This window comes from Theropithecus gelada, chromosome 2, assembly GCF_003255815.1.
Source record: "Theropithecus gelada isolate Dixy chromosome 2, Tgel_1.0, whole genome shotgun sequence".
Taxonomy (NCBI): domain Eukaryota; kingdom Metazoa; phylum Chordata; class Mammalia; order Primates; family Cercopithecidae; genus Theropithecus; species Theropithecus gelada.
Genome location: NC_037669.1, coordinates 118,463,467 through 119,000,594, shown reverse-complemented (window position 1 = coordinate 119,000,594; position 537,128 = coordinate 118,463,467). Strand labels below are relative to the sequence as shown.

General features: G+C 39.8%; 1 protein-coding gene and 2 pseudogenes across 2 annotated transcripts; 1 reads left to right on the top strand and 2 right to left on the bottom strand.

The window, feature by feature from the left end:
* The first annotated feature begins 131,700 nt into the window (after positions 1-131,700).
* Positions 131,701-495,755, top strand: FNDC3B (fibronectin type III domain containing 3B). Of its 2 annotated transcripts, none has more exons than XM_025375210.1 (26): positions 131,701-131,857; positions 204,957-205,095; positions 225,352-225,427; positions 320,293-320,369; positions 341,759-342,002; positions 345,515-345,796; positions 380,583-380,641; positions 390,280-390,431; positions 393,632-393,691; positions 402,058-402,196; positions 405,495-405,548; positions 423,928-424,052; positions 425,520-425,694; positions 428,344-428,430; positions 430,205-430,343; positions 432,545-432,616; positions 436,022-436,140; positions 437,923-438,028; positions 438,997-439,169; positions 441,295-441,408; positions 442,185-442,334; positions 447,831-448,111; positions 457,716-457,928; positions 473,372-473,538; positions 476,058-476,185; positions 492,176-495,755. In XM_025375210.1, the coding sequence occupies exons 2-26, from the start codon at positions 204,985-204,987 to the stop codon at positions 492,485-492,487; spliced, it is 3,615 nt and encodes a 1,204-aa protein (XP_025230995.1). In that variant the 5' UTR covers positions 131,701-131,857; positions 204,957-204,984; the 3' UTR covers positions 492,488-495,755. The 2 variants fall into 2 exon arrangements, with proteins under 2 accessions (XP_025230995.1, XP_025230994.1); XM_025375209.1 differs by lacking the exon at positions 131,701-131,857 and adding an exon at positions 132,644-132,714.
* LOC112618299 lies at positions 318,060-319,301 on the bottom strand (annotated as a pseudogene).
* A 28,900-nt stretch (positions 495,756-524,655) lies between the features above and the next one.
* On the bottom strand, positions 524,656-527,172 carry LOC112618492 (annotated as a pseudogene).
* Positions 527,173-537,128: the final 9,956 nt, after the last annotated feature.

The following is a 537,128-nucleotide window of genomic DNA, read 5'->3' as shown; positions in this document are numbered from 1 at the left end:
TAGTTTTGGTATCAGGATAGTATCAGCCTCATAGAATGAATTGGGAAGTGTTCCCTTCTCCTCTACTTTTTGAAAGAGTTTGTGAAGGATTTGTGTTAATTCTTTAAACATCCGGTAGAATTTACCAGCGAAGCCATTTGGCCCTGAGACGTTTTGGGAGGAAATTTTTATTACTAATTCAATCTCTTTGCTTGTTATAAGTCTATTTAGATTTTCTATTTCTCTTTGGGTCAATTTTGGTAAGTGTGTCTTTCTATCAATTTGTTGATTTTATCTAGGTTATCTAATTTGTTGGCATAAGAGTGTTCAATGTATTCTGTTATAATCCCTTTATACTTATGTAAAGTCAACATTAATGTCCCCCTTTTCATTCCTGATTTTAGTAATTTGAATATTGTCTCTTTTTTCCTTGCCATAGACTTGGCATTGTTTTTCAACAAATACAGAACAATTTGTTCTCCCAGAACTTCACCTCATTCCAATTTCTCTTGGTCTGACTGAGAAGAATTATTGTGGAAGGGGTTGAATATGATTTGTTCATTGACTTGTAAAGTGATTTCTTCCATTCCTTTTGGTGCTTCTGCCAAGTGAAGATTTTTAATATTTTCTAATAAAAAGAGACATGGATAACAATAAGAATGCAATAAACAAAGGCAGCTTTGTGAAAAAATATCTTTTTATTATGATTTGCAAAAAAATTTAGGCATAATATTTATGAATATAATGTTCTATTTATTTTGAATTCTCATTAAAAGATATCAAATTGGCTGGGCACAGTGGCTCATGCCTGTAATCCCAGCACTTTGGGAGGCTGAGGCAGGCGGATCACCTGAGGTCAGGAGTTTGTGACCAGTCTGACCAACATGGTGAAACCCCATCTCTACTAAGAATAAAAAATTAGCAGGGTGTCGGGGCATGCACCTGTACTCCCAGCTACTTGGGAGGCTGAGGCAGGAGAATTGCTTGAACCCAGGAGATGGAGATTGCAGTGAGCCAAGATCGTGCCACTGCACTCCAGCCAGGGTGACAGAGTGAGACTGTCTCAAAAAAGAAAAAAAAAAAAAAATCAAGTTATTTATGTATTAAAATGTGAATAATCTATTAAGTTGTAAAAATTAATCATTGGCCACATATTTGTGCTAAAAGTATAAAAACATATATGGGAATGATACAAATAAAATAAAAGCCATTTCTAGAGGGGGAAAGAGTGAGAAAGTATCAGAGGTGAGACTTTAGCTGTGTAGGTAAAGATTTGGGTTTTTGTTTTTTTTTTTTAAAGAGAGGATCACAGAGATTTGAAGCAAATATACCATTAATGTTAATGTGTGAAATCTGGGTAAGAGATTCTTGAGTGTCTAATTTTAATGAACAGAGAATAAGAAAATATTTAAACAAAAGTAACACTGACTTTTTTTTTTTTTTTTTTTTGATTCAGTCTCGCTCTGTTACACAGGCCGGAGTGCAGTGGCACAATCTCGCCCCTCTGCAACCTCTGCTTCCTGGGTTCAAGTGATTCTTCTGCCTCAGCCTCCCCAGTAGCTGGGATTACGGGTGCACGCCACCACACTCAGCTAATATTTCTAGTTTTAGTAGAGACGGAGTTTCACCATGTTGGCCAGGCTGGTCTCAAACTCCTGACCTCAGGTGATCAGTCTGCCTCGGCCTCCGAAAGTGTTGGGAATACAGGCATGAGCCACCGTGCCCGCCCTTACACTGAAGTTTTAGATTGGCTTTTTAAAGTTTAATGTTGTTATAATAATGAGCAAAGAAAATAAACAGACAAATCACAAAAGGAAATAAAATTTCCCCACCTAGATTACCCTTCTGAACTGAATAACTTACGCCCCTCAGCTTCAGGAATTGCCTTAGCATGCTTCCTTTACCCAGTCAACCTTTATACAGTGACTGGCCAATGCAGGGTATAAAAGTCTGACCCCCTCAGTCAAACTTGGAACAATTCTGAAGAGACATCCCAGCTTCAGAGTTCCCTATAGTTTAGTTGAGACATTTGTTGAGCCTGCCCCTCAGCCCAACATTTTCCTCTGTCCTCTGTTGTCCAGTCCTGCTTATTCCTTGCCCCACAAGTATTGGTCCCAGGGACTTTTCTGTTTACATATCTCCATCTCAGAGTCTGCTTTCTGGAGAATTCTGCTTGTGATATATAGGTATATAAATACAAAAGCTCACTAATGACAAACAATAACTCCAATTTAAACCAGAAAACATAATTATGGTGAGAGCGGACGGTAGGCACTGGGTGTGGCAGAACATGTTAGTTTTCTGTATAAAGTCCGTCTCCTCTTTTTACTCAGTAACATAATCCTTTTTTTATTTGAAGAAATAATGTACTCTACCAGAAAGTATATTTGCTAGCCTCTCTTGTAGCAAGGTATGTCCATATGACTAAGATAAAACCACTGAAATGTCAATGTTGCTGGACCGCCAAATATGATTCTTTAAGAAACTAGGCTCAAATAGTAGGTATTCCTCTTTTGGTATCCCCGTTTCTCCTTCCAACAGCCTGGAATGGGGGTGCAATGGTCAGAGTTCAGCAATCATATTGTGGCCTTGAGGATGGAAGCATGGTGAAACAAAGAGAAGCTAGGTGTCTACTGATTTCAAAGGACACCATACCCCTTGTATTGCGACCTCTCGACTTCACAATTTTGCAAAGGGCTTTTTGTGCACTGTATATGAAATTTTGTAATTGGGTATTTGAGTGGCTGTTGGTTCTAATTTTCTATTATAAGCTACCAAATCTAATTATAATTTAAACAGATGCCCTGTTAGTAAAACAAAAGAAGAAAAAGTATTTTGGAAGAAGATTAAGCATTTGTCTTGTAATGTTCTCTATGGAGTGATTCTACTTCCAAGAATAAATTCTAAGAAAACTAAATTGTGTGTGTGTGTGTGGTGTGTATGTGAGAGTGTGTGTGTGTGTGTGTGTAGCTTTCAGAATAAAGATATTTAAGTCATGAAAAAAAATAGAAACTACCTAAACATGCAGCATAATGGAATGGGTAATAAAATATGATGTAGTCATGGAACTTAAAAATTAAATCAAGAAATTGAATTAACTCAAGAAATTGAGAAATTAACTCAAGAAATTGAGAGCAATTTTTTTTTTTTTTGGAAACAGAGTCTCGCTCTGTCGCCCAGGCTGGAGTGCAGTGGCTGGATCTCAGCTCACTGCAAGCTCTGCCTCCCGGGTCTACGCCATTCTCCTGCCTCAGCCTCCCGAGTAGCTGGGACTACAGGCACCTGCCACCTCGCCTGGCTAGTTTTTTGTATTTTTTAGTAGAGACGGGGTTTCACTGTGTTAGCCAGGATGGTCTCGATCTCCTGACCTCGTGATCCGCCCGTCTCGGCCTCCCAAAGTGCTGGGATTACAGGCTTGAGCCACCGCGCCCGGCCCGAGAGAGCATTTTTATATTAAAAAACATTTTGTGGTAATAATTCAAACAATATAGAAGTTCATGAACTGAAAGTAATACTCTTCCTCTCCTATTCTAGATCCATATCCCTGACTCTTTCCAATCTGGTGCGTATCTTTCCATAATTTTTCCTTTGTCTCTACAAACACATGCAGATATGTATTCAGATACACGAAGACTTTTAAAAACCGGATTGTAACACATACTTAAAAGAAAAATTATCAATAGCATGGAGAAATGTTCACTTTACAATAATAAGTTTTACAAGCAACATAAAATTTGATACACTACAGCAAGATCTCAACTACATTTCAAAAGTAGAAAAAAGAAAAAAGTCTAGAGTGAAATATATAATAAATACGTAAATAAATGAGTACTAACTACTAATTGAAAATATTAATGAATAATGTTTACTGTTAATAATAAATATCTTCTCCTAGAACTAACAGAGCATTGTTCTCTTCACAATTCTCATAAGGCTTAAAGTAAAACACATCTTACTACATTTTAAGGGAGATATTGGAGGCTGAGGGCACATATTTGAACCACCTGGCTTCCAGTTCCATTCAAAATGACCTAGAAAATTTAAAATATGTAAAACCTTAAATCAGTACTGGAAGCTAGGGAAGGAAGCCATATAAATGCCAGAAACTGCAAAGAATTTCTTTTAAATCCTGTGCAGTTTGGACCTGATTAAAGAAGGACAACGAAGGCCAATTTGCCATCACCAAAGGAGCAGCTTGACCTGGAGGGATGAGGCCTGGAGGCCGACAGCAGGAGCCCGTCAGTGATTCCTTCGGCTCTTGAAAATGGTGAGAATGTGATGGTATTAGGGATGGAAAACAGTAGTAAATATTTCAAGCAGAAAGCCCATGCATGGTGGCAATAGTTGTAATATTGGATGATTTCCCAAAGCTTTGGAGATTTTTCGGTCTCTGTGGAGCAGGCCCTGAAGGCAAGGCCTAAGTGGCTACCCCAAGTAGCGGGCCATCAAAGAATGCTGAGGCAGTGGGCACCTGGCTAGAGACCTCGCCTGGGAAGTAGGGGCAGGGCAGCTATATCACATGACAGAAATGAGCCTGGGGGCCCTTGGAAGCCCTAGATAGGAAGCTTACCACAAAATCTGTCAACTAGCCCAACACTTTCACCAAAAACAAAAAGAAACCTTATAGGCCAGGTATGGTGGTTCACGCCTGTAATCCCAGCACTCTGGGAGTCTGAGGTGGGTGGATCACCCGAGGTCAGAAGTTCGAGACCAGCCTGGACAACATGGCGAAACCCTGTCTCTACTAAAAATACAAAAATTAGCCAGGCGTGATGGCATACATCTGTAATCCCAGCTACTTGGGAAGCTGAGGCAGGAATTGCTCCAACCCAGGAGGCAGAGGTTGCAGTGAGCCAAGATCATGCCACTGCACTCTAACCTGGGCAACAGAGTGAGACTCCATCTCAAAAAAAAAACAAAACCCTATAAAGATGAAGTTTAGATAAATATATTTTTTTAAATAATTGACGCCTCCTCACATAATACATAAGAATTAATTTGAAATGGGCCATAGATTTGTATGTAAAACATAAATAAATAAGGCTTCTAGAAGAAAACATAATGTCTTTATGATCTTTGCTTAGGCAAAGTTTCTCAAATAGGACACCGAAAACACTAGCCAGAAAATAAAAGATTGAAAAAATTGAACTTCTTTAAAATGAATAATTTATGTTTATCAAAAGACAATATGGGGAGGGTGACAAGGCAAGCCACAGACTGGGAGAAGATATTTGTAATAGATGTAACCAACCATGGACTCATACCCAGACTATATAAAGAATTCCCACAAATCAGTAAGACTATAACTAAAAACCACTTAAAATGAGTTAAAAAAAAAAAAAAACAAACAACTTTAACAGACACTTTACAGAAGTGGGTAGCATATGGATGGATGACCAATAAGTGAATAAGCACCAGTCACAGGGAAAGACAAATAGCTGACAGTAAGAAGTGTTGACGAAGACATAGGGCAACTGGAATTCTCAAAAATTGTTGATAAAAGTGTAAACAGATTTTTTAAAAACTTTGGAAAAATGTTTGACTAGAACTAAACATACGTACACTCTATTACCCAGAATTTAACTTTCAGGTATATAACCTACAAAAATGAGTGTTTAAATCTATCAAAATACATGTACAAGCATGGTCACAGGAGCTTTATTTATGAAGTCAAAAGCTTACAGTAGAACAAGTATACTTATTTTTTTTTAGAGACAGTCTCACTTTGTCGCCCAGACTGGAATGCAGTAGCATCATCTCAGCTCATTGCAACCTCTGCCTCCTGGGTTCAAATGATTCTAGTGCCTCAGCCAGACACTGCCACACCTAGCTGATTTTTGTACTTTTAGTAGAGACGGGTTTTCTCTATGTTGGCCATGCTGGTCTCGAACTCCTGACCTCAGGAGATCCGCCCACCTTGACCTCCCAATGTGCTGGGATTACAGGTGTGAGCCACCACGCCTGGCCTAAGTGTACCATTTTTAGATTACATGAGAACAAGAACAAACTTCCTGCATGGGCAAAACCATGGATGAATTTCATCAACGTAATATTGAGCAAGAGAAAACAGACTCAAAACGTCGGATAATGATTGAGTCCTTCAAGAACCAGATGCCAAGTTTGAGTTAGAAGTGCAAAAGATTTGCTGGGAATATAGGTGGACATGGAAAGCCGTTAAGCCTGACATTTAGAGGGTAAAGGATGGAGAATTGGGTAGAAAGGGCCTCTGCCTCCAGTGAAGCTCTGGGAAAGTCTTTTCCAGTGCAATGAGAAGCTTCAATACAAAGTTATCCATATAGGAATTACTCCCTGGCCAGAAATGGGAAGTCTTTATACCATATCTATGCTCAATCATTGACTGCTGCTACCCAGAGAGTGCATTGCCATGTCCCAAAAGCCAAGACAGCTGCTGAAGCTCACACATCTGGGGACTGTTAACCAAATGCACTCCCTTGTAGCAGATTCTCTCTTGAAGGAGATCTGAACGATACTCCTCTATGACTGCCACAGGTACATTCTGTGCACAGGTACATTCTGATTGCCCTTACATGAAGTCTAAAGCTGTCACATATAATCTGACAGAGGTGACAGAGGTCAGAAGAGCATGGGGATTTGACTATGGGAGGGCGAGAGACCCTGTTGGATTGCAGAAAATATTTTCTTTCTATATCTGGATAGTGATTACATGAATATATACATATTTTAAAATTCAATAAGCTATACACTTAACAGTTATGATATGTAAGTTACACTCTTGCTAAAAATGGGTAAAGATATAGGAAAGAGGTGCCTCTCCAGGCTTATACATGGTCCTGACTCCCTGAAGTTGTTAGATTAAGAAATTAGTCACAATCCTCCTTTTCAGATTTAAAGGATCCCTAAAAGTATTCCCCAAAAAGAGGAAGAAGAGGTTTTTAAAAATCCCTTCACCTGCTTTTGTGGGGGAGATAACTGGAACAAATTTTCATTGCTTAATTATAAATAAACAGAAAACTCTCACATAGCTAGGACTAGGTGTAGCTGTGACAGAACACCCAAAATAATACTAACTTAACCAAGATGAAATTTAGCTCACTGTCATCTAAAAGAAGTTCAAAAGTAGGCACTTGAGGGCTGCTACAGTGCTCAGTAGTGTCAAGGACCTGGGATGCTTCTATTTTACTATTCTGCCATCCTTGGCAGTTGGCTTCTACCTCACTGTGGAAGAAGGCTGCTTGAGCTATAGTCATTACATCTGAATTCCAGCTACAATAAAATATGACAAAGAGGCACTCCTCCTTCTATTTAAAGACACTCCTCAGAAGTTGTACGTAGCATATCCATTTATATCCCTTTGGCTGGAACTTAGTTTTTGTTTTGTTCGATTTTTGTTTTGAGGAAGAGTCTCACTCTGTCGCCCAGGCTGGAGTTCAGTGGCATGCTCTTGGCTCACTGCAACGTCTGCCTCCCAGGTTCAAGCTACTCTCCTGTCTCAGCCTCTTGAGTAGCTGGGATTACAGGTGTGAACCACCATGCCCAACTAATTTTTGTATTTTTAGTAGAGACTGGGTTTCACCATGTTGGTCAGGCTGGTCTCGAATTCCTATACCTCAAGTGATCTGCCCGCCTCAGGCTCCCAAAGTGTTGGGATTACAGGCGTAAGCCCCTGTAACTTAGTTTTATGAGCACATCTAGCTACCAGGGAGGCTGGAACACACAGGGACAACTAGCAGATTCTGCCATAACCCCACAGGAGAATTTGTAGTATAAAGGAAAGAAAACACAGCATGCAAAAGGTAGAGGAAGATCAGACTGTAGAAACACATCTACTTTAGAAACATAAATTTTTTATTGCATCTATATTGTGCTCTTAATTTTCAAAATACATGTATACTCTTAAATAAGTGATAAAAGATAAATTGATCAATAACAGGCAGAGTTGAGAAAAGAATTAGCTAAGCTAGAAGGGGAAATCAGGTGACTGAAAGGAGAACCACGTGACTAAAGAAAGAACATTTTCAAAATAATTATGCAATTCTGAGACTGTGTGCTGAACTAGAAGCAGTGGAGAACAGAATTAACAAGGCAGAAAACAGAATCATTAATATGGTTGGCAATCTTAATTAATTTTCCTGTAGTAAATAAGAAAGGGAAAACAAGGCTGGGCACAGTGGCTCATGCCTGTAATCCCAGCACTTTGGGAGGCCAAGGCGGGCGGATCACGAGGTCAGGAGTTCAAGACCAGCCTGGCCAACATGGTGAAACCATGTCTCTACTAAAAATACAAGAATTAACTGGGTGTGGTGTTGCGCATCTATAATCCCAGCTACTTGGGAGGCTGAGGCAGGAAAATCACTTGAACCCAGGAGGCGGAGGTTGCAGTGAGTCCAGATCACACCACTGCACTCCAGCCTGGGCAACAAAGCACGAATCCATCTCAAAAAAAAAAAAAAAAAAAAAAGTAAAAAGAAAAAGAAAGGGAAAACAAAACCCAAAGAAAGAAAATTAGTATATCAAAGAGATATCTTCACTCCCAATGTTTATTGCAGCACTATTCACAATAGCCAACATTTGCAAGCAACCTAAGTGTCCATCAACAGATCAAAGGATAAAGAAAATGTGGTACATATACATAATGGAGTACTATTCAGCTCTAGAAAAGAATGAGATCAATTGAATGAAGGAAAATGGTGAATAGGAGCCATGACTGGATTGCAGCTCCCACTCAGACGGACAGAGCAGTGTGTGAGGACTTGCATTGTGAACTTTTGCTCCAGAACTATTGCAGGAATATAGCAGGAGAGCCGAGAGAATCCACAGACCTTCTGAAGGAAGCGGATTGCTCCTACGGACCCAAATACTGTGCTGGTATCCATGGTGAAAGACCTGAAGACATCACAGCACTCTGTGCAGACAACCCCCCGTGCCAGCTCAGAGCCTGGTAGCCCTGCTAGATCCAGAAAAGAAGTAACAATCACTACAGCTCAGCTCTCAGGAAGCCACATCCCGAGGAAAAAGGGAAGACATTAAGGTAATACAATGTGGGACAATAGAATCTGAATAGCAGCCTTGAGCCCCAGATCTCCCCTCTGACATAGCCTACCCAAATGAGAAGGAATCAGAAAAACAATTCTGGTAATATGACAAAACAAGGTTTTTTTAACAACCCCCCCCCCAAAAATCACACTAGCTCACCAGCAATGGGTTCAAACCCAGAAGAAATATCTGATTTCCTAAAAAAAGAATTCTGACGGTTGATTATAGAGCTAATCAAGGAGGCACCAGAGAAAGGTGAAGTCCAATTTAAGGAAATAAAAAAAAATGATATAAGAAATTAGGGGAGAAATCTTCAGTGAAATAGATAGCATAAATAAAAAACAATCCCAACTTCAGGAAATAGAGAACACTTTTAAAGAAATGCAAAATGTTCTGGAAAGTCTCAGCAATATAATCAAACAAGCAGAAGAAAGAACTTCAGAACTCAAAGGGAAGGTTTTGGAATTAACTCAACCCAACAAAGACAAAGAAAAAAGAATAAAATAAAATGAACAAAGTCTCCAAGAAGTCTGGGATTATGTTAAATGACCAAACCTAAAAATTATTGGCATTCCTGAGGAAGAAGAGATATCTAAAAGTTTGGAAGACATATTTGGTGGAATATCAAGGAAAACTTCCCCGGCCTTGCTAGAGACCTAGACATCCAAGTACAAGAAGCTCAAAGACCATGGGCAACAACAAAGTGAAACTCCACCTCAGGAAAAAAAAAAAAAAGAAGCTCAAAGAGCACCTGGGAAATTCATCGCAAAAAGATCATTGCCTAGGCACATTGTCATCAGGTAATCTAAAGTCAAGACAAAGAAAAGAATCTTAAGAGCTGTGAGGCAAAAGCACCAGGTAACCTATAAAGGAAAACCTATCAGATTAACAACAGATTTCTCAGTAGCAACCCTACAAGCTAGAAGGTATTGGGGCCCTATCTTCAGCCTCCTTAAACAAAATGATTATCAGCCAAGAATTTTGCATCCAGCAAGACTAAGCTTCATAAATGAAGGAAAAATACAGTCTTTTGCAGACAAACATGCTGAGAGAATTTGCCACTACCAAGCCAGCACTACAAGAACTGCTAAAAGAAGCTCTAAATCCTGAAACAAATCCTGGAAACACATCAAAACAGACTCTCTTTAAAGCATAAACCTCACAAACAACAATGACAACAACAAAAAAAAACCCCAAGGTATATAGACAACAAATAGCACAATGCATGGAATAGTATCTCACATCTTAATATGAACATTGAATGTAAATGGTCTAAATGCTCCACTTAAAAGATACAGAATTGCAGAATGGATAAGAATTCACCAACCAAGTATCTGCTGCCTTCAAGAGACTCACCTATCTCATAAACTTAAGGTAAAGGGTTGGGAAAAGACATTCCACGCAAATGGACACCAAAAGCAAGCAGGAGTAGCTATTCTTATATCAGACAAAACAAACTTTAAAGCAACAGCAGTTAAAAAAGACAAAGAGGGACATTATATAATGATAAAAGGCCTTGCCCAATAGGAAAATATCACAATCCTAAATACATATGCTTGTAACACTGGAGCTCCAAAATACATAAAATAGTTACTACTAGACCTAGGAAATGAGATAGACAGCAACACAAAGCAGTGGGAGACTTCAGTATTCTACTGACAGTACTAGACAGGTCTTCATGAAGAAAGTCAACAAAGAAGCAATGGATTTAAACTATACCCTGGAACAAATGGACTTAACAGATATTTACAGGACATTCTCCCCAACAACCCCAGAATATACATTCTGTTCATTAGTGCATGGAAGTTTCTCCAAGAGAGACCATATGATAGGCCATGAAACAAGTCTCAATAAATTTAAGAAAATTTAAATTATATCAAGTACTCTCTCAGACCACAGTGGACTAAAACTGGAAATCAACACCAAAAGTAACCTTCAAAACCATGCAAAATCCATGGAAATTAAATAACCTGCTCCTGAATGATCACTGGGTCAACAATGAAATCAAAATGAAAATTTAAAAATTATTCAAACTTAAGTGATAATAGTGACACAACCCATCAAAACCTCTGGGATACAGCAAAGACAGGGCTAAGAGGGAAGTTCATAGCCTTAAATGCCTACATCATCAAAAAGTCTGAAAAAGCACAAACAGACAATCTAAGGTCACGCCTCAAGGAACTAGAGAAACAAAAACCAAGCCCAAACCCAGCAGAAGAAAGGAAATAACCAAGACGAGAGCAGAATTAAATGAAGCTGAAATGAGCAACAACAGCAACAACAATAACAAAATGCAAAAGATAAACTAAATGGGAAGCTGGTTCTTTGGAAAGATAAGTAAAATCAATAGACCATTAGCAAGATTAACCAAGAAAAGAAGAGAGAAGACCCAAATAAGCTCAATTAGAAACGAAAGAGTAGATATTACAACCAACACCGCAGAAATACAAAAGATAATTCAAGGCTACTATGAACACCTTTATGTGCATAAACTAGGCAACCTTGAGGAGATGGATAAATTCCTGGAAAGGTACAATCCTCCTAGCTTAAATCAGAAAGCATCAGAAGTCCTAAACAGACCAATAACAAGCAGTGAGATTGAAATTGTTACTAAAAAAATTGCCAACAAAAAAAATTCCAGGACCAATGGATTTACAGCTGAATTCTACCACACTCAAAGAAGAATTGGTACCAATCATATTGACACTATTCCACAAGATAGAGAAAGAGAGAATCCTCCCTAGATCATTCTATAAAACCAGTATCACTCTGACACCAAAATCAGGAAAGGATATAACAAAAAAAGAAAACTACAGACCAATATCCCTAATGAACATAGATGCAAAAATCCTTAACAAAATACTAGCTAACTGAATCCAACAGCATATCAAAAAGATAATCCACTATGATCAAGTGGGTTTCATACCGAGGATGAAAGGACGGTTTAACATATGTAACTCAATAAATGTGATACACAACATAAACAGAATTAAAAACAAAAATCACATGATCATCTCAACAGATGGAGAAAAAGCATTTGACAAAATCATTTATGAGTAAAACCCTCAGCAAAATCAGCATATAAGGGACATATCTCAATGTAATAAAAGCCATCTATGACAAAACCACAGCCAACATAATATAGAATGGGGAAAAGTCAAAAGCATTCCCTCTGAGAGCTGGAACAGGACAAGAGTGCCCACTCTCACCATTTCTATTCAACACAGTACTGGAAGCGCTAGCCAGAGCAATCAGACAAGAGAAAGAAATAAATGGCAACCAAATTGGTAAAGAGGAAGTTAAACTGTTACTGTTTGCTGATAATATGATTGTACACTTAGAAAACCCTAAAGATTCCTCCAAAAAGCTCATTAAACTGATAAATGAATTCAGCAAAGTTTCAGGATACAAAATTAATGTACATAAATCAGTAGCTCTGCTATACAGCAACAGTGACCAAGCTGAGAAACAAATCAAGAACTCAATCCCTTCTACAATAGCTGCAAAAATAAAAAATAAAATACTTAGGAATATACCTAACCAAGGAGGTATATTGACCTATACAAGGAAAGCTACAAAGCAGTGCTGAAAGAAGTAATAGATGACACAAACAAAAGGAAACACATCTCATGCTCATGGATGGGTAGAATCAATACTGTGAAAATGACCATATTGCCAAAAGCAATCTACAAATTTAATGCAATTCCCATCAAAATACCACCACCATTCTTCACAGAACTATAAAAAGAATCCTAAAATTCATACGGAAACCAAAAAAAACCTGCATAGCCAAAGCAAGACTTGGCAAAAAGAACAAATCTAAAGGCATCACATTACCTGATTTCAAACTATACTATTAAGCCATAGTTATCAAAACAGCATGGTACTGGTATAAAAGTAGGCACATAGACCAATGAACAGAATAGAGAACCTAGAAATAAACCCAAATACTTACAGGCAACTGATCTTGGAAAAAGGAAACAAAAGCATAAAGTGGGGAAAGGACACCCTATTCAACAAGTGGGATAACTGGCAAGTCCCATATAGGAGAATAAAACTGAAGCTTCATCTCTCATCTTATACAAATATCAACTCAAGATGGATCAAGGACTTAAATCTAAGACCTAAAACTGTAAAAATTCTAGAAGATAACATTGGAAAAACTCTTCTAGACATTGGCTTGGCAAAGATTTTGTGGCCAAGAACCCAAAAGCAAATGCAACAAAAACAAAAATAAGTGGGACTGAATTTAACCAAAGAGCTTTTGCACAGCAAAAGGAACAGTCAGCAGAATAAACAAACAACCCACAGAGGGGAGAAAATCTTCATAATCTATACATCAGACAAAGGATTAATATCCAGAATCTACAAAAAACTCAAACAAATTAGCAAGAAAAACAAACAAACAAACAATCCCACCAAAAAGCAGGCTAAGGACATGAACAGACAGTTCTCAAAAGAAGATATACAAATGGCCAAGAAACATATGAAAAAATGCTCAATATCACTTATGATCAGGGAAATGCAAATCAAAACCACAATGCAATACCACCTTACTCTCACAAAAAATGGCTGTAATCAAATAATCAAAAGATAATAGATATTGGCATGGATGCGATGGAAAGGGAACACTTCTACACTGCTGGTGGGAATGTAAACTAGTGCAACCACTATGGAAAACACTGTGGAGATTCCTTAAAGAGCTAAAAGTAGAACTACCATTTGATCTGGCAATCCCACTACTGGGTATCTACCCAAAGAAAAAGAAGTCATTATATGAAAAAGATACTTGCTCATACATGTCTATAGCAGCACAATTCACAATTACAATAATGTGGAACCAAGGCCATGCACAGTGGCTCACGCCTGTAATCCCAGCACTATGGGTAGCTGAGGTGGGTGGATCACATGAGGTCAGGAGTTTGAGACCAGCCTGGACAATGTGGCAAAACCCCGTCTCTATTAAAAATGCAAAAATTATCTGGGCATGGTGGCAGGTGCCTGTAATCCCACCTACGTGGGAGGCTGAGGCAGGAGAATCGCTTAAACCCAGGAGGTGGAGGTTGCAGTGAGCCAAGATGATGCCACTGTACTGCAGCCTTGGTGTCAGAGCCAGACTCCATCTCAAAAAAAAAAAAAAAAAAGGTGGAACCGGCCCAAATGCCCATCAATCAACAAGTGGATAAAAAGCTGTGGTGTATATATAGGATGGAATACTACTCAGCTATAAAAAGGAATGAATTAATGGCATTTGCAGCAACCTGGATGGAACCAGAGACTATTATTCTAAGTGAAGTAACTCAGGAAAGGAAAACCAAACATTGTATGTTCTTGCTCATAAGTGGGATGAGCACCTCAAACTATGAGGATGAAAGACCTAGAATGATACAATGGACTTTGGGGACTCAGCGGGAAAGGGTGGGAAGGGGGTGAGGGATAAAAGACTACAAACTGGGTTCAGTGTATATTGCTAGAGTGATGGGTGCATCAAATCACCATTAAGGATCTTACTCATGTAACCAAATATCACCTGTTCCCCAAAAATCCATGGAAATAAAAAAATTTTAAGTCTTTTTAAATCCTTTAATAATATATATGTATCTGTCTCCCACCCACCCCCCAAAAAAGAAAAAAAGAATGAGATTCTATCATTTGCAACAACATAGATGGAACTGGAGGTCATTATGTTAAGTGAAATAAGTCAGGCATAGAAAGATGAACTTCACATGTTCTCACTTATTTGTATGAGCTAAAAATAGAGAGTAGAAAAATGGTTACTAAGAGGCTGGAGAAGGGTAATAGGGGAGTGGGACGAAAGTGGGGATGACTAATGGGTTCGAAAAAATCTAACAATAAATAAGATCCAGTATTTGATAGCACAACAGAGTGATTATAGTCAATAATAATTTAATTGTGCATATTAAAATAACTAAAAGTACGAATTGTTTGCAACACAAAGGATAAATGTTGGACATGATGGATCCTCTATTTTCCAGGATGTGATTCTTACGCATTGTATATGTGTAGCAAAATATCTCATGTACTCCATAAATACATATACCTACTATGTACCCACAAAAATTAAAAATTAAATTTGTTTTAAAAAGGGAAGCCAGATAAGACAGAGATGCAGTTGGAGAGACATGTGATGCAGAATACAGAGAGTGAACAAATGGAAGTGAAGTAATACTTAAGACCACAAATAAAGAAATCATTTATAAGCCGAAGATACCTTTTACTCTGCAGATCAAAATAGCTTTCTAGATAGCAAGAAAATAATGAATGAAAATTCTGCACCTAGGCATATCCTGATGAAAGTCTGCGTTTCAAGGTAAAAGAAAGTCTCCTGTAAAAATCCAGGCAGAAAAAAATTTTTTTTTTACCTGCAAAGGAAGGAAAATAATTTTGTCTCACACTTCTTCCTTCCTTTATTAGAACCCTAAATCCAACGGAGCTGCATCTACAGAATGAAAAAGGCAAAAGAACGGAAGAGCACATCACCTCACGGACATCACAGGGTCTAGAGGTGGGGGCTGTGCACCTCGAGGAAAAAGAGTGATGCTTCCTTTCTTGATGGAATTGTTACATTCTTAAATTTCTTGATAGTCATTGCCACTTAAATTTCTAAGTAAAAACTTAGAAGATGGAGGTATGTGACCACTTGCTAGAAAATCCAAATGACTTCTTCTAGCTATTAGACAGTCCATTACACCTACAGAGCAAGAATGAGTGACTGGAAATTAACAAACACCCTGTCAGGATACCACTAAAATGCTTTACCTTAGAAGGGTTTCACCAAACCAAGCCCAGAACAATGGCGATAACACCATGGACTTGAAAGATGTGAGCAGAACGCTCGTCCAATTTCTGAGCCACTCTCTCACCTGCCATTTCATTGTAAGTCAATATTGAGCAAGGATAGAAGTTAATTTAGATCAAGAGTCTATCATGGGGTCCATGGGCCTTCATGTAGACATCACAGAGCTTTGAGCGGTTTGTCGATGAAGTTATATGCAAATGTTACGATGTGGCCATTAATCAAGTTCTCAACGGGATCTATAATCCAGAAAAGACCCAGAACCAATATTTACTGCTTTATAAACACTGAAACTGAGAAAATATTACAGAAAAAAATTATTCATATCACTTGCTAAAGAACAATAAGGAATCATCTATTCAAGGGGGCGCTGTACAATGGAGTTTTGTAGTAGGGAAGAGATATTTGGCTCAAATCAGAATATGACATGGAAAAGTGGGAATGTATAGCCAAGGAGCTGGGAGCAGATGAGTAGGTAGAAGATTACTAAGAGGAAACATCAGAGGCAAGGGAACATTCTGACTAAAACTAATCTAACAGGAATCTTGCTAAAGGCAGGCCGAGATGATCAGATATCACCTGGGAGATGGTGGAAGATGAGGAACCCAATCAGATATCATGGGTCATCACCTATTGAGAATAGAGGATCCTCAATAAACTGACAACAGAATTCTTGCTAAAATTGGACAATGCAGAGAGGGACACGGAAGCCCGAAAGTCAGGACCTGGTGGAGAAGAGAGTTTGGAGCCTAACTAAATTGTGGTCAAGGCAAGCCTCTGTTAAACATAAGTGAAACTACAGTAAAATGCAAAAGACTACCTTATGGCTAATCAATAGAAATGTATTCTGATAATAATAGCAAGACATTGTAAGAGATTTCTCATTTATATGTTCAACAAAATTCAAAGGAAATTTGAATTTATAAAATATTTATAAAACTAGAGCAAGTGCCCACAAAAAAGAAACATCCTGAAATAAGAAAGAGATTGTATGGAAAACACAACTACAGAATTATAAACCTTGTCAAAGGCAACAGACAGCAGATTGACAACCACAGAAAATAAAATTAACACATAAGAATATAAGCCAGGCATGGTGGCTTACACTTGTAATCTCTGCACTTTGGGAGGCCAAGGCAGGAAGATTGCTTAAGCCCAGGAGTTTGAGACTAGCCTGGGCAACACAGGAGTTTGAGACCAGCCTGGGTAACGTAGTGTGACCCAGTCCCTACAGGAAAATGAAAAATTAACCAGGTGTGGTGGTACACACCTGCAGTCCTAGCTACTTGGGAGGCTAAAGTGGGAACATCACTTGAGCCCAAGTGGTTAAGGCTGCAGTGAGCTATTTTTATGTCACTGCACTCCAGCTGGGTGACAGAGAGAGATTCTGTTTCAAGAAAAAAAAGCAGGGGGGGCGGTGGGGGGCAGAAAAAAAAATATGAGGGAGGATCCAAGAATTCCAGTGCTACAGACTGAATGTTTGTGTCTCCCCAAATTCATTTGTGGAACCCTAACCCCCGACGTTATGGCATTCTGAGGTGGAGCCTTTGGTAGGGGAGTAAGTCATGAAGGCGACACCATCATAGGAATAGTGTCTTTATAAAATAGGACCCAGAAAGACTCCTCCCCCTTCCACCACATGAGGACACAGAGAGAAGAAATTTGTTTTGTTTTAAAGACAGTTTCACTCTGTCTTTAAAACAAAACAGAATCCAGGCAGGAAAACACAGTTTATTTCTTAAGCACTGTTCCATGGCTCTGACTATGCATTAAAATCATTGGTTGAGGCTTTAAAAAGTAACGTGTCTGACCGGGCCCGGTGGCTCACGCCTGTAATCCCAGCACTTTGGGAGGTCAAGGTGGGCAGATCACGAGGTCAGGCGTGCGAGACCAGCCTGGACAACATGCTGAAACCCTGTCTCTACTAAAAATACAAAAATTAGCTGGGTGTGGTGACGGACACCTGTAGTCCCAGCTACTCCGGATGCTGAGGCAGGAGAATTACTTAAACCAGTGGGGCGGAGTTTCCAGGGAGCTGAGATTGCACCACTGCACCCCAACCTGGGTGACAGCAAGACTCTGTCTTGAAAAATAATAATAAATAAAAAATTAAATTAAATTAGAATTTAAAAAAATAATATGTCTGGATCCCATCCTTAGAGATTCTGATTTAATTATTCTGGGATGGTGCCTGGGCATTGAGATTTCTAAAAAATCTCCCCCAGTAATCTGAATGTGCAGCCAGAATTGAGAACCACTAACCTAAATGAAGAATAACTATGGATTTCTCCCCCAGATAACTAAATAGCAGCAGTAAACTGGCTTCCACACGGGGGAGGAAAAGAATTTGAATTACATTCTCAGTTAGACACCGTGGCACACACTTGAGTCCCAGATACTCAGGAGGCTGGGGCAGGAGGGTCGCTTGAGCTCAGGGGTTCAAGGCTGTAGTACACAATGACCATTCCAGTGAGTGGCCACTGCACTGCAGCCTGGACAACATAGAGAGACTCCATCTCTCAAGAAAAAAAAGAGAGAGAGAGAGACAGAAATTATGTTCTTAGTCAAAAGCTTGTTTGTAGGAAAGACCAACATTCTTATTTAAACCAGTGCTCAGAAAGTATCATGCTCAGAGTTCAGTGATACAATCCAGCCTAACTAGGGAAAGATCAAGATAAAGAACTCAAGAATGAGGCATCATACCATAAAGAGATACTAGGAAGAAATGGAAACTAGTTAAACGTACAATAAGATCTTAAGAACCGTTGTGAATCTAGGCACAAAACAAAATAAATTTCAAAACTAAGTCTTGAAGAAAAGTTAATAATGTAAAACAACAATAATAAGTTAGGTCTATACCCCAGATTACTTCAATCAAAATTGTGAAGTGAGATGAGACAGTCCGGACAATAAAAGCCTGCAAGGTTTCTCATTATATGCAGACTTTAATTAATAGATACAGTTACATTATTGGCTTTGGTAAACAGATAAAATTATTTCAAAATGCTTTTAATAACAAAAAGATAATCACTGAAAGAAAATACATAATTATACCTTCCAAACTACTACAGAAATAAGAGCTGAGAAATTATAGTTAATGGGAAAACAACCAGATATCAAAACTATCATGCAATATTATCCTGTTCTATTATATGTATATGTAATATGTATAGAAAAATTAAAAAATGAAACACTCCCAAATTATAACAGTGGTTGTCTCTAACAGGTTAGAATTACCAGGTTTGTGGTTTGTTTTCTTATTAATGTGTTTCAATTTTTTCTAAGTATCCTACAATCCGAATGCTCTTTTTATAATTCAAAAAAATCAATAAATATTACATTTTTAAGTTATCCCCTTTATTTTCTATGCATTTTCATAGTGCTTATTTGGTAAACAGCATAAAAGTTGAGTTTCTTAATGTGCTAATTTTAGCAATTATAGGATTTTAAAAATCCAATCTGACATAATTTTAGAGACTAAACACCTATGAATACTATAAAGGTGTTTCTATTAATATTTTTACGAAGTCACTTCCTGGAAGTAACATGTTCCTGTAAAATCTTGCCAAAACAAGAATATTAAAGTATGTTCTGCATGAAGAAGAAATCTACATCACAAGCACATTAGAAGTACTTTTTAGGAAGTAGGAAGTATGAAACCAGAAAAACTCAGGGACATGTGCTTGTAACTATAAATTCTGTAATTAAGTTGCTTTACAAGGAAGATACTAGGAGACACCAGTTGAAAATACTAGTTGACAAGCTGGATTTGCTTTTTATTCAGTCAAACATAAAAGTGTACATTACTCGTGGCCAGATTATAGTCTAAAAATATTTTCATCTAACTATCCAATTTTGAGTGAAAAAAAAAGACACAAACTCATGTTGTTCTTTAATTTTACTTTAGGCATTCCTTCCTTTTGCCCCAGCACAAAACTCAGGATTGTGTTTATTCCATGAGGGTACTAATGGAGTCGCATTAATGATTCAAACCCAAATTCTGTGGGCCCTCACTCACCCTGCCTGCATCTGAAGGACCTCAGTTGCCTGTGCCCCTCACGTAGGTCGAGTTGGCCCTGGAGAGGTGTGGTATGTGCTCACGAAGCAGTCTCCTTCTGCTCGTGCTGTTCCTGTTGTGTCATCACCCATTGGACTGCCACTGCACGCTGCCGTATCTGTGGGTCCCACTGTTGCTGTGATAGCGGAGGCAACAAAGCCATTTATGCCAAGAGCTAAAAGTTGCAAGATGTTGTTTTGGGAAGTGGGCTAGAATGCTTCATTCCTCTCTTGCCATTGTGCAGCCAGCCAGTTCTGCTTCAGCACGGCAAAGAAAGCTGCTCTTGGTTTTTATTTCTGATAGCCCTGAGCGTTCTCTCTCTCTCTGTATGGTATGCATCAAAGATCATTCCAGTGAGATTTGGGCTTGGAGTTAAATCTAAGTGACTGCTACGTGCTAAACTCAGAACCGTCCCTCACCTCCAAAGTCTAAAGTTTCTTATTGTCTACTTTTTTTTATTTTCATGTGTTTGCTGTAAGTAAAGATAAATCTGTTCTTTTAAAAAATAGCACATTATTAAGCCATTGATTCAATCATCATCAGGCTCAACGGGTTAAGTGGAATCAGTTAAGGCGATTGATAGCACCATGGATCTCTTTTATATGACAGTAATTCAGGAGAAGTTCTCATCAAGCCTCAAGGAGAAAAAGTTATTATTGCCGGGCGCGGTGGCTCATGCCTGTAATCCCAGCACTTTGGGAGGCCAAGGCGGGTGGACCACCTGAGGTCGGGAGTTTGAGATCAGTCTGATCAACGTTTAGAAACCCCGTCTCTACTAAAAATACAAAAAATTAGCCGGGCATAGTGGTACATGCCTGTAATCCCAGCTACTTGGGAAGCTGAGGCAGGAGAATCGCTTGAACTCGGGAGGTGGAGGTTGCGGTGAGCCAAGATTGTGCCATTGCACTCCAGCCTGGGCAACAAGAGCGAAACTCTGTATCCAAAAAAAAAAAAAGAAGAAGAAAAGAAAAAGTTATTATTGAGGAACAAGTTTGAAAACTGTTCCAGAAAGATGCTCAGTTGGAGAGAATTTGTAAAAATAACAATCACACCATTTGAAGTAAAAGTTGGTTCCTTCTAGAAAAGTTTTGCTTCAGAAGAAGAGCCCGTTCAGGAAATAAAAACATTGACTGCCATGGAACCTCAGGGATGCGCAAGCCACAGGTATTCAAGACCTTGTGAGACTGGGGGATCCTATGAATCTTTAAGTGATGATGCAGTATGAATATCTTAATATGGAAAGACTATGGGGAATTTGATTAATAGAAGACAACTGAAAAACGCTGTGACTAAGAGAGAACAGTGCTATTTTTCTTAAATCCACGTACTTCAAAATGTTTCTTTTGTTTGTGTAGGCATTTGCGAACCAATGGCTTCCTTTACCATTTCCAGGAGGTTTTCTAGTTTGGTTTGTTCTCTGTGTTGGTACTCATATATTTATATTGATAACAACTAGTAACTAGCCACATTACTAAAGTACATTTTAAGCCCAGCAGGACTTTATTCCCTACTGTGGTAGGCTTGCAGCAGTGGACCAGGTAGCAATCTTCTCCAAAATGGCAGCCAACAGAGAGTGGAGCAGAGCCCAGAGAACAAACCATGAACAAGTCCCTTGGAATGGTGACAAGAATATTTTATTAAAGTTCCTAGGATAGAAATCCCTAGGATATAAACTCTCAAAAATATAAGCCCTTTTTAAGCTATTATGGTTAAATACCAAGGAAAATATAACTTTAAAATTATAGCAACTCATTCAAATACTTACTAACACCTATTATTTTCTGGGCACTTGGCTAGACCCTGGAAATGTGGTAAGGCATGAGATACTTTCCGGGGTTTGGGAGAGCTTATAACTAGTGGGGACTCGTGATGTGCTCCCTGGAGAGTGAGTGGCCTCTTTCCTTCCTCCAGCACACCAAGCTGAGCCCTTCCCTGGAGATTTACCTACATGCATCATACGAGCTCTGTGTATAGCTTTCCTCTCATTGTGTTTTTCAACTCCATTCAAATATCACCTCCTTCAGAGGGGCCTTCCTTGATTCCCATCCAGCCACATACTCATGGCAGTCTCTAAACATTTCACTTCAACCTATTTATTTCCTTCAAAAATTTGTACAGATCGAGTATCCCTTATTCAGAATGCTGGGGACCAGAAAGATTTAGGATTTCAGATTTTGTCAGATTTTGGAATATTTGCGCTATACCAGTGGAACATCCCCCTAATCCAAGAACCAAAATGAGCTCCAATGAGCACTTCCTTTGAGTGTCATGCCAGTGCTCAGAAACTTTCAGATTTTAGATTTCCCTGTCATGGAACTTCAGGGGTGGGCAAGCCACAGATATTCAAGACCTTGAATTTTGTGAACATTTCAGATTTCAGACTTTTGGATCACATTTTTATTGGAATATACATTGTTCATGTGTTTATTATTTGTCTTCTCCCACTGGAATGCAAACTGCGTGATGGCAGGAGACTTTGTCTGGCTTGCTTATATATATGTGTACCTAGCATCAAGAAAAGTATGCAGGAAGCACACCATAAAGGCTTTGAATGAAAAAATGATGGAAGTTGGATGAATGAATGCAGTAATTAGTGCGTTACAATCTAATGTGATTATTGCTGTGGTGGCGGAAATATCTGGGCAGCACGGATCTAGGTACTTCATTGTATCTAACAAACAAGGGAGGGGACTAGGAAGACTCTAGAGGATACAAAAACATGGACTTGGAAGAGGGGCCTGTTTAGGAACTTCACAGGTAGGGAATTGGGGGAAGATGAATGAGAATGGGGAAAGAAGAATGAGAAATGGGCAGATAGCAGAGGCCCACCCTGAAGGGATTAGTGAGCCCTGTTAGGGAATTCAGACTTTATTCAAAGGGCAGCAGATAGATCTTGAACAATGGCAGGTGTTGGGGGCGGGCTGGGGAGGGGACTGGGAGTGAGGACAAATCTGTCGTAGAATGCTCACCCCAGAAGCACTGTGGAGAATGAAATGGAAGAGACCAGTGAGTCAAGTCAGTAGTTCAGGCAAGAATTGATAAGAAATTGAACTGAAGCCAAGGTTACGGGATCAGAATGGAGGGTATGGACTGGGGAGATTATCTGAAGGGAAAATCAATAGCCGAGGGAGGAGTCAAGTTCAGTTCTTGACTGCCGTTCCTCAGCCAAGTTCTCCATTTTCCATAGGCACTCCCCAGGGCTGCAGCTATGTTGTCAGGAGGCCATACTGAGGGTAGGGGTACGCTTCCCACATCACCCTGATCGCCACATGCTCCAGGAAGATAGCCTTGCAGGTCAACCACTGCGGTTCGAGGCAGAAAACATGGTCTCTTGTGTTTTGGGGCCACTTGTCAGCTCTAGCCCAGGGCACTTATATTCTGATATATATGGTAGGGTAGGATTTCAAGCTTCTCTCCTTTTTCGGATCAAAATCTTTTTTAGATAAGGATATCTGTTCACATCTGCACTTATCTAAAAGCATTTGGCAAAGGCCAAATATGTGCTGGGCTCTGGGGGAAAGAACCCTGGCCCTCAAACATTTCCTGATTGAGTGAAGGAGACAAACAAAAAGACAATTAGAATGCACTGAGGATAGTATTGCGATAGAAGCACTCAAACAAAAAGTACAAAGCAAATACCCCTAATCTAAAGATGAGTTTGGAAAGAGGGTTAGGGGTCTTGGATCAGTAAGAGATAAGAACACCTCCTCAAAGAGAAAAGCAACTCCTAACTGAAAGACAACAAATGAACCTTAAAACTATAATGCCAACTCCGGTATAAATAAATACAAGTGCATTAAAAACAGCCACAGTTAATAGGTAATGTTTATCGAGTGCATGAAACATACCAGAAGCTACGGATCTTGTCTGTTTTTTTCTTATTTCATCCTCATACCAACCTTATGAGGTAGTACCACTTTTCCAGTTTTACAGACAAGAAAGCTGAGGCTCAGCGAGGTTGCATGCTTTACCCCAAGTCACCCAATAGTAGTAGAGCAGGGAATCACGCCTGGGCAGTCTGAATGCAGAGTTCCTAACTGGAATGTGGCCCTGTCCTTCACAGTTAGTGCCATTTGTCTACCCATCCATCGTCCTTGGTCTCATGCAGTACAGAATAGGAATTCAATTCAGAGTTGTCTGAGCCCTAGGGCTTCTGCGCTTTCACACAGCTGAGTCTTCAGGCTGGATGTATACTCACCATGGAGAAAAAGAATGAGGAAATACTCTCATAGAAAATGCACTTTCCCTTCATTTTCAGCTTTGTCTCAACTCTCTAAGGGATGGGCCAATTCCCACTTCCTGCCTAAGTGCCTCAGTTTCACAAGGGACTTTGTCAGAGGTTATTAGGCGTAGGCAGGGGAAGGCGGCCTGGAGAGGCTGACTCATCTCCATACACCACTTAGCGTCTTTGCCCAGTGGATACTGAGAAAGCTGGTGTCACCCAATGGGCAGTCTTCTCAAGGAAACTTTGCCTGTAAATGCTATAAGAACAAATATATACTTTTTTTCAAAAACAGTTATTTGAAGTTGAATTGTTATATTGCTTATGAAAGACTGGAAGATTTGGGAGGCCAAGGTAGGTAGATCACTTGAGGTCAGGAGCTCAAGACCAGCCTGGCCAAGATGATGAAACCCCGTCTCTACTAAAAATACAAAAATTAGCTGGGCGCAGTGGCAGGCACCTGTAATCCCAGCTACTTGGGAGGCTGAGGCAGGAGAATCGCTTGCACCCGGTGGGCAGAAGTTGCAGTGAGCCGAGATCACACCACTGCACTTCAGCCTGGGCAACAGAATGAGACTCCATCTGAAAAAAAAAAAAAAAGACTGGAAGATTAGTCAGCATTTATGTTGAGAATTTTCAGTATTTAGCTATCAGCCTCCCAAGGGCCTGCTAATTTCAGTAGTAGAAGTCTTGTTGCCATTGATGGTCATATTTCACAAACTCCTTCTTGCATAAGTGCAAGACTTAGGTGTTTTCCCCACCTCAAAGGTGCCTCCGTTATTTTTACAGGAGTCTGGGATGTCTCATGTAGTCTCCTGACAATCCTTTTCCTCTGAGGACTCCAGAATTCGGAACCACGGCTTCTGTTCCCCTGGGTGAAAGTCGCTTTCATGTCCCTTCCTGCCACTTCCCTCAAAGACACAAATGAGCTGTGTTTCCTTCAAGCCTCCCTCTGTCAGAAACCTGGCTCTTTCCCATCTCCACACCTCTCCCTTACACCTCGCCATCAGGGAGGGCCCTGAACCAGCACTGCTTGTGTCATGAGTCTCAGTAAGTCATTTGAAAAAAAAGACACCTTCAGGGTTGCATCCAGCCCTCTCTTTCTCTCCATGGAACTCAGACTTGCAAGAGATCCCGGGATTCCTTCCCCATCCCCCTCCAGTCTCCCTCCCAGGCACCTGCAACCACAAGGACACACTCCTTCGCTCTCATGCTTATTAACTCATCCAACGTGGAGTTTCTCTCAAAGTGGGGACCCAGTTTGGGCCCAGGTGCTACCTCCTCTAATAAATATGGTCAAGTTAAAATTATTAAGGAGATACTAGGGCATCTCTAGTAGGGTAGGGCTGTCACATGATGAGAAAATAAAGGGATATAACATCAAGAAAATTACCTCATTTGCAAATTTACCAAAGTTGCTTTTTCTTTCCTTTCTTTTTTCTTTTTTCTTACTTTAAAAAAAAAGTGAAGTCCGAGAAAGACACTTTCTCGCACCTTTTTGGAGCCTCTGGCCTGCCCTGGGAAGCCTGGTAGACTGGTGCTGAGAAGAGACCACGGCCCAGGTAGTTATGCAACCTGCACGGTTGATGGTAGAAGACCCAGGTGTGGAACAGAAAGACAGGCGTTTGTCACTCACCCTGCAACTTGAACAAGACACTGAATCTCTAAGCCTTACATTTTGTCTTTATGTTAAAATAGGAATAATTCTATCATCCTGATGGGTTGTTTGGGGTCAAAGTAATTATCTATATTTTTGTAAATTGCAAGTTGCTATACTGTTGCTTGCAAAGAAGAACTACAACAGAAGTTTCGACAGAGGTAAGAATGGCGTAAAGGGAAGGAGCAGGAGGTCGAGAAAAAGAGAGTGATCTCTTAAGATTGTGAAACGTATCAGAAGGTGTCAGACCTGGGAAGGGAGTCAGTTCAGTGCAGGCCAGAGGAGGTAACTCAGGAGAGAGGAAGAAGCCCCAGCAGACAAGAAGAGGAGATTAAAGTGATATGAAAGATGCTAAAGACATCCTCTACTTGGATTGAGGTGTTTTTTTTTTTTTTTTTTTTTTTGAGACGAAGTCCCACTCTGTCCCCCAGGCTAGAGTGCAGTGGCACAATCTCAGCTCACTGCAACCTCTACCTCCCGGGTTCAAGTGATTCTCCTGCCTCAGCCACCTGATTAGGCTGGGATTACAGGCGCCCACCACGGCACTTAGCTAATGTTTGCATTTTTAGTCGAGACAGGTTTCACCATGTTGGTCAGGGTGGTCTCGAACACCTGACCTCAGGTGATCAGCTCACCTCAGCCTCCCAAAGTGCTGGGATTACAGGCATGAACCACAGCACCCAGACTGGACTAAGATTTTCTTAATAGTCCTAGATGCTCTTCGAAATGTTCCACTGCTATCTCTGACATGATATTATAGGTATTCCTGCCTGGCGCACTGTAGAAACCTGAGGTTGGCAGACTTGTTAGCTGAAACATATATTGATCTTATATGTATAAAACATTTCCAATCAGACTCACTAGCCTGAGATTCCCTGGGGTGTGTGTGCACACGCAAGCACACTCATATGTGCAGGACTCAACCCCAAGTCTGAATTACACAAGACTGACAAAGGGAATGCGTCCCCAATTCACCTCTAAGTGCTCAGCTCTCTCTCTCCTTTTCCCTTTTTATGCAGCACCCATTGGCCCTTCTAGCAGATAGCAACTTTTCTCTTTAACTATAAATTGAAGGCAATTCAATGTTTTACCCCTCAGATCAGGGATCATACTGAAAAATTCCTTCTGAACGAGCCAGTGTGAGCCTGGCAAGAGGCACAGGAGATGATCACCAAGCTTGATAACGAAAATAAATTGTTTTGAAGAGATCGTTAAAATTATGTTAGTAGGAATTGAATATTCAAGGTTACAGATTTAATTAATTATGAGTGTTTCTTTAAAATAATGCAATAAATGTTTCCGTTGAGGTTTCTGGTTGAAGCACTGGGCCTCATCTCCAGAAAGATTTAAGAGCATAAAGTATTTTAATTGTATAGATTGCAAGAGAGGGCATTTAAAATATGCAGAGTAATTGACACTTTCTCAAACCACAGATGCAATCCTATTTCTAACTGAAAAGGTGATATCCTGGGGCCTCCATACAAGAAGTAGTTTTGCCCAACCAATGGGAGAAACCCCTTTGACAGCCTGAAATTCCAGTCGTGGTGATATAGCTCTAAGGAATCCCAGATGAGCCTATTCTCTCACAGCCTGAAAGTAGAACAAGCAGCAATGAAAGTGTGCAGTGCAGCTAGGATTTTTGCCACTCCATCTTTCTCTTTCTGCCTCATCTGAAGGGTAAATGACTTTGTGTTGTGTGAAAACATTTCACACCCCCTGTAGGAAGCGAGAATAAGGAAGCATGGGTAGCAGCAGTAAAGAGCTTGAATGTCATTCTTTCTCATTTGAATAATTACCTTAAGAGTCCCCTTCTGTAGAAGTAAGACCTCAAGTTTTACACAAAAGAGGCTTGGTCCGCATGCGATGTCCTCCCAGACTTAGTTCGCATTTTAAGAAAACTTCAGGGTGAGTATAATTGTTACTATAAAGGAAGGAACCAATGCTAGTTGAATCTTAGGCACCCAAACAGGCAGTTTGAGAACGTTTGGTATGATTTCCCTGGCTCCTTTCAAGTCACACCACAAGCAACTGCCTGGCACACAAGACAGACCTCTATGCATAGAGATGCATGTGTGGTGTGCAGTGGGAAGTTTGCTCTGGCTGGTCGTGGAGGAATCCATTTGTTTGGAGAGGTCTGGACAGCCAGTGGAGGCACTGCCTCCCTTGCCATCTTAGCAGCTTTAAGAGGGTGGAGTATTCTTCTTTGAGGTCAAGGTTGGCACAGATAACTTCCTCACCGAAATTTTCTGCCAGACTGAGTTTGGTGTTTTTTTTTTTTTTTTTCTTTTCTTGCATCATTCCACCCACCCCTCACCCCACCCTCCAATCTTTGGTAATTTCTGGCTTTTTGGTGTCTGTTCCCTGGGTTGTATTTGTTCCTTCCTGATGCAGTGGATGCAAAGATATGCTTTCTCTTGGGCGAAATTCACAAGCACATTTTCCTCCTTGACAGAAACAAAGAGCCACAAAGATTTCCTAGGGAGAGAAAAAAGCTTCCAGATGCAGGGCTCCAAATGTGAGGAGTTTTTTTTTTTCCCCCTTTGGCATTTTTTAAGCTTAATAATTACACTGGACATATTTATTCAGAAGAAGGCCCACAATTTTCATCCTAACAGGGACTTCATTAAAATTTCCAAGTAACAAATACATCTTTTCTCTGATACCTGGGTTCCATGCCACTTATCTCTATCTTAAAGAAGGTACCTCTGAGACCTCGAGTTTCAACTCTGACTAGAGATGGAAGGTGATAGGGAAAGGTCCCTTTTTCCTCTCATTTTTCTTAGCCATGGTGCAGAATAATAAAAGAAAAGGAATTCCTAAACTCTTGAACTGTTAGCAAACTACTTTTAATTATCTCTAAAGGACAACTGAGAAGACAATTATAAATGTCTGGAAGATTGTTCAACAAACTTGTATAACCCACAGCACACTTTTATATTTTAAAAACTAATTAAAGCATTCTAATTGGTATCATTTTCTATTTCAGAATAGTATTTTCCAGGACTAAAAAAATGCTTTCGTTTACAAGACCTATAATCTATCGCTTCTCGGCCTTTTGGCTAAGATCAAGTGTATAAGACCTATAATCTAAAATTTTCACTAACCATAATCAGAATAATGTATGGGAGATATTTAGTTCATATATGGAAAATCATCCACATTTTTAAAAAATGCTTTGAAGAAACTTTTTTAAAAGTTATAGCTACTTATATTTGATTAGAAAAACATTTCTCTTAATGTGTTGGTAAAACAGACTAAGTTCTAAGAAATCTTTATGGCTGTATATCTTACATCTATTGATAAGCAAGCATGAAGATACTTAATTCAGGTAAAGGGCTTTAGCCCATTTTTATCTAATGGGAATGATGTTAATGTGTATATGAATTCATTTTTGCTGTAGCTGGGCTGGGGCCAGAGAGTGATAGTCTGTATTTCTAACGAGCTCCCAGGAGATGCCAATGTTGCCGTCCTTGGACCACGCTGAGTAGCGAGGATGCAGAGGACAGCACGTCCACCTTTTCCTGAGCCTCCTTTCAAAGGATGAGATACGTGAATACTGGTGTCACACAGCCCCGAGAATCCTGAGATGGGAGCAGGGTAGGCTGAACCCTCTAGATGTACCCTGAGTATGTTTTTACAGTGGGTTCAAGTATTTTAACCTGCTGTTCAAAAAATACATGAATCCCTCCTAAGCTCAAAGCCATAGGCTAGTTACTGTATGATGTGACACAATTCTGTAGAACATAAATACAATAATCTCATTAAATTTAACATCTGTGCCCTGATCGTCACCTCTTTAAGGACTAAAATATTCTCCATTGTTGTTTCCTTCTCCCCACTGTTTATTTTGATTTAAAAAAAAAGTAAACCTATGGAAAAGTTGAAAGAAATTACATAACTTTAAACCCTTTCCCAGATTTACCAATTATTAACGTGCTGCTGTGTGTGCTTTCTCTCTCTCTCCTTCCCCATCTATGTGTGTATATATGTATGTATGATAAATATTTATTTAGTTTATTTTCATGTTTTTGTCTGAATAATTTAAAAATAAATTGCAGCTCTCCATTGCTTTTTATCATGTTATCATTTGTTTCTGTTAACAAGTTTGGCTACAAACTGAATTGCTGACTGGGAGTTCTGTGTGTGTGCACGAAACCAAGGTGGCTTGGAGTTTACCAGACTTTTTAGGTTCGGGTTTACAGAGGAGGAAGCAAATGGTGGAAACTTTTGTTTCTCCTTAAAAATCTTTGACACTTCATCCTTATGTTCTACCCAGTCACGTCACTCCACACTGTCTTTATGATCCCACTAGTGACCACCAAAGAGAGGGAATCTAAGAAAGAAAGCAGAGAATAACTTATTCTGCTAAACCCAACACAAATGAAAGGTGAGTTTGTTTCCTTCTCTGAGAGTTCGTATTTAGCTAATGAATTTTTGGATCTACGCTAAAAAAAAAAGACAAAATCTCAGTCTTATTCCAAAGTGATTAAAATTATGGCCTAAGCAAATACACGATGACATTATAAAAGGGACATATTAATGCTTATTTAATTTATAAAAAGGTACCCGACAACACCTTTTTATTCCCAAATGACCAGAAGCTAGCCCCATTAAAAGGTCTCTAAAAGATTATTTCTGGGAGTTTCCCAGAGAACTGGTACTTCACTTATTCACTTAATCAACCGTCATTTAAGTTACAGGCACACAAGATACAAAATGGACAAAATCCATCCTACTCCTATAGAATATGTACTCTAGCACAGAAAAAGATCACGTATAATTAATTGACACGATATTGTGAGATTATGATGATGGAAAAAGACAGTGCCATATATAAAGAGAAGTGCTGATGAATTTTGCCTGGTGCTTGAGCTGTTGTAGTTGTGTGTATAGATGTTACGTGTTGGGATGTGTGTGGGTATTGGCGGCTCCTCCAGGAACCAGGTCAGCTGTGAAGATAACCACTTATGCCAGCAGTCTCTGTCAGGGGATAGGTGGTCAAATGAAAGAGTCTCAACATGTAATGTGAGAATCTTACTAAAATGCAGACTATGATTTAAAGGGCAGAGGAGTACCCTGAGTGTCTGTATTTCTAGCTAGATCCCAGGTGATACTCAAGTTGCTTTTCCATGGATCACACTATGAGTAGCAGAGGTCTGGTGAAATAGGTGGGGATTTTACATCAGAGAGAAGGAAGGGGGTTTTTGTTTTGTTTTTGTTTTGTTTTATTTTTGAGACGAAGTTTCACCCTTCTTGCCCAGGTTGGAGTGCAATGGCGTGATCTGGGCTCACTGCAACCTCCGCCTCCTGGGTTCAAGCGATTCTCCAGCACTTTGAGAAGGGAGATTTTTTAGTTTCTTGTTGTTGTTTGTTTGTTGTTTGTTTTTGTTTTTGTTTTGAGACGGAGTTTTGCTTTTTGCCCAGGGTGGAGTGCAATGTCATGATCTCGGCTCACTGCAGCAACCTCTGCCTCCTGGGTTCAAGTGATTCTCCTGCCTCAGCCTCCCAAGTAGTTGGGATCACAGGCATGTGCCACCACGCCTGGCTACTTTTGTATTTTTAGTAGAGATGAGGTTTCTCCATGTTGGTCAGGCTGGTCTTGAATTCCCAACCTCAGGTGATCCGCTTGCCTTGGACTCCCAAAGTGCTGAGATTACAGGCATGAGCCTCCACACCTGGCCTGAGAAGAGAGTTTTAATCCTGTTTCTACCTAGGATAGCTGGTGACCCTAGGGTAAATGACTGAACTTCAGTTTCCTTATCTGTAAAAATGGCCATCATGTTGTGTACCTTACAGCTTGTAAAGATTGAATAAGAATGTAAATACATTGGTCATGACCAAGTAAAAATTCAATCAAAATTTTTCCTTTTCCATCAATTTTGAATATACAACATATAATTGCTTTAGAAAACAGATTTTGTTCCAAAAAAACAAAATTCACTTAGCCTGCATGAATCCATTCAAAGTCTCATGACCCTTTTTCAAAGTAAATATTCCCGATATGTATTTGCTTTTATAGCAAATTAAGACTTTAAGATTTCCCTGAGGCAAAAACAAAACAATGGCCAAGTCAGACAAGAATACAGGAAGTATTATGCCTAGTCCCATAACCTAACCACTAATCCACTCAACCTTCTTCTTAGTGAAGTGATGTAATCGATGGGAGAAACATGGGCAATTCTGGAACTTTCCAATAAAGCCAAGGGAAAAGGACCTGCAATAATGTAGTTTCATAAACCTAAGATTTCTTTAATGTACTTGGGAGAAGATAATCTGAAATAAGCAGTAACCACCTAAAACCAGATTTGTATAAGGTTTTACTGTTTCATTCATATAGTATGCCATTTGAGGCTCAAAAAATCTTATTTTTCAGTAAAGTCAGGTATTTTGCAAATGAGGAAACTGAGGCCCAAAGAGGTGAAGTGATTTCTTCACTCTACTGCAAGTTGTTGAGTAATAAAAAAGCCCTGCCCCAGATCGATCGCCTGCTTCCACCATTAATCTAAGCTTTTGTTTTGCCAGGGGCGGGAGGTTAAGGTGGGGAGGGAGATGGGGGAAAGCCGCATAACAGTTTGTGATTGTGGGCAGTGGGAAGCAAAGAGACTCTGAGAGTGGGATTCTTCTTTTGCCTTTCAGTCAACTCTGGCTTCAATGATTTAGTGCCTGTGTTCTCAGTGACATTTGTTGGGGTGGGGTTAAGTAAATCATATTGAAGGGGGAACAAAATCTCACATGACTTATCTTTTAAATGTTTTGGAAAATTCACAAGTTTCATTTTTTGATTTGCCCAATAGTTTTCTTGTTTTAAATATGCCTTTTTTCTGGCTCTAGTTTTCTCCTGTTTTCTCTATTGGTTTCTGATAATATCCAATTTAAGGAAGTTTGGCAAATTATTAAAACACTTACATGAAATTCATATTTTTTTCCTGAATATTGTTTAATATTTATTGATACTTGGGAAGCATAAAGTCATTTTAATGAAGAACATTTAAGAAATAGGATTAGCAGTTTATATTTTAAGTAAAATTCCTATTCTGTACATTATAACACATCATTTTGATTGGCTTTCTCTGCAGATAAATTGTGTCCTACTAAAATTAAAAGATAACTAAACTTTAAAAAGCAATACTTTAGAAGACTCAGCAGCATATGCTAAGAGGAGCCAGTTTATTTTATTTTATATTTGAGGCTGAGTGTCTCTCTGTCGCCCAGGCTGGAATGTAGTGGCACAATATCGGCTCACTGCAATCTCCTCTTTTCGGGTTCAAATGATTCTCCTGCCTCAGCCTCCCAAGTAGCTAGGACTACAGGCATGCACCACCATGTCCAGTTAATTTTTCGTATTTTTAGTAGAGCCGAGATTTCACTGTGTTGGCCAGGTTGGTCTCAAGCCCCTGACCTCAAGTGATCTGTCCCCCTCGGCCTCCCAAAGTGCTGGGATTATAGGCATAAGCCACCGCACCCAACCTGGTTTATTTGACATTTTACTACCTATGCATCTTTCATTGTTACTTTTATTTTCTTTTGAATTTTTTTGAATTTAAAAACGTTTAAAATACATTTTTAATTTTTTACGAATACATAGCAGTTATACATATTTAGGGGGTACATGTGATATTTTGATACAAGTACAATGTGTAATGAGCAAATCAGGATAATTGGGGTATCCATCACCTGAGACCTTTATCATTCATTTCTTTGTGTTAGCTTTGTGTTAGTTTAATCATTACTCTCTTTTTTTCTTTTTTTTTGAGACGGAGTCTTGCTCTGTCACCCAGGTTGGTGTGCAGTGGCGCCATCTTGGCTCACTACAAGCTCCACCTCCTGGGTTCATGCCATTCTCCTGCCTCAGCCTCCCGAATAGCTGGGACTACAGGTGCCTGCCACCACGCCTGGCTAATTTTTTTTGTATTTTTAGTAGAGACTGGGTTTCCCCATGCTAGCCAGGATGGTCTCGATCTCCTAACCTCATGATCCGCCCACCTAGGCCTCCCAAAGTGCAGGGATTACAGGTGTGAGCCACCACACCCAGCCTAATCATTACTTTTAAGCTCAGTGATGGTTAATGAAATAATAGGAACGAACAAGACTCATTCAACAAATAACTTGATAAATATTCACTGGGCACAGCTGAAACAGGACAGACAAGGTCCTACCCTCACAAAGTTGACATTCCAGTACTTTCTCAAATTTTTTCTGATCTTGAAATTGTCTGCTCATATATTTGGAGATGAATATTTTATTGTATTCTTTTACATTTTTTGAAATAAATCATTAATTATAAAATGGTAAGTTTCTTTTTTAAAACTTTTATTTTAGGTTTGGGGGTACATGTGAAGGTTTGATACATAGGTAAACACGTGTCACGGGGGTTTGTTGTACAGTTTATGTCATGACCCAGGTATTAAGCCCAGTACCCAATAGTTATCTTTTCTGCTCCTCTCCCTCCTCCCACCCTCCACCTCATGTAGGTTTCAGTATCTGTTGTTTCCTTCTTTGTGTTCATAGATTCTTATCATTTAGCTCCCACTTAGAAGTGAGAACATGTGGTATTTGATTTTCTGTTCCTGTGTTAGTTTGCTAAGGATAATAGCCTCCAGCTCCATCCATGTTCCCTCAAAAGACATAATTTCGGTTTTTTTATGACTGCATAGTAGTCAATGGTGTATATGCACCACATTGCCTTTATCCAGTCTGTCATTGATGGGCATTTAGGTTGATTCCATGTCTTTGCTATTGTGAATAGTGCTGTAATGAACATTTGTGTGCATGTGTCTTTATGACAGAATGATTTATATTCCTCTGGGTATATACCCAGTAATAGGATTGCTGGGTTGAATGGCAGTTCTGTTTTTGGCTCTTTGAGGAATCACCACACTGCTTTCCACAATGGTTGAACTAATTTACCCTCCCACCAACAGTGTATAAGTATTCCCTTTTCTCCACAACCTTACCAGCATCTGTTGTTTTTTTAACTTTTAAATAATAGCCATTCTGACTGGTGTGAGATGATATCTCATCGTGGTTTTGATTTGCATTTCTCTTTTTTGGTGTGGGGGGGTGGGGGCAGGGAGGTGGAGTCTTGCTCTGTTGCCCAGGTTGGAGTGCAGTGACATGGTCTCACTGCCACCTCTGCCTCTCAAGTTCAAGTAATTCTCCTGCCTTAGCCTCCCGAGTAGCTGGGATTACAAGCATGCACCACCACGCCCGGCTAATTTTTGTATTTTTAGTAGAGATGGAGTTTTAACATGTTGGCCAGGCTGGTCTTGAACTCCTGACCTCAAGTGATCCACCTGCCTCAGCCTCCCAAGGTGCTGGGATTACAGATGTGAGCTACTGTGCCCGGCCTGATTTGCATTTCTGTAATGCATTTCTCTCATTAAGCTTTTTTTTATATGCTTGTTAGCAACACATATGTCATCTGAGAATTGTCTGTGTACTTTGCCCACTTTTTAATGGACTTTTTTGTCTTTTGCTTCTAAGTTTGTTTAAGTTCCTTATAGATGCTGGCTATTAGGCCTTTGTCAGATGCATAGTTAGAATTTTTTTTTTTTTCTGTGCAGAAGCTCTTAAGTTTAGTTAGATCCCACTTGTCAATTTTTGCTTTTGTTGCAATTGCTTTTGGTGTCTTTGTCATGAGATCTTTGCCCGTTCCTATGTCCAGGATGGTATTGTGTAGGTTGTCTTCCAGGGTGTTCAGAGTTTTGGGTTTTACATTTAAGTCTTTAATCCATCTTGAGTTGATTTTTGTGTATGGTGTAAGGAAGGGGTCCAGTTTCAATCTCCTGCATCGACTAGCCAGTTATCCCAGCACCATTAGTTGAATAGGGAGTCTTTCCCCCATTGCTTGTTTTTGTCAGCTTTTTTGAAGATCAGATGGTGGTACATAAGTGGCCTTATTTCTGGGCTCTCTATTCTGTTCTGTTGGTCTATATGCCTGTTCTTGTACCAGTACCATGGTGTTTTGGTTACTGTAGCCTTGTAGTATAGTTTGAAGTTGGGTAACTTGATACCTTCCATTTTACTCTTTTGCTTAGGATTGCCTTGGCTATTCAGGCTCTTCTTTGGTTCCATATGCATTTTAAAATAGCTTTTTCTAGATCTGTGAAGAATATCGTTGGTAGTTTGAGAGTAATAGTATTGAATCTGCAAATTGCTTTTTTTTTTTTTGAGATGGAGTCTCGCTCTGTCACCCAGACTGGAGTGCAGTGGCATGATCTTGGCTCAGTACAACCTCCACCTCTCGGGTTCAAGAGATTCTCCTGCCTCAGCCTCCTGAGTAGCTGGGACTAGAGGCAGGCACCACCATGCTTGGCTAATTTTTTTGTATTTTTAGTAGAGACGGAGTTTCACCATGTTGGTCAGGCTGGTCTCGAACTCCTGACCTCAAATGATCCGCCCGCCTTGGCCTCCCAAAGTGCTGGGATTACAGGCGTGAGCCACCATGCCTGGCTAGTATAGCCATCTTAATGATATTGTCTGTCCATGAGCATGGGATGTTTTTCCATTTGTTTGTGTCTTCTCTGATTTCTTTCAGCAGTGTTTTGTAATACCCATTGTAGAGATCTTCTACCTCCCTGGTTAGCTGTATTCCTAGGTATTTTATTCTTTGTGTGGCAATTGTGAATGAGATTGCCTGTCTGATTTGGCTCTTGGTTTGGCTGTTGTTGGTATATAGGAATGCTAGTGATTTTTGTACACTGATTTTGTATCCTAAAACTTTACTGAAGTTGTTTATATGCTGGAGGAGCTTTTGGGATGAGACCATGGAGTTTTCTATAATAGATACAGAATCACGCCATCTGCAAACAGAGATAGTTTGACTTCCTCTCTTTCTATTTGGATATCCTTTTCTTTCTGTTGCCTGATTGCTCTTGGTAGGCTGTCCAGTGCTATGTTGAATAGGAGTGGTGAGAGAGAGCATCCTTGTCTTGTGCTGGCTTTCAAGGGGAATGCTTCCAGCTTTTGCCCATTCAGTATAATGTTGGCTATAGGTTTGTCATAGATGACTTCTATTATTTTGAGAAATGTTCCTTAAATACCTAGTTTATTAAGAGTTTTTCACTGACGGGGTGTTGAATTTTATCGAAAGCCTTTTCTGTCTCATTGAGATAATCGCGTGGTTTTTGTCTTTAGTTCTGTATATGTGATGAATCACATTTATTGATTTGTGTATGTTGAACCAATCTTGCTTGCATCCCATGAATAAAGCCTCCTTAATCATGGTGTATTAGCTTTTTGATGTGCTACTGGATTTGGTTTTGGTTTGCGAGTGTTTTTTGTTTGTTTGTTTTTTGAGGACTTTTGCATCAGTGTTCATCAAGGATATTGGCCTAAAGTTTTCCTTTTTTGTTGTGTCTCTGCCAGGTTTTGGTACATAGATGATGCTGGCCTCACAGAATGAGTTGGGAAGGTGTCCTTCCTCCTCAATACGTTGGAATTGTTTCTGTAGGAAGGATAGTAGCTCTTCTTTGTACATCTGGTAGATTTCAATTGTGAATTCATCAGGTCCCAGGCCTTTTTTTTTTTTTTTTTTTTTTTTTGGTTGATAGGCTTTTTATTACTTACTCAATTTCAGAGCTCATTATTGGTCTGTTCAGGGAATCAGTTCATCCTGGCTCAATCTTGGGAGGGTGTATGTGTCCATAAATACATCCATCTCTTCTAAGTTTTCTAGTTTGTGTATATAGAGGGGTTCATAGTAGTTTCTGATGGTTGTTTTTATTTCTATGGAGTGGATATAACATTCCCTCCATCATTTCTATTGTGTTTATTTGGATCTTCTCTCTTCTTTATTAGTCTAGCTAATGGCCTATTTTGCTAATTTTTTCAAAAAACAAACTCCTGGATTTTTTGAATGGGTTTTTGTGTCTCGATTTCCTTCAGTTCAGCTCTATTTTTATTTCTCGTCTTCTGCTAGCTTTGGGGTTGATTTGTTCTTACTTCTCTGATTCTTTCAGTTGTGAAGTTAGATTGTGTTTTTGAGATCTCTCTAACTTTGTGATGTGGGCATTTAGTGCTCTGAATTTCCCCTTAACACTGCCTTAGCTGTGTCCCAGAGATTCTGGTATGTTGTATCTTTGCTCTCATTATTTTCAAAGAACTTCTTGATTTCTGCCTTAATTTTGGCATTTACCCAAGAGTCATTCAGGAGCATGTTGTTTAATTCTGTGTAATTGCATGGTTTTCAGAGATTTTCATAGTCTTGACTTCTATCTTTATTGTGTTGTGGTCTGAAAGTGTGTTTGGTATGATTTCGGTTATTTTACATAAAATAGTAAGTTTTTGGCCTCCACTATGTATTAAATTCCTGGAAGGCAGAAACCATATCTTGGTTATCTTTCTATATTGCTGTAATAACCAGCAGAGTGCTTTGCTTTTTAATAGCACTCAATAAACATTTGTGAATTCAAGCTTCTGGATGAAGTTATTCAGAGAATTTGATGAACTGACTACATCAGATAACAGAATTTATTAGATAAACAGATATTTTTCACCCAAATTCTCTGCTTTTCAGTGTCAAATATGAGACTGGGATGAAGAAACAATCCATCTCTTTGAAAACATGTAGCTAGTCTTCTTAGAGCTTTAAAGAGGAAAAAATGTTAAACATTTTTTTCTTAGAATGACAGCTCTGGCCCTATTCAAGAGGTCACAGTTGTTACACAGTAATAAAACCTGGTCAGAAATCTGTAGGTGCCTACAGGGCAGCACATATCAAAGCTTAAATCCCAAGCAGGTTATAAGTGTCATCACACTGAATTTACATACGCAATGAAATTTCCTAAAATCACAAATTTTACTCACTTGGAGAGTGAGTAATTTAAGCAAATTTGCCTTTCTCAAGAGCTTCAAATATCCACATAATGGAAGGGTGTATGCCTTCCCTGATTAAAACAACTGTTTTTGTGGCAGCTTATGGTGCACCTCTTTTTCTTTTTCTTTATCTTTTTTTTTTTTTTTTTTTTTTGAGATGGAGTTTCGCTTTTGTTGCCCAGGCTGGAGTGCAAGGGCGCTATCTCGACTCACTGCAATCTCCACCTCCCGGGCTCAAGTGATCAGCCTCCCAAGTAGCTGAGATTACAGGTATGTACCACCACACCTGGCTAATTTTGTATTTTTAGTAGAGACGGGGGTTTCACCACGTTGGTCAGGCTGGTCTCGAACTCCTGACCTCAAGTGATCCACCCACCTTGGCCTCCCAAAGTGCTGAGCTTACAGGCGTGAGCCACCACACCTGGCTGGTGTACCTCTTTTCTAAATATGAAGCCAGCAGTGCAATATTTGCTTAGGTAACTTGTCTATTGCATTCAACACTTATCATGACCTGACAAAAATATCTGATTTCTTGAAAACAAGTACTATGAAGATCGTATTTTGTAACAATACTGGCCCTATAACCTTTATTTCCTTTTTTACTCAGTTTATTTCCCATCTATTTTGTCATCAATAATTGAATAACTTAATAAATAAAGTAGATTATCTGGACCTCAATAAAGGTAGATAATAAAACAAATTGTGCTGAGGACTACCCAGCTGTAACAATCTACATTCATTATTAAGGGGAGAGCCACAGGTGGTGACAACTGAATCTAAGACTAAATACAGTGTTTTTAGAATCTGATGGAACCAGTGGTGTGCTGGTAAATGTTTAACAACTAGCTCTCTAAAGAAAGAAAGAAAAGAACCCTGATTTATGGTGTTTGTTGATTTTCATGGTATAAATACTCCCACCACAGCCATTTTCAAGCTGACAACACAAAATCAGAGTTGGAAAGAAATGCTACACTTGGCTCTCAGGACTCAATAGGAGCTAATCCCATCATATCACTTGGTAAAAAATTCGAAAAATGGGGTTTCCTTTTCACAAAACTGCTAAAAATAAATTCAAAGTCTGATCTAATATAATGATTGGCATACAGAAGAAAGGAATTCTGTGACAGATGTTGATACATAAAGCCTTCATAAAACAATAGGGATGCCATTTCAAAGGCTTTTGGAAAATAAGAAGCTCAAGACAACAGCTTTGGTAACAGAGGTGGATGTTACCACTATTTTTCTTCTTCCAGATGTCATCTAATGTATAATTTTTTGAGTTAACATTCATAAATCTTAAAAAGTAAAAATCTTTTACTTCAAATCTTAAAAAGTAAAAAAAGGTATTATTCAGTATTATAAGGGAATAAGTATTTTACAGAAGCGAATTTTTTTTTAACATAACAAGTTCAATCCTCAGATCGAAAAATGTTTCAATATTATTCTAATTATATCACATAAAATTTTAGGGAAAATGTAGCAATTCTCTGACTTAGACAATGCCTAATAGATGTCATGACATTAGTGGTTCTTCTTTTAGGACATTAAAAAGGTTTTGGACTGGTCTGTAAAACATGCAGTGCACTGAGGAGCTATTTAAATAAATTGAGCTGTGGGAGGCTCCCCTGCCCACTGTTGTGTTCCTGAGTATTTAGGTTGGCTTTTTATATTTCTCCCTTCCTTTCATCCTTTTTGCCTGCTGTGAGCTGTCACTTGCTGTCTGAGTGATGGCCTCTGGCTATTTCCCTGCCTCCTCCCATTTCTAATTTGCTGCTTCTAACCTGCTAAAGGCTAAGAAACAAAGCAGTCAGCCCACCTTCTTTGCCTTATGTATAAAATAGACTCAGAGAGAGGGCCTTGGAGGCTGTCTATGAGGAAAGGGCAACGATTTCAATCCATCAAAGTTGACATCTAGTTTCCCCCCTGGAACTTAATCTGTACATTTCCTAAAACAAAGAAAACGTACTAGTGTGCCCATGATCCTGCGCGATTGAACTGGGACTGAGATCTATATTGTTCACAAATTGACTAAGATATTACAATCGTCTCTCATCTTACAATACCTTGAAATATTGAGTGACTTTTTCCCTATCTCAGGTCATCTCCAAGAATAGACTTGTCCCACTAATTAGAGTTGGATTCCTGATATGAAATCTGTTACGTTTGCTTCCTTCTATTCAGGGTTGTCTACTGCCTCTGATTTGTCATCTATAGTCACATAGAGAAAGACAATTCTGCTTAATAATTTGAGATCTCTCTGTCCCAGTCTTTTTCCCCACTTAGGTAAAATTTACATACAGAAATGCACACATCCTAAGTATACAATTTAATGAATTTTGATCAAAGTATACACCTAAATATTCATCACTCCAGTCATGATATAGACTTTTTTTTATTCAGGTGGAGTCTTTCTTTGTCTCCCAGGCTGGAGTGCAGTGGCATGATCTCAGCTCACTGCAACCTCTGCCTCCTGGGTTCCAGCAATTCTCCTACCTCAGCTTCCCAAGTAGCTGGGACTACAGGCATGTGCCACCATGCCCGGCGAATTTTTGTATTTTTAGTGGAGATAGGGTTTCACCATCTTGGACAGGCTGGTCTTGAACTCTTGACCTCAGGTCACCTCAAGTGATCTGCCCACCTCGGCCTCCCTCCTAAAGTGCTGGGATTACAGGTGTGACCCACTGCACCCGGCCATGATAAAAACATTCTATCTATCACCCGAGAAAGTTCTCTATGCCCCTTCCAGTCACTTTCCACCTCTCACAGGCAATCACTGTTCTAAACCTGTTCTCTGAATTTTGTCTCTGGTTTCTCTGGCTCAACATACAGTTTTCGGGATTTAGCCATCTTGTTCTTTGGATCAATTTTCATTCCTTTTTATTGCTAAATAGTTATCCAGTGTATAACATACCACAATTTGCATATCCATTCCATTGTTGATGGATAGCTTTCCAGTTTAGAAGTATTATGAACAATGCTCTGTAAACATTCTTACATAAATCTGTGTGTGAACATATGTTTTTATTTCTTTTAGGTAAATATCTAGGATAGAAACTGCTGGGTCATGAGGTAAGTGAATATTTAACTGTTTTTCTCAACATTTTGTTATGAAATTTTTCAAACATACAGAAAAGATGAAAGGAACTGTACAATGGACAACTATTATCCCAATACACACCAATTAAATTCTACAAGTAGCATTTTGCTAATTTACTTTATCATGTATCTATTCTCTCATTCATCCATCAATCCATCTTATTTTTTGATGCATTCCAAAGTGAGTTGTGCCCATCACTACACTCTCCCCTTCAACATGCATGTTACTGGTTAGGCACAGTGGCTCATGGCTATAATCCCAACATTTTGGGAGGTCGAGGCAGGTGGATCACTTGAGCTCAGGAATTTGAGACCAGCCTCAGCAACATGGCAAAACCTTGTCTCTACAAAAAAAATACAAAAATTAGCCGGGTGTGGTGGCACACGCCTGTAGTCCCAGCTACTCGGGAGGCTGAGGTGGGAGGATGGCGTGAGCCTGGGGGCAGAGATTGTAGTGAGTTGAAATTGCACCATTGCACTCCAACTTGGATGACAGAGCGAGACACTGTCAAAAAAAAAAAAAAAAGCGTATTACTAATGACAGCTCAATATTTGTTTACAGATTTTTTTAGGTAAATAAATATATTTGTTCATGTTGTTTGCCTATTTTAAAAACTGAGTTGTATTTTTACTGTTAGGTTGTATGAATTATTTATATATTCTGTCAGACATAAATATTTAAATATTTTCTCCCATTCTGTGGCTTGCCCTTTCATTTTCTTAACAATGTCTTTCGATGAAACAGAAATTTTCATTTTGATAAAGTCCAATTTACTAATTTTTAATGGTTAATATTTTCTGTGTTGTATCTAAGAAACTTTTGGCAATTCCAAGATCACAAAGACATTTTACTTTTCCTTTTGAAAGCATTATATTCTTAGCCTTTACATTGAGCACACAGATTCTAAAAGCATTTTTTAAGTTTATTTTTTATTTTTTCCAGATTTTGGGGGGATATAATTGACAAGTAAAAAATGAATATATTTAAGGTGTACAATGCGATGTTTTGGTATACATGGACATTGCGAAGTGATTGCAGCAATTAAGTTAAAGAACATATCTGCCACCTCACATAGTTACCTTTGTGTGTGTGTGATGAGCATACAGTCTATTCTGGTAGCAAATGCATTTTCTGAAGCCCAGAAAATGCCACTAATATATACATTAATAATATGCAAAAGAACCAATAACTAACTTTATTATGTTAATTTATCTTTTCTCTTCTCTGTTGAACTATTTATTTACATACCTAAACTCTACTCAAACTGCTATTGTAAAAAACAAGGAGGAATTAGTTTCTCCTCATCTCTAACACCAGGAGAAGATCCATTTCGTAGTCTTATTGATCTGTTGAATAACTGTCACCTGGTTTGTGGGCAGAGTGGAAGCAGGAGTTCTCTCTGGATTGGCCACAGTACCCAGGGATACATGCAGGGTACTCCAGATACAGGATTGGTTAAGGCAGAGTGCTGAAAAAGTGTTGCTTGACTAGTTAGCCTACTTTGCATATGAGAATTTGTACTAAAATTGTCACTCAAAGTCTCCTGGATCAGCTGTGAATCCTTAACAATAGTGTCTCAAAATTCAGAACCTTATGAAGCTGTATTAACTGAGAATGATGACAGTACACTATGGAATGTGTTTGGTAAACAGAGAGGGAGAAATCACAATAAAATAGACAGTATGTTTCTTCAGCGAGGTCTCTATGTTTCTTCACTGAGGAACTGTGAAAGGTTTTCACCAGTCACCAGCCTAAGGAAACTCCTTTCTCTCTCTGTCTCAGATTTTTTCCCCCTTTTCCATCGTTCCATTGTCTATTGAACCTGTTCTCAGAATCCTGCACTAGTTAGTTAGTGCAGGAACAATTGTTTTCTTGTGTCCACTCATTTAACACCAATTGTAGCGAGAGCTCCGGCTCTCTCTGTGCAGGTGCTTAAAGCTCAGGGCTTTTGCTTTTTTGTGTGTGTGTGTGTGTGTGTGTGACTCTTCACCAAGCCTCTTTTCCATAACTCTAGCTACTCTTCTTATTAATTTTACAGAGCGAAAGGAGATTCCTTGGGTCTCCAGCACACTCCATACAATTCCTGCCACAGCAGCTTGGTTCTTGACCTATCCTATAGGCTTCTTTAAGCTATGGCTGTGGGAAGGGTTATGTACCTCACTTTAGCCTTTTTTTTTTTTTTTTTTTTTTTTGTAGAAGTAAGCTCTCGCTTTGTAACCCGGGCTGGTCTTGAACTTCTGGCCTCAAGCAAGCATCCCACCTCAGCCTCCCAAAGTGCTGACATTACAGGCATGAGTCACTCACTTTGGCCTTTGATAGAAGAAAACAGTTTCTAGATAGTCCAAACTTAACGTGAATTGAGAGAGCTGTGGTACTTTGTATTTTCTGGAGTGTCACTTTTCTTGCCTTCTTGATTCCTGAAGCTTTGACTGTTGCTGTATTCCAGTTCAGTTCCTTAGTACACAGCTTGCATAGGCTACTATGATTTGCCTAAAATCAGAAAATACTTAAATTAAAAATGTATATACATGCTTTTAAGAAATGCATTCTCAGTATGTTAAATAATCAGAGGAGCTAAAATGTTTACTTTTTAAACAGTTGTTTTGGCTTCTTACCACCAGCCTTTGTTAAAATGCTTATCATTTTAATGTATGCAAATTAGTAACTCTCATTCCACAACTAGTTTACTCTAAAAATATGAACATTATACCAAAGTCAGTAAATGCAATTTTTTTTTTTTTTGCATGAGAATTCTTGGAAAAACATTTTAGTCACCTAAAATATCATTAATTTAAAACTAATTAGACTAGATAAGATTTGGCAAATTTCTGCCCTTCACACAAATCGTTCCTATTTTTCGTAATTTGTTCGTGCATGTTACCATGGAGACAGTGAAGTCAAAACACACCAGCGAGTGCATTGTTCAGCTCTGGACTTCCTACTATAGATTTGATTAAGTAATCTGGCCTGCTCATTTTGAGAATCTGAGAACATAGCATTGTTTCTTTAGTAAAAGCATGGTCAGCATTCAGATGTAATCAATAAAGCAATAAAAATTAGGTGTTACATGTAATCATTGCCCTTTTTATGTGATAAAATAAGGAAAAGGTAAATCACTTACTTCAATCAGTTATTTATGTGGTAAATGCAATGCCTCTGATTCATTCCTCAGAGCAGTGGGCTTGATCTTATAAAAGGAATGAAAAAAACTGCTTATTTGGTAAATGAGACAGGTGGCCTTTTTGACTAAAGCACCAAATAAGGCATTTTTGGAACTCATTTCCTTTGCAGATGCATTGAATATTATTCTCCATCTTCCTGCCTTACACAATACTTAGAACAATAGAAAATGCGCCTCTTTTTCAATGAGGTGTACTTGTCATCTTATGATTTTGTCTTTACAAGCCCCTTTTATGACATGCTCCCTGGTAGAAATGTTACTTTTATCCCTACTGGGCTTCATCTAGAAAGTCAATATGGTTATGGTTTCTACATTCTGTTTCTTTTACTGTGAAAACTGGCAAAAAAATAAAAAATGAGAATGCACTCCTGTGCTTTGATTTAATCCACTTCAAGAAGGAAAGATGTTATCAGTGGCCAGAAAAGGTAGGTTATGCGTATGTAAGGCTCCCCTCCACCATTTCATAAGGACACAGAAAGAGAAATGTCTTAGATGTGTTTTAAAAACAAAAATGAATTGTATGAATCACCAGAGAATAATCAGAAACCGTCCTATTCCAACCTTTACCCATCACCAACAAAACAAAATTGGTCATTTTTAAGAAATCTTCATTTTCTTTGAATCTAAGCACACCTGTGGAATTTTGAAGCTGACCAATAAGAGTGATTTGACTTCCTAGCAAGGGTTTTATTCAGTAACAGGCAAATCACTCAAGCAGCTGAATAATTCCAGTGACTTATATACAAAAAAAAAATTCCTGCTGTAGCAAACAGTGAAATTATTTCATTGCAAGTACAGAAAAGAGTAACTATTGAGGTTTTCCTACTTGACTCTATATGGAACATATTTCAATAACAGTTTGTTAATGTATTTCTTTCCAATAATTAAAATATGAATATTTAACCATATAATTACATTTCATCTCAGCAGAGATATTTGCAGGTATAATTTCTACATAATTCTTAAAGTATGGACCACTCTTTGAGATTTCAGAAATGATATCTTTCTCATAGCATTTAACTTGAAGCATATACCAGATGTCTATGGCGTGCATCTAGGCATAGTCAATCTGTAAATACTACTTAGAGGGTGCACCAATGGACAAAGAGCTATCACTTCAAATCTGCCCAAATGGTCTGTTCGGGAGCACAAATATGGAGCAGCCTTCCTCCCCAAAAATGTTGGTTGGGAGGCGGAGCTTGGGGACTGTTTCCCTGCCTTGGGGAAGCCTCGGCCCTCCCCTCCAAGGAAAGCCAGGACAGATGGGCAGTGTATTTGACAAGGAACCCCTGCATCCTCACTTCAACGCCCTTCTACTCTACTTTAAAAGCAGTACTGTATTTTTTAAGTGTTGTAACTGGCAGCTCTGCCGGCACTGGCTGCAGCTGAACAATCCTCCATTCAAATCAAACCGCCCAAACCCAGATTCAGTGGAAAGTTGTGATGGAGCACACAGAGGGAGGCCTCTCTGCTATCCACTGCGTGGAGAGTGAGGGTTATGTCAGGCACCCTGAAGATTCCAGAGGGAAGAATTCAGAGGAGTTTTTATACAGCATCTATTATACCAGTTTCACAAGGAGGATTTACGAACTGGAAAGAGAAAAGTTTACCTTAGTTGGCTTCCTTTTGCTGGTGCCACCAGGGTCTGGGCCTCCCCAAATCTCCCTCAAGTAGGAGGCCTTAGTGTCTCTTCCTCGCTTGGAGGCCTCTACAGCCACGCCAGATTTTGTAGCACTGACATTTCTAAGTAAACATCAGCATAAAGTGTCCCTTATGAGGGAGCCAATGCAGAGCTGGAGAAGGGAGATAAAGGAGGGTTTGCAAGCATGGTGAGGCAAGTTGCAGCAAGGGAAGAAGAGAAAGAAGAGTGAAAAGGGGAGAAGAAAAGATAGGTGGAATCTGCTGATAAGTTGAAGGCTTTTTCTTGGACAAATGGCATCTGCTTAATTTTCTAGGAGCTGATGCATTACCTTCCCTTGATGTAAATTACCTTCTAACAACACCACATACACACACACCCCTCTCTTGATTAGCCCACACAAAGCTTAGTGTAGAACCTGTATTAGCTTCCTAAGGCTGTCCTACCAAAAAACCAAAACTAGGTGGCTTAAAACAACAGAAAGTTGTTATCTTACAGTTCTGGGGACTAGAAGTGAGAAATCAAGGCATTGGCAATGCCAGATTGTCTCTAGGGGCCAAGACTTTCTGGTTTCTTCTAGCTCTGGCGTTTCCCAGCATCCCTGGTGCTCCTTGGCCTGTGGATGCGTTGCTCCAGTCACATGGCATCTTCTCCCTCTGTGTCCTCACCTCATCTTTACTGTGTGTATGTCTGTCTCTGTATCCAAATTTCCCCTTTTCATACAGGTATCAGTCATATTGGATTAGGACCTACACTAACAACCTCATTTTAACTTGATTATTTCTGTAATGACCCTATTTCCAAATATGGTCATATTCTGAGGTAACAGAGGGTTAGGATTTCAACGTATCTTTCTTGGCTGGTATAATTCAACCCATAACAGAGCCCTATTTGGAAAGCACTTCCCACTGCTCTGTGCTTACCGCCTCAAAAGTAGCCCACTGCAACACAGGAGGGAAAAGGAACTTCTCAAGGGAGATGAAGCTCTAGATCAGACTACCGTAGTAGAAAAACAGAATAAGACTAGTTTCTCTAACCCCCAGGAGTACGTAGAGAAAAAGGCATCAAGGAGATATTGATCACTCATCTGTTGAGGACTCACTACGCACCAGGTCTATGCTGGGTACCTTCATAATCATGAGGTGTCTAAAAGCTGGATCAGCCAGTTCCTTTGAAATTTGCCTTTTTTGGCCGGGCGCGGTGGCTCATGCCTATAATCCCAGCACTTTGGGAGGCCGAGGCAGGTGGATTACGAGGTCAGGAGTTTGAGACCAGCCTGGCCAGCATAGTGAAGCCACATCTCTACTAAAAACACAAAAATTAGCTGGGTGTGGTGGCACGCGTCTGTAGTCCCAGCTACTCAGGAGGCTGAGGCAGGAAAATCACTTGAACCTGGGAAGCAGAGGTTGCAGTGAGCTGAGACCACACCATTGCACTCTAGCCTGGGTGACAGAGAGAGACTTTGTCTAAAAAATAAAATAAAATAAAATATTTTAAAATTGCCTTTTTCTCAAACTCCTACTGAAGTCCCTATGAATATTTCCTAAGAAAGAGTGTCACCTAGGCCAAATTCTCAACTTTATAGATGAAGAAACTGAGAGTTAGAGAAGCTAATTAATCTCTCCAGTGATGCACAACTAGTTAGTGCCAGAACTAGGGCTAGAATCCCATTTTACTGCTGCCCACTCTGGCAGTTTTTGTTTCAATGTGGCCTTGGTATTTGACTTTCTGGCATATTAACAAAAGGGAAATACATTCAACTTTGGTTAACTCCTATAAGCAGAGCAAAGAAGGGGGCTGGCAGACCCTGCCTGGAACTCTTCCTTGATTTACACCATTTTCCAGTTATTTTCCCCCCAAACTGGAATAGATTGCACATGAGTAAAGAGTAATCTGTATGTTATGCACCAAAATAACTCTGCCCTTACCAGGGCTTGTGCAGAAAATGGGAATTCAGAGAGAAATGGATATAGCCCCTGCCTTCAAGGAATCAAAGACTTGTGAAAGAAATGGAGATATGAGAAATTAAATTCACTCTATTTTTATTTATTTATTTGAGACAGAGTCTTGCTCTTGTCACCCAGCCTGGAGGGCAATGGTGCAATCTCGGCTCACTGCAACTTCCACCACCTGAGTTCAAGCGATTCTCCTGCCTCAGCCTCCTGAGAGGCTGGGACTACAGACGTTCGCCATACACCCGGCTAATTTTTGTATTTTTAGTAGAGACGGGGTTTCACCATGTTGGCCAGGCTGGTCTTGAACTCCTAACCTCAGGTGATCTGCCCGCCTTGGCCTCCCAAAGTACTAGGAGGATTACAGGCATGAGCCACTTCACCCGACCTAAACTCACTCTAATGGAATACACATCACAACGCAGATTTTAAACAAACACAAGAAGGATTTAGGGATGGCTGGCAGTTGAATGTGTCTCAAGATTAGTTCACAGTGGAGGGGTCAGTCCAGGAAGGGAGCCTGAGTTGTGCACCCAATGTAATGTGCTGGAAGCCCACAACGGTTTGTAACAGCTACACTGTCAGATCCTTGGGACAAACGACTCATAAATATCAAGAAATAAGAGAGATTAGGCTAGAGCCAGTTTCTTAAGAATCTTGTGTGCTAGACTAAGTAATTTAGACTTTGTCTTATGGGCAATAAAGGCCCAAAGTTGGTTTTAAGGAAAGAGAGTGACAGGAATTATATTTTTTTTCATAGGAGATGGGGATTGCATCTGACTGGGACTAAGGAACCCTTGAAGCACCAAACCTCACCTCCCTTCTCAACACCCGACACCGGCCTAGGGCTTTCCCACTGAGGTAACTGATGTCAGGTCACAGCCCCAAAACCCAACCAGGCTCCAGATCACACCCTAGGGCTTCCCAGAAAAGCAGGGCCCCTGAGTGCGAGCTGGAAAACTAGTTTACCTGTGGGAAAATCCAGCTCCAGTACTACAGAGAAAAGCCCCTGACAAATTGCTGGGAGTCAGCAGGAGGGAGGCCCTGACATTTCAGAAAACCCTTTTCCTCTCTCTTTGTCCTTCCCAGTGTGTGTCATTAATTGCGAGGCTGTCTCCATAGCAAAGTCCAAAAATCACCTTGGCATGTGTGTGGGAGTGTTATCCGGCAGAGCTGTGTCAAGCCATAGGTACATTTTGAGTTTGATACCCAAGTAAACTTTCTGTGGTTCATGCCACTCTCCCCAAAGGTTAAAAGTAATAAGACCGTCTTTGTGCCTTTGCGGTCTGACTTTTCACAGGCTATTATGAAAACGGTTGGGTGGGGGAAGAATGTATCCATATAATTTGCATGTTAATGTTTGTTCTATAAATATCCACTGAGAAAGGAAAAAAACACACTTCAAAATATGCTTCAAGAGAACATTTCAGTTTTTATGATCCAAGTGCCAAGAAGTAAGAAAAAAAGAAATCAACTCATTTTTCATTAATTTATCACAAGTTTCAGATATCAATAGTTACATTCAGAGTTTCAGTTAGAGCACCATAATTATATGCTTTTAAAACTCTGAATACAATAAGGAAGTTCAAGAAGAGATTCCTTTAACAGTTTCTATTTCTTCTCTTCCTTCCCTCAACAAACTGTCTCAGCCACTTGAGTTAGCTGCGGCCTCATCAGGACCCAGACTGTACAGGGCTGTTCAACATGGAGCACCTCACCTGCAGGAGCCTAAATAAAGTTGGCAAGTGCCCATCAATCCTTTTCATAAGAAAAGCAAAGGGAGGCCGGGCGCAGTGGCTCACGCTTATAATCCCATCATTTTAGGAGGCTGAGACAGTCAGGTCACGAGGTCAGGAGTTTGAGACCAGCCTGGTCAACAAGGCAAAACACCATCTCTACTACAAATACAAAAATTACCCGGGCGTGGTGGCAGGCACCTGTAATCCCAGCTACTTGGGAGGCCGAGGCAGGAGAATTGCTTGAACCAGGGAGGCAGAGGTTGCAGTGAGCCGAGATCGTGCCATTGCACTCCAGCCTGGCCAACAAGAGCAAGACTCTGTCTAAAAAAAAAAAGAAGAAAGAAAGAAAAAGAAAAAAAAAAAAAAGAAGAAGAGAAAAGGGAACCATATTGCAGTGACCACATTCATCAGGAATGTTCGGGGATCCATGGATCAGGATATGAAGTTTTTCTCCTAAAGGTGACAACAGAAAATTCATCTTGGGGAAAATAGTGTGGGGAATAGGAGTTTGGCCTCTCTCCTCTAAAACTTGCCTGACAGAGTGGGCCTCATGGGCGTTTCCACAGGGTGGCTTATGGGGCATTGCTGTTACCTGCTGAATCACCCTCCCACATCCTGGCCTGCCTGCCTGTTCCCCACCGGGAGTGTCTGCCGGTGACCACACTTACTCAGGGAAAGATGACGTCACCATCTGTGTGAGTTTCAGGATGGTCAGAGAATGGCCCCTTCAGATAGATTGGAGCCACCCTGGGGAGGTAGGGAGGCTACCTTTTTCTGTGTACTTAACCTAACCATTTGGGAAAATCCTGAATATGACTTGGAAGTTCTTCACAGCTTTCTTCACAATTTCCATTCCCTTAATGTCTTGTGAAAAGAGAACTTCATGTTTCTCTCTATATTAAACTCGTGTGTGTGTGTGCGTGTGTGTGTGAACGTGCTGAGATAGGGGAGTTAACCCCTAAGCTTTAAAAATAACAACAATAAAAATTACAGTGAGAGTGAAAGCTACTAGGAAGCATAGATTAGAAAATCTGGATTCTGGGTTCAGTTTTGACCTTGTGTGACCTGGAAAACACCAGTTGACCTCTGTGAAATGTTTTTCTTCATGGGGATGTGGCATCAGTCTATGGGGACATGCATAGTTGGAATGCGTAACGAAAAGGAGAAGGGTGGCCTAAAACATTTTTTGGTAGCAAATACAGAAATGAATAGGGGGGAAAGCAGAGACTGGGAGGAAAGGGGAATCAGGACATGGCTTGAAGAAGAGGGTGCACAATAAAAAGAACGGTCAGCACAGAATCAAAGGTAGAATGATGCCCTACACAGTTTTGTCCCAGCTTGATCCAGAACAAGAATAAACAGTCTTCTTCTGCTGCTAGATCAAAGCATCAGAAGAAAACACTGCACTTTCGGCCAAACGCAGTGGTTCACACCTATAATCTCAGCACTTTGGGAGGCTGAGGCGGATGAATCACCTGAGCTCAGGAGTTTGAGACCAGCCTGACCAACATGGTGAAACCCCGTCTCTACTAAAAATACAAAAATTAGCCAGGCGTGGTGGTGCGCGCCTGTAATACCAGCTACTCAGGAGGTTAAGGCAGCAGAATCACTTAAATCCGGGAGGCGGAGGTTGCACTGAGTCCAGATCTCACCACAGCACTCCAGCCTGGGTGACATGGTGAGACTCCATCTCAAAAAAAAGAAAAATAAAAGAAAAAATAAAAAATAGTACTTTGGAATAGAAAATAATTTGTTGGAATGAACATATCCAGCAGGATGCCATGATAACATCTTTTTAAAGGCCATATTGACACAGAATCACTCTAGCAAGTTGACTCTTCTATTCTGGCAGATTCATTCAGAGAGAATGCATGTCAATCCAATGCCTACACTAACTCACTGGGTCCTTTCAACTAGAGACATTTATGTATGTTGGATTTTCAAACCAAGAAGCATGGGGAAGTGATGAGCTTGCTTTTCTTCTTCCCTGTTTCAGAGCAACGTGCATTACTATCCTTACCCAGGGTTCTGAGTAACGTTCACCTGTCAAAGGCAACAGTGACAGATAATTCAAATCAATAAACATCGATTATACACCTTTTAGATTTTAGGCATCACATTGGAGATGCAAATATAAGTAAGATACGGGCCCTGCTCTCAGAAAGAGGCCGATATGTAAATAGATAAATTACAACGCAGCACCCTTTAGGGTGCCATGACATACCATGATCGGAGCAGGAGGGAGGAGAAAGTGATTAACTCTTCCTGACAGGGCTTTATGGGGGTGACAAAAGGTGGATAGAGGGAGGGAAAATTGTATTAAACAGTTTTTTGAATTATTTATAGAAGTGTTGTTTTGAAAAATGTGGGGAGGGGAGCATTTCACTATCAAGTAATTTAAGCAGGTTCTTTACTGCAAGATTTACTATTTACTTTCATTTGTCACTACTTTGATCATGCACACATATGTATCTACAGATATAAACATGTCTTACAATTATCACACTAACGATATAAGGTGTTTTACAACCACCATTCTACAGATTAAGGCAATAGAGGTGTGGAGAGATTAAGAAACTCACCTAAGACACACTAATAAGTGATAGAGGTGAACCAGGAGCTACTCAGTAACATAATAATTAGGGCTTGTGTGTTTTGGTAAAAATAAACATAAAAAAATGCAAGAACACAGAATGACAATGGTTCTCCTAGCAGTGAAGTGGTGACTTGAATCCTCTCATTCCCCAGAGGGAAAGAGTAAATCAGTAGAAAGAAAAGAATATCTTTAGGCTGGGCACGGTGACTCATGCCTGTAATCCTAGCACTTTGGGAGGCCAAGGTGGGTGGATCACCTGAGGTCAGGAGTTTGAGACCAGCCTGGACAACATGGCGAAACTTCATCTCTACTAAAAATATAAAAATTAGTTGGCGGTGGTGGCGGACGCCTGTAATCCTAGCTACTCAGGAGGCTGAGGCAAGAGAATCACTTAAACCCAGGAGGCGGAGGTTGCAGTGAGCTGAGATCAAGCCACTGCACTCCAGTCTGGGCGACAGAGCCAGACTCCGAGATTCTATCTCAAAAAAAAAAAACAAAAAACAAAAAACAAAAACAATATCTTTGTGGCATATATTAACTGGAGAAGACATGCTAATAAATATGTGTTGAGCAAATTCCAAATCGTCTTCTTCAAGATCAAATTCAAAGGTGAAATCAATAAATGTGTCCATTTGTGTGATAGGATTGGTAGGTGTTTGGTGATAAACAAATGACACTTTTCATGATTTTAGGTGTTTGGTATGATGTAAGTTTTAGGAATAAGACAGAATAAGACAATCTACTCCTGAAGCTTAGATATAAGACCCATCTGAATGGGAAAATGAGAACTGTTGACTGTATGCTGTAGAAATACTAGAAATACTCTTGAGTAAACTAAGGATAAAATTCCACCAAATCTTTAGAAATGAAATGTTGCTAGTTCTAATAGGAAAGCATGGGCCTGTTATAAAAGAGAAGGCTTTAAAAATAGTAATAGTTTCCAGCTGGGAGCAGTAGTGCACACCTGTAATCCCAGCACTTTGGGAGGCCAAGGCGGGTGGATCACCTTAGGTCAGGAGTTCGAGACCAGCCTGACCAACATGGAGAAACGCTCTCTACTAAAAATATAAAATCAGCTGGGCTTGGTGGCACATAACTGTAATTCCAGCTGCTTGGGAGGCCGAGGCAGGAAAATTGCTTGAACCCAGGAGGCAGAGATTTCAGTGAGCCGAGATTGCACCATTGTACTCCAGCCTGGGCAACAAGAGTGATACTCTGTCTCAAAAAATATAAATATATAAAAAATATATATACATATATATGTATATGTATATATGTGTGTATATATATAGTTTCTATTTATTTATATGTATAGTTTCTATTTATATATATATAGTTTCTAGTTATATATATAGTTTCTATTTATTGAGAGTCTAACATTAAAGACCATTGGCTTTGGGGTCAGATATGCCTAGGAGTTCAAAATCCCAGCTTTCACTCCCGTAGGTGCATGATTTTAAGACAATTTACTCTATGCCTGTGCCCTCATCTGTAAAGTGGAGACAGTAAAACCAACCTCTCAAAAGTTATATGAGGATTTAATGCCTCACACATATAAAGCACTTAGCATAGTACCTAGCATGCCATAAGGTTAAAAAGATAACTACTCTGATAATTACTGTAGTATATATTCTCGTGAGATCAGAGAGGAGAAAAAGGTTGATTCTTTCTGGGAGGAGGAATCAGATGAGTTCACAGAAGAAAAATATTTATGGTGCCCAGTAGGATGGCTATGATTTTTTAAAAAGAAAAAAATAATTACAAGTGTTAGCAAGAATGTGAAGATTGCTGGTGGGAATACATTGCTGGTGGGAATGCATGGTGCGGCCACTTTGGAAAACAGTTTGCAATTCCTCAAAAATTTAAGCATAGAGGTACCATACGATCCAGCAATTCTTCTCCAAGATATATGCCCAAGAGAAATGAAAATATTTCCACAATAAATCTAGTACTTGTTACTAAAAGTGTTATTCGTAACAGCCAAACGTTGGAAACAACCCAAATGCCCATCAGTTGATGAATGGATAAACAAAAAGTGGTATATCCATACAATGGAATATTATTTATCCATAAGAAGGAAGAACTGATATATGTTGCAATGTGGATGAATCTTGACAATGTTATGCTAAGTCACAAAAGGCTACATATCATATGATTCTATTGACATGAAAGGCCCAGCATAGGAAAATCCATGGAGACTGAAAGTAGTGGTCACCAGGGGCTGAGCGGAGGGGGAAGAGGGAGTGCCTGCTAAGGAATACTGGGTTTCTTTAGGGGTGACAGAATGTTCTAGAGTTAAATCATGGTGATGTTTACACAACATTGTAAATGTACTAAAAATCACAGAATTTACACTGTAAAATGGTGAATTTTATGTTATGTGAATTATTACTCAATTAAAAAAAAAAATTTAGGGCCGGGCACAGTGGCTCACGCCTGTAATCCCAGCACTTCGGGAGGACGAGGTGGCCAGATCACCTGAGGTCGGGAGTTTGACACCAGCCTGACCAACATGGAGAAACCCTGTCTCTACTAAAAATACAAAATTAGCCAGACATGGTGGCGCATGCCTGTAATCCCAGCTACTTTGGAGGCTGAGGCAGGAGAATCTCTTGAACCCGGGAGGCGGAGGTTGCAGTGAGTCGAGATTGCACCATTGTACTTGAGCCTGGGCGACAAGAGCGAAACTCTGTCTCAAAAAAAAAAAAAAAATGTAAGGTGGGATTTCAAAGAAAAAGAAGGATAGGCCGGGCAAAGCTAGGAGAAGAGGGCGCCCAGGCTGGGGGAATACCTAGGGTCAAAGTTCAAAAGCAATAACATCCAAAGTTTGTTCAAAAATGGGGAGAATCTGGTGGAGATACAGCCTCAAGGCTATACTACTCAAACTGTGGTCAGTGGACTGTGAATTGTTTGTTACATTTTGTGAACATGTAAATGAAGAAATTGGAAGTAAATTGTAAAAACATCAGCAATTTACTGTGCACTCAGCGGCCTCCTCTCTTTGCATGGGATACAGACCATGCAGAGCTCATATGGTGAATTGCATGTTGCTCAAGTTACACACTAGTCATGCACAATAGGAGCACATATCAGACCTCGACAGATTGGAAACAAAAACAACTCGTCCTTCACTTTATATACTTTGAGAAGCACTGTCATACAGAACGCATTTTAAAAAGTAATAGGCGGCTGGGCGCGGTGGTTCATGCCTGTAATCCCAGCACTTTGGGAGGCTGAGGCGGACAGATCACAGGGTCAGGAGATCGAGACCATCCTGCCTAACAGAGTGAAACCCAGTATCTACTAAAAATACAAATCAAAATTAGCCCAGTGTGGTGGCAGACACCTGTATTCCCAGCTACTCAGGAGGCTGAGGCAGGAGAATGGCGTGAATCCGGGATGGGGAGCTTGCAGTGAGCAGAGATCACACCACTACACTCCAGCCTGGGTGACAGAGTGAGACTCCGTCTCAAAAAGAAAGTAATAGGCTGGAGAAATGGGTTGGAAACAAAGTGTAAGGAGCCTTACAAGTTAAGTAGTTTGGGGCCACTTTTTTGTCCAAAATTCTTTTTCTTTTTTTTTTCTTTTCTTTTTTTTTTTTTTTTTTGAGACAGTGTCTCTCTTTGTCCCCCAGGCTGGAGTGCCGTGGTGCTATCTCAGCTCACTGCAGCCTTGACCTCGCAACTCAGTCTCCCAAGTAGCTGGGACTATAGGTATGAACCACCACTTCTAGCTAATTTTTCTATTTTTTGTAGAGATGGGGTTTCACCTTGTTTCCCAGGCTGGTCTTGAACTCCTGACTTCAAGTGATCTGCCTGCCTCGGCCTCCCAAAGTGCTGGGATTACAGGCATAAGCCACCACAATGGGCCTCAAAAATTATTTAGGTTGTGCCTAATTATGCACCATCATTATGAATTGTGGCACTTCTAAGTATGGATTGTCTTTTAGAAGTAGAGAAAACAAGAGTAAGTGGGTAATTGCAGGGAAAAGAAAATCTTAAAACAAACACAAACCCCTGACAAACAAGTCAGGGGATAACTACTCCACCACGGAATCAGAAAAAAAGTCTATGGAATAATCAAAAGAGGTTACAAAAAAGGCACATAGCACACTAATCAACATGTAAAGGATTGTTTATATTTACTGAATGAATAAGAGAAATCAGAATAGGCACCCCCAGGATGGAAACAGAATTGAGGGCTGGGCTAATGGCAGAGAGACACATGAGGCAAGAGGGCAGGAGGAAATCTCACAGCTCACACTTTCCCTCCTGCGGAGGGAAAGAACAAAACCAGCCAGCTCCATGTGTGGGAAAACACTCTTGGTCTCTCAGAAGAAGAACCCTGTATTGATTCCAGACATTGTTATTCCTGCATGCAGGGGGAATGAAGAAAGAAAAGGAAACCAAGGTATTGACAGGAAAACCAGCTTCTTCTTTCTCCTACATCTTTGATGTCACTGTGGAGCAACCACAAGACTTTCCCGGTTGTCACTTGTCAACTCGTTCTTCCCTAAGCCAAGGCAATTTGCTAACGTCTAGACTCATTAAAGTGGATGAGATTTTGTTTCCAAATCGTGGACAGTGCTAATGTAAATGCTTGTTTGTCCATGGTGGTGCAGAATGAAGGAAGTCCATGCTCTGCACAAGTAAAGCAATGTGTCATGTCATATTGCCAAAAGGTTGCATCATTTCTAAACTTTCCGGAAGACTGGGTGGGCAAGAGGTCATCTATGTTTATTTTGTGAAGTTTGGCCTACCAGGAAATGTGTGGGTACAAGAGATATTTTGGGCCCATGAGACTCTCACTTTAGATGCTTAATCCAGCAGCATGTGCTATAAGCTTTGGTCTCTAACTACATCTTTAAAAAGAGTGGCAAGTTGTGAAGTATGCAAGGGTTTTTGGCTGCACTGACAGAGCCACGTATAAAATCCTGTTGCCAAACAGAGACTAGAACCAGATGACAAAGACTGGAAACACACGCCATGTATTGACTTTCCTATAAAATACTCATTACAACCTAATCCAGTCATACTCATTTCTAGAAGAATTGCATAATCACTCAGCAATCCATATTAATTAAAGTTGTAAATTGACCTTAAAAGAAGATTTTTAAACAAAATTGTTCATGTCAGATTTCTTTAAGAATACAGTGGAATTACTTCAACAAAGAAGAAAAAAGTTTTAAAGAAGTAATTTTTAGCATAAATTTTAACAAATAGTACTATTCATCGCCCACCAACGGCCCTATTCAAATGTCTCTTGGACATTTTATTTGTGGTTTTCACATTATTCGTAATCTAGAAAATAACACTACCTCTCCCCTGAAAGGAACTACTCCTCTACTTTTTCCCTGTGGTTCTGATAGGGCTGCCAAGGAAAATATCACTTAGATGTAATCCTCCAACACACACACACAGACACACATGCACACATGCACGCACACATTCCAACCCTTATCACATAGCAATAGGAAATAATGAAGCTAACGCAAAGAGGAAGACAATACCAAGAGATGGAAACAGAGGTCAGCTCTAACCCTGGAATGCCCAGCCAATATATCATCTCTATTGTTTAAACTATTTGAGTTGTTCCTGTTACTTGCAACCAACAGAATCCTAACACCAAAACCAAGGACTTTGATCTCCATAATGGACAGTACTCCCCATTGCACTATTCGGGGGTGGAGGGAGTCTGGAACAGTGCAATGGGGAGTAAAGTTTATATGACTGTCACCTCATAGACATAAGCTACCTGTGACTGATAGCCCTGGAGTTGTGCAATGTGAAGTTATAAGGGGATATTTTGCCCACTAACACCATCCATTTCTCTACACACCTAGTGCAACTTGGGCTTGGGTAAAGCCACTTCTAGAACTTCCTGCCTAGTACTGCTATTCTTGCCATTACCACTCCATATTTCATGAAATGCCTTTAAAAAGAATGTTCCTCCACTCTTCTTCTTTGCTTGGATCCTCACAATGCAGGTACACAGAGAAAAGAATCTCTATGGAGAATCTTTTAGCTCAGACCCAAGTAGAACAAAGACATTTCTCATAGCAGATAGTGGCCAATTATTTCTGCCTGATTCTACCTCCACAATTCTTGCCCTTAGAAATCCTTGCATTCCCTGCTTCTCTAGAGCCTTCAAGTTCACTTCTCAAAAGTCAACCTAAAGTCAAATGTTCTTCAATATTTCCAGTTCTCTGAGTCAGTTTGTTTCTCTGACCTCTGCTCCCCTTCCATATTGTGTTTGAAAATCCATCCTTCCTATTGGCTTTTAACATCTTATTAATAGTCACTCAGAAAATGTACTCCCTGTTTTAAAAAAACTTTTTAAGTCTTGGAAGTAATATTTATCAAAACTAAAGAGTTTCTTTACATGTGGGAATGTGTGGTCTATCAAGCCCTAGCTTCTTTTACTGGTTGCAAATGAATCCTTATGATTCACTGTACACATCTGTAAAGGTCTTCATACTTTACCAATGGAAGAGGGAGGGACCCCCCTTCCTTGAAAACAGTCTTAATAAAATTGCAAGACAAACTTCACTGCTGAGCCTCTGATCAAAAACAAAGAAAAATAAAACAAAACAACAAATGAACAATGGAATATCCCCCCGCTCAAAAAGAGCAATTGACCTAAACATTATGCCAAGAGTCATCGTAAAGAAAGAGTCATCTCTTGGCCGGGCGTGGTGGCTCACACCTGTAATCTCAGCACTTTGGGAGGCCAAGGTGGGCAGATCACAAGGTCAGGAGTTTGAGACCAGCCTGGCCAACACAGCAAAACTCCGTCTCTACCTAAAATACAAAAAATTAGCCAGGCGTGGTGGCAGATGCCTGTAATCCCAGCTACTTGGGAGGCTGAGGCAGGAGAATTGCTTGAACCCAGGAGGCAGAGGTTGCAGTGAGCCAAGATCACGCCACTGCACTCCAGCCCAGGCTACAGTGTAAGACTCGGTCTCAAAAAACAAACAAACAAACAAACAAAAGTCTGGGCACAGTGACTCACACCTGTAATCCCCGCACTTTGGGAGGCCAAGGCAGGCAGATCACTAGGTCAGCAGTTCGAGACCAGCCTGGCCAACATGATGAAACCTTGTCTCTACTAAAAATATAAAAATTAGCCAGGTGTGGTGGCAGGCGCCTGTAATCCCAGCTACTCAGGAGGCTAAGGCAGGAGAATTGCTTGAATCCGGGAGGTGGAGGTGGCAGTGAGCCAAGATGGCACCAGGCTGCACTCCAGCCTGGGTGACAGAGTGAGACTCCATCTCAAAAAAAAAAAAAAAAAAGAAAGGGTCAACTCTTAAAGATACACAAGGATGTAAGGAAGTAAAATTGGAAAGTCTCAGAATGCGTCATAGTGCTAGCCACATGAAATATCAACCCACACTCCAATGGTGAAGGCACTCACGTTGTGATCCTAAGCCCCTCTTCCAGGCCTATCTCCCACCACACCCTTTGCGCACCCTGTGTTTCAGGTGAACTGAACAACTCATGGGGCCTATACATTCCAAAGTTCTTCCTGGCTTCCCTCCCTGCCCCTCAAACTGTGCAGTCTCAGCTTCCCTCCCCGCCCCTCAAACTGCAGTCTTCCACAGCTCATCTTGGGGATGCTATCTCTCTGTTGAAGTTCCTCCTAATCCTCCACTTCCTTTCTCCCTCCAAATGCAAAAATAACTTGTCTTTCTTTGGACGCTCAAAATACTTTATTTTGTATTTGTCTATTGGACTTAACTTACACCACCTCATTTTTAGAGTTACTGTTGCCCATTACTCCTGAGAGCAAAAACAGTGGCTTGTTAATTTCTGGATAATGCCTATCACTGTACCGGGTAGGCAGTAGTTTTTTGATGATCTTTATTGTAAACATTGTTTAGAATAAGTTGAGTGAGTCACAGTAACTTTCAATGATACGAATTTTTCCATCATGGCTTTACCTAAAATAAATCTCTCTAGATCGAAGTTAGGCAATACTTCCTCTTTTTTTTTTTTTTTTTTTTTTTTTTTGAGATGGGGTCTCACTCTGTCACCCAGGCTGGAGTGCAGTGATGCAATCTCAGCTCACTGCAAACTCCACCTCCTGGGTTCAAGCGATCCTCCTGCCTCAGCCTCCCAAGTAGCTGGGATTACAGGCATGTGCCACATGCCCAGCTAATTTTTATATTTTTAGTAGAGATGGGGTTTCTGCATGTTGGCCAGGCTGGTCTCGAACTCCTGACCTCAGGTGATATGCCCGCCTCGTTCTCCCAAAGTGCTGGGATTACAGGCGTGAGCCACCAGGCCCAGCCGCGGCAATACTTTTTCTAGAAGTGAGTCTTACAACACTAATTCTTAGTGTGTGTCATTGAGTGAATGTTTGTGTCCCTCGAAATCTATATGATGAAATCCTAGCTCCAAGTATGAGGGTATATGAGGTAGGGACTTTGGGAGGTAATTAGGTCAGAAGGATGGAGCCCTCATGAACGGGAGCAGTACTCTTATAAAAGAGACCCCAGGGGCTGGGCGCAGTGGCTCACGCCTGTAATCCCAGCACTTTGGGAGGCCAAGGCAGGCAGATCACGAGGTCAGCAGATCGAGACCAGCCTGGCCAATGTGGTGAAACTCCGTCTCTACTAAAAATATAAAAATTAGCTGGGTGTGGTGGTGGGTGCCTGTAATCTCAGCTTCTCGGGAGGCTGAGGCAGGAGAATCACTTGAACCCAGGAGGCAGAGGTTGCAGTGAGCTGAGATCGCACCACTGCACTGCAGCCTCGGCGACAGAGTGAAACTCTTTTCTCAAAAAAAAAAAAAAAGAAAGAAAAAGAGACCCCAGGTAGCTCTTTCTTTCTCTTCCTGCCATGTGATAAGGAGAAGATAGCAGTATGCAACCCATAAGAGAACTCTCACCAGACCCCAACCATACTGGGCTGGGGTCAGCCTTCCAGACCCTAGACTCCAGAACCTTGAGAAATACATTTCTGTTGCTTACAAACCACCCAGTCTGCGGTACTTTGTTATAGAGCCCAAACTGACTAAGACAGTGGAGTGTTGCCGCAACAAATACCTAAAAATGTGGAAATAGCTTTGGAACTGGGCAACAGGTCGAGACTGGAGGAGTTTGTTTTGAGGTACGTGCTAGAAAAAGCATAGATCGCTGCGAATGAAATGTTAAAGACGATTGTAAGACAGAAGGCAAAAATACTTTCATTGCATTGTTAGGTCAAACTAGGAAAAGAATAGGAACTCATATTACTGAGGAGAGGACCTACTGTGTCAGACATTATGCCACACACTCTGCATATCTCATCTCTCATCTAAGCAAGGAGATCACCTCCATGGTAAAAGCAGCCATCTCCAGATATAAATTTATCTTTTGAACTTCAGGACAATTTCATCTAACAAACTGCCTATCTAACTTTTTGTTGTTATTGTTTTTTTTTTTTTTTGCATATTATTTGTTCCCCACCCCCCACCTTTTTCCCTAACTAAGGCAGAGTTTTTTCTCTTTTTTAATTTCTTCTTCTTCTTTTTTTTTTTTTCACCACTGTATTCCCAGTACTTAGAGTAGTGCTGGGGAATCAGAGCAGGCACTCAAAACATACTCAATGATCAGATGGCTTTCACCTTCACATTTTCTTTTCATATCCCTACAAGTGCTCTCCTAGCAGGTCTTGCAGTTGGTCCCTGAGAACAAAATGACCATTTTAAACATTTGCATGTGAGGATCACATTCTTTGCTGTAAATAAAACTCAGACATTTCTCCCAAGTGACCCAGCATCACAGGTGTACATCCTGAGAACCAGAAACATCTGGGTGAAGAGGGAGGAAAAAACCCTGCAATGTTCCAACCCTACAAACTGCTTTTTAAAAGACAGAATGAGAGAAAGCTTCAAAAACAGCCAAAACCTCTTGCAGAAAGAACTCCCTTGTGGAATGATGGAAAAGTTTGGAACCAAGGTTTCCCTGGGGCTGGAAGTGTTACTGGCCTCAAGGACTGAACCAATAACACTGCTAGAGTGAGTGTGGGTTCCAAGCTCAGCGCCTGCCAAATCCAGGATTTCCCCTCCCCAATTCTGAAGACAAACCAGATAGAAATTAAATCTGCTGGGTAACTGAGGTGCAATGGAAAGTACGTGTGCTGCAACTCAGAAGAGTCGTTTATATTTATTTGTTAATACCAGGCTGTTTTTCCATTGACGTTCCTTAGATTCTTGCATAATAGTGTTCCATTAACTAGTGTGTGGGTGTTACTAGTAACTGTACACTCTTAAATAAATAAGGTAGGTGAGGGATGTTGTCAGTAGAAAATATATTGATTTAGTTTTTATTTCGTCGAATTTGTTTTATTTTAATTTTTTTTAGCAATGAGGTCTCATTCTGTCACCCAGCTGGAATACAATCATGGCTCACTCAAGTCTCAATCTTCTGTGTTCAAGCAATCTTCCTACCTAACCCTCCAAAGTACCTAGAACTACAGGTGCACAGCACCACCCTCAGCTAATTGTTTGATTTTTGTAGAGGTGGGGTCTTGCTATGCTGCCCAGAGTGGTCTCAAACTCATTGCCTCAAGCAGTCCTCCCCCCTCAACCTCCCACAGTGCTGGGATTACAGGCGTGCATCATCATGCCCAGCAATTTGTGTTTTTTCCTAACCTGCAGAACAAAGCAATAAGCCTGTTTGTTTCAAAATCACCTAGATAAACATAGAGAATTGTAAACATTAAATATTTCTGAAACTTCAACCTAGGAAACTGCTGCACTTTTTAGAGTATTTTGTCCTCTTCTGTTTGAATGTTTTACTTCTTTTCCACCTGTATTGTGAAAAGAAAACCAGAAATCAATTATTTCTTCCTTCTTGGCCCATCCCTTGTCTTTAATACCACCTTTGAAATGGCAACACCAAGGTCAGCAGTGACTTCTCTACGTGGCAGATGCCTTACCCTCCCCAAGAAGATAAGGATGAGAATAAAGGAACATCTGTCTTTCTGGTTTCTGGACCAACACATCATAGAAGGAGTCTCTGATTCTTTTTTTTTTTTCTGAGACAGAGTCTTGCTCTGTTACCCAGGCTGGTGTGCAGTGGCATAATCTCAGTTCGTTGCAACCTCTGCCTCCCGGATTCAAGTGATTCTCCTGCCTCAGCTTCCCAAGTAGCTGGGATGACAGGCATGCACCACCATGCTCAGCTAATTTTTGTGTTTTTAGTAGAGACAGGGTTTCACCATGTTGGCCAGACTGGTCTCGAACTCCTGACCTCAGATGATCTGCCTGCCTCGGCTTCCCAAAGTGCTGGGGTTATAAGCATGAGCCACTGCTCCTGGCCCTCTTTGATTCTTTATGCTTTTTAAATTCATCCATCTCCCTAACAGTCCCCTCATCTCAAGCTCAAATTCAACTATAATAATATTTACAAGTGTCATGTGATACATATTAATAGCATCATTTATCTCTTCATTTAATAAGTATTTATTGAGGCTGGGTGCAGTGGTTCATACCTGTAATCCCAGCACTTTGGGAGGCTGAGACAGGCAGATCTCCTGAGGTCAGGAGTTCTAGACCAGTTTTAAATCTCATCTCTACTAAAAATACAAAAATTAGCCGGGTTCTGGTGGCGAGCACCTGTAATCCCAGCTACTTGGGAGGCTGAGGCAGGAGAATTGCTTGAACCCAGGAGGCGGAGGTTGCAGTGAGCTGAGATAGCACCACTGCACTCCAGCCTTGGCAACAGAGCCAGACTCTGTCGCAAAATAAATAAATAAGTCTTTATTGAGCTCCTAATATGCACCATGTATTGTTCCAAACTCTAAAGTTAAAACTACAAAGAAAAAAGGGTCTCTTTCTGAAAGCTTCCTAATGTTTAAGGGTAGATGGACAATGAAAGCACAATCGGTGCTATATTGGGGGCAAATGGTAACACGATGGAGGATGGGAGCAACATGTAACTATGTTCCATGAAGGTCATCAAAGGCATTGTGGAAGAAGTGATGAATAGGAGTTAACTCGAAAAAGGGAGTGGGGGGAACAGGAGAAAGCGTGTGCGAAAGTGCAGAGGCAAGACATAGCAAGCAACCTTACAGAACTACAAATAATTCAGTGTAGCTGAAGGATAGGTGGCGGGTGGCACTGGCAAGACACAGGTGGGAGAGACCAGACCGTGAGAAAGCCTGATATCCTGAGGATAAGAGGAGATTGATGAAGAATTTTAAGCAGGGTGAAGGGAGGGGACATAATTAGAGATTCAGAAAGATCCCCCTGGATTTGATGTGAAGATTGAAAACCAAGAGACCTGTTGGGAGGCAGCAGTGGTGATCCGAAGAGAATAAACGATCAAAGCTAGTGATGGTCCAAGTGGAGGTATGCCCTTGGAGTTGAGACCTCTATTGGGGAGGTGGAATCTTCAGGACTTGGATACCAACTGGACAAGAGTGTCAGGGAGGGAGAAAGGTCAGGAAGCTGCCTAGGAAAAGGAGCAGGTTTTAGCCGGGAAATAGAAACAAGAACTTAATTGTGGTCCAATTGAGTAGAGGTGCCTCTGAGAAATCTAGCTGTAAACACTGAAGAGATCTGAAACCTAAGTCTGAAGCTCAGGACAGCTTTCTGGGCCATTGACACAAGTTTAAGGGTCATCAGCAATAAATTGTTGGAGCTATGAGAATGAACAAGATCACCAAGGGAGAGAATGTATCCGGAGAATAGAAGAGGGTCAAGCTTAGAGAGGTCACACTGAGTTAAATAGAAGGGCAAAGGAAAAGTTGTAGGAAAGGAGACTGAGAAGGAGCAGCCAGACATGGAGGAGGGAAAGTTGGAGAATGTGGCTTAATAGAAGGCAAATGAAGAGAGCATTCCAAGCACAGAAGGAAGTGGTAAACAACGTCAAATGTTGAGAGCTCAAGTCAGATAAGAAATGAGAACTGTTCATTAGATGTAGCAATAGGGAGGTGGTTTTTGACCCAGTGAGAGCAGTTTCTGAGGAAAGGTATGGGCAGAAGCAGATTACTGTCAGTTGAGAGGAAAGGGAGGTGAGGAAGCCACAGAGAATGTGGACAGTTATTTCAAGAACTTGGGCTCTGAGGGGGAGGAGTGGGATAGGAGAAATGTATAGGGCAAGCAGGAAAAAATGAAGAGTTGGGAGGACTTTTTAAGAAGAAAGAGACTTGAGGATGTTTAAAAATGGGAAGGATTCAGTGAACATGTTGAGGCTGAAATGTAGAAGAGGACGGATACATGTTGGAAGGAAGTACCCGAGAAGGCCCAAGGTGATGAGAGCCTAAGTTTAGATGGAAGGGTTAGTCTTGGGGAAGGTAAGTGTAGGTATAGGGACAGGTAAGATGGTGGAAGAGATGGCAGTAAATTGTGTGTGTTCTCATCTGTGGCTTCTATTTTTTTTTTTTTTTTTTTTGTGAAGAAGCAGGCAAAGTTATTTGAAGGTAAGGGGTAAGGTAGAAGTATGAAAGAAAGAAGTAGATGGCTTCAGTTCAATGAGGAAAACTCTCATCATTGATACTGTGGAGATGGAGGGGAGAGAGCTGACCAAGAAAACAGGAGCATCAGGCAGTGCTGATGGCCACAGGGCATGTGGGAGTGAACTTGCAGGATACCCTTCTGGGAAGTTCGGTGATTTTCTCCAGCTGTGCTTCCCAGCCCAGGAACACAAAAAAAAGTAGACAGCCACGGGTGGAAGAGTTTTCTCTCAATGTTTTGATGGAAAGACAATTCGAGAAGACCAGAGGGGGGAAGTACCAAGATCACGAGTGAGCCAGGTGTCAAGTGAGTGGAGGAAGAGAGCAGATAGAAGAGCAGGGAGGGAGATGATCACTTTCCGAAAGGAAAATGCCAAGGCTTAGGAAGCGAGGAACAGTGGGAAAAGGAAACCCAGAACAGAGGAGTAAAATGGGAGAAATATTATAGTTGTCCCACAAGTCACACCTTGGCCAGAGAACAGGAAAGGCAACAAAATAGAAAGAATACAGAGTTCTCCCCAAAATAAAGCCTAGTAGTCATCCTGTAGCTAGGAAAACTCCTGCCTCTGTGAAGGAGTAAACCAAGGCGTGCGTGGATTGTCCTGTTAAGGGAATCTTGGCCCATTACATTGGTCCATGGGGCTTCGCTGGTTCCTGTGATTCTCCTGCTGGAAACCACGGCAGCCTCTAGGGACTGGGACACTCTCGTTTCTCTGAAAGGAGTCAGCCCATGTGTGGTTCAAGGATGCTTCATTCTCTTTACCTTATTTATAGAACCTTCTTATTTGAGAACTTTTTGAGGTAAGTAGTATTACCTCCCATTCACAAGCAAGGCTCAGAGAGTTTTATAACTTGCACCGGGCTGTCAGCTACCAGAAGGGAGAAGCGAGGCTAAGTGTACATTTTAAGACTCCGATTCAGTGCTTTTTCAAACTATAGCCCTCTGTCTTATAGGACTGGAAATCCCTTAATTACTTCAAACCCTATGAGAAGATGCCAGTGCAATGGTTGTAATATTTTTGAAAATAATAAATTGATATTTTTACATTTATATTAACTTCCCAAGCCTAAGTCCTGACTCAAATAGCAGATAGACTGTCAGGTGGGAGTGAATACCATCCAACTGGGAAATGTTCATGGTCACTTTTGATTGTCACAGGTCTTTGGAGTGCTGCTGGCATTTCGTGGGTAAAGGTCAGGGACACTAAATCTCCAGCAATGCCTAGGGAAGTCCTACCCAACAAAGATTTGTCCTACCCTAACGTCAGTGCTGCTCCCAGTGAGGAACACTGATAGAACAGCATGGTAGCTGGCCTCCAAGACCACCCTGATGATCCCCATCTCCTGGTATTCCACCCTGTGTAGTCTCTCCCACATTGTACTAGTCGTATAACCAGTGGAACATGGCAGAAGTGATGCTATGTCACTCCAAAGATTGCAGCTCCTGTCTTAGTCACTGTTTCTCTTGGATCACTAGCTCTGCGGGAAACCAGGTCATGACCAGCCCTACAGAAAGGCCCAATGGTGATAAACTGAAGCTTCCAACCAACAGCCATGTGTGTGTAATGTTGGAAACAAATCCTCCAGTCCCAGTCAAGTCTTCAGAGGCTGTAGACCTGGGTGACAGCTTGACGAAAACCTCAGGAGAGCCCTTGAGTCAGAACCACTCAGATAAGCCACTCTTGGATTCCTAACCCTCAGAAACTGGAAGATTACAAATGTTTGTTGTCTTGAGTTACTAAGTTTTGTGGTAATTTGTTATGTAGCAATCGATAACTAAGATAAACAAAAATGTCATGGCTCCGCTTAATATCTATCTATCTATCTATCTATCTATCTATCTATCTATCTATCCATCCATCTATCTTTAATTCGTAGAAAGACTGTCTTAATATCCAGCCACAGTTGACTCAGTCCACAGAGCTCTAACGTGAGCCATGGCAATAACTCAGGATGTGATGTAACAGAAGTTCATGTCTACCTAAAGAGAAAGGGGAAGTAGGAACTCTTTGAGAAGGAAATAAAAAGATAGGGGAAGTAGAAGAAAAGAAGCATTCAGATATTTGGGTCTTAGCTTCGGATTCCAGGGCCATTGTACTTGGTTGTGCAGTGTTTATTCAAGGAGTCAAGTGAGGGTGGGTATCCAGGCCTTGTTTTACTTACCGAGATTGACAGCCCTTGTCCAAGGGTATCTTTCTGAAAGATCTCACTTTCTAATTTTCATAAGGGAACTGTATTAGTTTCCTAAAGCTGCCATAACAAAGTACCACCAACTGGGTGGCTTAAAACAACAGAAATTTATCCTTGCACAGTTCCATAGGCTAGAAGTCTGAAATCAAGGTGTCAGCAGGACTGTGCTCCCTCTGAGACTCTAGCCAGAATCCTTCCTTGACTCTTCCTAGCCTCTAATAATGGTCATCGAGCCTTTGCATTTCTTGGCTTGCAACTGCATCACTCCAATTTCTGCCTGTGTTGTCACACCATGGTCCATCTCTGTGACTCTGCCTTAACAGATCATCTTTCATCTTCTTAGAAAGGCACCAGTCATATTGGATTAAAGGCCCAGACTATTCCAATATGACCTCATCTGAACTAACTACATCTCCACTGATCCTATTTCCAAATAACATTACATTCTGAGATACTAAGGGTTCAATAGATACTATAGGACTTCAATATATCTTTTTAGAGAACACAATTCAACATATGCCAAGACCTATACAAGTTAGCATTCTCTCTGCCCACCTTTCGGATCAAATCAAGTGCGTAGATGGAGATAATCAGATACGTTTAGAGGTTTTTCCAGAGCAGGGAGCCTTTCCTAACTTCTTCAGACAGACACTGAGATAAACTCAAGTCCTTCGGAGGAACCAGAACTTTAGTATGGAACTGTCCAAGCTGCTTAGAAGTAACTGAGGAACAGATGAAGCTGGAAAGAAGGTTGGAAAAGTGCCCATAAGGTCTCTCATGTCTCCCAGGTGAAGTAGAAGGGACTCATGAGTTCCCACATAGCCTTGTTAGGGATGGCTGAGTAGAGAGCCAGTGAACCTGCCATAGGGCCACCGAGGCGTGGAGTAAGAATAAACTTTCCCAACTCTGTCAGCTTTTGCTGCAACAAAAGGACCTGCACTACCAGCAACAGCCTAAGATCCTGGTGGAATCAAGAGAATGAACATAAGTTTCACAACCATGAACGTCAGTCGCAGATATCAGCAGGGTTCCCCTATAACTGCAAGGGATAAGAGACATTATCCTGGAGACCATCAAGGGCCTATTTTAATCTGATAACCCAAGCACTAGTGACCCCTCTCCTTGCCCGACCTCCAGTACCTTGCGGATTCTACCTGTAACTGGATGCAATGTTGGTGAGAAGACCTGGAAAGGGAGTGAACTCAGAAATACTGGATATTTACTGAAAATATACAAATTAACCCAAGTGTCTGCTTTAAACTAAAGATATTGCTAAAAGAACTCTTTAATTGAGAAGTTTATGCCTCTTCCTAGCTGTTCATAGAATAAAGAAATCATTTATAGAAAAACTTTTCTTTTAAAAGTCCCTTTTTTCTGACTTTCCAATTTGTAGTGGATTACATTTTTGCCCCCATTGAACCATCAATGTAGTAATTATAGCCATTGCCTGATTCTTTTCCCCCTGTAATTTTCCAGGAAGGAAACACTAAATGCAAATATACTCATTTGCCTTTAAATCAAATCCCCTGTCCATTCGGCCACCCCAAAGCATATCATCTAAATGTGAATATAAGCAATTCTGTGTATTCTAGAGTAGCAATAACTTGACCATTGACTGTTATAGACCGCTAGAAAAAAATTACTGGTTCTTAGCAAAATGTAGAAAATGTATCAAAGATTAATAAACGTACCTAAGGTGGTTGGAGACAAGGCCCTAGATGCCTACAGAACTGCCTTCCTTTCCATAGCAGAATGCAGGAAAAGAAAAAAAAAGAAAGAAGAAAAATGGAGAAGGGGATAATTCTACATCTTTATTTATCCTCACTGTTTTCTCCTCTTCATTCTCCATTTACATATATTATTTCACTTTATCCCAAAACCAGGAAATAATCTTTCTCAAACTGAAGTCAACAGACTACCAAGATTTTCAAGCTGTTCTTGGTGCTAACTCTTCGTGGAAGTAGGCAGGTATTGTAGTGGACCAATGTACAACCAAAGGAAAATAAATTTATGGATATATAAAGACTTACAGAGACCACCTCTGCCCTACATAAATGAATAGTCCATCTTCCTACTATGATAATTATTCACAGCAAGGTGAAATAGAAAACACTGAACTTGGAGTCACAATCTGGGGGTAAAAATTCCAATTCTGCCCTTTACTACCCTTGTGATCTTGTTGGAGTTACTGAACTACTGCGAATCTGACAGCTATCAGATGGAAATTCTAATAATAATTCTACATATTTCTGAGTTGCTCTGAGAATTCAATGAGACCCACACTATTTGAGGGTAATGCTCCAAACCACCACTGATATTACACAGGAAGTATTACAGTGCTATGCAGCTCACACATGAGGCAAGACATAATTCTTCTGACTCCTTCACCCCACTGTCTACTTCTGCAGCAAAACAAAGAAAACTGGTGCTATGGAGAATGTAATTGCCAGAACCAGCATCCAAATGGTGCACAAATTAGCAGCCAGCAGTTGTTCCTAGAGTTAACAAGTCGATATTAAGGACTTCAGGTCATGAATAACAAAGACCTGCAGCAAACACAGACACCCCAAGACAGACCAGATGATAGGAGACAATATTGTCATTAGTAGTGAGGCCAGGCTCTCACTAGCTGAGGCTTACCAACCAGTTTCTTAATGAGAAGAAATAGAAGGGAGATAACAAAAGTTCTGTGAGAAACCCCCATTACCTTTAAACTCTCGAACTGCTCAAAAGGTGAATCATGAACCAGCCACAACATTATCACCTGCGAGCTTGTTGGAAATGCAACATCTCAAGCTTTGCCTCAGACATACTGAATATGAACTTGCATTTTAACAAGATCCCCAGGGGAATCATATGCACGTATAATTAGAGAAGCACTATTTCGGAGTTCATTGAACAGCAGCATGTAAAATGAAGTATATGTAGTTCTCAACACATGCTTTTGAGTGTTCATACGATCTCTGATCAAATAACTCCTCTAGGTAGTTATGCATATAAATTCATCCAGGCGAATTCTACCTGACCATTGTTATCAATATTCTGATACCCAGATGAACAAAAACAGACAAGTAGCACCCTTTGGAGTTTTTGGAGTTTTATGTCTTAATGAATGCCTAGTTGTGTCTGGGAAGTACTGCAAAAACACCTATTAAGAGTTCCCTCTTGGCCGGGCGCGGTGGCTCAAGCCTGTAATCCCAGCACTTTGGGAGGCCGAGATGGGCGGATCACGAGGTCAGGAGATCGAGACCATCCTGGCTAACACGGTGAAACCCCGTCTCTACTAAGAAATACAAAAAATAGCCGGGTGAGGTGGCGGGCACCTGTAGTCCCAGCTACTCGGGAGGCTGAGGCCGGAGAATGGCGTGAACCCGGGAGGCGGAGCTTGCAGTGAGCTGAGATCCGGCCACTGCACTCCAGCCTGGGCGACAGAGCGAGACTCCGTCTCAAAAAAAAAAAAAAAAAAAGAGTTCCCTCTTAAGAATTCAGTGTACACACACACAACATTCATCCAACAATCATTTATTGGACACCAACCATATGCAAGGATATATTCTTTGAGAAATTAATAACCTGAAGTAAGTAATCTTTTTTCAACTTAAACAACAAATCAAGATTTACATGTAGTTGAAATGCTTTTAAATGAAGTAAATTTTAATAATTTTACTGTCTGCTTTTAAATCTATTAGCAGGAAAAGAAAACTTTTATAGGAAAAATGTCAGAAATGAAAAAATGTACACTTGAAATACACTTTCCAGTCAGCTTGTGTGAGCAACCTGAAATGAGGAAAGAAAGAAAAAGATCAAAAACAAGGAAGAATAAAAGATGGAAGCAGGTAGGCTCACAAAAAGCAGATGAAGAAAAAGTCAGTGAGAGATGGGCAGAAGAGAGACAGGGATACAGGTAGAGTGAGAGATACAGGACAAGCGTATGAGGCAAGTTAGAACTGCTTCTGCCACATCTGCCACGTGTTCAAATGACACACATTTGTACATCTGAGTTCATGGTAAGAGATTATTTCCTGTAACATTCTATGACACTTAACCATCTATGGCTTATTAATTCTTTTGATGAAATACCATTGGCTCTAAATGAAGGGGCTGAACCATCCCTTCTGTGCTTAGAGGTACTCTGATATCACTTCCAATTACAAGAGGAGAATTAATTAATCATCAGCAAGGATAATTTGTGAAATTCTAGTATTTATTGTGCCCTGGAAAATCTGCTGTAAGGACTTTGCCACCTACATTGGACATCAGAGCAATGATCTCATCAAACTAGATGTGTATACCAAAACCCTGGGCTATCAGTCATGTATTCTTTTCAAAAAGATACCCAACAATAGAAGTGACATCTCAGTAAATTGGTATAAAATGGAGAGTTGGCCAGGCGCGGTGGCTCACGCCTTTAATCCCAGCACTTTGGGAGGCCGAGGCAGGTGGATCATGAGTTCAAGACCAGCCTGGCCAAGATGGTGAAACCCTGTCTCTACTAAAAATACAAAAATTAGCTGGATGTGGTGATGCACGCCTGTAATCCCAGCTACTTGGGAGGTTGAGGCAGGGAACTGCTTGAACCTGGGAGCTTGCAGTGAGCTGAAATCGTGCCACTGCACTCCAGCCTGGGAAACAGGGCAAGACTCCTTCTCAAAAAAAAAAAAAAAAAAAAAAAACCAGGAAAGTTAAGATATTCATCAGAAATCTAAATTTTATTTTAATAGAGGACTGCATAAAACAGTCTGAAGAGAACAGTGGGACCCAGTGGTTTTATTACTCCATGGAGCATGAAAAAAGAAATCTGGTTTCTTTTTTTTCTCACTTTTAAGGTAGAAATTCTTATGGACTGGAATCTTCCTCAAGGCTTACTTTGTTCCTGGGACCAGTGGTGCATTGACTCACTCGGACATGGCTTGCCTGGCATGCATTGCAACAATAACGTGCAAGGAAGTACAGAGATGAGTGAATTCATAAGCATACTGTAATTTGAGATGTCTTATGCAAGGTATTCTAGAAATGCCAAGTATCTTGTTTACAACAAACCAAAACTGAAATGTTGGTTGTCATGTTCACTACCACATAGAAAATACACAGTGAAAGACTTCCACATTTTTAGTAAAATAAGCAAAGGGGCAAAGGTGATTTATCTTGATGAAGTTCTGTAAGGCAAAATTATTTAGTTCATTGTGAAAGAAAATAAAATGTGCTCTAGAAAACAGAACACATAGGCTGCTTTTAAAAAGATGTCTGTGATTCCACAATAATGACATAAAAGCCCTAAGTGTTATTTCCTGGTCCTTACTACATTTTAACTGTCACTGAAAGTAAAGTAATGGAAAAATTATATTTGTATGTATAAAGTAACTATAAATTATCCACTCAATACAAAACATCTTATCCTTTATCTATTTAGATACAATTATAGCCTTGCTCTCCAACATTTTGGAGAACAGGATGTTGGGTTGGGTAATAAAAATTGTAGTTAAGTAAGTATTCAATTTTTTTTAAGTCTTTCTCTTATATTGTCCTTTATTCAATTCTCCTAGACTGACAAAAGACATGTGTCCCAGTGATGTAACTTTTCTTTCCAAAAAATTAGCAGGAACAGGCCCGACACGGTGGCTTACGCCTTTAATCCCAGCGCTTTGGAAGTCTGAGAAGGGCAGATCACCTGAGGTCAGGAGTTCAAGAGAAGCCACGCCAACATGGAGAAACTCCATCTCTACTAAAAACACAGAATTAGCCAGCCACGGTAGTGCATGCCTGTAATCCCAGCTACTCGGGAAGCTGAAGCAGGAGAATTGCTTGAAGCGAGGAGGTGGAGGTTGCGATAAGCCAAGATTGCGCCGTCGCACTCCAGCCTGGGCAACAAGAGTGAAACTCCGTTTTAACTAAAGTCTCCAGGGTTTTTATACTTTTCTGATTCTGTCATTCAATAAAAATTTTTGTATGATATACCATCAGATGGGCTGAATCTAGATAGATCAGTAAAATACCAAGTAATAGTGTTTGGCTGTAATTACACTTTTTAAAGTATGGCATATATATACATATTTTAAACATGTGTGCCATATGTATATATGATTTATATTTGATCATAAGCTTCATGAGCGGAGTGACTGAGTCCATCTTGTTCACGTTTGTATTCCCTAAACATAGTTCCTGGCATTTAGTAAGCAAATAGTATATCTATTTTACTCATTGAATAATGTTTATTGAACACCCATTATGTTTTGGGCACTGCTTCTAGATACTGGGAATACGGGATTAGAGAAGAAAATAAAGTTTCTGTTCTCAAGGTGCTGTATTTTATTAGGGAATAATAAGTGAACAAATAAGTAAAACACATGGTGTATACTTTGAGGGGGAAACAATAAAGCTACGTAAGAGAAGGAAAGTGATGCGGATGAGATACTGTCAGATATGGGGTGACTGTTGAAGCTGTGCTGTGACACCCAGTTCCCGCTTTAGGATGAGGAACTCATTTCCCCAGCTGGCATGAACGTTGACTGCCGAGGGCTCACAGCTATGTCCTCTCCAGGACTTGGTTTCTGTAGGAGGAAGCTGCTTTGTCCAGGGTTTTGCCCCTTTCTAGGGGCAGCATCTATCCAGTAACTGGTTCATACAGTGGTACGGATCTCTCTTGCCTCAACTGGAACAATTCTGAGGGTCCATCCCAGCTCCAGAACTCTCTGTAGGAGGAACTGAGGTCTCTGTTGTAATCGCATCAACAGTGCAACTTCTGTTTCTCAATCCTTTTTCTTTCAACCTCATTTATCACAGATGTTGATCCCAAACACACTTGCCAATGTATCTCCTCATGCAAATATTGGAGTCTCAGAGTGAGCAAAGGAAAGATAGGCATTTGGATTTTATTTATTTATTTATTCATTTATTTTGAGACAGAGTCTCACTCTGTCACCCTGGTGGAGTGCAGTGGGGCAATCTCAGATCACTGCAACCTCTGCCTCCTGGGTTCCAGTGATTCTCCTGCCTCAGCATCCTGAGTAGCTAGGATTACAGATGCACCATCTTGCCCAGCTAATTTTTGTGTTTTTAGTAGAGATGGGGTTTCACCATGTTGGCCAGGCTGTCTCGAACTCCTGACCTCATGTGATCTGCCCACCTCAGCCTCCCAAAGTGCTGGGATTACAGGTGTGAGCCACTGTACCCGGCCGGCATATGAATTTTATTCCAAGTAGGTATATAATAGGTATTTGACATGAGACTGGAGTTCAGGGGAGAGGTAGAGCTGAGAATATGAATTTGGAAATGTCAGTTACAGTCAAAGTCAAAGGACTACATAAAAATCACTCAGGGAATAAACAGAGAATAAGAGTCTCAAGAGTAGGATTTTGGAAATCCCCAAGATTTAGAGATCAGGAGGAATGGGAAGAATCAGCAAAGATTGAAAAGCAGCAGCCATTGAGATAGTGGAACCATAGAATAGTGTCATGGTAACCAAGAAGGAAAAGTTCCTCAAGGAGGGAATGAGCAACTGGGTCAAATGCTATGGACAAGTTAAGCTGATGAAAACTGTGAATTGATATTAAGACTTGGCAACATGGAGGTCATTGATGACTGTAACAGTTTCAGTGAAAACATGGACAAGAGTGTTGATTTATTGAATGAATATAATACATGTTATGAGACAAGATTTATTAAATGTTTATTATGTTAACAGGATATAACTGTACTTCTTTCATATTTGAGAGGGCAGGTAATCTATATTCCCAGTGCCTAGATCGATGCCTGCCACACAGTTGTGCATAGTGCATATTTTTTAATGAATGAATCACATGGTGTCATTTTTCTAAATACAAGCATCACTTACCTAACACTATCAAATTTTAAACAGGAAATTAGATTATAATCTTTCCCCTAATTCAACTGCCTCTTTTACTACTCAGCATGCCGTGGCTAAGGAGATTACCACACAGCTAAGCCTGGGACCAAAACCCAAACCTCTGAAGTTGAGTTCTTCATTTTGTCTGCTACAGTGTTTGCTTTATGTAACTTTATGAACCTCAGATCACCTTAGGTTCAAAGTAGAAAAATAGCAAAGATTTGTTTTCATGATGTTAAAATAGCCACACACTTAATCTCTCAGTGAGATCTCTTAGTGTTTCTAAAGAGATTAAATTGTGTGAAACTTTCTGATTAAAATTTTTACTTTTTAATTCCATGTTTTTATTGATAAAATACTAAGGAGTCTATATTGTGCTAAGAGTTTCTATATTACTTCAAAAGTAACCATTTGCAATAGACAGCATGGGGTTTAGTTTCTATTCTTCTCATTTCAAGCAAAAAGTTATCTTGCTTGATTCTTTTTAGTTAAATCTCTAAGAGAGGACAAAATACAAACTTATCATTTGAACAAACCTTAAAGCTCTCTCGTGTGCCTGTTGATTTTCCTAAAAAATGATTTTCAATGATGCAATCTCAACTGAGATAAATCAACATTGTGCTAGTCACTTATAGTCAGAAGAGTTTAGTTTATTTTCAAGGAATCTAAGTATTTAACACCAAAAAACAGACAGTAAAAAATGCAGTATTGTGAAATTTCCTCATTTATGGAGACAGATTTTTAATGTCACACTCAGAAAAATACTCCTTGTGGGTAATATCATTGAACTAACCTTTGGCAGAAACTTCAAAAAGCAACTGTCAAATGTAAAATCATAGACTAAATAATAATTTTATTCTGGTAAGTTTTACTTATTGATACTGTGATCCAGCTGCCAAAATCAAAAGTATAATTTACTTGTCCCATCAGCTATGTTATATTTTTTTTCTGGAAGTGTTGGATAGTCTAAGAAAAAACAGAAAATGTCAGCTGTATTCAGTTTGGTCATGGAGCAAATGAACAAGCATGAAGTCAGCCTCTTTATTTTTAGTCTTCCGAGGCCAAGTTAAAGGAAGCCATTACTTAGATCATTCAGCCTTCAAAACCTGCTATGCAACAAAATGATTCAACGTATTTTAATAAAGTTTATTTTAAAGCATAAATAAGATTCATTTGTAACTACCAATGTAATAGTTGATTTAGGCAAAAGTTGTCTATGGATACAAAACCCACTGGATGAAAAGTAGTTGGGGAATAGGAGATTCACTCAATTTCAATGAAGCATCCAACAGATTACTTGTTTTGTTTTGTTTTGCTTTGCTTTGCTTTGTTTGAGACAGAGTCTCACTGTGTCACCCACGCTGGAGTACAGTAGCAAGATCTTGGCTCACTGCAGCCTCCACCTCCCAGGTTCAAGTGATTTTCCTGCCTCAGCCTCTGGAGTAGCTGGGATTACAGATGCATGCTGCCACACCTAGCTAATTTTTGTATTTTTTTTAGTAGAGATGTGATTTCATTATGTTGCCCAGGCTGGTCTTGAACTCTTGACCTCAAGTGATCTGCCCGCCTCAGCCTCCCAAAGTGCTGGGATTATAGGCATGAGCCACCACGCCTGGCCTAGATTACTTATTAATTACAAAAGGAAATGAAACTTTTATAATGGAAAGATGCAGTAGACATACACATATGCACACAAGGATGCACCTACATTTATACATATATATGTATAAACACTTTTAAAAATTTACACACTTGTCTGCACCTTGCCTTTCTCATCCAGTAATGCCCGGTAGAATTTCCAAATCAACTGATAGGCCCCTAATTCTCCATCTCTTTTTTAATGACTGGACAGCCTATGGTTGTGAATATAGTATGACTTATTCATCCAGCTCCTTCATTGAGGTGCATTTATTTTTCTCCCAATTTGCTGCCTTTACATACCATACTATAAAATAAGCATCTCATACATACATCATATGTTCTGATCCTTAATTTCAATAAAATTAACACCTAAGAGTAGGTCAAAAGTAAGTGTGCATTACATTATATTATAATATATATATAATTAATATATCTTACATTAATACATATTACAAGATTGCTTTTCAAATAGGCTGATAACAGTTCTTAGTGTTCTACAAAAAAATTAATATATGAAATTATTCTTCTTCCCCAGTGTTATTCCCATGAACAGTAGGTATTATTGCTCTATCATTTTCCTGCTTTGATGGAGTAGAAAGTGATACCTCATCAGTGAGAGAATTTGCATTCTCTCATCATGATTCAGCCTATACACTTTAAAAGTATACTTATTCATCATTTGTCATTGCTCATCATATGTGTTGGCTATTTTTCTATCAGATGATTTGCCATTTCTTGTTAATGTCTAAGATTACTAGAAATATATTATATTATATATTTATATTATATTACTTATATTACTAGAAGTATTCATGTTTTGTCATCTGATCAAAACTATCTTCAAGTAAGTGACTTTCTCAATTGATCTTATTTGTGGTCTCTTTGCCCATATGTTTTAAAATGTTATGTATAAATATGTATCTATGCAGAGAGAAATATACCAGAGGGGCTTCTCATCTTAGTGAAGAATGTCTCCTATACGCATAGAAGGAGAAAAATCACTTAAATTTTCTTTTTTTAAAAATGTTTCACATTCCCTGTCAAATTTATTTCTATAGTTTTGTTTTTTATTCTTAATAATAATTTTATTGAGGTATAATATACATGATATAAGATATCCCAATGTAGACTTGCAATTCAGCATTTTAGTAAATTTCTGTAATTCTACATCCATCATCACAATCCATCTTTTTTTTTTTGGAGATGGACCTTCGTGCTTGTCACTCAGGCTGGAGTGAAATGGTGTTATCTTGGCTCACTGCAACCTCCGCCTCCCAGGTTCAAGTGATTCTCCTGCCTCAGCCTCCCAAGTAGCTGGGATTACAGGCGCCCACCACCATGCCTGGTTAATTTTTGTATTTTCAGTAGAGATGCAATTTCACCACATTGGCCAGGCTGATATCGAACTCCTGACCTCAGGTAATCCACCCGCCTTGGCCTCCCAAAGTGCTGGGATTACAGGTGTGAACCACTGAACCCAGTCACAATCCATCTTTAGAGCATTTCTGTCACCCTAAAACTTTCCCTCATACCCATTTTGTCAATGCCTTCTCCCATCTCAGCCCCTGGAAGTTGCTAGTCTGTTTTCTGCCTATAGAGTTACCTTTTCTGAATATTTCATATAAATATAATCTAATATGTGGTCTTTTGTGATTAGCTTCATTTCCTTAGCTTAATTTTTTTTCTTTTTTGAAGTTGTGTTAGCTTCTCGAGGCTGCCACAACTGGGTGGTTTAAAGCAACAAAAACTTGGCCAGGCATAGTCGCTAATGCCTGTAATTCCAGCACTTTGGGAAGCTGAGGCAGGCAGATCACCAGATCAAGAGATTGAGACCATCCTGGCCAACATGGTGAAACCCCGTCTCTACTAAAAAGGCAAAAATTAGCTGGGCGTGGTGGCGAGTGCCCAGCCACTTGGGAGGCGAAGGCAGAAGAATCGCTTGAACCTGAGAGGTGGAGGTTACAGTTAGCCGAGATCACGCCACTGCACTCCAGCCTGGTGACAGAGAGAGACTCCATCTCAAAAAATAATAAAAATAAAATAAAAAATAAAAATAAATAAATAAATAAATAAAAATTGTTGTTTCATGGTTCTGAAGGCCAGAGTCTAATATGCAGGTATTGGCTCTGGAGGGTCTGTGGGAGGATGCTTCCTTGCCTCTTCGAGCTCCTCCTGGCTGCATGCAATCCTTGACTTTTTTGGCTTGTGGCCACATCACCCCAATCCATGCCTCCATCTTCTCATTGTCTTCTCTACTGTGTGTGTGTGTTAGTTCATTCTCATACTGCCATGAAGAAACACCTGAGACTGGGTAATTTATAAAGAAAAAGAAGTTTAACAAACTCACGGTTCCACCTGGTTGGGGAGGCCTCACAATCATGGCAGAAAGTGAAGGAGGAGCAAAGGAATGTCTTACATGGCAGCAGGCAAGAGAGTGTGTGCAGGGGAACTGCCCTTTATAAAACCATCAGATCTCTTGAGACTTACTGAGTATCATGAGAACAGCATGGGAAAATCCCACCTCTATGATTCAGTTACCTCTGACCAAGTCCCTCCCATGACACGTGGGGATTATGGGAGCTAAAATTCAAGATGAGATTTGGGTGGGGACACAGCCAAGCCATATCAGTGTGTCTATGTCTTTTCGTCCTTTGTCTCCCAAATCTTCTGCCTTTTTCTTACTTATCCAGTCAGTAAGGCTACATATTGGATTTAGGGCCAGTCTGATAATCCAGGTGATCTCTTAATATCAAGTTTCTTACCTGAATGACATGACATCTGTAAAGACCCTTTCTCTCTCTCTCTCTCCTTTTTTTTTTTTTCTGGAGACTGATCTCCGTGCAATCTCAGCTCACTGCAACCTCCGCCTTCCAGATTCAAGCATTTCTCCTGCCTCAGCCTCCTGAGCAGCTGGGATTACAAGCACACCCCACCACACCCAGGTACTTTTTTATATTTTTAGTAGAGACAGGGTTTCACCATGTTGGCCAGGCTGGTCTCAAACTCCTGACTCGTGATCTGACCACCTTGGCCTCCCAAAGTGCTGGGAATACAGGCATGGGCCATTGCGCCCAGCCAATGACATATTCTTAAAGGAAAAACATGTAAGTGATATCTAGAAATCCTCCATGCTATACAAAAAATAAGTATTCTATGTTTGAGGAACTTAAAGTTCTCTCTAAATCTATATACAGTTGATTCTCATTATTCGAGGTGAGTGTGTCCTATAAAGTTACTGGGACTTTAAGTTATTGAATACTGAACCATAGAAGAGATACAAGGTTCCATTCCTGTGTGTCTCTGGTCACAACATTCTTATCAATCAAACACCTTGTTTAATATATATCGGTGATTCATTAACATCGAAGCGATGACCAGCAGCACTGTAGCTCATATCTGAACAAAGTTTATCTAACATAAGTATTTGCTCTGCAAGGCACATCACAGCCCTCTTATGCTCAGGAACACTAGACAGCAATTCAGCATTACTCTTCAAGGCCATTTTAAATAGTGAAATTCTCAGCAAAAAGCACAAAAAGGCAGAAATTTTGGCACTAAATAGACTGCTAAAAAGACACTTGTTTACAATGTAAGAGCTGCAATACCAAGGCAGAGTTTCACCTTGTTTAACTTCAGTTGAGAACATGTGCACCAGGCAACTCAAATTTTTTGTCACTCTGCACATGTCTGTGACTGTCAAAAGTGTCAGGAGTATTGATTTGGTAGTTACAAATAAATTTTAGCAAGTAGGCAAATTTGCAAATAATAAGAACCAACTGTATCCATATAAAATGAAGCCTCAAGCTTCAAGATCATATTATTTAATTTCTCAGTGTCTCTCTCTCTCTCTTTCTCTCCCTCCCCCTGTCAGAACTAGCCAATTCTGGTATTCAAATAATTTACTGTAATTTTTTAAAAATTATATTTCCAATAATTTTGTTATATTTAGCTGCTATGTTTTTTTTTTGTTTTTTTTTTTTTTTTTTTTTTTTTTTGAGACGGAGTCTCGCTCTGTCACCCAGGCTGGAGTACAGTGGCCAGATCTCAGCTCACTGCAAGCTCCGCCTCCCGGGTTTACGCCATTCTCCGGCCTCAGCCTCCCGAGTAGCTGGGACTACAGGCGCCCGCCACCATGCCCGGCTAATTTTTTGTATTTTTAGTAGAGACGGGGTTTCACCGTGTTAGCCCGGATGGTCTTGATCTCCTGACCTCGTGATCCGCCCGTCTCGGCCTCCCAAAGTGCTGGGATTATAGAGCCACCGCGCCCGGCCTAGCTGCTATGTTTTTTATGCATATAAGGTTATAACTTTTATTTTCTTCATAAATTATGCTTTTATTACTATGTAGTATCCCTCTTTTTTCAGTTTAGAGATTTTGTTTTGTTTATTTATTTATTTTTAGATGAAGTCTCGCTCTTGTCCCCCAGACTGGAGTGCAATGGCGCAATCTCGGCTCACTGCAACCTCCACCTCCCAGGTTCAAGCGATTCTCCTGCCTCAGCCTCCTGACTAGCTGAGATTACAGGCGCCCGCCACCATGCCTGGCTAATTTTTGTATTTTTAGTAGGGACAGGGTTTCACCGTGTTGGCCAGGCTGGTCTCGAGCTCCTGACCTTAGGTGATCCGCCTGCCTCGACCTACCAAAGTGCTGGAATTACAGGCGTGAGCCACCGTGCCCGGCCTTTATTTTATTTTTTATTTTTTGAGTCAAGGTCTTGCTCTATCACCCAGGCTGGAGTGCAGTGGCGCAATCACCGCTCACTGCAGCCTTGACCTCCAGGCTCAAGCAGTCTTCCCACCTCAGCCTCCCAAGTAGCTGGGACTACAGGTATGTGCCACAACACCCAGCTAATTTTTAATGTTTTTTGTAGAGGCCACTGCACCCAACCTTGGTTTAGATATTTTAATTTTAAATTCCATTAAATTTAAGTTCTATGGTATTAATAGCACCAAATTTGCTTTGAGATTTCACTGTTTATATTTTTACATTTTATTGTTACCTGCCCTTTCCCAGCTCTCATATATAATCAAACATGTATTTTATTATATGAAAATAAGACACCAACTTTTCCCCCACTAGGAAATTGTATTACTCCACTACTCTCCCCGCCCATAACTTACAGCTTGAAGAAGACTTTTTATTGCAATTCTCTCCTCTCTCAGCTCCAAACAGATGAAGCCTTTGGAATATTTTTGCTTCCTTTTTTCTCATATTCCTCCTTACTACAATTCTTCAATTCTGCTGAGGTGGTTTAATTCTTTAAATCCTAGGTTTTTATTAGAATTCTCCTTTTCTATGCTCCTCTATTTCTAGAGTCTTTGTTCAGTACTTATGTTACACATTTGCAGCATATCGTTGTCCATTTGGTTTTAATTAGTTATCAAAAATTCATTGCTCATTATGGCTTTTGCTCTTCTTCAAGTCTTTTTATTAGGTTTTTTTTTTGCTTTTATGAAGTTTTTTTCTAATATTTTTCCCAGTTGAGTAAGGTTCATGACTTCTCTGAATCCTTACAAACCTTCAAATATCTTTCTTTTGCCCTTACAGGTGAAATATATCTTGGAGTTGAAAACATACCCACTGACTTCTAGCTTCCAATGTTGCAAAGGAGAAATTTCAGTACCAATCTAATTTCTTTTCTTTTATAAATAACTTACAAGCTTATACTCAGAAAGAATGAGATTGTTTGTCCTTATCTTTGGAGTACAAAAATTTTATTAGGATATATATCGCCATAGTGCATGTATATATATAATCCTTTCTCAGCATTTCTGCCTGAAACTTGGTATCTTTTCTTCACTCCAGGTAAATCTTCATTTCGTTTGTTTTCATGCTTCATTTTCCTCTTCGTGCACATCATTTTTTCCCTCTGAACTTCTATTATTTGCATGTCAGTCCTCTTAAACCCCTCTTGCATGTCTCTAGTCATGCTTTACTTTTTTTCTCTCTAAGCTTTGAAATATTTCTTTCATCCAGTTTCCAGGCTACTAGTTGGATTTCAAGCATAACCATTTTCTTCACTATTGAACTTTACATTCAAAAGACGTAAAATTTGAAATTGGAGCCTAAAATGCACCTATAATTCACATACGGACATTTTTAGAGGAAAATCTATTTAAATAATTGTTGCCATGTATAAAGGTCTTGTTTTTAATATATAAATTAACATTTTTAATTTGCTTTTGGAAAAAAATGAAGAACAGCTAGATTGTGGGCCCATCTACAACTGCATAGGAACATTAAGTTCTGTAGTCTCTTGGAAGTAGGAGGCCCTTACAAAAAGCATGCATTATTTTTCCTTTCTTTTGCTAACTTTTATTGAGGTGAAATTCACACACCATAAAAATAACCATTTTAAAGTAAACAATTCAGTGGCATCCAGTGCATTCACAATGTTGTCCAATCACCACTTCTATCTAGTCCCAAAACATTTTTATCACTCAAAAATAAAATGTCATACTCATTAAGCAAGTCTTTTCCATTCTCCCCTCTTTTTAGCCCTTGGTAACCACCAAACTGCGTTCTGTCTCTATGAATTTCTCTATTCTGCGTATTCATTTAAACTGAATCATACAATATGTACATTTTGTGTCTGACTTCTCTCACTTAGCATGTTTTCAAAGTTCAATCACATTGTAACATGTATTGGGACTCCATCCCTCTTAGTGGTTGAATAATATTCCCTTCTATGGACATATCACAATTTGTTCGTTAATCTATTGCCAGACAGTTGGGCTGCTTTCACCCTTGAGGTATTGTGAGTAGTGCTGCCATGAAAATTTGTGTATGAGTATTTGTTTGAGTACCTGTTTTCAATATTTTTAGGTATCTATTTAGGAGTGGAATTGCTGACTCATATGGTAATTCTGTTCAGAAACTTTATTTGGTTCTAATTTTGCATAACTAGTTTATGGCATTTAACTTGGGCTTCTGTTTATTTTTATAAATAAACAGAAATTTAAAAATAAAATACTGCGGCCGGGCGCGGTGGCTCAAGCCTGTAATCCCAGCACTTTGGGAGGCCGAGACGGGCGGATCACGAGGTCAGGAGATCGAGACCATCCTGGCTAACACGGTGAAACCCCGTCTCTACTAAAAAATACAAAAAACTAGCCGGGCGAAGTGGCGGGCGCCTGTGGTCCCAGCTACTCGGGAGGCTGAGGCAGGAGAATGGCGTGAACCCGGGAGGCGGAGCTTGAGTGAGCTGAGATCCGGCCACCGCACTCCAGCCTGGGCGACAGAGCCAGACTCAGTCTCAAAAAAAAATAAATAAATAAAAAATAAAATAAAATAAAATACTGCTAGTAGTAAAGGATTACAAGGAAAATAATCATACATATTTCTTATCACTCTAAAGTTCACAGAGAATTTTCTTTTTCCTCATTTTCCCTAAAATTGCCTAATAAAGAATTTAAGGGCACAGTGGCTCACGCCTGTAATCCCAGCACTTTGGGAGGCTGAGGCGGGCAGGTCACCCAAGGTCAGGAGCTTGAGACCAGCCTGACCAGCATGGAGAAACCCCATCTCTGCTGAAAATACAAAAATTAGCTGGGCGTGGTGGTGCATGCCTGTGGTCCCAGCTACTTGGGAGGATGAGGCAGGAGAATCGCTTGAACCCAGGAGGCGGAGGTTGTGGTGAGTGGAGATCACGCCATTGCACTCCAGCCTGGGCAACAAGAGTGAAACTTCGTCTCAAAAAAAAAAAAAAAAAAAAAGTAAAAGTTCAAGAAATGCTGCTGGTCTGAAATATGCATTAAAAGTCACACCTTAGATATAGAACTCAGGATCTTATTAAAAATCAACAAAAGATTGACAAACACTCAAGCTACAAATTACAACACTATAATAATTATTGAATATTGCCAAGTTGGAGAAGGGGAGAGAAGCAGAGAGAATAAGGAAATGTACACAATTTACATGAAATGTTGAATATCTTTGAAGTCCAGGTAATACCACACCCTTTGAAATCACAACAGAAGCAGATGAATTTTCCAGACCACAATTTTTAAGGAGAAAACCGTCTCTAAATGTTTTACATCAATTTTTAATGTTTCTGAGAACTACCACACACACATACTAATGTATATACATGCTGTGACTATTTGTATTTTTAAGAGGGGGTGGCAGTGAAGACAATGTGGTTTATTTTACAGGTAACACTACAATTCAATTGTAATGTCTTTTTCCCTCTCACGTCGCTTTTATTTTTTGGTTCTTTTGAATGACAAGGAAAAAGACAAATCGAGAGTTGTAAAGAGTTCTTTGGGGTAAACTCAGGGGATATAACCACCTAATTATGAATTTCCTGAATGTGCAACTTGACCAGCAGCAACTGGACGTGATTAGTATGGTGGGCCTCACCTCCAGCTGTTCTACAAAAACAAGTCAGTGAAGGATTTCCAAGGCACATTTTCCTCTGGACTTGTTTTAAGTTTAACAATGCAAACAGTGCATGTTACTCTTTTTTTTTAATAGGTGACAGATTGTCAGAAAAGAAGCAAGAGTTTTCTACAACAAAAAAACTGGCTTATGGAACATATACTCCTGCTTGAGTTGAATGTGTTCTAAGAAAATGCAAGCTGCAAATCTGTCTTATATGTGGAACCAAAGCTGGAAATGTGTGCTTTAGAGGCAACTGTAAAATTGTATTTCCTTCTGGTATATGGGCCAATGATTATGTTGTGTGAGTAATGCATAGATGTAATCCATGTGGTAAGCTTCGTGGATGGAGAAAATGTCAGTGTTATTGGTTGAGGCTTGGCAAGCATTAGCCATGTATTTAAAAAAATTTACATGGCCTGAAACAATGCGAAAAATGTACTGTCCCATTTGTCAGCTTGTGAACATAATAAAAAACCACAGCACTCCCATCAGCACAAATATTGAGGGAGAAAATCTCTCTTGCAGTTTTCCAGTTTATGTTTATAGGAAAAGGATTTTTGTCTTACAACAAGGGAATTTATGCGTAATGGATACTAACTTTTACCAAATCACAAAATATAAATAGGCATTTGTAGAATGAGAAATCCAAAAACCTCTGGCAATATGATACACTAAGGGGAAAATCAGAAATCTTTATAGATTTTACTATTACTGTGTTTAGATCCATTTTTAATTGCTTTTAGCTATGGCTTCTTGAGTTTCAAAATAATTATAGAATATCTTCACTAAGTACACAGTAGCATAAATTCTATGGGATGTTGTACAGCTCCATAGAAGGAAAAACAACCATGAAGATAAATGACCTTAGAGGACCCCATTAATCTTTGTAAATAGCAAGATGTTATGTAGCCATCTATTTTTTTCTTAAATCCAAAAGCATTTTAAAAACAGAATATTTAAGTTATAAAGGGCCTTAAAAGTGAACTAGAGCTGGCACAGGAAGGGAGCCTTAACAATTGGTGGCGGAAACTGGTAGTAAGGGTGGATAGTACTCAAAAGGATGTGTCTTTGACTTTATTTTCAAAGTATCACACAAATTGCCCTCAGATGTTTCAATCTCCTCTTTCACAGAGCTTCCTCTACTGTTTTTTCATCAGTCTTATCTGCCATATCAATATAATGGCTTTTAAAATTTTGCAAAGGGAATTTCTACATCTACCTATGAAGGACGAACTGATACAAGAATCACTTTCCTACCATAAACAACTAGAAAATAAGGCAAAATATATGAAAGGACAATTTTCAGATATTAGACATAAGGCAGTGCAGAACTGATTCCTGAATCTCTATCATTATCCTAGAGTACTGCCTTGAGGAAAACTCCAAGAAACAGCCAAGAGAAAATGAACTCAGAGTCTTGTTCAGTTGAGGGAACAAAGATCAGTATGAGTAGGCCAAAGTAGCCACAACTTAAGGGCAGCGTTCGAGAGAGAGAGAGTAAAGCAGCAGAAGAGGTCTAGAAATCTGCATGAGAGTCACTTTGAATTTTTTGTGAATATCAATTTCTGTATGCATAATATGAAACTGCTTGTTGGGCAAGAAAATCTGAGGAAAGACTAATTACTGAGAAAATGTAAAATGAGCAATTCCCAGAAATCACACAGGATCAAAAACCTCTGTGGATGGAGTTTCCTTCATGCAAAGTGAAAACTTGTTGAATACTTGGTCATTCAGTAGAGACTTGAGAAGTGTCATGCCTTAGAAGCGGGATTAAATTAGCTCTAGAATTTACCATTCTGAAACCTCCCTAAAAGAGCTTACAAACAAGCCTCACAAGAGAACAAAAATAACCTTCAAAAGCTAACTGCTCATGAAAAAGTCTAACACTTGTTAAAGGAGTGTTAATCCAGCACTGAACAATGTGAAACACACAATCATTATCCAATTTTTAAAAATCATCAGACATGCAGAAAGTAGGAAAATGTGACCCATAACTGAGCAAAAATTTAGTAAATGGAAAGACCCAAAAATGACAGAGATAATGGAATTAGCAGACATGTATTATAGCTATTATAAGTACATGCTCACAAAGATTACAGGATAACGTAAATGTAAGGAAGGAAGAAAAAAATATATTTTAAAAGTCACAGAGAGCACTTCTGAAGATGAAAAATACAATATTTTATGTAAAAATTTCACAGAATAGGGTTAGATACTGCAGAAGAAAAAATTAGTGAGCTTGGTGACTGCAATAGAAATAATACAACATGAAGCAGAGAGAGAAGAAAAAAAGCTGAAAAAAAAATAATTAAAAAAGCTGAAAAAAAATAAACAAAGCCTTAGTGCCTTGTGGGACAATAACAACTGGTCTAACATATGTATAATTTTGTCAGTCAAAACTTTTCCAAAGTTGATGAAAACTATAAATCCACAGATACAAGAAGTTCAATGAACCAAAAGCAGAATAAATATTTTAAAGATGTACCAAGGAACACCATGATCCAATTACAGAAAACCAGTGATTTAAAAAGTTAAAGCAGCCTGAGGAAAAAGGATACATGAGTAAGAAAGATAGCAAAGATAAAAATGAAAGCAGATTTCTAGTCTTTGCAAGCCATTATGACATCTTCCAATGATGAAGGAATTAAAGTCAACTAAGAATTCTATACAGAGCATAAATACCATTTGAAAATCAAGATAATATATGAACTTTTTTAGCCAAACAAAGGCTGAGTTAATTTTTGCCAGCAGACCTGAACTATAAGAGAGATAGAAGTTCTTTGGGCAAAGGGAAGGTGACAGAAATTTGAATCTACACAAAGAAATGAAAAGTGCTGGAAACGGTAAATGTGTAGATAATATAACGGATTTTCTCCTCAAATTTTATTTTATTTAAAAGATAATTGAGTATATAAAGCAAAAATGATAATGTGTATAACAATTTGTTTATAATATCTGTAGAAGTAAATATGTGACATCAATAGCACAAAAGAAGGAAGGGAAAAATAGATTATAAGGTTTTTACTCTATTTGTGAAGTGTTACACTAGTATTTCAAGATACTATGATAAGCTAAAGATGCATGTTGTAAATCCTAGAGAAACTCCATTAAAAAAAAAAAGAGATATAGGTAATGGGACAATAATAGTGGTAAAACGACACTCTAAAAAATTAGTAAGTCCAAAATAATCCTGAAGAGGTGAAAAAAAAGGAAGAGAGAACAAATGAGACAAATAGAAAACCAACAGCAAAATGGTAGATTTAAACCAACCATATTGATAATTACAAGTAAATAGTCCAAACACTCCAAATAAAAAGCAGAAATTGTCTAAAAGAGGCTAAAAAAGCAAATCCCAGATAGGGTTCCTTAGTTCCCCCCACGGTTTTTCTGTCCTGGCTTAGAATAGAGTGCCTGGACAGCTCTGAGAGGCCAGAAGCATGTGTTCCCCTTAGGCTCAAACCCAAGCAAGGGCCTTGATCTTTCCCCATTGAAACTGTTGAGTTGATGTTCAACAACGCTGAGAGACTAATCTTGTTAAACATATAGAAAACTAGCCCTCACCTTGAGCCAGGTTCCTTAAACTCTCATATAAACTCCATAACCCATCCCCTTCACGGCAAGCATGTCCTACGTAGGCAGGACATCCTTTGTCTCACTGTCTGTCAAAAGAATATGCTGTAGCTGGCCGGGTGCAGTGGCTCACACCTGTAATCCCAGCACTTTGGGAGGCCGAGGAGGGTGGATCACCTTAGGTCAGGAGTTCAAGACTAGCCTGACCACCATGGAGAAACCCCATCTCTACTAAAAACACAAAATTAACTGGGCGGGTTGGCGCATGCCTGTAATCAGAGCTACTCGGGAGGCTGAGGCAGGAGAATTGCTTGAACCAAGGAGGTGGAGGTTGCGGTGACCAGAGGTTGCGGTGACCTGAGATTACGCCACTGCACTCCATCCTGGGCAACAAGAGCGAAACTCAGTCTTAAACAAAACAAAACAAAACAAAACAAAACAAAACAAAATATATGCTATAGCTTCCTTCCAAGGTTAGTTCCCCTAATAAATGTTTTGGACTGGTTACTCTCTGGCATTTAATGCTTCTTTCTTTGAAATTTTAACTGGCCAATTTGGGACACTCACTTGTGGAAACTTTCCTGCTACCACTTTTAAGTAACTCTACTGTAGGTTTGGCTGACCAAAACAATCCAATCGATTTTTTTAAAAAAATTATATATATATATGTATGTATATAATATTATATATATTTATATATTATATATACCATGGAATATTATTTAACTATAAAAAGGAAATAAATTCTGATACTTACTATGACCTGGATGAGCAGTTTTTTTTGTTTTTTTGTTTTTTTTTGAGACAGAGTCTCACTCTGTCACCCAGCCTGGAGTGCAGTGGCGTGATCTCGGCTCACTGCAACCTCCGCCTCCTCGGTTCAAGTGATTCTCCTGTCTCAGCCTTCCGAGTAGCTGGGATTACAGGTGCCTGCCACCACGCCCAGCTAATTTTTGTATTTTTAGTAGAGGTGGGATTTTGCCATGTTGGCCAGGCTGGTCTCGAACTCCTAAACTCAGGTGATCTGCCCTCCTTGGCCTCCCAAAGTGCTGGGATTACAGGCTTGAGTCACCATACCCAGCGAATGAGCCTTGAAAACATTATGTTAAGTGAGATAAGCCAGACACAAAAGGACAAATATTCCCGGTATATGAGATACCTAGAAGAGGCAAAATCATAGAGACAGAAAGTAGAATAGAGGTTACTGGGGCTGAGGGTTGGAGAGAGTGAGGAGAAGTTATTGCGTAATAGGTACAGAGTTTCAGTTCAGGATGGTGAAAAAGTTCTGGAAATGAATAGTGGTGATGATTACACAACAATGTGAATGAAGTTATTGCTACTAAATTGTACACTTAAAATGGTGAAAATGGCAAATTTTATAGTATATATATTTTACCACAATAAAAAAATTTTAAAAGCAAGACCCAACAATATGCCACCTACAGTAAACCCATTTTAAATAGAAAGACATAGATAATTTTGAACAGAATTGTTTTAAAAAACAATATAGTATCCTAACTAATAAAAAATAGTTGAAATGACTCTATTTATATTAGACGAATTAGAATTCAAAACAGTGAATGTTAACAGAGACTAAAAAGTACATTTCATAATTATTACAGGGTTAATTATTGAGGAAGACATAACAACCCTAAATATTCATGCACTTAAAAATAGAGATTCAAAACACATGAAGTAAAAATTAATTAAGTGAAAGGAAAAAAAGGACAAATCTATAATTATAGTGCTCAAAACTCCTCTTTCATTATTTGACAGAATAAGCAGACAGCACTGCAACACTCACAATTTGAACAACACTAATATCACGTTTAACATTCCACTAATAACAATAAAATACATATTCTTTTTAAATGCTGATAGAACATTCACAAAGATAGATAATGTTCTGTCTCAAAAGAAGTCTCAGTAAGTTTAAAGGCATTGAAAACATACACTATATATTCTAAACCCAAACACAATTAAATTTGAAGTCAACAAGAAAAATATATCTGGAAACTCCCCCAATATTTAGAAATTAACAATAAACAATACATTTCCAAATGACTCAAAGAAAAAAACACAAAGGTAATTAGAGTGGGACCAACCCAAGTGCCCACCAATCAAGTAGACAAAGAAACTGTGGTGTGTATATATATATATATATGATGAAATACTATTCAGCCATAAAAAAGGAATGCATTAACAGCACTTGCAGCAAGCTGGATGAGATTGGAGACTACTATTCTAAGTGAAGTAACTCTAGAATGGAAAACAAACATTTTATATTCTCACTGATATGTGGGAGCTAAGCTATGAGGATGCAAAGGCATAAGAATGATACAGTGGACTTTGGGGATTTGGGGGGAAGGCTGGGAGCGGGGTGAGGGATAAAAGACTACAAATGGGGTGCATTGAATGCTACTTGGGTGATGGGTGCACCAAAATCTCACAATTCACCACTAAAGAACTTACTCATGTAACCAAATACCACCTGTACCCCAATAACCTACAGGAAAAAATAAATAAATACAAACAAAGAAAATTACAATATATTTTAAACTGAATAAAAATGAAAACACAACATATCAAAATGTGTAGAGGACACCTAAAGCAGGATGCTGAGGGAAATTTTTAACTTTTTTTTTAAGACAGGATCTCACTCTGTCACCTAGGCTGGAGTGCAATGGCACTGACACAGCTCACTGCAGCCTCAACATCCCAGACTCAGGTGATCCTCCTACCTCAGCCTCCCAAGTAGCTGGGACTACAGGTGTGTGCCACCACTGCTAGCTAATTTTTCTTTCTTTCTTTTTCTTTTTCTTTTTTTTTTTTTTTTTTTTTTTTGTGGAGACGGTTTTGTCATGTTGCCCAGACTGGTTTTGAACTCCTAAATTCAAGGAATCCTCCTTCCTCAGCCTCTCAAAGCGCAGGAATTATAGACATGAGCTACTGAGCCTGGCCAATTTGTAACATTAGATGCTCAAATAATCTAAGAATGTACTTTAAGAAACTACACAGAGAAGTAATAAAACCCAAAGTAAACAGAAAGAAAGCAGTGATAAAGCTAATAGTAGAAACAAATGAAAGAGGAAATCAATGACATCAAAAACTGTTTTTGTTTTTCTTTTTACAAATAAGCATCTGTAAAACCCTATGGCTAACATTAAAATGATGAAAGATTACATGCTTTTCCCTTAAGACTGAGTAAAAAGCAAGGATGGCTTCTCCTTTCATTTCTATTCAGCATCATTCTGGAGGTCCTACTGAGTCATTTAAGGCAACAAAAAAAAAAAAAAAGAAAGAAAGAAAAAGAAACAAAAGGCAAACATTGCAAAGGAAAAATTAAAGCTGTGTTTATTCACAGAGAACATAATCATATAGCTGGGAGTGTTAAGAAATCTTCAAAAACAACATTAATTCTAATAAGTGAGGTTAGCAAGTTTACTGGAAACAATGTCGATATACTAAAGATCAACTACAATACTATTAACAAACAATTAGAAATTGAAGTTTTAAAATACCACTGACTACAGCATAAGAAACGTAATATATTTGAGGATAATTTGAACAAAAGTGTACTAGACCTGTACATTGAAAACTACAAAAGACTATTAGGCCAGGCGCAGTGGCTCATGCCTGTAATCCCAGAACTTTGGGAGGCCGAGGCAGGTGGATCAGTTGAGGTTAGTTCAAGGCCAGCCTGGCCAACACAGTGAAACCCCATCTCTATTGAAAATACAAAAATTGGCTGGCCATGGTGCTGTGTGCCTGTAGTCCCAGCTACTCAGAAGGCTGAGATTCAAGGAGAATCGCTTGAACCTGAGAGCCAGAGGTTACAGTGAGCTGAGATCATGCCACTGCACTCCAGCCTGGGCAACAGAGCAAGACTGCATCTCATGAAAAAGAAAACTACAAAAAACTATTAAAAAATTAAAGAGGGCCAGGCTCAGTGGCTCATGCCTATAATCCCAGCACTTTGGGAGGCCGAAGCGGGTGGATCACCTGAGGTCAGGAGTTAGAGACCAGCTTGGCCAATACGGTTAAACCCCGTCTCTACTAAAAATACAAAAATTAGTTGAGCATGGTGACACGTGCCTATAATCCCAGCTACTCAGGAGGCTGAGGCAGGAGAATTGCTTGAACCCAGGAGGTGGAGGTTGCAGTGAGCCGAGATCATGCTACTGCACTCCGGCCTGGGGGACAGAGTGAGAGTCTGTCTCAAAAAAAAAAAAAAAAAAAATTAAAACCTTTATAATCAGAGAGACATACTATGTTCAATTGTTTATCAATATTATGATGTCAATTTTCCCCAAATTAACCTATAGATTCAATGTAATGCCAATCAAAACCACAGAAGACTTTTTGTTTTGAAGTTGACAAGCTGATTATAAAATTTATATGGAAATGCAAAAGATCTAAAATAGATAAACTATATTGAGAAAGAAAAACAAAGTTGGGAGACACATTATCGATTTTCTTTTCTTTTTTTTTTGAGATAGAGTCTCGCTCTGTCGCCCAGGCTACAGTGCAGTGGCACGATCTCAGCTCACTGCAAGCTCCGCCTCCCGGGTTCACGCCATTCTCCTGCCTTAGCCTCCCAAGTAGCTGGGACTACAGGCGCCTGCCACCTCGCCCGGCTAGGTTTTTGTACTTTTTAGTAGAGACGGGGTTTCACTGTGTTAGCCAGGATGGTCTACGATCTCCTGACCTTGTGATCCGCCCGTCTTGGCCTCCCAAAGTGCTGGGATTACAGGCTTGAGCCACCGCGCCCGGCCACATTATCCATTTTCAACATTTACTATGAAGCTACATTAATCAAGATGATGTGCCAGTATAAAGACATAGAAATCAAGGGAACAAAATAATGAGTCCAAAGGTAGGATTGCAAATAATCTATCATTTGATCCAAGATAATGCAGTAATAAAATAACTGTACTTTTGACAAATCATGATGGAACAATTAGATTTCCATTTTGCAAAAATATGAATCTTGACCCTTACTTTACACCATATTTAAAATTTAGCTCCAAGTAGATCTAGGTCTAAGTATAGGAGCTAAAGTAATGAGACTTCTACAAGAAAATCTTTGTTACCTTTAATTAGGCAAAGATAGTGTTTAGATAGAATGCAAAAAGCATGAACCATAAAAGAAAACATTTGATAAATTAAGTTTCATCAAAATTAAAATCTTTTTATCTTAAAATTATATCATTATCATTAAGAAAATAAAATTCAAACCATGGATTTTAGAGAAAGTAGTTGAAAAACATCACCCTGGTAAAGAACTTCTATGCAGAAAATAGAACTGTCACAACTTATTAAGAAGACAAACCACTCATGAAAAGGCATAAAACTTCAACTGACACTTCACCAAATAAGCTATATGAATAACAAATAAGTTTAAGAAAAAATTCTGACTATCCAAAACCATTAGTCATTAGGCAAGTGCAAGTTAAAACCATGATGATATACCACTATATACCTATGAGAAGGACTATAATTTTAAAAGACAATACTAAATGTTGGCAAAGGTGTGGAGCAACTGAAAATCTCATACATTGCTGGTGAAGATGTAAACTAGCACACCCATTTTGGAAAAGAGCTTTGCAGTTTCTTAAAAAGTTAAATATACTGCTGGGCGCAGTGGCTCATGCCTGTAATCCCAGCACTTTGGGAGGCCGAAGCGGGCAGATCACTTGGGGTCAGGAGTTCAAGACCAGCCTGGCCAACAGAGTGAAACCCCAACTCTACTAAAAATACAAAAAAGTTAGCCGGGCGTGGTGGCTTGCACCTGTAATCTCAGCTACTTGGGAGGCTGAGGCAGGAGAATCACTTGAACCCACTAGGTGGAGGTTGCAGTGAGCCGAGATTGTGCCACTGTACTCCAGCCTGGGCAACAGTAGGACACTCTGTCTACAAAAAAAAAAAAAAAAAAGTTAAATATGCACTTATTATGTAATCTAGCAAAGTCACTCATAAGTATTTACCCAAAAGAAATGAAATTTGATGTCCTCAAAAACATTTGTACATGAATGGTCATAGCAGCTGCAAGATAAAATTTGGAAAAAGGCTGTGTCCATCAACAAATGAGTGGGTAAAAAAAAAAACCATATATCTAGTCAATGGACTATAACTGAGCAATGAATAGAAATGAGTAACGGATACATGCTATAACAATGATGAATCTCTAAAACACGCAGAGTGAAAGGAGCCAGACACAAAATGTCTGAATACATTTACAAGAAATTTTAGAAAAGGCAAAAGTTATCTAGAATGACCAAAATCAGATTAGTGGTTGCCTCTGACTGGGGATAGGAGTGGGTTACTGGAATGGAGCAAAAGGAAACATTGCGGGGTGATGGTAATGTGTTTGTTGTATCTTGGAACAGTTATGTAGGTGTATTCATTTGTCAAAATTCTTGAAAATGTATGCTTAAAATAGGTGCATTTTTGGACGGGTGCAGTGGCTCATGCCTGTAATCCCAGCATTTTGGGAGGCCAAGGTGAGCAGATCACCTGAGGTCAGGAGTTCGAGACCATCCTGGCCAACATGAGGAAACACCGTTTCTACTAAAATACAAAAATTAGCCAGGAGTGGTGGCGCATGTAGTCCCAGCTACTAGGGAGGCTGAGGCAGGAGAATCACTTGAACCCAGGAGTCGGAGGCTGCAGTGAGCCAAGATCATGCCACTGCACTCCAGCCTGGTGACAGAGAGAGACACTGTCTCAAAAAAAAAAAAAAAAAAAAAAGATTAGCCGGGTGTGGTGGCACATGCTTGTAATCCCAGAGCCAAGATCACGCCTTTGCACTCCAGCCTGGGTGACAAGAGCGAAACTCCGTTTCAAAAAAAAAAGGTGCATTTTTATTGTGTGTAAACTATACCTCAATAAAGTTGATTTTTTTTTTTTATTGCAAAGGCAATCGTTTTGGAGAATGTGGTTGGAATTGTTCCCTCCACCCAGCTTGACTATCTGTCTCTCTCTCTTTCTTCCCTAACTAATCTTTCTGCCCAACTTCTACTCTCAAGTCACAGCCTTCTTTCATTTGCAGGCTCTCCAAATATTTGGAGAGATCTCTATCAATGGTGTCCTTCACCCACCCCCTCCAGCAAAGCCTCTTCACCTCCAGTTAAACATTGCCAGCTCTTTAGCCATTCATATTTGGTGTAGTTTACACTCTTGATAAAAGTAGGGCTGGAAGCCGAGTGTGTTGGCTCATGCCTGTAATCCCAGCACTTTGGGAGACCTAGGCTAGTGGATCACCTGAGATCAGAAGTTCAAGACCAGCCTGGCCAACATGGCGAAACCCCGTCTCTACTGAAAATACAAAAATTAGCTGGGCGTGGTGGCAAGCTTCTGTAATCCCAGCTACTCCGGAGGCTGTTGCTGGAGAATCGCTTGAACCTGGGAGGTGGAGGTTGCAGTGAGCCGAGATCGTACCATTGCACTCCAGCCTGACGACATAAGAGCAAAACTCGGTCTCAAAAAAAAAAAAAAAAAAAAAAAAAAAGGCTGGAAAGGCTCTGTGGCTTGTGCAGGAAGGCAAGATCTGGAAGAGCTGTGAATTCCCTAAACACAGGGAAAGTATTCAAAGGGCTGGGCAACCAAAACAAAACAAACAAAACATACAATTGCTTACAGAGGTCTACATGCAACGCCACAGAAGCCACGGGGAAGATTTTGCATCCTCTTAAGTAAGTTTTAGGAGAGAAGAGATAGGATCTAACCCAGGATGGTCTTCTTGCTTTGGGCCCAGAGAATTTCTTTTAACTAATTCCCTCCTTTGCTACACACATCAGGGTACTAGTATTCAGGCAGTTCCATCACCCTTGATACAATTTCTCTGTTCAAATTTCTGGCGTTCTCTGAAGCACAATGTCTTTAAAACCACTTGTACATGTTTGTTTCATCCCCTGTGATCTCTTCCTTTCACCAGCTATCCTAATCTCCACTGAAGACTATTTAACTTGAACAGGTTACTCAACTTCTTTTCCTCAGTTTTCTCACTTGTGAAACAGGAAAGCGTTGCTGTGATGATTAAATGTATTAATATATGTCAAATCTTTTAATATTTCCTGGCTCATAGTAAGCTCCCTTAATAATTCCTGTTATTATTTACCCAAAGATAAAGAGAGAAATCTTACAAGCTCCCAGATAGAATAAGTTATTTGTAATAAAAATAAAATAAAATAAAACTGGCAGTGAAATTCTCTTGTTGGAAACAGTAGAAAGTGGAAGGCAGCAGAATATATTTTCAACCTGAAACTATTTTGACCCGTTGCTATGTATTTTACTTGTCAGAGTGAAAGACAGATGGTGTTACCAAAATGTGAAATGTAGTCCACTACACAGTAAGCACTCTGTAAGAGTTTTCTGTTATTATTATTATCTAGGGCCATGATCAGAGGCTTCAAATCTACCTTCCTGGATCCATTACTGTCTTCAACTTGCATTCCCTATATGGCATTCACCACCACTCAGCCCAGCCCAGTCTCCTCTCTGTTCTTTCCCACTTAACATTGTAATTATTCCAGCACCAGGAAGCTAGGAAGGCTCTCACGTCTCATCTAAGTAAATGGAGTATCTATCCCAATTTTTCTGGCTTTATATTAGACATCAACAGATTTTAATTAGGGGAGCAGAAAAAAGGAAGATAACTTGGCCCACCCCAAATCTTAGGAAATGTAAGAATCGTGGAAAATAATAAATCTTCCCTGCTTTCATTTAATTTTTTAACTCCTAACTATATCAAAAAGGAGTTCATACAATTGAAAAATTCATTATTTTATGATTGATTGGTATTATTTCTAGTAGCTACCCCATTTGTTGATTCAGTTTATTTCTTTAAAAACCAAATTATGGGCCGGGCGTGGTGGCTCATGCCTGTAGTCCAAGCACTTTGGGAGGCCAAGGAGGGCAGATCACGAGGTCAGGAGACCAAGACCATCCTGGCTAACACGGTGAAACCCCGTCTCTACTAAAAATACAAAAAAATTAGCCGGCCGTGGTAGCGGGTGCCTGTAGTCTCAGCTACTCGGGAGGCTGAGGCAGGAGAATGTCGTGAACCCGGGAGGTGGAGCTTGCAGTGAGCTGAGATCGTGCCACTGCACTCCAGGCTGGGCCACAGAGCGAGACTCCATCTCAAAAAAAAAAAAAAAAATTATGTTATTGCCAAAGTTAAGATTGTTTATGAAAACTGCAGTTCTTAAATATCAAAATCCAGACCTTTTTTTGAGGAAGAGGAAAGGGTTAAAAAGCTAAAATATAATTGCCAAGAATTTTATCTGAATTTTTGTTCACAGCACTGTAAGGGAAAAAGTATTTCTTATGTTTCTTATTCATTTATGTTTGAATCATCAATTTTTTTTTACTAGCTATTTGATATTCCACTAGCTTTTGAATCTTTTACAGATTTTTAATGCCTATTTTTTCTCTTCATTAAAAACGTTTTGGTCTTTTTATGGGTTTTATTTGTTGTACGTGTGCCTTATATTTTAACCCATACTTACTTATCAAATTGGGCTACTGCTTGAACAGGCCACTTTCATCTCAGGACCCTTGCATGGGCACTTTTCTCTGCCCGTAATGCTCTTTCTTAGAGACCCTCAGGCTAACTTTATCTCCTTTGTTTAAAAATCACCTTTTCAATGAGGCCTACCCTCACCACCCTATTTAAAATTATAAAAATCAGATTCAATCTGTGACAGCATCCACAAGCAATCATGTAAATTAGCCCCAAAACATCCTAGCTAAGTAAAAAACTTGGAATCAAAAAATGTTAGAGGGACCTTGAAGTACTTCTAGTAGAAATTTCTCATTTGACAGTTGAAGCCTAGCAACGTTAAGTGGCTTCCTTCAGATCAGACAAATTAGATTCAGAAATACTTATCATCTAATAGATATCTCACAATCAGCATGTGAATCTGTTGTCCAAAACTGAACTCGTGATGTCCCCGCAATCCTGCTCCCCTCACGGCCTTCCTTGTCTTGAATCATGGAAACACCATCTGTGTAGTTGCTGGGGCACTAGAATCATCCTGGCTTCCCTTTTACTCACCCTCATAGCCAGATGTCAACAAATCTAGTTTGCACTACCTTCAAAATGGATATAGAATCCTATCACTTCCTACCACCTCCACAGATGTACCACAGTTGTCCAAGGCAGCATCATTTTTTTTTGTTTTTGATTTTGTTTTTGTTTTGAGACTGAGTCTTACTCTGTCACCCAGGCTAGAGTGCAGTGGAGCAATCTCAGTTCACTGCAACCTCCACCTCCTGGGTTCAAGCGATTCTTCTGACTCAGCCTCCTGAGTAGCTGAGACTACAGGCACATGCCATCATGCCCGGCTAATTTTTTTTTTTTTTAATTCTATTTTTAGTAGAGACGGGGTTTCACCATATTGGCCAGGCTGGTCTTGAACTCCTGACCTCATGATCCGCCCACCTCGGCCTCCCAAAGTGCTGGGATTAGAGGCTTGAGCCACCGTGCCCAGCCACCATCATCTTTCTCTTAGATTACTGTGATCATTTCCCTGTGTCTGCTCTTGCCCTTAACAGGCTATTCTTAAGCAGTATTCAGTGTGACTGTTTTAAATCATGCCATTCTCAGGCTCTGCAGCAAAGCCTGCAATAGCTCCCTGTTATGCTCAGGCACTGCCTACACAACTTTTCATCAGCTGGCCTCCCATTTCCTCTGGCTGTATCTTCTACTACTCTACCTTTTGCTCACTGCACTCTAAATACAGTGATCTCCTTGCTATTCAGTAGATCTCCTTGCTATTCCTTGAACGAGGCAGGCACACTCCCACTTTGTGGTCTTTCATTGGCTCTCTCCTCTGCTCTTGGTTATTCTTATGCTTAGAATAAGAATATGGTTATTCTTATGGTTACGGCACCTCTTCTGTTCAAAAGACCCCTTCTCAATGAATCTATAGGAACCTTGTTCACAATTGCAAACTGCCCATTTACACCTCAGTGACGTGCAATTTCTCTGAACCTCTTCTATTTTTCTTTTTCTTTTGGAACATATCACCTACTAATATAGTATCTCATTTACTTATTATTATGTTTATTTATTATATCTCTTCTCTGCAATAATGTAAGTTTCACAAGGGTGAGAATATTTGTTTTATTATTGTATGCCCAGTACCTAGAAGAGTGCCAGGCACGAAGTAGGCATTCAATAAATATTTGTTGCAAGAAAGAGAGTGAGAAGACAGGTCTCTTGTTTCTCAGATATGTTGCCATTACAGTGTCTTACCTGGCCTCTACCAAGTGGACACAACTCACTTCACTGAGGAAAAAAAAAAAAAAAAAACAACCTTAAAAAGCTAAAAACAAGGGGGGCCTTGGGCAAAACCAGGAATTAGGTAAGGCTTGTTTTTCATACCTCCTCCTATGCCCTTTTCATCAGGCAAAACTCCAACTCTAGTTCTCTTATTCTATTCAGAATATTTCTGGTGCAGCTATTAATTGAAGTCATCTGAATGATCTGACTGTAGTCGTGCTTCCCAATGTGCTACACTTCCCTAGGTTACCTAGACTTAAAGAAAGAAAAACAGCAGGAAGAGGCAATACTTAGCCCAAAGCAGTGAGTGTTTATTGGTGAAATTCTAGGCAGTATGGTGTGGGGATGGTGGAAGAAGTCTCAATTGCCCAATGTAAGGATTTGTTTACTCTGGATAAAATTAGCCCACTACTATGCATCTGCCAAAATATTTTTAATAGATGCAAAAGAAATTAAAGAAAAAATTACAGAATAAATGCAAAATGGAAATCACTTCTGAGCTCACATATGGCAATGGCAATGATCTGGTTTAAAAGAATATACCCAGTAAAAGGTTTATAGAATTTAAGAAAATATAGTTTGGAATAAACTTCTAATATTAAAAAAGCGAAAATTATATTACAAAAGTTCAGGTGTTAATTTGCAGTGGACGGAGAAAGGGGTTAAACTGAAGTATGAATATACAGGAGACAAAAACTAAGACTCCTCTAGTAAACAACTAAGAATTGAATCAATTTTTCAGCTAATTTAGGCAAAATGTTCTCTATTGCATTTTTTACCAGCCTATAAAGCATCATAGACCAGGTCAAGTTAAATACAGATGGATAAGACACAGAAGAGAGCAAACTGATGCAAATGCTTTAAGAAAATAGATTTGGCCGGGCACAGTGGCTCATGCCTGTAATCCCAACACTTCGAGAGGCCAAGGTGGGAGAATCACGAGGTCGGGAGTTCAAGACCAACCTGGCCAACATGGTGAAACCCCGTCTCTACTGAAAATACAAAAAAATTAGCTGGGCATAGTGGCAGGCGCCTGTAATGCCAGCTACTCAGGAGGCTGAGGCAGGGGAATCGCTTGAACCTTGGAGGCGGAGGTTGCCATGAGCCGAGATCGGCACCACTGCACTACAGCCCGGTGACAGAGACTTTGTATTAAAAAAAAAAAAAAAAAAAAGTTAAAAAGGCCCGGCATGGTGGCTCAAGCCTGTAATCCCAACACTTTGGGAGGCCGAGGAGGGCGGATCACGAGGTCAAGAAATCGAGACCATCCTGGTTAACACGGTGAAACCCTGTCCCTACTAAAAATACAAAAAATTACCCTGGCGTGGTGGCGGGCGCCTGTAATCCCAGCTACTCGGAAGGCTGAGGCAGGAGAACGGTGTGAACCCGGGAGGCGGAGGTTGCTGTGAGCCGAGATCACGCCACTGCACTCCGGCCTGGGCGGCAGAGCGAGACTCCGTCTCAAAAATAAAAAGAAGAAAAGAAAAGAAAATAGATTTGGCTTTGAGTGTGACATCAGGGAAGAAAAAGAGGTGATTGACTTAGGTGTGGGAATAATATTGCTTTGGGATGGATTGAGAAATTAAAGTCATTTGAAGTCTAAGAATTAACATAATATGATTCTATTAATGTAATAAATGGACTACATCTATATTTTTGTACAGACGAAGAAAATTTCTGGAAGCTTGCACACAAAAAATTAATATGGTTACTTTTGAGGAAAAGATATGAAAGTTTAGGTAGGATAAAGAAAACTTTACGTACATTTCACATGCTTCTGTTCTGTTTGAATGTATGACGTTAAAGATGTGTGTTTGTGTATTGTAATAATTCACTTAACCCAATATATTAAAAAATTATCATTTCAAGATGTGATCAACACAATATTATTAGTGAAGTATATATTTATGGCTGGTTGACCTGAAACAGGTAAAACTACCTGGGGTTTGTGACTAATGTGAAGTGAGGGCAGGCCTGTGGGACTGATCCTTGACCTGTGGGGTCTGCTGCTATATCCAGACAGATAGTATGGGAATTGAATTGAATTAAAGGGCACCAAGCAAAAGTCTGCTGTAGAGTGGATTGGTTGCTGATGGGAAGAAATCCTCACACATTTTGGTGACCAGAGGACACAGAAGTATTTTGCGTTGTGAGTAGAATACAGGTAAAAGTTTGCTTTTTCTGGGACCAAATCTTTCAAAGTCACTGTGTATTTTTTAAGCTTCCAGCACAAATTTCTTTTCTGTTATATGTAAGCTCCACAAGGGTGAGCATATTTGTTTTATCATTGTATGTCCAGCACCTACCAGAGTGTCTGGCACAAAGCAGGCATTCAATAAATATTTGTTGCAAGAAAGAGAGGGACAGAGAAGATAGGTCTCTTGTTTCTCAGGTATGTTGACATTACAGTGTCTTACGTGGCTTGGACCAAGTGAACACAACTCATTCACTGAGAAAAAGAAACTCTAATAAGCTAAAAACAAGGGAGGCCTTGGGCAAAACCAGGAATTAGGTAAGACTTGTTTTTCATACCCTTTTCCATGCTCTTTTGATCTTTTATTCGGCAGAACTCCAACTCTAGTTCTCTTATTCTATTCAGAATATTTCTAGTGCAGCTATTAATTTACTTTAAGGCACACAAATGTTCTCACTATAGTTTTATAGTTTTGCTTTCCAATGCGTTATACTTCTCTAGGTTACTTACATTTTAAGGGATGTATATTTATATAGAAAAAGAAGTTCAACAGTTTAACAATATTAATAAAGAGTTGAGAAAAGATAGAATTACGTCTTTTATGTTTTTTGGTTTTTTGTTTGTCTGTTTGTTTGTTTGTTTTTGAAATGGAGTCTCACTCTCACCCAGGCTGGAGTGCAGTGGCGTGATCTTGGCTGTTGGGTCACTACAGCCTCCATCTCCCAGGTTTGAGCAATTCTCCTGCCTCAGCCTCCTGAGCAGCTGGGACTACAGGTACCTGCCACCACTCCTGTCTAATTTTTTTTTTTTTTTTTTGAGACAGAGTCTCGCTCTGTCACCCAGGCTGGAGTGCAGTGTCATGATCTCAGCTCACTACAACTTCAGCCTCCCAGGCTCAAGCGATTCTCCTGCCTCAGCCTCCCAAGTAGCTGGGATTATAGGCATACACCATCATGCCCAGCTAATTTTTGTATTTTTAGTAGAGACAGGGTTTCACCATGTTGGCCAGGCTGGTCTTGAATTCCTGACGTCGTGATCCACCCGCCTTAGCCTCCCAAAGTGCTGGGATAACAGGCATGAGCCACCGTGCCCAGTCTAAGATGAACTCTTGATATGACTTCAAATCATACTTAACAATTATAAATAGCATGTCCCTCAGTTGCTTATGTAACTTTCTATTTTTAATTTAAATTTTATCTTTTAAAGTGAAATATACACAATGTCAAATGGATAAGTAAGAATTATTTGGATATACACTAGTTCAATCATTTTTATGTCTTTAATGATTTAAGATGATAAAAAGGCATTAGTCCTTTTGTTCATGAATTTTAGCAAGTAAACAAAATTAGAATAAGAATATTATGCAAAGGTTACTGTTAGCCATGCTATACAAGTATTTCAATTCCATTCTTCATTTATGATAGAATAGGCTCTGTGCTAGGGCCTGTGAATGCAGAGCTGTTCTCTGCTGTTGGAAAGCACAGTGTTGTGAAAGAGATCACTGAGAGCACAGAGTTCATTATATTAGGGTGTGGTGTGTACAAAAGAATACGTACAAGGTATAAAAGTAGCACAGAATAAGGAAGAATTGTCTGGAGTGGTTTTTTTTGTTTTTTTTGAGACAGAATTTTCCTCTGTCACCCAGGTTGGAGTGTGGTGGCACAATCTTGGCTCACTGCAACCTCCGCCTGCCGGGTTCAAGCGATTCTCTTGCCTCAGCCTCCCAAATAGCTGGGACTACAGGTGCATGCCGCCACGCCTGGCTTATTTTCATATTCTTAGTAGAGACTGGGTTTCACCATATTGGCCAGGCCTGTCTCGAACTCCTGACCTCATGATCTGCCCACCTTGGCCTCCCAAAGTGCTGGGATTACAGGCATGAGCCACCACACCCAGCCAAACAGGAGATTATTAAGTGGACCAAGCTTGAAGCAACGAAGGGTAGTGGAGGCAAAAAACATCTTGGTGTGCTCAGAGCACTGTGTGCAGTTTGTTATTGATGAAACTTAAGGCCAGAGGAATGGAGCCACAGAAGAAAGTGTGATAATATGAAATATATATTTGTTCTATGTTTCCTGGTATACAAATCTTAAAATCTTTGGCTTCCTCAAAGTGCTAAGTATCTTTTTATCTGCTAATGAATTGACTGACGACTGGCCTCTGCTAGGTAGCTTCCAGAAGGGGGCTGATCACTGGTAAGATCAAGGCATGATTAGAGGGTTGAGACTTTCAGCCCCACTCCACCACCTCTATTGAGCTGATCACCAATGGCCCACAGTTTGATCAATCGTGCCTAAGTAATGAAGCTTGCATAAAAACCCAAATGAACTGGGTTTAGGGAGCTTCTGAATAGCTGAACACATGGAGGTTCCTGGAGGGTGGTGCCTGCAGGGAGAACATGAGGCTTTCCTGCATGCCTTGTTCTATACCTCTCTTCATTTGTATCCTCTATAACATCTTTTCTAATAAATCACATAAGTGTAAATAAAGTGTTTCATTGAGTTCTACAAACTGCTCTAGCAAATTAATTGAACCTGAGGAACTCCAGTTCCTAGCTGGTTGGTCAAAAACACAAGTAAAACAACCTGGGGCTTGTGACTGATGTGAAGTGGGGGCAGTCTTGAGGAACCCAGTCTTTAACCCCGGGAGATCTGATGCTGTATCCAGGTATACAGTGTTGGAACTGAATTGAATTAAAGACGACCAAGCTGATGTCCTCTGTAGAGTTAGTTGATTGGTTGCTGGTAGGAAGAAATCCCCACACATTTTGGTGACCAGAGGACATGGAAGCACTTTGTGTTGTGAGTACAGAATAGGGGAAATTTTTGTTTTTTCCTCTCAGAGAAAGCAAGGCTGAAAAGGTGAAATGAACTAAGCTGTAATGTACTAAAAGTCTTGAATACTATGGAAATTGGCCCAGAAGAACAGGGATATGTCTGTTTCACTACTGACATCCCCAGCACAGTGCTTGACACGGGGTAGGCAGGAAATCAATAAATGAGACCAAGAAGGGCAAAGAAAAGAGAGAGTGAAGAAGTGAACAAGGAGAATGTGCAACATCAGATACCAAAGTCAAGGCAGGAAAGTTTTGAAAGGGGGTTGAGATGGGCGCAGTGAAAGCAGGGGCTTAGCTACCTCATCACACATGCATATTTGTGAGTGTGTGAAAAATATTGATTTGTTAAATGAAAATATATAAAATATCCTACAATTTCTGTAACCTATCTTGCTATTCCTTAATTTTTTAATATACTTACATCCTCAGCAGGTGAAAACATTCTCAGAACTTAGCCAGGTTCTACCCTCAGACGGTAGAAGTCTGGAGACAAGCCTAGGAGTTATTGGAACTGTACCATTAGTTGATGGGGCAGTCAGTTCATTTAAAAGGCCCCCCGCCCGCCTCCCCACCATTGCCAACATGATGAAAATACTGGCTCTCTTTTCACAGTGCTTCTACCAAGAACTTTTATCTAAAAATGCCACTTGAAAGAAAATAAAAAGACAGAAAGATGCCACTTGGGAAGAACTGTTTTAGAAGACCTACTGCTTCTGCACCCCCTTGACTAAGGCCCCAGTGCTTGAACCTTTCTTAACCTCTGGGATGCCTTGACTGGGAATCAGAGACCATTTCCATGGAGTGGTAAAAGGAGAGTCTCAGTGCAGTAACTTGAGGGTGAGAAATGATTGTGATCCCAGAGACTGTGGCTCTGAAGCACATTTTTTAGGATAAGAGCAAAATATGTTTTCTTTAAAAGAGAAAAAAAAAAAATCAGAAGTTTGGCTCGCTGCATGGAAAAGAGTCCTGTATTATAACAAGAGTGTCTTTCTTTACATTCCACTGCATGTCTTTCTTTACATTCTCATAAACATGCTCACCTCACACTTTTTCTGTCTGCTTATCTATTACTAGAATGCCCTCCCCATCCTCTCTGTTCACCTAATGTCCTTTGTCACCAAACATCCGTTCCTCTGCTTCTGGGAGTACTTTCCCAAATTTCCTTTGAGAGGCCAGCTCACCTATTGTTTGTCACTGGTTTGGGTGGGATTCACTCTGAGCTTTAAGGGTAGGCCTAGATTGGTTTAAAAGAATTCTTACATCCTTTTACCCAGGCAACCATGGTTTGTTGAGGGATTGACATGTAACCTTGTCAAGGCCAATAAAAGACTAGGATGTATTTACTAGGAATTCTGGGACAGATACACTTCCTGCCAGAATCTATAAGGAACTTCAACAATTCAACAAGCAAAAAACAACCTCACTGAAAACTGGGTAAAGATACATGAACAGACACTTCTCAAAAGAAGACACACAGGGGCCAACAAACAAATTTTAAAAAGCTCAGCATCACTAATTATCAGAGAAATGAAAATCAAAATCACAAGGAGGTACTATCTCATATCAGTCAGAATGACTATTATTAAAATGTCAAAAAACAACAGGTGCTGGCGAGGCTGCAGAGAAAAGGGAATGCTTATACACCATTGGTGGGAATATAAATTAATTCAGCCACTGTGGAAAGCAGTTTGAAGATTTCTCAAAGAACTTAAAATGAACCTATTAATACCATTCAACCCAGCAATTGCATCACCGGGTATACATCAGAAGAAAAATAAATCGTTCTACCAAAAAGACACAGGCACTCATATGTTCTTGTTAGCATTATTTACAATAGCAAAGACATGGAATTAACCTAGGTGCCTATCAACAGCAGATTGGATTTTTAAAACATGGTACCGTGAAATACTATGCAGCCATAAAAAAATAATGAAAGCTTGGCCAGGCACAGTGGCTCAGGCCTCTAATCCCAGCAGTTTGGGAGGCTAAGGTGGTTGGATGACTTAAGGTCAGGAGTTCAAGACAAGCCTGGCCAATATGGTGAAACCCTGTGTCTACTAAAAATACAAAAATTAAACAGGTGTGATGGCACGCGCCTGTAATCCCAGCTACTCAGGAGGCTGAGGCAGGAGAATCGCTTGAACCTGGGAGGCAGAGGTTGCAGTGAGCCAAGATCATGCCACAGTACTCCAGCCTGGGTGATAGAATGAGAGACTCCAACTCAAAAAAAAAAAAAAAAAAAAAAGGAAAGAAAAAGGAAGCCTTGTCCTTTGCAGCAACATGGATACAGCTGGAGGCCATTATCCTAAGTGAATTAACACAAGAATGGAAAACCAAATACCTCATGTTCTCACTTGTGTGAGGTAAACATTGGGTACTCATGGATACAAAGATGACAACAATAGACACTGGGGACTACTACAGGAGGCAAGGAGGGAAGCAAGAGTTGAAAAACTAACTGTTGGATACTGGTGAGCATAGTAGTCAACAATTCTTGTAGATCATTCCTATCCCAAACCTCAACGTCACACAATATATCCCTGTAACAATATTACCCTGTAATTTTGTTTGACTTAAAATGAACTGGGAGGAAATACAAAAGTCAGCATTGGAACCCAGTGCCCCTGTGCAGGAGGTCCTGAGATTAGCCTCTTCAGTCTTTTATAACCAAAAGTAGAATAAGGAGGACAGGGCTAAGAAAAGGGAGAAATGAATTTAAAATAAAAGTTGAAATTATTAAAAAGTTAAAAAATAGGCCGGGCGCGGTGGCTCAAGCCTGTAATCCCAGCACTTTGGGAGGCCGAGGCGGGTGGATCACAAGGTCAGGAGATCGAGACCATCCTGGCTAACATGGTGAAACCCCGTCTCTACTAAAAATACAAAAAACTAGCCGGGCGCGGTAGCGGGCGCCTGTAGTCCCAGCTACTTGGGAGGCTGAGGCGGGAGAATGGCGTGAACCCGGGGGGCGGAGCTTGCAGTGAGCCGAGATCGCGCCACTGCACTCCAGCCTGGGAGACACAGTGAGACTCCGTCTCAAAAAAAAAAAAAAAATAAATAAATAAATAAATAAATAAAGTAAAATGTCCAGAATAGACAAATTTGTAGGGAAACAATGTAGATTAGTGGTAGTTCAGGGAAGGGGTGGGGTGGGAGTGGGGGTGATGGCTAAGGAGGGTTGAGTTTCATTTTGTGATAATAAAAATGTTGTAAAATTGATTGTGGTGATGGTTGCACAACTCTGTAAATGTATTTAAAATTGTTGAATCATACACTTTAAAATAGGTTCATTATAGGGAATGTGAATATCTCAATAAAGTTGTTTCAGAAAGAGTAAGTTAATATGAGAAAAATACATAGACTTGAAAAATAATCTAATAAAATTTCTGGAGGTGAAAAATATAGTCTTTAAAAGTAAAAGCTCAGCCAGGCGCGGTGGCTCAAGCCTGTAATCCCAGCACTTTGGGAGGCCGAGACGGGCAGATCACGAGGTCAGGAGATCGAGACCATCCTGGCTAACACGGTGAAACCCCGTCTCTACTAAAAAAATACAAAAAACTAGGGGGGCGAGATAGCTGGCACCTGTAGTCCCAACTACTTGGGAGGCTGAGGCAGGAGAATGGCGTAAACCCAGGAGGCGGAGCTTGCAGTGAGCTGAGATCCGGCTACTGCACTCCAGCTTGGGCAACAGAGCGAGACTCTGTCTCAAAAAAAAAAAAAAAAGTAAAAGCTCAGTAAGCATGTTAAACAGAAAAGTAGACTTAGTTAAAGGGAGAATTGGTGAACTGGAAAATAGTTTAATAAAATCATGGAAAGCAACACAGAGAAAGAAATACATGAGAGATTAAAAACCTACATTTGTCTATAAGGAGTTCCAGAGAGAATAGAGTTAATGAAGGAATGGCAATATTTGAAGTGATAATAACAGAATTTTCCAGAATTGAAAAATGACGGATTCTCAGATCAAGAAGCACACAAAGTCCTGTGTAAAATAGATAAAAATAAATTTTAACCTAAATGGATCTTAATGAACTCAGAGAACACAAAGTGAAAATCTTAAAAGCAATTATAGAGAAAATCAGGAATAACAAAAGGATAAACCCCCAACAACTCAAAGCAATAACAAAGACCAGAAGATTTTGACTGTGTTGGGGGGAAATAATCATCAATTCAAGTGAAGAAGAAGTAAATATATTTCATTCAATAGATAATTCAAGGGTGAAGGAGAAACAAATATATATTTTAGCCAAAGATTGACAGTTTATTACTCCAAACTTATGATAAATCAATGCTAGGAAAGACATTAGATTCAGAATGAGGGAATGATATGCAAGAAACAAGATAGTGATTTTTTTTTTATATTTCTGACAGAAAAAATATGATGACTAATTTGGGAATTTTTTTTCTTCCTAATAAAGTAGAACAAAATATTAGCTACTAATATGTTAGATCAATCAGAAAAATAACATAAGTATTGTTAGGGAGAAAAAGGGAAGTTGCATTAAGGATAGAAGAAAAATTCACATGGAAAAATGTAATAATCCTGAACTAACTTTCATGTACCTCCCTAGATAACTTCCAAAGATACATTTCTTAAAAATCAGTAGAACCACCTGGAGAAGTTGATAAATTTCCAAATGTATAGATATTAATATTACCTCTTTCAGGAACTGATAAATCCATAGGAAGGAAATAAATAAGCATATAGAAGTTAAGTCAACACTTTTAATGCTCTTGGTCTAATACATATTTGGAACCTCACACCTAGTAATTAGAAGTAGATATTTTCTCACGTTTTCAGTATTAAAAAGAAATTGATTATGTACTAGCTCACAAAAAATTAAAAATCAATAGCAGGTGACCAAATATATTCATATTTTTAGAAATTTAAATGTGATTTCTTAATAATTTGTGTATTAATCAAGAAATAATAATGGAAATTGGAAGACATTTATATCTAAATATACATTGCTTTATTTATTTATTTATTTATTTATTTATTTAGAGATAGGGTCTTGCTCTGTCACCCAGGCTGGAATACACTGGTGTGTGTGTGTGACTCACTGTAGCTTGGGCTCAAGCGACCCTCCCACCTCAGCCTCCTGAGTAGCTGGGACCACCATATCCAGCTAATTTTTAAATTTTATGTAGAGACAGGGTCTCCCAATATTGTGCAGGCTGGTCTCAAACTGCTGGGCTCAAGCAATCCTCCTGCCTGGGCCTCCCAAAGTGCTCAGATTATAAGTCTGAACCACCATGCCTAGCCTGCTCTATATATTTAGATCTAAATGAAATTACTCTGTATCAAAACTTGTTAAATGCAGCTAAAGCAATACGTATGAGGAAACGTGTAGCCTAATGAGTGTTAGATAGTGATTCAACCAGAAAAGTCTTTCTGTTCTTCCTTATTACTTCTGCAAAAAAATTTAGAATGTATCTCAAAAATAAAAACTTAAAAACCCTTTTGTTGCAGTATACATACAGAAAAGTACTCAACTCAGCAAAGATGTCTATGTATCTTATGTATACGGATTGATGTGGAGAAGAATAAAATGTGATTGAAGTTTACAATATTAAAATCATAATCCACATCATTTTATATCCCCAACAATAAAAATAAACTATGTTTTCAATACAGTATCACTATTAATAGTCTACTTCCTAAGAATAGATGTAAATCTATCAAGCAAAGATGATCTAGCACACCAAAGAGAAAATATAAATCTGGTAAATAAATATATGAAAGAATCTTTTGAAACAGTGAAATTTTGTTCTATATCCCATAGATACTAGGGAATTATTAGATATCACATAGGGTTCCAGCAGGGTTCCAGCAGTGAAGAGTGTTTAATGAAAGGTCTATTTACAAAGGTATGGGCAAGGTTAAGAACAAGCAACAAGGCAGGATGAAATTCTTGAGGATTTGTTCCCCGCCCCTAGGCATCTTGAAAGGAGCTATGTCCTTTGGTAGAGAAACACAGTCATTCCCAACCTGTGACTTGACATGGAAGGAGTCTAAAGAACAAATGTCCCCCCCACACCCTCCACCAATCCTCCCAGAGTCAGTGAGCTACTCACTCACACTGGGAGGGTCCAGAGACCTGCCTTTCATCTATACATTGAGAAATAAATTTGTGACAAGGAGCTCCAGCATCCTGAAAAGCTCTGTGACCATTCTTCTCTGTCAGCCAGACCTTACAATGGGAATTGCAGCCACTCAGTTGGAAAACTTAACTGTGGTGAGAGTATTTGGATCCCAAGGTGTCAGGAGCAAGTGGTGGCATTTGACTGCCAAAGGTAAGGCAGGCATAGTTACTGTAATTGGCAGCAGATTCAAACAGCAATGAGAATAGTCTGCCAGGGCAGACCTATGGCATCATGATGTTCTTAGAAGTGAAAGGGGTAGGAAAACTACTAAATTCTTAGTTAATCTGTATATGCAAAAAAATTCTAGACCCAATGAACAAAAGTATAAAATGAATCATAAAAACAGACTCATGGCTTCTCAATCAATTCCCAGGCTTGAGCCAATTTACAGACACAGAATCAGGTCTGTAAACTCCCCAGAAGGGGAGGCCAGGGTTCTTCCCTAGAGGAAGAACCTGTCCTATGGAAAATATATACTGCTAATCTTTTTTCCAGCCTTCCACGAAGGGACCTACTGCCTTTCCTCAGGGTAACTGTGCATTGGGGAAAACGAAATAACCAGTGTTTTGGGGGTCTGCTGGGCATTGGCTCTGAACTGACACTTATTCCAGAGACCCAAAATGCCTCTATGGCCCTCCAGGCAGAGTAGAGGCTTATGGAGGTTGGAAGATCCATGAAATTTTAGCTCAGGTCAATCTCACAGTGATTCCAGTGGGTCCTTAAATCCAGTTAACTAGGGGGGATCTCATGTGCTGCAGGAATGAGACTGCTCTAGTACCCCTGCCAGGCTCAATCATTCACTGGGAGCAGCCTGGAGAAAACGTGGCCTCAAAGAATGTGATGGCAGATCCAGAGGTGTGGCAGCTGGGGTTGTCAGTCACCCCCTGAGATCTGAGAGGTTTACTTTTCATGCCCATTGCACACATCGCTTATCTCTTTATGAATTTGACTACTAAGAGGAGAAAAAACGAAAACTACTCATTATAATTAGTGTTATATGGGGAAGAATTAAAAGCTATGTAGATGGAATAACTTGAGGTGCACACAAAGGACCCTTTAAGATCTTGAAATACGCTCTACTATGCTGCCACAGCACTTACACTACCAACCATTAGGTTTTTCCCTTGGGTGAAAGCTGTAAATACGTATATTACAGGTATTCATTGGAAGAGTTGATCTTTAGGACATGCCCAGCCATATCATGTTTTTTTGGTTTTTTTTTCTCAGAGGGCACTCTGTTAGCCTCTGGTGTAACACATGTCCTACCTCATGTTATCATTAATTTACCTTGCTATCTTCCCCAGAGGGTAAGAGTTGTGTCTTATTTGATTTTATAACACATTTGACCCTGACACATAGTTAGTTTTAAAGAAATGATGAGTCAGTGAAATGATTGAATGTGTGAATTAATGAGAGTTTGTCATCTAAGGAATCCAGAAGTGGCCTGTAGAGCAGGTAAACTTAGGTGAGGGTTAAAAGAGACGCCTCACTGTTGTGTAGTGGGCATTGATGAATACCTGGGAAATGTGTGTGGAAGGAGGGGAGCCTTAGTTAATACGTGTCGACTTCATAATATTCCCTTGGTCTAACTGTTGTTCAGTCTGCAATTCATTGTCATGTTGATACCACACTTTATCTGTTTTTCTCAACTTCCCCCCCAAAGCTCTGTCTACTGGAGGTCAGAATAACCTGTTAACTCAGAAATTCTAGTAAAAAACAACAAAAACCAGTCATACTGTTAGGCATAATAGAAAGGGCAAACAAATTGACTTCTACCTCTGAATTGATTGCTTTGGCATTTACAAATGCCAGTGCTGGTATAAAAGGATAGACTTCTTAAGGAAAAGGTCTTGGGACAAACTTTTTCATCAGAACTCTATGGTTGGTCTGAAGTTGGAGCTCCTGTCATATAAGCTCCAGTTACAATCAAAGTAAGACTAATGTATTTGCAAAATAAGTTTAGTCTCATTAAACTTGCCCTGATTATTTCATATAACTGCAGCAAGAATAACCATATAGGCTCTTTTTAAATTTGCTTTGCTGTAAATTTTGCTAAGGAATCTCAGATTAGACTTTAAAAAAATCTCTGTACTCTAGAAAGCCAAACCAAGGTAGACATCAGACTTTGCCTGCAGTATCTAGTATCTGAAGATTCCTTGACCTGCCAGAAAATGGCAATTTTTACACACTCACTGTAAGGGTGGGAACCCTTGAAGTCAGGTATTTTATGCACATTCTCAAATATGACATTCCAGTGAAAGTGTTGGCAATATAACCAATGCTTCTGACTGTATCCTGTTACAAAGGGGACAAATTATTATTGAACTTATTCAAATAATCTTATTGTCATAAAAGTGAGAATACTCACAAATATTGTCCAAATTCTGGAAGGATCATGTAGAGAGAAAAAGCAAATGTTTCCATTATTGTTTGCAAAAGTATACTTTACCAAATTTCTGTAAATTATAGGTAACTTAAAAAAATATTTTTCTTAAATCTGAAACATAAAACTTTAAGAGAACCAACAATGTTTCAAATTTACAAAGCCATAAAAACCCATGATTATTCTTCTTCATCAGTTCATTCAGTTTCATGTAATTAATTCTTGTTCTGCTTGATCTTGGTTAGCCATTTCATAAATTCATCCATTTCTTCATTTGAGTATTAGAAATTCTTACCCAGGAGAATGCTCATCATCACTGGCCATCAGAGAAATGCAAATCAAAACCACAATGAGATACCATCCCACACCAGTTAGAATGGCAATCATTAAAAAGTCAGGAAACAACAGGTGCTGGAGAGGATGTGGAGAAATAGGAACACTTTTACACTGTTGGTGGGATTGTAAACTAGTTCAACCATTATGGAAAACAGTATGGCGATTCCTCAAGGATCTAGAACTAGATGTACCATATGACCCAGCCATCCCATTACTGGGTATATACCCAAAGGATTATAAATCATGCTGCTATAAAGACACATGCACACGTATGTTTATTGCAGCACATTCACAATAGCAAAGACTTGGAATCAACCCAAATGTCCATCAGTGACAGACTGGATTAAGAAAATGTGGCACATATACACCATGGAATACGATGCAGCCATAAAAAAGGATGAGTTTGTGTCTTTTGTAGGGACATGGATGCAGATGGAAACCATCATTCTCAGCAAACTATCGCAAGAACAGAAAACCAAACACCGCATGTTCTCACTCATAGGTGGGAACTGAACAATGAGATCACTTGGACTCAGGAAGGGGAACATCATACACTGGGGCCTATCATGGGGAGGGGGGAAGGGGGAGGGATTGCACTGGGAGTTATACCTGATGTAAATGACGAGTTGATGGGTGCTGATGAGTTGATGGGTGCAGCACGCCAATATGGCACAAGTATACATATGTAACAAACCTACACGTTATCCACATGTACCCTAGAACTTAAAGTATTAAAAAAAAAAAAAAAAGTAGCTGGGGATTAATTTAGCACAGTATGTTTCCTGTATGCTGATAACTACAAAACACTAGTGAAATAAATTTTAAAAGACCTAAAAAAAAGAAATTCTTACCCAGTCCCATGGTATGATTTCCAAATTATCAGAAACTTGTATTTACAGGGTTATTTTCATCCTTTCCACGAACCTCCTTGAAAACATAACACTTTGTGATATAGTTGCTTATAAACAGTTTTCAAAAAGGTGTCAGAATAAAGCAACCATGTCCATGGTTAAAAACCTGATGAGAGTTCGTTATAATGATGATGCAACTGACAATTGACCAAGAAATTTGGTTATTTCTGTGGCATACAATATTTTAATATAATAACCAGAATTATAATAGATAACATACTAGATTTCTAAGATTTTTATTCGGTTTTATGCACATATTAATAACATAACCATACAAATACAACTCAAAGAAGAGTAAACATAATTTCTTACTTTGACAATGCTCTCTGTGTAATTTAACATTTCACATAAACAGAATTGGCTTAATATATCTCTTTCATACTTTCAGGGGCTCTTCTGAAATGTTCCAAATTTAGTTTGAGGTAAAAAAAGACAATTTTAGAATTTGATTTGGGGAAATTTGTCAAACATATCAAAAGGTTTAAAACACTTAATCAAAATAGGATCACAGGTGACTATAAAATAACAGTCATTCATTTGACCACAGTGATACCTAAAAGACTTCAAAGGCAAATGCAAAAGATTACATACAAACCTTCTGTAAAAAACCTTAATTCTTTTAAGACTGGTGGTGGTGGTGGCGGTGGTCGTTGTTGTTGTTGTTTCAGAGACAGTGTCTCACTCTGTTGCCCAGGCTGGGGTACAGTCATGCAGTCACAGCTCACTGCACCTTTGACCTTCTGGGCTCAAGCAATCCTCCCACTTCAGTCTCCTGAGTAGCATTTTGTCCTTCTATAAAATTCAAGAAGCCAAAACACAGCTGAGTGAAATGGCTCATGCCGGTAGTACCAGCTATTTGGGAGGCTGAGGTATATACCACTATGTCTGGCTAACGTTTTAATAGAGACGGGATCTTGCTATGTTGGCCAAGTTGGTCTTGAACTCCTGACCTCAAATGATCCTCCTACCTTGTCCTCCCAGAGCACTGGGATTACAGGCATGAGCCACCATTCCCGGCCCAAGGCTTAGTTTTCTTTTTTTTTTTTTTGAGGCGGAGTCTCGCTCTGTCGCCCGGGCTGGAGTGCAGTGGCCAGATCTCAGCTCACTGCAAGCTCCGCCTCCTGGGTTCACGCCATTCTCCTGCCTCAGCCTCCCGAGTAGCTGGGACTACAGGCGCCCGCCACCTCGCCCAGCTAGTTTTTTTGTATTTTGTAGTAGAGACGGGGTTTCACTGTGTTAGCCAGGATGGTCTCGATCTCCTGACCTCGTGATCCGCCCGTCTCGGCCTCCCAAAGTGCTGGGATTACAGGCTTGAGCCACCGCCCCCGGCCGCTTAGTTTTCTTAAGTAATGAAAGACCTAATAAAGAAATCATGAGGCATAAGAAATCACTTTGATAAAACACAAAATCTTTGTTTCACAGGCCAATTACTTAGAAGGTAAAGAAAAAGCTTTTATTATTATTTTTTATTAAGAGGAGTAAATACTCCAGGAAAACTTTGTTGTTTTAAGACAGGGGAGCAGTTTATTTCACATCAGTGTACTTTTCATATAAAAGCTTAATTTTTAGAAAATCTGTAAACAATTATCTTCTACTTTTAGCCAAATTGATTACACACAAAATTTCTTTCATAAGGAATAGAAAGGAGATAACATTAATCTCCCACAAATGTTTTATCACTTGCTTACACCTTCAGTTTTGTCCTGTACTTCCTTCTTTCTCATACTGGAACAGCCAATCATTCTACCTTACGACAAAAATTTACTTTTCTTTTCCCCTTATCCTTTTGACCACACAAATTCTTATACCAAAAAAAAAGAAAAAAATTCCTTCTCTTTTTAACTATCTGCTTTTACCAAAAAACATATCCTCATACTTATAAAAACCTTCCTGACATCTCTTTCTCCTAATTACTGGTTCCTGCCTGCCTGCCTTGTTTTTATTTCTTTTTTTTGTTTTTTTTCTTGAGACAGAGAGTCTCAAGAAAGTGCCTGCCACCACACCTGGCTAATTTTTTGTGTTTTTAGTAGAAACGGGGTTTCGCCATGTTGGCCAGGCTGTTCTCGAACTCGTGACCTTAGGTGATCCACCGGCCTCGGTCTCCCAAAGTGCTGGGATTACAAGTGTGAGCCACTGCGCCCAGACTATTTCATTCTTAAATCCATATTTTGAAACAGCTTTTAAATAATTTTGAATCACTTTATAACAAAAAGATATCCTCCTATCTTTATAACAATTTTTCTCACCAAAATGTACCTTACTTTACTTTACATATAGAATTGTTTCTCTTATTTCTAGTACTTTTAATTATGTATATTAATTAGAATTTTAATTCTTAGCCATTGTGACCTAGAATACAGTAGACTAATTCCATCTCATAGTTTCTAGAAATATGTGCTTCTTCAACGTACAATTTCTTAGTTTGGAACAGGACATATTTACTAACAGACCTAAGTATGTTTTGTCTTTCTATAAAATTTAAGAAGCTGAAACTAAGCTAAGTGAAGCAGCCTATGCCTGTAGCCCCAGCTACTTGGGAGGCCGAGGCGAGTGGAAAGCTTGAGCTCAAGAGTTCGAGACCAGCATGGACAACATGGTGAAACCTCATCTCTACAAAAAATACAAAAAAAATTAGCTAGGCATGGTGGTGCACACCTGTAGTCCCAGCTCCTTGGTGGGTTGAGGCAGGAGGATCTCTTGAAACCAGGAGGTTGAGGCTGCAATGGGCTGAGATCTTGCCACTGCACTCCAGCTTGGTTGACAAAGTGAGACCCTGTTTCAAACAAACAAAAAAAAATCTTAAAACTATTTTAAGTAGACATATTTTATAAAACAATTATTCTTGAAAAAGTATAAATTTTTACCTTATTTACATCTAATTTATTCATTTTAACAATTATGCTTGAACTGTTCATGAAAATTTTATGCAACATTAAACAAAACTAGTTAGCCATCATCTCACATTGTTTCCCTGTTCACTTTTTTTTTCTTTTTTTTTTTTTTGTGTTTAGACTGAGTTTCTCTCTGTTGCCCAGGCTGGAGTGCAATGGCACGATTCTGGCTCACTGCAGCCTCTGCCTCCTAGGTTCCAGCAATCCTCCCATTTCAGCCTCCCAAGTGGCTGGGATTACAGGCACCTGCTACCATGCCCGGCTAATTTTTGTATTTTGAGTAGAGATGCGATTTCACCATGTTGGCCAGGCTGGTCTCAAACTCCTGACCTCAAGTGACTTGCCCACCTCTGCTTCCCAAAGTGCTGGGATTACAGGTTTGAGCCACCACAACTAGCCTCCTATTAACCATTTTAAAAACATGGGAACGGTGGGTAATCATGACCAAAGCAAGGATCCTAAAGTTGAAGACATGAGCGTTGTGCTGATGAGAATATACAGATTTTGTTTGTTAAACCAATATTTAACTAGTCTCATTTACCAAAGATTTGTCCAAATTACATGAACTAAAAGGCGTTTAAGTTAGTTTCTATTTTCCTGATAAAAACTTAAGTGCTTATTTTTTCTTTAATTAGAACTCTTTCACACATTTTGCTAGAGAGCTATCACATGCACGTAACACCTATAGACACACAGACATACAGATGCAGAGAACAGACAAAAGGAGATCTAGCTTTTAGCCAAATTGATTACGCACAAAATTCTTCATTTGCCAGTTTTCACGTAGTTTTTCTCGTCCCTTTCAGGTCATCAGTCCTGTCACTAGTTGTTAGCTGGGCAACCCTAAATTTGCACTTACAAAGTTATGACTCCTAGATAAAACAAGGTAGGAAATTTATATCTCAAAGACACAGACCTTAGATCTAAACATTAATATTTGCAGAAACAAGGAAGGCAGAGGTAAAGTTCCAGGTAAGACAAGATGGCCAGGAAAAGCACCTTAAAAGTTTCTAGTGACTTAAGTACAAAGAGGGAGACACTCTTACATACAGAGATTTCCTGTATACATGTAAATGTTACAAAAAGTTTCAGGCTGGGAGCACTGGCTCATGCCTATAATCCCAACACTTTGGGAGGCTGAGGCATGTGGATCACCTGAGGTCAGGAGATCAAGACCAGCCTGGTCAATACAGTGAAACTCGTCTCCACTAAAAACACAAAAATTAGCTGGGTATGGTTGTGCACGCCTGTAATCCCAGCTACTCAGGAGGCTGAGGCGGGAGAATCACTTGAATCCAGGAGGCGGAGGTTGCAGTGGGCCAAGATTGTGCTACTGTGCACCAGCCTGGGTGACAGAGTGAGACTCCATCTCAACAAACAAACAAACAAACAAACAAACAAAAGTTTCAAAACAGCCAGCTAAATTTCAGGAAGTTGTATTTTGGAGCCTGATTTAGTTTAATAGGCAGTTTTTTCAACTTATTTTTAAATAAGATTATTGACTTTAGGGCAGAGTTCACTGACATATAGGGCAAATAAAGCATTTTCTAGGCCTGCTTGATCTGGGAGTCTAACATTTATAAACATTTTATTTAGCTTTATTTTTGTCTTTGGGATGGGATAGTAACTAAGTGAAAAAGTTGGTATATTTAATTCATATCAATTAGCCATTTACGCTATTTGTTTGGTCTTTTTTAAAGAGCCTTTTAAAGGAGGCAATAAAATATTTTAAAATATTTTTAGATGATTCAATGTTGTTCATCTGGAATGTTCCACATAATGGCCATCACAATTTTAAATGATTTTTATGAAGATTTAGCCATTAGTATAAGTATTTGCAGCTTCTAGGGCCTAATACGTGTACAGCTGACCGCTGAAAACATGGCGGGTTTGCACTGCATGATGGACTTATGTGCACATTTTTTTTCAATAAATATATTGGAAAATTTTTTGGAAATTTGTGACAATTTGGAAAAATATGCATAAGCTGTGGAAGCCTAGGAATATCAAAAAAAATTAAGCAAAAGTTAAGTATGTCACACACGCATGCAATATATATGGTCTGTTTTATTATCTGATACAATAAAATACAAATTTATTATAAGAAGCGCTATAGCTTGGATGTTTGACCCCTCTAAACTTCATGTTGAAATTTAATTACCAATGTTGGAGATGGGGTCTGATAGGAGATATTTGGGTCTTGGGGCAGATAACTGATGAATAGATTAATGCCCTCCCTGGGTATAGGGCTTTAGTGAGTGAGTTTTCACTCTGTTACTTCCCATGAGACCTGGGGGTTGTTGTTGTTGTTTTGTTTTGTTTTGAGATGGAGTCTCACTCTGTCACCCAGGTTGGAGTGCAGAGATCTCAGCTCACTGCAACCTCGGCCTCCTGGGCTCAAGCAATTCTCCTGCCTCAACCTCTCAAGTAGCTGGGATTACAGGCACCTGCCACCATAACTGGTTAACTTTTATATTTTTAGTAGAGACAGGGGTTCATCATGTTGGCCAGGCTGCTCTCGAACTCCTGAACTCAAGTGATCCACCTGTTTCAGCCTCCCAAAGTGCTGGGATTACAAGCCTGACCCACTGTGCCTGGCCTAGACCTAGTTGTTAAAAAGATCCTAAGGCTGGGTGTGGTGACTCGTACCTGTAATCCTGGCACTTTGGGAGGCTGAGGCAAGAGGATCACTTGAGGCCAGGGGTTTAAGACCAGCCTGAGTAACATAGCAAAACCCCATCTCTACCAAAAAATAGAAAAAATAGCCAGCATGGGTTGCACGCCTGTAGTCCCAAGCTGCTAGGGAAGCTGAGATGTGAGGATTCCTTGAGCCTAAGAGGTCGAGGCTGCAGTGAGCCATGACTGTGCCACTGCACTCCAGCCTGGGTGACAGAGTGAGACCTTATCTCCAAAAAAAATAAATAATTAAAAAGAGCCTCAGGCCTCCCCCTTCCCTCCTTCCTTCTCTTGCTTCCTCTTTCACCATGTGATCTCTGCACAGGTCAGTTTCCCTTTGTCTGCAAGCATGAATGGAAGCAGCCTGAGGCCCTCAGCAGATTTAGGCAGTGGAATTGTGAACCAAACAGACCTTTTTTCTTTATAAATTACCCAGTCTCAGGTGGTGCTTTATCGCAACACAGAATGGACCAAGACAAAAAGTTAAAATTTATCAAAACATGCACATAACACACAGATCATATGTGGTGCAATTCACAGTTGAGAGAAATGCAAACAAACATACAGTATTAAATCACAACTGCAGAAAATGAACTACAGTACATACTGTATTAAACTGTAATAATTTCATAGCCTCCTCCTAGTGCTATGATGGCAAGCTCAAGTGTAAGAAGCATCCACTTAACATGTCATGTGATGCTAATAATCTCCATGTGGACAGTTCATCACTCCAGTAAATTGCAAATTGCAGCAAAAAGTGATGTCTTGTGGGTCTCACGTGCTTTTCATCGTGTTTGCTGTAATACTCTAAACCTTGAATAACACTGTGGAACCCATGCAAGGTGCCACTAGTAATGCTGGAAGTGCTCCCAAGAAGCAGAGAGAAGTCATTGACATTACAAGAAAAAGTTGAATCGCTCAGTATGTACCATAGATAGAGGTCTGCAGGTATGGTTGCCTGCCATGTCACCTTGTAAACAGATGACATAAACTTATGGGATGGATAAACATAGTATAATACTGTAGATGTATTTTCCCTTGTTTATGATTTTCTTGATAACATTTTCTTTTCTCTAGCATCCTTATTGTAAGAATACAGTATATAATACATGTAACATACAAAATACGTGTTAATCAACCATTTATGTTATTCACAAGGCTTCCAGTCAACAGTAGAGTAGTAGTAGCTCACTCTGGGGCAGTCAAAACTTATACTCAGATTTTTGACTTTGCAGGGATTAGCACTCCTGATCCCCTAATTGTTCAAGGATCAACTGTATATCCACAAATTAGTGTCTGGCATATGGTAGGTGCTCAATAAATATTTGTACAATTATTTAAAAACCATGACATATTGGGAGCCAAGGGTTTTGTTTCTTTCTTTCTCTCTTTTGAGACAGAGTCTCGCTTTATTGCCAGGCTGGAGTGCATTGGCATGATCTCAGCTCACTGCAACCTCCGCCTCCCCGGTTCAAGCGATTCTCCTGCCTCAGCCTCCCAAGTAGCTGGGACTACAGGTGTGTGCCACCACACCCAGCTAATTTTTCTATTTTTAGTAGAGACAGGGTTTCACCATATTGGCCAGGATGGTCTCTAACTCTTGACCTCGTGATCCGCCCGCCTCGACCACCCAAAGTGCTGGGAATACAGGCGTGAGCCACCGTGCCTGGCCGAGCCAAGGGTTTTCTAATGTGTTACAGTATAACGGAGTTTATCACAGAGAGAGGGAGAAGTAAGTCTGTCTGAGTGTGGTGCTGGCCTTGTGGGGCGGTGCTATAGCAGCCCCCATGGCTGGATTAGGAAATTACTTTACACAGCTTCTTAGGCTTCTGCAAGTCGAAAAAACTTGGTCATAAACACACAGGAAACTTATAGAAAGAACTGGAGAGAGTACAAAGAGAGTGGGAAGTCCTAAAAGGATGGTAGCTGCCAGAGTCAAAGAAAGGATGTTTTTCATGTTAATGTGATCAAAATTTTACCCCCTGGCTATTGAAGTCTGAGACACACAGATTATATGTGAAATTCCAAAGGGTATGCTTTCAAGAACTAGAACTAATATTGTGGTAACTACACAAATGGTGAGAAACTATTTAAAATATAACATCCAACCCTTTACAAACCAGAATAGGCCCAGTTTGCTCTGCAGTTAAGTTTACTCTGTTTTCAACTTGCTACTTTCTGGTCAAATTTCAGAATCTTTCCTTGACCAAAATGGCTTGTATCTGAGCCATACTGTCTGAGCTAAAAACTTTTTTTTTTTGCTTCATTTTTTCTGTGAAGGAAACACTGCTATGGACTGAATGTTTGTTTTGTTAAAATTCATATGTTGAAATTCTGACTTCCCTTTTGTCTCCCAGCATGAGTGGAAGCAGTGATGGTATTAGAAGGTGGGGCCTTTGGGAAGTAATTAGATCATTAGGGTGGAGCCCTCATGCATGGGATTAGTGGCCTCAGTAAAAAATACATGAGAAAGCCTTCTTTATCTGTCTCTGCTCTGTGTCCTGTGAGGATACAATCAGAAGATGGCCATCTGCAAACCAGGAGTCAGGCTCTCATCCTGCAAGAGATCTGCTGGTGCTTTGATCTTGGACTTCCCAGGCTCCAGATGGTTAGAAACAAATTTCTGTCATTTAAACTACCCAGGCCGGGCGCAGTGGCTCACGCCTGTAATCCCAGCACTTTGGGAGGCCAAGACGGGCGGATCACGAGGTCAGGAGATCGAGACCATCCTGGCTAACAAGGTGAAACCCCGTCTCTACTAAAAATACAAAAAAAAAAAAATTAGCCGGGCGAGGTGGCGGGCGCCAGTAGTCCCAGCTACTCGGGAGGCTAAGGCAGGAGAATGGCGTGAACCCAGGAGGTGGAGCTTGCAGTGAGCCGAGATCGCGCCACTGCACTCCAGCCTGGGCATCTGAGCAAGACTCGGTCTCAAAAAATAAATAAATAAATAAATAAATAAATAAATAAATAAATAAACTACCCAGTCTATGGTATTCTGTTACAGAAGCCCAAATTGACAAAGACAGACACATGTATGTATGACTATCTACACATACATTTTTATCTAGGGCATATTCTGAAGTTGTTTGAGGATGATAGTATTTAGCACACCTGCTGTGAAGACACCTACATATCATTCATTTTTTTATTTTTATTTTTTATTTTTATTTTTTGAGAGGGAGTCTCACTCTGTCACCTAGGCTGGAGTGCAGTGGCGTGATCTCGGCTCACTGAAACCTCTGCCTCCTGTGTCCAAGCGATTCTCCCACCTCAGCCTCCTGAGTAGCTGGGACTACAGGTGCGTACTACCACGCCCGGCTAATTTTTGTACTTTTGTTAGAGACAAGATTTCGCCATGTTGACCAGACTGGTCTCCAATTCCTGACCTCAGTTCATCCACCCACCTTGGCCTCCCAAAGTGCTGGGATTACAGGCTCATTCAGAGGTCTTGGCCTCTTAGGAAAAGAAAATGACCCCCCCAAAAAATTGTCCTGGTTTGTTTTGTGCTGCTACAACAGAATACCACAGACTGGGTAATTTATAATAAACAGGAATTTCTTTGACTCACAATTTTGGAGGCTGGGAAGTCCAAGACTGAGGGGCCACATCTGGTGAGGGCCTTCTTGTTGCATCATCCCTGGCAGAAGGCAGAAGAGTACGAAAGCCCTTGAAATAGCAAGAGAGGGCTGAACTCACTTTTATAACACACCCACTCTTGTGATAATGAACCCACTCATTAGATAGATAGATAGATAGATAGATAGATAGATAGAATAGATAATGACACTAATCTATTCATGAGCTGCAAAGCCCTCATGGCCTAATCATCTCTTAAAGGTTCCACCTCTCAATACTTGCACTTGGGATTAAATTTCCAACACATGAAGCTTGGGGGAGACCTTCGAACCATAGCAGGAATAAATCAGGCAAGAGGATGTGTGTCTTGGTCCATTTGTGTCACTATAAAGGAATATTTGAGGCTGGATAATTTATAAAGAAGAGAAGTTTATTTGGCTCATGGTTCTTCAGGCTATACAAAAAATGTGGCACTGTCATATGCATCTGGCAAGGGGCTCAGGCTCTTCTACTTATGACCAAAAGCTAAGAGGAGTTGGTGTGTGCAGAGGTGCAGAGATCCCGTGGCAAGAGAGGAAGTAAGAGAGAGATGGGGGATGTGCCAGGCTCTTCTTAACAACCAGCTCCCATAGGAACTAATAGAGTACGAACTCGCTCATTACTCAAGGAGGGCACCAAGTCATTCATGAGGGATCTGTCCCCATGACACAAACACCTCCCCATTAGGATCCATCTCCAACATTGGTGATCAAATTTCAATGTGAGGTTTGGGGGACAAACATCCAAACTATAGCAGTGGGCAAGAGTGGTGACAACGACTATGAGGAAAGTAAGATCCAGCCCTCCCCTATGGTGGTACAGGTCAAGGGATGATGGACAGAGTCATAGCCTTTTTTTTTTTTTTTTTTTTTTGAGCTAGAGTGCTCTGTCACCCAGGCTGGAGTGCAGTGGTGCCATCTTGGTTCACTACAACTTGCGCCTCCTGGGTTCAAGTGATTCTCCTGCCTCAACCTCCCCAGTAGCTGGAATTACAGGCGCCTGCCACCATGCCTGGCTAACTTTTGTGTTTTTTAGCAGAGATGGGGTTTCACCACGTTGGCCAGGCTAGTCTTGAACTCCTGGCCTCAGGTGATGCACCCACCTTGGCCTCCCAAAGTGCTGGGATTACAGGCGTGAGCCACCGCACCCAGACAGATTCATAGCTTTTTAAATAACTTTGCCGCAAGAGAAAAATTACTGGTGATAATGTCTTTGCCCTTGTCTTGTTTTATGTTTCTGTTAATGACTTAAATGGCAACATGGAAAGCATGCTTCATACTCATCAACATCACAAAACTGGGGAAGGTTGCTTGATAATAGACTCAATGTCCAAAATGTCCTCGTTGGCTGGGATGTAAAAATGAAACTTACAAATAAAATTTAGTAAAATTATATATTCAATCAGTTAATTAATGTCAGTTAAGATTAAATCAGTTGTATATCTAATTTATGCTCAGCTTGACAGCTTCTCATGGAAGAAGAAGCATGAGCTAATAGAATGAGGAGGCTGCTAAGAAATGTAACACAATATTAAACTGTAATGGTAGAAGTGTTTTGTCCAAATTGAAGCAGGAAAAGATAACACTCTTTGTAGCTGTAGTCTTATCGTGCCTGAAATATTACAAGTGAAATCTGGATACCCAACTGTATCAGTCAGTTCTCGTACTGCTATAAAGAAATACCTGAGACTGGGTAATTTATAAAGAAAAGAGGTTTAATTGGCTCACAGTTCTGCAGGCTGTACAGGAAACCTGGTGGCATCTGCTTCTGGGGAAGCCTCAGGGAGCTTTTACTCACGGCAGAAGGTAAAGCAGGAGCAGGCGTCGTACATGGCAGGAGCAGGACTGAGAGAGAGGGGGAAGGTGCTACACACTTTAAAACAACCACATCTCCTGAGAACTCACTCACTATACAGTACCAAGTGGGGCATGGTGCTAAACCATTCATGAGAACTTCGCCCCCATGAACCAATCACCTCCCACCAGGACCCACCTCCAGCATTGGGGATTACATTTTACTATGAGATTTGGGTGGGGACACAGATCCAAACCATATCACAAACTTTCAGAGATACTGAACAAGTAGGCCCTCAGAGGTGGTAGGAAAGAAAGATGAAGAGAGATCTTTGACGAGTTCGGCATGACAGGGACGTTTATTCAGGAAAAGAGAATCTCTAGGGAGCAAATGCCAGGTGTGTTCAGTTCATTGGAAGGGAAGTCATGTGGAAGGTGAGTGTTGTTATTTTGTCTGCCTCCAGAGGGCAGAAATAAAACCAGTGGGAGAAAGTCACAAGGAGGCAGTTTCAGAAGACTTGGGTTAGAACTAGAGTTGTTGATAGTAAGCTGTCTCCACAGGAATAGGTTTCCTTTCCCTGGTGCTGTTCAGGCTGAGCCTGGGTCCTTAGCTGTAACTGACATGGGAGCCAAGATTTCTGCTTTGGAAGGGACAGTGGGAGTCTATCAACCTGTGATTTTTAAGAGCCCTGTCAGTCATTCAGCTTCTACCTAAATAGTTCTGGTAACTGTGGGACAGATCTCCTTGTTTAAAATGTATTTTTCTTTAAATAAAATATTGAGCTAAAATTTGCTTATCTTGCCTTGAACAATAGAAAAGAAGGCAAAACCACAGTTGTGACTGGTTAAATTGTTGGAGAAATGTGCCTAAGTGAAGTGGCAGTGCTGCTTTTAAAACCAGATGAATTGGCTTATGGTCAGTGTTCATACTGAAGCTGGTATCAGATCTGGCTCAGGACATTAGAATAAGAAATAGATGCAAAGAGTTAATGCCTTAATGCCTTCTATTTAAGGTCAAGAGTATTTGTTTTTTGTTGTTGTTGTTGTTATTGTTGTTGTTGTTTTTTGAGACGGAGTTTCGCTCTTGTTGCCCAGGCTGGAGTGCAATGGTGCCATCTCGGCTCACTGCAACCTCTGCCTCCTGGGTTCAAATGATTCTCCTGCCTCAGCCTCCTGAGTAGCTGGGATTACAGGCCTCTGCCATCATGCCAGGTGAATTTTTTTTTTTTTTTTAAAGTAAAGATTGGGTTTCACTATGCTGGCCAGGCTAATCTTGAATTCGTGACCTCAGGTGATCCATTTGCCTCAGCCTCCCAAAGTGCTGGGATTACAGGCATGAGCCACCATGCCTGGCGGTCAAGACTAGTTTTTAAGAGTAGGGGCAGAAATGAGCCTGCGTTGGGAACCTAGCAACTCGAGCTATAGGCAGAAGAAGGACATTGAAACTGAGCATTCAGCTGGGTCTTGTAGGTATTACGTGTTACTGGTCAGAGTGATCTTTGAGAGAGAGTTTCAAATTTAAACATTTTAGACTATAGAAGTGTTCAGAAAAGTTGAATTGTTTGAGACCTTTTCATGCTAGTTTCAATACTTTCAATCTTTCCTATTCATTAGTGTTGCATTTTTTGATATAAAGTATTGGAGATGAAGAAGTATGACTAAGAATCTTTTCAAAAATTGGATTCAGCCTACATTGCACAGGTGATAGATGGGTTTAAGAGTCTCTGTATTTTGTTATAGGCCTTAACTTCTAGGCGTCTTCATTTGGATGTTAACTTTTGTATTTGAGGAAATCATAAGCTGCTTTTGGAGCAAAGTTTTACCCATGACTACAGTTTCATAATTTGGGACGTAAAGCAGCAGATGACACAGGTTGTCAACACCAGAGAGTCATACTCATTGCCTTAGGTTGAGGTCCTTCTTCCTATTCCCAGAACCATGACTCTGGTGTAAGTTTCATCATTTCCAAAGTAGGTTCAGGGCATGCATCTCTGACATGAACCTTGTTCTATATCCTGCTGCTAAGATAACCTTGAAACCTATTTCAATTACTTCATGCCTCAATAATCCCACAGTATTCTCACTGTATTAAATCGAAATCCCTCAAAGTGTAGGTGAGAGCCCTCTATCACAAATTCCACCTTCTTCTCTGAAGCTTCCAATTCTGTCCTATTAATTCTTTTAAGAAAGATATCTTTATTAATTCATTTACTCATTTGTTCATTAATTCAAGGAGTAACCAATATTTATTTACTGAGTACCAGGTGCTTGAGTTTTTTATACAACCTTGGCCAGAGGTTTATTAAAGATCACAATTTAACAAATAAGAAAATTCAGGTACAGAGAACTTTATGCCCAACATCACTGACTTTTCTCTCATTATATTCTATACTCTCTCCACTGTACCATACTTCCTCTCATTTTGCAAACATTTAATGGGCTTATTTTCTGTGCCAAAACTGGTGTTAGGTGTTAGGGCAAAGAAGATGAATGAAACACTATCGTATATGAACATGCATGTGAAATTATAAAGCATCATATGTACATTGATTTCTTTTCTTCCTAATAAGAAGAAATTCAATCTAGTGGAAGAAACAGGAATAAATAAATTTGTCCTCCAAATTTCTCTTGCCTACTTTTACCTCCTCTGCCAAGCTTGTCCTTCAACCTGAATTTGACCTTTCACACTCTGAAGTTTGCTCACTGACCTAGTCATTCAGATTCTTCTGCATACTTTACAATTAATTCATTCATCAAACATAAGGGGGTCTTCTATTCAAAGCAGAATTCTAGGTTGATACTAGGGATACAAACATGAACAAAACTCAGTCAAGTGGAAGAGATAAAGAATAATTTCAGGCTGGGTGCAGTGGCTCATGCCTGTAATCCCAGCACTTTGGGAGCCTGGGGCAGGAGGATTGCTTGAGTTCAGGAGTCTGAGACCAGCCTCAGCATCAAAGTGGGAGCCTGTCTCTTTGAAAAACAAACAAACAAAAATTAGCCAGGTGTGATGGCACACACTTGTAGTTCTAGCTACTTGGGAGGCTGAGGTGGGAGAATTACTTGAGCCTAGGAGCTTGACCATGCAGTGAGCTGCTATCGTGCTACTGCACTCTAGCCTCAAAAAAACAAAAACAAAAACAAAAACAAAAAACAAAAAAACAAAAAACAAACAAACAAACAAAAAACTAACTTCAGAGCAATGTGAGAACTGACAAGGATTGTAAGATTGTGGGGAAAAGAGGTATGAGACTGTAGGGAGGAAATGAGGTAGTGGTCTTAGCCGGAGATCAAGAAGGAGTAAATGATCTTAAATAGGGAAGAAGTATATTTCAGACGGAAGGCACATACAAACGGACACAGGTACCTTCTGGAGCCATGAGTGATGAGCTGTGCTGAAGGCATGGCACCTGAGGAAGCCAAAGAGTCGGGAGTCAGAGAAGGCATTTGGATGCAAATGAGATCTATTGGACTGTACGCTATGGCACTAAGGAACTACTGCCTTTCCCCCCACCCTTCTCATACAGGACTATAACCCAGAATTGTGTTATAGAAGGAGTTGTGTTATAGAAGGAGTTGTGTTATAGAAGGATTGCTTCAAGTTCCCCTTTGAGGAGCTCCACAGGAAATAAGCCATTTAGGAGACAGGTCCCCATTTCTCTGGGCTCACCATTGCTTCCAAGAAAAAAAAAATCCCCAAAAGAATGGCAAATTGTACAAGGGAAGGAGCTATTTCTCAGTGTTCTTTAGACTTTAATAGAGTATTATGTACTGTTATTATTTTTTTTAGGTTGACAAAAGTAATACATTGTCTCTGGTGACTCCCTGAATGCTCCTTTGTAGCTTAATAGTTGAGGCTGATATTCAGAATACCTGGACAGCTATGGATGGCAGGGGCTTCTCTAGGCTAACTTTAGCTCTCTTGTCTCCTGAATAATTTGAGGGGTGGCAAGGGATGCAGTCTGTTAACCTCTTTGAGACTGTACAACAGAAATACATTACATTTAACTTAATATAAACTCAACAGTTATTTAATGAGTCCTGTTGTGGTCCTTGTCCTTTACAGATACAAAGATAAAAGTAAGCAACAGTCTCTATCCTTGCGAAACGCATTGGGAAATAAGGCTGGCTGACGTGGCTCACGCCTGTAATCTCAACATTTTGGGAGGCCGAGGCGGGAGGATCACCTGAGTTCCAGAGTTCCAGACCAGCCTGGGCAACCTATTGAGACCCCCTCTCTACTCTCCCCCCCAGAAAAAAAAGGGTGTGGTGGCTCATGCTTGCCCAGTGCCTGCGGTCCCCAAAACAACAAAATACAAAACAAAAGGAAGAAAGAGGAAATAGAGATTTTAACTTAAGTATAATAAAATTTGCTCATACTATGTTAGCTGTATGAACAAAATGCTGTGGGAAATAGGGGAGTAATATAGCTCACAAGGTTGCTGTGGGGGTTAACAACAAAAAGGGAAATATATGTGTAAATGAAAAAAAGTCAGTCTTAGGCTTAATTATCACTGAGTAAACATTGCCTTTACATTATTTTGGCGATCTGGAGAACCGGCAGCCCTCGCCATTCAGGAGTTGTTAGCTCCCTAAGCGTCAGGTTTCTTTAGTCTGGCTGAACCAAAAGGAGTTTCTGCTTAGCTAGGCAGGGCCGGGGACAACAGCTTCTGCGAGCCTGCGATTGTGGCGGCAGGTATACTCGGCGGTTTACGGTAGTGGGCGGGCCCCAAATCCCCATGTGGTCCCGACATCATTGACATGGCGGAATCCCCCATCAAACCCTCCTGGTAGTTATTTGAGCGGCGGCGGCGGCGGCGGCGGCTGGAGGAGGAGGAGAGCGGCGGCGGCGGGAGCAGCAAGGGGGCGTCAGGAATCCTTTGGGCTGCCGGCTGGGAAGGCGTGGGCGACCCGGTGTGTGGTGCGCCCGGAGCCCCGCGTTTCAGCCCTAGGGAAGGTAAGGCGTGCAGGAGCCGGGAACTGGAGGAGACCCGGACCCGACGCGCAATCGCCGGGTCCGGTGCACTGGAAAGCCCCGGCCTGACGCCGAGTCCGCCAAAGTGCGTCCCTGTCCCGGGAGCGCCCTGGGCTTCCCGGCAAAAACTTGGCGCCGGAGTGCTGGGGCGCCCCGCGCTCGCCTGGGCACCCCGGGAACACGGGACCCGGGAGGGGGCGGCCCCCGCCTTGCTGCGGTCGGGTTCCCCGCCTGTGCCCCCTGCCTCAGGGTTTGCAGGAGTGAAAGAAACGGGTAGATTCCTCTTAAAAAAAAAATTGGGGCAGTGGCTCGCGGCCTCCCCCCACCCCCAGCCTTCCCAGCAGATTTTGTCCGAGGAATCCGCTCCCCCTCCCGGAATCTCCGCGGCAGGAACGCTGCCCAGGAGGGGGAGGGCGGGCGGCGAGGCCGAGGAATCTTCGACGTGTCACTTTCTGAGGCTGTAGATTTCCATATGGTGGAGGAAAGAGGGCGGGTGTGCGAAGTGGGGCTGGAAGTTGGGGCCGCCTCTCCGCGCCGGCGGGGGCAGTCGGGGGCCTCGAACCCGGGGATGCTCTCGGGGAGGGTCCCGAGCCCGCGCCGGCCTGGCTCCCCCGCCCCCGGCTGGGCCTCTCCGGGACACTCCCCGCCCCGCTGCTGGCCACCTCCGAGCGCGCCACGTCCTCCCTCCCCGTCCTGCCCCCCGGGCTCCCCCCGGGCTGGGGGCGGTAACCGGCGGCCGCGGCCGGACTTGGCGAGCCTGGCGGCTGGAAGCTCGGGCGGGGGAGCGGGGCGCGGCGGGAAGGAGCGGGCGACCCGGTGTGTGGGCCAGCGGAGCTCCGGTCAGTCCGTCACCCCGAGGGGCGCCTCGGCCGGGGGTGGGGCGGGCGGGCGGAATCTGCTCCCCGAGGCGGCCAGGAGAGGCCGCGCGGACCGTCTGGTGCCCGCGGCTGGGCTGGGGCCGGCAGGCGTGGGAAGGGCCTGTCACTCTCGGCAGAAAGTGGGGCCTCGGGCTGTGCCCGCGAACTTTCCCAGAGGTCCGGGTCCTGGCGTCCCGTGGGAGCCAGAGGACCGGGACCCGCCGTCTCGGGAGACTGGGCTGCGCCGCCCGGCGGCGCCTTTGGCGGGGAGGCTTCCAGGAGTGCGCGGTCGGAGTTGGAGCTTTTGGAATCTCAGCTCCCACCCTGCCATCCCAGACGAAGGGAAGCAATGGCATTTTATTCAGACATTGCCGTTTGCAGACTTCCTTAAAAGTTATAACTTTTTATTTTCTTTTCTCCTCAACTCAGCATTTTCTTTAAACAAAATTTAGAATTTGGCCGCAATGGGTCAACGCTGGGGCCAAAAATCCACAGGTTTATCTCTCCATCCCTGCTGGTTTCTAGTCCCCCTCCCCCTCTTCCCTCCCAGGCTTAATCATATTTTGGAACGGGTGAGGTCTTTTGTTGGGTGGGCACCTCCTGATTGCTTGTCTGTTTATTTTTTAATGTGCAACTAATTTGATTTGAATTTCCTCCAGTTTCCAGGCCTTCCTAGGGAAAGCTAAGGGAGAGGGAATATGCTTTTTAAAATAGTTTTCTTTCTTTCTCCTTCTCTCTCCTTCCTTCTCCCTCCCTCCCTCCCTCCCTCCCTCCCTCCCTCCCTTCCTTCCTTCCTTCCTTCCTTCCTTCCTTCCTTCCTTCCTTCCTTCCTTCCTTCCTTCCTTTTCTTCTCCTCCTCCTCCTTGTTCTTTTTTTTTTTAAATAAATGTGGCAGGAGGTGGGGCATTGAGAATGGGGAGGCACGGTGGTTGTGGGCAAAGAGTCAGAAGGAGCAGACAGACCCGGAAGAAAAGGAATCTGCTCTGGAATAACACTTTTTTTTTGAGGCTTCAGGCCTTGGGCAAAATTGCTTCGCTCTGTAATGATTTCTGCTGCTGGAGTTGCTCCTCCACCCCTAAGTTAAAGCTGTGACCCTAGGTGCCTGGGCAACGCCCCACAGTGGATAGCAGCCTGGAGCGCTGGTTTTGTGCCTTTTGTGGGGGCCCTTGGTTCCCCCTCATTGGAGGCTGACTCTGAAATTTACTGGATCAGTAAATTTCCTGGCTCCCTGGGAGCAGCTGTTAACGAGGATAAAGTCTTTGGGCATGTTTCTGGCCCTGCGAAAGGACCTCACCCATGAAGGTACAATTCTCACTTTGTTTAGATACCAGAGGGGCACCCACAGGCTGACTGAGAATGAGGCATAGTTGATTTAAAAAAAAAAAATCAGTCATTACAAAATTGTTTTTAAACTCACGTGCTTTTGAAGTGTTGTGGTTTAAATGACTTTAAGATAAAAAAAAATTCATCTGTAAAGATAGTGTTCATTTAAAAGATGTTAAAACCGCAGGATCTCATCATGAAATAGGAGGTTGTAGCTTCTAATTACAGTATACACAATTTCAGAAAGATATTCCGGTAATCTTTTAAGACAGACTTTATAAATAGCGCACATCAGACGATGGGTTATATTGGAGAGCCAGTCTTCTGGGGTTTCTTGAAGAATGCTTGGGATCTGTGAGGAAGCTCTAGGCTCTTGGAGCCTAGGTAACAGTTTACTCAGTAGGAGTTTGTGCTCCTTTTGCTCAATACTTTATTTAACCTGGTAGCATTTGATTGATATGTTCATTAGAAGCTAACTAGAAGAATTTCTCACACTTGTCAGTTTGGAAAATGAGGCCCCGGAAGGGAAAGTGACTTGTCGAGGGTCACCATTATAGACGAAAGTTTAATACAGGATTGTGTTAATAGCTCCTTTCTGGGGTATCTGATGTGTACTAAGCACTAATTCCTGTGCTTTTATACATTATCTCATTAAAATTCTAATAGTCTTTCGATTTAGGTTGTGTTATGCACACTTTACAAATAAGGGCATTGAGATTTACAGAAATTAAGTAACTTGCATAAGATCATGTAGCTACCAATGGTGTCATCCAGTGGAATTTTCTTAAGTGTTGGAAATGGTTCTGTCTGTGCTGTCCAGTTTAGCAGCCACAAGGCACATATAACTGTCTTTGAAATGTAACTAGTGGACTGAGAAACAACAGTTTAATTATTTTTTTTGGAATGGAGTCTCGCTCTGTCGCCTAGGCTAGAGTGAGTGCAGTGGCGCAATCTCGGCTCACTGCCACCTCCGCCTGGCGAGTTGACATGGATTCTCGCTCTGTCTCCCAGGCTGGAGTGCAGTGGCGCGATCTCGGCTAACTGCAGCCTCCGCCTCCCGGGTTCAAGCGATTCTCCTGCCTCAGCCTCCCGAGTAGCTGGGATTACAGGCGCCTGCCACCATGCCTGGCTAATTTTTATATTTTTTAGCAGAGACGGGTTTTCACCGTGTTAGCCAGGCCGGTCATGAACTCCTGACTTCAGGTGATCCACCCGCCTCGGGCTCCCAGAGTGCTGGAATTACAGGTGTGAGCCACCGCACCCGGCCTAAGTTTTATTTACTTGTAATTTCCACTTGTGGCTAGTGGTTACCATATTGGAGAGCAAAGTGTAGAACTTTTTGACTCCCAAATCTTTCACATGTAGCTTGGTCATATTGCTCTTTATTTTACTTTGAGACAGAGTCTCGTTCTGTTACCCAGGCTGGAGTGCAGTGGCATGATCACGGCTCACTGTAGCCTCCACTTCCCAGGCTGAAGTGATCCTCTCACCTTAGCCTCTCCAGTAGCTGGGACTACAGGTGTGCACGCTACCATGCCAGGATATTTATTATTATTATTATTTTTATTATTATTATTTTTTTTGTAGAGACAGATCTCACTATGTTGTCCAGGCTGCATACTGCTCTTCAGATCTCTTAGTTCATTTTTCTTTCTTCTATGATATCAGAAGTTACATTCAGCCCTTAAATGGAACTTAAAGACTGAGTTAGCTATAGCTCAACTTTGCTTTCCTATGTAGAGTGGATAAAATATGCATATTATTTGTTAACTATTTGGTTTTAAAAACAATGCTTACATGTCATAGTTAAAGCTGGTGGGAAAAACTTTAAATGACATGTTCTTTTTTGTTTTAATATAGGAATTGTACATAGGAATTGCTGAAAAAGTAGTCAGAGCTTGTTGGTTATTTTAGTGTAATAAAAGAGTACAAATAGGAAACAATATGAAAAGTCAGTAATAGAAAGTTGAAAAAAATGATCCTCTCATACCCATGTTCATCCGTTCATTGGACAGTTCTTTTCAGATGACTTCATAAGTATCAGTAAACCATTATTCACTTTTCCTTATGTAGCTGCAGAAGTAATCTGAAGAATCAAAATTATTCTTTTACTATCAGAGTATAAAAATCAAATATCAAACACATTGGATTCATCCATGAATTGGGAAGAATATGTGTAAGATTAAAACAGTAAGAAAGATCTGTTTGATGCAGATGATCAAATACTTTTCTGATTAGTGGATTTAATTTAAATTCATTGAATTTTAGAGTTTCATTTGCTAAAAGGAATTTCAACAACTTTCTGATTTTGTATGGAATGGTGAATATTCCAACTCATGTTAAAGTAAGCATTCTTTTATCTAGATTGGATTCTATCTATACATATCCTATAACCCAATACCTTTTTTTTTTGGTGCACTACCCTCAGGAAAAGGCAAATTATAATGTAATCTCTTTTTATTAGGATTTTTAAGAGGCAACTGCCAGGTTCAGTATAAGTATATCTGAATCTACTGTATCTTCCATAGTTATAGTACTGTCCAGGGATAATTGCAGTTCATAATGTTTAGACATATCCTGAAGGACCTATGTCTGTAAATTATCTTTAAATTGTTCTAAGTTATTTTAGTGTTATGTGAATTACATTGCTTCCAGCTCTTTGAAAATTGTTAATTCAACTGTAGGTAAGGCGTCAGTTACTGAGACTGTTCAGATAACTGAAACATCCTGTTCATACCCATTCCTGACCATTGGGACCACTGTACTATTTTCAAGGATAAGATACCACTGTACTATTTTCAGGATAAGAACCATGTTATAAATAGGATTATAGTGTCCTAGTGAGTGTGACAAATATAGGAAACATGATTTAACCCATGACATATGGTTTGATTTGTAGGACATCCCCAAGTGCTTAATACAAATGACAAATTTACTATAATCTTAAGGAATAAAGATGTTTAAATGATGGACAAAGATTGAGGGCCACATCTGAGCATCAGTTTGAAATCAGAATATCTTCTCTGCCAAGGGATAACTTTACTTTCTAGCTGGGTCCTTGATAAGCTTTTGAATCTCTCTTAGTCTGGGTTTCCTCATTTTAATATAAGGAGGAAAGATCTAACTCATACCTTTTCAAATGGTTGTCACAAGGGATTAATGAGTCAGTGTATTGAAAAGTGTTTGGCAAAGCCTTATACAAACCCCATAGTTCATTATATTCCAAAGTTTAAAACTGAGCTGGTCCTATGGTATTTCTTTGCACATTTTCAGAGACCTCCAAATTGTGCTTGGACAGTTGGAAAAATGATTTATTTTTCTCTTTGTGATCAGTAAATAAGGTCCAAGCTTTAGATGTTGTATTTTATTTTCACCCCACTCCTAATGGAATAGGTGATTTGTGACCTCTCCAAAGTTGTACTGTACGTAAGTTGTCCCATATCTGTGTTTTTGGGAAGTTGGTCTGTAGCTGGGCTAGTGTTGCTGAAGTGGGCAGGCCAGGCTTGATTCAGGGCTGTTTTTGAGGTGGGGGGGAAGAAGTGCAGTCTCTTAGAGGAACTTTCAGTACTGAATGATAGAGTCATAAGGTTTTACTCCTTGTATGTTTTCTTAGCCTATTACTTGAGCTTTCAGCAATTACAGCTAAGAATGGAAAAGAATCATATTTTCAGTGTAGGGGAATCTTTGCAACCTACCTGCCTTTCCACTTTAGAAATCACAATTGCCTTTTCTTCATGTTAATGAGGTTAATCCATTAAGTGGGATTTTTATGTGGTAAGACATTATTTTCAAGTAAATTAATTCTCACTCTTAAAGCTGTTGAGAATTCACTTAGGTGGTTCAGGAGAAGCTTTGTACTTTAGTTTCTGAGTGTCTTTATATATGTATTTTCCCTTAAAATATATAGTATGGTTATGGCATTATGTGTTTTAAAGAGGGAGAGAATGCTTGAATTATTGTGGCTAGATAGGGGCAGGTAGACAAGCACAGGCCCAACTGAGAGGACGACTTGATGGTACTTGAGCACTTTGCAAGGTATATCCAGTGAGAGGCCAGACCCTAGTAACAAGCTCACCTGGAGGGGAGTTTGTTCATGGTGCAGGTTTAATGTCAAGGACCAGTTCTTGGAAACAGAAGGTATGTCGGGTGCCAATTGAAGATCAGGGGACAGAAATGTTTTTAAAACCACCATGTATAAATCACATAAGATCGATAGACAGTCGTGATCAGCCATCTACATACAGATGAGGATGTTTGTCAGTTTGAAAATATTCGATTCTTGAATTTTTCTTTGTTTCTCCCTGGTTCAGATATGCAAGTTTAGCGTTCTGTCAGTGTTGGATCAGAATTTCTGATGCCCTTGGCAATACTCAGTGTCAGTTTAGACATTGCCTTCTAATTTTTTTTTCTTTTTCTTTTTTAAGATACAGCATTTCACTGCTGCTGGAGTGCAGTGGCTCTATCATAGCTCACTATGGCTTCGGACTCCTGGGCTCAAGTGATCCTTCCACCCCAGCCTCCCCAGTATGGCTATAGCTAGGACTATAGGTTCACGCCACCATGCCTGGCTAATATTTTTTTTTATTTTTATAGAGACAGGGTCTCACTTTGTGGCTCAGGCTGGTCTCTAACTTCTGGCTTGAAGCAGTACCCCTGCTTCAGCCTTCCAAAGTGTTAGGATTATAGGTATAAGCCACCTTGCCCGGCCCTGTTTTGTTTTTATAATGTCATTAAAATACCTCATCAGCTTCAAATAACCATTTTGTGGGGTGGTGGGGGATTTTTCTGAAATGGTGTTGAGTCACAGTTAGTGTTATTTGAGGTTCTAGTAAGTATCAAAGTGTGTCTTGTGTTAAATGATTCTTTTTGAGCTTAAAATGTAATTTCATTTCAGTTACTTGTTTACTGACTCAGAATGCATATTTTGAGATCTAGACCAGGTTCTTTGTTAATGGAATATTCTACTCTGTTCTGATGTTTTTGGAATCTTGTATAGAGAACAGTATCTACCACCAAACTCCTAAGGCTGGATGGTGGTTAAGTTCAATTCTTTGCTACCTTCTGAAATTTGAGAAATACTAAAACTGGAGCACAGGGCCGGGCGCGGTGGCTCAACCCTGTAATCCCAGCACTTTGGGAGGCCGAGACGGGCGGATCACGAGGTCAGGAGATCGAGACCATCCTGGCTAACACGGTGAAACCCCGTCTCTACTAAAAAAAATACAAAAAACTAGCCGGGCGATGTGGCAGGCGCCTGTAGTCCCAGCTACTCGGGAGGCTGAGGCAGGAGAATGGCGTGAACCTGGGAGGCGGAGCTTGCAGTGAGCTGAGATCCGGCCACTGCACTCCAGCCTGGGCGACAGAGCGAGACTCCGTCTCAAAAAAAAAAAAAAAAAAAAACTGGAGCACCTTCAGGCTGTGTTAGACTTTAAGCCTTCTAAATTATATTAGAATTTAAGGATACATCTTTGTTTTTACCCTGGAAAGAGTAGTAAAGATTTTCATAAAGGCCAACTAGTCATAAAAACTTACTTAAATGATCTTAACTCACAATTATGAAAAGTTTTCTGTTGAAATAATTGTCTAGAAAGTGATCTTTATACATGAACAAAGGTAGGATGTTTTAGAAATAATTGAAGATTCTAAGATCCCAGGAAATATAATGGTTTAATTTATTTTTAAGGGATTTAAGATTCCCCATAGCCTATGAAAGAGGGGTCTCTATTAAAAATAACTCCATTGTTCTAGATGTAACTAATTAGGGATTTGCAATTATCCAGGCAAGGCTAGGATAAAGTTTGGCTGCCTATTCTATATGAAAAGGTTTTACTGTAAATATCAAGTTTAAATAGATCTTTAGAGGAATATTTACCTAATTAAAAGAACAAACCACTTTTTAAGCACCTTGGGAAAAATCAATTTACTTAAAAGCAGTGTAAAAGTGCAGAATGCATTCACTGATGCTGGACTGCTGGTGGTCTTTTCATAGAGATACAGAAGCCCCTGGAAAGTCAGTGTTCTCTGTGGATTGCCATGAAATAAATGTTGATTGACTCAATGCTATCATGCGAACTACAAACAGTTTACCAGCAATGGGTAGAACTATATTATTTGCTTGCAAAATATATCACAACAATAAGCACAGTATCTGCCTCCGCCACCCCACCCCACTCCACTCTACCAATAGACTCCAACTATGCCTATTTATTGGTTTTGGTGTTTTTCTAGTGACATTTGTTTTGCTACTTGTTAACTTCTTTTGTCACGTGTAAGCATTTGATGGCAGATTGGTGAGAGCAGGTGTTAAAAGTTTAAGAACATCATTATTGCTTTTAGCTCATTTCTTCTGCCTTCGTGTTTGGGCAGGATTGTGGAGAGTCCTGAGTTTAGTATTTAGATAAGCTAATTACATGTCCTCCTCCTCTACTTTTACTAAAGCAAGATTCTCCTAGGCAGCTTATTTCCAGGTACTGTATGAACTTGCCAGTAACAAGAGTAAGTTTCTTTTAAAAGATTTCTGGATATTTTATGTTTCATACTCAGTTACTCATATGCGACGTTTTCTAGTATGTGACTACTTAGGGGTCAGATTTGACCAGTTTTACAGTACAAGTTGTACGTATAGGATACTTAATGTATTTCTAGGACATTATGCTTCATTTTCTCTTAATATTTTAAAGGTTTTAAAAAACCCATTCTATACCTTCTATATCTTTTACTGTTTAAATCATTCAATGGGAAAGAAAATAATAAAAGTCTTTAGATGCTGTTTCTGATTTTTCGATCATGGTTTTTTTAATCTCAAGAAAAATAATTCTGATTAAGAAATAGAGGTAAACATTATTCTGAAGTAGTGAATTAGAGAACACTTAAATATATTGAGCTGGAATCCTTGTGTATTGCTTTTGGGAATGTTAAATGATACAGCTACTGTGGAAAACAGTTTTGTAGTTCATAAATATTTACACATAGAAATACTATGTGATTCAGCAATTCCATTCCTATTCCTGTACGCAAAAGAAAGCAGGGACTCAGGTACTTAAAAGCCAGTGTTTATAGCAGCATTATTCACAATACTTAAAAGGTAGAAATGATCCATGTCCATCAACAGATGAATAAACAAAATATGATATTATATATTGGAATATTATGGTACAGTGGAATGTTATTCAGCTGTAAAAAGGCAATTCTAATACATGCCATAACATGAATGAATCTTGAAAACATTATGCTAGGTGAAATAAGCCAGACACAAAAATTTAAGTATTGTATATATCTACTGGCATGAGATGACTAGGATGGGTAAATTCATCGAGACAAAAAGTAGAATAGAGATTACCAGGGCTTGGGGGAAGGGAAAATGGAGAGATAGTGTTTCATGGGTTTAGAATTTCTGTTTGGGATGATAAAAAAAAGTTCTGGAAATGAACAGTGGCGATGGTTGTACAACATTATGAATGTATGTAATGCCACTAAGTTGAATGCAGAAAATGGTAAATTTTTTGTTATGTATATCTTATGACAATTAAAAAATGCAAAAGTAAATATTGAAGATGTATCCTACACAGTCTCCATATGCCTGTTTACTCCCTTTGGTCTACTTCAGGCAGGTATATAGGTAGTTATTTTTTCTTCATCTCTCTGTTGCAGTGTAAATGGAGATTTCCCTAGGCCATTTTTTGGAGATCAGAGAGTTTCCTTATTTTATTATCTGACTTAAATTTAAGAGGAAAATGTTTAAAAGTAGATCTCTGGAGGGGAAAAAAGGGCATTTTAATATTGAGATGAATCAGGGAGTTTATTAATATTTGCAGACCATGTAAGCACATGAAGATAATCTATCCTGAATAGCACAGCGAGTCATTTAGAAATCCAGGAGTAGGTGTACAATCGGACCTGTGACATTTTCTAACCTTTAAATATTGTTTTTTTTTGAGACGGAATTTCGCTCTTGTTGTCCAGTGTGGAATGCAATGGTGTGAACTCGGCTCACCCCGACCTCTGCCTCCCGGGTTCAAGTGATTCTCCTGCCTCAGCCTCATGAGTAGCTGAGATTACAGGCATGCACCACCACCCCCGGCTAATTTTGTATTTTTAGTAGAGACGGGGTTTCTCCATGTTGGTCAGGTTGGTCTCGAACTCCCGACCTCAGGTGGTCTGCTCGCCTCTACCTCCCAAAGTGCTGGGATTATAGGCATGAGGCACCGCGCCCGGCCTAACTTTTAAACATTTTATTCATTCTTGACATCATTAGTACTGTGGAAAAACTTTGATTTCTGTTTAAGAGAAATGGTCTAAGTCATCTCTTTACTCATGTTGGAAATGCATTAGGTGTTAGAATTCTTTAGTTCCTTAGACTGTAAAACCAAATTACAAAAGGGATAGAATGGAAGAAAGCACATATATTTTGTTTTATTCCTCTGAACTTGTCTCTAGCATCTAATGATTGCATAGTAGGTTCTGCTCCCTCTGTTTTTTCTTGTGAGGTATTTGATGTTGAGTGTAGCTGGATCACATTTACCAAAAGATGGGCAAGATTTTCATTTAATGTTGGGATACCAAAGCCTAAACGTCCGATGAAAAGTACGTATGCTCAAAATGTCAGATAAAAATTCTAATGGAAAGATTTAAATTCAAATGCAAGTAGTTCTTAAGGAAAATTACATACCATTGACTACCACAAAATGTTTACCATTCATTCCAGAACTCCTGGAAAACAGTGTCAGATTACAAGAGTGTGGTAGTAATGTGTACGTGCATTCTCTGTGGGTATATTTTCTTTTTTTTTTTTTTTTTTGAGATGGTGTCTCACTGTGTCACCCAGGCTGGAGTGCAGTGGCATGATCTCGGCTCACTGAAACCTCCATCTCCCGGGTTCATGTGATTCTCCTGCCTCAGCCTTTGGAGCAGCTGGGGGCACGTGCCACCATGCCTGGCTAATTTTTGTATTTTTAGTAGAGACAGGATTTCATCATGTTGGCCAGGCTGGTCTCCAACTCCCGACCTCAGGTGATCCACTAGCCTTAGCCGCCCAAAGTGCTGGGATTACAGGCGTGAGCTACCACGCCCGGCCTCTGTGGGTATATTTTCTTGTGTGTGTTTGTGTGTGTGTTTGTGTGTGTGTGTGTATAATAGTGTGTATATATGGTGTGTATACTCTTTATATAGTGTGTGTATATATATTGCTGTGTATATAAATGGCTTGATACAGCTCCACTCAATGAGCTTTTCATACCATAGCTATCACTTTTGTGGCCTACTAATTTCTCTGGCAGTAGGGTCATTACTATATCAAAAGGTATTGAGAGTCATGGTCTCCTCATATCCAGGAGTGATATGAAGAATTACTACATTGCTTTAGAATGCTCTTAAATGATTTTGGGCTATTCAAAAGAAAATGATCTCCCTTTTTTTTTTTTTTTTTTTTTTGCATATCCTTGTTATGTTCCAGAGCCGTTGTTTTAGATAACTTATTTTCTTTTCTTTTTTTTCTTTTTTGAGACGGAGTTTCGCTCTTGTTGCCCAGGCTGGAGTGCAATGGCACGATCTCGGCTCACCGCAACCTCTGCTTCCTGGTTTCAAGCCATTCTCCTGCCTCAGCCTCCTGAGTAGCTGGGATTACAGGCATGCGCCACCATACCTGGCTAATTTTGTAATTTTTTTTAGTAGAGATGGGGTTTCTCCTAACTTAACCATTTTCTTAAATTTCTTCTAGCACTTTATCTGTACTTTTCAGAAGACTTGACTTTTTCATCGTTGCCTAATAGTCTCCTTGTCTCCCTTATTTGTGAGTAGGGGGATGATTTCTGATTTAACTTGGGGTCTTTTCATCGTGGATACACAGTAAATGTTCATTTCATGGCTGCGTGGCTGGATCCCCAGTTTGAATGTACCATTTAAACTTAGTGCCTTTCAATAAGAATGATACAGTGGACTTTGGGGACTCAAGGGGAAAGGTTGGGAAGAGGGTGAGAGGTAAAAGACTACAAATTGGTTTCAGTGTATACTGCCCAGGTGATAGGTGCATCAAAGTCTCATAAATCACCGCCAAAGAACCTCCTCTCTTTGGAACATGGCCCATATTTGGCATTTTTGTGTTTCCATGATGTTCTTGAGTTTTTTCCTCCAAGTAGGGAACTAATAAATGTTTAATTAAACAAATGAAGATGAAAGGTATGAGTCACCTGTAGTGCAAAGCTAGCTTTATATTCACTGCTGTTTTAAAGAAATGAATGTTCTTCAGAGAATACATGACTTTTTTCATGTCTCAGATTGTGAATTGATTTGGAAAATTCGGATAAAAAGCCGTATTTCTGTTCCATGAAAATATGGGCCCTCCATTACATGCATTTTGTTTATTGGAGTCAGTTCAAATTATGTTAAGGGAATTATTTTTTTAAATAATGTAACTTTTCAGAGGTTTGTGGTAGTTTTAAATGATCCTTTTAAAAAATAATCTTTGTCTTTTTTCTTTTTTCTTTTCTTTTTTTTTTTTTTTTTTGAGACAGGGTCTGGCTCTGCTGCCCAGGCTGGAGTGCAGTGGTGCGATCTCTGCTTACTGCAGCCTCCACCTCCTGGGCTCAAGTGATCCTTCTACCTCAGCCTCCGGCAAGGTGCTCAGCTAATTTTTTTTTTTTTTTTTTTGGTAGAGATGGGGTCTTGCCATGTTACCCAGGCTGGTGTGGAAGTCCTGGGCTCAAGCGATCCGCCCGCCTTGGCGTCCCAACGTGCTGGGATTACAGGCTTGAGCCACGCCTGGCCTTAAATGATCCTTTTATAAGTGAAATTCTGGAAAGGACATATTAAGGGACAGAAACCCTCTCCTCCCCCAAATGTGCCTTGCCGAGCTGTTGGAGGCTCAGCTGAAAGAGTTGATTCTGGCCAAGTGTTGGTTAGTGCTAAACTAAGCCATGGAGAAAGGGTCAAAGAGCATGCCTTGGAAAGAACTTGAGGAGAATGACCTCAGCTATTTGCAGGGGGAGTTAAAGACTGTTAAGAATCTCCTGGGACATTATAGGGCTGTGTGTTTGGAGAGGGCGGTGCCTGTGGGGCTCTTGTTCTTTAGATCTGGGGGTGGGATCTGGAAATCAGGTGAATTATATGATCAGACAAGTTTGGAGAACTCGGAGTTGGGGAGTTGGCCCTCTTGGTATTCTGTCCCTTTAAGGTTTTCAATCTAATGGCTGGAAAGAGGTGAGAATAGTGCTTAGATTAAAGGATTCCAGTTAGGAGATAGGGCAAAATTGAAGGTTTTAATCATCATATTCCTTGGAGTAAAATGATAGCCAGCTATTGGCAGTTTTATATAGAAATGAGGACACTTTTGTGCACTGTACTTCCAAACCCTCTGACCACAAGGCAGATGTAAAATGCAGTAATAGTGGCCAACAATTTTCCAGCACTCACTACTTGCCAGGCACTTTCATGTAAATATGTATTCCATCCATATGTATATTCTGTGTGTGTGTGTATACATCTATCCATTTATATACACACTTTCATTAAAAATAATTCTGGAAGATACTCTGTTTTTCTGTAGGTGTTTCCAGTGTCCACAACAGAAGCTGGTACATATTGAGTGCCCCCATAAGTGTTCATTGAGTGAATCAAAGATGAGAAGGCATACTCGAAAACATTAAAACACTTTCCTAAGGTCCCCTAGAGTGATTTAAAACCTTTTTTCAGCTGTATCTCACGGCTTCTCAGTAGTTCAGGTTCATGATCTTATTTGTATCTCTAGACTTGGCACAGTGTCTGTGTTCCCAGGCGGCTGAATACGAAGGCTAAATATTAGCTGAATGCCTTCTACGTGTTCAACCGGTCTATTGTCTAGAAAACTAAAATCTAGGCTGGGTGTGGTGGCTCACACCTGTAATCCCAGTACTTTGGGAGGCCGAGGTGGGTGGATAACCTGAGGTCAGGAGTTGGAGACCCACCTAACCAACATGGTGAAACCCGTCTCTACTAAAAATACAAAAATTTGCCAGGTGTGGTGGCAGGCACATGTAATCCCAGCTACTCGGGAGGCTGAGGCAGGAGAATCATTTGAACCCGGGAGGCGGAGGTTGCTGTGAGCCGAGATCGCGCCATGGCCCTGTACTCCAGCCTGGGCAACAGGGCGAGACTCTGCCTCAAAAAAAACAAAAAACAAAAAACAAAAAAAAAACAACCCTAAAATTTTCTTTTGAAACAATAATATTCTGGACATTTTCCAAGGGGAAGATTTTGCTAGATTGTTCTCTGTAGTAGCAACTTAAGCTTAGAATGAAAGAAACCAGAGAATAAAAGTGTACTTCATGGAAAGTAATGTATAAGAAACGCAATAGAGTGAATGGGAACAATCTGAGGCAGTTGGTTAAACGATAGTGAAGTTTTACCTTATTCGGACACTCTAAGTGAAGTTTTACCTTATTCGGACACTCTAAACATTCTATGAAAGGGAGTCCTTTTACTCACTGGTACAACAGTTCTGTTCATCCCCAGTAGCTTTCATTTAAGTTAATAAGAATAAGATGCTATTCCTATAATTTGCACCTGGGAAAGCAAATCCTTCTATTCCTAATACTGTTTTTCTCCTTTTAAGGTTAATGCTGTTTGGTGGTTTAGGTTGTACCTAAGGCAGCCACAGGGAGGGGATGAGCAAAGGACTAGAGGGTGTCTATCTCTGAGAACTCAGAGAGCAGCTCCTGCAGTTAATTAAAGGTGGCCTCAGGATTCAGAGAAGCCTTGTGCTTTCCCAGACGGCCCGGGCTAAACCTGGGTAGCTGGCAACCCTAAATGCGTCCTTTGTTAGAAATCATGTAGGGCTCGACTCCATCTTTAGAAAGTGAGTTCACTGAAGGTGAGTTAAGGACAAGGCTCTGAAGAGCGGCCTGATTTGCTTCTTTCCTTGTGTTTGTGGAGTGGTGTGGACAAAGAGACTAAGTGAAGATGCAGCCCCCCAAGGCTGTGTTGCCTAAAAACCATTTCTGGCTTCTTCACAGGAATATTCCTTGTGGTCTAGAAGGAGCTATGTGCTTCTCTGGAGATTGTTTCCACAGAATGGTGAGGACTGTTAGAACCACCTTCTTTCTCTCCTGTCTCAGGAGGGAGGCTGTAAGTGCTAAAATGCCCCCAAACGGGGGCGTGGGGGTGGGCATCACCTCCAGAGAAGTGGTCCTTAATGCTGGTCCCACCTGACCCCTCTCTCTACAGTAGGAGGCAGGGAAGCCTTTGCCTCCTTCCAGCTTTCAGGACTTGCTGTGGTGGGTCCTCATGATGCAGATCACCATAGCACTGAATTAATTCCTAAGAGTATATAGTTTCTTAAATATCAATATTATACCTCAAGATGTAAAGAGAACAGTTTTAAGCATCTATCAAAGGAGGAATAGATTGTAATTTTAGGATTTGAGTGTTTTATTTCCTTATATTTCTTTAAAATTGCTTGGACTCTCTTCTCTCTAACCTCACACACTTTCACCACTATCACCAAAATTTGCTTTGTATTTATACTCATTTTTAAAGAAATTACTATAAAATCAGTAATTTGGAGTCTTTTAGGAAGTTCATCTTAAAAAAAGGCCCCTTTTTTTCTTTTAAAGCGAGGTGGGAGGAGAAGAAATGGATACCAATTTTTAAGGTTTATATTTTCTTTCAGGCTTTGTTTAGCAATACATATCTTAATGTACTATACAATTTCCTCACTAATGAAGAAACATAATTATTTCCAGTTTTATTTGATTTTGGACCTATTTGCTATGTGATTATTGTCCTGTAGCTTTAATTAGATCTTATTGACACCTGTGGCAATCTCAATAATTTGAAAACATAGCTTTTTAGCTTTTACCATTTGCTTATTGTATTCAATTTAAACAGGGAAACAGTGTCACTTCCTGTTTATGTTTCACTTTGCAGTTCTCTTAAATTAGTTCAGTGTCCTCGGGAGTTCATTCAAACCTTTGAGGACATACTAGTTGACAAAAAAAGAACAGAGGATTCAAATAAATGTCTTTAATAGATTATTTTAGCTTCATTTCATTTAGTGTGATTTTGGGTCCAAAGTGTTTGCCATTAACGTTCTAATTGCATGTTTGTCTTCCTTGTTTTCGTGAGGAGCAGGGGCAGTAGGAGTGAGTAGGGGAGAACAGGCGATGACTGGGGAAGGATGTGGCACTGATGAAGGTGACTGAGCTTGTTCCCAGTATGTTTCATGTGGGATGGCAGGTTTTCTAAATTCTAGTTTCCTCTGGGTCATCGGTAAGTCCAATAGAGGGACGTTTCTAGCCTGATATCAGATGTCCTGCTTAGCAGACTAATGAAGGACTTTTTTTTTTAAAAATATATTTTTAACACAGATTGGTGTATTTGTATATCTTCAGTAAGTTTCAGTTTTAGCCAAGAAATAATCTTTCATAACGTTTTTCATGAGAAAGCATAGAATGATTTTCTAGAAAGTTTAATGGCAAGATGTATTAGATGAAAGGGAAACTTTTTTTTTTTTTTTGAGACGGAGTCTCGCTCTGTCGCCCTGGCTGGAGTGCAGTGGCCGGATCTCAGCTCACTGCAAGCTCCGCCTCCCGGGTTTACGCCATTCGAAAAGGAAACGTTTTTAAGGAGCGCATGCTTCTTGGGTATTCTTGAGCCGTTGTCTGTAGATAATAGCTGGTTAAACAGTTTTCATAATTGGAGGGGATATGGGAAACTACTCACTTAACTTGGAGTTGATATTTTTGGAGTTAATATTTTGGTGCTCTGGAAACATCTGAGTTTGGGACTGTACTGTGCACATCTCTCACTGGTTAAATTGCCCAGTCTCTCAGTGTCTTCTTAGGACTCTCAGTGTTTTATGCTCAGTCTCTCTGTGTCTTGTTACGACTGTTTGGCTCAACATAGTGTTTTGAATTAGCGATTAGTAAGTGGTAGCTGCTGCTGTTTTATTATTTTATTGCTTTATTCTGTGACTACAGACAGATTTAATTGTTGGATGTATTTCTTAATGGGATAATTATTTAAAAACATTCCCAGTTACTTTAAAAGCATATGTGAATATTAGCCATCAGTTTTGTCTTGACCATGCCTTTGGCTCCTTGAGTGTCCCTGTTCATGTGACAGCTTTCCAGCTCATCCTTAATGTCATACTCGAGCCGTTTATCTTAGTGAGGTAGTGTGGACCTAAAATGAAATAACATATATCAAAAGCACCTGTGGGGGAAAGCGCATCTGAATGCCAAGCAGTACTTAGTTATTGCAAGTGCTACTTCTACCAATATTTTTCTTCCTTTCTGCCCCTTTAAAGAGAGGTTGTCCCTTTTTAATAGATATATGACAGCTCTGCTTCCTTTCTTAAGTCTAAGATCAAAGGAACGTTGTAATAAAGGGGAGTCACTCCCTCCCATTCCTTCTCTGTCTTTGTGGATGTTGTTCTGTTTTTTAAGAGAGATCAGGTCTTGACATTAGTGGATGCAGCTGTGGGGCTCCCAAGCCCTGCCTTTCATCTCTGGGTCACCACTGCAGACAGCGTTCTTCATCTCTGTCATGTGTAAAGACACCACTGTGGGGGAACCGTGCCTTGCAGGTTAAGTACGTAAAGTATTTCTAGAGATCCTAGCCACTCGTTGTTGTTTGGATGCACCTTTCTTTGAAATGACATAGAATGTTTGGCAGAGATGTCGATCAATAGAATAGTTTCTCTGCTTTAGAGGTACTTAAACCTCACCAGCTTCTTGTAAATTGGAAGCCTAGCTCCAAAAAAGTAAAAGTGGTTGGGGGAAGAACGAAACTTTTACAGGCAGGTTTTTTCTAGACATAAACACAGTTGAATGGAAAGGATAATAGGGATCGAAGCCTGTCTTGCTCTATGAGAGTGAACGAGCTAGTGTTAGACTTTAATGCTGAAGAAAAATAACATCTACCTTTTATTTTTTATTTTTTAAGCGAGGCAGTCAGTGCAGTCTAACTGATGAAAATTAAAGGTCAATTTCTTCTGTGCTCCACCTCAGTGCATGCCTTGGGCCATGTTAATAATGACAATCCCATTATTTCCTTGCAGTAGGCAGGAAATGCTGTCTACACCCATTAGATTTGTTTGAGTGGCCCCTGGCTGGAAATGAAGAAAATTTAATTTTCTCATTTGTAGGGAGGAAAAAAAAGCATACAGTGCTACATAGAGGTTGATTCTTGGGCTGGAAGGAGCTGTCATTTTTAAAAACTTGAAATTCTGAATATTATTGGGACATTTGGCCCTAATCCACATTGAAATCATGTATGGACTTACGTGCAAGTTAGGTGTCTAGGAAACCTTTTAAAATATTGTCAGAATTGGCACAATTGTGGACGTTTTAACCACATGTTTGCAAACTGCCTAGTTGCTCACATGTCCCACTGGCTGCTGGAAACTTGCGTGAAGGAGGGCTTTGTCAGAGCTTTCTCTCAGAATATTAGTTTTGCTTTTCAGAAGCAACATTCATGTTGAAGAAAATCTGTATATTCATTAGGGTAATCGATTACTTTGTGGTTCCAATAACAACAAGAAAAAAATTATTAGTGTTACAGAGGAAAAAAATGTGAACCTGTCCTTGTACATTCTAATCATACTGCCTTGCAGAGTTACATTCCCTAATCTTAGGGCTGACTTGGTTTCTGCTACTTTTATGTCCTTTAAGAATGAGATCCTTAATTTTCTTTCTTTCTTTTTTTTTTTTTTTGTTTGTAGCAAGTTGATGTCCCTCTTACATTTTTCCTTTTTTGATAAGCCAAAGATTTTTATTGCTATTTTGATCCCTTATTTGGTTTATTGGGATGTTCTATTACAGATCCTCAGTTGGTATATAATTCATTCTGAGATACTCAATATCATATTTTCCCATGAAATACACAATGAGAAGAGGACCTTAAGTTGAAAGGACTTGCTTGAAATCAGAGGAGTAGCCAATACTACAAGAGGCAGACATTCAGTCTTTGTGTCTAGAGGAGGCAGAGTAAATCATCTTATTGTAATGGATCTGTAGTTTCCATCAAACAGAACCTCTCATTTTAGCATCATAACTTCCGGTCATATATTTGTTTTGTATTGACTGTACATATAGAGCTTCTTCGTTGCTTCTTGAAATGATATATTGGAAAAACAAGGAGTTTCTACCATCTTCATGGGAACATAGCAGTGAACCAAGAAAGTTTTATGAACATTTTCTTTTCTCTGTGTCTTAATTCCCAAAACCTTTAGCAGTTTGCCTAGAGCAGTGACCATTTTGCCTCTGACATTTTGTTTCTGGTTTTCATCAAAACCAACATCTTCCATAATGTTTATTTTCCTTATTTACTTGTCACTATAAATGCTCACAGGAAGCAGCAAAACATGGAATTAACTTTTTAAATAAGTGTAGTACTAGTGTAACTTATATGTGTGTTTTTTAAAAATACATTTTGATGATAGCATGTAACATAATACATATTTAGGGGAGCATTTTAAAAATATTTTCCAAATTTATATTTTGCTTAAAAGAGGGGGGGTTTCTAGTGGCCTCTTTGATATTAATAGTAAGAAGTCCTGTGATCCATAGACCTTCCCCATGGGTTTTTGGATAACTCAGATTAGTTCTCCTCAGGACTCCTGACACTAATTGTTCTCCATGGCATGTGGGAATTTGAAGCTTGTATGTAAAAGAGTTAAAAGACTGAAAAATTTCTCTTGATACTCAGAGAGCTTTTGGAAGTCAAAAGTTTTCATCTGAAAAATTGTTTTCTTGATTGAGAATTTAGGTTTGAAAGTGACTATGGATTATTAACTGGCCACCTGGCCTCTGTTATAGATTATCTGATCTATTTATTTGAAATTTATCTAGTATACTTAAATTTGGCAAGAAATCAGGGCACAAATACAAGTTAGGCGTATTGTTTATTTTTCGAAGTCAATAACACAATTCATTTTGCCATGGAAAAGTAATCATGGAAAACATTAATACCTGATAGACTATATAAACTTGCTTAACTTTTAGCATAATGATATTTTTCCAGGATGCTGACCGGGTGGTTTTATGTAAGCATGTTTATCTATAGTCCAGTGAATTAAAACTTTTAGGCAAATAAAGGGCATGTATCACTTATTCCTAGGGCAGTTCCTTTTGAATGATTCAGTTATTGAGAACTGTCATTTTGAAATGTTTCAAACCAATTAGGCATCTTTAGATCTAAATCTTCCAGCCTTCAGCTTTAGGGAATACATATTTGGATTTGCAAGAATGTGAAGATTTAGCCAGGTAGTCACTTCCTATTAGCTGTGAGAGGTCTTTGGACTCAATTGACTGGTGCTTGTTAAATACCTGTTTTTTTTTTTGTTTTTTTTTTTGGAGAATTTGTTTCCCTCCTGAAGAGAGAGCCTTCATAGTCAGTGGGACCCGTTGACAATTCTCAAATACTATCTTTTAGGATTCTCATGACTCAGTTTTGTGGTGAACTTCCGAATAAGTATAAGTAATGAAAGATGGTAGATTTTAATTTAAAAGTCTAGATTCTTTTAGCTGTCAGTCCTGTTGCTAGGGTGGGGAGTGGTAGTGGTGTGTTCCTTCAGGTGAGAGTGTAGTGGTGGTGGGCAGAGGGTAAGGCACGTTTATGAGTTGGCCCCACACCAGGCTTTTCTCTGTCTTCCCTAGGCCATGAGACTGATTACTTACTATGGTGAGAGAAAACCCTAAAGGCCCACTCCACACTTCTCATTTGCCCTTTAGAAGACCTAGAAGATTGTAAGAACAGATGGATTGCATGAACTGGTACCTGAAGTTTAGGGAGCCATCAGTTCAATCAGAAGTTGTATTTATTTGAGTGTAGCTGTAAAGATGTGGTAAGAGAAGAAGCAGGGAGATGTCCAATGTTCAATTCCTCTTTGTTTGACTTTCCCACTAAAATCTAAATTCCTTGAAGGCAGAGACCGACTCTTTCCTCTTGTCTTATATATAGTGACTGGCAAACAGACTGGTCAGCAAGTGTTTATTCAACGAATGATTTAATGATGGAGCAGGACATGTTTTGACACTGAGATGCCATATGTTTGAACCAGCTGAAAACATATGTTTGATTTTAATTTTAAAGCCATGTTCTTATTATAATTGTTATTATTGGAGGCATATGGAACTTTCAATCAAGAGGAAAAACTGAGATACTTCAAATTATGTGAAGATAGAAAGATTTTTCTTGTTTAGTCAAGAATTATTACATTGCAGGTAACAGAAACCCACTTAAGCTAGTTTAAACAATAAAGGTTTGAGGAAAAGGAAGGCAGTTTTTCTATACCTCCTGAGCTCCTGGAACCAGCCCTGGGAAGTCATTGGAAGCCCAGGTTGCATTTCTTCTTTTCTTTGGTCTTCCTTCCTTGATATTTCTCTTTTTGTAGAGCCCATCCTATATGAATGATGGATGCTTATTCTAAATTCATGAAGTAATACCAATTTTTTCTTTTAAAATGGCCTGGTCTGCACATTACTTTTTTTTTCTTTCTTTCTTTGAGATGAAGTCTCGCTCTGTGGCCCAGGCTGGAGTGCAGTGGCCCGATCTTGGCTCACTGCAAGCTCTGCCTCCCGGATTCACACCATTCTACTGCCTCAGCCTCCCGAGTAGCTGGGATTACAGGCGGCCGCCACCATGCCTGGCTAATTTTTTTGATTTTTAGTAGAGACAGGGTTTCACCGTGTTAACCAGGATGGTCTCGACCTGACGTCATGATCTGCCCGCCTTGGCTTCTCAAAGTGCTGGGATTACAGGCGTCAGCCACTGCGACTGGCCTACTTTTTAATAGTAAATTGAAGTTATGGATGATAGATATATTCTTTGAAAGCCGTTTTGAAGCAGATTCCTTTCCCAATGTGTCATGTACAATCTGTGGGGGAGGAAGGTTATATAAAGTAAGAATGACTGCTATTCAACAAAATAGTGATATTCTATATTTTCCTGTCTCTTTTGTTTCTTTCTTTAAAATGAACTTCAGTGAGACATGGCCAAATTGATTTCTTCCCTTAAATCATCTCAGAAACTGTACCCAGACCATTAATTGCTTTGTTCAGCGGACAGGAAATGGTTATATTTGTACAAGTTACACAATCTTAACTAAGTCGGGGCAAAGAACCAAAGAGATCTCTGATCTTTTTTTCCAGCATTAACCTTTCAGTTCCACAAACTAATGCATGATGCATAAACCAGGTTACTAGGGGACAACTACCGAAAACCATAAACTTATTTATCTGAATGACTTTCTTTTAGGGATACTAATAAAAGAAGTTACATGAGGTAATCATGCTGGTGCTGAGGTTAAGTTTGTGCAGTTTCACTTCTTTCTTTTATAGTTTTTTTATACATGCAATAAAGGATATGTCCGGAAGCTGATCAGTGCCAGCATTACCATGAAGTGCTCAGTCCCCATTCCTTCTCTCCTTACCCCTCAGCCCCCTTGCAGGCTATATATGTAAATTTATTCTTTTCCTTTTCTAGGGTTGGGAATTTGCCTCCTTTCTTCCTGCCCATGTCTGTTACTGGTCCCTAGTACCCCAATTTCTGCTACTTTTCTCTTTTTTTTTTTCCTTTTCTTGAGATGGAGTCTTACTCCATCACCCAGGCTGGAGTGCAGTGGCATGATCTTGGCTCACTGCAACCTCCGCCTCCCAGGTTCAAGCGATTCTCCTGCCTCAGCCTCCCGAGTAGCTGGGACGACAGGTGTGTGCTACCACACCTGGTTAATTTTTTGGATTTTTAGTAGAGATGGGGTTTCACTGTGTTAGCCAGGCTGCTCTTGAACTCTTGACCCCATGGTCTGCCCGTCTTGGCCTCCCAAAGTGCTGGGATTACAGGTGTCAGCCACCACGGCCACTTTTCTCCTTCTTGAAAGTGGGATTTTCTCTTTTTGAGAAAATAATCTCTGTTTGATTATTGTGTAAGTATTATGATTGGCATTTTGCAATTTGGGCAGAGCTGATTTTATATGTATTTCTAAGTCCTTTTTTTTTTTTGACTCTGCCAAACTCTTAAGTCACTATCCATCCATCCTCTTCCCATTTTGATTTCTATTAGTTATTTCCTGAAGCCCATATCACTGAGAAAAAGTTAATCTTAAGTAAGTGAATCACTTAGGTCTAAATGAGAGGAGAATGAAGAATTAAGTGAATGTAGGCAGAGTCAGAAAAAAATAGTGTCTCTCTTTAAAGCATTACTTTTTGGTGACACCTTCGAAGGTAGTGAAATTGCTGTATGATCTAATGCTACAAAACCACATCTTGCTCTCATAGATTTTAAGATTTCTCTTTTGAATGATCCATTGCTGTCCTTTGTTTACACGTATCTTTTCTCCCTATCTTCCTTGTTAAATACATTTTTTGTTATATACTTTTGAAGCAAGTCTTGATTTTTCTGTATTTTCCCCATTTTTCTTCAAATGTTCCACAGTTCCCTAAAATAACATAGCATTCTTTGTCTTTTCCTACAGTCTATTCTTTGCTGTTTACATCATCCCCACCCCCCACCACCGAAAATGCCTTCAGAAAGTCCCTACCTTTTCTTGTACATTGTCCTTCTGTTCAGATTCTTGCATTGCTGATACTCTCCTATGCTACCCATTCTCCTCCCAGCAGTTTTCTTTGATAGTGATATCTGCCTTAGAATTTCCACTGTGCCTGTTAAACTCTTTGAGAAGGGTAATTCTGTCAACGTTTACAACGTTTACTTCTCTTCCCCTTCTAGCCCCAAAGACCCAGGACAGAGTGTCCTCCTCATGCATTCCTGTGACAAGGAATCTGCGCTGAGGTTTCTGCTCTTTCTCTTACCAGGATTCTGAATTGTCTGTGACTGTCTGATATGATTGCTGATCTCTTTCCCGTTCTCAGATAGGACACAAGGATTCCATTTGGAGTGGGCTCAGGACATTCGGATGCCATTATTTTAGTAATGATTACATGATGTTTTGAGGGCAACCTGAAAGAACAGTCTCTAAGAGAAGAGCTGGGTAAAATCAGAGTAGGATGATCTCTAATGCCTTTTCTAGCTCTCTTACTCTGATTTTGTGAATTTATCCTCAGGGATAGTTTTTCACCAGAAGGATGAGACCCTGCTGTGGTCTGAATGTGTCTCTCTCCCCTCACCAAATTTTATTTATGTGTTGAAATCCTAACCCCCAAGGTGATGGTGTTAAGAGGTGGGGTCTTTGGGAGGCAGTTACATCTTGAGTGGATCCCTCATGAATGGGATTCATGCCCGTATAAAATAAGCTTAATGGCCAGGTGTGGTGGTGCAAACCTATAGTTCCAGCTATATGGAAGGCTGCAGCAGTGAGAAGATTGCTTGAGGCCAGGAGTTTGAGACTGCAGTGAGTGAATAACCCCTGCACTCCAGCCTGGACAACATAGAAGACTCTTTCTCTTAAAATAGATGGCTAGATTAGATAGATAGCCTAAGGGAGCCTGATTGCCCCCTCCACCATGTGAGGACACAGCAAGAAGGCACCATCTGTGAACCAGGAAAGGAGCCCTCACCAGACATCTGATTTGTTGATGCCTTGATTTTGGACTTACCAACCCCGAGAACTATAAGAAATGAATTTCTGTTGTTTGTAAATTACCCAGGCTAAGATATTTTGTTAAAGCAGACCAGATGGACTAAGTCAGCCCCATAATGACCTGTTTTATATTTTTATTTATAATCTATCTGCTGCTTAATTTTGTGATTAGTGGCCAGCTACTATTTACTCATCTTTTATTCATCTGTAAAACTCCTGTCATCTTTTATTCATCTGTAAAACTCCTGTTAACTTGTCTTTGTAAGAAACAGTTTGCTAACAGATGAGTTTTCAGGTTGTTCAGTTTTAAAATGTTTTACTTAAAAGGATAAGACAGCTCCCCAATGCAAAGAGTGACTTCAGAGATAACTTTCATTTCTTTGAAATGTAGGAAGTCCATAGCCATTGCTGGCTGCTATCTTTCTACTCAATATGCTCCAGGGGAAGATTGTCAAATTTTAGCCTCTGAGCTTTCAAGTGGCGCTTATTATCAATGGTGTATTAAATGAAACTGGTTTTTGGGCTCTTCAAATTTATATTTTTGGCAAAGGTGTTGGGAGATTTGATTTCATTCATCACTGTAGTACCTGGCACATAGTAGGCTCTCCATTTGGTGTGTTGGATGAAAGAAGAAAGTGATTCTGCTAGTCAGTGGGGTTTAAAAAGAAGTGTCCACCAACTTTATGGGTCACCATTGATCTTGAGTTCAACTCTGTTGCCCTGTATATATGTGACCCCATGTTTATTGCAACCTTATACGCATCTCAGGCACTGCTGGGAACAGACTCTTAAAATTTCTGGTAGGGGCCACATGCGGTGGCTCGCGCCTGTAATCTCAGCACTTTGGGAGGCCGAGGTGGACGGATCATGAGGTCAGGAGTTCGAGACCACCCTGACCAACATGGTGAAACCCCGTCTCTACTAAAAATACAAAAAATTAGCCAGGCGTGGTGGCACATGCTTGTAGTCCCAGCTACTCAGGAGGCTGAGGCAGGAGAATTGCTTGAACCCGGGAGGCGGAGGTTGCAGTGAGCCAGGATCACGCCACTGCACTCCAGCCTGGGCGACAGAGCTAGACTCTGTCTCAAAAGAAAAAAAAAGTTTTGGTAGACTCCTATGTGCCATTTCTGGAGAACTGAAACAGTAGTGGACATCCTTAGGATTCATTTTAGTGTAGATATGGCTGTTTCTAGTGAAACTTGAAGTCCTACTTCCTGTGTGTGAAATAGGGTAAAAGGATCACACTCGAAAAAATGCCGCCTTGTGCAAAAGTGACAGGATCGCTGTTCAGTTTGGAATATTGGAAAGTGGGCAGATTTATTTGGAAGCACTTTGTTTTTACTACATGTGTAAAACTCCAGGGAGCATTGAATAGGATATGAGGTGCTCCCTTTGGCTGTGCATTAGCAACGTGGCAGTTACTGATCTGTCATTTACTTTGAAAAGGAATTACAAAGTTTTGGCCTCATGCCTGGAGTAGCTCCAGATGGTCAGAAAAGATTTTTGTACTGAAGTCAGAAAGTATATTGCAGTGATAGAATTGGGCTTGTCATGTTTATATTAGAACACTGGCTTCCCACTTTATTTCTCTGCAAAATTTTTCTTTCTTTCTTTTTTCCCAGAGAGTGAGGGGAGGAAATTGTTTCTTTAGAGTTATGAGTCTAATATTTGGAATACTGTTGTTCTTGGTGATAGTGATGTAGAGGTATGATATGTGGTTAATGTAGTTACTTTGTCAACCTAAGTACCCCGATACTTAGTATTTACAAAGGATGCATGAAGACTTGGAATGTAGAGATACACCAAGACCATTGTAGCTGATGTAGAAATGCAGGTAAGAAGCTTGATTTGGGTAGCATTTGCTTGTCTGATAACCTGGCTGTTAGCCCACAACTGTTATTTAGTAGCTTTCCAAACTTCATCTGTTCTGCCTTCCCATGATTCTGTAGTTGCTAGGGGTAACAGTGACGTTTGGGTGTTTAGTATGGGTGGGAGATATTGCCTGGGGAGATGAGCAGTGAGGCGGTAATGATACTAACACCAAGTTTTGCCATTCTGGGCATTAGTGCATCTTTTCAATTCCACTATGACCATGTGTACCTTCGTATCAACCCTGGAAGGGGAATGATGTGATTCCTATTTTCCTGATGAGAAAACTGAGACTTAGGGAGGTAATATCTGACCAAGGCAATATCTAGGTAACTCCCTTCTGCAGCCTGTTTACATATAATTTTGGGGAAAATTATTACAGTTTCCTGTCCTTTCAGGACAGAGGTGGCTACAGGCTTCAGGAAATAAAGCTCATTTTCCTCTGGGAAACTCAGGACTTGTCTGAGTTGAGCCATTTAGTAAAGCTTGGTCACAAGGCTCAGATTAAGACCTGGATCTACGTGCTACTGTTCCCAGACTGTTTTTCAGTTACTCTTGTGGTTACTGAGTAACTTGGGAGTTAGAAGAACATTAACAAAATTTTGTGTTTTTGAAGAAAATGCTACACATGGAGAAGTGACATTAAGTTGCATACTTCAGAAAGGAATTTTTATCTGTTTTGAGATTCTGGTATATAAATTGAAAATAATTTAAAGAAACTAATTTTGATTATTATACTTTTAATTGGTGGCACGAGTATGTGAACATAGGTAGCTCTTTTGAAGCACTTTTATTGAAAGGTATACAAATTTTTGTTGCTGTTGTTCAGTAGCTGACATGCAGTATTCTCTTATTGTGGATTTAGGGGTCTTGCACCAGCTCACCCTTTTCTCAGATTGCAGCTCTTCCTTCTTGCTTGACGTAGAGTGGTTTCTAACTTGGTTCTTTTTCCTCTACAGATCTAAGTCCTGGTCCACAGTCTCCTACTGTCACCCAGTCTTCCATGAGCTGTCAGAATCCTCCTCTAGGCTTTTATTATTCTGCTTCCTAATTTTGTCCTTTTAAATTTCCACTGTTTAGATACTATTCAGGCAGCAGTGGTATTTTTCTATATATAATGTGGTGCTATAGTTTATAAGTTCTTTTGGGGTTGTGTCTGAAACAGCAAGAGTGGCCTGATTGATGTGCTTTTTGAAGTCTTACTACCTTTTTGATGGGTAGGATGAAAGTGGTGTGAAGATGAGTTTGTCTGGCTTGCTGTAAATCTGATCTGTAAGGCTTTTCCGTGTTCACTAAGGCACCAGAGTCGGACTCTCCTTTTTTTCTTGTTTGATGTTACTTTATTACACTTATGAATGAAATACTAATGCTATTATTTTATAAAAGATCATAAAATAAAAGTACACGTTCTTCATGTTTTATATGTTTCTTTAAAAAGATAATTACCATGAGTCATAGAGCTACAATTACATCAAGAGTTTCCTATATGAAACGAAGTCTCTGGTGGGTTTTTGGTACAGTCTTTGCACCTGGATCAGTGGAGTGAAATGTCATCACACTTGAAAAAAAAAATTACTTAACAGACCTATTAAGAATCTTTAGAAGTTTGCATTTTGTTAGGGATTTGTGGTCCAAGAGTTAGTACTACAGAACAGGCTCTTTTCTAGACCTAGGGAAACCAGTTTGTTTCTCTGCTACTGACCTGCAAGACTTATTATAAGTGTTTCCTTCTCCTGTCTGTTTTGAAGAGACTTCCTCTGGGAATTAATGGTAGAATACTTGTGACTTCTGAGAGCAGAGAATGTTCCAGGGCATCATCATCTTCTCCCTCTGTGCTGTACATGGCCTCCCTGTGTCTCTCCTGCCTGGCATACCTCCCCACTCCTCCTCCACCTCAGTCACAGGGTGACTGCCTTGCTTTCTTTCTACCTTTCCCAACTCTTCAGGCTCTCATCGTGGTGGATCCCATTCTGTAGCCCCTTCTGCTCTTTTCAGGGGCTTCTATTTGGTCTTATACACTTGTGTCATTTAGTTACCCACCTATTCCCTCAGTGGACTCCCATTCTGGGCTTCCTGCAGAGGGCTTGTAAGTTCACCTTTATATCCCCACAGTCAGAGCTGATGTTCTGCCGAGTGAATGGGGAAGCACCAGAAAGAACAGAAGCTAATGATGGACTGGCTTGACCATGGCTCCCACACTTTCAATACTCATTCCTCTGTTTCCTCAGAAATTTTGCTTGAATTAATCTTGTAGCTCTCCTTCTGAACTGCTGAGCAAATATTTGGACACTTTTTGAGGAGCCCTCTTTTTTTTTTTGAGATGGAGTCTCACTCTGTCTCCCAGGCTGGATTGCAGTGGCACAATCTCGTCTCACTGCAGCCTCCGCCTCCTGGGTTCAAGCGATTCTCCTGCCTCAGCCTCCTGAGTAGCTGGGATTACAGGCTTATGCCACCACGTCCGGCTAATTTTTTGTATTTTTGGAAGAGATGGGGTTTTGCCATGTTGGCTAGGCTGGTCTCGAACTCCTGACCTCAGATGATCCACCTGCCTCGGCCTCCCAAAGTGCTGTAATTACAGGCATGAGCCACCGTACCCGGCCAGAGGAGCCCTCATTGATAGCAAGAATAAAAACATTTTGTCAGGAAATTTAATAATAATCATAAGCCCAGATTGAGCGCTTGCTATGTGCCAAACACTGTTCTAGGTGCTTTACGTGCATTTCTTCATTTAATCTTCACAGTGTCCTGAATTAGGTGCTTTATTTAATTATTTCCACTTGCCAGTGAAGAAGCAGAAGTAGTAAGAGGGTAAGCAACTTGCCTGAAGTTAAAAGCTAGTCAGTTGGGGACTTAGGGTTTGTAGCCAGGCAGTTGTGGTCTTCGGGGAGGGGACATAACATTTTTCCCCTCCTTTTTTTTTTTTTTTTTTTTTTGAGACGGAGTCTTGCTCTGTCACCCAGGCTGGAGTGCAGTGGCCGGATCTCAGCTCACTGCAAGCTCCTCCTGTCGGGTTCACGCCATTCTCCTGCCTCAGCCTCCCAAGTAGCTGGGACTACAGGCACCCGCCACTTCGCCCGGCTAGTTTTTTGTATTTTTTAGTAGAGACGGGGTTTCACCGTATTAGCCAGGATGGTCTCGATCTCCTGACCTCATGATCCGCCCGTCTCGGCCTCCCAAAGTGCTGGGATTACAGGCTTGAGCCACCGCGCCCGGCCCATTTTTCCCCTCCTGAAACTCCATATTCCTTTGTAAATCTTTTCTGTGTTACATATTTTCTTGTCCCTAGTTTAGTTATTTAGGTCAGCTTCTTGTGCTTCTACTGCAAAATGTTGCTGTCAATTTCCTTGACCTGGTAACTGCCTGGTGAGGTTCGCCACGGCTGCCAGTCAATTTAGCAGGTCACCCGAGTACCTGTGGGAGGGTGAGGATGTGGAATCCTCAGGAGAGGGCTCTGCTGTTGGCTGCTGTCTCCACTTAAAGTGGACAGTTTTGAATGTCTTAATAAAATCAAATCAGATGTTCTTGAGTATTCATTCATTTTATTTTCCTAAGCAAAATGTTTTGTAAAATGCTGCTTTTATGTGGCTAGAGCAAATAAATATCTCTATTAACACTTTTAGGCAAAGGTTGAGATCTTTGAGTGGGTTTTAAAAATTTATTTTTATTTTTTATTTATTTTAAGTTCTGGGATACATGCACAGAACGTGCGGGTTTGTTACATAGGTGGAATAAGTGGGTTTTTTAAGTCGTCATTGCGTGCCTTTAGTCTTACTGGTTTGCCTTAGTTTCTTTACTCTCTAGACTGCTGTGCTGACTTTTCATAGCTCTGACTTTTCAGTCCAGTGACTTTTTGATGCTCTGGCCAGGTGGCTCTTGTTTCAGCTTCACTGGGAGGGAGTTGTGGAATCTGGCTGACAATTCCATTTAGTCTTCTTGAATTTAATTGGCCTCTTCCCCTTTCCGATTCCAAGTAGGGGAATAGCCTGAAGCCATTTTCGAGGGGCTACTAAAGCACTTTACAAGCTGATGCCTTATATTTAAATACCACAGTATTTACAAAACTGTTTCTATTATGTATATTGTCTATTGTAGCATTCTCACAGTGACCCTGTGGTGTGAACACAGTGACTATTATCCCAGTTTACACATGAGAAAACCTAGTCTGAGAGTGTGTGCCTTTCCTTACTTAGGGCATTGTGGCAAATAAAGGGACAAGTCAAGCTACTGCTTCCATTCCAGTCTCTGAATTCCACGTCCCCTGCCCCCTTTTCTTTCCAGGGCATTTATGATGTCTCAAGCTTGAGTAACCTCTAATTGAAAATCTGTAGGTACTTATCTTCTGCACTTTTGAAATGATATGAACGTGAAATATTTTCAACATGCTAACATTTTTCCAGGCCATTATTAGGGTATTAAATCATCCCGTTACCATAACTGCAATTTTAGATGTTCTGTTGCTAGACTGGGATCTGTCAATAGAATGCAATCTTTTGAAAGTCTTAAAAAATAGGGTACATCTTGGACTCAAGAATTGTGATATCAAAATAAGACCCTTGACTATTTCTGGAGTGTGCTAGCCAATCTTCCCTGTGGTTTTCTTTCTCTGGAATTGGTGAAGAGAGAGATAAACAAGATCCAAAACCAGGCCGCATGAAAGAATCAACACTCTTCTGGACATACAGTTGTTTGGGATAATTGTAAATCCTACTGTCTATGGTGACTGACAAGGGGAGAAGAGCAGAATCCTAGCACTCCGGCTACTGACTGTGAAACTGGTGTATCTTTGCTGTGACATATTTAGCATTTACCTTTTACTTTAAACCAAAAACACCTTTTACACTTTTCTTAGTTGAGCTTTTTAAAAACATTGTAATTTATGAAAAAAATTTGAACATAGACGAAAGTAGAGAATAGTAGTAGATTCTCCTGGACTTATTACTCAGCCTTGACAATCATCAGCTCGTGCCAGTCTTGTTTCATCTTTACGCCTTTTCATTCTCTGCTCCTTGCTGTAATATTCTGAAGCAAATCTCAGGCATATTATTTCATCCCTCAATATTTCAGTATTTTTTTCAGATAAGTTCTTTCAGAAATATATTTTCTTCTAATTTAAAACAAAAAGTTTTTGGGAAAAATAGAGGCATTTTTGCTGCAAAAATGGGTCAGGATTATGCAGTTTCTAACTAATCAGCATTTTTCAAGTTGATTGGTTTTGGCTGACAAAATTTTTTTTTCTTATATGTGGAAAACATTATTCACAGTAACAAATGCATGTTTTGATAGTGCTAAAAATTAGTCTATTTTTCAGACTTAATTCAATTAAAAATAAGACACTTCATAAACTTTAAAACTATTGTGTAGAAACGTACTGTTCTTCAGTTTTATGTGTTTTCAATCATTATATTTCCCAGCTATTTCAAACAGGCTAAATATAGTATACCTTAAGCTTACTCAATCATTAGTTTAGACTCAACTAATTTGGAATTTTCATTGAGTTGGATATAACTTTAATAGCAGGTTTCCATTCAAGCAAAGTATTTGCTAATTGCTGGTGATTATTAAGGCGAAGTCTTAAGGTTTTATAGAATAAGTAAATGGTTTTATGGGCTCATGTATCTTTAGGTATATATATATTTATACACTTTAATGCTATGAATTTAGCCTGACTTGGAAAAACTAACCTGGTTTATATGTGTGTATAGTCAATTAATTGATTCATTAAAATTTTTATTTTGTTAAAAATATTGAAATAAAATCAGAGTTAATTTTTATTCATTTTCGGTGAAGAGTCTTACGAAAGGTGGTCAGACTTAGAAGTCAGATTGTGGCTAATGAATCTTAGTTTTTCTCTCAAATGTCTCAAGACAGCATGGAGGCTTGTTGTCACACACACTCAAAGGAACAAAATACTTACTAGCTAAAAAAGGGTATGCAATTTTTTTAGGGCTTTGAAGCATATTGTAGGCCTTAGTAATAATAACAGCGAATATTTACATAGCGAGCACATCCATATAAAGTCATTTACTCATTACCATGGTCCTATGAGGATAGGTGTTGTATTTATCCTTGTTTTACAGATAGAAACTGAGACATGGAGAGTGAAGTAACTGGCTCCAGTCCCAGTGCTAAGTGGTCGAGCCAGGGTCAGAATTGTAGCAGTTGAATTCTAGAGTCCTGGCCCTTAACAACTCTGCTAGAGTGCCTCTTTTGGTGGATAACGTGAAATACTAGTCGTTCCTATGTTGGAAACTCATCCTTCGTTTTCTTCAATGAAAATATGGCATTTTATAGCAGTGCTGTCCAATAGAATTGTTGAAATTATGGAAATACCTGTGTTATCTAGTATGTGTATGCCCAGTAGTCACATGTGGCTGTTGAGCACTCAAATGTGGCTAGTGTGACTGAGAAACAGAATTCAAGGTTTTATTTAATTTTCAGTAATTTAAATTTAAATAGTCACATGTAGCTAGTGGTTCTAGTATTGGACAGCGAGGCTATAGAGTTTGAGAGACCTAGGAGAATTTGTAGTTTGCATTTCATGGGGTAATGATAACATCTTGGCATTTCGTGGCTATCAGTATCTTGACCTCGTTAGGGTTGTCAATGAATGGTTGTATCATTAAATAGTAATAATGTTAATAAAGGTGAAATTTTTACAAAGTGGATAATCGAATGTTTAAAACTATAATGCCTAACAACACAATCCTGTTTGATCACCAACATGGGAAATTGACAGTCTACCGCATCTGGAGGCATCCTCTTGTTAATTCCTTCCTAGCTAAGTAAAAACTGCTATGACATTGCCGTATGATTTTCAGCCTTGTAGACGAGTTCTTGCTTTGTAAAGAGTCCAGCTTCTTGGTCAAGCTTAACATTAGGAGTGGTGATAAGATAGTAAAATGACTTGGCCAGGCGCGGTGGCTCATGCCTGTAATCTCAGCACTTTGGGAGGCTGAGGTGGGCGGATCACGAGGTCAGGAGATCGAGACCATCCTGGCTAACACGATGAAACCCTGTCTCTACTAAAAATAAAAAAAAAAAATTAACCGGGCGTAGTGGCAAGTGCCTGTGGTCCCAGCTACTGGGGAGGCTGAGGCAGGAGAATGGCGTGAACCCGGGAGGCGGAGCTTGCGGTGAGCCGAGATAGCGCCACTGCACTCCAGCCTGGGCGACAGAGCGAATCGAGGCGCCTTCTCAAAAAACAAACAAACAAACAAACAAAAAAGATAGTAAAATGGACTTTGTGGGCCAAAAGCAGCCATTAAGAAGCGAGTGTTTAGCTATTTATCTTTCTCCTACAGCCTCATGTTGACAGAGCTCCCATATATGAAAATACATCAAGAAAACTCAGTGGTAATGAAGCTAGGTTTCATTTCAAATGAAACTGAGACCACATAAACTGTGACACTGATGCCTCTTATAATGTGCTTTCGTCTAAGCCTTTATGAAGCACTGAAGTCTAATTATTTTAATTTTTTCTTTATGTTGATGAAAAGGGCCGGAGTGGTTGTTCCCACCAGCCATGGTGGGGCTCTGAAATGGAAGCAAGCAAAGCCTCCAGATGGTGGCAGGTATTGGACCATAGCCACCCTGCAGACATAATTAAACATGTCTGCTGTCCTCTCATTTAGCAGTTCTAAAACTGACATTTTCTTTGTTTATGGGATCGAACTGTTATTGTTAGCATTTATGTGAAGGGCTTGCAGTACTATAGCCAGGTGCTGTTTCTCAGCTACTGTGTTAAACACTGGGCCTGGAACTCTGCTTTGAAAAGTTTGGAGAGAAGGTGCCTCCCAACATTGAGAATGAGCATGGTGGTGGGGTGTTTCCAGCAGGTCCTGTTTGCCCACTTTCCATTGGTAATTCTCAAGTGTAGCAGTTCGAATGTAGAGACAGAGTGTGAAAGTGGATTGGGATTTTAAGACAAAAAATATTGAAGAGCAGGTGAAACACTTCATTCCTGGCTGCAGTACCAGCTTCTGTTTGAAGTTAGGTAAATCATTTAGTTGCTGTGGACTTTGACTTTCTTCACTTGGCAAAACAACCTTTGGGAGGGGAAACCAAATATCACTAGAAAGTGATTTGACTTCTTGAAAAGAAAATTACGGTTTATTTGTGAAATGAAAGGTAGTTGTGATGAGTGAGTTCCCATTTTCTATATCTGCCTCATTGCCAATAAACTTTCCATTTACACTTTTAATGATGATTCAAAGAGCAGGTCAGCATTATGTAAAGGCATTTTTGATGAATTAGTCTCATGCAGGTCCCTATATGGTATATTCTGTAGTTAACTGTTTTCATTGAAGCTTTAGAACTGACTCTACCTTGTAATGGGTGCATGATTCTGTAGCATAAGTAAGTTTACTAACCGACTTTGCTTTATGTCCTCTTCACTGAGAAACTCTCATTATTTTAATGAAAGAAAATGGAAACACTTTTCTTTTGTGCTTTTTCTCCCCTGATCCCTTCCCCCACCACATGACCCTTAAGAAATGTTCTCCTTTTGGAAGCCAGGTCATCTGAATTTAGGAGGATGTTGAGCTGCATCTTCAAGAAAGGGATGCATCACAGGATGAGGACTGTGGAGGAAAACTTTCTCTGAGTAAGACCTTGCAAAACATGGATTGAAATATAATTGTCTGCAAATGAATTGACAAGTGTTGGACCCCATTTTTCCAGGCACTTGATTGAAAGGCTGCTTCTAGCCTGAGGGAGGTCTTGATACAGTTGATGATACACTGAGGCTACGTTATTGCCTGTGACCACTGTGAGTGCCACTGAGGTGACCCTCTTGTGTGCAAGTAGCTGTGGTTCCACAATTCTGCTGGGCTAGTATTCAGACCTAATTCTCTGCTTACAGATGCTGTGAATTCTGTAACTCAGAAATGACACCCGTATGTGTGTGCTCACAAACATCAAATCAGCTGGTGCACAGATACATAGAGCAGCCATGTATCAAGGACTTAGAATGAGTGCTGATCCTTGAACTCTTTTTTAAAAAGGTAAAATTAGCACAAGGTTAAAACCTTAAAGACATCAGAGTAGTTCTGCTTAACAGCAACCTGTTACTTCATGCTTTTGCATGTCAGCAACTTGTCCTAAAGTCAGCGAGATTTCTTGCTTGTAACTATAGAATCTTGTCTTTTGGCTGTAGAGCATGATTTCATGGTGGAGGATGTTGCAGATATCTTAGTTTGCTATTTTATAGCATGGGTTATACTTTAAGGGCTGAAAAAAATAAGGTAATTTAAGCCTGTTTTGAGACACACGGAAAGGAAGCTATTTCATAACTATCAGTCATGTGAAATTTGGCAGGCCCCTAGCCCGTTAGTGGCCACAGTCACATGATTGATTACCGGTTGGGGACCCACAGTTAGCTTATTGCAGGACTCCATCTGGCATAATTGATGTTGTCATCCAGTGTCAAACTATCCACTCTGTTCTGCCAACTTCCTTCCAATAACAAAACTTTCTTGCCTTGCACGAGTGAAAGCCTGTGTGATCGTGTGTTTAGAATTACAGAGTTTTAAACATAATCCAATCACAAGTATTTGAACTTCTTGATTTTAATACATTTGTACCTATGTTGCCAAAAACCTTTTTTTCCTTGTCTTTGTGTCTTCTAAAACATTGAAGGAAGAGGTCTTTAATGCTTCCTTAATACTTTTATCATGTTTGAAGTCCTGAGCTCTATAAATAATATAGTCCTTATTATCTTTTTATCCTGATAATTTATAAAACTGACTGTCCAAAGATATGTATGGTACTTGTAGTTTTATATCAAAGAATTTTAAATGCCAAGAACCAGGGAAGCCATCTAATTCTCCGTTCTAGCTAGTGCTGAGACCTACTGGACAACATCTTGACACTTGGTCACTGGCCTGTGCTAGAGGCATGATATTCTAGTCCTGGTTCGGCCTCTGCCCACCAGTTTGGTTTTAGATCTCTTCATTTTTGTGATTAATGATATGAAAAAGTGGGATCAAGAGGTCACTTAGGTTTCCTTCAGTTTTTGATTTCTGTATGAAGATACAGAAATATCCACTACATGTCAACAACAACAAAAATGGAAATTTACTGATTCCTTCTAAAAGCTGAATGCTCCTTGTCAGTGGATATTGACCCTTCAACTTTTAGAAGGAGTCAGTTAATTTTTTTTTTGTTGTAACATGTCTCATTTTTATATTGAGCCTAAATTGGCATGGACAGAGATAGGCTTTCTATAGCACTATTTTTCTACATATTTTTGAGTGGGGCACACATTGAGAAACATGTTTTACATTGTAGCCCAGTAAACACATACACACACACACACACACACACATATTTATATACATATTACTGAATCAAAAGTTTCACAAATCAGTACTTGCCTTTTTCCTTTGTGATGCAATTCTATTCGATTTTATTTAAAAGAATGCCAGTCAGTGACCCACTAAATTGATTATGTGACCCAAGAATGGGTCCTGACCTGGAGTTCAAAAAAACACTACTCCATAGCAACCTAGAACACATTTGTTTCTTCTTTCACATGATAACCCTGTAAACTCAACTATGGTTAGCTTGTTTGCCTTTAGTCCTCTTTTACAGGCTTAAGGTCCCAGTTTCTAAAGCTTTTTCTTTTGTGATTTGATATTTTGACTCATCACCGTACTGGTCAATTGTTCCTGGATACTTATGGTTTGTATCCCTCTTAAGCTACCAGAAGAAACGTAATCTCAAAATAAAATTTAACTAGGGCAGGGTCTTTCTTTTATATCATTTCCTACTAATGTCATTGTATTACACATTTGTTCTACAAATGTTTGTTCTTTATAGGTGGACTGAGCACTACTGTGTGTTAGGGCTATCCTTGGTGCTTGAGGACACTGCGGTGAGCAAAACAAAAATGTCTGCATTTAGAGAGTGTACATTGTAGAGAATTGCACTAGCCGCTAGGAGTATGGCAATGTCAAATGAAATACCCAAGCGCTCAGTCATAGAGCTTCCTCTGTAGTGCTCAGTTGCACGTGATCTTTTAGGGCACCATGTTATTGTAGGCTGTCAGGCATTTACTCTCTTCATTGTGAGTTCCTCCTGCCTTTCCACTTGAGTGCACATCTTGGCAAAGATGAAATGTCAGTTTCTGAGAAAGGCACCTATGTGTTGTTTCCTTAATTATTTTTAATTTTTTAAAAAACAGAGTGGAAATTATAGACTTAAAATGATAAAAATACAGAAATATGAAGTTATTTTTCCTGAGGTTCAGACTGGTTAAAGGAAGATTGAAAGTTTCCATTGTATGTGATAAAGGCATGTGAATTCTAGTCAGGTCACAGGGCATCAAGAGGGGTCTTTAACTCTTTGGGAACATAAAGTACACTTTTTAAATAAAATTATAACTTTTCCTGGAGTGATTTTGTCATGGGTAAATTTGGGCCAAGGTTAATGGTTTTAGAGGTTGAATGACTTATGTTTGTTTTATGTAAAGTAATAGGGCAAGAGATTTGAATGAACAAAATAAACAAAAGATAGGGTCTCTATCTTCAAAGCTTGCATTTTAGTTAGAAAACAAAATCTGCGTAATGAAATTATATAAATGAGTGATCAAATCACATAATAAATACAACTTGGAAATGATGATAGGTAAGTAGAATTAATCAAGAAAGAATAACTGGAGGTCCAGCATTTGAAATAGATAGGAATAAATTGGTTAAAAAAAAGTTTATAAGAAGTTGAATGTAATTTAAGGAATCTGAAGCACTGAAAATCTGTGCTTAGGTGAAGTTGCAGTTTATTTACCTTTTAAAAAGTAGTCTGATTTTTTTTCCTTTTGTTGTTTGAAAATTTACAAATTAGGAATTTGTCATAGGAGATGTAAATATATTTATAACATGAGAAAACTAATGTCTAGATAATGAAAGGGCATGGGAAGGAAGCCTTAAACATGACATTATTCAGTCAGAATAGGATTGCATTGATCCAGGGATGTGAAAATCATTATGGAGTGGTGTTTTCACACAGGCCTCTTCCTTTACTTTATTCTGAACTACATAAATATCAATTAAAGCTTTCTAGTCCAAGTTAGCAGATGGCGATTTATGTCGGACTTATAAACAAAGCCCCACAACATTACTACACTTAATTGATGAATGCGCTCTCCCTTCCCTGAACAAAGATTTTGGCCTCCAGTGTGGTTGTCTGAGAGAAAATTAATGAATTCTTTTCTGTGATCTCATGTAGAAAGGCTCCCGTTATAGAAATATTTGACTTTTTCCCCCCAAAAAAGAAAACTTGAATACTTTTAAGTTGCCTAGTAATTTAAGTTCCCAAAGGTGGACTGGAATAGTATTTGGTATTACATTTACCTAAAAAATTATATTTTTGGCTTACAACGGAATGATGCCTCAAAACAAAAAATAGTAACCAAAATAAAACACACAGAAAAGTGGAATGTGTTTAATTATTATAACTTTAGGTAGACATCCAAATTAGAGCTCATATTTTGTTATTTTTAATTACTTGTATTTGTTGTTTTTTTTTTTCTGTGATGGAGTCTCCCTCTGTCATCCAGTCTAGAGTATAGGGGCTGATCTCGGCTCAATGCAACCTCCATCCCCTGGGATCAAGCGATTCTCCTGCCTCTGCCTTCCAAATAGCTGGGATTACAGGCTCCCGCCACCATGGCTGGCTAATTTTTGTACTTTTAGTAGAGATGGGTTTTGCCATGTTGGCCAGGCTGGTTTTGAACTCCTGACCTCAGGTGATCCACTTGCCTTGGCCTCCCAAATTGCTGGGATTACAGGCATGAGCCACTGTGCTCAGCCAGAGCTTATATTTTAAACTCTTTTTCTGTGAATTCTTTTCCTTAGACTTGTTCTTTAAGGTGAGATGACACTTTGTACTAATTCTTAAAATGAACCCTTCCCCCAATTTGAAATATGTGAAAATAGCTGTTTTGTAATATGGACCTGCAAATAGTATCTTGTGGTTTGGGGGCTGTCGCAATGTCAACCTCCAGTGGAATATAGGTCGCTGCATCAGAAGAAGGTAGAGGAGCCAGGGACTGCAGAATGTATTCCTTTCCTTTTGTTTGAAAATAGTAAATTTCATTTGTGAAAAAAACCTGCCTTGTCTTTTTCATACTAGCTTCTTTGAAATGAGCAGTAGGCTGATTGGGGGTAGATATTTATATATACTGAAACATTAAGGTTGATGTAGATGAGAAAACTGGTGCTTTCGTTGAGGGCAATCTGCACTAAACACTTTGACTTTAATGATAACTTTCTGCCCGCTGCCACCCAGGCATCTTTCTTGTGCTCATTGGTTTGAGGGTGCATTCCTCAAATAAGAGGGGCAATTCAGGTGAAAGTTTTCAATGTTCCTGCCCAAGGCAGCCTTCTAAAGGAAGTTCTCTTGGTGATGACCATCACATGATTGCCACGGGAGTGTGTTTACTACACGATCTGTTGATACAGGTAATAAAGAACACGCTGATGACTTTTCCCCACGAAATCTCTGAGGTCGGTCTTTTAGTAACCTTTGAGATAATAATTTAATTCACGCCTCGTAGAAATTATGTGTGCAGTAGGGCCTTGGTAGAGATTGACATTTATATAAGGTCAGTATTGGTTGACCTAGTTTGATCTGGCCCTAGATTTATAAATGAATGAATGATCTCCCCAGAATTAGGAAGACATGACAACAAAATTATGAATTCATCATTACTTAAGTACTGCAAAAGTCATGCTCTTAAACTATAGCATGTTAGAATTGAGACAAGGCCTCAGTATCTTCTGTCCTCGGCTGGTTGGAGGAAAAAAAATAAATGTGTTTTAAGTCTCAGGAACCTGTGTGGTCCTCATGCTTGTTAAATCCAGAATGGGTCTCTCCCTTTCTCCAAAGATGAAGTTTGGCCTTGGGGGGATTCTGTGTTGGGAGCTGCAGTACCAGATGCTCCTGCTAGTTTAATAGAAGAGATCAGGAAGAACAAACTGGTGAGTAAATTGGACAGATACAGACACAAAAGACTTCAGATAATTGGAAAGAAATTTTGCAATCAGGGCATTTCTGCCACCAAAGCAGAGGTATCTTGGGATTATTCTTGTGCTGGCTGTTGTTGAGATCTTACGTTAGCACTGGGGATGGAAGATAATTCCTGTATAGCCATAATATGGGCAAGTCACCAGTATCCTTTAAGATGACAAAATTCAAATTCTAATAAAGACAGGATTTGGGACATTTTTTAAAGAGAGGTGCTGGGTGTGGAGAGGGAGGAAGTCTGGTTTCTGATAAGTACTCCTTCTCATTTTACAAGTCTCTGCCTGTCGTGAGAGAAGTATTATTCCTGGAAATGAAAAGAATGGAGGCAGAAAATCCGTTGCTTTAAAAACAGATAGTGGATTTTTGCACTGCTGGCCTAGCTGTTGATCTGTCAGTCTTGGTAACTGAAACCCTGTCTATGAGGCTGTGTAACATCTCAGATGCTCAGCTTCAAATCTGAGATCACAAACAGGGTCCTAAAACAAAAAGTTTGTTAAATGCCCAGTCAAGAAAATGGAGCTACGGAAAAACTCAAAACAGAAAAATAAGGTTTGCCTTACAAAGTGTTCATACTTCATTCTTAGACCTAGTTGCTAATGACATTCAGTTACCTGAATTATAAAATAAAGGGGTACTACCCAGTTTCATTAATTGCCTTGTATCCAGGGCTTTGAAAGGAGATTGGATATTTCATTAATTGATTTTTGAAATTGAGTGTGGTCCTGCTGTTAACCATATCTTGGGAGTTCCCACCCTTGAAGTTGAAGGCATCCTCTGAAGCTTAGAATTTTTTTTCTTTTTTTCTTTTTTTTTTTTTTTTTAAGAGACGGACTCTCACTGTGTCACTGAGGCTGGGGTGCAGTGGCATGATCCTAGCTCCCTGCAACCTTGAACTCCTGGGCTCAAGTGATCCTTCTGCCTCAGCCTCCCAAGTAGCTAGGACTATAAGTATGTACTACCATGCCTGGCTAATTAAATTTTTTTTTTTTTTTTCCCTAGAGACGAAGGGTCTTGCTATATTGCCCAGGCTGGTCTTGAACTCCTGGTCTCAGGCAATTTTCCTGCCTCAGCCTCCCACAGTGTTGGGATTACAGGTGTGAGGCACTGTCCCAGGCCGGAATCTTTGAATTTTTGACTCTAGTCTTGAAGGGATGGAACCTGCCCTTCTAGTGTTGTTTCACTTTGGGATAAAGCCCGAAGGCTCAGAGCTCACCTGTAATCTGGTGGTGGTAGACTGATGTGTCCATCCTGGGTTCAGAGTTGATGTTTATTTAGTAAAAACCTGCCAGGCCTCAGAGGGGAGTTAGACTGTGAATCTCCTCTCTGTGTCTATTAAGGGCACCTCATGTGTTTCATGTAAAATCCTTGTAGGGTAGATTCTCTGTTAGAATGCAACTGTTAGATTGTTTCAAGGGTTGGACTCATTTTCCTTATAGTAACTTACTTAGGAATTCATACAAGTTAAGGGCTTCAGCTGCTTACATTGTTTCCCTTTGTTTGGAAATAGTTAATGCGCTCTTAAAAACTGATTGACCATCAGGGTGTCATTCTAGTCTAAGATTTTAGTTTAACAATAGATATATAGCGATTGAAAGTTGTGATGTATTAACTCTGTTTTCCCTAAGATTCATCTATTCAGTTGACTTTTTTATCCCAGTACTCTCTTCGGGATTGATCATAGGTATTAATTGGCACTAGCAGTTTACAGATGTAAGAACTGAGAGTTCGATTACGTTTTGGATTCTCCCACTTAGCAACTACAGAAATTTGCTTCTGTCTTACTTTACTTCTCTAATCATCACTGTTTTCTTCATTAATCAGAAATGTAACCGTGGTGTGGGTGGCGTTTCTTTTGTCTCAGTAGCTCTCTGATTTTTGTTCTCTTTGTTTTTCTTTACAGAGCACAAAACTTACTGACATGAGTCTGGAATTTTGAAGTAAGGGCAGTCATGCTAATATTGTGATTTTCCATATTTGTGCTTTGCATGTAAAGTGACTTTTTGACTTTTAATTTTTAATTATTATGGGTACATAATAGTTTTATATAAAGTGACTCTATTATGAGTTTTACGTTTTACAGGATAAAACCTTAAGACTTAATTTCATACATACATTTCAAAATAGGGCATCAACTTGATAGAAAAGTTTTCTTTTTCCTTAAGTCAATAATATGCTGAATAAACTTTTGAATGCAGAAAATAAAATTCTGAACAGTATTATAAATTAGAAGATCAAATGGCTATGTTGGTAAGGTTAGTAACAGGTGACAGATTTGGTATTCACACCTATTTGTCACTAGTCATGTCTTTTGACAGTTATTCTTCAGAGCAATTAGATTAGTGCATTACGCTTTCGGTTTTAAGAAATGTGCTTCAAAGTGAAAGGTAGTTAATGCTTACCTAATTGCTAAAAAGAGCTGTTATTTCTTTTAAGGAAAATAATTTCCTCTTGTTTTATATTATCCGGGCACAATGGCTGAGTGAAATTAATTGTTAACTTGAAACACATTTATTTTCTATGGATGTGAATATTCCCAGGGTACATTTGACACTTTGATAATACTTAATTGTGGATTAGGTTCACAATTCTGCGTGATATGTTGAGATGCAAGTCAGGGGAGCCTCTTACATTTATAAAAGTTCAATTAAAAGAAACTCATCATTAAGATGGCAGGAAATAAGGATATAGTTTTGGCATTTGAATTCTTTTGTGTATATGAATTATTTTCTTCATCACTCTCATAAATTAATGTGGAGGTCTGACCAGTATATATTTTTATAAACATTTTTTCCTGTCCCCAACTAATGTGAATAAACTGAGCTTTATTCCTGCCTGACCCAGTCGTTTACTTTCTATGGATAAATAGTATTCCTTGTTATTTTCAAGGCTGATGTAACAACACAGCTGCTGGATGCTTGGCATTTCTGCTTCTGGTGAAATGCTATTTGTGCAGATTTATCTGATCCAGATGTGTGACCAGCAAGCTACATTTCTAATTATAAGGACAGCCAAATTCCATTATAAGCACATCATGGGATTATAGGGCCGGGAGTCATCCTGAGAGGACATCTAGTTCATTCTCCAGCCGTTCAGCAGGACCACACTTTGTAACCTACTCCAGCACTGAACGAAGCAGCAAAGAATGTTCCACACATGTATAGGCTGAACGTGGAATCACTGGAATTGTAACTGGAAAAAGAGACAAGTCCCTCTGGTCTGGCCCTCTTGCTTTGTGGGTAAACAGATTCAGGCCCAGAGAAGTTTGACTTAATGTGGATTTTTATGACTCTTTGCCTAGAACTTAGTCTTCTTTTCTCTGAAGTCAGTGCTGAGGGAGTGCAAGGGTAGAAAACTGGATTGGAAATGCCAGTTTCACATCCAGATGTAGCTCTCTACTCATTTAGAAGTAAGAGGTAATGAATTAGTGAAAGTTAGATTCCGTTGAAGTTTATTAAGCATTTCTGAAACCCAGTATGGAGCGTGATATTTCATGTCTGTATGTATGTTTGTGTGCTTTAGTGATAAAGTACAGAAGAAACTAGGCATGCTGTTAGGTTTAGAATGTTTGCAAATGTGGTGTGTAAGCTTACCAAGAACAACATCTCAGAATAAATAAGTGATTATTTAACTTGATTTGATGTTGTTGAGTCTGGGTTTTGATTTTACATTACTTCAAGTGATAGTTAGCCTGCCACAGTTTCATGGATGTTGGGAGAAGACAAGGGGTTCCTGTACCACAGAAAAACAACTGTATTACTCCTGACATACCAAATAGTGTAAACTCTTGTGCCTAGAACTTACTGGCATGCCTATGTTGGTTCATCCTTGCCCCCATGTCCCATAGGGGTGATAGGGATGGAGCGTGCAGATGGAGCTGCACACACTTTGGGTTTGCGTTGCTGCTGAGGAACACTAAACTCGTAGAATCCGCTGCTTTTATAGCATGCAGTAAATGAACTTGCTCTTTGTTCCAAGGGGGAAGATACTACCTCATTTGTCTGTTCAGGTTGCTCACTGCAAACAACTTTGAGAAACGGCCTTGATACAAAATGGCAGGATATGTAGAAGCATGAGAGACCTATGGAGGGGTATCTCACAATGATCATGTCCTGTAATTACGACAATCAAATAAAATACTTCACTAGCAACTTCACAGAGAATACAAGACATCAGGTAGTTGGTAGGAAGCAAATTCATAATAAAAATGGTAAGTGCTGAATAATTAGAGTGAAGATGGGTGGAAAATATGAAGAACTTGATTTCTTCTGTATATTGACATCTTAGACTTCAGGATGTAGTCAGATTATAATAAAAAACACACACTAAAATCAGGAATTATAAATCTTGTTTCTACACTGTTAAATCTATTGATCTTTTTGTGAAATGAAAGTATAGTAGCCATGTGGACCCAGGCATAGGTTTAGTTCTGTTTCTTAACTGCATTGTGACTTTAGTTTATTTTTTGTTTTAATTATGAAAGTTATTTATATTCTTAGTAAAAAATTTTTTTTTCAGACAATAGAGAGGTATAAAAAAGTAAGAGCCTCTCCTAGAGGTCATGGAGGTTGCCACAGTTCTGTAGCCTTTGGATTAGTCAACATCAGAATGGAAGGGAAACATTAATGATTTTAGTGGCTACTTGTTACTTTGGAAGGATCAAAGTGCTTGGGACATTTACAAAGTATGCTGGGCTGGGTGCTGTAGCTCATGTCTTTAATCCCAGCAGCTTGGGAGGCCAAGGTGGGAAGATTGCTTGAGGCCAGGAGTTTGAGACCAGGCTGGGCAATGTTGCAAAACCCCATCTCTACAAAAAAATAAAATTAGCTGGGAGTGGTGGTGCACGCTTGTAGTCCCAGCTATTTGGGAGGCAGAGGTGGGAGGATCACCTGAGCCTGGGAGGTCAAGGCTGTGGTGAGCTGTGATGGTGCCACTGCACTCCAGCCTGGGTGACAGAACTTGTCTCAAAAAAAAAAAAAAATATATATATATATATATATATACACACACACACACACATACACACACACACACGCACACACATATGTATATTCTGAATCTCTGGAAAGATTTATGAGGCAGTATTATGCTTCTACCATTAAAACAGTGTTATTTTCACTTTTGTTCACTCAAATATTTAGCTAATGGTTGTCCTCAACATAAGTTGGGGCTACATAGATCAGGTAACAGTATCTTTATTTTATGGATAAGGAAATGGAGACATTCAAAGTCAATTTGTCCAGTTACATGGTTTGGCCATGTTCGGCTTCTTATCTCCTTAGAAAAGATTTTGGCCCCAAATAAAACTTTCATAAGGTAGGGGACGATGTAGTTAGTGCTCCTGATTTCAATTACTCTGTTCTGTTTTTTAAAATACTGTGTATCATTTTCTTGCATACTACATAATTTACTTATGTTCATTGTTTCTTTCCCCTTACGAGAATGTAAACTTAATGAGAACAAGAATTTTTGCCTTTCTTTTTTTGTCTTGGGCACTGGTGAAGTTTCAGTTTCTGGAACAGCATATTAATCCATAGTAGGTGCTCCAGCTCCGTAGTAAATTTGGTGATGAAATGAATCAACGTGTGGTAAATATGTGGTGCTACAAGGAGATGAAATCATCTCTTTGATCTTAGATTATGTTTTCAACTTTGAGCAAGTAGTGGGACATCTTTGGATGATACTGCTTGCCTCATTTGATTTGATCAATGAGATTGAATTTGTAAAGCTGGGCTTCAGGATATGGCCTACAGATTTTTTTTGCATTTGGTTTTGTACAGTGTTTTAAAAACTTTGCAAGCAACATTTAAGAACTCAGGGATTTCATGTAAAATAAGATTTCTAGCTTTTTTGATTTGTTTGTTTTGTTTTTTTTCTTTAGAAACTGAAAGATCTGGCAACACGGCCTGCATTCCTGTATGGTAGTGAGGGTCTCGAACTAAATAGCAGCTCACTTGTTAAGAAAGGGCATTTGCTCTGTAGTTTACCAGTCCCCCTGACTGTCTGTTGACTCTTGATACTGAAGCTGGGTTGTCAGTTGCTTTTTGCCATCTTTTACATTCTTTAATTTTTAAATATGAAGAAATATTCAGCCATATTTTTCAAAAGGAAATAAAAAGGAAAGGTTGACCACTTCACTCATCGACACTCCATGGCTCTTGGTAGGCAATTGAAACTTGCAGCTCCTTGATGTGATTATCTAAGACCTCTGCTTCTTTGAGGTCTAGACTTTTTATGATTACAGTTATGATTGCTGATGGTATGCAGAAGAGAAGAGATAGCAATTCAAAGGAATTAACCTCAGTGCTTTGACTGTGGAAGTGGTAACATGGAATGTGAGTCTGGGGAAAAGTGCTTCCTTTGTTGAACTATTAATGCATAATGGATTCCGATGTTAAAAGTGCATGGCCACATTGCTTGTTTCTTAGATACACATTGGAAGGGCCCTATGGGTGTATATATAGTCTATTCCAGAGAGTTTTTATTTTTCTGTTTGTAAAGGTGGCAGAAATTGCAGAAGATTTAAAAAATATTATTTGTAAAAAGTGATATTTCATCCAGGAGAAATGAATGCTTGAGATTTGTTGTCTAAGACCTAAACAATTAAGCTCGGGGCCAGGCGTGGTGGTTCACACCTGCATTCCCAGCACTTTGGGAGGCTGAGGCAGGAGGATCACTTGAGGCCAGAAGTTTGAGACTGGCCTGGGCAACATAATGAGGTGACGTCTCTACAATAAATTGAAAATTAGCTGGGTATGGTGGCAGACACCTGTATTCCCAGCTCCCTGGGAGGCTAAGGTAGGAGGTTTGCTTGACCTCGGGAGGTAGAGGCTGCAGTGAGCCATGATCCTGCCACTGCACTTCAGCCTGGACGACAGAGCAAGACCTGGTCTTTTAAAAAAAATAAAGTGAAAATCTCTGGATCCCTTTTAATATAAAGAACAAATGGTATATGCTTCCAAGGGCACGTTGGAAAATTGGCAATTTCAAGCCATGTTTAATGTGGAAATGTGACTCGTATTTTGTTATTATATGGATAAATTAAATTGTACAATTAGTCCTTTAGACTCATGAATTGCCTATTTGATTATGTGACTCTTTATGTAAAAATTGGGCTAAGTTCTTATTTAAAGGAACTATGTAAGTGAAATGCTAATAACATTTCTTATTTTCATATAATCTTTATAAAATTGGGATTTCACATAATCTCATTAGGAGAGTTGAATTAAGTTGTTACAACAGAGTTATCCAAAAGGCATTCTCTAGTGAACATTAGATCTTAAAAATTTGTGTGTTCAGAAACGTTCGGTCTTGGGGAGATTCTCAGTGTATATTATTAAAAGTTCTTTGAAGTGTAGTGTTAAAGAATTTCTAACTCTTCAGCTCAGAGTTTCTCAAGCTTGATAGAAGTTTTCTACAGAAGATGTATTAGCATGTAGCAGAGTATTTTTCCTATGTCACATACCTTAGAAATTTTCACCTGGATAGATTTATTAAAAAGCAGACACCACATGTAGTGAGTTCCTGGCTTCATGTGGTTTCTCGCTTTTCCTCACCTTTACCAGAGTTTATAGTTCCATTTCTCCCAGGCCACTGCTGGAGATGGAAGGAAGCTGCATGCTCAAAACAGTGTAGATTCCAAACAGAATGAGAAGGATAATTTTGAGTCATCTTTCTTTTGTTTAGAAAATAAATATACCTTTTTTGAAAATAATTGATTTCCTATTTTTAGGTAATGTACTTCTAGTTAAGGCACATAACTTACCTTGCCTGTATTCTAAACTATCATCTTGATGGAAGCCATCTTTTTCTTCTGCTGTTGGTCTTTTAGAGACCTGCTGTTATTCACGTGGATAATACTTGTTTTCTCTGTGAGCCGTAGTACTTGCCAGGTTTGGGACTTCTCACATAGAGGCTAATATAATAGGGAAAGACAGTGGGATAATTAACATTTTGGAATTTGATAAGTAAGAGTGAGTGCATATGTGTGTGGGCATTAAAAGAGCTTATAACTTGGTTAGATTTCATTTCTAAACTTAGGTGGAAAATATGCTTAGAAATTTGAAGTGATTTGAGAAGCAAGAGACCTTATCCTGCCATTAATCAGTGGTGTAACCTCTGAAAAATAAGGGATGGAATAGATAATCTCAGAGGTGCTGCTGATTAAAAAACATTTTTTTTTCAAATTTCATTGCAAATTTTAAATCCTGATGTTGCATTTTTAAAACTTGTATAGGTTGTAACATGCTGGAAATGAAATCAAACCCTCACTGGGGAAAAAATTAATGCTGATGTAAAAATATGATTTGGAATCTTTGGTATTTGCCAGGGGCTATAAGAATGAAATGGTTCTCCATTTGTGATCTTTCTGTAGCACGTGAAGGCTGTTGGAGAATTTGAGAGCCCTAGCTCTAGATCTCCAAGTAATTGGAGATCTCTAAATAATTAGAAATCTGCAAGAGCATATAGTCCACGTTAGCAAGAAATGAGAATGTAGTATATTACCACTTTGGTTCATGGATCTTGAAGCTTTTATCATTCATCACCTCAGCCATTCGGTTTTTTCAGAGTAAGTAATATGCTTAGAACCAGGAAATTGCTTGCCACATCTTGTTCCTGGAAAAGCTGACAGCCTAAAAATGCTTATCATTCAAGGTGTGACCTAAATGAGTGTTGTACAGCTATTGTAATTTTTCTGTAAAGTTATGTGGCTAAACAAGGTACTTTCTAGGGAAAATTTCTTCAAGTAGGCCTTTATTTATGACTTTAATCCCAAATTAGCAAAACTGCTGTACTGGTACCACAGAATTTCATATTAGAAGGGAATTTGCAGGTAGTCTAGTCCAAACTTTTTATGTTGCAAATAAATGTAGACTGAGAAACCTAACCCATGCAGCTAGCATACGTAACAGAACTGAAACCCAGATCTCCAGATGGCCACCGCGGTCATCTTTCCTCAGTATCATGTGTGTTTCAGTCAGTGTCTCTAGTGCTAGAATGAATCCCTTGTAAAATGTGTTTTAAATTAAATGTAATATCCAAATATCAAATCACACAAATCTGTACCTTCGTAATTATATTTTGAAATGCAATTGATCTGCTGAATATAAATGTTTGAAATGTTTTGTACATAGCTATTACATTTCTTTAAACTGTATTTTGTAGGATGTATATTTCAGTGACAACACACATCCTACAAAAGAGAATGGTTTCATAAATTAATTGATTTAAAAGTAGGTGCCAGTGTTACACTTTTTTATAAATAAAAAGATAAATTTTATGTAGTGAAATCTAAAAAAAAAACAAACTGCAATTGATCGTTTAAAAACTACATTTTAAATAAATTCTACAAAAGGTAGCCATTATGATTGTATGATTATTTGTGTTGATGGTACTCTCCTGTGGAATGTGTGATGCTTAAAATGATTAGCTTGTACAAAAGCTATAAAAAAAGTAATAGTTTTACTCATTTATCCAACTGTCAGACTTTAAAATTTACAAAGAATAGGCAAATAATATTTAGGGTTGTGTTTTAAGTGATAAGTTAGCTTTCTATGAGACAAAAAAGGCATTGACAAGAGCACTGACTTGTCATGGTATTGAATTTCACAGAATTAGTTTTGGATAAATGGGATTTTCAATGTCCTGTGAGCTCTCAAAATTCATAGTGAGCAACTAATACCCACAGGACAAAGTAAAATTTAGTTCAGCACAGATTGTTAATTATTTAATTTGCAAAGTAAAATTATTTAATTTGCAAAGTAAAAGTAAAAATTAGTTCATCACAAATTATTATTATTACTTTACTAATTCTTGTTTCCGAATTAAATATTTGAATCAAGAATGTAGGAAAACATCTTTTAAAATGTGTGTTATAGGAGTACAATATAAAACTAGGGGCAAGATATTTTACCATAGGATTTTCTTAAACCCTAGAAAAAACAGTAAGAATTCATTAGGGGTGAGGAAATTTCCTTAGTGAATGTTGGAAACAGGATGCAATGTGGCACAGCTGTCCGCAGAGGTTTGGAGGATTTCCATGGGAAGATCAGTACTGAGTCCTCAGTTGATCGAAGGTAGGGGACGGCACCACACATACCATGCGCAAATCGAATGTAGGGTGTATTAAGCCCTCAGCAGTATGAAGATTTTAAATTGCTGGGTGGGTACAAAAGTAATTGTGGTTTTTGCCATTTATATAATTTCAGTCATAGCACTATCTTAATATCTCTGATAGAAGCCTCTTAGAACATTAAAACAATCAAGATTCTAATAAGGCTGTCTTGTGAAGATCAAGGACATGGAGGTTTGAAAATCTCAGTGTCGATTCATTATTTAAAAATCTGTTGAATAGCTCAATTACAAAGTCAGCCATAAGTGGAAAACTATATATCCAGGGTCTGCACAGTGCCAGCTGCATAAGATACCAAGTAAATGTTTGAACAACTGAGGGAATGAATTCTCAGGTCGGCCATCTCAACTTTTTATGATGTTAATGACAAATATGATTTCCACATAGATAATTCATTTGTATCAGTGTTTTGGGTGTGATATCTGTCAGTTGTGATGGCTGTTATATGAGTTGAACAGTTGTGCTTAATCCTAATATCTTAATTGTTAGATGTTGCTTTAAAATTTTTAAAATTAGTCAATTCTGAATTTCCAGATATTAATATTATCTCTGAAATGTTGAGTGAATTAGAAGTGGAAGCCAGAGACTTTGTCTCTCCAACTTCTCCAACTTCAGATGTGCCTCCTCTTTTCTGTTACTGTCGTTCCTCAGAAAACTTGAGCAGGTGGGTCCTCGGTGCTTTTTTCTAACCAGTGGATGGCAAATATGTGACGTGCATCTCCCGTCTCCTTAATCCCACGACCTTGACAGCCATCTCTAATTATCACTGAGTGAGGGCAGTGAATCTTTCTCAACTCTGCGCTCGAGGCAGGCACCAAAGTCAACTGGAGTGGGCATATGAGAAGAAACCTAGGGCTGTGACATAAAACACAACAAAACAAACAACAAAAAAGAAAGGTAGGGAGCTGGAGAAGGACTTGTGCTTAGGAACACAGAAATAGTTCTTGGTGGGAACAGGATAATCCAAGTTTCCTGCCTCTCCAGAGCAGTACTCTTTATCACTTTACTTGCTCATGGAGTGGGATAGGGTTGTGAAAATGAACTGAAATGGTACCCTTTCGGTTTTTTCCTAGTACTTCGGATCCAGCTCACAAAACTAAATTATTCTTTACCTTGTGTGATCTGGGTGCTGAAGATAATACAGATTGAGCATCTGCAATTTGAAAATCCAAAATGCTCCAAGATCTGAAACTTTTTGATGACAGGATGCCACAGTGGAAAATTCCACACCCAACCTCATGTGACTGGTTGCAGCCAAAACTTTGTTTCATGTACAATATTATTTAAAATATTGTATAAAATTATCTTCAGGTTATGTGTATAAGGGTGTATGTGAAACAGAAATTTCATGTTTAGACTTGGGTCCCATCCCCAAGATATCTGTATATGATACCTCGTATTATGTATATGCAGATATTCCAAAATCTAAAGTTCAGATCTGAAATCTGAAACACCTAGGGTCCCAAGCATTTCAGGTGAGGAATACTGAACCTATATAACTACTTTTCATCCCAGTAATTTCTTCATTGCCTATGAAGAGTTTGGGAAATAAGTAAAACAAGGATGGGCTTGGGGAAGTGGTGGAGAGAAGGAGTAGAATATAATAAAACTATTCTGAAGTACTTGGGAAAATATTTTTTAAGTAGTAATTGTTACAGATATAAGTATGTCTTATCTGTTAAATACAGCAGGGAGGATTTCCACCTGGCAGTGCTGTTGAAAGTTTTAGCTGTATTTAAATTTCTTGTTGCAAATGCTTCTTTTCATACATTTAGAGGGGCCTTTTTTCTCCAATTAATTTAAATTACCAAGGTTTCGCTCTATCTATATAATTTTAAAATGTGAAAAGAGGCAGTACATGCGGAAGAAAAGGTAGGTATTTTCTCTTAATTTGCAGATATATGAAAAATTATGATTAGAAATTATAGAAGTCAGAATTTTGAAAGTAGATTTACGGATGAGCATTGTAGTATCAAGCACTTTGTAGTTTCCTAGTGTTCTGAAAAGTGTGTGTGTATATACTGTGTGTGTGTATGTGTGTATGCATGCATGTTTGTGTATGTTTGCTTTGGAGCATCTTAATTTTAGCTTTATGAAGTAACTTTGTCACTACAGTTGCTAAACATATAAGAATACATATTCTTTTAACAGAATACATCTGTTAAATATGCTGCAAAAATTATCTTCAAAAGTGGCTTTTATTTGTAGGAAGTACCTCTTAACATACATTTTCATATGGAATTTGTATTTACTCATCTTGATGAGTACTCACTAAAGAGAAATGGTCAAAATTGTGTAGCTTCTAGTAATATTACAGTGCCCTGACTTTTTACTGGGGTGTGTGTGTGTGTGTGTGTGTTAGTTAGGGAGGTGAGGGGGTTGGGGAGTGCTATAACGGATGGCTTTAGATTGCCTCAAATAAGATTGTAAATTTGATTATGAGTCAGTTATCTGTGTTCATTTCATGACCATGCACGGGGCCTTTAACCTTAAGTTTCTCTCAAATGCTGTCATGAAGTCATCATTACTGATAGAAAAAACAATGCACAGTTCAAGTGTTTACGATAGTGGTTGATAGTATCACCTTGGAGTAGAAGAAAGCAAACCTCCTATGTCAAACAGAGCAGCACAGAATGCCAGGTCTCCATGCAAAAGCTCTGTATGGACACCTCAGCAAACCTGGAGATCCAGGAAGAGATTCAAGCTAAAGGATTGACTTTCTGAGGATAGGTTAAGGAGTGCATCAAATGCCTGAGGCCCTGTCATATGCTGGACTCGACCTTGTGTTAGGTATACATTTTCTGAGCCTTAACAAAAAGATTCTTCTTTAAGTTATTTAGCTTCCCCACACATTAAGTGGGGGAGAAAATTGCTCAATACACATTATTGTATGGATATAAAACGTGGACTGAATGGAGGAAAGGCTGTTTGCCTGGAGTCTTTCTTGAGTCTCTCTCAGAGAGGCTCATAATTTCAGGTAAGGGAGAAAGTCTAGTCGTTACCTAGTCCATCATCTTCCTTTCATGCATGAGGATAGGAAGACCCCAAGGGTTCTCTGTAGAGGTTATTGTGACCCATAGTAATCTTGATGTAGCTTTAAGTAGCAAGACCTAGACAGAACTGTGGGTGTTCTGGAAAAGAGGAGAGAGTAGCAAGAGCAAAAGCTCAGCAGCGGTCTCTGTGCTCCCCAGCATCAGGACACTGGTCACATGGGAGGGTTGTGTAGGGCAGAGTAGGAAATACATTAGATTTTTTTGTTTTGTTTTGTTTATACAGTGTCTCACTCTATTGCCCAGGCTGGAGTGCAGTGGCATGATAATGGCTCACTGCAACCTCTGTCTCTTGGGCTCAAGTGATTCTCCCACCTCAGCCTCCTGAGTAGCTGAGACTACAGGTGTGTACCACCACACCTGACTGCTTTTTTATTTTTTGTAGAGATGGTGCCTTTCTATGTTGTCCAGGCTGGTCTCGATCTACTGGGCTCAAGCGATCCTCCCACCTTGGCCTCCCAAAGTGCTGGGATTACAGGCATGAGCCACCACGCCTGGCCAGAATCTTTTTTTGAGACAAGATTGTTGCTCTGTTGCCCAGGGTGAAGTGCAGTGGCATAATCATAGCTTACTACATCCTTGAACTCCTGGGCTCAAATGATTCTCTCACCTCAGTATCTCCACCACACTTACTAATTTTTAAATATTTTAGAGAGAGGGTCTCTTGCTGTGTTGCCCAGGCTGGTCTCGAATTCCAAGCCTCAGGCTGTCCTCCCTCTTCAGCCTCCCAAAGTGCTGGGATTACAGGCGTGAGCCACTGCACCTGGATGGAAATACACTGGTATAGCCTTTAAGGTTCAGAAAAGATCAAAGGCAGTGTTAACTTTAGTATACTCAGGAATCTTCTGGAGAACTTAGTGAAAAGGCACATCACCTGCTCTTTCTGTTCAAAGAGAGGATATCTAGGCCTCCCTTCAGAGATTCTGGTTTAGTAGATCTAAGTGAGAATTGAGGGATCTGGATTTTTAAACAGCTTTATTGAGAGATATTTCACATGTCATACAGCTCATGCATTTATTTATTTATTTATTTATTTATTTTTTTGAGGCGGAGTTTCACTCTTGTTGCCCAGGCTGGAGTGCAATGGCACGATCTCGGCTCACCACAACCTCCGCCTCCCAGGCTCAAGCAATTCTCCTGCCTCAGCCTCCCTAGTAGCTGGGATTATAGGCATGCGCCACCACGCCCAGCTAATTTTGTATTTTTAGTAGAGACGAGGTTTCTCCATGTTGGCCAGGCTGGTCTCGAACTCCTGACCTCAGGTGATCCACCCGCCTCGGCCTCCCAAAGTGCTGGGATTACAGGCGTGAGCCACTGCGCCCGGCCTAGCTCATGCATTTAAGGTGTAAAATTTAATGTTTTTAGCATATTCATGGTGTTGTGCAACCACCACCACTAGCAAATTCTAGAACATCGGCAGTGTGCAACCACCACCACTAGCAACTTCTAGAACATTTTTGTCCCTTCTAAAAGAAACCTGATAGCCATTGGCAGTCGCTTCCCACCATCAACTCCAGCCCCAAGCAACCACCAGTCTACTTTCTGTCTCTAAACATTTGCCTATTCTGGACCTTTCATATAAAGGGAATCGTACATTATGTGGCCTTCTCTAACTGGCCTTTTCCACTTTGCATAATATTTTCAGGGCTCATCTAGGTTGTAGTATGTATCAGTATTTTATTCCTTTTTAAGGAACGTATCCATTCTATGCATTCATAAAATGGGGACATTTTTGTGTGTCCATTCTTCTGTTGGATGGTTTCTCCTTTTTGAGCTGAGTAATGCTGCTGTGAATATTTGTGAGGAATCTGCGTTTTTAAACAAGCGCCTCACTTGATTATGTTGCTGATAGTTCCTGCACGTATCTGGAGAAACTCTAACCTGAATGGTTAGTGTTGTAGAATGACTCCCCTACAATGCTAAGTCCTCTGTTCCCCATCTCTTATGGGTGCTTCTGCTTGAAGAATCATTGGTCTGTGAGCGAGCGTGTAGTGGCTTAGTGAAAGTGAGGTTCCAGAACTAAATTACATGGTCTGCATGTGCAGGGTAGAGTGGACAGAAGGGAGATGACAGGGACAGTAGGCAGGGTAAATGGGTCCTGTACTTTTTGAGAATCTAGAAGTGACTTGATTATTCCTGAACTAGGGTGCTGCTGCTGGTGGTGATGATGGAAAGGAAGGGTCAGAGGTAACAGACTTTGTCAAAAGAATACTCTCTTCAGTAATGGTGATTTTAAAATACTCAGCAATTTTTGTTTTTCCTCGACTCAGACACAGTTCTGTCTAATTCCCACCTTATCTTTTCCTATCATCCTGTTGTTCCAAATAAATGTATTTTTACCAACTGTTTGAGAGAGGAAATCCTGGGATAATTAGCTGAAGGATACAGTGTAATAAAAAAACGTACCAAGTTTTGATATTTTGAAGCATCTGATCTACTAGGGATAGATACAATACAAGCCTGAGTTAGAGCTGAACTTCTCGAAGTTCTTTTTCAGACTTGGGATTCTGTGATATATTCTGAAACTAAAAATAGCTTCTAGGAGATTGACAGTCCCCACCACCACTGCCCATTGGTGCCGCTGGGCCTAGAGTGAAGGGCCTAGAACAGCTTACACTTTTTCTGAGAGCTATAGCACAGCTTTTAGAAGAGAGACTGTCATAGCCAGTGACCCATATCAGGTACTTATAGAGAGGGGTTTTGTTTAATAGGATTACCCTTGACTAGATATGCATGATCTGTTTCACATTTTTCCGTTAGATTATTTGACACAGATGTGATCAGGTTGCCCTTAAGATGCTCTTTGTTCTGTGTACTATTTTTCCCCTCTCCTAATACAAGCATCATTAAAAAAATCTTGGAGCATTGATAAATGAAAAGATTCTTCTTTCTACCTACTTTATCAAAATCACTATGAACACTTTGGTGTATGTTCTTCTAGACTCTTTTCTTTGTGAAAAAAAAAACCATATACCTAGTTTTGCAGAGTATCACAGTGTATACTTCCTTGTTAACCTGTTATTTCCCCCTACAAACAGTGTGTTGTGAGCACCTTCCTATGTTAGCAGATTGATTTCTACAGCATTTACAATTGGCTGCAGAGTCTTGCATTGTGTGGATAAAATAGCTTCCAACTCTTCACTATTTCAGACTGTGATGTATGTTTTCATACATTGTTCTAAAATATCTTAAGCCACATCTTGCCAGTCTGGTTCTCTGTTAATTTTACTGGTAACAATACAACCTAGATGCTCAGGGTTAAGTATTCTGGGGCAAAGTGCCATTGAACTTGGTTGCTGGTACATACATTCATTCTGCTCATTGGTTGGGATAGGTTTATGGTTGTGAAATAGGTGCTACAGACAGTTAACATAAAACATCCTGTAGCTCTCAGAAGATAGAGAATACACCCTTTAACTTTCAGAAACTTGCGTACATGTAAACGTAGAAATAAGGAATTGCATTTTGATTAATTCATGGAATCCAGACTTCATAATGGGTTTAAATAATTCTGTTTAAAATATGTGCACACAATCTAAAAGCATTTTGTCATTGTAACCTAATATCATATAAAAAGAAATTGTGCTTCTGAGTGCCCAATGGACATACCTGTTGTATCATCTGTTTTTCTGGTTTATTCCCATCTTTCTGCCAGAGTCCAGGACCTCAGAGGAGAATTTTGCCATCTTCTCTGAAGTAAAATGTGATTTAGGAACCAATTTGCTTATTTTTTAAAGTAATGAGTATTATTGTTATGTATCAAAAAAAAAAAAAAAGGCAGATTGATTATAATCTGTAGCTCTCTAACTGTAAATTTCAAATAGAAAAGCAAGATTGAGAGGAAATATATCATCATTTTAACAGTGGCTATTTTTGAGTAGTGAGATTATGAACAATTAAACTTTCTTCTTGCTTTTCTTTATTTTCAGATTTCTAGAGTGAACATGTATTATACGCTATAATGCATAGGAATGTGGGAAAGAAAATATGGGCCAATTATTTTTAAAAGGTATGGGATGAGGGCGGGTGGGCTGGAAAGAACTCATAAAGATAAGAGTGGGTAGTTACTTTTCCACTGTTAAAGATTGAGGCTTGCCAGCTCCTAGGGAAATCTCCGGCCCCACCCTGTACTTTTCAAGCAAGAGCTTTTGAAGTCTTTTGTGCTAGTTAGAGACTAGCATAGTTAGTAGAGCTAAGTAAGTATGTAACAGATTCTATTATTAGGTTTATCTTTGCTGATTCCCATTTGATTGACAGAGAGTTCTCCACCCAGAAAGTTTGATTTATTTTGGCAGTTGGAAGAGGATTTTATGGAGCACTTGTTATCTAAAAAAAGTAAGGCTGTGGAACCTGCTTCCCCCACCCCCTCTTTTTTAAGCTGTTTGGGTTGGTCCTAGTGAGCATGCCTAATCTTGGGATTACTCAGCAAGCATGACCTTAGGGCTGGTCTTGTAAATGTTACCAAATCTATTACTTAACCACAGATGTTCTTCCATTGTTGTGTCCCACAGCCAGAGTTGAATGGTGATGATTAGTTCTGTGAGACTTGGGTAAAACCTGTCTTCTTTAGGTCTTTTTGTATGTGGTGGTTTGAAAGTATTTCCTCACAAAAGTTTAAACAATCACATGGTGCAAAAGTAAATAGAATTACATGATTTTTTAAAAAAGTTAACTTGTATCGTTATAAAAATGATAGATGCTCATTGTAGAATATTTTTAAAAATGTCGCACGTTCAAAAGAAAAATATAATTTATTTGTTATAATGTTATATATAGGTTAAGCATTAACATTTTGGTTCTATTTCATTTCAGTCTTTTAAAAAATTCTGTGTACATATATAATCTGACTGTGTAACTTGCACTAAGCATTGTATTGTGAACATTTCCTCATAGTCTGGTTTACTTTTTCTATGTTGTAAAAGCGACTTCCTGACACTAGTAAATGGTATTATTTATGATGGGCATGGATACACATATCTTTTATTTTACAGCAGCTGCCTTAAGTAGAATTCCAATAAACCCATGAGATGTATGTATTACTCATGATATTCTTTATTATTACGCCCAAATTGATAGATTAGTAGAACTGGCAGGAGCATTGGTCATGGAATTCAGTCCTTTAATTTGAGAAATGATCCTTTGAGCTAGAGCTGCAGGAAATTTTTTTTTTTTTTTAAGAAATGAGAAAAATAAGCCAGAAGAGTTGCCCTTTGCCCGATATTATTAAATTATTTAATGGCCTTGAGATAATCACTGTTGGTAGCAGCTGCCTCCTTTCTTGTCCAGGTTGGGAAGTTGGGTTATTGAGAATTTAATTAACACATTTTTTTAAAGAACCACGTTGTACTTCGTTACATACTCAAGTATGGAGGAAAAAGTCAAACTGAGGCTAGTAGTTTAGTATTGAATTGCCAAAATCTATTTATTAATTTCATTTTTCATTCACCAGTTGATGTGATGGCATGTGTAAGCAGTCACCATTGTCTTGATTTCCTGCATGTACCTGTTCAGAAGTCATTGTTAACGTGATACTACTGACAGTACATGCTTTTCTAGTTGAGGAGTTAATGTAATAATTTTTTGGCTTTGCAGTTAAACACAGTGGTCGGTATTTAAGGTATTTAAGGAACTGGTATTTAAGGAGTCAGTGGAGTCATGAAGTAATATTTGAGGTTTGATTTTTTAAAAATTGCACATTAAATATTAACACCTTTCAGTTGGCTTTGAAAAAAACAGTAGATACTTGGGAGTACTTTCCAGAATATTTGAGAAAAACAATTACGGCTTAGTATTTTTTTTTTTTTTTTGTTTAGGAAAACCAAAGCAATACCCTGAGAGATTATCTAGAAAAATGAAATGGAATTGTTGAGTTTCCCTTTCACCTTGGGAAGAACTCGGGGGAATGGTTGTGAACAACACTGGCTTTGTTGACCCTGAAGTGTAGGCAGTTAGGGCCTGTGAACATGGCGTTTATAGTGGTCCACCGTCCTTGCTGCCTTGGAAAATTCTTTCTGGAATGGCAGAGGTGCTCTTTGCAAGGCGTGCTTCCTGTGTGAGTACCTATTGTGGAGTCCTCGGTTGAATGGGAGGTTTGTGAGAAGTGGTTTCCCACCAGCACACAATGCTGCCTCTCGGCAATGTAAATACACATTCCACTCAGGGTCAGGCTAACAGTGACTGGCTAGAGCAAACGCCTTTGCAAAGAAAGATATTTTGGAGTTCCATTTATTTATAGCGGCCAGTGGAAAATTAATATGCTTGTTAAATCTATTTTTAAAAATGAAAGGGAAGTCTCTCATCTAACTGTTTGCTGAATGCAAATCAATTAGCTGTGGCATATTTTCATTTTGTTAATTTGTTGCTCTAGGAAATGAATTTCAATGTCCTACTAATTCCTTTGTCTATATTTGAAACTTGAGGTTCTCATTTTAAAAGTTCTCTTTATGCCTCGGAAGACTACTTTTGGGTTCTTTGATGAAAGGCATAAATAAATGAATGACCCTAGAAAATACTGGATCAAATCATGGCGGGACTTAAAATGGGTTCATTGAGCAGTAAATGAAGGTCTAGAGATCGGAGCAGATAGGATTCTTCCTTGAGAATGGCAATACAATATTATTTGTCGTTACTTCCTTAGTGTTTGATCATTTGCTTTGTATCTGGGGCATGAGTCTGATTACAGGAAAGATTGGACGGGAATCCCCATCTAACAGGCCTGGATTCACGAGTGCCAAGTCCCTACCTCCACTGTACTCTGCTGACAGCCCCAGCAGGAAGTACCTGGCCCCCAACATCAGTTTTCTTAGCCCTCCAGCCTACTTTTCTGTTCTCATGATTTACCAAATGAATTTGCCTCACAAATGTTCTGTAATGAGTGTGGCATAAAGTCCTGGAGAGAGACATCTGTGATAGAATTAGAATACCTCTTAATTTGGATTAACTGGTTCTTCCTTCAGACCCTGTCAGGTGAACTGTAGTTGTATCATAGAAAGTGTAAAGGAGGGACAGCAATCTGTTTTTTTACATTTTTACATATAACTTGTTTGTGTGGAGCAGCAACTCTCAAAATGTCGTCTGGGGGACCCTTGGGTACTCATAAGACCCTCTTGAGGGTTCATGACATCAAAGCCATTAATAATCCTAAAATGTTACTTGCATTTTTCATTCTCCTGCTTCTTTGAGTTTACCGGTGACATTAACTGAAAAATATTTTATGTGTGTCTTTTGTGTTCATCATATAAGGAGTACTAAAATTGAATTGGAGAACATGCCTTTTGTACCAAAGCTGAAATTTAAAAAGATTTTTCTGGAAAAATTAAAAAACCCATTAATGAATTCCTTAATTTAGAATTTGCATAACTTCAGCACAAAAGAGTGTCTTGCACAGAGGAAAACCTAAATAGGTATTTCTTAAATAAATGGGTGTAGCTGCCTACTTTTTCTTAACAAATTGTATTAGTATAAATTAATGTCATTGTTCACAGGCAGTGTTTGGAACATAGGCAAAGCACCATGCTTTCAAACACTAAAATTCACCTATTTGTGTATAGGCCATATATATACCAATTATCATTCTTATCTATTAATTAAAACAAATCTCCTTAATTCTCTGGTGTGCGACATCTGTCGAAAGAAAATATTTTCTCTAGAGAATTTTGCATTTTTATGTTTTCAAAACGTTTATCTGAATTAGTAATGTGACTGTATACATATTTTATATTAAAACTTTATCATAATGAGCTAATCTGAAATGGTAAATAGGTACTCCCTTACACGGTGTGTCTTTGCACCTGCTAATTTGTTTCTTTGTTAACTGTTGTCATTTCATGTGAAACATGAAATGTTTCGGTCTCTTCTGAGCTCTAAGTAGCACCTGGTATTTGCTTTATGTTCATTCACATTAAGTGAAAAACAAAACTGCTTATGCGAATGTCATTAAATGTAATATTTCTCAAGAAATAACTTGCCTTTAGGAAATACAAAACAGTTCTAAACTGATTTTCAGTGTTTCAGACAGTGTTCTTACTGATTTCCGTCCCCCCAACCATGCAGGAGTGAGAATCAGATAATTTTTTGAAAAAAATATTTGAACCAATATCTACAATGGCTTATGTCAGAAATCCTTGAAATATATATTTAAGTATAAATAGGAACTGTCAGTGATGTTTAATGGTACAGGTTCTTTTCCTTATAATGAATGTTTTATAACATCTATTCAATTAAGCAAAACTGAGTGTGTAAAATAAACATGATTGAATTCTATATGAGATGATTAAAGAAAAAATTTTAGTATTCTCCTGGCTGATCAGAAATGAAGGTTAAGGCATGGGGTATGTTTTGAAGGCATATTCACCTTCTGTAACACCTGTCAGATTTCAAAGTCTAGAAAAGAGGCCACAGCTGGGAAACCAAATTTAGACATTGGGGCTTATCTCAGATGAAAGGTTTCGTAGAGCATGGAGGTCTGTTGACTTTGCATGGTATTTCGTCAGAAGTGTCCAATGCGGATTCGTTTTTAGTTAATTGAGTATAACATTTCATTGTAATGCCATTTAACCTTATGCTTTTATTTCTAGAACTCTAGAATTCTAGTACAGTGCCACCATAAAGTGGGTACACAGTAAATATCTGGTTAACACAATGGTTGATTACCTTTTTTCAAGTTCTTTTGTTTGATGTCATTTTATAAGGTACTTTTCAGCTAAGTCCTTCGTTTGGAATACTGTTATTATTAAAGGGAGAAACCTTCAACCTGCTTTATACTTATTTTACAGTAGTTACTTAAAACTAATAGACTCTTGAAACCCTTTGTACCAAAGATATTACTCCAGCAGTCTCCTCATCAATAACTTCTGCCCTTCTTTGGAGATAATTTTGCTTTTGTGTTTAATCACGGCACATTTCATTAAAATCACCATGGAAGACATAACTTTAGCAATTTACAATTTGGTTTCTGCTAGTGTTTTTTTTTTTTTTTTTCCTCCTCTAATTTTAAACCATCTAGGCTAAATGGTAGTGTAATAGATTTGCTTAATCCTCCTTAAGCTACTTTAAAATGTGCTCGAAAAATTATTAAGTCTGTATTTTGGTAAGGAAGCACCAAAAACTCAATTGTAGCCTTTGTGGAGGGGAACCAAGCACTCCTTAGGAGGGAGATGTGCTCTCGTGGGTTGTCTTTGAAAGTTCTCTTTTGATACCTTTTCTGTTTTGTACCATGTGCTTGTTTTATCTAGTCTTTAAAACTCACTAACCTATATATAAATTTTAACCAGCTCTTCTACTTGGGTTTTGTTGTCAGATTCTCAGATGTTACAGTTAGCTCGCTAAGAGCATGGACTTTTTATTTTCACTTTCTGAGTCTCTTTGTTAGCCTTAGTTGTTATATTTGTAAATGGACAATACCAACTACTTCATAGGATGTTTTGATGCTAGGTAAGAATTAGCTTGCAGGTGCCCCAAACTGCCTTTGTCCCAGCAGGCTGAAATAGCAGCTTCAGAACTCTTCCTCTACATCTTTCCAGAAAGCAATCAGTTGTTTGGTGCTTGCAACACATTTTTTTTTTTCTTCTATTCAAGGGGTTATGCATGTCTCTTAGATGCCCAAATTGATGCACAAATGTGAATTTGATTCGTAACAGATCTCTACAAATGGAATAATAAAATACGTTTTGGATCTTATTAAAGGGCTATCTGGAAGTCATGTGCTTAAGTAGCCGTATCATTCATGTTATACATAAAGAAACTAAGACACAGAGAGCTTATATAGGAAAATCTGAACCACAGTCCTGAAAAGCAGGGGGACCTGTCAAAGTGCTGTGGGGTGCCAGGCAGGTGTAGTGCCCAAGGGCTGGGCAAGGGCTGGGTAAAGCGTGAGCTTCTGGCGCTTGGGAGAAGGAGCATGTATTCTGACTTCCTGTTTCTTTCCACCTCCCCATGCAGATTAGAATTAGACTTCCTCAAGGGGCTTTAGAAGTGATGTTTTTCGCTATCTGACTACAGTTCTGTAGAGTTTTCTCTCACTGTCTATTAGAAACATACATAAAATTTCAAATTTCACTGAAAATGGGTATTTTCAGTTATCGCATGTTTGGATGATGTGACAAGGTTAGCTTGTCTATGTGTGAGAATAAGGGCTCATAGCTTTCGCATGTTTCCTTGTAGATACTTGACTGTCATCATTGGGATGTCTGGGTGTGAGATGCATTGTGATATGAGTGTGCCTGGAATCTAAGTGTTCTAATAAAAATGGTTAATTACGTCTGCAAGCTTATGTAAATACCACTTAAAAACAACGAACAAAGCAAACGAACCTTTGGTTGGTAAACTTTTTTGTAGATAAGCCCCCTTTCCCTTTTAGTTAATATTTGCAAAACTGAGCTGTTATTTATGTGAGGATGTGGATCTGAGGTCAAGAGATTGTGTATATATAGTGATGTAATTTTTTTCCATTTAGTTTTTATGTTTCTGTAAAGATTTGGGGTATGTTGGGCTGCTATGGAAGCAACCTCTATATTAATAGGGGGTTATGGAAGCAGCCTCAAATTACATGTAATTTTTACTCATAATCCTTATATATGTGGATTTTTCTCCCCCAGAAGATACTGCTTTCCTGCACATTAGATTTGAATTCAGACATGACTCTGCTTTGCCACATTTAAAATTATGCCAAGACAAAAATGTTTAAAAAGCATCCATGGATTCTTGAAGGCAGGGCCTATGCATTAGGGACATCCATCCCCTTTTTGCACGTAAGAGCACAGTGGATGGTTCCTTTTGGCTTGTTGGTTGAACCTAGTATTTATTTTAATCTGGAGTGGTGGTATTTTTAATCTAAAAAAACTCAGTTTCACAGGATTTCTCTGTGGATTTAAATGCTCCCAACTAAATCTTTTATGCTTATAATTGGATGTAAAACGCAAGAATGTTTTTAAGGTTAAGAACTTTTTCAGACAACTGTGATTTTACTTCACTAATGAACACATATCAGACAAGAAGGCAAATTCCAGACTATTTGTGCCTCAACCAACCAGCTGGGCACATACCTCCAGGTACTGCTCATGTCTCGAGAGGTTTTTCTGCATGAACAATTATCACCACTCCTTCTTTCCTTCAAGTGGCAAGCCATGGCAAGAGTCTTTCTTGCACAGCTGTATAGAACTCAGCTGTAAAATTAGATTTTATTGGCATAAAAACACAGTGATGATCAGCACTGTGTGCTCAATACATTCTTTTCTCAACATTTCACTTAGATTCTTCCTTTTATGCAGAAGGCTCAAGCTATACTTAAATGAGGGAAACAGGTTTTTAGAAGTTTTTTGTGTGCGTGTCTTTTTTTAAGCTTTAGTTTAATCAATATTAGGTATGCATGGTAAGCAGTTGGTATTGAAGGGAGGAAACATACTCCCTTAAGATCAGAAAGGAACCTTAAGGGCATATTACAGATTTATAATATTGTCATTTTATAAGAGAGGAAATTAATTGCTGAAGTTCAGAGCTGATTATTTTATTGACAAATCCCAGATTAGAACTCATATTTTCTAATACTCAGTGCTGGTGCCTATCCACTATAGTGTTTTTTATTTATTTATTTATTTTAAGCTATTTTTAGCAGAGGGGCTGTGAAAAATTCTAATAACAGTTCTTAGTCCCTCTCCATATCCTTTTTTTTTGCGCTACTTAATTTGATTTTTTAAAAAGCAAGGGGGAATGTTTGCCTGAAGTGTACAGGAGGGATTAGCTCAAGGAAAAGTACTAAAACCACCTCTAGGTTTCTCCTGTCCAATGGCAGTGTCCCACATCAGGTTCATAATGACCACATGCTAATTCCACATGGGCAGAGCCAATGCCAAGGCACTGGTGTGGTGTTACTGGGAAGAGAAGGAAAAGCCATATTCTCACAGTAGCAGGTAAGTGGTCAAAATAGTCTGGTGTGTGTTGATGAATGAGCAGATTCCCCAGAATTTCAGAGGTAAAGAAGATCACGTAGTGTTCTATTTGGTTTTAATGAGATTTTTTTCTTTCTTTTGACGCTGTTGGTGTTTCCATAGTTATTATCAGAAAGCAGTTTCTGGTTTTGCTGAAAGGCTAGAAATGACAACTATTTTCAGAGTTTCTAGGTCGTGAAACCTCAGTCAACCTTTCAAAGCCAGCATTGATCAGGAAGGAAAGAGGTTTTTCTAATGAGGAAAATAAAACAGTAAATGATACTTTGACATTCTATTAGTTGTAAGAATGTGTGCAACTGACTGTCTTGCTTTGCTCTCTCTCTCCCTCTTTTTTCTAAGTTTTGCTAATAATAAAACTTAGGAAGTACACATTTAGGAAGTTGTCTGTCCTTGTGACTGATGGCATTTATACATAAAGGCCACTCATATGGGGGGAGGTTCATGAATGCAGTTTTTCTTTTCTTTTTTCTGTGGTATATGATTCTGTATCAAATTTTAACTTCTCTAGATGTTTATTTTTTTTTTTTTACTACAGTCAAGGCACAAACCAATGTAAATCAGCTGCACAAATGTTTGTCATAATAAATTTTTATTAGGTTTAGGTTTTATATTGGAAGCCATTTAGAAACTAGTCTTATAATCATTCATAAAACATTAGCTATTTTATTGTTTTACAAGAGTTATATAGAGTATAGTAATTTCTTAGTAACCTCCCAAACCCTTCTTTTTCCAAACACAATATAGCAAAGTTGTATTTTCTGTGATTCAATAAGTCAGATTGCATTTTGAGTATTCATGTGGTTTCCCCCACCCCGCTGAATCAGAAATATTTTGTTCCCATTATTATTATTATTGTTAAAAAACCAAAACACAGACAGGGTTTCGCCATGTTACACACGTGGGTCTTGAACTTCTGAGCTCAAGCAGTCCCCCTGCCTCGGCCTCCCAAAGTGCTGGGATTACCATGCCCGGTCATTCCCCTTATTACTGTTATACAAATGGCCAGGATGTTTCTCTGCTGTATTTTCTGAAACTTGACCCACCATAGATTCTCACTATTAGAAGTCAGTGGGTATTTTTAGTAGAGAAGGACATTTTCATGAATTGAGCTGATTTTACCTAATGTGTCTGTGACAATATATTTTTCAGGCTACAGTAAAGCATGTAGCAGAGCAAACTGATTACGTGTTGTTATGTTTAAAGTGTGTGAAGGTGATTGGTTAATCTGTATTGGAAAAGACACTAGCTTTATGGAGTACATGGAATCATAGTTAACTATAGTGGTATGACTTCTGATATTATTTTCAAGTTGCTTTATGGGTCCTTGTATTTGATGGGTTTTGAATTGGAGTATGGAAGTAAAAAGTTAAAACTGAACACAGACATTCTACTTATTTGTTATATTACTCCATCAACCTTTTTTTTTTTTTTTAAAAAAAAAAAAAGAGACAAGGTCTTGCTATGTTGCCCAGGCTGGACTCAAACTACCTGGGCTGAAGCCATCATCTTGCCTCAGCCTCCTGAGTAGCTGGGACTACAGGTGTGCACCACCATGCCCAGTTTTCCATTGACTTTTTAAACACTGCTCCAGGATAGTCAAAGTTAGTGGGAGGCCTCATTAGGGTGCTGGTGAAGTGAGCCTGGGAGCCTCAGCCTGGCTTGTAATTGAACTCAGGGAATCAACTCCTCTCATCCAGCCTGGCCCAGCGGGTTTGGTTCTGATGGGTATACTTTGTTCCTTTTGGTACTGTTATGTTTCTTTTTCTCTTGTCATTTGAAATTAATTTGCGTACTGTACTGCTAACTCACATCTTGAATTAATGTAAGAAAATTTCAGTCATTGGCTTACAGAGTGAAGACCAGGACATTTTGTTACTAATTTGAAGGCCAGTTTCACAGACTTAAAAACTCTCCCAGCAGTAATTAGGGCTTTGGCTTTGTTTTAAGTTAGACGTTCTTCCTAGTATATAATTGCTTTGGCCTTTGCAGGTGGGCCTGCAGTTCTCTTCTGCGAATCGCTGTTTTTCGTGAATTTGGCCAGTATGTTTCTTAGTATAGGCTGGGACCAAAGTACCATGGAAAATCTTTTTTAACTTGGAAAAGAGGAAGCAAAATAAGAAGAAAAAGGAATAAGCTAGTTGCCTAGAGAAATGCAAAAACTGAAGATCTTTTGTAATATTCTTTTAAAGTAAAGTTTCTTTAAAAGCTTTGGGGACATAATTGGGTGGAATTAAATGTCTTACTAATAGTGAGGATCTGTTCATTCTGTTTCCAGAGTGTCCTGCTCCAAACCCTGCATTTGAGCTCAGGGGTTGTTGGAAATGCTGGGTCTTGCTAGAAGTTAATCTCAAGTGCCCACGTGGCAGCCTTTCCCTGTCAATCAAAAGAATAGAACTAGCTGGGCGTGAAGCACTTGTGGTTTTAGTGTTATGTGTGGTTAGGGGGAGAGGTTGTGAGGGCCTGTGGTTATTACCAAATTCTTTGAAATGGAAGTATGGGTACAAACAAAATAAAGAATAGGAGAGAGAAACCCTGGTGCTCTGTGAAGGGGAAAGAGAAGTCCATAGGATTCGACAAATAAATGCCTTGTAGTAGAGATGATCTAGTTTCTGTTTTTTTCTTATTAGTTTTGCAGTGCATTTCTTCATTTGTAAAGGGTGATTGATTTCAAGAATGGATTCATTATCACATCTCTGTGGTGTGTTGGGGGACAGTGTGGATGTGGTATAGCCTTGACCAAAATGCCTGAGTCCTGTGATAGATTTGGCCAGCTCAGATACACATCTGTCTAGGGAAGAAGGAACCCAGACCAAGAAAATAAGTGTTTAGTCAGGGTGGTTTCTACTGAGCCTTTTTGACTGAGATGAAAATGAGTTATAGTGCAGTTACCGAGAGATCACACATCTGGCCTGCTCAGCTACCTTCACAGCTGACAATCAGCTGGTGGTGAAAAGGAAGCCTGCACAAAGCACACAGGGAACTTCCGAAACTGTATTCAGGGACTCCTCCTCTCCGTGTGTGTATGTAACTGACAATCTGGCTGCCCAGCCCAAAGAAAATTTAAGACAGCAAATTTAGGAAAAGGCGCTGAGACTGGAGGGAGTGTGGTTAATGAAGAAAAGAGAAAGAAAAAAACATTACAATTCAGCATAAGAACTTATTGGGAGGCTGAGGCAGGTGGATCACAAGGTCAGGAGTTCTAGACCAGCCTGGCCAACATAGTGAAACCCTGTCTCTACTAAAAATACAAAAAATAGTTGGGCATGGTGGCACATGCTTGTAGTCTCAGCTACTCGGGAGTCTGAGGCAGGAGAATAGCTTGAACCCAGGAGGCGGAGTTTGTGGTGAGCCGAGATCACGCCACTGTACTCCATCCTGGGCAACAGAGCGAGACTCTGTCTCGATAAAAACAAAACAAAAAACAAAAAACAAAAAATTTAAGTAGGGGTGGGGTGATAATAGCTCTGTATATGTAAGGTCAAAATGTTTCTGTGACATCCTAATCCATCACTTTATGACTGAACACAGTATTCTTATAAACTGTCCTGAAATCCCTAATAAAAAATCTATGGCCAGCCTGCTCTTTAATGAAGAACATGTGTAATTTCCATTCAGAATCATTACAAACAAATAGAGTAAGCTTTGGTTCTTAAAGTTAACTGTATGGATAAAAGCCTTCCACATCCATTGCTTCCTCTTTTAATTCCATTGAAAAGCTTTGTCGGCTCGCGTCAGGTAGGTATTCCCAAGGTTTCCTCACAGCTGAGTTGAGCCACCCTGTTGAGAGTTAAGTCCATGTGTAGTTTTGTCTCAGTTACTGGTTAAAACTGAGGAGGTTCACTTTTGGGTTGCTGTCACCATGGAGTGATGACTGCTCATGACAAGCCTTCCCAGGCCTCCTGGCCCGACCTAACCTGCTTTAACTGTTGATGGTTTTGCAGTGTGGTTTCCCCAGTTCACAACCTGAATCTGTGACTTTCTATTAGGAACACTCACCACGTTTCCCTTTTCATGCCTGGGGAATAACCAGAAAGATACTGCTGTGAAGCCTAAGTTTTATGCTTTCATGCTTTTATACTTTTCTTCCTTGCCTTGTCTCTAGTCTATTTTCTATGGAGCATGGACTAAGTTGTTTCTATTCTATGATCACTTTAAGGGACAGCTTGGCAGGCAGTTGCCTTTTAAGTAGCTGGGCAGTTCCTTGCCTCGAAATAATTCATTTCTTTCTATGTCTCTTGCATTCTAGGCAAATAAAAGTATTCTCTGTGTGTGCATGGAGCATAGAAATGGGGATTTAAACATTGTTGGCTGCATGTAGGCCCCATCTAACTGAATCTGTTACCTTATATTCTTGTCAGGAAAGTCTGGTTTATCTGGTGAAACTGTTGGGGATTACAAAGAAGGCCTTGGATTCTAGCAAGCTGGTGGCTGAGGGAGAAGATCAGCAATGTTGGTTATGGCTGAGTGAGACTGGTGGGGTTCACAGTGGCCTTTATTCATTCACTTTATTAATTCTCCTGTTTTCTCCATGGTTAACGGTGTGACTGTTGGGTGGAGTTGAAGCTTTGGAGTGTATGATATTTATATGTTCCCACTGTATCTCTCTCAGGAGTGTTTGTACATACAGCTTCCCTGTTTCCCCTTCCTCCACTCCCCTCCCAGTCATTTCTGGTAACGACTGAACACTGTATGGGTGGAAAGTCCATCATGTAGTAGAGCAAAATTTTCAGGCATCTCACCTCAAGTTGCCTATGACGTTTTCAGAAGCAAATATAACGATCTCCTTGTGCCAGTGGACTTCTTTGGTTTCTTTTGGGGGTAAAATCCCTTATGAAAAGAGATGGTTTTGCACATCTGTGTCAGTCCCCATGCTCTTCTATCCTACTTCTGTAAGGCCTTTGTAGGCCTGGGTCTGCGGGATCCATTTACCTTATCCCACACTTGCAGAACCTGGAGTTAATGCCCTGCTTAGGACTGACACCTGTGCTGTTTAGCGGGCTTGGATTGCTATGTCTCATTGACAGCAGTCCTGTTAACTAACACAATGCCTACCAGAAGGTTAGAATCGTTAGTGTTAGATGTGTTGTTGGTGTTGAGACATTCTTTGGTACTAGAGACAGGAGACCAGGGATGCCTAAATTTTGTACCAGATCACAACTGTCTTCTCAGTCCAACCTCCCCACTCCCCCACAGGACTCACACAAGAAACAATGAGAAATAGGAACGAAATAGCACCATTAATTGGATATGAGCTGCAAATCCAAGTGTTAAAAACTTTGGTTAGATGGGGTGGACCACATGGAGTATAAAGAGCTTCACCCCAAAGCAGGTCCTAAGGACCCTCATCTCCCTCCTCCCATTTCAACTCTCTAAACCTGTATCATTATTTACTGTACACTGGCCTAATAGAAGGACCCATGGAGGCTGAAAAGACCTAGGGGGAGGCCCTGAAATGGGTTTACTCCTGTTGCCTTGTTGGATAAGAGAGAAGAGCTTCTATCCTTAGTTAGACTCACCTGTGAGATGTCAGAACCATGCCAAGCGGGAGAGAGCTTTGGTACTCACTAATGTAGCAGAGGGGATGCAGAGGAGACACAGAGCCACAGTCTGCACCACAGCCTCAATAGCGAGTGCCCAAGGAAAGGGGAAGAAGAGGTGAAAGTGCTTCTCCACTCTTAGATGCTTATACTCAGACCCCTTAATGTAAATTACTGCCCTGTTAATCCAACCTGCCATTTCGAAGAAACATTAAATGAGACATCATACTTAGCACTTTGGGAGGCCGAGGCAGGTGGATCACCTGAGGTCATGTCAGGAGTTCAAGACTGGCCTGGCCAACATGGCAAAACCCTGTCTCTACTAAAAATACGAAAATTAGCTGGGCAGAGTGGCACGCGCCTGTAATCCCAGCTACTTAGGAGGCTGAGGCAGGAGAATCGCTTGAACCTGGGAGGTGGAGGTTGCAGTGAACTGAGATCATGCCACTGCACTCCAGCCTAGGCAATACAGTGAGACTCCATTTAAAAAAAAAAAAAAAAAAGAAAAGATAGGCCTGTGTAGTGTCACCAAGTTGAGAAAATAGCCATTTTTCTCTCATGCATTATTAGTAAGATAAAGAATATTAGGAATGAAATTGAAATAGACATTAGATTTCTTCTCCATCATTTGACCTATTCATAGTTCAAACAATTAAGTCATGATGACATCAACGGGGACTATCTTAGTTTTAATTGTAAAAGAATCTGTTTTCTTTCATGAGGATAAACTATCAGACTTTGGGCTTGGTACTTTTATTTGCTTAGGAACTGAGTAATTGCCTCATAAAACAGCATGATGGTACTATTAACACCGAATTATAAGACCTGTTATTATAGAATTTGCTTTTCTGGTTGGGATAAGACTTCGTTTTTTTGTTGCTTAAAACAATTTGTTTCTCCAAATGGGTGTATAATAAACAGGTAAAATTTTGCCTATTTAAAATAAAAAAGTTTATAATCTCTTGGGTGGCTTTTATATATCTTTTGATACTTCCAAGAGAGGGCTTTTTCTGGGTGGGATGGAAGGAGGAGACATATATTTAACATTTAGAGTGGAGGTATTTAAGAATGAGAATAAGTATTTTATTTCTGTCATATCTACCTGAGACATATTTGAGGCAATTGTTTAAAAATTTGCCCCATTATTTTGTCTGATTTGAGTATTAGGAATTAAAGGGTTCATTGACCAAACGTCCTTGAATTTGAAATTTTGGGGACTCTATTATGAATGATAAATTTAACTGTGGGCTATATGGCAATTGTTCCTCAGATCATTTAAAATTGTGTGAGAGTGTCTGTGTGTATTTATATTTGTTCGTTTCTCCTTTGTCCATCTTTGCCATATATTTTAGGCATAATTGAAGAATATGTAAACACTTCTTAAGGAATAAGTTATAATTGTAAATAGGAATTTACTGTTATTTTCGTTCTATTGTATTGCAAAGCTAAATGACGGTGGCAAATACCATTATGGGATGAAAGTAGGCTTTGTGTTATTTTGAAAATGTGTATGAATTTCATTGGAATAAATGGAATAAACAGAATAGAAACAATGGCATCTACCTTTAAGCCTGACTGCACAAGTTTCCCTGGATATATCTGAGATACAGGCAAGTTATGTTCACATGGCCACTTAGAGATTCTGGTCTTTTGTCTCCTAGTTGAGGCTATTTCTTTGCCTTTGTTCTACCCCACTTTGGGGCCTGACATAGTAATACAGGGCTCTCAGATTAGAATAACTTAGGTTTCATGATGGAGCACTTAGATTGCTGACTTGTTATGTTACAGGTGATTTTTGTGGTCCTGAGTACTTTTTTAAAAGTGGTGGTTCTCTTGCAGGAAGCCAGCTGAGGGAAGTTCTCCATGAATGTACGTCACAATGATGATGACCGACCAAATCCCTCTGGAACTGCCACCATTGCTGAACGGAGAGGTAGCCATGATGCCCCACTTGGTGAATGGAGATGCAGCTCAGCAGGTTGGTGTAGGAAGAGGGGAATTTAAGTCAAATTGTCTAAGTGGGAAACGCAGTAACGCAGTATTTGATTTACTTTGGGATTCAAAGATTTGTGATTTCAAACCTTAGCATTTCTAGAGGTAAGTGTTTTTGTTGTAGAATTACTGTATCTTTTTTTTTTAATATTGTGATTTTAGAGAACAAAATCTTCCCTCATTCAGTTTGTATTCTTGAAACATTGAAAAGTGGATGACTTCTGAAGTGAGCCATTTTCAGATAGTGTACAGATCTTTGAAATAAAATGGCTGTTTATTCATGCCATGTTGTGCTTGACGAGTTTGCTTGGTTGGTCAGAGCTGCATGCTCAGAGGATCAGGTTTTGGCTTCACACAGGAGTGATCTCGGCAAGACGCGCAGGACACTGTGAACCCACCCTTGCTCCTGGAATTAGTCCTTCCAAATGTGTAGCTCATAAAAATCATGGTACCTTTTTTCCTCTAAATCTCCTTTGTCACTAGTTACTGAACATTGTGGAATAGAGAGTTATTTGTGAACTCGAGAAGTTATTTGTGAGCTCAGTCAAGTAGCACTTGGGGGAAACAATTTAGACAGTAAGTGAAACTTTAAAAAATTATTAGGAATTGAACTATTACCTCTAATGTTAATTAAAAATTTTTATTACAACAGTTGGGCTTGCTCAGTTTTATAACTAAATAGATATTTTATCTTTGTACCTTCTTCAGAAGCATAAAAGCAAATTTTTATTTTGTGAAAAGTAGAATTGAGAGCAAGTGCTGGGAAAATATTTACCCAAAATATATTCATAATTCAAATAAGTTAATAATTTATTTGGTGTCAGTGCATGCCCCCTGCTCTAATATATCATATAGTGTATTCACACTCTATCAATCATTGTATATTAATTCTTTGTATATACCTTTGTTGGAGCTGACCTTGCTGCTTAATAATTTATATTATTTTCTCCTGCATTGCACTATGAACCTCTTAAGAACAAAAAATGTATAATAGGTGCTCAGTAAATGTTTGTTAGTTGAATGCATTTCATGCCTTCTCACCACTGATGCAGACATCTCCCTTCCTGATTCCTCAATCTCTTCCTCTGCTGGATTACTTCCAGCAACGTACAGTAGTATCTTACTGCTCCCCACCCAGTAAAACAAAACCTCCTCACTTGATTCCACATCCCCCTCCAGTTGCTACCTCCTGTCCCCTTTTCCCTCTTTGGCAGTATTTCTCCACTTCCTCTCCTTCCTTACCGCCCATTCCTCACTTTACAGTCTTCACTCTGTGTTCTCATCTTCCTCTTCAGTCTTTAGCATGTCCTGTTGACTTTATCTCAGGAGTGTGTGCTGAATCCATCCTCTGCCGTATCCACTTCATTTCCACTACCATTGCTGGACCCTGCGCCATCATCTCACTAGGGTAGGGTAGGACAGCTCTTTTCACTGGTCTCTCTGCTTTACTTTTTGCCCCACCAGGAAGCATTCTCCACATAGATCCTGAGGTTTATTTCCAAATAAAAACTTTCTGATGTCATTAGCCTACCTCAGGCCACCTTCTCACACCTGGAGTGAAATCCAATCACGCTGCCTGGCTGCCAGCCTTCCTTGTTAGTGCTGGCCTGCCTCTCTGTCATTCTCTGCCTGCTCTCCTGCTCACTGTGCTCCATTAGTTCACGGGAAGGTTACAGAGTGTTGTGGATGGTTTCAAGATGCAGTGCTTGGTCTCCCAATTAAAAGAATTACTAATGCAAAGAAAAAAAAGACAAGGTATTTAGTCAAATGTGAGTAAACTTGGGAAACAACTTAGGTCTCTCAGATGTGGTCACCTCATTCCCGTTTGCCTGTGTAGCCGAGAGACCTGAGGCCACCCATCCATGTTGTACACCATGTTTATGTTTTGATGATTTCTTCCACATGTCTGTGATTTAGCTTGCCCTGCATATCTTACCTCAACTCTAAGCAGAAGCTGCTTAACAATTTTGGTTAATCATACTTTCAAAGCTGGATAAGGTGGTCCATGCCTGTAATCCTAGCTACTCAGGAGGCTGAAGTAGGAGAAGCCCTTGAGCCCAGGAGTTTGAGACCAGCCTGGGCAACATAGTGAGACCCCATCTCTAAAAAGAAAAAAAAAAAAAACTCACATTTTTATTAAATCTTTCTTTAATTAATCTTATTAAAACTTTCTCTAAAGCTAATAAGAAAAGAAGAATCTGTTAATGTATCTGTTTTATAAATGGTCAAAATAATCAAGCTTTATGAAAAAGTGGGGTTACACTTAAAAAAATCTCAGAAGAAGAAACTATTTGTCTTTTTAATTGTGTTTAATTGTGTTAAATATGTTTAATTGTGTTAGAAGCATTAACATCCTTGGCTCCAAGCTGTTACTTGGCATTAACTCTAACTTTTCTGTAATGGGCAAAATTGTTAAGTGTAGGTAAAGTGCATTAGAAATGTCCCTCTCAGCGGACCATCCCAAGATTTACCATGTTTTGTCATTGCCTCTATGTCACTGAGGCTCAGCCTAGGCAGTGGCCTCTGTGCCTGATATTTTTCTTCCTCATTCTGCTCCCAGAGTCTCCATCCTGTGTCTCCCTCATTCTTTCAAGCCTCCGTTCTTTCCTTTGGGTTTTAACATTTAGCATTGGCCTAAGTGGGCATGGCAGAGGCTTGGGGCCTGTGTGTTGAACCCAGGTGAAAGCACAAGGGGAAGACAGAGTGAGGGAGAAGGAAAAACCAAAAGTGGCAGAGAAACACAAGAGGAAGTAGGGAAAGGGGAAGGATAGACGGCAATTCAAAAGAACAAAGAACAGAGGTGAGTCTCCAAGACAGGATCCCAGAGCGTGGGGCTGCATGAGTTTTGAGTGCTTGCTCTGGGCACCTGCTGATATTTGCTGCTTGCCCTTAAGAGCCTGCATAGTGTAGTGCTCAGGTGGTTCCATGTTAAAGGATCAGGCTACAGCGGACATACCAGAGAAAGGGATCTGTACGAATGTTTTCTGAGGCTTTTACTGTGCTTTCTCACTGAAGCAACACCTTTTCATCTTGATAAGAACCTTTTGGAGGCACAGGATTGACTCTAGGGGTGGACATTGCAGGCACTATATAACAGACCCTTGGCGGTGGCATCCTGAGGTATGTGGCACCTCAGTCACCTCTCACATCATACTGTTGTAAAGAGCCATCCCCTGGCCATAGGGTTCTGCCTCTAAATGTCTGTTAGGAGTGTGTATGGTGACGCTTACCTTGTATGTGTTTACAGAGTTCTTAATACTTTGCAGCTGTGCAAAGGACATTCTAAACATTTCTATATATGCAAAAGAACTACCGCAGTTATGAGAAAACTCTTCAGTTCTCACAGCCCTCCTCCTTCTGATTTCTGTTCTGCTGGTTTCTGGATGTAATTAGGACTAGTTCTTGGCAGGATTCTCTGTTGCTTTCTGTCTCTCCAAATAAGACACACTGTTAATTTTCATTATTTGAAGTCACATTAGGTTGGAAACCTTGGTTTGTCATTTTATGCAGGTAGCAGGAAAAGGGCAGTAGTGAAAAGGATGATTCTTTTCTTAAAAAGAAAAGTCATCCTCATTATGAATGAAACTTTTAAAAGCGTTATCAACTAAAAATGAATAACAAGAAACAATGTGAACAGAAGCAGCTTACACAAGAGTTTTCCTTACTTAACAGCTTTATGAGGTATAATTCACATGTCATACCATTCACCCACTGAAAGTATACGATCATTGGAATCTAGTATATTCACAGAATTGTACAAGCTTGACTAAAATTAATTTTAGAACATTTTTATCACTCTAAAAAGAACCCTGGAGAGATCACTCCCTATTTCCTATTTTCTCTCTCCCTTCCCCCTATCCTAAGTAACCACTAATTCACTTACTTTCTGTTTCGGTAGGTAGATATTGCCTATTCTGGAATTTCATATAAATAAAATTACATAACATTTGGTCTTTTGTGTCTGTCATCCTTCACCCAACATCTTTTTTTTTTTTTTTTTTTGAGATGGAGTCTCACTCTGTTGCCCAGGCCGGAGTGCAATGGCACGATCTCCGCTAACTGCCATCTCCACCTCCCAGTTCAAGCGATTCTCCTGCCTCAGCCTCCTGAGTAGCTGGGATTACAGGCATGTGCCACCACCCCTGGCTAATTTTTGTATTTTTAGTAGAGATGGGGTTTCACCATCTTGGGCAGGATGGTCTTGAACTCCTGACCTCAAGTGATCCACCTGCATTGGCTTCCCAAAGTGCTGGGATTACATGTGTGAGACACCGTGCCCAGTTCACTCAACACATTTCTAAGGTTCATTCATATTGTAGCATGTGACAGTACTGTGTTCCTTTTTTATTGCCAAATATTTTACTGCATGGATCTACCACATTTTAGTAATCCACTCGTGATCTGATTGACATCTGAGTTATTTTCACTTTTTGGCTATTATGAGTATGCTGTTATGCACAGATTCTTGTGTGGACATGTTTTTGTTTCTCTTGTATATATAACCAAAAGTGATATTGAGTAGCTTTATTTTGAAGTATTATTTTCTAAATAAAGTTATCTCTGCTTTTTATCACTATTAATTTCTTCCACCTCTGAGTGACTACAGCCTAGCTTAGCTAAATAAAGTTTGCTTCCCTTAATATGCCTAATTGTATACTATTCTTGAGTTATAAAAATCAGGTTTCAACCTGAGTTTTTAATGTGTGGCTATATAAATGATGATGAGTGCCATTCAATAATCAGAAAATTGATGGCTTTGTTGACATATTCAGAAGCTAGTGGTATATTAACTTACCTGTGTTTGTTATGGACTTCTGCATTTTAGTGATTTTAAAATGTAGCAGCCAGTTTTGAGCACAAAAGAATAAACATCAGCCCAAATTCTGACTTTCTTATTGCTTTAATATTTTAATAATTTCTGAAGAATTATAGCAGCTACCAGTTAAACCATTAAATTAAAAACAGAAGTGCTGACACAGGGTGGCAGAGTTTACTGATTTGTTAATTTAACATGTGACACTTACAAGATATAAGGGTATCTGTGACCTGCATGAGAGTAGTGTGCCACTTTATATTATATTCTTAGTGACTTTGCTTAAATATGTATTTACTGAGGGTCAATTCCTAGTGGAACTGGATTGGATTAGATGCCTCTTTGACCTGACTAGCATTTAGCATATGGAGCACATCTAGTATATGATTTGTCATACTATTCTTCTTCCTTCTTGCCTCTTTTAATTCATCTATTCTTCTAGAATATTGCTGAGTGTTTTTAATGCTTCTTCTTCAGAAAGTAGAACTCCTTAAACACATACAGAAAACCCTCCTCTCCTGCTAGCTCAGGATAACGTGTCATCTACTTACCCTGGAAGGCAGAAGGCAATTGCCTCAATCATGTCCAATTCTCTTGACTTTGCCTATTCCTGTTGATCAGCACTTAGCATGTCATTTCATGGAGAGAGTTTTTTCCCCTCTTTTGTTTCTTCTTTTGAAAGCCCTTGTTTCCTCTAGACAGAATATGTAACCAGAGTTTTTTCCTAGAGCGTTCTTTTGAATACACATTTCCAGATAGTACGTTCAACATATTAAAGCTTTCCACCCTCAGATGGTGCTCATCATCAGCATGTCTTTTATATCAAATGTGCCCCTCCTCCTAATCCAGTGACCTTTTCCGTTCTGGTTGATATCTTCTTAATAACCTTCTCCTTGATGGCTTCCTTCTTGCATTGAGTAGTTCAAATCCTGTCACCGCACAGGTTTACTCCTTAAATATACTGAGAGCCACGGTGTCAGGGGCCCATGAAGAGTTTTGCTTACATGACAGAGTTTGTCTCCTCCTCAGAAATCCCAACAGAAAGGAAGGTTTTTCATCAGTATATTGTAGAAAAATGAATAAACAACTCTTGGGAAGATTACCCAGGAGAAAGAAGGATATTCAGATGAGAATGGGAGTGACAATTAAGAAAGAGACTGCAGCTGTTATTGCTAAATAACATTATAGAAGAGCTCCTTTTGTGGTAGAATCCTGTTGTGGGCTGAGGCTTGAGCTAGAAAGTAGAAAGAGGCTGGTCAAATGTTGGGTATGGAAAACCAAGTATGGGGAAGCTCGGCCTTGGATCACATTCTTCAGCATCAAGATGCATGAGAAATGCACAAGCTGGGCAAATGCTTGAATAAAATTATTATTGCTGACTACCATTCATGTTTCCTCTACCACTCAAACTTATAAAGCCCTCCAGTGTCAAGATACTGTCAGCTTCTCTCCTTTGAAATTGGGGTGGAAAAGAATGAGAGGATAAGATTTATGACTAAATTTAGGAGTGATTGAATAATAGATTTGTTCATTTTAATAAGTATTTATCAAATGTCTTGTATGCCAGCACTGTATTAGGTGCTGGCGACAGAAAGATGAATAAGGCACTGTTCTTGCCCTAAAGGAATGAGCAGTCTAGTTGAGGAGCAAAATATGGCCTACCAAAAAAAAAAAAAGAGACTGTATTTACACATACATTGAGTCACAGGAGAGTGTTTGGATTGTAGAGTGTCACAGCGCGTAGGAGTTCAGAGGAGGAATTGAGGACTGGGATAGGTGGGCAGGAAAACAGACCAGGCTAGGAAAAGTATCTGTGAGGAGGCTGAGCCTGGGTCAGATCAGATTTAAAATGAAGTGAAGGCTAGAATGATCCAGACTTTGTACATCAAGTAATCCGTTTCTGTTTTATTAAAGGAGAATACATTATAGGGATTACATACGCAATGGAGAGCTATTAGGGGTACTACAAACAAACCTTATCTGCATAGTCGGTGATCTCTTTGCTTGAACTTTTGCTATTTAGTGTCTTTGTTAGTGAATGTATTTGTCCTCTGATTCTCCAGTCTGGCGGTCCACCCTTCCGCTTGATGCCTGTTGCTCAGAATTACCGACTCCACAGTGGGGCAGATCACAAGCACCCTCAACCAGATCCACTTTCCAGCTGCGGAGGCAGCAACCCCTGCTTTGAGGGCCTCCTTTTAACTACAAAAAAAAGGTGTGATTTTATCCAGATCTGCGGTCTGACTTTTCAGACCTCTCTAAGTTAGTTTTGCCAGTTTTGCTCACTACAAAAGCTTCCAAAAAGGCATAGCCTATGCAGAATCTCAGTCTTATAAAGGAAAATGTTGATGCCATGTTATCAGAGGGTGTTGTTATATGTGGCAACCCCAATAATTAGAACATAGGACATATAATTATGGCAGCCCTGAGCTGTCTGGGTTGAGAGACACTTCAGAATTTAATTAGCCAAAGGCAATAATAATAAGATATAAGATGTAGTCAGTATCCTTCAAATGCTAGAAATTGAGGTGCCTTCCCAACAGGAAGGATTAAGGTAAAATACTGGCATGTTAGCGTTGCATTGCAGAATAATGGCAATTTTAAATTCTAAGGTGATTTTAACGTTATGATTGTTTTCAAATTATTGCAATTTTTGGCTGTCTGATTTCCTTGTCAACTCAGGGTGGGTAGGGACTGTGTCTCTCTTGTTCATGCTGTGCCTGGTATCTGAAGTAACATTCAGTAAGTCTTTTTGAATGCATGAAGGATGAAAGCAATGAACAGATTTAATTCATCTATATCAGTGCTTGAAAACTAGCTTATTGCCTTTGTCATACAGGCATGGGTGTACGTGTGTGTGTATTGTTTTTGTTTTACCTTTAGTTTAAAAGAAAAGGATTTCAGTACCAATATTAAAAATGGGAAGATTTATATAAAACTCTGGATTTTTCTGTTTATCTGGAAAAACCAGAAGACATATGCCTGTAATCCCAACACTTTTGGGAGGCCGAGGTGGGAGGATCACCTGAGGTCCGGAGTTCAGGACCAGTCTGACCAACATGGTGAAACCCCATCTCAACTAAGTACAAAAAATTGGCCAGGCATGGTGCTGCATGCCTGTAGTCCCAGCAACTCGGGAGGCTGAGGCAGGAGAATCACTTGAACACAGGAGGCGGAGGTTGCAGTGAGCTGAGATTACGCCATTGCACTCTACCCTGGGCAACAAGAATGAAACTCTGTCTCAAACAAAACAAAACAAAACAAAACAAGAAACAGAAGATGTGATAACACTGGGCTGGTCCTTCCTACCTGGCAACAATTGACACAGAAGTTGCAGCCATTTGCTGTTGATGGGGAATGTCCTCTTCAGTGCCTATTCTGTCCACTTAGTTTCCAAGCCTGCCTGAACTCTGTGGTCATCCTGGTTTGGAATCTGGAAATTGTTAACTTTTTAAACTTTAAATTGCATCTTGTGCTCATGCATACCATATTTTAAATACAGAAAAATGATTAAGATTTTTTTTCAAGCACATGCATTATTTATCACACTGATAATGTGTTTTAGAATCTTTTAGTTGTCTACTTGCCCCATGACTTGTAAAATGAATTAGGCTGGGCGCTGGTTCATGTGGCTTTGTAGAAGGATTTCAGCTTTACCTCTTACATGTTAGGACCCATGTGAGTTTTTTTGTTTTGTTTTTTGGCTTTTAGTTTTTAGGATTTGAGGCCCCCAATAAGTGCCACATGGAACATTTACTAAAGCCTAGAAAGGCCAAAAGAAACAATCCTATCCCTTAGTTTTACTGTTTACAGTCTAGTTAGGAGACATTAAACACAGATGCAAGGTAAAAGTATTCCAAGCGCAGAGATGCAAATACTTGTGTTTATATTCTTTTTTACAGTTTCCAAGAATTAAGTCTTTAAGTATTTATTGAAAGAGTTTTTTTTTTTTTTTTTAAGGGTAAACTTTTCCTGGTATTACCTAGATGAGGAATTTTTATTTAAAGCATTTATGTATGTATGTATGTATTTGAGACAGCGTCGCCTTATGTTGCCCAGGCTGGTCTTGAACTCCTGGGCTCAGATGATCCTCCTGCCATGGCTTTCCAAAGTGCTGGGATTACAGGTGTGAGCCACTGTGCCCAGTCGTAAAGCATTTCCGTATTAACTTTTAAAAAAATAAGATTAAATTGGATAGATTTCCAAACTCTGATTTCTCTTTTTCTTGTTTTGAAAATGTATATTTGTCATGTTGAATGTGATGTGATAGCTATTGATGTATCTCATAGTACAGTAAAAGTAGTATATAAACACAGGAGGAAAAGATGAGACACTTCTGCATCCAGAATGTGTTAAGATGAGACACTTCTGCATCCAGAATATGTTTGCACATAATCGTTTTCATGTAGGCAGACTCTTTTCTTTTTTAGTCCAAATGATTGATTTAAACATATGACTATATAAAATATATGCGTTACACTCCAAACATGACAGTAGTAAGCAAGCTGCGTAAAATTCGTAACATTAATCTCCAAGTTCCAAATGCAGATACTCATTCTCGTTCTTTTTTTTCTCTCTCCTACATTTCCAAATGCAAAAATAAACAGCCTGCCAAGGAGCAAGTTGCTAAAGTGCTGTAGTGTTTTATCTAGGTAATCTTGGGTTTAGCTGCCTTTAGATTATATTTGTTTCCTCATTTAAATTGGCATTGGCCACAACTAGGTGCCTCTTGGTCATTTACTGGTCAGCTTTAATGTTACAATAACTTGAAGCTAGACATGGTGCGTCCCCAGAAGAAACAATATACACGTGCTGCTTTAGTGTGAATGCCTACATTGGTATTTCTTCCCTGCCCTGGGCCTTTTTCCTTAACAGGTGACTGTCAGATCAGATCATCTGTTGAGAGGGAATGTGTTTTACCTGAGCTGCAGGTGTGTTCAGCACTTTGATTAGCAAGAATAATTTGGCCCTCCCTTCCTGGGTGTCCTCTCTTTCCTGCCCCTTCCCTGCTCTTTGCAGCATAGTAGACAAGCATTTGAATAAAATGGACAATCTGCATTTAGCACATTACCCTTCCAAAGGCTTCTGCTTTGCAAATAATTGGGCAGTTAAGTGGAGACAGGGAAGATCCAGAGGTAAATGTGGTCTAGTTTTGGGTGCAGGTTGACTACAAAGTATGTCAGTAAACTTGTTACTAAGGTTCCATTTCGGCTGTTTAAAAAAATACAAATCAATTCTTGTTAGCCACACCTTAGATTTGAAGGGAAATGGACTTGTGTTATTGACCAATTATATTACATGGCTTTTAATTTTCAGGAAGGGTCATTAATATGTTTTGTTTTTGAGACTCACTTTGTTCCCCAGGCTGTAGTACGGTGATACAGTCCCAGCTCACTGCAGCCTCAATCTTCTGGGCTCAAGCTATCCTCTCACCTCAGCCTTCTGAGTAGCTGGGACTACAGGCGTGTACCAGCATGGCCTGGCTACTTACTTTTATTTTTTGTAGAGACAGTCCCCCTATGTTGCCCAAGCTGGTCTCAAACTCCTGGTTTTAAGCCATCGTCCTGCCTAGACCTCCCAAAATGTGGGATTACACAGGTGTGACCCTCTGTGCCAGGCCTTAACCAAACCTTTTCTTTTTGTTGTTGTTGTTATATTCATGCACTCAGAAGTTGATAATTTTTTTTTTTTTGAGCTGGGGTCTCATCCTTTCACCCAGGCTGGAATACAGTAAAATGTTTTTGTGTTTTCTAAGCAGTGGTTAGAAACATTAATCACTGAGCATGTTACTGTCTCAGAAGTTTCTTTGGTCTTTATATTGGAGTGCTGAGTTGTCATTCTAGTTCATGGGAGAAGCTATGACATACAGAAGGATGTGCTTTAATTAGCGATGTTGTTTGGTAGTTAAATAGGCCACAGTAATGCAGCAAATTTTTAATTTTTATTTTATATTGCCAGAATGTATCTGTTTAGAACCCATTTAAACTCTTGTCACCTTGGCAAAAAGGTCACATGGAAAACATCTTTATAGAATGGTGATTTCTTTATAATTTACTTGATGGCTTTAGTCGTGACTGAATGTAAAACTATAAAATATTAATATGAATTGCAAATGAATGGCATCCATATTTTTCTCTTAGGGTTTGTGATAGGAAATTAGATACTGGGTTTATCTATATGGATAATATCTGTCTGTTTTCAGGACACAGGGAATCGATGGTGGAGTTGGGTGTTAGAAGACATCATCCTTTCATAGATCGGTGTCCACATCCAGCTTACTTCCCACAGTCTCTTGCTTTCTCATTTTTAAGGTGGTTTACTCAGGATGAGAGTTCTCCTACTTTTTATTGACTACTTCTGCACACTATGCTACTCCAAGCAATCTTGGAACTTTTTTTTTTCTCTCTAGATGAAGTCTTGTTCTGTCCTCCAGGCTGGAGTGCAATGGCGTGATCTCAGCTCACTGCAACATACGCCTCCCTGGTTCAAGCAATTCTCCTGCCTAAGCCTCCCGAGTAGCTGGGATTACAGGCACCCCTACCACGCCCGGCGAATTTTTAAATTTTTAGTAGAGATGAAGTTTCACCACGTTGGCCAGTCTGGTCTCAGAGTCCCAGCCTCAAGTGATCTGCCCGCCTTGGCCTCCCAAAGTGCTGGGATTTCAGGCATGAGCCACCACACCTGGGCCAATCTTGGAACTTTGAAGAGCCTCCATTAACAAGGCAGTAAGATAGGTGTCACACCAGGTGTGAGTGCCGTCTTTAGAGGGGTACAGTGACCCATTTTCTAACAGTTATTCTTAAACCTAGAGGGAAATATAGGACAAAAGATGCTGTAAGGTTGACTCTTCCAGAGATTTCCATACCTTAGCAATCTAAAAACTGTACGAAAGGTCAGAGTTAGGACTTTGAAAGAATGCTAAGTGTTTGACAAAATTTTTGGCATTTACCTCAGTCTTAAGTGCTACTTTGGAAGCCTGCTGATCACGAGAATGCTTTTAGTCTCAGCCCAATCTCAACTTCTACTTGAGTGGTTATCTGTGGACACTAAGTTAAAATTGTTGGAAACAGTGGCTTTTAATGGATATTTTTATCTCTTTCTTCCTGCTGAGGTGGAGGGAAGGATTAGTGACCATTGGGGAGGGCTTATGAGGTGCTGGGGCTGGTGCTGAGCACTTACACACATTATTTCATCCAGTAATTACACACCCTGTAAGGCGGCAATCATCTTTATAGACAAAACCCGAGGGGAGAAAGGTTACGTACTTGTAACTGGCAAATCACAGAGCTGGGATTCGAACCCACGTATCTCTTTTTCCAAAACTCAGATCCTGCCTTCTGGGAAAGGTGGAGCTGCCTGGGTTGGACTTACCTCTCAGTCTTGTTCAGGTAAACAGCTGGGGAAAGAGATGGGACTAGGTTTTTGCACAGTAGTAAATTGTAAAGTTTATAGAGGCCGTTCCTCTTCATTATCTTACATGATTTCCACATTAACTCCAGAAGGTGGCAGTGCCTCTGGCTCCCCAGCTTCTGAAAAATTGAGGACTAAACAGCAGTGGTAGTGTCAGAAGGCCTGGAGGTCAAAAGGAGTTGGGAGTGAAATCTTCTGAAGCCCCAGCCTGGGTCACAGCAGCGTCTCCCTTTTTTCCTTAGGGAATGGTTCTTTTCTTGAGATTGGCAATAGGAGGGCTGCTCTCTTGCGGGTCAGCAGCTGCTGAGAGATGATGGTGGCCAGAAAAGGGTAGTAGAGGGTAGTAGTAGGTAGACATAGTAGAGGTAGTAGAGTTTCCTCCCCTGTGGGAGTCTCACCCTGGACTTAGAAAGGCCCTGCCTTTTCTTCCCAAACCCCATCCTTCATTTCCATTAAAAAATTACATCACCCTAGAGGCAGCTTTGAGACTAAAGAAGTTTAAAACCTTGTAAGATTTGAACATATTAAGTGGTTTTTCATTCTGAATTTACAGAGTAATACCAGGATAAAAGAAACAAAGTTTATCCTTCAAAAGGAAAGAAAATGACCACAGGTATTTCTTAAATCTCTCACCTCTACTTTTCCTGTTTTCTAAGGGGAATACAGAATTAAGTGTCACGCAGATTTTTACTGTGAACAGTGATGCCATACCTGGTTGCTCATGAGTTCGTCGTTTTCTTTGTTTTAGATTGATGAAGGACTGCTTGGATTTTGACTTTCCTGAAGATGTTAATTATATGTTTCAAAAATCATGTGTTCTGCTAAAAATCACTTATGCATAGCCTTGAAAAAAGAACTGGAGGCAGGGAGTTGCTTCAGGGTGCAGAATATTGTTTTGGAGGCCTTGAGAAATAAATCTTGAGTTAGTTCATTTACCACCAAGACATATTTAGTCACTGTATATAAACAAAAGAAGTCACAGTGTGCCTGGACATTATTTGTCCCAGATGGAGTTTAAACTTGGCTCATTATACTGCACTGATGTCATGGTGCATAAACTGGCTCTGAATTCAACGTGCATAGAATCGGCTGTGCTTGTATGTGCTGAGGACATGCGGGAGGAGGGGCAGGGCTGGCTGGAAAATCTTTGTCACATTTTTCCTTTGCTCTCTGTAGAGACTAGTGTCAGTCTTGAATTTGGACTTGGTGCAGAATGAGGGAAGAATTGGAATAATCTGTTAATGTGTACGAGTCAGTATGTGTATGTCCTCAAAGCTGTAGTGCTTCCAGGACCAAGAATCTAAGTGTGCCTGGCTTTCCAACAGTTACTTAACAAAGCTCTAGTAACTCAAATCTAGAAAGGAAAATCTTAAAAGCATTACATTTTAAAAGAGCACGTTTAGTGTGTTTGCCTTGAAGTCTTAAATCTGGACAGCTTCTTTAAACTTTGCAATCATCTTAAGTATCCAGCTGTAAAATTCTGTTTTCCCGAATTGTATGGTGGACAATGTCTCAAACTAGTTGCTTAAAAGTATGTAAAAAGGTGGCCGAATTTAATTCTTCCTGTGTGCTTTGAGAGGGCAGCTTGTGGGTGAGAAAACTGAGCTGGAGAGGGTCCTTTCCTGGACTTCTGAGCCCTTAATAGGAAATTTCCACATACTGTGGTGTTACTTTATTACTTTTTATTGCTGGCTTTTGTTGTGATAATCTTAATAAGAAGCATTTCCAAGTAATTCAAACCATTTTGTAGATGTAAAGGGCTTAGATTTCAGAACTTCTGTGAATGGATTCCTGTAGGAGTCACTCTTGTTGCCGGGACACAGAAGCTGAGCAGACACTGGAATGTGAATGCATTGGGAGGTGGACCTTTAAGGAGAGCGCAAATGTTTACCAAAGAGAAAATCTGGTCAGAGGTGAGAAGTGGTTGGCTTTAGATTTTATTGAGAGCATGAAACGTGGCAGATTTGGTAAAAATTTTTTCTTGAGATTGTAATTTTACTTAACTGAGAGACTTGTCACTGGTAGGAATTTGAAGAAAAAGAAATTGGGGGTAGAAGGCTCTCCTTCAGGGAGGAACGCATATTTCCTAGAAGAGAACTTGTCCTGCCTTTGGGGATGTTCCTTTGACCTGGTTAACTGCATTCTCTTTATTTTAGCAGTCTTGTTGAATTATCTCCATATTGAATTGACATGGTGAAACCACACCTAGTAGAGGGGAGAAGTGGTGGTGTGGGCTAGATGAGTATGCATTTTGGTCAGACATGGCCGGATTCCAGTCACTTTGTAGTTTTGTGACCTTGGAAGGGTTGCTTTTCTTCTTCAAGCCTCAGTTTCCCCATTTGTAAAATCTAGTTAATATCTACCTAGCAGATGACAGGGATTCAATAAGTAGTAGTTGTTTCTTAATCATTATAGAAAAAAACCTGGAAAAAGGAGTTGATAAAGTACCTTGCATCATGCCGAATTAATCTTACAGATGTGATATTGAGGATACAGCTTTTGTTGTTTTTGTTTTTGTTTTTTTTTTAACAAAGAACAGTACATTTTTATTTTTAATTTTAACTTATTATTTATTATTATTATTTTGAGACAGAGTCTCACTGTGTTGCCCAGGATGGAGTGCCGTAGCAGCTGCCGCCTCCTGAGTTCAAGCGATTCTCATGCCTCAGCCTCCAGAGTAGCTGAGACTACAGGCACCCACCATTATGCCCGGCTAATTTTTGTATTTTTAATAGTGACGGAGTGTTGGTCATGCTGGTCGTGAACATCTGATGTCAAGTGGTCCACCTGTCTCGGCTTCCCAAAGTGCTGGGATTATAGGCGTGAGCCACCACACCTGGCTGACGATACAGCTTTTGAACCCTCTATTCTTTGAAGAAAACAGTATTAAAACTTTTGGAGTAGTGGATATCCTTGCTCCTTATTTTGAACAGTGAGAGTCCTAAAGCCCAGGAAAACCCAAAACATATTTGCCATGTATCCTACGGGTTGTGTTGAGCAAGGGGAGCTTCACCTACAATGTGTGCCCTTGGACCTTGAGTTCCCAGTGTTTGCTTAGGTCCCCTTGGGGGCTTCCTGTTATTGTATATTATTTTTCAGTCAGCTTTGGATTCAGGCTTCAGGTAGGGCAGTGAGCAAAATGAGGCAATGGATACATTCACATCTTCTTACCAGGATCTTTCTAGTTTACTTGCTTATGTTTTTAATCCTAGATATTTTCTTTGCATGTGTTATTACCACAAAGATCAATATTGGGCATTCGCACCCCATCACTTCCCTTTTCCTGATTTGGAGAAAAGAGGGGACTCAAAAAACAAATACTGCTTACTTTTCAGTTTTGCCTGAGGCTAGCTGTGGTCTGTTGCACACAGACTGGGGTCTCAAAGGTGTGTGTGAATAGACAGTTTGGGTGTAGGGGCCTGGGACGAGCTTGGAGACTGGGAATCTTGGGGGTGGGGCTGAGGAGTGGGGAGTGGGAGTATATGTGACCAGAAAATAGTGGCATGAGGAATAGACGGTAGTACTCTTCTCATGTGGTCAAAGGTCACTTTTAAAGTTATTAGGTATTCCTGGATAGTATCCTTAGTTGAGTGGAACTCTTCTGCAGCTTTTAGATTGTATCATTTTCCCCCTTAAAGATACCTGTTGGATAATCATAAATGTGGGCTGCAAGGAGGAAGTGTTCATTTATACATGAAAACAAGCTTCACAAAGTGTGGCCAGTGGAAAAAACTCTGGAAGTGAAATGGGATCTCCTTTCTGCGTGGTTTATATCTTGATTGTCTGAGGATTGGATTTAACGGTTAAAAATGCTGCAAGTGTAATCTTTTGCCTTTGGTCAGTTGGTACCGTTCTCCCAGGAGACGCTTTTTTTGGGAGACAGTCTTGTTCTGTTTCCCGGGCTGGAGTGCAGTTGGCACCGTCACGGTTTGCTACAGCCTTGACTTCCTAGGCTCACGTGATCTTCCTGCCTCAACCTCCTGAGCTGCTAGAACTACAGGAATGCACCACCATGTCCGGCTAATTTTTACAATTATTTTTGTAGATATGGAGTCTCACTATGTTGCCTGGGCTGCTCTGGAACTCCTGGTCTCAAGCGATTCTCCCCATTTCAGCCTCCCAAAGCACTGGAATTACAGGCATGAGCCGCTGTACGTGGCCAGAAGCTTTTTTGATGGACTGATACTTTACCCTGATTGCTTATTTGAGTGACCGGTGATTTTTTTATTTGAGGCATAAATTAGACATTTGCCTCCAGAAGTAGTCTTAGATACTATTGACACCTGGTTAATCAGCCACCCAAAGTTTAAACTGCAAAAGTAGCCTTCCTTTCCCTCTTTTAATGAGTAAGAAACAGAGTTAGTTTTAGATTTATACCTGTAAAGGAAAGATAGTACCCCTTCTTTCAGTTCCCCTGTTAGACAAAGAATTCCCATGATGCTGTATTTGCTCAGTTGTATTAATTGTAACTCTTGTTTTACTGTTTCTGTGGACTTTGGAAGAGTGGTCACTTATTTTTTATTAAACTTTGATAAACTGCCTTCTGTTTATTTCCAGCTTCATGGTTCTTGTAGCACTAACGGTTTTGAAACAGATCTGATGAAGCAATAGTAGCTTAGAGGATGCTCTCATGATTTGATTAGCATGGTTCTTCTTAACATCTCTGGAGAAAAAAATATCAGTAGTTAAAATCTTTGTCTTTTTTTTCTTCCTGTGAAGACGTGGTGCAATATGAATCAGTTTAATGCTGACTTTGGAAAAGTAGGAAATGCTTAGTGAGTAGACGAAAAATGATGCGGTTTGGACAGCAATGTTCTGTTTCGCATTTTATATTAAGGAGGACTTGTAGCAGTTATTATATTTCTGCTTTGTGGCTGGGGAGAGGGAAGGAGGGAGGGAGAGAGAGAAACATTGCCCAACTTGTATGAGAGGAAAGGTTAAGTGCCGGGAGTTGGCCAGGTTGTGACTCATGCTCCTCGGGGGCTGCGTGATGCAAGACCTGCCGCCAGCTCATTCATGTCTGCTGTCAGGACCGGTCATTGGGCTGGTGTGTGTCAAACTTATTTTTATCTCTGCTTTATTGACAATGAAAACAGCTAGGTGGTCAGCCTCCCTGAGTATAATAAAATGCTTTCTTTTAAAATACCTCAGTGCCAAGATGAATACAGTTTGTTTAAATAATGACTTCTCCTCTACTGAGAAAAATTGATATTGGGACACAGGAGACTTGCCTGGTTTCTGAGGTAACTTGGTAGATTATAATCTGGTTGCCATGGCTACTCAGCAGCAATGAAAATTACATGAACTAAACATTTGAAGGGTGGTATTTTCGTCGGATGCTTAAAAGCCCGTTACCTATCATCTTTCTCGCTGAAGAAGTGGGATGGGGGTCAGGAATTGAACTCAGTAAGCAGTGGGGGAAGACATAAGTGGACCTCAGAGGCTGGATGCCTCTGGGTCGTTCTTTGAAGTTTGGCCTGGTGTCAGTGACCACTGAGGAACTGTTACAGACACTTTTTATGCAATATGATAAGCAGATAACGTGACGACAGTCTGGACATGTCCCAATTCAGAAATCCGTTTTCTTGCCTGGGACTTTCCGTAATATTGGTGAATTGTGTTTTCTGAACCGGTATTCGGGACACATTGTCTGACAATTATGAGCGTGGTAGAAGAGAGTATATGAATTTGGGATTGTCAGAGAAAATCTAGGACATAGAGTCTTGGCATCCATTGGTTCCCCGTTCCCCCAACTAATTAATTCCATGGGCATATATCACAGTTCTATCCCTAGAGCTTTAAACACAAAGCAAATGGTTTCTGCTTTATTACAGTGATGCTAGAATTGGTCTAAGGACCTTTAAGAAGACCTGGATAATCGTCTGTATTGAAGTGTTGTTTTCTTCCATTGTAGTTTTCATATTGTATATTTATGTAAAAATAAATGATTTTCATGTTAAAGAAATTATTTTAAAAGCTCCTTTTCAAGAAAACAAATATCTTAATCATTCTAGAGATCTTGAAGGAATTTCCTTTTGAGTTTTTGAAACAGTACAATGTACTTACATTGGTGGTAATTTAAATACTGAAAACTCAAAGATTATCTACAGTTGTTATACAGGAAAAATAAATTGCCTTGAAATAACTGTCATAATTCAAGAGCACCAGGGGTGAAGCTTAGTCTGAGTTTCCCTGAATGATCCTATTTTTTTCCAGGTAATGTATTTTTTGATTTAAAAAATTTTAGTATTCCAGCAGTGTCATCTGGATGAATTATTAGAAGAGGCAAAATACATGGATATTAAAGATGGAGTTTTTAAAGATGAAATGGCTTTGATCTCAATAGTTTTACAAAACAAATTATGGTGTATACAGTAAATAAAGTTGACTTTTAAATTGCGTCTTATGAAAACTTAATTTCTAAGCTAAGATAATTATTTGCAATAGTTTTTTTTAAATGTTTTATGACTTTCATTCATCCAGTGAAAGTAATTATTGAGCACATAACTTATTTTATGCCAGGCATGGGGCTAGATAGCTGGATGTTATCCTTATCATGCCTAGATTGAAGAAGGAAAGACAGACACTAACATAATTGCTTAGTTAATTAATTGCAGTTGTCAATTCTAGGAAGAAGTAGTAGAGCAGGTTTTTTGTTTGATTTAGAACACATAGCCGGGGACCTGACCTGTCCTAAGAGTTAAACACTATATCACAAGCTGAGAAGGATGAATAGACGTTGGTTGAGGATGGAGGAAGGTAGGTGGCAAGCTAAGATGAGGGAGTACAGGAAGAGTATTACAGACAGACGGAACAGTATACTTGACAGTTTCGAGCCAGGGAAGAACAGGGCTTGTTCCAGTAACTGTAGGATGAATGTGACACTGACATCCTGTCAATTTCTAGAAATTCTATGGTGATTTTTAAAAAGTGTTAGCCTTGTACATGGTGGTTTTTAACTATACTTTTTGTGGTGGTTGTTGTTTTTGAGATGGAGTCTTGCTCTGTCACCGAGGCTGGAGTGCAGTGGCATGCCACAACCTCCACCTCCAAGCCATTTTCCTGCCTCAGCCTCTCAAGTAGCTGGGATTACAGGTGCCCACCACCACGCCTGGCTAATTTTTGTATTTTTAGTAGAAAGGAGGTTTCACCCAGGCTGCTCTTGAACTCCTGACCTCAAGTGATCCATCTGCCTCGGCCTCCCAAAGTGCTGGGATTAGAGGTGTGAGCCACCGTGCCCAGCCTAACTATAGTTTTTTAAGTTTGTATTATGTCTTTTAACTTGTATTTAGATATCAATTAGTGATTTTTTTCCTTTGATTATCCTTTGATTAAAACTATTAATAAAACTATAAGGCTGTTGAGAGAATGTACTTTGCTATTACCACTCATGGTCTAGTCTTGGAAGTTGTCTAATATTAAATATTTATGTTCATATAAGTAAAACATTGACTTTAAACATTTGGGTATTTGGTGGGGCCTATTTATAATATTTATTGAATACTGTTCATTATTGTCTTAAGATCCTATACACAGATATTCTTTTTACAAAATTTTTTCTTGTAAATATTTTTTTGTTGTCACACAATGGAATCATATAACCCAGATCAGTAATAGACACTTGGGAACAGTATGCAACACTGTTAGGTCAAAACCTCATTGCTAGATGCAGCTTTCTTCTATAAGTATGGTTTCTGGTCTTTTTTCTTCTTTAATTGTAGTTTCTAAATTTGTGAAAGAGAAAAAGGAATTGTGCTTTTCAAAGAAAAATTTTCTTCAAATGGAGTTTTTAAAGTTAGATAGCATCATAAGCAACACAGGAGAATTCACTTAGCTAAATTCAAATGCATGTACTCCTTCTATCCCCATACCTCCAATTAAGACTTATATTCCAAGTTTTGTGTTTATAAAACATTTTATGCCACATACTTCCTGTCTAGTGTATAAATGTAGGTAATAACACTTGACAAATCTCAGAGGTTCCAGTATTAAACTGAAATTAATGTGTTGTTTTGGCAGGTTATTCTCGTTCAAGTTAATCCAGGTGAGACTTTCACAATCAGAGCGGAGGATGGAACACTTCAGTGCATTCAAGGTAAGGACATTTTTGGTAAATAATCGAATCAAATATTTTTTCTTTATTTGAAGGACGTAATGTTTTTCTATGTGTGTCTGCATGTAATTTTCTAGATGTAAAGTATATCTTGGATATTCATTTTCTTTTTTTTTTTCTGTCACATGGTCTCAAATATGTATTATGATGTTATCCAAAGGATATTTGTAGTGGTAAAATCTGTATTGGGTATCTATTGGTTAGTTATTGCTGAGTAACAAATTACTCCAAACTTTGGTGGCTTATAACAACAAGTATTAACTCACAGGGGGCTATTGGTAGGAAGTTTTCTGCAGTTACTTGTTAAGTGGGCCTTTCCATGGAGAAGCGGAGGGGGCTTATGTTATGGCATCTGGCTTCAGAGCCAATAACTAGAGGGCAAGAGGGAGCTAGTAGGTCCAGCCCGGACTCGAGAAGAAATTATGAAAGGGTGTCAATACCAAGAGGCAGGTCATCGGGGACCATCTTGGAGGCTGCCCAACACAGTCTACTCTTTGGCCCCCGGTAATTCATGTTCCTTCCAAATGCAAACTTCCCCCTCCCAAGATCTCTAAAAGTCTTATCCCATTATAGGATTAGCTCAGACTTCAGAATCTTGTCACCTAAAGTTCCAGGTATAGGTAAGGCTTCTGGGTGTGGTTCTTTTATTATAGCTCCTAGGACACTTCTAGTTTGTATACTAATGCCTCTTCTGTATATTCACTTGGAAATAAATGACGTAGGTACTTTGATCCATATGGAGTTCTGTGTCGGAAGATCAACCTAGATCTGATGTTAGCTGGTAAACACTGCAGTGTTAAAAGGCACTGTTTATGATAGCTCTTTTTGGCAGTGATTGGGATTATGGGGTAAATGGTAAATTGGCATGCAATTGAGATCAGTATTAGGTTATTAATTGAACTGGAATCTAATCAGAGGCTTTATTATTAATACTTGAACTTGCTTACCAATATACAAACTGGGGGAAATGCCCTTTAGTTTCAGTTTCCCATAATGAGCTATACAGAAACAGGTTTTTTTTTTTTTTTTTTGCCTTGCATAGTAGTAGAGCATGTTGCTTTGTACTTTATTTTTGTATCTATAAGAACAAAAACTTAGAAAATATTTCTTGAGAAATGAGTATATTTTTAAAGATTCAAGGCTAATGAGTTTTAATTGAAGTTAATATTAGATTATTTAATCATTTTTATTAATGATTTCTACTCTGCATTTCTCTGTTGTGTCCCAGAAATTGATCTTTGGAATTCTAAATCATTTAAAATCAAAACCTAGTCTTAGTCGATGAACAATATGGGAGAAACTTCAGGTCAAGGAAGAGAAGAAGTATTTTAAAATAGTATGGACTACAGGGTCTTTCACCTATTTGTAGTATTATAATAAATGGATATTGTGAACAATTAAAACCTCAGAATCCTACAACCCTGTATCTTTAAAAAAAAAATCACACTAGAAAAACTAGATGAAAGTCACCAATATGGGATGAAGCTGAGGTTTTCAGTTCAGTAAGAAAGCAATTAAGCCTCTGGTTATGGTAACATTGGAGCCCCATTAATTGGCTGGTAGATTATGTCCCTCTACAACTAAGTATGTGTAATAGAATCTATAAAAGCAAATCACTTAGTGATGAACATGCATAAAATCTCTTTCATTCCACTTGAGTTTACTTTTTGGTGTCTAAGGAGTGTGTGCGTGTGTATGTAGTGTGTGTATATGTTTTGTGTGTGTATATGTATGTGTAACTTCACTGAGTTAGCCGTTCCCCCACTTTTTTCTTTTTTTAAATCCATGTTATAACTGGTGCACTTCGCAGGAAATGTTGCAAGTATATTGCTGTCTTCACAATGGGAGCTTTGTATTTATTCATGATGATACTTGGAGATAAGTGACACTAACACTCCTTCCAGTGATTTCAAAAATGCCTTTGACCAAAACAGAATTGTGGAGCCATTTATCTTTGGCTCCCTCCAGGCTTCCTATTCTTTGTTCTCTTCTGAAGTCTCAGATACTATGGTTATCTTCATTTTGGGGAGTGGTGGTACCTGGCCCAATTAATTGAAATGGCACAGGATGGAATGAGGACTAGGACCTGGATCCAGGTGCTTTGCTAGGGTTTCGGAAGCACTGGGGCAATAGGATGAACTGCAGAAACTGGAAGGAAAGTCAGCTTAGCAGGCTGAACCCCAAGTTCAGACTCATTGACCGCCACTAATGTGTATAAAAGGCAGTCACTCAGGCAAAAAATAAGAAAGCCTTTATGTGAGTTCCAGTATGAGTTTGTGAATGTTTCACTCCAGTTGGGTAGAATATAGCAACATAAAATGTGGCAATAGGCAGTATATTTGTACATTCCAACACAAGTTGCTGTGTCATCCTCACACTCCCAGTGATGAACATCATCTCTACCATTGCTGACATTTATTCAGCTCAGGCTGTGCTATGCATTCTGTCCTTTAGTGAGTGTGTAGTTACACACAAGGAAGCTGAGGCCTGTCAAAAAGTCACATAGCAAGAAAGAGGCAGAGTTGGGTTTTCTTCCCTGGTATGTCTGACGCCCTGAGTTCCTTGTTCTGTGCCTTTATGTCAGGGAGGACTCCATTCTCTTGATAACAGCAAGGTTAACTTCCTGTTCCTGGAGTAACAGGATTCTGAGCTGGATACTAGGATGAGTACTTAGATACCCAGAATGAGACAGATGGTTCGCAGAACGAAAGTGGATGGTGGAGACTGAGTCTTGGGAATAAGCTGGGGCGAGCACTTTGTTAACAAAGTGAGATATACTGATTGAGCAGTGACTAGCAGACAGTGTGATGCAGGGAATATTGGTTTAGAACTCATTACATTATTTCTGCCCCAAATCAGGTTTGGGTTCAGATTTGGGGTGGCTCAGCTTCCAGGTGGAGCTTCCAGCTCCAGCTGTTGTTGACTGGGGCCAGGGAGGGCTCCAGCTCCAGGACAATGGGAGAGGACTCGTAGGTACAGTGGGAGGCAGTTCTTTGCCATTTAAAAACCTAATAGAAAGGAATCTGAAAATGGTCACACTGTAATGGAAATTTCTGAAAGAAATATTTGTATTTTGTTAGGGATTTAAGAGATCGAAACTCTACTTACGTTCTTTCAACACCGGCCAACAGGTGGGAGGTGGTTTTGTTTTGTTTTGTTTATTTTTTGTTCTGAGATGGAGTCTCACTCTGTTGCCCAGGCTGGAGTGCAGTGGCACAATCTCAGCTCACTGCAACCACTGCCTCCCGGGTTTAAGCGATTCTCCTGCCTAAGCCTCCTGAGTAGCTGGGACTACAGGTGTGCACCACCACACCTGGCTAATTTTTTGTATTTTTAGTAGAGACAGGGTTTCACTGTGTTGGCCAGGGTAGTCTCGATCTCCTGACTTCGTGATGTGGCCGCCTCGGCCTCCCAAAGTGCTGGGATTACAGGCATGAGCCACCATACCCGGCTGGTGTTTTTTTAAATTGAGGGGAAGGTGATGGGTGGTGGTGGCCTTCCTGGAAATTTTGAAGTCATACCCATTGATGATGCCATGGTTGAAACTGTCAGCCTAATAACTTTGCTATTTTAACACTAGCCCTCAGATTAGGGACTGCTTTGTGGGGATTTCAGGTAGGGAGTGGAGTTGGTTGCTGGGCCTTCCTGGAAACTTTGAAGTCACATTGTATGAGGTCAGTCCTCTTTACTTGTAACTGAATTGATTAGTCTGATAATTTTATCTATAGGACATTTATGAAACCACTAGAAAGACCTCAGAAGCTCATTGTGATCTCATTAAAAGGCAGCTTGGAAGTTGAAAGCAAATTAATACAGAAGAATATGGGCTGAGTGGGGAAGCTCACACCTATAATCCCAGGAGTTTGGGAGGCCAAGGCAGAAGGATTGCTTGAGGCCAGGAGTTAAAGACTAGCCTAGGCAACATAGTGAGACCCATTTCTACCAAAAAAAAAAAAAAAAAAAGAGAAAAAATCAGTCAGTTGTGGCGGTGCATTCCTGTAGTCCCAGCTACTCAGAAGGCTGAGGTGGGAGGATCGATTGAGCCCAGGAGTTTGAGGCTGCAGTGAGCTATGGTTGCACCACTGCATTCTATCCTGAGACCTTGTCTATTAAAAATGAAAAAAAATGTGTTTTTATGGGAATGTCCTTGGTGATAAGGAAGAAAACACAGGAAGCATACAATATGCTGTGAACGCAGATTCATTTCTAATGGAATATTTCTCAATATTTCCCATGAAACATGAATCACAGGTCTCGAAGGGGCCAAAAAAGGTCATAGTTTATTCTCACTTGGGGTCAGCCTATACCTGTGGCATCCTAGACAAAAGATTTATTTTCTCTCGGCCAGATCAAAGTGTATAAAGAGCTAATTGTTAGGAAAAAAGAATCTTAGCAATCAATATGAATTTTGTCTTTGCTTCAATTCAGGAATTAATAGAGGGCACACTTGGGTCTCTCCCATTATTTTCATATCTGTGTCTGGGCTGAGGTGCTGGCAATGCAGCCTTCCTTCCTGTCTACACATGCCATCTTTTTATCTGCTCCCTGTAAAATCCGCCAGCCAAAACAAACATCATGCTTCCTTTAAGACTTCAGGCCTGTCTCTTCCAAGAGCCCTCCCAGACCACTGCCTGACTTTTCCCTGAATTCTGGAGGAGCAGGTAGAGGTAGCACTACACAGTCTGGTTATATGCGTAAACCTTTCCTTAGCTCTCGAATTAGATGCGAATTCAGTTGTGACAGGAAACAGTGTATCTTAACCCCGCTCCCCAGCTACACAGCTTAGAATAATTACTGACTGGATTCCTGACTGGCTCTGGTATTACATTCAAGCATGATGATTTTTCTTTTCAATTTTACTCTTCTGTTGGCAGTTTAAGATGTTTAGTTACGTGCTTTTAGCAGTCTCTAAATCTCGATAGAAGAACTTTGAAATACCACATTGCGTTGATAATTGAAGTTAATGAGTTTCCTTTAGAGAAGCATGTTTAAATTCTAAAGAACTTTTATAAGGACCCTACATTAATACTGTAATTTTTTATTTAAGACTGTTATATATAAATTGTGAGGCTAAAGAAAACAGGTGAGTGTGATGCTGATTTAAAAAAAAACTGATTAAAGTAAAATTCTTAGGAAGCACCATTATTTTAGTAAACAGTAATATTTAAAGATACTTAATTACTATGGGTTCTGTCCAAAATAATTTAGGAATCTTTTACCATAGCAGTTAATCTGCTAACTTGTGTTAAGTGAATAGAGACCTCGAAATGACTAAATGACAACAGAATGCGTGGTCAGAGGGGACCTCTAAGAGGGAGGCACTACTATGAAATGGCTGTAACTTTGAAGCTATTCAAATGTGAAACTTTTTCCGCTCTTGCTTGTTCTCCGTAAGACTTCTTCAGCTGTGTGTCTAATTTCCCCCCTGCCCCAGTGAGTGTGGGAACTGTATCATTGATGAACACCACGCTCTGCCCAGTGACTCTGTGAATGGCACCATTGAGAGCTGTTCACCATTTCTGAATTTCCTCATTTGTCTCCCATCCCCCGCCCCTCCATGTATGAGTCAGCATCCAGAATGTCACAGGGACCCTAGTGTTACTTGTTTTTCCTTATGTGATACTTTGGGGACCTTAATGTTGCTTTTGTTTTTTTCCTTGTGTGATACTTTAAGTGCATTTATTAGACTTGTTTGGCACATTAAAACAGTGACCTGTCATTCTTTCTAAGAATTTTATGACAGGTCCTAGGGAATTTGGGTTATCTCTTGCTTAGTTTAGTGTGAAATGACAAGAATGGTGTCATAGCTTGAGCTTGCAAACGGAGGTAGACTGAAACTTCAAAAGCAAAGCATGTATATGGTCTCTCCCTTTTATACATACTTTGCATGTAAATGAGAAATTCCTGTTTTACTAGCTTAAAACCCAGGAAGAGTACCTGTTGCAAATGAAGCCTGTTTTCAAAGACTGTAGTGGATCTCTGTCTTGGCTTAAATTTGCAACCAGTTTTTTGAAAAAAATATTTGGGCGATTTGAAAGTAAAATTATTGTAACATGAATGCATTAAATTCTAAATCTTTGCCAACTTTTATTATATTGGATGAATTGTTATTTAACTATTTGTAATCTGTATTATAAATGGAAATGTTTCTTCCTATTACAAGATTAGGGTTTTAGGAGCTGATTTTCTACATAAGAAACTGCCTTGAAAACCATTTCTTTTTTTTTTTTTCTTTTGAGACAGGGCACCCTGTCTCAAAAAGAAAGACTTGCTCTGAGACAGACTTGCTCTGTCACCCAGGCTGTAGTGCAGTGGCACGATCAGATCATAGCTCGGTTGCAGCCTCAACCTCCTGAACTGAAGTAATCTTCCCACCTTGGCCTCCCAGATTGTTGGGATTACAGGCATGAGCCAGTGTGCCTGGCCGAAACCCATTTCTTTAGTATTTGGGGGATTTGTGAGGGATTGCTAACAAGCTGAAATGTTATTGTGAACACTTAGGCCTCACTTGGAAAATCTTCTAGAATTGAAAATAACAAGTCATTTGCCAAGGCTAACCCTAGTGTCATGGCTATCTTTCTTTCTGATTGATCCGAAGCTGTATAGTTAGTCCTCCTGGGGGCTCTAAGCCAAGACAGTCTGAATTTCTAGGAAAATCTGAATCACTCTACCAATTTTCCAGCTCACCTTACGATTCTTAAATGTTAGCTTCAAGACCAGTCTTTTACCTGTGTGTGTTTATACTACAAATATATATTTACATGTGTGTGTGCATATATTTGTTTCATTAGAAGATTTTTTCATTTTCCATGATAGGATTTACATTAAATTTGGAGAAAGATTGAAGAAAAATTACTTTCAGCTTTGTGGAGTACTCTTGATCTCTGAAATGTTTGGGGGCTTTATTTTGTACATGACGAGTTAGCAGTTCCTCTCAACATGGACTGATGCACAGCTATTTGTTACAAATAGACATTCCGTATGCTGACCTGATAAACCCCTTTACAGACAACCTCTTGCTGCTGAGTAACTGGAAGTTTACCAGCAGGTGGTTTCCACCAGGGCCGGAAAATACTGACAGGCCCAGAGCAGAAAGTCTGGATTATGGAAGGAATAAGAGCAAAGGCTGTGATTGAACGTGCAACTGTCATCTTGCTGGGATTGTGTAATGTCATGAGGCTGGGTTACATCAATACCAAACTATGTTGCTTTCCTAGGAGGTTTTAAGCCCCTCTCAAGGGAGGTACTCAGGGTATATGCTGCTTCCTGCCTTTCTTCTTCCTGTCTCAGTTATCTTGATTTTTATGCTTATTCTTATATTTACATAAGAATGGAATGTTAAACCCTTAGATAAAACTGTCACCCAATGTTCTGTCATCAGACTTAAGATGAACTGGTGTTGAGTTCTCAGAGTATAGTTCTGTAGTGTGAATCCCTGGTCATTTGGTAGCTAATGCTTAACCTGTTAGCCCCAGTTTCCTCTCTTAAAATGAGAACAATGATAGTAGTACCTATCTGATAGGATTGTGAGGATAATCCATTGTAAGTGTCATTATTATGATCATCATTATCTAGTTGTATCCACAGCTTTGCTGCTTTTTTCCCCCTAAATAGATGGCATGATTAATTGTGGGCAATGACTTCATTTTCCTACTTGGAGAAGTCAGTTGAAATTCTAGTCTCCCTTTCATTGCTTATTTATGATAGACTTGCTCTCATAGGGTTGCTGGTGATGGCACCAGTTCAAACATTTTAGATGAAGGTTTATAAGAATATATATACTGTTCAGATATGGGGTTATAGCTAAAACAACAGGTTCAGTGTTCCATGAATTTAAAGTAAATTTTGTTGTAGTTTTAGTTGTTGGTTTTCTTTTGAATAACAGCCATTCACTCTCGCACCATGCCTGAGCAGCTATATTCAGAGAAGGCTCTATGTTATTTTATCCAATAAAGCAGTTTTTCTAGTGTGTCTCCTTTTACATTTTCATTGAATTCCATACTTCTGGCTGGGCACAGTGGCTCACGCCTGTAATCCCAACACTTTGGGAGGCCTAGGTGGGGCGGATCACCTGAGGTCAGGAGTTCGAGACCAGCCTGGCTAACATGTTGAAACCCCATCTCTACCAAAAATACAAAAATTAACCAGGTGTGGTGGTGGGCATCTGTAATCCCAGCTACTCAGGAGGTTGAGACAGGAGGATCACTTGAACCTGGGAGATGGAGGTTGCAGTGAGTTGAGATGGTGCCACTGCACTGCAGCCCAGGCGACAGAGCGAGACTCTGTCTCAAAAAAAAATAAAATTGTTTCCATACTTTTTAAAATTTTTATTTAGTACATTCTGTTTTTAGGCAGTACCAAGAAGCAGTAAGGGCTATACATTGGGAAGGGCTATACATTATGGGTTTTAGAGTGAGATTGCCTGGCTTAAAAATCCCCTGCACGTTAGTTGTATATTGTAAAATTAGTTCCTTAATTTCTGTACACCTCAGTTTCCTTATCTGTAGAGCTGGAGTAGTAATTTCTGTCCTGAAGGATTGCTGTGATTAAATGAGTTACTGTGTGGAGAGCACTAAGAACAGTTTCTGAGTCATAGTAAGGGCCCAATATATAGGAGTGATTACTAAGCTTTTGGTCTTTATTATGGGTGGGCATTGAACCCCCCCTTCATTTTTGTGTTACCTAATCATTTTAAAACATTTCAGAAAACCTGTGTGAACTGGAGTTATTAGGATTTTTTAGATGTCTTTACGTTTAAATTCTAACACTTCAAAATAACATGTTTAAAAGTTATGCAATCGCAGTTTAGCTTCTGAACCCTTCTGCCCTTTAGGCTTGTTAAACAATGATTAAAATGTCATCTCTGAAGGTACCACTGCTTAGCGTTCTTTAAATGTCACAGATCTTTGCATGTCAGATAATTCAGAAAAGCAAGCAGTGTCACATTACCTCAATGGTTGGCCACAGGTTATTTCACAGCTTGTAGTCTTTCAGTTCCTGCTTTATTCTTTCTGTATTTTTTACTCTTGTTCTCACATTTCCAACCTGAAATAGAAAAGTTCATGTTACAAGTGTCTTTAAGGAAGACTGGATTAAGTTCTTCAAGGGCAAGGGTCAAAGCTTAGTCGTCTTTGTATCCCAGGGCCTATCCTGCACGTAGGAGGCATAGAGACTGAAGGAAAGTCATTTCCTGATACTTGTCTTAGTCTGTTCGGGCTGCTATAACAAAAATACTGTAGACTGGGTGGCTTATTAACAACAGAAATCTATTTCCCACAGTTCTGGAGGCTGGGAAGTCCAAGATCAAGATACTGGTTTCTTTGGTGTTTGTGGAAGGCCGGCTTTCTGGTTCATAGATGGCAGTTTCTCTCTGTGTCCTCACATGGTTGAAAGGCCTGGGGGTCTTCTTGGGCCTCCTTTATAAGGACACTAATCCCATTCATGAGGGATTAGTGTCCCTCATGACCCAATCACCCCTTCTAATACCACCCCTTCTAATACCATCACCTTTGGGGTTAGAATTTCAGTGTATGAATTTGTGGTGGGGTGGGGGACACGAACATTCACACAGTGATGGTGCTGTTGAAGATAGAATGATGGAAAAATTCTCTTAGTTAATTTAGAGAAGTTATTTATTTTTGTTACTCTGATTAGGTAGTTAAATTTAGTTATTTTCACTCTTAGTTCCTCAAATTAAGATAATATAGGCATGTGTTTCCAAAAACGGTAATTCTGAAAAGTCCAGTATGTGGATTAGCTTCTCTTACCTGTAAAAATGCATGAAGGAATCATTATATTGATGCTTTTAATAACTTTCTTTTGGGGGAGAATAGGATGGGAATACCTTAGAAAATGTTAGGCTATTTAATCCTTAAAGATGCATAAACTTTTTCCCAAACTTCGTATTTATTTTTACATTATTAACAAATATTTTAATTTAGGTTACTCATTAATTTTATTAATATTTTATGTTTTCTTGCTGTTGGAAATTATAGCGTTTATGTGTAGTAATGAATTCTCAGTAAACTCTGTGTCAGACCCAAGAACAAATTATGCTTTAGTAAATGAGGGCCGGGCACGGTGGCGCATGCCTGTAATCCCAGCACTGTGGGAGGCTGAGGCAGGCGGATCATGAGGTCAAGAGATTAGACCATCCTGGCCAACATGGTGAAACCCTGTCTCAACTAAAAATACAAAGATTAGCTGAGTGTGGTGGTGCACACCTGTAGCCCCAGCTACTCGGGAGGCTGAGGGAGGAGAATTGCTTGAACCCAGGAGGTGGAGGTTGCAGTGAGTCGAGATCGCATCACTGCACTCCAGTCTGGTGACAGAGCGAGCCTCCTTCTCAAAAAATACATACATACATACATACATACATACATACATACATACATAATAAATATAAATAGTAAATGAGTCTGATTTGTGCTTCTCAGTTTTTGCATTGCTATAAAGAAATACCTGAGACTGTGTAGTTTATAAGGAAAAGAGGTTTAATTGGCTCATGGTTCTACAGGATATACAGGAAGCATGGTGCTGGGATCTGCTTCTGGTGAGGGCCTCAGAAAACTTAAAATTATGACAGAAGGCGAAGGAGAGTCGGCAAGTCACATGGCGAGAGCAGGAGTAAAGAGAGAGAAGGGAGAGGTCCCAGACTTTTAAACAACCAGATCTCCTGTGAACTAAATGAGAACTCACTCATCACCATGGGGATGGTGCTAAGCCATTCCTGAGGGATCCATCCTCACAATCCAGTCACTTCCCAGCAGGCCCCACCACCAACATTGGGAATGACATCTCAGTGTGAGATTTGGAGGGGACAAAGATGCAAATCATATCGTTTACTGAGTTAAATGAAGGTGGCATAATGGTTTTCCTCTATCAGCAGTGTGATTGAAGAGGGCAGGCAGGCGTCAAGCCTGAAGGAGGGCATTTGTGGTGGGATGTGGAAGGAGAAACACGTATTACAGACATTTAGGAGATAGTCATGACTTGTGACCAATGAGAACACACTGGATGAATGTTTCCCTAAGGTGGATGAACTATAGTGTCTTAGAAAAATGTTTGTCTTATAACATAATTGACAGCACTAAACATTTTTACTCTCTGTCTCTTAATTGTACAAGCATTAAGAGTAACAAATATGGGTTTAAAAGGCAAACTTTTTTTTTTTTAAAGTGAGTATTTTTTCTTTTTCCTTAACTTGGGTATTTCCTCTCCATAAAGGTGTTTATATTTAAATTATGGAACACCTTTATGGATGCTTTATATATTGCATTGTGGAGCCAGTTTTAAACATCTGTTTTGTTATCTTTCTAGCTATAGGAGTGTCCACATCTTCACTTTATTTAAAAAGCTCCCAGGTATGTATTAGCAGATTATTATTTCTGTTCCAAATTGATAAGAAGAGGAGGCCTAGCATCAAGGGAAAAGTCTTTGGGAGTGAAAAAAAGAGTGGAAACTTAAAATATAAGCCCTTTTCTTGTTCTATCTTCTAGTGAAAATGTTATTCTGTGTTAGAGAAATGACCAGATGAATTTTGTTTCCTGTTTCGTTTTGCAGTTCTCATTAAAGTGGGTATACACATATACTTATCTCATGTAAATGTCAAACTGTTTGTTTGTTCTTGAAGTGCTAAGTCTTTAACAGTTCTCCTCTGGTTGGATGTTTGAAGATCATTTCGGTATGTCTTATGCTAGATCCAGCAATGTCAGTTTTTGCCTGCTGCACTGTGGTACCCTGTGGACAAAACAAGTATAAATGGTCCAGATTTATGATGGTTTAAGATTGTTCAACTTTATGATTGTTTCGTCGGGATGTAACTCGGTCGCAGGTTAAAGAGCATCTGTACTTAGGCAATGCGAGAACTGAACTTGTGTTCTGTTGAGGAAGAGTAATCTTTGCAGGTAGTATAATTAAATGTTTAAATTGTCTTTGAGTGTAAGCTTGAAATAGTTTTTTGTTTGTCTGTTTGTTTTGAGATGGAGTTTCACTCTGGTTGCCCAGGCTGGAGTGCAATGGCAGGATCTCAGCTCACTGCAACCTCCACCTCCCGGGTTCAAGTGATTCTCCTGCCTCAGCCTCTTGAGTAGCTGGGATTACAGGCATGCGCCACCATGTCCGGTTAGTTTTGTATTTTTAGTAGAGACAAGATTTCTCCATGTTGGTCAGGCTGATCTTGAACTCCTGACCTCAGGTGATTTGCCGTCCTCAGCCTCCCAAAGTGCTGGGATTACAGGCATGAGCCACCGTGCCCGGCTGAAATAGTTTTTTAAAAATGTTACTAAAATATAAAAAAAAGCGTGGCACTGTCAACCCATGAGTTAGAAATAAAGATCCAGGATTAAATTGGTTAATTTATTCTTAGTTAATAGTCAAGACAGTTCTCATTCTGTGAGTCAAGCACTCACCTGTTGAGTGACGTAGTTCTTGATCATATGCCCAAGGAAAAGGACATGTCTAACATTGCAGAATTTTAAAACTGTGTGTATTAACATGGTTTGTATCCTTTTGCACATCAGAATTACCTGGGAACGTAAAAAAAAAAAAGTTTAAAAGTTGATATCTAGGCTAGTTGTAGTGAATTGTCACATTGTTGAGCACAGGGGAATGGTCAGATTGTAGGGACTGGGCATGAGTGATTTTTAAAAGCTCCCAGGCCATTCGAATATGCAGTGAGGTTGAGAAGCTCTGGTTAACGTAACCCTCAGGACAGCTCAAGAAATTCTCGTGCTGTGCCTTCCCATGTACATTGCAGTGCACATGCTGTGTACCTGTGGCTGTTTTTCAGGTTCATCTTCTTTAGTAAGTTTGGCAGTTTTGTAAAGTGTCTGAAGATCTTTTATCTTGTATTCTTATGCATATTAAGTAAAATCTATGTTGTAGTTGACTTTACTGAACCTATTAAAATTGTTTTTTAGCTTTGGTTATAAGCTTCTAAGTAATAAACAAGAAACTTCAGAAATATGAGTTACTGCTTTCAGCAGAGTACAGATTTATTTTATACTTACTTAAATGTAAACACAATAGTTCACGTGTGTTTAATGAAATTCGAAGTTCGCCTATGTTTAATGAAATTTAAAGTTGATTGGAACAGGTATGATTATGCAGAGTGGACAGAGTTTAAAAAATGAGATGAGAAAGCTGGGCGTGTTGATTCACCCCTGTAATCTCAGCACTGTGGGAGGCCAAGGCAGGCGGATCATTTGAGGTCAGGAGTTTGAGACCAGCCTGGCCAACATGGCGAAACCCTGTCTCTACTAAAAATACAAAGATTAGCTAGGTGTGGTGGTGCACGCCTGTAATCCCAGCTACTTGAGAGGCTTGTGGCAGGAGAATTGCCTGAACCCAGGAGATGGAGGTTGCAGTGAGCCAAGGTCACACCACTGCACTATAGCCTGCCTGACAGAGTGAGACCCTGTCTCCAAAAAAAAAAAAAAAAAGTGAGGTGAGAAAATAACCATCTTAAAACTTGCCACTTTTCAGAAGCTGATAAGCTACTGTGAACCCTGTTTTTGCATGCCTTTATGAAAGAATTGGACTGGGACTTTGGCTTCCTTCTTTGTTCCCTTCCTAATCTAGTTCGAACAGTGTAGGTCCCCAGAAATCATTTTGGTGCTTGACTTGGGTGGGTGGTCCCTATAGTATAGGAATTCAGTATATGACATTGATGTCAGACCTTCAAGATTATCAACAGGTAGAATCTTGGTTCTCAAAATGTAACATAAACCAGAATCACCTGGAGGGCCTGTTAAAACACAGTTGCTGGTTCTACCCCCAGGATTTCTGATTCAGGTCTGGGGTTGGTGGGGCCAGAGAATTTGTATTTCTGAGTTCAGGGTGTTACTGATGTTCTTACTTCAGGAGTTCTGAGAATCATGGAGGTGGAGATCGTTGGGGTTGGTGACATTTGGAAGAGAAGGGTATTTACAGACATTGTACCCTTAAATGAACAAGAAGGCTCTCAGAATTAAGTTTGGTCACACAATGGACAAAAGGGAAAAAAATTAAATCTAGATGCAGAAAAATAAGAAAAATTGACTTAAAATTATTATTTGTAAGCTCAAAGCTAGAATTTTTTCTTTTTGAAATTTTTTTCCTCCCTTTTCTACAGTTTGAATGAATTGAGGTTTGAACCCGGGACTCTAATTTTCAAAGGATTTGTTTGTAGTCATTCAGTTTACCTAATTCAGTTGCTAATTTTATTAGGTTCCTAATTTTATTAGGAACTTACTTTTCTTCACTGTGCCTCAGTTTCCCCGTAGTAAGAATATGATTGCTAGAGATATCGTCAGGATATTTTAAAGTCTAATGAATAATATTGTGTAGTATTTGGAGATCACCAAGTTAGGAAACTTAAAAATATGAAAAATATTCTAAACAGATATCCCAGATTGTGTTCAAGTAATAAGTACATCCCTTTTTCCCTGTCAGCTGGGCCACAGTAAAAGAAGAAGCCAACGTGGAGGGTAAAAAAAAAAAAAAATAGTTGACCAATGTGGGAGTTGGCTTCATTTTGTAAAGTATTGTACAGAAATGGGAATGTTTTAAAGCATGAAACTGGTGAGAAAGGAAGTGACTCAGGATTCAAAATAGATAGGACTCCACACCAGTAATGATCTGGAACTGAGGAGCATTGCCTACAGAAGAGAGAAGCCATGAGAGACAGTTGAGGTGAGTGAATTGGCTTGATAGAAACATGGACAATGGAATTACACATTTTTTTTTTTTTTCTCATGTGGACAGGGACTATTGTAGAAATTTAGAACTTTGGGCCCTGTTTAAAAAAATCTATTTCAAGGGTCAAATTGTTGATTGCCAGACTGATTATTATTAGTAATTACAGTTACAGCGCTGTGGATTTTTCTCATAGTGTCTGAGTTCTGCTCCTGTTCAGTGGTTGAGTTCATTGATCATTTTTCTGCTCCTCATTGCACCTGTCATGCTGGTAACAGCAATTAACATTCCTCAGAAGCGAATAGAATGCCAGGCTCCATCTCAGATGTAACTCAAGAACAACAGGTGCATTCTACCTGTTTCTTGGCTATACCCAGAGCAGTTAGAAGGCAAGTAATTAACCATAGAACAGACTTTGAAGAAAATGAGATTCTTTAGAATTTGAGCCAAAGTGCTGAAAAGTAGCTCTGGATAATGTATTTAGGAGACATAGGAAATGGCTCAACAGGAAGGGTGAAATAGCCTTACCAGTCTGGCCTCTTTAAATTTGTTTCAAGCCTGTTTCCCTTCATTGATACAAATCTTATTAACTCTGCACCTTCCACAGACGTTTTGTTTTGTGCAGCTTTTTTTTTTTTTTTTTTTCCTGGATTTGTTTTTATGAAGTTCACATGAAAGGTCATTGGACTTGAATTTATACTGTAAAAATCAATTAATTAGATTCTTAAATTTTCTTCTCCCCTTTAAGTGAAAACACCTAATGAAACTTTCTGGCTCTGAGAAAAGGAAGAGGGTCCCCAGATACAGGTTTAAATTCCTTACCATTTAATCTGGTTCCATTGATCAGGGGTTCCGTTTTCTCACCTTAAAATAAGAGGATTAGAACAGATAATTTCTAAAATTATTTTTACCACCCATTTTCTCTTTCTTTAATTCCTGTAGAGTTCTCTGCAGTTTGTATGTCCCTAATTTTTTGAAAATACGTAAAGCTTTACTTACATAGGTTCAAGTGTGGGCAGATTTCAAGAGCTTAATTATCTAGGATTTTCTATTTGAAAGTGAGACATTAAATTATCATTGAGACCTTACTTTAGGTCCTACATAAATTTCTCTAAAATTTTATTAGCACATGTTCATCTTGAGTAGTAACAACAGGAAAGAAAATTCGGTGTGATTTTTCTTGTTTTAATAATTGGTACTTTAAAAAAGCTTGTGTGTACCTTTTGTATGTCAGGTGTTTTTTTTGTTTTGTTTTGTTTTTTTTTTTTGAGACAGTCTTGCTCTGTCACCCAGGCTGGAGTGAAGTGGCGTGATATCGGCTCACTGCATCACTGCAACCTCTGCTTCCCAGGTTCAAGCGGTACCCCAGCCTCAGCCTCCTGAGGAGCTGGGACTTAAGGTGCCCGCCGCTTTGCCCATCTAAGTTTTGTATTTTTAGTAAAGATGGGGTTTCACCATATTGGCCAGGCTGGTATTGAACTCCTGACCTTGTGATCCACCCACCTTGGCCTCCAAAAGTGCTGGGATTTCAAGTGTGAGCCACCGCACACAGCCATGTCGGGTGCTGTCACTGGTTGTTAATCTTCGCTGCATGTTTGAATTGCTAGAAATTTTTTAAAAATACTGATGCGTGGGCCCCACCTTCAGAGATTTAGAAGCAATTATGGGGTCCCAGAATATTTTTAAAGATAGTGTTGTCATAAGTATTTCGTTTACATTGCGCTTCAAAAAAATTTGGTGAATTTAACTTTTATGTCTAATATTGAAGGTTTTGAATTATTTGTGAGTGAAAAAAACTCTAAAACATAGAGAAGTGGTACCTTCTCATTTAAGGTGTACTGCCTCAGCTGAAGGATGTTTGTGTGTCTTGACTGCCCATCCCCCATGTGTACACCTCTTACCCACTGAGCTAGATGGGATGGCCTTTCTGCTTGTCTCTCATCTATGGGGCATTACATATAGTTGTCCTTTTTGAGTTGTTTTTTTAGGGTTATTTGGTATCATTTTGTCAAATCTATGCCACTGATTTTTAAATGCATCATTATTTTTTATGTCTCTACAAAAGAGAAAACACCACCGATTAAGTTGACTTCCTTTTTCAGGAGATGTGAAAATGTGAAAAAGGTACTGGGAATTAGTAAAATATGCTTATAAGTTTTTATTTAAAAAAAGTTTGTGGGTACATAGTAGGTGTGTATATTTATGGGGTACATGCGATGTTTTGATACAGGCATGCAATGTGAAATAAGCACATCATCGAGAATGGGGTGTCTATCCCCTCAAGCGTTTATCCTTCAAGTTTCAAATAATCCATAAAATACACTACTTTTTGTTTTTCTCATCTAGATATTAAGCTTTTAAAAATCACAAATCTACATAGGGTTTTTTTTTTTTCTAATTTTGTGTTGCATAATCATTTTGTGTGTATGAAAAAATTGAGATAGCTTTCTATTCAGTCTCCTTCTCAGTTGTAGAAATATGACTAATTTGTTTAAACATCATTGCTTCTAAATATGCCCTGGAGGACTTATATACAAGTCATAATCTTGTGATATTCTTTGTTAGTTTTAACTTCTCACCAAGTCTTTGTCTCATTATGCTGAAAGCCTTATTTATTTTTGTGTGTGTGCATGTGTATGCGTATTTGTGTGTACTCATACAGACACACACTCTGTATGTGTGAGTGTGTATGTTGGCCAGTGCTACCACTTGCGTGTGTTCTGCTTTGTCCAACCTTTTGGTAAAATCTACACTTTGGGTTTTAAATAATTTTAAGCTTTCCATTGTTCACGTGTTTGCTGTTGTAGCATTATCCTATTAAAAACTATATAACCCAGTTCAGCAATCTAAATGTGCTTCTAACTTTATATGGAAACTATTTAGCTTTCTTTACTCACCACCTCCCCTACTCCACTCCCTACTCCCCCAACCTCTTTTTTTTTCCCTACAGTGTTAACCAAGAGAGAGATATATTACCTTTGGATCTAGCCCATCTGCATCTAGATACTTCACTTGCATAATAACTAATTTAAATTTATTCCAGATGTATAAGAAGTATTTGAGATTTGGTAGTTTTAATTTTGGAAATGCTTTTAAAGTGTTATCCTAGATTAATAGGCTATTTTTCTTCCATGAAAATGTATATTTATTTAAAACCTGTGGTAGCTAATTAAACTTGAAATACCCTAAGTCCTCATGTAATGTTGTCGATAGGTTCTTGGAAACTGTAAGTGAAGCTTTAAGTGAAACATATAACAGGTCCTTGAGTTGCGTTGTTTCCTTGGACGTGGATTTGTTACAGCACTGATGAGGGGAAAAACTGTTAGCGTTATTTCACTCAAAGTTGCAGCTTCCAAGAACCCATGGATGACATTAGGTGAGGGCTTACTGTATTTCTCTGGTTTTCAGTAAGTTAAAAGGTAGCAGAATCTCATATTTGCATTCTCCCCATCAGTAGAGGAGCTGGTGATATCCACTTGTGGATGCGCAGTCCCAGTCTGATGGCCAGGTTTGATGAATTGGCCGCTCACTTTAGAGGGGCTGTCAGGTTTCTTCATGTTCACAAATGACTGGAAATAAAAAGGAATACCTTTTACGTCGCCAGCTCTCTAAATACCTATATAACATTTAGGTTTGTTTTGGCTGCCAATTCCTCTTCACAAAAATCACTGGCTCTGTGTGGTTTTCTCCCTTTTCTGGTTCACTCTTCATACCCATATTGCTGTAGACCCCTCTTAGAAGCCTCACCTACCCCACTCCCCACTCCTTTTGCATTTGGGTTTCTGTGTGTATGTATGGGGTACTTAACTCCTTCTAAGTAGTAGCTCAGGGCCTGGCAAAGTTGTCAGGATTTAGGATGAGACTGCCTTTGCTGTGTTTCCACAGATGTGTTGCGTTGCTTCCTGTCCATTCTCCATCCAGTGCCCATTCTCCGTACCCTTCTCCATGTCCTTCTCCATGTCCTCAACTACTCTCTGTCTTCACCTCCCGTTTCCTGTTTTTCTCCTGTTTCTGCTACTCATATTCTCCATGGGAAGGGCTTTTTTTTTTTTTTTTTTCCCGCCTTTCAAACCTGGTGTTTTTGGAGAGAAGGTTTTGACATTGGGGCTATCTTTTAAGAGGTCCTTCCCCTGATAGCAGAGGGGAAGGTGCTCAACTAACAAAGTTTCTGAGAAAAATCACACTTCTTCTTTTCACAGGACCCCTGTTTGAAATTTGCAACAAATTAAACGCTTAGGAATCCCAGGTGCACAGGAGCCCTGCTGTTTCAGTGCATTCCCCTTAATCATGTTGGTTTTCATGAGGATTGATTTTGGACTCACTGGGCCAGCCACATGAAATGTGGTATTGTCATTGTCTCTTTGTACAGAACAATTCATTTGCTGATTGTCATGAATCCATCCTGTGAGGTATTATGATGACATCTGGCATGCCTTCTTTGTTTACTGTGTTTACTGTATGTGTTTAGAAGGAAAAAGCCTGTAGTGACCACTTTTCTGTGTCGGCCCCTGGGTCAGGCTTTCCATCCTGACTCATGGGTGTCGGGACTACTAGATTGGTTGATGGGGTGTGCAGAATTTCCTCTGTCGGGCTTGGGAGCCAGAAAGCCACGATGAAGTTTGATTTGGCTTGTGGCAGCCTTTTCCAAATATGAATTTGGATACAGTACAGTAAGTCCTCTAAGAAAAGGAGAAGAGAAAATAATAACTCTAGAGCTGGGACTATCTGGGGAACATTGAAAAACGGGGAAAATCTCAAAGATAGTATTCTGTGTCTCCCCTGAGCTGGTGTCGCTGTGGTGCTCAGAGGCCAGCCTTTTTTTCCAAGCCGAGCGCTCCCTGAACTTGGGAGAAACCACAGAGGCGGCCTCTGTCCTGCATGTGCTGCACACTGCCTTGCTCCAGACTGTCTTGAATGTGACCTGGCAGCCAGTGCTGTTTCCTGCTGACGTGGCCTCCCACAACTGAGCAGAACAGAGCCACCTCAGTGTGCTGAGGAAGGAGCGAGCTGGGGGCATGAATCACCAGCGGGATACGGAACAAATGAAGAGGGGAAAGCGCCTAACTGTTCAGGTTTCCTGGTAGATATACTTAAAAGACACCTTTCTTATAGAAAGGAAGGAGGAGGAAGAAAAACAGGAGTGAAGAATGCCTCAAGAGTCAAAGAGTGATTTGTTTGGCCCTAGGAAGGATTTCTTATCAGCAGGAGTTACCTTCTGGGGTAAACCCCAGTCTGCATCAGACATCTGAGAGGATGCTTTGAGGAGGTCAGACTGGCCTGTCGCCTTCACAGCCACACTGTTGCACAGGTTGGTTGTGGGTGTGAGCTCTTAGCCCTGTTCTGCAGACAGGTAGTAAAGAAACAAAAGCCTAAACCAAAAGACTAGAGTTTGTGTCTTGGTGGAAAAAGTTCCCTGGACTTGGTAGGAACCGGAGAAGAGGACTCTGAGAAACTGCTCAGGAGCAAATCCTGTGGCCTAGTTTTCCTGTCAATTCTGTAACATCCCACTCGATGCTCAATATGCACTTGTTTCAGCCACTACTGAATATTTTTTGAGTTTGCTTATTTGAAGAGGTCCAGAACAACTCCTTGTTAGTGTCTTCTAATAGGCCCCCAAAAGTATCACAGAATTTTAGAGTGAGATGGGACTTTAATCTGATTGAGATCGTTAGTGGTTTCTTCTTCTTCCTTTTTTTTTTTTGAGACAGAGTCTTGCCCTGTCGCCAGGCTGGAGTGCAATGTTGCGATCTCGGCTCACTGCAACCTCTACCTCCTGGGTTCAAGCCATTCTCCTGCCTCAGCCTCCCGAGTAGCTGGGACTACAGGCGTGCGCTACCGCACCCAGCTAATTTTTGTATTTTTGGTAGACACGGGGTTTCACCATGTTGGCCAGGATGGTCTCCATCTCTTGACCTCGTGACCCGCCCTCCTCGGCCTCCCAAAGTGCTGAGATTACAGGCGTGAGCCACCGCACCCGGGCTGTGGTTTCTTTTAAGAAGCGATCGTAGAACCTTGTCTTCAGTTACTCCCACCTGAAAACCCACTGTACAAAACATGCAGGCGGAGGCGACTGAGGGCAGAGAGGCCGGAGCCCAGCTGCTCATCTTTCTTCTAGTGGTGGCCCTGGAAACTTCCCCTGACCGCTCTGCACTCCTGCGTATTTAATTGAGAAACCACTGATCAAATCTACTTCCTTAATTTTATAGGTGAGGGAATTTTACCTTTGGTAGGGTCACGTTGTTAGGTCATTATGGTAACTTTCAAGGTGCCTGGGAATAAAAGTTTCATACCTTTAATCTGTCTCCTGCTTTTGAGCCTTCGTGATCTCTCCGGGAGCTGCAGTAATGGCTTCCCATCCTGCCTGGGAACAAGTGGGGTGCTGGTGGGATAAGTTGGGGGCTGGTGATGTACTCCACGTGTTTGTAGGTCAGAGAGCTGGAAACCACAGAGAACAGCCCAGGTGGTTTCATTAGTCCAGGTGTGAGATCACGGGGGGCGGGGGCGGGGTGGCAGTAGGATTGGAGATGGAGGGAAGCTTTGAAAGGAGCCCTTAGCACTTTAAGATATGGTTAAGTTTTTAAGTTACAGAAACTGGATATGGAAAATTACCAAGAGAACTTAGTCGAAGATGATCCTCAAATACCCAGCCAAAGCCATAGGGAGAATGTGGAGACTGTCTGACTTAGATAGTGGAAAGTCTTTCTCAGTTTTCTCTGCTTTAAGCTTCATTAAGTCCCTCTCACGGGGAGTCTTCTTTGGAGATAGCAAAGCAGTTTGATTCCTTGATTCTCTTTGCTACTGTGGCATCCCAATCTGATTGTTGGATGATTGTTGGTATATGGTGTAACCCTTAGTTCTGGTGTGTCATTGATCTACACAATTCACTTGCATTTATTTTCTGGATTGCTCTGCTTAGATTATGGAACAAAACCAAGGCAGATTCAGGTCTGTCATACTGACCTCATTCCTGGTTCAGCACTGACTTTCCTGCGTAGCCTCAAGTCTAGTAGGTAGGTGAACTTGGGATTACATCATTTACACTGGCCACGTTTTCCAGTGTTTTCCCCTTTCTTGGAAGCTGTTTTCTCCTGTTGCTCCCTTGTAACTCAGTCAACAGAAGCCTCTGCCCAGGGTAAACAATTTCCTAAGAAAAGCGAGCAAAATAGGAGTGAATGGAGAGGATGGGATATTAAATATGTAATAGGTTTATTTACCTTTTCAGTAAAGTCACTTGATTTCCTTTAAAGAGGCTTTGATTTTCTTGGACCATGCATTGGTGGAATTAGAAAGTTACCCACATCATTTATGGTATTTTGTTGTTACTGTTGTAGGCTGGATTTGTACTTTGTCAGGGCCTAGAAGAGGAGAAACAGCCTTATCTGTTAATCCTGTTGCAGTGGCAGAAGTGTTGTATATGTAGCTATATGTTCTTTTCCTCAACTCATACTGGAAAAAGAAAAAAAATTGCCCAGAGACTCTTTTTCTAAATGTTTTTGTGTAAATCTGTTCTTCAAATACAACTGTGAGTAGGAGGCCATGTCAGTGGGGGGTGATCATTCTTTTGTGTGATGGTAATGAGATAATTTCTGCATTACAGATTTTCAGGAGACTCTTTGTTTAAATGAAACTTCAGAGCCCTCACAAAGCCTCACAAGTCTCTTTGCCTCATTAAAAAAGTTTTTATTAATCTCATATGTTTTGCCATCATCAATTGCATAAACAAATAAAATTGTTTTGAGCAATAGAACTAAGGCTGTCATTTGTTTGGCATCTTGTCTTCTCTCCTCTTCCTCAAATATAATTTGACAAAATCTGGCTCCGAGTTGCTGTTGGAGCTGTTGTACCCACCATTAGCCACCAGCTCCAAGTGGCTTCCCTGCCACGGCCACGTTCATTCTGGTCTTGGATGGAGGCGAGAGGAAGTGTTCAGATTGTGTGCAGGACGTAGCCAGGCAGGTTGCTGCCTGAAGGCTGGCAGCCTCTTTCACATGGGCTGGCAGGGATCTGCAGCCAGCAAGCTATTTCCGTTACGTTGAGTGAAGGAACCAGGTAGGCCTGAGGGTGTCAAGTTGCTAGCCAAGATCTTGAACGTTTCTTTGTATGTATCCTTTGCTAATTGAACCTGCAAAACCTAACCATGAAAGGGATCTACAGAAAAAAGTGGCTAGTGCTGAGTTTTGAAGTCTTTTTTTTTTTTTCTCCAGTGCCTGCTCTCTAAAGCAACCAGTATTTATTTGGTTAAAAAGCAGCTAATTAATCTGTTTGATCTTGATGTGGAAATGAACCCTATCGAATTCCAGGTCAAATCACTTTTCCTTGTAGAATGTTTTTTTAACCTTTTGAGGTGTGTTTCATCAGATTATGGACTATCAGAAGTTTACTTGTCCTCAGTATTCCGGTCTGCCTGGTGACGTGGCTATTGTTCTAATAGTAATGCTTTTAAGTATAAACCTAATTTTGTCTACATAAAGAAAAGTAACATTTATCAACGGACTGTGAAAAGTTGTAAAGGGACTGTGTAACTTAATTATACAAACAGTGTCATATATGGCAGTATTCTTGAAAAATACCTTGCCATCTGGTCCCATTTATTTGAGATGAAATCTGTTAATATTTTTCCTTTTCTCTTCTTATGTTTCACTAAGCTGCCAGCTAATATTATTTTCCTTATTTTAAACATGAAGAAACAAAGGTCCAGATTGGCCAACTAACTTATCCAAAGTAGTGGTAGAGCCAGAATATGAACTCAAGATGGTACCAAAGTTCCTGGTATTTTTTTTTCAAACTTTTATTTCGAAATAATCATGAATTTTTAAGGAGTGGCAAAAAATGTGCAGGGAAGTTCCATGTATCTTTCACTTAGTTTTACCTCATGGTAACATCTTGCATAACTATATTTTATTTTATTTTATTTTTTTTTGAGACGGAGTCTGGCTCTGTCGCCCGGGCTGGAGTGCAGTGGCCGGATCTCAGCTCACTGCAAGCTCCGCCTCCCGGGTTTACGCCATTCTCCTGCCTCTGCCTCCCGAGTAGCTGGGACTACAGGCGCCCGCCACCTTGCCCGGCTAGTTTTTTGTATTTTTTTTTTAGTAGAGACGGGGTTTCACCGTGTTAGCCAGGATGGTCTCGATCTTCTGACCTCGTGATCCGCCCGTCTCGGCCTCCCAAAGTGCTAGGATTACAGGCTTGAGCCACCGCGCCCGGCCGCATAACTATATTTTAATATCAAAACCGGGAATTGACGTGAGTACAATCCACGGAACTCATTCCGATTTGTAATAATCACTACCATCATTAAAATATGGAATTGTTCTAGCACCAAAAGGCTCTCTTGTGCTAGCCCATTATAGCCACTCCCCTTTCTTCCCACTATCCCTAACTCCTAGTAACCACCCATCTGTTCTCCATCTCTAATTTTATTTCAGAAGTGTCATGTAAGTGAAGTCTCACAGGGTATAAATTTTTGAGATTGGCTGTTTTCTCAGCCTAATTTCTTTGAGATCCATTTGTTTTGTGTATCAATAGCTTATTTCTTATATTGCTCAGCAGGATTTCATCATATGCATGAATCAGTTTAACTGTTGAAGGACATTTGTTCTGATTTTGCAACATGACTTTTAGTTTTTTGGGATAAATGACTTCTGAGGTCTGAATGTTTGTGTTCCCCCAGAATGCATAGGTTAAAACTTAACCTCCAATGTGATGGTATTAAGAGGTGGGGCCTTTGGGGAGTGATTATATCATGAGGACTCAGCCCTTATTAATGCAATTTGTGCCATCATAAAAGAGACCAGAGGGACCTTGTTCACTCCTTCTGCCATGTGCAGACACATGGAAGGCACCATCTATGAGGAATGGGCTTTCACCAGACATTGAATCTGCTGGTGCCTTGATCTTGGATTTCCCAGTCTCCAGAACCATGAGCAATAAATTTCTATCATTTCTAAATTACCTCGTCTGTGGTATTCTTGTTATAGTAGCCTGAATGGACTAAGACAGTACCCAACAGTACACTGCTATATCCTATTATTATAATTGAATGTTTAGTTTTATGAGAAGCTGACAGAATTTTCCAGAGTGGTTGTACCATTTTATGTTTCTATCAGCCATGTACAAGTGATCCTGATTCTCTTCATCCTTGTCAGCCTTTGGTCTGATATTTATTTTTAATTGTCACTGTGGCCTTGGTTTACATTTCTTCAGTGGCTAGTAATCTTGAGCATCTTTCAATGTGCTTGTTTGCCTTCTGTATCTCCTCTTTGATGAAATATCTCTTTGTTTTTCGCCCATTTTTTAATAGGATTGTTTGAATTTTTTTTTTTTTAAACTGCTGAGTTTTGAGAGTTCATTATATATTCCAGACACAAGGCCTTTTTTGGATATGTAGTTTGCAAATACTTTCTTCTAGGCTGTAGCTTGTCTTTTCTTCCTCTAACAGGTTCTTCTGCAGAGAAAAAGTTTTTCATTTTGATGATGTCCAGTTTGACAATTTTTCCTCTTATGCTTTTGGTGTGAAGTCTAAAGACCTTTGTCTACTCCCAGACTCCAAAGATTTTTTTTCCTTTTTGTTTTCCCTACAAGTTTTATAGTTTTACATGGAAGTCTATGATTAATTTTGAGTAAATTTTTGTATAATGTGTGAGGTTTAGGTTGAAAGGCTCTTCTTCTCTTTCTCCTCCTCCTTCCCTCCCATGTTCCTCTCCCTCCTCCCTTGTCTTCCTGTCCCTCCTCTATCAATGTCCAGTTGCTCTAGCACTATTTTAGAAAAGACTGTTTTCCTCCCTTGCATCACTTTTCACCTCTGTTAAAAATCATTTGGGGCTGGGCGTGGTGGCTCACGCCTGTAATCCCAGCATTTGGGAGGCTGAAGCAGGCAGATCACAAGGTCAGGAGTTCAAGACCAGCCTGACCAACATGGTGAAACCCCATCTCTACTAAAAATACAAAAATTAGTTGGGAGTGGTGGCGCATGCCTGTAATCCCAGCTACTCAGGAGGCTGAGGCGGGAGAATCGCTTGAACCCAGGAGTCGGAGGTTGTAGTGAGCCGAGATCACGCCATTGCACTCCAGCCTGGGCAACAAGAGCGAAACCCCGCCTCAAAAAAAAAATTATTTGGGTATATTGGTGTGTGTCTGTTTCCAGGTCCTCTGGGCCTGGCTTGGTTGAACTATGTGATCTCTGTATCCCTCCTCCCACACCACATTGTCTTGATACTGTAGCTACACAGTAAGTCTTAACTTTGCATCCTGATATTCTCTAAAGTAAATATTATCTGAGATATTTAGGTAAATAAGGACCCGAGAGAGATGCCAGCTCTCCGTAAACTGGTGCCTATAACCAAGAATTATTTAGGAGCTTTGGTTCATCTCCAACTTATTCTGAGAAAATCAGTAGGAAAACCACAAAGTAAGTATTCAGAAAAGTGAATATGAGTTAAGTAATAATTTGATTTGTAAGTCTAAAGTTCTGTACAGCTGTCTATGAAGACTGGATTGATAATGAAGTCTAGATCTTCGGGTTTGTTTGGGTTTGTTAGTAATAGCTATTGATGATCAAAAAATCCATATGAGCAAAAGGTTTTAAGAAAAAGGTAGATTCTGGATTCATTTTAAAAAGTTAGCCACTCGTTTGCGTATTTTAAGAAATCTCACCTGCTTTACTGAAGCCTTATATATATTCTTTTATCTTAAGATAATACAGATACTGCACCATTTTAGACTTAGAGAGGCGGTAGAGGTCAATTCATTTAACCATCACATTTTACAGGTAGGAAAATCAGGGCCCTTTTATAAATGGGCTGGCACATCTGCAGATTGTCCTGGGTCGCTGGGAAGGTGGGGGAGGCCGGCAGGGGTTGACCAGAGTCAGTCTCACCAGTGGAGACTCTGTCAGCCTTCTTGCCTGGCTGTAAGCCTGTTTTCACTCTTTTTCATCTGGCATGGTCCTGAAGCCAAGGGTCGTGGTGGGCATTACTACTACACAGTACTACACACTATACAAAACTATGCCTCTTTCCAGCTCCCTGGAATAGGAACCTGTGTTCATAGACCTTTGCCTGGAATCAGACTGAAATAGGCTGTGCTCACTGGGCCTTGCCTATTGTGGATTTTGGCTTCCCACTTACTGGGGCGGAGCTGTCTCTTGTGCCTCCCAGGGACTGACTTTGCATTTCCCTTGGCTCCCTCTCCGTGGCTTTGTTCCTCATTTTCATCACCAGCCTGCTGCTAGGACTGGTCCTGCTGTGGTTATGTTAACATCTTCTAGGGTTTACACCCCAACCCTAAGAAGTCATGTTAAATCTTACAGAAGAGCTACTAACAATCAAGGGCATGAATATTGCTTTCTGAATTTCACTAATATTGGCCAGCTCCTTTTAGAGTTGCGCTGGAACAGAGAAATTTACAGCCAACTGTAAATCAGAAATGTCAGTTTGGGCCAGTGGAGCAATATTAATAGATTAAGAGATTAATAGCAAGATTAATAGAATAATCTATATGTATTTTAAAGTATACTAATCTATAAATAATAGAATTAAACTTTTATTGTTATAACATTGGCTTTTGGTTATTTTTATCAGGTTTTAAAAATAAAGATGCTACATAATAGCAAATTATTACTAAACATTTATATTGGCCACAACTGTCATAAATCCAGAGTAATGGAAGGAATTCCTATTTTTGCCTTTGGATTTTATTTTATTTTTTTTGTCCCGAATTCGCCATTGAAAGAATTTTTGTGAACTTTCCAATATGCATAGTATATATCAAGATACAATAAATTCAAAAGAAATAAAAGAAAAAAGAAACAGTATAAGATTACCAAAAAAGGAGGGAACCAGGAGTAATTTTGATTTTTACTTTTAGAAAGTTTTTTTTTTAAAGTCTTATTTTTGTCAGTGCCTATTCTTGGTATGTTATTTCTGTAATTTCTTGGTTGTGTTCATTATTAACTGTTACATAGAACTGTCATTAGAAGCAGGATTGAACCCCATTGGAAGTGTTTTAATTTCACGTCTGAATTTGAGCAGGCTGTTGAATATTGGTGGGATGGAATGTGAACTGACTGATCGCTTTTCCAATCCTGTTATTTTCCAGTGTGGTTTGGAAAAAAATCTCTACATATGAAGTCAAGAAAGCACAATGAAGCCTTCTGGTTAATGAATTTAGTGAGTTTCAGATTTTCCTCTCATGGAGAGTCCTGGAAAATCACTTCAGAAAAGAGTGCTGTGGGTCACTTATGGAAGAAACTGCTTTGCATGAATATATGATTTAGAGCATTTTAAAGGCTAACATGGATTCTGGCACAGCCTCTGATGGATAGAATGAAAACCTATTGATTACTGGACCAAGAATTGGAAACAAAGCCATTTGATACAGCTTTTAGGTTTATGACTAGTCAGTCAGATCCCTCTCAGACGTAGCTGCTGAATGTAGAAGTTCACTGGACAGGCCGGGCGTGGTGGCTCACGCCTGTAATCCCAGCACTTTGGGAGGCCAAGACGGGCGGATCACGAGGTCAGGAGATCGAGACCATCCTGGCTAACACGGTGAAACCCCGTTTCTACTAAAAAATGCAAAAAACTAGCTGGGCGCGGTGGCGGGCGCCTGTAGTCCTAGCTACTCGGGAGGCTGAGGCAGGAGAATGGTGTAAACCCGAGAGGCGGAGCTTGCAGTGAGCTGAGATCCGGCCACTGCACTCCAGCCTGGGCGACAGAGCGAGACTCCGTCTCAAAAAAAAAAAAAGAAGTTCACTGGACACACGCATGTTTTTACCGAAGCCTGACAATGTCTGAGACTGTTGTGCCTTGACTGTGGCAGTGATCACCTGTAATGCAATTTTTCATAACAGTTTTGTTGAGGTATAATTCATATACCATACAATTCACCTATTTAAGCATACAGTTCGGTGGTTTCTTATATTGTGCATCCATCACTACAGTCAGTCTTGAAGTATTTTCATCACCTACAAAACTCCATACCCATTAGCAGTTACCCCTGATTCCCCCACATCCGCAGCACTAGGCCACCAGTAATGTACCTTCTATCTTTAGAGAGTTGCTTATTCTGTCTGGACATTTCAATGGAATCATATAGTATGTGGTATTTTGTGATTGTCCTCTTAGGATAATTTGTGTGTGTGTGTGTGTAAGAGTCTCTCTCTCTTGCCCAGGCTGGAGTACAGTGGCATGATCTTGGCTTACTGCAACCTCCACCTCCCAGGTTCAAGCAATTTTCTTGCCTCTGCTTCCGGAGTAGCTGGGACTACAGGCATGTGCCACCATGCCCAGCCAGTTTCTGTATTTTTAGTAGAGAGGGGGCTTCACCATGTTGACCAGGCTGGTCTCAAATTCGTAACCTCAGGTGATCTACCCACCTCGGCCTCCCAAAGTGTTGGGATTATAGCCATGAGCCACCGCGCCCGGCCTTTTAGCATAATTTTTAAGGGTATTTGTAGCGTGTGTCAGTTCTTCATTTTTTTATTGCCAGATAATACTGCAGCATATGGATATATCATACTTTATTAATCCATTCATCAACTGAGAAACATTTGGGTTGTTTCCCCTTTTTGGCTATTAATACTGTTGCTATGAGCATTTGCGTGCAAGTTTTTGGGTGAACATATATTTTTATTACTCTTGGGTATATACCTAGGAGTGGAATTGCCGGGCCTTATGGTAACTATATTTAACCATTTGAGGAATGGTCAGACTGTTTTCCAAAGCAGCTGTACCATTTTATCTTCCCACCAGCAGTGTATGAGGGTTCCTGATTTCTTCACATTCTTGTCAACACTTGGTATTACCGGTTTTTTTTTTTTTTTTGGTGAGACAGAATCTCGCTCTGCCGCCCAGGCTGGTGTGCAGTGGCGTGATCTCCGCTCACTGCAAGCTCTGCCTCCCGGGTTCATGCCATTCTTCTGCCTTAGCCTCCCGAGTAGCTGGGACTACAGGCACCCGCCACCACACCCGGCTAATTTTTTGTATTTTTAGTAAAGACTGGGTTTCACCATGTTAGCCAGGATCGTCTCGATCTCCTGACCTTGTGATCCACCCGCCTCGGCCTCCCAAAGTGCAATTTTATGTGTTTTTTAATTCCTTTGCATTGTTGATATTTTTCCTGCAGGGGATCGGTGTTCACATACTTAAGGAAGTAGGGCATGGTTAGCTGTGATACGGCTCTATGCTGTAATGAAATTCTGTGCTAGGACCAGCTTGCCTCTCTGTCTCTTATCTTGACTTCAGATCATAGCACTAACCAAACCACCATGATACCACAAGAATAATTATTTTAGAAGCTCAAATCTAATCTTTTAAATCTTGAGACATGTCACACATACATAAGAATGCATAAAATATATGTATAAGGAATAATTGTAGCTGGGCATGGTGGTTCATGCCTGTAATTCCAGCACTTTGGGAGGCTGAGGCAGGAAGATTGCTTGAGGCCAGGAGTTTGAGACCAGCCTGGGCAACAACTCTGTCTATACAAAAAGTTTTTTAAAAAATTAACTGGGCATGATGGTGCACATCTGTAGTCCTAGATACTTTGGAGGCTGAGATTAGAGGATTACTTGAGCCCAGGAGTTTGAGGCTGCAGTGAGCTATGGTTGTGCCAGTGCACTCCAGCCAGGGCAACAAAGCAAGACTGCATCTCATAAAAGGAGAAAATAAAAAAAAAAAAAGAATTATAAAGCAAACACCCATATAACCCACCCACATCATAAAGTAGAAATTTACAGTTCTAAGTAACAGTTCTAAGTAACAGTTAATAATGACTGAAAATATGTTAGTACTGTAAACCTTAATCATTAACAAATTAAATCACTTTTTGATAATCATTTTCCTTTTCTTTGTATCATTTTGCTTTTCTTTATAGTTTTGCTGTGTGTACAAACACGCCTGCACGCACACACGCATCCAGCCCCGCTACCCCAAAGCATGAGGTTGAAGTTGCCTGTTTTTGAACTTCACATAAATATGTATTCTTCAGTGACTTCTTTTGCTTAACATTTCAAAGATATTGTGGGAGCTGTTCATTCATTTTTTTCTTTTTTTCTTTTTTGCTACTTTTTTTTTTCTAGTTTTTCTTTTTTTTTTTTTTCTACTGTCTTTTTTGTAGTTTTCTAGCTTCTGTATTCTCCTGATGAACATTTAGGTTGTTTCTGATATTTGGGTATTATGAGCAGGGCTGCTATGAATATTCTTGCGGATATTTTCAGGTCTGTAAGAGTTTCTTCAAAATAGTTACCAAGGAGTAGAATTACTGCTTTCCTATATAATGCCAGAGTCTTTTAAAAAATGTTGTAATGTTTTCTCCCACAGCATTACCAGCTTTTGGTATGTTCAGACTTTGAGCAGTTTTGACAGTCTGTTGGTGGCTTCTGTAGCAGTAGCTCATTGTGGTTTAAATTTAATCTCACTTGAGTTTTATTATTACTTTTACATTTTCACCCAGTGCATTTGCAGTTACAGATTTTTTTATTTTCTCAAAGAAAAGTGGACATTGGGCTACCTGAAAATCATATTTGGGCTAGTGAAAATTCATTGAGATAGTAGCATTCTTTAAGTTATTCTAACTGAAAACTTAATCTCTTAGATTATGAGTACTGTCAGATTATTTTTGATCCTATGGTTTTAATCTGGCCTTATACATTTTCGTATAATAAAATTTAAAATTTATGGAATTGCTCATTTAGTTTACCAACTTGATATGCTATAAGCAATAAGTCTGTAGTTTGCTAATACTGATTCTAAGCCCAATATATAAATTGTCATTTATTTATGGTGAATTAAGTATTTATCCCTAAGAGGAAATTAGAACATCTAGTTCAAAATATTCTCAGTATTAGAAAGTAATACCTATATGTGTGTGTGCATGAGTGTATCAGAGTGTACATGTGGGCCAAAGTGCTGAAAGATGGGGCATTTTTTGGCCGGGCGTGGTGGCTCACGCCTGTAATCCCAGCACTCTGGGAGGCCAGGGCGGGCGGATCACGAGGTCAGGAGATCGAGACCATCCTGGCTAACACAGTGAAACCCTGTCTCTACTAAAAAATACAAAAAATTAGCTGGCCATAGTGGCGGGCGCCTGTAGTCCCAGCTACTCGGGAGGCTGAGGCAGCAGAATGACGTCAACCCGGGAGGCGGAGGTTGTAGTGAGCCGAGATCTCACCACTGCACTCCAGCCTGGGCGACAGAGCGAGACTCCGTCTCAAAAGAAAAAAAAAAAAAAAAGCGTACCCAAAAGTCAATTCTGTATGTCAATTAATTTTTTTGTTGGTGGAGAGGGAGTACTTTCAAGGAAGAGTGAATTAAGCAGATTCTTTTGTTGGCACTGGGAATCTAAATGGGATTACTGAATAGCTTTACATTTTTTTTTGTTTTGGTTTTGTAATTGAATATGTTTTATACCAAAATATACTTTATTGTTCCATGAATATATTGAATAATTGCAATATCTTATAAACTCACTCTGTATTGAATTTTCATACTATAGATTGAATTTTCATGGTGTACTATACAGAGTATAGAAGTGAGTTTTTGTTTTTAACTACATGAAATCTCAGTTCTAAGGTCAATAAATTTACTTCTGTTTCCCACAAGTAAGATCCCATTATATAAATCATCTCAAAAGATGTCCACATTAAAGAATAATGTTTATAAGTAATTACCAAAATGAGAAACTGCCAGACATTATTTACTTGTATGACACGAATGTTCACTCTCTTGAATTTTCCTATATTATTCATAATAATTACATTAGATTCAGAAATTCAGGAATATTTCAACATATATATGTACTAGAAAATACCTTAGTTATCAGAAGGGATTGTTTCATTTTGTTCTTTTAACAAGTGCTTGTTTTTATTCTTTTGAGAATATTTGTTTCTTAGGTAAATGGGAGCTAATCTTTTATGCATGAAGGACCTAAAGCGCTCTGATTTATATTAGTAAATATATTGACAATTTAGGAAACATAGAATCCTTTATACTTTTCCTACTAGAGAAGAAGAGTAGTCTTCTGCAAATTTGCTTTACATTGATGAAAAATGTCATCATTTCAAAGCCACTCATTTCATCTGAATTACGAGGGCCACCATCTTATAGCTGGGCTTGTGAACCTTTTGTTTTTCCCGGTATATATTGGACTATTTTGATCACTGCTATATGCTTCTAGTTGCTCAATCAGTATCTGCCACAGAGGAGGCCCTCTAAATTTTTTGTTGAATTACTTAATGAAATGAATGATTATTTGCCCTCACAGGATTGTGTGAAACCATATAAGGTGTGTAGAGCGGTTTGACCTCCCACCATTGAAATGCTCCTTACCATTACCATCCGAAGTGATTCACTTGAGGAATGTGTGTGCTTTTTGTCACGGTCTGCTTGTTCCAGCCTTGCTGGAATCTAGATCCACGAGAATCCTGTGTTCATTTTTTTCTAAAGAATAATTACGACCGTCTAAGGTAATAGCTAAAGAATCGAGACCTGTAAGAACTCTTAGCCAGGCACAGTGACCTGTGCCTGTAGTCCCAGCTACTCGGGAGGCTAAGGTGGGAGGATCGCTTGAACCCAGGAGTTTGAGGCTGCAGTGCCCTATGATCGTGTCTGTGCATAGCCACTGCACTACAGCCTGGGCAACATAGGGAGGGAGACCTTGCCTCTGGAAAAACAAACAACTCTTGGCAGTTTCCTAATAACCTATTCAAATAGTTCAGAATTTGGCAGGGGTTGGCAGGGAGGGGGGTCCATTTGTCTCTGTTCCTGTTCATATCTTTGCCAGAGAAGATAATTTTAAAAAAGAAAATGTTGTTGTCATTTGCTTTTCTACAAAAGAAGCACATTTAGATAGTGAAGGAAAGGTGAAAAGTATTCTTTATGCCATTTACATTGTCTCAGTTATCCCAGTAGCACTGCAAGGTTGGAATAGTGACTAGCCTGTTTTATAGATAGGGAAACCAAAGCTCTTAAATACTGTGTTATTTGTACCCTAGAATATACACTTCGGGGCTGGGTGCAGTGGCTCACGCCTATAATCCCAGCACTTTGGTAGGCTGAGGCGGGCAGATCACCTGAGGTCAGGAGTTCGAGACCAGCCTGGCCAACATGGTGAAACTCCATCTCTACTAAAAATAAAAAAGTTAGCCAGATGTGTTGGTACACACCTGTAGTCCCAGCTACTCGGGAGGCTGACGCATGAGAATTGCTTGAACCCAGGGGGCAGAGGTTGCAGTGAGCCAAGATGGCACCACTGCACTCCAGCCTGGGCAACAAAATGAGACTGTCTCAAAAAAGTACATACTCAGGCCGGGCGCGGTGGCTCACGCCTGTAATCCCAGCACTTTGGGAGGCCGAGGCAGGCAGATCGTGAGGTCAGGAGATTGAGACCACCCTGGCCAACATGGTAAAACCCCATCTCCGCTAAAAATATAAAAATTAGCTGGTCGTGGTGGCGTGCACCTGTAGTCCCAGCTACTTGGCAGTCTGAGGCAGGAGAATTGCTTGAACCTGGGAGGCAGAGGTTGCAGGGAGCCGAGATCGCACCATTGCACTCCAGCCTGGGCAACGGAGCAAGACTCCATCTCAAAAAAAAAGTATATATATGTATATACACACACACACACACACACACACACACTCCAGGAGGGTTGCAGTTTCACTGGTTCTCCCTTGTGTCTTCGTATAAAGCATGCTGTGCTGGCATGTGGATATACTGATTGGTTTCACTTTTTCCTAAGAGAACATGGCTAGTTAATGGAATCTGCTGAGATTTGCATGTAGTTTTTACCCCTTCCACAGCCTATAAGCTCTTTTCACTGCAGTGCTTTTTAAGTTTTCTAAGGCAGGGGACCCCAGCCTCTGGGCCATGGATGGTACCTGTCTGTGGCGTGTTAGGAACTAAGCTGCACAGCAGGAGGAGAGTGGCAGGCAAGCAAGCATTACCACCTGAGCTCTGCCTCCTGTCAGATCGGCAGTGGCATTAGACTCTCATAGGAGCACAAACCCTATTGTGAACTTCGCATGTGAGGGATCTAGGTTGCGTGCTCCTTATAAAAATCTAATGCCTGATAATCTGAGGTGGAACAATTTCATCCCAAAGCCCTGCCATCCCGCCACATCCATGGGATAAATTGTCTTCCACAAAACCTGTCCCTGGTGCCAAAAAGGTTTGGGACCACTGTTCTGAGATTGTTTCGAGTTACACATCTCTGGAAAAGTGGACATATTCCAATGGCGTTTACCTAGCAGCTGTTTTAATGCAGTGATGTAGGTCTTTTCTCTATACAGAACATGCTGATGCTGATGACTGTATTCTTTGGCAGCTCATAGTATGAGCATATAATAAATCTTATGTATGCACTTTTTACCCTCATTTTTCAAATTGTTATATTTAGTTAGTGAAAGCAACTAGAAAAAAGTAAAACTGATACCAGCTGTTATACATATTGCCATATCCCAGCATGATTTGCTCCTATGAGCCTGGTGGTCACATACAGCAGTCTGCCTTTCCTGCTCTCCTACTCATCTTATAAAAAGATTCTACCAGATTAGCCCTATTTTCTTTTATTCCGATTTCTGCTATTTTGAAGTTGTGGGAACCAGAGAAGGAGTTCATATTTCTCTACCATTCTATGGCACCTTTGCCCTAGTAGGATGGAGTAGAACTGAGCTGACATGTCAGTGGTATGCTGGTGATAGCTTCTACTGCATGTAAGAACTGATGGTTAAATTTTCAGACTTTTTCTATGAGCGGTTGTTAAACATAGTCATTGTTAAATGTTAAAATATACAAGCTTACAAGTTAAATTATATTTAATAACTGTTAATATATGCTCATCACTTCCTGTTCTTTTAAGTGTTGCTATATGTCTATGCTTTTAACGTTTTTAACATGTCTTTGTGATGGAAATACTGTGCTGCTGTGTATCTTTTTCTTTTACTTTTTTTTTTTTTTTTTTTTTATTGAGATGGAGTCTCTGTCACCCAGGCTGGAGTACAGTGTTGCGATCTCGGCTCACTGCAACCTCCGCCTCCCGGGTTCAAGTGGTTCTCCTGCATCAGCCTCCCGAGTAGCTGGGACTACAGGCGCCCGCCACCACGCCCGGCTAATATTTGTGTTTTTAGTACAGACGGGGTTTCACCATGTTAGCCAGGCTGATCTTGAACTCCTGACCTCAGATGATCTGCCTGCCTCAGCCTCTCAAAGTGCTGAGATTATAGGCATGAGCCACTGTGCCCAGCCTGTGTATCTTTTTCGAATTCTGCATTCCATGATGTTGTGTTGTTGGGTTGAAATTGGCCATGGTGGGAATTTTTATACCAAGGAAACTGGTAAACATTACAATCCAGGTCTCTGTCCCCCACTCTGTTTTTCCCAGTAGAGCTGGTTGATAGATATTTACCACGACATGCCCAATGGGATACCTACAAATGGGGAGGCGATTGAATACTGCCGTCTTTTGTGTTGTTGGGTTATCTCTATATTTAACCATAGTGAGAGGAAGAAAGAGCTAGGAGATAGGGAGACAACAGTGAGGAAGAATTGAGGCACAGAGGAAGGTCTTAGTATAGAAATAAATCGAACTCTCATAATGTTTATGGTGAAACTACGATTTATTAGATAGTTGGTGTTTTTGGTTATTCTTAGAAAGTTTTAATTAGATACACCTTTATAAACCCGTAATTACCCAACACCTGCCTCTTAGCTAAAAGCCTTTTATAATAATCATTTAGCCTTTTATGTGTAAATGTTACTGCATATAAGCAGTTCTAGAATAATTTCATAAAGTTTTAGGGTTTAGGGGGGCAGAGTTGCTTCTGAGATGAGTTTTGATCTTTCACTTATTTTTAGTCACCTGGTGGTAGTCTGTGTGTGTCTGTATAATGAATAATGGAGCATTTCATAACTTAGTTCCACTTGTAGATACTTTTACATGGGCCTCACTGTTTTAAGAGCTAAGCTAGATTGCTCAAGTGTTTTTCCCTCTCCTACCTTGACATAAAAGTTTTGTCTGTGTCAGACATTTGTATTTTCAGCCACACCCCAGAGTGCATCACTGATGTTTGAGGTTCTTCACCGGCAAGGCCAGGTCAGCACTCAGTCATGTCTGTCCGAAAGGTCTTTGAACCCTTGGAGGACGTGGAATGCCATGTTGACCTTGATGCCAACAGGGGCATACTCGAGCCCACCAGAGGAGCAAGTGAAGGGGTTGCCTGAACAGGGCTTTGGAAGTCCTGCAGCCATCTGCAGAATGATCTTTGCTGAGTGAGGCCTGCCTGTAGAAGCTAACTGGTATGTCTGGTAGTGGAGGGATTGGACAGTGTAGTCAGTAACAAGATACTAAGATAAATGCAGGGTTTAACCGCTTCCTAGAGTAATGTTTTTTAAGCTGGCTAGTTTTGTTTACTGCAGGAATTAGGTAACTTTGTTGGAGTGCAACCTTGAAGAGCAGTGGAGATGAGTCAGATGTCCTGCCTACTTAACCAGTATCAAGTAATTGAAAACCACTCCATGGATGGGGCAGAAAAACCTTCATACGGGGACTGACTTTATGATACTCATACTTTTCAAAGAGTGGGCTGCATTGACTTCATCTCGTTGGGAAGCATGCCACCTACCAGTGAGTGATAAAAGCTGCACAGGTGCCTAGCAGGTTGCTCTGCTGCATTCACTTACACTGGATGAGTTACTTTGTTCCCCATTTGGAAAGCTGACTGTTCTTATTCCTGTTTAAACAGCTCTTCATAAAAATTTTTATGTGTCTTTACATTTTATGCTTGCCATAAAGAAGGACATTCATTGCTTGATTAAACTTAAAATAGGAGTTTTAAAACTAAGAGAACCTAAAAGTCTCTCTTGATGCCAGCATATCAATTTAAGCCACTGCAACTGTGGTTTCTGTCCCGTCCCCTGCTGTTTTACACAGAACTGGCTTCATACTGAGGTTTGCGATTTACCTGTCTTCTAGTGGAACTCCTAACATTCCAATCTATTTTTTGTTTGTTTGTTTAAATTTCATTATCTGTGTTATTTAAAAGGTTTATTAAAAATGTAAGCAAAGTTCTTATCCTCCCTACCCCCTAGTTTTTATTGAAAATATAAATGTGAGCCCACAGGGGAAAATTATTTCCTAATTGTGTAAAGATTCCTGCAACATTTTCCTTCCAAGGAATTGGCAGTACCTCCTCTGTTACTCCTAGTTGAGTATAGAGTATTTGGGATTGTGGACAGGTCATATGTTTGTTTCTCTCCTTCCCCTGTGCTCCCCTTTGCCCAAGTCAACAAGCCATGGTTGCCAGGAGGCTCTTGGGCCAAAGCAGATACCAGGACTTCACCTTGCTGTGATAGTGGTTGGGGACCAGGAAGATGAGCAAGAATAAATTTGTAAGCAACTGAATTTGCAAGCAATGTATTGATTGCAAATGAATTATTTCTTACATCCCTGTAGTTGTCCCCAATCTCCATTCCAATAGGATCCCTGGAGCTGATTGGGAGAAAAGAGATACCTGATTGGTACCCCTCCTACCTGTTCCAGTAGCCAGGTGGGCTTGGCAGAGAATATGAAAGGGGCATGCCACAAGTGGATTGAGGCTGGGGGGAATATTGTAAAGAAATAGGGTTGTATATTGTTTCTACTCCTTTTGTGTGGTTGTCTTCTCCAAGCTGCCTAGGTAAGTCTGCAGAAGGGCTCAGATGAAACATGTTTTGTAAATGTAACTTTCAGGTAATGAAACAGTGCTTTCCCATTATTGAGCTCTCTTTTTAAATAGCTAGTTTTGAGTTGAAATCAAGACAATAGATATTCATTATGCAAACCTTTGAGCCACCTTTATGGTATTACTGTCTTAGTATTGCTGTAATGTTAAATGTCTTCTCTGTTTACTGTAAGATAAAACCTTTGTGTTCAGTCGGAAAATAAAGGGACTGCTTGGAGGACTTTGTCAGGGGCTGCATGAAGATATGTGGCTGAGACCTATATACAAAGGCCTTCTGTGCAGGGTCTATGTGGCCCTACAAAGGCGGTAAGCTGAGCTGAGAGGGGAAGCCTACAGAAATGGAAAGTGAAGGTTCCTGTGTCCATTATTTCAAACTGAAGTTGCTTCTTTATTTAGAAAACAAAGCAACATGCCAGACAAGTACATAAACATTTCATGTAATTATATTAAGATAGGCTTGGAAAGTGCTGATGGAGGCTTTAAAAACACCTGGTTCAAAAGCATGTATTTATCTTCTCTGAAATTAACTGGTGTTAAATGTCATTTACAGTCTAGTGTGCACACTTCTTATTTAGCACAAAATCCCACTTCATTTTTGTTTTTTCCTTTTTGTAGATGTGGCACATATTACTACTGGAAACTTTGATGCCTAGTATTTTTTTCTCTATTCTTTTTGTAAAAGAATGGGATATCTTTTTAAAACTCTGTTTGCACACAGGCATAAACAGGGAACACAGTATTGATGGAGATGGGGTTGGGGGAGGTTTAGAGGGAGGAATTGCATTCTTTTGGCATTCCTGAGAGGAAAACAGCTGTATTAACTTTTTTTTTTTTTTTTTTTTGGAAAGTGCAGAGGCATCTCCCCTGACTCTCAGAATTCCAGTTCTATACAGCTGAGCACAAACAGCATGGCATATTATTTATGCCTGGAGTCAGCATGCATGAATGTTGCAGTTCTGATTATTAGCCAAGAGAAAACAGCTATATACATTACTAATGAAAGGACTTTGAAATGAAAAAAAAAATCCAATAGTGGGGTTTTCCCCTATAAACACCAGATGTGTACAGGGTTTTACCCCACGTCTGCCCTGTACTTTAGCACCACTGTCCTGGGACGTAAATGGAAGCCAGCATGAGAGGCGGAAGTATGGTGAAAGTAGATATGTTTATAGCAAAATAGGTATGCTGTGGTTGACTAGAGACATTTTAAGGTTTATTATTTTAAGAGAGCAGTTGTGCCTAGCCATCATTCCATTCCTCCTCCTTCGCCTCTCATAAAAAGAAAATATTGCGTGCCTGCAAACATATGCTCTGCTATCAGCGTTCAGACACCCAAACACCGAAATCATTTAGCAGCTCTTACTGCTGTCACTAAGTAGGTGATGGCGTAAGGGATTTAGAATTTGGTATGTGTTTTCTAGAGTATCTCTCAAAATAGGCATTGTCTATTTGTTGTTTGTTGCCCGTGGGAAATCTTCTGTCAAGTGTACCTAACCCATGACCAAAACTTATCTAGATCTCAATTTCTAGATTAAGAAAGAAGAAAAAAGGGACCAAGTAAGGAATAGCTAAGTAAAGAATATCTAAGATTAAAAGTAGGAATAGCTAGAATTACTTAGATTTTTATTTCTGGGTTATTTTTAGTGTGACAAAATAGTGGCCAAAATTACAAATCTGAGGGATAATTCGAAGATCCTTTTTTCTTGTCGTGGTTCCTGGGGGAATATGTTTCCTGGGGAAAGGAGCATATCTGACTGGTCCCGGGGAAGAAATGAAGTAGACTGGTATTGAAGAGATAACTTTCTATGGGAACCCAGCAAAAATACTGGGTTCCAAGAGCTTGCCTGGGAAATTCCCAGATTCTTTAAAAACCTTACATATAGGCCGGGCGCGGTGGCTCAAGCCTGTAATCCCAGCACTTTGGGAGGCCGAGACGGGTGGATCATGAAGTCAGGAGATCGAGTCCATCCTGGCTAACCCGATGAAACCCCATCTCTACTAAAAAAATACAAAAAACTTGCCGGGCATGGTGGCGGGCGCCTGTAGTCCCAGCTACTCGGGAGGCTGAGGCAGGAGAATGGCGTGAAACCGGGAGGCGGAGCTTGCAGTGAGCTGAGATCCGGCCACTGCACTCCACCCTGGGCGACAGAGCGAGACTCCGTCTCAAATACATAGGTTTAGACATACTGGTTGATATTTCAGTGCCTATTTTTATATGCATTTATATTGCTCAGGTCATCTGTTTTCCACTTGTTCTATTAAGTCATGGTTTTGCAAATGGTCACAATTTAAATATAAGGGATCTGTTTCTCTTCTTTCTTTCATATTCTTCAACATTTCTTCAATGAAATAAAACGAAAGTTTAGGAGTGAGTTGCTTAGGGTGTATTATGCTCTGAGGATTTCAGTTTTACTATGGCTGTATTTAGTCTTATATTAATTGGGCACTTACATTAATTTAATGCCTGTATAATGTTGGCACTGAAATGGTTCTTTAGTTTGTTGTGAGAAAATTTCAATGAAGTCATTTATAGAAAACTATTTTTCTCAAGGGAATTTCCCTTTCCCCTTTTCAGAAGTCAGAAGGAAAAAAAACCCTGGAATTAGAATATAGAGTTAGAGATAAAGTGAAATGATGGTAGAATATGCTGAGACATTTGCTCAGGGGTTAAAAGACAGGGAGTTCATAGAATTCCCTTTTTGCTTGTCATAAGGTTATCTGTTCCTTCTTTTGGACATCTCCCTAGAGGTGTTCCCAAGCTTTGTATCACAGATTCTTTTATCGCGGGGGTCCTAAACTTTACTGCAACCATTTAAAAATAAAACCTAAGAGTTACCAAACACCTTAATAGAGACTTCTCTATGAAGTTACAAGAAGTAAACAACCATATGGAAGAATTTCGATGTGTTCTTTGAAGCCACTGCTTGTATGAGAAAACTTAACGTGTAATTTTTGAGTTACCGTATGACTCATGTTGGAAATGTTTAAAGTCTTCTGTAGGCATGGTGTTGTGGCTCATGCCTGTAATCCCAGCACTTTGGGAGGCCGAGGTGGGAGGATCACTTGCACTTAGGAGTTCGAGACCAGCCTGGGCAACATAATGAGACTTTGTCTCTAAAAAAAAAAAAACTTAGCCAGGCATAGTGGTGCATACCTGTAGTCCCAGCTACTCAGGAGGCTGAGGTGGGAGGATCTCTTGAGTCTGGGATGTCAAGACTGTTTGAGTTGTGATTGTGGCACTGTGCTCCTGCCTGGGCAACAGAGGAAGACCCTGCCTGGCGGGGGGAAAAGCCTCCCGATGTCCTAGGAATAGAGGGCTTTTGCTGTTGCAGGAGTACTGAAATGGAATAGTAGGAGCTGCCAATGAAACTCATTCAATGTTGATATAGCATGTTTCAGGAATGTGTTATTTACAGGGAAAACTCTTGAGTTCATCAGCGAACTGAGAATCCATTCATGGGTGCAGAAAAAGATGCCCATTGGGGGAAATGTTTCTGTACTCTGTGGCACCTCTTCAGGCGGGAGGAATGTGGTGGGGGCTGTGAAGACTGTGCCACTTTCACACCTCTGCATGCAGAATGACTCCCATTCTCTTTTACCAAAGAGCAAATTCATTATTCAACCTGTTAGGATCCAAGGCATTCAAGCATATTTGGGGAAGACTACTCTTGTTCTCTAGAGAGACAGGTTTAAATGATTAAGTTTCCAAATACTGAGCTTATTCCAGAAATAATTTGGTTTCTGCATTCTTTGTTTTCTACAGCATGGTAAGACTGCCACTTAGTTAGACTGAGTCTTGTGGATTGAAGCCTGTTTACAAGAAGTCTGACATACACACTATTATTTTTAGCCTGAACAACATGAAAACCATCTATTTAAAACTCCCAAATCTGAATGACAGTCTCATCTTGCTTAAAATTCCTTCTAGTACTTTTTAAGCCAACAGAAAGGAAAATATAAACAGTTTGTTAATTGCAACAGCTGGTCCCTGAGTATCTTTATGTTAATGTTTGGAATCTTTGGATTTGAAAGACTTTCAGAAAGAGCATCTGGATTAATGTACTGCTATTCAGGCTTCAGTCTTGAGAAGTGGAATTGACCTCATCAAGACAAACAAACAAGGGTCTTATACAGATTGGGAGGGCGACTGCAAAGGCATGGTGAAATTTCTTTAAAATCTTAGTAGAGAGAATGAAGACAAATGGTCTCGGTTTCGTTGTGGGTGAATAACCTCTTATTTAATTTAGTATGATGTTTATCTAGCTGCTGTGGTAAATGAGGTGAAGTCTTTTGTGTATATAGTTAATTCCCAATTATTCATACATGCTTTAGCCAAATTGCTGATTCTCTATGGACTTTGGAGACCTTCTCCGCCCCCATACAATTTGCTGTCCATCGGTCCCATGTCCTAGTTTCCTCTCTGGCCATGCTTTCTCACAGGGGTTCCCAGTTGCTCTCCTCATTTCCATCTTTGCTCCCTGACCACACCGCTGCTGCTTTTGCTTTCTTGGCTGCATTCCCTGGATTTGTCTGACAGTCTAGGGTTCTTGTCTCTTAGTCATCTCAGAGTGGTAATAGAGAAGCTAGTTGATGGCCAGGGAGAAGCTATAGAGAGATAATGCCTGCTGCTCCTTGCTTCTCTTCCTGTCACCTTTGGGCCTTTGCTGAATGAACAAATGGAGAGTAAGTAGAGAAAGGGGTTTCCTGAAACATTTCTAGTCTGTTCTTTTAAGTGCTTTTTTTCCTCAGGATTTTATAGTCCTATACATGGTAGGTAGGTGGGTGGGCGGGTAGTAGGGGAGGTATTACAGCGAAATGCTTACATATTCTTTTCATCCCTTGTTTTCTTGTTTGTTCTCAACTGGGACCTATTCTCCTCCCCATTGCTGAAAGGCAAATTATTAGAAAGGGGCCATTTAGAGTATGTGTATCTGAAGAACCTCACATAGTTTTTAATTTCTTGAGTTCTTTTTATGTTTTGAATACTCTTAGAGATACGAAAATAAATTTGATGTAGATTCTGCCACTAAAAGAGTTTAAGTAAAATCTAGAAGCAGAATTTATACAACCACACAGAAAACCCTAAATCTGAAGCCGATGTGTAAACACATGATTATCATAAAGTGAGAAACTTGTACCATGTTGGGGAGTGTGAAGGATCTCCTGGAAGACACTGTGTTTCCAGGGGAGGCGGCCAGAGCAGTACAGATGTGAAGAATCTGCCCTAATATTTTTTGTTTGCACTAGGTGGCTGGAAATGAAAACTTACCCATAACAAATAGTTTTATCTATAGACTGTTTTACAAACCTGTTTTTTTTTTTTTTTTAATTGTATGTCTACATAGAGTATTAATTTCCCCCAACAGGTGAAAGCTCAGTATAGGTATGCAGGCCCCACTTGGCTAAAATATTGGTTAGAGTAATAAAATCCTGTGTTCCATTCCCAAACCAGTTCCAAGCCAGGTAATTGGTTGAAAAGGCCTTTAATTAGCCGGTTGGTTTTCATATAAACCAACTCTAAAGCACTCATGCATTGAACTCATAGAAGAGCCCTTCATTCCCTCACCAGACCCTGGTGTGGCTTAATCTTTCAGTAGTTCCACTAAAGCTTTTGGTTTCTGAGCCCAAATGAGATTAAAACCAGCAAATTTTAAAGAAGTGGAGCTAAGAGAGACCAGTATAGTAACAACAAGTCTGAAAAACTGCGAGGGGACACAAGAATTCTGAGTGAGCCTGGTAGTTTCTGGTGAGATTTCCATTTAAAGTTTTGATACTTAGCCTTCCATGGACTATCTCAGATCATTCTTTGGATTCATAAAGTATTTTTGTTAGTCTCCTTGAAATAGCCAAATAAAAATAATCTCTGAATTGAGTTAGGAAATTTAGTTCCTGCTACAACTGCAGATTTCATGTGCAGGAAGAGGAAGGAGTAGGCAATTATAGAGGATTAGGGAACATCCCTTTGGAGTTCTTCCTGGGATGACAATGGTCAAATGAGATAATGTGAGAGTGCTTTGCAGTTGGAAAGTGCAATAGGAACTCTGAGTTCATCTGAAACTGTAGCTCAGTGTTTAAATGATGTCTGTTATTACTTTTTTGAATAGTCTGGAGTGCTTGTTAAAGGAGAAATTATTCTATGATATTTGTTGAATGAAGCACAATGAGGAAGACTTTATTCAGGGCCATTGTAATAGCTGTAGGGACCCTGCAGTAGGGTCTTGCAGTGGGGGAGAGCGAATGGGCTCAATTCTGAATACATCATCATGGGCAAGTGGGAATTTATTAGCCATGGAGCAGTGTGGGGACCAGTAGATGGAAAATTACTAAGACAAAAACCTCAGGGGTAAGAGGGGTTCTGACTCAATTGCCCTAATAGGATTCTTGGTGAAGACAGGCCAGGGTGTTGAGACATTCATTACCTGGGGAGATGGTGGAGGATGAAGAACTTGATCAGATATTGGAGATGATCAGATATTGAGGGTGGAGGGTTCTGAAACTGACTTAACAGGATTCTTTGCTAAAACCAGATTCTATAAGGAAATACACATATAGGCCTAGCAGAAGATACAGAACACTAACTGAAGTTTGGCCAACCAAAGAATCTTTGTTACTGAATCAGGAACTCTGAAGACAAAGATGTCAGAATCTACATTGTTATAACAGACTCCCTGGGCATTTCTTTTACACATTACATTAGAACTGCGTAGATAGAAGTTGCAACTTTTTGGAGTTTGAGTTTGCAGTTGTAAAACTTTGCTTTTTGGTAGAAGGTGAGTATGAATGTAGTATTTCAATTAGAGTGGGCCACACTGTAACTAGGTGAAGGGACATCTATTCTGTCTTGGAAATAGAGATGGAAAGATTCATGTCTTGAAAGCTTATATTGTGTTATATTTAATTTCCTTATATGATAAAATTTACCAAATAGCTCCGAGGAACGTATCATTTTCACTTTTTTTTTTTTTTTTGCACAGGGGCAAATTGAAGCTTATTAGAAAGGAACTTTTTCCTTTTTTAAAATTTTTTAAGTTCTGGGATACATTTGCAAAATGTGCAGGTTTATTACGTAGGTAAATGTGTGCCATGGTGGTTTGCTGCACCTTATCAACCTATCACCTAGGTTAGCATTAGCTATTTGTCCTAATGCTCTCCCTCCCCCCACCCCTGCCCCTGACAGGCCCCAGTGTATGTTGTTCCCTGTCCTGTGTCCATGTGTTCTCATTGTTCAACTCCCACTTATGAGTGAGAACATGCAGTGTTTGGTTTTCTGTTCCTCTGTTAGTTTGCTCAGGATGATGGTTTCCACCTTCATCCATGTCCCTTCAAAGGATATGATCTCATTCCTTTTTATGGCTGCACAGTATTCCATGGTGTATATGTATTACATTTAGAAAGGAACTTTCTTAGGATCACACAACTGGTTGTGGAAGGAGCAGAAATTGAACACTGGCCTGTCTGGGTCTGAAGCCCAAGCTCTTGGCCTCCATCCACTCTGAATTGCCTAGTGCTAATGGTCGCAGTCATCAGGGAATAGAGGTTAAGGGAGGAGAGGCAGGCAGAGGTAAAGTGTCACTCCAGCTGTGGGCTAAAGGATGCTGACCCGTGGACATTAGCCCAAACCCCAGCAAACCCATTAGGCATGATCCACTACTATGTAAGTTTAAGGCCTGGGAGACATTTGTAGGAAGCTGGTTGCTATCACTGAGAGCTCATATATTGACTTTGTCAAGCAAGAGTGTGAAGAAAAGATCACATTTTACTTAAAATTGCCGTAAACTTTTCATAAGACTTTTCAAATCAATACTCATGCTTTTGCTTTCCGTATTGTAAGACACTCAGACTGGTAAGTGAAGGGACTTCAAAGCTTGGCAGTGGTTTAGGGCTGTAGCTGTGGGAGTAGCAGGAAAAGATGGGAGGAGAGAAAAGCAAGAGAGCTGGACACATGTGGACGCTCAGCCGGGGCATCCCTGGAACCCCACATTCTTGAGATTTTATTATGTCTCAGGACTAAATATATGTGGAGGGAGTGACAGTAAAGGTGATAAAAGTACAAGTTATAATAGAATTTCATAGATAGGGAAAATTGGAGGAAGCATAATGTAGTTTATGGGTAAAAAGCCTGTGCCACATTCTGAGAGCTTCAGGGTCTTTTTTTGTCCATACTACCCCCTTCAGCGCCTCCACATACCCAGGGAGTAAGCTCTAGTATTTTTGATTTTCCTATTTCTGCCTTGTAATTAAATATGAATACCATATTGGCCAGAAAATTCGTTTGTCTTTAAATTATGGTTTTGAAGAGGTTTACTCTCTTTTGCTATTCCATAGAGGTTAGTAGGCCACAGGGCCTCTTTATAGCTTATTCATTCATTCATTCATTCATTCATTCATTCATTCGGGGATGGAGTCTCACTTTGTCGCCCAGGCTGGAGTGCAGTGGTGCAATCTCAGCCCACCACAACGTCCGTCTCCCGAGTTCAAGCGATTCTCCTGCCTCAGCCTCCCGAACAGCTGGGATTACAGGCACGTGCCACCATGCCTGGCTAATGTTTGTATTTTTGGTAGAGACGGGGTTTTCACCATGTTGGCCAGGCAGAACTCCTGACCTCAGGTGATCTGCCCGCCTCAGCCTCCCAAAGTGCTGAGATTACAGGTTTGAGCCACCATGCCTGGCCAGGCCTCTTTATAACTATTGTGCTCAAGGTAAATATAGAATGTAGAAATTAAGGCAAATAAAACATTCATATTAAAAGCAAAACATTAATTTTGTATGTTCAGGATATATGGTATGAACTGGTACACCTGGGCTTTGAGCCACACCTTCCCGGTCTATAACACACACAAACTCACTCTATCCCCTCCCCAACCACCTCCGACCTCCACACCCTAACTGTAAAACTCGAGGCTGGGCATGGTGGCTCATACCTGTAATTCCAGTACCTTGATAAGCCAAGGTGGAAGCATCACTTGAGCCCAGGAGTTTGATGTTAGCTTGGGCAACATGGCAAGACTCCGTCTCTACAAAAAATACAAAAAGTTAGCTGGGCATGGTGGCGAGTGCCTATAGACCCAGCTACTTGGGATGATGAGGCAGGACGATCATTTGAGTCCAGGAGGTGGAGGCTGTAATGAGCCCAGATGATGTCACTGCACTCCAGCCCGGGCAACAGAGTGAGGCCCTGTCTCTCAAAAAAAAAAAAAAAAAAGTTTAGACAGGTAATTTTACTGGGTCTTAGTTTCGTTTCTTCATCTGTCTGATGAGGCGTGTGGCTCAGTGACCTCTTTGGGGTTTTTACATTTCACAGTCGTCTACCATAGTTTACTGGTGACCTGGACCAGCCTCACCCTGACCTAATGGTTCATACAAACATTTCTCTTCTTCTCTTCATGTTTGCATATTTTGATTGCATTTGTACCTTGGACTTAGTGGGGTCACTGGCAAAGTAAGTGTATTTTCTGAAATACACTGGAGAAGTGGGTGTGCACAGTGTTTTCCCTTGGGTCCAGTCATGCTTCTGCTGTCCTTCCAGCTGGAATCTGTCAGATGTGGACTGTGGATCTCCTGGGTGCTTGGTAAAAATGCAGAATCCTGGGCCCCTTGCAGACCTAGTGAGGGGGAATCCCTGGAAGTAAGGCTCTGGGATCTGCATTTTATTAAGCACCTAAGTGATCCCCGGGCTCACTACTGTTTGAGAACATGAATGATTCTCCTCTGAGTATGTGCTGTGGTCTTTAGATAGAACCCATGGTTCCCTCAAGGCTGTGTGTGTGTTTATAAATTAAACTTCTCAGAATAAATTGTGATCATCTAGTTTATTCACTCATGTAACAAATACTTGCATGCTTCTTTTATACAAAGTCCTGTGTTAGTTGTGGGAATGGAGAGAAGGGAATATATCTGAGGAGGCAGAGCAGACAGATTTTGGCAGCTGACTGGATATAAGGGATGTGGGAGAGGTCAAAGTTAGCTAGTAGGTTTGATCCTGAGTGTGGGACTGTAGTGGTACCATTACAGAAATGGGCAGACAGGCATTGGAACAGTTTTGAGAGGAAAGATGCCCATACGGGAAAGAGCCCATAGAATGGTTGTAAAATGTGCCTGGATTTGTGGAACTAGTTCTAAAGCTGGGATTACTTTCAGATTCTTAGTATCTTAGAGTTGAGTGTGATCTTGTAGATCCTGTTTCAGTCTCCTCAGAAGCGGGGGAAAATTGGTATCATTTGGAAGCTATTGTTTAGGTTGGGGCAAAAAAATATAATGGGGGAAGACATTATATATAAAGGTGATATTTACTTCTTAGATTTGAGAGAAGCTGGCTTTCTTAATAATCTCTAACTGATTTTGAACCTCTACCAGAATAAGCCCTGGAAATAATATTTGAAATGATATAGGCATTCTAAGTAGATATATTCATTTGACATTTAAAAAAGTATGACGGCCCGGTGTAATGGCTCATACCTGTAATCCCGGCACTTTCGGAGGCCAAGGCAGGTGGGTGGATCTCTTGAGCTCAGCAGTTCGAGACCAGCCTGGACAACATGACGAAACCCTGTCTCTACCAGAAATACAAAAATTGGCTGGGCGTAGTGGCGTGTGGTCCCAGCTACTCAGGAGGCTGAGGTGGGAGGATCACTGGAACCTGTGAAGTCAAGGCTGCAGTGAGCTATGATCACAGCACTGTACTCCAGAGCTAGATGACAGAGTGAGACTGTCTCCAAAAAAAAAAAAAAAAAAAAAGTCTTTAGAATTTAGTGTCTTGTGGTCAAGTAGAATGTTGGCTCGTCTTCTTCAAAGACAGCGTTTCTCTCCCGATTTCCCTTAAACTAAGGAGGAGGGAAGTATTAAGATTTTCAGTGGGAGGCTGGGCGCAGTGGCTCATGCCTGTAATCCCGGCACTTTGGGAGGCCGAGGCGGGCGGATCATGAGGTCACAAGATTGAGACCAGCCTGACCAACATAGTGAAACTCCATCTCTACTAAAAATACAAAAATTAGCTGGGTGTGGTGACGCACACCTGTAGTCCCAGCTACCTGGGCGACTGAGGCAGGAGAATTGCTTGAACCCAGGAAGCGGAGGTTGCAGTGAGCCGAGATCGCACCGTTGCATTCCAGCCTGGTGACAGAGCAAGACTTCATCTCAAAAAAAAAAAAAAAAAAAAAAAAAGAGATTTTCAGTGGGAGCACAGACTACCGCTCACTCACTGAGTGGATTTCATTATGTAGTTTCAGAGTGTTTCCCAGACTGCTTGACAAATGAAGGATGTACGTTATTGCTTTTTCCTTACTTTGGCCTGAGAATGATGCAAAGCAGGCCTGTTGAGTTACCAAGCATCTTGGGATGCTGCACTTAGTAATAGGCTTTCAGTATGTGTTCCCTTGTCAACAGCAGTGACTATGCCCAGGAATCAGCATTGAGTTGTTTTTGCAGCTTGTGGGGGTGACTCCCTATTGTCCCACCAGAATCAGCAAGGTAAGTTGGGAGAAATCCTTTGTCAGCAGGATGGGAAGCAGCAAGTGAAGGCTGGGCTCAGTTGAGAACAATTCTAGGAGCTGGCGTGTTCACAGGAAGGATGGAGAACATGGAGGTCAGGAAGAAGCGTAAGTTAGGCTGGTGGCCATCCGGGGTCTTCTCACATTAGCAGCTGGAGAGCCAAGGCTGAAGGTTGAGTCATAAGTGGCCAGCCTTGTGAATGTGGTATGCCAGACACCAACAGAACTTCCTGAAGCTGGGAGTTTCCTGGGGTCTTCCTGATGTGTAAGAACTGATGATCAGGACCTTACAGGTTATGTGTCTATTTTGGGTGTCTGGTCTGACAGGGCAGTGGTGGTGTGGTAGATAGACTTTTGCCGGAGGTATTTGCTAGGTGAGTGGGCAAGATGTGATTTGTATTGGGTGTAATACTCAATCCAGTAGTGCTTCTCTGCTGCAGTCAAGTCCAGACTGCAAGAACCTGTTAAAAGCAGGGGATTCCAACCTAGAATCTTAAGAAGTTTCTCTGCTTTGAACGTATCCTCCATGTTTTTCATGTCCACAGAAGTCAAAATGCAGTGATACATGGAGTAAATTTTCAGCTGTCTTATCATAGGATTTGTTTAATTTGGTACTGGGATGTAATGAACTTGAGGTGTGTGAATGAGAAATGGAGAGGAAGTGTTTTATTAGTTTAGAAAAGGGAGTATAAAGGAACTCTGAGTGTAGCACGAAGCTTTCAGCTCTGAAATTTCACCTTTCTACCACACTAGCAGCAGAGAAATTGCAGAAAGCTGATTGTGTTGTCTATTTGGCAAGTCAAAGCAAGATACGGCAAGCTAAGAGATGAGTCTCCTAGATTGCTTTCACTTTCTGTGACATGAAATTTCTAAAAATAAGAAATAAGGAGCCCCTGGGCAGTTGCTCTTTAGAATTTGTGTGGACAGACCCAGGTCATCCTTGTTCTTCTTTGTGCTTTTGGTGAAGTGAGACTTTCTGATTAGTGAGCCAGAAATTTCATCTGACAGCTTTTAAGTTTGATGATTTAAAAACACAATTGATGATAAAAATTTTAAATTTATCATTTCCGGTAAAGTAGGAAATGAAATTACCCTTTTGCTCCCAATTTCATTTCCAGAGGTTTATATTTACCATGTACTAAAACTTACCATTTCTCCTCTACTTTATAAATGAAAGAAAAACTCCGATTTTGTACTTCTTTTGCTCTGTGTCATTAATGTGATTTGCTTCACTTAATTTCATGTCCAGTATGGCTCTTGAGAGAGAGAGGGAACTTTGTCAGAATGAGTGTATCATTTTAATCCACTTCCGGTTGTTGTTGGAAACACAGTTAAGTTGCTTCCTGGTCTTACTGCTGCTTTGCTCTATGAGAAAATGCAATCCGTTTGTCTTCAGGTAACACTGCATTCCTTTCAGTCTTCTGAGACAGTTCATGTTTTCACTTATCCAGGTGTTGGCTAATTTTACATAGCCGCTTATATGCGTGGTCTGTTCTTGACTAAGATAACCTGTTGAAGCATTATTGAATTCAACTATATTATAAAATTATGAAACTGTAGGCGGGATGTGTTTTCTTCCTTTCTCACGTAGCCTCCCTTCCATGCTGGAAATGGAAGACTTGACGTGCCATCATTTGATAGGTCTGATGACTTCCCAGTATTTCAACCAGTAATATTGAGACTAGGGCTTCTTGTTCCCCCTGTCCTGAAGTTTGGCATAATGATTTGCATTAATATGACTAGCTTTTATTCATTTTTACTCTATGCCAGGTACATAGCTAGTTGTGTAACCTCCTCCTGATCCCCAGAATTACTTTAGGAGGTGTAGGTGCTGTTATTTAAAACACAGAGGAAGAAATGGAGGAATAAGTAAATAACGATAAGCAATTAAAAAGTAAATACAAGTAAAAAATGAATATTAGGTAATTTGCCTGCAGCTATGAAGAGCTATGAAGTGATGGGGTGGAGATTTGTCCAGAGGCCCCCGTTCTCCTCAAAGCCCTATTAATCTCTGCACTCTGCTGCTGCTTGTACCCTTTTACTCTTGTTCTTTTACTCCGCTCATATTAATGAGCACTCACGTTGCCAGGCATGGTTCTGGGTGCTGAGAAGACAGCAGCAAACAGAACTGACAATGAAGAAAGAGTTAAACAAATAAACATATACCAGAGGAGGTGATGGCGATCAAGAAAATACTAGGTAAGAGAGAGGGAGGGTATGCTTTCTGGCAAAACTCGTAAAAATATGAGAAACCATTCTAGTCATTGATTCTATTTAAACAGCCTAGGACAGTATGAAGAAAAGGCAAGAGTTGAGCGGAAAAAATAAATCAGTCCTAAAAACAAACAACTTCCTCAAATCCAGGACCTATCAAGTTTCATATCTTCATTGAAATGGTGACAAATGGTGTATCAGTGTGAAAACCAGAAAGGCTAATTGTTTGTATACCTCACAGGGGAGTGTGTGACCATCCAGGAGGGAAATGTGAAGGAGGTTAAGATTTAAATGTTGGAAACACCAACATTCTAATTATTCCTGAGTTTCAACACTAGTCATTCAAGTAACAGTTGTAAGGAATTTTCTTTTGGAATTTTCCTTTTCCTTTAGATTCTCCCCTTTCTTTCAGGATGGGGTGGGGTGGGGGAGGGGAGCAAGAATCCCTAGGAATATTGTAAAAATATTCACCAAGAACTACTAATTAGCAGAGATCTTTTCTTGTTTCCCTTTTGATAATTCCCACAAATGAACTTTTTAAGATTCAGAAGCAAAGAAAAAGGAAAAAGACCCAAAATACAAACATTAAGAAGGAATATTCTGACCACTTTGGAAGTCACCGTCTTAAGTGCTGAAAAATTATCTATTAAAAATATTTTTCAAGAGGGTAGATGAAAGCCATTGCTATTTGCCATTTAGAAATTGTGTTTTCATCAAAGACTGTTGTCATGAACATTGGTCTATTAATAACACTGAACCATCTCCACTCCATCATCCATTTGGTTTGGTTCTGGCAAGTTTATAACTCCTTTCACATGAATACAAATTTTTCATTTAGAAAAGGCTGGAAAAAGGATTTCCCATTTCTTTCAGCTAGATAGACTTAAAAAGCATCCTGACCCCTTTCTGGCCCCTCATTTTCTTCCCACTGTATCCACTGATTGGCCTGATAGCCTGAAAATTGATTAGAGAGAAGCGATCCAGATAGACTTGGAAAACACCTAATCCTGTGCATGGCCTCACCTCTGAAAAATTGCATGCACTATAAACCAGAGCATTTCAGCTTCTTAAAACATGCATTTTTACATGGGGGAAGCTAGAGACATTGAGTTCTTCTGCAGAATGTATCTACCCTATTTTCAAGTTTTTAAGATTGGGATAGTTCTTTTGCAGAGGTCTATTTCCTATTGAGATTTCAAAAGGAATGTTTTGATTTTAAAAACTTACAAGCAAAACTTAATTCCTTGCTGTGTACAATATGTTGTGATATCTTGTATTTTTATTTAGAATATGTTTATCATAGGAAAATGTACTGTTGCCAGAAAACAGGCCAATGGAATCTGTGAATTTTGTATTGGTGATTTAGTTTATTACAAAGAAAACTAATTTGTCTGATGTATTCACTGTGCTTTTTAATTATGAGGAAATTATACTGCACTACTTTAATGTAGACTTTTCGTTTTCTTTGCCACTCTCAAATTCAGTCCAGTAAGTGTACTGAATTTTCACCAAATGGCTAGCTGTGCGAGCTGTCACTGATTTAGGGGACCACACTTTCTACTTTGCTTGTGGATTAAGATGTAAAAAGACCAGATAATAAAAAGGAGAGTGAATATAATTGGCAAAAAGATGATTATAGATCTTACAAGCATCTCAAGTGAGAGAGGTTAGAAGAGGAAGAGAGAAGTGAAAGCTGAAGTAGGGATTTCAAAAATTGGGAAGCTTAATGGATTTTTATGAATTAAGCATTCTTAGAAATCCTTATATCACTCCCCTCCTCCATCAGTAGAACAAAAGCTTTTTTCTCTTATGATGCTCTGCCTACTATAGTTTTTTTTTTCGTGTATAGAAACTGGAAAAATAAATAATTGGGTTTATCACTGTTGATGTCTAAATAAACTTTGGGATTACAAGTGCTTTTCTCCTCACCCTCATAACATTTTGTAAGAAAAGAATTGCCAATTTGGGGTTTGAGCTTGTTCCTCTAAAAGCTTGGGAAATACTTGCTTTATTAGTTCAGTTGAAAATTTAAAGATTTGTGGTAGGACACATTCATGGGTGACTTCATAGAAGACCACCACGGGACTCAGTGGGTACCCCTACAGTCTGGGAAAAGCCTGACAAACTCTATAAACCTAAGCTGAGGTAGAAAACACACGTGCCATTTCCCCAAATTTCTGGTTTCTAGTGTCTTGGCATTCTGGTATTTTTACTTTTATTTTATAAATCGTATACCAGCATTTTAAAAAATGAAGAAAATGGGAAGAAAATCATGGAAATTTTCTTCTTATCTTCATTGTTTGTCTCTTAACAGATGAGGTGGTGAAGACTGTGGTTGAAGATTTTTTTCACCTCATCTTTTTTTCCCCCATCTTGTTCTCTGTCATGTTTCATGACCTGTGTCATAGCTATTTCTTCATTACGAGCACTTCGCTGTGTGGCTTTTCAATGTTTAAAGTGGATTAAGTAATGAGCACTTCACTGTGTGGCTTTTCAATGTTTGAAGTGGATTAAGCGGCCCACAGTCAGTTCTGTGACTTGAGTTTCAAAAGTAAAATTGCCATCAACAATGTGATTCAACTTTATTTTCTGTAGTAGCTAAAAGCAAGGAACTATATTATTAACAATCTTGGCTTTACTGTAGTTTAAGGCGGGTGATGATGATGCTTGTTAGTCCACCTGGAAGAGTCCTTCCAGGTTTTTGTAAGCTTTATTGCTGCTTATTACCTTGCCCTTAAGAAGTCCTTCATGGACTGTATTTGCTCCAGATGTATGAGACAAGTTTATGGCAAATAGTGAAAACACTGGGTTGACTTCTTTTCCCCATATCCTAGTTGAAAGGGACAGCTATATGCATGTTAGATTGTCCAAAAGTGTTTGTGGAACCTCATTTTGACTGGGTGCGATGACTCATGCCTGTAATCCCATCACTTTGGGAGGCTGAAGCAGGCGGATCATGAGGTCAGGAGACCGAGACCATCCTGGCCAACATGGTGAAACCCCATCTCTATTAAAAATACAAAAATTAGCTGGGTGTGGTGGCGCTTGCCTGTAATCCCAGCTACTCGGGAGGCTGAGGCAGGAGAATCGCTTGAACCAGGGAGTTGGAGGTTACAGTGAGCTGAGATCATGCCACTACACTCCAGCCTGGGCAACAGAGCGAGATTCCGTCTCAAAACAAAACAAAACAACAAGAAAACCCACAAAAAACAAAACAACTGTATTGTACTTTTAAAAAAACAGGATCTTAAATTCTTTATTAAAAATAATAAGTAGAAATGTGTTAAGCAAAAACATTACCTGACCTCTTTTTATTCATTGGGTGATAATAACGTGTAAAATAATTGCTTTATTTACATCTGTATTGACCATGGCTGAACTTCTTGCCAGCAGGGGTGTCGTGAGTCCTGTTCATCTCTCTGCCCCTTGGTGGGATGCCTGGCACTTGGCCACTTGGTAAATACTGGAGAAATGATTGAATATGTGAATCATGGATCAGTTCTCAGGAATGTTATAATACAAACAACAGTGATATTTAGTACAAATTGAAGACATAATTATCTCAGTTACTTCTACAACTTTTAAAGTGACTTCAATGCAGTGTACCCCGAAAACATATTGCAGACCTGTTTGGATAACCTCTTTCTTTGCATTGTCTTCCCCGCCTCTCCTTTTGGAGACTGGATTCTCACTTTGTCGCCCAGGCTAGAGTGCAGTGGTGCCACCTCAGCTTGAGTGTTCCTCCCATTTCATTGTCCTCAGTCGCTGGGACAGGTGTGTGCTACAACACTCAGCTAATTTTTTAATTTTGTAGAGGATTTCGCCATGTTGCCTAGTCTAGTCTCAGACGGCTGGGCTCAAGCAATTTGCCCACCTTTGCCTCCCAAAGTGCTGGGATTACAGGTATAAGCCATGTCCTAGCCTGTATTATTATTAATTATAATTCAACCCTAGGAATATACATTGAGTTATAATTAAAATTCCATTTTTATTTTTAAGCAGAGTTTTATAGGCATTACTGTTACAACAAAGTTTCCCCTTGCCATGTTTAGAGTGGTGAAACTGAAGTTTTCTTTTCTTTTCTTTTTTTTTTTTGTTTTAGACGAAGTCTCACTCTGTCACCAGGCTAGAGTGTAGTGGTGCGATCTCGGCTCACTGCAACCTCTGCCTTCTGGGTTCAAGCAATTCTTCTGCCTCAGCCTCCCAAGTAGCTGGGACTACATGTGTGCCCCCGCCCCTGGCTAATTTTTTGTATTTTTTGTAGAGATGGGATTTCACCATGTTGCCCAGGAAGGGCTCCATCTCCTGACCTCGTGATCCGCCCACCTTGGCCTCCCAAAGTGCTGGGATTACAGGTGTGAGCTACTGCTCCTAGCCGGAAACTGAAGTTGTTTAATTGACAAGTTTCAGGCCTGTGAAATATACACTGAGCACACACCCTGCACATTTCAGCTCCCTGACTTCGTTTTAGATTCTATATCTGCAGTGCCCTGCCCTCTCCTTAAAGTGTGAAACTCTCAATCAGACCCACTTCCTGCACTGCTCCCCAGGTGTCTTACATTCCTTGCAATATTTTAGACTGCATATACTATTTTGTACTCAATTACATAATTTTATTTTGTTCATTATTGTTTTATCCTTGGTTGGGTGTTTTCCTCACTATGCGAAGAAGAACCCTAAGAATGAATCATCGCACTGGGAAGGGAAGCATTTAAATTTTATTTAATGTATTTTTATAATTGGGGAACTGTAAGTATTTTTCTTAGCATTAATGCTTGTTTCGAAGAAATGGTGAACTTACCTGAACTTAGTAAATTTTTGTCATAATAATAGGATATTCACAATTGTTTTTAATTTATAAATATGTAAGTTGCTTTCTACTAGGGTGCTATTTTAGGGGGGGAAATTTGTAAAAATGTTCAGTCAAAATATTGTCATGTTAATCGTATTTTTCAAGATGTGCTAAAAATGATTTCCAACTTAGAGCAAATTAGTTAGAGGCCACCTTATCCCACCTCCAGCCTACTGCTGTGTCCCCTCTGCAACACCTTGCATAGGTAATTACCTGCTTTCCATTCCAAATTTTCTATGATAAGGTGCTCCTACCTCAACAGGTGATCACCATAGCAACGAGGTAGTCTATTCTATTTTTGGAGTATGAAAGTAGCGCCTTCTTAAATCTAATAATAAATGAGAGTTCCAGAAAACCTGTGCTTTAAACAAGTTTGATTTACTTGATTTTTTTTTTTTTTTAAATCACACTTTGGGAGACTGAGGCAGAAGGATCACTTGAGTCCAGGAGTTTGACACCAGCCTGGGCAACATGGTGAGACTCTGTCTATACAAAAAGTATAAAAATTAGCCAGGCATGGTGGCACATGCCTTTGGTCCCAGCAACTCAAGAGGATTGCCTGATCATGGGAGGTTGAGGCTGCAGTGAGCTATGATCATGCCACTGCACAACAGCCTGGGTGACAGAGTGAGACCTTGTCTCAAAAAAAAAAAAAAAATCATGTCATTCAGTCATGTTTTTATTATATTTTTCAGACTGAGGACATATATCAGGGAACTAGTATTATTGTGATATTTTACTATTTTCAAAAACCAGTAACTAACATTTGCTATTGACTTATTGTGTCTTGGCAGTATGCTGTTTTTACTCCTATTGTGCAGATGAGGAAACTGATAAGTCAAGTCTTGATCAAGTTCACAGAGCTAGCAAGAGCAGGAATTGGAATTCTCACCCAGGCAGCCTGCTTTCAGATCCTCTGCTGTAATCCATTTCTCTGTCTTGCTGGAGCCTTGTTCGAATGCTTCCTTTCTTGGGAGTTCAGCCGACTATGAGCGCCTGACCCTTTATAAAGATGCTTTATATGATGTGTAGCCCTATGCAAATAGTACTGGGGTGAATGGAATGAAAGGGGATGAACACGACGCTATGGGAATGGTAGCAAGTCAGAAACACCTTGGAATTCAGATAGCAGCATGTCCTGTCACCGATGTTTAAAATTATGCAGTTTGAAATATAATGTTTTTAATAAAGTTGGTTGCAGATGACTCAACAGCTATGGGAGTTATCGAAAGGTAATGTAGAAATGCTTTTAGTGTTCTTCCAAATGCTAGGAATTGGATTGCAGCATCTGTTTCACTCAGCATTTGAGTCATGGGACCCTCATTTCATTCTGTAGTCAATTTTCAAATTTTGCCCTTGTAAATATTAAAACGCTCAAGAGGATAAGCTAATTAAACCATAATGGTTAAGTTTATTTTATGGTGACACCTTGTAGGGAGGGGTTTATGATTAAATATTCAAAAATTTGTCTTGGTTTGATAACCATTATGTTTTTTTTTTTTTTTTTGAGATGGAGTTTTGCTCTTGTTGCCTAGGCTGGAGTGCAATGGTGCGATCTTGGCTCACTGCAACCTTCGCCTCCCGGGTTCAAGCGATTCTCCTACCTCAGCCTCCCAAGTAGCTGGGATTACAGGCATGTGCCACCATGCCCAACTAATTTTTGTATTATTAGTAGGGACGGGGTCTCTTCATGTTGGTCAGGCTAGTCTGGAATTCCCGACCTCAGGTGATCCGCCCACCTTGGCCTGCCAAAGTGCTGGGATTATAGGCCTGAGCCGCCATGCCCAGCCCCATTGTGTCTTTTGTTTAATGCTGAAATATTGAAGAAAGAACTTGAAATTATCTTTATGTTTTAATCTTATTTCACATCTAAACTCATATAATTATATGAGTAGATGAGATTGTAGAATATAACCAACCCTCCTTATGTTCCAGATGAAGAGACTAAGGCTCAGAGAAGCCATGTAATCTGCCCAAGGTTGCACAGCACACAGCTATTGATGAATGGAGCCTGGGTTCTTTAGCCCCATCACACTGAGTTTTTGTGTACGTGCTCATGATTTTTAATTTGGTTGATGTTAACATGTTGGCATATATTGAAAGAAGTGGGAGCGTCCTTGAAGAACTTAACACGTATTAAACATTTGCTTCCGTGCTGGGCAAATTTTACCCTTTAAAGTACCATGAGAAGTGATAGTATTGTCACTGATGTCATCATTATTGTCCTCCTCCTCATCATTCCCCATTCTAGAGACAGGAGGGCCTGAATTTCTCAGAGATTAAGCAGATTCTTTGGGGGATCTAGGTTTCAAATTCATTGTTGTTTTTAAGAGATGAGGTCTCACTCTGTCACCCAGGCTGGAGTGCAGTGGTGTGATGATGGCTCACTGCAGCCTCAACCTCCTGGGCTCAAGCAATCCTCCTGCTTTAGCCTCCTGAGTAGCTGGGACTACAGGTGCATGCCACCATGCCTGGTTAATTTTTAAATTTTTTGTAGAGATGGGGGTCTCACTGTGTTCCCTGGGATGGTCTTGAACTTCTGGGCTCAAGATCTTCCCACCTCAGCCTCCCAGAGTGCTGAGATTACATGTGTGAGCCACCATGCCTGGCCTCAAATTCTTGTATCTGGTACTGTGTATTTTGCAGCAGGGAAAATGAGGTTTTGACTCTCCTGCCAACTCTCAATCAATTGACTGTAGCTGATTGGAGCGCTGTGTAGAGCATATAGCAGTAGCCTCTGGGCTTAGTGGGACAGATGCAGTGGTGTATGCCATGACCCTGAAATGTGGTCACGGTGGTACATGTATGTGGTATATATGTTACCAGACCTATCATTTCTCTTAACATAGCAATCTGATTCTTAGTTTCACAGGATAGGAAACTCAATTTTAAGTTTACATGGGAAGATGGAGGAAGGCTTGGTTGGATCAGGCTTTGGAAAGCCAACTGTTGTTAACCAAATACACAGAAGACTGTTTTTTTGTTTGTTTGTTTGTTTGTTTGTTTTTGAGACAGAGTCTTGCTCTGTCCCCCAGGCTGGAGTGCAGTGGCGTGATTTTGGCTCGCTGTAACCTCTGCCTCCCTGGTATAAGCGATTCTGCCTCAGCCTCCTGAGTAGCTGGGACCACAGGCGCGTGCCACTGTGCCCGGCAAATTTTTTTTTTTTTTTGTATTTTTAGTAGAGACAGGGTTTCACCATGTTAGCCAGGATGGTCTTGCTTTCCTGACCTTGTGATCTGCCCGCCTCGGCCTCCCAAAGTGCTGGGATTACAGGTGTGAGCCACCATACCTGGCCAGTATGGTCTTTAATTGTAAGAAAACTGAAAAGAGAGGCAAGTAAACAAAGATTTTACAGTAGTAACTCTAATCTAAGTGAATAGAGAAGTTCTTGATTATAACAGAGGCCAGAAACTGTTTTATAAGTACTAATACTAATTCAGTAATTTACCTTTCTATTGTTCACTTACATATGTTTATTCTATAAATGTCTTATTTTATTAATGTTGACTGTTAGAATCTCTAATTACAGGGTGTGATTTTTTTTTTTTTTCCCCTCATCTTATTGAAGATTCTCGGATGAAGAGCCTGTAGCCTCCAGTGGACTGACTGTAGTAGAAAGGCTTTAATTGCAGAACCTCTGAGTTGACTATAACAAATGCAGTTTTATTTTAGACTGGAAATAACAAAAGCAACTAGTTTGAGTTTTTGTCAAAACTCAAACTCAGTTATCTGAAAGAATTTATTATCTGTAGAGTTTCAGTATGACGAATGCAGTTAATTTGAAAATTCGTGATTGTCTTAAATGTCTGCTTATGATTATTTGTTAATTGCTTGTTTTTGTCCTTTTGTCCTATGTCTCCAACTCTGTCCTCTTGTGTTACTGTGTTCAATATTAGGCCCCTGCCTGCCTGCCTCCCTCCTTGCCTCCCTCCTTGCCTCCCTCCCTCCCTCCCTCCCTCCCTCCCTCCCTTCCTTCCTTCCTTCCTTCCTTCCACTAACTGCTTTCTCTATCATTTTTTTTTCAAGATATTTAGGTTGCTAGTCTCAAGTATAATAAGGGATATTGCAAAATATTTAGATGCATTAGATGGATCATATTACTCAATTTTTAGTAGAGCAGTTATTTTGAATGACTTTTAGTTTTGGTGTGTAGCTCCTAATTCGTGGTTAATTTGTAATCTTATGCTTGGGGTTAAAGGGCCTGCTCTGCATGCCCTACAGCATTTTGATGGCTGGCTGATGGCACCTCTGCCATCCCCACTACTGCTGCACTTTGTCTAGGACTTGGGAAACCTGGGTCTGTCTGGATTTACTTGGCCTGTTGTCTTTCCTCCTCCTTGTGCTTGTACTCCATGTTGGAAGGGAAGATATTTTTGATGTCTAGAAATGTGCCCTTGTGAGGGAAGTACACCACAGACTATACTAGTTCCACAAAAGAAACTAGTATAGTTTTTCAAAAATAGCATCATCTTTTTAATAACTAGAGTGTTCACACCGAAGGGTGAATGGAAAAAAGGAGTAAGTTTTTGGATAAATAAGAATTGTGGGTGAGCAGGCCAAATGTTAAAAATTCTCTTAATGGTTATACTGTTGTAGAGTAGTATTGAATGATGCATTTGTTCAGCCAGCAGCCCTTATGTGGTTCTGCTGTTTGGGACTCTAGCAGATACTTTGAGAGCTACAAAAACGTAAACGTGTGATTCTTGCCTTTGATGACCTTACTTGTCAAGTGAAATGAGACATGGAGAGGAGTGATAATATACAATTATGAGTGAGACATATGTTACTATTATAGATACTGGCCACATGTAACAATCAATCCTGTGCTTCTTTTGAAATAGTCTTTCAATGGGTAGGATGAGACTACGAAGCTCCTAGTATGAAAGCATAGCACATGTGGAAAACATGTGTTTTTATGAGTTATACTCAATTTTAGGTATAATGGAAATGACCAGGGTCTTAAGTCCTCCAAAATTGAATAGTTCATATAATTCTTGATTGCAGTTTTAAATATTTTTTCCCAATGAACACACAATGTCTGCTGTAGATTTTGGAAAGTGGTAGTCAAACAAAGTCTCAACTTCTTTCTTTTTACATGTAGAACACTTATTAGCCATCTGTAATATGTGAGCAATAGTTATATAAAAATTTGACTTCAAAAGCAAATTATAATTTTCTTTCTTAGATGTTTTTAATGAATTGGAAATTGTTGTGTGTGTGTGTGTGTGTGTGTGTGTGTGTTTGTTTTTGGTTTTGGTTATTTGCCATTTAAGTGGAATTTAAAATCCTTCGTACACACTCCAAAGTTATTGTTTTCTGTGTCTGGATTCTACCTTACTGCTTCTATAAAGTTGCATCTTCTCATCAAAATTATATATGGTACTGCTAAAGGGGTTGGTGGAAATACTCTGTTGAAAAGAATATAATTATGACATAGATCATATACCTAGCTTCACATTAAGAAAAGGGTATTGAGTATTTGAAAAACTTGACACTGTGTTTATAAATACCTACTCATCTAGTCCAGCACTGAAGAGTCATATAAGTACTTAATTTCAGAGGTGAATCACAAGTGGCATTAAAAATGTATTTTTCTTGTTACCTGGGACCTATAGATTTAATGAGTTTAAATTATTCCTTTGGCCTCAACTCTGGTGGGTAACCTAATTCTAATACCATGGTGAATGGTTACTGTGACTACCCGGTTGCTAAGAAACCTGTTATGTTATCAAGTTGCCTTGGCGAAGTAATGGCTTCTTAGGACTCCTTAGCACCGCTGGGAGGTTGTTAATCAGAGCCATGGAGGACCTTACAGAATTAGTTCCCCTGGTTATAACTAATTTTTCTTTAGGAAGAGAAATAAATCTAAGTCTGTAAAAACTGAAACAAAACAAAGTATAAATTATTTTAAATTGAATTAAGACCTTTAGTTATTCAAAAAAAATTTGATCCCGAGATACAAACCTGTTTTTACTAGTATTTTTACTAGTTACAAGGATCTGTGTCTTGAATGGCAGCAACCCACCCCCCACCCTGCTTAGCTTAGCATTCCATTTTTGTTTGCTTAGAGTGATTCTTGGCAGGGCATTTGCAATGTATAGAAGAGTATTTGAACTGAGATCCCGAGGGAAAACACTGTGTGAAATTATTTTAGTCATTTGATATCAATTGCTCTTGCTATGAAATGATTCAACATTTTATTTGAAACAAATGGTACACTATGTAGCATTTTAAAAAATGTACCACACTTGGTACTGGGTCACGAATTCTGTTCAAGGCAGGAACCTGGCTTTCACAGGCTTTGCTCCATGGCAAAAGGTTTCAGATGCTTAAAGCTCCACAACACAGGTTCAGAATCTGAGAAGTTGTGCTGCTGATAATTTTGTGTAACTTAGCTCTCTTCCACATTGTTTTCTCTTTTTATCTCTATGCCTGGAGGTGCTTGTTTTCAGCAAATTACATTTTGAGAAACTCTGTTCTTGACTATTGTTTAGAGGTACAATGCAGAAGGGGGTCATTCCCATTAGACACCATTCTCCTTTATAGCAGTACAGGTTAAGTCACAAGCCAGCCTGAGGAATAGGATGAGCTGTTCAATTACACAGGAGTGGGCACAGTTAAGAACCCAGTCTTTGGAATTCCAGTCAGACGGCCTGGACCCAATTTTGGGTCTTCTGCCTCAAACTTTTTGACCTTAAATCAGTTCTATAATGACTCTAATCCTCAGTTTCCTCAACAGTAAATGAGAGATAAAACAGTTTTGATTTCAGAGTTGTGTGGATTACATGAGATTATATGAAATGCTTAGCATAATTTCTGGCACTTAATGTGAGCCTTTGTAAATATACAATGTTAATTATTATAGAGGACACTTATTTGGGAGCTGTAAGTTGTTTCTTTAAATCTGAAAGATTTAGGTACTTGACATTTGATGAAGCCACCCACGCTAAAGCTTTTTTTTTTTTTTTCCTTTTGAGACGGAGTCTCCCTCTGTCTCTGTCGCCCAGGCTGGAGTGCAGTGGCATGATCTCGGCTCACTGCAAGCTCCGCCTCCCAGGTTCATGCCATTCTCCTGCCTCAGCCTCCTGAGTAGCTGGGACTACAGGCGCCGCCAACATGCCCGGCTAATTTTTTGTATTTTTATTAGAGACGGGATTTCACCGTGTTAGCCAGGATGGTCTCGATCTCCTGACCTCGTGATCCACCCACCTCGGCCTCCCAAAGTGCTGGGATTACAGGCATCAGCCACCGCGCCGGCCTAAAGCTTTTAATTGTTAGGAAGATTTTTCAGATTTTTAAATTTAATTTATTTTTAAATTTAACCTTAAATGTAAAAAAAATTTTTTTAGACACAGTGTCTTGCTCTGTTGCTCAGGCCAGAATTCACTGGTGTAATCATAGTTCATTGCAACCTCTAACTTCCAGGTCCTTCCCATTTCAGCCTCCCAAGTTTCTGAGACTACAGGTTTCCACCACCATGCCCAGCTACTTTTTTTTTTGTAGGGATGGGGTCTTGCTCTGTTGACTAGGCAGGTCTCAAACTCTTGGCCTCAAGTATCCTCCTGCCCTGACCTACCAAAGTACTGGGATTAGAGTCTCCCAGCCTTTAATACTTTATAATTTATTTCCATGTGTCTTTTTCCTTGAGTTTAGAGTTGGACATTCTAAGTTTTAGCCCTAACCCTTGGTCTTTCTGGGACATCAGTTTTCTCATCTGTGAAATGGAGGTGGGAATTGACTTACATTTCAGGTCACATTCTGTGATCTGAGCTCTGGGAGAGCTTGGTGAAAGGTTCCCTTCTGATTCCATCCTGAATAGAAGAGGAAGGGTCTAGAGGTTAAGGACAGCCCTCAAAGTCTTGGAATGTCAGGATGAGCCACACAAATGATGGTACCTCATGTTTCTCTTTTTCTTGTCCAAAGAAGACAGCCAGAGCTCTCATAGTAAGTGAGTTAATGAATGGACAGTCTGTGTTTGGGTTAAATACATGCTTTCGGTTATTACTTTTCTCTTTTTTAAAGAACAATTCTTGGCCAGACATGGTGGCTCATGCCTGTAATCCCAGCACTTTGGGAGGCTGAGGTGGGCGGATCACGAGGTCAGGAGTTCGAGACCAGCCTGGCCAACATAGTGAAACCCTATCTTTACTAAAAATACAAAAATTAGCCAGGCGTGGTGGCACGTGCCTGTAGTCCCAGCTACTTGGGAGGCTGAGGCAGGAGAATCACTTGAACCCGGGAGGTGGAGTTTGCAGTGAATCAAGATGGCTCCGCTGGATTCCAGCCTGGGTGACAGAGCAAGAGACTGTCTCAAAATAAATACATAAAACAAAATAAAATAATTATTTAAAATGTTTGAAACAGCCTCAAAACTGCAGAATTGTTACAAATACAATGCAAAATACTTGACAGCACTTGTTAGCTAACCCCAACTTGGTTTAGAGAAATAATTTGAATAGCACAGAGAACATTTTTTCCTGAATCGCTGGAGAGTAAATTGATCTCTTGATGCCCATCAACCCTGAATATTTGTTGTATTTCCTTACAAACAAGTGTTCATCTGTGTAACTACAGTACAACCGTCAACATTAGAACACTTACTTTGATGTCTGTATTTCTACTGTTGAATCCTCAGACCCCATTTAGGTTTGGGCAGTGAGCCCCATAAAATCCTTTGTAACAGAAGGATTCAGTTCAGAATCATATGTGTCCTTTAGTTGGTGTGTCTTTTTAATTTCTTTAAGAGTGGGACAATAACGCAATCTTTTCCAGAATTCTGTGACCTTGATACTTGTGACAATTACAGGCCAGCTGTTTTGTAGAATGTCCTATTTGAATTAGTTGATATATCCTCATGATTAGATCCAGGTTATCCATCTTTAGCAGGAACATCATAGAAGTGACTCTGTGCTCTCTCTCATTGCATCCTTTCAGATGCTCATAATTTTGATTTGCCTCATTACTGGTGATGATCACTTTGATCATTGACTAAGATGGTACCTGCCAGTCTTCTCCATTGTAGAAGTCCTAATTTTCCCATTGTAATTAGTAAATATTTTGTAAGGTGGTAGTTCAAAGTGATATAAAGATTCCTTTTCTCACCAAATTGTTGATTTATTCATATTCATAATAGTCCCGACTCATGGTTTTGTTACCATTCAATGGGTTATATTACTATTATTTATTTTGATGCTCAAATAAAATTCCTTTAAACCATCTTATGTGTGCTCTTAACATGTCCTCTTCATTCTTTGAGCACATTTTTTCTGGTTCAAAGAGATGTTCCATATTCATCTTGTACTTGTACAGGACTTGTACCCTAGTCCTGAATGAGCCATTTCTCTAAGAAATCCTGGTGTCTTTTAGCAGAGAATCGTATTTAAAAGCCAAGATCTGTGGGGGGTACATGTGCCTGTTAGTATTGCAGTTGTGCCTCTCCAAAACTGTTAGTGGATAGAGTTGGAGAATACTTGAATATGTGTATGAATATACTTGGATACTCACGTAGTTAATACACATGCATAAAAACACATTTATTTCTACATCTTACTATGTAGGTTGATATCAAGGAGTTTACACTGATACCTCCAATTCTGATCCCATTGTTGTTCTAATTCTTTCTGTATTTGTAAAACTTCTACCATTTCTATGACAGAAATCTGACACGTATACATGTGTAACCAGCCTCTCAGTGCATCTCTCTCTCACACCCTAGGCTCTGATACCTGATGTCAGACTGCTACCGTGGGTGATGTCTTCATCCTGACTGTTTTCCACGTTCCATGACAGGCCACCCTTTTATGTGAATACTCCATGTTGGACTGTTCCCACATCTAGACATCTTCCTTATCCCACTCCTGACTCCCTATGTCAAGCTGACCCCCTAACCCTGGGATATCTACCTTGGAGGCAGGGAATAGGAACAGGAAGAAGAAGAGCTCTTTCCTTTTCTATTTCCTTGATGAGGCCTCATTCTGTCACCCAGGCTGGAGTGCAGTGCTGTGATCATGGCTCTCTGCAGCCTTGGACTCCTGGGCTCAAAATGATTCTGTTGCCTCAGCCTCCCAAGTAGCTGGAACTACAGGTGTGCACCACCATGCCTGGGTGATATTTAAATGTTTTTTGTAGATACAGGGTCTCACTTTGTTGCCCAGGCTGGTCGTAAACTCCTGGCCTCAAGTGATTCTTCCGCCTCAGCCTCCCAAAGTGCTGGGATTATAGGTGTAAGCCACCATGCTTGGCCCATTTTCATTTTAAATATTCCAAGCGAAGCTATTTAGAATATTTTACTTTTGAAAACACTATTATACTTATCAAGGAAAATGTTACATATGCAGTTAAATCCTTTCTTAATGTCATCAATAGGTTCTTGGAAACTGCTATTTTAAGCAAAATGATGTGTGATGAAACTAATTTTACCTTATGCTAATTGATATAAATAGAATTAAGTTCCTGTGGCATATTTTAGGCCCCCAGAACATCACCAAACTTCTAAACAAAGACCCCAAACATTTCTAATGGTAAACACGGACATAAATGTGAACTATACACACATTGAAGAAAGATCAATAAAAGCAAGGAAGATAATTATTTACCCAGTCAATGAGTGACAGCAGTCACGGTGGCAGTGGGTTAAATTAAGGAATAAATGTTTGCAAAGTGAAAATTGTAAGAAGCATCTCCTACCACCACACAGTTTACAAACAAGCAGTAAATATGGTGGGCTCTCGGAGCGCTTTTGTGTTTCATGCATTTGTATGGTTACCATATACTTTACACATTTCTATTTTGCAATACTTTGTAATCATTCATTCATTCTCTAACCCGTTATTCCAGTTCAGCATTGCAGGGGTCCAGAGCCTATCCTGGTAGTACAAGGAACAGATGGAACCCACCCTGGACAGGATGTCATTCCATCACAGGACACACTCACACACATACCCACACTCACTCAGACTGGACCATTGAGACACACCAGTGCACCTAATGTGCACATCTTTCAGATGTGAGAGGAGACTGGAGTACCTGGAGAAAACCCACACAGACATGGGGAGAAGAAAATGGGGAAATTCCACACAGAGGTCTTGGCCAGGAGTCAATTTTGTTTTCTCTTATCAATGTTATCATGAAATGACATTGAATGAAACGTTCTTCAAAGACCTGCTGTATACAGAAGGTCCCCAGTGGTTCGAATTGTGATTTTTTGACTTTATAATGGTGCAAATGTGATATGCATTCGCCAAAAACCATATGAGTGCCCATACAAACCATTCTGTTTTTCACTTTCAGTATGGCATTCAATAAATTCCATGAGTTATTCAATACTTTATTATAAAATAGTGTTTGTGTTAGATGCGTTTACCCAGCTGTAGGCTAATGTAAGTGTTCTGCGTGTGTTTTAGCCAGGCTAGGCTTAAGCTATGATGTTTGGTAGGTTAGGTGTATTAAATCCATTTTTGACAAGATATTTTCAACTTATGATGGGTTTATCAGAATGTAACCCCCCCCTTAAGTGGAGGAGCATCCGTAATTGTTTTTGTCATTTGAGCCGTAGTTTAAACAAATGAATGCAATGGTATATTTCCTCAGATAAGTGGCCTAGCTTGAAAAATAAAACCATACCTGAAAACTAGGTTGTTGTTTGGGAGGGGAAAGAGAGTTTGAAGTGTTTTTTCAAAAGGGTACCCAGCACCCAAGTACCTTTCTTCTGTTTAATTTTTAACAAAAGGGCTATCTTTGTAGTAATTGTTGTCAGTATCTCTGCTGTACGCATATGTGGGCAGAAAGCTAGAGTTTGAATAGCACTTGTTAGTGAAAACCAACTTCTTTATGGATTTATTTGAACAGTGGTTCAGAATTTTTATGCTTACCATCTTATTCCTGTTTGAATACTTGGCCAGCCATATTCTCAGAGCTCCCTGCTCTAGCCAGCCTCTCTAATGGCTCCTACGGTGAAGTTCTGTTAGCGCTTCCATTGGAAACCTACCAGGATGGCTGGGTTCTGGCAGGATGCCCTCTCAAGAAAGCTGCAGCCCCAGTGGGGGAAGCACAGGGTGGAGTTTTTCCACCCTGCTTCTGGCTGCTCTCCAGACCCTGGAGTGTCTGTGAGGTTTTTTTTTTTCTTTCCTTTCTCCCTTAACAACAAACAAACAATAACACCGCTACTTGGACCTACGAGGGACATGGGATGTGCGTGCGTACGTGCGGTGGAGTGGGCCTTTTAGCTCCCCAGCAGTGTTCTTCTGCTTCTGGGCTTTTTGGTCAGTGTGACTTCATGAGAAGTGGTAGCAGTACTGTAAGTTAGGTCTGTAGCTCTAGAGGATTTCCCTATCATGGCCTTTTTATTTCCCTGTGGTTGTCCAAGCAAAGCAATGGAAATCTCCTGCTGGGTATTAACTATCTTTCTAGACCATTCTTTGCACAAAATGCTGACTTAATGAGAGTCTAAGTCACCCTTAGCAATTTCTCAAACTCCAAACTATGGCGTGTTACAAGATGGCAACTGCTTAGTAGATATCAGAATAGCCTTCATGTTTTCATGGCAGGGTTGCCAGATTTAGGAAATAAATGTACATGATGCCCAGTTGAAGTTGAATTTCAGATCTACAGCATTTTTTTAGTGTAATTGTGTCCTGTGCAGTACTTGGGATATGCTGGTATGAAAAATTATTTGCTATGGTTTTGAAATTCAACTTTATCTGGGTGTGCTCTTTTATCTGGCAGCTCTACTTCATGCATTTTTGCATGATGTAATAACTTGGATACATGTTGTCCTTAGAATATTATGTATATATGATTAGTTCCTAAAAAGTGACTGGCTTCACAAATAAACCCTTGAGTGCATGAAATTTTGAACTCCTTAAAAGGCAGCTGCAGTTGAGTTGGCAAATCACATATGCCAGATTTCCAGACTGAGTTGAGTCGGCCATCATGAGGCAGGAACTTGAAGTTACATCATCTAGAATTTCCCGCTACCCCTTTTTTCCTCCCTCTCTTTAATGACTCTTTATTTGTAAGTTAGAAATTTGGGCTAAGCACATTCCCTTCAAAAAGGCGTCTTTCCTGTATTCATTGAAAAAGGCAGAAATCTTTGGTATTAAACAAAACAGACTCGTCTATATGAGGTTATATTTGTGCATGTAGAAAGAAAAAGGAAGAGTTTTATAAACTTCTGCCTTGCTTTGTCTTTTATTTGACCAGTATTTCCTTTGGTGTATTCTACAAGAAGATCAGAGAACCACACATGATAGTAGTAAAGATCCCTCCCGTCCCCTTTTAGATACTTTCTGTCATATCCTTTGACACACTTGATTCAAGTAACACCCTCTTGTAAGGGCAAGTGATTATTCCTAATTTTGTAAGTTAGAAATTCTCTAAACTGAACAGTGTATTGGTCTCTTTCCCAAAGGATGCAAGATTTGTCTTCTTATAAAGCCTTAAGAATGGTCTCATTAACCGTCTGTTATTGAATGAGTAGATTCTTGTGTAGGCCCTTCTGTTCTCAGGGCGGTCATTCTACCTTCCCCTGAGTCTCTGGTCCATGATCCCTGGAAGAGATTACTTGAAAGCACATTCATAATTTTGCTCCACATTCATGATTTGGCTTAAAGAGAATTAAGAATTATTATTTGAGCCTTTTTAATAGTTTGCTGCAGAGTTTGGCAAACTTTTTCTGTAAAGGGAAGGATGGTAAATAACATGCTTTGCAGACATACAGTCTCTGATGCGTACTCTTTTACAACCCTTTAAAAATGTGACAACCATTTTTAGCTTGTGAGCTGTACCAAAGCTGGCCATGGGCTGGCAGTAGTTTTCCTGAGTGTTTGTCCTTAGAAACATACTACATAGGGAGTTCTGTGGGTTCTGAAATTTACCCATTGTTTTCGATATACATAGAAGTGGGAATGAATACTTAGCAGTAAAAATATGTGACAAGCTGTGTAGGCGCTCTAATATCCTGGAGGACATTGTCTCCCTCCCTGCCCCCCTTCCCCTGTGGCAGTTATTCATATTTTTAATAGAATTTTGTAATTTCTTGTTAAAATTTTGGACTTTGTGTTTACACTAAACAAAATGTCATTCTGGTGGATTTCTTTTGTCAGGTATGTAGGAGCAAGTGGTCATATAGCAAATTCATGCCCAAAGGTGGGAGAAAGCAAGACAGGACATCAGTGTGTCTTCTCTTTGAATTTATTTATTTATGACATAGAGGATTTGGTGAAATTTTGGTATCAAAGAACATCTTAACCAGTTTTTCTATCTTTCTGAACCGTCGATTCTTAAGAAACTGCATAAGCGTTTTATTTTGACACCTTAGGGGGAGGGATGTTACATTCACATAGGAATGTAACTCAATAGGAAGTTTGCCCTTTGATTTGCTTTATCTTTTCACTGATATTCTTTGAAAGATTATGCTTGGTGTACCTCCAGATTGCAGTGGTAACAACAGGCAGGCTCCCAAAAGCACCTAAGGGGAGTGACGTCCCATGAGAATCCATCATACATTTCATACCTTTTCAACTGCTGCTCTTAGTGCTTGGTGCAAAGCCATTCAGGCTCTCCTCGTCTTTTATTATACAAGGAAATTGGGGTATTTCCCGTCACTTTTTTCCCCTTCAGACTTTTACAAATGATTTTTGGGCCCGAATGTGATTGTGAACAGACAGACATAGCTTCTAAGAAAGCCATTGGGACCCACTGAATTGTGCCTGTCAGACAAAGGCATTTTGTTTAGAAGGCTTGTCCCAAAGTGGTGTTGGAGTCTGAAAGAAGGGCCGCCAGCGTCTCGTTCTTTCTGCTGTGAACTAATAGGAAAGCTGATGTTTGCTGAGTGGATGGCTGTACTCACTGTCCAAACAGATCTGTGTTTGCCAACTGTGAACATATTGCTGCCTCTGTGAGGCACTCCATCATGCCTTGAATGGATCCTCTTGTGTTCAGAATTTTCTGACTCAAAGAGAGGGAGAGAGAAATATTTCTTTCAGACTTCAGCATTCACTGTAGCATCCATAGTCTCATCAGACCTTTAGAAACCAAGCATGCACCGGAGACGCTGCTTAAGGAGAGTGAGAAAAGAGCAGAGAATAAGGAATAAAGAGACAGCCCCATTGAAATGCTTTTATTCTGACCACTTGTGGCCAAGTTTTCGTAAATAAACCAGGCTACCTTGGCAAATAGAATTGTGAGAATATTTTTAATTTCTCCTGAGCAAAATAGAACTCTGAGTTTCCAACTCATGGTCCGTTTCTGTGCATTTATACATACATGCACAGACAAAAATAAAAGCATAGAATTCATTTATAATATATTATTAAATGGGTGATAGAGTTTTATTCCACCTGGATAATCCCTTAAGAAAAGGCTAATTGAAACATATGAAGGAGTTTTGATTACTTTGTAAACTGTCTCTTAGTTTTAGAGTTACAAACTTATTGTATATGAAAGGGTGAAAATAAAGTATTTTTGTTGTTGTTGTCAGTGTAGTCACTTTCTATAAGTTGACAGTAATAGTACTTTCTGGCGAAGTCTAGTATTCACTGTATGAACTGAGGATGGAGCTCATGGAAAAGATGTAGCATTCCTTGCAATTACCCATTGTTTTGTGTGTTAAATTTCAGAAGACTTGGTTGAGTGGGTGGAAAAACAACACTGCTGATAATGAAACTCAGTGAGCACATGGCATGCACAGGACACTTACCCATTTTGGGCTGTGTTGCTTATTGAGTACATGTTGAACACTGAACAGCTTCACTCGGCATTGCGGTGGAAATGGAGAGAGACGGAAAGGACAGAATGCTTTTGTGAGTGGAAAGGTAGATTTCTGTGCAGTTCTATGCAGCGGTAAACGTTGCCTGGCCTTAGTGAGAACTCAATGTTGATTTGCCTACCTGGAGTAAATGACTTTTTTTGGCATATATAACCCATAAAAGTTTAAAACCAGAATTACCCTCCCCCCTCCAGGCTACAACCATTTGGTTATCTGGATATTCTTATCCAGGACTAACTGTACTTATGGAAAAATCTAGTTCTTTAAACTTACTGGTTATAACTGAAATATAACAGGAATAGCAGGGACAGTTGGGGTAGGAGAGGGCCTGGCAACTATGGCTGCCATTGATGTAATAGTAGTGATCTCAGCTAGCCCAGCTGGCAAGCCCACCATGTGCTGGGTACTCTTCTAAGTATTTTATATATGTTAACTAATTTCTTCCTCAGACGATCTTGTGAAATTGTTACTATTACTTCATTCATTTTATAGGTGAGGAAACCAAGGCACAGAGAAAGGTTTATTAACATGCCTAGGATCTCACAACTAGTCATTTGTGGAGTGTGGAATTGAATTTAGAGGAGGTTGGCCCCAGTATCTGCCACAACTACTACAGCACTACGGTTGGCCGGGGAAGAAACCTGCATTCTCCATGTAGAGTTTTCTATTTATCTTTCCTTTATTTCTTGGAGTGTGTGTATCATATCATATGGTTTTGGAAGAGTGTCTGAAGGTCATCAAAATCTAAGTACTAGGAGGCGAAGATCAGAAAGATAACGCATTCTATAGGTAAAGGAATTTGCTCCTCATTGTTTTTATCATGGAAAGAAGTTCCACATTTAATTAATTCCTGGTTATTATTATTACAAATTGGTTGAATTACATTGTGGTCTAGTAGATAGGGCTGGGTAATACATTTTGTTCAGAACTTGAGAGCTTGATTTTAAACTTAAAGTCAGCCATTTATATGTAATTAAATGCTAATATAAAAATATTCAATCATATTTCTTTATGATGATGGAATGAGCAGGGATATGTGTATATGCAAAGCTTGGAAGCAACGTTTTTACAACCGTAGGGTAATAGTACTATTGCCTAGTGTGAGTAGCTTTTCTCAAGAGACTGTAGGGCTGATTGAAATTGGCCAGTTTCAGGTGATTTTTATGGGAGTTATGTTTATTGCAGCTCATTAATGCCATGTTTAATAGTTACTGGTTTTCTGAAATGTTGTCCTGAGTGGAAAGGGGGTTCCACTGCTAGAGGATTAGGACCTAAAATAGTTTTGCGTGAATAACGTAAGTTTGTAACTTATTTCTTGGGAACCTGTTTAAAAGAAAGTGTACGTGAAAGGCCGGGTGTGGTGGCTCATGCCCGAGCTTACTCCCAAAGTGCTGTAATCCTAGCACTTTGGGAGGCCAAGGCTGGTGGATCAACTGAGCTCAGGAATTTGAGACCAGCCTGGCCAACATGGCGAAACCCTGTCTCTACTAAAACAAAAATTAGCTGGGGGTGGTGGTGGGTGCCTGTAATTCCAGCTACTTGGAAGGCTGAGTCAGGAGAATTGCTTGAATCCAGGAGGCAGAGGCTGCAAGGAGCCGAGATTGCACCATTGCATTCCAGCCTGGGCAACAAGGGCAAAACTCCATCTCAAAAAAATAAACAAAAAACAAAGCAAACAAACAAACAAAAACCAAAAAAAAAAAAAAAGAAACTATATTCTGGAGACTATATTTTGGAAAATGAGTTATAAAAAAATAAAAATAGATCACACTTTATTGTGATGTTTTATGCAGTTTGTATAAACACTGGCTGAATTTAAAATTTTTGCACATGGTATTGAACACATGAAACCTATCAAGATGTTTTAGTATATTGGGTTTGCTATAAAACTAAAGTTTATTCAGGTTTCTTCTTTTGAGAGAGAGATTATGACAAAAGAATAGCTTGACTTTCTGCCCCAAGAATCTTTGTTTTGGCCTTTTTTGCCTTTGTTTTACTTATTTGATATGTCTTGGACCTATTTTTGCCTATTTTGAACCTGTTTTGGAGGGGCTACCAAACTGCCGAACCAATGAACTCATCACAGAAGAGGCAGCTTCACATCCAGAGAATTCATAGTCTCAGCTTTCTGAATGACACCTAAGATGACTACCTTAATTTTTTTTTATCTGCTAGTCAGTAATTTTCAAGTCTTTTCTGCTTGGTTTAGGTGTAGTCTGTAAAAGGAAAGCAGGATATTAATCTGCATGAAAACCTGGAGAAATTAGAAAACTTTTGTTGGGTATTACTTTTGCCTGATACCTACTCAAAAGTAGAAACAGAAATACCTTATTATATTATTACATAATATAATAATTATATTAATGCGTGAATAATTGTTATTTATTTGATAATAAAATAAATAAATAACAATAATCAAATAATCAATCAAATAAATAAATAAATAAATAACAATAATCAAATAATTGTTATTTATTTGATAATCATTAGGATTAAAAATACAATGGGTATCAAATAAATAACACAGTTTACAAGGAAAAAAAGTGACCAAAGCACCCTGTGGATGCTTTTGTGAACTTGTGCTTCAGTCTGTGTTTCTGTTCGGTAGGTTTTGATAGGCTAGACTTCTCCAGATACATGAAAACATTAATAATTTAGTAAACAGGCTGAGGTTTTATTGAGGTTTATATGGGCTCAGAAGGGAGGACATGTGTGCTGATTGGTCCATGGGTGGCCATGGGCAGGCCTGGAAAAAGCACCATCCAATTGGCCAGAAGGCATCAAGGAAATTCTCACTCCCAGTAGCAGTGGCACATACCTGTAATCCCAGCCCTTTGGGAGGCCGAGATGGGTGGATCACTTGAGGTCAGGGCTTCAAAACCAGCCTGACCAACATGGTGAAACCCCATCTCTACTAAAAATACAAAATTAGCTGGGCATGGTGGCACACGCCTGTAATCCTAGCTACTTGGGAGGCTGAGGCAGGAGAATCACTTGAATCTGGGAGAAGGAGGTTGCAGTGAGCCGAGATTGTGCCACCGCACTCCAGCCTGGGCAACAAGAGCAAAACTCCATCTCAAATAGATAAATAAATAAAAAGATAATTTAGTAAAATTAAAGGGTTGAAGTGTAACTTAATAAAACCTTAGCCTTAACAATGCTTTCCCCAGTCTTTAGAGGGAAGATTTGTTTTTAATTTCCTTGTAAATCTCATTCTATAAGGCCCATGCTGGACAGATTTGGTGATTAAGATCTGAACTTTTATTTTTTTCTTTCCTATAGCTGACATTAGTAAGAATATAATATATTGTGATATGAGCACCTGGGAAAGAAAAACCAAAGGTGTGATGAAGCACAAATTAAATGAATCTGACATTTCTCCCAACTCCTGGGGAACAATAGTACTTTGAACTGTAATTTACTATGCAGTTAGAGCAATTTAATAGATTAGGTGGACATGCTGTCTACTGTCAGAAATGGCTTTTTCAAAACATGAATAGTAATATATATATTTATTTTAAACCCTTTTCATATAGCCTTCTCCCGGAGGGTGAGCAGGTTAGGGGGCATAAGTAAATAGAGAACAAGTGGAGAATATAGAATGTGTAGTTTTAGTGGACGATACTGTTTATTTTTATTTATTTTTAAAGTTGATATAATTGTACATATTGTATATATTGTTGGAGTACATGTGATATTTTGATACCTGTATGCCATGTGTAATGATCAGATTACGTTACTGTTGAGCTATCATCATCACAGGCTCCTTCGGGTGTCACTTCGCCAGCCAGAAACCTCTGTGGCCGGCGGCGCCTCTGCTTGAGCTTTGCTCGTGCCTGCTGGGCTGCTTCTGCACACTCGGCCTGCCAGGCTGTGCTCAGCTTGCACCGCCGGCTGGGATCTTTTCCTGCCAAGGGTGCGCCAGGCACGGAGCAGCGAGGGGCGTCTAAGTGTGTGAGCACAGGGTCCGGCCGCTGTGCACAGCTAGGCATTCTGGCTGCTGCGGTGGGGTGGGCAGCTCCATGCACCAGCACAGGTGCTGGCTCCATGCGAGGCTGTGGCTGGACCAGACATACCTCAAGCTGCTGGTACCAGTGTCTGGATGAGGGGAACACAGTGGCGCCTGAAAGTTCTGAGATGCCAGGAACCACAGAGCCCCAAAGAAGCTGTTACAGCATGTCACAGCCCTGGCTCAGGGAGCACTGAGTTCTGGGCTCTCAGTAGGGCCGCAGCTCTTCTCTCCTTATTGCCGGCAGTGCGGTGAGTGGGGGTGGAGGTGGGGGTTGTGTTTCACCCTGTTTGTGTTACAGCTCTTTCAGTCATGTCTGCCTGTGGCTCCTGGACTGGTTCAGTACCACCACTGCTTCTTGTTGCATGAGGTGGCTGCCTGGTGCTGGCAGAGGGCGGGAGGGCTATAGTGTTACAGCCCCTTTAGCTCCCGCCCACAGCTGAGCAAGCTGGCCAGGAAAGTGTTACAGCTCCTTTCGTTCCTGCTGTTTGGCGGGTCTTGAGTTTTTTTTCCACGTCCTGGAAGAATGAAGTTACACGGGCAACTGGAGGGTAAGCAAGGCAGAGAGGAGTTTTACTGAGCAACAGAACAGCTCTCAGTGGAGAGGAGACCCAAAGTGGTTAGCTCCTATCCACAGACAGGTGACGAGTCGCTGAGTCTGGGGGTTTTTATGGGCTCAGGAGGGTGACCATGGGCGGCCACGGGCGGGCCTGGAAAAAGCACCATCTGATTAGCTGAAAGGCATCAAGGAAGTTCTCACTCCCAGTAGCCGACTCCACCCAGAACTGGCAGCCCCAACCGTAGGCTACAGGCCTTCCCTGGTTTAAAGGTGGATTTCACCAGGGACCCGCTGCTTCCTGCCTAGGAACCTGTCTGCCTCCCACCACTATCAATATGCCATCCATGGCGCCTAGGCTGTCCAGCCCGAGGGGCACCTGCAGGCCCGCACTGAACCGCCCTCAGCCCCTTGACCTTGTTCCCATGCTCATTGGTGCCCAACGTCTGGCAGGAGCCCAGGCAGCAGGGGGCTGGCATGTCAGTGCTGCCCCGAGCACACACACATCCGGCCGGCTCGTGACAGTGCCCAGGCTCGGCCACAACTGTTTCCCGCACTGGAGCGGGTGCCAGGGGCAGGGAGAGGCTAGGGAGTGGGAGAAAGCACTTCTGAGCCTGCGGCAGCGCAGGGATGCCTGGGTCCGGAGCTGCAGCTGGGTCGCTGCAGCTGTGCCCTGGGGCGCATGCTCCCATCCTGCCAACTTGGTAGAGCACAGGGCTCCCACTGGGATCACCTGCTCCCGCCCCCGCCAGCTCCGCTAAGCCGCCGCCTACCCCTCCGTGCAGCTGGCATCGTTGCAGTGGCCGCTCCACATGGGCTGCCACTGCTATCATTATGATGTGTTTTGATAAAATAGATCGTTAGATTTTTCTTAAGACTTATGCATTTTTCCTTTCTTTTCTTTTTTTGTTTTCCTTTTTTCTTTTGAAGTGGGTCTATGTCACTCAGGCTGGAGTGCAGGGGCACAGTCATAATTCACTACAGCCTCAAACTCCTGGGCCCGCGCAATCCTTCCGCCTCAGCCTCCCAAGTGTGCTGGGACTACAAGCGTGTGACATCATGTCTGGCTAATTTTTTGTTTCTAAAACTTTTTTAGAGATGGGAATCTCACTTTTTTTTTGCCCAGGCTGTTCTCAAACTCCTGACATCAAGTAATCCTCCCTTCTCAGCCTCCCGAGTGTCTGAGATTACAGGTGTGAGTCACCATGCCTGGCAAAATCTGCATTTTTGTAGTATTTTGTTTTAGTTAAACTTTTCAGCTGAGTGCAACAAAATGAAAAGATTTGCACATGAATATGCAAACAGGTACGACTGTTGAGAAGAATGAGCTAAGGTTTTAGGGAAGAAAATATTCTTTTTTCTGGCTCATGTGAGAGAATTAGCTCAGCTTAGAAGTTACTTGCTTTTTGATGTGTTACTCGGATGTGTTACCCATATATAGAATCATTAAATCATTATCTTTATACACATTCTTAGTGAGTTGAGATTTTGCTGCTGACACATTTGCAAAAGTTGGGATTGAAAATTAGAGTTTCTTGTTCAGTGCTTTACTACTCTGGTGTTCCAGAAACCTTTAAGTTAAAGTAGCAGGTTAAAGTATTTCATATGGGAGGCCGAGACGGGCGGATCACGAGGTCAGGAGATCGAGACCATCCTGGCTAACACGGTGAAACCCCGTCTCTACTAAAAATACAAAAAACTAGCCGGGCGAGGTGGCGTGCGCCTGTAGTCCCAGCTACTCCGGAGGCTGAGGCAGGAGAATGGCGTGAACCCGGGAGGCGGAGCTTGCAGTGAGCTGAGATCCGGCCACTGCACTCCAGCCCGGGCTACAGAGCAAGACTCCGTCTCAAAAAAAAAAAAAAAAAAAAAAAAAAAAAAAATTCATATGAAGAGAACTTTATGATTTCATATGACAATATACACACACTGAAAAACATATAACTGTTTAAATATTTTAATGATTACAAATAGTATAACAAAAATTAGTCATAACATAAATGTAAAAATGTAGGTTTTTAAGTAGTGAGTTCAGTGCTGATTGGAATACTAAGGATCTCAATAACCTAGTATAATTCAAGATGAAGAAACAGAAATCATGGCCTTCCTCAGGTTTGAACTTGGCGGGACCCTGTTTGCAGGCTCTACCTGTCTCTGCAGTGGGTTGAGTTCCTCATTGGTCCACTGACCCAGGTGTAGGGAAGAGGTTGGCTGGACTTATTTCTGAATTTGATTGTCAGTAGCCCAGGGTTATAATGATTTCTCACACCTTGGACATACAGAAAATGATAAAATATAATGTTTTTAGAACCTGATTTTGCAAAGGGGCATAGATAAGGTAGATTGTTAGAAGGACCCAAGGGGAATGGTTGGAAGGCATGTTATAGAAGGAGAAGATAAAGAAAGCCTAGATAATTTTTGTCTGTAGAAGAGGAGGGCTGATGGAATTCAACTGCCTAAGTCTGTATCTAAATCTTGTTTTATGGGATTGAGGTTACGTTTTGTTTGTGTGGCACTTAGGAACAGAATTCAGATTTCTGCCTTTGAAAAAGGGGAAACCCTTTACCAGTTGCGATTATTAAAAAATGGAATTTCCTGCGTTTTGAGATAGTGAACTCTACATTGAAGTATTCTGCTACTTGCTAGAAATTTTGTTCAAAAGTTCAAGCATTAAATGGGGAATTGGTCTGGATGACCGTTAAGATCCCCAAGAGAATTCCAATTCTGTGATCTTAGCTGTCAATTAAAGATGTTTATAAATGTTTTATCAACTGTTCTACCTACTTCCTTATTCTTAGATGTATACTATTTCATATTAAACTATCACCAGAGGCCATTAATCATATAAATAAACAGCAATAATTGCGTAGACTGATGCTTCATAGAGTGCTTATTATCCTATATTATATAAAATCCTGTGATCATTTTGTTGTTGCCATGGAAGTATAACAGTGGTTGCTTTATTATGACTAAAGCTGGGAGACTATTTTTAGCCAACTTATAGTCATCTTTGCCAGCTGAAGCATATTCAATTAAATATCCATTAATAGGATAAAGTTTATGGAACTCTGCTAATGACTCTTTTTCCCTCTTCACTTTTAAACGTTGTGATGAAATTAAAACTTAGCTAATTGGGCTCAAGGTAACTACAAATGAGATGTGCTTCAAGGATCTTGAATGAGCCTATTTTTTTCTACCTTCTATTTTTTACTGCGTTCTTTCTAAGTCATTCTTCTGAACTGATCCATAGCACATCTGCATCAAAACCAGTGATCAGGGATGGCCTGAGGAAGTGGGGCTGCTTGTGGGGAAAAGCAGACTCTGAAGGCCTGGAAACCTACATTTTCAAAAAGGCCTAGAAATTTTGATGTAACAGACATTTGAGGATGATAGCAGGAAGTATTTAGAAATTGTCAGCTAACACCTGTCTTCTAGAATCTGCAAGCATAGAGCTACGTGACACCAGTACCAGCAGTACCACCCAGCATATTACTCTAGAAGGAAGCACAGAATTTATCAGGTTTCTTCTCTTTTACTTTGTATCATGGACAAATAAGTAACTTGCCCAGGGCCATACAGACTGAATCCCATATCTCCACTGAGCCATTTGGTTTTGATGGGGGTGGACTGAAGAGAAGAACTTTAAAAAATACTGTTGGAAAGCTGAACTGGACCAGTGACCAGCCTCTGGATTCCTGTGATGATTTGTATCAGTTACCATTTTGAATATCATGCATATGCTATGGTCACAGATCTCTTAATGCATCACAAGGACAGTTGGAAAACAATTCAGTTGAGATTAATTGGTACTGTGTATTTTCTGGTGTGGCTTTTCTGCCTTGTCTGTAGTTTACACACCAATCCATCAAATTATTTCCTTCCTCTTTCTTTTTCTTCCATGTTAGGTGTCTGTCTGGTTCCTCCCTTCTTTTTCAAAGAGAGGATCAACTTTCTGCCCCAGATCCTTCTTTCTCCTTATCTGTTCTCTACTTCATTTTAGTAACATTTCTGTGCAGACAGCCTAACACACCTGACCTCAGATCTCTGGCCAGGAAGTTTTTACTCAAATACTTTGACAGTGTTTTACTCATCTAAAAGTGAATGTGATCCCTAGACAAGTATGAGGCTGAAGGTGCGTCTCATTGGACCTCACATGTGAGCATACGTACGTGGGAACATGGGGGTTCTTTTACAGGTAAAGTCATGGGGAAGACAAGTCATAAACCACAGTGGTTTCTCAAAGGCAGTGATAGAGATAAGATGATTAAGAAACTCCTGTCTTCTCAGTATTCACAGTTTTGTTTGAGTAGGGATGTCTGGAAAGGGGAGGAGTATAATGCTAACGTTTTGCCTTGAAGGGATTTATGAGTTGCTCATATTTATATATCATGCATATCATTTGTTTGTGCTCATACTCTTGCTTAACCATTGATAGTACTGTATGTGAAACTCCACATTTTGATGTACTCTTGTTTTTAGTGATTACCTGGTAATTTTGCCTTCCCCCCATTCTTACCTATCCTAATATGGCCTCTTTTTTTAGCCTTTCCAGGTAAGCAAACTCCAAAGCCTTAGTCGTTGTTTTGAGGAGCTAACTTTAAAATGTATTTATTCTATTGAAAATCTTGTTGCTTTTTCCGCTGAGGATAAATAGCAGTGAATCAGCTAGGAGACCTTTCTGGTAACCTGTCACCCCAAATGTAGACACTCCATTTTGATTTGCCTCAAGCCCCCTTAATAGATGAAGGGTTGGTTTTTGAAAATGAAACTGTAGCTTGTTTAGTAAAATTGCTTGTTTCTGTGGAGGCAATGTGCCAAAATTAGAAGCATCTATGTTGCAGCTGTAAAGCAGTCTGGTGCCTCTCAAACAATAACTTTCAGTTCATTTTTATGGCTGAGAAAGTAGCAGTCCAGGTGACCAACTTTCTCATAATTGCTTGGGGGTGTTTACTGACTGCCCTTGATCAGACTCCAAACACTTCAGAGGTAGGAGAGCCTAACCTATTTGTAGTCGTTATTTACCCTCAGCCCTCAGCCTGCCCTTTGTTTTTTACTTACAAACAAAAGAGTAAAAGCAACAAGCTGGTCTGTAGGAACTCTCAGTTACTTTCCCGGCCGCTTCTGTGTGGTTTTAGGTAAGACAGAGACTGGAACTATGTACATCAAACTAATTATCTCAGAGCCCTTTATTAGGTCCAAGCCGCTGGACAACTTAGAGGATTTTTATTAACAATCAAGACTCTTTTGTAAAATTAAGTTAATTTTAGGAGATTGATGGTCCCTTCCAGCCTGACACTGGAGTGCTGATGGAGTGAGTGAGCAGCCTTCTAGATTGGAGAGAAAGTAGCATCAGGTAGATAAACTGTGACTCTGTGTTTTATGGAATATTTGGTTCGTTTTTTTTCCATTTCCATAATCACTCTTGATTTTCCTTAGTAGTTCTAGTCCATACATCCTGGACATTTCTTTCTTGCCTTTGGATTTTCAGTGCATGAGTTAAAAGAACTAAGCTAGTAAACCACATTAGGATGTTGTCAATAAAATGCCCTTACAATGTTGTTAAAGACTTTGCTTTATGGCAAGCACTCTTGCAGGGGCAATGGCATAGTCAACCCTGAGAGTAGTTAAAAGGGATCCTCTGTGGTTTGCTTTGTAAGCCTCACTAAAGCAACAATAATTGAAATCCTTGAACTATATTGAGTAATGATATGTTGGTAAAGCAATACATGATTATTACTTGTCATACAACTTTCAGGTTGGTGATGTTTTTCATGTTCTTTCATTTGTAACAGATGAATAATGTAAAACAGCTTGTGAGGAGTACAATGACGTTTTGTTGTCTGGTTAATAATTTCAGCACTATTTGCAAAATTGCCCTGCTAGAGCATGACCTAGGAATTGTAAAGCGGAACACAAATAAAATAGGAAATGTGTATTTGCCCATGAATTCTTCGTGGACTTGTTACAAAAATACTTGTTTGCTGTCCTGTCTTTTGCTCACTCCTCTGTCCCCACTGAGAGAAGAGGGCATTGTGGCCAGGCAAATGTGATGGAAGTGGGAGTACGTGAAGGAAGAGTAGACAAGGTTTTATTCATCTCTGTTCCCTTTCATAACTCTTCCTAAGAGCAGAGAAAGCTGGTGAGAGAATGACAGGCAACCCTGTTAAAGACTTGGGGGCCGGGCGCGGTGGCTCACGCCTGTAATCCCAGCACTTTGGGAGGCTGAGGCGGGTGGATCACCTGAGGCCAAGAGTTTGAGACCAGCCTGACCAATATGGTGAAACCCTGTCTCTACTAAAAATACAAAAATTAGCCTGGCATGGTGGCAGACGCCTGTAATCCCAGCTACTTGGGAGGCTGAGGCAGGAGAATTGCTTGAACCCAGGAGGCAGAGGTTGCAGTGAGCCGAGATTGCACCACTGCAGTCCAGCCTGGACTCAGGGCCAGTGCAGTGAATAAATTCTGCCTTGTTCCTGCCGAGACCGCCCTTAGTCGCTCTGCTTGCATCAATTTTTAATGAGCAATCTTTCTGATTCTTGTCTCTACAAAATGCGTCAACTTTAGTATGATTATTTAACATCTTAGTCTTCATTTTACCTCGGGGCATTTAAAATTTAAATAGCCTTGTTCGAATAAGCAGAATAGGGGGTAAGTTTTTACCCTCAACAAGTTTGTCTAGAGGATACCACTAGGAGTTATACTTACCTGTTCCTATTCATCTCTCCTGGGAACTCCGTCTTGAGTTTGTTATTAGCTGAAATGCTAATATGTGCTCTTTACTCTGTGTGAGAAAGCCCGAGGGCCTCGGATGCCCGTCATGGGCCAAAGAGAAAAAAAATGCTGGGATGGTTTGCTTTTAAGGTTTTGAAATGAAGCACTTGATGCTCTTTCTGATGCCTTTGTTTTAATTTTGCTGTTGATATTTGCAAGGACTTTACTTGTTAAATATCAGAAGCCTTTTCTCAGTATTATTGAGTTGTATTTGTATAATTCCTTAGGGCTTTAATGTTTACAAGGTCCTGGTTTAAGTATAAATAAGTTTATCTTTGGATTACCTGCCGTTCCAAACCTGACATTAAAGATCAAAACAAAGAAAGATGGGATCTTAGTATTCATTTAAATAAGTTTAACTGGCTAGGCACAGTGACTCACACCTGTAATCTCTGCCCTTTGGGTGGCTGAGGTGGGAGGATCGCTTGAGGCCAGGAGTTCAAGGCCAGCCTGGGCAACATGGTGAGACCACATCTCTACAAAAAAAATACAAAAATCAGCTGCGCATGTGGTGGCTTGTCTGTAGTCCTAGCTACTCAGGAGGCTGTGGTGAGAGGATCACTTGACCCCAGGAGGTTGAGGCTGTGTTGAGCTGTCATCATGCCACTGCACTCCAGCCTAGGTGACAGAGCGAGACCCTGTCTCAAAATAAATAAATAAGTTTAAATGATAAGGTAATCCTGAATGTTGTTTATTTGTAGAGTAAGTAAATTATGTTTCAAATTGGGACAAGGTGATGAAGTTTAACTTGAAGAGCAGAGTCCTGAGACCCTGGGAGATTCAACTTTACCGTCAGTCTGGATGTATGGAACCCACTATTTTTTGTTTTTCCAGAGATCAATTTCTTGGACCCTTTCTCAGAGATCTTCTACCTAACTCTTCAATTATTTCTGTTGCTGGATCAGACTTTGACCAAATGCTCATGCTGCTTGAGTTGCCTGGGCTATGTGCCTGACTCCATGCTGAGATACACAGAAATCTCAGGCCCAAAGCTGGGTCTCCCCTCCCCCTACATGGTTCTGTGCACCTGTGCATTACTCATTCCGCATGCCATTCTCTCCATAATTAAGAACAGAAATGTTTGTTCTCGTCAATGTCATTGTGTCCTTGGCATCCTGCACAAGGTCTGGCAGTTACATTGGGTTCAACAAAGGTTTGTTGAACTGAACAAAGTAACAACCAAGAGTTCTAAAAACTGGAGTTGAAGATTATACTACAAGCCTGTTTCCTGGTACCTGATGTCTTTGACAGTCTTAAAGCTTGCATTTCTGTAGCCCTGAATTTAAATCAAGTTCTTTTTGAAACCATGTTAGGTCATCATGCCTGCTGTGAATGGATTCACCAGCTTTCTGTACCATTCATTGCTAGTTACTGAATTTTGAATATTCTTCCCCCACCCACTCTACGGATAATTGTTATTGTCCAGCTCCAGAGTTCCTTGCCTCTAATGAAACAATTGCTGCTGCTTTATGCAGTAGTTTGTTGTTTATGTATGTGTTAAAAATCTTCTGTGTGACTTTCAATTCCTTACATCATCTTGCACAATGAATGTTGATTGAATTTAATAAAACACAAGCTAAGAAAAGCATAGTATTATATATTTACACAGTAAGTGTATAGGTTTTTTTTTTTTTTTTTTTTTTAAACCATTTAAGCCTAAAAACAACTTGATAAAGTAGCTAATTGGGTAGATTCCTCAATTTCAATGAAACTGAGGAAAATTGGGATTTAAGAAGCTTGTCTTATGTGAGAATTAAACCCTAGTCTTTCTGCTCCTGATGCCCTTAAAACAGCTAAGTAACAAAACAGGTTCAAAGAGGAATGTTTGAAAGAAAAGACTTGAATTTCAAATTGGCAAGACAGAATTGTTAACTAACGCCGGCCTTGTGATTTGAAATGGCCAAGTGAGAAGATGATGGCTACCCTTATTTAAGAATTCTATCAGCAACTCAGTTTTGGTTCTTGGTAGTGATATACATTAAGGTTTTAGCAGGAAAATTTAGTCATGGAGCAATTTGTTCTTTTGGCCACTTGCTCCTTTTTAAAGACAATGACTGGACCAGACTAGAAATTCTTGAAATAAAGCCAATGCCAGAGAAACAGAGATCGACTTTCAGAAACAAAAGGCTGGTCCTTTGATTTACAGCTATCTGAGGACATCCCGAAAGTTCGCACACCCAACTTTCCAAGATTTCCTAGAAATTGGGGAAACAGAACAGGTAATCTGGGGAGACACAGAGGAATAAGGTTGGGGGGAGTAGACAACTATGACAAACCAGCCACCCTTCCCTTGTTCTTTTTATTTTCATATTTTTTAATAACCATAATTAGGTTATCGTGAAGATACTACATTTTCAAGAGGAGGATATTCTTGCCAAGCTACAACATGGAAAGATACTTTAGAAAGAAAGAATGTGAAGAGCAAAAAAACTCACTTGCTCATCTACGAAACTGTGTAACTCATTTGCTCATTTGGCATCTGTGGTGAATGATTACACTGTGTTAACCTCTTTGTTCACATGGTATTTTTCTTCTACCGGGGCAGTGTTTTAAGTTGTTAAGATGTTACTCATCAAGGCACAGTGCTAGGCACTTTATATGCATTACATCTTCCAGTCCTTAAACAACCCTTGAAATTAGCACCTGTCATCCCTTTTGGTAGGCCAAAAGTGTTGATCAGACAGTTTTAAGTAATTTGCCCCAAGGTCATGCTAGAAAGTGATGGAGTCCAGGTGCAAACCCAAGCCTCCCTAGCGCCTTCCTGGCCCGTTTCCTCTCTGGGTGGATGCCGTTGGGAAGAAGTAGTTTTGGTTGGAGAGACCAGTATGCCTTCCCTCATTTCACCTGAGCCAGAGGAATGTGCCATCAGTACCTAGCTTCTGTGTGAAAATAACACCTGGAAAGAAGATGAGTTTGCCAGCAGCAGTTTAAGGAACAAGAGATCTTACTTTCAAAGGAAAGTGTAATTAGAAAAAGAAGGAGAACAGAGTTCTCGTCCCTGTTGTTCCATCTCTTGCCTGCTCTTTCCTGGGCTGGTCAGCTTGCTTCTGGGTCTCAGTTTGTTTATTTGTAAAACTGTGAGACTTCTATTATATCCTAAGGGCCTTTGACCTCCTCAGTTCTGCAGTTACTAAGGTTTCCACAAGATAATAATCTCTTTAAATCTTGTAAAATTTATACAGTGCCTGAAATGCCTCCTTGTGTTTATTTATTTATATGTCTGTATCCCCACACAGTTGCTTGTGGATAGACAATGCATCTGTTGGCTTTTGCATAGCACAGTGTCTAGAAATAGTGTCTTTGCAAATATGAATGTATATGGAATAAAAATGTGCTCTCAAGAGATTTATATGCCGTTGCTGTTTGGTAGCTTGTTAGTAACCCCAGTTTTACTATCTTATCTTTCTTTGGTTATTGGCATAATTTTTCAATTCTTTTTTTGTTAAGGTGAAATGCATAGAACATAAAATTAACTCATTTAGTAAATACACCTATTCGCAATGTTATGCAACCACTACCTCTGTTTCCAAAATGTTTTTCATCACCCCAAAAAGCTGTACCTATTGAGCGGATGCTCCTCAGTCCTGCAAACCTTCCACCCACCCTCCTGCCTCAGCCTTTGGCAACCACCAATCTGAGTTCTGTTTCTGTAGATTCATTTATTGTGAATATTTCATATAAGTGGAGTGACACAATATGGGTGATCTTTTGGGTCTAATCCTAATGCTTTCAAGCTTTGTCAGCATTGTAGCTTGTATTAGTGCTTCATTCCTTTTTATGGTTGAGTAGTATTCTCTTGTTTGTACATACCACATTTTATCCATCCATCTTCTGATGGACATTTCAGCTGTTTCCATCTTTTGAGTATTGTGAACATGAACACATGTACAGGCTGCTATGAACATGCCTGTAGATGTGTTTGTTTATGTGTTTTCAATTCTCTTGGATATATTACTTTCAATGGCAAAAAGCAATTACTTTTGTACCAACCTAATACAACTAAAAGTGGAATTAGTGGGTCATAAGGGAATTTTACATTTAACTTTTTTAAGGAAGTGCTACACTTTTCCACAGTTTCTGTTTTACTTGCCTACCAGCAGTGTAAAAGTTTCCAATTTCTCCACAAACTTGCCAACATTTGTTATTTTCTCTGTGTGTGTCTTTGTCTTTTAATAGCCATCCTAGTGTGTGTGAAGTGGTATCTCATCATGGTTTTGATTTGTATTTTCCTCATGATTAATGATGTTGAGCATCTTTTTATGTGTATGCATGTGTTTGTGTGTTGACTACATATTATCTTTGGAGAAATGTCTATTCATTTACCCATTTTTAAGTTGGGTTGTTTGTCTTTTTGTTGAGTTGTGAGAGTTCTTCATCTATTCTGGATACAAGTCCTTTATCAAATATGATTTGGAAATATTTTTCCCATTCTATAGGATGTGTTTTCATTTTCTTAGTAATGTCTTTTGATACACAAAAGTTTTTATTTTAACGAAGTTCTTTTTATCTATATTTTGTTGCTTGTACTTTTGGTGTCTACGGATCTGTTGCCAAATGCAGTGTCATGAAGATTTACTTCTGTTTTCTTCTAAGAGTTTTATTATTTTTTTAAGCTTCCATAAGTAGGTCTATGATCCATTTTGAGTTGATTTTGGTATATGATATGAGATGGGGTCCAAGTTCATTCTTTCTGCCTATTTGGGGTCCCTGGAATTTTGATAATATTACATTGACTCTAGATCACTTTGAGTATTATTGCTAGCTTAATAATAAATCTTCCATGGATGGGTGTGGTGGCTCATGCCTGTACTCCCAGTACTTTGGAGGCCAAGGAGTATCACTTGAGCCCCAGGAGTTCGAGATCAGCCTGGGCAATATAGTGAGACTCTGGCTGTATTAAAATCAATCAATCAATCAGTCTTCTGTTTCATGCTACTATTTAGCAATGTTTTGTAGTTTCAGTATACAAACCATTTACTCCATTGATTAAATTTATTTCTAGGTATTTTATTCTTTTGGATGCTGTTGTGATTGGAATTGTTTTCTTAATTTTCTGATTATTCATTTCTGGTGTGTAGAAACACAATTGGCTTTTGTGTGCAGATATGATACCTTACAGCTTTACTGAATTAGTGTGCTAGCTCTAGTAATTTTTTTGTGGGATCTTTGAGATTTTCTGTATGTTGGGATATGTCATATGTGTGTAGATAAATTTTATTTCCAATTTGGGTGCCTTTCTTTTTCTTGCCTAATTGTTCTGGCTAGAACTTCCAGTACAATGTTGAATCTCAGTGGTGAAGGTCGGCATCCTTGTCTAGTTCCTGATGTTGGGGGAAAGTCTGGTTCATATAGTCTTCTGTCTCATGAAGTCAGAGCTTATCAAAGCATGGTCCCTAGACAGCAGCATCCACACCACCTGAGAACTTGTTAGAAATACTCATTCTTGGGGATTCCCTCTAAACTTTCCAGTTCTGACACTGTGCGGAGTGGGGCCTAGCAATTTGTATTTTAAGAAATGCTTTAGGTGATGTGGATGCACATTGAAGTTGAAGAACCACTGTAGCAGAGTTCGAATTTCTTTGAAGTTAGTGTCTGTGCTTTATTTTCTTTGTATTCCTTTTAGTTCCCTTGTGGGATTAATCAGTGTTGAATAATTTAAAAAAAAAAAAAAAATTCAGAGCTAACCAAAGTGCCTACATTATCTCTTAGCTTGTGTAAGAGTCTTGAGTCACTATGAATGGTTAGAGATTCATCATTAGACATTTATGAGATTCATTAGAAGATCTCACATTTTGTATGCAGTATTAGACCCATTGCAAACAGCTTGAGTGTACTTGTATTTAGACAATTTGTTCTGATAATTACTTTCACCATTATTATCTGTTTACCTACTAGCTGTGGCCTTATAGCTACTTCTGCCAGCAAGAATTTCTGTTCCTCAGCGATTTAAAAAGACGGAAGGGTCACTTTTATAGGATATATTGGATTTTATCACATCATTATTTCATCTTTGCCTTATTTTCTCATTAGTTTTATCTTGCTGTGTTGTGATATCAACTCCTTTGCATCCTTGTTGAGCAAGACGATATTTAAATCAATTAGGAAAAAATGTAATCTATTGCAACTAAGGGCTATTGTTGAAAAATAGCCATTTAGTCATATAAGTACCAGTTTATAGACAAGTCCAATAATTATATGAATTCATTACCTGTTTACGTGTATTACATGAATACTCAGATGATAAAAATACCATTTAAACGTGCCTGAAATTATAATATAATTGATTAGTTTATGGCTGATCTTTTTCTAAGACTTGTTTTAAATGATGATTTATACCCTGGATTCCCAGTTGCCACCACTTTGAGATTTCCAAACTTTATTTGTAATTCATCTAATTAGTCTAGTTCTGTCTGCTCACAGAATGGGTGAATGTTGTGAAGATAGCGTCTGAGATGTGTGAGCTCTAGGTCAGTGGTTCCAACCGTTTTGGCACCAGGGACTGGTTTTGTGGAAGACAATTTTTCCACGGACTGGGGGTGAGGGAGACTGTTTCAGAATGAAACTGTTTCACCTCAGATCATCAGGCATTAGTTAGATTCTCATAAGGAATGCCTACATCCCTCTTCACGATAGGGTTCGCTGCTGATTAGGAATCTAATGCGGCTGCTGATCTGACAGGAGGCGGAGCTCAGGCAGTAATGCTGGCTTGCCCACTGTTCATCTCCTGCTGTGCAGCCCGGTTCCTAACAGGCCACGGACCACTATTAGTGGTTGGGCACCCCTGCTCTTGGGGATCCCTGGTAGCAGGGAAGAGATAGAGGATGAGGCAGAATGATCTTGCAACCTTGGTGCGGGCTCAGGAGCTCTCCAAGAGCTTGTGTGGTCCTAAGAATACAATGTTGCTGGTCTTTCCTTTTGTCTCTTTGATGTATGAATACTGTCATAGAATCATTGCCTTAATTACCATTGATTGAATAATAAAGGCTCTCCAACGTTTCTGGTTCAAGGTTTAAGTAAATGAAAAATAAACTCATTAACAAATGCTAGCAGACTTTTAAGACTTTTAGGAACTTTAGGAAGAGAAATTAGTGTTTTAATTAGGGAAAGATTACAATAATATTGGACATTCTCAAACACAGTTGAGCAGAGATAGTAAACTCACAGATTGGGAAATAAATGTTTAGGAAGACAATAACTTCTTTTCGTACCACTATGGTGAATGAGATTTTATGTTGCTAGCTTTTAAACTCCAAATTGTTTATAGTTGTAATGGTTAATTTCAGAAAGGAGAGGAACTTGGGGTTCTAAGGCAAGGTAGAGTTTTGGAAACTATTAGTGCATATTTATAAATGTCCTTTGAAATAGTTCTGATGACAGTGACAAAAGGGGGAACAAACATGTTAAAGTCATTTGGCTACTCTTGAAATCAAGACTGTGAAAAAAACCTTTTCTAGCTGTAAATCACATACTTGTCCTACATTCTTTAAAGCATTTTACACAAATGACTTTAACAGTTTTAGGGGTCATGCCTAGGGTTAAGAGACTATTTGCATGGTAAACATTTTGGTGATTAAAAAGCAATACTTTATTGAGGTGGTAGCACCTCTGTTCACACTCTGTACTGTGAAACATTTTATTTTTACCTAATGAGGGAGGATTGTTCCCTAAGTCAATGTTGTACCAAGTGTATACTTGTTGATTTTATGTTGCATGGGTATGGACTATTAAAAAGCTTTAGTACTTGTAATAGTAACAAAAAAATTTTTAAAAAGCAACCAAAACTATCAATAAAATTATAAAAAGCATTGTAAAGAATAATGATAACTAGTAACATTTTGATGAGTGATTATTGTGCCATGCACTGCTCTAAGCGCTTTTGCACGTAATGAATTTAATCTTTAAACCTGACCATATGAAGTAAGAACTGTTATTCTCACTTATGACTATTAGGAAGTAAGGCTCAGAAAGGCTAAGTGAATTGTTCAGGGTCATACCACCAGTGTGAATAGTGAGCTGGGGAATAAAACCAGGCAGACCACGCTCTTAACATCTGCTGCATCGAGCTGTGTACATCAGCCCTTGAATTTCACAGACAGTGCTCAGGATGGCGCAGACATCCCATTGTTTATGATTTATTTTTAATGAATCAATTAAAATACAAATATTGAGTAAATACACAACTCTCTGTATGGCTATGTCAAAAATGCTGAAGCTGACGGGAAAAATGGTTTTGGAAACCAATGCCTTCGGCGATTGGTGGATGTATTCGTTTAAATTATACTTAAGAATTAAATTGGGTCATGCAGTGATCCATTTTTATGCCATTCTCTTCTTTTGCTGTGTTTATTTTTTACAGTTATAGAGATGATCAGATACTTTAGTGATTTGGTGTATTATCCGTGAATTTGGATTGAATGCTTGGCACTTGGAATGTTAGATAAATATACAAATGTTCTTCCCTGCTCCTGTTTTCTTTCCTATTTCACAGACTTGTTCTTATGCTCACCAGTGTCCCTGTCTCTTTTTTCCCTACCGAGTCCTCTCCTGTGAAGTGGTCATAACACTGGTTGTACTGTGAAGTGAAAGATCCATTGTATGCACATTTAAATGCAGCACTGGATGGCAGGATCTGCCTTTTGCCAAATAAAGTGTTGTATTTCTCTTGGTTTTTGTTCCAGCTGAGCAATTTTCATTGCTGACAGCACAACATACATTAGGATAAAGCAAATAAACAATGCAACGCACTTGGAGCCAGGAAGTCCCATCTTGGACTAGAAACACAAAGTTTTTCTATTGACATTTGGGAGGAGGGCTGCTAAATAGGCGAGCCAGCCACCAAATAGAAAACCAGTGGTCATGAGGTTCTTGCACTTCTAGGGAAACCATTTGTTTAATTGTTAGATCTTTGAAAGGTGTCCGAAGTTGATTTTGATGTAACAGCGGCCAGTTTCTTTGTAATTAAATATTAACTCAAAACTATATCTTGGGTAATTGTTAACCTTGCCATTCGTTGTTTGCCTTAGACATGTAATTAACATTCATTGAATTTAGCTTTTTGTTGTTGTTCACGTCTTTTATTAACTCATACACAATTGCTTGTCTTCTGTTTTTAAAAACGTTTTTGGGAAGACAGAGTCTTGCTCTGTGTGCAGGTTGGGGTGTGGTGGCTTGATCATGACTTACGGTAGCCTCGACCTCCTGGGCTCAAGCCATCCTCCCACCTGAGCCTTCCAAGTAGCTAGGACCACAGACACGCTCCACCATGCCTAGCAACTTTTTAATTTTTTGTAGAGATGGGATCTTGCTATGTTGCCCAGGCTGGTCTCAAACTCCTGGGCTCAAGTGAGCCACTGCGCTGAGCCTTGTCTTCTGGTTTGTTGAAGCAGTAAGTCAGACAATATTTGCTACAATAATGTCTGTCAAATGTTTGTGACTGGCCATAAAAACTCCAGCACCACATTCATCTGAAGGACACTGCTAGTGAAGGCCACTCATTTTGCTGTTGTCATCTACCTTATCGTATCTCAGGATATCCAGCTTAATCTTTTTCTATTACGTTTGTTCTTCTTGGGAGTGGTATGACTACTTCTATGAAGTCCCAACACAAGATGAAGAGCGGACTCCTTTTGAATGTGTAGTTAAGACAGAGTATGTTCATCTTTCAGTTGCTTGCCAGCAAAGATCAGTCTCTGCTGATCAGGAGAAATTCTTTCTTTATTCTGGATCTTGGCCTTTGGATTTTCTGTTGTGTCCAAGGGTTCAGCCTTGAGAGTGGTGCTTTTTCTGTAAGGACTTTTACGAAAATCTGCATTTTGGTCGTGGTTCCATCCCAGATGGTGGATCAGAAAGCTGAATTTCCTATTTTGAAACAAATTTCTTGTTAATTTAATGCTTTACTTTGAACAATCCAAGTAAATTTGGCATTCATATTTTTAATAGTTCCTTATTTTAAAATATGATCTAGGCCTGATGCGGTGGCTCACACCTGTAATCCCAGCACTTTGGGAAGCCGAGGTGGGTGAATTACAAGGCCAGGAGTCTGAGACCAGGCTGGCCAACGTGGTGAAACTCCGTCTCTACTGAAAATACAAAAATTATCTGGGCGTGGCGGCAGGCATCTGTAATCTCAGCTACTCAGGAGACTGAGGCAGGAGAATCACTTGAACCTGGGAGGCAGAGGTTGTAGTGAGCCTAGATTGCGCCATTGCACTCTAGCCTTGGCAACAAGAGCAAGACTCCGTCCAAAAAAAAGATCTATTTTTTCCCCCTGCCTTATTCAGTGGGTTTGGAATAATTTAAGGATCTCTTCTATTTCAAATTATGGCATGTTACAGTAATTTATTAAAAATGATAATCTAACTGAAAATCATAAACCCAAAGTCTGTAGGAGCTTTTTAAACCAGAATAGAAAATAATTTTATAATTGATTTGTTTAAATATTGATTAATTATACATTCTTTTAAAGGCCAAATAAAAAGAAAGAAACTTTTTGCCCCACTCTGTTAGACTGCTATTAACTGAGCAATCTTGGTTTATGGAACTTGAGGTTTTGGGAATCATTAGATATTTATAAAGATACTTATAGTTTTGGGCTTTTTGTTTGTTTTCTTTGAGTTGTATAATTGGAGAATTCCTTTTCATTTGTGGTTTCAGGTTTAGCTTTAAGGCAATATATACCAACTTTCGAAGAAAGATTGTCAAAGTGATTAATTATCTTCAGTATGGATAGTACATTGAAAACACTGATTATTTTGAATAATGCATGTTTCTTCAGCTATTAACATCTGACTCATCTCTTTTAGGACCTGCTGAGGTTCCCATGATGTCACCCAATGGATCCATTCCTCCCATTCATGTGCCTCCGGGTTATATCTCACAGGTAATCCATTTGATGGACTTCTCTACTCACTATGGACACTACGTTACTCCAGCAGAGTATACGTTGAGGCTTCAAAGCCATATTCCAGGAGTTAATTTAGGTATCATAGTGCTAGATTTGCCATCATTTTGTGGCACCACATGGTATTTCTTGTGTTTTGCCACTTGACGTACTGGAGAGCCAGAGAAAAGGAAACGTAGAAGGCCTACTAGACTGTCCTCTGGCAAGTGGCGTTTTTATGTTTGATTGATTGGTTGTGATTTCTTTATGGAGTCTCCTGCTTTAGAAATTTCCTTCCACCTGTAATACAACTTTCTGGAAGAAAATTCATAGATTCAGTTAGTTAACATATTAAAGGAGACATAGCTCACATAAACAGGGCCTGCGTTCTGTTATAGATGGAAAAAAATGGAGTTCCATTGCTCCACGATGTGGCACCACCTGGGCTTGGTGAATTACTGAGTATGATGTGAGAACTTGGCTGTTTGCATTTAAATTTCTCTGAGGTTTGGTTTTCTAAGTAAAATGATGGTAATAGGAATCTCAGAGATCTACTGGAAGCGTAAAAAAGCTTAAAGGATGAAGTTATGTTCCTGTGCCTGAATGAGGTATAAAATGTTTTGCATGGCTGGAACGTTGTGGACATCTGTATATACTTTAGATTTTGTCCTAGCCTCAGCACAATATACAAATCTCCTGTTTCTGCATAGCTACCTTTCCAAATACCTAACAAACTGTTTTTCTATCTTTCTGCCTTTTTTGTTCTTCCTACTTAGCATAAAATGAAAAATATTTACAATTTTACTCTCCAGAGATGATAATCACTGTGCTAACGTTTTTTTGATTATATCCTTCCAGATGGATTTTTCTTTTCTTTACTCTTTCTCTCTCAGCCTCTGCTTTTAAAGTGGTTTAAAAATATGTAATTTTCAGTTTTTAATGATTTTGCTAGGATGAAAAATTGGCAGCTACATAGGAAAGTTGCTGAAGCAGAGGCAGAAATCAAAGATTTATCCTTCTCTGATATAAAAACTTAACCGTTTCTTCATGTGTAAGACATATCGCAGCTACTATAATTTCATTTTTTCCATCCTTTTTTTTTTTGTGAGCCAATTTGACTTTATTTATTTATTACATAGCCAGATTGCTGGCCAGTTTTCCTGCTGTTGCAAATAAATGACTTATTTTACACAAGTCTTTGTAAATAAGAATCACTGGAGGGAGGATGGGGTGTAGAACAGGCTCTTCCAGCAGGGATACAAGATGATGGATCACATTCACACCCGCAGTCAGTTAACAGAAAAGAACAAGGAATGTAGAATTCCATTATGTCTCCTGCTCATTTATTTTGAGGACGTGTTTCATTCCATTGAACAGAGTACAGTTCTCACCACTGGGACGGCAAAAATAACACCTCCTTTTATGCTAAAGGTCCATTTATGGAGTACCAGTTAAAAATTGAACATTCTACTGGAGAGAAGCTTCAGTGTGCTTTTTCTTGCTAGTAGTATTGCTGGGGTTGTATTAAATGCAAAAATATTTGTTGCATGTACTACGAGAAATGAAGAATTTTTGACTTGGATATAGTTCTGATTCTGGAAAACTGTAGAAAATCCAAATAGAAAGGGTAAAAGTAGAGCTGTAAACTTGCTTGTATGAAACTGATGATGGAAGCGTGTTGACGTTCTTTCCCAGCTGATAGTTATGGCAAAATATGCTAGACAATATTGGAAAAATAGTTAAAATGGAATAATTTGAATTGAGAAAGGGAAAGAAGCAGTCTGTAAGGCATGTGAATGACTAACTTCATTTCAGTTGGGCTCTGTGACCAGAAGATGGGTGCAAAGTTAAATGACCTTCAATGATAGTATTATATCTTTTATGACATGTTACAGTAGAGTATCTGAAAAAGATTGTTAATATGAAGAAAATAGAATTGAGAAGCCAATAGGATGTGTACACAACATCATCTTCAAGGCTGGCAGTACACACACTTCAGTGAAATGAGGAAGGCGGAACCAAGTATAAAATGTCTTAGTTGTCTAGTTATCACCAAGAGATAGGAGCAAAATACATTGTTGTCATGCAGTTGTAGAAAGAAAGAAACACACACACACATACACACACACTCTCCCCCTGCAGGCTGGACATATGTGAGTTGTGCTCAGTACTAATCTGTCCCTCTGCTAGTTAGTTCTGTACAGTTATCCCCACAGTCCTCTTCCTAAAATACACATGACTTTCTTGTTCAGGTCTAGAGTTGGTTGCCATTACATACAAATGTAGTTAAAGTTCTGTAGCATGGTGTATATGATATCCATAACACTCAACACTGCTTACCTCTCAAGAGGCACCTTTACCTGTCACCACACGGTCTATATGTTAAACCTCTGTTCCCTAGATACCTTGAGCCTCTTTCCAAATAAACACTTTCATGTCCATTATTTCCCCCTTTCTCTGGAATACTCCAGAGCCTTTCTTTGACAATTCTGTTGTTCTTTTTGGTGCCTCTCCTCAGTGTGACCCTTTTAGAACCTTCATCACAGAAATAGTTGTTCTGTTTTTTCAGCATCTGTGATTCTTTTCCTTCCTGTCGTAGAATACAATGTGTACTTATAGTCATCTCCAAGAACTCATATTGCCTCATGGGGATTGTATCTCAGCATCTAGAATACTGCCTGACACAAAGTAGGTACCTGGCTAAATGTTTTTAAATGTAAATGATTGTCTAAGCATAAGTAAGTACAGGAGAGATTCACATATATTCTTCAATGATTTGCATGTTTAAAGAGAGTAATATAATGCTTAATAGATGGAAAATAATATGAGACTGACCTATACCTGCAAAGAATGAAATGTTCTGAATGTGTTTTTAAAAGAGAGAGGAACGCCAAGACAGTTCACTGCAGAAAAGAATAATCTTTTCGATAAATGGTGCTAGAAAAACTGGATATCCACATGCAAAAAGAGTGAAGTTGAACAGCTACCTCACACCATATGCAAAAATTAACTCAAAATGGATTATAAACAGAAATCTAGGAACTAAAACTATAAAACTTGAGATACAAAATTTTATAACCTTGGATTAGGTAATGGATTTGTATATGTGACACCAAAAGCATGAGCAACAAGAGAAAAAAATAGATATATTTGACTTTATACAAATTAAAAATTTTTGTGCCTCAAAGGACACCGTTAAAAAGTGGAAAGAGGCCTGGGACTGTGGCTCACACCTGTAATCTCAGCACTTTGGGAGACCAAGGCAGGTGGATCATTTGAGGTCTGGAGTTCGAGATCAGCCTAACTAACATGGTGAAACTTTTCTCTACTAAAAATACCAAAAAAACAAACACACAAATGAAAAAAACCAGGTGTGGTGGCACATGCCTGTCGTCCCAGCTACTCAGGAGGCTGAGGCAGGGTAATCACTTGAACCCGGAGGCGAAGGTTGCAGTGAACCGAGATTGCGCCACTGCATTCCAGCCTGGGTGACAGAGCGAGACTCTGTCTAAAAACAACAACAACAACAACAACAAAAATGGAAAGAAAATTCACAAAATGGGAGAAAATATGTACAAATAATATGTTTCAGAAAGAACTTGAATCTAGAATATATAAAAACCTTATAACTCGAGAATTAAAAAAAAATAATTTAAAAGTGGGCCAAGGACCCAAACAGACATTTCTCCAAAGAAGATATACAAATGGCCAATTAGAACATGAAAAGATGCTCAATATCATTAGCCATCAGAGAAATGCAGATCAAAACCACACTGCAATACCTTAACATGCTAGAATTTCTACAGTCAAAAAGACAATAACAAGTATTGGCAAGGTTGTAGGAAAAGTGGAATACACTGTATGTGTTAATGTAAAATAGTACATCTGCTTTGGAAAACAATCTGGCAGTTCTTCAGATGGTTGAATAGAGAGTTGCATATGACTCAACAATTGCACTCCTAGGTATATACCTGAGAAATGAAAATATATGACCACACAAACACTTGTACAGGAATGTTCACAGGTGCATTATTCATAATAGCCCCAAAGTGGAAACAACCCAAATGCCTATCAACCTATGAATAGGTAAATGTAATATAATATTTCACACAATGGACCATAATTCAGCCATAATGAGGGATAAAGAACTGATACATGCTAAACTATGGATAAACCTTGAAAACAGTATGCTAAGTGAAAGAAGCCAGACATAAAAGCCACATATTGTATCATTCCACTTATATAAAATGTCTGCAATAGGCAAATTCATAGAGACAAATAAATCAGTGGTTGCCAGGAGTTGGGGGGAAGGAGAAATGGGGTATGCTGTTTCTTTGGGGAGATAAAAATGTTCTGGAAGTAGATAGTGGTGGTGGTTACTTAACTGGGACACTAAAACCTACTAAATTGGACACTGTAACAGGATGAATTTTATGTTATATAAAGTAAATCTCAATAAAGCTAGTACAAAAGAAGGGGCGAGGGGAAGACAGTGACATGTCCCAGTTATGAATCGAGAAACAATGGGGCAGCTGGGAAAATGACCCCACTTTGAAGTTATTGGTGGTGGTGATGGTAACTACTGTGAATATTGTGCACTGTGCTAAATGGTTTATTTTTATGTCTAGTTTTCACTGTCCCATCTCTACATAATGAGGATGCTGAGGCCCGGGTTGGAACCGGGATTGAGCCTATGTATTTCTGATTACAGTGACCTCTTTCCCACTATGATGCAATCTCACAGTCTGTGGCAGAGCCTTGTCCTGACAGTTTTATTGCTTTCTGGCAGTGTGAGTGTGGGTGTGTGTTGTGCCTACTTATGTATCTCCATTTCTAAAACACCAGCTACTTGTGCATGGTATGGTCTTTATTTATTTATCTTTTTTTTAAAAAATTTTTTGAGACAGAGTCTCGCTCTGTCACCCAGGTGGGAGTGCACTGGCGTGATCTTGGCTCACTGCAACCTCTGCCTCCCAGGTTCAAGCGATTCTCGTGCCTCAGCCTCCTGAGGAGGTGGGATTACAGGTGGGCACCACCATGCCTGGCTAATTTTTGTATTTCTAGTGGAGATGGGGTTTCACCATGTTGGCCAGGCTGGTCTTGAAATCCAGACTTCAAGTGATTCACATGCCTCAGCCTCCCAAAGTGCTGGGATTACAGGTGTGAGCCACCACACCCTGCCGGTATGGTCTTTAATTGTAAGAAAATTGAAGAGGGAGGCAAGTAAACCAAGATTTTACAGTAATAACTCTAATCTGATTGAATAGAGAAGTTCTTGATTATAGCAGATTTGTTGTATAAATAGCTGAAAGTCCTTTAAAGATAAATTAATAAAATTGGTCAAATCTGACAAAATACAAATGTCATTAATAAGCAGGTAATAAACTCCTGAAGTTTAACAGACAGCTGTGGAGGTGCCATCAACATAACAAGCTTTGTTTTCTTAGGTTGAGAAGGGCTGAATTGGTGGACTTTACAGATACTGTGGACTTAGGGTGCAAAAACAGTGGAATCCTGTCATTTCAGCTCGGTGGTTTCTCTGATACAGTAGGTTGGGGGAAGTGGTGTGTTTTGTGCCTTATTTTTTAGTGAGATGAGAAGTAGGGGGTTCTTTTCACCTTGAGAGAAAATATAGACCTTTTTTTAAACTATGAGAGAGTGGATTTAGGTAAGCGGGAATTTAATCTTATCACAGTCATCATCTCCATTATGTAAAAGCATTTTTGAGTGTGATTAGAGTTGAAACTGAAGGAGAACATGGACATTACTTGCAGAGGCCTTCCTTCAAATTCCAGCTTGGCTACTTTCTATGTAACTTTGATAAATTCTTTCACCACATAGGCGAACACCTACTTGATGGGGTAGAGGGAAGAATTAAGAGAAGTGTTATGTGAGGTGTGGCACTCAGTAAGTAGTAGCTATTACAATGAAAAAGACTGTTACAACAATTCCAGTGGAAGTTTGGCAGAGCTTGCCTTCCTAAATACATATTGAAATCACATGATGTGAAGCAAAATTTTCCTTTCATTGTATACTGGCCATGGTTCTCTGTTTTTTAACCTCGCCATTAACTTTCTGAATAATTTATATGTAAAAATTTCTTAAGCAGATGCTTTGAGTTTTATTTTCCATGCTTCCATAGTAATTTATGACACATTTTTTTCAAATGTTATAGGGAAAACTTCATATTGACCCAAAGATTTAAAAAGCATATGAAAAGAAAAGTGAAACATCCAAGTTAACGTTCTATCATTTGGGAAACTACTCTTCTTTTTCCAGATTAACTGTTGTAATCCCAAAACTTAGTAGTCAAAATAAATATTTTTGTTGTGAGAGTAGAAAGAACAAAAATAGCACTTTGGACTGTTTTGGGGATTAATTAATGGGTCAGTACCTGTTGAAATTATATATATTTCATTTCCCTTAGCCAGGGAAAGGCAAGAAATGTATTGAAAAATATATTTAAATTTTGGTTCGGCTGGTCATTTGCCAATGATGACTGTTTGGAGAGTTGGCCAGAAAGTTGAAGCCCCTGTGGAGAAACAGTGGGGCCTGTTAGGTGGAAGCCGTGCAATGCTTTTACCCCATTTCACCCAGCCAAGCCAGCTGAGCTATCAACATTAGCCTCAATTGCTTCCCTTTGGTAACTACAGCTCGGGATTAAACCACCGCTTTGTTTCACCTTCAATGTTGTGAAAATGATAGCAGAAAGGCACATGGGGGATTGCCCTGTGCCCTGAGAAACTGAGATTCAGGCCCATTTGGTGGCCAATAAGGGGAACTGGATTCTCTTTCAACACTTTCGGTCTTTCAGAGGAATTGATTTTTCTATAGGAAGTTAGGGAATTGTTCCATAGCGTACAGAGTGTGTGCATGGGGGTTGGCATTGTGTTCCGTGGAAAAGGACATAGTACGTAGGTATCATTTCGTTTCCATTACCAATGGATTTGAAGCAATTTTATTTTTTATCTTGTGGCTTATTTTGTCCAAGGAGCAGTTACAGACAGGGTTGACAATGCTTAATTAAAGAAATATACCAAGGACATCCCCTCCCCTCAAAGTATTGTGCAGGTTTCCTCTTTCGGAGCCTTCTCCCCGTTCTGTACCTTCTCTTTGATTTCTTTCCTTTGTTTCTGTGATCCCGGCATTGTGACATAATAGAACACAGGATTAGTGGGAGGAAATGAGGGCCCAAGCAAGGCTGTACATCCAACTGTCTGTGTGGTTTTAGAAATATTAAGTGATTTATTTGGGTGTATCACTTGTTTACTTGATCATTGTCTGTCTTCCTTTTAGCATTTAAGTCCACAAAGGCAGGGACTTTGTGTGTCCTGTTCAGTCCTGTTCATCACTTGGTCTCTTCTTTCTTGAAAGGTACCCAGCACATAATAGGCATGTATCAAAATTTGGCTATCTGACTGGAGTCATTTTTATCTTGTGGAGGGAGGCAGAGAGGGGAAAGTGAGCATCTCTGGGGTTCTTTTCTGATCTAAAATTAGATGAATCTCCTCTGTTCGTATTATTCCTTAACAGGGTATCAAATGAGACTGTAAGTAAGTTTCCAAAAGCGGTCATTACCAAAGCAGTGTGGCACACTCATTGATATTTAGCATTTGATTGACTAGAATGCTAGTTGTCACCTCTATACAAAAATGATAGTTGATTTTCATAGTAGGATTGACACAGTATTACATCCAGAAATGACTTCGGAGTCATTAGTGTTAAATTTGCCCTTTATATTACATTTTATTTAATTGCACAATTATTATAATCTATTTTTCTAAATTAGTAAGTCATATTTGTCATATGTAATAACTTTTTTAAGAAAAACACCTTTTTCTGACCTGTTGGGTAGCAAAACTTTACCACGGTTAGATGAATTTTACATTTCTACACATTCTTTGAAACTCATTAAGTTCACAAAATTAGAATTATATAATATGGTTATTTTAATCTGTGATAGGTGTTATCTGAATATCTTCAGTATGGATTCTTAACTTTTTATTGTACCGAGGAGCCCATTGGCAGTCTGGGGAAACCTTTTTTAAAGTAAAATATAAAATCCATAGGTACAAAGACCAGGTTTTTCGAAACTGGTCAATTTTTTTTTAAAAAGGTGATACGGCCGGGCGCGGTGGCTCAAGCCTGTAATCCCAGCACTTTGGGAGGCCGAGACGGGCGGATCACAAGGTCAGGAGATCGAGACCATCCTGGCGAACACGGTGAAACCCCGTCTCTACTAAAAATACATAAAAAACTAGCCGGGTGAGGTGGCGGGCGCCTGTAGTCCCAGCTACTCGGGAGGCTGAGGCAGGAGAATGGAGTAAACCCGGGAGGCGGAGCTTGCAGTGAGCTGAGATCCGGCCACTGCACTCCAGCCTGGGCTACAGAGCGAGACTCCGTCTCAAAAAAAAAAAAAAAAAAAAAAAAAAAAGGTGATACAGTAATTTTTGTGCTGTTTTATTAGCACATTAACAACATCTAGCATCAGATCTAGTAACTATAATAATTTTGAAGTTGTGATGATTATAAAGATTAATATTTCTATAACACTGTAATGTGATATGGAAATGTCACATTTCGTTAGTAACAAAGTCAAAGGTACTGCTAGTACTACTATGATTTGCTGCCTACATTTATAAATCAGGGAAATATAAAATTGCAGTTGGATGTTAGTGAGTAATAAAGATGTAATTTCTGAGATCATGATCCCCTGAATTCTGTTCTTCTTCTTCTTTTGTGGGGGATAAGGGTCTGGGTACCTGATTAAGGCTCTTGCCCCTATTGGTGAGTAGTAATAGTATGTTTGAAACTTAGAACCATAGCTCTGTTACTGGGAAGGGCCCAGACTGATTTCTTGATTCCTTATGTCTAATCTCATAATCTGAGTGGGATAGTACAGCAGTAGAAAGACCATGGGTTTCAGAGTATTCCAAACATGGGCTCTACACTGTACAGCTACAAGTGGAGTAACCATGAAAAATATTCTAACTTCAGGCTTTGCCTTCATTTCTGGAAAGGTATAGCTGTATCCTTCCCTGCAGAGATTGTCTGGGCTGTCTCACAGGTGTGAAAGTCTTGAATGGTAACAACTTCTGTTTAAGGAATTATTTTATGTTGATGAATATGCCAGTTGCCTGTTGGGTTAAGTCTGGAAGACCCTGTTCTGTGTATTGGCATCACTGGAATAAAATGGACCTGAGTGTGCCTGAGAAGCCGGAATGAAAAGATGATGGGTAATGGACAGGCACTGCAGATGCCCACTGGGGATAGCTTTATTCACATCTCAGAAGCAGCTCAACTGGGCACAAATAAAGCCATCAAATGTCTACTTACTGTTTGTCACCTAACAAAGTCTGTCCCCTAAAATAGCATTTCTGTTTAATCTGAAATAATTATTTGATCCATTTTAGTATCGACTGAAACTCAATGGATGGAACTTTTTTCACTTGTCCAGTGTTCTTATGTGCCACACATTTTTTGGGAGGATTAGATTTGATTTTTAATTTTTTAATTTGGTTCTTTTTGGTATTTAGGTCAGTAATATACAATAAAGTGTGAAAGAAATGGAATGGCATTTCCAGTGAGAGTATCTGGGTATGAATCTTGTCACCCAGTTAGCCCGCCTTGAGTTAATTTACTTAATCATAGCTGAGGATTCCTCAGCTAGAATTTAGGACTGTGATGCTGCTTATGTTAGATCTTCTGAATTTTATGCAAGTCAAGTTCTGTGCCAAGTGTTTTATAAACTATTAAGTGATATACAAATTGTAGGAGTTGTTATTGTCACTTTGATTCTTATATCAAGTTAATATGCTGTTTTGCTCTCAGCATCAGTGCCCAGTACTGTGTTTTTTGAGCCCTTGCTTTGAGATAAGGCCTCTTGGTTCTCTGCAGTATCTGGAGAGGCTTAGCCCTCTAACCAGGGAGGGGTTCCTCTTTGCCCATGGGATTCTCTATTTGGAGACAGCTCTGGGCTATGGTAAAGTAGAGCTGTAGCTAGCTAACTGAGGGCTCATCCTCGGGTCTCCAGTTCATAATATGTGTCTCTTGACCTTGCTGAACTTCCTTCTTAATTTGGAAAGTCTTAATAATTTAATTGGCCCTTCCACTATAGTGTTACATAATTCACTGAAGTAGTTGGATCACAGAGATACCACAGAGATCTGTGTTTGTTTCCATTCTCCTGTCCAACCCTCAAGGGTTACTGTCATTGGACAGTAGCACCTGGAAAGAGCCAGGTGTGTCTGGTAAAGTACTCACAGTTGATTTCATTTATATATGCCTTAGGTGTGCCCCTGTGCAAGACTTAAATAAGTGTGAATAGAAGCTTGACTTTTTTTCTGAGTGTATAAAAGTGTTGGCATGTACAAAGCCAGTGGAAGGATTGCCATTTTTGAGAGTGTTCTTATACTGATCACCTCTGAAATAAGCCTGTGGGTAAGATTCATGCCCAGAAATGCTAAAGACAAGCACCAGTACCTTCAGTACCTTCAGCTGTGATTCTCCTGAACAGCAACACTTGATTTGTTAACTGGAACTAACCCTTCTCCCCTCAAGTCTGTATCATACCTATTGCCTGCAATTGGTGTGTGCGTTAAAAATTAAGCACCTGCTGGGCGGTGTGTGCCTTACAGGCCAGAGGATCGCTTGAGCCCAGGAGTATTGGGCTGTATTACACTATTCTGACAGGGTGGCCGCAGTAAGTTCGGCATTAATGTGGTGACCTCCTGAGAGCTGGGGACCACCAGGTTGCCTAAGGAGGGGTGAATTAGCCCAGGTCAGAAATGGAGCAGGTCAGAACTCCCATGCTGATCAGTAGTGGGAACACGCTCATGAATAGCCACCACACTCCAGCCTGGGCAACACAGCGAGACCCTGTCTCTTAAAAAAAAAAAAATTAAACACCAATGGGGTGGGAAATTTAAGATTTCTAGACATAAATGAGAGTGCTCATAAAAACTCTGGGGACTTTTTGTTCATTCACGAATTACCTGGTTAGCTAAAACCTTCATTTTGATCACCTATAAAACAGACAAAAGTAGGTGTTTAGACTTAATTACTGGCAAGAACTGTTTGAGACAGACAATTGGAATTTTCAAGGAACTTGTATTTTTCCTGATTCAGAAGAGGATGTCTATTATCAAGCTGTAAGTACTCTGCAGGATAATCTTTTTTGTTCTTATTTAAAGGACTTTTAGAAACCTAATAACATCACCAGTCATTTATTTTTCCTTTTGAAGACAACAATAATCATGTTCTGTGGCAAAAGGAGCTGGTCCTAAACTTAGAATGATAATGAAAGTTTGCAAACATCAAATATTATTTCATCACTGTTAGCCATTTATAGATGTGAAGAGAAATGAGCTTGAAAAGTACTTTGATGTTTTCAGCCACACTTTTAATCTTTAGATTTGAAAACAGAAAAGGAAGTCTGTATATTAGGGTAATATATTCGATTCTTCCACCATTTTTTAATTTTTAATTTTTTTTTTTGGATACAGGGTCTTGCTCTGTCACCCAGGTGGAGTGCAGTGGCATGACCTCCCTTGCTCAAGTGATCCCCCGACATCATCCTCCCAGGTAGCTAAGATGACAGGCTCGTGCCAGCACACCCAGCAAATTTTTGTATTTTTTATAGAGATAAGGTTTTGGCACATTGCCCAGGCTGGTCTTGAACTATTGGGTTCAAGCAATCGCCCTCCTCGGCCTCTGAAGTATGGGGATTGCCGTCGTAAACCACCACAGCGAGCCCTCTCCCACCATTTTTAAGTCAAGTAGCTTAATCTATAAAATACAATGTTTGACCACTTACTATTATAAAACTCTTTTGTTGCTCCTGGAACATTCCTTTATCCTAATTTTTCTTTCTTCTTATGGTACTTGGGTGTTGGTGGTGAGAGTTGGCAGCACAAGGGGGGTTGGCTAGGGCAGGCACAGACCTTACATTTCAAATCTCTACCCTACTTGAAGAACAAGCTTGCCTTTCCTCTTTTATATTATCTACCATATTCGAAAATGCAGAGGATAGAGTTAGTGCAAATTAGGAAAAGTGAGTACCGATGCATTTGTACTCCTGATTGGTGAGTAAAATAAAACTGCTCAGTCTCCTATAGGATTAAAGTAGAACTTAACATTGGAGATGTTTGATCTTTCTGTGTAAATGCTTGTGATAAAATCATGCTTATTTAAAATAAGATCAGGAATGATAGATATAAAATGAACTGGATTCAGATTTTCTGTGAATTTAGAATAGGATGTCAGCTATTTACCAGAGTTACGGAGAAAAGTTTTAATAATGACATGCTAATATTCTTGGCAGATACCAAATCTAAGCAGGTATACTTAATTCTTTTATTTATTTATTTTAGCTTGCTTTCTTATTCATTTACTCATTTAACCAACATTTACTGAAAGCCTTCTGTGTACCCAGTTGCTTCTGAGGGACTTGCAGCTGGGTGGGAGAGAGAGTGTGTAGTCCAAGCTATAGGGGAGAGGTGAGCACCAGCCTGGTTGGGAGAGTCCTGGATTCTGCCTACCCATCCCCTGAGTCCATGCAGCTTATTTATATCATCAAACCTTTTTCTTCTCTTTGTTCGTTGTTCGCATGCCCACTTTTATCTGAGACATCTTCTCTTCCTGGAATGACCTGCGAACCCACTTCAGGCATGTTGGCAGCAATGAGAAATTCAGCCTGAGCCTGACTTTTCAACTCATTTGGTCCCAGTTTTCTGTGTCCAGGCAACTCACCCAGTGTTTTTTGCCACCCCGGCAAACTGGCTGCCAGCACATCACACTACGTACATTTGTGGGTTCATATGTGCCACGTGCAGAATCTGTCCGTTTCCTGGCTCATCCTGGGCCATCTGGGGCAGCCTTTTTAATTTTTTTCTTTTGCCTCCTGCCTTTCAAGCTTCTCTTTTGATTCTTGTGGCTTGTAGCCCAGCAAGAGTAGAAGGAAAGAGCTTCAGGAAGTGAGGAGTTTATTAAAATTCCTTTGAAGCATTTCGATTCCGTAAGAGGAACTACCTTTTCTGTTAGCTAAGACAAAAAAAAAAAAAAAAAAAACAAAACCAAAAAACCTCAAAAAAATGTTTTTAGGAGATGCAGTTTAGTTCTTTTTTTTTTTTTTTTTTTTTTTTGGTGAGGGACAGAGTCTCTCTGTCACCCAGGCTGGAATGCAGAGACTCGATCTCAGCTCACTGCAAGCTCCGCCTCCTGTGTTCACGCCATTCTCCTGCCTCAGCCTCCCGAGTAGCTGGGACTACGGGAGCACACCACCGCACCCAGCTATTTTTTTTTTCCTTCTTTTTGTATTTTTAGTAGAGACGGGGTTTCACGGTGTTAGCCAGGATAGTCTTGATCTTCTGACCTTGTGATCTGCCCGCCTTGGCCTCCCAAAGTGCTGGGATTACAGGCATGAGCCACCGCACCCAGCCCCATTTTAGTTCTTATGTACAAAATTGATCCTCCTTTACCCAATTCCGCGTTCTTCGGTGTATTACTTTCATTTCCCTAAGCATCATTCTTCTTATTTCTAAAATGGGGATAAATGTAACTGTATGTGCCTCACGGGATTGTTGGGAGGATTTAGTGAAGTGGTAATATTAATAGTAGTAATTGATGAGTAAGATTTTGTTATATTATGTATCAGGTACTGTTTTAGGAACTTAACTCTGCCTGACTCCTTTCTGGTAGAGTGTGTTAAAGTATAGCAGTATTCAATAAGTATTAGTTGTATCCTGAATCCTTTTCACATCTCTTAATGACTCAGGTATCCTAATTTTCAGCAGTTGATTGTTTTCCTATTTACTTCTCAATGTACAACTTCTGTGTAATTAATGAAAACTTTGTGTAAATAATGAAGACTTTGGTGTACACACCAGTATGAAAAATCTTGGTCCTGCAGCATACTAGTTGCACAATTTAATCATGCTGTGCCTTGGTTTTCTTCATCTAAAGCAGGGATGCTGATACCTAATTCTCAAGTGTTAGGGAAGTTGAATGAGCTGGCCCATGTCAAGAAGCTGACAGACCACAGGCACTGACTGATGTCCTTCTCCATCTCCCGTCCTGTGCTGCTCCTGGGAACTCTCCATCTTGCTGTTATCCCCAGGCTGTTTCATTTTGTTTTAATGATTTTCTTGGTCATATTTACAAGAACACTAGTATAAGACAAAGATTCTCTCTGTTGCACATTTTGTGCCTTATTCTCTAGCCACTTATTTTTGTTTCTAGGCTACAGGATAGCAAGAATACTAGGCATGAAGAAGTTTTTTGGTAAACATATACTAAGCTGGATAAAACAGACTTGATAAAGAATCAACTCGGCTTCTCTTTGCCATCAGGCCGAATTTCTTCATTAGCCTGAGCAAAATGGCTCAGTGTTTGTTCACGGAGGCTAAATGCATCACTTTTTAAAAGAGAGTTTTTGTTTGTTTGTTTGTCTGTTTTAAATCAGACAAGGCTTGTAGAACTTAAGGTAGAAGAAAGTGCTGGATTGAGCCTTTGTATTCTGAGGGGCTGTATTAGTTTAGTAGGGCTACCATAACAGAATACCACAGACTGGATAGTTTACACTAGAAAAATTTATTTTCTTACAATTCTAGAGGCTGGAAGTCCAAGATCAAGGTGTCAGCAGGATTAGTTGGTTTCTTCTAAGGCTTCTCTTGTTGGCTTGTAGATGGCCATTGTATTTGTCCATAAAGACATTCACAAGATTGGGCAATTTACATAGGAAAGAGGTTTAATTAGACTCACAGTTCCACATGGCTTGGGAAGCCTCACAATCATGGCAGAAGGCAAGGAAGAGCAAGTCACATCTTGCGTGGTTGACATCGGACAAAAAGAAAAAGAGCTTGTGCAAGGAGACTCCTATTTTTCAAAACCATCAGATCCCATGAGACTTATTCACTATCACAAGAACAGCACGGGGAAGACCTGCCCCCATGATTCACTTACCTCCCACTGAGTCTCTCCCACAACATGTGGAAATGCAAGATGAGATTTGGGTGGGGACACAGCCAAACCATATTGTTATGTACCTGGCCCCTCCCAAATCTCATGTCCTCACATTTCAAAACAAATCATGCCTTCTACAGTCCCTCAAAATCTTAACTCATTTCAGTATTAACTCAAAAGTCTGGCCGGGCACGGTGGCTCATGCCTGGAATCCCAGCACTCTGGGAGGCCAAGACAGGTAGATCATGAGGTCAGGAGATCGAGACCATCCTGGCTGACCTGGTGAAACCCATTTCTTTTGTTTTGTTTTGTTTTTTGAGATGGAGTCTCGCGCTGTCGCCCAGGCTGGAGTGCAGTGGCGCCATCTCGGCTCACTGCAAACTCCACCTCCCAGGTTCACGCCATTCTCCTCCCTCAGCCTCCTGAGTAGCTGGGACTACAGGCGCCCGCCACCGTGCCCGGCTAATTTTTTGTATTTTTAGTAGAGACAGGGTTTCACCGTGGTGTCGATCTCCTGACCTTGTGATCCGCCCGCCTCGGCCTCCCAAAGTGCTGGGATTACAGGCTTGAGCCACCGCGCCCGTCCGGTGAAACCCATTTCTACTAAAAATACAAAAAATTAGCCAGCCTGGTGGTGGGCACCTGTAGTCCCAGCTACTCGGAAGGCTGAGGCAGGAGAATGGCATGAACCCAGGAGGCGGAGCTTGCAGTGAGCTGAGATAGCGGCACTGCACTCCAGCCTAAGTGACAGAGCCAGACTCCATCTCAAAAACAAACAAACAAACAAACCCCAAAAGTCCACAGTCCAATGAGCCTGTAAAATCAAAAGCAAGTTAGTTACTTCCTAGATACAATGAGGGTACAGGCATTAGGTAAATACAGCCATTTGAAATGGGAGAAATTGGCCCAAACAAAGGGGCTATAGGCCCCAGGCAAGTCCAAAATCCAGTGGGGCAGTCAAATCTTAAAGCTCCAAAATGATATCCTTTGACTCCATGTCTTATATCCAGGTCACACTGATCCAAGAGGTGGGTTCCCATAGTCTCGGGCAGCTCCGCCCTTGTGGCTTTGCAGGGTACAGCCTCACTATTGACTGCTTTCACAGGCTGGTGTTGAGTGTTTGCGGATTTTCTAGGCATGTGGTGCAAGCTGTTGGTGGATCTACCATTCTGGAATCTAGAGGATAGTAGCCCTCTAGGCAGTGCCCCAGTAGGGACTCTGTGGAAGGAGGGGGGCTCTGACCCCACATTTCCCTTCCACACTACCCTAGCAGAGGTTCTTCATGAGAGTGCCACCCCTGAAGCAAACTTCTGCCTGGACATCCAGGCATGTCCATACATCCTCTGAAGTCTATGCAGAGATTCCCAAACCTCAGTTCTTGACTTCTGTGTACCTGCAGGCCCAACACCTCATGGAAGCTACCATAGCTTGGGACTTGCACCCTCTGAAGCCACAGCCTGAGCTGTGCCTTGGCCCCTTTCAGTCATGACTGGAGTGGCTGGGATGCAGGGCTCCAAGTCCTTAGATTGCACCCAGCATGGGGACTCTGGGCCTGGCCCACGCAACCATTTTATCCTCCTAGGATTCCGGGCCTGTGATGAGAGGGGCTGCCATGAAGACTTCTGACATACCCTGGAGACATTTTCCCCATTGTTTTGGGATTAACATTCAGCTCCTCATTACTTAAGTAAATTTCTGCAGCACGCTTGAATTTCTCCTCAGAAAATGTGATTTTCTTTTCTATTGTATTGCCAGGCTGCAAATTTTCCAAACTTTTATGCTCTGCTTCCCTTATAACACTTAATGCCTTTAACAGCACCCAGGTCACCTCTTGAATGCTCTGCTGCTTAGAGATTGCTTCCGCTGGATACCCTAAATCATCTCTTTCAAGTTCAAAGTTCCACAAATCTCTAGGGCAGGGACAGAATGCCAGCACTCCCTTTGCTAAAACATAACAAGAACCACCTTTGCTCTAGTTACCAACAAGTTCCTCATCTCTATCTGAGACCATCTCAGCCTGGGCCTTATTATTCATATCATTATCAGCATTTTAGTCAAAGCCATTCAAGTCTCTAGGGAGTTCCAGACTTTCCCACATTTTTCTGACTTCTTCTGAGCCCTCCAAATTGTTCCAACCTTTGCCTGTTACCCAGTTCCAAAGTCACTTCCACATTTTCAGATACCTTTTCAGCAGCGTGCCACTCTTCTGGTACCAGTTTACTGTATTAGTCTGTTTTCATGCTGCTGATAATGACATACCTGAGACTGGGCAATTTACAAAGGAAAGAGGTTTAATTGGACTTACAGTTCCACGTGGCTGAGGAAGCCTCACAATCATGGTGGAAGGCCAGGAGGAGCAAGTCACATCTTACATGGATGGTAGCAGGCAAAAAAAGAGGTTGTGCAGGGAGACTCCTGTTTTTAAAACCATCAGATCTCATGACACTTAAATCACCGTCATGAGAACAGCATGGGAAAGACCTACCTTCATGATTCAGTTATCTCCCACCTGCTCCCTCCCACAATATGTAGGAAGTCAAGTTGAGATTTGGGTGGGGATATAGCCCAAGCATATCAGCCATCTTCCTTTGGTGTCTTCATGTAGTGTTCCCTTTGTGCATATCTCTCGTAAATCTCCTCTTGCATAGATACTCTTGGATTAGAGTCTACCTATATAACCTCATTTCACCTTAATTATCTACTTAAAAGGCCCTATTTCTGAATACAGTCACATTCTGAAGTACTGAGTATCAGAAGGTCAACATATGAATTTGGGGACACACTAAGTCAGCCCATGATAGGTGACAGACTGAGAACCTGGCATAATGATCTTTTCCAAGGTTCTGTGCTTCTCTGGAGAGGATACATGAGTGACAATTCTGTTGAGTCATAGAGCTGGAAAAAATTTAGATGAAGAATACTTACTCTGATTTCTGAAGTCACCACACTTCTGCTTTCTTAGCAGCACTTACTAGGACTTAGTCTAATTTTTCTCTTTATATTCTTAGGCTGTGTGGATGAGTCTAACCGTTGAGCACTTACTTTTTCTCGCCTTTGAATATCCAGTCCTTAGCACATAGTATGTGTCAGAAAATAATAGTTGAATTGAATACAGGTGATTCGTCTGCCTCTGGACATTGTCACAATTTCCTCCAGCACAAAAGGAAATGAATTTGTCTTTTCCATAGTCATCTACCAAGACTGAAGGCATATTTTTTTGCCTTGGGTGGTTTGGACTGAATTCTGTCTGATGTCTAAGTTTGACTACAGCGATATATTTATTTATAAACCATCTTTATTAAAGAATGTTATTGCCACCGTTTCCTTAGTTGCCAATTATTTTGTGCATTGTTATTGCTCCTCAGATTTTCTTATTTTGGGGGAGACTTAGGCGTAATTTCCTTAGATGTAGATCAAAGCTGAATTGGATAACCAAAATATGTTGCAATTTATGTTATAGAAAAATGGTAAAAATATTCAGCACATATTTTTTATATTTCTATTTCAGAATTAATATTTCAGCTTTTTTTTTTTTTTTTTTGAGTTGAAGTTGGAGTCTCCTTCTGTCGCCCAGGCTGGAGTGCAGTGACGCGATGTCAGCTCACTGCAACCTCCGCCTCCCAGGTTCAAGGAATTCCCCTGCCTCAGCCTCTTGAGTAGCTGATATTACAGGCCCATGCCACCACACCTGGCTAATTTTTTGTATTTTTAGTAGAGATGGGGTTTCACCATGTTGGCCAGACTGGTCTTAAACTCCTGACTTCAGACAGTTCACCCACCTCGGCCTCCCAAACTTCTGGGATTACAGACGTGAGCCACTGAGCCCGGCCAATATTTCACTTTTTTAAAATAAATCTTTTTAATGATAAGACAGGCTTGGGTTTGTCAAGAACAGGTTTCTAAAAGGGTTTCATTATGCATGCACATGTAAATAAAAACCTTTTACAAATCCCACAGAATAAGATACTTTAAAATGGAGCTGTCAAGCAATTTTTATATGTGTAGTCAATTTGTGGTTTCAAAAAGCTACTTCAAAAAAAACTTCAAAAAGTTAGTGCTTTTTGATAAATTTGTTTTCAAACCACTTTGTTAACAGGTCCAAAGTTATATGATAAAATGATCAAGTAAATTCTTTTCATTATAAAGAATCTTGTTTAAAAGTCCAGAGCGTTCCTCTTAATATTTAGTGAGAGCCCTGTTCTTGTTGTACTTCATCAGTTGTCTATGTTGCTGGTTGACTATTGGAAGTTTTACACTGAATGAAAGAATTAAGATTGTAAACCTCTAGAAAACAAGGACTTCTGTGGTCCTTCCAGGATTGAATGAAGGTTCCATGAAAGAGAAACATCTAGAATACACCTTTCTTTTTTCTTAATAGCTAGTAGAGGGTGAGGAGGGAAAGAAGACACTGTAGGATAATGCATGTTTATGTCAGATGGTAGGAAAAATTCATGATGTATTTATACTGCGTGTGCTACCAAACAGCATACAGCTACACGTTTTAGACAAAATAAAAGAAGTTTTGATGATAATTATCAATACATGCACGAGAATTTCCAATGTCATGGTTTAAGCACCCACTTCACAGACACTTGTAAATTAGCTTCCGTGCATTCATAAATGGGGTTAGTGTGATTAGCTTGCCAAGGCCCAGAAGAGATTATATTTATTAAAGATCACATGAAAAGTTGTGTCCTAGGCATCTGACTAGGAATTTTAATTTTAAATGGGTAATATTGTCTTATTAATGAACTATTAACACAGTAGAAACATTTATTTTGATAGATTTATTAATGATTGTAAAGATTCTTGTTTTTTTAATATAAGGATTAATGACCATTCATTCAAACTAAACCTATTATGTACACTGAAATATAACATAAACATTGATAGGCTTGCCAATCTGACTTAAGCACTACTTTTAAAATATGAAGCTAAGTATAGTTTTTTTGTTGTTGTTAAGATGTTTTAGACATGTTAAGTCATTTTATTTTGGCCTATAATCAACCTCCTGAGGTATAATGAGAAATCCATTTCAATATAGAAAGTCAGTTTTATGAGGCTTTTAGATTTTGTTTTTTTTTTTTTTAAACAAAACTTCCTGTCAGAGTGTGTGCCTGATTGTCTCACATATTTGATTAGATCAGCTGGCATGGCTCCTTGGCAGCCTGGCCCTCGCTGCCAGTTTACTCTGTGTCCCCTTCCTTGCAGGGCCCTGACCCAGAGGCCATCTCTCAGCTGTCCCAGCCCTGCCGATTCTTTGAGGTCCCTGAAGCCTTTCCTGATTCTCCCATCTCATGTTATCCTTCTCTATACCCTATAGCTTTACCTTTTGATCATGGTATCTGTTATGTTAGTTATTCCTTTCGTTGTGTCTCACCAAAGTTGTTGGCTCATAGGAGCTGGTAGAGTGACGCCGGCCACAGAGGCAATAAATATTGGCATTGTGCTGTCTTCATTGCTTTTCTTGGATGAATTAAAAAACATTCAGAGGAGCTGGGCACAGTGGTGCATGCCTGTAGTCCCAGCTACTTTGGAGGCTGAGGCAGGAGGGTGACTTGAGGCCAGTTCAAGGCTGTAGTGTATGATGATCACACCTGTGTGTAGCCACTGCAACTTCAGCCTGGGCAACACAGTGAAATTTCATCTCTAAAAAAAATAATAAAGGGAACAAAGAATTGGAAAAAGAATGCATAGAGTGTGGATTGGCTTGCTTTACTCGTAACAGGTTGCTTTTCCAAGCATCTTCTTTCACAACGCTCATTATCAGGACATCTTGGGAGCAAAAGTGTCCATATTGATTTGGGGTTACTTATGTTTTTCTTTGGTCAGAATCCCTCGTTTCATCCATGTCCTCAGTCCTAGATTAAGTAATCTTTTTGTGCACATTTAGAGCTTCTGACGTTAATGCCTCCATTGTTTCCGAAAGTCCCGATGATGATGGAACTGTGCATATTAAAGCAGGAATGGGGCAGAATGTTGTCAGGCATATCTAAAAGCCTACCCCTGGAAAAGTACTTATGTGGCACAGAAAGCCTCTTTCTGGAAAACCACTGAACTGATAGTTAAATTCAAAAGTCACTCTTAAAATCAGTTTAAGCACACATTAAATTCACTTGTCTTGGATGAAGCCAGTGAACATGTTAAGGCAAAACAAGATTTATTATCAAATACTGGTCTCTCCAAAAAGTTACATGGGATCAGAATCAGATGTTGATGAATAATTTGTTTTTGTACGTTTTAATAGTTACATGTTCTTACTTCTAGAGCTCATTTAACTGGCTGAACTAGAGAACCAGAATACAACATGATTTGTGTTTTTCTGTGGTGGAAGAGAAAAGTAAAATTAAAGTGGAAGTTATTAATACTATCTATATTCACAGGCTGCTAATATGTACTGCGTTCTTTCCTTTTGTGTTTTTCTTCAGGTGATTGAAGACAGTACTGGAGTCCGCCGGGTGGTGGTCACACCCCAGTCTCCTGAGTGTTATCCCCCAAGCTACCCCTCAGCCATGTCTCCAACCCATCATCTCCCTCCCTATCTGACTCACCATCCACATTTTATTCATAACTCACACACGGCTTACTACCCACCTGTTACCGGACCTGGAGATATGCCACCTCAGTTTTTTCCTCAGCATCATCTTCCCCACACAATATATGGTGAGCAAGGTAAGTAGATTCTCGTTGGCGTCAGAAGCCGTTGAAACTGGCTACAGCATTTCAATAGTTCAAGGCAGCCCTTTGTTTCTTGTGAAATAAGCAGAGTAGAAAAGGATCTAGGTGGTTTGTAAGACTCATGAGGAATTCCTAGCTTCCTTTGTCCTGCATGGTGCCTTGGAAAAATTACTTTGTGGGTTTAGTTCTTTTACTTTCTTTCAGTTTTCCCAAACTCGGCCCCAACCCCCACCTTACAAGATCAAGGAGTAAGGTAGCCACCTTTTATTTTAGAAAAGTGGCAATGTGACATCGTTCCCATGTCCTGAAAGCATGTTTTTATGTGAGAGTGGCCTGAGGTACAACTGTGGCACATCGTTGCTTCGGTATCCATATGATCTACCAGTTAAAGGGAAATTGAAAGGTGTTTTGTGCCCCATTTCCAATGTTTGAAGATTGTGAAGTCTCAGCAACCTTTGGGTTTCCTGAAAGGCTCTATGTTGTGATGTTGGCAGAACTAAAAATCCCCTGGCTGTTGATGTGGCCTTCCTGAACCTGCTTTTAGTTTAAGACTAGCCATTAGTGCAGCCACAATTTCACTGGTTGTTAGGCAAATACTTACCTGGATATGAAAAGAGTCTCAGAACTACCAACATTATATCTTTTTAAAGTTTTGACCTTGGTGTTAGTTTAGTCTAAAGGCTTTCTCTATCAAAATGGATCCTGAGAAACCAGATAATTGAAGGTAAAATTAGACTTTAGCCTCTAGGACTTTACAAAGTGATTTTCTTCTGAGTCTGACTATGAAGGGAAGCATTTTACTGTTTCAGACATTTATTATGTTGGTTTAGATACATTGTAGAAGAAATGCCTGTTATACCATAGAATGTTTGAGCAAGTTATTACTTTTAACAGTTATATATATATATAATTATATAATTTCTACATAATTAATTATAATTTATAATTATATATATTTTTATATATAATTTTTCCCTGTTCATCTCACATTATAACTTATTCACAGAAAAAGCTTTTTTGAGATTTTTTGAGATGGTATTTCAAGTGAAATATACTGTTGTAACTTAGGGATAGAATTTGACTGTGTGTGTGTTTTGTTTTTTAAGTAGTCAAAGAAATTTGACATAATTCAAATTAATCAGGTGCTTTCACAGTGGGGTATAAGGGGATGATAGCAAAACATGAAATCAATACTTTGATTTTATAGCAGCATCAATAACTTCCTATTAATTTGATCTTTTTTCCATGCGACATAACACCAAGAAAACATTAAGTAGTGGGGATATACTATGAAAACATTTGGATAAAAACTGAAAAAATTTAGTTAGCTGTAATTTTTTAAAATGTATTCAGTGCTTTGACACAATATGCATTAAATAATTGAGTGTTTCTCAGAGCTTTCTGGCTGGATCTGAGCTCTGATGACATGAAAGTCCTTGGTGACTGACTCACTGCCTGCTGGTGTATATCTGACTTGCTTTATTTTAGCAGTCTGTTAGTAGGATGCCACATAGTTACTGTTTTGTAAATGCTGTCCTTTGCAATTTTAGGCAAGACAACGGTATAATTTAAATCATTAGAGTTAAGCACAATTGTAGTCTCTTCATTTTGTGGTGTATTTGGGTCTAATTCCATTAAAATAACACAGAGCAATAATGTATACAAATAAAAATGCCTTCATTGATTTCACATTAAAGCAGTAAACCAAAATCCCTTCGCTTTATAGATAAGCCATTTTTATATTCTTTAACCTTAGTTCTTTAGTGTGCATACCTAAAAGCAATTTAAATATTAATTTTCTAAACTATAAGTGTTTAAAAGTTTTCACCATGTCTGAAGAGGTGATTAGTGCCTGCGGTGAATATGTTAAATCTCATGTGTAATGCATCGTGGCATTTAGAACATTTACTGTCCTTCTGGTATATTTTGACATTGTTTATTTGGATACATACTGTCTGAATAGGATTATATTTGTTTTGACACATTCTCTAGTGCAAACTGGTTCTCTCATGAAGATTTGATTTTTCACAAAACAACTCGTTAAAAAACAAATCTTCCTTTAGCTATGTTAACAGTAAGAAATAGTGGAGCTTTACCGTTGAGTAATTGAGACAGCAGTTTTGTTAAATTATGCAGGGTAACCATACATTTCTGTTGTGCCTGTGACAGTCCTAGTTTAGGTCTCTTGCCTTGAAGAAATTTTTGATATTCCTCCCTTTTCACTGTCAGAAGTGTTCAGATTTGGATGGTACTTTATATTGTCACTCCATAGATGAGGTGACCCTTGTTTCTTATGAAGATGTAAGGACCCAATCTTTATGTTACGCATTGTCATTTTTACTGATACCTAAAAATAATTGTGAACTGATTTAAAAATTTAAATTTAACATGAAGTTTTCCTCTTGAGGTCATAAGATTGTTTGCAGGCTTCTATTTTCTTTTGAGCCACTTTAAAACGTGCGTAGTAAAGTCACGTGGCATTCTACATTTGTCTTGCCTTCGATTACTCCAAAAGAGAAGTTTGAGACCACAGCTTATTACGTTTGGCACCAGATTTCAGAGATAGCTTTTCTTAACCCTTATACTTCCTCCTTGAACATTTCCCCCGATTCTGTGAGCTTTGATTTAAATGGAAATGTGTCATCTCATTATCTTAGTTAAATTTGTTCAAATGTTGGCTCTTTTGAATGCCACAAATAACTTAAACTTTGACTGCAATATACTTTCCAGTAGAAATACTATTCTGTCTACAGGGATAAGTAGACTTTTAAAGTAGCTTGATTCTAAGTACATGTTTAATGGGGGTATTTTATTTGTTCTCACTTTTTCATGTATTGCAACTACTGAAAACATAATGAAAGGCAAAAATCAAAGTCAGTTACAAATTCAACTAGAATATGAACTCTTTAGGGATAACAACCTTGTCTTCAGTATTCTCTGTAATATAGGAAGTTTTCTGAACGCACAGTATAGTTTTTAATGATTGATTATTCCTTGATAGATTAGAAACAAATGGGAATGCCTTAAATGTATATCATGTATATGGCATTTTCTTTTTTCTTTTTCTTTTTGAGGCAGAATCTTGCTCTGTCGCCCAGGCTGGAGTGCAGTGGTGCAATCTCAGTTCACTGCAATCTCCGCGTCCCAGGTTCAAGCGATTCTCCTGCCTCAGCCTCCTGAGTAGCTGGGATTATAGGTGCCCACCACCACGCCTGGCTAATGTTTTGTATTTTTAGTAGAGATGGGGTTTCACCATGTTGCCCAGGCTAGTTTCAAACTCCCAAGCCCAGACAGTCTGCCCACCTCGGCCTCCCAAAGTGCTTACAGGCATGAGCCACCACGCCCGGCAGTATTTTCTTAAGAAATATTTATTATACTCTATTTAGTAATATTTTAGACTTCTTTTATACTTTAGACTTCTTCAGGAGCCAGATCGTTTGACCATTTAATAATTTATTACTGAAAATGTAAACTGAGTTTGGGTTTATCATAATCATCCATTTTAGAAATTATACCACTTTATGGAATGTCAAGCTACATCACCCGAGAAGACCAGTACAGCAAGCCTCCGCACAAAAAACTGAAAGACCGCCAGATCGATCGCCAGAACCGCCTCAACAGCCCTCCTTCTTCTATCTACAAAAGCAGCTGCACAACAGTATACAATGGCTACGGGAAGGGCCACAGCGGTGGAAGTGGCGGAGGCGGTAGCGGTGGTGGTCCCGGAATTAAGAAAACAGAGCGACGAGCAAGAAGCAGCCCAAAGTCGAATGATTCAGACTTGCAAGGTAATACTCAAGATGTTTGCCATAGAGTGAATTATCAAGACAGAGACATCTCAAATGATGTTTCCACGTCTTTTACATGAGAATATTATTTCATGGTGCTTGGTGGTTCTGCTAAGAATATTTGAGTAGACCTTCTTGGATCTATTTCTTAGTAAGGAAAGAATATTGCATTGTTTATTTTTTATTAATACTTCACAGCAGAAATACTACGTTTTGGTCACATATGCCATGTAGCTTTCTACTTAGTAACAAGTATGTGAAAATCTTTTCATGTTAGCCTACTTCTGTTGTTTCACCCTCTGAATAGACAGATGTGGAAGAAATCCAAAGATAATTTTTCTAAAAGTGTAGGCTAGTTTAAATCTCAAAATAATTATACCTCATAAACCATATGTAATTACTTCCTTACTGTAATGAAATCTGTCATTGAATCACAGAAATATGTTTCTCTTTAGTTTTCGCATCAGTTACTGTCTCATACCACCTTTTGCCTGTGAATTAAGTGTTTGGAAACCAAGAATGAGATGGAAGAATGAGGGTCACCACATATAGCTAGAGAAACATCAACTCAGAATGGCACGTGTTTTTTTGTAGATGAATCTCTTGGGTATAGATCAGTTGATTTGGAGGAAGGTTTTTGTGTTTAAATGAAGTTTTGGGGGTAGTTTAGAGAGAACCTATTCTGATGCCACATAAGGAAAAACAGTGACTTTTTCTATAGGCATAGGGAAGAATGACTTAAGTGAGGCAAAAAAGGTAACATTTGGATAAGGTAGGTGAGTTTATAGATAGAAATGACTGGAAAACAAAGACATGAACAACTTTTAAAGATAGGATCAATTATTCAAGTAGATTCCCTTTTTCATTCACAATCACATTCTCACAGACAGTCCCCATTTCTACCTGACTGAGATGCAATAAGGAATCTGATTATAACACTCATTGACTATAACACTCACTGAATTTATGGATTCCTTACTGCATCTCATTCAGGTAGAAACAGGGACTGTGTCTGTGAGAATGTGATTGTGACTGAAAAAGATGCAATTTGTGTATTTTTGAGTGTCTACGGAAGAGCTTCTGACAAGGGAGAGGAAGGTTAGGTAAAACGAAGTATTGCCATCAACATTTCCCCCTACGTTATTTGGGTGGGTGATTGCAGCATGAGAGAGAGGAATAGTAAGATAACAGTGAAATGTAAACAGATCATGTGTTCTTTTCATTTTAATTATTTATTCTTTTCTCTATTTTCCAAACTCTATGCAATTACCATGTTATTCTTATACTTTTTAAAACATAAATAATTATCATACAAAGGAAATTGAAGATTCAAGAGGCTTGTACATAGCTCTTAAGGGAAGATGCTGGGTCTCATATAATAATTTTTAGTCAAATGATACTGTAATTTCTAAGCTTGAAATTAGTTTATTAGCAGTGTTGCAATTTAACCATGACTATACAAGAATTCATACCAAAAAAATTAAGAATAGATTTTCCTAAAGAGAATTTTAATCCAAAGAAAAGCGAGAGAGAATGTATAAATTGTCCAGAGAGCTTACGAGGTTTGAAGTGCTTTGATTACTTGACTCATTCTTTAATAATTTTCACCTTGCTTTGCACCAAAACTGATTTAAGGCAAATGACATAGACACATAGAAGCAGATAACATAAATGTAAGCATTGAGGAGCCGAAAGATGATAAGGGAAGGAAAATACTAATAAGATGAAGCAGGGTTCCAGTAGAGTGGCTTGATATGGGCCATATATTTGGTTTTGAGCCTCCTGGTTGTCAAAGCAAAAAGGCAAATGTGAATCACATAGCATGAACAAAGAATAAAGCACTTCTTGTTCGTGGGGTCCATCAAGTGGCTCATAACGTTTCAGTTGTGTCTGCCTCAAAATGTGGTTGTTGGTTCCTAGGATCCCAAAAGGCTTTTTCCTGCTTTCTCATCCTTACAAGTGTGTCTCCTGCTGGAGGTTACTGCACCTGACATCTAAATCTGTACCCCAGAAACAGACTTCTTAACTGATTCTTAGGTTTACAGTGCTACCTAATTAATCTAAAACTATACTTAATACCAGTATGATAAACCTGATAGGTTCATATGTGGTTTGCACAAGAATAGAATATATACTTAACCATAACATGTGACTTGTGGTTTTTTTTTGTTTTTTTTTTTTTTAATGTTTTACTTAGGTTAAATTGCCCTCATGGCCAGAAGAGATAAATCTTTTTACTTTTTTTTTGAGATGGAGTCTCGCCCTGTCATGTGGGCTGGAGTGCAATGGTGCGATCTCAGCTCACTGCAGCCTCCGCCTCCCAGGTTCAAGCCATTCTCCTGCCTCAGCCTCCTAAGTAACTGGGATTACAGGCATGTGCCACCACACCCTGCTAATTTTTGTATTTTTGGTAGAGATGGGGTTTTGCCATGCTGTCCAGGCTGGTCTCAAACTCTTGACCTCAGGTGATCTGCCCACCTCGGCCTCCTTTATACATTATAATTCCTTAGCCTTTGAGTTAATTTACTTGAATAATTTACCTTTTTACCACTTACAAAAAACAAATCTTTAAAAAAAGACAAACTTTAAGTTTGTGCCTGGTCCTGTGGTAAAACTAAGCACATGTAAAAGAAGCAAACAACTCATGTTAATATAAATACATGTATGAAAAAGATGGAGATACCTTAATTTCTCTCTTGAGGTCTAGTTCTCTCAGTTAACTGTGCTTCAGAAACTTTAAAACAATAGAGATTCGTGGACCCCATTTTAGACCTAGTAAATCAGAATCTTCACACCACTTTTGACTTCATGTTTTTTTTTGTTTTGTTTTTTAAATAAAACCTCCATTGGGGATAATGTATAATCAGCCAAGATAGAAAATTATACTATCATAATAATAAGGATGGTTCATCAAGTTGTACACAGTATGGAATAGGAACTTTGTGTTTTATTCATCAATCTCTCCCTCCTTCTAGTACTATACCTGACACATAGTAGGTACTCAGTAAATAGTGTTAAGTGAGTCCTGTTTTCTTAATTGCCTTGTTTTCCAGAGCAAGCCTTCTTTTTGAACACACAAAGCTATTGTACCATTTCCTTTTCCTGGAACAAATTGTTGCATTGCTCAAGGAAACTGCTCCGTGGCTAGCCTCCCCTTTCATTTACTATTACCTTCAGGAAAACAGGCACGACAGACTCCCATAGTACACTCTGAGAAATATGGGATCTCTGAGTTCTTGCACTTCCTTGGAGCAAATTGTGTGGTGTGAGCCGAGAACAGTTGGGGCTTTGGTATTAGACATACGGTACTTGGCTTAGAATTGGGCTTTGTTACTTACTTTTTCCTTTTAGTTTTTCCTGAATTTCCATGTTCACATTTGTAAAATGGGCACTTAAATTTCCATTATTAAATATTAAAAATACCCTTGCTCAGTTCTTAACACTTTAATATAATGGTAACCCTTATGACTTGAATATTATCTCTCTCATCTTCAGGACTCCTGTTATTATAGGATCATGTCTCATCTGAGATAGCTGCCCCTCAAAATAGGCATCTCTCTCTACTCTCCATCTGGCGGCTTTTCCCCTTCCCTTCATGCTCCATTCCCCTCACCCCAGCCCCCTACATTTCTTCTCCTTTAAGCCAGAAGTGGCTTTCTTTGCTTAAACCCATCTTACATTTTTGAAAGCTAAACCCTGCATTACTGGCCCACTATCTCTGAAAGTTGCTTCCAGGCTCCTCTTCTTTTTTTTTTGAGATGGAGATGGAGTTTTACTCTTGTTGCCCAGCCTGGAGTGCAATGGCGTGACCTCAGCTCAGTGCAACCTCCACCTCCCAGGTTCAAGCAATTTTCCTGCCTCAGCCTCCTCAGTAGCTGATATTACAGGCGCACACCACCATGCTTGGCTAATTTCTGCATTTTTAGTAGAGACAGGGTTTCACCATGTTGGCCAGGCTGGTCTTGAACTCCTGACCTCAGGTGATCCACCCGCCTTGGCCTCCCAAAGTGCTGGGATTACAGTCGTGAGCCATTGCGCCTGGCCATTTTTTTTGTATTCTTAGCAGAGGCGGGATTTTGCCATGTTGGCCAGACTGGTCTTGACTCCTGGTCTTGACTCCTGGTCTCCAACTCCTGGCCTCAGCCTCCCAAAGTGCTGGGATTACAGGCATGAGCCACCGTGCCTGGCCACTTCCAGGCTCTTTTAAGAGAGGTTGCCACTGTGTAGAAACATACCCAATATCCTGGGGTCCTCTCTGGTGGAATTGGTACCGGATCTCATACATCTTCTCGTCACCTCGTCCTAGGGCACTTCCAGCTCCAAGCGAGAAAGAACTCTGGTACACAGCCTCTTGGGATTTCCTTTCTCATGGTCTCTGGTATCTCCTCATATGTTTTTTATTTTTCTCTTTGCTCCCTCTGAACCTTAAGAGACCTCCCAGAAGGGCCACCTTATGGTTTAAGATGTGTGATTATTAATTTTCCTCTCCAGTGCATCCTCTGTTGTGGCTACAGTTAAATAGATCTCAACATTTTAATCCCTTCGTGAGAACCTCTGTGGTGCCCCCCACTATCTAGAGAATAAAGTCTAAACTGCATGATATGACACAAACTAACTTCTTGTGGCCCTTCAGATTTCCCCACCAGACATGCTCGCTGTGTTCTGCCCCGTTTTGTGACTATGCCTCATTCCCTTTTCTTGGCCTGTCCTTCCAGTTCCTCTGCCTAGCAAACTCCAACTCAGGCCTTCAAGAGCCAGCTCAGTTATCACCTCCTCTATGAAGGCTGCCTGTCTCTCCAACATATTATGATGGCAGATAAGTTAGGGGAAAATATTTCAAGAGTTTTTGCCTTCCTTTTCTCTTCCTCTCCCAGCATTTCATTTTAGAACAGTGCTTGGGGATCAAGTCCACAGATGTTCAAGGATAGGAATGGGAAAATTTGTTCTTGTGTACAGAGTATTATGCAAGAGCTGGGCCTTGAGCCTGTTCTGTGGCCAAAACCAGTTAAAATAGTCACATTGCCTTTCACTGCAGAAGCTAAAGAAGTTTCTGTTGCTCTTCATTGAGTGAGAGGGAAGCTTCATTTCTTCCATTTTATTCTTGATAAAAACCGAAGCACCCAGTATTTTAAGGAAGTTATTGAGTGGGATCCAGTGAGTCAGGATCCAGTTGTCTAACTGAAATCCTTCCATTTTCAGCCAGTTATACCCCCTCAGAAAGGAGTTAGTTTATCTGCCAGTATTGTTTTAGAAAGAATTATATGAATTTAGAGTAAAAAACAAAAGCTTTGATGAGGATCCACTGTTTAATTTTAAAAGACCTAAGTAGTCCCAATAATACGTGTGTGTGTTTGTGTGTGTGTGTGTGTATGTATGTGTGTGGGCAGATGGTGAAGGGAGAGGACATCAAGAGTGCAAAGTCACAATTTCCAAACTTTGTGGTTTTTTTTTTTTTTTTTGAGACAGAATCTGGCTCTGTCGCCCAGACTGGAGTACAGTGGCGCAATTTTGGCTCACTGCAACCTCCGCCTCCCGGGTTAAAGCAATTCTCCTGGGATTACAGGCGCCCGCCACCATGCCTGGCTAATTTTTGTATTTTTGGTGGAGACGGGGTTTCACCATGTTGGCCAGGCTGGTCTCAAACTCCTGACCTTAGGTGATCTACCTGCTTTGGCCTCCCAAAGTGCTGGAATTACAGGTGTGAGCCACCGCGCCCGGCCTCCAAACACTTTTTTCTGTATAAAAATGTGCTGTGTGCAGTTGACATTGTTGACCTTCACTTTGTTCCTGGGGCTTACCCTAAGAGTAAGGATGTCTTTTTCATATATGACTTTTACATTTTAAAAACGTAATGGAATTGTAGATTTTAAATAATCGGTGTTCTGGACTGTGTGACATAGAACATGTCATTTCACTAAGCCGTGGTTTTCCTTTCAGTAAAATGAACGGGTGAGTTAGGGTCTGTGATTTTCAAAATCTTATCAGTGAGTAGATTGCCTCTGTTTTCAGACAATTGTGTGTGGATCACCAATTTTAAATACAGTATCCCTTCACCCCTACCACATCACACACATTCATACACATGTACACATATACACATGCACTCTGAAAGCAGAGAGCACTAAAACTCCTGTGGTTTGAGTGGAGAACTGGGATCCTTGTCACCCTCCACAAGGCTTTCCCAGGGATCCAGCCCTCACCTGGGTCCTGGCTACTCACAGGCTCAGGCCAGCATTATTAGTACCATCTAGGAGCTTGTTAGACATATGCCCTTATGACCTGCCCCAGACCTACTGAATACAGGCTGTGTAGGTGGGGCCCACCAATCTGTGTTTCATCAGGCACTCCAGGTAATAATAAGCCACAGTAGCATTTGAGAACTGCTGGCCCTTTGAGTGCGAAGCAATTTTTAACCAAGATTTTAAATGGCAGGGGTGGGAAAGCAGCGGGTGGGAGGCATTCAGTTGGAACACTTGGTTTAAGTTGAGGCATGTTCCTTGTACTATCTGTATCATGATAAATATATACTAGTGGTGGAAGAGTTCCTTTTTTGTGACTAACATATAGGTAGCAGTTTATGTGAACTCTTCTAGAAGTTATAGTGCCATATGGGAAAAATTGGGACAAAGTGGCAAGAATTCCAAATATAGAAGAAAACGAACATACAGCATACTTTTGGCATTTGAACTTTGGAATTGTTAACAATCCAAAGACTCAGTTGCATTTTAGATCACATTCCACCACATAGACTCACAGTTTCTGGTTATGATACCGAAAGCCAGTGATGAGGGCATTATTCTTGTGCATTTCTCTTTCAGAGTTCGCAGATTGCTTTCTGACTCCAGCGGTGTTCCTTATTACCGGTTCTTTGTATTCTAATTCTTTCTCAGGTGGTCTCCCTGGCATTTTTTCTCTTCCTATTCTTATATTTTGTGATCATTGCTCAGAAACCAGAATCAGACTACAGCTCTACTTCCCCCAAAGCAGCAAGAAAGTGTATTCACAATAACAGTAATTATTCATAATGAGAAGTCATAGTGCACTAAGGCTTGGGATGGCATTTTTTCCCTCTAGGGGTCTGAGATTGTGGATATTTTTGGGTCCTTGGAGTCTGTCCTTTTGCTGAATGGCTTGGACTCTGGGAGGGCATGGCAGCGTCCACCTGTGCAGGGCCGACAGTGGTTTCCTTTGTCTGGAATGACGTGCTTAATGTTAATAAGGTCTGGAATGTTGGGAGTCAAGACAGATTTTCTTTTGGACTCTCTTTTGGTCTTGGCTCCCTGTAGCAGATAATGCTTGTGCTTTTCTGTTTTCTGATTAAAATAGGATATTTAGTAGGGCTTTTGCACTTCACAAGTGGCAGATTTCCTCTTTCTCTTGTAAGCTTTTTCTGTCTTGTGAGCACATATCCTAGGCATGCTCAGACGAGGTGTTTTGGAAGGCTGGAGTTTGGCAGGGCTCTTCTTTTACCCCAGAGTATCTGTTTCCCTTACTGCGTTTGAACACTGTACTGTTTCTAGATACATTTTTAATGTTGCTTTATCTCTCAAGTCTGTAGGTGACGATGCATCCTGTGTGTTTTCACCTGTCTACAGCTGCATATAAATTCTCAGTATTGCAAAAATATCAAGAAAACATGAGAAAAGTTAAAAGTGAGCTCAGGTCAGTGGAATTCATCCATCTGACTGTCAATTACAGTCTGAAAAGTGAAAATAGTCCAAACAAGCCCAAATAACTTTTATTTTTTAAAAGGACAGTGGGGACCCCTGGATCAGAATGCAAGAGACGTGAGACATTCTTTTTGGCAGGAAACTGGACAATTAACATCGCCACTTCCATTTCAAGTGTAGGCTGCCAGATCCGTCCGCTCAGTTTAGAGGTCTCTGAGTGACTCTAATTAGGGACCAAGCAGACTTGAACGCCTTGCAACTGTCTATGTGTGGGATGGAGATAGTTTTGGGGTCAGAAGGCTGTTTCATAAGGAGCATGCTGCTCATTAGCATGTGCTTTCTGACTTGGGCGTTATCCTGCAGGGCCAAGGCTGGAGAACTCAAACTATGAATAATTATTTTTCTCTAAGACCCTTGTATGATGATTTTTTTCCCCCTTATTGGGATGTTGATTTTACTAGTGCAAAGGCAAATTTACAGCTCAACAAAGAGGACACCATGGTGGCCCAAATTGTTAATTAGTAGAGTATATAATTGTCTTTATTAAGTTACGTCACTTACCCTATCTTTTGCCTTTCGCCCTTTTCCCCTCGTATTTTTGTTGCAATCTGGAATGTTTTGAAGATGTTAATGCGTGATTCTTTCAACAGGCAAAATGAGATTTTTTTGTCATGTCAGGTTAAGAAGTCTTAACCCATTAAATCATACTTGAAGCTTCACATTTTTCACTTGCATATAAAAAGACAAACAGCATGCAAAAATAATTCGTTGAGTTTTCTTTTGAAATGAATGTTCACCAGAAGTTTGAGGTCAGAATTTTGATTAGTTTTTACCATATGTAGTACTGAACTCTGTAAACCCGTGTTATTTTCTCTGCCTTTTTGCTTTCTTGGGAACTGATCGTGGCAGCATTTAGATGACATCAGAACCCATGTTGGTAAAATAAATGTCATCCCAAAGAACCCTTTAAACGGCAGGTATAAGTGATGATATGGTTTGTTTCTGGTATATTTGTAATCTTCGGTTTTATTGAATTGAAACTTCTATATGTTATTTCTCTCATTTAGCTAAGTTGAATTCTGAATTTAACTGGGTTAGAGGTCATCATCACAAAAGAGCCATACGCAGAAGTAAAATATGTACTAGTTGGGACCTTGCAGATCTTGGTTTAGTCTCAGTTCAGCCATCTGGGAACTATGTGACCTTGGGCATGATAGTTAATGTTTCAAGGCTTCATTTTCTTCTTGTGTGTAGAAAATAGGGGTAATTAATGGCATCTCTTTCAGAGGACTATCATCAGCTCTTAGTACAATTTCAGACACTAAGTGCTTTAAAAATGTAGTGGTATTGGTAAAGAAAGACCATGAGATTTTTTCCTTGTGAGAACTGCTTTCTGTGGGTCACTTTAGCAGAACCTCAGCCTGTGAGCATGCCCATCAGAATGCTGTTGGGCAAGGCATCCTGCAGCCTGGGTCAGTGTTAAGTAATAGTGAATGCCAAGGACTTGAGATAGGGGAGAGTTCAGAGGGGCATCCACTCCCTGAAAAAGGTTCTCGGACTATTGCCAACCCACAAACAACCTGCTGAATTCTGGGCAAGAATAAAATGCAGTCCTCTCTCCGTGCTTTTTCCCTGTCACCTCTCTGGGTTGAATTCTCTGTGTGAGCCCACGGAATGGGGTCTGACAGACCCGCTTGATTCTGTTTGAACCCACTCAGCAAATTAACCACTCTAAGTTACTTTGCTAAAAGGAGGAGATTGCAGGGGACATTAGCTGGAGGCGATGGGCAAACAACAACTGCTCTGTATTTATTTTTCTCCCACCCACATTCCTTGCTTTAGGGCAATTAGTTAAGCTAGATGGATAAGCTAACTGGGTAACCCACTAAATTTCCAAGTCTTTCACAACTTTTCCTTACACCTTGCAACTTGTACACCATCTCTTCCGCATTCTGTGGGCTGCATAGACCTGCCCTGCTACATTGCGGAAGGGGTCGGCACTAGGTGTAGGTAGATCATGGGGGTGGCGAGACATCTTGGAGGCTGACTACCAGGTGTCGATGCAGAAACCGTTTCTGTTAATACCTTATCTGAAAGAGTCTCAGCATTTGTGATGGAATTTTGGCAAATTTCCGCTGCTATGTCAACATAGATTTTGTCATTGCTTCTCCTTCTGTGGAATGGAGCTCTAGGATCTTTACATAAACTGCAGTGTGAAGAGGCAGGGTTTTGAACTTCTGGTTTTGTATGATCATTATTGTAATGTGATAATTATAGTCTATATTGCAAATACGTTCATTATCATTCATGCTTTCTGCCATGGTCAGCTTTGGCTTTTATTTTAAATTTAATTTCCTCAACCAGACACACAGTGTAGCAGACTCTATTACCCTATTTCAGTTTTTGGTGCTGTAATGAGACTTTGAAATTCTAGGAATTGAGTAGATAACACAAGTGTGATGTGGGAAAGGTCCCTGGGAAACAACAGTGATACTATTAGGTTGGTGCACAAATAATTGTGGTGTTTGCCATCACTATTGCACCCACATAACAGCTCAGTGCATGCAATTTACAAAGTAATGAGTGAAATGCTCCCTATAGTTGACTATAAGATTTCCTCATTTTTCTCTGGTGCTGAATTTGCTTTTCAAAAAACTCTTCCCCTTGCTGTTCCCTTCCCCATTCCAGATTGTAACTGCTTCTTTCCAGCTGCATCAGAAGAAGGGGACTTTCCGTGTAGGTGTTATGCTCAGAAAAGGGCAGAAAAGACCAGGTCGTGGTGGGGATGACTTGCTCCAAGCACAAAAGAGAATTGTGATGGTTCAGGAAGACTGGAAAACAATGAGGCAGGAAAGAAATGAGAAGGCTTCAGAGGAATGGCACATTGAAATAAAAGGAAGTGGTAAGAGCAGGAAAACAAGTGGAATGAAAGGAGCATACACAGTGGGCAGGGATGATTGGATAGACTGTGGAATAAAGGTAATTTGGGGAAAAAATAGGCAGAAAATAAAAGAGGTTTCATGGTTCCATGGTTGCATATTCCATTCCTCCCACTAGGTTAACATTTCCCAGAGGGGTTGGGTGGAGAGGGGGAAATCCTTTTTGCCCTGTTGTGGTCCATGTGCCCTTTTGCTGGCAGCTCCACTTGGAACAAATCTCCCTGTGAATACATCTCCTACTTTTTTCCTATTTGGAGTTTCCTGATGCTTTTGTCTTCCTCTTGTGCTGGATTAGAGCATCCACTGCCAGCATGCATTAACGTGATAAACAAATTAAAAGTGAAGTCTTAAGTAGAACTTTGGAAGGAGTAGCAGTACACTATATTGAGGTATTGGATTTTTTGAATATGACTTGAAGTTGTTAAAGTGATGTTTTAGAGTTTTGATGTGCTTAAAAACTGGAAATTGAGAATTTTTTTAAATTTTTTGTTTTAAGTTAAAAATTAAGCACAAGAGACCAGGTATGGGAGGATCACTTTGTGAGAATCACTTTGGGAAGCCAAGGCAAGAGGATTGCTTGAGCCCAGGAGTTCAAGACCAGCCTGGACAAAATAACAAGACCCTATCTCTTCAAATAAATAAATAAATAAATAAATAAATAAATAAAATTAGGCGGATGTGGTGGGCATTCAGGAAGCTGAGATGGGTGCATTGTTTGAAGCCAGGAGGTCAAAACTACAGTGAGTGTTGATCGTGCTACTGCCCTTTAGCCTAGGTGACAGAGTGAGACCCTGACTTTAAAAAAAAAAAACACACAAGAAAGTTGGGGAGGGGGGCACCACTTTTCCTTTATTCCTGGGTTGGTATGCCTTTGTCAAAAGCAGCTTGCTTTAAATGAAGATGTCATTCTTATTTCAAGTCCTCTTACAAACCGAATTCACTCTCATATCCCCTTGATATGTAATGAAAAGCAATATATATATAGCATTTCTGTGAAATAATCAAGCCTTGCTTTCTAGACTTATTAGAATTACCTCATGAAAGCAACATGAGGAAGTGAGTGGGAAGAACTAGGTCTACAACAATTAAAATAGTTTGTTTTTTTTTTTTTTTTTTTTCCAGAAATGCATTTATTACTGCTTCTCTTAATTCACTGGGTGAACTTCCATTGACCTTTTTTTCCTTTTATTTGAAAAGACACAAATTATTATATGGAGCAGTAAGATCTTTCAAACCAGGAGGCATGGAGAAACTGCCATATTTTAGGTTCACTGAGTTCCTCAAAACTATTTAAGTGTCTTGCCAAGCACATTTAAAAAAAATTCGTATTTAGTCTTTCAGGAAGATTTATCTTTTGTTGGAATGTTGCTCCAAGGAACTCTATAAGATATCAGCATCTCTTGAAAGCTCTGTTAAAAATGATGTGTTACTTAAATGAGAAATGGTTATGGGTGCTTTAATTATTCAGCGATCAAGGTTTTTTTTTTTTTCTTTAAACACACTGACAGCATTCATATTATTTACTACTTACACTGTCATCCATGTGAAGATGGCTCCAATTTAATTGCAGACAGTTTTCAATTTGAAAACTATATCTTCATTTCATTGAAGAATTTCATGTCTGGGAAGTACTATTCCCTATCGAGTTTAATCTCTGGGTGTAGTGGTTTCAGCATCATCTACAACATTACACATGAGGGCAAAACTGTTTAGAGTAAGTTAGGTAAGTTGCTATTGCATTAGCATTTCTCAGAAGAAAGATGATCTTTTAGGTAGTAAACATACATGCATCGTAGAATCAGTAGGATTTCCTGATTTGCCTGACTCTGCGGTGCTTCCATGCCTGTTTTCTGCGTCGTTTCTTCACTTCCTTTTCTTTTTTTGTCGGGGGGAGACAGGGTCTTGCTCTGTTGCCCAGGCTGGAGTGCAGTGCCACCATCACAGCTCACTGCAGCCTCAACCTCCTTGGCTCAAACAATCCTCTTGTCTCAGACTTCTGAGTAGCTGGAACTACAGCTGTGTGCCACCCCACCTGGCTAATTATTTTTATTTATTTTATTTTTTGTAGAGACAGGGTCTCACTTTGTTGCCCAGGTTGGTCTCGAACTCCTTGGGCTCAAGTGATTCTCCCGCTTCAGCCTACCAAAGGGTTGAGATTACAGGCGTGAGCCACCGCGCCCATCCCTGCATCATTTCTTTTAAATAATGTCAGGGACAGCAGGTTCTATGGCCCTGCTACCCATATTGGAATGAGAGATACAGTAATCAGCTAAATCTTAGCCTTTATAGTTAAGATTTCAGAACTTGGTTTTCTGAACTGAATAATCTGTGGGATGTTTGTACCCACAAATTAGGATTCTCATTCTTCTCTTTTTCTTCTCTTTTATATTTTTATTTCTTGCAGTTTTAGATTCTATGAATTCTCTACCTCTCTCTCCTGTTCTGTATATCTGGCTTCCAAGACTTGCCATATTTATCGTCACTAATACTGTAAATGGACTTTTAAAATTCAACACTTTTTATTCATTCATTTACTGCTGAGGTACTTCTTATTTTAGGAATGGGGTAAGGAAATAGAAAATGATAAAGATAAATGAGAAGGATGTTTTTAATACTAGATTGTTGTGGTAGCTGTCAACCTATTTACTTTTGAAGAAGAAAGTTTCAATAATTGCTCTTATTTTAAGACTATGTTACAAGCTCATTGAGTGCATCCAAGGAAAAGGAAGCACTTCAGATAAGCTAACTGCACTTCTTTAATAAGGGTGTGTGGTCCAGTTGCTAGTTTGTCCTTGTCATTTCCATTTCCTTCCTTTTGACCATTTTTATCTTTAATGATCTCAGTAGGAGGTAAACAACCTCGATAAGAGGATAAGGGAGAATGTATCCAAGTGCTGCTTGTCAATAGCTCTGATAAAGATTTGGTGTGTCTGGAAAACCTGAAACTTAAAATGATTCTCAGAAATTATCTCTAGGGTTCATCTGTAATATTGAGTAGATTACTATTTCTGTAGATGGGAAACTACTATTTCTATAGATCAAAAATAGTTGAATATTTGAAATTTTACATGCTTCAACTTAATATTCCACACATCAATATGAAGGATAATTAATAGGTATCTACACAAAGTATATCTGTACTGTGTTTCTCAACTGTTGGTATGCTAGAATTTGTTCTGTTTTTACTTTCAGTGTCAACAAGAGTAAAAGGTTTAGGGAGAGAAAACAGTGAACACCAAAGAACTCAGGTAATTTGTCTACTGCTAGGATGTTTTTTGCAAATAGATATTAAAAATGATATTTTGGGGTGAGCAGTGGATCAATAATCTGTTTAAGGCAGGAAATACTAGATTTTATAAAGATATAAAGGAATAAAATGAGATAAGATCACAGTGCCCAAGATGTTTTCTTGAAATGGTGGCTAGAGTCCTATTGATTAATGCTGGTGACTGAGACGTCAACATTGAAAATAAACCATCCCCAGACAATTGATAATTATAGGTGACAATTATGTTGTTATACTTTATTTAGGCAGTAGTTTTGTTCCTGGAAAATTACTTTTATTCAAGAGGAAAATTAGAAGCGTTTGAGAACTGAATGTTTTGTGGAAACTCTTGTGTATAATTTTTCAGTTTTATTCAATTTCATAAATCTTCAGGGAATATTTTCAGGCCTAGATTTATGGACACTGTATATAGTACCTGCTACCAAAAGAACATTCTACCATCAGGCTTATTAGAAAGCATATTGTCTGTTTTTCTGGTGCCTTGTTGTGAGCAGATGTTCCCGCAGCATTTCTGAACTATTTTAATGCACAAGATGGGAAGAACAGTAAGTTAAAAGACGGAGATAGGAATTAATTTTTTGACTAGGTAACTGCATTTGAGTGGGGATAAATGTCAGTATTCTCAATCTTTTTTTTTTTTTTTTTGAGACAGAGTGTTGCTCTGTCGCCCGGGCTGGAGTGCAGTGGCCGGATCTCAGCTCACTGCAAGCTCCGCCTCCTGAGTTTATGCCATTCTCCTGCCTCAGCCTCCCCAGTAGCTGGGACTACAGGCGCCCGCCACCTCGCCCGGCTAGTTTTTTGTATTTTTTAGTAGAGACGGGGTTTCACCGGGTTAGCCAGGATGGTCTCGATCTCCTGACCTTGTGATCCGCCCATCTCCGCCTCCCAAAGTGCTGGGATTACAGCCTTGAGCCACCGTACCCGGCCTTCTCAATCTTTTTTATCCCTCTGCTCAATTTGAGGTAATACCATGTGGTCACTTAATCTGTCATCAGACCCTAAAAATTCAGTAACAAGTCTCAGTTCTGTGTTAGCAGGAGAATGGATTAAAAATAAGTTTGTAATAAACTCTAGCACAGTCCTGTCACTTGAGCTCAGTTCCTTTGATTTGGCCCAATTTTCTGCACTGTTTTTCTTTTCATATTGTAACGACTACTGTCCACAGAGAAGGTTAACACAATGGAGGCACACTTCTGATGGGCCCTATGTTCCTTTCCTGTGATTAACAATCAGCACACACAAAGCTGGTGCTTCTTTTTTTTCCCCTATAGAGATGGGGTCTCACCATGTTGCCTAGGCTGGCCTCTAACTCCTGGGTTCACGGCACTCTGCCACCTCAGTTTTCCGAGTAATTGGGACTACAGGCATACACCACCATGCCTGGCAAAGCCAGTGATTTAAAACAACAGAAATTTATTCTGTCACAATTCTGGAGAGAATGTAGAGCTCAGAAGTCCAAAATCATTGTTACCTGGGTGAAATCAAGGTATTGGTAGGCCCGAGCTCCCTCCGGAGGCTCTAGGAAAAAAATCTGTTCCTTGCCTCTTCCAGCCTCAGGTGGATGCTGGTACTCTTTTGCTTGTAGCCACATCACCCCAGCTTCAAGATCAGCATCTTCAAATCTCTCTGCTTTTTTCTTCACCTCTTGTTTGTGTTAAGTCTTCCTCTACCTCTGCCTTATAAGAATACATGTGATCTCATTTAGGGCCCATCTGGGTAACTCAGGATAATCGGCCATCTCAAAATCCTTAACCTAATCATATCTCCAAAGACTTTTGCATACAAGGGAACATTCACAACCACCACAGGCTCCTTCCAGCATCCCTGTCTAGAAACCTGGCTGAGCCAGCCCATTTGCCTGCATCCTAGTTAAGGTCTGATTGAAACACCCTCAACATTTACTATATGCTTTTCAGTGAGCTGCAGTTAATTTCATCCAAATGTACAATAGCAGCAGCAAGTATCTGTCTCTACTAACACAGGCCAAGAATCATTTAGCAGAGCTACCACCTGTCTTTGGAGAAGCAGTTTACATAGGGAAATCTACACACACGCTTTTTTTTTTTTTTTTTTTTGAGCAGAGTCTGACTCTGTCACCCAGACTAGAGTGCAGTGATATGATCTTGGCTCACTGCAGCCTCCATCTCCCTGGCTCAAGCAATCCTCCCACCTCAGCCTCCCGAGTAGCTGGGACTATGGGCGTGTGCCACCCTGCCTGGCTTATTTTTGTATTATTTGTAGAGAGAGAGTTTCACCATGTTGCCCAGGCTGGTCTTGAACTCCTGAGCTCAAAGGATCCTCCTGCCTCAGCTTCCCAAAGTGCTGGAATTACCGGTGAGAACCACCATGCCTAGCCTATGCACAGTAAATTAAGCTAGTTTAAGCAGTTCATAAAGCTGAATGCTGTAACAACTGGGCTGTAAATAGAAGTGAGTTGTGCTGTGGATGTGTGTGTGTAAAATGTAAAATGGCGGCTGTGTATTTTCAGGGCATATTTAATAGTTAAATATCAGAATCTGTATAATTCTTTTTAAATGATGACCGGAGCTCATGGCATTTCCCAAGAAGTAGTGAAATGAACCTATCTGATTTTGAATATGTATTTTCTTTAAAAAGTAAATAAGATCATTTTCACGGAGCATGAGATAAGATTTACAAAGGTTTAAAAGTAATCTTTAATGAATCTTATGTCCTGTAAATGTTAAATAGACCTCAAGAAAATTCCATAAAACTGGTACTTGTTGGATATTACACTAAATAGTTAATGTTATAATAGATTGCAGGTGTCTTTTCTCTGATGACTGTCAGGTAGGCGGAGTCTAGTAATTGATTTAATTTTGAAGAAGATTTCTGTGTACCCTGAGGTGTCATATGCTAAATGGGTGATAAATTCTAAAGCCCTGTTATCTGCTTTGTTGTGTTTTTAATAGTTATTGCCTGTTGTAATAAACTTGTATCTTAGATTTCTTTTTTCACCCGTCAGTGGGTGTTTTGCCTAAATTGAAAAGACAGAAGATTTTAACTACATATGAAGTACTATTTTAAGTCATTGAAGATTTTTCCCTCCTCCAGAATTTTTTAATCTTGTCATACTTGGTGGGAAATAATGTATACATCAAAGTCAAGCATACTTAATTGTATAGTTTAAACATCAGTGCATCATTAATTGAATGAACAAATTAGTTAAAACTCTGTATTTGCTGCAGGTTTCAAAAATTATCTGGGCAGTAATTAGAGTTACAAGGAGTTGTAAAACAAAAGTTGATGAGAATAATGAAGTTGAACTACAAAGCCCTGATTGTATAAATAGGGCAAGAAGAAAGAACACCAAGAAGGGGGGAAAAAAGTGTTTTGGCCAGACACGAGAACTTAGCTGGATCATGTGGTATCAGCCAAGATAATATGTGATAGAGAATGGCAGATACAAATACCATGGCACTCTGTACATGGGAATAGAGAAATCAGAGGTAAAAAATACAGGTCATGTAGATCACAGCTCTCCCTGTAGCCAGGCTCAAGTTAAGGTAGTTTAGTTATATAATCAACTTTTATGGTATTGCTAGGACCTTAGTAAAGGAGGGGCAAAGCTGAGGGGAGATCACATTATGTTACCTCGCTGGAATAGTTTCTCCAATCTTTCCATGCAGTTAAAAAATTAGATCTGTCTATTTCAAACCATTTAGTTCTACCCATGCTCATGAGCCTTTGGTTTTAGCTACTTATGTGTTTTTTCCATAAAGATATCAGTCACTTGTGGCATATACCATGCCCTGCCAGTTCCTTTTGGAATCAATTTAAATGAGAAAAATAAAGGACTTTGGGAAAAACTATTTCAGTGTGTCTGTTAAATTGTTTTACTATTTGAGAATAGTTCTGGACTCTGAAATACATTTTCCATTTAATAGTATTTGGCTTTTTTTTTTTTTCCTGAGCCATAACATTCGTGGAAATATGTTGAAATCTTAAGTGGAGAGAATATGACTTACTGCTTTTGGTATGACTTGCTGTCTAGAATGTTACAGTCTTCACTACAGTATGTTCTAGTCAGCAGCATTAGAAACAAGGATAACTTCAGACTACAAAGAAATGTGCATATTGTGATTCATAACTTTCTTCCTATTTTAAAATCCTCATTTTTTTTTCTTTCCTTTCATTTTCCTTCTTCTTTCCTTTCCTAGGCTCTCTCTCTGTCACCCAGGCTGAGATGCAGTCGCATGATCATAGCCCACTGCAGCCTCAAACACTGCATCTCAAGCGATCCTCCTACCTCAGCCTCCTGAATAGCTAGGACCACAGGCATGTGCCACCATGGCTGGCTAATTAATTTTTTTTTTTTTTGTAAAGAAAGTCTTGCTATGTTGCCCAGGCTGGTTTTGACCTCCTGGCCTCAAATGATCCTCTTGCCTTGGCCTGCCAATGTACTGGGATTACACACATGAGCTACCGCCCCCAGCCTATTCTGAATTCTTCAGATTGTAGAGCCAACTATACTACAAATCTGTGCTTTTTTTTTTTTTTTTTTTGAGACAGGGTCTTGCTCTGTTGCCCAGGCTGGAGTGCAGTGGCGTGATCTCGGCTCACTGCAGCCTCCAACTCGGGTTCAAGCAATTCTCCTGCCTCAGCCTCCCAAGTAGCTGGGACTACAGGTGCGTGCCACCATGCCCAGCTAATTTTTTTTTTTTTGGTATTTTTAGTAGAGACAGGGTTTCACAGTGTTAGCCAGGATGGTCTCGATCTCCTGACCTCGTGATCTGCCTGCCTTGGCCTCCCAAAGTGCTGGGATTACAGGCATGAGCCACCACATGGCCTAAATCTGTGCTTTCTTATAGGACATTTCATCAAATACATATTCTTTGTCACTTGAGTGGCAACTCTTCCTGGATATTAATACTGTTTACAAAAAGTTAGGCCTAGAAAATGACATCGATTATTGTGAGACAAGTAACACATTTCTGTATATCCAAAATATATTTCATTAAATTTGACTCTTTTCCTAAATTTCCAATGTTGTTGTAGTGCTCGTTTTGTAATATTGTGCTTGTGTGTGCACATGTGCACTTTCATAGAGGTTAAATGTGTAAAATAGAGTGTTATTCTCTTTGCTGGTCTCACTGCTTTAGCTGTTGTTCCCTTACAATTCGTTCTCTGCACAGCAGCTGGGTGAAGTTTTTGTTAAAACCCCCATGTTTTCCTTTCGAACTTAGCATACAGTGCAAACTCTACCGTGGCTGCTGCCTGATGCTGCAACGCACCTTCTTCCAGCCCTGCTCCAGTTCTCTGTGCCCTTGCCACACAGCTTACTTTCTCCAGTTCTCTAACATGTGGGGTCTGTCCTGCCCTAGTGCCTTTGACCTCTCTGTTCTCTCTCTTGGAAAGTTCTTTTATACTTTGTATAGTAGAATCCTTCCCATCCTTCCTGGCATGGCCCAAATGCTTCAGGATCAGAGAGACCTTCTTAGACTACTTCATCACATCACCCTTCTTTACATACTCTTCATGACACCCACCACGAGCTGACCCTATTGTATTTGTTTGTATACATCGTCTATATTCTCCTGCAAGAGTTCACCCTTGACTGTATTGGAAACAGACTGGAGTTGGCAGAAGATAACATGCCGAGCTCACTCAAGGGGACTTCCAGACATCTTTTATAGATAATATGAATTGCTAAATTTGCTTTTCATTTAAAACATTTCGTTTTATAAGACTTGGGTTAAAATACAGAATTCCATTGCAGTTGGAAAGAGTTACCAAATAGTTTATTATGCATGCTTGAATGCCAGTATTGCACAGCATGTAGTGCAGTCGGTATGAAACACTTTTTTTGAGGAACTGAAATGCCGGGTAAGAATTCTATGCTAAGCCTATTTCAGCCCCACAAATGAAGGCCTTTCCTATAAATGTAGTCTTGTATTTCCTTCCGGCCAGATAAATGCAATAAACTGTCATCATTGCTCTCTCCATTTTTGTTTAGTAAGAATGAGCCTCTTTAGGTGTTTGCAGAGTTATTTTGGCAGTCTAGTATTATTTCCACTATCATTAGCTTTTACCCTTAGGTAGAACCTGGACTTTGTGTTTTCACCTATCCAATTTTCATTACATTTCATGTAATTCATAGAAATTAAAGTTTCACTCAGATACTCTTGACTGCATAGCAACAAACCTATTTTGGAGTATTAAAACAAGGTTTTAATATAGAAACGGTTTCAGCCTTTTGTTTTAAACTATTGATTTCCTACATAGTTTGGAGATTTTTTTAGATACCAGCTCTCTTCAGTAGTTCTGATTCTCTTAGGACTTTTATAAAAACATCTGTAAAAAATGGTATAATAACTTTTATATTATTCAGCACCTTTTTTTTTTTTTTTTATTCGGAATGGTTTGTGTGCTCTTATTCTGATGAAAAAGAAGATGAAAACATTCTTTTCTAATTGTTGGGAAATGTTGTGGAACCTGACTTTTTGATCACTTTCTGCCAGTGCTAGGGCCTGTTTACCTACTCGTTCCCACTTGGCTCTGCCAGCTGGGGCTGCCTTAACTGGTCTCCATGCTCCTATGAGGGAGTTCTTAGGTAAACGTCAAGTCTGCGTCAGAAATAAACGTGGAGAGCCATCTCTTTCCAAATGTTCAGTGCAAGGCAGAGCAACAGGTTCTGCTTCGAGAATTATTACTGGAGACACCATCCACGCATGCAAGCATTCTGTACCAGGTAGTACACGGACAATTTGGAACAAAGATAGACACTGCCATCTTGGTTCAGAAGGCCTCCTAATAATGGCATTCTAGAAGAGAAAACCTGGATTATGTAGCCTAAGATATGGTCTTGTTCTGGTAGAACACGTGTGAATAGGAAACACATCATAGCCCTTGCTGATACTGTCACTAGGGTCTAGATCCCCATTGGGCTTAAGCAGAGATGGGTAATTTTGGCTTTTTCTTAAAATATCCCAGCAGTCTGAACTAAAAATATGGAGATATTATAAACCTGTATTTGCCTGAAAACAAGATTGTCACCAATCTCAAAAGTCAGAAAGAAATCATTCTTTCTCATACTCTGTATAATAGCTATAAGAGGGAGGGGAATGGAAAGGTATTTTGGAGTTTAAAAGTAGTAAAACACAGAACCATGAATCCTGCTTGCAACTTTAATAAAATTTGGGTATTTTCTTAGTAAAACACCTTTTCTATTCCTGAGTTAGGCTACAAGGACTGCCCATTATGAAACCAAGCTAGAAACTACCTTAAGGTTAAATACCTTAAGGAGAAGTAACTAACCTTTGCAGCAGTGGGGAACAGTCACAGCTCTGAGACCCCATCTCTGGTCAGTGACCAGAGATATCTGAGAGCTGATGGGCTGCAGTGGGGAGAAGGACTGGCTGCTACAGGAAATAAACCTTATTTCAGACCCAACTGGAAATGATCTCTTATTTAATATGTTGTTTTTTTACATGTTTTTAGGGAATTTTTAGATTCACAATTCAGGAGACTATTCTGTATTTGAGCCTTTGGGTTTTGCTGAAGAGCATAGAACCCTAAAAACCCAATATGATCTTAGAACTTCCTTAATTTCTTTCTTTCCACTCTTAGTCTCTTTTCTCATTTCCTTTCACTGCTCTGAAAATTAACACCTGCTAGGGAAATCAACTTTAGGCTGCTTTCATTGGTAGCCAGTGTCTAAAAATCAATCCTGGCAACTAATGTAAAATGAAATTTGGAAGACGTCTTGATTCTCATGGACTTGTGCAAGCTGAAGTTATTAAAGAGGATTAGGAACCACAGCTGGTGAGCAGATGGAATGCTTATAATTTCACAATGTTAGGTAGCTGTAAACTCAAATCTGCACAAAACTTTGCTTTTTCTCTAGTTTATTTCACTTTATTTTCCTGGACTGTAACTCTGGGCAAGTACGATCGTTTAATTGTTGGAGATGATTTAGATGGCATCATTTAAAATTCTGGTCGTACAATTTCATACTCAGAATTTCATTTTAGAAACCAATTATTTAATAATGGACTTATTAACGGCACAATAAGTAGGAAATGGTTTTACCTTTTGTTCAAAATGTAGAAATACATTTTAAATTTGAGCAATGAAGACTGGTTCACAGTAATTGCAACTAGACAATATAACTAGTTGTTTCTTAAAGAAATGCTTGACTCCATCAATTCCTTCAGCTTTTTCTGTGTTCATTTCTACTAGAAATTCCTGTGTCATAGAAAAAAGTCTCCTAAAGCCACCTTCTTCAATGGCTCTGCTATCTAATCACAGGCTGCCTGCTCGCTATGTATTCCCTGCACCCATGACTACTTCTCTGTTTGTTCTGCCTTATCACAATATAGGGGCCTTATACATGCACAGAGCAACTGTTTGCCCCCTCAGAAACATAAGCCTAGACCATATTTTCTGGGCTGGTAGATTAGTGTTTTCTCCACAAAGGAAAGTGTTTGTGAGACTTTCATCCAGTGACTGCTAGGAAGGTCAAATTAGGAACTTTATTCTACAAATGCAAAGACATTAACTTATACTTTACGTTAGTGGTTGTTGCTTTATTTAAGAATGGAATTAGTGTCCACTATACAGTTTAGCACCTCTTTATCCTTACCGAAAGTCTTTAGAGAAATGGCTGCTAAGGTGGAGTTTCTTCAAATACAGAAAAACAGCTAGAGCCGTAAATAAGTTGAGCAGCCTGGATGCACTCTGTAGTAGCTGGTTGGGAAGAAAACAACACATGGATATTTCAGGTGGTGCCACACAACAAACAGCTGTACTTTATGGTCTGAGATAGTCTCTGTTCTTTTGGAACTGGTGTGTGCTGCTTTTGCAGTCAGCTGCAAAAAAATACTATAGTGTGTCTTTTGGAAGCAATTACTGCGTGATCCTCAGTGTTCTAGCTTCAAAACATCCTGAGTGTTCCATTTCTATACGTGCGGGAGAAGAGGATATATTACCAATGCTTTGGCATGAAGTAATCTGGAGAATTATTATGGGATTGGTCTTTCTTGACCAGCTTTTGAAATGACTTTCAGTTGCTTCTCTTTGGATTTCCAAACTGACCTTCTGTAATTGGATGTGGCCTCTTACAGAAGCAGTAGTATAAACATGTTTAAACTTCGAATGTAATTATTTTGTCCTGAACCAAGTAGTCTAGCAGTCTCTTCCAGTAGATAGATTTGTTTATCTTAAGTAAAGTTAATCTCCCCGCCTTACCCTTGTTACCTTTGGGCACAAGAGATGGCAGGAGAAGAGGTTTTGGATGGTCCCCAAGAAGAAATAGACTTGGACCAAAAATCAGAAGACCTGAAGATTTGATACTAGGTTCTTTTAGATTTTCCTGTGCGATCTTGACCAGATTCATGAAATCTCTGATTTGCTGAATCTATAGTAAATGTGTATAATAATATCTAATATGTATTTGCATATGTTTGGTATATGTATTGTTATGCGATGACTGACAGAACAAAGTAGCACAGACTAGGTAGCTTACACAACACAATTTTATCTTCTCACAGCTCTAGATGCTAGAAGTCAGACTGCAGTGTTCGCAGGGTTGGTCCTTCAGGGCCATGAGGGAAGGATCTATTCTAGGCCTCTCTCTTTGACTTGTAGCTGGCCATTGTCTCCCTCTGTCTTCACATCCTCTTCCCTGTGTGTGTGTCTGTGTCCGAATTTCCTCCTCTTCTAAGGACACCTGTCATGTTAAGTTAGAGCCCACCCTAATGAGCTCTTATTAACTTAATTACGTCTTTAAAGGCCCTATCTCCAAATATAGTCAAATTCTGAGGCACTAGGGGGCCAATCCAGATTTTTTTGGTCATTCATTTTTTTTTCTTTTGTGTTGTCTTATCTATTATATTTTCCTCTTGTGCGTTTTTATTTCTCACCCAGTTTAGTCCATGACCTTAATGGCCGCTTTTGCTCACAACTGCCCCTCGGGCTCAATAAGCTCACTGTTGTCCAGGGTTTATACACCTCAGCTGTTAGGAGATGGAGATCAGATGAATATGGTTTATCATCTGTAGAGTGAAATGTGGCTACTAAGTGGTGCCATTACAGAGCCAATTTGGGGTGTAAATCTAGTATTTCGGCTCTTGGACTTTTTAAACTGAATCTTTAAATAGAACACTAGTTTCATTCTAGGGGGGGAATATACATGCAAAAGACATTAAAGCCTATGATGAATGTCATGTTTTGAACAACAAGGGCAGCTCATTTGGACAACGGAAATCCATCTGCAGGGCTTAAGAGAATCCTTTATTTTATACAGAAACTGAATATGTTCCAAATACTATAAATGTTATTAAAGGCTTAGAATGAGAGAGCAATAGCGCATAGCTTTGGCCTAGAGTAGGTGGGCTTGAAAACAATTCGACTTCTTTTACATTGACCCTGGATTTGTGGATGTCTGTTCTATCATAATATGTTTTAGAGAATAAAATAGAAAAATAATATTAAGTATTCTAATTTTCTAATTTCTAATTTAAGCTCTCTTGTAATACCAGAGAGCTTCTCTTCCTCAGAATGGTCTCAATTCTGGAGAACAGCCTCTTGCAAGTAGCATTTTCTGTATAGACATTTCTTGCCTGCTGGCCCAATCTTAACTTTTCATTTTAGTTCATTTCTCAGTTCAATGCATTTAGAAGACAGTGCATTTTTCTTTTCTGGACTAGGGCAGATGGTGCTGTCACTTTTGATTATCTGGTGTTTTTTTTTTAAAGGGAAATGTTGATTAGGAAGAGCAAGAAATGAAATACCACCAGATTAAATTGAGAGCAGAAATTATACAATCCAAAAAGAGGCAAATCTGTTCTATGTTTTTCTGCTTAGTTTACTATAGTTTATGTTTGACTTTCTAGATTTCAAGTTTGATATATTTTAAGAGATCATTTTAAGATAGCTTTTGAGTTATGAGTTTGCTTTGTTTCTGCTTTCTAGAAGATACGGAAGATAGAAATGTTTAGATGGTTTTCTTTTTCTAGTCACATTTAAGTAAGAAGATCCTCGGGTAAGAGTAGCTTTTAGCAAATCCAAAATGTTTGGATAATTTCTGCTTTATGCCACTGAAATCTCTCACTTGCAGTCTAGTGGCACTTTGTATTTTCTTACTGTTTGGCGATCTAATCTTAAATTAGAATACTTAACAGGTGTTCCAAAACAGAAGTCACAAGGAAGTGGACAAAGGGGCCCAGAAGACAGCTTGAAGAGCCTCCTGCTGGCTACATTTAGGGCAAATTTAGTGTCCAAAAAATAATGATGGTGGTGAAGTGTAGCAGATTTTAACACATTGAGTTAAAAAAAAAAAAAAGAATCTGGGTTCAAGATACTTTAAAAGTGGGAGAGAGAACTAATAAACATAGAAGGAATGACAGAATTAGAAAAATCGCCATCTGGAAACTACCAATATAATGATACATGCTAGAGATCATCGGTGTTTACTGTAACCATCAGCTGAAAGGGGAGAATGTGTTTTGACAATGGAGACAGGTTTTACACAATACCTTAAGCAAGTGACCAAACTGAGCATCACCCAATAGTTCAAACAGAACTGTGCATGTTCTCATGTCATAGGATGGGAAGTATATCTGTAAACAGTTCTTCCCAAAATTCTTAGCCTGTATCTAATTATGAGGAAATAGCATCACACAACAGATAGTGATATATATTATATAAGAAAACTGGCCTGACCACTCCAAAAATGTCGACTTTATGAAGACAAAGTATAAGGGATTACTGTTCCAGATTAAGAAAGATCAGTAAAAACCTGACAACTAATGCATGCTTGGTCCTCGATTTGATCCTGAATTAGGAGAAAAAAAATTAAAGACTTTGTTGGAACAGTTGAGAAAATTTAAACATGGATTTTAATTTCAAATTTATTCGATTAATGTTAAATCTGATTGTAGTAATGTGTTTGTGTTTATGAAGGAGAAGCTCCCTGTTCTCAGGAAAGAATTGCTGAAGTTTTGAGGGTGAAGTGTCATGAGATCAATAACTTTCTTTCAAATGGTTGTGAAAAAACGTGTGTGTGTGTATATATATAAGTAGAGATCAAATGTGAGCATGCAAGTATAGCAAAATGTTAATAAGTTGACCAATCTATGTGTTTTTCTTAGCTCAGGGTGCTATAACTATACCATAAATTGGGTGGCTTAAGCAACAAACATTTATCTCTTACAGTTCTGAAGGCTGGGAAGTCCAAATCAGGGTGCCAGCATATTTGGTGTCTGGTGAGGTCTGTCTTGCTGTTTTATATAGACGGCACGTTTGTGCTGTGTCCTTGTGTGGCTGAGAGAAGAAAGCGAGCTCTCTCAGTACCCTTATAAGGACATCAGTCCCATTTATGAGGGCTTTATCCTCATGACCTCATCTCATTCTAATTACCTTCTAGTGCCATCACTTTAGCGCGTAGGGTTTTAAGATACACGAATTTTGGGAGGGCACAAGCATTTAGTCCCTAACAGTGTTCATAGTACTGCTCTAGCTTTTCTATAGATTAAAAATGTTTTAAAAATGTATTTTTACAAATCGAGCAATTTCACATAAAACTTTGCATTTCTAGATTCCCTAGAAAAATGGGAATGTCTGCCTCAGACCCACGATACCCCAAGAATAACTGATTGGGTGCATGGCAGCTGCCCCCTCAGATAGGGTGAGGTTTTTCCATTTTCCATAGTCCTTACCCTTCCGTTTTGTTTTATATACCCACCTTCTCCACTCACTGATACTACCTGCCTAGTGGCGACAGGCATTTTAGTATGTACCCACACATGTAACTCTTGCTGATTCCTTGGGGTGGTGGTAGGTTGTGTCATGGATGGTAATGACTTTCTTGTATGCTGAAACTCTTGAGCCCTCCGGATTTGGTACCCGTATCAGCTGATGAGCTTCACTTGGCTCCTTGGCCGCAGGCTGAGTATCTAGCCTTATTCCCAAATAATTCAGTCATCTGAGACATAATTAAGGAAGTGTAGATGTAAACACTGTTCAAAACTTGCTGGATAGGAGGTATACATACTAAAATTATCTTTCAGATGCAACATATTAGAAATTGTACTCTGGATTCCACCTGTCAGTTGGCACAGTCTTGCAAAAAGTATTGAATAAGTTGCCTGAAAATAATTTAATATGGCATGCCAAGTCTTAATGAAAAAACATTTTGTGGAAACATTTGTAGACTCCCATGCAAAAAGTAGTGTATGAACTTTAATTACCTTTGTTAAGTTGTTCTATCCTGTATTTAAGCGACTACTTTCCTGTTACATACCCAGGGAGGGTACCAGCTCTTGCTGGATAATCATGGTCTTGAGCCTTCACCCAGAATACAAGAGCTGTATCTGGCAGAGGTTAGGGCTCAGCTAGCAGTGAACAGTTCAAACATACAGGGAAGAAGAGGAAAGGACTGGTTCTAGAGTTAATCTTGCCAAGCAAACATATCTACCTCATACTTCATCTATTTTTGTGGGTTTGCATCCCTGTATAATTTGATGTTCTTAAAAACACTAGCAGCTTTTGGCCGGGTGTGGTGGCTCACGCCTGTAATCCCAGCACTTTGGGAGGCCGAGATGGGTGGATCACTTGAGGTCAGGAGTTTGAGACTGGACTGGCCAACATGGTCAAACCCCGTCTCTACTAAGATACAAAAATTAGCCAGGCATAGTGGCACACACCTGTAATCCCAGCTACTCAGTGGGCTGAGGCAGAAGAATCGCTTGAAGCCAGGAGACGGAGGTTGCAGAAAACCGAGATTGTGCCACTGCACTCCGGCCTGGGCAACAGAGTGAGACTCTGTCTCAAAAACAAAACAAAAGAAAACAAACACTAGCAGCTTTTGTCCAGTTCCATGCATATACATGATTTTTACATTGTGAAATGAACACAAAGATTTTTCTTAGGGAATCTGACAGAAATGAACACAGAATCTTACTAGTATTTCAGTTCATTAAAGACCTAGACCTGGCACTCCGTGTTGCCCCTCTTATTACCCAAGGTGTTACATAGCATTTGCCTGAAGGAGCCCATTTCCCTGTGAGTGGGTTAATGCAAATGTTCCCGGTAAGACTTGACTCAAATCGTAGTCTCAGGGAGGGCAACGGGGGAATCATCCTGTCCAATGAATTCCAGAAATAGCAACAAAAGCTCAGAGGAAATTAGCCCCTGTTGTCCCATTGACATTCTCTGGCTATCGCTCCTGTCCAGCTGGGCACACTGCTTGGAAAAGAAATTCATTTGTGTTTCTCTCTTTTCTCTTAAGGTTCCAGAACCTGATTGGAACCTAGGCTGCTCTTGAAAATAGTTTCCTGGAATGGAAAGCAACTGCATACAACATACGTTTACCTGCCTGCTGCTTTCTTTTTTGGTGTTGAGAGTCTGATATTCCCTTGGCTACCTTTCAGGATTTCAAACAGAGTAACCACTTCATGGGCAAAATGGCTAGCAAGATATTTATCTTTGTATTTTTAGCATCAGGATGATTGATATCTCAAGATATTTCTGGAATATTTGTTTTTTGAGATTAACCGCATTGTCCTTATATTATGCAAGTTTATTCTTCGTCTTGTGATTTTCGACATCTTTAATATTTGTATTTAAAACCACTGTGGATCGTAGTCACTACATGGAGAGTCTTAGATAATTAATTCTTCTTTTGAATGCACTTATTGATTCCTTTTTTTTTCCCCAGCATAAGTAATATTTCAAAATTGAAGATGGCCAATATTCTTTTTCTGAGTAGAAAAGCAATTCAACACATATTCATTGTTGCTGTTGTTGTTTGTTTGGAGACAGGGTCTCACTCTGTTGCACAGGCTGAAGTGTAGTGGCGCCATCTCAGCTCACTTCAGGCTTCAACTCTCGGGTTCCAGCGATCCTCCCACCTCAGCCTCCCAAGTAGCTGGGACTACAGGCATGTGCCACCAAGCCCAGCTAATTTTTGTATTTTTTGTAGACATAGGGTCTTACTATGTTGCCTAGGCTGGTCTTGAACTTCTGGGCTCAAGCTTTCTGCCCACCTTGGCCTCCCAAAGTGCTGGGATTACAGGCATGAGCCACCACATCCAGCCATCGATACACATGTTTAGTACTGTTTTCTTTTGTCCTCATTCATGCTTATCAGCATTAGTAGGCATTGACTGGGTATCTAGTTTGTCCTTATTATTGAGTAGTCACATTTCTCTTTTTCAGCTAAAATTATTTATTTGTTTCTTTTTTGTTTGTTTTTATATTGATTGTTTACTATTGGCTTTAGACTTCTTACCTCCAAAATGAACATGATCAGAATCCACACATTTTCCATGCCCCTAGTTCATTATACATGATTTGTTAAAGAGAGTAGCTATGTCAGCTCCTTGGCAGATCTGAGAAAGCATATGATGTTATGACAGGCATATCTACAAATGAGCCTTGTGGATAAGAACTAGACAGAAGATTTAGAGAGAAATAATGTTGATGTCATCCCATTGGAATGATAGAGCTGTTACAACCAGAAATACATTCTATAGCTAGTAGCTAAGCGTGTAGCTGTATTTCTTTTCTAAGAAGGAAAAAATGTGAAATAAACCAAAGAAGTAAATTATGTATATAAAGGAGGATATTTTAATTAGTTTAGGTCTTAACAGTTATTCAAACAGTCTGAACTCGGGTTTCTTTTTGGAGCAAACATGACAACCATTATTTATGGAAAGTTTAAATTTCACATGACACATCTTCCCTCTATGTGTGTGGGTTTCTTTCTCTTTCTCTCTCTCTCTCTCTTTCTCTCTCTCTTTCTTTCTTTCTTTCTTTCTTTCTTTCTTTCTTTCTTTCTTTCTTTCTTTCTTTCTTTCTTTCTTTCTTTCTTTCTTTTCTTTCTTTCTTTCTTTTTCTTTCTTTCTCTCTTTTTCTTTTCTTTTAAAAAAAACATTTACTTTGCTTGTGTGTTTTCATTTCAACCTTCCCTTTACTAAAAAATGCTTTATTTCCTTGGTGTAGGAGATTTGCTTTTAGGGAAAAGGAAAGACTTGTGTCTCTAAGCTGAGCCCCCCTTTCCTTTTTTAGCATTTCCAGATAGACTAGTTCTCAGCTGACTGTGGACATGTTTGAATTAGAGGCTCCCATCTTAGCTCCTTTTCAAAAACTTTCCTATCATTAAATGTGCCTATATCTGCAAAACAAAATGTCCCTTCTCGGTTTGAAACACTATCCAAGAGTGCCTTATTATTATTATTATTATTAATTAATTTATTTATATATATTTTGGGACAGAATCTCACTCTGTCGCCCAGGCCAGAGTGCAATGGTGCAGTCTCAGCTCACTGCAACCTCTGCCTCCCGGGTTCAAGCGATTCTCCTGCCTCAGCCTTCTGAGTAGTTGGGATTACAGATGTGCGCCACCTTGCCCAGCTAATGCCATTCAACTACTAAGAAGGCAGCAATGTAGAAAATGGTTTTCATGTTCATCCACCGCAGCTGTGATCACCAGCAAGGTTGAATCAGGTGGAAAATGGTTTCGATCTGTTTATTTAGCTGCTTCAGTGTGAGGAATAAGAAATATAAAGTTTGCTTACATGATTTGTGTCTGAGTTCACTTACTTACTGCACACCAGAAGGTGAAAAATAGCCCCTGAGAATGAAGAATAAGAAACTTGTCCTCTGACCTCGCACCAGAACCTTGCGTTTCTGCACTTCTGGGGCAATCTCTTGTTTAGTTGGCACACACCAATTACCAAATTCTTAAGAGGGGAAGAAATAAAAACAAGACAGTTTTCAGCTTGAATAAAAAAGATATCCTAAAGGCAAATCAGCAGAATTCTTTTTTGTTTTGTTTGCTTATTTTTGTGAGGAGATTAGTTATTCTTCTTTCCTTCACAATATGGGAGGTGTGTGTATGAGAGAGACAAGAGAAAAAAAACAAAAAAGGAAAAAAAGAAAGCATGCCACCAAACAATGGCTTCATCCAAACTCTGACGTACACTCTTCCTACAGCTGGGCTCTGAAACTGTTTTATGGAAACAGTGGTCATTCAGTTGACTTCGAGGCACACTTAAATCATGCTTAGGGAGAGATAGGCCAAGGGCTTAGTTAACTCACTTATTTAGGTCGTAGATTTGTGAATTTTGACATTTTCATACTACACTGTTAGCTTTTGTACAAGAGTTTATTGTTTATGTGGGAAGTAACTGTCACTTTAAAACAGATTTTATTTTTACTCTTGTTTGGTGCAAATTGTGTGCCCGGGTTTTATTTACCTTTTCGTTCTTAGTCTGTGGCAGCACAAATGGAAAAGTGTTAAATAAATGTGGTGTAAGTGTATTTTTCTCTCTTTTTACCCATATTTACAATTAGAAGCTTGAAAGAAGACAGAATTCTATCTGGCCTTGGTACCACGTTTCTCCTAATATGAGGAGCTAGTGACCAGACACGATAGGGCAGTGATTGCATTGTCACTACCTTCCCTCCCCATGCCCTGCCATTTTTATTTTTTATCTTCTCAGAATCCTTTGTTTATTTGGCCCCATTCAAGGCCCACTTTTTAAATTCTTCCTTTTCTCATATACATTCCCTGCAGATAGGTGGCCTTTGCTCTGTTCATTTGACAACCTTTTCTAAGTTAAAAGCAAACAAGAAAACCAACATAAACCTTCCCATAGGACTGAGCAGGTCTCCTCTGCTGCCTTCTCTTTCTCCCATCTACCTCAAGGCCAACACCCCACCAGTGTCAACCCCGTGTTTTCTTTCTCAATGTCCTCTCCCTCAGGATCCCCAGATCTCTTTTAACTCTTCATGATACAGTTAACAGAAAGGTTCTACTTGCTTTGGGACCATGTATTAGACTTGCGGCCCTGGAGAAATCACATCTACTCTCTGAGCCTCAGTTTCCTCATTTGTTCCTTATCTTCCTTCCTCAGTCAACAAAAGACACCTACGAATGGTGTGCCCAGCACCGGAGATGAGAACCGTGATGAGCTAAGTAGGCATAAGTTCCTGTCCACCACTGTGAAATGGAGCAGAGAGTGTCCATCTTGCAGGGGACATTGTAAAAATTAGCAAGGTGGTGATGCATAGACCAGCATGTATGTAGGTGCTCAGGAAATGTCAGTTTTTGTGATTATAATGAAAGGCAAACAGACAAGGCAAGTCCTGACCTCTCTTTGGAAGTTGTTTTTATCTTTGAAGGACCTTTCCCTTGTATTTCTGGCTTTTACCTGAAATTCAATCTTTTTGATTTCGGACAGATTTTTTTTTTTTTTAATTCCTTTTAATCTAGCCTCTTTCTCTATTTTTTCTTTTTTTCTGTTGAAAGCATAGCCATTTCTTCTGTCATGTGTGTTTGAAAGCAAGGTGGGAGGGGCTTTCCAGTTTGTGTGGGACAAAGCATCCTGTTTTAACTCCGTTCTTTTATAGTGTATTTCTAGTGCATAGTCCTGAGGATGTTTTATTTTCTGATCCCTTTAATTCTTCCCTTCTTTCTGTGTTGAGTTGGTGATTGTCCCTCTTCTACACTTTTATTACTCCAAGGATAGGGTCTGACTTGCTGCCTTTGTAAGATAATCTAAATGCCTTCTTCATAGCAGGAGGAAACAGTTACCTCCTTCAACTGGCTGTTTGAACATAGCTATGTGAGTGTTTGAAACCATAGGGTCCTTCAAATTCTAGAATAACCAGAAATTGAGAACACGTTGTCTTTAACAACTGAACCAGTTCATTTATTGTGACTATGCTTATGTTTTGTTTTGATTTTTTTTTAACCGACAGTTAACTTTTGAGATCATATAATATTTACAGTTTACTTAGCAGAGGCTTCCAGAAAATGTGAGGGTATGTCCACTTTTGGTTTATGGACACAATTTATATCTTAACATAAATACATAGTTATAAATGAGCTTATGACATTTGGTCTTTTGAATGTGGGTTTTCTTTTAAAAGGTTGCAGTTTTCAAAACCATGATATTGCCACCAGCCCATTTGTTTTTCTCACCAGACTAAAGGTAGCATGTCCTACTAAACAGAACACAACAGGAAAAAAAATAAGGAACAAATCCTTTTTAAGTTTGGAGTGGTGCCAACTACAAGTTTTTGGTATTTTTAATATAGACTTTGTTCATTTATTTAGTTAAGAAGTGTCTATTGAGCATTGCACGTGTATGGCCTATGCTGGGTGCTGCGGGTAATGGTGATTGTGTCCTAGGGCAGGGGTCACTGAACTATATAGTCTCCCTGTAGCCTGTTTTTGTATGGCCCACAAACTAAGAGGTTGTTAACATTTTAATGCGTTATGAAAAAAAAACAAAAAACAGAATATGCAAGAGACCTATATGTGGCCCACAAAGTTTAAAATATTTATTTGATCCTTTAGGAAAAAATTTGCCTACTCTAGACCCTGTGGTGTCTCTGACTTCCTCAATCTTATGTTTGTTGGTAAGAAAGACCAGAAATAAGCGAACAAATAAGCAAGATAATTCTTTTCAGATTTTGATAATTGATAAGGAAATAGGATATAAGAGTGACAGAAATGAGGCTGGGGTCAGGTGTAGCAGTTTAGGTGGGATTTTTTGAAAAGATGACTTTAAGATTAGACCTGAACAATAAGGACAAACAGGTCTGTGCAGAGCTGGGCGTATTAGCCCATCTCTCACTCCTTAGGTCCACATCCCCCTTCCCCTCCAAGTGCCTGTTTATTATACACAGGGCTCAGCTAAATGCTGGTTCCTGGAAAACCATTTCAGATGCCCTCTTTTGGGTTATCTTTACTATAGCACCCATTACAAGGCACTGTAATTGCCTATTTGGTTTCATTCTTTCCACCTCCCCTCCACTAGACTTGAAATATCTTGGGGGCAGGGACATATGTCTTAGTGATCATATCCCTCTAGCATTTAGCTCAAGAACTAGGTTAAATGGAGTCTGCTATAAACTCAAAATTAGATTCCATCAAGCCCACTGTGAAAATCAAGAAGACCCTCTAACAAATTGCAGATTCTTAAGTTTAAGTTCTATTACTTGTCTTTTTTGTACACATGCTTCCCACCTCGTACTCTCTTCTCCAAGCACTATTCTTTCATTTCTAAAACCTAATTATTGCCCCACCCCAAAAACATGCCCATTTACCTCATCTGATTAAAAGGCACCATCATCCATCCAGTTGAGCAAGCCAAAAACTAGGAATTATCCTTGGTGTGTCGCATTTCCTCACTCTTACCCATCACATCCAGTCCTTCAGCACCCATACCTCCTCAACTAGTCCTGTCTCACCGTCTTTACTCTCAGTTCTAGCCCAGGCCAGGTCTATGCTATCCTTTGCCTGGGCCACTGCAGCAATCCCTGACTGGTCTTTCTGCTCCCTTGCTTACCTTCCTTATATTCATTGTTCACACAGAAGACAAACACATCTTTTCAAGCTCAAAAGATCGTATCTTTCCCTTTTCTTAAACACTCCAGTGACTACCCATCAAATGTAAACATTTTAACTTAAGTAAACAAGTAAAAACAAGTAAATAAACAAGTAAAAATACAACTCAAAAATTTGAGCTCACAGCCCCGACTGGAGTAACCATTGTCTCTTCAACCACATCTTACTCTCAGTTTCCAGGTACCTTGGTCCCTCCACTTGCCCTTCTTAGGACCTATTCTCTGTTGCCTGTTAGATTATTACATGTTAAAATGGAACCCTGTGTTAATCTCGTTAACATCGTGAACACTTAAAACTATACAGTGGCAAGTCAGTGAACCACAGTGAAACTCCATTCCCCAAAGACACCTTCATTCCTGATTTTCCTGGTAACATTTGTAATACCAAAAATTCGTGATAACAGGCAACGGATTTAATGATAACTCTAGTTAAAAGGCCTTGGGGAAGGAACTTGACAACCTTACTGCCTTCTAATGGTATTGTTTTTCCTTTTTTCTTTTTCGCAATGCAGAATATGAGTTGGAAGTAAAGAGGGTGCAAGACATTCTTTCGGGAATAGAGAAACCACAGGTATGTCTTCTGGATTTCTCAGCATAAATGACACTTTTTAAAGTATTTCAAATGTGCTTTTTTTCCCCCCCACCGCACAGTAGGTAAGCAAAAGGGCTCCTTCCCTTTGCAGATGACTCATCAACTATGAAATAGTGTTCAGTTCAGTTATTAATGGAGCATGAGACATAGAACAGCGGCCTTCTGTGTGTAGTCATAATCCACTGAAATGTCTTCTTTATTTAGGTGTTCTGGATGCAGTTAGATATTCTTTCCAAAGATTCTTTCTTTTTTGTCTCTCTCTCTTTTTAGTCTGCAGTTTTCTTTTGGTAGTTTTTTTTTTTTTTTTAAACCTGTATAAATGTAGTAATAATAATTTTTGAAAACCTCAGTAATCCCAAGTATTTTTCCAAGTAAACTTCAAAAAGATATTTCAATATTAGCTGTGAAAAATAAGTCCAGAACATTGGGTGCAATGGCAGGAAAGAAAATGGTCGGAGTGGTGAGGTTTTGATTTTGCCAGGTGCTTTGAAATTCAAGTGAAAAATTCAGAATGTTGATTCAGCCTTTCATCTCAGATTAGAGCCAGAGTTCTTTGGAGTATTTTCTAGCTGAATTGGAAAACCTTGATTCTGCATATGTTTCAAATACTGAGGCTTTTTAACAGAAGAGTCCAAACATGCTTCAGGGTACATAGTTGAGTTTGACAACCTGAAAGCTGGAGGTGTGTTGACGAACAGGCATAATAAGGCACTTGTAGAGGGGTGGGGTGTTGCTGTTTGGGGGCGGGGTGCGGGGAGTCTGTACTTACTCTAGTGAGGAGCAGGCTGCCACTGGGGGTTTTTGATCAAAGAACTTATGTAATCAGGGCTGCATTTTCAGAATGATCGAACAGTTGGCAGATGAGTTGGAGTGAGAAGAAGGGAGACGCAGGGAAGAGCAGTGTTAGAATCTACTACTGTAGTCCTGGTAAAGGCTATGGGAGTCAGAATTAGGGTGGTAATATCTGTGTGGCAGGCAGCAGGGGATATGGGAGTCAGAATTAGGGTGGTAATATCTGTGTGGCAGGCAGCAGGGGATAGATACTAGAGCTGTTCTAGAGATAGAATACAGCACTATAACCTATTAGAATTGGTATCAAATGTCAAGGATAACTGGGCTTTCAGGTTTCAATGCCTCCTCTCAAGAATTGCTTCCTCTAAGACGCCTCCCTGATTGCTGTCCATGCCCATCAAGTGGGAGGCTCTACCCCCAGCTTTGCTGTGCCCTTCATGGACTTCTGCTGTTGTATTTAATACATTGTACTGCATCTACTTGTTTCTGTGTCTTTCCTGGTAACCTGTGGTTTCTCTAGAACAGGTTCACATCTTTGTCCTTTTTGTATCTTCAGTGCCATTCTTGGACATGCTGAGTTTGTTTCACTGTCAGGGAATCTGGAACGATAGATACAGCGGGCGGTCACAAATGTCTGGGAGGCCGATGCTGAGGAGCGCGGAGGAACAAGATACAAGACAGGGAGATCACATGTGTAGCAATGATACTTCACGTTGTAGGATTCGATGATAGCTTTGCAGACAGCGGGTGCAGTATAAGGGAGAGAGATTGGAAAAGGCGTGAGGGCAGAATCTTGGAAAAAGCTTATGTTTATAGTGTAGTAGAGAAGAAAACTCTGCGAGGAAAACAGAGGAATCATAATCAGAGAGAGGGCAGAGCAACGGGTTCACTCATGGTCCCAAATGTAGTTTCGGAACGTCATAGTCACTTCTTAATTATGTTTATGCACATAGTGCTTTCTCTCAGATATTCCTAGTCACTGCTGCGCTTAAGAAGTGACACAATCTCTGTTTCTTGAGGGTGAGATGGCGCTAGCAAGATAAAGCCATATTTAGATTCATTGGTCCTTTTTCTTGATGCAGTATTTATTAGGCATTTAATCTTTTGAGGTTTTACGGCAGGGTAATAGGCTTTTTTAAGTAGCTGTGTTGTAAAATATAATAGGGTAGAAGCGTCATCTGAGAACTTTTGTTGGTATCATTTGGAAGCAAGGATTGCTTGGCTACAGAAGCACGTAGATGTTAGCTCTACCCATGACAGCCTGACCAGGCTGTTCTGCACCCATCATAGAGAATTGGCTTCTCAGAGCCTAGTGCCTTTAGGCCCTTGAATCAGGTAGATGACTCCCCTTGTTTTCATTTGGTTCTCACTTAGTAGCCTTTTGAGAATTTGACTTCCTTGTTGCCAACAGAGAGAAAGTATGTGAGGCAGGTTGACAGTGCTGTCTAATCTACCAGATACTTCTGTTTCTCATTATGAATCAATTAACTGGCAATCTGATTGTATATATCTGATTCCATAAGTCTTATAGTTTGACATTCAAGTCTGACTCTGGAATCAGGGCTGCATTTTCAGAATGATCAAACAGTTGGCAGATGAGTTGGAGTGAGAAGAAGGGAGACGCAGGGAAGAGCAGTGTTAGAATCTACTACTGTAGTCCTGGTGAAAGGCTATGGGAGTCAGAATTAGGTGGTAACATCTGTGTGGCAGGAAGCAGGGGACAGATACTAGAGCCGTTCTAGTGATAGAATATGGCACTATAACCTGTTAGAATTGATATCAAATGTCAAGGATAACTGGGCTAGATTGTCTGAGTCACTGGGCAGGGGCCCGGACCTGGCGAATTCACTCAGGTAAATGCCACAAGGTAACAGCCTGTCTGCAGAGCCAGCCAGCTTACCTGGACTCCATTCTGCCTCGTTACCCTCCTCCAAACCTTTGAACTGGCTTCTGGGTGAGAAATTCAGTCAAAAGATAACATTTCCATATCAGCATGGCTTAGATGGGCACAGACATAGTCAATACAGCTGAAGAGTCTCCTTAATCCTGTAAAGCTGGAGTTGTTAATTCTGCAGCATAAGCAGCACATTATCTTTCTAGGTTTGGAAAAGGCGGGTTGAGAAACTTTCTGGAGGTGAATAGAAACAAGGCCTCAGGTAGTTACACACTCCAGAGTCATTAAAGATCTGTAGATCAGCATTTATATCTCATGCCCTTTTAACAGTGAGGCTTGAACTTGCCAAAATACTACACCCTACCTTTTAAGCAGTTGGATGAAAATCACCTGATAGGAAGTGGGCGTCTGTGGACACAGTTGCTTTGCCAGCGTGTGGGTGGTGGTTGGTGCTAACCACCCTGCATGTCTGATTCTCTGGATGGCAGTGTAAATATATCCGGGTTACCTGGGCTGAAGGCATAGCAGACAAGGGGAGTTTGTATGAAGAGTGCCATGCTTGTTCGTGCCTCCTGCTTTTGCACATGACTAAAAACAACTTCTCTTTCTCTCCACCTGTATGTTTCCTATTGCTGCTGTAATGATTTACCACAAATTGAATGACTTAAAACAGTACAAATTTATTGTCATAAAGGTTTAGAGACCAGAAAGTCCAAAATGTCTCTGGCTAGGATATAATCAAAGTGTTGGCAGAGCTGTATTCTAGAGGCTTTGGGACATAATCTGTTTTCTTGCCTTTTCCCCTCTTGGCTCTGTCTGCAAAGTCAGCAGCCATATTCCCCCAGCTTCTACTTCCCTTATCACATGCCTGTCTCCGACTGTCTTGACTCCTTCTTTCACTTATAAGGACCCCTGTGATTATACTGGGCCCATCCAGATAATCCAGGTTAAGTCTCCCCTTCACAAGAGCCTTAACTTAGTCACATCTTCAAAGTCCCTTTTGCCGTGTGATGTAATATATATTCATAGGTTCCAAGGACTAGGATTTGGACACCTTTGAGGGCCTACCACAGTCCGCTCTTGATCTTTAATTTAGTCACATCTTCAAAGTCCCTTTTGCCATATAAGGTAATATATTCATGGGTTCCAAGGACTAGGATGTGGACCTCTTTGGGGACCTACCACACTCCCCTCCCGATCCTCAGAAGCGTTCTTGCCTGAGACAGTCCACTGTTTCTTCCCAACCCAGTTAGTTGTTTATGCAGTTTCTCTCTCTCCTCTTCGTACGCCTTTTCTTCTGAAGTTTTTGTTTGTGATTGTGTGTTACTTAACTTTTTGCTCCGAATACCTAGCACTGTTCTTGACCCATAGTGAACCCTTAACAGATGTTTGCCGAATAACTGTGTGACTGTAGCTCGGTTCTGGCAGGTGGGACAAACGCCTGAAGCCTGGCCAGCCTCAGGATGCACCTCCGCCAGTGTATAAGGCAGCAGCCACTAGAGGGAAGGCCTGTGCTTTGCAATCTGGCACTCTGGGCTGGGACTTGCATTGGCTATTACCTGTCTTTGTGACCTTGGGTAAGTTACGTAGTTTCCTTGTGCCTCAGTTTCCTCATCTTTGAAAGGTAGGATAAGAAATACTACCTATAGCGACTATCTGAGAAGTCAATTATGTACTTAGAATGCAGTATTTATAGTCTGTAGCATATCGCTAAGCAAAAGTGAAACTTCTGTGCTCTGACATGGGAAGGAGAGGTATCGGGCCATCTGACAGGGAAAGAAGCAGAGCCATGGAAAGTTGGGCACACAGTTGTAAAAAGGATTATTTAATTTTTTGTTCCTTTCAGCCACAACTGGTAGCACCTCTAAATAAAAGGCATATATTTTGCTTTCAGGTTTTGCAGATGGTTTTATTTAGGTGCAGAACAATACGTAGTACTTGTGGATTCCAGTTATCTTTCTAGAACTTTGGGCACCCTGAATTGAGCAAGCCTCCACTGTGACAGAGCAATAAGCCAGGTATTATTCTGAGTGGCTTAGGAATTAGCCAGCCATCTCAAGCCTAATGTGGTCTGACCTTCTCTGGTGGTGGTGCTAGATGTAGTCTCCCATAGACTGGTGGGCTGTTTATTTTCAGGATATAAATAATGTAACCTGGAATTGTGGTTCTGCATTGTTTCTATCCGCGAATGTTTAGCTTGTTGGAACAATTGATTTGTCGGTTCCAGAAGCGAGTAAACTGACGTGTGAGGAACACTTCCCCTGTAAGAAGCAGTCCCTTGAAAGATAAACAGTAGTGCATCTGGGAGCACATAGGCGGCTCTTAGCACTTAAGGAATCATAAAAACAGATGACTGTGAAATTCTTAGATTTGAGTATCCTTTTTCTTTAACCTTTTCCTTTTTCATTTATTTTCCTTTGTGGTGGTGTTTCTCATGATGATACTTTAGAAGTGAAGCCAGTATTTGTGTGGTAATATTTCCTTAGTGTACTCTTTAATTAGATCAGTAGGCCTCCCACATAGTTAAATCCAAAGGCCAGAGCAAATTTAGAAGCTATCAATGTACAAGGAAATATTTTTGAACGTAAAAGAAACAATTTAGTAGCTGCGAGAATAAATGGTGTTTCTGATCCAAGTACTATCATTTGCATAATAATAAAATCTCAGAAAAAAATAGAAAATTTTACAGAATAGTATTAAAATACTGGGATGAACAGGAGAGAAGGTGCAAGGAGAAAGGAAGCTATGGATTACATATCGAATAGCTACAGGACAATGCAGTTTTATAATTTCCTTATATACACATATACAGAACAACTGCTTTCAAGTTGGAGTCTACATTTAATAAACAGACAAGAATGATTTCTAATCAGTATGTGACCACTTAGAAGTAGGAAGTAATTTTATGAGTGCTTCAAGGTGCTCAAAAGCAGTTTAGTTTAAATAATTCATATGCAGACTTACACTAATAACCTATACAACAGACCCTTTTATAGCAGTTATTGAACTGCTTTCAAATTGGAATCTACATTTAATAAATAGACAAGAATGATTTCTAATCAGTATGTGACCACTTAGTAGTAGGAAGTAATTTCATGAGTCCTTCAAGGTGCTCAAAAGCAGTTTAGTTTCAATAATTCATATGCAGATGTATACTAGTAACCTATACAACAGACCCCTTTATATTACTATTGCAGAAACAAATGTCAGATTGCACCTTGTCCAATAGTTTTATAACTAGAAGTTACCACGTTTATCACCATCAAAGGAGACTGACTTTCTGGTTATGGTAGGTTAATTAAATATCAGGAAGTCAGTTAGCTTTATGGCTTCTAAACTTTTTTGAGGGGTGAGGGGAACAACAGCCATGGTGATCACTGTGATGATCAGATTAGCCATGCCCTAGTTAAGCTTGGTGGTCACTGCTGGCAAGAAAGTTTCAGCACACACAGACTTGCAATGTGAAGGTCATATATGAGTGTTGTTGCTCTGAAATAGGCATGAACCCAGATAGAGTTCCTAGAGTTCCAGATCTCTCATTAAAGCATTACCTCCCAGGACACTTGGAGTAAATATGTCTAGTGCTGAGAATTCACCTTCAAGTAACATTCTCTTGAAAGACAGCATGTCAGTTTCTGGAAACAGCCTTAAGTGGAAACAAGTTCCAAGTCCTAATGGAGACCAAGTGATCTTTTTCTCCTGATTCCATTGCCTAAACAAGGGCACCCTCAGTCCAAGAGTCAGTGAAAGAGAGAGAGCAGGAGGACAAGAGGGATTTGGCCCCAGAACATCATCATGATCTGGGTGTCTGGCTGCTTAGCTCAAGGAAAGAATTCACAGAAACCACTATCTTTTGAGAGTGATGCTGAGTTGTCAAACTGCATTTCTGATAGGCTAGCATATTGGAAAAATGTATTTCCACAAACATCTGCATTGCATGCCGATGACAGTGTACATCCTGAAGGCTTGCTTAGGGACTCTAAGGAAAAAGTGAATGTTATTTTAGTTGATGATTCAAGTGTTGTATTTCTCTGTTCAGGTAAATAATTAACCAAGTCCTAAGGGAAAAAAGTAAAGTTGTCATAGCTGACATAAAAGGTAGAGTTTAAAAGGACGTGACTTTATGGATATTTGTTTGGTATCTAGAATGTTGGCATTCGACTGAGCTATTTTGAGACATGGTGTTACTTCACACCACCATTCATAGAATCAGTGCTACTGTCTTCTGTGTTCTTGGGTGCAAGGCAGCCACTTACCACCTTGGCTGAGTGTTTTCCGGTACCTTATGAGCCTCCTTTTTTCCCAAGAAACTAAACTCTTTGTAACAAATTATCTCCCACATTAAAAATCAAATATAACACCAAATACCTCAGGATTACTCATTAATGGTATGTGAAGAAATTGAGCAGATATACTGTTGTATGTTAGAAATGCTGTCTTAAAATCTAGGTAGAGAAACAACACACAAATAACCAAGTAATGCTCTAATGTAACATGCGCCAAATGCGGGGACGGAAAATACGGCAAAAGTACAAAGAAGAGTGATTGAATCTGACAGTGCAGACAGTACAGAAATCTGTCCAGAATCAGTCTCAGGAAACCTAAGAGTCCCTCTGTGTTCAGTGTATCTACCGTGAGTCCCCTCATGTGCCTGTCCATCTTCAACAGGTTGGGGCTCCTTGAGGCCAAAGATCATACCTTCATCATCTTTGTGTCCACACAGCCCCTCACAGGGTGAAGTATGACCATTAAATGAATAAACAAAGCATTTGAACTGGGTCCAAGAGAAGTTGGTTAAAGCCAAGAAAGTAGGAGAGTTAAAAGCTAAGTCACAGGGGCGTGAGAGAGGGCATAAGAGAGGCCAGCATCCTGGAGGGGTGGTAACAGCATTGTGGTGCAGATGGATTGGAGGAGTGGAGAAGAGAGCTGCTAGTCTGGAGCCATAGAAATCTTCCTCAGATGTTTTCCAGAGATGTGTAATACAAGCCTACCATCTTCTGTGTTGACTGTGGCAGAAACTTAGACTATCTTATTTGCTTTTATTTTTTTATTCAACAAACATTTACTAACCAAGCGCTGATCACAGTTGAATATGACTTGGATTCTGTCCTTAGGGAGTCTCAAAGCCCAAGGGAGGTAGACAAAGGCCATAACATGATAAGCAATTCTAGCAATATCCACAAGGTTCTGTAGAACACGGAGGAGTGACGCTGCGTGAGATAATTTAGAGAAGGCTACTGGGAGGTGGTGAGGCTGGGCTGGGGTCTTTAAGGATGAGCAGGAGTTTGACTAAGTAATTGGCTAAATATATCATGATATTCTATTTATATGGAATAAACAGTGTGAAGTGATCTCCACTAAAAATGTAGTGAAGGACGGACTGAAGAGAGACTCTATCTTCATTTTCCATATTTATTATTTGTATTTCAAGTATTTAATAATTCTAATAATCTTTATATAGATCAGATGTGACAAAAATGGAAGAAGGGGGAAAAAAAGGGACTGAACAGTTTACCTGTCTCCATCTACAGCCTAATAATCTACAGCTATAAAGTCTTTGTGAACGTTAAGCTTTAGCATCTGTATTAAGTCCTGTTTGTTTTTAATATGCTATCCAGACCAATATCCAGATAGCAATAGAATAGCCTTTAGAAAGTTACAGCATTAAAGTTTTGTCCTTAGATTTATTTTAAATAATTAGATCATATTTTAAGTTGAGTTTCTCCAGAAAAGGACTCTAAAAAAAGGTTTGAGTGCAAATAGTTTCTGTGGGGATATGGCCCAGGAAGTCCTGGTTGGAGACAAGGGAACTGAGACAGAGAAGGGAAGTGTATTAGTCTGTTCTCGCATTGCTATAAAGAACTACCTGACATTGGGTAATTTATAAATAAAAGAGGTTTAATTGACTCATGCTTCTGCAGGATGTACAGGAAGCATGGCTGGGAAGGCCTCAGGAAACTTAAAATCATAGTGGAAGAAAAGGGGAAGCAGGCATGTCTTACGTTGCCCGAGAAGGAGGAAGAGAGAGAGAAGGGAGAAGTGCCACACACTTTTAAACAACCAGATCTTGTGAGAACTCACGTCAGGAGAACAGCAAGGGGGAAGTCTGCCGCAATGATCCAGTCACCTGCCACCAGGCCCTCCTCCAAGACTAGGGTTTACAGTTTGACCTGAGATTTGGGTGGGGACACAAATCCAAACCATATCAGGAAGGAAGCCCATGCAGGGTCTATCAATAAACAGGTTATAGCTGTGGTCAGCCAGAGCTTAGTCCTCATAAACACCTCTGAAACATAGAGTAGATTTTGTAAAACATGCTTCAGAGTAGTATTTTAAGAAGGTTCTGGGTATTTTAAGTCTCAGAGTCTTCAGTTCAATTGAAGTCTGAAGCAGAGGCTAAACCAGAAGTATAAAAACAGAGCTTAGAATGGTGAAGCATTTCCACTTCTATAATGATATTAATCCCATATCAGCCTGGTCCTTGGTTCCAGTTCTCCACCCATTGGGTTGTCCTGGGAATCTGCAGGACTTCAAGGGGTATTATTGGAAAGGTATTAGCTTTGAAGAATGATTTGACACCATGCAAGGCTTGAAACCAGATCGGAGTACCTGTGGGTATGGCTTCTTCCACATAACGTAGAAATCTTCCATTCAGGTTTTTACTTATGTTAAAAATAATTCCCTCACATGACATTATTTTACTTTATGGAGGACAGAATGCAAATTGCACTGGATTTGGATGAAGGTTGGCATTGCAAGAACCATATTTTGGACACCAGGACTTTGAAAGAGAGCGCCATATAAGATGTCTTTCAATATAATTAAACTAGTTTACTTTGGATTAACTTTGAGCCAGTTTTATGCCACTACCAATAATTCTGAAAATGTAAAATGGATTTGAATACTTTTGTCGCACATTTTTCTTCCGCAGGTTTCTAATATTCAGGCGAGAGCAGTTGTGTTGTCCTGGGCTCCCCCTGTTGGACTTTCCTGTGGACCCCACAGTGGTCTTTCCTTCCCCTACAGTTACGAGGTTGCCTTATCAGACAAAGGACGAGATGGAAAATACAAGATAATTTACAGGTTGTGTATGTTTCTATTGTTTTTCTTTGCTGCTAAACTATAAAATTGGAGTTGTGAAGGAAAATGGAAAACAAAGGAAAACTTTATAGGCTTGGTAAATTTTCCTTTAGTTTATTTTAAGATTTAGTAATAATTTTAATGCTAAGAAATCATTGTGTCCAGAGTAATTCTTATTTGGAAATGAGTAGCAGAGAGCTATTAGGTATGGGTAAAATACATCACTTGGTTATATTTGCTGTCAGTAGAGTATTAAAGAAAACTTTCTGTTAATGTCTGTCGGCAAAAGGCGATTATGACTTTTAGTTTTTCTATACATTGAGCGATTATAAGGTGACTTCTCTATTTTCAGATCCAGACCTTTTTGTAGCCCTGTTTTTTAAAATTCTGCAATATGTTTCCTTCTGTTTTACCCTATTTCTTACCTTCCACAATAGTTTCCAGCCTGTAATAAAGATACTTTAAAACATTTCATTTCGAGGCCTTAAATGGTCAAAAGTTTAGCTCACAGAGAAGGGATTAGCCCCTTCTGCTCTGTGGACTCCCAGGTATTGACCCTTCAAAAGATTGATAACTGTGTTCTAAATGTGAGAACAATTTTAGGGCCATGTCTTTCTTCTTTGTAATTACTGGGCACTACTCAGATTTGCAGAGCAGGAAATGAGAAAGTCAGTTTTGTTTTAACTGCTTGTTTGGCCTTCCTGTGAGAGGACCCTCCTGTGACTGCCCATGCCCAGGGTAATAATGTGGTCACACAATCCTCACTTTTTCTGCCAGAGATGTTTGTATTCTCTCCTATTTCCCTACTGCATCAGTGCCGCAGAGCCGTATCTTCCCCTTTCCTGTTCCTAATTCTTGCTCCACAGTCTTCCTGACGAGCAAAGAGGGATAGAGGTTAAGGATGCAAGCCCTGTGGCTGCTGTGTCCTCCTCTTGCTACCCAGGCTACCTCCACTGTCTTCCCTGGATGCCCTCAGGAGTCTCTTGAGGGTCTTCCACCCCCTACTCTTGCTCTTCTACAACCTTGCCAACTCACTGCAGAAACAAAATCAGGCCAGATCACTGCCCTTCTGATAACACTCCAGGGATTCCCCACTGTATTTAGGATATTCCTAACTCTGGCTCACCACCATTTTATTCTAGCCTGAAAAATCAGAATTAGTATCAACTTTAAAGAAATACAGAGTGCTGCCAGGCGCGGTGGCTCACGCCTGTAATCCCAGCACTTTGGGAGGCTGAGGTGGGTGGATCATGAGGTCAGGAGATGGAGACCATCCTGGCTAACACGGCGAAACCCCATCTCTACTAAAAATACAAAAAATTAGCCGGGTGTGGTGGCGGGCACCTGTAGTCCCAGCTAGGAGGGAGGCTGAGGCAGGAGAATGGCGTGAACCCGGGAGGCGGAGGTTGCAGTGAGCTGAGATCGCGCCACTGCACTCCAGCCTGGGTGACAGAGACTCCCTCTCAAAAAAAAAAAAAAAAAGAAATACAGAGTGCCATCTCCCCCATGCCTGGCAAGGAGCAGATATAGTTGACCCTTGAACAACACAGGTCTCAACTGCACGGATTCTTGTCAACCACATGTAAACCAGAACAATATTCACAGGATGTGAGACCTGCGGATATGCAGGGTCAACTGGGGACTCAAGTATGTGTATACGCTGTGTGGGGGTGGGGTCGTGGTACTGATTTCCTTGTATGTACTGAGGGACAACTGTGGATAGAGCCTTTTCATGCAAGATGAACATTGGTGGCAGGAACTAGAGCCTCAAATGCCCAGAGAGGTTCGGCCGGTAACATACGTAAGCAAGTGGAAAGGCTGAAAATGAGGTGAACAGGAGAGCTCCTGTTGCCATCGAAAAACAGTCGCCACTCAGCCTTAAGTCGATTGTTGCTAAAATTTGCGATTCTTTGAATTTTTTTTTCAAAAGATGCTGAAAATCTGAATTATTGTACAAATTTCCCTGTTACTAAACTAATGGAGCAAATGCAAGATATTTTAAAAGATACAATGTAGGCTAAACAATAGAGCTTCAGGCAAGGTCTGGACACAACTTCCAGTTCACAACTTAAAAAAACTCAGCCTTTTATTTGGAATAATTTCAAACTTAAAAGATGTCCCAAAAATAGAGAAATCAAGGAATACATGTATACTCCATACCCACATTCAGTTGTTATTAACTTTATACTCTGTTTTATCATTTGACCTCCTTCCTCTTTTCCTCTTTCTGTCCTCAATCCATATTTTTTTCATAAGTTTTATATGTAATGGTCCCTTACTGCAAAATCCTTCAGGATATTTTCTATAAATAAGATTTTTTTTTTAAAAGAACCACAGTGTAATTATCAACTTCATAAACTTACATTGATATAATACTTTATCTGTTGTCTATATTCCAGCTTTGTCGCTTGGTCCATAAATAATACCTGTTATTTTGAAAAACTGAGCAGTTTTCCACCCCCTCCTCCTCAGGAGCTAGTCTAGGGTCAGACAGTGCCTTTAGTTGTCATGTCTCTTTAGCCTTCTTTAATTTGGAACACTTCCACGGTATTTCTTACACTTTTATGACACTGATATTTTTGAAGAACACAAAATAAGTCACATGCCCACACACCTTTCACCTTTTTAAAAATTTTCAATGAAACATTCCTTATTTTGTGTTGGTTACTTCCTCATGATTTAAGTTGAAGTTCAGTTGCAATTTTTGAGTATATAAATGGTTTGATTTTATTTAAGAGAGCTATTTGTTGGGTGCATTGGTAAGTGAGGAAGTGAGATTGTGATTTTTGTTAAAGACAGTCCAGAGTTGAGATAATTGAGGTTCCTGCCAAGGTAAGTATGGAAAGTGCCTTCTGTTAACAGTTGGCGTGATCATTTTTATTCATTAGTTTGTTCATTCATTCATTTGCTTACTTAGTTACTTTTATGTATTTACTTGTAAGAAGTGATAAGATCTTTTAAAATTTTATTAGTAAGTTAACCATGCCATTTTCAAGATCTAAGATGGCATCATTAAAAGGAACCTGATTTTCTAGTCCCAAACAGATAATAATATCAAATAAGAAAGTTTATTTCTGGTTTATGGTGGAATCTGACATAATAGTTCATGAATTATTGTCAGTACATTACTGGACACCCAAATTTCAAATCTCGTTTGCTTTTGAAACTGGTATTAGCAACTAATGAATGCTTTTTCTTTACAGTGGAGAAGAATTAGAATGTAACCTGAAAGATCTTAGACCAGCAACAGATTATCATGTGAGGTGAGTTAGGATATAAGAGCCAAACTGTATTGGAGAATCCAGGTGGCTAAAGCAAAAACCTGTGCCCCCTTTTAAGTTTTTGGTGAATGTTGCTTACCTTGCTGTAAGTTTCAGTACCATGGCTCATGGGCCATTCATTGACTCTCAAGACCATAGTAACTGGGAAGACACAGAAGTGCTTCTGTGAACAGAAAATTAGGTGTTAAACACTGAAAATCACTTTAAAAGTAATTTTACATGGTCTTCTAAGATCTGTTGGACTATGGTTTAACAGTTTCTTTCTATAAAACAGTTGAAATTTTTTTTTTTTTTTTTTAACCTTGGGCATATCAGTGTTTCTTACAGACCATCATATAAACTGTATATTCAAATGACTAAAGAAGCCCTTTCCTTGTTGCAAGCACACCATTAAACCTTAAAAGCCAGTAGATTTTGAAAAAGGCAAATAATACAAGCATCAGATTATCTCTGACGAGAATGAACTCAATTTGGCAAAACAGTTAACCCATGTGGTATGATGTGTAGCCTGAAATCTCTACTGTGATTTTCTGGAATCTCTACTGTGACTACTCTGGAAGGTAGGGCTAGCTTATTTTAGGAAGAAACCCAGCCAACCACAGATCTGTAAGGAGGAAAGTGTTATCTGAATTTTTAGAGAGACCATCTGATTGTTTAAAGATCCATCCATCCATTCATTTGCCAATAAGCAGGTCTGAATATGACCCATAACACTTAAAAAACTTTTTTTAATCTTTATTTTATCTAATATTTAAGTTCCCCAGAAAGTAGTTTTGTTTAACTGGATGTACAACAACACACTTTCCCTTTTTTTTCAATTATATGTGCATACGTAAAGATTGCAGAATAAAATTGTAAGCATGAAATATACATCTGTTGGCCAGGTGCGGTGGCTCACGTCTGTAATCCCAGCACTTTGGGAGGCCGAGGCGGGCAGATCATGGGGTCAGGAGATCAAGACCATCCTGGCTAACATGGTGAAACCCCGTCTCTACTAAAAGTACAAGAAATTAGCCGGGCTTGGTTGCAGGCACCTGTAGTCTCACCTAGGCAGGAGGCTGAGGCAGGAGAATGGCGTGAACCCGGGAGGTGGAGCTTGCAGTGAGCAGAGATTGCGCCACTGCACTCTGACGTTGGGTGACAGAGCGAGACTCAGTCTCAAAAAGAAAGAAAAGAAATATGCATCTATTATTATACTTTCCAAAAGTTAATTCACATCATTAGTTTCTTTATTTCAGCATGAGGTTGGAGGCAAGGTAGTCTAGTAGGAAGAGCATATGTGAATTATCAGGAGGCTTGAGTACGAGTCTGGTTCTGCCCTGAACTGGCTGTTTCAACTTTGGTCAAGTCACATAGAATGCTCTGCCATGATTTTCTCAGTAAAAAAAAGGTAGTAAAGCAAGGATGTGTGTTGAGGATGTAATATCTTATTAAATGCATGAGTTCTTAAAAATAAGGTTAAAGCAATGTGTATCAGAGCAAATTGTTTTGCATTAAGACTTAAAGCATACATCTGCTTAGCTATCATATTGTTTAGATGAACTCTATTGCAACCATCTCCTCCTGTTTAAATCAAAACTGGATTTTGAGTCAATTAGCTTCCACCCAAACATATTGAACTTTTCACACGCTTTATACAAGAAGATCTGTGTAATTTGTGAAGCTAAGATGATAATAGAAATGGTTTAACCATTCTTCAAAATGGTCAGTGTAACAACAAACCAGAAAATGTAAAAGTCATGTAAATGTTATCTATTATTCATTGTTAACGTATGTTTCTTTCTGCTCCGTGCTTTAACAGTTTATTGTTCCTGTGGTTAGTAAAGGTTTACTTTATTAATTTCCTGCTCATTGATGAGCTTACAATATCCTTTTTAAGAAACTTAAATGTCATGAAGAGCCTTCCCTTTATTTACCATCCTGTCTGTTGTTCCATCTATTTTTTTTTTAAACACTAATTACAAAGGGTAAATTTGAGAACACTTGCTCATCAGCTATTTTTCCCAACAAAACCTGTGAACATCTTGACCTCCTGAGCAGATAGAATAGTTAATGGATTCCCCAAAAGGAACAGGATGGGAGTATGAGGGGGTTACCATCTAGGGGCCTTGGGTTTAGACTTTCTCCTGACACATTTGGGACTCCTTGTATTTGTCATTTGACACACGTGTGACACCAAACACGTACAACCTAGGGTGCCACCAGCTGTTATTTGTTCTACCTCTCTGCTTTCCAGGAAGATAGGAAGTTCTCTCTCCTTGGTGATGGTCAATTTTCATATTTTTTTAACGTCCTTTCTCTCCTAATAAAAATGTCTCTAGTCCAGATTTAGTCTTTGTGCACTGCCTGATGCACAGTCCATGTAGATCATACGTTCTTTTTCCTTTTACAGTCTTTTCTTTTTTAAGCTAGAGAAGAATCTTAACACATGCAACTCTTACTTAGACGTAACTTCCTCTGCCTTGAATTGCTTCGGTGAGGCAGCATGATGCATAGTGGACATGGCTTGCAACTTGGGAGTTAATGACTGTCATTTACTAAGGGTGTGTGCTTAAGCGAGCCATTGAAACTTCTTTGGTCTTGTTTTGTCATTTATAAAATGAGAATGATAATAATACCAGCCTCAGGAAAATAGGATGAGAGCAAATATATGTGCAAATCTATTTTAGACCTGTAAAATCATGTATAAGTACTACCTTTTGGTTTTCCCAAGCTTGTTGCAGTTTTTTCACGCTCTGAAAATAAAAAGGACTTAATGATACAAGTTGAGGCTGTAGTGAGCCCTGATTGCAGCTGCTGCACTCCAGCCTGGGCAACAGCGAGAGACCTTGTCTCTAAATAAGTAAATAAATAAATTCATTGCCATTTTTGTGTGTGCATTACCAATTTAGAAAGTGATGGAAGTCTGTAGAGCCAGTTTTGAAAACTGAGATATTTGTTTTAGCAGCACAAGAGAAGGTAAATTTTTTTCTTCCAATTCTTAATATTGCACATTTTAAGAGTGTAAGATTTCTTTCTTAAATCATGTACTGAAGTCTCACCTAGACTTCTGTTCTTATATTCCTTGTTACTTTTTGTTTTGCTACACTGAGTCTATCTTATTCACATTGATTGCTTGATATCTTCATGTAATGCTTTTTCTCATTTTCAACTCCCCCCACCCACCCCCGCCCCCATATTAGTGTTATTGCATGAGTTCACCCATCAGACACACAAACCTTCTTTTTCAATAGCAGTCTCAGTCATGAAGCCCGGTCATTTAACTGCCTGGTACTTGCCTTCAGTTACTAGGCCAGAACAGCTCTTGCCACCAACTCACTGTTACTGGGAATTTACTTATTGAGTGCCATCCTTTAGACAGTGCTGTAGCTCACATGCCTGTGGCTGCTTCAGTTGGCATCTGTCATGCCATTTGAGCCAGATTCCACATGGAAAATTATATTCCAAGACATTTCAGGTTTACAAAATGTTTCTTCTTTTCCACTTTTCCTATGAGTTTTTGTGTATCATTCTTCCACATCTGTTCAGTCACTATTCTTTTCTTCTCCTAATCTCCTAGTGGTGATTAAGGAAGATAATACCCCTCTCTGATGCACACATTGATTAGCAAAATTTAGGGAGACCTTTATTAAAGGATCTTTATTAAAATCACTTTCATATTTGTTACCCTATTCTTAACACAAATAATTTTTTTGGTTTAGTGTTCATACAATATTTCAAAGGAATCCATTTGTAATCGTCAAGGTTATTCAGTGCTTCTTTAAAGGGCATTGTGTTATGTATTGTATAAAGCCACTAATAGAAAATCTCCTGTCTCTGTGTGTGTATGTGAGAGAGAGAGAGAGAGAGAGAGCGTGAGAGAGAGAGACAGAGACAGAGATGAGAGATTGTGTGGAGAAATGAGAAAAATCCAAAATGTAAATAAATTACATTATATTTTAAATACTTATATATAAATATGTAATTTCACAAACATGAACATTTATACATATATACACTTATTATACAAATAAATATTTATACATACACAAATGTATGCTGTATATGCATTTGCCAGAAAAAGATATTTGTCTTTTAATTGGTAGTTCTATAATTAATGATGACATTACAATGACCATTTTACTGTGGCAGTCAACAGTTTATATTTTTATCAGTGATAGGATAATCAGGAATTTGAGTGAAGGAATGGATAGCAATTTCATGAAAATTTTGAAGCAGTTTTCTAGTCATCCTCCTTAACAATTTGGCAAATAAGTTGCCCAGAGATGATATCATATAATGACACTTCCCAGAAAAATTGTGCAGTGAAACATTTCCAAAAATATGGTTGACAAGCACAGTGAAGGATTATAAAATACATGTTATTGACCAGAAACTGTGGCTCCTAGTATGTTACATCGTGCTAGAAAAAGTTGGAGGCATATTTCTGAAATTCTTGGAGCACCTGTTTCCTAAGCATTTCGCCAGGATTTAAGCTGAAACAAATATGAAAACAAGATTAATTATATTGTCAGAAAAATGTTTTCTTTTCTTGAGATAAATGCAACAAAACCTGAACTGTTTGCTGACTTACTTAATCCAAGAAACTGACTGTACTCTACAGATTGTCCTTTCACATGATGATATTTATGGAAAACTCATTGCCATTATGTGAAAAAAATATATTGCAGTATTCTTTAAAATGTAGCATCATTAGCAGAGATTTTTCTTTTCTATAAAAGTTACTGGCAAAAATGTTGCTAGTCACCATTACAGTAAGTTGCTGTCCCTTTACTGAACTATAATTGACAGATGTAATCAAGGGATACTTAAGTATGGTGCCAACTTTTGTACTATGTGCAGCATACTTATATTGCCATACAAAATAGATCTTTTTTCCTTTGCTGACAAAATATTATGTATGAAAAGCATTGAGCCCTTACCATAACATTGTTTAAGATTAAAGGCAAGAAAAATAACTAACTCCTTCTGGCCCATACAACTATCTGTTTTCAACTACCTCAAATTTCTAACCTGCATCAGGTTCTTTTACTTTTATCCCCACTGTCATCCTCCCAGCCTGGCCACCAGGAGTCTCCATCACTCATGACTCCCCAGCCTAGGAGGTATGGATTGCTGACTCCGAGAATCCCAAAGAACTTGACTAAGACCAAATTTACCTCTCCCCAGACAACTGACTGCATCCTGCTAGTACTTTGTAGGCTATTTCCCTGCTTCCCTCCCTCTGCTCTATTTTCTAGATGGATTTTTGGTGGCAGCTGTTTTTGTGAATATCTAGGACCTGACCTGCCTGGGTATAACTCTGCATTTGTAGGCAAATGCCCAGTCATTGCAAACTGACATACTTACTGGGTGGAGGCAGAGTACCTAAACAGCTAAAGTGGGTTGGGAAGGGTCAGCTGAAAAACAGTGTCAGTGCTGAGGAGACAGTAGGAATGGTGGGGACTCTAGCAAACTCTTCAGCACCTGCTCCATCTAAAGCAGGGAGCTGCCCACAGATTTAGCTCATTACTACAGTGCAGGAAAGAGGGCCGAGTGAGACCAGGCGCAGTGGCTTACGCCTGTAATCCCAGCACTTCAGGAGGCCGAGGCGGGTGGATTGCCTGAGGTCAGTAGTTCAAGACCAGCCTGGCCAATGTGGTGAAACCCCATCTCTACAAAAATACAAAAATTAGTTGGGCATGATGGCGGGTGCCTGTAATCCCAGCCACTTGGGAGACTGAGGCAGGAGACTCACTTGAACCCTGGAGGCGGAGGTTGCAGTGAGCCGAGATCGTGCCATTGCACCCCAGCCTGGGTGACAGAGCAAGACTCCATCTCAAAAAAAAAAAAAAAAAGGGGGGGGGGGGGGGGCCAAGTGTTGCTAAAACCTCTAGTTTTTAAGAGAAGCCAGAAGTTTGGTTTTAAAAATGAGAGAGCTCCAGATAGTTTTCAGTGAAGGCTTAATTCTTACTTTTTTATTTCAGAAAATGTTAGATATAATCAGAAGTAGATAATAGTTGAATGAACTCTCATCTCTCAACTCCTTATTACCTCAGTGTCCTCACTTACCCCTCCCCTGCCCTGATGATTTTGAAGTAAGGTTCAGACACCATATTATTTCACCTATAAATTATATTACCATCATCACACACACCGGAAATGTCTTCACAATCCAGGGACTATTCCCATTTCCTCAGTTCTAAGAATGAGAATTTTGTTTCTTTAGTTTGTTGTAATTGGAATTCAAACGTGTGAATATGTGGTTTGGTTGATATGTCTTAAATTTTATTTTAATCCATTCATTTTTCCCTTTATCTTTTGCTCTTTCTTGCAACTTATTTGTTAGATTAATTGGTCTGTCCTGTAGAGTCTTCCACAAGTATGAATTTGGCTGATTGCATCCGTGTTATGTTGCTTAATACTGTTCTCCTGTCCTCTATATTTCCTATAAAGCAATGAAGAGGTTTAATCAGATACAGGTTCAGTTTTTCTGCCAAGACAGTTTTATAGTTAGTGACATAGTCCTTTATTAGGAATGCATAGTGTCTGGTTGTCTCTTTTTGTGATGGTCATTGCCTGTATCCCTTAATTCATAAGTGGCTCTAACACTTCAAAACATCATGTTTTTGCACACTGCCACCACACACACACACACACACACACACACACACACACACACACACGTGTCTTGGGTCAGATGCAATCCATGAGTCACCTGTTGGAGAATTCTGTGTATCAAAGTTCAGGCTTGAGCCCTGCCCATGTCTGGAACATGTTGTGATTCATTTAAAGTAACTTACTCCCAGTGAGCCCATCCTGACACAGGGAAATGATCTTGCCAGATCTACCATTTAGTTTTATATTATCACATGCTTACTTGCAGTGTGTGCAAAAAGGATCATTTCCTTCATCGGAGGTTGGGTGGAGAGGATCCTAATGATAAGAATTATTTGTTTGGATCAAATCTCATGCTGTCCTCCCATAGGGCAAATAGATCAAATATGTAATATGCATGTATTTGTATCTTTTGAGGTAGAAAGTAGACGTATCTATTGGTGCCTTTGACGTGTATGGCCTCTACGAATTTTTCATGATGGACTTTGTGGAGAAATGACTTTGCAAATCACACACACAATTGGGACCTATCTTCCATAATGTTGTTATCTTTACCTGTTGTTTGTGTTCACTGGGTAGAGCTAAGGGAAGTGGATTGTGGTGTTTAGAGAAACAGGATTGCAGGATGAACAAGGGGAGTAGGCAATACCGTATACTGGTTAGACTTCCAGGGATGAATACCATCGATCCAAATTTCTAGCTGTGTGGCCTTGGGAAATTTACTCCATCTCTGTGTTTCCTTCTGTCTGCAGTGGGTAGTAAGATTTCCCTACCTCAGAGAGGGTGGCTGTAAGAATTAAGGGCTCAATATCTATTTGCCAACTCTGTGAATAGTTTAATCCTTGCATCTGTTTTAGGCAGCAAAGGCTTCGTTGTTGTTGTTGTTGTTGTTGTTGTGTTGTTGTTGTTGTTGTTGAAGAGTACATATTCAATTTTGAAAAAATAAATTCCCAATATAAAAAATGGAATATAGGAAGTTGATAAAAATCAACATAGCCCTATTTTATGCTATTTGAAGAGTGTGGCATTGTAATAGCATGTTCTATGCTTTTTCTTCATGGCTTCTCTGGAGAAATCAGGCACATACGTTGCAGTGTTGAGCCAAACATTTCAGTGTACGGAACGAACATCTTTAGTCTTGGCTTCACGTATAAGAGTTAAATATTTACATGGATTAAACTGTACCTGAACATTGTTTTTGTTGAATTAGAGAAGGTTAGCATACATGCTTCTGTGTGAAACATCCATAGTTTTACATAAATGTGTACAGTATTAAATGTAGTTCAAAGATGTTATCTACCCTGTTTGTACTTCTGTGCTCTCTCTCCAGTCTGTGGACTCTTATTACTGCTTCTTTTGCCTTTTTATCCACCTCTTAACTCTTAGCCTTTTTCCACATAAAGTCAACCAGAAAGTAGTAGCTCATTGGTTTTTAGAACGTGTATTTGGAGATCATTCTGGGTTTTAAGGTTTATTTTCTTATTTAGAATAATCTCTTCTAGTCAGTAGATCCTGCATATTTTGAAATGGAGATGGGTGGCACACACTGAGACAAATACCTGTTGGGATGACTGTCCCCTGTTAATGCTAACCATAGGTCAGGACAAGACCAATAGATAAGAGCAAGAGCATGGTACTCACTCTGTAAGAAATTCTGTTCATCTACAGAAAGCCTTAGGGTGAAACAAAGATAAGAATCCTGGTCTTCTATGATGAGTCACTGCCACTGACTGTGTCCGTTTTGTTTTCAGGGTGTATGCCATGTACAATTCCGTAAAGGGATCCTGCTCCGAGCCCGTTAGCTTCACCACCCACAGCTGTGCACCCGAGTGTCCCTTCCCGCCTAAGCTGGCACACAGGAGCAAAAGTTCACTAACCCTGCAGTGGAAGGTGGGTAGCTCAAAGCATCAAGAATTGTCTCACTTTAAAAATTACCAGGTATGGTGGCACGTGTTTCTAGTCCCAGCTACCTGGGAGGCTGAGGGTGGGAGATCACCTGAACCCATGAGTTTCAAGGCTGCAGTGAGCCATGATCACACCACTGCGCTCCAGCCTGGGCAACAGAGAAAGAGTCTCGAGTTAATATAATGTCAGTCTATTGCCATTTGAAATATTTTTTAGCACGATTCCAGTTTTGTGATATGTTTTCTGCATAGTAAGTATGTGCAACCAATTGTTAAAAAGTTGTCGTTTCTGTAAGAGTTGGGCAAAGGGGTAGGAGGAGGGAACTGCAAAATCCAGCTTTAGCTTTTTTTTTTTTTTTTTTTTTTTTTGCAGCAGTATTTTCTGAATGTCTTAGGGTCATAAGCAATACGTATAAGTGATATAGGTACTTAAAATACCTACATCTTATCACTTTCTAATAGTTTAGTTCATTTCAACAAACATTTGAGGACTTTAGCAAAAAGCTTTTATCAAGAAAGATTCAGAGATAAAGTAGTTTTATGGCCCTTTTGGCTTCTTTCAGTGGTGATACTGAAATGTTTAATATTTAAAACAACCTAGAACATTTAGTGATCTGAAGTATGTTAGTACTTCATTAAGTTCCACTAATTGGGCCATACATCGGTCAGGATTACTAATTATCTAAGAAAAAAAGACTGAATTATATATTTTCATGAAATACAATTCACTGGCTAAAAATAGCTCTTACCAAAGAGAGATCATATTGCCCCTTCCTCAAGGGACATCACTGGCTTGTTAATCATAGTTGTGTGTTTGTAAGAAAACCGTAGATTGTTACCAATCTTTGTAGCACTTATTTCTCTACATTAATATTTTAGAATATAATTTAAAATGTAAAATAGATGGCAGTAAGAGATAAAGATTTATGGTTTGCGGGGAGAATACTAATGTGTGAAAGAAAGAAAATGGCTAGGAAGATCCATTATTAGTGAAGAAATATTTTATCTTTTCATTTCTGGCCCGGAGAGTCAGGTTGATCCAGGGAGGTGATGAAAGCAATTCAGAGTCATAGTTAGCAGCAAAGCATGGGCCTCTGTGGATCCCTCTCAGGTGGGCAGCTGCATTCTCATAGCCAGTGGCCAGCATTGAGTGTGTTACTTGGACAAAAGCAAAGTTTAAACTGGCTTAGTGTCTGAACTATTTTATTTTCCTTCCTGGCTTCCAGGGATAATCCAGGTCAGTGATTCCCCACCTTTTCAGAGTTTTAACACCCAACTGGCATCATCATTTAATTCCTTGGAGTATACATATCCATTTAAAAAATGTGCTCTATATTTACACATACATATGTAAATATATCTTTGTAAGGAAAGAATTAAAATCCATTTTGTTTGGAAAATATAAGAACTTGTCTTTAGATTACCTGAGGGACCCCGGGGTCTTATAAACCTAAAGTTGGGAATCACTGATGCATACTCTGCTTAAAACCTGGATGAATTTCAGGTCTCAGGCAGACCAGCAACTTCAAGAAAGAATTTTCTTATTAGGAGGAAAATGTTTCACATTTTCCTTCTCCCTTTCCTCAATTGTAAATCAGAAACATACTCTTGTTACATTCAGTCATGTACAAACTTGAAAGTTCTGGACTCAGTTCAGTTTTCATTTAAATGTCCTTAGAACAGATTCCCTCATCAAAGTGCTCCAGGTAGGGGCACAAGGACAGGGAAACATTCTCTGGCTGCCAGTCTGTCCTTGAATCCACAAAGATGCTGAAAGCACTAAAATCTGACATCTTTTTGTTCGTCAGCAGCAGTTATTACTTGCACAGGAGATAAGGCGAAACAAAAACCTAAGTCAGTGTACCCACCCTCAAGGAATTGAGGGACTAGTAATGGGGTAGGATATCATCAAAGAAACTACCAAAGAACAGTTTGTTTTATTTTTTTGGAGTTCTCATCTTAGAGATGGGTTCTCATCTAAAACTTCGATTTTGTCGGTTATTTATAACTTTAAATGCATCACTCTCCTCTCCTCCAAATTGAGCCCGCAAAAGCCTAAAACAACAGTTTAGGACTTAGAGCACTCACCTGAGATCTGAGTTTTGGGACTCAGAGATTGTGTGACTCAAAAGAGAGAAGGAAGGGAAGGAGCGGGACTGGCCCCCTGATGTTTTATTACTAACCATAATAGAGCAATAACAACTGTTTACTGAGTGTTTCCTATAAAACTGGGTAGTTTAGTAGGTGATTCACATATTCTCCCAATTATTTATCATACCTATCCTTGGAACATGAAATTAGTTGTTGATATTGATATTAAATAGCTAGCGCCAGACCACATGCAACAAACAGCCGAGGCAGGATTCAGATACATCTCAGGGGAAGCTGAGCTGCCTTTTGCCAGGGGCAAGGTACCATGCTGTTTGCTGGGCTCTTGCTCTTTCCTAGGGAAGAGTTGGCCCTGGCATGTTTTTGAAGTGGGAGACATGATCCAACTCCTCTTCCTGGTTGCTTCCCCCAGCTTGTAGTTCCACTGTCTCTCTAGATCTCTCTACCCTAATGCTCCAAGAGACCCCACTGCGGCATCACTTGTAGCTCTTGGAATCCTGAAAAGCATTCTTTTCTCCAGAGTTCTTTACTTCCCTTCCCATTGTTAAAAACCCACTTTCTCAGTGAAGCAGATCTCAGCATGCTTTTTAAGAGGAAAGCAAATGATGAAACTTCTCTTTGTTAACATACGAAGGGCTAATAGCCTCTAGTCATCTCTCCAGAGGATCACATTTTTTCCCCATTTTTAAAAAAGAGGAACCTTAATGTCACTGATGACTTTCTAATCTTAAGTACTTTTAAAAAATTAAAAACCTGTGTGTGGGGTGTTACAAAAAGAAAGGCTTGACTGTGCTCCACCAGACATCCAGCAGCACCTGAGTTTCTCAGCTGCCTTGTTCTCACTGTACGCTTGAATTCAAAGTCCCTCTTCAAAGTTCTATCCCCAGAGGAAGTAAGGTACCATGAGGGTGTAAAAAGGGAGAGGTGGTGGTGGTGGTAGACAGGTTTGGCTATTTGTGGAGTATGATTTATTCATAGTGGGGACTCTCTACAGTTGAGGTATGTCAAAGTTAGTGTATGATGATGGTTGACCAAGGAATGCAGGGACCATCAGCTTTATCCGCCTGCGGGGAGAGCACCGGACTGTCGTAGACACTGTATGTGAGGCAGGTGGGGAGCTCATAAGTTTTGTCTCTGAACAACTTTCTCTAATCTCATGTTCCTATTTTTTTTAGGCACCCATTGACAATGGTTCAAAAATCACCAACTACCTTTTAGAGTGGGATGAGGTAAGCTTATTTCATATTCACCCATCTAAAACACCATTTCAGAAACAAAATTGCTGAACAAATACCATTTTATTCTTTTATAAGACATGCTAAACACAGAAGAAAGGCATGCTAGTAGAGAAATTTAAATCAATAGTTATTGACTATGGAAAACGAAGTTAGATTGAAGTAGTATTATGAATTGTGTATTGAAATATATGTACCTGGCTTATTTGCAAGCACTGCTGCTAAAAGAAAAAAAAAAAGGGGTCTTATCTATTTTGGATCTCCAGTGTCTAGCCAGCCAATAATTTGTATTAAAAATTGACTGCTTTGTCATCTTGACTGCTTAGATGCTTTTGATAAGGTAAAACACACTGCTGCTCAGAAAGCATAATTTGCTTTTCGTTTTTGAATGCCATGTGTGTACCTTGGTGTTGCACTGTTGAGTGGCCGCTGTGAGAGCAGAGCAGTGCATAGAAGTCACACTCTACCCACGTGCGAGTGCCCTGTGGGTTAGAACGTCCTGTATCAGGTGCCCTCCTTGCTGTTCATGTCCCCAGAGGCCCTTGGAAGGTATCTACGGTGGAGTGTCCTTATTCTCAAAGCCACTGTGTGCCGACTGGTGGACCCAGTGCATTTCTGGCTACACACAGAATCTCAGACAGGAAACACTTGACCTAGAAGGTTTTCATTTCTGAAAAGCAACTGTTGGCTGGGTGTGATGGCTCACACCTGTAATCCCAGCACTTTGGGAGGCCGAGGCGGGCAGATCACGAGATCGAGACCATCCTGGCTAACACGGTGAAACTCCATCCCTACTAAAGATACGAAAAAAAAAAAAAAAGAAAATTAGCCGGGCATGGTGGTGGGCGCCTGTAGTTCCAGCTACTCGGGAGGCTGAGGCAGGAGAATGGCATGAACTCAGGAGGCAGAGCTTACAGTGAGCCGAGATCACGCTGGAGTGAGACTCCATCTCAAAAAAAAAAAAAAAAAAAAAAAAAGCAACTGTACTTTTTGTTCCTGTAGATCTTAATTGTATTTATTCATTTGCCCCCACTTTATTCTTTCTCTGGTTGAGAAATTGGCTAAGGATTTTAAGAATAAGAAATGTGGAATATGGGGAGAAATGCAAGTTAGCCTTTGTGACTTAAATTTGGAGGGATTGAAAGATTTAGAACTTAGACTTAGGCAAAAAATGACTTGGCAAGTGTGGAAAAATATTTTAACCAAATGTAAAATGAAAACTGGATGGAATTCCCATGGTGAAATTTTGATGCGAAAGAGGTCCGTCATCACTTTCTGCAGAAGCATATTTTCCCATCTGGGTTGCATCTGATCAGCTAGAGTTCCAAGTTACCAAGAACAACCATCTATTGTTCTTAGGATCCTTTCGAATAGCTTGTACATGCAGGTTGGTGAAATCTCAGCCTTAACCCATGCATTCTACAGATTAGGTGGATTTCATTTTAAGGTGGTTTAATTAGAAAGTGAAAGCACCTCTCCAGCCCTTAGAGGTTTTTATAGTCAGTCAGGAATGTTGGAAAGGAACTCGGATGACCTGTGAGCATATAGTAATGTCTTCCCATCTCTCCCTCTTTGTAAGGACAGGTGACCGTTTAATGAAAGTCCCTTTTTATATGTGGATTTCTTGCACTCATCTTACGTGTTTTCTCATGTCTCGAGGTTTTATATCGAGATGGAGTTCACCGGTACAGAAAAGGCATTTTTTTTTTCCAGATATCTTCTTAGGGCACTGTGTGTGTATGTGCGTGCATGCACACACTCATGCGTGCCTATGAATCCTGTGTTTTTTGCTGCTTCTCTGCCCAGGACCATGAGTTCCTAAGTAAGGAAGGCTAAAAAAGTTGAATACATAGCTCAGTGAGAAACCTCCAAAGAAAACTTGGGTGCTGCAGGAATTGGTAATGGTGGCTCGGTTGCTGGTCTCTTCCCTTAGAATTTGAAATGAGAGTGTCCTGGCTGATGATGCTGAGAGGAAGGATGCCACAGCCTCCGCTGAAGTGGGACAGGCCACATCTGATGATCGTTTATGTTCAGCATGATCCATTGCAGGCTAGCAGTCAAAAAATGTCAGATGACTGGGTTTTGCCCTCTACCTTTCTCCTACTTGATCTCCTTCCAACTTTTCCTCTCACTTTTCTTAATTCTCTGCCTTCTTTCCACTTTTTCTCTCCCACCTTCAAATTCCTGCTGGTATCACAGCTCTGTTGAGCTTTGCTGAAGATTCCAGGTTAATTGACTCTCATCCACCATGGATCTTTTGCCAACACAGAAATCCTTTTACATTCTGTGGTTTAAGGTCCACTTTCCAGACATCTCCTGCCCCCTCAATTCTAAGGAACTCCCTTGCCTTTGGGTGCAATGAGCTTCCTGGCAGGAGAGGATAATTGAAAGAACACCAAGATTAGGAAATATGGGTTCTGTTCTGAGTTTTATGCTGGGCAGCTTGACCTCTCTGGTCCTTAGTTTTTTCCATCTGTGAAATGCCGAATAGGTTAGTTCACCAGCTTGTATGCATTTACATTATTTATGCTCTCACAAGACAGATTATTTAGGATTGTCTCTTCTGACAAGAGAATATTTGGAATCATTTTCACTGTTGTTTGGCCTGTTCATTAATTATTTCAGCATTTATGGAGCATGTTCCTCAGTAGTCTGCATTGCACATTGTCCTATGAGGGATCTGTGACATAGTAAAGATAACTGTGATAGCTGAAAAAGCAAACGTACGCCTATCCTCTTGTTGTGCTTTTAAACAGACACAAATAAAGCACACGTTGCCATATGCTTCTCAAATTGTTCGGTCCAGTAGCTCCTTTGCTTTGTATTATACCCCTCTCATTTCCCATCCCCTTATAAAGATGAAAAAACGGTGCTATCAGGTTTCCTGGCAGTGAGAATTCAAGCAGTAGTAACAAGTTCATTCCTGCCCATCCTGTCATTTCAGAAGTGAAGTTTCTGACAGAACAGTCTGGCAGTCTGTGTTTCTAAATGTAGAGCTGAGTTGAGGATCAGCAGCACTCTTGAGAGTGGCTCACTTGGGTTGGGTTTTGGGTCCCACATTCCTATGCTATACAGGCCTTAGCTTCAAGAAGGAAAAGCAAATATACAAACAAGACAGCAGCATCTGGTCTGCAGGACGTGTGAACACAAGAGGCTCTGGCCATCCCTCTGAATCCTTCTGCTGGTAGTTTCTACAGCCAGGTGCATCTCTCTGGTACCAGGACTGTTTCTAGACTCCACCTTAATAGAAGGCAGTGAGGCAGGAGAATGGGAAGTGGATGTTTTGCTGGAATCACCCTTTCCCCACCCTTCCCCTCTCTAAGGGCCACAGCTCTCCCCTCCTCTCCTCTTCAAGGATATCTGCTCCAGCCACACACCCAAAAACCTGTCTGCCATCCAGGGGGCTGAAGAAACAAACTAAGATTGCAGAAAGTTTTTGAGGTGCACAGAGACACAAATCACTGCCTGAGAGCGACACCGTGCTGCTCCGAGTCCTGAAGAAGGTTGTGCTCAGGCATAGCACTCGGTCCTGTCTCTGCGCTGGCCCAGTGCTGCTCTGAGTCCTGAAGAAGGTTGTGCCCAGGCATAGCACTCGGTCCTATCTCTGTGCTGGCCCAGTGCTGCTCCGAGTCCTGAAGAAGGTTGTGTTCAGGCATAGCACTCGGTCCTGTCTCTGCGCTGGCACCTGGTCTGAGGATCACGACTTTGAGGTGAGGTGGCCTCATCTCCATACACGCAACCACTAATGTTCAGGTATCCCCTGCAGCCCCATATTTTTATTACCGTCTAACAGCATGGATTAGAGTTCCAGAATACTTCAGTCTTTTGTGTTTGTAATCACCTTTGCAATAAAATGATTAGAGTAAAATTTTGAAAGTGTTGGTAAAACGAGAAGACAAGAGCATCAAGCCCAGCTTTCAAGCCTCTTAAAAAAAGACTTTCCTGGAAAAAGAGCAGCAGCCTTTATTTCTGCTGAGATTAGGAATGCTGTGCTGAGTTGACCTTCTTGGGAAGATCTACCTTCATCAGCAGCTAACTATATGCTGGGCTCTGAAGTACAACGGCACGTGGAGCCCTAATGGGGAGCAGAAAACAGAAATGCATTACAGTACAGGGGAAATCTGATACACCTTCTATCCTCTCTTAAATTCACTGTCATTAATTTTACATCACTGTAGCATAGAATTCACTTGGAAATTACTCATGAATTGTTCTGTACTAGGGTTAACTGCCTGTTATTTCTCCATTAATAACTAACTAGATAACGTCTTAATTTTTAAATCAATACAAGAAGTTACTATGACTATGAAATGGTAATTAGCAACTAAAAATGGAATTTACAGCCAGGCGCAGTGACTCACGCCTGTAATCCTAGCACTTTGGGAGGCCAAGGTGGGTGGATTGCCTGAGCTCAGGAGTTCGAGACCAGCCTCGGCAACACGGTGAAACCCCATCTCTACTAAAATAAAAAAAATTAGCCGGGCATGGTGGTGAGCGCCTGTAGTCCCAGCTACTCAGGAGGTTGAGGCAGGAGACTTGCTAGAACCCGTGAAGCAGAGGATGCAGTGAGCTGAGATTGCACCACTGCACTCCAGCCTGGGCGACAGAGCGAGACTCCTCTGTCTCTGGGGAAAAAAGAAAAAAGGAATTTACAGTTGTCATTGGCTTTTCAGCTGTGGCCTTCAGTTTCGGTTTTCACCTGAAACAGGTCAGTTTTTATTACTTGAGAAGGTGTGGCCATTCCTGGCCAAGTTCCCTTGTGGTGACTCATGAGTTTTAGTGTTTAGAGCCATGGGGTTTAATAACTGACCCCACATTTTTGTAGATTTTTAGCCACTTTCCTTCTTCAGGAGACACCCCATTATGAGCAGAAACACAGAAGGTCATTGTCAAGTTTTTTTTCACTTGAACATTAGATGAGTCACATCACATTGTCATTTCACAGTGTTCCCGTCCCCCGTGTTTATACTTTAATCTACAAGCACTTGTCATTCTGATGGGTAGCAGAAAGCAGATCAGAAGCTCCTAAAAAGGAGCTTGTTTAACAGCAGAACAATGGCTAGATGCTAGAATTTTCAAGGTATAGGTTCTTTTCACAATGGAGAGTCAGTGAGATGGGGAAGGCGGACATCATACTTGAGATACTATACCCACTGGCCACGCCCACGCTAATCCGTTTGACTGCCCGTCTTTATGGCACCCTTCCAAGCTACATTGACTCTGTATTGCTTCTCTTCTTTTTTTTTGAAATGGAGTTTTACTCTTGTTGCCCAGGCTGTGCAACGGCACAGTCCCAGCTCACTGCAACCTCTGTCTCCCAGGTTCGAGTGATTCTCCTGCCTCAACTGCTGAGATTACAGGCGCCTGCCACCACACCCGGCTAATTTTTTATTTTTGTTAGAGATGGGGTTTCACCATGTTGTCCAGGCTGGTCTCGAACTCCTGACCACATGTGATCTACCCAGCTTGGTCTCCCAAATTGCTGGGAGTATAGGTATGAACCACCACACCCAGCCCTGCTTCTCTTCTTGATGACATATCACTATCTGGTGGAGGTGGGAGTTTTTCTCTAGAAGGAGCTGTGGGAGAAGGATTGAGGATATTGAGGGCTCTAGGGTAGGGAAGGGCTTTTAGGAAAAGAAAAAACTAGGAACCTCTGGGTTGCGTCATTCATAAATGTCTGCCCAGTCTGTTTTAAGGTTCCTAAACAGATCGTGATCTGGCCTTATTTTTGAAAACTTGAGTAAAGGGGTGAATTTAATGGGCAAATAAGAACTGTTTATTTTAGAAAAAATTAGTTCCTTCAAGAAAGTATTTATGCAAACTTGGCTTGTTTTAAATTCTGCCTTAAGATATTGTTTTAATTTGAGCCATACAGAACGCTAACTGGTGCTGCTGCAACTATCAGAACAAATACAAGTCTCCTAAGATCTTGCTATGAATATGTGGCATGGATTCATATTGATGATACATATCAATAATATGATGTTTATCTAAAGAAAACTGAATTAATCATCTCAGCTTTGTCTCTCTCTTCATCCATTTTGTGCTGCTGTAACAGAATACCTGAGACTGGTTACTTTATAAAGAACAGAGATTTATTTCTTACAGTTCTGGAGGCTGGGAAGTTCAAGGTCAAGGACTTGTATCTGGCAAGGGCCTTCTTGCTGTGTCCTCCCACAGTAGAAGACAGGAGGGCAAGACAGCACAAGCATGAGAGAGGGAAGGGGACCAAACTTGCCCTTTTATCAGGAACCCACTCCTGTGATAACAAACTCACCCCGTCATAATGGCATTCGTGAGGATAGACCCCTTGCGACCTAAATACCTTTTCAAGGAAAAAAAAAAACCACCTCTCAATGTGCTGCATTGGGGATTAATTTTCTTTCTTTCTTTCTTTCTTTCTTTTTTTTTGAGGCGGAGTCTCGCCGTGCCACCCAGGCTGGAGTGCAGTGGCGCGATCTTGGCTCGTTGCAAACTCTGCCTCCCAGGTTCATGCCATTCCAGCCTCCCGAGTAGCTGGGACTATAGGTGCCCGCCACCACGCCTGGTTAATTTTTTGTGTTTTTAGTAGAGACGGGGTTTCACCGTGTTAGCCAGGATGGTCTCGATCTCTTGACCTCATGATCCACCCGCCTTGGCCTCCCAAAAGTGCTGGGATTACAGGTGTGAGCCATGGCGCCCGGCCGGGGATTAATTTTCTAACACATGAACATGGGGGACACATTCAAACCATAACAGTTTCTAGTTCCTCATGGTACCCCAAGCAGGTAATTTAACACCTTAGCCTCGGCCTTTCCACTGGAAAAACAGGGTCAGTTATCTCACGGGTGTGTTAAGATTGAATGAGATAAGTTGGGCAATAGCCGAGTCAGTGTAACGATTGTTCCATATTGTTGGTGTAAGTTTACCTAAGCAGATGCTAAGATCTGAGGTAGGGAAAGTCAACAGTTAGAACGATCATGTATAAGAAATATGACATTCTTCTGTCAGGAACTTAAACAAGAGCCCTGAGGTTTATGTCACTTGTTTGAACTAAATAAAAAGTGATGTTAGTGCTATCATGGATGTTAATTTGCTATTAGCCTAACTTCTGGACATGACATGCAGGGCACAGAATAACCAGAAAAGCGCTTTGTGGGAATGTGACTACTGGAGTTCCCAAAAACCTTTCTCACTTGTGACCCAGCTAGCCCAAAAGGAAGTTCACATCTGGATATACAGAATAACCAGAAAAAGAGCTTTGTGGGAATGTGACTACTGGAGTTCCCAAAAAACCTTCCTTACTCATGACTCAGCCCAAAAGGAAGTTCACATCTGGTTTCCCTGGTGACTAATGAGCCAACACAGCTGTAAAACACAGTGGACTAAGAATGAAACAAATGCCACAGAAATCAGGGGAAGCATAATTAAAAGTTGAGAGAGGAGAAAAGGCCAGCAGCAGGTAGAGCCCATGCCCCTGGGGAGCCATTAGCAGGTCAAGTCAGGCCAGGCCAGGCAGGCCCAGCAGTCCTGTCACAGAAACCTCCTGAAGCAGGTGACCAGCCCCAGATTGCAGCTTCTTGGACATCTGTATCATTCAGGAGGAGCCTTGTTTAGGGATTGAGTTGGCCCCGTAGAAGATACTCAGTAAGAGATTAATTAATCAGACTCCTGCTTAGCTCACGTGTTGAATAGTTCATATGGATGATCGCTCATAATCCTTCTGAGTAAACTTGCACCTTTTCTGGTTCAATAACAACTGTTCTGAGAATGAAGGAAATGGAGCAGCCACAAGCACAGTAATTTACTGGGTCCCGCAGCATGGATGAAGAGAGCTCCCTGAGAATTTGCTTGACTCCAGCTCTCTAAGGTGCCACGCTGCCTTTGGGTGCATGGTGTGTTGGTTGGTTCCGTAACAAAAAGCAGGAAGGTCAGCTTTCACTCCCCTGCCCAGGCCCACATGCACTTTGGTCATTCTTGGCAACTGTGGGGATTGGAAAGTGGTGTTCTAGGTTCATTTTGGCTCTGTCCATCAAAGACCATCTTTCACATGAGTGCCCACTGCCATGTCTTACGGTTGTTTCAGAAAGCCAAGAGAATTGCTGCCCTACTATAGCTGCTATTGAAGGAAACTAAGCCAGGAAGGATTGAATAACTCAGAGGCATCTTTAGGTGCCACTTCGTGGTCAAAAGGAGCCCCCTCTTTTAGGGACCTCAGTCTCAGACATCCACACACCTGCAGCAGATTCTCTGCCTTCTCTCTTTTACCCTTTCTCGCATGTGTACATGATGAGGTTGTGTGTTTGGGAAGCAAACGATGTGGAGCTTCTTGCTGAGGCTAAATTATAAATCTCATCTTGTTTCCTGACGCCTGGTTTGTCAACTCACCTTTGTTGTGGCTCCTCATGGCCAGCTGGAAGAAGACTGCCTTGGGCCTTCGCTAGGTGAATGGACCAACCCCATCCATCCCTCGGTTCATTTGTAAATCGCACTGACAGCCTGTTCTGAAATTAAGCCCTCGGCTCCCTTCTTCCCCCTTCCCTGTGACAGTCTTAACACATCAATCCTCTCAAAGCATTTGACAACAGATGAACCTCAATATTTGGAGAAATATATAGGAAAATTTTCTCTGTGTGTTTGTTTAAACCAGAAGACTTAGTGATCATCCTTGGCTATTTCAGGCAGCCAAGCCTCCCCTCTTACAGAAAAACTAGTATGCTGAGGGATAAAATGCCTCTCTGTTTATTTTGTAACATGGAACCACAAATCATCCCACCCACTTTTCTTACCTTTGAAACATCCTCTGTGCCAGAGTGTGCAATAAAATGAAAGAGGCATCCCTGGGGGAAGAGTGGGGTTTGGCACGAGAAACTTCTGAGTCCACCCAAATGTGGAGTGTCCCTCCCTCCCTGTTAGGAGCCTCTTATATATGGTTATGCTGAACACATACGTGCTCTTTTATTTCTGAAGCCAACATTTATCTTTGATGTTGCCTAGGATCAGCCGGTGCTGGAACAACTTCTAAATATAGACACTCTAGCAGACTAAATCTTAGAGCCTGGCCGTAGTTCAGTTGGCCAGTGCAACTTTATTTTTCATGTATTGTTGCCATTTCTGACAGGTTGAACCATACTATTAACAGAGAATGGCCAGCCCAGAATCCTTCAGCCCATGTCTGGATTCAGAAGCCATGGGCCACAAGCACATGACAACTGATAACCAAATTCATGGAACTTACTTAGCAGACAGTTACCAAACCTGGTAAGAGCAGCTCAGGAAGGCAGCAGGCATGGCTGTGGAAGAATCTGAAAGAGACCGGGCGCAGTAGTTCACGCCTGTAATCCCAACACTTTGGGAGGCTGAGGCGGGAGTTTGAGACCAGCCCGACCAACATGGTGAAACCCTGTCTCTACTAAAAATACAAAAATTAATCAGGCATGGTGGCGCATACCTGTAATTCCAGCTGCTTGGGAGGCTGAGGCAGGAGAATCACTTGAACCTGGGAGGTGGAGGTTGCAGTGAGCTGAGATCGTGCCTCTGCACTCCAGCCTGGGGGACAGAGTGAGACTCTGACTCAAAAAAATAAATAAATAAATAAATCTGGAAGAGAAGGAGTACAGTAGCAAGATACCACATGCCAAGAAAACATCAGGAGGAGTAAGTCACAAGACCAAAGGGAGAAAGTTCACCGTGAATTCCATCATCCTTGTGTTGGCCATTCTTAATCTTGTGCCAGGAATGAAGTAGTTATGAAGAGGAACAGGAAGAATCGTTTCCAATCTATTAATTTAAAAGCAGTTGAAAATATCAGCCAACTTCATCTGTTAGTGCCAGTAGTGTTGGAAATACCCACTTCTAGTGTTGTTTGTGCCAGGGTAATTAGAAATGTTAGCCAGAGCAGCCACAGCCCCCACAGTCTCCAAAATTACACTGACAGGAAAACACTGTAGCCTGAATTAATTGGGATGTGTGTGAGTTACATGTATAGAATAGGCCATGGCTTGTGTTCCTTAATGGGAAACCAGCCCATTTCAAGGATTCGTCTTCCCGAGTACTGAGAAAAACTTTATAAGGATACTAAGTTAGTAAAGAAGAAAAATTAACTTGAAAAAGTTCTTTTGTTGTTGCTTTCAGTCTTTCAACTACACACTTTTACAAATTAACACAACAAATATATTTTTAAACATACTTTAAAAATTAGTTGCATTTTACGAACTTAATCAAATACCTTTTATATACTTAGCTGCCAGTTTTCAAGTAGGTAGACCATCTGTAAATTTGTTTCTTCACTGGAACTCTTATATGTTTGTAAACAGATACCCAGAGAGAGAGGTGGAAAGCTGGTTACATGAGGAAGTACTTTGAAATGTTATTTTATTTGTTGAGTCCTGTGGTTTTAGGCTATGTCATACCTAAACTGTCCCCAAAAGACCATTGCATGTCTGAATTTAAAAATCTCAGCCGGGCACGTTGGCTCACACCAGTAATCCCAGCACTTTGGGAGGCGGAGGCGAGTGGATCACGAGGTCAGGAGATCGAGACCATCCTGGCTAACACAGTGAAACCCCGTCTCTACTAAAACTACAAAAAATTAGCCGGGTGTGGTGGTGGGCACCTGTAGTCCCAGCTACTCGGGAGACTGAGGCAGGAGAATGGTGTGAACCTGGGAGGCGGAGCTTACAGTGAGCAGAGATCGCACCACTGCATTCCAGCCTGGGCAACAGAGCGAGACTCCATCTCAAGAAAAGAAAAATCTCCCAAGAGTTCTCTACATTTGGGATAGCATTATTAAAAGTCTTATTTCAATCTAAAATGTGATTCTGTAAGATGAAGTAACTGCGTAGCCGTTGATTGGCAATTTTGTTTGATCTTTATCATCTAGGAGTCTGATTCTATTTTTAGCTTATACAAAAATAACTTTTAAAATTATTCAGAGAGGTCCTTACTTTGGTGGATGGCTTTGAAAGTAAAAGCATGTACTAAGTGCATGTAGAAAATAGGACCCATTATGTGTTACACATTTATTTTGTTTTGTTTTGTTTTTGTTTCGTTTTGAGGCAGGATCTTGCTCTGTTGCCCAGACTGGAATGCAGTGGCACAGTCTCTGCCTCCCAGGTGCAAGCAATTCTCTTGTCTCAACCTCCCGAGTAACTGGGATTACAGGCATGTGCAACCACACCCAGCTAATTTTTATATTTTTATTTTATTTATTTTTATTTATTTATTTATTTATTTATTTATAGAGACGGGATTTCACTGTGTTGGCCAGGCTGGTCTCAAACTCCTGACCTCAGGTGATCTGCCCACCTCGGCCTCCCAAAGTGCCAGGATTACAGGCGTGAGCCACCGTGCCCAGCCAGACATTTGTTTTGTATGCTAGCATGCACATTACATTCCCCCACCTCCTGGCTGTTTACAGTGTAGGAGGAATTTATAAAAGTTTGCAGAAATTCAGAGGGGTAAAACTTCATGCTATAAACATATATAGACATCAAAATAGATGAGTGTAATATTGCATAACAAATTACCCCAAAAGTTAGAGGCTTCAAACAATCACTTTCTTATGCTTGTGGATTCTGGGTTAGGGATTTGGACAGGGCTCTGGGGAGTGGCATCTCATGCTCTGTCATATCTGGAGTTTCAACAGGGGGTGCTCATTGGCTGGGAACTGGAATCTTCTGGCAGTGTCTTCACTCACAAGTCTAGCATCAGTGCTCACTTTGGACTGGACCTATCTGGGGCTCTTCACATGGCCTGGGGCTCCCACACAGTGTGGCAGCATCAGGGTAGTCAGAATCCAAAATCGGGTGTCCCAGCAAAAGTCAGAAGCTGTTAACACCTTTCCAGACCCAGCCTTGGCTTCATTTCCACTCCAGCCTTTTGGTTACAAGAGAGTCACAAGACCACCCACATTCAAGGGAAAGGGACGTAGACTTTGTTTCTCAATGGATGGGGAATCGGAGAATTTTTAGACAGGTTTAAAGTAACCACTTGTGATATAAGGCTTCTTGTCTCCTTTTGGTCCTGAGAAACCATTAACAAATATTTTTTTTCTTTATCTTTGCATAGCACATACAGTGTTTTAGGTACCATACCCTAAGACTGTTAGATATAAGGTCATATACTTTTAAAGTACAACATAACTCTTTTTTCCTATCCCTGATTCTTTTCTGAGTCTTCTGGAGATGGGTAGAGGAGGGAAAAATGTGCACCCAGAAATGCAGTGACAGTCTGGGCCTCATACCTCATAACCAGTGCTACTCAGCCAGCCGGTGAGACGTGCCTCAGTGGCTCTCAAATACCAATCTTCTCAGTTAGCAAATGGAAGAGATCATTCTGTCCGCCGCCTTAGTGATAAGGGCAGGGAACCCAAACAGACTGTTTATCTCCAGTTAATGTCTCTGCCTCAGTTGTACTTGAAAAGCAGGATCGTGTGTTCTGTTCCCTCAGGTGACTCACGATAGTGCAGCAAAGTGTTTTAGTTTTAGTTTTTTTTTTTTCAGGGAATATAAATGTATTTAAAATCTTTAACAGTTTTCATCTTTTAACTACAAATTTGAAAGAAATGGAAAAATATTAAAGTAGGTAGTAAGGAGGTAAAAGAAAAAATAAAGATGTTCCTTAAAATATTTAAACTACTTTCTATTTAAAATTTATCCCCAAATTTCATTTTAGAGAATGGCAGAGCTGGACATGGTAACTCACACCTATGATCCCAGCACTTTGGGGAAGCCTAGGTTGGGTGGAAGGACAGCTTGAGGCCAGGGGTTCGAGATCAGCCTGGGCAACATAGACCCCATCTGTACCAAAAAGAAAAAAATGGAAAATTTATCCAGGTGTGGTGGTGTATGCCGGTAATCCTAGCTACTCAGGAGGCTGAGAGAGGAGAATCCCTTGAACCCAGCAGTTTGAGGCTACAGTGAGCTATGGTCTGTTTGCACCACTGCGCTCTAGCCTGAACAACAGAGTAAGATACCTTGTCTCTCAAAAAAAAAAAAAAAAAAAAGAATATTTGGGAACAATATTTCTCCCCTTGTGGGGGAAAAAGAAAAAGTCTTTGTGTCTGAGATTATGATCGTATCTTGGAAATGTTTTCAGGGGTTGATCATTCTCTGCTGTGTAGCCACATAGTGCTTTTTATATACTCTCCAAGCTCCCTTCTCTTGCCCCTGTTTTTCTGTGACTGGGGCCTTTCATAGTCTGGCAAAAAGTTGGAGGTTATTCCCATTCTTCAGAATTTAGCAGGACCCTGTAGGAACAAGAACAACATCTAGACTCCCATTATTATTAGGACTTGAAACCAAAAATGCGTGACCCTTCTAAAAAGTGAGTGAGGATGAGGATGAATCAAAGCGGAGGCAGATGCTGATAGAGTATGTAGTATTCTAAGCATTATTAGGCTGGGTCTTCCCCCAAAAGGTGATGACTTCCTTTAGTATGTCAATCTCAGAATGAAAGAGGCACTTGCCCAGGTTCAGATAAGTAAGGTGTCCAGTTTAGGGCAGGTGAACTCTGTGGTAAGAGTATGGTATCAGGGCACAGGGCTGCACAAGGCACACTGGACGGAACAGAGTAAGACGATCCAGTGGTGTCTAGAATGTGAATAATACACAATGTATTTTTGTTCGATGATTAGAAAGGAGAAAGAGGCAAAGCTGCGATCCCAGGCTTGGGAAAGGCTGATCTGATGCATGCTGTGAATATGAGTCGACTTACTGGCGAGCCAAGTCTTTCCTGGAGAGCATTTTTGACCAGAAGTGGTAGACAAACACCCTGGTCCCTGGTTGGAAAACATTACCCCGGGTTGATGAATTGGTGCTCTTAGGCTAGGTCTGGGTGTGGAATGAAGATAGATAAGCAACAACTGTGAATTAGGTTGAGTGTGAAGAGGAACACTCAGCTTGGGAAAGGAAACAACCCACGTTTGCAATGCGTCCTCCTGCGCCAGATTGAGCACCTCGAGGTTTACCTGCACACAGTTGGTTTGTACTCCAAGATTTCTTCACATTCTAGTAAAGATTAACCTTGCCCTTGAATGAACTTGGGCTGAGCTGCAGAAACAAGCATTTGGGCATGCCCAGGATTGCAAAATGGAAACAAGCCAGTGAACCCTGAAAATCTGCCCTTTTTTGGCTCACAGACACTGACAGTAGAAAGTTAGGCTGGAACTGGCTGGGGTTATATTGGTTCGTGTCCAGTGAGGTCAGTAGCCTAGTGGCTAGGTCTGTTCCAGAATGACCAATGGTGTTCGCTCTGACCAGTTTCTCTAATTCAGGCGAAGTATCTTTTCTATCCCCCACCAAGAACAAGAACCCCAGTCTCACCTTGGAGGTTCTGATTCTGACCGCTTACATGCTGCGAACCTGACCCACCAACGCGCAGAGAAGTGGAGTGCAGCTAGGAATCTCTTCCCTCAGCCCTCTCCTGCAGACCAGCTGACTTGCAGGCCCTGGCAGCCCCACTGAAAGCTCTTACTCTCCTCTGTGTGACATACCACAAGTGGCCTAGGTCATGGCTGTCCCTGCTGCCTGTGTTTGACCAGCTCATTGATGACAACAGATCTGAAAAGTGTCAGGATGTTACCCATTTCTATTACAGCCATGTTTAGTAGGGAACTTTGAACAAGGCTGAATTTAAAGTATTAAAAACTAAGTTTCCAAAGTCAAGTCAGTGTATCTCAGTAATCCTGTGTAGTCTAAATTAGATTTTTTAAAGGAGGGAAGGTGCCATAGGTTATAATCTCTGAAAATCTCTGGGAGCTAAACAGCCTATAAAATATGAAAGTTGTCATTTACTATCTCTAAAACTCCACTGGCAGTGATGGTTTGGATGTATTTAACTTCTGATAAACAATGATAAACATTCACTTTATCACTCCTGTCAGTTCATGTGAATCTTTCAGTCCTCTAAAGCATTAGCTCTTTTCTTTTTTAACTCCATTTCTGTCAACAAGAACAGGAAAATATTTTGTTTATAAATGCTATTTGCAACCTGGGACCCGTCTTGTTTTATGAACAGATTCTCCAAATCTTCTATCCCTTTGAACACGGACTTACTCTACTCTCATGCTTACGCTCCAGAGCCATCCGAGAGCCTGATGCAGTAGACAGACCAGCATGCTGGCATCGGATCACTGGAGCCAGTGGCCTTCTCCAGTTCACTTGTTAACTTCTCAGCTGCAGATCACTTTTGTACTGCAGTGACTTGTGAACATTAATTTTTTTCTTTCCAGATAATGCATTTTACTGTATTTTATTTTATTTTAGAGACAGAATCTTGCTGTTGCCCAGACTGGAGTGCAGTGGCGTGATCTCGACTCATTGCAACCTCTGCCTCCTGGGTTCAAGTGATTCTCCTGCCTCAGCCTCCCAAGTAGCTGGAATTACAGGTGTCTACCACCACGCCCGGCTAATGTCTTTAGTAGAGACGGGGTTTTTAGTAGAGATGGGGTTTCACCATGTTGGCCAGGCTGGTTTCAAACTCCTGACCTCAAGTGATCCACCCACCTCGGCCTCCCAAATTGCAGGATTACAGGCGTGAGCCACCGCACCTGGCTGAGATATGCCTCTTATATTAAACTTCATGTTATACATGAATATGTTCTTTTATTCAAAACTTCTCTCATGTCTGAAATATTTTAACCTGCTTTCCCTTGTTTTTGTTTTATTCTCAATGACTTCTAAAAATTCATCAATAAGCCTTAATTCTTTAACTGTCAAATATTTCTATTCTTACCTCTACAGACTCTACAGACGATGCTTCCAAAACTTAATTCCAAGGTTTTAACAACTCTGGATCTTTCTAGGTGTCCCTAAGTTTATGCACATAGTAGTACATCCTGGAAGTTGTTATGATAGAAAATTTGGCATGCTTTGTCTCTATGGGTTGGAGTTTATTTAGCGGTTGTTCCTGATTCTAACAATTGTTCCTGACTCCAAGATTTCTTTTTTGTTTGTTTGTTTTTGAGATGGAGTCTTGCCGTGTCGCCCAGGCTATAGTGCACTGGCGCCATCTCAGCTCACTGCAACCTCTGCCTCCTGGGTTCCAACGATTCTCCTGCCTCAGCCTCCCAAGTAGCTGGGATTACGGGCGCACATCACCATGCCTGGCTAATTTTTGTGTTTTTAGTAGAGATGGGGTTTCACCATGTTGGCCAGGCTGGTCTCGAACTCCTGACCTCGTGATATGCCCACCTCAGCCTCCCAAAGTGCTGGGATTACAGGCGTGAGCCACTGCACCTGGCCAGATTTCTTCAGCTTATTACTCCTACTTCACATTTACTTATATTACTCCCTCACATTTTTACTTTTTTCACAAGTAGAATTTTTTAAAATGTTAGCAATATAGGAAAATGTCCTGAAGGTCACACAGTGCCCCTTCTCCTAATTCTTTAGTGAGCCTGAGTGCTCTGGCTCTCTTAAAATTCATTTCTGCCCTTTGAAGTCCCCCAACTCTTTTTCTCATTTGAGCCACAGTCTGGTTTCTACTGTATTAAAGCAAATTAACCTAGTAAGAAACAGACTGACTTGTTTTACTGGCTACAGTTCTAAGCACAAGTAAAGGGGAAAGGAGACCAAATAAAGAAATAGGAAAAATGAGGCATTGAAGGGGAGCCAACACGGGGTTTGGAAGAGACGAGAGCTTCCGCCATGGCAGGATGTGCCTTTCTTTCACTGTTTACTCTGAGTTCAGAAATAGAGGAGGAAAGAAGGTAGATCATGCCACAGCCTGAAATGGATACGACACATACCAGGGCTCCCATAGAGTGTAATCGGATGCTGAGTGTAATTATGCAAGTGTGTGCATATGAATAAATCATCTTCCTCAACCTCAACACTCAAGGTTGAAGTAAGCATAAGGGCGTGACATGCCAGCCACATAGTGAGTTCACTCAAGAAGCACCTGAGAAATGTCAGGTTTTACTCACTGCACTCCCCCAACTCGGCCGCCAAGCTGCATCTGAATGCACCTTGAACCCTTGATAAAATGAACTTTCAATCTTAAAGACTGTTAGATCTTCCACTCTTTTCCATGGGGAAAGGTGCTACCTGGCTCGAGGAGGTGGGTGGGACAGGGGTTCATTTGAGGAGGATGAATGTGGTGTGTTTGTTTTTATTGTGTTCACCGTAGTGACTTTCAAGCTAGTGGTGTGTTCATTTTATTTTTAATTAAAACATCACCTGGAATGTGTTTTAGTGGTATTTGAAGGCCTGCTGAACAAATGTAACAAAATTACATAAATTTGTTTATGTAAAACATGTGGTTGCTTTGTTTTTTGTAAAATAAATAGAGAACTTCCAACAGATTGTTCAAGGCCCTGGGCCTATCCAGTTAGAATGTTAAGATCCATTCAATGTTAGCATATGGTTTTCTTTTGCATGAACATGGATAAGATAGTAAGATAATGGGGGTTATGTGTAGGAAGTGTTCTAACAAACTGCTGATAAGAGTGTTACATGCCTCTGAGTATGGCATAGGGCAGTTAGGCTTTTTTCTTACTTGTTGGGCCTGTTATGAGACCCTACTAAAGTGTTTTATTTGTACTTCAAGGAATTTGAAGTATCATGTAAGGCTAGGAAGGCATTCAAAATACATTTTTAGCCTGACAAGAAACTTAGAGTGACTGTAATATACATAGATTAATTCAACCAGTGTTCCAAGTACTTACCATTCACTTCCACTCTGCAAGCATTGATTGAGCTCTCAGTTTGTCCAAAGCACTGTTACGAGCAAAGTAGACATGGACAAAATGATTCAAAGGTTCGTGACCAGTATCAGTGATCAGTGAAGAAACAACTCACCATCACTAGAATGTACTCGTGAAGGTATTGGAGGCCACTGCATGGCAGGAGAGATACAGCTGGAGAGGGCCTTGTATGGCACACTCAGCTGCAGAGATGGGTCTTTAGGCGCTCAGAAGTTACTGGGAAAGGCTGTGTATTTTCAGAGCCTGTGACCCCTCTGTGGATGCAGTCAGATTCTTGGTTGATCAGGCTGGGCATTTTCGGCCAATCCAAGTAAGGAAGAGGATCTTGGAAATTGTGATCGTTAACTGGAGCATCGTCTTATGCCTGAAAGGACCTTTTTTAATCTTGTTAACCAAAAAAAATCACTTTAGATATACCACAGGTGTAGTAAATTACCTGTCTCAATTACAGAATTTTCTGTAGTGCCTTTATGTTAAAGATGAGATTTCATCCTAGAGTGCTTTATGTGCTACATGGGCACTTCCCTATAAGGTTCTATTGTTTTTGTTCATTCAAACTAGGAAATTAAACATTTATTCAAGATGTTCAAGATGCTCTTTCATTTATTTAGGATTATCTGTTTTTTGTTTTTTGTTTTTTTTTTTTTTTTGAAGTATATGCATTGTTTCGTTGTTTATTTTTAGGGAAAAAGAAACAGTGGTTTCAGACAGTGCTTCTTCGGGAGCCAGAAGCACTGCAAGTTGACAAAGCTTTGTCCGGCAATGGGGTACACATTCAGGCTGGCCGCTCGAAACGACATTGGCACCAGGTATGATATTTCTTTGTCCTCTTGCCCTTCAGCCTTTGGATGGTGATCTTGAGCCTTCTTTTGCATCACTGGAAGGCATGAGGAAGCCTGCTGCCTCCACACTAAATCAACTGGAGGTTTTCCAAGATGGAATCCTAATCAGAGGAGAGAAGGCCTCCTTCAAGCTGGTGAATGCCACTATGGCCTCTGCAGTCTTGCAAGCTGTATGGCGAAGGCCCCACTAGGGGTCTCTAAGAACCAAGGTGAAGGTAGCAGTACAGATTTTGAAAGGAATTCCTCTTGGAGCTTTATTTTTTTAGATAACATGCCTTTTTCTTTTATCACTTTAGCGAGCTCTTGATTCAATTGCCCTTTTTCAATTACATGAGTGTCTCCTGGTACAAAGAAAGAGATGCTGGGCTGGCCATTGTTGTCAAGCCCAGGGCAGATATAGAATTGGAGAAAACCTGGACTTTCTTGGAGGCCCCTGCAGGCCTGTAGCCTGTATGAGAAAGGCAAGAATGGGTGTACTATAAGGTATCAATTGATTAAAGAGGCTTTGAAAAGGCTACATTTCAATTGCACTTGCGGGGTAACTCTTGATTAAGGGAAAAATCTTTTTCTTTCATTCACTGCTTGTTGAAATCTTTTTAAAGGCTTTGCACATCAGTGGTCCCCAACCTTCTTTCCAGCGTAAAGAACCTCTTTTTAACATCACAAAGTTTTACAGACCTGCCTCCTCCACCATGGTAGCCATTATAGTTTTAGAGTTCCCTGGTTGCAAAAGTCATACCGATGAAAAGCCTATATGGTTCAAGAATTTTTAAATGAATTGGAAGCATCCACCAACTTTCAAAAAACAGCACTGTATATATTGGTAAAACATTATTTCATCAACAAATATTTGTTGCTCATATTGATTTGAAGGCTTCTTGACCTATACCTTGATAGACATTGCACTGTGCTATGCCTTCTGTCCAGTGCTTTTGAGGGGGAAAATGAATTCTTAAGTACCATTGTCCTTCAGTTTCCACAGGGGATTGGTTTCAGGACTTTCCCCACCTCCCTGCCATGGATACCAAAATCTATGGATGCCCCAGTCCCTGATATAAAATGGCTTAGTCTTTGCATATAACCTCCACACATCCTTCCCTCCTTAAATCTTCTTTAACTTGCTTGTAATATCCAATATAATGCCCACACATCACTTCATTCATGTGAACTCAAGATGCGGAACCCAAGGATACAGAAGGCCAGCTGTATATTGTCTTGTGACTTGATGTGTGTGTCTAGTAGAAGATCATGGGGTGGGGGGATGGGGAAGCTGAAGGTGGTTATAGGGAATATCACACACAGCATCCTTGCCTGGCTTTGCTTACTCTACCTGCTAGGCTGAGTTGGGTAGTATGCAGGCTGAGCCTTCCTCTTTTAAAGTGCCAAGCCTGTTCACATGCTTCTAACTGCGTGCCTCACTTTCTTTCTCTACAGTGGTTACAGCCAAGAAGTGGTATGCTACACATTAGGAAATATCCCTCAGATGCCTTCTGCACCAAGGCTGGTTCGAGCTGGTATCACATGGGTCACGTTGCAGTGGAGTAAGCCAGAAGGCTGTTCACCTGAGGAAGTGATCACCTATACCTTGGAAATTCAGGAGGATGAAAATGTGAGTTTTACAGATTTTATACCTCTCTGTATTTTGTACAAGTCAGTATTGTTATAACTACAGGGCACCATGAAATGAGATTAACTGCATAAGTTCAAAACCAAACTCTTTTTTTTTTTGAGACGGAGTCTCGCTCTGTCGCCTAGGCTGGAGTACAGTGGCCCAATCTTGGCTCACTGCAATCTCCACCTCCCAGGTTCACACCATTCTCCTGCCTCAGCCTCCAGAGTAGCTGGGACTACAGGCGTCCACCACCATGCCCAGCTAATTTTTTGTATTTTTAGTAGAGACAGGGTTTCGCTGTGTTAGCCAGGATGGTCTCGATCTCCTGACCCCATAATCTGCCCTCCTCGGCCTCCCAAAGTGCTGGGATTACAGGCATGAGCCACCACGCCCAGCCCAAAACCAAACACTTAATTTCTACCTCTGTCACCACCACTACCAACAGCAGCCTGTTCTTTCCCATCTCTGTAAATGACATTTCCATTCTTGTAGCTGGGGAAACAAAAACTCTTGGAGTCATCCTTGACCCATATATAATCAGACAGAAGATCCTTTTGAATCTTCCTTAGAAATTAACCATTTTTTTTTATCATCTCCACAGCTACTACCCTTTTATGAGGCGCTCATCTCACCCCTGGATTGTTGCAGTAACAAGATATTGTTATTGGATTATAGCCTCTTAATATTCCTAACTTCATCTTTACTAGGCTACAGCCTGTTCTCCATGCAAAGCCTGGGTGGAGAACATGATCTTGTAAAATACAAATAGATCATGTCAGCGCCCTGCTCAGAATCCTTCCTGTCTCAGTGCCTTCCCCTCTTTTTCACAGTAAAATCCCTAGAGCTCTTACAGTGCCCACCGGGTCCTGTGTGATTGGGTTCTCCATTACTTTCCTCGTTCCTTCCACTGTAGTCTTATCAGCCTTTAGTCTGTTCTTTTTTTTGAGATGAAGTCTTGCTGTGTCACCCAGGCTGGAGTGCAGTGGCGCAATCTTGGCTCACTGCAAGCTCCACCTCCCAGGTTCACGCCATTCTCCTCAGCTTCCCGAGTGGCTAGGACTACAGGCATCTGCCACCATGCCTGGCTAATTTTTTTTTTTTTTTTGTATTTTTAGTAGAGACGGGATTTCACTGTGTTAGCCAGGATGGTCTTGATCTCCTGGCCTCGTGATCTCCTTAGCCTCCCAAAGTGTTGGGATTACACCACGCCCAGCCAGCCTCTAGTCTGTTCTTTAAACACACCAGGTGTGCTCTGGCCTAAAGGCCTTTGCAGTTCTGCCTTCTGGCCAGAATGTCCTTCCGGATGTCTTTGACTCCCTTCCCTCATTTTCTTCAGGTCTATTCTCATATGTCATTTCTTTGGACAGTCCTTCCCTGATCACCCTGTAGAACAGCACCACCCAATAGAACTTTCTGCAATGATGGAAATATTTTATAATTTGTGCCATCCAGTATGGTGGCACTTACACACATGCAACTCTCGAGCACCTGACATAAGGCTTGTTGGCCTATAGTATGGAGGGTTTGTTTGCTTGTTTGTTTTGAGATGGAGTTTCGCTCTTGTTGCCCAGGCTGGAGTGCAGTGGTGCAATCTCGGCTCTCCACAACCTCTGCCTCCCAGGTTCAAGTGATTCTCCTGCCTCAGCCTCCTGAGTAGCTGGGATTGCAGGCACGCGCCACCACGCCTGGCTAATTTTGTATTTTTAGTAGAGACAGGATTTCTCCATGTTGGTCGGACTGGTCTCGTACTCCCAACCTCAGATGATCTGCCGACCTTGGCCTCCCAAAGCGCTGGGATTACAGTTGTGAGCCACCACGCCCAGTCAGTACTGAGTTTTTAATTGTAATAAACTTAAATTCAAAGAGCCACATATGGCTGCCATATTTACCTCCAGCAGCTGTAGAAAGCCCTCACTAGTTCCACCATTGTATTCTCCTACCTAGCTTTAGTTTTTGTCATAGCATTTAACACTACATGACATATGTAGTAGTTTTTCTGTATTGTCTTCTCCCACTGGAATGTGAACTTCTTGTGGCAAGGCCTTTTCTGTTCTTGAGCAGTGCTGAATCCTTAGAGCCTAGAGGACAACCAGACACAGAGAAGGTGCTAAGTAGTATTTTGATGAGTGAATGATAGAATGATAGAGACAGAACTATTGAATGAGTTCCCTGAATTCAACTTTTAGTGGGATGTTTGCCCTCCTAAAGGATTATGCCCTTTCCCATCTAAGCTGTCCTTTCTCCCTTGGCCAGAAGAGGGCACTGTGTGGTCAGGAAGCTCAGCCACACGTTACTGCATAGCACATTGTAGCTTGATAGTGAGGACCTCAGTACAAAGGACTTTTTTCATGACAACATTAAAAATGTTAAATGTATTTTCAAAAAGTACTTAACTCATTTGTCACAATAAATTTGACCAGACCCAGGAAAAATTACAGCGTGATGGAGATAAATTTTTATTTAAAACTCAAGTGCTATCCACAATACTCTGGGCTTCTGATTTTTCTCTTTTGCAAAAGTAGCTACCAGACCTCTGGCCAGTTGCTGCTGATGGTAGGGAAAGGCAGTATAAAAATCCTATATTCAAAGGTATTTAATGCCCAGAATTTTTGATACTGATGTTTCTTCCTGGCTTTGCCTTTTCAGGATAACCTTTTCCACCCAAAATACACTGGAGAGGATTTAACCTGTACTGTGAAAAATCTCAAAAGAAGCACACAGTATAAATTCAGGGTGAGTCAGTCATTTTGCTGCCTGAACTGCTTAAAAATGAAACTGTTTTCTATTTCACCATTTACCATGTCAGATTGTCTCTACAGGTTAAAAACTGAAGTTGACAGCACTTTACATTTTGAAAGTAACATTTATAAAGTGCACACCATGCTTTATTTATTTATTTATTCATTTATTCATTTATTTATTTGAGATGGAGTCTCTCTCTGTCACTCAGGCTAGAGTGCAGTGGCACGATCTCAGCTCCCTGCAACCTCTGCCTCCCGGGTTTAAGCAATTCTCCTGCCTCAGCCTCCGAGTACCTGGGACTATAGGCATGCGCCACTAGGCCCGGCTAATTTTTTTTTTTTTTTTGTATTTTTAGTTGAGACAGGGGTTTCACCATGTTGGCCAGGCTGGTCTCAATCTCCTGACCTCATGATCTGCCCGCCTCGACTTCCCAAAGTGCTGGGATTACAGGCATGAGCCACTGCGCCTGGCCCATGCTTTAATTTTAAAACCAGTTTGTGAGCATAAAAATTGTCATCATGTGCTGTAATAAATTGCGTTTGCAGCATGGCCAGGTGCCCTTGCCTGGGAAGAGGCATACCAGATGCTGGAGTGTACCTGTCACTCACCTGCACTCCATACCTTTTTCTTTTCAATCAGACTTCTCTTTGCTCTTCAGCCCATTTATTTTTCCTCACTTGTTTTTAATTTTCTCTTCCATGACCCACCCCCTCCCGACCTGGGCTGTCTTTGGTCATTAACAGCCACCATTAACGTTACTATAGGACTAGGTGTAGTAGCCAAAAAAGTGAATACGACTTTATAATCACTAAGAGATCAAAACAATGTTCTGCAGCACCATATTTTCTAGTATGACAAGTGTGTATTTTGGAAGATAGGATTGTCTTCTGATTCCACACATTCTTCTCTAAGTGGTGGACCAAATGCTGTTATTTGGCACGTAGCAATCACTCAATAAATAGTTGCCAAATTATCAAGTACAGTATGTGACTATTTGAAGGAAATGATAATTTTTAACATTTTTTAAAACCCTTATTATTGATGCTGGCTATGAGAACATAGCTATACTGCTAACATTTCTCCACAAGGTGGCATTGCCCTACTCTTTAAAAAGTGGGTCTATTTTTATGTCCCCACTCACCCCACATTTTCCTTTCACGAAACAATACAAATCAGGTGATGACATACTTGTTTTATTATGTCTTTTTGAAAGGGTAAAAATATCTTTAAAACCCACCTTATGGTTTTATTTTATTTTTATTTTTTTATTTTTTGAGACAGGGTTTCGCTGTTGTTGCCTAGGCTGGAGTGCAATGGCATGATCTTGGCTCACCGCAACCTCTGCCTCCCAGGTTCAAGGGATTCTCCTGCCTCAGCCTCCTGAGTAGCTGGGATTACAGGCATGCACCACCATGCCCAGCTAATTTTGTATTTTTAGTAGAGACGAGGTTTCTCCATGTTGGTCAGGCTGGTCTCGAATTCCTGACCTCAGGTGATCCACCCACTTCGGCCTCCCAAAGTGCTGGGATTACAGGCATGAGCCACCATGCCCAGCTGGTTTTATTTTTAATTGTTAATAACCAACTATACAGTAAATGATTTATAATATAAATACTGTTAAATCGATACTTGAGTTTAAAAGAGAAAAAAATGTGTGTCTGTCTGAGTTTATGGGTGCCTTCATCTCACCATGTTAAAAAGTGACCATTAATTTAGTGATCCCTGATAACTAAAGCATGTTAACGTTTCCTTGGTTGTGTTCTAGCTGACTGCTTCTAATACGGAAGGAAAAAGCTGTCCAAGCGAAGTTCTTGTTTGTACGACGAGTCCTGACAGGCCTGGACCTCCTACCAGACCACTTGTCAAAGGCCCAGTTACATCTCATGGCTTTAGTGTCAAATGGGGTATGTTTTACTGCTGCTGCTGCTGCTGCTGCTGCTGTATTTTTTTTTCTTTGGATATATTTTTTTAAAATGATTAATTTTAGTAGTGACAAGCCAAAAAAATTATGGATAATATTATTTGCAGAAGTTTTCTACATTCGGAATATATGTGTGAGAAACATCCTGAGAAGTCTACAAATTGGAATGGACAGTTTCGTTAAAATGTAATCATAAAGGACAATTAAATTTTAGTGGAAATTAAAATGGATGATTTTTAAGAGTATCTCATTTACTCTATGATTTTCCTGTATTACATACCTTTTCTCCTGTATTTTTGAGGCATTGATTTGAATGTAGTAATCTCTGCATGCATCGTTCATTCTTCAATAGTTCATCCTTAAAAAATTAGCAATACTTAAGAGAAAAATTTGGTTTATAAAGTTAATATTGAAAATAAATTTCAAAATTTAGGTTTATTAAGTAAACTTCGGCATACAGAATGTTTAAGTTGCAATGAATTAGGGATAGTTTTGTTTTCATTGGTGTTTGTTTGGGAAATTTTAGTATTAAAGTTCATAAGGAGTTTGAGGTTGTCTGGTAAAAGGATACTGTGCCTCACCTCTGCTGTGTGGATTATTTCAATAAAATGAATACAGTTAGAAGGTTGATAATTAATATGTAAAAGTGTTATGCATATCATTTTTACTAATGTCATAAAAATATTAACTAATAGGCAAAAAAAAGTTGAAATCTTCAATAAAATTTTACCTTGCAGCCAAGTAATATAAGGAGAATTTAAAACATTATTACACCAACCACTGAGACATATTAACTGTTTCAAGTTACCTAATAATTGTGAGATAGAATTATTAGGATTTCTGTTTCCCCGAAAGATGGATAGAATTCAGAGAAATGATAAAAATTTAGATGTGCTTTTAGCCAGACCATAGAGCTTTTCTCTCAAAGAACCTCAGAAAGTTCTGTCAACACAACAGCTATATGCTATAATATTTACCTTTATAATTATTATTGTAAATATCTACTAAAATATATATACATTAATGGAAATCAGGTGAAGGAGAGGGGAAGTGAATATTCTACATTTATATATAAGTAAAACTTAAGGTTTTTTAGAAAAATCTCCGTTATGTCTAAGAATATCGAGACGCAGACAGACAATATAAAGGTACATTCTTTATAGTTTTGCAAAATTAGGCTGCAAAGAAAGTGTTTTTCTGCTCAGAAAGTAAAATTCCTGCAGGCACAGAGTTATGGGTAGTCTATATACCCAAGGCACCTAGGGCTCTAGTAATAAGCCAGAACCTTCTTTCTCAGGCTGTCTGCTGGTGCACTGGCACTCATTGATCCACACCTCTGGTTTCATACCACATTCACCTGGGATGTAAAGTTTGCTTGGTAGGAAACTGTGCTAGAATGGACGTATTCCATTTGGATATTTTATTTATTTTGTCAATAAATTTTGTACTTCTCTTTCCGTTCCTTTCCATCACTCAAAAGAATCTGATCGGCTGGGCGCGGTGGCTCATGCCTGTAATCCCAGCACTTTGGGAGGCCGAGGGGAGTGGATCACCTGAGGTCTGGAGTTCAAGACCATCCTAACGTGGTGAAACCCTGTCTCTACTCAAAATACAAAAAAAATTAGCCAGGCGTAGTGGTGGGTGCCTGTAATCCCAGCTACTCGGGAGGCTGAGGCAGGATACTCACTTGAACCCAGGAAGGGTTGCCGTGAGCCGAGATGGAGCCATTGCACTCCAGCCTAGGCAACAGAGCAAGACTCATCTCAGAGGGGGAAAAAAAAAAATCTGATCACTGATAAAATAAGTAAAATAAAAAGAATAAAATAAGAAATATGAACATATCATCTGATATAAAAATCATCAAATATATTAAAGAGCACCTTCAAGTAAATTCAACAACTTGATCAGTTTTGGTTCATATTTCACTACACGAATGCTCTTTGACATTTCTAGATTTAAGAACTTTGAATAATCTGATAGTATTCAGAGATTCCTGGTTTTTTGTTTTTTGTTTTTTTTCTTTTTTTTTTAAACAGTGGAGTTGGTGAAATAAATTATTTTGCCTTTTGGTCAAGTCTAGCATTAAGATAATATAATGGTATGTGATTTTATGAGTCCTGATGATGTTTACCGATAAAAATCAATATCCTTTTATTGCTAATAAGACATTTGGTTATTTTCCAGATCCTCCTAAGGACAATGGTGGTTCAGAAATCCTCAAGTACTTGCTAGAGATTACTGATGGAAATTCTGAAGGTGAACTTTTTGGCAATTGTTTTATTCAAAGCCAGTAGCAAGCTCTATTTTCTGATATAGTAAACATCTTTATAGTAATAGCAAGCAACCATTAATTCTAAAGATAGAACTATTATTACAGTAAACAAACTTTAATCACATATTGGCCGTTTTTCTATTTCAAACACAGCACCAGAGATCAGAGTCTGCTTGAAACTTACATTTGTGTTATTTAAAATTTTTTCTGTATCTTTTTCATTGGTGTTTTGTTTGGTTGATCTTTTGCTTTTGTTTCTTTGGTTTGGTTTGTTTTTGTTTTGTTTTTTGAGACATGGTCTCACTCTGTCACCCAGGCTGGAGGGCAGTGGCACAAACATGGCCCACTGCAGTCTCAAACTCCTGGGCTTAAGTGATTCTTCTGCCTCAGAAGATGAGGAAGAATACATTTTTCATAGTAATGGGGTCTCACTATGTTATCTAGGCTGGTCTTAAACTCCTGGCCTCAAGCAATCCTCCCACCTCTGCCTCCCAAAGTGCTGGGATTATAGGCATGAATCACCACACTCAGCTTCTATGTCTTTTTTTCAACTAGAATTCCTAATTAATTGGATAAATTTAGTGTTTTCATCTCCTAACTTGCCATACGTTTTCTGGAAATTCTTATAAGCAGCCGGGAGCGGTGGCTCACATTCTAATCCCAGCATCTTAGGAGGCCGAGGTGGATGGATCACGACGTCAAGAGATCGAGACTATCCTGGCCAATGTGGTGAAACCCCTGTCTCTACTAAAAATACAAAAATTAGCTGGGTGTGGTGGCGTGCGCCTGTAGTCCCAGCTACTTGGGAGGCTGAGGCAGGAGAATTGCTTGAACCCCGGAGGCGGAAGTTGCAGTTAGCCGAGATTGCACCACTGCACTCCAGCCTGGTGACAGAGTGAGACTCCATCTTAAAAAAAAAAAAAAAAAAAAAAAATCTTATAAGCAAAGGAAGTATCAGAGGCAATCAGCAGGAATAGTGAGGTGGAGATAGTGAAGGAGTGGGTTGAGTAATCTACAAATTCCCGTGCATGAAATATATAGTGTTGTGAGCTAGTGACAAGAGTCTCACTTTTATAACAAGTTTAGAAAATTTCTTTCCTACTTCATTGTCATTTTACTTCAGATTATTTATTTATTACTATTTATACTGGGTGGATTAACATGGGACAAATGTTAGAAATAAAATTCCTTAGTGCCTTTTTAAAAATTCTGAGGTTTTCTTTCGTTCATTAGACTTTAATAGAGAAAAGTATAGTCTTTAAAACTTTTTAAATGACATATCATCTCACCACTGTAATAATTCCTCTAACCATTAGTTTTTTTAAAAAAATGGCACTGCTTATGCCTAAAACAGACAGGATTGATATAACTTTTACAGCAGTGCTGATGTGTGGCTGGCTTTTTATTCTGTACCATGAGAACCACCTGGAATTTTTTTTGTTTTTAAATCTATTGGGTCCTATTTTAAGCTGAAAACAGAATTCTTTTGAGATGAGCACAGCTGTTCTAAACATAAAATCATATTTTGTGCTAAAAACCTGGTTTAGAACTGCCTGGCGTGGTGGCTCATACCTGTAATCCCAGCACTTTGGGAGGCTGAGGTGGGTGGATCACGAGGTCAGGAGTTCGAGACCAACCTGGCCGACATGGGGAAACCCTGTCTCTACTAGAAAAAATGCAAAAATTAGCTGGGTGTGGTGGCATGCGCCTGTAATTCCAGTTCCTCGAGAGGCAGAGGCAGGAGAATCGTTGGAATCCAGAAGGCAGAGGTTGCAGTGAGCTGAGATCACACCACTGCACTTAAGCCTGGGCAACAGAGCAAGACCCTGTCTTGGAAGAAGAAAAAAAGAAGAAGAAGAAAAAAAACCTGGTTTAGCTTTTCTTCATTAGAAAAACCCACCTAGGATAGAAGTCATGTGTATGCCAATGGCTCCTTATGAATATTTAAGTATGTTTTGAATTCTCATGGCTCCCTTTAGCTACTGATGACAAATCAAATCAAAAGTAGGGGCCATTCTAGACTTACAGTTAACAACTTTGCCACTGCATGACTGAGTGAGTGAGTGAATCTTTTCAGTAATCTTTGCTCCCAGTCACCTTTTCAGTACAGGTTTTTTCGACTTGTAATATCAGGATAGTTGCCTTTACTATTCCCTTTTTTCATCTGGCCTTAGTGCATGTGACTCTATCATGAATCTAAACTAATAAACTGCTGGGGGAATTTGTGGAAGTTACTCTACTTAAAATACCAGGGAATAGTGTAAAAGCATTTCTCCTAAAACAACTTCATGTAGTAAAAGGCTTTTGTAAAGTGGTCAGCTGGAAACACAGCATGAAAGGGAATAAAGCAGAGGAGTGAAGAGCCTCCTGGTGGCCCAGATTTGTGAGTCAGGCAGGCCGCCGAGGCAGCCCTGGGTGGTCTTGCTTCCAACGGCATCAGCCTCAGGGGGCACCCAGACTCCTGGTGACTGTTTCTCTCTTCAGTTCTGCAGAGTGGTCAGATCACTTGGGTCATGCCACGTTTGGTCTTTGTCACTCTGCTAGGCATTTTTGCCTTTTTTTTTTTTTTTTTTTTTTTTTGAGACGCAGTCTTGCTCTGTCGCTCAGGTTGGAGTGCAGTGGTGCGATCTTGGCTCACTGCAAGCTCCGCCTCCTGAGTTCAAGTGATTTTCTTGCCTCAGCCTCCCGAGTAGCTGGGATTACAGGTGCCCGCCACCACACCTGGCTGATTTTTGTATTTTTAGTAAGACGGGGTTTTGCCAGGTTAGCCAGGCTGGTCTCGAACTCCTGACCTCAGGTGATCCACCTGCCTTGGCCTCCCAAAGTGCTGGGATTACAGGCGTGAGCCACCGCCTGTAATTTTTGTCTTTTAAGTGGGGCTCCATGAAGGCAGTCAGAAGACCCAGTTTTTAAAAGAGGATTTCACTACCTTTGACCTCCAGGCAGATAAGAACAGGGAGAAATTCTTGCATGCTGCCCCAGACTTGCCAGAAGCCTCGTGGCCAAGAAGTAGCCCCGTGCCTGGCTGCCCTTGAGGCCTCCTCACACCAGGAGCATTTCATAGCTTGCCCACCCCTGTTCTGTGTCTCCTACCACTCCTTCCATGCCAACTGCACGTTTCATTATGGTTTCCCACATCCAAACCTCATAGCCAATGTAATCGTGGTGATAATAGGTAGTCTAGCCAGCAACACTAAATGTTAAAAATGACTCCATGTTATTTTGGTATTTAACTTTGTAAAATAAAAAGGAAGAGCTTTCTGGCTATTTAAAAAGAAAAAGAAGATGTTGGTTTTCCTGAAAACATAGAGCTTTTTCTTGTCAGCAATGGCTGATATACTACATTTTTTACAAGAGGCATAAAGTCATGCATAAGTCTTGTTTTACAGCGAATCAGTGGGAAGTGGCCTACAGCGGGTCGGCTACCGAATACACCTTCACCCACTTGAAACCAGGCACTTTGTACAAACTCCGAGCATGCTGCATCAGTACTGGTGGACACAGCCAGGTTGGTTTTGTTTCCATATGAAAGTAAACCTCTTTGATCAAATTCAGACCAGCTGTCTGTAACATCAGAATCAAATTGCAGTTTAAACAATGTATCTTGGTAATGCAACCTGATAGTATCAAGTCAGGAAATGAAAAATGGAGCTTTTTGAATTGCTCTTTAAAGGTATAAGATAGGCCTAAATGATTCCCTACTGAATTGTGGTATTTTCAGGTACATTTGTCACTCACTTATTTCTCAGAAGTCTTTGACGTAATCACCTGTGATGGTTGAAAATTATCTGGAATTTGTATCGACTAAATAAAGGAGACCTCGGTTATTGCAATGATTAAAAAACTATAGAATATCTAGTGAAAAGATAAGACCTGTGCAGCACTGCTGTTATCACGTCTATCAATTTTAAGAATTTGAGACGTACCTTCCTCAAGGTACTTTACTGCCATCTGCTGGAAAGTTGTTGTAAAAACAATGTAAATCCATGATGACTGAGCTGAATGGCACCTCCTTAAGTTTTGTGGTACCCAACGTACACATCTGTAGGCAAGATCCATTCTTTTGTTTCTACTATTTATATGACCTTAGACTAACCAGTTAACATGTCAGGAGTCTTAGTTTCAACCACATTGTACTCTCATAGGCTCAAAACAACCTAATAAATATACATGGAGTACTCTAGAAATGAAATAATTGTTATCTAAATGGTTTTAACTTAACACTCAGAAAACTGAGTGAGAAATGAGATGCCAAAAGATACTTTCACTGTAGAGATATTTAACAGTATGATTTGAAACCACTAATAATTTAGAATGAAAGAGAAGGAGAGATGGTGGCTTACAGCCCTGTGCTGGGTTGACTTTTCAAGAGAATACCTGCTGTTTGAATGCCTAATTTTTCTAGTCAACCCACTTGCAACATCAGTTTTTGTGTTTACTTTCTTTTGCCCCCAAGGATGGTACTAGGACATCTAGACTGCCCATGTAGACACTCCCTGTGAGGAGAAGGTCCAGCTGGACCATCTTTATACAGTGCCGAAGCTTTCTGGAGTGCCTCCCAGGGTGGAGTAAATCCAAATCAAAGCTGAGATTATCAGTGGTACTTCCTATGTGTGAGGCACTACACAAGGTGACACTGAGTCTGAACTGCTCAAATGCATAGAGGTCATTTCCTCTGTGCCGCTTCTCAGGGAGAAAATTGAATGTGGCTGAGCTGTATAGCTCTACCTGATTTTCTCCTGTCTCAGGAATCAGGTCAGCTTCCATATCACTAGCCTTACACAACCAGATCCTGCAAAATAAAGGCCTACTTATTTTAGCGTTAACAGTGCCTGCTGGTTAATGTCAGAATCAATTGATTAATATTGTGTTTATTTGCTTTTCTGCTCTGTATGTGAATGGTTGGCCATTTATGGTACCATTTTAAAATTTCATCCAGATGTCGTTTTGTGTTCTCTTCTGTCCTCATGAAGGGTCTTTCTAATTTTGAATTAAAGGAAAAGAATTGCTTAGGATATACAGTACTCATGTCTGCTAATCTAACTTCAAAAATAATCATTTTTGTTTTTCCCAGTGCCATATGAAGTCTATAACCACCCTTAAAACACACACACATACATTTATATGAAGATCTTAATTACATTAAAAGCTTACCATAATGTGCACACATTTAGTGTGTAACCCCTTTTCGGTAACATTTGCAGTTATGGGGTGGAATTTGCCTAATATGTAGAGGTCTGATAAATTCACAGTAACTAAGAGATGGTTCTCTCTGGTGTTTCTCCTGCAGTGTTCTGAAAGTCTCCCTGTTCGCACACTAAGCATTGCACCAGGTCAGTGTCGACCACCGAGGGTTTTGGGTAGACCAAAGCACAAAGAAGTCCACTTAGAGTGGGGTGAGTGAACAAACCTTCCCGTTGACATTGGTAGTTTGGACAATTGGAGATGAAGACTTACGCTTTGTAGTTAAGTTTCAAAGCTTTCTTCTAAAGACCATGTATGTTTTTGTCTGTTGAAGATATCCATATTCCTCTTGAAGTATGTTGACCCAGGTTTTTTATGTGTGTCATTCCCCCCATCCACACCCCCAACACTGTCCCTCATCCTCCTCTTCCTGATGGTGCCACACACCTGGTTTATCCCCCACACTTCCGGGGACACTTTTCTAGGGAGTATTTCAAGAACTGCCAGTCTTTTTCAGAAAGTTTTCAACTTTATTAATGGGAAAAAAATTTTGTACTCAATTTAGAAATTAAACCAAAGAATGGTTTATAAGATCACATGGAATTCTTCCTCGTCTTTGTGTGTAACCACCTCTGCTGCATTGTCCTGTGTGGGTCCTGATGTTTTTACAGTGTTGACTTAAACTGTATTAGCGTTTTTGTTGTGCCAAGCTGTTTACAACATGTGTAATTATAAATACAAATGTACAGAACTCTCTAGCAGACTATTTTTTCCCACCACTTATGTCTAAAGTATAATAAATTGTGCCAACCTGGGGTCCTGTATTTTGATTTAATATGACCTTTGGTTTCAAATTAAAGAGATTTTTCTTGCTTCTTTTTCTTCCATTTACCTAGCATTAAAATACGAAGAAATATATCTAATGTTCCTATGATTTGGGGATTATTTTATCAATGTAATTAAATAAACTTCAATGGACTTGCTTTGGAGAGTATGGATAACATCATTCAGAAACTTTTATTTTTAAAACTCTTTTTGGTGGGCAGGGATTCTTTTGTAAGGGAGATACTGAGGACAGGCCACCTATGTGATATTTTGCACAACTTGTGTGAAATCTGGTGCAGTTTGGTCAACTGGAAGTACAAAGTGTTCTAAGATGAAAATAATTCTTCATTCCCAGATGTTCCTGCATCTGAAAGTGGCTGTGAGGTCTCAGAGTACAGCGTGGAGATGACGGAGCCCAAAGACGTAGCCTCAGAGGTGTACCACGGCCCAGAGCTGGAGTGCACTGTCGGCAACCTGCTTCCTGGAACCGTGTATCGCTTCCGGGTGCGGGCTCTGAATGATGGAGGGGTGAGTATAAGCCCATACACCGTAACCAGAATCAGAATGCACAGTCAGAACCCAAAGTGCTAGCACTTCTGTCTCTAGCCTCCTGAAATTTTTGGCAGTCTTAATGCAACCTTGACAACGATTAATGCAGTGTCTGTAAATCTTAATTCTGAGTTGATATTGTTGTGATTTCACATAGACCCAGCATTAGACGTTTTTTGTTTCTTTTGTCCTCATATCATTCTATGAAGACAGCACTCAAGGTAAATAAAGATATCACCCTGTAGATACTTTTGACAATTTTCAGAAAATTTCCTTTTCTTCTATTGACTTTATCAGTTAAGGGAAATTAGGAATATATAATAGTTCTAATAAAAGTTTTATACTCTCTTGTCTAAATGAACCAGCAACATCTTAGGTCAGTTTTTACAACTAGAGAGGGGTAGTGGCTGGGGACACCAGCTTGTTTTTGTTTTGTTTCAAGTGAAAACTGTAGGACTCTCTGGCCTTCCTTCTATTGCTCCATTTGGAGTTGTCAAGTTGAGCTATCAGAGATTGAGAATACATATGTCTGTGTTATATCCATAAAGGTGGTTGTCCTTTTTTTCTTTAAAATTGCCAAATGATGTAGATTTGGGGGGAGATGAATAATGAGCAGTGGGAGTCCCATTAACTGTGAGGCTTTTGGGTGGGCTTAGAGATTGATGAAGCATAAAAGCGGGCAGAAGGGCGTGGGTAAAGCCAGCTAATGCTAAATGTCCCATCCAAAGTGCCAGTGGTTTGTATAGATGGGCTCCCTGCAAATAAATATAGTTAGCTAATTGATGATTTTTTTAAAAAATAAGAAAGCCCAACTTGCAGTGACTTTTTGTTTTAAGTGAAAGCAAGTTTATTAAGAAAGTAAAGGAATAAAAGAAGGGCTATTTTTTAGGCAGAGCACCCGAAAGTGGATTTCTTCTAATTCTCCAATAGAAAAGAATTTCAGACACAACAATGATATTCAAGTGAAAACAAAAAAGTCTAAACATTAACGCCTATGCACCTGAACTTATAATCATGTAAGCGAAAAGAAGATGGATGGTGGTGAACACACTGTTGTGTCTACCCCATTCTCTCATCAACTTTTCAGTCACTGTCTGCCACAACAAAGATAAATGTGCAACTGGGCTGGTGTGAGTTGTACTTTTCTCAGCCCTTTCACTGATTTATCCTATAAATCAGTGAAAGGATTTATAGGATATAAAGAAACTATCTTCAGCTTGGGTTTATTCACGTTGTATTAGAAATTCACCATATATATTGCTGTAGTCATCTTCCGAGGTCCATTTCAGAGAGCTTCCCCAACTCCCAAGCATCTTTGCATGTTATGTTGAGAGGTGTTTTTTTTTTCTTCCCCGTCTTTTTTTCCCATTTTGACAAAGACAGTCATATATTTTGTTATCCTGGAAAGTTTTTACTCTGCCCCAAACCTTTGAAGTATCAAATATGCCACCATTAAAATGGGTGGTTCAGGTGGCTGTGACTCTCTCAAAGTGTGCTAAGTCTCTAGCAATTCCCGGCTCTGAGCAGTGTGGTCACTGATGGTAACATCAGAATTGCCGTGGATACCCTTGAATAGGTGAGGTGATGGGAACACACTGAGAAAACATTACAGAAGCCTTCATTTTCAAAATGGAAAGTACCAGTAACTAGAAGAAATACCTAGAATTCGATCACCAACAATTCCAAGTATACTTTTATGCATTAAAAATTAAACTGCAGTGAGCATCTGACTTAGTTTTCTTGGATGTCCTCTGAGAAATATGAAAGCAGATTGTCCTGTTTTGTCAAAAATCAGCATATTTTTATTTCAGATGTCCCAAGAAAGGGAAAATATTTTGTCAACCAACTAATTATTTTCCATTTAAAAAAATGACAGACGTCTACTACTCAGGGAATGTACGTAGGAGAAAAATTTATACACATTGAATTGAAAGTTAAAATCATTGGGTAATATTTGTAAATTTGTTGTGTTGATGATGATGTTAGCCTAACCTTTATTTGGTTATAAGCTTTTATATGCACGCACATGCACAAACACATACACACATATATACATATGTGTGTGTGTGTGTGTGTGTGTGTGTGTGTGTGTGTTTTCTTTCAGTACGGTCCCTATTCTGATGTCTCAGAAATTACCACTGCTGCGGGGCCCCCTGGACAGTGCAAAGCACCTTGTATTTCTTGTATGCCTGATGGATGTGTCTTAGTGAGTTGGGAGGTAAGTCAGGCACATTCTGCATCAACTTCTGTTTCTTCTACTTTATCTACCCCCAAATACAAATACAAATTATAAGGAAGCTGCAAATTCAAAATGCACATATAGATGATTTTTTTTTTTTTTTGCTCTGTATACTATAGTAATCACCCTTAGCACTTGCCACTTGCTTATGTTATTTAGAGTTGTGGAAATTTTACCATAGTCAAAATTGAGAGGAAATGATTTCTCATGCCTTTCTTTTAAAACAATTTTTATTTTATTTTATTTATTTATTTTTATTTTTCTATGACGGAGTTTCACTCTTGTCACCCAGGCTGGAGTGCAGTGGTGCAATCTCGGCTCACTGCAACCTCCGCCTCCTGGGTTCAAGTGATTTTCCTGCCTCAGACTCCTGAGCAGCTGGGATTACAAGTGCCCGCCACCACGCCTGGCTAGTTTTTGTATTTTTAGTAGAGACAAGGTTTCACCGTGTTGGTCAGGCTGGTCTCAAACTCCTTACCTTAGGCAATCCACCCACCTCAGCCTCCCAAAGTGCTGGGATTACAGGCGTGAGCCACCGCATCCGGCCCTATTTTAAATTTAAATTTCTAAACCTTAAAAAAAATTTTATGGGTACGTAGTAGGTGTATATATTTGTGATCATGCCTTTCCTTTATATGTGTTTGAAATACTCTGAGGCATGTTGCTCTCTTTCCCATTTTAGTTACTTGAATACAAGCACAGTAGGATTCTCTTCTCAGTGGCAGCATTAACTACTTCAATTTCTGCCTTTCCAGAGTCCTGATAGTTCTGGTGCTGACATCTCAGAGTACAGGTTGGAATGGGGAGAAGATGAAGAATCCTTAGAATTCATTTATCATGGGACAGACACCCGTTTTGAAATAAGAGACCTGTTGCCTGCTGCACAATATTGCTGTAGACTACAGGTAGGTTGACATTATTCTGATGTTACTCACAAGGACTGGTTTTCCCATGAAAGACACTTTGGGAAACCCACTCAAAGGCTTGTGGTGGAGGCTGTCAGGAGGCATGTTATGGAAAAAAAGAGTCCGTTTAAATAAAAATACATTTGGTTGTTTTGGTATTTTGCAGTTAATTTCCACTTCTCTAGGAAATTCTGAAACTTAAGAACAAAATAAGTTTCTTCTCCATTCTGCTTCTCACCACCCTTGTATCTTGTCTGTTCATCAGTTTGCTGAATAAATGACCCAAGTCCAAGGGAAAGATGACACAGCTCCTTAGGGAAGGAGCCTTCTGTCTCATTCCCCTGAGATGCACATTTCAGTGGGAAAGACTCTTAGAGCTGGCAAAAGACAGAAAATTATTTTACGAGCTGTTAAATGGAGCCAAAAATAATTTGGACTAGTCTGCATTAGATTACAGGACCCCACCTCCCAGTGACACTTATCAAGGCTGGTTATCTATAAGCTTCCACTTGGGAGTCCAGATAAAATAACATCAAGAAAAATTGGTTCATAGCCTAAACCCCCAGAGTGGCAACAACCATGGGTTTACTTTTATTTTACTCACTTGGCTATATTATTATTCTTTCTATGTAAAGCCCTAGTCTCTTGAGAAAATAGAGTTATTTGTCCTCCTCTTTCCATCTGTTCAGTAACATTTCTTGAGCATTATAGTACTTTGTACCAGGATCAAAGGAAGATCAGGAAGAGAGATACAAAGATTAATGAGATGTGGTTATTGACCTTGAAGAGCTCTGTCTTCATACACATTTAGATTTGAATAGATAAAGAAGCAGAGATGCCAAAGTCAACTTCCCACCTGATTTAAGTCATGGATCAAATTCCTTATTACAAGTACACCCAGTGTCTCTGGTCTCTTTGGAGAAAATATTTGCTTCATAACTTAATTTTTCAGAGCAACTGAAGCATTTCTGTTAAATTCTGAAGTCTACTTTATTTGAAACATTTCTGATTAAACTCTTTTGTTATACACCTTTCTTGCTTCTCGAATGAAGCACCTGGGACATAATTAACCTTTTGACAATGAGTCAGTGTCACAGCAAATTGTCTGATCTTTATAATAGTGATGCTGAGTCATTGGGGAAAGGTTAAATTATGTGCCACACTCCTGTTTTTCTATCAAGGCAGGATATAAATAAAGAGCTGTCTGCCACCCCAGTAAAGAACTTCACTCCATTATGGTTTTTGAGTTTTGGTGTTTCTTTAAAATGTTATTATAGTTCCTTTTTTTTCTCTTTCACAGTATATGTTGTCTTAGCATTGACTTCTCAAAGCTACATTATAAAAGATACATTAATAAGAATAGAACCTGCATAATAATCTTACCTCCTTGTATTAACAGGAGTAGAAATATATTTTCAAATGTCTGTACTTATTTATAATAAAATGACTCAGATCTTATGAAAGGAGTACTACTTTTAAAATTACCATTGCCATGCTAAAGGACTATTGCCAGGAAAAGGATCTGTTCAACCTGTATCGATTTATTGTTATTTGTGGACCAAATATGAACTATTTTCATTCAACATGATTACAAAGTCAAGTTAAACGCCAATATTTTTTGAATATTTGGCACCTTAAAAATGTAAATATCGGCCGGGCATGGTGGCTCACACTTGTAATCCCAGCACTGTAGGAGGCTGAGGCCAACTGATTGCTTGAGCCAGGAGTTCGAGACCAGCCTGGACAACATGGCAAAACTCCTCCTCTACAAAAACAAATACAAAAATTAGCCAGGCACCTGTAGTCCCAGCTGCTCAGGAGCCTGAGGCAGGAGGATCACTTGAGCCAGGTCAAGGCTGTAGTGACCTGTGACCGCACCACTGTACGCCAGCCTGGCGACAGAGTGAGAGCCTGTCTCAAAAAAATAAAATAATATAAAAAGGTATTATAATACCTATACTGTGTTTTGTAGAAATTTGGTGGAACGTTTCTTGTTTTGCTTAGGAATTTTGGAATTTTTATATTCTCAGGACTGTTTTAATTAAGTGCTGGCGTAATTCCATTCATAGAGCATGTTGTATATTATAGGCAACATGCTCTATTATTATTATTATAAAAAGTTGATTATTTATTATAAAATTATTTATAAAAAGTTGATTTTGAATTAAATTTCATTTTAAAACTGTTAATAAAAAGTGGTATAAATCAAATAGACCCAGGCTAGTTAAAAGAAGGTAGGATCCTGGAGTAGAAAAAGAACTTTAGAAGAATTGGTAAGATTCTGATTAGGTCTGTATGTTAAGAGTATAGTGCCAGTGATAATTTTTTTCTTTTTTTTTTTTTTTGAGACAGAGTCTTGCTCTGTCGCCCAGGCTAGAGTGTAGTGGCGCTATCTTGGCTCACTGCAACCTCCACCTCGCGGGTTCAAGCGATTCTCCTGCCTCAGCGTCCTCAGTAACCAGGATTACAGATGCCTGCCACCACACCTGGCTAATTTTTTGTGTATTTAGTAGAGATAGGGTTTCACCAGGTTGGTCAGGCTGGTCTCGCACTCCTGACTTCAGCTGATCCACCTGCCTTGGCCTCACAAAATGCTGGGATTATAGGCGTGAGCCACCATGCCCGGCCACCAGTGATAATTTCCTGGTTTTGATCATTAATCTGTAGTTCTGTAACATGTTGGTCTTCGGAAAAGCAGAGTGAGAGATAGACAGAAATTTCTCTGTACTATTTTTGCAACTTTTCTGTAAGTATTAAAATAGTACCCAATAAAAAGGTGTTTGAAAAAATAGAGAAAATACTATTTTGTTCATAATTTTCCCAGTGGGAAGGAAGGAAGTGTAGCTCCTACTGCTGGCCTGATACTCTGCCAAGATTTTACATATTAACCTATTTAATCTTTACAGTAATTCTATGAAGTAGACATTACTGTCCCCATTTTACAGCTGAGGAAACAAGCTCAGAGAAATTAACTTACCTAAGATCACACAGTTGTTAAATGATGGAATCAAGGTTTGAACTAAGCTCCAACTCTTAAAAGCCATGTTCTTGTCCTTCTGTGATATGGTGATACCAAACCCTAGTTGATACAGACATTGGGCTCCATGATATCCTATTTTTCTGCCTCTGTGATACATTTATATCAGTACCAAAATCTCAAAATATATACTCATAAAATAATTTGTGATGTTAAAATTTTTCCAAAAGGAGTTAAGGTGTTGAGGTATTGTAATGAAACAGAAATGGATATGACAAAATATTACAGTAGAGTTTTAACTGTGATTTAATAGCAAATAAATGCTTTAAGCCTGCTTCTTTGAAATTAACAAAGGAATTATAAGTTTTGTTTTAGACCTTGATTTAAGAGCTCAAACTTAGCCGGGTGTGGTGGTGTGTGCCTGTGGTTCCAGCTACTCAGGAGGCTAAGGTGGGAGGATCGCTTGAGCCTAGCAAGCAGAGGTTGCAGTGAGCTGAGATTGCACCACTGCACTCCAGATAGAGACAGACCCTGTCTCAAAAAAAAAAAAAAAAAAAAAAAAACAAAAACAAAAAAAACCCCTCAAAGTCCTTTAGTTTTTTAATTTGACCTCATAAGCTGTCCAGCACACTAAATGAAAACTAAGTTTTAGAGTACATTCACTTTTGTAAGAAAGCTACCAAATGTTTTTCTCTTTATAAGAAAGAAAATTTTTTTGATAACATTTATTGAACACATACTCTGTATCAAGTACAGTTGCCAGAAATAATACAACAGTGAGCCAGACAGGCAACTTTGCCCTTATGTAACTTGCATTCTAATCAGAGGAGTACTATATACTATGTCGGTGATAAGTGTCATGATGTAAAGTACAACAAAGAAGGGAAATAGGAAATGTGAAAGACCACAGGGGAAGGATTGCAAGTTGAAATGTGTTCAGAGAGGGCTCGCTGAACAGGTGACACCTACAGACCTTCTCTCAAATGAAGGTGATTGAGCGAGCTGTGCAGATGTCTAGAGAAAAAGCTTTCTGGACAGGAGGAGCAGCCAAGTGCAAAGGCTGTGAGGAGGCAGCAAACTTGGTGTCCCTGTGGAGCAGCGGGGAAGACAGTGTAGCTGGAGCAGAGTCAGTAAAGGGGAGAGTAGCAGGCAATGAAGTCACAGTGCTAATGGGTTTTTGAAGGGGAATGGTAGTGAACAGCAGATCATATAGGGTTCTGTAGGGTTTCATAAGAACTTCAAAGTTTATTCTGAATAAGATGGAAGCCCACTGAAGGAATTTGAACCAAAAATCCCAATTCATATTTTCACTGAATCACTCTGATTGCTGTGAATATAGATTATTGGGCAAGGGCCGACAGAGATACCAGCTAGGAGGTCATTAGAATAACCAGATAGGAGAGAGTGTGGTTGGACTAGAGTAATACAGGATATGCTGATGGCCTGGAGAGGGGCATGAGAGGGAGAGGAAGAAAGGTGTCCAAGGATGACTGAGTTATGACTTGAGTGCTCTGAAGGATGAGGAAAACCTCAGGAGATGCAGTCAGGTTTTTGTAAGGAGGGATGGGATGGGGATGAGGAGCTGTGTGGACATTTGAGTTTGAGAGGCCTGTTGGACATGCAAGTGGAAATACTCAGTGGTTGAATACAGATACCCTAGACCAGTATTCAGAGCAGGAATGTGGACTGCACATCCAAATTTGGGAGTAGGTTATCAGTGGTGTTTACGCGTTGAGACAAGATGACATCTCCAAAAGTTTGAGTAGAGCTAGAAAATAGGAGGTAGCCAAGTACCAAGCGCTGATACTCACCAGTGTTAAGAGATCAGGGTGATGGTAGCAAGCAGCAATGGTGATTGAGAGGCAGCAGCAGCAAGTAAGGTAGGAGGAGAGATAAGTGTGGCATCTTGGAGACCTAGTGATGAATAAGCATTTGAAAGATCTGGGAGTGATTAGGTATCAGCTCTTGCTCTTGGGTAAAGTCAGATGAGTGCTAAGGATTGACTTCAGGAATGAGTTTATTATTCATGTGGAAGATAGAAGATGCCTCTTCCTATTGCTATTCCAGGACAGCTCTAGACTTAAAAGTCAGATGAACTGGATTCCGGTCCCAGCTTTGCCTCTAAATCTGAGGCCTAAGTTATCTAATCTGACTCTGAGTTCCCGTCTCTGTAAAAGGCAGATAAGAATATCTACCATTTAAGATCTACCATAGTGGGTTATTATGAAGATCATGTAAGATGATGTATAAACTGAAATAGGTCATGCAAATATAAAATATTATTTTTAAATTATTTTTCATAAGAAATGATGGTGGCCATATTTTGCTTTAATGGAAAAAGTGTGGTTGGCATGTTTTGGAAGGTGGTCATCAGACAGTAGACATTTTCTAGGATTTATTTCTACCTGCATGTCTGGAAATGTGTACTACTTTAGATTTATTTAATGGCAGCTAACTCAGAGGCATCAAAACATGCTAATGGTGTAATATGGCCTTCATCTTGCTGTTCTGTTTTGTAGGCCTTCAATCAAGCAGGGCCAGGGCCATACAGTGAACTTGTCCTTTGCCAGACACCAGCGTCTGCCCCTGACCCCGTCTCCACTCTCTGTGTCCTGGAGGAGGAGCCCCTCGATGCCTACCCTGATTCACCTTCTGCGTGCCTTGTACTGAACTGGGAAGAGCCGTGCAATAACGGATCTGAAATCCTTGGTTACAACATTGATCTAGGAGACACTAGCATTACCGTGGGCAACACCACCACGTATGTTATGAAAGATCTCCTTCCAGAAACCACCTACCGGTGAGTGCAGGGGAGTAGAAATCTGCATCAACACATCAGCACTTGGGGCTCTAAGTAAACCGCTGGGGGAAAATGACCAGTGAATGTCATCTCCTAGCTGTTTCTAAGAGCCCAGATGTCCAGGGTCTTGTCTCACCTTGATCCCTCAGGCCAGAAGACCTGTGAAAAAGCCACACGGGATTCAGGGACTCACTGGACAGTTTTGTGTCCACTCTGACCCACACCTGTCTCTACCCCAGAGTGGACTCAAATCCTCAAGTCAGTCCTCTGAACACTCAAGTCAGAAATTATAAAAGGTCCTTGGCAATACGTTAGCCCAAGAATTTGGCTTCTTCCAGACATTGTGCCGACCTTAACGGTGGCTTAAATGATGATAAAACTTTTAAGATTTCTAAAAGGATGGCATTAGAGATATGTTGACTTTCATTAAACAACCATAGGTTGTCTAAAAAAATATCTAGAGCTCAGGGGTTCAACTGAGGGAACACATGTTGAGAATCATTGTTTACTAAGGAAATGCCAGGCAACTGCTGAAATTATCAAAAATGTCTTCCACATACCAGAAAGCACCTCAGAGGATAGTTCTGTTATGGAGAAGATGAAATGGTTTAGTAGTGTAGGAACTATGGAAAGGTGAGCTTAGATTTGGATAGTAAAACCTCAAGACCCTATTTAAAAAGTGTTTAATGAATGCAGCATAAATAATTTAATTCAGTATTATTATGCCAAGGCTAGTACATTGAGCTGAATGTGAAAAGAAACTCACATTGGGAGAATGCCACCTTTTCCTTATAAGATAGCTTTGAAGATACCATTTTAGACAGATGGCAATTTAATAGCTTTAGAAAAGGCAAATGTTTGGTCCTAGTCATACAGTTGATCTTGGCAAAAAAAAAAAAACCAGAAAACAAAAAAAAACTTTAGACTGTCTTTGCTGGCCAATCAATAAATTATAAATTGGACATTACATACTTGAGGTAAAAACAATGCATACTTGCTTTTTCTTTTACATCTTGAAGTACAGGCTGATTTTTCAAAATAATAGCCTACCAAATGAATGAAAATCAATCGAAACCTTTTATGTTCAATATCATTCTATAGTAGTTTGTTTTATTTCTGATTAACATGTAGGACAATTTTACATGCCCATTTCTGTTTATATACAAATAGACAAAAAATTTCAAATATGAATTATTATCATATTTAAATTCTTTCTAGTTTTAATCCATTGTTCACTTAATCTGAATTACATTTTGTGAGTCAGTATTTATCATTTAATAATAGTATATTTTATATTTTATATCATGAAATCATAAACTAAATATTAGGGACCAAGTTCAATTAATATTTTTACTTGCTAATGTTTATAACTAAGATATTGGTGCGCCAGTATCAGTAAATGAGTATTTTTTCAATAAAGAAATATAAACAATAAAAAAATAATAATTCATACTTAAGACCAACCGGTTTACAGCTTTAGGAATTTTAGTTTCTATAGCACACAATTGGGTATACTATATAGTATTAATAGAACTATGTTCAAACCACAGTCTTCTTGTTTTATGTTTCAAAAACATAATTGCAATGATTATAGTGAAATACAGAATGAGTATTTCAAGGAACCAAAGGTATAATTTTGGCCCAATCAACTTTCACTTCACCTTTTTTCTGTCCTATAAATTGGTTAAAATATAAGTGAACAGATCATGATGTTCTAGATAAAAACATGTGGAATGAAACATTTTAAGCAGACCATGGAGCTTGGATAAAAGACTTGTTACTTTTGTTTGATTTTTTTTTTAAAGCCTTCAGCAGTTACATATTGTTCTCATACCAAGCTTATTCTTTCTCTCTGTTGCCAGGACGGGGTTGTACACCTCTCTAGTAAATGTCCTAATGCGAAAAAGCTTTTTCAATGGATTGGTCATTTCTCCATGGGTGCTATTAAAGCAAACTACCCATTGGCTTGCTGACACACTCTGTAGAAATTTCAATTCTGTAGGAATTACAATGCTACTTTTAAAGGCATTCCTTTAAGTTTATAATTGAGTTCGAAATTGAATTTGTCCTTTAGTTTGAAGGAAAACAGGATTATTAAAAATGAAAACCTAACTTTGCTTTGTATGCTTCCAGCCAAGTAGTCATAGATTTGGCAAGACAAGAGGGTCATCAGATCACCTGGTATCACTCCTTCCCAGTCCTTCTATGGCTTGAGCATCTTCAGTGACAGGAGCAGTGGTTCTAGCTTCCACTCAGCAGGCAGTCCATTCTATTTGTGGATAAACCTCTCTATATCTAAATCTATTTGTGGATAAACCTCTCTATATCTGAATCTATTTGTGGATCAACCTCTCTATATCTGAATCTATTTGTGGATCAACCTCTCTATATCTGTATCTATATCTAAAGTCAACTGCTGGCCTTAGAACTTCCTCAACAACAGTGATTTTCGAAGTGTGGTCCCTGGACGAGTAGCATTAGCATCATCTGGGAACTCGATAAATGCAAATTATCAGGCTCCACCCCAAACCTACCTAATTAGAAAATCTAGGGGTGGGGCGTAGCACTTTGTGCTTTAATTGACCTTTCAGAAGATTTTGATGCTTATGAAAACTTGAAAAGCTCGGCCCTAGAGCAGCGATTCTTAAATATCAATGTATATAAGAGTTGCCTGGAGAACCTTTTCAAAATACAGGTGTCTGAGCCATACTCCTGTAGACCGCAGTTGGCCCCACAGGGGGCCTAAACGTCATTATGTTATAATGACAGCTGTCTCTTATTTAACCATCCCACCATCATTTACACTGTCTTCACTAGCATAGGTTTTCTATAACTGCCTCCATCCTCTTTGAGTGTTTTTAGGTTTTTGGTGACCCCTCTGACGTGCAGTGCCCATACCTCCAGGAATGGTCTGGTTGACTGGCTCAGAGCAGACCAGGACTGTTGCCTTCCTTGTTCTCCATACTGAGCAGTTAGTGAGATTGCCTGAGATTACTTTTTTAAAACAACCTTATTATATGCCTGACTCATACTGAGCTGGCAGGCAACCAAAACTTAAAGTAGATTTGTTTGTTATGCTCATTTGTACTCCTTTTGCTAAGTACAAAAGGCTTAAAAATAACATTTTTTTGTGCCCTTACTATATGGTAAGCACTATGTGAGGCTGCCAAGAAGTGAATCATAAATCATTTTGTCGTAACAAGGTGAGGTGGGCTTTACTAGGAGACAAGTTCTGAGTAGTTCAGTGGTAGCAGACTGGAGTCAGGCAGCCTAGACTTCAATCCTATCCCTTATTTATTGTCTCTGCAAACTTTAGGAAGTTACTTAAGCTCTCTGTGCCTCAGTTTCCTTACCAATAAAAAGGGGATAATAATTTTCACTACTTAACAGAGTTGTTAGGTATTGTAGATAAGAGGTCAGGTACCTAGTATGGGGCCTGACACATAGTAAATAAATTATCAGCAAATCTGTTGTTAATGTTTGGTAGGAAAGAAATGAACTGAAAGATGGGTCGTAACCAGATTGTAGGTAGAGATCTTATCTGTAGAAACCTGGCATTATCCCTCAAGGTTTTTTTTGCCTCCAGAGCAGGGTATGAGAAGAGCAAGTCTCAGTGCCTGGAGCTGGAATGGTGGCATTGGTGTCAAAGGAGCTTTCAGGAGCAGGAGCTTGGTGAGAGGCCAGTTCCGACTCCCCTCTCCAGGAAGCCTTCTATGAATAACTTTACTCTGAGCCCATCTTTTCCCTGCCAAAAGGGATTTTCTGTGTTTGCTATTATTTCATACTTCAGATGTTTTCTGATGATGATTCTCTTCTTTCATATTTTTCTTCATTAGATGATAGTCCAGGGCAGGGCTGTTGTAAAAGCCAGCCCATCTTCTGCTTCTCAGGCCTCTCCTACCCTAGTCCCTTCGGCTGTGGGCCCTCTCAGTCTCCTTCACACCCACACTCTCAACATCCTGAGTTCTGGGATGGCCAGTCCTGATGAGGGAAGTCTTCCCAGCTAAGGATGGTTTGTTTTGAAAGTCATTCTTCTTTTAATATATTTTGTAGTAGAAATTTGATTATGTATATAAAGTGCATTGCAGAAGGCTATGATCTTCTAAAGCATGAGTGTATTTGGCATATAAAATTTGATCCTTTAATAGTGGATTTTTAATCAAAATTTATAAAGAATGTGGTTCTTTATTTGATTTGTTTAATCAATAATATTACTATATTGATGAATATTGCAGACTCCCGGAAACATGAAGACATTTTTCACATCAGCCTGGCCAAGATAGAATTTGCTTGGGGTTACATCACTTCTCCAAATTGGAAAGGAAAATGCTACTTCCCTTGTACTTAATTTGCAGAGCTGAAGATTTTTTAAACAGACATAATGCAAATTAAACAAAACAGAGACCTGCAGATTTTATCTAGGTTTCAAGATTAGCATGTTACTTGAACTAAAGAGAAAACTTCTCAAGTTTGGGTTTTGGATAGACTCTAATTAATTTAATAAAACTTAAAACTCAATTTTTATTTTCTGAGGTGAATTCTTGGAGTGGTTCCTCAGGTTAGTGTTTTGCCCATTAGTCCAATGTCACGTCTCACTGAATTAGGAAATTATTTTCACATGCTGTGTTTTTCACCCTAAACCAAAACAAACAGCAACTGCGTCAGTCCTCATTCAGCTGTCTCAGCCTCCCATGCTCAGAGGCCTTATATTTTCCCCATAATGCAACATCATTTCATTCTATTTTATCAGTTCCTCAATTGTTTTCCATTTTAAATGTTACATCATCATTAGAAACAATTAAAGTTAGCTCAGTGCATCAGCTATACACCTAAATGTTCATGTATTTTTGCTGAAACAAAATGTGTTTTTGTCAAAATGTAGGATAGGTTGAATTGAGCATTTTAAAATCTAGATAGTTGATTTCAGGGCCAGATGCTGCTTGAATAAAGTGAAGTAAACTTGTTGACTCTTCTAAATGCCTGCTTCCTTGGCAGACGGTCATTGTTGAACTGAAAGTGTGGTTTGAATTAAACATGATCATTTGGTGGGATTGGTAGCCATATTTGGTCCCTGTTACGATATGACCGTATGGTATGCCAGACACACAGGGCCTTTGCACCTAAAGGGAGTCCTGTTCACGCCTGGATCTAACGTGTGTCTGACACGACCTTGCTGAGCTGCAGTTTCTTCACTTGTAAAACAGACAAAGTAGCTCCTACCTTATGGGGTCAGCATAGAAATCAGAGATGATATTGTAGATGTCAAACCTAGCTTTCAACCCCTAGTGGCCACTCTGTCATTTAGATCAAGTTATTTAACCTCTCTGCGTTTAACTTTGGTTTCCTCATCTCTAAAAGCAGATGTAATAGTACTTCCCACTCTAGTGCATTTTCTGGAACAGGGCAAGTTCTCAATGTGTGTAGTGATGGTTGCCATTGTTGTTTTCTTCAATTGCTGAGATCTTTGTCTCACTCTCACCTTGCTGTGGATGGCTTATAAAGAAGCCCATCCTTTCAGCTGTTGGTGAGTCCTTGGCCATTCCTTGGAGGAAGTGGGATCAGCAGGTTACTCATGTTATAAAGTGAGGTGGTGTAATAGTGCAGCCGCAGTGAGACCTGCCCCTGTGCCAGCACTTTTGGCAAGACGTAGTACTCCCAAAGAAGTCATCAAGATCATGACTCCAAAAATGAACACTTGAAAGTTTGCTAGTGCTTTTGGCTGTCTTGAATCCTCTCCTGATTTTATTGTAGAGTATAAAGTATTAAAAATTAGAAAATACATAAATCCCTTATCTTAGTTAAGTAATCTTCTTTGCAATTGCAGAAAAAAGTCACTGTCCCCCTTTTATAGATAAGGAAACTGTTACATAAAAGTGTTCAATAATTTCTCCAAGGTCTCCAAATTGATGAGCAGGATTCCCGGAGAAGCTACACTGCTAAAGAGTGTTAAATGCTACCACAGTTTTCTTGGTGGTGGTGGTGGTGGTGGTGGTGTGTGTTAAAGCTAAGATTATATGCCTAGGAAATATATGCAGTGAAAGATTGGAAAACCGTAGAGCTAAAGATATAAAGAACCTAGTACTTACCAAAATACTAGGGAGGCTTTGAGGAAGTAAATGAATTTACAACAGAAATCAAATACCAAATCTAAATTTATTTTTGTATCTTGATACTTGTATCTTCTAAACTATTTTTAAATTCTTATAAGTGATTTAAATCTCTTAGCAATTTTTTTCTTGAATAGAATAGAACAACAATCTTAAGGAACTAATTACCTTATTTTCTTTTGTGTATTAAAGTAGCTAAGAGCTATTCAGTGGCACAGAGCAAAGGGTAGGATCCCCTAGAATGCAAGGTAAGCCAGCAGATGGCAGAAAGGATCTTGGCCTCTGGAATCTGGGTATGTTTGTACCTAGAATAAAGGGAAGGAATGGTGGTTTGGACACTGGAAGGACCTTAATATAAACCTTGTAGGTGAGGAAATGTGTTACACTGTTGAAGAAAGACTAAAACTTAATGTCCGGCTTAATTTCCTTTTCCTGAGAAGGGGAAGAGGGTAGTAATTTCTACCATCATGATGACTGCCTTTTTAAAAAGATTTTTCATTTCCAGTTGCAGAAAAATATGTTACATTCCAATCATAGAAAGAAACTCTTGTGTTAATACCATAAAGCAATCTTATAAGACTCATGTGGGAGGCAAGGAAGAGTTTTAGTCGTTCAGTGTTATACCGAGAGACTTACATTGCTTTATCTACAGAAGACTTGATGCAACCCCAGTGTAATAGAATCTGGGAAAAGTAAGGCCCTTTGTGATGGAGTTTTTGCTCTACTTTATCAGAGATGAGTATTTACTACATTCCAAACTATGAGGCAGATCTTTATCTAGTTTTAGGTGATTATAAGTAGAGCTGCTGTAAACATTTGTGTGCAGGTTTTTGTGTGAACATAAATATTAATTTTTCTAGAGTAAATACCTAGGATTGGGATTGCTGGGTCATGTAATAAGTATATATTTAAAAGGAAACCGTTCTCCTATGTGGCCATGTCAGTTTTCATTATCACTAGCAAAATAGGAGAGTTCCAGTTGTACCTTATCCCTGCCAGCACTTTTTTAACATAATGGTATTACATTGCCAATTTAGTTTGCATTTTTCTAATGGCTAATGATGTCAAACATGTTTTTGTGTCCTTATTTGCCATCTGTATTTCCTCTTTGGTAGAGTGTCTATTCCAGTCTTCCGCCCATTTTTAATGGATTATTTCCTTAACTGAGTTTTGGGAGGTCATTATACATTCTGGATACAAATCATTTGTCAGATGTAATGTTGGCACATATTTTCTTCCAGTATCTATTTGTTTTCATTCTCTTAGCAGTGCAAAAGTTTCAAATTTTGATGAAATCCAGTTTTTAATTTTTTTCTTTTATGTAAGATCATGCTTTTCATGTCATATCCAAAAACTCTTTACTTAATTCTAGGTAGTAGGTTGTCTTCTGTGTTTTCTTCTTAAAAGTTTAATATTCTCCATTTAGATCTGTGGTCCCTTTTGAGCTAAGTTTTGTGTAAGGTGTGAGGTTGAAGCTGAGGTTTATTTTCTTCCTACTGATATCCAATTATTCCACCACCATCTGTTGAAAAGACTGTCTTTTCTCCATTGGATTGCTTTTGCGTCTTTGTCAAAAGTTGATTGGCCACGTTTGTGTAGGTCTATTTCTGGAGTCTCTATTCTCTTGTATTGATCTAGGTGTTTTTCTTTTCACTGGTACCACACTCTCTTAGTTACTGTAGCTTTATACTAAGTCCTAAAATCAGGTAGTGTGATTCTTCAAACTTTATTCTTATTTTTAGACTTTGCATTAGCTATTTTAGTTCCTTTGCCTTTCCACATCACTTTTTTTTTTAATGTATAAAGAAAAAAGATTGGTTTGGCTCATAATAAACTGTGGGCTGTACAAAACCTTTGGTTCTGTAGGCTGTACAAAAAGTGTGGTGTCAGCATATGCTTCTAATGAGGCCTCAATAAACCTTTAATTATTCGGTCTTCCTAGGCCTCTGGAGAAGAGGGGCTGTGTCTCCAAGATTTCTGAAATGCCTTTAAGGGCTTTTTCCCATTATCTTGAATATTAGTACCAGGCTCCCTTTTAATCATGCTAATCTCTCTAGCAAGTGGTTGCTCTACAGAATGTGTTGATTCTTCTCCTGAAAGTACTCTTTCCTTCTCTACCACATGACCAGGCTGCAAATTTTGCAAATTGTTACTCTTTGCTTCCCTTATAATTGTAAGTTCCAACTTTAAGTCATTCGTTTGCTCCCATATCTGATCACAGGTTGTTAGAAGCAGCCAAGTCACCTCTGGAACACTTTACTCCTAGAAATTTCTTTTGTCAGATACCCTAAGTTATCACTCTACCAAAGAGGAAGTTCAGCCTTCCACAAAGCCCTAGGACATGGAAACAATGCAGCGAAGTTCGTTGCTCCACTTCCCAAAAGTTCCTCATTTCCATCTGAGACCTCCGCAGCATGGCCTTCACTGCCCATATTTCCATCAGCACTTTGGTCATAACCACTTAATCAGTGTCTAAGGAGTTCCAGACTTTCCTGTCTTCTTCTGAGCTCTCCAGACTCTTCCAGTGTCTGCCCATTACCCACTTCCAAAGTCAATTCCACATTTTCAGGTATCTTTATAGCAACCCTCTACTCCTCAGTACCAATTTGCTTTGAGTTCATTTTGTGTTGCTCAAACAATTCTCCCACCACAACCTCCCAAGTACTGGGGCCACAGGCATGTGCCGCTATGCCCACTAAATTTATTTTTTTGTAGAGATGGGGTCTCACTAGGTGACCCAGCCTGGTCTCAAACTCCTGGACTCAGGCAATCCTCCTGCCTCGGCTTCTCAAAGCACTGGAATTACAGGTGTGAGCCACTGTGCCTGGCCTAAAATAACATTTTATATATACATTTTAACTCTTTGATTTTAAATTCATAGATGATAAAGGTAATATCTTTCTTATTCGTAACTCTGTGCTGCACATAGAAAATATCCAGCTAAGATTTTTGCACATCTGGATGGCATCCTGTTACTAGCAATATCTGCATGCTTAGCTCTAGTTAAAGACTTGCAGAGATTGTTGGATGAGGCTGGCAAAAGGGAGACATGAAACGTCCTATTGATGAGTTGTCCTTTGTTTTTTGACTTTGAAGGATACTCATTTGTTCCTTCATTTAGTTTACTCTTGATAGCTCACCTACTTCCAAAACTGACCATGAGGTAGCTGAAGGGTAACTAGGACAAAATATAAAGCATATCTTTAGGATATCTTCCCTGAGACAACAAACCTATTTTTTAAAAATTAAAGAACTAAAAGATATCTTGCTACCGTGCTTTTTTGCTATTATTATTATTATTTTTAATGGGGACTATAGTCTGTCCACCTAGCAACCTCATGCTTCTATTTGTCTTGAGTTACTTTAACTTGTTTTTCTTCATTCTATGTTATTGCTTTAGGGGCAAGTAATAAATACTATGCTCAATGTTTATTTCAAATGAAGTATTGCTGCTGCTTTAACCTGCATTGTCTGTATTTTTTTTTTCCTTTCTCTAGGATCAGAATTCAGGCTATAAATGAAATTGGAGCTGGACCATTTAGTCAGTTCATTAAAGCAAAAACTCGGCCATTACCACCCTTGCCTCCTAGGCTAGAATGTGCTGCTGCTGGTCCTCAGAGCCTGAAGCTAAAATGGGGAGACAGTAACTCCAAGACACATGCTGCTGATGACATGGTGTACACACTACAGCTGGAGGACAGAAACAAGAGGTGAGGTGGCGGTGAGGATGCTCCTGAAGCTTCTGTGGCTTTGACTTGCGGGGTGAAATCTCAATCGTACATTCTTATTTGCTTGCACTAAGACCCTCTTCCTTCTTGTTCAGAGGCTTCCTTTGACTTGAGTCCTGCGTTTTATACCTAGAGTTGTTCCCTTTATTCTCCATTTGGAATTTCTAAACATTCTAAAGATCCTGATTTCCCTACATAAGATAATATGCACTTTTTTTTCCCCTTTCATCAAACCAGATAATGGAGAGAAATTATCTAAAGAAATTGTCAAATTCAAGTTCACACTATGTAATAGCATTATATTAGTCATGAGTGCAGAGGGAAATAAGACCCAGGAAGAGATGTTACCTCTTTAAATATTCAGTAACCATCAGGACAAACATGTTTACCAATGTGAAATAGCTGTGGGTGATGTACAGATGGGGATTGTACTCTGTAACTATGGGCAATGCAGTATCAAATTAACCAGAGCAAATAGGAGATTCTTCATAAGACTCTGTACCCAGGAAACCCTCTTGGCTGTTCAAATCAAATGTAGCCTTTCACATAGTATTTGTTTAACCTAACTTCATTTTCTCTGAAAATGGCCGATCAGAAGACAGTCAGCCAAACTGTATTTAGAAATAATCCGATGTCAAGCAAAAGTTAATGGTGACGGAATGTTCTGTTACCAAAAGTCCTAATCAGAGAATCAGGTAAAGGGGATGGGAGAGCACCATAAAACCAAGACAACCAAAATGTTGCTACTTCCCTGCTTATCTACTGACACACAAAACCAGTGTCAGTATAGAAGCATTTCTGTCATTTCCTTTTATGCATTATACTATTCTGTTCTACACATATGGAACCCATTCTAATTACACAGAAAACCCTGTCCCAGTCTCCACCCCCTACTCTTCAGTCAGGCACTCTGATGGATTTCAGTACAGTGGAGCCCTGTGGGCCTTCAGTGGAAACCAAGATTAAAAATCACATAAGACCCTACCTCTAGGAGCATAATAATCAATTTTAAAAATGGCCGTAGAACGTTAGTGTCAGAGGAAAAAAGTGCTTTGGGAGTTTGAAGGAGGCAGAGACCATCTGGTTTAAAAGATCAGGAAAGGTTTCTTGAAAGATGTGACATTTGAGCTTGACTTTGGAGGACCTGGCAAACCTGGTAATTTTAATGACAGAATAAAAAGGGATTATCCTCTTGGAAATTAGTTCTAGTGAAGAGAACACAGAGAAGGTAAGGCTTCCTTTAATAGGTTCATGAAAGATTAAATTCATATTCGTTGATACACAAGATCATTCATCTTACTGTGCTATATGTGCCTTCGGATGTGTTTTCATGGGCTTATTATTTTACTGGCTAGGGACTACTCAGTGGGAGAGGGCTGGCAAGAACAGGAATTGTGAACTAACAGAAATCACAATACATGTATAAAACTAGCATTGGGGGAAATTTTTAAGTGTCTTTTCATTTTTCCCAGGCCTGTGTCTTCCATTGGTGGTAAATCCTTAGAAAATAGCTTCTAGTTGTGCTGTTTTAGAAAAAAGGGAAGCACAGCAAAGTTGTTGAAACTGGTAGCTAGCCGAATAGGGATAAAGGCCAATGCCTTCCAATTCCCCGTGCCCTGCCTCCACTGCTGTCTTAGAAATATGGGAAGTGAAGACTCTGCCCCAAGAAGGGCACCCCCTCTCGCTGCAATCCTGCCCTGTGTGGGGCAGCAACCCACTAGTGCCTCATAGGGAAAACCATACAAACGTGTAGTCTGATCCAAGGTTTTCCATGACACGGTGGCTCCCGGGCACAGAACAAAAGCTCCCCAAGCACTTTTCCAAATGAGGTTGCTGGCATGAGGCATTTAAATATGCCAGACAAAAAATAGTGCAGAATCTAGTAATCAATACATGTTGTTTCTTCCCCCCTCAAAAAGCCCAAGGCTTGCCTAATCAAATAAATGACTTGCCTAAATTTAAATGGCAATTTAAGAAAACTTCACATTAGAAACAGTATTTTTCTTAATTATAGGAGCTAGAGTCCAAATTTATCTTTTTAAATTAGATTTGTCAATGCTCTCAGAAAGTTATTAAAGTGATGGGAATATCGAGCATAATAAATTCTCATTCTATTTGTGAATAATTTTCCTGAGATTTAATAGAATGAAAACAGCCTAATTTTAGTTTGAAGATGACCTTCGTCAGTGTCTTGAAACTGAACTCTTGTAGTGAGTGGCCTTTTGAATTCAAGCCTTTAACTTTGAATCTTGGCACACGGATATCAAGGAGAAACAATTTGAGTTGGATACATCATAATGCTTATTATTAGCATAGCCTTTGTCAATCTAGTCTCCTCAAGGTTCTTTAGGACCTGGCTTCTACAGTTGAAAAGAACAGTGTCTTCCTCCCAAGGGGTAGCTGTCTTTTTCATTGAACTTGTTGCTAGAGGAGCTTCTAGTTGTAAAGCACATATTCTTTAGCATATGTGTTAATTTCATTAACCACCAGTAAGTTCGTCTTATGCACCTGGCCAGAATAATGATATATCCAGCTTGTGGCCAAGGCGAGAACCATAGATAGGCTTAATTGTTATTCTACTTCACTTTTTTACCTGCGGGCTCTCAAAGAGAGTTTTTTCCTCTTAAGTTTGAGCATATTTCTTGTAAATAAAAGGGATCCCAAAGAGCATCTTGTGCGAACCCTTGGCTTAAGACAACTCAACCTAAAATTCATCTAGATCACCTGGACTTTCTATGTTGAAAGGATTTTTCCCCCCGGAATGGGACATTTGTTTCCCATCTATTCGGGCTTACGATACTGAAGAGTCCTAGTCCATATTTATGAGGGAAGCAGCCTGAAAGTGTTACCGTGAACACTTTATAAACAGGCATTGTGGGCCTTTGAAAAGAAAGCTGCTGATGTCTGAGTTGTATGGGAGTCCTAACCAGCTGTTTAAGTGTTCTTCTTAAGTATATTTTGTAACAGAAGAAAAATGAAAATTAATATATCTGTGCTTCATAATTATCATGTTAAAGAGTTGAGTCAATTTTAGCAACTATTGCTAAACTTCCTTATTCATTAACTAAAGGGGTTAAACTAGAAGACGATCTCTGATATCCTTTCACCTTTTCACCTTAAAGCAACAAATCTTTGTAGAGTATTTGTGAATTAAGTCCATTGTAAATGATTGGGACGTGTTGCCTCTTTTCCTTTATATTTTTAGCTTCTGCTATTCATAAGTAAGAAAATAAGAAAAATACTAACTTCCCTTAAGAGTAACTACTTAATGTCCAAAAACCCCTCAGGTTCTGCAACTATGATGCACTGATTTATGATGTTTATTTATATGCCTCTCAGAAAATTTGAAGTGACCAAGAGATTTACAAATGCAATGTTCAGCCAAAAATGTTTTTAACCTTCTAAAGGATAGTTATATTTTTATCATTGTTATTTCGTTTTGTTGTTGTTTTTACAGCCTCCCTCCCAGGAAACTTCTATTTATTGCATGCCTACAGAGCGTTAAGTGTTGAGAGCTCTGCCTACATTATTTAGTTCTTGAATAAAAAGGGAAATATTTTCTAGAAAGTAGGGTTTGTACCAAAGCCTTCTACCATTTAGGTGAAAAAAAATACATTGATAAGTTGATTTGATTTCAACTTACAATTATTGGAGTTTTATACATCAAATAGAGGCACTGCTTAAGTATTAGATGGACAAAGATGACTAAGATAGATCCCTTAAGGAGCTCACAGTCTGGTGGGTGATGGTAGGACACAGATGCTTTAAAGCAAATTATGATGTGGAAGGCCTAAAGATTGACATGTGCACAGGGTATAGAGGGAAAATTGAAGAATGGCATCTAAGGTAGGCTTAAAATCAAATGAACACTTCTTAGAAAAGATGATAAGTTGAGTGAGTCTTAAAAGGATGCTAATCTTGTAACCTGATGTCTGGGGAGCTTTGGGATGGAGACTCGTGATGAAGACTTGGGATAGGATGAAAATTACAGACAAAACTTCCAAAGTACAGAAAGGTGCCCTGAGTCGTTCTCCAGGTAACTGTCTTTATTTGGTTATTTTCAGACCTGGTGCTTGCTTTCCCGTTAAGTTTGGGCATGTTTCATGTAAATAAAGGAGATCCCAAAGAGCATCTTGCCCAAACCCTTGGCTCAAGGCAAATCAACCTAGAATTCATCTAGATCACCTGGACTTGCTATGTTGAAAGGATTCTACCCCTGGGGATAGGACATTTGTTTCCCATTTATTCTGGCTTATGATACTGAAGATTCCCAGTCCGTATTTATGCAGGAAGCAGCCTTAAAGCAGTGCTTCATATTTATGGAACTAAGTTCATTTCATTGATAAGATTATGATCATTCAATCATCGATTTTTTTTTTTTTTCTTGAATTGCTACTATGTGCTGGGCCTTATGAGGTATGTGGACTATCTATGAGAGCTTATCTTGCTGAGGGAGATAAATTAACATTAAACAATAAGCAGACAGTAAAAGAGACAGCAGACAGCAAAACAAAAATTAAATTAGTTTGGCCTTAGAGTGATTAAGTCTATTATTCTTAACAGATCCAGCACAGAAGATATGAATGTCTTTGGTTCCCGTGTTATACAAGAAAAACATATCTCCAAAGTAAACATTTCCATAAAGCTGCATTAACCTCATACAGGCACTAGAATAACAGGATCAGCTTGTGCGTTTTAAGATTGTAGCACTGTGCCTATGACTTTGAAGATGCGTTTATCTGTGTTAAATGAAATGTTATGCTGCCCTAACAGAATTGGAGTTGATGCTGCTCCCTGTCCTGACCCTTGTGGGTCTATGTTCCCCGATAATTGTATACAGCACTGAGGCAGGAAGAACGTAAATTCCAGGAATGCATTTATGGTTAATCTGTTGTTGAGGTTTAGTCAGACAGCCAGTGTTTTTTAAACCAAGGCTCCATGAAATTGGGCTGGAGGAAGAGGGATCTAATAGAGCAGATAATTACCACTTGCTCTCCATTAACTCAGCCATTGTGCCCAGGACACTTTTCCTTTTGGCCAGCAAAATTGGAGAGGCTTTGTCATGTTTACAGGGAGCCTGCCTGTTGGCTATTAGAGAGGGACACAAAGAATCTGATATAGAAACCTTAAAAGAATACACACTAGGCAAGTAATAAAAGTGGCCGGGAACCTGAGCAGCATAGTGAGACCCTTTCTCTAAAACAATTTTTAAAAACTTAGCCAGGCGTGGAGGCACACACTGGGTCCCAGCTACTCCGGAGGCTGAAGTGGGAGGATCCCTTGAACTCAGGAGTTTGAGGTTGCAGTGAGCTGTGATCGCACCATTACACTCCAGCTCGGGCAACAGAGTGAGACCCAGACTCTTTAAAAAACAAACAAAAAAAAAGTCTGGAGTATATGGGCACTGAGAAGGTGTGAGCTTTCTCAGTGTATGCCTATTATAGAACAAACTCCTGCTTATATTTCTCAGACCATGTTGCTGAATTAAATGAAATAGATGTGAGGCAGCCAGCTCAGGGCCGGACCTTTAAGAAACCCTCAGGATTTGTTTCCAGTGCTTCTCTGACTGGTCCCTGATCCATATGATCATCTTTATTTGATAAATGACATTTTCATATTACATCCATCAGAAGGCTATCATGATTCTCGACATGGGTGTCAAATCTCTTAAAATCCCAGATCTGTTGCTGGATTTCTAGGTGACTAGAGGCATATCCCTTCACTTCTTTTTGCCTTAATTTCCCCTCCTACAAAATGCAAATAATGATAGCTGTCTTCAGTCCTTAACTGATGGAGAAAAAAAGATTTTAGAAACATTTTTGGCTGGATGTGGTAACTCATGCCTGTAATCCCAACACTTTGGGAGGCCGAGGCAGATGGGTCACCTGAGGTTAGGAGTTCAAGACCAGCCTGGCCAACATGGTGAAACCCCATCTCTACTAAAAATACAAAAATTAGCCAGGCATGGTGGCAGATGCCTATAGTCCCAGCTACTTGGGAGCCTGAGGCAGGAGAATTGCTTGAACCTGGGAGGCAGAGGTTGCAGTGAGCCTAGATCGCGCCACTGCACTCCAGCCTGGGCGACAGAGCAAGACTCCATCTAAAAAAAAAAAGGGACATTTTTTATTTCTTAGAAAAGGAGCATTTTATCTCTTAGAAATTTTATCTCTTAGAAAAACAGTTTAGCCTTTGAAACAGAGTAGCTTAGTCAATCTTAGGCTAAAATGTCCAGGCACAGACATCGGTGAGAGGTGGCAAATGAACTATTTGAGATCTTAACTGGACCGGAAATAGAAGTCAGATTGCAGTTTTACCTCTCATTTACTAAAAACAAAAATAACAGAATGGAATTAGATAGCATTTTTTTTCAGGTTGAGACAAGGTCACTAAAACATTAGTAGGCAAGTAGAAATTTAGAAAACTCTGGGAATAGCATCCTTGAAGATTTCACTGCATATACTTGAAAGCAGAGTAGGAGAGTGGGAGAATGCAAACTTTTCAGGTGGTCTTTAGAAATTCTAGTCATCCTTTTTTCAAATATAAATAAATCTCCATTTTAATATATTAATGCCTAAAGTATACCAAGAAAAAAAAAAAGATTTTTTTTTGTTTTATTCCTTTATTCTTTGTAAAGAATTTCCACCATCAGTAGGTATAGTGAAATTTTATCTCTTAGAAAAGGAGCATAAAAATATTCCACTCATTAATGAAACAGTATTACAGCCTGATCACTCACCAGCCAAAAAAGGTCCATATACAGCCAGGGACAGAGGGTTGGGAAATTAACCTCTTTTCTCAATAGCTGTTGGCACGTTCATGCTTAGTTGGTAAACGGGGACTCTTGCCAACATCAAAATCAGTTTAGGTATTGCACCTTCCCTGCCTCAGGTTCCCCACATGATGCCATCTGCTTCTCCATAGACATGGTCAGACTCCATGTTCTTGGTAGAGTGAGGGCGAATACTATCCATTTCTATTTTGAGCACCATTTGTTCCCAAATGCCACCTGAGTAACGTACAGAATTCTCTATCTCTTCCTCTCTCTCTCATTCATACACATACACACAATCCGTGGAGCCCAGGGAAATTAAGAAAAAGAAAAAAGACATGTCATTTTTAATGAATATTGCTGAGCTATTGAGTTTTGATATTGTGAAACATGTTTTGAAAGGTACCATTTGCAGCCTTTAGTGGACTACAGGTTATTTTAGGTCAGCAGGTTAGAGCATTTTGAGAAGTTAATGTTAATGGGTTGCTGTGAGCCTGTAGTTGGCCTAGGGATTATAAGATAACAAGGTAGTAAACGTGGAAACGTTAGCATTATCTCTTATTTTCCACCATGAATTTAAGTTATAGGCCAGTTAGAGCATTCTTGGATGTTTTTTTCAAAATGAAACTGTTTTAAGGAAACATTCTAAAGCTAAATTCTTCATGTATATTATATGTCCCCCTATAGTGATTTAAAATAAAGGAACATTTAAAGATTTAACATGATGGAACTTCTTCCTTCAGTTGCACTTGAGTGCAAGAAGTCAACTTTCACAATGTTAAAGCCTAAAATATTGAAATTAAAAGTATAGCCTTCCCCTGGAATTTCTGGAAAATGCCCAGAATCTATTGTTTGCCTTTCTAGTGCATATTCAATAAGGAGTCATAGAATTTACTTCGATCTCATAAAAGTTCCTGCCAACTGAACAAGACAGCCGTTTTCTGGCAGTTGAGCTGCAGAGAGTTGTGTGACTTGTTCAAGTTTACAGTGACGGTAATAGTCTCTGCATTCTGGCTAAGACCTGTGTATATCTTTTTGCTCTTGAAACCTTGCTCTGTCCCACCATGGAGTACTCTCACTGGCAAGCAGAATAAAATAAGCAAAGTCATTCGGTATTCACAGACACATAAAACTTTGTTTTTCATTTTTAAATATCTTTTTTTTTTAAGAGCAGTTTTAGGTTCACAGCAACATTAAGCTGAAGGGACAAAGATATCCCTTATCCTACCTACCCTGACACATGCCCAGCCTTTTCTGTTATCAGCATCGTCCACCACAGTGGGATGTTTGTACATTTGTTACAGCTGATGAACAGACATTGGCACATCATTATTACCCAAATTCCATAATGTACATTACGGTTTACTCTTGGTGTTGTTCACTGTATGAATTTGGACAAATGTATGATGATGTGTTTCCACCATTATGGTATCACATATAGTTGTTTCCTCAGTATCTATGGGTGATTGGTTTCAGGGCAACACCCTCCCGCCCCGCTCCCCCACAAATCCGTGGAAGCTCCAGTCCCTTATATAAAATGGCATGGTATTTGCATATAACCTACGCACATGCTCCCATATACTATTAAATCATCTCTAGTTTACTTACGATACCTAATTAATGACATTGCTATGTAAATAATTGTTATACTGTATTGTTTAGGGAATAACAAGAACAAAAAAGGCAGAACATGTTCAGTATAGATGCAAACATCATTTTTCCCCCATTATATTCTATCTGCAGTTGGTTGATCCACAGATATGGAACCTAGGGATATGGAGGGCCGACTGTGCAGAATGTTTTTTTAATCATTGGTAAATCACCAACATTAAAACTCATGTATGCTTATTGCCATCTAAGTGTCTTGTTTCAAGAAGGTATTACAGTCCAAGCTGAAACAAGTTATGGGCAGAGCCATCAAGAATTCATTCAGACTGTAAACTTTTAATGACCCACCCAACCTTCTAACCAGTTTATTTCCCCTTTCCAAGTAAATATTCTTAGTGTAGGACAGCATTTCTCCCCATCTTTCTTCTCTCTAAGTAAAAATGCCCGACGCTATGGGCAGTGCCTAGATTGGGCACATTGCCCCGTCTTGGTGTTTTCAGCAACAGTTCTTAGCCTGGACTCGCCAGGACAGGGTGATGTTGGTCACATGCCCAACTCTTCTCTCCAACTCAAGAAAAACCTCATGGAATGAAAGTGAGAGGGATGCCATTCTGAGGACTCCTTCAGCTTTTCCAACCTTGTAAAACAAACTCGTGAGCACTGGTGCTTTGTTAATAATATTCGTGTTAGAAACAATAATATTTACATAGTATTAAAAACCGTGGTATTTATGGAACATTTAATAAGTGCTAGGCATTGTCTAATGGGTTTTCCTTCATCATCCCTTTTAATTCTCTCAATAATGCTACAGGGTAGTTACTCTTATCGTACCAACTTTACAGAGGAGGAAACAACTTACCTGATTATAGAACGCACCATTACCAGACTGTTGAACTTGAATTCAGACCCAGGCCAGCTTACTGCAGAACTTCTATCATCATCCACTTTGTTGCATCCGAACCCCCTGCACAGTTGAGCCCCACAGGTGTTACTGTGCTTGTCCTCTTCTTGGTCCTCACAGGAGCCTGGGGCATGGGACTGATGCCTCTGCAGCTTCATGGGCACAGGCAGCAGGGGATGGAGGTAGAGCAGAAGACCCCTCAGAGGTATTGCCAGCATGGGCCGGGGCTCCTGTGGTACCATAAGGGGTGCCTGTAGCTACATATGCCTCAGCCTGAACTCATACTAAAATGACTCAGTGACTTTATTGAGCATGTAGTATGTTCCAGGAACCGCTATATGTACATTATTCCTTGTTGCTTTTGTCAGCAAGAGTGCTCATGTCATGAAAATAACAAAGTGAACATTTTATTTGTATTCCTTGGCCACCAAATTAGATGAGTGATTTATGATGGGGAGAGCTAAATGTCTGGCATAGGCTCCAACAGAACATCACAAATTTAGATTGACATGTTCCTGCTGGGTCAAAAGCTGTGAATGACCCCAGTAACCTGGGAGAGGCCTATATAGCAGGAACTGGGAGCCAGAGATCCCCAGGGTACAATTCAGATCCCCAAAAGGTGACCTGTGGCCTTCGTGGTGCAGAGTTTGGGGCCGTTGAATAATGCCATATGCCAGGCTCTTACTGTGTCCTGTGTCCTGGGCTCAGTGCTAAGGTTTTACCCACATAAATATTGCATTGACTCTTAAAACAATCTACGAGGTAGATGCTATGCCCATTTTACAAATGGGAGGAACTGACACTTAGCAGGGGTGAATGATGTGGCAGTAAAGCGCAGAGCTGGTTAGAGCACAGGTCTTCCTGGGTCCAAGTCCCTGTGCTCCAACTCCTCCACCCACAGTGTCGGAGTTACAGAGCGGGTGAAGGATGGTCCAGTTCTTCTCAGCAGCCTAGAGCAGGGGAGCAGCCCAGGGTTAAGCAGGTGTGACTCCTCGTGAAGTGCATCCCTGTTTCCTGAGCCCCACTTGCTGTCAGAAACCAAGGTATTGAGGGCTTAGTGAGAGTTTTTCACCATTTCCTGTTGCTTTAGGTCCTCCTGTTTCCAGTTGATTTCTTCCTATTTCAGGGATCTCTTCCCTTCCCCAGGGTCGGAGCAATGCACACTGAAGTATTAATAATAGTGATCAGCGCCTTCAAGACAGCAGGACCCTCCTGTTGCCTTCTGGCCATGGTGTGATGTCCCAGGGCCTGTGGTGCATAAGCAGGTGGAATCTAAGCACTGACCCTGGTCATTCTAAATATAAAGGGAAGAGAGAGGACTAGGAAATCTGGACAGATGCCATTCCCCTCTTCATGGCAAAGCCTTGCTCTTTGGAATCCTTATCTGCATTTAAAATGTGTGGTCTTCAATCATTGTGTCTTGGGATGCTTGGTATGTTTAATTCTATCACAAAAGGCCTCTGGCTTACTTATTAATGAATGTTGAAATTAAGTTGGTCTTTTAAAAAAGATACAGGAGCAAGAAAAAAATTAATTTAGTCTTCGTAAAACAAATATTTGATGAATATTTGTAATCTCTCCCTGAGTGGTTCTAGCCACAGGGGTGTTAACCTGCAGAGCTTCCTAGAAGGAGCACCATGCAAACGGCCATAAATCATTGGCCCTGAAGAAAGAAGATTCTCTCTTCTTCTGCCTCCTGGAATGATGGGAAATAATTATAGAATTGGGATGAAAGAGGAATTATATTATTCTTGTGTCAGCATATGTGCTTTTTATTACGTTTTGATAGGTCTTTATTGTCTGATACTGGAGGAGCAAGGGGAACCAGACATTACTGTCAGCATGTACATTTCATGCTAGGGTTTACCAGAAAGAAATTTAGGATCGACAGTTATCTGAGGCCTGCTGTGTCAGACCTTGGGGCTTTTATGTGAGCTATCAAATTCAGACCTCACCAGTGTGTTCTGAGGAAGCGTCTCTGCCTGTACTTCACTGTCAGGACCCGCCTGAGGGAGAGTAAACAGCCTCACAGGTGTAGTCCCACAGCTTATGTCTGAGGCCAGTATAGCAGCCTGCTCTGCAGGGTTGCCTCTTACCATGCGACTGACTTTTCACCCGGAAAAAATAACTTCTGTGTTAGCGGACAGTAATGTACATGGTCTCTCAGAACACACAGGGAATCCTTTCTAAAAATCCTATCTTCACAGCATTAGGATGATTATAACTAACACATACTGAGTTAGTATATATCAGGATTAGCCTAAGCACTTTGATTTTATTTATTTATTTATTTATTTTATTTATTTTGAGACAGAGTCTTGCTCTGTCACCCAGGCCAGAGTACAGTGGCGATCTTGGCTCAGTGCAACCTCTGCCTCCTGGGTTCAAGTGATTCTCCTGCTTCAGCCTCGTGAGTAGCAGGGACTACAGGCATGCACCATCACGCCTGGCTAATTTTTGTGTTTTTAGTAGAGATGGGGTTTCACCATGCTGGCCAGGCTGGTCTCGAAATCCTGAGCTTGTGATCCGCCTGCCTCAGCCTCCCAAAGTGTTAGAATTACAGGCCTGAGCCACCACGCCCGGCCAGTACTTTTCTTTTATTAACCCATTTAAACCTCACAATATCTCTGAGGTTGGTTCCATCATTTCGCTGATTGTACAGATGAGAAAACGGAGGCATGAAAAGGCTAAACTACTCACTGGTGTTTCATAGTCTACAGAGTCAATTCTGGTCTCAGAAATTGCATTTACTGAAAGCCTACCAAGTACCCAGATCTTTAGGGGGTATAGAAGAAGTTTAACTAGAATCTTTGCTTGTGTATTTAATGAATTTTTTTGTTGAAAAGAGTAAAATGACATGAAATTGGAAATGACTGTGATAAATGATTTCCATAATATAAAAAATTGGTACCAAGTCTTTCTCATCCCTTTCGTGCCATGGTTTCATTCTTGCAGTTCTCTTTCTATTACCTTTTTTATTTCCTTAAGAAGATGAAAGGGTAGGGAAACCTTTAAAGTGAGGAAAATGTCAGCTTTTTAATAATGTGCCTACTTGCTACCTCTGTCTTTGATGTCTCCCTGTGGCTCTTGGTCACAATTCAGAGTGAGATGATTGGAGAACGTCTTCAGAAGGCATTAGCTATGATCATCTTGCATCATTATCATTACTCAGCCCCTCTGACCTTGGGCCTGTGTGTTCATCTTAGGGCACAGGCCTCAAAAGGACAGGGTACATCAGTGTTTCTAGATGACCTGATTGACAGTTGATGCTTGTCTGCCTTGGGCTAAAGCTCTTAGGATTCCTTATATCTCCCCTTCCCACCTTATACTTGTTTCACCCAGGAGAGAGCCTCTGTCATGCCTATCGTCTCCTTCCCTCCTGAGGGCTCAATATCTGGTTAACTTACATGACATAGGAATTAGTTACCATCTATTTTGGCTATTTCCGTACACATTCTGAGAACAAAATAAAAGAGCTCTTCTCCGTGCCCCTCTCATAATTTCTTCCCATGCCCCTTTTTGGGGAAGGCAGGCTAGTCAAAGCAGTGATGGCTTTGATCAGAGCAACGAGCAGATCATGATTTATTATTGCCAGAGTAGACAGTGGGCTACATTAGAGGACTGCTTAGACACATGCTTATTCTAGAAAAGGCTGAAGGAAGAAAGAACCACCCCTTTCCCTTCTCTTCTTATCTCCCTTCTGCTGGGAGCACCAGGCTGCCAGTTCCCAACTTCCTCTCCACAGGGAATTGCAGCTGTAAGGTGGCCTCCTGGAGCTGCCTAACTCCGCCTTCACTGAAAATAAGGTGACTGAATTTTAAAGGTGAAATCCTCTGCAGTCATGTCTCCACCACAGCCTTCAAGGTCACTCCCACTTTTTTCTAGACACAAATGGGGTCATTTTTGTATTTCTAATTAACACCGTCTCCAGACATAAATAAAATTTTAAATTTCTCAATACTATCAGCTGTTTCCACTATGTTTTTCATAGATTGGAATGCAGTTTTAAACAGTTAATAAAATGCTCCAGTACAAGAGCAAAACAAGAAGTTAAAGGACAAAATAGAAACAGAAGATTTTGATGTACTTGAAAATTGATACGTATGTTGTCTGTTCTATTTAGATTACAAACTTAGAGTACTGCATTTGCTTCAGTAAATTTCTTTGTGGCTGAGTGCTGCTGCTTACATTGTAATTGGGTCTGGGTACAAATATACATTGAACTTATTTTCCAAAAATACTCTCCTTAGAGTGTGGCATGGCAGGAAAGCATACTGTTCCTAATAGTCCTTTCCAAACTCCTTTAAAAACTGACCTTTATGGCAAGTTTGTAATGAAGATGTAACACTTTCACTTCTTAAACCATGACTTCAATTTGTGATATAATTAAGGGCAATTACTCCTGTTAGAGATTGTAGACTGGGTTAGGCTGAGTTAATAAATAGCTGTTTGGCTCTAGCATTAGCAAGGATGTCTTCATTAGGGTAGTAATGTGTCAAGAGTGCTAAATAGGTTGCCATGGTATTTGTGGGTTTCAGCCTGGACTCTGGCTTTCCTGAAATTAAAAATGTTCAGCCTTTAATAAAAGGCACTTCCTTACACAGCAAAGCAGACAGAACACTAAATAAGTGAAATGACCAGGGCTCAGGAACTTGATTGCAGAGGCTGATGAATACACATGTGGATATTTTAAAGTAAGCATTGACTCTGGCAGGCTTTGTTAAAAAAAAAAAAAAAAAAAAGAAAAGGAAAAAAGAAAATGTTTTAGATCTGTATCTCTTCATTTTTCCATTCATTCATCCATCCAGAGGGACTATTCTCCAGCACATGGAAAAGCTGCTGCTCTGCTTCAGAAAACCTTGCCCACACTCAGGACCAGCTAACTCACAGGGATTAGGTCTTACTCATCTTTCAAATCCACAGAGCCTAGCACACAGCAGATGTTCAAGAAATGTTTGCTAAATGAATACATAAATTCTGCTTACCCCTAGGCCAAATTGGCCAAAGAGTCAGACATTTTGGCTTATGATTTTGTTAGTGGTCGACTTCCAGTAGTATCTGAAGACAGTGGATTGTCCTCAGATGCTGTGACGAAGCCCTGGAAATGTAGAATCCGTTGGCCTGTCTGTCTAGGAACAAGGCATTGTGGTTGGATTCACTTATGTAGTGGTTCTCAAAGTGTCCGCTGGACCAGCAGGATTCAAATACTGAATCTACTAAAGATCCTGGATGACTTATGGAAGTTATGTTATTTCCAGAATTTTACAGTTAAACTATAGTTTTTAAAAAGATGACAGCATACTATAGTTCTCAAATACGTTTTTATTGTGAAAATGTTTTCAAGACCCTGGGGAAAAACACCTAAAACATAAGACCCTGTTTGTTTATCTTTGTGCCTGTTATGCTTAACATTTCGTGGAAATCTTAATTAGCAGAGAAGTGCAAAATAGTCCTGGATCAGATAGGGGAAGGAGCCAAAAGCTGCCACTCCAAACTGTCCAGCCCACCTGTGCTGTTTGTCTGTGATTTTGATGAATCTGATGGATGATTCTGAACACAGTATTTTTTTTTTCTCTTTATATGAGCTCTCAACGATCCATAGTCCTAAATGTCTCCTTAGCAATTGAGGAATGGGGCTTTGAAAAACTCTTGGGAAGACAGATAAAAGTTAAAATTCAAAGCATTTCTGGCCAAACCTCAGTTATTTGCAAAATTTGGCTAAAGAGGACATATTATTTCTTAGGTGTCCCGTTAACATTAACTTCATTGCCTAGGAAATAGTAGAATATTAGTTTATGCTATCAGATTATAGATATTACCATTATGAAAAATTTGAAAATTCTGTTTTTTATTAGTAAATAAAAACATGAACAAATAAAAACATTCTGATGTTTCTAGAATCTAGATCCTAATTAAAGGAGTCTCATTCCAGTCTTATATGTGCTTAAGTTTATGTTTTTCTTTTATAAAAACATACATTTAGGCATTAAACTTAACCCTAATGTAGCAACTGGCTGATTATTAATTCAGAATATATGAAAAGCATTTACCAAGTTGGCCTAATCTGCTCCAGTAGTTTGCATCATAATTAATTTCTTGTCATTAATAGAAGTTGAGATGGCTAATTGATTCTGCTCCTTCTTCTAGGTTTATTTCAATCTACAGAGGACCCAGCCACACCTACAAGGTCCAGAGACTGACGGAATTCACATGCTACTCCTTCAGAATCCAGGCAGCAAGCGAGGCTGGGGAAGGGCCCTTCTCAGAAACCTATACCTTCAGCACAACCAAAAGTGTCCCCCCCACCATCAAAGGTGTGTAGACTGTGTATTCTTTCATGCTCTCTTGTGAGAGTAAGGAACTGTTGGGACTTATAGAAATAAGCTCTTTTCTGATGTTAAATATAATGTCAGCAAGATAGAATCAAAAGAACATTCTAAAGAAGATTGAGCAATGGGTTGTCTAGGGGAAATGAGAGACCTTGAAAGGAAAGGGCCTACAGATAATGACTTTTCTCTGTATGTATGCGTGTTTATCAACAATAATGGTTAGAAATAAGGGTTAATTCCTGGTGCTGCAGCCCTTAAGACAGTTTACCAAGGAAAGCATCACACTCCCTTTCCTAGACGTTCAGAGAAGCAGAGGTTGGCATTGATCTTTCAGTGACTTTGGTGCCTAGAGATTGACTTAGGCAGCTTCAGCAGCCTTTCCCTTTTGGCGCACAGCTCTTGGTGTGGAGCGATGCCTTTGGAAAGCTGTAGCAGTGATCTGCTGTAATCTCCTTGGGTACTTATGTTGAAGTTTGTGGGTGACTACTTTCCTACTCTGGCCCCTTCATGGGATTGGGTACTGCAGAAGTCATGAGAGCCCCACATATCCAGATCTTCCCCCATGTCCTTGAGGCTAGTGAACAAAAGACACTCTGCCTGGACCCTACTTCCACTGGGTCTGCTGAGCCTTCAGCCTGTTTTCTAGCCACAGAGCTATGCCTGACTGCAGCTAACTTGCAAGGCAGGAAATAGCAACAGGAGCCATAGCATGCTCAGCCGGTCCACCCAGCCACTCTTGGACTCCTGAGACCCTGCCTCATCTCCTGCGAATACTGTGGTTCTTGTGGAGGTCCCTGCAGCTTGTCTTTAAGGGGACAGACAGCACAAGTGACTTATCTAGCTGTTGCTTGAAATAATACTAAGGGTGACAGCAGGGTAAAGTACAACTGCAGAAAAGATCCTTGCATATGTGTTTGACTCTCTACTCCCACATGAGGAGGTGTGTCAGCTACAACCAAGGCACAAAGTCAATTATAGGAACTCTCCAGGACCTGGGTCAGGGTTTGGCTTGGATTCTACGAACCCAATAGCTCCTTCCAGGATTAGTTTAGGGTAAATACCTTGCTCCTGCTTCCCTGCCCTGAAGACTCTTTGGCAGATCCTTCTTTATGTGACTAAGAAACAAGTATGAATGTGCATACACATGCATGGCCTTGCCAGGTCACTTTGGCAGTAAACGCCCTGGCCCTTTGGTGCAGCTTTGCCTTTCAGTTATAACACAAAAGATGTCTGAGCACACTGTGGCTGCTTTGGTTTGTTAGTACCGAGGAAGGGTAGCTAGATTTATCAATTACCCTACTTCAGTGGTCTTTCTAGTATGAAGGAGTACTATCTTTGCCTCTCAAAGTGATTCTTGGTGGGGATACATTTTACAAAAAATACAATGGCACATTGATAGTGCTTGCATCTCCCGACCTTTCTACTTCAGAAGGGCAGTTTTCCCACTCTGACACATGATCAGGTTGTCTTCCTCTCACTCTTAGATTCAGGAAATTATTGTCTTAGCTGGAGGACTGTTTAATCTGATAGGCTTCCTTATTTAGTTTTTTTCATAAAATGCTTGGAATTTTGGCCAAGTATTTCCAGCATAGGCTCCTTTTTTTCTTCTTCTTTTCTTCCTTCTTTCCTCTTCCTCCTCCTCCTCCTTTTTCTGAAACAGTGTCACACAGAATTACAAGTAGAAACAACTCTCTCTAAAGAATTAGTTGCATGTAATTAGAGGTTAAAGTATAAGGGGGTTCAGACAGGAGATATACGTTCTAGTTACAAAATAGGAAAATGTCATATTGAATCACAGAGGTTACGAAAATATTTTTTAAATCTAGAATATTTTAAGTGCCTTACTACAGACTAATATAATTTAGTTTAAATGAAAATGAGGAGTTCAGTAGGTGAAAAATAAAATATATATAAATATAATTTAATTTTTAAAGGCTTTCAGTGCTACCCATTCTCCAGGACTGCTCTCACATGTCACCTGCTCCTCAGACTTTCCTTAGATCCCCACCCAGATATGCTCTTTTCCTCCCCTGGAAATTCCCAGTGTTTTGTTTGTATCTCTCATTTTTATTCTCTGATGTTTCTTTTTGTATGCGTCTCGTACCTTGCTCTCCCCTTCCTTCAACTAAATCTTAAGTTTCTTGAAAACAGGGTTTACCTTGCCTGTTTTTGCATCTCCCAGAATACCTAGTACAGGGCCTAAGCCATAGAGGATGCTCAATTGCCATAGGAGAAAAAAAAGATGTGATCCACATCAAGCTGTTACTCATGGGATAATGGGCAAAGGATTTTTTCATCAATGGCTTTTTAGTCATGGAGTAACTTCTCTGTGCCTAAAGGGCACCCTGATGGTTTTGTGAGTGGCTGGGCAAATAAACTCCTCTCTGAGGGCAAACACAGGCACAATCTTGCTCTCTCGTGGATTCTCACAAATAGTGCTAAAGTGTTGACTATTAACATGATACTTTGAATTTTGAGCTTGGATGTGTGGATTTGTATTTCAGCACCCCGAGTAACACAGTTAGAAGGAAATTCATGTGAAATTTTATGGGAGACGGTACCACCAATGAAAGGTGACCCTGTTAACTACATTCTGCAGGTATTGGTTGGAAGAGAATCTGAGTACAAACAGGTAAGAATCAGTGTACATGGCACATGTGCGACTGAGTATGGCTGGCTCCATGCCTCTGCTCATTGCTATGAATGACTCAGTGAACTATGTCTTTCTTAAAATCAATGATAGAAACTGCCTAACTTGTACTTATTACATAGTTCTTCAGAGTGTGTGAAGCCTAGTTTACATTTTGTATATGGTGGTATTCATCTTCAATTTTCAGTTCTCAAGCATATGCTCGTCTTAAAGAGTTGTAAAGTGTTTATTTGTATTTGACATTGATGGTAAGGTTTGCATGTATCAAAGTCTGTATGTAATTGAAAACTAAAGTACCTGTGATTTTACTATAGAGGGGAAGTAGTCTCTCTTTTTGTTTTCTAGTATTGATCTTTTTAAATTATTATTATACTGTAAGTTCTGGTATACATGTGTAAACATGCAGGTTTGTTACATAGGTATACTTGTGCTATGGTGGTTTGCTGTGCCCATCAACCTGTCATCTACATTAGATATTTCTCCTAATGCTATCCCTCACCTTGACCCCCACCCCCTGTCAGGCCCCAGTGTGAGATGTTCCCCTCCCTGTGCCCATATGTTCTCATTCTTCAACTCCCACTTATGAGTGAGAACATTCAGTGTTTGGTGTTCTGTTCCTGTGTTAGTTTGCCAAGAATAATGGTTTCCAGCTTCATCCATGTCCCTGCAAAGGACATGAACTAATTCTTTTTTATGGCTGCATAATATTCCATGGTGTATATGTGCCACATTTGCTTTATGCCTAACATTGATGGGCATTTGGGTTTGTTCCAAGTCTTTGCTATCATGAATAGTGCTGCAATAAACATATGTGTGCATGTGTCTTTATAGTAGAATGATTTATAATCCTTTGGGTATATACCCAGCAATGGGATTGCTGGTCAAATGGTATTTCTGGTTCTAGATCCTTGAGGAATTACCACACTGTCTTCCACAATGGTTAAACTAATTTACACTCCCACCAACAGTGTAAAAGTGTTCCTATTTCTCCACATCCTCTCCAGCATCTCTGGTTTCCTGACTTTTTAATGACTGCCATTATAACTGGCATGAGATGGTATCTCATAATGGTTTTGATTTGCATTTCTCCAATGACAAGTGATGATGAGCTTTTTTTCATATGTTTGTTGGCCGCATAAATGTCTTCTTTTGAGAAGTGTCTGTTCATATCCTTTGCCCACTTTTTAATGGGGTTGTTTGTTTTTTCCTTGTAAATTTGTGTAAGGTCCTTGTAGATGCTGCATATTAGCCCTTTGTCAGATGGATAGATTGCAAAAATTTTCTCCCATTCTGTAGGTTGCCTGTTCACTTCGATGATAGTTTCTCTTCCTGTGCAGAAGCTCTTTAGCTTACTTAGATCCCATTTGTTAATTTGGCTTTTGTTACCATTGCTTTTGGTGTTTTAGTCATGAAGTCTTTACCCATGCCTATGTTCTAAATGGTATTGCCTAAGTTTTCTTCTAGGGTTTTTATGGTTTTAGGTCTTACGTTTAAATCTTTAATCCATCTTGAGTTAAATTTGTGTAAGTAGTAAGGAAGGGGTCCAGTTTTAGTTTTCTGCATATAGCTAGTGAGTTTTCCCAACACCATTTATTAAATAGGGAATCCTTTCCCCATTTCTTGTTTTTGTCAGGTTTGTCAAAGATCAGAGGGTTGTAGATGTGTGGTGTTATTTCTGAGGCCTCTGTTCTGTTCCATTGGTTTATATATCTGTTTTGGTACCAGTACCATTCTGTTTTGGTTACTGTAGTCATGTAATATAGTTTGAAGTCAGGTAGCGTGATGCCTCCAGCTTTGTTCTTTTATGCTTAGGATTGTCTTGGCTATACATGCTCTTTTCTGGTTCCACATGAAACTTAAAATATTTATTTCTAATTCTGTGAAGAAAGTCAGTGGTAACCTGATAGGAATAACATTGAATCTATAAATTACTTTGGACAGTATGACCATTTTCATATTGATTCTTCCTATCCATGAGCATGGAATGTTTTCCATTTGTTTGTGTCCTCTCTTATTTCCTTGAGCAGTGGTTTGTAGTTCTCCCTGAAGAGGTCCTTCACATCTCCTGTAAGTTGTATTCCTAAGTATTTTATTCTCTTTGTAGCAGTTGTGAATGGGAGTTTGCTCATGATTGGGCTGTTTGTCTATTATTGGCATATAGGAATGGTTGTGATTTTTGCACACTGATTTGGTATCCTGAGACTTTGCTGAAGTTGCTTATCAGCTTAAGGAGTTTTGGGGCTGAGACAATGGGGTTTTCTAAATATACAATCATGTCATCTAGAGGAAGTAGTCTTAACCTAACTACTGAAGCCTACATTCTGTCTACCTTTTTTGTAGAAGTAATGGAAGGTTAAGGGAGATGATGCATAGGCCCTGGAGGCCTATGATTCAGAAGCTCTAAGTCATGCATGTCACCCTTTAATGTCAAAGGAATCACCTGGGAATCTGTTAAAATGCAGATTCTGACCTGGTAGGCCTTCGGTGGAGATTCACCCTCCCAGGTGACACTGACATTGCTGATCCGTGGACCGTAATTTGAGTAGCAAGGCTCTGTAGATCACATAATAAACCCATGTAAGAGAGAATGCAGTTGGAATATAGCCAGATAAGAAATTAGTTTTATCATGGTTCATAGCCCTTTTTGATTCTTAATTCTTCCAAGGAAGAATCAGATCACTGACTCTGAAGGATTTAGATACTCTACAGGCTTTCGTAGTAGTTCCTAGAATGTGTTTTTGTCAAGTCAGAATATAAATATTATGTATTCCATTAGGAAAGCTGAGGTGCATTCTTCATCAGCACTTTTAGTAGGGGCATTCATTTATATCAAATATAAATGCCACCTGTTTTCTGAAACACTAGCATAATTTATAAAAAACTGTGTTCAGGTCCAAATACACAAGTAGAAAATCATTTGATTCAGAGTTTCCACTAAATTGCTCATTGGTGTTTGCTATATGATAAAGAATATTGGCAAATAAAATGTGTTTAAAAATAAAAGGTAATTTTGGACATTTTGCTGTACTTTGTTATGATGTATCCGAAAAAAGATTGAATTGTTTTAAACAAAAAACTTTATCCTAAATATGACATCTACCAGTGTCAATTAACATCAGTGGATGATGTCACCAAAGTTTCCATGATTCCTCTTAAATAAGAACAAAGACACTATGGTTCCTTTTATTTTTGAATCTCATTTTGTACAATATATTCCATTTCAGAGTAAATAACTTACATGTGTAATTGTTTCATTTTACCAGAAAGATATGATTGGTTTCAGGGTCTTAGCTCAAATAGAGAGCAGAGAATTTATTCTGTTCCATAGCAATGTGAAAGTAGTTAAAATGAGGTATTAAGAAATTTTACAACATATCATTTGATGCTCAACGATAATTCATTTCCCAACAATACATTGATCGCACATTTGTTATTGTATTGTAAAAATCTTTTATTCTAAGTGCCGTGTTTTCCACGTGTTCTTGGAAGAATGTTCTGCTTCCCAAAGCACAGTGCATGCTGTTTTCTGTTGAAAAAAGCAGCATCGTTTGCTTGATATCTATACACATCAGGCATTGCCAAACTATAGGAGAATCTATTCAGTAATTTAGATTTTATTGGCAGATGGTCTGTTTTGAATCTGTTGTCTGTTTAATGTTACCTATTTAGACCCGTGGCCGTATAAATGCTAATATACTCATGCATAATCATGTGTATGCCACAGAATATTTTTCTTATTGTAACCAGTTATAAACAAAATGTTTCTTGTTGTAAACAGGTGAAAGAAAACACAGTACTGTACGGCAGGCTCAGTAGATGAGGGTTAGCATTCTCCACACGCCCATGCGCTTCCTGCATTTACCAAGAAATGATTAAGGAGAATAGTGGTACATGAAAAGCCACAGTTGAGTCAGGGACAATTTGTACTGGTTTCTTTTTTTTTCTTGGACTTCTCCCTATTCAGCAAACATTAACTTAAACATGATGTTTTAGTACTTCATTCATTGTTCTGGACATGAGCTAGGGAATGAAACATATTTTTGTGTGCAGAACAATGGTTAAAATAATTATAGTTCAAGGATAACAGGCAACAGGCTTTGAATTCATAGAGGCAAAGCAAAAGAAAATGAGAGGTAATTATTGCTGTACATCCACTACAGCAGAGCTACAGGCTCACTGTGTATACCTCAATTATAGCACTAATCAGACAGGACCCACTAATACATGGGCTTGTGTTATTCATTTTTATTTTTCCAGTACTGGCACATAGTTTGGCACTCAGTAAATGTTTCCTGCATGTGTGAAAGACGCAGTTTCAAAGCACCAGGGTTATTTATACCTGCAGTGGTGACGAGAGTAAACTTCAGCATAGAAAGAAAAAAATCTCCCCTAATAGGATAATATACTCTTCCCCCACGCTCTTTTTTGTTTTTGTTTTTGTTTTTGTTTTTTGGACACAGTCTCACTGTGTCACCCAGGCTGGAGTGCAGTGGCGCCATCTCAGCTCACTGCAAGCTCCGCCTCCCAGGTTCACGCCATTCTCCTGCCTCAGCCTCCCGAGCAGGTGGGACTACAGGCGCCCGCCACCATGCCCGGCTAATTTTTTGTATTTTTAGTAGAGACGGGATTTCACTGTGTTAGCCAGGATGGTCTCGATCTCCTAACCCCGTGATCCGCCCACCTCGGCCTCCCGATGTGCTGGGATTACAGGCGTGAGACACCGCGCCCGGCCCCTCCCCCAAGCTCATTTTTATAGGCAACATACGACAAGGGCCATGGCCTTTTCTGATGTTTTGCTGAAGCATCAACTCTAACTTTGCCTTGGTTCTAGGTGATTCGCTTTCTGTTGCTCAAGTGTCACGATGTGGGGCAAGTGGCTGATTTTAATTATTAATCTATTAACTTGAAGTATTAAATTATTACTCACAGTTTTACTCTTCATTAGATTGCATGCATATTTGGTTTGCCTTTTGCCATTTAATAAACATTCCAAGCACAGCTTTTTCTCCAGGAAGCTTAAAACTTCTTTTCAAACAGGATTAACTGTAAAGTATTCTTTAAAAGAACGAAAATTGTGTCTATATGCATGTGACTTCTTATTTTGCACAAGATATGGCATAGACAGTTTCATGAATAATAAGTAAAGCAAAACAATTCATATTCATATTCCTGTTCAGGCAGCAATAACTTTTACAAGAAGTATTGAATATAAGCATTGAAGACAAGGAAAGGATCAACAAATTGTGAGAAATTATTACCCATTGGCAGTCAAAATTTATGAAAAATTACTGAAATTCTTGGTGCTCAGATTTGTTTCATAAAGAAAACCTCTGAGGTATCTAGAAATCTATAAAGCTCCACATTTAATTTGATGGTATTTCTGTATCAATATATTTTTATCTTGTATCATTCTTAGAATATAGTATCAAGGCGTGCATTGATTCTACATGGTATCACAAAAAGTACCACAAGGAAAGATCTTCTCTTGACCAAAGTATTTTAAAGTCTTGGGAGTCTGCAACACATCCTGGCTGGAGCCTCCCTTTTTTTTGTTGTTGAGATGGAGTCTTGTTCTGTCACCCAGGCTGGAGTACAGTGGCATGATCTCGGCTCACTGCAACCTCCGCCTCCCGGGTTCAAGTGATTCTCCCGTCTCAGCTTCCCAAGTAGATAGGATTAAAGGCACCTGCCACCATGCCAGGCCAATTTTTGTATTTTTAGTAGACATGGGATTTCACCATGTTGGCCAGGCTGGTCTTGGACTCCTGACCTCAAGTGATCCACTGCCTCAGCCTCCCAAAATGCTGGGATTACAGGCATGAGCCACCACACCCAGCCAGCTAATTTATTTTTGTGTTTTTAGTAGAGATGGCATTTCACCTTGTTGCCCAGGCTGGTCTCAAACTCCTGACCTCAAGTGATCCACCACGCCTCAACCTCCCAGAGTGCAGGGATTACAGGTGTGAACCACCATGCCCGGCCCCTTCATCATATTTTTTTTAATGACTTTCAACTCATTTCCCTAATACAGAAATTAAACAGTGAGGCTATGACTATCTCATAGCACAGTTTTTTATTTCTGCATGAATAAAGGGTCAAATTTAGAAGAAAGTAAAAATAGATCAAGATAGACCTCTATAAAAACCATCATTTATTTTACTGATTCTTTGTTTTAGTTTTATAGGTTCATTTAAGTATCTGAAGGCTGTGACCCCTTATATCAGAAAAATTCCCATACATGTACCCATACCTCTACTTAAAATTTCTTTTTTTTTTTTTTTTTTTTTTGAGACGGAGTCTCACTGTGTCTCCCAGGCTGGAGTGCAGTGGCGCGATCTCAGCTCACTGCAAGCTCCGCCCCCCGGGTTCACGCCATTCTCCCGCCTCAGCCTCCCAAGTAGCTGGGACTACAGGCGCCCGCTACCGCGCCCGGCTAGGTTTTTGTATTTTTAGTAGAGACGGGGTTTCACCATGTTAGTCAGGATAGTCTCGATCTCCTGACCTTGTGATCCACCCGCCTCGGCCTCCCAAAGTGCTGGGATTACAGGCTTGAGCCACCGCGCCCGGCTAAAATTTCATGTAAAATGAAATGATAGTCACTTCCGTGGAGTCCAGGTAGAGGACCCTGGGTTTATTGAGAAACTGTCAGGTGTTTCACATTGTGAGGGATTCCTGGGTAGTCCTCTAAGAGTTTATAGGCCCACTGGGTGAAAACCCCCTGGAAGCAGTTCACTAACAGTACCCTTGCCTGTTATATTTGGCTCAAGGACAAAGTTACCTGCCCAACATTATGCCCTCAATAGAGGGCGCCTGCAGGTTAGCACATTTCCCCTTGAGCCTGGTAGGCATAGTAGGGGAGACATGGGGACAAGTCTTCCTCCCATAGTCATGTAATTCTTGAGGAATTAATTCACCTACCTGAGTCTTGGCTTTCTCATTGTAACTCTAACTCTGATGGTTACTGTGAGCATTAGATCATTCAGTCATGAGAAGGAGCTGTACAGATGACAACATGGTGCAATTATATCTCCCTTTCAGTCCTTGGGAGGGGTGACATTAGTAAAGAGATGAAGGTAAGCCTCCAGCAGCCGAGCATACACTGTTCTCGCCACCCTTCCCAAAAAGCTTCCTGTTATTTACAGGATTTCAACTATGCAGCATGTTATTTTGAATTAAGGGTTATGGATTCTTCATTTCAGTTGTCTGGGTATTACTTTAAATCCTCTCATTTGGAATAAACATGTTGAGATTACTTTAAAATATATTGTTCATCAAATCAAGAACAGAAATAGTCTTTGTAAAAATAATAATGCTTCTATACTTATTACAATATTATGATTGGTTACTTCAATAAAAAACATCTCAAATGGAGCCGTGCCGTTTAAATTGGATTGAGTCAAAAGGAAAAGCCCATAATGGTGCCTTTGTCAAAATGAATGAAAACAAAGGGACACAAGGCGTGGCCTGCTGCCCTGATGCGCAGAGCTGCACAGTCTTGGGGCAGGCACAGCTGTATGGCAGGCCTGGCAACATGGTGATTTTTGTGACATCATTCGTTCCTAAGTACTGTGGGTTGTAAGTGTCTGTGGCCATGCCTGGACACCAAGTCAGCATCATGAGGCTCCCCTTCCGTTTGACTTCTGCAAGTCCTATATTTGTAGGCCCCAAGGGTCCCTGGCTCCAAGCATTTGTCCTAGAGTGTTACACATGATTCCTGCAAGGGGGGGGCAGGGAAAGTACAATAAAGTAGCAATATAATATGTCATGTTGACATTTCTTAGATGCCTACTGCATTCCAAGCCCCGTCCTAGGAGGTTGCTACGTGGTATCCCACTTAATCCGTAATCCCATAATCACACAAGTCTGTTATCTTCATGTGGGGGCGGGGTATGTTTCTCATCTGCAGAAGGTTGTCACCTTCAAGGGACAGGTACAAAGAATTAATTTTCAGTTATTTGGGATTCTTAATCGTATCTGGGGCTTTTGGATCTCATATTTTAGTTTTAAACCCCCATCAGTTTATAGTTAATAACATAGGTTTACAAGTGTAATAACTCAAAAATTTATTTCATTTAGTTGTATAAAATATGATTAGCTTATTCCCCATGCAACCATTTAGTTAAAAAAATTGAGACATTACATTTCATTTTAAAGCTCGTCTTTGTTACTTTCTTTGAACCTGAAAATCCTTAATCTGTTACTCTAAAAAAATCTTCACTGAGATATGACTGGCCTCACCACACTGGTCTGTGTGAATTTGCTGGCTTTTAAGGACATTATAGTCACAGCCAAGATAGACAAGCTATGAAGTATGTGTGTTCTCACATTTACATGCTTATACAACTAGAAGAGTATTTGCAAAGTTTTAATATTTGGATCACTTCAAAAACTATTAGAACATATTAGAAAAACTATTCACGTGTTGGGGGTGGCTCATGCCTGTAATCCCAGCACTTTGGGAGGCCGAGGCAGGCAGATCACAAGATCGAGAGATAGAGACCATCCTGGCTAACACAGTGAAACCCTGTCTCTACTAAAAATACAAAAAACTAGCCGGGCGTGGTGGCAGGCGCCTGTAGTCCCAGCTACTCGGGAGGCTGAGGCAGGAGGATGGCATGAACCCAGGAGGCGGAGCTTGCAGTGAGCGAAGATCGCCCCACTGCACTCCAGCCCGGGCAACAGAGTGAGACTCCGTCTCAAAAAAAAAAAAAAAAGAAAAAAGAAAAACTATTCACGTGCATAAAATATACTAGAAACTCCATATTTTCTATCAATAGACTCTATTTTTTACTGCACCTATACCAAACTCTCTCTTGCCCCTATGGTCTGTGTATGCATCTGAATGCTTACTGTTCACATTTACTTGTTAGTTTCTCTTTTCAAACACTGTGGTATCAGAATGTCTACTCTTTGAGTATTTGAGGGTTCTAATTAGAGAACATTCACTGAGCATCTACTTTGTTCAAGCCATTGTGCTGGTTGCTGTGGAGATATGGAAATAATAGAACACTGTCTCACTCAATATATTTATCTTAAATGTAAAAAAGATAATGTTAACATTGTGTTGGCAAGGCTTGTGAAAGAGGGAAGCTGTTCCTATTAAAATAACAAGAATAGCTAAAAGAAAAACATTTACAAATTAAAAGCTAACTTTTGATTAGGCTTTTGTTAAGAAAGTTCCCTTCAGTTAGCTATTCATATTATTTTACTATGTTTTTTACCTAATGGTACAAGAAAAGTAGGATTCCTTTATTTTTAAAATACATTTTCAGATATCTTCCACTCTACAAAGTTAAAGTTGGGAAGTTTCGTTAAAATTAATATATGAAGTCTTTGTTCAAGAGTCTCTAAATTGGGTTTCTGGGAAATTAAATATACGTTTGGGCTTTTTTTTTTTTTAAATCTTACCAGGGTTTGTCTTGAACTCCTAACCTCAAATGATCCTCCCATTGAGCCCACTTTTTAAAAGAGAATGTAGCCATACAAATTCTGGAAACTGTAGAAATAATTAAAATAGATATAAATGTACATTTATATTCACTTTCCAGAAGTCTCTAACACATTTGTGGGGATAGGTTATTAAGTGGTTTTGTACAGTGACATCATTGTTTGATGGCAGAAATTAGAGGCCACATCACAAAAACACTGTCCAAGTGTTTAGCAGAAACTGAGCAGGGAGCTGCTTTCGATAACATCATAAAAGATTGTGTTTTCCTTTATGAAGCAGCAGGAGCCATGGTAGGATGATTTAGAAGGTCTTTCATGGAAATACCAGGGAGTTAGCCACGAGATATGGAAAGACAAAGTCAGAGGCCATGAAACCTGGACACAATGTCACACTGTAGTCATTAGAAGAGGAGTAAAGTGGAGGACAATAATGGAACAGGCAGAGCTGGGGCAATTTCAGTGGTGAGGGTTGGTGTTTGAGTTGGAAGTGGGATCTCATCTGGGATCCACAACTCCCCTTATTTGCTAAGAGACTTTAAGAAATTAACAGCCTCTCTGAGCCTTAGTTTCTTCGTCTCTAAAATGAAAGTAATGATATTTACCTGACAGCATAATTAAGAAGATTAAATTCAATAAAGCAGACTTACCCTCCAGCATATTCCTTTTGCAAAGCATTTTCCACATCTATTTTCTCGATTGATCCTCAACCTCCTTTGAAGTAATATTACTATTAGATACTGGTTCTAGCTCTGTGTTAAAGATGAGAAAACTAAGGCACAAAGCTGTTACTTGCATGAGATCACAGACCTAGTAAGTAGCAGAGCAAGGACTTAGAGTGAAATCCTGATTCCAGTTTCTGTGCTTGAGAAGTGTCTGCTTAATGCTTCCTAGTGCCAAGTCACACCAGCCAGACCCAGCTCCCAGGATTGCACAGAGAAAAAGAACTCTTAATGACTACGTTATTTGACCCTTTGATAATCAGGGTAAACAAATATTTCAAGAGGTGTCACCTGCAAAAGAATCAATGAAAGAAGTATATCAGAAAACTTGGCTCAGATGTCAGCTTTTCTCCAACTTGATAAACATCCCAACATTAACTTACCACCACCATAGAGTGTCAGAATAAATTGTATACCTGTGACTTTGAAGATAGGGAAACCAAAGCCCAGATGGCAAATGTGGAAGGACTTGCTTTATCAACCTGGTATAGTCCCAGAGGTTGCAAATTACCCCCTTCATAAACAGTTTCCAAGAAAAGCATTCTATACTTAAGAAATTAAATATAAATTAAGAAAATAAAGAACATTCACAACTAAAAGCTCTGTTTAAAGAAAAAAAAATGGCTATTGTTTTCCTGAGACCCCCCCCCCACATGTTGGGAAGTAACTTACAGAGAGGCAGTTTCCTTGTGGTGTAGTCTGAACTCTTGAATAGCTGGCTGTGTATGGATTGGGGCAGTCACCATAACGATGGGCTCATCTTCAAACATTCATTTAGATTCATCATTGGAACTGTGAGCAGTGAGAAAGGAATTGTCTCTCAGGACTGCGAGGGGTTTGCTTACAGCTCTTCTTAGTTGCTGCAGCCTAGGCTATTTGTAACTCAAAACAGCTATGGCACATGCCACAATTTTAAGAAACAAGATAACTCACCAGGAGGAATGTGCTTAAAATCTGATAAAAAGAATAACAAAAGCAAGATAAATCTGGAAAAGTATAAGTAGTAAGCAGAATTGGTTGTCTGGAGTTTAGTCACTAAGCAAACATATAATAATAAGATGCTTGAAGTAAAGTTTGAAAATGAGGGAGAAATCTCTTTAAAAGGGTAACTACCAGATGAACATTGGAAGCCTGGCCTCTATTCCAAATCATAAGATCCTTTTGCTGTCTTTCAATCTGGACCCAACACTAAATTCGTGTCCAGTGCACTTGTATTCACTAATGGAATGTCCTGTTTCTTGGTGGAAGTTTACACAGTGGGCTTTAGAAACATGTAGTAGAGACGTTTATAGATTCCCACTAACTAAATAGCTGGCAAGTTTTTCAGGCAAAGTTGAATTTGTTGGAAATTCATTTCTAGGGTATTTGTATTAATAGGCAGAATTATTTGGATTGAATTCATCAATAAAAAGACATTAAGTAACTGGATGAATTTTTTCTTTTTCTTTCTTTTTTTTTTTTGAGACAGTGTCACTCTGTCTCCCAGGCTAGAGTGCAGTAGCACAATCTCGGCTCACTGCAACTTCCACCTCCCAGGTCCAAGTGATTCTCCTGCCTCAGGCTCCTGAGTATCTGAGATTAAGTAATCTGGAATTACAGGCATATGCCGTCCCACACGGCTAATTTTTATATTTTTAATAGAGGTGAGGTTTCATCATGTTGGTCAGACTGGTCTTGAACTCCTGACTTCAGGTGATCCACCCACCTCGGCCTCCCAAAGTGCTGGGATTACAGTCATGAGCCACCGTGCCCAGCCATGAATTTTTTTTTTTTTAAGACCCAACAGTATGCTACCTACAAGGGTCACCTCACTTTTAAGGACACACATAGACTAAAAGTGAAAGGTTGGAAAAAGATTACTCCATGCAAATAGAAACCAAAAGAAAGCAGGGATAGCTAAATTTGTATGAGACAAAATAGACTTTAAGTCAAAAACTATAAAAAGGACATTATATAATGATAAGAGCATCAATTCCTCAAGAGGATATAATAGTTATAAATATGTATGCACCCAACATTGAAGCACCTAAATACATAAAATATTGAAGGATCTGAAGGGAGGGATAAATTGCAATACAATAATAGTAGGAGACTTTAATAAACATTGGACTTGAACAAATTAATAAACATTGGACTTGAACAATACTGTAGACCAAATGGGCCTAATTGACGTTTCATCCAACAGCAACTGTATACACATCCTTCTCAAGCATACATGGAACATTCTCCAGGATAGATCAAATGTTAGGGCACAACACAAGCCTCAGCAAATTTTAGAAGCCTGAAATTATATCAAGTGTCTTTTCAGACCACAGTGTTAAGAAACTAGAAATCAATACCAGAAGGAATTTTGGAAAATTCACAAATACATGGAAATAAAAAACATGCTTCTGAACAGCAAATGGGTCAATGAAGAAATTAAATGGAAGTTTAAAAATCTTTTGAGGCAAATGAAAATACAACGTATTAAAATGTGTGGGATACGGCTGGGCGCCGGTGGGCTCACGCCTGTAATCCCAACACTTTGGGAGGCCGAGGCTGGTGGATCACAAGGTCAAGAGATCAAGACCATCCTGGCTAACACGGTGAAACCCCGTCTCTACTAAAAATACAAAAAATTAGCCAGGCGTGGTGACGGGCGCCAGTAGTCCCAGCTACTCGGGAGACTGAGGCAGGAGAATGGCGTGAACCCGGGAGGTGGAGCTTGCAGTGAGCCAAGATTGTGCCACTGCACTCCAGCCTGGGCGACAGAGCAAGACTCTGTCTCAAAAAAAAAAAAAAAATGTATGGGATACAGCAAAAGCAGTTCTAAAAGCAAAGTTTAAACACCTACATCAAAAAGGAAGAGAGATCCCAACCTAACATTATACCTCATGGAACTGCGGGGAGGGAGAAACTAAGTTCAAAGTTAACAGAAGGAGAGAAATAAGATGGAAACAGAAATAAATGGAGACTAGAAAAACAGTACAAAGATCAACCAAACTAAGAGTTGTTTTTTTTGAAAAGAGAAAATCAACAAATCTTTCGCTAAGCCCAGAAGACACAAAATCAGATACCACAGAAATACACAGGAACATTTGAGACTATTAGGAATAAATATATGCCAACAAATTGGATAACCTAGAAGAAATGTATAAATTTCTAGATGTATACAACTTACCAACACTGAAGAAATAGAAAATCTAATAGACCAATTGGTGAGGAGATGAAGTCAGTAAGTTTTCCATCAAAGAAAACCCTAGGACCTGATGGCTTCATGGCTGAACTCTACCAAATATTTAAATAACTAATACCAGTCCTTCTCAGATTCTTTCAAAAAAGTAAATGAGGAGGAAATACTTCCAGACTCTTTTTTGCAAGGCCAGCATTATCCTCATACCAAAGGCAGGCAAGGACATTACAAAAAATAATAATAATAAATTACAGGCCAATATCCTTTATGAATATAGATGTAAAAATCCCCAATATAATACTAGCAAACCCAATTCAACAAATTCAACAACACATTAAAGGATCATCCACCATGATCAAGTAGGATTTATCCCTGGGATGCAAGGATGATTCAGTGTACCCAAATCGACAGATGTGATACATCATTAACAGAATGAAAGCCAAAAACCATATAATTATCTCATTAGATGCAAAGAAAGTGTTTGACAAAATTGACAAGTTTATTAAAATAGTTTGTTGCTGAGTTATTTTTCAGTTCTAAATATCAATAATAATAATAACTAACTCCTACTCTGCACTAACTTCATACCAGGTGTGTTTTAAGCACCTCACAGGTATTAACTCAGTGCTACTCAGATAGAGTTCTGTTAATTTTATTTTCTTTTTTAATTAGCCAAATCTCTTATTGATTTGGTTTTGTTTCAGCTATTTTTTCTATCCATTGACTCTAATATAAGCCATAAATTTTTATGCAATTTTAATCTGATTATCATTTCCTCTTAAGTTTTTTGAGGATTGGTTTCATTTTGCTAGAAGAACCTTGTGAGACCTTCTTCCTCCATCCCCCTTCAGAGACTTTTGTTAGTTTCAGTCAACCAAAATGTGATAATGTCTAAGTAAACTGGTCATTTTCAAGTTTCTATAATAGTAAGCCTCTTGATGATTAGTGTTAACAAATAGGAAGAAAACATCCCAGATTCTTAATAGAAGAAATCAGATTTGTCATACAGAGATGGAAACTCAAGACAGACCACCAAATTATTTAAATGTTAGTTTGTGATAAAGTGGGCTACATCCAAAAAAATTCCTCAGGAAAACAATTAGGCATGCCAGAAAACTGGGAGAAAATATTCTCAACACATATATCTGTCTAAGGACTTATATCCAGATCACATAGCAAGGCCCTGCAAATTAATAAAAGTCAAGCAAATTGCAAATTAAAGATAGGCAAAAGACTTGTACATGCTGTTCTCAGAAGAAGGTACATGAACAACCAGTAAGCACGTGAAAAGATGCGCAGCATCTTCAAGCATCACAGAAATGCAGTCGCGGTACCATTCACACCCACTAGGATAGCTAAAACAGAAAAGACTGACGATCAGTGTTGATGAGGATGTGGTGCAGCTCAGACTCTCATGCTGTTAATGGGAGTGCAAAGGGATACAATCTCTTGGGAAAACTGTTTCTTGTGAAGTTAACTATAGAACTACTCTATGACCCAGCACTTCCTTGTATCTACCCAGAAAAATAAGTTCTCAAAATTTGAACAAAAACATTCATAACATTCTTATTAATAGCACTTTTATTATACGAAACCTCCAAGCTGGAAATAACCCAAATGTCCACTGAAAAGAAAATGGAGGAATTGAGGTATAGTCATAAGGAACTACTGCCGAATAGCTCGATAACATGAGTGAATCTCATAGGCGCAAGAGAGTGTGTTCTGCGTGATTCCATTTATGTGAACTCCTAGTACAAGCAAAATTAATTACAGAATTAGAAGTCAGAATAGTGTCTACCTCTTGGGGTGGAGGTGGGATATCTTGAGGGGAGGCGTTTATAGTGTATCCAGTTGTCAAAAAATCATCCTGCTGGAAAATTTCCATTTTGTTTGCTCAGTTTTTAATTGTTTCCATTTTAAAATGTTAACTTTGTTCTTGGGACAAAAACATAGAGCTATTTGTATTATGACATCTTTTGATTTATAGTCTAAATCAGGAGTCCCCAAGCCCCAGGCCGGATACCAGTACTGGTGAGTGGCCTGTTAGGAACCAGGCCACACAGCAGGAAGTGAGTGGCGAGCAGGAGCATTGCTGCCTGAGCTCCGCCTCCTGTCAGATCAGTAAGGCATTAGATTCCCATAGGAGCATGAACCCTATTGTGAACTGTGTATACAAGGGATCTAGGTTGTGCGTTCTTTATGTGGATCTAACACCTGATGACCTGAGGTGGAACAATTTCATTTCGAAACTACCCCTGTCCGTGGAAAAATTGGCCTCCACAAAACCAGTCCCTGGTGCCCAAAAGATTGGGGACCACCGACCTAAATTATAAAATTTAGCGAGATGCATCTTTACTACTTAAAATGTGAGCTGCATTTCTAGTCAGTGCCTTATCTCCTTCTGTCAAAGTTTGAGTCACTGGATTTTATATTGTTTCATTCAAAATGTGTTAGAATACCCTTTTTATGGTGTGAATACAGATTGAGAGAAATACATTTTTATATCATTTTTGTTACGGAAGAGTGAAACTGAATGTAAACCAAGAGTGAATGGAGTGAATCTAAATCAAGATTATTCTAGAGACAACAGTGTCGCTATAAATTAATTAACTAGAACTCTTTCTTTTCCTGAAGGTATACAAGGGAGAAGAAGCCACATTCCAAATCTCAGGCCTCCAGACCAACACAGACTACAGGTTCCGCGTATGTGCATGTCGTCGCTGTTTAGACACCTCTCAGGAGCTAAGCGGAGCCTTCAGCCCCTCTGCGGCTTTTGTATTACAACGAAGTGAGGTCATGCTTACAGGGGACATGGGGAGCTTAGATGATCCCAAAATGAAGAGCATGATGCCTACTGATGAACAGTTTGCAGCCATCATTGTGCTTGGCTTTGCAACTTTGTCCATTTTATTTGCCTTTATATTACAGTACTTCTTAATGAAGTAAACCCAACAAAACTAGAGGTATGAATTAATGCTACACATTTTAATACACACATTTATTCAGATACTCCCCTTTTTAAAGCCCTTTTGTTCTTTGATTTATATACTCTGTTTTACAGATTTAGCTAGAAAAAAATTGTCAGTGTTTTGGTGCACCTTTTTGAAATGCAAAACTAGGAAGAGGTTAAACTGGATTTTTTTAAAAAAAAAAAAAAAAAGAAAGAAAAAAGAAAAAGAAAAAAAAAGAAGAAAAGCATACCAGATACCAAAAGCTAGCTTTCTTATGTTTTCCTTTACATTTTCAGATTTACCTTCATTCTGTTTTCACTGATGTCTTTTGCAAGCCTTTGATTTTTTTTTTTTTTTTTTTTGTTACAGTTTAGTAATTTATATTCACCAGTCACTTCTTATGTCTTGATCATCTATATCTGTAAACATGAATCACCGTGTGTGTACTTACAGGGCTAGGATTTCAGTGTTGTCAGAGTATTACCACACAGCAACAGCAACATACAGAAGATATGTTCACTCAGATAAGACTGCCCTAAACAACCATTTTGTCACTCAGTTATTTAACTGTGTTTAGCTCATTTAAATCAAAATGTGTACTTTAATCTAAAATGTTTTAATAATCTGTATTTCTTATAATTTTAACACTATGAGCTGCCTGTATAAGAAATCAAGTAAGCAGAATGCACCTATAAATTATGGAGCATTGTAGATTTTACCACATCAATTCATAGCAGTAACTTTAAGAGGGCATTGTGCAATAGTTAGTTGTTTTCTTGTTCAGCTATTTTAAAGGCTGCTTTAACTTGTTTGTTTGTCTTTGTATATAACTACTTCTAATCACTAGAGTTATTATATTCTGTTATGTTTGACCAGAATTTTATGACAAGAACTGGCGACAGTTTAGTGCCTCTGCCCATTGTCCATGATTTACACTAATTGTGAGCAGTCTTCTTACGTGTCAGCTCATTATTTTTGAAGCATTTGCCTTTTAGGCTGTTCTTTGAGGTATCAATGAAGTGATTGAATTTCAATACCTTAATTCAGTGCACATAATACTAATGTAACCGCAGATGAAAATTGATAAAACCCAAAAGAGAGTCATCTAAATTTGTAGTTCCTATGTCTGTGGGGTTGCCTGGCCATGGTTGGAGAGGGAATGGTGTTTGATGGTAAACACAGGGTGTTTGGGAATCAAAGAGCCTAGATTCTCTCCCTGGATCTGTCACTAACTTGCTGCGTGACCTGAACACGTCACTTTACCTCTCTGTGCCTCAGTTTTCCCATGCATGAAAAATAAAATAAAAATAAAATGGGGATTCTTATGTTTGTAAGTGCTTTGAGATATTTGACCAACAGGTGCTATTGGAGTGCAAAGTGTTACTCTTATGTGTTTATTTTGAGTCATGAGATAATCAATTTTAACCCAAAGTCATTGGATTATTTATATGAAGTCCATAATGTTCGAGTACCTCAGGGACATTTAAGAGTTGGAGGTGCAAATATATTCCAAAAGGGTGCAACAGACACAGTGTATCCCCCTGCTTCTGTTTTTGTATATTTTTGCTACTTGGTTTTTCTTGATCATAGCTATTTTGTGCTTGGTCTTTGTTGTCTAAGATGCAGTATCCTGTACTAGCTTATAATATTCCCATACCAAAGTCATGGGGAAACCAACATTATTTTGTTTTTGGTTTATTTATACTATATTCTGCATACAGTACTTTAAATGCCAATTACAGTGCAATCTTTATTTATTGTAAAAAAATTTTTAAATGTACTTATGTACTAATTTTCCCTTGTAGCATGTTATATTTTTGTGTTTTATACTTTTGTAATTTTAGGTCAGTCTTGTTCCTTGGCAACATCTGTAGTATTATTAATCTTCTGACATTTTCTTGTGTTTTTAAAAAGATAAGAGCATCTAGTGCATTAAATGCCAAAAAAAAAAAAAAAAAAAGAAATCCATTATCAGTGATTGAAACGTTTACATGTACCCCAAAACCATAATCATCTCTTGGAAGAAAATGCTGAGATGAGTGAATTATTCTGTGTGCCTATATTGATGTAGTGAGTACTAGAGAGTTCTGTATTTTTTATTATTGACTATAATAATTAGTTTAATTAGCTTTGCAAACTGATGGCATCGAGGTAAATATATTTCTGCCAAAGTTCTGGCCTTCCAAAACTCAGCCCCCTGTTTAAACATGTGCTGTGACGCACTGTGACACAGCATGTGCATTTTCTAAAAAATTCCACGCAGGTGTTTCGGGGCGAGGTATTTTTTAAGCAATGCAAATTCAACTGAGTACAAAGCCCCCTCTCGGGGGGTTGGGGAAGTCTCTTTTTTGAAACACTTCAGAACTGCTGCTATAAAGAAATTCTCTGAATTGGTTGAATTTTTTTTAAGTAAATAGTACTTTAGGCCAAAATCTATATGAATATTTGATCTTCTTGAGATTTTCATACTATCATTTAACCACCAGGAAGCTGAAGTGTGTGAAATACAAAGCTGACAGCACTTTATTTTATTGCTCTCCATTATTTGGTATTCATTATATTCCTTCAGTCAGAAAATTATTACTCTCTATGGCACTGTTTTCTATCACAAATATGTATATGTGATATTGATATATAACTATATATATTGCCATTACACACGAACAATAAAATAAAGTGTTCTATTAACCTGATCTCTTTGCCCTTTTGCTATGTGAGGAGTGAATGAGTGGCCTTCTGATGCTCTGACTCTTCTCTGTATGTCAAACTCATCCCTGGCACAAGAAATTCCAGTCATGTGAAGCAAACTGCCCTTTGTCCTCAAAGAAATTGTTGAAAAAGAACACTTTTTAAAGAGACTTTCTGCATATTCTCTGCCTTGTTCTTATCAACTTTAAATGTTGGCATTTTCTAACCTTGTTTTGTTGGCTACAGTAATTCAGTATTCATGTCAAAATTGAGAAGTGCCCTAATTGAATGTGTTTGAATGTTATCCTTGCACAATTCTTTAAATTGAAAGATAAAATGTTTTACCTCACTGTTGGACATACATTCCAAGCTTTTCAACTCTAGGAGAAAAAGAAAATCATGTTTTCCTGTATTGTAAATTTTAGACTATTTCATATACATTGTATTAAAACTGCCATATCAATTTTAATGTATAGATTTTGCAAATACTATGCTATATGTAATACCTAACTGTATCTGTAGTGTATATGTAATATATTTATGCCCAATAAATGTTTTAATTCTTTCTGACTTAAGTAGGGTTTTTCTGCCATGACTAGGATTGCTTTTGTTGTTGTTGTTTCTTTTCTTTTTCTGTTTTTGAGACAGAGTCTTGTTCTGTCACCAGGCTGGAGTGCAGTGGCACGATCTCAGCTCACTGCAACCTCCGCCTCCCAGGTTCAAGTGATTCCCCTGCCTCAGCCTGCCAAGTAGCTGGGGATTACAGGCACTCGCCACCACACCCAGCTAATTTTTAAAAATTTTTTTAAATTTTAGTAGAGATGGGGTTTCACCATGTTGGCCAAGATGGTCTCGATTTCCTGACCTCATGATCTCCGCTCACCCCGGCCTTCCAAAGTGCTGGGATTACAGGTGTGAGCCACTGCACCCGGCCTTATTCTTGCTTTTTAAATACTTAAAGCATATTCAGAGAAGTTGAAAATTCATGTGTTTTTGGAGGCCAGGCAGGTGGCCTTCCACAGAGGCAGCAGCTCAGCTCTTGCTGACCAAGGCCTTGCAGGACTGTGAGCCACAATCACCTATGTCCATGTTTCAAAAGAAGCTAAAAATCCAGATTTCCTTCATGAGCCAACTAAAAGGTGATTGTGAACTATATAGGCTGCCAGTTTAATCCTTTATCAGAGTCTCTGTGGATAACGTACCTTTTTGCCTAATACTTTATCTGCCTACCAAAACTCAGGAGTCCAGATCGCCCTTGTTTCACCTGGCACACTGGGTGCTTCCTCTCCCCTGACAAACTCTAGAGTGTTCATCTCATTTCCTGCAGGTCTCATTCAACAACAACAACAACAGCAATAAAACACAGTGTTCCTGCTCTGGCCATGGTTTTGTGATTTTAGATTGTCTTGGTAGGAATTCCCACTCTCTCTCTTATTTTTCAGGAAAATGTGTAAAAAAAACTATAACTTTATTGAACCTCACTTATATGAAGCATGGTAATTATTCTTCCGGGTAAAGATGACAAATTGAGCACATCAAATTTTGTATGCTCCTGACACCACTGAAAATAAAGAATTTTTTTTTTAAGTCACAACTCAACCCTCAAGACTGGGAAGAAAGAGAGGAGTTATTGGCACCAGAATTTTGGAAATATGATCAACAAAAGTTAATTCTAATTTGGCAGAGGAGAAAATGAGCATCAATCTTTTTATTCTCAATGCCCGATATCCTAAAGGCTCAAAAATTGACAGCAACATATCCCTTTGAAGTGATAGTGAAGAGAGAGAAGAGGCTAAAATAGTATTGGTTGAAAGTTGTTTAAAATGCAGCTAGATCCATAAAATCCCTCCCCACTTTTTTTTTCAGCTGCACAAAAATGTCCCTCCTCCCCTCCCACCTCCATCACTCTTGCAGAAGCCTAGAGGTTTATCCTCAGGAGAAGGTTCAAATAGAAAGTCCCTGGACTGGGGGACACTATCCACAGTTGAGAATGAAGGCACCATATCAGAAGCACATTAGTGAACCTAGGCATACAGAAGAATATTACAAAGAACCCCATGGGCTGGGAACAACAACAACAAAACATCTAAAGATCTTCAATGAAATGGTTCAGCCAGAGCACTCTTGGGTAGTACTTTTCAACCTGTACATTAATATCACCTTGGGAGCTTTTCAAAATTATCGTATCCCACACCAATAAAATGAGTATTGCAGAGGGATCAATATTTTTGAGCGCTCCCCAGGTGATTTCACTGTGTATATTAAATTGAGAATCATTGCTGAAAAGTGAAACTCTCAATCAGCAATCCCCTATCAGCTTTTTAGTCTTTCATCTTAACCAGTGATAACCTGGCATCTGATGGAAGTGTCTAACATGGACGAAAAGCCCAAACCAACAACTTGGAAGAATCAGAGACTGCACGGAGAAGCAGCTTCAAAAAACTGTCATATCTCCAGAGAGATAAGAAAAGGCATCTGTAGAATAAAGATAGAAAACTGTAGAAAAGGAACTGTTAACAAGAAAATGTTCTTGGAAATTAAACATTCAGTACCGGGGTTGGAAGCTGAAATTTAGCAGATAACCCGAAAAATGGAGAAAAAAAAGAAATGAAAAGATTAGGATCAAACCAGGACCATTCAATATTCAAATAATAGGAACTCCAGAAAGAACAGAGAAAATAGAAGAGAGGAAATCATTAAACACATGAGTTTCTAGAATAACAGGGTATGGGGGCACACAACACAATGGATGAAAATAGGACTTGTACCAGGGTGCGCCATCTTGAAGTTTCAAAACACTAGGACCAAGAGAACCTCCCCGACATGAAAAGCTGGTCACATAGAAGGATTGGGAATCAAGAGTGGCGTTAGACATAAGTGAAGAAATTGCTTCAAGATTTTGAAAGAAATATAATAGATTTCTTGCCTGCCTATTCTCAGTCAAGTGTAAGGTACCATGAAGACATTTTTTAAATTGGAAAATCTCACAAGTTTGCCTCCCATGCACCTTTTCTCAGGAAGCTACTAGAGGATGAGCTTTCCCATACAAGTGAATAAATCAAAGAAGCATCCATGGGATTCTGTTTCCAGTGCTTTTTATTTAGGTCAGAAGTTGGCTCTCTGACCCTATGCCACAAAAGGATTTATGCAACTGTCATGTTCTTACCCTTTCCCCATCCCCAGTTGACCTGAGTGTACACATACACTTCCCTAAACAGGGGGATTGTAAAAATGACCCTTTTAAACAAATCTCTCAGGATATTTTGCCTTGAGCCACTTAAAATTAATAGTTAAATCTGTCTACAGATATCCTTTAGGGTGACAACTAAAATATAATTCCCACCTTCACTACTAGACTAGTACCTCAAACGCTGGGGGAAGGGGGTGTGTGCATGGGGCAACAAGCCTCATTTTAACTTTGCAGCATCTAGCACATTTTCTGGCCCATATTAGAAGCTAAAAAAGATTCGTTGAATTGAACTCACCTAATTTGGTAACCAAAAGTTGGCAGAACAGTGATGTGGCTCATAGACTTGCTGCTTCAACCCATAATCTTTTCCCTCAAGTGTGTTATTTTCAGTGCAATACTTTACTTTCTTTTTTAATGAAGTAGTTGTCAGTATTTTAAAATTTGGAAATTTTACATAAAATACTGGAATTCCAGATTCTACTGAAAGTTGGAAGACCTGGCAACTCTAGGTCTTGTTGATGTGGAGGTTATCAATGGAGATGAATATTGGCTGCTCTTGTTGGTTGGGGCATTTTGTTCTGCTCTTGATCACATTTTTCACTAAATCTCTGGCATGGATATGGATGTTATCTTTTCTAATATTTCCATCAAAGGTGAGTAAACATGTACAGGACATCCAAAATGATGGAATGAGGACCTCCATAAATCCACTTCTCCATAAAAACAACAAAAACACTAGCAAAAAAGTACCGGAATCAACTTTTCCAGAACTTTGGAAATTAACCACAGGTTTGCAACCATCTGAACCTTGGTGAGAACAGCTGGTTTTATGGCATCTTAACTCAATCTCCTCTATCCCAGCTCTCCAAAGCTCTGCCGTAGTCTTGGAATCAGCACCCCTGCAGCCAGGAGAGGCAGTTTGGAGCTCTTCAAGATGTCTCCTCCCCAGAGCGTTGTCACTATTTATCCTACCTCACAGCTACCTGGAAAAGGTGCCATTTGTAGGTGTTATTATTTAAACTGACTGGCAGCTGCTCCATGGGAAAAGCCTAATACCCAGGGTACTTGTTGAAAAATAATCAGCGCAGTTGTTTAACCCGGCAGCTGCCTAGGCTGCAGTACCCGTTGAGGCAAATAAATTAGCTAAAAACTTGAAGATCTGGGAAATGAAATGTTCATAGGGGACTTTTAAAAGTTCCTGACATAGTCATGGGGATCTAGCAGACCATATGCATGTGCACGGCTGTGCCCAGACTCAGAAGATGGAGAACACCCTCATCCTTCACTTCTGTCTGATCTCAAGGTCTTGGCTTAACCAGAATTGTAAAATTCCTGAGCTTTAAAGGTGTACTTCAACATTCAGAGCCCTCGACAAAGAGTGGAAGATTTATTGGTTCCTGGTATTTAAGGAAATCTGCGAACAGTCATTAGAGGACCATTAAGCTGAGCAGAGATTACAGTGGCCAGATGCAAAGGAAGAAGTCTGGAAGAATACATTCTGAATTCATAACTCAGATTAACCCTAATAGGGAGTGGGGAAGTGATGGTTAAAGAGTTGTTTAGTCTTCACTAATATTTTAGCCTTATAAATGAAAAATGGGCCCCGGACATGGTGGCTCATGCCTATAATCCCAGCACTTTGGGAGGCCGAGGCAGTCGGATCACTTGAGATCAGGAGTTCGAGACCAGCCTGGCCAACATGGTGAAACTCGGTCTCTACAAAAAATGCAAAAATTAGCTGGGCGTGGTGGCAGGAGCTTCCAGCTACTTGGGAGGCTGAGGCAGGAGAATCGCTTGAACCCAGGAGGCGGAGGTTGCAGGGAGCTGAGATCATGCCGCCATACTCCAGCCTGGGCAACAGAGTGAGACTCAGTCTCAAAAAAAAATAAATAAATAAATGAAAAATGAATTATGTATTATTTGTGTAATAAAAATGCATTTTTATTGCAAAAAAAACATATCAAAGAAATGAAATTTCTTCCTCCTTTTTGAGTCAAAGGATAAATATAGTAAAGGATGAGTCTTAATTTTTTTCTTAGGACTAAAGGTATGGATTTTTATTTTCTGTCCAATTCGTTAGAGAAATGTTCAATTCAGATAAAATTTTTTGCACTATGAGCCGTTGAATGTCTCTGATTTTCTACTATGACAGTGTTTTCCGAAATAAGGCGGTTATACAAGATAATTCTAAGTGGCACATGTCTAACGTCTTTCAAATTATGTAATTTTTGTCATCTGTATGAAGGAGATATACTAAAAAAAACAGTTACATTAAAGTGGATATTTAAGTTGATAAAAGAAATATCATAAGTAACTCATAATGCAAGGGCTACTCAGATATGGCAGAAATCATAAGGATGATAAGCAAATGACTGAAGTTTGAGAATGATGCACTGTGGAACACTGCCTCTTGAGATGCAAATGGATCTATGGAACAGAACACATTTGTATGCTAGCACCTGCACATACATTCTTTTTTTTCTTTGGGTGAAAAGAGTTCTGTTGAAGGAGGTGAGAAGAAAAACTTTGATGCACATAGAACCGGAAATTGAACTAGACTAGAAAGTTTGTGCAGCTGATCCCCACCAGCCTCAATGACTGCCTTAGAATTTCCTGTTTTACTGTGCATATTTCCCTGTTCAGTACTTCTGAATAGTCACATGAGTGAAAATTGGCATTTGGAAAGTTAAAGTTCTTTGGCACAAACCCTGAAGGTTTACATGTATCTAAACATCTCATTATTTTGCAGAGCCTGAGATAAGAAAATAGATGTTGGTTGTAAAATAGGCCTGGGGGAGGGAGCAAGGGTATAATGGGCCTCTTGTTTTGTCTGACAGTCTTTCCTATAAGCAGTGAGCCAGGGACACCCTCTTCCACCTCTAACTTTATCCATTTGGTTCTCTAGGAGTTGTGTTCTCCCAAGACCCCTTGCACAGACTAAGGTGTATTATTCAAGAAATGGGTCCCTAGCCTACACTTGGACCCATCCCTGGATGTGGGATTAAGACTCAAATTGGTCTTGCTCCAATGGCTGAAGCTATAAGATGAAAAGCTTGAAAATTTGGGGCAGCTGGTTTTCTTGATGTAGAGAAAGCCAGTGTTCAGTGAGGGGAAACAAGGAAGCTGGAAGGAAAAGAGAAAAGAAGAGGATTAAGGAATAATTTCTTATTAATAATCTAATCTATTCCTATTAGATTATTAGACACTAATTTAATCTATTAAGGACTAGATTCCTTACAAGGACCCTAGTTAAGGCCCACTTCATCCTGTTTTTCGGTTTGCTGAGACCCACTTCCCTGTTTTCCTTATGATAAATTTCCCTTTATGTTTAAGTTAATTGGACTTGAGTTTCTGAGACCAAACCCAAAAATTTCCCATCTAGGACAGAAAGCATTTAACACCTGATTTCCTATTGCAAAGGAGGCTTACTTAAAGTAGGGTGTACTGTGTGCAAAAGGCACAGCCTCGAAGTTTTTCTGTGCTGGGAATTTATTCAAATTTGGCTTCTTTGTGTTTTTGTTTTATTTTTCACCCTTCAAGCAATATAGACTGAATCTAGGAAAGCTTTTATTTTTTAAATTAAAACCAAAATAACATTGTGCTGAATTAGAGCACTTATTTTGTGAGCTGATATTAAGCACTTGACATACATTATCTCATTTATGCCTCATATCAACACTTTGAGGTGAGTATGTCCGTGCTCTTGAAGCATAAGGTGCTTAAGTAACCTGGGCAAAGCATCTAAGTAAAGTGTTGATGGAAGATTCAACCCTGGCTCTCATTAAATTCTGAGGCTGGTGTACCTTACCCCTATGCTGTGCTATCTGCAAAAAAGCCCTTCAGAATTTATTCTGTCATTGTATTTTAACTGGTGTGAACAGCAATTATTGGACTTTATCTCATAAGTATTGTGATGTTAAAATAAGCACCCTAAAATACAAATGATTATGCAACATAACACGTTTGTAAATTAACCAAAGGTTTGTTGAATTGAGCTCAACTAATTTGGTAACTAAAAGTTGACAACAGTGATGTGACCCATAGACTTTTGCTCCTTCAACCCATAATCTTCAATATTGTACTGAAAGTTGTAGCTAAAGTAAAAGTTAAAATGAGGTTTAAGTACATATTAGAGGACCAGCAGCTATAGTCTGGACCTTCAGGCTTGAATTTATCCCTTCACTGCCATTCTCACTCTTTCTGATTAAAGAAAAGGCACAAGTGTACTCATCTGAAAGTTATATTTTTTGAGGAAGGGACTATCATCTCTATAAAAAACGGACTGAGTTTCCCAGAAGACAAGGAGTGATAAGTCTCGGTTCTGAGCCTTGGGTTCCTCCAGAGGAGGCAAATTGAAAGACACTGTCTAACATCTTTACGATTCTATGAAGACAGGATTTTTCTGAGGTAGGTGGGCTTCAGTCCAAACTATAGTTCCTTGATAGAAATAATCAGAGGACAGCCTGCAAGATCCTCCACGTATGTGCAGCCTCCAGTATTCTTTGGTTGAAAAAAATAGCACCACGTGCTGTAAACATTGAAATCTGTATTGCAAAACTGCCATTCAAGAGAGTTGTCCAGTCAACTCCAGTACTTCTGCTCAGATAACACACCACACTTCTACAAAGCTGATTTCAGTGCTACCACAAAGGGGTTAGGAAATAAAAAATGGTACAGAAAAGAGTAAACATAGGATACCAACTAAATAAAAGGAAAGGAAGTGCAGGAGTGGGTTCTGAAGACATGAATGTTGAAAGGCCACAGGAGTTTGCTGACCTCTTGCTAGGTTTCCCCAGGAGAGCCCTGATCTCCAGGAAATAGACCTGTTTGCCCACATGCCCACCCTTGCTGAGGCCCTCCACCTTTCAACCATATCCAGCCCTTCAGAGCCAAGCCCCGAGGTTGTCTTTCCCTCTGTCATCTAGGCAAATTTCTCACAAGTGCTTGTAAGTATCTTTCTGGATTGCTTTATTCAGCTTGCTCATTGAGAAGGGATTTGTGGTAACTTCTTACAGAAGCAGTAAAAAATGAATACAGATTTTAAAAATACAGAATATTTGTGTGACATTGCGTAGGATAGGTGAGGTGTTAAACAGAAATCTAAAAGCCTAAAAGGAAAAGAGCGACACATTTAACTTATTAAAAATACAGAAAATAATTGTAAAATAACATTGGCAAAGGGTTAATATTCCTCATATGCAAAAGCTCCTATACATTAATAAGAAAAAAAACGAACCTTTTTTTTTTCTTCTTTCTAAAAAATAGGCAAAGTAGCCATGCATGGTGGCTCACACCTGTAATCTCAGCACGTTGGGAGGCTGAGGCAGGAGGATCACATGAGCCCAGGAGTTTGAGACCAGCTTGGGCAACATTGTGAGACCCAGTCTTTACAAAAAAAAAAAAAAAAAAAATTATCTGAGTGTGGTGGCTCATGCCTGTAGTACCAGCTACTCAGGATGCTGAAGTGGGAGGATCAATTGAGCCTGGGATGTCAAGGCGACAATGAGCCATGATTGCTCCACTGCATTCCAGCCTGGGTGACAGAGTGAGATCCTGTCTCAACAAAAAACAAAACAACAAAAAAAATGCAAAGTAAGTAAATAGAAGAAATATTTGATAATTTGTTACAGCAGCAATAGAATATGAATACAGATTTTTGAATACCAAAGCAGTTTATAGAAGAAATATAAATTACAAAAATCATAGAGAACAATGTTCAACCTTGGTACATGTTAGGAAAATTAAAATTCAACTAATGGGAAATATTTAGCCCTTAAGCAAACATTTTAAAGATCAATATCCTGGTCAGGTACAGTGGCTCACGCCTGTAGTCCCAGCACTTTAGAAGGCCAAGGCAGGTGGATCGCCTGAGGTCAGGAGTTCGAGACCAGCCTGACCGACATGCTGAAACCCTGTCTCTATTAAAAATACAAAAATTAGGCAGGTGTGGTGGCGGGCACCTGTAATCCCATCTACTTGGAAGGCTGAGGCAGGAGAATCACTTGAACCGGGGAAATGGAGGTTGCAGTGAGCTGAGATCACACCACTGCACTCCAGCCTGGACAACAAGAGCAAAACTCCATCTCAAATAAATAAACAAATAGTCAATATCACATTGGAAAAAGCATGGGGAAATCACCTATCTATCTCTCTAGGAAGATGTTTTTTTGAAGGTAATCTGGAAATACTACATTTTAAAATGGAACATATACTTTAGTCAAGCAATCTTAAAAGTCTAAAGAAAAAATAGATCTGTATGTAAGGGTGTACATGCAAGGATATTTATTTCAGCACTGCTTATTAAAGAAAAACTTGATAGAGCAATGCATTCAGATTATTAACTATTTTAGATCTACTAAAAATGAATTCATGTCACAAGAAAACAACAGATCTATATCCTTCTGAAATACAGATGCAAACATCTTCAACAAAATACTGGCATATAGAATCCAGCAATACATAAAAAGGATTATAAACCATGACAAATAAATTTACCTCACGAATGGAAGATTGGTTCAGCATACAACTAATTAATATAACTAAAAAATTTTAAATTGTATTTAAATGAATAAAATTTATTTTTTATTTTTATTTAAAATATAAAAACAATATAATCATCTCAACAGACCCATGAAAAGCATTTGACAAAATCTAACAGTCTTTCATGGTAAAAAAAAAAAAAAAAAAATTACCAAACTAGAAATAGACAGGACCTTCCTCAACTTGATAAACAGCATCTGTGAAAACCCACAACAAACATACTTAACATCAAAAGACTGAACACTTTCCCTGCTAAGATCAGGAACAAGTCAGGGATGCTTAGTCTTGCTACTTCTATTCAATATTTTTCTGAAAGTTGTAGCTAGAGTAGCTAGGCAATAAAATGAAATGAAAGGATCCTCATGCTTTAGACAGCAGTCAGGAGCTCTGCTCCACAAGAAAACTTACTCATAAATGTGTTACAGGATCTTTGGGATGTCAGTTTTCTGGCTGGAAACCTGTGTGATGGGTGGTGCCTTTGCCCAAGTTCTTGGCCAGGACGAATGAGGTAAGCAGACAAGTGAAGGTGAAGAGATGAGCTTTAAGTGTTAGAACAGCTCGGAGGAGACCTGCAGTAGGTAGCTCCTCTCTGTAGGCAGCTCACCCTCAAGTGTTCAGCTCTCAGCAGAGAGGAGGTCCTGGAGTAGGTTACTCCTGTCTGCACCTAGTAGTTCCAACGTCTCTGCAGGTCTCTGAAGCTCTCAGCAGAGAGGGTAGCTCCTCTCTGCAGCTGGTCTTCCAGACCATAGTCTCTCCCTTCTCGCATTCTCTGCCCTCCTTTGGCTGAGCCTGGGGCTTTTATGGACCTCAGAAGGAAGGAAGTGCATGCTGATTGGTCCATGGGCAGCCATGGTTGGGCCTGGAAGAGGCGCTGCAAATCACCACTCTGGTCTCAGGACTGGCAGCCTGGCCCCTAGCCTTCAGGTCCTCCCTGGCCTGAAGGTGGGGCCTTACTGGGGATCTGCCCACTTCAGCCCAGGAGCCTGTCTGCCTCCCTCAGTCATCCGGAGGCTGCTGGCACCGAAGGGCACCTGCAGCCCAGCACTCAGCTGCCCTCATCTTATCCCCCAGAGAGGGCTGAGCCAGCAAGGAGCTGGCATGTCACCACTGCTCCGAGCATGTGCCCACTTGGTCGGGCTGTGACAGCCCCCAGGCTCGGCCCCAATCCCGCTCCAAGATTGTAGCAGGCACGGGAGCGGAAAGACACGAGGCAGCAGGAGCAGGCACCTCCGAGACTACAAAGGCAGGAGGCCTTCCCAGGCCCCCCAAGCTGCAGGGATGCCTGGGTCTGCAGCCCCAGTTTGGTTGGCTGCAACTGCACTTCGCCTGGGGAGCGGGGCTCTTGCCTGCTCTCTAAAGCAGGAGGCCTGGATCCACAGCCACAACTTGGGTGGCTGAAGCCCTGCCCAGGAGGGCATGGCTACTGTGCATGCCCAAGTCCCAAGAGCATGGGGTGCCCAGGTTGCAGCTGCCACTTGGGTGGCTGCAGTTGCACCTGGGGAGGTCCCGCCCCACCAACTTGGAAGGGGCAGGGCTCCTGCTTGTACCTGGCTCCCACCAGCTCCATGGAGCACGGCACCTGGCTGTACCCTCCTGCAGCCTAGGGGTTGGGGGGTGCTCTGGGTCCTCACTGGGCCTGGGTGGGCATCTGGAGCAGGGGTGATGAGGCCAGGAGCTCCCCCTGTGGCTCCAGTGCTCAGAGGTGGCCCGGAGCTCCCCTTCACCCAGTCTACGGCCTGGCCCATTGTGGTGGCCCCTCGGGTGGCGAGTTGCGGGAGGTGGGAGCAGGCTGTCTGCCACCTCCCTTGGCCGCACCAGATGGCCCGCCACTGCCATCAAATGTTCATAGCAGCATTATTCACAATGGTCAAATGTTCATCATGTGATGAATGAATAACCGAAATATAATATATCCATACAATGAAATAGTATTTGACCATAAAAAGGAACAAAGTACTGATACATGCAATAACATAGATGAACCTTGAAAACATGCTAAGTAAAAATTCAGACACAAAAGTCCATATATTTTATAATTCCATTTATATTAAATGCCCAGAATGAGGTAATCTATAGAGACAAAAAAGTTGCTAGTTGCCAGTAACTGGGGGAAAGACAATTCAGGAGTGACTGGTAATAGACAAAGCGTTTCTATTTAGGATGATAAACATGTTCTGGAATTAGATAAGGCAGACGGTTGCACACCTCGTGAATATAGGAAAAACTGCTGAGTTACAAACTTTAAAAGAGTAAATTTCATTTTGTGTCAATTATACCTCAATAAAAACGGGAAAATGAATTAAACCATCTTTACTGACCTGGAAATATGTCCCTGACTTACTATAAGATGAAAGAAATACCAGCACAAAAACTATGGGAGGATTATCAAACCATTAATATTGATTACTTCAGTAAGATCAAGGACAAAATGAAAGTAAGAAATAATGTTTCCTGACTGGGCATGGTGGCTCACGTGTGTAATCCCAACAGTTTGGAAAACTGAGGTGAGAGGATTGCTTGAGCCCAAGAGTTTGAGACCAGCCAGGGCAACATGGCTCATAAGGTTAGGCTTTGTGTTCCCACTCAAACCTCATCCTGAATTGTAATCCCCAGGTGTTTAGGGAGAGACCTGATGGGAAGCAATTGAATTATTGGGATGGTTTCCCCATGCTGTTCTTGTGTTAGCAAGTGAATTCTCATGAGATCCGATGGTTTTATAAATGGTAGTTTTTTCCTGTGCTGACACATCCTCTCTCTGTCTTACCTGCCACCATGTAAGACATGCCTGCTTCCCTTTCTGCTGTGATTATAAGTTTCCTGAGGCTTCTCCAGCCATGTGGAACTGTAAGTCAATTAAACCTCTTCCCTTTATAAATTACCCAGTCTTGGGAAGTTCTTTATAGTAGTGTGAAAATGAACTAATACAATGGGAAAACGCATCTCTACAAAAAAATTTTTAAAAATTAGCATGGGCCGGGCGCGGTGGCTCACGCCTGTAATCCCAGCACTTTGGGAGGCCGAGGCGGGCGGATCACAAGGTCAGGAGATCGAGACCACAGTGAAACCCCGTCTCTACTAAAAATACAAAAAAAAAAAAATTAGCCGGGCGCGGTGGTGGGCGCCTGTAGTCCCAGCTACTCAGGAGGCTGAGGCAGGAGAATGGTGTGAACCCGGGAGGCGGAGCTTGCAGTGAGCCGAGATCGCGCCACTGCACTCCAGCCTGGGCGACAGCGCGAGACTCCGTCTCAAAAAAAAAAAAATAAAATAAAATAAAAAATAAAAATTAGCATGATGGCGTGCACCTGTGGTCATAGCTACTTAGGAGGCTCAAGTGCGAAGATTGCCTGAGTCCCAGAGGTGGAGGCTACAGTGAGCCATGACTGCACCACTGCACTCCAGCCTGGGTGGCAGAGTAAGACCTTGTCTCAAAAAAAAAAAAAAAAAAAAAAAAAAGAAAACAACTTTTCTTATAGACTTCAATATTGCTCTACTTGCTATGAACAGGCCTTTAATGGTTTACAAGAACAAGTAAAAGTACACACACACACACACACACACACACACACTATTAAAAAGTGAGTATAAAATCCTGGCATTTAGCAAGTTTGAAACATTAAGCAAATCACTTGGCTACTCCAGGCTTCAGTTTTCTCCTGCAAAAAATGATTGGGTGGACTGGATGGCAACAAGGATGTTAAGAGAGACTTCAAACAACCCCAACTACGAGGGAGCAAATAAGAAACAGCTGGGACAAAGGAGAAGATAGGCATGTATATTTTGAAAAACTCCCCAGAGGATTGATTCTCTTTTAGTATCCTGCCCCCCATCCCCTCTACCTATAATAATCCCGGATACGAACCCTTATGGGTTTAAAAAAAATCTCTTCTAAATATTCTCTATGACTCCTTCACTTGAAAGTCAAAGCCCCCATAATAATGCATTAGCCTTACTTTCTATTATCTGATGAAGCAGAAAGACAGTAGGCCTTGCAATCACCACAAGCGTCAAGATTCTGGCTTGACCACTGTGTTATTTAGCTGTTGTTGTATAACAAGCCACCTCAAAACTCAGTTGCTTAAGACAATCTGAGGGCTCCACGAGTCCTCTGTGAGAATAGTTTCCAGAAAGACAAGGCAGGAGACAGATTACAGAATGAAAAATGAATAGTGGTGAGGACTTGTAGGCAGTGGGATCTGGAGTGAAGGAAAGAAAACAGTAGCTTGTCAGAGAAACAAAGTTAAAGGAAGGATGTGCGTGGTTGGTTAGCTTTTATTTGTAAACTAGGAGAGACTTAGGTATTTGGTAGATCCAAGAGACAGTTCTAATCTAGAAGTAGCAATTGAAGGTACAGGAGTAGGTATAATCAGTGTAACAATGTTCTGTAGAAGATGACATAAATGAGAACTGAAAGCACAACTAAAGGATTTAACCTTAGAAACTAGTAGAAATATGTCTTCATCTGAGATAAAAGATGAGAAAAATACAATGAATGCATGTAAGTGTAGGAATGGAGAAGAGGGTCATGGGAAAACTCATGTTTGAAAGGGACTCTATTCTTTCAGGAAGAGAAGGAATGAATCATCTTCAGAGAGTGAAAGGCCAGAAGGTGGCAGGATGGTTTGGAACTGGAGGAGAGGAGGACAGGGTTTAGAACAGGAAAGATGCCTTAAGAAGCCTTTGTGGAGATGCCCATCAACAGTAAGCAGTTTCCATTAGCAAAGATGGGACCCAAGGAGCAGTGTCAAGAAAGTGAATGACAACGGCTTAATGAGGATTTCAATATCATCACAGTAGGTCAGACCCAAGGAGGAGAGAAGAATCTTCTCAAGGATATGCAACAGGGGAGTTAGAGGCACTTACAACTTGAGAATTACGAAGAAATGTGGCATGGTTTTGTACCCTAGGCCTATAAAATGGGAGCTAGAATAAGCAGCACGAGGCCTGGGACTCTGTGTTGATAACAAATATTTATTAAGCACTTGCTGGATTTCCCCACATGAAGCTAAGCCTCTGATAAGCATTATTTCATTTTGTTATCATAGTAATAGTTTATAAGATATTGTTATTCTCATTTTACCAATAGGAAAACTGAGCTTTAAAGAGATTGTTTTCTCAAGGTCACTGTGGCAGATATTTTCTGAAGATGACAGCAATCATTTCTCTCATCTTCTACAATGTGGCCCTACAAGTCCATCTCAAAGAGTAGAGTTTAATTCCTTATCCTTGAATCTGGATGGGGTTGTCACTGCATTGACCAATAGAATATGACCAAAAATATCTCTATGTGGCTTCCAAGGCTTTGTCATAAAGTTCCGTGCATCTACCTGGTTCTCTTGGAACTCTACCTCTGGCAGAAGACCACCATGTAACAATTTTGACAGTCCAAAGGCTGCCATGCCGAAGCATCACCTGAACATGGCTGAGCTCCAAGCCAACAGCCAGCATCAACTGCCTTCCATGTAAGTGAGCCAGCTTGGTCTCACATCTGGCTCAGTCTAGTCAAGATTTCAGATGACTGAAGCCCAACCCAACATCTGGCTGTTATCACATGAGAGACTGCCCAGCTCAGTCCTTCCTGAAATTCTGACCCACAAAATCGTGAGCAGAATGAAAAGGTTGTTGCTTCACAACAAGTTTTGGGGTAATGTGTTATGCAGCAATTGTAATCAAAATAGCCTCACAACATCACAGAACAACACAGCAGGGATTCAAATGCAAGCCTGCCTGACTCTGGAGCCCATATTTCTCTTTGTAGATTATCGTTCACATTTCTCTTCTTAAATCCCCTGCATCTAGCCCAGTTTTTATCTTGGAGCATATGCTGAATAAACATGTTACTTACTTCTTAGGTGGATGTCTTCTTCTCACCTCTATTCTATTCCCTAGAAAATTTACATGATTGCATAATTTACAAAATTGCATAATGGATCATTGTCCAAAATTGGGAAAACATACCATTGGTTATTAAAACCATTATCATGTCATTGCCAAATAAATCTTCATACAATCACTCACTCACATCCTATTCTTTTATGTGTTGGCAAGTCAAAAAACCTTAAGTTCCTGAAGACTTTGAAGAAAATACTGTGTCTTTTTTATATAGATGCTAACCAGAAATTACTTTAGTCTTCATATTTCTTTCTTGGATTTTTTGCTAGGCATATTAAATTTAAGGAGGCCAAAATCACAATAGACAATGAAAGCATGACCTCTTAGGATTAGAAGAATCATAACTAGTGTTGAAAGGTTGAATTTGCACAGAACCTAGATTTTTCGAAAGTTATTTTATGTTAGGTTCAGGGAGTACATGTCCTGGGTTGTTACATGGGTACATACTGTGTGATGCTAAGGTCTGGGGTATGAATAATCCTGTCACCCAGTAGTGAGCATAGTATCCAACAGGGAATATTTGTTTTTCTCTTTCCTTTTTGTGAGTACATAATAGGTATATATGTTTATGTAGTACATGACGTATTTTGATAAAAGCGTGCAATGCATAATAATTACATCAGAGTAAATGGCGTATCCATCCCTTAAGCATTTATCCTTTGTGTTACAAACAATCCAATTATATACTCTTTTTGTTATTTTGAAATGTACAATTAAATTATTGACTATAGTCACCCTTTTGTGCTATGAAATACTAGTTCTTTCTCTACGTTTTTGTACCCATTAGGCATCCCCATTTCCTCTCCCCACCCCACAATCCTTCCCAGCCTCCGGTATCAATTCTTCTACTCTCTATCTCCATGAGTTCAATTGTTTTAATGCTTAGCTCCCACAAATAGGTGAGAACATATGAAGTTTGTATTTCTGTTCCTGGCTTATTTCACATAACACAATGATCTCCAGTTCCAATCATGTTGTTGAAAATGACAAGATCTCATTCTTTTTTGTGGCTGAATAATACTGTTTATATGTACGATATTTTCTTTTCCATTCATCTGTTGATGGACACTTAGGTTGCTTCCAAATTTTGGCTGTTGTGAGTAGTGCTTCAATAAACAGAGGAGTGCAGAGATCTCTTCAATATACTGATTTCCTTTCTTATGAGTATACACCTAGCAGTGGGATTTCTAGATCATACAGTAGCTCTACTTTTAGTTTTTTGAAGAGCCTCCAAACTGTTTTCCCTGGTGGTTGTACTAATTTACATTCCCACTAACAGTGTATGAGGGCTCCCTTTTCTCCAGATCCTTGCCAGCATTTGTTATTGCTTGTTTTTTGGATAAAAGCCCTTTTAATTGGGGTGAGATAATATCTCCTTGTAGTTTTGATTTAGATTTCTCTAATGATCAATAATGTTGAGCACGTTTTCATATACCTGTTTGCCATTTGTATGTCTTCTTTTGAGAAATGTCTATTCAAATCTTTTGCCCATTTTAAATCAGATTATTAGATTTTTTTCTATAGAGTTGTTTGAACTGCTTATATATTCTGGTTATTAATGCTTTGTCAGATTAGTAGCTTGAAAACACTACCTCCCATTCTATGGGTTGTCTCTTCACTTTGTTGATTGTTTCCATTGGTGGGCAGAAGCTTTTTATCTTGATATGATCCCATTTGTTCATTTTTGACATTGTCCATGTTGCCTGTGCTTGTGGGGTATTACTCAAGAAATCTTTACCTACTCTAAAGTCCTAGAAAATTTCCCCAATATTTTCTTTTAATGGTCTCATAGTTTGAGGTCTTAGATTCAAGTTGTTACTCCTCTTTGATTTGATGTTTTTATATGGTGAGAGATGGGGTCTAGTTTCGTTCTTCTGCATATGGTTATCCAGTTTTTCCAGCATCATATGTTGAAGAGACTGTCTTTTCCCCAGTGTATGTTCTTGGCAGCTTTATTAAAAATGAGTTCACTCTAGGTGTATGGATTTGTTTCTGGGTTCTCTGTTCTGTTCCATTGGTCTATGTGTCTGTTTTTGTGCCAGTACCATGCTTTGGTTTTGGTCATTATAGCTCTGTCTGTAGTATAAAGTCAGGTAATATGAATTCTCCAGCTTATTCTTTTGCTCAGGATAGTTTGGCTATTCTGAGTCTTTTGTGATTCTATATAAATTTTAGGATTGTTTTATTTATGTCTATGTTGAATGTCATTGGTATTTTGATAGGGACTACATTGAATCTGTAGATTGCTTTGGGTAGTATGAACATTTTAATAATATTGATTCTTCCAATCCATGAACATGGAATAACTTTCCATTTTTTGGTGTCCCTTCAATTTCTTTCCTCAGTGTTTTATAATTTTCATTGTAGAGAACTTTTACTTCTTTGGTTAATTCCTAGGTGTTTTGTTTTATTTTGTAACTATTGTAAATGGGATTACTTTATTGATTTGTTTTTCAGATTTTTTTGCTGTTCATTTATTATAAATGCTACTGATTTTTGTAAGTCAATCTTGTATCCTGCAACTTCACTGAATTTGTTTAATCAGATCTAATAGTTTTTTGGTGAAGTCTTTAGGTTTTTCCAAATATAAGATCATTTCACCTGCAAACAAGGATAATTTGGCGTTTTCCTTTCCAATTTTGATACACTTTATATCTTTTTCTTGTCTGATTGCTCTACCGAGGACTTTCACTACTATGTTGAATAACAGTGGCAAAAGTGGGCATCCTTGTTGTGTTTCAGATATAAGAGGAAAGGCTTTCAGTCCTTCCCCATTCAGTATGATACTAGCTGTAGATCTGTCATATGTGCCTTTTATTATGTTAAGGTATATTCCTTCTATACCCAGTTTTTTTGAGGGTTTTTACCATGAAGGGATGTCAAATTTTATCAAATGCTTTTTCAGTATCAATTGAAATAATCATATGAGTTTTGTCCTTCATTCTTTTGATATAGTGTACCACATCTATTGATTTGCATATGTCGAACCATCATTGCATCCCTGGAATAAATCCCTCTTGGTCATGATGAATGAACTTTTTAATATGTTGTTGAATTCAGTTTGCTAGTATTTTGTTGAGGGTTTTTGTATCAATAATTATCAGGGATATTGGCTTGTAGTTTTATTTTTATGATGTGGTTTGTGTGGCTTTTCTATCAGGGTATTATTGGCCTCATAGAATGCCAATAGGTAGTTTTTCAACACTTATCCCTCCCTCTCTCTCCCCCTCCTCTAGTAATCCTTAGTATCTGTTTTCTCATCTTTGTGTCCATCTGTACTTAAGGGGTTTAGCTCCCACTTATGAGTGAGAACATGCAGCACTTGGTTTTCTGTTCCTGCATTAATTCACTTAGGATAATTGCCTCCACCTACATCCATGTTGCTACTAAGGCCATAATTTCATTCCTTTTTATGGCTGCATAGAATTTCAGGGTGTATATGTACCAAATTTGCTTTGTCCAGTTCACCACTGATGGGTATCTAGGTTGATTTGATGTCTTTGCTATTGTGAATAGTGCTGTGAGGAACATATGCATGCATATGACTTTTTGCTAGAACAACTTATATTCCTTTGGGTATATACCCAGTAATGGGATCGCTTGGTTGAATGGTAGTTCTAAGTTCTTTGAAAAACACAAATTACTTTCCACAGAACATAGATCTTACACTTTTTCCTCCCAGTGCTTTCCTCTCAGTATTATCACCTCTTTTAACAACACAGCACCTTTTGGATGTTCTATCCATCTTGAAATCACCAGTATCAGCAGACAGCAGAACATGCTAGGAATCATGAAGCAAATTAAATGCTAAGCAGAAATGAGTCAATGTGCCCTGTGTTTCATTAACACCATCCAGTGAAGTTACAAATTCTGCCTGAATTGAAATCTAAGCCACATCAAGATCAGGGGGCTTGTGCTTGGATCTGTTTTCCTCCTGAGTTATGAAGGGCTGAGTTGTTGCTATTGAACTAAAAAAACAAGGCTATCCTTGAGCCACCAGTATCATTTTCAATCTTACCTGGCCAGTACCTTCTCTGTTTCTTCTGTTGCTCCCTTATCACTAGGGTCCAAAGTGGGTAGCCTGTTTTTCTATTGAAAGAGAGCAGGATCTTGCTGCTCAAACACTCTACCCACCTCATTACTATTTCATTGCTGCTTGTCTTTTCTAATATTCCTAAACTATACCCCTAATCTTGACATGAGCAATTAGTGCAATTTTTACAAACATCGTCTTCCACAACATCATCCAAGGGTGGGTGATGCCTAAAGATGATGATCATTTTCTTTCATGCACTAATTACTGCAAAAAGAGCAGGAGCCCATGTGAGTCACCTAAGACCAAGGTGATGGTTTTACAGTCAGCAGCAGCATCCAGCTTCCCCTCACCTCATTTCCAAATCCTGCTACTTTTTTCCCTTCTTCTCCAGTTTGTTCTCTACTTTTCTGTGCCTGCAAGGTAACAGTAGATTTTAAAATGGGCTGTTATAGTAGTGAGATATTATTGTGAAATAGCAAGCATACATCATTTGATAATCATAAGCAGAAGAGGTCTTGGGGTACAGTCATATGATTACAAGCCTTATATTTCATAAGCTGAAGATTTGAGGACAGAATATCACAAACAGTGTGAATTCTGGAGGTTAGTTCTGATTTATCTATTTTGCTTATGACAAGGTTAGTCTGTATTTGCTTCCAGTTCTCCAAAGGTGTCCGTGGCTCCTGGATACCAGATTTCCTATTTTATTTCTCAAATTTTAGGTTTTAGGTGAATGGCATGATGGCTAACAGCAAGCACCTGGAATCCTACTGAGGATGTGTGCCCTGTCTTTTTATCCTAATCGGTATGACTAGAAACTTTTCAACTTTTTGGATTTCCTCAAGGAATTATAGTTTCCCTGAGTTTCTCTTTTTTTATTTTTAATTCCTGTTTTGATCTTTACTGTTTCATTTATTCCACTGACTTTAAGTTTAATTCGCCCTTTTCTCTAGTTTCATAGGTAGAAACTGAGATCATAATTTAGACCTTTCTTTGGTCAAGTATAGGGACTTTAGGCTATACATCTTCCTCTACATACTGCTTCAGTGGCATCCCACAAATTTTGAGATGTGCTTACCTTGTTATTTAGTTTAAAATGCTTTGTAATTTCTCTTTGAATTTCTTCTTTGATCTATGGGTTATTTGGATGTATGTTATCTAATTTCCAAGTATATTGGGATTTTCCACAGATTTTTCTGTTATTGATTTCTAATTCAATTCTGTTGTGTTTAGAGAACCCGCTCTGTGTAACTTGAATTCTTTCCTATGTTGAATTTTTATTTTTATTCATTTCAAAGTATTTTTAAATTTCCCTGTGATTTCTTTTTTGACCCATTGTTTTATTTAAGAATGTGTTTAATTTCTACATATTTGTGAATTTCTCAAATTTCCTTATGTTATTGATTTCTGATTTCTTATTAATTTCATCATGGTCAGAGAATATACTTTGTATTATTTTAATCCAGCCTTATCCCTTCTTCGTGAAATATCTGTTGAAATCTTTTGGATATTTGAAGAAAACTTTTGGCTGATTATTGAGCTGTAAATATTTCCATATTCTAGACATTATTTTATTTATAAATATCTATATTTTGTCTATAGTATTTAAATAATTCAATCACTTTATTTTTCTATGTGTTGTGAGACAAGTGTCAAGGTTTTTTGTTTTTCATATCGAAGTCCAATTATTTCAGCACCATTTGATGAAAAAATTATTATTATTACTTTTTTTCTGCGATGTAGTCTCACTCTGTCACCCAGACTGAAGTCAGTGACACTCTCTCAGTTCACTGCAGCCTCTGCCTCCTGAGTTCAAGCAATTCTCCTGCCTCAACCTCCCGAATAGCTGTAGCTGGGATTACAGGCACCCACCACCACACTTGGCTAATGTTTGTATTTTCAGTAGAGACGGGGTTTTTCCATATTGGCCAGGGCAGGCTGGTCTCGAACTCCTGACCTCAAGTGATCCACCCGCCTCAGCCTCCCAAAGTGCTGGAATTACAGGAGTGAGCCACTGCGCCTGGCCGAAAAGATTATTCTTTATTCGTCAAAATTGCCTTGGCATCTTTGTTCAAAATCATTCATGTATGTGTGGATCTATTTTTGAATTCTGTATTCTGTACCATTGTTCTACATGTCCATTTTTATGCCGACAGGTCGTTATCTTGATTAATGTCAATTTACTATAAGTCATAAAATCAGTTAACGTGAGTTTTAAAATTCTATTTTTTCAATTTATTTTGGATATTCTAGAAAATTTACATCTCTATATAAATTGTACGACCTGCTTGTTAATTTCTACCAAAAAAAAAAAAAACTGCAGATATTTAGACTGAGATTGCATTGAATCCATAGATCACTTAAGGGAGAATTTACATCTTAACAATATTAACTCTTCTGACCCGTGATCATGGTGTGTCCCTCCACTTCACTGGATTTTCTTTCATTTTTCTCAGTATTGTTTCATAGTTTTCTGGATACAAATCCTTCACACATTTTGTTAAATTTTTCCATAAGTATTTAATGTATTTTTATGCTAACTTATATTTTTGTTTTTTCATTATGTAATTGTTCATTGTCGGTATAGAGAAATACATTTGATTTTTGGATATTGGCCTTGTATCCTACTACCTTGATAACCTCACTTACTAATTTTCTTATCTTTTTGTCTGGTAAATTCTTTGAGATTTTCTGCATAGAAGATCATGCCATCTGGGAATAAACAGTTTTACTTCTTTTCTTCCAATCTACCTGCTGCATATATTTTTTCTTGCCTTATTGCACAGGCTAAATTGCCCAATAAAATACTGACTAAAAGTGGTGAGATAAGACATCCTTACCTCATTCCCAATCTTAGAGGGGAAAGTATTACTCTTTTACCATTAACTATGATATTATCTGTATGTTTACCATTAAGCATGACATAGATGTCCTTTACCGAGTTAAGGAATATCCCTTTTATTCCTAGAGTGCAGAGAATTTTGATCATGAATAGATATTAATTTCTGTCAAATGCTTTTACTATATGTATTAAAGTAATTTTTTTAGTGATTTTTTTGACATACATAGAAATCATGTTTTTATGGCAGGTACAGATACCTTAAATTATTTTATATATTTAATTGCTGGTCCATCTTCTTCAATAAAAAGAAAACCACAAGAAAACAAACTTTGCCTTTTCACCAACATATCCCCAGTACCTAGAACATTCCTGGAACATTATGGGTTCTCAGTAAGTATTTATTGAATAAGTAAATTCATATCGGAATAATGCTTGCCATATGATATTCTTTTGTGCATCTAATCATCCACCATCTTCATTAAATATTGAGGCCCTAGATTACAAAGAATGCCCCACTCATCTTTTTGTTTCCCACAACACTTAACATAAGGTTTTAGATTGGGGTATCCACAAACATTTATGAATTTGAATACATTTGAATTGAAACGCATCATTGCATAATTGAAACATCTTTTCATTCCGTTCTGGTGGGTAGGAAAGGGGTAACAGAGAATCAGGAGAAAATGATGGCATGGCAGAGTTACATCAGCTCTCTCCACTTGCCCCTGGCTCTTTTCTCCTCAAATTCTGCCCTGTAAGGTGGAACTCAGGCATTTTTCTCCCTGAGTATCCAGCTTAGCATTTGAAGTCAATAAAACTGATCCTTAGATGATGAGCATCTTTTGTTACAACCAAGCTCTAATCTCAGATTCTTATCCTGACCTGTATAACCGCCAGCAAGTCACATCACCTTACAGAGCTGTGCTGGGTTTTACTTTCATTACAAGGAAGGATTCTACTTCTCAGGGTCATTATGGAATAGTTAAGAGAGAAAGTATCAAAGTGCTGTGAAAAGATGACATCAGTAGCGATCTCAATTTTTAATTAAGAGATGAAACTAGAGGCCGGGCGCGGTGGCTCAAGCCTGTAATCCCAGCACTTTGGGAGGCCGAGACGGGCGGATCACGAGGTCAGGAGATCGAGACCATCCTGGCTAACACGGTGAAACCCCGTCTCTACTAAAAAATACAAAAAACTAGCCGGGCGAGGTGGCGGGCGCCTGTAGTCCCAGCTACTCGGGAGCCTGAGGCAGGAGAATGGCGGGAACCCGGGAGGCGGAGCTTGCAGTGAGCTGAGATCCGGCCACAGCACTCCAGCCTGGGCGACAGAGCGAGACTCCGTCTCAAAAAAAAAAAAAAAAAAAAAGAAACTAGAGATTCTTTTCTCTATGAGATTTAGGGTATACTAGTCATGAAAATACATTACAAGTCAGTTCTATTTTTGTAAGATTGCACCATAGAGAGATTCTTCTAGTATTGTTACACAATTTAAATATCGTGATTACTTTGGCCTATGTTTCCTCAATCATTTCACAGATATATATGGAGCTCTGTGACAGGCACTGTTGTAACTACAAAGGAAAGTTAGGGAGGAAAACCCCTGATCGCTGGGTTTACATTCTAGTGGTGAAACCAGACATACTAAGCAGTTAAATACCTCTGCGTGATAAATGCAATGAGAATGATCTAGGTGTTTGTATCATTGTATCCTAGAGAAAGGGTCCCTCACTGGAGTTGGGGAAGTGATGTTGGTGATGAATTTTAGGAAGCAGTTCCTGAGATATGTCTTAAAGAAGAAGTAAACACTCAGCAAATATGGAATAAATGTTGCTTATCCCATTCTGCTTGGATTAAAGTTCCTGAAAGAGCCCAGCGAGGGAATGAAAAGGAAGGGAGATGTTCCACGGAGGAATTACCAGTATTCAATTTGGAGAATGACAAATAGGAGGCTGAGGAAGGAGGAAATGCAGTAGAAGAATTGATTCAGGGGACTTCAGGTCATGGGAGGCCACATGTACTTCACTGAGGAGTTCAGACATGATCCTGAAGGAGTCAGAAGAAAAGAACTGACCTGGGCATACCTTAGTTTAGATGGATCACTCTGAGTGAGACATTTTTCTTTGAAGTCTTTGAAATAACTGCAAACAATCTTAAGATGTCCATTCTTCACTCCCACTCTCCATGGCTCTCTGGGAATGATAATCCAAGATTAGTCCACAACATGGGAGATTTTGTTTGATCTTGGTGTGTTATCTGTATGAACCCAGGACTGGGCTTCTAGTTATGATCTGCCTTTCTCCCAGAGTTACTTTCATGCTAGTTAAGTAGACTTCTCTCATGTTCTCTTGTTTTCTTTGCTTATTCATAACTTCTGGTCCCTTAAAACTTGGCTTGTACATAGCTTAAATTTTTTAACTTCAGCCCTGACTCCACATGATTTCAAAAGTAGAATGCTCAATACCAGCACACCTTGGTTTCTGAGTATATTAGTTCAAAATCTCAAGAGATAATTGGCCCAAGTCATATGCCTGTCAATGACCTATTTTTGGGTCATATGACTATCCCTGGTTCAACCACGTGCAGCTAGAAAGAACAGATTTTCATCATACATAATGACTGCTAGGGTCACTTGTTTTGACAATGGCCTTTGGTAGGAGCACTCCTTCTCTGCTCATGGCACAGACAGATGCCCTAAGACACATCATCTACACAGACTTAATTCTAATCATCATTTCATGCATTGAGAATTTTGAAATTGTTCCCAGGAAAAGTATGAAGTATTGGTCAGTTTGCTTGCTTTCTCCTTCCTTCCTTCCTTCCTTCCTTCCTTCCTTCCTTCCTTCCTTCCTACCTTCCTTCCTTCCTTCATCCGTTCCTTCCTTCCTCCCTTCCTTCCTTCCCCCCTCCCTTCCTTCTTTCCTTCCTTCCTTCCATCCTTCCTTCCTTCCTTCCTTCCTTCCTTCCTTCCTTACTTCCTTCCTTCCTCCCTCCCTTCCTTCCTTCCTTCTTTCCTTCCTTCCATCCTTCTTTCCTTCCATCCTTCCTTCCATCCTTCCTTCCTTCCTTCCTTCCTTCCTTCCTTTTATTCTTTCTTTCTTTCTTTTTCTTTCTTTTGCCTTTTTTATTGATGTTAAATTCCTGTAACACAAACTTAAAGTGTATAATTCAATGCCATTTAGTACACTCACAGTGTTGTGGGGTAAGCCTTTTGTAACCATGTAGCACCCAGATTTTCCTATTCTTGAATTTTATTTCTTTCCTAAAATATTAGTAAATGACATTCTCAGAATATGAATCACAATCAAAACTGAGGAATCTTACTGTGTTACTGGCATGTAACTTGAAAGAAGTTCATGGAGGGAGCTCAGGTGAGAGACTTCAGCTACTGGCAATATTTGCAATTTATCTAGAGTTTAGAGGTTCTTAACCCTGGCTGCATATGGGAACCACTCGGAATGTTCAAATTATTTATGCCTGGACTCTCTCTTTAGAAACTTTTATTTAATTGGTTTGGTGACCCTAGCATCAGTGTTTTTGTTTTTTTTGTTTGTTTGTTTTTGTTTTTGTTTTTAACAATCTCCCCAGGCAATTCTAATGTAAACCCAATGGCGGGTGATAAAGATATCATTGTAAATGACCATATTTGTGGCAAGCACATGGGAGCAAAACCCTGATTCAGAGATAGAAGCACAGGGAATCATTTAAATAGGAAGAGCAAACTTGAAAATGAGAGAGATGAAGCAATCCAGGCAACAATGTGGAAGGAAGAAAGAAAGTAGAGCCCAAGAGAGGCAAAGCAGCTGGAGTTGAGGAATCTTCCTAAAATTTTAGCCATGTAGGAACTTCTGGATTCTTGTGACTCCAAAAGTGATCCATACACTGGCAGCATTGCATAACACATGGGACCTTGTTAGAAATACAGCATCTTCCACCCACCCCAGACCCTCCAAATGAGACTCTGCATTTAACAAAATCCCCAGGTGACCCATATGCACATCAAAGATTGATGAGTACTATCTATATTCTAAGGGGAAGACAGCAAAGCATTAATTTAAAGAGATAAATTTCTTCCTTTTGAAAACAATGTGTTTAAGGCAGAAAAAAACCTTGACTAAGTCAGAAGCTCGGCTATCTAGTCTCAGCTCTTCCACAATCAGCTCAGTGACCTTTCATATTTTCCTTCAAAATTTTTCAGTCTGAAATGTCCTTTCATTTATCAGTAGACAGTCATAATGGCTTGAACCCTCAGTTCCTTCAGGTCTATATTTTGAAAGAAACTAAAACAAGACAACGGGACAAGGAAGGCACTATATTACACAGGCTGCTTACGGAAGGCTTCTCTGTTTTTGAAATTGGATAGTGACAAGTTATAATTGTATGTATTTATGGGGTACCAAATGATATATGTATACCAACTGGAATTACTGACTCAAACTCATTGAAATATCTATCAATTACCTCAAATACTTATCACTTACTCCTCGGGTCTAACTGAACTTTGTGTTTTTTGACCAACATATCCCATTCCTCCCACTCTCCAGACTCAACTAAGCACCATTCTAAGAACCAACTCAAGTTCTACATATTCAATTTTTTAGCTTCCACATGTAAGTGAGATAATGCAGTATTTCCCTTTTTGTGCCTGGCTCATTTCATTTAGCACAATGTACTCCAGGTTCATCCATGTTATCACAAAGGACATAATTTCCCCTTTTCAAGGGTGAGTAATATTCCTTCCTGTGTTTATAACACATTTTTTTAATCCATTCATCTGTTGATGGATACTTAATTTGATTCCATAACTGGGCTATTGTGAATAATGCTGCAATAAACATGGGAATGCAGATATTTCTTTAACATCTGATTTCAAATCCTTTGGCTATATACCCAGAAGTGGGATTGGTGGATCATATGATAATTCTATTTGCAGTTTTTGAGAAACCTCCATACTGTTTTGCATAGTAGCAGTGGTAATTTACATTTCCACCAACAGGGTACAAGAGTTTCTTTTTCTGCACATTCTTGCCAACACTTGTTAAATTTCATCTTTTTGTTAATAACCATTCTGACATGTATGAGATAGTATCTCATTGTGGTTTTAATTTGCGTTTCTTTAATGACTAGGGATGTTGAGCATTTTTAATGTATCTGTTGACCACTTGTATATCTTCTTTTGAGAAATGTCTATTCAGGTCCTTTGACCATTTTTAAATTGGGTTGTTTTATTGCTATTGAGTTATTTGAGTTCCTTATATATTTGGGATATTAACCCTTTTCCAGATGTATGGTAATATGCTTTGACTGTGTCCCCACCCTAATCTCATCTTGAATTGTAGTTCCTATCATCCCCACATGTTGTGGGAGGGACTCGATGGGAGTTAATTAAATCATAGGGGCAGTTACTCCCATGCTGTTCTCATGATAGTGAGTTCTCACGAGATCTGATGGTTTTATAAAGAACTTTTCCCCTTTTGCTTGGCACTTCTCCTTCCTGCTACTATGTGAAGGACATGTTTGCTTCCCCTTCTGTCATGACCGTAAGTTTCCTGAGGCATCCCCAGCCCTGCAAACCTGTGAGTCAATTAAACCTCTTTCCTTTATAAATTACCCAGTCTTGAGTACTTCTTCATAGCAGTGTGAGAATGGACTAATACATATGGCTTGCAAATATTTTCTACCATTCCATAAGTTGTCTTTTCACTCTGATAATTGTTTCTTTGCTGTGCAGAAGACTTTTCATTTGATGTAATCATATTTATCTTTTGTTGTTGTTGTTGTCTGAGCATTTGGCATCAAATCTAAAAAATCATTGCCTAGAGCAATGTCATAGGGTTTTAGCAAGGGTTTTTCTTATATTTGAGCAAATAGCTGAAGCAAATGAGGGTTCAAGTTGTATGAATATCTGTTGATGAATGAAAGAGAATTTCAGGTTGAAAAATAGAGAAGGAAAGAAAATAACATGAAGGTTTATCAGAGACGGTTAAGTAAATTATAGCCTACACATTTAAGAGAAAACTATGCATACATTAAGAAGATTGATCTATATTAATACTTAGTAGCATGGAAAGATTTTTAAAATAATTTCTTGAGTTGAAAACAAGCAAGTGTACAATTTTATTCTATTTATATAAAAGTGTATGTGTGTGCATGCATGCCTGCATGTTTGTGTGTGTGGAGGCAATGCATACATAGAGAAGTATTTAGAAAGATGGTTACAAAATGTTCACAAGGGTGATCTATTAGACATACACAAAAATAAAGATGATTGAATAATGTTTATTGTCTGTCTCTCTCACCAGAATGTAAACTCTATGAAAACAGGAACTTAGCTTTGTTCACTACTTCATTCCTAGTATCTAGATACATAGTGAATGAATCACAAAGGAAAGAAGAAAATACATTGCTTATACACAGACCAAATAATGGCTCAGATTACTGGAGTTCAAAGGCATGAAGGGGAACAAAGGAGATAACAGTAGATGTCTGAGCAGATTTGATTGGGCAGAGCTTTGAATCCCAGCATAAACCTGGACTTCAAGCTTCAGGAAATGGGTAGCCATTGCTCACTGAGAGGACGAGGTGGAGGATGGATTTTCTTTCTTTTTTTTTTAAGTGTAAGTATGGACTTTATTTTTTTAAAAGTCTTTTGAGAACTGCAAATTATGAAGTAAAAGCAGATCACTATGTAGAAATCTAGTGAATACATTTTGCCAGTGCATGAAAACTTTATCAAAGTTATTCATTTAACAAATTCACCCCATTCACAATACTCAGTTATAATGTTCTTTTTAAGGCTACTATACCTTTCTTTCAAATTTCAAACAATATTACATGTTATTCCCTCAAAATGAACTTTTAAACAACAAACTTTTGGCTCATAAGAATGGCACCTTCAAAAGGGGCGATTTCCACTCTGGTGGCATTATTCCAGGCTAGTTTCTTTCACCAGTTAAAAACTTTCAAAATGTTCACTTTTAACACAAAGTCTTTCCATAAAATATGTGGCTACATTTTCCCCCTTGATGACTACATACATAGATGGGTAGCAGCAAGAGAAGATGAAAATGAACAGGCAGTCATTAAAATGAACGGATCAATTGTATACAAGAAATATTTGGCTCATGGCAATTAAAAATGGCAACTAGGGTATGTTAATTGCCAGAGGATTGAGTCATTACTGAATATGTTAAGAGAATGAAGCCAGTCCAGTATGACCAAGTAGGAATATATAATTGTCATTGCACTTCATTTGTCATAGCAAATGCGCTAAGCCAATAGGAAATCTAAGCTATATCTAGATTCCGAATTAGAACATGCTGACCTTTACATTTTCAACGGTTATTACTGGGTTTAGTATATCAGTCATTTTCTTTACTCAAACTCCTTTACGAATTCTTTCCTATCAATCTAAGTGTATTCTGTGCATAAAATACCTTAAACGAAAAGACTTTTCTAAGGTTCATTTGAAAATGGTTGTATAAAAAAATAGCCATTTGTTTTGCCTGGAAAGATACAAACTAAATGCAGAAGTTTCTCAAGGGGAAAAAGCTCATCTTTCTTCTTCCCACTACCTCTGCCACATTTTGATTTCCGAAACATTTCAAGTCTGTTCTCCATGGCTTCTCTAAGGATAAAACCCAGAGAGCAAACAATTGAGCTTTAGGACATCTGGAGTTAAAAATGCAAAAAGAAAAAAGTTAACTGCAAGCAATGGTCCACATACTCAAGATTCATGTTAAATAAGTTCAGTTATTACATATGGGTTTTTCATTGATGAGTAGGGCTCTGGGCAAGGCATATTATCACACAAATCATTGCCTTTTGAGACTTTGGATACTTTCACAGTTTAATTTGCAAACAGAAGTTTTATAATAAATCATTTTTTAACCAAATCATATCTTGAAAACTGTTTATAGAAAACCCAGGGAATAAAATGAACTGTTCATTGTGGAAGGCCTTAAATTATATTACTACAGTAGAAAATACAGGAGGTAGAAGATAACTGATAAGACTAATGCAACATTAGATTCAAATCTATAGCTCCTGTAGCTACTTAAAACATGGTTTTAGAAACTAAACCCAACATTTCCAGCAACCATAGAAACAGTTAAAATAAAATTTGCCATGAAAGCCCTTATGTCATGCTTGATACAGGGAGGTAGGAAGATGTAAGAACCAGGACACATGAGACATGACATTTTATCTACAGCTTCTGTTTGTTTTACAGAGGGTGTAGTTTCAAATTTCAGTCATGTTCTTCAGCTTCAGATTCAGATCCTTCTTCAGGATTTTTGAACCACTCTCCAAACTTTCTCATTTGCTCAAGGAAAACACTCTTCCCCTTTGCAACATGTGTACCTTTATACCACTTCAAAATGGGCTCTTCGCTCAAGATTACAGCTTTATAAAAAAGCACCACTATTTTCTGGAAGGCTTTCATGAAATGAATGTTGTCATAGCAATACTCCTGAATCTTCAGTTACAGAGTCAGCTCAGACTGACCTTGAGTAGTAAAGGCAGCAAGTAGAGTGCTGTATCGCTTCAAATGCTTGACAGTTTGCTGTGCTACAAGCTCCTCTTTTTTGTTGCATTCCACAGACCTCATTACATTTGACCAGACTGTTTTGATGACAACTGGTTCTGGGATGTTGTTTTTTTTTCATCTCCTCCTTGACATATAAAATTATATCCTTAAATGGATTACCACGGGACATCTGTTCTTGAAGTTCTTTCTGGAGCTCCTTACAAGCTCTGATGGATTGCTAATTCCGAACATATTCCGAAAGCTCTTTCAAGCCTGCCTCAGTTAAATACTTTGTGAAGTGTTTAACGCTTTGCTTATTGGCGGGAAGAAGTTCCATCAGGCTATTATCCATGCTGACTTTCCAAAGACTTGAAGCTACTGCATTGATATCTTTTTCATTTATTGATGATTTAAAGAGCTTTACAGCAAAAGCTGCTGAAACCCCTTCTTTAACCAAATTCTCATTATAAAGGCTATTAAGAATGGATGTAATTAGCCAGAAGAACACCAGTCAACATAGCCAGCTTGTTCCTCTCTGACTCAAAAACCCTTTCAGAACAGCAGCAGCTTTTTTACTTCATCTTCACAACCTTTCTCCAGGTATTTGTAGTGCCTGATTAACTTGTTAAAAACCTGAGCAAATGCTTGCATGGTCTCTAGGTCTTCTTGGGCTGCAAACACTCAGACATCTGTATGCATCATGTCATCTGCCAGTGAACCACCTGGGGCCAGCATTCCATCAGCCACCAGAATGTCAATGAGTGTTTCTGCACATCGACGGTAATCAAGTTTTGTTCCAGAAAAGCATCAAGAAACTTAGCTACTGCTTCCAAATCAGTACCAGTTTCAGTTAAGCCTTGAATAATACAGTCTTGAAACTGAGTAGGGTCAACCCTCTCTTTTTCATCTCTTTTTCTGGTTTTAAAATGCTGGGCCTGATAGCGTTAGTTTTTGCTGCTTTTAATTACTCATAAAAGACACCCGAATTTAAGGCAAAGAGGAAAGAGCCAGAAATCCCCAATGTAGCAGCAACTGCCATGGTGTCTCCTCTGCAGCCAGAACCGAGGATGGATTTTCACACCACTGTCTAGCCTGATGGATGCTCTTCTCCATCTCACTACAAAACAAACTCTCCATGAATAAACAAGACATTCAGACATCTTTCAGGCTCCTAACTGATGGAGAGTTTTAAGCTAGTTAAGGCTTTAGGGCTTAACATTCACTTGCTGGTTGATGAAGGCCCAGAAAACAAAGTGAAAATGCTTCTGTTTCCCCATTTCAATCTGTGCGCCACCATCTGCTGCACTGATTCCCATGATGGCTGCCATGGTGAAGATAGAAAAGGAATGGCCCAGGAAGCCAGAGTCTCATTGATGCCAACACAAGAGAGACTCACAGCCCTGAGGTCAAGGAAAACTTTCTTTCTGATACTCTGTCTTAAGCAGTGCTGGGACTTTTCACTTTTTACACTAAGGCCTTGTGTAGACAAGCACAGGTCACTGAATTGGTTCCATGGACCAACCCTTTGATCACACCATGTGTGGAAACAATACTGCACTATTTGTCTTTTCTCCCTTTGAGAAGTCCTTAATTATTATTGAAGGGATGTTTCCTATTATTCGTCCTGTCCCCTTCGACTCAACCCTACCAGCAGACAGGCTGGTCTTCCTTAAATGCAAATGCTACCCCTTCACTCACTCGCCCACTACAGCCCTTCGTTGGCTGTACATTGCTGTTAGAATAATCATGTTGTCCTTGGCATAGCCTCCAAGGCCCTGTCTCTCTCCAGAACAGTGTCCACCTTAGGCCACCCTCTCTCTTGCCCTCTAGGGTCCAGCACACTGACCTTCCTTCAGTTCCTCAAACATGTCATGTTCCTTCCTAACTCAGACCTTTTCCACACTGTGCTTTATGCTTGGAATTGTACTCCTCCCTTCAGCAATCCGGTCAGCTCCCACTCATCCTTTACATTATGGTATAAATGTCACTACCTCAGGGGTGCCCTCCTCAGTGTCATGCCCCAGACCAGCCTGGGTAAATGTAAAAGAGGCTCCCATAGCATCTACCTAGAGCTTCTCTACCATAGCACATAACTCACTTACAGTTAAATAATTATTGGCCAATTATTTATTCAGCATGAGTTTTCCCCATTGGACAAACCAAGTTGGTCCCAGCATAGTGCTGGCATGTGTGATCTTTTTAAACCTTTTGTTTTTCAGTGCTATTCTCATTGTACAATGTCAGTAGGTTAATAATGAGTGGAGTAAGAGAAAGTGGAAACTGTATATTTCAACAAGTTTGGCTGTAAAGGGGAGGAGAGAGATAGGGTAGCAGCTGGAGGGCACAATGGAAGTATCTTTACCAGCTCAGGCTGCCATCACAAAATCCCACAGACCGTGTGGCTTAAACAGATGAAATGCATTTCTTACAGTTCTGGAGGCTGAAAGTCGCAGCTCCAGGTGCCAGCATGGTTGGCGCCTGGTGAACGCTCTCTTTCTGGCTTGCAGACAGCTGCCTTCTCACTGTGTCCTCATTTGGCGGAGGGTGGATGGGTTCTGGTCTCTTCCTCTTCTTTAAGAACAGCAATCCCATTATGAGGGCCCCACTCTCATTACTTCATCTAAAACTAGTTACCTGCCAAAGGTCCCATCTCCAAATATCATCATATTAGGGTTTAGGTTTCAACATAATGAATTTCGGTTTTAAACATATAAATTTGGCAGTGGGGTGTCACAATTCAATCCATAGAAGGGATTAAGCAAAGTCTTTTTATGATAGGAAATCTTGAGCAGGCTTAAACACTCATGGTAGATGCCAGCAGAGAGGGGAAGGAAGGATGAGGCTTCAGGAGAGATGGGATAATCATAGGAGGTGGGAGGAGAGAAGAAGCAGTGCACTGATAGAGAAGATGTCTTTGTTTGGGAGGATAGACACTGCTCCTGCTGTGACATGAGCAGAGGAGCAAAGGGCATGTGCAACTCCAGAGGACCTTTTCCATGTGGTGGCAATGAGCCAGAGAATTCCCAATGAATGGCTTCTTATTCCCTATTCGAAGTAACATGTATGGGTATCTGATGAGGGGCTGGTGTGGCTTGTGGAAAATGGAGAAGGTTTGAAATAGATTCTGTGAAGAGTAAGAAACAGAGCTGCTGTGATATGAATGTTTGTGCCCACCCCCATTTATGTGTTAAAGTAATAACCCTCAAGTTGAAAGTATTAGGAGATGGAGCCTTTGGGAGGTCATTAAGCCTCATGATTGGGATTAGTGTGCTTCTAAAAGAACCCAGGGAGTTAGCTTGTCTCTTCCACCATGTGAGAACACAGCAAGAAGGCACCACCTATGAGCCAAAAAGCAAGCCCTCACCAGACATTAAATTGGCCTTGACCTTGGACTTGCCAGTCTCCAGAACTGTGAGAAATTCTATGTGGAGGGAGTAATAGCTGAGAGCCCTGGAATGACAGAAGGTTGTGGTCACAGTATGGGATGTTTAAGTGCAAAATTTCAGGGGAGGAGAAGTTCCTGTTGACACTGGAACAGTGTAAAATCTTAGGCGTGCATGACTGAAGTGGAGAAGGGGTAAAGGGCCTGGAAATTGAGAAGACCAATACTGCAGATCCCTCCTTCCAAGTCAGGGGTCCAGTTCTTAGAGTGAGCCCAGCTGGAAAGCAGTCTTCCTTACAAAACTGCACCTTAACAAGGTTTGTTTCCTTCAGGAGGGTTGCTTGTGCCACAGCACTGGTTCCCCACACAGATGTTATAGGTGCCAAGGGAAATGGTCAGTCTCTCCCTCTCCTTCTCTCTTTTTACCTATCAGTGCTACACATCTTGAAGCTCTTTTGGAGCTACAGATATAGAAAAAGGTAGAGAAAGCAAGACGCTGATAAAGAAGGGTCACACAGCCATTGAAAGCACAGAATTCAGGTGACATTGACATTTATCTGATATCCAATTCTTGCTCCTGGCTCCCAAGACTGAATGGAAATCTTTGCCTTATAACAACAGTGTTGTGGAAGACCTTTGGGAAAATCTTCCTTTAGGGCCTCCCCCTAACAACACTGCTACATGAAATCAAAACAAAGAAATATCTTTATATTGATATTCTGAATGTTTAAAAATAATATCAATAAGAAAATTATTCTTGGCATGTATTTACATACCTTAATCATTTATGTGGCCATACTGATCTGCAATACTTTATCACTGGTATTTCTATGGTGAGCGCTTTTTTGATACACTTTAATCTTCATTTTTAGTAAAATTCTTGCAACCATTTTCTATATTATATTTACAGTTAATAAATTTGAAATTCTTAACACTTTTTATTACTCCTTCTAGTAGTCTCAGAACAAATGCTGAGAAAAGGAGGATATTATTTTCTGTTTTGTAATATTGAAATGTTTAACTTCCGCTCAAATATTTTTAGAGATTCTGTCACTTTGTCCCTTTTTAGAGACTTTTATTTAACAAATATTTTTATAAGACAAAACTTGCCAAATAAGTTATCTATGATTCTTTTGAATATTTTACCACATTTAGATCTTAGAAAGTAATAGGCCTTTGGCTGGGCATGGTGGCTCATGCCTGTAATCCCAACACTTTGGAAGGCCAAGGAGGGTGGATCATGAGGTCAGGAGATTGAGACCATCCTGGCTAACACAGTGAAACTCCGTCTCTACTAAAAGTACAAAAACAAAATTTGCCAGGTGTGGTGGTGGGCACCTTTAGTCCAAGCTACTTGGGAGGCTGAGGCAGGAGAATGGTGTGAACTCAGGAGGTGGAGCTTGACTATCACTAGAATAGCATGGGAAAGACCTGCCCCCATGATTCAGTTATATCCCATCAGGTACCCTCCACAACACGAGGGAATTATAGGAGCTACAAGATAAGATTTGGGAAGGGACACAGAGCCAAACCGTATCATTCTGTCCTGGCCCCTCTCAAATCTCATGTCTTCACATTTCAAAACCAATCATGCCTTCCCAACAGTCCCCCAAAGCCTTAACTCATTTCAGCATTAACTCAAAAGTTCACAGTCCAAGGTCTCATCTGAGACAAGGCAAGTGCCTTCCACCTATCCATCTTTGAGCCTGTAAAATCAAAAGCAAGTTAGTTACTTCCTAGATACAATGGGGGTACAGGTTTTGGGTAAATACAACTGTCTTCCAAATGGGAGAAATTGACCAAAACAAAGGGGCAACAGGCCCCATGCAAGTCCAAAATCCAGCAGAGCAGTAAAATTTAAAGCTCCCACGTCATCTCTTTGATTCCATGTCTCACTCACATCCAGGTCTTGCCGATGCAAGAGGTGGGTTCCCATGGTCTTGGGCAGCTCTGCCCCTGTGGCTTTGCTGGCTACAGCCTCCCTCCTGGCTTCTTTCATGGGCCAGTGTTGAGTGTCTGCAGCTTTTCTGGGCACAGGGTGCAAGCTATCAGTGGATCTACCATTCTGGGGTCTGGAGGATGGTGGCCCTCTTCTCACAGCTCCACTAGACAGTGCCCTAGTAGGGACTCTGTGTGGGGGCTCTGACCCCATATTTCCTTTTTGCACTGCCCTAGCAGAGGTTCTCCATGAGGGTCCCACCCTGCAGCAAACTTCTGCCTGGACATCCAGGCATTTCCATACATCTTCTGAAATCTAGGCAGAGATTCTCAAACCTCAGTTCTTGACTTCTGTGCACCCACAGGCTCAACACCACATGGTAGCTGCCAAGGCTTGAGGCTTCTGCACTCTGAAGCAACAGCCTGAGCTGTACCTTGGCCCCTTTTAGTCATGGCTGAAGCAACTGGGATGCAGGGCACCAACTTCCTAGACTGTACACAGCAGAGGGACCCTGGGCCTGGCCCACAAAAGCATTTTTTCCTCCTAAACTTCTGGGCCTGTGATGGGAGGGGCTGTTGTGAAGACCTCTGACATGCCCTGGAAACATGTTTTGCATTGTCTTGGGGATTAACATCCGGTTCCTTTTTACTTATGCAAATTTCTGCAGCTGGCTTGAGTTTCTCCTCAGAAAATGGGATTTTCTTCTCTATCACATCGTCAGGGAAAAATTTTTTTACTTTTGTGCTCTGCTTCCCTTATAAAACTGAATGCCTTTAACAACTCCCAAGTCACCTCTTGAATGCTTTGCTGCTTAGCGATTTCTTCTGCCAGATAACCTAAATCATCTCTCTCAAGGTCAGAGTCCCACAGATCTCTAGGGCAGGGGCAAAATGCTGCCAGTCTCTTTGCTAAAATGTAACAAGAGTCACTTTTGCTCTAGTTCCCAACAAGTTTCTCATTTCCATCTGAGACCACCTCAGTCTGGACTCTATTGTCCATATCACTATCAGCATTTTGGGCAAAACCATTCAACAAATCTCTAGGAAGTTCTAAACTTTCCCACACTTTCCTATCTTCTTCTGAGCCCTCAAAACTGTTCCAACCTCTGCCTGTTACCCAGTTCCAAAGTCATTTCCACATTTTTGGGTATATTTTAAGCAGTGCCTCAATCTACTGATACTAATTTACCTTATTAGTCTGTTTTCAGCACTGCTGATAAAGACATACCTGAGACTGGGAAGAAAAAGGGATTTTGATAGCTCCATTAAAAACTTATAGCTCCACATGGCTGGGAGGCCCTCACAATCATGGTGGAAAGCAAGGAGGAACAAGTCACATCTTACATGGATGGCAGTAGTCAAAGAGAATGAGCTTGTGTAGGGAAAGTCCCACTTTTTTTTTAACTATCAGATCTTGTAAGACTTATTCACTATCACGAGAATAGCATGGGAAAGACCCGCCTCCATGATTCAGTTATATCTTACCAGGTTCCTCCCACAACACATAGGAATTATGGGAGCTACAAGATGAGATTTGGGTAGGGACAAAGAGCCAAACTATATCAGTTTTACTACAGCAAGAACTCATTCACTACAGTAAGAATGGCACCAAGCCATTCATGAAGGTTCCTACCCTATGGCCCAAACACCTTCCACTAGGTCTCACCTCCCAACACTGCCACATAGGGATCAAATTTCAACCTGAGTTTTGGTGGGGACAAACTCAAGCCATATCTGTGTAAGTTTTGTGAATTTTGACGATTCTTCTTCTTCTTCTTTTTTTTTTTTTCCAAACTCTTGCTGTTGCCTAGGCTGGAGTGTGCAGTGGCGTGATCTTGGCTCAAGCAATTCTCCTGTCTCAGCCTCCTGAGTAGCTGGGATTACAGGTGTGCACCACAACACCTGACTAATTTCTGTATTTTTAGTAGAGATGGAGTTTCACCATGTTGGCCAGGCTGGTCTCGAACTCCTGATCTCATGTGATCTGCCCACTTTGGCCCCCCAAAATGCTGGAATTACTCTGACCCAATTCTTCTTTTTTTTTATTGACAGACTATCACAACTTTTTTGGGTGAATTATGAGTTATATGGTTACCACAATTCCATGCTTGGATGTCTGTTTTATAGAATTCATAATTTAGTAAGAACATTGCTTTTATTATGACACTATGTCCCTCCTAAATTATATTCATATTGTTGCCCCAAAATAAATACATTTAACATCAATGAAAATCTTTTAAGACAAATTTCAGTTACATTCTCAATAATGCAAAATATTTCACTAAACAAGGATTTCCAAAAGCTTTATTTCAATTCCATCAATTGGATGAAAAACTCAATCCATTAGTGAGATTAACTGATCTTTTATTTAAAGCATGTGATGGCATTGATATAAAATTGGCCTCATTCAACTGTGCGCCAAGATTGTCTTCTGACAATGGAGCCAACACAATAACAACTGTCATGAACTTTTTGAGCATGGGTAAGAAACTATAGACTCCAAAATGAGTACAATTAATTTGAAAAAACAATTGTTTCATTTAAATGGAAACATCTGCTTTGCATACTGAAACTTAAATGTGCCTTCTGCTGTCCCATGTGTTAAACAGTTGTATCTGGACATAGTTTTTATTGAAATAATTACTAACTTCAGTAGATTTATAGCAAAATTCAAGCTTGTTACAATTTAACAAAAGTGTTTAGATTATCCTCTAGAGGAGGGCTACTCAACCTTTATTTCCTGCACTTATTGCATATGTACACAATCTATAAGGTTTTGCTGCTGCTGTTGTTTTTGAGATGGGGTCTCGCTCTGTCGCCAGGCTGGAGTACAGTGGCGCGATCTCGGCTCACTGCGACCACTGCCTCCTGGGTTCAAGTGATTCTCCTGCCTCAGCCTGCTGAGTATCTGGAACTATAGGCGCCCACCACCAGGCCCAGCTAATTTTTGTATTTTTAGTAGAGACAAGGTTTCGCTATTTTAGCCAAGCTGGTCTCAAACTCCTGACCTCAAGTGATCTGCCCGCTTTGGCCTCCCAAAGTGCTGGGATTACAGGCATGAGCCACCGCGCCCAGTCTTTAATGTTTTTCCATTTTCCACTGACCCTACTGACTTCATGCATCTTGAAGACTGCAGTAAGAGCCATAGCAGAACTGCAGAAGACAATAAATAGCCCCCAAATATTTCTCCCATCAATACCACCTAAGACAGAAAAATGGACATTCCCTAGCAGTGTGTGCCACTATCCACTTTGTTTTCTTAGCAAGTGTTTTTGCATGCTTTCTTTGAAAAGGAGGGCTTAATTAAATTGGCCCAGGAAAGTACTGGAAGTAAAGAGATAAAGTTGGTCGTCTTTCAGATTTACTGTGCGCTAAGGAGAGAACTCTGTTCACTTAACACAAACTTCACATGCTGCTAGACAAGACCATGGCAGAAGATGGAAATAACCAAATGGAGATCCAGCAAACTAACCCGTTTGCTTTAATGCAAATATTAATGATATATCTTTAAAAAAAATGAAAAAATCCAGGACAAATGCAAACTAGATGTGATGGCCAACCACAGGAATAACCAGTACTATTACAGACAAAAGGGACACATTTTTACCCTACCAAGAACCCAACACAGCTCAGTGTTGTTGGGAGCCACTAACAATTGATAGGAGTTGACCCACTGGAGGAAACTCCCTAAATGAAGTTCCTCAGACCCTAGACGGTCTCTAAAGTGTTATTGACTTGGATTCATTCTCTTTGAAGAGAACCAGTGAATCTCTATAGTCTAAGTGCTTTTACATAGAGATTAGAAGAGTTCTTAACCAGAATTGCTGGTATCCAATGCGCTCCCTTCACCCTCTCAAGGATGGTGACTAATGTTTGGGCCACATTGAATGTGCTGGGAGCTAGAAAGCCACACTGTCGCACACCTCTACACTTCTGATTTACCAGCCAAGTTCTTTGTTCCCAAGTTTGTCTAAAGCAAATAGCACTTGTTATTGTAACTATTTAATTAAAAATTATGGGCTGGGCGCGGTGGCTCATGCCTGTAATCCTGGCACTTTGGGAGGCCGAGGTGGGTGGATCACCTGAGGTTGGGAGTTCGAGACTAGCCTGACCAACATGGAGAAACCCCGTCTCTACTAAAAGGACAAAATTAGCTGGGCATGGTGGGGCATGCCTGTAATCCCAGCTACTCAGGAGGCTGAGGAAGGACAATCACTTGAACCCGGGAGGCAGGGGTTGCAGTGAGCCGAGATTGCACCATTTCACTCTAGCCCTGGGCAACAAGAGTGAGACTCAGTCTCAAAAAAAAAAAAAAAAAAAAAGTAGTAATTTACAGTAGTAAATTTACAGATGAAATGTGATTGCAAAAAAGAAAACTGCTTTTTTCTGAAACCTACATTGAATTCCTTGGAAAGTCTTAAGAAAGGCAAGTCACGAAAACACTCATTAAAGTAGATATGGGTGAATCTGCTGTCAAAATTGGGGTGGGAAGGGGACCCTAAAACTGTAGAAGGATTCTGCATTCAGATTTCTTCACATGTTTTAGGTTCTTGCTCTGCTTTAAAGAAACACATCAAAGATGGTAAACAACCTAACAAATTATAGTAATATAAAAAGCATGTGTGGGGCTCTTCCGTGTACCAGACGCTGTCCCTTTACATATTCTTTGTCATCGGATCCTGTCAACAACCACACAAAGTAGGTAGTTTCAGGATTCCTATTGTACTATTAAATCAGCTGAGACCTGGAGAGGTTAATGTTTAGTAATTGCCCATTGTCTCATGGCTGCTAGATGGTGAAGCCAGGAGTAAATTCTCTAACTGGCTTCAAAGTCTATGCGTAGTCTACTTCATGTGCTTTGTTCCTGGAGCATAAATCTTGAAAGACAAAGGTCAGTCAATAAAGGTTCTGGAGCAGTTAATCAGGTCTAGAGAGTGAACAAGTGACCACGAATAGAGGTATACTTTCAGGAACCCAGAAGATTCTCCCGGCTCTCCCCCTTTACCTGCTACCTACATCTTCTTCCACCTTCTATTGACTGAGCCGAAAATTATTTTTTATTCCACAGATAGAGGGACAAATGACACCTGGGAGAGGAGCCAAGGGTTCACAAAGTATATCTGCTGCATTTGGGGAAAACCTGACAGTGCCTTGTCAGCACTACAGGCAGAGCAATTACTAAACTTTGCCAAATTTGCAGCTGCTTTTATCAGCCTCTCTAAAATTCTGTAAATGATCAATGAAGTTGCTGCAAGACCTTCCCAGTTGGGTCAGCGGAAGATAGAGATGTCTGAAGAAGTGTTCTAGGCAACAGAGTACCTAGGAAAGGGGGATACAAAATGGGGCCACTTTATACTTTGCTAAGTAACCAAAGGATCACTGTGGCCATTTAATGAGCACCTACTAAGTGTCTGGTACTTTATATGGATGGAGGTTAAGGAACTCGCCAAAGCCACATAATCATAGCAGCAGAACTGGAATACAGGCCTGATGCTGGCTGGCTTCCCTCTCCCACCACCACCTCCCTGAAACTGTCACTGCCAGGGAAGAGCAAATGTCCTAGTGAGGACCTGCAGAGGCCGAGAGCTCAGAGTTAGGACTGGACATG

Bases quoted from the DNA above. Each gene is read 5' to 3' on its own strand.
- FNDC3B (XM_025375210.1), top strand. From the start codon at position 204,985: ATGTACGTCACAATGATGATGACCGACCAAATCCCTCTGGAACTGCCA. The intron at 424,053-425,519 runs GTATGATATTTC...CTTTCTCTACAG, and splicing joins CGAAACGACATTGGCACCAG to TGGTTACAGCCAAGAAGTGG. The intron at 428,431-430,204 runs GTGAGTCAGTCA...GTTGTGTTCTAG, and splicing joins GCACACAGTATAAATTCAGG to CTGACTGCTTCTAATACGGA.